The sequence below is a fragment of the Tenrec ecaudatus genome, chromosome 10 (genome assembly GCF_050624435.1).
Source record: "Tenrec ecaudatus isolate mTenEca1 chromosome 10, mTenEca1.hap1, whole genome shotgun sequence".
Lineage (NCBI taxonomy): Eukaryota > Metazoa > Chordata > Mammalia > Afrosoricida > Tenrecidae > Tenrec > Tenrec ecaudatus.
In genome coordinates, this window is record NC_134539.1 from 142,844,208 (window position 1) to 143,402,994 (window position 558,787).

The following is a 558,787-nucleotide window of genomic DNA, read 5'->3' on the forward strand; positions in this document are numbered from 1 at the left end:
CCTGAAGGGAATGGGCTCATCAGGAAGCCCATGCTCCCCTCTTCTTCATGTTCCTGCTTCCTCCTCCTCCTCCTCCTCCTCCTCCTTCTCCTCCTCCTCCTCCTCCCTCTCATGCACCAACACTTCACTGGGCACCACCTGTGGTCAGGTGCCACGGGGCCTCTCCTTCCAGGTGCCACCTAGACAGCCAAGTCTTTCTCCCACGGGGCCCTAGGGGTGGGGGGATAGGGGGAAACTGCTGGCGAGCACAGCCCGGAAACACCGGAGCCCAGCGCTGGACTGCTGCTCCCCCAGGACCCTTCCCACTGCCCTGGAGACACGGGCAGACCCCTGCTCCTGGCTTCCAGGTAACTTTCATGTGGGGGAGACACCGAAGAAGCGTACCCGTGTATATCTGTAGACTCTGGGTCCCCAACACCTACAAGTGGTCCAAGAAAAATAAAGCTGAGACTAGAGAGCCAGGACGGTGGGAGGCGGGGCGACTGATGCGGAGTGAGTGAAGTAGGGGCGCAGCTGGGCGGGGAGGGGGGGGAAGAGCAAGGGTGAATGCTCCCACCAGCCCTGCCCTCCCAGGCCCCTCCCCGCACAAAGTTAGCGGAATGTGCAAGAAGGGAGGCAGGCTGTTTGTGAGGGGAGAGGCTAGAGGTGGGAAATGTGTAGGGGGGGGGAGGCGCGCGCGCACACACACACACACACACCACCACCACCCCGCAGCGATTCCCAGGTGGCTAAGAGGCACCCACCGGCCCACGAAAATAGTTGTTTGGACACTGGTGGTGGCCACAGGAACCCAGATGTGGGAGGCCCCATCTGCAGGGTGCAGCCAAGCTCCCCCTCTTCCTGACCAGAAGGTTTCCCCTGGTGGCTTGGCTGAGCTGGGGGCTCCTCCCTCCTCCCCTCCACAAGGCTTGGGGTAGGGGTGTGCACCTAGTCAGCTGCAGCGGCCCTGTGTGGGCGCTGGGCTCCTTGGGGAGTCAGGGTGCTGGGGCTCTGCGCGCCCCTCCCCCCTGCCCTGGGGGAGAAGTGGCGTCTGCTGGGAAGAGGAGGAACACTTGGCTCACCAGCTTCTGGAATGACTCCAGCTCTGGCTCCAGGCATCCGGGTTCCCAGATCTGGGCCAAGCACTGGGTGAGCACTTGGTAGGTCACTCTGAGCCAGCAGTGCAGGGATGCCAAGCCAAGTCCCAGAGGACCCCCTCTAGGGAAGCTGGCTAGGGCAGGCTCTCCAGTTGCAGCTGTATCGCAGCCCCCCCCCCCAGGCCTAGCCCCTCCATCCCCCCCAGGCCAGGCCCTTGGCTTGTCGTAGAGCCTAAGTGCTGAGCACTCTGGTTTTCGGGCAGCTGTGGTGGCCTCGTGGTGATGCGTTGTCTGTGGCCCGCAAGGTTCAGGCTCGGAACTCACAAAGGCAGTTCTACCCTGTCCTCTAGGGCCACTTGGCATTGACTCAATGGCACTGAGTTTAGGTTTGGGGTTTTGTTTAGGTTTGGGGTTTGGTTTTATGGATGACTGTGGTAGCCCCAAATCCAGTCACATAGTCCCCACATAGTCAACCCCCCAGTGAACTCTTTCTGATCATTAGCCAAATATATAGTCATGCGTTCAGGCAGAGAGCCTGGGGAAGGAGACGGCCTGCACCCCGATGGATTGGCACAGTGGCACAGGCTCAAGCTGAGGAGTACTTGTGAGGACCACGCCGGACCAGGCAGTGTTTGGTTCTGTTGTGCATAAGGTCACTATGGGTTGGAGCCAACTTGAGGGCCCCCAGCAATTACTGTCCCCCTCAAGCCAGTGCAGGGAGTCCAAGCCCCTCTCTTAGGGGCTTGCCGGTCGTGACCTTGGTGGAGGCCGGTGCCCTGAGGACAGGACAGGACAGGAGTTCCCACAGTCGTGAGTCTGTCAGTGTCTCCCTGACTGCTTGGTCGGAAGACCCTGGACCAATCTTGTAAGCCCTTTGAGCTAACATATAACGTATATGTCCCAATCACGGTCTGCTCCTGTTTCTATTGTAGTCCCACCTGTCACTGTGATGCATTGATCTGCCACCAATCATGCTTTGGGGCCAGTTTCCTTTGCCCTCTCACACCCTTTTTAAAGCTTGGTCTCTCCACAAACCTTGGATGCCCCTTGGACCTCCGTCATCCGGATGCCGTGTCTCTGTCGTGGTATTGCCTTCGTCTCTGAAGAAATGGTCTCCTTAAGTGACACTTGGGGAGAAGGGTCTCTTTTGTCCCTGACCACGCAGCGCTAAACCCAGAGGAGCAGGAAGCAGGGCGGTGGGGTGAGGCATTGTCTCCAAGGAGGACAGCAGGACTGAGTGACCTTACAAGGTCATCCACAAGTCTTACAAGGTCACAGCCTCTGAATGACAGATTTCCCATGACCCTGCTCTCTTCCCTACCAAACCTCCCTTCTGGATAGTCTCTGGACTTTGGCACTGGCCCATAACTCTGAGCATTCTTGTCTCATCAGAGGGGCCAAGGTTCAGAGCAGATTAGATTAGAAGACCATCTAGACCTTCACGTACGGGGTACCTTGCCCAAGGGGCCACGCTGCTCTGGTCCTTCTGGCAGTGGGAGCGCAGAGGTGGACTGCTGCCCTCAGGCTGGTCTCTGGCCACCTGCAGGGCCAGGGCCGCAGGACTGCTAGCTCCTCTGGGGACCTGGGCCAGAACAGTAGCAGGTAGGGAGATCTCCTGGGGATGCCCGGCCTGGCCCCAAAGTTCCCCCAAATGTGTCAGTGCCCAAGGCTGCTGGAAGGCAAGGCTGCCACCCGGGTGCTTTGACACCCCCTGCAGGGAGGAAGTCCAATTCACAGCCGGAGGGGCAGTGTTGGATGGTGAGTGGTGTCCCCTGCCTTGAGGACACCTTCTCCCCTGCCTGGCCCACCCCCATCCATCTGGTAACCCAAGCACCCTGGGGCTTATTTTGGCCCTGACTCGGTCCTGGTTATTTGTGTCATCATGGAATCACAGCGCCTGACCTGGGCAGGACACACCAGCGATGGCCACTGCTCTGGGTCAGTCAGCTCTAGTCCGTCTGCTCGCGGCTCAGCCTCTCCCTCCGTGCTGCATATCAGCTTCCCCTGGCACGTGCAGACCCCTAGGCCCACTGAGGAGCCCGCCTGCTCCACTCCTCCAGGGCTTTTCCTGCCAGATGCTCCTGAGAGAAGGCCTGCTTACACAGGAGCCCCCACCCCCAAGATCTTCCCTCCCCCAAGATCCTAGGGCCCCTGTACTGACAACCCACCACTCAGCCCTCACGGGGCCTCTGTCACCTTCTGCTGACCATGAGCTGCCTTGGCTAGCCGCAACAAAGAGAACTCCCCCTCCCCACCCGCCCAGTGGAATTGCTTCTGAGGGCCCGCAGGAAGGGGGTGGGAGGAGGGATGGCCAGAGGCGAGGGTACAGTCAGTGGTGGACACTGGATCCTGGCCACTGAGAGGTCTTGCTGGCATTGGGCATCTAGACCTGGGGGGTCTAGATGCCTGCCAGGCAATCCAGGCAATCCTGGTCCCAAAGATGAATTTGCCGCCTGTGTCCCTCTCGAAGGAGGCTGGACCGAGGCCACCAGGAGGAAGGCTTCCTGAGTCCAGAGGGGGCCGGGCCAGACCCCTAACTCCAGCTCTCTCCGTGCTGTGCTGTGGACCTGCCCCAGGGAGGCTGCAGAGTAGCCCAGCGGTAGGGCTGCACAGAGCCAGGTAGATGAAGGAGTAAGCTGGACCCTGAATCCCACGAGGGTGCTGGGAGGGTTGGGGTGTGGGGGAGACTGAATCCGAGGAGCATTTCAGATCTTCATTCAAGTTTGCCAAGTTCATAGTTTTATTGGTACATAATCCACGTAGATCATACAATTCAGTAGTTCGGTCCTTACCAGAGGAACTGTATGGTCCTTGGCTTCCTTTCTGCGCCCCCCACTTCCCTCCCCCCCAGGAAGCCATCACTCCAGGAACTGTCTCCAGAGCGTAGGAATGTTTAAAAAAAATAAGGCATTTAATCACGCCACTATTTTATAAATGAAGGAAAGTTTTACATTAAAAAAAAGAAATTTGGGATAAAATATCTTTTGGTCCAGTGGACAGGCAGAGCCTGGGTGATACGTGAGTCTCTCTCAGCAGATGCAGACGCGATGCGATACGTCTGAATACGTCTGAATACGTCCTGGTGGAGGCGAGCGAAAGTGCCACAGACTGCCAAAAGGGCAAGCGGATCTGTCTCGGGGGGAACACTGCCAGGAGGCTCCGTAGGGGCGAGGAGGGAACGGGTAGCAATGATGATGGAATAATCACCCTCGAGGTGGGCATGGACCCCAGGAAGGTAGTGAAAGGTAGTGAAGATGCTAGACTGGGCCGTGGAAGATATGTACAGATAATAATAACAATGCGCAATATATTAAGGGCTCGAGGGAGTGGCAGGGTGGGGGGAAAGGAGCTGATATCAAAGGGCTCAAGAAGAAACATAATGTTTAGATGTTGTTGGTGCCAACAATTGTACACATCTATTACGTCTTTGTTATAATATATGTAAGAGCCTCCAATAACATGATTTATTAAGTAAAATAAAATCAAGACTACCTAAAGCACTTTTTAAAAAAACATTTTATTAGGGGCTCATACAACCCTCATCACAATCCATACATATACATACATCAATTGTGTAAAGCACATCTGTACATTCTTTGCCCTCATCATTTTCAAAGCATTTGCTCTTCACTTAAGCCCTTTGCATCAGGTCCTCTTTTTTCCCCTCCCTCCCCACTCCCCCTTCTCTCATGAGCCCTTGATAATTTATAAATCATTATTTTGTCATATCTTGCCCTATCCGGAGTCTCCCTTCCCCCTGTTTTCTGTTGTCCACCCCCCAGGGAGGAGGTCACATGTAGATCCTTGTAATCGGTTCCCTCTTTCCAACCCCCTTTTCCTCTACCCTCCCGGTATTGCCCCTCACACCCCTGGTCCTGAAGGGATCATCCACCCTGGTAAAGCACTTATTTAAAAAAAGAAAAACATTTTATTGGGGTCTCTTACAACTCTTATAACAATCTGTACATCAATTGTATCAAGAACATTTACACATATGTTGCCATCATCATTTTCTAAACATTCTATTTGAGCCCTTGGTATCAGTTCCTCTTTTTTCCCTCCCTCCCCATCCTCTCACCTTCATGACCCCTTGATATATTATAAATTATTGTTTCCATATCTTACACTGACCTCTGTCTCCTTTCACCCACATTTCTGTTGTTCATCCCCCTTGGGCGGGGGTGTTAGTCTAGGTAAACTAGGGAAACAAATCCACAGAAACTCATGTATAAGAGAGAGTTTTATATAAAGGTTAAGTGTACATTAAGTAAGCATTCGAACCCAGTGCTGTCCAAGCCCACAAGTCCAACATTAGCCCATATGTCCGACACCAATCTACAAAGTCCTCTTCCATCTCACAAAACACACGAAATGACGCTGACTGCAGGAGGAAAGATGAATCAGTGAGCATGTAAGCATCTCAGCACTGGCAGGGGTCTCCACACAACTGCTCCAGCACCCAGAGCTGCATGGGGGTAGGTCCATGTGGCTTCTCCTCAGGGATGTCTTCCAGGAAGTGAGCCTTGCCAGCTGAAGCAGGGAACTGGCTAAGGCAGCTGCACCCTGATCCGACCATCAGAAAGCAAGAGGCCCGAGAACTAGAAAGGTGAGGCTCATGGAGCCATTTATCCCTCCGCCCTTCAATTAACCCCACATGTGTTTATTGGCCAGGTTGGCACAATAAACCTTAACTATCTCAGGGGGGTTATGTAACCATCCCTCTTTCCCCTACCTTCTGCCTACCCTCCTGATATCGCTACTCCCATTTCTGTTCCCGAGGACCTTATCTGACCTGGATTCGATGTGTCCTGAACTCTTATCTGTACCTGTGCACATGCTCCGGTCTAGCCCGCAGTGAAAGGTAGGACTGGGGTCATGATAGTGGGGGTGAGGAAGCCTCAAGGAGCCAGAGGAGTATTATGTGTTTCCTCATTGGTGCTATACTGCACCCTGGTTGACTCATCTCTTCCGTGTGACCCTCTGTGAGGGGATGAGTTTTGGGTCTCTGCTCTGACACCCCTCATCCTCAATAATATGTTGGGGATTTTTGTTTTGGATCTTCTGCCTGTTACCTGATTCCTCACGATCACAAGGTTGGTGGGTTTCTTCCATGTGGGCTTGTTGCTTCTCTGCTAGATGGCTGATTGATGAGGGTCAATGATTACAGTACCAATAAATGATACCATGATAAATGGCACACACACACACACGTGAGGATGGTGAAAATTTTCCTCATGGACATGTTATTAGGAGGCCGGTCCCTGGAGAAGTACATTGGGCCGGGTAAAGTAGGGGCAGCAAAAAAGAAGACGCTCAGCAGCGGCAGGAGGGCAACAGTGGGGTTTTCTCTGTGAGCTGGGCCCTCGCAGCCTCCCTCAGCAGACACAGGTCTCAGCACAGGTGACCGCGCACACGTCGTCTCTATAGGCCAGAGGTCTGTGCATGCCTCTCTCCCTGCGTCTCGCTTTCTTGCTGACTGCCAGCACTTTATCAAGGCCCAGAGCTGCCTGTGAGCCAGCCTTAGGAGACCTGTGCAGATCAGAACTGGGTATGGCGGTGGCAGGGGTCACAGGAGAAGGACTCTAGACTTGGAGCTGGGAGTCCGGACTTGATCCCGGAGGCGAGGAAGAGCCAGCTGGGGGCAGAGTTTTCAGGAAGCAGGGTGCTGGGGTCAGAGTCTAGTTGGGGTGGGGGTGGGGGGTTCTCGTGCATACATACAGTCCTGCATACAAGGGTGCTGGAGGGAAAAAAAACAGACTGCCAGAGCCTGCCTGGAAAGGTGCCCAAGGAGAACGGATTGGGGTGGGTCTGCCGTAAAGAGGGGGCAGGAACTTCGAGGGGAGGGACTCAAGAGGCAGCTGGAAGAAGGCTCAGAAGAGCGGGGTCCTGCTGTGAGTGACACAGGCTGCCGAGGGGAACTGGCCTCTTGTGGGGCCACGCTGAGCAGCCCATGTGGTGGCACAGTGGTCACGTGAGCCGCCGGTGGCTCCCCGAGAGGAAGGTTGGCAATCTGTTTCTGGAAAGATTGTGTCTCGAGAGCCCCACGGACAGGTCACTGGGATTGGAAAACCTCCCTCGACAGCACCCCGCAGCGGCGACAAGGGGCCCAAGGGGGAGACCTGGGGTTAAACCGTAGCAAGCACGTCTGGGCACCCGGCCGACAGGTCCAAGCTGTCGAAGCAGGCGGGATTCACACATGGTGAGCATTGTGGCGCCTGGAACCCTGGTGCCACTGCCTCTCTGGCCACGGCGTGACTTGGGCCACGTTACTCATGTGTCCGTGTCTCGGCTGTAGCAGGGGCCTCGGCTCACAGAGTGGTGAGGAAGTTGAAATGAATGGGCATGAAAGCGCTCAATTAGCCTTTGCCTGGCTCAGTAGACGTTGCCTCTGAGCACTGGACACCGTCACATCCCCCCCCCCCCCCGCAGCACAGCCACCACACAGAGGAATGCTACGGACGCCAGGGCCTCCGGGGAGGGAGGCTTGCTGGTGGCACAGCCAGGCCCACCTTCCTACAATGTCCTGAACGTGAACTGCCTTTGGCCTTTCGTTGGGCGGTAGGAGGTTGCTATTCATGGCAACCCTCTGCACGACAGAGGGGAACCCTGCCAGGCCCTGTGCCCTCCTGAGAGCCGAGCCCACTGCTGCAGCCACCGTGTCCCTCCAGCTCCTTGGGACATTCTACTCTACTAAGCAGACACCTTTCTCCAAGAGCTGGTCCTGCTGATAACCAGCCTGCAGCACTGAAGGAGCCGAAATCTCACCATCCACAACCCAATCCGGAGGGCCATTCTGACTGCCCTTCCTCCAAGATCCACTGGTTCCTTTCCTGGCAGCAGATTCACGGTTCTTTGCCAGCACCGTGATTCAAAGGCCCTGATTCATCTTCAGTCTTCCCGATTCATTGTCCAGCTCTTGCATGCACACAGGCCATCGAAATACCCCGGCGTGACACAGCGTACACCCCAAAGGGACAGCTTCCCCCCTGAACACTTCCAGAGGTTCTGTGCAGCTGATTTGCCCGGTGCAAGGCCTCGTTTCCTAGCATGACTGCTGCTGCCATGGACGCCCGGTCCATGTCCCGAACAATGGAATCCCTGACGCTGTGGTCTCTTCTCGCTTGATCGTGATGTTGTCCATCGGTCCAGTTGTGGGCTTTGGGTTTTCCTTCCATTGCTTCCATTGCAGCGGCCTTCATGCCACAGCTGCAGGCTTTGTTCTTCGTCAGCGAGGGCTTCAGGTCCTCTCGGCTTTATTTGTAAGTCCTTGTGAAGGGGCCAGAAAAATTGCACAGAAAGTACTGAGAATTCCCAGATACCCACTCCCTCTGCATCATGGTTTTCTTAATATGAACAGCCTGCCTTCCTGTGGTACGTTTGCTACCGTCAAAGAACCGATCTTGGTCAATCATTGTTAACCAAAGTCTGCAGGACCCCTAGGAGCCTGGTGGTGCAGTGGTTACGCGTGGGGTGCCATCTGCATGGCCGGCAGTTTGAAACCACCAGCCTGGGAGAAAGACTGGGCTTTCTACTCCTGCAAATGGTCACAGTCTCAGAAAGCCCCGGGTGTCGCCACGACTCGGTGGCAGGGAGTACAGGAACCTTAGTGGGTACGTGTTGGGCTGCGACTCCAAAGGCCAGCAGTTCAAAACCACCTGCTGTTCCTCGGGAGAAAGACTGGGCTTTCCACTCCCGTAAGGGCTTACAGTCTTAGAAACCCACAGGGGTGGTTCTACCCTGATCCTATAGGGTCCCCACCCTATTCCGACTATTGAGTTAGAATCCATTCGGTGGCAGTGAGATTTTGGAGTTAATAGTCTACATTGGAGTTCACGCTTTGTGCTATACAGGCCTGTGGGTCCTGGCAATTGGCTAATGTCACATGTCCCCCATGACATGCCCCATCTTTCCATCCCTCCTCCTCCCCCGAATCTCTGGCCATCGCTGACCTGCTCACTTGGTCAGAGTCTGGGCTGCGCTTTGGTCTCTGTGGGCAGTTCTCTCTCCGGCGGCCTCCACACTGGCCCAAGCATGACCTACATGTGCCTGAGATGGGCTGGGACAAGGTATGGATATGCAAGAGGGTATGGATATAAGAGAGAGGGTCTCCACACCTTCTGGAAGGTTCTCTGTGATGGCTGCCTGGTCCAGCAGCCTCCTTTGAAGCAGCCACAGGCAGAGAAAAGGGCTAACAGAATGTCTTTTTTTTAAAAGCAGCAGCCAAAGGTCTCCTGTTCAGAGGAAGGAGACTGGAGCAGAGGGCAGTGGGCCGAAGGGCAGGGCCTGGCGGGGGTAGGAACAGTTGGCCATCCACTTCCTCACACCCAAGGCCCCCACACCAGACCCTTCATCTTCTTGCCCTGCCCTCATGCCACCCACCACCAAACCCTGCTACCCCCCCCTCCCCCCTCTCTCTCTGGTCAGCCTGGGCCTCTCAGCCCACCTTCTGAACACCTTGAACCCACCCTCTGCCCTCCCTCTCTTAAAGGGCTCCTCCCCAAGTCTGGCCACCACCTCCGGGCCTTCTCCTCACAGTCTCTGACCTGCTGGTTGTCCAGGCTTGTGTTTGCCCTCATTTTGGTCAAGGCCCAACCCCAGAGGCATCTGCTTTGTGGCCTCAGCAGCTTTGCCCGCCTCCTCTCCCAATTCCCAAACTCCCGTGCCCCCCGCCCCCGCCTCAATTAAAATCCTCTGTCCCATCATCTACAGTCCAGGTGCCTGTAAGTCTCAGCTTGTGCAGCCCCATTGTCCCCCTTGTCCTCCCACTCCCACTCCCCGCCACCCCAACCCCCACCCGTGCCTCCAGCTTTTTCAGCACCCTCCAGGGTGGCGTCACCTGCTTTGTGAAACACTGGCCTATCTCCGGTTCCTCTGCTTTATGGTGACTCTTCGTGGCTTGACTCCCCAGTGGGGGGCCTGGGGCTTCCCCGACCCCCTCTCTTTTGGCTTGATGTTTAAATCCGGTAAAGGGGGGCAGTCTGAGTGGAGGTGAGGCCAGGCTACTCCTACCCGCCTGCAGCTCCCACCCAAGGTTTTTAATGAGGACCAGGCGAGGTTGGGCAACCGGGGAAAGGACAGCTGTGACTCAGAGATGACTCAGAAGCTCCAGCCCTGGGGGCGGGGATGAGCCACCTCTGTCCCCAGCAAAGTGGGCTTCACAGGGGGCCTAGGGCCTAGAGATAGAAATGCACCCCATCCCTCCCACCCCACCCACTGCCTGCCCCCTGGATGCTACCCCAGGAGGCAGTGCAACAGAGGCATGCTGGGATGGAGGCGGGGTGGAAGGACATTGCCCTTGGCGTGTAAGCATTAAAAGTCTTGCCTAGGAGGAGAGATCGAAGGAGACAAGAAAGAGTTAAGAAAAGGAGAATCAGCAGGGGATGGTGCGGTCAAACCTGGAGGTTGCAGTTTCCATATGTTCCACGTGCACAGTGGTAACTCCAATAAACTGGTTCAGTGCCACAGGCAAAAGGTCCTGGTCAACTCCCCAAGTCAGTGTGAGGGTCAGGGGCCCGGAGGCTGCCGGGACAACCCCAACTCTCCTCAGGAGCCCCAAGGAAGCTATGTAAAGCAGCTCTGGGTTTCTCGCAAAGTGGGTAGCGTAGCTATAGAAGGATATGGAAATTCTGCAGCCCATTCACAAGGGGATGAGGAGGTGAGCACGGTTCAGGCCACACCTTTGTCCTCGACTCCCAGACTGCTGTGTGTGTACCTGGAGGGCCACCAGACCAGGTGCTGGACGGTGGTCAGAGAGAGCAGACTAGCTCGTGGGTTCAGAGAGCATGGAACAGAGCAGGCAGTGCACACGATGAGGCAGGAGCCGAGCTTCCAACAAGGAATCAGCGGTGGACCGAGCAGCCCACTGAGGTAGGAGCTTCCGGTCCCTGGGAAAACTCCCCTGGAGTCCACAGGGAAGAGGTCACTGGTCCCCAACCTTTCTCCCACCAAGGGATAAGGAATCCCACATTTTGAAATATTGCGTCTACAAAACAAATCACCCAGATCCAAATGAATAACTACCCCAATCTAGTCATCAAAGACCTGCATACCTTCCATTATCTCCCCTTTGTCATTGGATTCAACCTTGGGGGTCTGGCACAGGGTGTAGAGGGGTTGAGGAATGACTTGGGATTCTATAAGCAGACAGACAGACAGACAGACAGAGGTCTTCACAGCAGGGCAAGGCTCAAGGAATAAACAGGGTATTCAGGGAGGGGGTGGGGGGGCTGCAGAGGAGCCTGGGGCTGGGGAGGTGGAGAGTGCAGACAGGTAGGCTTCACAGGCTCTGCTCTGGAGCTCACCCGGCTCAGTGGGGGCCAGGTGTAGGCTGACTTGGCAAACAGTATGGTTTGCAGGGAGCACTGAGGACTCAGCTGAAAATGAAGAGGTCGATACATCTAAATATATTACAAGCCAGGCCTTCCACTGACCAAAAGGCACAAGATATTCAAGTCAAAATTGGGAATGACATCTGCAACACATTGAAAGACAAAAAAGATGCCCGTCCAGGTATATGAAGAAATCTCATGAATCAAAAAAAAAAAGACACCACCCCACCCCACCCACCCTTCCCCTCGAAAAAAAATGGAGAAGGGAAATAAGTAGAAATATCACAGAAGAGGAAATACCAAAGTCCCGTGAACATGCAAGATGCTCAGCCTCATTATCAACCAGGCACATGGTAAGACTTCATTCCCACAAGACTGGCAAGAGTGTCCCTGATGCGACAATACCAAGGAGCCCAGACTTGCTGATCGGAGCTGGACGGCAAAACACAAGTCAGTAGCACAGAACCACCAGCCCCCCCCAGGGAGACAGAGGAGGCTTTGGGCCCCATAATGACTGACAGCCTGGGACACCCACCAGGTAGCTCCCCTCTGTCCTGGGGCACCTTCCTCCTGTCGGCGCATAATCCTGCTGCTAGGGGACCCACGGCCACAAGCTCAGACTTATGGATACTTTTATCAAATAGAATAAAAATTAGTTTTTTTTTAATGAAGTGGCAATGAAAAACATCCCATAGACATACAGCCACCTGTGTACAGCAATGAGACGCATACACAAAGGTTCCTGGGACGCTGTGTTGTGATGGAGGAGAAACTGTAAAGAATTCCAATGTCCACTGGCAGGAGATTGGAGAAGTCGATTGTGGGTGGAATCACATGGTGGACTCTAGCCCATTAGAGTCATAAAAATAAGTCCCACAGCTCTGTGTTATGACACCGAGGATTTCAGAAATCTGTGATACCTAAAAAAAAGGGGGGGGTTTTATTGGGGTATTACTAGTTACACGACAAAATTTCAAGAACCGTTTTAAGTGTACAATCCAGTAATTATTAGTATCATTCTAGAGCTGTGCAATCACCAAAACCAAATTCAGGGCCATCGGGTCAGTTTTGAATCTTGGGGACCCTACAGGACAGAGGAGAAATGCTTCTGCAGGTTCCCAAGACTGAAACTCGTCACATTGCTGCTGGGGGCTTTGAACTGCTGACTTGTGGTCCACAGCCTGACATGTAACACATGATGCCAGCAGGGCTCTGTGCCTTCATCACTACCATCTAATTTTCAAACATCCATCATCCCCCAAATTACCCCAAACCCATCTCCAGTTACTCCCATTCTCACCCCCAACCCCCTGTCCACTTAGTGTCTCTCCAGGCTTGAGCCCACAGGCATCCCCTGTGGGTGTGGCCTTTGATGACTGGCTTCTCTCCCTCGCATCAGGTGCTTACAGGGTTCATGCACGTGCTGTGATTGTGAGTCGGGGGTAATGATCCCAAAGCTCTAATAGGAAAGCAACATCGCATTGGGTATGTGTGGTGAACAGAAAAGGGAGGAGGGAAACGGCTGGAGCACCATTGAAGCTGTCTTGTGTTAGAGCAGCCTGTTTGCAGAAGGCTGTGGAGGACAGGAGAAGCCCAAACCACGGCAAAGCCGTCCCACAGCTTAGCTTCCCATTGCCTTCCCTCTGACTGTTGACTAGGGGTGAGGACCGTCCTGCCCTCAGGCAGAGTCGGGAGGAAAGTGGATCCCTCCTCCTCCACCGCAGCTGGCCAGCCCAGGAGGCTTGCCTGGGTGTGCCCCAAGAGGAGATAGTGTCAGGCAGCTGGAGTCAGCAACCAGGGGTTGGCCCTCTACAAGCCAAGGCCACCCTCCCCCGCTTACAGGAGGTTGGAAGCCTATAAAGGCTAGTGGGCATGCGCAAATTCAGGTCCTTGAACCAGGAAGCCGGTACACCTGGGTGGGCCCCAATCTAGGCCAGGTGGGCTTAATTCAGCCAATGGGGCCAACCAGTACCTTCGCCCATGCCTCCCCCAGTGGAAGGCCCCCAAAGGCGAGAACTTGAAGACCACTGCTCTCTTTCCCAGCTCTCCTAGGAGGTTCTGCTGGGCCGGGCCGGGCCGGGCCGCAGGGTCTCTCTCTGGCGTGTGTTCCCTTTACTGTAATGCGTGGAATTGCTGCTATCCTTTGTAAAGACTCACTCGGATCACAAACCAGGCTTCAGCGAGAATTCTTTCTTGTGCAAAGCCAAGGACCGCGGTATTTCTCACCCAATAAACCTAACAATAACATATTGGGGGGCAAATAGTCAGGAGTCATGCCCTATCAGTATGCCCAAACTGCCTTAGCCGGAAGGCCCTGGACCAATTCTGTAAGTTTTTTTGACTAACATGACATACAAGGCGGTACCCCCCCCTCCAAAACCCAGAACTCCCCTACCCCCCAAAGCTATGTATTTAATTCTTTTTACAAAACAACTTTATCATCTTCGAAGTACTCTCTATTACGTTTAATACTTTTGTCAAATCTACGATTCCGTTCTTGGAAACATTTTTCAGACTCATTTGTTTGGATGCCTGACAGCAGCACCTCCCTTGGTTTTTTTTCTTCACCTCTTCTACATGATCAAATCTCTGTCCTTTCATGACCCTCTTCCAAGACAAAAAGGTCACAGCCAGTGAGGTCAGGTGAGTCAGGTGCCTGAGGCAAGAGAGGCATGCTGGTCTTTGCATAGTGGCAACACAAGTCCCCTGTCTGCCACAAATCAGGCCTTCCCTCCCCCCAACAACACACACACACACACACACACACACACAGTTATGCAATCTTTCCAGACCTCTAAAGAGACAGCTTGATTAACAGTCTGACCTGGTGCAACGAACCCCAAAAGCACTACGAGTTGACATTTTCATCTGCTCAGGATGTTGACAGACGTCCAGAATGAAGTTTGTCATCAATCAACATTTCACCTTCTTGAAATGAGAAAACCACTCATATACTTGAGTGTTTCCCATAGCATTGCCCTTTGTAAGCTATGTTCAACCTCACAAGTTTCTGTGGTGTTTGTCCTGGTCCAGAAACAAAATTTCACCACCTCACACTGTTCTCTTAAATTGGCCATCACAAACTAATGAGGTTTGAGCAAAATCGCTTTCATGAAAAAATGTCACTGTGACCAGAGAGAAGCTTCCCAGGTGACACCACTGGGTGCACTAACTCAGAGGGAGCTGCTCCATGCTCCCTAGTGGGAAATGTATACCGCAGAAGCCCACCCCTCCCAGTGCAAGTCCAGTCTGTTTGGGGTACCGCCTCAGAATTTTCCTGATCATAATTCTGTTCTTCCTCCTGTAGTCCAACGTGTAACTGTATTGTTGAACCACCACCAGTAATTTGTGGTGGCAGGTTATCTGAGATAGTTTATTGTGCCAGCCTGGCCGATAAACACAAGTGGGATTAATTGAAGGGCGGAGAGATACGTGACTCAGTGAGCCTCGCCTTTCTTGTCTCTCGCTCTTTAATAATTGGACCAGTGTGCAGCTGCCTTGCTTGAGCTGTGCCTCAATTTAAAGGGCACACTACCTGGGGGACGCCTAGCCTGTGGACTGTGTTGTTGTAAGTTGAGGTCCCTTTAAGAACACTCAAATGAAATTTACATCTCCAGAGCTGGGGACTCACAGTTGGTGACCTGGATGACAGCTGGTGACCTGCCTTGCTGTTTGCTGCCTGTGCTGGGATAGCCTAGCTCTCTCTCTCTCTACAGAGGACTACCTGATGGCCCTCAAGACCTGACGGACTGCCAGTGTCTCACAGCTCTCTCATGAGAGTGAGTTGCACTGAGCCATTTGTACTGCTTTATCATTTAACTGTTCATGTCTTGTATTCTACATCGATCTGTTTATAACTTAACTGTTTATTGTAATATATATTTGTTTATAATTTAACTGTTCATTTCTTGTGTTATATATCTATCTTTATAAATATATATATAATTATCAGCAATCTGGTTTTTTCGCTCTAAAGAACCCTGTCTAACACATTATCGTTTGCCCTTTCGTGTGGATTTTAAAGTTCTGTCTCAGCAAACCCTGGATGCCGCCATGACCTCCTGCGAATGGTCTCCTTCATCCAGATGATGGGGCCTCGTCCCGTCTTTGTCCTGTTCAAGACTCAATGATAAAGGTTCTCCTTAAATTATTAGTCGGGTGGAGTCTGAAGAGCAATACACGATGAACGATTTATATACAAAATTCATATTGGTTTGGTCTCTCATAGCCAGGATTAGCTTTAACAAAAGCTTCTCCAAAAGCCTTTAGCAAAAAGTCACTGTGGCAAAGACAGCCAGAGGAGAGAAAGCATGCTAACTCCCCTCTCGAGCAGCCTGAACCCTGAGGGGAGGGCTGGTCACATCTTGGAGTCCCAGCCGAGCTACTAACCACAAGGTCAGGGATTCGAATGCACCAGCCACCCCAAGGGAGAACGACGAGGCTTTCTGCTCCCCAAAGGATTTGTTATTGTTGTTGCTGTTGTTAGGTGCCACCGAGTCGGTTCTGATCCACAGTGACCCTGCACACACCAAAGGGAGCACTCGGCAGTCCTGCACCTTCCTCACAATTGTTCCTGTTCTGGCTGGGTCTGTCGTCACAGCTACTGGGTCAAACCATCTCCTTGTGGGTCTTCCTCATTTCCGCTGCCTCTACTTTACCAAACACAATGTCCTTCTCCAAGGACCGCTCGCCCCTGGCAACATGCCCAAAGCCTGTGAGACGAAGCCTCTTCACGCTCGCCTCCCAGGAGCACTCTGGCCATGCTTCTTCCAAGAGAGATGGGTTTGTCTTGCAGCAGTCCGCGGCACTTTCCGCGTTCTTCTCCGGCACCACAGCTCGGTTGCATGGATTCTTCAGTCGATCCAGCCTTCACAGGCCTATGAGGGCTTTGAAAATCCCATGGCTTGGGTTAGGTGCACCTTGGTGCTCAAAGTAATATCCTGGTTTCCAACACCTTAAGAGGTCTTGTGCAGCAGTTTTATCCAATTTAATGTGCTGTTTGAGTTTTTTGTTTTAATCATTTTATTGGGGGCTCGTACAACTCATCACAGTCCATATCCATACATGACATCCATGGTGTCAAGCACATTTGTTGCCATCATTATCCTCAAAACATTTGCTTTCTACTTGAGCCCTTGGTATCAGCTCCTCATTTTCCCCCTCCTTCCCCGACCCCCTCCCTCATGAACCCTTGATAATTTATAAATTATTATTTTGTCATATCTTACACTGTCCGACGTCTCCCTTCACCCACTCTTCTGTTGCTGTTTGATTTCGTGACCATTGCTTCCATGAGCACTGATTGTGGATCCAAGCACAAAGAAATCCTTGATCACTTCCCCCCTGTTTTTTCTCAGTTTATCATGATGCTATCCATTGGTCCAGTTGTGGAGATACTGGTCTTCTTTACACTGAGTTGTAATTCACACTGAAGGCTGCAGTCCTTGATCTTCCTCAGCAAGTGCTTCAAGTCTTCCTCACTTTCATTAAGCAAGGTCGTATCATCTGCGCACCTCGGCTTGTCAATAAACCTTCCTCTAATCTGATGCCACCTTCTTCTTCATAGAATCCAGCTTCTCTGATGATGTGCTCAGCACACAGATTGAAGAGTATGGTGAGAGGATCCAACCCTGATGTACATCGTTCCTGCTTTTAAACCAAGCAGTGTTCCCTTGTTCTGTCCAAACAACGACCTTCTGATCCGTGTGCAAATTCCCCATGAGCACAAAGAGGTGTTCCGGAATTCCCATTCTGCTCCAGGCTGTCCTTAGTTTGTCAGGATCCGCAGTCAAGTGCATTGACATCGCCCATAAAACACAAGTAAACATCTCCCTGGTGTCTCCAGCCCTGCAAACCCACTGGGCCAGTTCTGTTCTGCCGGAATCGAGGCACTGGTACAATGTTAGGAATTTTTGGTTTGGGCTTTAGTTGGTTTGGGGGAGGGGTTTCTTTTGAGTCCTGAGGGGATCTCCTTCCTGAAGTCCGTGTGGATGTCTCTGCTTCAGCTCTCTGTCCTCTCCAATTGTCAGGAAAGCTGCCAGGGCCACTGCCCTCCCTGTCTCCCTGTGACTTCACCCCAGCAGTCGGCAGTCATCAATAAAGTGTGTGCTGGCAGTGGGGGATGGGAAGGGGTGGGACTCAAGATGCCACTAGGATTATTTTGAGGCTTAAGATGGAATCAGGATCAGAAGACCCAAAACAAACTATCATATTGATGTGGATAAGGGGGGGTGGAATGGAGACTCAAAGCCCATCTGTGGACAATTGGACATCCCCTCACAGAAGGGTCACAAGGAAGGGACCAGTCAGCCAGTGTGCAATATAGCACCGACGAAACACACAACATTCTTCTAGTTCTTTAATGCTACCGCACCCCCACTATCATGACCCCAGTTCTGCCTTACAAATCCAGCTAGACCAGAGCATGTGCACGGGTACAGATAAGAGCTCTCAACACACGGAATCCAGGACAGATAAACCCCTCAGGAACAGTAATGGGAGTAGTGATACCCTGAGGATATAGGGGGAAGGTGGGGGGAGAAAGGGGAAGCTGGTCACAATGATCAACGTATAACACACACCCCCATCCAGGATGACAAAGTACAACAGAAACATGGGTAAAAGGAGGCAGTGGATGGTGTAAGATATAAAAATGATAATTTATCAAGGGTTCATGAGGATGGTGGGGAGGGGAAAATGAGGGGCTCACATAGGAAGCAAGTGTTTTGAAAAGGATGATGGCGACCTATGTACAGATGCTACATGCTTGCCACAGTCAGCGGGTGGATGGTTAGGGGAGTGTCGGAGCCCCCAGTACAATGATCCAAAAAAGATGGAACCTGGGACCTGGCTGCAGGGCGCTAGGCAGAGCTTCGTCGTGCTCAATGGCCACAGACACCACTCTGGAGGAAGCCGGACCACATGTGTGGTGACGCTCATCCAGGGTGCTTCCACTTTGGGATGAACTTAAATCATGCTGCCTGGGGTGGGGGTGTCCTCCTTTTGTCTCTGCAAATCCCTTGGCCTGGGTGACTCACTGCCTGGGCCTCGCTACAAGAGTAGGCTGCTGAGAGACCGCGAACCTTCAACGCTCTCTAAAGAGCAGCCAGGGTAAGCACAGCATTGGGGCATGGGGGTACACGTGGGGCGGGAGTGGGAGAGACACAGGGTCGTGCAGCGAGGTGGGCTCATAAGTGTCATGTTTATGATCTTTGCAGCTGACCTGCACACCAGACTTCTCATATCAGATATTGCACAAGAAGAGAAACAAAAACACATGTAAGTCCCCACCACCCTCCCCCCACCACCTCCAGCTACTTCCACTGGCTCCCCATCTCAGGACAGGCAAGACTGAACAGGCTGGGAAGTCTTCTCTGGGCACGTGACACCCCCCACCCCCACTCTCCCGCAGGCCTCACAGCAGTTCTGGGAACAGCCCAGCTTGCTCCAGCAGGAGCTCCTGCCTCGCCTGCCTGGAAGTTTCTCCAGCTATCTGCAAGGCTCCCTCCCACCCTACCTCCTGGGCCCTTCCTCTCAGCTCTCCCAGGGCCCAACAGGGCATCCCGGAGGGCTCCTCCCTTCACATCCAAGCCCCTGCACTTCTTGGAGGACCAGGCCTGTGTGCGCTTTGCCCATTGCCACCCACGGACAGTCAGCTCCCAGAATGGCTCAGCTCCCCTCGGACTGCCCGCCTGCAGCATGCTTGTGATCAGAGGAAGACGGTCTTCAGCCGGAACGGCCGCAGCCCTTCGTTCAAGCTGGCAATTCTCACCTGGGGGAAAGGTAGGCTTTTCTCCAGTAGGGGTTTTGAGGGATCCTAGAAAGTGAGGAACCCCCTGCAAGTACCTCCTTCAAGGACCCTAGGGGTCTGGGGTCTTTGCTGAAGGCACCTGGACCAGGCGAACCATAAAGAGCCTTCCCAGACATACAGAGCATCATTTCCCCATCTCAGGGACCAGACTTTGGGAGTCCTGGAGGCTGGAGGGACCCTGCACTCTATTGCCCGGGTCATCTTTCCATCTAAAACCCACAGAAAGCCTGGTGTCTTCTTAGAACACTACTGTGGCTCAACTTGTGGAGGAGGCCGCTCTTGGGCCTGAAGGAACCAACGGCATGCGATCCAGGAGCCCCGGTATGGCGCAGTGGCTGCTCGTTGAGCTACTGATGGCCAGATCTGCAGTTCGAAACCAGCAGCCTTCTCTGAGGGAGAGAGGCCACGCTTTCTACTCCTGTTAAGAAGTTAGAAAACCCACAGGGGCAGTTCCACCCTGTCCTACAGGATCACTGGGTCGGAAGTGACTCGATGGCAGTGTGTGTGTGTGTGTGTGTGTGTGTGTGAGAGAGAGAGAGAGAGAGAGAGATGGCTCAGAGTGACAACAGCATCTCCCATGATCAGACAGGAAGCTGAAGGGCAGCGCGTTGTCCGCTGATGATGGAGGAGCAACACAGAGAAGGCAGGGAGCAGACCGCCATCCGTGTCCCTCAGTCGTCCACACAGAACCTGTTCCGTGTGGTGCATGTCTCACTGTGTATACTCTAGACAGCAACAATAACAACTTTTTTTGTAAAATTATCTTCCCAAACTTGAACTCCACAACCACAAAAGAGTGACCTCTGGAGTAGCCCCTGGGAAAGAGCGATCTTTGTGGGACTCACCATCATACACCAGGTCTCAGCTGGATGTGTCCCGAACAGTCGCGGGTGAGCCTGGAGCCGGGAGACCAGGGCTGGACACCTGGTTTTGAAGGCGGTCTCCAGCTTATCTCAAAATTGAAGTCCCATCTACATAGAACCCCCTCCCAGGGGGATGGACAGCAGAAATGTGGATGAAGGGAGACAGCGGTTGGTGTGAGACATGAAAAAAAATTATAAATGATCAAGGGTTTATGAGGGAAGGAGGGTGGGGGTGGGGGGAAATGAGCTAATACCAAGGCTCAAGTAGAAAGAAAGTGTTTTGAAAATTATGATGGCAACAAATATACAAATGTGCTGGACACAGTGGATGGATGGATGGGTGGATGGATGGATAGATGGGTGGATGGATGGATGGATGGTATGTATGTATGGATAAGAGTTATAAGAGCCCCCAATAAAGTGACTTTAAATAAATGGAAGTCCCTGGGTGTTGCCTGCAGTTAGCACTCCACCACTGGTGAACTGAACAGCTGGTGGCTTGTACCTGCCCAGAGGCACCTCACAACACAGGTGTGGCGATTTCCTTTTGAAAGAGGAGGTAGTTAGTTTATTGTGCCAACCTGGCCGATAAACCCATGTGGGATTAATTGAAGGGCAGAGGGATAAATGACTCGGTGAGCCTGGCCTTTTCTAGTTCTCGAGCCTCTTGCTTTCTGATGGCCAGGGTGCAGCTTCCTTAGCCAGTTCTCTGCTTCAGCTGACAAGGCTCACTTCCTGCAAGACATCCCCTAGGAGAAGCCGCATGGACCTACCCTGATGCAGCCCTGGGTGCTGGAGCAGCCATGTGGAGATCCCTGCCAGCGCTGAGATGCTTACATGCTCTCTGGCTCAGCTTTCCTCCTGCAGTCAGCATCATTGTGTGTGTTTTGTGAGATGGAGGAGGACTTTGTGAATTGGTGTTGGACATATGGGTTAATGTTGGACTTGTGGGCTTGGGCAGCACTGGGTTGGGATGTTTTCCTGATGTGCACTTAACTTTTTTTTTTTTTACATTTTATTAGGGGCTCATACAACTCTTATCACAATCCATACATATACATACATCAATTGTATAAAGCACATCCATACATTATTTTCCCTAATCATTCTCAAAGCATTTGCTCTCCACTTAAGCCCTTTGCATCAGGTCCTCTTTTTTTCCCCCTCCCTCCCCGCTCCCCCCTCCCTCATGTGCCCTTGATAATTTATAGATTGTTATTTTGTCATATCTTGCCCTATTCGGAGTCTCCCTTCCCCCTCTTCTCTGCCGTCCATCTCCCAGGGGGGAGGTCACATGTGGATCCTTGTAATCGGTTCCTCCTTTCCAACTCACTCACCCTCTATCCCAAGTTCCCCCGGAACTGTAGGTCCCATTGTTTTTTCTCCAGATAGTTCATCCAGCCTGTCTTATTTAGACAGACCTGTGAAGACAATAACATGCACGTAAACAAGACAGAGGAAAACAAAGCAACAGTATACAACCAGACAACAAAACAACAACAAACCACTGACAAAGAACAAAACAAAACGCATCAAGAAAGAAAAGCTTGTAGTTAGTTCAGGGATCGTTTGCTGGCCCTTAGGAGTGTTTTCCCGTCCAGTCCGTTGGGGCACCACGCCCTGGCCCCAAAGTCCACTTTCAGCATCCCCTAGGGACCTTGCCACTCCATTCCCTTGCTGTTCCACTGCACTCCCCCAGTGCTCTGCCTCGGTGTGGTGGGATGAGATCAGGTGCAATTCCCACACTGTGTCTCCGGTGCTGTCCCCTGTATCGCCCTTAGTCACTGAGGGGCATCGTTTCTCATAGTGGGGCCAGCCATGTTGTCCTCTCTGTGGACTGGCTGCTGTACTCAGGAACATCCTCCTCACGGCCTGGTGGGCCAGGCTGTGCTCCACTCTCTCCTCCTCGCGCACTTTTACATAAAACTCCCATACATGAGTTTCTGTGGGTTTGTTTCTCTAAAGTACCTAGACTAACACACAAGATCACAGCTTTAGAAGTCTACAGAGCCATTCTTCTCCACACACGGACGCCTAAACCAGACTCTAAAGCATCGTGTCAACGCCCACTCAAAGACCCTAAAGGACAGGGTAGAACTGCCCCCTGTGAGCTGCTGAGTCTGAAACGCTTCACAGGAGTAGAGAGCCACCTCTTTCTCCCAAGAGGCAGCTAGTGGTTTCAAACCCGTTGACCTGTGGTTAGCAGCCCAATGTGTAACCGCTACCCCAGGGCTCCTTTCTAGGGTGTCTGACTGTCGCAAATAGTTAACCCGCACTCGGCTGCTAAGCGAAAGGTTGGAGGTTTGAGCCCACCCCGCAGCACCTCCGGAGAAAGGCCTGGCGATCTCCTAAGGAATCAGCCGCTGATCCGCTGCCAGGTGGCTGCAGGGTGGGAAGCAGTCCCTGGGGAGTGTTGCCTGGGCACCGCTCCATTGGAGCGGGCTTCTTGGAGAAGCCTGCTGCACACCCTACTGTGCCCTGCTTTCACAAGGCAAAGAGCAACCCTGAAAGTCACCTCTCACCAAGAGAAGGAATTAGTCCAGTTCTTACAAAATCTACAGAGCCTGTGGAAAACAAAGGCAATGAGGATGAGTCATCTGTAGCCCATTTTCTCCCTCGTGAGGAGGAGGAGAATTTAAAGACTCCAGGGGACGCTGAGCACTGAAAACCCGATGGAGGGAGCCAGCCGGTCTACCCGGACACCCTGGGGTTTCCTTGACCATCATGGACGTCACTAGCCTCCGTGGATATCCGAAGTGAGAGGAGCTGGCTTTTCATTCTGTTCTGTTTAAATGGATTTCTAGTTTAAATCTGAAGCTGGTAAAGCACGTTTTAGTGTTGTTGTTGTTTGTTGTTGTTGCGCTTACCCTGCCGGAAGCAGCTCACTAGGCTTGTCTTCCAAGGGCTCTCTTGGTAGAGCCCACCCCCCACCTTTCTGCTACAACCCAGTCAAGTACGTAGCTGTTGGTGACACCCAGGGCCCTCTTTAAGCACAATTTAATTGTGTGGTAGGACTGCATTTCCCTTCAATGGCTGATGATTCAGTGTTCAAACTGAGACGTGTAAAATGCACAGCGGTTTTATGATTGGCTTTTTATGCACACCCGCACAACCAAGGTAAAAACGTCTCACTAATAACTTTTCTATTGATGGCAGCTTGAACTGATCCTCCTGTGGACATACTGGGTTAAATACAGTGTTTGAGGAAGTGACAAGGCCAAGTCTGACCACCCCTGGCTACACAAAGAGAAACCACTTCCACAGCAACCCGAGGCCAACAAGCCTCCCCTCTTCCCCTTCCTTTATTCTGACACCCTGCACCCCTCCCACAGGACTCTTCTTCTTGGCAGGATTTGGTAACATATTGTAATGACCACACAGAACCCACACACAATGCTCGTGATTATGGGATTTATGGAGGAAGTACCGGTCACAGGTAGTACCAGATGGTAAGGATATAGTTCTTGTGTCTGCAACACTTCTCAACGTAGACATGTCTCTCTCTGGTCCTTGCTCTCTCAATCACATGGTTCCTTGGCCACTGCCTTGTTCTGTGGCCTGGGAAGCCCGAGGCTCTGCCTCACTGTCGCTCATCATTGGTGCTATAGCATCATTGGTGCTTGTTCCCCGACTTCAAGTAGAAATCTCACATGCTCCAATAATGCTCTTCTTCCTTCCTGGTCTTGGCATCTCCTGTTCCTGCTTCAGAGATGCCTATCACCACGCTGTCTGCAGAGTCCTCTTCAATCACTGGAGGGAGCTACAAAGAGATAGACTGCAGGAGCCACAAGTAAGTCATTTCACCACCACCCCACTCTTCTAACCATCACCTCTTCCAGTGACATGTTTTACAATCACAATTAACCCTGGTCACAGTCACTCTCATCCAAGTCATAAAATTTTCTTGGCATCTTCCCGAGCACTCTCGTCCCTAGAGCTGTCAGGAGCAGAGGGAACTCTTCCGTGGGTACCTTCCTGTCTCACTCATTTTGAGGCTCAACACACTCATGGCAATGTGTACGCCAGCGACTCCGCGCCTTCACCACCCCATTTTATGCTTGATCTCAATCAAAAGGCGCAAGGCCAATATCACTCCCTGTTTTAGATATTCAGTTTCTAAATTGCCTACACCCTGATGGAGTGGGCATTATGCTTGGGCTGCTAAGCACAACGTCAGCAGTTCAAACTCACCAGCTGTTCCTACAGAGAAAGATGAGGCTTTCTGCTCCCATTAAGAATTACAGCCTCTTGTTTTTTTTCTTTCCAAACAGGCAGCCTCCACCAGCACACAAGTATTAGATCTTGACTGGGCCACTCAGAGAGAGCAAGGAATTCAGCACCCACAATTACAGAACCTACGCTATCAGAAGGATAAGAGATGCCTTCAGAGGAAATACAAATGTAAAAGCTCCTGTAGAAATTCAAACCTTGGGGAATAAAGCCAAAAGAGACCTGGGAATAATTAGTTGACAGGTTCATATCAGCCAACTGTATTCCACGGACATGCCGATCATTGGGAACCCAGAGGAATCCCGGACCTAAGGAGGCCAGGCCAGCCCCCTGGCAGCCCCCAGGCCAGCCTCCTTCAGCATCCGTTCTTTACTTGGGGTGGGACCTCGCCCAACCATACGTGGCCTCGCACACCAGCTAAAAGCATCCTCTTCCTCTGCCTGCCCATAAGAATTAATGATGGAGCGACCTTCCCGTTCCTTTGTAGCCTTTGTGAGAAGCATGACTGCCTCTGCCTGGTTCACGTGCTACAGTGCAGAGCTGCAGCTCATGCCAATGATTGTGCTGCGTGTGCCTGCACCTCCTGCCACTTCACCCCCCCCCCCCCGTTTTTGTAGGTCACTTCCGCTTGTATAGAGCGCTTCCCTACTGCGCTTCTTGGTGCCTGACAATAAACAAGATTGTCTCCCTAAACGACAACAAAGAGATTTACAGCCTCAGGAACCCACAGGGGCAGTTCCGCCCTCCCCTATAAGGATGCTATAGGTGGGAATCCACTCAATGCCGTGAGTTTATCAACCCAGTACTCTGAGGAGGCAGTAGTTTTGATGTGATGAATCATCATTCCATTTGGAACTTGGGTCCTTGGCAACTATAAGCAAAGTCCAGCCTAGAGCAGCCCATCCATCAAGACTTGCAGCAATGTGCACCAGCTCACAGTGTCCAACCTCTTTCTCTTCATTCGGTCAGGTTCTGGACACTCCGCCCTAACAATCTGCTAGGCTACATGGACACCAACAGCAAGCTTAGGAATCCAAACACACCTCCCTTACACTTCACACGAGCTGGCTCCTTCACCTCAGCGGCTAGATCCTGCCCATAGGCTCAGAATCCACACAGCTCCCTAAGCTTCAGACCAGTCCTCTCTTATTTAGCCTCTGTGAAGCAGGTCAACTAGTGCCAATGGAACCTATCCAAACTCAGCTGATCTCTTCACTGCTGTTTCCCCACTTCCACTCAACGAGTGGGCCTAGGTGGTCAGCATCGGCAGGGTACCTGTCTGCTCACCAGCACCTTTGATCAGGCAGTCAGTCATACAAGGGGGTTTTCTCTGATGGGCATAGGTTTTTTCCTGGCAACTATACATCCAAAGGCAAACTATTTGCTCAAAGGTCAAAAGGCCAGCGTGGTAGTTACATCATCTGGTGTCAATTTGGGACTTGAGAGGATTAAGAGTGAAGGGGTGAAGTCTAGTCTGGCAATCAGGTTATAGCAAATAAGGCCTCTGATGTGGGTGGACATGGCCTGCTCCTGGGAATTCTGGGAACTCCGGTATTTCTCCTCCTTGGAGGGGGGGACACTCTCCTCACTCCCGGAGGGACATTCTACTGACAAGACACGTGGCACTACACTGATAGACCCTGTGCCCTGGGAACTGGAGGAGCCACATGGAGACCCCGGCCAGCGCTGAGATGCTTACAACGCCAGTGGACCCACAAGACTTTCCACCCACTAGCCTATGATTTCCTGCATTCGGTGTCATTGCACGTGTTCTGTGAGTCTGAAGAGGACTTTATAGATTGGTATTGGACATAGGGGCTAATATCGGACTTAAGGACTTGATCTGGACTGGGCTGGGATGTTTTCTCAATATTCAACTGCTCTTGTATATAAAGTTCATACACATACGAGTCTCCATGAATCTGTTTCTCTAGTCTACCCGGACAAATACAGCCAGTCTGTAGTCCCCACCCCCACTCATGCTGCAGGTCTCTCCTTCACAAGTACATCTCTTATTCTCTCAGCAGTTCTAGGTAGGTCAGCATGTCTTTTCAAACACAAATGTCCTGGTGCTCCATGGTTTAGGTGAAGCTCAACTTTTCCATCTTAGGCCCCTTACTCTGCCTTGGCTTCAATCAAAAGGTACCTGCCCCCACTTTTCTTTCTTTTTTTTTATTTGCCCAGATAATTCCTAACTCCCCTCTGGTAATTACATAATCTCCTGTCAACTTGAGGGCCTTAAGAGTGAAGGGGTGGAGTTTAGCCTATCAATCAGGTTCAACTTGACCTCATTTGGAGGTACAACCGAGGATAAATAGCTCCCTGGAGGGGGGACCCACTGTCTCTGCTTCGCATGCCCGTTGACCAGCCACATGGAGCCACACTGATGGCAGCCAGAGCGCGGTGATGCTTGCACGGTCCCTGGACCCACAGCACTTTCACCCACCAGCCTGGGATCTTCCTGCATTCTGCATCATTGCATGTGCTACATGAGTCTGAAGAGGAATTTATAGACCAGTATTGGACATTTGGGCTAATATCGGATTTATGGACGTGATCTGGACTGGGCTGGGATGTTTTCTTAATATACAATTACTCTGATATAAAACTCTGTGTTACACACACATGAGTGTCTCTGGATTTGTTTCTCTAGTCCACCCTGTCTAACACATGCCTTTTTAGCAAACTCAAGAAGACAAGCGTGCAAGCTCTCTGTCATCATAATTTGCAAAATTCATTTCTATCACACATGTATGTCTATTTTACCACCCCAGGTGGGAAAAGCCAGTACCCAAGGAATAGCGACACATTTGTCCTGGGGAAGGCTGCCGCCTGCAGTCATTGCCCTCACTCCAGCCTCAGCCCTGAAGCTGTCCGAATCCATCCTGAGCACTTTGCATGCCCATTAACCACTGACCTGCCAAGGTGAAACCCCAAGCGGACAAGGGAAGCAGTAGCCCTGCACCATAGCCCTGTGGCGGTGGGGAAGTTGGCGAGGGGGAGTTGTGGGGAGAGGTAGATTGGAGCAGACACAAAGAATTAGGACGCCTGGCCTAAGGGTGTCTTTCTCAGAACCAGAAAACCTCCGTTGAGTCAATTCTCACTTTGAGTCACCCTATGGGATGGAGTAGAACTGCCTTTGTGAGTTTCCAAGCCTGTACATCTTTGACAAGAACTGAAAGAAAGCTTCATCTTCCTCGGGAGGAGCTGGTGGCTCTGAAGCAATAACCGTGTGGCTAGCAGCCCAACCTGGAAGCCACGAGTGGAGCTGTCACTAGCTCAGTCCCTGCTCTCCCTGCCCAGCCTCCACATCTCTCATCACTCCCCCCCCCCCACCCCCGCCGTCCGTCCTCATTGTAGAGGTCCTCTGCTAGGGAAAAGGTCCTCTCACTTTTCCGGGACAGAACCGAGTGGGAGTCAGTGGGGACATCAAGGGATTTGGAGCGAACCACGCAGCCTGTTTGGATCTTAATTTCTTCATCTCGGGAACAAGTGGGCTGCTTGTCGCTCTGGAGTTCCCAAGTCTGAGGTTCTATGACTCTTTGGGGATGTGTGATGGCTTCTTCATGAGAGACTGTCAGCTAATGTCATGTCCCAGCGTGTGTGTGTGTGTGTGTGTGTGTGTGTGTGTGTGTGTGTGTGCGCGCGCGCGCATGCAAAGGGGTGGGAGGACACGAGTATGAGAGATCTCCTGTGCCTCTCTTGCCCCCCTTTCCTGGCAGCACCCCCATCTTTGAGCTACTCCCCCACCCAAGTCCCCAGGTGACCCCGCTGCTGAGAACATCGGGCCGCTTCCTCTTCAGCGTCAGTCCTGAAGCCCGAAGTCGTCGTCCCCCCCACCCCCGCCTGCGCAAGCCACACCCACCCACCGGTGAGGGCGCCCGACCTGCAAGGAACCAGTAACCCTCTCCCTGCCGCCCTCGCAGCGCCGCCGGACCCTCCGGGGCCCCCCTCGTCCTGCTGGACCCAGCGAGGCCTGAGGAGGGGAGGCGGGCGGGCGGAGGCGAGCCAGGGCCCCGGAGCTCCGGGATGGGGGGGCCGGGCGCCCTCGGCGCGTGGCCTCCATGACAGCCTGACCTCCGCGCCAGCCCGCCGGCCGGGCGCATCTCGGCGGGTCGCGCCCCTGCTCAGGGCGGGCCAGGAAGCCCGGTCCCGCCCCGCGCCTTTAGGCCGCGGACCCGGGGACTTTGGAGCCGAGAGGAAGCGCGGCTAGGGGAGGGGGTGTGTCGGGGCCGGGTTTTATAACCCGCAGGCGGCGCGCAGAGAAGGGACAGCGCGAGCCACGCGCCGCACCTGCACCCGCACCCGCACCCGCACCCGCATCCCGCGCCCGCGCCATGGGGGCCGCGCCGGGCCTCCCGGGGCCGCTGCTGCCGCTGCTGCTGGCGCTGCCGCTGGCGCTGTCGCCTCCCGCAGCCTGCGCGCTGGATCCCGCGCTGCAGCCGGGAAACTTTCCCAGCGACGAGGCCGGGGCGCAGCTCTTCGCCGACAGCTTCAACTCGAGCGCCGAGCAGGTGTGGTTCCTGAACACGGCCGCCAGCTGGGCGCACGACACCAACATCACCGCGGAGAATGCGCAGCGCCAGGTGGGCGCCGGGGCCCGGGTGCGGGGGCGGGGCCCGGGCGGCCAATCACTGGCCAGCGGCCTGGCGCGGGATGCGGCTGGGGTTGGTGCGGGGGTGTCCCAGCCGGAGACGCGACCGGTGTCTCGAGCCTGGAGGGGCTCCCCCTCCACTGGGCGCTGTGGGTCTCCCCGCTACACCCACGCTCGCTCCTGGCCAGTCAGGCCGGCGGGTGTCAGCACAGTGCTGGGCTCGAGGTGGGTGAACCGAATGGAGACCCCTCCCGCTCAGGTGACCCGAAGCACCTCCACACCCGGGGACAGGGGCCACCCTCTCAGCCTTTCTGAAAGCGTGCCCCCCCCCCCCCCCCCGCCACACTGTCTCTTCCCCTCCCCTCCATCTGCCTCTCTCTGACCTCAACCCCCCCCCCATTGATCCCTCCTCCCCGAGGTAGACCCCCCCAGGTCCCATCCAAGGTCCAGGAGAAGAAGCCCTGCTCACCCAACCCCAGAAGCTCCCATCTCCAGAAAAGGAGCCTCCACAGGGCCAGAACTGGACACCCTTGACCTTCCTCCCCTCCCTCTGCTGAGTGACTTTCCCTGCACAGCTTCCAATGAGTTCCCTGTGTGTCTGCCCCGTATCCCCACCCCACCCACCTCCTGATGCCCACAGGAGGAGACAGCCCTGATCAGCCAGGACTTCCAAGAAGCCTGGGGCCACAAGGCCAAGGAGCTGTATGATGACATCTGGCAGAACTTCACCGACCCAGTGCTTCGCCGGGTCATCAGCTCCATTCGCATCCTGGGTCCTGCCAACCTGCCTCTGGCCAAGCGACAGCAGGTGGGCCTGCTGGTGGGGAGCCAGCCTCACCTGTTTCCCCAGGGGACTAGACTCCTCTACCTGTAGAACCACTTCCTGGACATGCTTTTCCTTAGAGATAGGGACAAACCCTCCTATTGTGGAGTAGAGAGCAGACCCCAAGTCAAAGGTGGAACAGCAGGCTTCAGCGTCAGCATTGTCCCAGAGGTCAGTTTGGGGTCTGAACTTCCTTGGTCAGGTCAAGAAGCATTGGGGAAGGCACCATAGCCAGGTGCTGTAGTGGATTAGATGTTAGACTGCTAATCATAAGATCGGCAGTTTGAAACCGCCCGCCACCCCGCAGGGGAAAGATGAGGCTTTCTACTCCTGTAAAGTATGATCATCTTGGAAATCCACAGTGGCTAGAGGGTTACTGTGAGTTGGAATTGTCTCAATAATAGTTTGAGTTTGCATTTTACCCTCACTGCAAGATGGCGACCAAGGTGGTGTCTACACCACATCCCTTCCCCAGATCTCTTCAGCCTTCTAGCCAAAAAAGGAGGGGTGGCCAGAGCTCTCCCGGGACTGCTCCTCGCTAACCATTTTTCAACCCTGACTCAACAGTACAACTCTCTGATAAGCAACATGAGCAGGATTTATTCCACCGCCAAGGTCTGCTTCCCCAACAAGACTGCCACCTGCTGGTCCCTTGACCCAGGTACGAGTCTCTCTGTCTCTGAGTCTGTCTCTTTCTCTCTGGGGTCTCCCGACTCTTATCTTCACCCTGCTGCACCCTGGAGGCCAGCATGTTCCTTGGGAGACAGTGACATTGGCCTCCACTGTCCCCACCCTGCCCCCCTGGCAAATTGACTTCTGGAACCCCAGAGCCCCCACCCCAACCCCGGTTCCTGCGTGCCTCCGCCTCTCCCATCACAAATCCCTCCTCCTTGTTTTCCCTTTCTCCCAGGAGTTCCCTATAGACCTTGGACCCTCCAGGACTTCCCCTATCGCCTTCTGCCCCCCCCCTGCCCCCCCCCCCACAATCCCATTTACTAGGGAGCCTTGAGGTCAGATACTCTATCTGATGAGGCACCAAAGGAGGTCCTCTTCCCAGGCCTTCATAGACCCTCATCTTCTGGGAAGAGGGTCCCTACCTGCGGGTGTGCATTGTTAGCTCCCCAGCCTGGCCCGCCTGCCTTGTCGGTTGCCCTGGGTATCGTGGGTATCATGGTGTTGAGGATGCTGGTGGAAATGTCAGGGGCCCATGTGGGGTCCTGATGCTGCCAACTTCCACCTGGAAACATCCTAACTGGCCCTACCTGCCTTGGCCTCAGAGCTTACCAACATCCTGGCCTCCTCAAGGAGTTACAGCATGCTCCTGTTTGCCTGGGAGGGTTGGCATGACGCCGCGGGCATCCCACTGAAGCCCCTGTACCAGGAGGTTACCACCCTCAGCAACGAGGCCTACAGGCAAGATGGTGAGCATGCTCTCCTGACCCCAGCTGGCCAGGTGCCCTCCGACACACTCTCTCAGCTGAGCCACAATGCTCAGAACAACCATTAGGCTGAGGCCCACATCCTGGCCACAGTGGTCACAGATCTGTCCAAAGTGCCACAGAGGGCTGGTGGGACTGGACCTGAACCCGGTCAGCTAGCCATCTGCTGCCCTCCAGCTGACTTTGCTGACCCTGCTCCGCAGGCTAGGAATCATCTTGACCTCTGCTATCTGGCCTGAAGCAGCCCCCAGTTAGGGGATGTGGTAGCCTAGGAAACTCCCCCGCTGACTGGCAAACTCTCAGGCCTGGAGCCAGGGAAAGGCAAAGGAGTGAGGGGCGGGGAGATGCAGATGACAGAGCCTGAGCTGCCCTCCCCCACTTTCCCCTGCTAGGCTTCTCGGATGCAGGGGCCTACTGGCGCTCCTGGTATGAGTCCCCCACCTTTGTGGAGGATCTGGAGCGCCTGTACCAGCAGCTAGAGCCCCTCTACCTGGAACTTCATGCCTACGTCCGCCGTGTGCTCTACCGCCGATATGGGGACAAATTCATCAACCTCAGAGGGCCCATCCCCGCTCACCTGCTGGGTAAGGGAAGCCTGGGCTGGTGAGGGGGTGGGGAGTGCCCAGGCTAGGGATAGTGGGTCACCATCACCACCTCCCACACTGTGCTGGTCATACGCCAAAGGGGCCCCATGAAGCAGCTGATGCCTTTCATCAATATCATTATTTCATCTTTACAGATGGGACCCTCAGGCTAAGGGTATGACAATGGTTGGAGAGCTAGTGAAAGGCAGAGCCAGGTTTCAATGATGCTGTCGATTTCCAGGTCCTGTGGAGGGAGTTCCCTTGGTCCTAGTTGGTGGGGCTCAAGAGGTTAGGAGACAGGGACAGCTCAGTCTGAAAGGCCCTGAGCGGTCGCACCCAACTCTTTTGGGGATCCACAGTCCCAAGGGGCTCAGAGCACCCAAAGGGATGGGGTCTGACTCGTGTGTGAGGCTCCTGCCCATCAACCAGTCTTGGGTATCAGCCGCCCTAGAGTGCTCCAGAGTCCAGGTGATGGGGCTCCCAAATGTTGCTTGGAGACCATGAGAGGGGCAGCAGACGGGGTGGGGACTGGGCTGACTGCACTCCTTGTCCATGTAGGAGACATGTGGGCCCAGAGCTGGGAAAATATCTATGACATGGTGGTGCCTTTCCCAGACAAGCCCAACCTGGACATCACCAGCACCATGGTGCAGAAGGTACGCCTGGGCCTGGACAGGGTTGAAGAGTGGGGGGTCAGGTGGGGGCAGGGGGAAGTCAGGAGCAGAAGGGAGCCAGGATGGGCTCATATGAGTAGGGGGTCTCACAATAGGGGCCCCAGCTTCCCCTTTTTACAGAGAAGTGGCCTAAGTGAGGAGAGCTGGGGTTTGTCCCCTGAGAGGCACCAGCTCCTCTCCAGGCCCCTGGGGGGGTACAGGGGGGGATGTGAACAGCTTCCACCTCCATTCATAGGCTGTGGTCAGTTTGAAGCCCTGCCTGGGGCAAAGGAGGCCACAGAGTAGAGATGCCTGTCCTACCTGGGAGCTCACTTGCTGGGGGGAGCCCAGGCTCCTGCCTGCCCACCCCCACCCCCTTTCATCCCCTGCAGCCAGAGAAGGCTCCTGGCAGCTGGGCCTGACTTGTGGCTTTATCCACCCCGCCCCCCTCCAGGGCTGGAATGCTACGACAATGTTCCAGGTAGCAGAAGAGTTCTTCACTTCCCTGGGACTCGAGCCCATGCCCCCCGAGTTCTGGGCAGAGTCCATGCTGGAGAAGCCGAGCGACGGGAGAGAGGTGGTGTGCCACGCCTCGGCCTGGGACTTCTACAATAGGAAGGACTTCAGGTCTGACCCTGGCCGAGGCAGGGGGAGGACAGGTTGGCCTGGCCCCAGAGAAGCTGGATCCCAGCCTCTGGCCACACCTGCTGGTGCAGGAACCTGGTGCAGGAACGGGCAGGGTAGAGGGCCCTTATGCTGCTCCGAACCTTGGGTCCCACCCCTCTGGCGCCAGGCTTCCCCACGCTGCCCTTCCCCCTCACCCTCACCCCTCCCCGCCCAGGATCAAGCAGTGTACGCGGGTCACGATGGACCAGCTGTCCACGGTGCACCACGAGATGGGCCACGTGCAGTACTACCTGCAGTACAAGGACCAGCCCGTGTCCCTGCGCCAGGGCGCCAACCCCGGCTTCCACGAGGCCATAGGGGATGTGCTGGCACTCTCTGTCTCCACGCCTGCCCATCTGCACAAAATCGGCCTGCTGGACCAAATCCCTAATGACTTAGGTACGGGGACAGTCCAGCCCGTATCTGCCCCAGCCAACCCCACCCCCCAACCAGTCCTTCCTGCAGCTCTCTCCATGGTCCCTGCCCAGCAGCTGGCCAGCCACCCTCCTCACCTCCCCAGGGTTCCTGCCCCGCCCACCCTGGAATCCTCCTTGTTGGACTCCTCTCTTCTCATCTCCCCCCAGAAAGCGAAATCAATTACCTGCTCAAGATGGCGCTGGAGAAAATCGCCTTTCTGCCCTTTGGCTACCTGGTGGACCAATGGCGCTGGGGGGTATTCAGCGGGCGCACGCCCCCGTCCCGCTACAATTTTGACTGGTGGTATCTCCGGTGAGCGAAGGTCCACCTGGCCTCCCCCCATCCCCCTGGGCAGCCCAGCACTCTAGTGGTCAGCCTTGGTCCTATGATCTATACGGACAGAGTTTTATTGCTTCCCCTACCGGGGTCTTCTTTCCTGCCTCAAACCCTCTCCTCCAGGAAGTGGGCCCCAATCCATCAGTTGAGGGAGGGAAATCTCCGAGCCAGTTTGCCACCCTTCGCTCTTAAGACTGTGTAACCCTTTGCTTCTAGAACCAAGTATCAGGGGCTCTGTTCACCGGTGCTCCGAAACGAAACCCACTTTGATGCCGGAGCTAAATTTCACGTACCAAACATGACTCCGTATATCAGGTACCGCCCCTCGACTCTGCCCCACCTCCAGTGCCCGCCTCCTCAGCTCCCCCCTGTCTTGGCACTCCCTTCTACCCCAAGACAGCCCTCGGACCATTTTTGACTAGTGGGAAGCTGGACGTGACTGGGCAGGGATCCTCGTTTCTTTTTTTTTTTAAACATTTTATTAGGGGCTCATATAGCTCTTATACATATACATACATCAATTGTATAAAGCACATCTGTACAGTCTTTGCCCTAATCATTTTTTTCCTCTTTTTTTTTTTTACATTTTATTAGGGACTCATACAACTCTTATCACAATCCACACATATACATACATCAATTGTATAAAGCACATCCATTACATTCCCTGCCCCAATCATTCTCAAAGCATTTGCTCTCCACTTAAGCCCCTTGCATCAGGTCCTCTTTTTTTTCCCCCTCCCTCCCCGCTCCCCCCTCCCTCATGTGCCCTTGGTAATTTATACATCGTTATTTTGTCATATCTTGCCCTATCCGGAGTCTCCCTTCCCCCCCTTCTCTGGCGTCCCTCTCCCAGGGAAGAGGTCACATGTGGATCCTTGTAATCAGTTCCCCCTTTCCAACTCACTCACCCTCCACTCTCCCAGAATCGCCCCTCACACCCTTGGTCCTGAAGGTATCATCCACCCTGGATTCCCTGTGCCTCCAGCCCCCAAATGCACCAGTGTACAACCTCTGCCTATCCAGCCCTGCAAGGTAGAATTCAAGGATCCTCGTTTCTGGGCCTGCGCGCCCCCTTCCCACTCTCCTCTCTGTGTGTGTCTGCAGGTACTTTGTCAGTTTTGTCCTGCAGTTCCAGTTCCATCAAGCCCTGTGCATGGAGGCGGCCCATCAAGGCCCCCTGCACCGCTGTGACATCTACCAGTCGGCCAAGGCTGGGGCCAAGCTCCGGTGCGTGCATGGGAGGAGCAGGGCTGGTGGGCAGAGGGTGCATCTGGAGAGGATCTGGCTGTCCTGGGCTAAGGTGTCATGGGGTTCCCTCCTTCCCCACTTTCTTCCTTCTAGCTTTCTGTCCCTCATCAAGTGAGCCCCCTGGCTGGCTGGGGAAAGACAAGCAGCCTGCCACCTCCCAGAATCCCCAGGCCCCTCATGGTGTTATTGCCAGGGTGCTTGCAGCCTTGTGAGGGTGGAAGGGAGGGTACAGTGGCCAAGGGGAGGAAAGATTGCCTGGGGCCCAAAGGAGCTGCTGCTTGAGCCCCCTCTGCCTATTCTGCCCTAGAGAGCTCCTTCGAGCAGGCTCGTCAAGGCCCTGGAAGGAGCTGCTGAAGGACATGATTGGGACTGACGCTCTGGACGCCGGGCCACTGCTGGACTACTTCCAGCCCATCAGGGTGTGGCTGCAGGAGCAGAACGCGCGCAACGGCGACATCCTGGGCTGGCCAGAGTACCAGTGGCGCCCAGTGGTGCCCAGCAATTACCCAGAGGGCATTGGTAAAGCCCCGGGGTGAGGTGGGGTGGGTGGTCTTTAGCGGGTCTTTACATCTCCAGGGTCCCAGTCAATTCCTCCCATGCGAGCCCTGTGCCCGCTCTCCCGGCTCCCAGGGCCCATCAGTGGGGTCCCTGGGATTGGCTTGACCTTGTCTCTTCCCAACATCTTCTACTGTAGCGTTTCCCAAACTGGGCGATACCGACCCCCAGGGGGACTGCAGAAGCAGATTTCTACAGGTTAAGCTGGACTGGAGTTCAGACGTTTTTAATTGTCAGGGGATGATGAGTAATTGTTGTTTTTTTCCTGAAAAGGGACTGGTCAGGCAAACATGTTTGGGAACCTGTACTCTAGGGAGTGTGTCTGGATCCAAGGCCCCCGGGGGCAGGCTAGCCCCACGGCTCTATGAGGTCACACTACAGCCTCCGCCCTTATTGGCCAGGGGCCGGTGGCTGCAGGCCTCTGCTCTCCTGCGGCCATGGGCCAAGGTTGGGCTGCCCTGCGACTACCCAGCCTCCTCCTCCTGCTGCTCTACTGTGGGCACCTTCTGCCAGCCCTCGGCCAGGCAACAGTCAGCCAGACCACAACCAGCCAGGCCACGACCAACCTGACAGCACAGAGACCAAGTGGGATGGGGCAGGGACAGGGGCAGGGGCAGAGAGGGGTAACGGGAGAGGAGGCTTGGCTTGGCAGGAGGGCTCCCAGGAGGAGGTGTTGGGCAGGGAAGGGAAGGAGATGTTTGTCGATTTCCCTCCACTCTGTCCCACAGACCTCGTGACAGATGAGACTGAGGCCCAGAAGTTTGTGGAGGGATATGACAAGTCAGCCCAGGTCGTGTGGAACGAATTCGCCGAGGCCAACTGGGACTACAACACCAACATCACCAAAGAGAACAGCAGAGTTCTCGTGAGCCATCTCCACACCCCACCCAGAGCCAACCTCACACTCTCTCCCTCCAGCGAACATCTCCCCCACCGGGCTGAGGGCACGGACCCCTCCCTCACACCACCTTGACCTCTCCCTCACACCACCTCGGAGAGTGACTGCCAGCACTGGGGACAAATCGAAACGGGATCCTTGAAACCGTCCTCACCTTCAGATCTGGCTGGGCAACAACCACATGGTTCCTCTCCTGACGAACCCCTGTTGGCTATGACGTCATTTGTATGCAAATGAGCGGTGCTGATGCTGGCTTTTAAAAGATTGAAGGGCGGTTTGCCTCCTTAGGAGAGCCCCTGCTGGCTTAGTTAAGCGCAGGTGAAGTCAAGGTGAGGTCCGTGAGGACAGACTTTGTGACCCTATGCGACCCCCAGCTCGTGTCTGCCTCAGCAGCCTCGCACATTGGCAATGCCGATTCCCATTTTGCAGGCAGGCCAGGAACCCAGAGCTAACACGCCGTGGGGGCTGGGAGCACGGTGCTGCCCTTTCTCCGGCCTGCCAGAGTGTGGCTTTTGTCAAGGGTGCTTACAGCCCTGGGACATTTTCACACAGTCCAGGTGGAAGAGAAAGACAATGATTTGCAAATTACCCCCCTTATCCCACCCCTATCCTCTCCTGCCCCACCCTACCCACCCATGACACCTCCTGCTCAGAGACCTCTCCTTCACACCGTCCCCACTGTGCCCCCGCTGTGCCCACAGCTCCAGAAGAACATGCAGCTGGCGAACCACACCCTGCAGTACGGCACCCGGGCCAGACAGTTCGACGTGACCAACTTCCAGAACACCACCATCCAGCGGATCATCAAGAAGGTTCAGGACCTGGAGCGGGCGGCGCTGCCCACCGAGGAGCTGGAGCAGGTGTGTGGTCTGGGCAGGGCCAGGAGGGTGCCTGGTCAGGCTCAGGGCCCAGCTGCAGGGAGGGAGCCTGGCTCACACCTACAGGATGACAGCACAGACCGCCCTTCTGGGAGGAGGCGTGGGGCAGAGGGCCCCCACGCCCACCCCGAGCCGGGGCCCACGGTTCACTGCCCCTCTTCCTCTCTGCAGTACAACCAGATCCTGCTGGACATGGAGACCACTTACAGCGTGGCGTCCGTGTGTCATACAAATGGCACTTGTCTGCAGCTAGAGCCCGGTGAGCACACCCTGGGCGTTGGGGGGGCACAGAGGCTGGGGGCTGTGGCATTGGGGTGCTGGTCTCTAAGTGCTCCACACTGCCAACGGCTCCCCTGCTCCACTTTGTTCCAGCACGGCCCTCCCTAGGGCCTGTTCCCTCTGGGGCCCCCGTCCCACTTCCAGGACAGGTCTCCCCACAGTCTGCCCCTCGAGCCCAGGACATCTGAGAGACTTAAACTCCCAAGGAGAGAAGGCCAGCGGACACCCGCCCACCTATTCTGACTCTCTCAGACACAACCCCCTCCTCCTCAGCCCTACCCCCAAGACACACACACACTCACGCACAGAGGATGAGCCACATTGTTGAGAGGATGGCAGATAAGAACTTGACCCCCAACCTCAGCCCACACCTTTCCCACTCCACTCCCTCCCCACCCTTCCTGCCAGCCTCCATCTCTGGCTTGGGGTAGCCCCTTCATGCTCCCCTTGGAAAAAGCCAGCCACATAGAAACACCCCCCTTCCCCTCCTGGCTGGGGAGCTGGAGATGTGAACCTTGCCCCCTGCAGGAATCTCTACCCAGAAATGGTCTCTCCCTGGTTCCCTACCCAGCTCTCCCGATAGAACAATAACAAATAGGAAGGGAAATGGAAAATAAACAGCAGGGAGAAATGGTTTCCCCGGGACGGGTTGCATCTGTAGCTGTGTATGTGCTCAAACGTGTGTGTGTGTGTGTGTGTGTGTGTGTGTGTGTGTGTGCGTGCACTGAGGGGCTTACGGAGCAGAGCATTTTAGAGTACGTACAGGACAGGACAGCCTCTTCATTTGGGGCCAGGCCACCAGGGCAATGCCAGGCAGTGAAACTCTGAAACACCCACCAAAAACATAGACTCACACCCACAAGGGCCAGATGCGAACTAGATTCTTTCCAGACAAAACTAATCTGTGTTTACTTTCTCAGTGGAAACTGAACAGACATCTTGTAGCGTGTTCTGAGAAAGGACTAGAGTAGGAGCCAAGTGGTGAGGGCTTGGCTGGCATGTTGGGACGACGGATGGGAAGGGTTCCAGCTTCCAAAGGCTTCCATCAATCTCAGGCAGGGCCAGTGCCACGGGAAGCGTCCGTGGGAAGCTCCAGAATTGACATCCGGTCTCACATGACCCTCGCCTTAGCCCAGTGGAGCCAGTGTGGGCTCTGCCTTATGGTCCAGGAGGCAGGATGAGAACCCAGGACTTGTAGCTTCCTGGGGATACCTGGTTCTTAATACCTGCAGTGTTCACAACTGTTCAAACCGATTCAATACCACTTTGTGGATGCCCTGGACATGGGCACAGGGGGACCCACACAGGGTAGCCCGACTCACACCGCCCACACTCCAATTTGACCTACATTCCCCTGGAGGGCCAGTGGTAGCAGTGGTGGGGGTGATAGCGGTGGTGGTGGTGATAGCGGTGGTGGTGGGGGTGATAGCGATGGTGGGGGTGATAGCGGTGGTGGTGGTGATAGCGGTGGTGGTGATGGTGGTGATAGCGGTGGGGGGGGTGATAGCGGTGGTGGTGGTGGTGATAGCGGTGGTGGTGGTGGTGGTGATAGCGGTGGTGGGGGTGGTGATGGTGGTGATAGCGGTGGTGGTGGGGGTGATAGCGGTGGTGGTGGGGGTGATAGTGGTGGTGGTGGGGGTGATAGCGGTGGTGGTGGGGGTGATAGTGGTGGTGGTGGGGGTGATAGCGGTGGTGGGGGGGGGGTGATAGCGGTGGTGGTAGTGATAGCGGTGGTGGGGGTGATAGCAGTGGTGGGGGTGGTGATGGTGGTGATAGCGGTGGTGGTGTTGATAGCAGTGGTGGGGGTGATAGCGGTGGTGGTAGTGATAGCAGTGGTGGGGGTGATAGCGGTGGTGGTGGTATTAGCGGTGGTGGGGGTGGTGATGGTGGTGATAGCAGTGGTGGGGGTGATAGCGGTGGTGGTAGTGATAGCGGTGGTGGGGGTGGTGATGGTGGTGATAGCGGTGGTGGTGGTGATAGCAGTGGTGGGGGTGATAGCAGTGGTGGGGGTGATAGCGGTGGGGGGGTGATAGCGGTGGTGGGGGTGATAGCAGTGGTGGGGGTGATAGCGGTGGTGGGGCCAGTCCTAGCGGTCATTGCAATGAGTCCATTTTGGCGTGTATGGCAGAGTAAAACTGCTACTCCATAGGCTTTTCGTGGCTGTAATAGAAGCAGACTGCCAGCCCGTTCTTCTATGTCACCATGGGGTGGGTTCGGGCCCCCAACTATGAGATTATTGTTGAGTAGAAATCATGTGTGTCACCCAGAGACCTTGCCAGGGCCCATCTCTGGCCATGTTAGACAGGAAGAGTAGCCCAGGGACCTGTCCCAGGAGATCTTGGCAGTTAGAGACAGGAACAGAAGAACTCCTGTAGTGTGGCATCCTCGTCACGTCCCCCAGGGGAGGGGTAGTGAGCAGGGACAGATAAGGGGGAGCAGCAGCTCTGGATCTGGTGCCTTTGCTTGGCACCCCAGCTCTGCCTCTTTCTGCTTGTCGCTCTGCTGCTGTGGAAGCCCACCTCACGGTGGTTGCCTCTGCAGCTGCCTGCCAGCACACCAGCGCTCCTGGCAAATGTCCCCCACACTTTTCCTCTCGCGTCACTAGCTTTGCCACCAGTAGAGACCCTTCCACGGGATCGCCCCAGTTTTATTCCAGCTCTGCATTCCGCAGCTCGTGAGGAGGCAGGAGGTAGGGGACGGGGACGGGCTGGGGACTCAGGCCATGGAACTCTCTGCCCCCTCCAGAGCTGACGAAGCTGATGGCCACGTCACAGAATTATGAGGAGCTCTTGTGGGCGTGGCAGGGATGGCGAGACAAGGCGGGCAGAGCCATCTTGCCCTTCTTCCCCAAATACGTGGAACTCAGCAACAAGGCTGCCAGGCTCAATGGTGAGTCCCTCGCGCCAGCACCACCTGCTTTCTGGTCTCCAGAGAGTGTCCCTGGGCTCCCTTCGGGTCCCTTGCCCTGGGGGAAGCAATTCCCCCACCCCGGGAGGCGGGCAGATGTTCTGAGACCCGGGCTGTGTCACCTCTGCAGGCTACAAAGACACAGGGGACTCGTGGAGAGCTATGTATGAGACCCCTTTGCTGGAGCACGACCTGGAGCAGCTGTTCACGGAGCTGCAGCCGCTCTACCTGAACCTGCATGCCTACGTGCGCCGCGCCCTGCACCGACACTACGGGCCTGACTTCATCCACCTGGAGGGCCCCATCCCTGCGCACCTGCTGGGTGAGGGGGTGAGGGTCAGCCCGGCCATGGCCAGGTGTTCCCAGACTTTTCAGGGGAGACCTCAAAAGACACCCCGTAACTTGAGGTGCCATGTCATAGTAGGGGGAGCCTTGAAAGATGAGAGGTTTTGATGAAACACGGGGGCCTGGGGAGATGACTGGCTCAGCCTGTGGGCTGAGAGAACCGGGAGAACAAGGGAGAAGCGCAAGAAGGTATAGATGCAGCTCAGCTTGGCTCCTGGGTCTTCAGGGGCCACAGATAGCCCTGCCTAGGGCCAGCACCTGGATGCGCAAAATAGGATGTGGCAGAGACTAAGGAGCAACAGGGACTGGAGCAGAGGGCGTGGCGACCAGCTTTCCGTCCCTGTAGGGCCATGAGAAATACTTTCTAGAGGGCTACAGCACCCACAGTCCTGAGAGCAAGAGGGTTGGACAGAGTGGGGGTCACAGACCATTGACAAATCAGACGGGAGGCCCAGAACCTGAGCCAACCAAATGGGTCCAACTTTGAGGATCATTTTCTGTTCAACCTGGAGAGTGTTGCTGTTATTGTCATCCAAATTTACATTTTATTAATCAGTCTTAATAGGAGAATGAAATAGATATGTTTCACTATATTTTATATGAAGTTACACAAGTGGGAATCATTTTCATCTAGTATTTTCTTCATTTCTGATATTTCAGTTAAGTCTTAAATATACTCTTGTGCAAGTTTATTTATACCAAACTTTTAAAGCTGGGAGAGTTTTTATAGCTCAAGACTAATCATCTTCAGCCGATCTCGGGGGAACAAAAGAGCACCAGGGGATGGGGGAGACACATCCCTGACATGATGGAGAAACAAAGGCCCCAGAAGGGGAGCCCATACCTAGGGTGGGCCTGGGAGTCTAAACAGAGCTGGGGCTAGAACTCAGCTCCTTGGTGATCAGCAAGAAAGTAGTAACGGGGTGGGGAACAAAAAAAAAAAGGTAGTGACTGCTCACGGTCTTATTCCTGCCTGAAATCCTTCCCTCACTCTGGTTTGATCTTTAGACTCCAACTTGGTGCCAGTTTAAGTTTAACCTCTCTTGCGTGTGAAGGAATCTCTACTTTAGATGCATTACTGCATAGCTCTTTTTTGATACTATAATTGTCTTTTTCTCCGAAGCTGGAGACCTGGACTCTCTTCTCTTAGCCTAAGCTCAGGGCCACTGATGGGTGGCCTGTATCAGCCAACTTCAGACCATGCCCTCTGCATGGTACATGGCAAGAGGGGTTGGCCGAGAGTGTAGGCTCTGGAGGCAGGCACTCGACTGCCTTTAAATGCCTGCCCCATTGATTAGTATTCTTGGGTCCATGGGTCAGTTACTCAACTCTCCAAGTCCCAGTCCCCTCTGTGGCACCATGGAACCATAACAGTAGCTAGCTGCCGTGAGGACTGCCATTTCGTCCACATAATGTGCTTGGTGCAATGCTCACCATATGGTAGATGCATAGATGTTCCAGGGACCGGAGCTTCCTTATAAGCAAGGGCTAGTCACATGGTCCCAGTACAGGGAAGAGCACCTGACTTACCCGGTGGCCCGCCACAACAGCCTCCATCATCTAATACAGTAATCCACCTTGCAGACTTGAGATGCAAACGGAAAATGATGTCTGTTTTATACCCAGCACTGTTAGCCAGCAGGAGGTGCTCCGGAGACACTCTTCTGATTAGCAGGACAGTTCCTGCTTCCTGCCTGTACTGGTAGGGTGCTGAGGGAGCCTATGTAGTAACAGTCTCTTCTCCCTCCACTACTCCTCTCCCACCCACATCTAGGGAACATGTGGGCCCAGACCTGGACCAACATCTATGACTTGGTAGTACCCTTCCCTTCTGCTCCCAAGATGGATGTCACGGAGACCATGATCAAGCAGGTCTGTACCAGGGCCCACAGCTCCTCCTCTCACCCCCTCCCGGGCAGCCTCAGGGCCCTGGGGAGGGAGCTCTCACCTCCGAAGACCTTCACTCTGTGATTTGTACGCACTGTCCTCCTGGCCCGCGATTTCAGCAGCAGTCTCCCTGCTTGTAGGGCTGGACCCCAAAAAGAATGTTTGAGGAAGCCAACAATTTCTTCACCTCCCTGGGGCTGCTGCCCGTGCCCCCAGAGTTCTGGAACAAGTCGATGCTCGAGAAGCCAACAGACGGGCGGGAGGTGGTGTGCCACGCCTCCGCCTGGGACTTCTACAACGGCAAGGACTTCAGGTATGCCCAGGCGGAAGCCTGGGATCATTTGCTGAGCCCAGTCAGGAAGAAGGGGAGCCAAGTTAAGGATCCCTTGTCATTCCTAAGCCACAGTGAGCAAAGGGGGAAGGGGCCCCGTGGTCAGAGCTCGAGATTGAGGGTCAAGAGAATTGAGCCTAGGCCCAGCTCAGGAGAATCTCATCTACCCAATAGAGGGTCTCCACGTACTGACCACCTTGGACGGCTGGCCAGGGCTCATGCTCCTAGTCCAGAGTTTATGCGCTGTATGAACTGCCCAGCCTCCTTCCCCTCCAGAGGGACCCTGCTGACAGCTATCTGGACAGGGCTTACTTCACACATACCCAGCCTCACCATGGACAGAGTTTGTGGAGTGGGCTTCTTCCAAGGACAAGTAAGGCCTCTTGCTAGAGAACAAACCACCCTGAAATTACTTCTGGGGTTCATGATTTAAGGGACTCAGGTATTCTGCGGTGGGAAAGCCTGGACCTTGCTCCCCAGGGTCTGAGACCTCAGCTGCAGTGGTTCTAGTGACTGGAAATGACTAGGTTGGCTCCACTGGGGGAGAAAGACCGAGCTTTCTATTACCATAAGCAGTTACAGTCTCACAGGTCCACAGGGGGTGGGGGGAGTTCCCTATGTGTCACCATTGACTCGATGGCCCTGGGTCTGGTTTTGGTTTTGGCTCAGTTAGGGGCATCTGTTTGGGGCCTTGGTTCTGGCTGTCAGTTGAGGGTCTCGATGTTTCTCCATGTGGCGCGTGATATGCTGAGCGCAGCATGTTCAAGTTGATCGCTTTCACTCACCTATCTGATGCCTGGGCTGGGACGGCTGGACCAAGGCGGGGTTGGCTGGACATTTCTCTCTCTCTCCAAGCAGCCTGTCCATGTGTGTAAATTGGGCTCGTTCAGTATGGAAGTCTTAGGCGGTCTGACTTCTTCAATGGTAGCTGACATCCTTCCAAACAAAAGAAGCAGCGGCCAAGCCTTTTAGAGACTAAGCATTTTATTGATTAAAGCTAGCCAGGAGGCTACTCCCAGACTCAGGGGAAAGAAACGCCACCTCTCGAGCTAAGTGTTGGTCCCAGCTGAGGAAGAGTCTCTTAGGAGAAAGGACACAGACATCCGATTCCCAAAGGCACAGGGACTGTAGCTATAGGGCTCGGGGTGAAGAGTCAAGAAGGGAGTGGTCGGCGAGCTCCCCGGGACTCTCCCTCTGACTCCAGGTGCACGATGGCCAGTTGTCAGGGTAGTGGTTACCTCCCTCCTGTGATAAGAATGACAGACGATGGGCTAGACCTGAGCTGGGTGGATCTAAGAAGAACCTCCTGCCATGAGACTGGCACAGAGAAGGGGGTTCCCGAACAGGCCAACAGGGGAGCAGTGGGACTTGGTGGCTTGGAAGCCCTGCAGATGCCTTTTCAGTCTATGAACTCGGGGTGCGTGTGCTTGCCCGAATTGGACTGGAGGAGATGCAAAAAGAGCAGACATATTGCTTCTTCAGGGAGCCCAAGGCTTAGGAGAGAGAAGACAGGCAACCACAGGACCCTTTCTAGAAAGCACTGTACTGAACATAACCGAGGGCCCCAATGCCCCCAGAGCAAGTGTTTTGTGCAGTTCAAAAGCACTATGGGCAGTGTGGGCTGGAGGGAGTTATTCCAGAAAACGGGGTGAGGTCAGCTGGGCTCTTCACTGCCCCTCACCTGTGACCCCCTCCTTCGTGTTTCCAGGATCAAGCAGTGCACCACCGTGGGCATGGAGGACCTGGTGGTCATCCACCATGAGATGGGCCACGTGCAGTATTTCATGCAGTACAAGGACTTGCCCGTGACCTTGCGAGAGGGAGCCAACCCTGGCTTTCACGAGGCGATTGGGGATGTGCTGGCCCTGTCCGTGTCTACCCCCAAGCACCTGCACAGCATCAACCTGCTGAGTAGCGAGGGTGGCGGCTACGGTAAGAGAGGGATGGGAGACTCTGGGGAGACTGAGGACCAGGAAGGGGGTGGCCAAGATTGGGTTGTAATAAAGGGGGGATTTGGTGACCCAGGGGCAGAGGTTTGGGGCAGGTAGTGGGGAGCAAGGGGGGCCGCCAACATGGTGATCCAGGGAAGATGGAATACACAGACCATCCAAGGAGGTCCAAAGAGACGTGCACAGGACGTGCGTGCATGCACAAACGCGCGCGGGCCAGGAGGAAGCGGGGGCGCATCTGATGGCCGGGCCCTGTGCCCTTGCAGAACATGACATCAACTTCCTGATGAAGATGGCTCTGGAAAAGATCCCCTTCATCCCCTTCAGCTACCTTGTTGACAAGTGGCGCTGGAGGGTGTTTGACGGAAGCATCAGCCAGGACAACTACAACCAGGAGTGGTGGAGCCTCAGGTTCAAGAATGCTCCTGGGGGCGGTGCGGGGGGGGTGATCCTGGAGGTGGTTCTCTCTGTGGGGGTCTGTGTGCCCAGACCTATGAGTCTATGGGCAGGCTAGTGTGAGCCCACGTCTACGTGCGTGTGTGATGTCTGGGTGTGTGTCAGCACATGTAGATACCAGGTCAAAAATACTCACTCTCCCAGCTGGTTTCTCCCCCATCTCTCCTTCCATTGGGCCTCCCCCTCAACAGGCTGAAGTACCAGGGCCTCTGCCCGCCAGTGCCCAGGTCTCAAGGCGACTTTGACCCAGGGGCCAAGTTCCACATTCCTTCAAGTGTGCCCTATATCAGGTAAGGGGGAAGCAGGGGGCCGGCGCTGTAGTTTATCATTCACCATAGGTTCTCTACTCCTCTTTAGGAAGAAACACAATTCCTCAGCGCCACCCACCTCAGCAATGAAAACACTTTTGTACTAAAGTCCACAATCCAGGATCAGTTGTAGGCATCTGCTTTTGCAGCCCCCGTGGATCATGCCAGCAGCCCCAACGGGCAGGTTTGCCCACTTTGGGGGACACTGATTTAGACCCTACAGAGCCCTGGTAGCATAGTGGTTACACATTTAGCTAGCAGCCATTCCCTGGGAGAAAGAGTTGCAGTGTCGGAAACCCACAGTGGCAATTCTCCCCATGCCGTCGAGTCCCTGTGAGTATGAATTGACTTGATGGCAATGAGTGTAGTTTTGGTTTTTATTTGGGGGACTGGTCACCCAGCCCAGTACGCCTGGCCACAGGCTGCAGCGATCCTGGCCTGTCCGTTCTTTTCATAGGATGAGAGTCCCCAGCATCCAAAGCGTTGAAAACAGAAATGCCATCTATGAAACTTGCCAGTGGTTGCCAGGCCATGGCTGGGATGCTCACACTGACCAGGCCACATGACCACACCTGGACCCAAGCACCGCTCCATTCCTTTTCTGAATGGAATTCTGAGTACTTGTCCAAATATTGTATAGATCACCTGTGACCTCCTTTTAATTGTACCTGAAAGACCCTTCTATACCCTAAAACTCAGGGGTAGCGACCCAGTATTGTTAGGCACATGGTTCTCAGGGACAGATTTAGGGTCAGACAGAACTGGGTTCAAATCCTTTCTCCACGACTCGGTTTTCTTGAGCCAATTCCTTGTCTCTATGAGCACCTGTTTGCTCACCTCCCCAGTGAACTCGGTTAACAATACCTGTGCTGTAAGAGATCCCCAAGGGTTACCTTCGTCCCATAACACCTAGCACACAGTATGCTGGGGAAGCGGTGGCCTTTGTAGTGCTCAGAGCAGCCCCTTCCTCCAAGCACTCATCTCTGGGCCTTCCTGGCAAGCATGGGTCTGAGGACACCCCAGGGCACCTGGGCAACCTCCCAGGAGGCACAGTGCAGAGGGTGTCAGGGCCACCTCAGGCAGCTCTGGTGGCTTCTAGCCATTCTGTTGGCTTCCTGGAAATCCAAGGGGAATCCTTAACCACCACGCCCACCCTGCTCTCCCAGCACCTGACACAATGTTGGCACACAGTCGAGCCCTCACAAAGCATTATGGGGAATTCTGTCCTGTGGGGGAGTCAGGAAGAAGCGCTGGGGAGCAGCAGTGGGCCCCTGTGAACAGGTCTGGCCCAGAAAGCGCTCCCACAAGGTGCTCACCCTACTCCCAAGATGGTTTTGGGGCTCCCAGCTGGCCCTCTGACGCCCTTGCACATGGGGCGGTTCGCCTCCAAGCTTACCAGGCAGTTCTCGAGGCTGGGATATGCAGAGGCTTTCAAAAAGATCCCACCAAGTAGGGGGGGGGGGTGAGGAGCTGATACCAAGGGCTCAAGTAGAGAGTAAATGTTTTGAGAATGATGAGGGCAACAAATGTACAAATGTGTTTGACACAATGGATGGATGGAAGGATTGTGATAAGAGTTGTATGAACCCCCAATAAAATGAATTTTTTTAAAATCCCACCAAAAAACAAAGGTGTATTCCCAATTCTGCCCAGCAGCCTTTGCAAACGCCCTTTGGCAGAATGCCCAGGCCCTGCCTTCAAAGGGGGAGTCCTGAGCATCCAGCCGCCCCAGCCTTTCAGGGATTGTTCCAGGCTCGACCAGATAGTTTCTGCAGGGCAGTCCCTGCCGCCTGGGGGCAAAAGGGGCTCATTTGGACTGGCTTCTCCACTCACATACCTGGGCTCTCTTGGAAACTCAGTGCAGGGACCCCAGCAGCCGACCCGAGTGCTCACTGCCTCGGAGCAGCCTGCCCTCACCACCACCACCCCTACACTTCTGATCCTGGGAGTCCCTCAGGGCCCACAGGGGCTTTCCCAGACACCCCAATTGCAGGGGCATTGGGGGAGTGGGCTCGGCTGTGTGGGGTGGAGTGGGGGGCTGTCACAGGAGAGGGGCTGGGGCTCAGTGGCCCTCTTTCCACCCCAGGTACTTTATCAGCTTCGTGATCCAGTTTCAGTTCCACGAGGCACTGTGCCAGGCCGCTGGCCACCAGGGCCCCCTGCACAGCTGTGACATCTACCAGTCCACGGAAGCAGGGAAGCTCCTGGCGTGAGTCACACACATACATACATGCACACCCGCTACCCTTGCTGCACCCCTGTGGGGCAAGTCGTCCCTCCCCACTCCTGCCTCCAGAGCGGCCCAGGCCTCTGGATCTCACAGGGGCACGGAGGGTGGGCAGTGGGCCTTCTCACCAGCCCTCCTGACTCGCCCCCCTCCACCAGGGACGCCATGAAGCTGGGCCTCAGTAAGCCGTGGCCGGAAGCCATGCGGCTCATCACCGGGCAGCCCAATATGTCAGCCTCCTCCATGATGAAGTACTTCCAGCCGCTGCTGAACTGGCTGCTCACGGAGAACGGGAGGCACGGGGAGAAGCTGGGCTGGCCGCAGTACAACTGGACGCCAAACTCGGGTACCACCACCCACCCCACCTCCAGCCCCAGGCCCAGGCCCCTCCCGAGCCCAGATGGCGGCGGCAGAGCAAGGACAGGGGAGCCAGACAAGGACCCCTAGCCCTGCCCGGCGCCCTGCCCAGCACCCTGCTTCTCCTTGCTTCCCGCCCAGCTCGCTCTGAACCTGCCCCACTGGACAGCGGCCGTGTCAACTTCCTGGGCCTGGACCTAGAGGCGCACCAGGCCCGCGTGGGCCAGTGGGTGCTGCTCTTCCTGGGGGTCGCCCTGATGGTGGCCACCTTGGGCCTGACCCAGAGGCTCCTCAGCATCCGCCATCACAGCTTCCACCGGCCGCACCGAGGGCCGCAGTTTGGTTCCGAAGTGGAGCTGAGACACTCCTGAGAGGGAGCAGAGGGCCATTGGAGATGGGGCCGGGGCGCCCGCCCCCTGCCCCAGAGCCGCCCTCATCCTCCTGCACTCCAGCCACCTCCACCCTTCAACCTACCCCTCTCCTGTGTCCTAACTCCCGCCACCTATCACAGAGCCCCGCCTCGGTCTCTGTGAATGCAATTAAAGGCCCTCTCCTGCACTGTCTGTCTATCTGTCTGAGGGGGTGTTGGGCACAGGGGCAGGCCTGCCCTCCTGCCTCCTGGCAGTCCGTGGGCCACTTTGCTGGGTGGGCCCCAAGCCGCCCCAAGTCTGACTCACCTCCAGCCCAAGTAGCCACTGGGGTCCAGTATGGTGGGCAGCGAGCCAGCGGATGCCAGAGGGCATGTCACGAGCAGATAGGATCCTGATCTTGAGGGGCCACACACTGCTCTGGCCTGGCCCCTTTCCGACTCCCTGTCTCAGCGATGCCAGGGCCCCAGAGGGAAGACGCTGGCTGTCCCCTAGTGGTCTGAGGCAGTGCACCCTGATCTGCTTGCCTCGCTGTGGGTATGGAACTGGCTCTCAACGTCACCCTCTAAGGTCAGCAGCAGGGCCAGTGGGCAGTCTCCCCCACGGGACCCCCAAGGCACACACCTCAGGGCCAGGCCCCGATCAGGAGTCTCACTGCCAGGGGGCCCTCACTGAAGCCTGTGGCTGTGCCTGCCTCCCCCCACACCCCCAACGCCCCCAGCACTCACCTGGCCCTCACCTGGCACCTGGCCCTCGGCAGGGAGGTACGGGGTGAGGGAGTCATTGTTGAAGAGCTTAATAACTTGTATCAACTCACTTAGTGTAAAATATTTGGCAGCTGCTGATTAATATAAACCCTCCATCTCCATGCCAAGAGGAAAGCACCTTTGGGTGTATCTCCTTCCAGTCTTTCTTCTTCCCGATATGTATTTCAGACGGGACCGGCTGTCATGACAGGTGCCCGTCCACGTCTCAGCCAACAGCACCGGATGTGTGTTTCAAATGTTTACACACCGAGCCTGGAAGGCGGTCAATTGGAAGGGGGTCCCTTTTCTTCTACCATCAGCCTGCCCCCCACCCCCTTTGACCATGAACCTCCTCCTGACTGTGCTGGTGCCTTGACCCTAGCTAGGCCCACCCCCGACATCCTGGAGCCCTCCAGCTACCTCATGGGTGCGTGTGTGTTTAACTCTGTGTGTGTTATATCCATGGAGGGGAGGAGGTAGAGGGGTCTATATCTGTATGTGTGTGTGTGTACAGGTGTATGTATCTGTGTCTGGCTCTCTGCAGGTGTATGTATGTGTGTGCGTGTGTGCGTGTGTGGCTGCAGGTGTGGTGTGCAGGCTGTGACAGGATGTGGAGTGGAGGGTTTTTTGGATACGCAGGCGGGTGGATATTGTTTACAATTTGCTGGAACAATGTAGTTTATAAACATGTCCTCTAAAAGGCTCTGCCACCAAAGACATTTTAATCACCCCTCTTCCCCAGCCTGATGTTTCAAAAGCTCTTCGCCAAACAAACTTCGATTGTTACGTTATTCCCTTTCCTGTGTTTGTGAGGCCCCCCCCCCCCGGGGGGGTTCGGTGTCTGGCTGGCTGTGGGAGCAGTGACAGCGTGAGTCACCAGGGTCCACGACAGAATGAGCTGCCTGGGGCAGAGAAATTTCACATGGGGGGGGGGGGCTGACCAGCCTTATACACTACGGTCATCATCGGGTGCCCTGGAGTGGGTCCTAAGGCAGTGACCCTCCGTGCCTGGTGCTGTGCCACTCTCCCAGTTGTCAGGTTTGAGCACAGGGCTGTGGTGGTAGAGTGGGTGCATGTTGGGCTGGTAACTGCACAGTTAGCGGTTTGAACCCGCCAGCTGCTCGAGGGAGAAAAAAGGGGCTTTCTGTTCCTCTCAAGATGGACAGCCTCCGAAACGCACAGGAGCAATTCTACCGTGCCTCCCAGGGTCACTACACACCCAAACCCAACTCACTGCCATCGGTTGGTAGTGAATCCTAGGGACTGTATCGGGAAGGGTTGAACTGCCCCCTATGGGTCTCTGAGACGAAGTCTTTATGGGAGCAGAAACCCATCTCCCAAGGATCGACTGGTGGTTTCGAACCGCTAACCTTACGGTGACTCACCCCACGTCACACTGCACCACCAGGGCTCCTCCAGGGTCACTCTGTGTGAGAGCCAATTCAGTGGCAATGAACCTTATTCAATAGGCATCTTTAAATAGTGGCATTGCTCGCGGTCTGCCGGGCCTGCCTCCGTGGGTGAAGCGGCGTGAAGACAGTTCTATTCAAAGGTTGACACCTGAGGTCCGAGGCCTTTTCCAGATTGTGCCAAGTGACCTCTCCTGTGTGTGTGGCCCATCAGTGGCTTGGTTGCCCCTCACTCGCTGCCCACCTGTGACCCCGCCTTCCTATCACGTGAGTGAGTCATGTGGTTCTGGAGTTGGCTTGAGTCAGATCCCACCACTGCACATAACTATCCGTGTGCCTCGACCGATTTAATTCTTTTTTTTAATCGCTTTATTGGGGCTCATACAACTCTTATCACAATCCATACGTACCTCAGTTGTGTAAAGCACATTTGTACATTCATTACCCTCATCATTCTCAAAACATTTGCTCTCCACCTAAGCTCCTGGCATCCGCTCATTTTCCCCTCCCTCCCTGTTCCCTCATGAACCCTTGATAATTTATATATTTTGTCTATCTTACCCTGTCCGACATCTCCCTTCACTCACTTTTCTGTTGTCCGCCCCCCAGAGAGGAGGTCACATGTAGATTCTTGTAATCGGTTCCCCCTTTCCAACCCACCTTCCCTCCACCTTCCCAGTATCACCTCTCACACCCCTGGTCCTGAAGGGACCATCTGTCCTGGATTCCCTGCGTTTCTAGTTCCTATCTGTACCAGTGTACATCCTCTGGTCTATCCATATTTGTAAGGTAGAATTGGGATCATGATAGTGGGGGGAGGGGGAGTATTTAGGAACTAGGGGAAAGTTGTATGTTTCATCGTTGCTACTTCACACCCTGACTGGCTCGTCTCCTCCCCGAGACCCTTCTGTAAGGGGATGTCCAGTGGCCTATAAATGAGCTTTGGGTTTCCACTCCGCACTGCCCCCCTGACCAGTTTAATTTTCAGAGCCTCCGGGTGATTCCTATCACCCCCTCAGTGATGTCTGTGCAGACAAGATAGGCTACACTAGCCATTCCTAGTACCTCGTTCTCTCTCAGAACAGGTGCATCCTCTGCTGACAGAGATTGCTTTATGCCGCCCCGCCCCAGCTGGAAGAACTTGCCAAGATGAAATCCAGATGGAAGCCACTGTTAACAAGTCGATTCTGAGGCGCAGTGAGCGAGTCCATGGGGCAGAGGAGAGCTGTCCCCTAGGGTTTCCAGGGTCACCATGGAAGCTGACTTGCCACATTGTTCTCTCTAGAGCCCCCGGACGCCTTTGAACCAGTGACCTTGTAGTGAGCAGCCCAGTGCTTTGTGCTTCTGACTCTTCAAACCAAGACCAGCTCCCTCTGTGACAGAGAGGAAGCTCCAGAGAGGCTCGGTGACAGAGCAATGTGGAAACTCGCATCTCCCGACATACCTTCCAGTAACTTCCCCGTGATACCTCTCTGCACCGACGGCTGTGTTTGTCCCAGGAGCACGGTGGGTTTCTTCTGTTCTGAAAAGTCCCGGCCATCAGTCTTCTCTTTGGTTGTTGTCTCTGCCCATCCTCTCCAGCCTCTGTCAACTTCAGGGACTCCTGTTCGATCGAGTTGTAGCTTTCTGATCCTCCACAGTTCCTCATTCTTGCCCACGGTTCTCATCTCCTGCTGGGTCCTCCGCTCCAGGTGATGCCAGGTGGGGGCTCTGGGTCCCAGTTTTTCTTCTGAGTTCCTCAACCCACTGCGTAGCCTGTCTATTGGGGGGTGGGTTTGGTTTTCTTATTTAATAACTGTGTCAGTCCAGAGGGACTAGAGAAACAAATTCATAGACACTCATATGTGTATAAAGAAGAGCTTTATAAACAAGAGCAATTGTAGAATGAGAAAACATGCCAGCCCCGCCCAGATCAAGTCCATAAGTCTGATGTTAGCCCATATGTCCAATACCAGTTTATAAATGCCTCTTGGGACTCAAGAACACATGCAATGACGCCGAATGCAGGAAGATCACAGGCCAGTGGGTGGCAAGCCTTGTGGATCCGGCGGTGGTGGGAGCATCTCAGTGCTGGGGTGGGTCTCCACGTGGCTCCTCCAGCTCCGGAGCTCTAGCTCCATTAGTGTAGCTCCATGTGGCTCGTCAACAGGAATGTCTCCCAGGGAGTGTGTGTCAGGCCTCCAGTGAGCTATTTATATCCCTTGTACCTCCAAATGAGGTCATCAAGCTGCGACCTGATTGACGGACTAGACCCCACCCCTTCGCAAGTTGACAGATTGTTACTGCCACAGTAACTATGCGTATAGTTTTTCATTGCTAGCATCTTGACTACTTTTCCAATCCTCCTGTGTTTTCACAAGAGCCCACTCTTGCTCTGCAGGTTCCCTTCCCTCTCTGGCTGAAAGGCTTGAGTTTGAAGTCCCTTTCCGGTTACCCCCCCCCCATCTGTCCCTCTTCAGGGGGTGCTGCCACCATTCCATGTGTCTCAGCTTCAGCAGAGGCCGTGGCGCCAAATCGGGTGGATTTCAGCCCGGCCTTCACTCGGCTCCCGTTTCCTCATCTGTGGCTTACTTCACAGCTGTGCCCCCATGGTTTCTGTGTTAAAGCCCTCTGATGCACCCAAGGGCCAGCAACTGCCCAGAGTGGCTCAGCATTATTGTCCCTTCCCTTATCATTGGGGTTTCCCCTACACTTGGGAAAGTTAGCCTATGAGCCATCTTCCAGGGCCATAGCCTGCTGCAGGGTCCCGGACAGTTGGAGATGCCTCCGGGGTCTGCTTCATGGTTGCCTCTGGCAAGGCCCCTTTTCTAGAAGAAGCCATCTCCCAGTCCCCAGCTCTATCAAGGTGCCACTTCCAACCAGGAACACCAATCCACAAGCTAGCCGGCACCAAGATGGCATCCCTTTGGGCCTGGATGGACTTTACCCTTCCACAGGGACCACAGACACCACCACCACCACCAAAATTCTTTGTTTCTAGTATCCGGAGAGCCCCTTTCTTGCTTCCCAGCTCAGGTTGGCATCTGTGTTTTAAAAAGAAGACAGCTTGTTGGTATGTTCTTGAAGCGTGAGTGGAACATCCCTAGGAGCTCCACTGAGTAGCCTAACAAGAAGTCTCACATATGTTTTTCTTGTGTTTTCAGTATAGTGTGAGCCCAGCAGATCATATTTTGAAGGTATTTGGGCCGTTGCTTTGGCCATGGAGGGGAGAGAACGGGGCAAGATGTGGGCAGAGACCATTTGAGGAAGGTTAAGTGAAGGGGACCCCAATAGAGGGCGTTTGGGTGTTGGAAGAGGGTGTGCCTAGAGAGGAGACTCTGAAGTTGGGACAGATGGAACTGGAGGCTTCCCAGAATGTGGCAGATTTCTGGGGAGTCCTCAAAGGCGGCTGTCACCAAAGGGTACTCACACCAGGCTCAGGTCCCCATGGACATGCTCCCCAAATGGACAATGCCCTCCACACCCTGTGGCTGGGCCAGGCTGACCAAACTTCTGCACCTTCTTTGCAGCCTTCGAGCCCTGTGCCCCGTCGTGAATGCACACCGGTGGACTCGGGCTGGTGTCCGAGTGAGGGAAAGGCAGATGATCTCATACAGGAGCGAGAAAGATGCTGAAAAAGGTGAACACAGGAAATCAAGTCAGACGCACCGAGTCCAGAGACCCAGTGATGTCTCTTCTATCCATCCATCCCTCTTCGCCGCTCAGAGCTGACCCCAGCCTGCTGCGCCTCATCACTCCTTGACCAAGAACCTAGAGCGGCTGCGATCTTTGGAGAAGCAAACCAAGTGATCTGGAAGAAATTCTGGCCGAAAAGTCAAGAGCCTGGATTCTCTTGGCTCTGCTGTTACCTACCTATGGACACCAAGCTCAATCGCTGGACCATTTTGAGCCTCAGTCTCAAAATAGGGCTAGTTGGACCAGAGGCTAAGGTGAGGCTTCCCAGTTATGACATTCTACGGCAAGCCCTTTGGCCCCTGATGTCACAATATGGAGTCAGACCCTGATTGGCCAATAGCCACACGCACCTCTGCTCTTCTCTTGGTCATGGGCAGAAGATGGACTAGCCCTGGATCTTTCCTACTTGTGCTCCTCTGTTTCGGACAGCTCTTGTCATGGCTCAGGACCGAAGATACTCACAGCCCAGGTGGGGCTGGGACCCGAAGGAGCACAGGTCCAGACCAGAGGACTGGCCAGGGGCAGGTCCCTCCCAGGTCAGCATGATGCCCATCTCCTTCCCACAGGTATGTTCTACAAAGAGAGCATCGCCATGGAGTTCCTGAAGTTTTATGAAAAAACAGCCCAGATGGTGTGGAACGAATTCAGGGAGGCCAGTTGGAACTACGTCACCAACATCACCCAGAAAAATCAGGAGGAGATGGTGTGGTATCACCTCCACTCTAACCCTGCTTCTCCTTGATCGTATCAGGGGTCCTAGGGGAGGTGGGAGACCATGCCCTCTGACCCCTATTCCGAATCGGAAGGGAGAGAGAAGTCCCTAAAGGACATGCCAAAGCAGACTGAAAACCCCCGGCCTCTTGGTGACCCCTAAACTCTTTCTCGGGCAAGGATCTCTTGCTTCTTTCCCCTTGGGGTGCTCACGTCCTCGGTTGTGGGACCCAGACTCTCTGCCAATCTCCAAAACTTCGGGACCTCTTCAGATGGGCCTGAGAGCAGACGGGCAGGTGGGACCTGGGAGTTCCAGATGGGGCCCTCGTCCACTCGGGGCTCTCTGGACATACCTGGTGACTCTCTTCCGCAGCTGCACAAGGACATCGAGAGGTCCCAGCACACCCTGTACTTCGGCACCAGGGCCCGCCTCTTTAACACCACCGCCTTCCAGAACCCCATCATAAGGCACATGCTGAGAAAGGTGCAGCACATGGGCAAGGCGGCCCTGCCCGCGAAGGAGCTCCGGGAGGTGATGGACAGAACCCCAGGCGTCCAGGCACACGCACCCCCTCCCCAGGGCGAGTCTGGGGCAAGAGGGAGGCCGGGGGGGCTGGGGGTTGGGCCAGGGCATTCCTCTCTGGGGGAGGAGGGAAGCAGAGGCCTCCGGAAGGTGGGGCAAGTGCTGGGGGTGGACCCGAGGGAGCAGGCTTGTCCTGGGTGACACCTGCTTTCCCAGTACAACAAGATCCTGACCTACATGGAGACAATGTACAGTATGGCCCAGGTGTGCATGCAAGAAGGGCCCTGCCTCTACCTGAAGCCTGGTGAGCAGCCTGAGCCCCGCCCCAGTCCCCACCCCTGCCCCGTCCCCCCACAGTCCCTCCCCGGGCCTCCAGGCCCCAGGCTTCTTCCTCCCTTCTTGAGCTGGGAAGTTCTCCATGGGTGTGGGCACAGGGCAGACACTATCCTTGACCTCTTTCCCGGCCCAGACCTTGAAGAATTGATGGCCACCTCCCGGGACCAGAAAGAGTTGCTGTGGGCCTGGCAGGGCTGGAGGGACGCCACGGGCCGCCCACTCCGCACCACCTTTGAGCGCTACGTGCAGCTCAGCAACAAAGTTGCGAGGCTCAATGGTGAGGCCTGGCCCAAGCAGACACAGCCCCAGCGCACCGCCAAGGAAGGGGCCGGCCGACACAGAGGCTGCTGGCCGACATCAGGGTCTGGGTTGGGGGTGGGATCAGGGAGCGGCCCAGAGATGGTGTCCAGGAAGCCTGCCACCAGCCCCGGACAGGAGCGGCCCATCCTGACGGCCCCTGTGCACAGCGACACAGCACCTGTTGAATCCGGGCCAAGGTGGGGAGGAACTGAGGCAAGAAGACACAGGAGGGGGCCCGGCCTGAGTGGGAGACACATCCCTTCTAGTAACCCTCGCATCCCATCACCAGTTGGGCTGGGTGCCAAGAAGGGGCTGCGGAGAAAGCTCAGCACTTGCCCCAGGGCTGGAGGTGACTGAGAGCAAGAAGTCCAAGGCCAGGCCCCGGGTCTCTGGCGGAGGTCAGAGGTCGGAGGTCATGGCAGGGGTAGGGCGCCGGGAGAGGCTGTGGCCCAGAGAGGAGCTCAGATGTGTTTCCCGTCCCTGATCAGATCCCACTGGATCGACAGGCCAGGAAGGGAGTGTGCCCATTGTACAGATGAAGATGCGGAGGGGTCTGGGAGGTGAAGGGGCATGCATGGGTCTCCATCCCTCGCCCGCAGGCCGGGGCTGTGGGCACCTGGTGGAGTCCCCTCTGCTGCCGTAGGTTATAGAGACATGGGGGCCTTGTGGCGCATGGAGTATGACGTGGAGAACGAGACCAGCAACCTGGAGCGCAGCCTGGAGCAGCTGTTCACGGAGCTGCAGCCGCTCTACCTGAACCTGCATGCCTACGTGCGCCGCGCCCTGCACCGACACTACGGGCCCCAGACCATCAACCTGAGGGGGCCCATCCCTGCCCACCTCCTGGGTAAAGACGGGGCTGGGGCCAGCCCGAGATGTAGGCTCTTGGCTGTCAGTAAGCAGGGAGGCCTCTCCCACTGCCTCTTAGTCCCGTCCTCTCCCCCCAGGGAGCATGTGGGCTCAGTCCTGGGTCAACATCTTAGACCTGGCCTTGCCCTATCCGAAGAAGCCTCTGGAAGATGTCACCAAGATCATGAGAGACCAGGTCAGTGCTGGGCCTTGACTGCCCGGCCCCTCCCTGCCCCTGGGCCCTCAGTCACTCCCCATCCACCCATCTCCCCACAGCACTGGAAGCCCCAGAAAATGTTCGAAGAGGCTAACAATTTCTTCACCTCCCTGGGCATGCTGCCCCTCCCCGCCGAGTTCTGGGCCAAGTCCATGCTGGAGAAGCCCGTGGACGGGCGGGAGGTGGTGTGCCACGCCTCGGCCTGGGACTTCTACAACGGCCATGACTTCAGGTGCTCACTGCCCACAGGCACGGCTCCTGCCTGTCCCTTCCCTTCCACTTTCCATCTGTCTGCCTGTTCTGGGGGTGGGCGTGGGGGTGGGCAAGGGGAACAGGAGAGGCAGGGTGGTCTCAGGAACGGCAGAGAGGGTTGGAATATGGTTGTCTGCAGTGGCCAATGCCTTCTGGTCTCCAGCCCAACCACGCAACCCCTTAGCAGTGTCTGAATAGAGAATTGTCTCACTGTCCCCAGGGCAACCCCATGCTCCTTGACCCCTGCCCTTTAACCCTAGGATAAAGAAGTGCACTGAGGTGACCATAGAAGACCTGCTCTCCATCTTCCACCAGATGGGCCATATCCAGTACTTCCTGCAGTACCAGAACCTCTCTGTGGTGTTCCGCGCAGGCGCCAACCCAGCCTTTGAAGAGGCCGTGGGGTCAGTGGCCACCCTCTCGGCCTCCTCCCACAAGCACCTGCTCAACATAGGCCTGCTCAGCTTCCAGTACCAGGACTCAGGTGAGGAGGGCCAGGGGACAGTGGGAAGGGCAGCCAGAGCCTGGGGCTGGAACTAGGGTGGGCTGGGCCAGCACACTCCAGGCAGGCATTGAATATCCTGTCCCTGGCTGCCCCTACCCCATCCACAGAAGACGAGGTCAATTTCCTGATGGGCATTGCCCTGGAGAAGGTCGCCTTCATCCCCTTCAGCTACCTGGTAGACATGTACCGCTGGAGGGTCTTTGATGGCACCATCCACAAGCACATCTACAACCAGGAGTGGTGGAGCTTCAGGTGGGCCCTGCCCCTGCATCCCCGCCCTCCCCCTCCTACTCCAGGCCCTCCTCCTGGGTGGGCAGTACTTTCAGGCCAGGCCCTGGGAGCCACGCAAAGCTGCAGATGGCTGCCACTCTGTTCTCAGAGTACCGAGCTGGAGCTGCAGTGCTGGGGGAACCCCAGGCCAGTATGGGCTGTTGGCTGTCGTCAGACAAACATCTGTGTGCTAAGCGGTGGTGCAGTCCAGGATCGGCACAAGGCCTTACGTTAAACGGAGGTCCCCCACCCTCTCTAAGCCTCAGTCCCATCCTCTGGGCTCTGCCTGCCCCCTCGCATGGTGATCACAACTGGGCTTGTGCAGGAAGGAACCACTGGCCACCACACAACCTCCTGGGAGCAGGGCCAGGGAAAGGGGTGTCTGAGGTCTGAGCACCTTCCCTCCAGGGGAAAGAGACCCCATGGGAGAGAGGCAGGCCCTCCGCTCCTCCTTGCCCTACGGCCCCAACACACATAGCCCCCCAGCCTCCAGCTCAGCATCCTTAGACAGCTCCCACAGCAGAACTGGCTGACAATGGAAGCCCCCTTGTCCTGCAGTGTCACCCCTCATCCCACGTCCCACTTTCAAGCTTCCCCATCACCCCTAGAAACGGCTCCCTCTCCCACTGTCACCCCCCTGGCCCTGGTAGTAACCACCAAGCCACCCAGGTCTCTGCATTTGCCTATCCGCTAAGCATGGGGACACACTATCATTGTTCCTTCGTGACTGGCTGAGCAGGTTCCATTTAGACTGACATGCAAGGGCTTGGGGAGACCATGCGCGATGCAAAGTTGACCTGTGTGCTCGGCTGCTCACAGAACCGTGGGGCGGTGGGAGTCCACCCAGAGGTGCCTGGGGGAAAAGGCTTGTCGTCTGCTTCCTTAAAAACCCCCCACTGAAACCCCATGAGCCCAGCTCTTCTCTGATGGACATGGGGTCCAACGAGTGGGCAGGGACCAGACGGTCTCTAGTGTAGGGCTGGGGCACAGCGGGCGGGGGTGTGGGGCAGTGCAGGGCCTGGGCTTAGTAAAGGAGGCAGCACTTCGAAGTGGGCAAGGCAGCCGAGCAGCTTGCTTTTCCTTTCAGGTTGAAGTACCAGGGCGTGTGTCCCCCCATCTCTCGGTCAGAAGACGATTTTGACCCAGGCTCCAAGTACCACATTTCTGCCAGCATTCCCTACATTCGGTAAAGGCCTGGGCCCTGGCGGCATGACCAGTTCAGGTGGGAGGGGGGGGCGGTTGCAGTGGGGGCGAGAGGGGTGGGGGTAGGATGTCCAGGAAGGTCCTGGTTCCAAACCTCCCCTCCACACACCACCCCCACCACCTCCCCATCTCTGTTCAGTGGGTTGCACAGCCCTGAGAGGCAGCTGCCCCACCCCCCAGAATCCTTTGGGCTTTTAGACTAGATTCTGCATGGAGGGCAGGACCTATGGGAAGATCCCACAGCGTCTCTGCTTCCCCCTAGGAGAGGGCAGGAGAGAGAAAGGCAAGGGCTGAGATGACTAAGGTCAGAAGGCTGGAGAAGGAAGCCAGCCCTCTGGCGTTTAAGGTCAGCCCGAGGGGAGGCCTGATCCAGGAGCCGCAGAGACGGTCCACTGCCGACCTGGGCCCACCTTCACATCACAGAGCCACTGCAGGTCAGCGCTGCCTCCCACCCGCCCGATAGCCACTCCCCAGCCGGCCCTCGTGTTCGCCCGCAGGTATTTCATCAGCTTGGTGCTGCAGTTCCAGTTCCACGAAGCCCTGTGCAAGGCCTCCAACCACGTGGGCCCACTGCACCAGTGTAACATCTACAACTCCAAGCAGGCCGGGAAGCTGCTCCAGTGAGTGTCCTCCTCCGGGCAGGCTCTTCAGGGTCCTGTCCCGCCCCCGCTGGCTGGATTCTGCTCCCGGGCCCTCCCCACAGCTGCCACTCAGACCCCTTGAGCAGAGCCTTTGGAGTTTCGACTCCAGCGGAAGTCCCTCCTCCGGGCAGATTGAAGTCTCTCCTATAATACAAGCCCAGGTCCTCTAGTGAAGCCCCTGTCATCAGAGAACTACCTCCAGGGAAAACGCGCGCGCATGCGCACGCGCACGTCAATCAAAATGTCCCAGATGAGAAGCCAGCACTGGAGTCCTGCATCAGCCTGGACTCCCCCCACCCCCCCACCCCCATAGAAAGTGCTTCCCTCTGCCCAGGGCACACTTTGCTTTTCTCCTGTCTTCTTAGAAGTTTCCAGATCTGGTTTCAGCTTGGCCCAGGTTGCTTTCACACAAGCGTCTTAGGCGGCTGGGTTCCACTTTGACTCTGGTCTTTTTCTAACCCATCCTGTCTCTGCGGGTCGATTTTGGGTCTGGAAGCAGACTAGGAGAGGGAGGAGGCTTGACCTTTACTATAGATGCTGGGTTCTCCTCGTGTGTGTGTGTGTGTGTGTGTGTGTTGCGTGGGGGGGGGGTCTTGTTACTTGGGGTGGGGGCTGCTTGTTTTAGTAGCTCACATCTTTTCAAAGTGAATGTTGCTATCTGTGGGGGGAGAGCCTCTATCTAACAAACCATCACGGGTCCGGTAGGCGCAACTGCACGGTGATAGTAAGTAAAGATGACTGTAAAGTCGTGGAGGACAGCAGAGATAGAAAAGATTGAAATAATGGAGTCAGACACACTTCATGGTAGCATGCTCCTCTCAGCCCCACTTGGTGGTCCACATGGAGAGAGCCGGGCCCCCGTTTATTGCTAACCAAGGTATATATATCTACTTAGGCAGGTATGATTACACATCACAGGAAGGGGATGAGCTAGGGGTGTGCACACAGGAAGGGCAGACCCTAGGCTCATGAAGGTGGCCTGACCTTGGTCATCCTTGAGTGGGCTTGACCTCCCTGGGCTCTCCTTCAGGGAAACAATCTACTACTATCCTTATCAGAAGGGAGTGGGCCCTACTTGTTGTGGGATAAACAGTGGTGTCTGCCTGCTCTAGATGGCTGATAACCCTCAGGGAGCATAACCCCTGACGTACTTCTGTTCACCTCCAAGTGTACAGTCACTTGCCAGGTGTAGCAAGCAGCTAAGTTTGGCATATATTTGGGGGAGACAGCTTGGGAGAAATCGTTCAGTTTCCCACAGTTATCCACACCATTGTACAAATGATGAAACTGAAGCTGTGAGAAGCGCTTGTCACTCATCCAGTAAGTGGTAAAACTGTGATTCGAACCCAGAACTGGTTCCAGAGCACACTCTCTGGCCTCTTATCAATCAAATGAGGGAGGTCCTGGTGAGATTAGACTCAGGTCTACTGGCCCAGTGTTTTTTACCCTTTTACCTCCTAGGGGCTTATCTTGGTCAACTGCCCCGAGTTGAGCCTCTCTAGTATACTGAAGGAGGCTGGTGGTGTAGTGGTTAAATGTGGGGCTGTAGTCCACAAAATGAGCAGTTCAAAACTATCAGCCGCTCAGTGGGAAACAGAAGGGCGCTTTCTACTCCTGTGAAGAAACTCACAGGGACAGCTCGACCCTCTCCTGGAAGGTCGCTATGAGTCAGCATCGGCTCCATGACAGCGAGTTTGGGTTGCTTTTGTGTGTGTGAATGTGCGGAACCTAAGGACGCTTTCGTGCTCTCTGCTTCCACTCAGCGGTTCTCATCCTGTGGGTCAGACCCCTTTGGGGGTCAAACGACCCTTCCATAGGAGTCACCCGATTCATAACAGCAAAATGACAGTGATGAAGTAGCAACAAAAATAATTTTATGGTTGGGGGGTCACCACAACCTGAGGAACTGTATGAAAGGGTCGCAGCATGAGGAAGGTTGAGAACCTCGGACAGCTGGTTGGCCCCATTCCACGTATTCATTTACCAAACCCCAGCTAGTACTTGAGCAGGTGGGGACCAGCGGGCCCTGTGTGTCTGGTCCACCAGGGGGCAATGTTGTCGCCGTGAGTCTGATTTCACCTCTCAGAGACACTGAGCCGGACTAGAATGGCCTGACGGGTTTTCTAGGCTGTAATCTCTACAGGAGCAAATGCCCAAGTCCTTCTCCCAAGGAGCTGCTGGGCAAATGCCAACCAACCTTTTGGCTAGAAGTCAAGCTGTGTAACCACTGGCATCATTCAGGGGCTCTTCTGTTGCCTAATGTATCTCATAACTTGACTTTTCTATTCCAACTCCTCCTCCTAAGCATGATTGCCCTGGGCCAGCCTCTGGGCTGCTTCTGCTGGGAATGGCGGTTGACTTGGCCCTGAACGAAGTCCCCCAAGTCCCCCTGCCTCATCCAGCCAGCATGGTGGGACTGGCCTTGCCCGGGGTCGCATGACTGCCATCTTGGGGTGAGGACTCCAGGTAGTGCTCCGTTGCCCCTCTCTGACCCATGTGCCACCCACGTGGGGGTCAGCTGGGCTTTGTCACACATTTTGTCTCACCCAACCAGAAGGAGCTTCTCTAACTAGGTAGATTCTGAGTGATCAAAACCTTCCCCTACTAGGACCTGACTTCTTCCTAGTGCCCAGCATCTGAACACACTTTTTCTCTTGCCTAAATCAGTTATGTTTTGCTTTGTTTGAAACTTGATGACCTCTCTCTCCCTTTCTGTAGGATCTTAACTCTCCCCGCCCCACCCCACCCCCAGTGTTTTCTGCTAGGGACCAGCTGACTGGTCATTCTCCCACCCCATTCGTCCCCTGTGGTTGACGTGTGTGGATTGGTCCGTGGAGTTTCAAAGCTCTTTTTCACTGTCATTGTGTAGCTTACTCCTCACCCAAAGGAAAGACAAGAGACGAATGGGCCCATGTTACTAATGAGAAAGTTGGTTGTCTGGGGGTGATATTGGGTTTGAACTTGGTTGGCCCACACTTTGACCCCTGGGCCTCTAGGGCTCACCTGTCTCCTGGCTGGATCTGAGAACACGTTGAGAAGGATCCATATAAGTCACTGCTGCCTGCTCTGGGGGACCTGAATACCTGCTTCAGTACACCCCTATCCTCCCATGGTTAACCACCTGCCACCAAGCCACAGGTGTGTCTTGAGACAGAACTAGCATTTGGCCAGTTCTGCAGACAGCGTAAGGAGTTCTAATGGCACAGTGGTTTGTGTTGGGCTGCTAACTGCAACGTCAGCTGTTCAAAACCACAAGCTGCTTCTTCAGGAGAAAGACCAGGCTTTCTACTTCAATAAAGAGTTACAGTCTCTGACAAAATAATAATAATTTATGAATGATGAAGGGTTCATGAGGTAGGGGGAGTGGGGAGGGAGGGGGAAAATGAGCAGCAGATAGTAAGGGCTCAAGTAGAAGGCAAATGTTTTGAGAATGATGATGGCAACAAATGTACATATGTTCTTGACACAATGGATGGATTGTGATAAGAATTGTACGAGCCCCCAATAAAATGATTTAAAAAAAAAAGAGTTACAGTCTCAGAAACTCACAGGGGCAGTTCTCCCCTGCCCTACAGGGTCACTATGAGTTGGCATCGGCTCGCTGGCAGTGAGTTGAGAGTTGAGTGGGCAGTGTACGGAGCATGTGCTCTGCTTGTTTCTCTCTAATTCGCCCAAGCACACTTTGGGAGATGAGGAAGGGCTGAAGGCTGCCTCTGCCTACTGTCATTGAGTGCCTTATGGGAAACAGTATCTCAAGACTTTCTGCCTATTTGAGTTTAGGAGGATCCTACAAGTAACCAAAATAATAATTACTATTAAATCTACTGCCATTGAGCCAATTCCAACTCATAGTTATCCCATAGGACAGGGCAGAACTGCCCTGTTGGGTTTCCCAGGCTGTGACTCACTGGGGGAACAGAGAGCCTCAGTTTTCTCCCGTGGAGCTGCTGGTGGGTTGGAACCAATGACCTTGCAGTTAGCAGTCTATTGGCAAATAGCTATGCCCCCAGGGTTCCAGCTAATGATTATCATTAAAATTTTAAAACTACTACCATCAAGTTGATGCCGACTCATAGTGAGCCTATAGGATGGGGTAGAACCGCCCACATGAGTTTCTGAGACTGTGACTGTTTACAGGAGCAAGAAAGCCCGTCTTTCTCCTGCAGAGCCACCAGTGGTTTCAAACTGCCGACCTTGAGGTTAGCAGTCCAACATGTAACCTTCATGCCATCAAGGCTGCTCCATAATGATTAGTATTAGCAGAGATTATTTCTGGTCTGTCTACCATGCTTCCACTCTCGTGCTTATTTAATCATCACAAGAGCACAGTCAGACTATCACCCCCATTTTATGGATATGGAAACTGAGGCTCATGAAGATTATTTACACAAGCGTGTGTCTGAGCTCTGAACTGGGATTGAAACCCAGGCCTGACTTGTTTCAAACCTTGTGGATATATTCACTGTAACGAGCTTGCAAAGCCTCAGATCAAGGTTGGACATGGGTACCTCACTGCTGTACCTCTTCTTTCAGGGAGGCTCTAAAAGTGGGGTCTAGTCAGCCCTGGCCAGAGGTCCTGAAGAGGCTGACCGGGAAGTCCCAGTTGTCTGCAAAGGCCTTACTGACCTACTTCAAGCCGCTGATGAACTGGCTGGTCACCGAGAACGTGCGGCACGGGGAGATCCTGGGCTGGCCAGAATTCACCTGTAACTTTGAAGGTTTGATGATCTGGTCCCGGTCCTGGTCCTGGTCCAGCCCCAGCCCCTGTCCAAACCCCTACCCCAGCCCCACCTTCACTCCTAGCCCATCTATGACCTGGTTTGAACTGCACAAGGCTGCCATGGGACCTCAGCCAAGACCCTCAGCCCCAGCCCCTGGCTCCATTGCTTCCTTGGGTACTGTTACCAGCTTGACAGCCAGGCTGCTGTCTGAGCCACAGGGTCAGCATCTTGCCTTACACGGAGTCACTGGTGGACTCCTTGGGGAATAGAGTCCTATCTGTCCCCATCTCCTCCTCCTCTTCCTTCCATGCCTCCTTCTAGGGCCATGCCCTCACTTGTGTTTTGGGAGTAGGTGCTTCAGGCTAAGGGGAAAGACCAGTGGAAGTCCAACCTCGACAGCCCTAGGGAGCCCCGGGCCCCTCCCTGGTTCCACCTACCCTATGAGCCTCCATGTCGCCCACAGAAAGAGAGAAGGAAACGGTGTCATTTCTGGGTCTGGAGCTGGACGCTGAGCAGGCCAAGATAGGGCAGTGGGTGCTGCTGGTCCTGAGCCTTGTCATGGTCCTCACAATCCTGATGCTGGGCCACAGGGTGTACAAACTGTGCAATCAGGCCACGGCCAGGGACTCTGGGGCCTACTTCCTGGGCATGCTCATGGAGCCGCACCAGGCTGCCCAGGGCCAGTGGATCCTGCTGGGCCTCTGCCTCCTTCTGTTCGTGTGTACCATTGGCCTGATCATCAAGAACTTCACCCAGCATAGCAAGAAGCCTCCGTGGATGATAGCCGAGTTGTGGAGCCAGCCCTAGACACCCAGTGAGACTGGTAAATTGGGGAGGGGCAGGAGGAGGGTGGCCCACCCAGAGACAGCTGTGGGACAGAGGCGGAGAGAGCCTGCATGCGCCGGGTGGGTGCAGTTAGGCAGAACTGCCTCTACGTGGGGCTGGGGTTTGTTTGTGTTAGTAAACTCCTATATATAAATGGGAGGCCAGGTGTACAAGCCACTCTGATTCCACGTACACCCTGGGTATCAGCCCCCCACCCCCAGGGGTTGGATTAGATAAAAGAATCCCTTTCTAAAATGTGCTCCAGTAGAACCAAACATGCCTTGAAGTCCCCCTGTGCCCAGTCGAAGAGCACTGTGTTTTTGACACCAGCCCACACAGCCCTCTGCTGATCCTTTGGCCCCTCTCAGGTCGGGCTGCATCATCTTCATCCAGCCCCTAAGAGCCCCTGAGATGCATGTAATAACCTGACAAATTGTCCTGTGGCCCGCCCCGGCCTGGCCCAGGCCCTCCTGAGTAGAGACAGTGGGTAGCTGGGCAGGGATCCAGACTGGATTAATGATTGACTTCTTTAATATTTAAACAAAGCTCATCTCCAGCCACTCCAGTCCGGAGATAGTCCTGTTCAACACACACCTGCTGCCTGGCCGGTTGCCCCGGGAATGGAGCAGGGCAAACAGAACCTTTCCAATCTCCCTGGGGGAGGGGCGGGGGAGGGCTGCAGAGGGACATCTGGGCATGAGCGTTCTAAGGATAATACCTGGGACTGGAGCCTTTGCCATCAGGGTCTGCCGCAATAGCCACCCCACCCCAAGCCTGAGGGACCCCTAGTGGTTCCCGGAGGGTTGGGGGGCAGGAGGGGGATTTGTAGGGAGGTAGTATCTTAGCAAGCACTCACAAAAAAGGGGTATCCGGGCAGAGTTTGGGATACAGGAGGTTTTGGTTTGTGCAAATGGCAAGGTTAGCTTTTCAAATCTATCGGAAGGTGCCTCAGAAAAATGGCCTGGCTATCTGCTTCTGCAAGGCCACACCTGTGCAGTTTCACTGTGAATCCCACAGGGTTGCCAGGGGTCGGAACAGACTCCATGGAAACTGGACCATTGTGGGTGTGGGTGTTTCCTGTGGGCGGAGTTGAGCCCAAGCGCCAGTCACTGCAACCCCAGGCTCCCCAGGGTCTTCATTTGATGCCTAGTATTTTATTGTGGCACAAGGTCCCTGTCTGCCTGTAACTAGTTGATAAAGCAAGGCGGGAACTTGCCCACCTGTGTTCCCCCCCACTCCCCAGCCCACAGGGGGACTTGGAGAATGTTTGAATGAGCAAGCGCAAAGAAGAATGAGCAGCGCCCTGCCAAGTCCCCCTTCAGAGCTCAACACCCCAGCGCTGAACCCAGGAGAAACAGCCCCGCCTTTCCTCCACAGCCAGCCTGCCCTTCCACACACAGGGGCAGCCAGGATACCTCTGCCCCCAAAAGGCCACACTCGATGCTCTCCCATCCTCCCGGCACGGCGGCCAACGAGGAGGTCCCCACAAGGCACGGTAGCTCTTGAGACAAAGGCATACCCGGCCCCGGGGCTCTTACTGAGCCTCCTTGCCCTCCTCCCCTCCCCCACTGGCCATTGTAAAGTTTATTTCACCAGAATATTCTTTTATGTCTAACTGCCTAAAAGCTTGGCTTTTGCCACGTCGAATCATCATCAATTAAATCTAGGTGTTGGAAACGGCATCCCTTTCCTCCAACCTCATTTGTTTTATCAATCTCTCTGACTCTGACCCTGAGCCCCCACCGTCTGGTACCCTCCCTCCTCCCCCACTGGTCATTGGACCCTGGGAAAACTTCTAGCCATGAGATACCCAGCGAAGAGTGGTCCCTTCTACGCAAGAAACCTCCTCCACAAGGCCGTCCCCTCTCCTCATCTGCTCCTGGGGCAGGTTCGAGGCCAGCACGGGCTAAGCACTGGCTAAGAGGTGGTTTTGAATACGTGTCCTTGCCGGAGAGACTGGGTGTGCTGAGAGCGCTCCGGCTCTGGTGGAGACACTTGATGGCTTCTATTTCCCTCTGCGCCTTCCGGGGGGGGCCCTCCTTCCCCACCAGCCAGGAAGGGAGCTTGGCGTGGGCACCGGGGCTCAGGCGCAGGGCACTCGGCAGAGGCCGGCAGGGGGCCTCATGGACTCAGCAATCAGATCCAGGGGGAGAAACCGATCTCCTGAGACACCCCCCTAGTAACTCCTTCTGTCGTCCGATCCCCTGCTGGCAGGGAGAGATGGGGAGAGGGCCCGAGGGCTCCAGCGTTTGGAACCACAGAGGAAGCTTTCCAAAGAACGGCCTCCTAGCCAGGCCTGGGACCCCCGCCCCGCCCCGCCCCGCCCCGCCCCTAGGCCCCGCCCTCTCTCCCGTCCAGTCGCGGAGATGTTACCCCTACCCTGCCCCCGCCCCTGCCCCAGCCCCGAGTCCCCGCCGCCGCCGGAGCGCCGCTTTCAGCACCGCGGCGCGGACAGCTCCCGGGCCGGCGCGGGGGAGGAGGGCCGGGGTGGGCCGAAGCGGACGGGCGGGCGGGGCCCGGAGACCAGCGGCCCTCCCCGGGGGCGGCACTCACCAGGAGCCGGACACAGCGGAGCGCGAGGTCCAGCGGAGACGCGGGGAGCCGGGTGACTCCGGGCAGGGACCCTGGTGGAAGGATGCCGGTCCGCAGGGGGCACGTCGCGCCCCAAAACACTTACCTGGACACCATCATCCGCAAATTCGAGGGACAGAGTGAGTGGGTTTTGTGGCATGAGGGGCGATCTGGGGCCCGGGGACGTTAGCCGGAGGGGCCGGATCCCTTTACAAACTTCGATTGTGGGAGTGGGGTCGGGGCGTGCCGGACATAGCCTCCAGCGAGCCCCACTTACCTCAAAGTCCCCTGGTCCCGCTGGTAACCGGAACATCGGGCACAGCCCCCAGCTGCCTCCGGTGGCTCAACTCCTGACCTCACCATCTAACCACCGCTCTGCTTCTGTCTGGGCTCCCTGGTAGGTTCCTTCCTTTCCGGCCCACATCCCTTCCCGGGACTCTCACCAGACTCCCTTCACTGCCTCCTGGAGGCGTTGAACCCGCTCTCGGACCCAGGACTGAGGACACCCCCTTATTCCCTTCCTGAAGATTCCCCACGTACCCCCCCCACCCCCAGGGTCTCTGACCTTCATGGTCTTCTCCCATTCTGGCACCCCCCTCACTGCCCTTGGAAGTCCCTGGGATTGGCCCCTCCCTGACCCCCCTTTGGCTGCCATGGGCATCCATCCCACCTTCCGCCCCAGGTCGCAAGTTCTTGATTGCCAACGCTCAGATGGAGAACTGCGCCATCATTTACTGCAACGACGGCTTCTGTGAGCTTTTCGGCTATTCCCGGGTGGAGGTGATGCAGCGGCCATGCACCTGCGACTTCCTCACCGGCCCCAACACCCCACGCAGCTCAGTGTCCCGCCTGGCCCAGGCCCTGCTGGGGGCCGAGGAGTGCAAGGTGGACACCCTCTACTACCGCAAGGACGGTGAGGCCCCTTCCACCTGTGGGTCCAGCTGGCCCCTCACCCAACCAGAGTAACCTTGGGGGGGCACTGGTGTAGCCATCAAAAGGCCCGCACCCAGCCCCTCCCCTCTCTGGGGTCTCAGGTTTCTTCTCCATAAAGAGAGAGAAGTGAGTATTTGGGTGCCACACTTTCTGGGCCTGGACATCAGGAAGCCATCGGCTGGTTCTGTCCTGGGGCAGGACCTTCTGTTCTGCAATCCCTCCCCCATGTCTCGTTGGCTGCTGCCCACTCTGTCACTGTCAGCCCCAGTTGTCAGGCAGCTGGGGTGGAAATTAACCTCCCCCCCCCCCTTTGTGTCTGGGGATTAGGGAAGGAGTCACCTCCTCACAGCCTCTGTGGCCAGGCAAGGAGTGGAGGCTTCTGGCTGGGAGACAGGGGTGGTAGCCTGGCTCACCCAGTCCCTGTTCCTTGGGGAGATGGGGGCTGAGTTGGCCCCAACCTAGAGACTCAGCCAGATGGAGCCCAAGTTATTATGGCCAGCCCACACTCCATGCATGCCGAACAAAAGCAGTGGGCCCCTGCTTCAGGCAGGGGTGGAGACCAGAGTTCAGCTCCCCCAGAGATCCTTCCCCCAGGACGTTAAGGTCCCCACTGGACCTGGGAAGCATAGAGCTGAGAAATAGGATCAGTGCCTAAATGCTCCACAGGAAAGAGGTAAACCACAGGCAAGGCTCCAAGTTCAAGCACAAGGTCTGTGTTCACATGTCCCTTTATTGTGTAGCTGCAGCAAGTTGGGCACAAAGAGGTCTGAGCCCTTGATAAGCGTTACTCTAAGAGACAGGGTTTAGAGACGGGGACAAACTGGCTCACCTCTCCCTGCCTTTGCTAGGAGGGGAGGTTCCTAGTTCTGCATCAGAATTACCTGGGGCGTGTTTTCCAAAACACCTTCTCCAGAGAGGTTGGCCCAGAGGAGCGGAGTGAGGCCCAAACGGTTGCTTTTGGAAAAATCTCCGAGGTGGTTCTGGCCTCCTGCCACGTTTAGGAACCACTGGCTTAGATACGTCTCTCTTGATTCATGGATGAGGAGACAGAAACCTAAGGAAAGGGGATCAAGATCCCAGTGTTAAAGCCGAGTTGCTGGAGTCTTCCCTCCCATGCCTGTCCTGCACAAGAGAGGAGAAAGGACCCCCAACTGCTTCTGTCTCAGAGGCAGGATTTTCAAGAGGGCAGGTCCCGGAAGTGGGGCACAGGGGAAATAGACATGAGGACAACCTGTGCAGATGAAGGGCATTCACTTGGTTGGAAGTGAATGGGGTGCTGAGAGCCTGGGTCTCAGGGGCCTGGACCTGGTATGTGTGTAGTGTGAATGTGAACAGAGCATGTGTGTGCACATGTATGTGTGTGGTTCCTGGACTCCGGGGCCACTCCTTGGGCAGATCCTGACCCTGCAGCTGTTTCTTGGGCAGCGATGGACCCGACTGCTGCCACCCAAGTAAGTCGCAGGTAGGGACTGCAGCTGGTAGGGGGTTAGGAAGAATCTGGCTTAGTTTGGCAGTACTCACAGGGTTAATGAAGTCAGAATATTTTTAAAAGCTGTGACCTCACCTCCTCTTATCATGGCAGGGAGGAGGTGACAGTCAGGAGAGTGAGAAGGGTCCTGGGGGAACAGGATGGGACAGCAGGAAACGAAGGGGACAGCAGGTCCTTTCTGTCACTCTGCTTGACCCCAGAGCACTTCCTGGGCCCCAGAGGGGTGAGGCTAATATCAAACTCCGAGGGCTGTCAGGTTGGGGATCTTGGGAAGTGGGGTGTCCCTTCAGCACTCTGTGTATGTCTGAGCAGTGGGGTGAGGTTGGGCTTGGGCCCCTTGGGATCAGGACTCAGACTTTTAGAACCCTGCTTGGGACCCTTTTACTCCACAGGAAGGATGTGGTGCTCAAATAACTTGTATTTGTTCTATGGTCGACTCTGATCACTTGATTTTAAAAAACAAAATGATTTTCGCATATCTCTGACAGGTCTACTGAGGAGTATCCTAGCGGCATTCGCCTCCAGCTTCAAATCAATACCTCCTCTCCCCATACCTGACTCTAGAGAGGTGGAAAGGGGTCTTGAACAGAGCTCTAGCAGATTAAAAAACAAAACCAACCATCTTCTTTCCTCTAAAGGGGTAATCCACAGGCAAGGCTCCAAGTTCAAGCAGAAGGTCTGTGTCCATACGTCCCTTCATTGTGTAGCTGCAGCAAGTTGGGCACAAAATGGCCAGGGCCTTTGACAAACATCACCCTAAGAGACAGGGCTTAGAGACCCCTGACAAACTGGCTCACCTCTGCCTGCCTTTGCTAGGAAAGAAAGGGACCTTACAGAGGACGGAGAAATGGGCAAAAAACAGTGAAAGGGTGGAGCGGGGGTGGGAATCGAGAGCTCTCAGATCCTCCCTCTGCTACTGAGTTCTTGGTCCTCTTCTCTTACGGCCCCAAACCACAGCCATTCATTTAGTTGGAAGTGGATGCATGCTAAGAGCCTGGGACCCAGGGGCCCGGTGTGTGTGTGTGTGTGTGTGTGTGTGTGTGTGTGTGTGCAGTGTGCATATGAATATGAGCATGTGTGTGTGCCAAGCCAGATTGGAAGAGGCCCCAGAGGCAAGTACTAAGTCCAGGGCCACTGTCTGCCCTCCTCATGTACAAGCACCCATGACTTCCAGGAGGACCACGCTGGGAGGGGGAGTAGCACCGCCCTCCACCCCTGAGGTTCAGCACAGAGCAGGAGAGCTGTGTATGAAGCCCCAGATGGAAGACAAAATGGAGACTGTGCAGAGGCAGGGCGAGTGCCAGCACAGGGAGGAGGGCGGAGTGGGGCATGAGGAAAGGCAGAAGGAAGTGGGCTGTCCCAGGGACCAGGCAAAGCTGCGGCTCTTGGTCAGAGAGGTGGATGTCAGGAGGTGCCCTACCCAAGAATGGACGGAGAAAAGTCTGGCTCCTCCTCCAGGGACAGTGACAAGGGACACAGCCACTCCTGGGCACAGCTGGAGTGTCCCACGTGTCCGTACTTTCCTCAGGGAGCAGGGAAGAGATTGCTCAGGACAGGTTTCCAAAGTCTCATGCCTCTTTCTACCCACCCAAAGGCAATGAGCATTGGAGGTGAGCCATGGGTGCATGCACCCTCTCCTCTGCCTGTCTTCCCGGGTTTCTCGGTCCACTCTCATCCTCGGGGTTCCAACAATCCAGTCATTGGGTGGGTACAGTTATGTTCAAACCCGGCTGGCGGCCCTAGCAACTTAATAGAGAAAGCCCAAAGCCTGTGGCTCTCTGCCCATCTTTGCCCTTGCCCTGCCCCCTGCCAGGCCGTTTCTGCAGGGCCAGAGCGGTGGAGGGTAGAGTCTGGCCTGGGTCATTGGTTCTGGCCACTGGCCAAGGAGGCATGCTAGCGAGGTTCTGGTTTCCAACCTGCCATGCTCCCTGGCAAGAGTGAGGGAAGGGCCCCTTGAGGGAGCCCAGGGTTAAGCCAGGCAGCGACTCCTCCTCAGTGTAGATGTCTCCCCCAGGGCCCCTCACAGCAGCTGGCAGATGGCTGCCTGGTGCCTGGGAGTCCGGGAATCTGATCCAGGAGGCTCCTGCTCCAGGGAGGAACGTGGGTGGGAGGGAGCAGGGGTGGAGCTGCACCCCCAGTTCGGAAAACAGGGAGGGCTGAGAGCACTAAGTGAGGAGTCTGGGGGAAGGTGAGCCTAGCGGTCCTCAAAGTAGCAATGCTCCCCCATTCGGTGTATTATACTCCACCACTCCTAGTCACCTCGCTTTCAATTAATCACCACCTGGGAGAGGGCCTGGGCTGCTGCCAATGCGACAGAGCCAAGCCTGCCCTGGGGACTCTGCCATCGGATTCCCATTCTGTCCTCCCTCTTGTCCTTTGGGGCTAGCCACCTGCCAGGGCCCTAGGTGGGAGGTGGGAGGTGTGGGCCCTTCATACCATGGATGGGGTCTCCTGGGAAGGGACCTGAACTCTGAAAATCCCTTACAATTTTAGCTCCTAAAGGTGTGGGCCTCTAGGGCAGGGATGGAGGGTGGAAGCTGTGCCTGCCCTCGGGGGTGTAGGGGCTCTGCACCTGCATGGGCCACCCAGAAGGTAGAGGTCATGGTGAGTGAGACTGCAGGACCGCCTACCCTGTCCACCCCCTTCCAGCAGCCTCCTGCCTCTTCCTCAGGCTTCAGGCCACCCCGCCCACTGCCCTCAGCAACCTCAGCTCCCAACCATCCTTGCCTCTCCCAGTCGCTGTGTGTGACAACCTGGGGTCCCTTCCAGCTTCAGAGCTGCAGGCTCTTGGCTGCAGAACAGGGCTCCCTGCCTGTGCCCCACCCCCAGGGTCTCCCAAGGCCTGATGTGCCAAGTGGCTCCGTGCCAGCACTTGGGGTATGCTCCGTGAGGCCTCTCCTGAGGCAGGGCCCCTGGCTGGAGTGGGAGCTGAGGGCGGGGTTGGGTGCCTGCTACCAAGCCCCCATTAATCCACCCCATCTGCTCGGCTCTAATGACAGCAGAAGCAAGCCTCCAGGCTAAGCCCTGAGTGGCAGGCCGAGCAGGGACGTGGACTGGATGCTTTATGACCTCTAAGCTGTTCTCCCCACTCTGCCCTGTGGATGGAGCCCCTGCTGGGCATCCCAACCCATGGCAGCCAAGAGCCTTGCTCCCTGCCTAGCCCCTCACTCTCACAGCTGCCCTTCCCTTAACAACCCCCCCCAACACACCCCCTTGGCTGCCCCAGGCTGGGTCACTGCCCCAGGAGACTCTTTCAGTGACACCCCCCCCCCCACCGTTAACATGTGCAGCCTCCAGCTTCCGCTGCCTGGTGGATGTAGTGCCCGTGAAGAACGAGGATGGGGCTGTTATCATGTTCATCCTTAATTTTGAAGACCTGGCCCAGCTCCTGGCCAAGAGAGGGAGCCGCAGCCTGTCCCAGCGCCTGCTGCCCCAGGGCATCCTGGGCTCCGGTGAGGCGGGGAGGGGGGCAGGTGGCAGGGGAGGTTGCCTGCAGAGCACCTGGTGCCAGAGCCCAGGCTTCTCTGACCCCCTCCCTGGTTCCAGAGGGTGCTCATGGCAGGCCGACTGGACAGGGCCCTGGCTCGGGCAGAGTCAAATACAAGACCATCAGCCAGATCCCACAGTTCACGCTCAACTTTGTGGAGTTCAACCTGGAAAAGCACCGCTCGGGCTCCACCACGGAGATTGAGATCATCGCGCCCCACAAGGTGGTGGAGCGGACCCAGAATGTCACCGAGAAGGTCACCCAGGTGCGGCCTCGGGCCTGGGGAGCAGGGAGACCCTGCTGGCTTGACCCCTCTAGAGCCCAGAGGATGATCCCCTATCTGAATCCATATCCATGCAGTGAGCAAACCGGGAGGTTGGGGAACAGGGAAAGAGGTGGCAAGTCTGCAAAGTCAGGGGGCGTAGTGTCTGATGGTGCACAAGGGAGCTGGGGTGGAAAGAGGGACAGGTGGGCTCTGGCTATCTAGACTCCTCATCTCATGTCATTCCAACACCCCTGTGCACTTTGATTCCCTTTGTCACCTCGTTTTGCAGACGAGGGAACTGAGGCCCACAGAAGCTACAGACTTGCCCAGAGCCCCACGTATAGCACCGAGCAAGGCTGGAATCCAAGCCTAGCGCCTTTTCAAGGGCCCGGGCTGATTCCTGCCCTGGGCAGCTAGGTAGAGCCTAGGCAAGTCTGCCATAGTCTCTGAGGTGGGGCCCGGGAGCAGAGGGTGGGAGAAGGGACTGGGTTCCCCTCGGACATAAGTGAAGTTGAGTCTTCCTGCCACCCAGAACCCACCAAAGGCTCGAATAGTCCATCTGCCCTCAAATCTGACTCTCCATGGAAAACTGGAAGTTGCTCCAGGAAGGCGCACACTGGCCCAGGCTCCCCAGGACCCTCAGAAACCAAGAGGCTCTTCTGAGGGTGACCTGTGTCCATTAGGAACCCTGACCACAGGGACCTCCCAAGCCTTCCCAGCCCCAACCTCCATCTGGGCTCTTTGACACATACTAACAACCGGTCTTCCCCTGCCAGTCTGCCCTTCTCCCATCCTGTCTCCACATGGACTGTTCCTGAAGGAGCTTGTGAGCCTCCAACCTGGAGTCAGTATGGGCCTGAGCTGCGTCCTTCCTCCCTCCCATCTCCCCTCTCCTCCCTCTCATCTCCCCCTCCTCTCTGTCCTTTGCCTCACACACCTGTGAACTTTCCTCCCCAGCACCTCGTCTGTATTGACCGAGTCCCCTCTGTCTTTCACAACCCTCGTTCCTCCCCTCCCCCACCTGCCTCACCCCTCTGTCCTCAGCAGTGGCTGTCCCCACTGACTGCCGTGGTCCCTCCCCCAGGTGCTGTCCCTGGGTGCAGACGTGCTGCCGGAGTACCAGCTGCAGGCCCCACGCATCCACCATGGGACCATCCTGCACTACAGCCCCTTCAAGGCCGTGTGGGACTGGCTCATCCTGCTGCTGGTCATCTACACAGCCGTCTTCACACCCTACTCGGCCGCCTTCCTGCTCAGCCACCAGGAGGAGTCCCGGCGCGAGGACTGCGGCTATACCTGCAGCCCACTCACCGTGGTGGACCTCATCGTGGACATCATGTTCGTGGTGGACATCGTCATCAACTTCCGCACCACCTACGTCAACACCAACGACGAGGTGGTCAGCCACCCACGCCGCATTGCCGTCCACTACTTCAAGGGCTGGTTCCTCATTGACATGGTGGCCGCCATCCCCTTCGACCTGCTCATCTTCCGCACGGGCTCTGAGGAGGTGAGCTGGCGTGGCGTGCCCTGGGCCTGTGTGACTGGCTGGAGCCCTGCGACCTCCCTGGGTGCAGAGAGTAAGTGGAGGCGATAGGAAGTCTGAGGCCACCACATCTGTCTTGTCTGTCATTTCCCAGCCTTGGAGCAGGCCCTGGTGCATCCAGTGAGAGGAGTGGGCTTGCGGCAGGCTACTTACTGCCTCTCCTAGGATGCCCCTCTTGGGGTCCCAGCCTCTGGGGGCAGCCTGATCTCTCACCGCTGGCCCCTTGCTGTGCCTGTTTCACTCCCATAACTGAAGTGAGGTCATTTTCAGCTCTTCTCCCTTCCCAGGCCCTCCCACAGGGTCCTCCTGCCCCATCTCCTTGGGCTCAGCTTCCCCTTCAAGTCAACTCTGTTCTCTGTGTCTCCCCTGCCCCTACCTCTCACCCCGCCCCGCCCCAGCAGCCCCATCCCCCAAGTCTCCAATCCTCCCCCGCCACCGCCCCCCTTTCACCCTGCTACCCTGCTGTAGATACTAATGGTCTTTTCACCACTTCCCAGCTTCAATCCTCCCACCCAGCAGCTGGTGTGTGTGTGTGTGTGTGTGTGTGTGTGTGTGTGTGTTCAAATCCTGTCCATACATCTGACCCTGTCACTTTCCCCAGAACTCGTTGCTTCTCCTGCCCCCGCCCCCCAAAGCCCTTTCTAACCTCAAGGTCCTTAGACACAGGCCCTACCCCCTCCCCGGGTCTGCCTCCCCTTGAAGGCGCCCCTGCCCTTGCAGACCTGCCCTCTCTTTCTCCACTCGCACTCATGCCCACCCCAGACTTGTCCTCTGAATTTTAGGCCGGAAGCTCTGTAAGCCCCGGCTTGGGGGCCCCACCGCCACGTGTCCATCCCGGGACAAGCTCTCCACCAGTTGGTGAGCCAATGAGCGCAGACCTGGACCAGGCCTGATCCAGGGCTGAGCCTGCGCCTCCCTGCCCCCTGCAGACCACGACGTTGATCGGGCTGCTGAAGACTGCCAGGCTGCTGCGGCTGGTGCGCGTGGCGCGGAAGCTGGACCGCTACTCGGAGTACGGCGCGGCCGTGCTCTTCCTGCTCATGTGTACCTTCGCGCTCATCGCCCACTGGCTGGCCTGCATCTGGTACGCCATCGGCAACGTGGAGCGGCCCTACCTGGAGCCCAAGATCGGCTGGCTGGACAGCCTGGGCGTGCAGCTTGGAAAACGCTACAATGGCAGCGACCCGGCCTCGGGGCCCTCGGTCCAGGACAAGTATGTCACGGCCCTCTACTTCACCTTCAGCAGCCTCACCAGCGTGGGCTTCGGCAACGTGTCACCCAACACCAACTCAGAAAAGGTCTTCTCCATCTGCGTCATGCTCGTGGGCTGTGAGTGCTGCGGCTCGGGGCTTACCCAGGGAGTCGTCCTTTGGGTGGGAGAACAAGATACAGATAGGTGTGTGTGCGTGTGCAGTTGGCTGACAGGGTGGAGGCTCGAGTCCACTGCGGAAGAAAGGCCAGGCTACCTACTTCTGAAAGACCAGCCCTTGCAAACCCTCTGGGCACAGTTCTGCTCCGAAGCACCTGGAGTCACCAGGAGAGGGAGTCAATTGCTCAACAGCAACTGGTGAAGGATAGAGCCTAACACATAGGGACAATGCATGCAGGGCCCTGACTCTTCATGCAGCAGCATGAGCATGTATATAAGGACGCCCTGTTATACATGGGATCTAATGTGCCTGTCCCAAACATCCAGCCTAATGCATGGCCATCGAGTCACTGCCGACTCATAACCACCCTATTGAAAACAAACAGAACACTGCCATCATGTTGATCCAGACCCTAGCAACCCGATAGGACAGAGTAGACCTGCCCCCCTTTGGGTTTCTGAGACTAACTCTTTCTGGGAGTAGAAAGCCCTATCTTGTCCCCCAAGGAGCGGCTGGTGATTTTGAACTGCTGACCTTGCAGTTAGCAGCCCAATACATCACCACCACACTACCAGGACTCCTATAGCAATCCTAATGGCTCCTGCTATATGCCAGGCACCAGGACCACCTCCATAAAATGTGGGGTCCAGTGCAAAAGATCTGGAATCCACTCATGGCGGGGTTGCACACACTGTGCAGAATGAAAACATCCAGGTGCCTTGTTATAAATTATTAAGAATGTTCAAGACAGGGACAGCAGAACATTCATCCATGCGTGGCAGGGACTTGTGGGGGTAGAGTGGGGGACTGCCCAGGTCCCAGCCCCATGCAGCCTACTAAACACCAGAGAAAGGCCCATGTTTTATTCCCATCACAACCCCACAGGGGGCCACCTTATAAGCCCCAGTTTATGGACTAAGAAAAGCAGAGTCCTAACTCAACAAAGGCTACACACCCAACGAGTCTTCGAGACCCACATTCATTCCAGGTAGCCTTGTGTGTGTGGTGGGGGTGGGGGTGGGGTTGCACGCTGTCTGCACCCTCAGCCGCTGTACCTGGCTGCCTCCCTGGCAAGTTACCAGGTTTCAAACCCTTGAGGCAGTGTGGAATTTTCCACAAGTCAACGTTGTAGATGAAGTTGTTATGTTCCAAGTATTTACAGCTGTAACAGCCCCGAAAAACAAAACAACACCGGCAAACAGGAGAGACCAAGCGACATCCCTTTATTGTGCTTTTGCAACGGGAAGCAGAAAACAAATCCCACAGAAGGAATTCATTGCCCTCCCTCTTTCTTCTCAGTGGTTCGGCCTCTGGACCCAGGAAGGCGCCTGGGCCAGGGAAGAGAGCAGAAAGCCCCAGGGGACTTTGTCCCCCAGGTGCCCTGGTGACATCCTGGGTTACCTGTGATTTTGGCCCGAATTAGAAGGGTCCCTGGTGGGATGGGGGGATGGGGGGTGGAGATAGCTTTCTGGGAGAGGAGCTGGAGCTGGCCCTAGGGTGCTGTCGCCTCGTGGGGGCTCCAGAGGCCGAGGCGGGCTCTCACTTCACCGCTTTCCCGTGCCAGCCCTCATGTACGCCAGCATCTTCGGCAACGTGTCGGCCATCATCCAACGCCTGTACTCGGGCACGGCGCGTTACCACACGCAGATGCTGCGGGTCAAAGAGTTCATCCGCTTCCACCAGATCCCCAACCCCCTGCGCCAGCGCCTGGAAGAGTACTTCCAGCATGCCTGGTCCTACACCAACGGAATCGACATGAACGCGGTGAGGCCTGGGCCCCGCCGGGGAGGGCCGGGCGCCCCTGCTCCAGCCACCCCACCCCAGGTCAAGGCCTGGCGGGCGCCAGGCGCCCCCAGCATCCCCCACCGGCCACTTGCGCTGGACCGGCCCTCCCACCTCGCAGGTGCTGAAGGGCTTCCCCGAGTGCCTGCAGGCGGACATCTGCCTGCACCTGCACCGCGCACTGCTGCAGCACTGCCCGGCCTTCCGCGGAGCCAGCAAGGGCTGCCTGCGAGCGCTAGCTGTCAAGTTCAAGACCACGCATGCGCCGCCCGGAGACACGCTGGTGCACCTGGGCGACGTGCTCTCCACGCTCTACTTCATCTCCCGAGGCTCCATCGAGATCTTACGCGATGACGTGGTCGTGGCCATCCTAGGTGGGTGGGCCAAGGGATGCCCTGACTGCCCCTCCGCCCCACCCTTTCCTGACCCTGTCACGTGCCAAACAAGCACTGTGCCCTGAGCTCTGCTGCCCTGGGTGGGCCCCGTTCCCTGCCAGCCCAGTTGAGGCTCAGAGAGGCCAGGCTGTAAGCCGCCAGGCAGAGATTGCAGGCGGGTGTGCCTGACACCGAACCCCAGGCTGGCTCCTACCTCCTTCCACTCTTGGGGAACCTCATGGTGACAGGATGATGGCCTGTGAGGATGGTGCCCTTGCCTGGGTGCCCTGGCTAATCCAGTGCAGCTGCAGGGACAACTGGACACTGTGGAGGAAGGACATGCGCACTGTGCAGGGGTCAAGCAGATTTGGGTCTCCTAGGGCCTCTGCCGCTGGCCAGCTATGTGCACTTGGACGTGCTACTTCATCTCTCTGAGCCTCACAGGGTCCTCTCCAGCTTCACCCTTGGCCTCTGCAGCCGCCTTTCCCTTCGACTCACTGCCCTTTACGTCTCACCTGGCCAGCTTCTCGCTTCCCCAGCCTCAGCCTCCACCTGTACCACAAGGACCCCCTCAACGTGCTGTCCCGGCCCCAACCTCTCCTGTGTCAGACTAGAACATTGCATTTCTTCCTGAAACAAACCTGGCACATCTCAACCTGACACCTCCTTGCAAAATGTGCTTCCTCAGCACCAGTGAGCCATCCCCAGGCCCAAGGGCAACCAAGAGGGCATCCTGCTCCCACCCTCCCTCACTGCCCTTCCACTCACCACCCAGCTAGTCACCAAGGCCCGTCCCTCCCCACACTTCTGTGTCTTTGTCCGACCCCGTTCAGCCCTCGCTGGGCCCACCTAGTCAGGGTCAGAGTGCTCGTGCTGTGTCCCTGCATCTGGCCTGCCCACTGTGTTCCCTCTTCCACTTCTGCCAGTGACCTGATGGAGGTCACTTCTGTACTCTCCCCTGTTTGACTTGAAGTCCTTCTATGGTTTCCTGGGGCCTGGGACAAAATGTAAACCCCTATCCAGGGTGACCCTCAGTCCTGCCCCTCTCCCCCTGGTACAGTATGCTCCAGCTGCTCGAGCTACTTGTTAGGGGCCATTGGGCCGATTTTCAACTCACAGCCAGTTTCTACTTATAGAGTAGAGCTGCCCATCGGATTGCCTAGGCTGGACTCATTGTGGGAGCAGAATGCCAGGTCTTGCCCCCACAGAACTGCTGGGTGGGTTTGAACAAGCAACCTTTCACACCACCAAGACTACTGACGATGCTTTACACTCGCCTGTCTCTGTCACCCCTCCCTGATGGTGCGCATGCTGTCCCCTCGCCTTGGCGCCTACCTGGCAGGCCCCAGACATCCTTCCCGGCTGGACTCAAGCAGCAGCCCCTCTCAGAGACCTCCGCTGCCTCCCAGCCCACCTTAGAGGCTCCATCCACGTGGCAGGCCTAATAGTTATGATCAATAATTAAGGAGTTGGTCCAATTTAAGGTTCAGTGGCAGGCATGAAATCTCCTCATTTCGTCCTCCGTGGAAAGAGACATTAGATCATAATCTTTCATCTCCTGGAAACCCATCCCTTTATAATGTTGGCCGGATTTCAAACTCCTGCGCTTTGTCTGTGGCCCTGGTGAATCCCTTTCCTTTCTGGGCCTCCGTCTCCAGTTCTTTGAATGTGGCACTTGGGCAGGATAATGCTGAGAACCAGCCCAGGTCTGATGGCCTCTCATCTTTGGTCTTATTCGCTTGGGCATGACATCCTAGCGTCCACCCCATCCTCCTGGCTGCACAAACTGTCTGCGCCCCTTGAGCAGTGTCACCAGATTGAGGAGCTATACTTTCCTGTGAAGAAAAAACCAAAAACTCTCAAACTCACTGCCAGCGAGGCAATTCCTATGGACCCTGCAGGGCAGGCTAGAACGGCTCCCTTTGGGTTTCCGAGACTGGAAATCCGTATGGGAGTAGACAGCTTCCTCTTTCTCCCAAGGAGCACCCGATGGGCTCGAACTGGGGGCTTTGTGGTTAAGGATGCCAAATGAATCGTGATCTGTGGCACCCCTCAGGAACCCTGATGATGCAGCCAGTATGTGTTGGGCTGGTAGCCGCAAGGTCAGTAGTTTGAACCCACCAGCTGCTCCGTGGGAAAAGGATGAGGCTCTCTGCTCTGGAAAGATTTGCAACCTTGGCACCTCAATGAATCACAACGCGTCCCTTTCCACCCTTTGCCCTAATTACACAGCCCCGGCCTCATATTGTTTCTTCTGCCCAGAATGCCTTTCTCCCGGGCTGCCCCAATCAAAATGGCTGCTGAGTCAAGTCCAGCTCATGATGCCTCCCTCCATATGAAGCAGAGTCGAACTGTGCGCCATAGATATTCAATGACTGGCTGATTGCAAGATCTCCAAACCTTTCTTCCAGGCCCTATTTTGTTGCTGTTATTTAGAATATACACCGAACGCACACCAACTCAAACACGTCTACACGGACAAGTCAGTGACAAGAATGGCTTTGTCAGGTTGTGCGGCACAGCTGTTCTATCGCCTCTCCTGCGCTATTTGTTCCTCGTTCACATCAAGTCACTGCACCCTAAATTCCTCTCTAGGTTTTCCAAGTTGCCATGGTCACCTGGATCCCATAGGTTGTTGGGAGGCGCTGTCCAGTTGGTTCTGACTTATAGCGACCCACATACGACAGAGGGAAACACTTTCCAGCCCTGCGCCGTCCTCACAACTGTCCCCGTCTCTGACCCCGTTGTCGTAGCCACTGTGTCAACTCATCTTACCGAGGGTCCTCCTCCTTTTTGCTGCCCCTCCACTTTACCGATTTAGATGTCCTTCTCCAGGGACGGGTCTTTCCTGACAACTTGCCCAAAGCTATGTGAGAGGAAGTGTCGCCCTCCTTGCCTCTAAGGAGCATTCTAGTCGTAGTTCTTCCCACACAGAGCTGGTTACTTTGTTGGCCACCCATGCTACTGTCACTGGCCTTTGCCAACACGATAGCTCAACTGCACTGATTTTGCTTCGGTCTCCCTTATTCAGTGTCCAACTCTCATGTGCATTTGAAGCCACTGAAAATACCATGGCTTGAATCAGGCACGCCTCGGTCCTCAGAGTAACCTCCTTCCTTTTCAACATTTGAAAGTGTGTCCTTTTTTTTTGCAATGTGTCCTTTGGCCTCTTGACAGCTGCTTCCATGATCCCCTATAGATAGTGCTTAAGAGAGCACAATGCTCACAGAAGGCATTGCTTACTGGCTCAGCTAAACTATTGTTTGGTTTCAAGGAGACTTCAGGGGACATTTGGGGTTTACAGTTGAAAGTTTCTCTCAGGTCATTGGTTTCCATGGCTCCAGAAAGTCTGGCATCCATGAAAATGTGAAATCCTGTTCTGTGTCTCTCCACGCCTCTTCTCCCAGCTGTGGATCAAGCTCCTTCTGTGGACGCTTTGATCGAAACTTGCAGCACCACTAGCCGGGCACCATCCAAGTCCTCCGGTCTCATTGCAAAGGAGGCAGCTGCTCATGGAGAACCTCCAACTTTCCCACTAGCCCTCTGAACAGTAACTGTGTGCATGGCTCAGGGCCTCCCCAGGGTACCCAGTCTTCCTCGATATTGTAGGCCAGCAGTTCTCAACTTATAGATCGCGACCCCTCTGGGGGTTGAAGACCCTTTCACGGGGGTCGCCCAATTCATAACAGTAGCAAACTGACAGTGATGCAGCTGCAATGAAAATAATTTTATGGTTGGGGGGGGTCACCACCACATGAGGAACTGTATGAAAGGGTTGTGGCATGAGGAAGGTTGAGAACCGCTATTCTAGCCTCCGCACCCCATATCAGACTCTTTTAAGTGCCCTCCAACCACCCCCTTACCCCCAAACACCTCTGGTAGAATGAGCTCCTCCCTCTGTCAGAGACTCACAGCCCCTGGGTCTCCCTGCTCCGAGGCTTCACAGGTCAGACTCTTGGTTGCTTGTGTGCATGCCCTGTGGGGGCTCAGGGGACTCCTTGAGGCTGGGTTAGCACCTTATCCATGTTGAGGTCTTGAGATCAGCATAGTGCCTGGCCTCAGTAGGGCCCAATACTCCTAGTCCCCGCTCCTGCCCCTCATACCCCCTCTCTCATCCCCAGTGTCCCCTCTTGCCCTAGTCAAGGTGCTTTCAGAGTCTCTCTTCCTCTGCTGCACAGCAGAGCCCAGTGGCATAGGGAAGAGTGACTGGCCAGACCTTCCCACTGTGCACCCTGTCTGGCCCCCCAACAAGGAGTGGGGCCCAAGGAACAGCAGCCTCAGTCCCTTCCCCAGGGACAGAGTGGTATACTCCTGGCCAGGGGGCTTCCTACACCCAGCCCTGCCATTCAGCAAAGATGGGGGAGGTCAGCTGCGATGGAGCCTTTGATCTCCCTTGCTGCCCACTGACCCCTGGGTGGGGGCAAGGCAGTGGACAAAGGAAGGTGCATTGTGACCTGTGATGGCGCTGAGAGGGTCAGCAAGAAGACCCACATGTGTCAGGGTGGGTTTCTGAACCCATCTCTGTGGAGCTCAGAGGACAGGATGGACCCCAACACATCAATCTTCACCCCACTTCTCCCCACCCTTACCACCCTGAGCTGGGTCCTTGCAGGATCCCTGAGGGAGGTGGGAAAGGGTCTGGGGAAGGGAGCTTAGAGCCAAACCCCAGAGGCTCTTTCCTCTGGCCGGCAGGAAAGAATGACATCTTTGGGGAGCCCGTCAGCCTCCACGCTCAGCCCGGCAAGTCCAGTGCGGATGTGCGGGCCCTGACCTACTGCGACCTGCACAAGATCCAGCGGGCAGACCTGCTGGAGGTGCTGGACTTGTACCCTGCCTTTGCAGACAGCTTCTGGGGTCAGCTGGAGATCACCTTCAACTTGCGCCATGTGAGTGAGTCTGGGCCAGCGGGCTGGGCCGGGGGGGCTGGGACCAGCCTGGAGGATAGGCAGCGGCTGCACGGAGCCCTGCTGTGCTCTCCACCCTGACTCTCCAGCCCCAGACTGTGTTCCTGCTCGGACAGTGCCAGCCATGGGCCATGTACTGGGCGACTTTTTGGTTCTCTCAGGCGCCCCTTGCCTGGCAAAGAGGACTGTGAGCTGACTTTCAGATGGTCGGGAGGAATACATAAACGGCCCAAAGTCACACGGCCAGGAAATGACAGCGCCAAAGTACAGCCTCAAGTGTGCCCCATGCCAAAGCCCACCCTCTTGCCTGCACGTGGACCCAGTGAAAGGAGGGTGCCTGCCCTCCCCTGGCTCCCGATGCCAGTCACAGTGTGTGTTGGGGGGCTGGGGGTGTCCACAGAGCAAGGGTAAAACTGCCTCTCTATTTATCAGTGGAAGGGAGGATGACCATTCAGGAAAAATAGCCACACAAGTTAAGTAACCAAGGACACCACACGGGTTCACGGGCGAGACCCGGGGTCTGCTCCTCTTCTGCTGTGTCAGGGGGACTTCCTGGAGGCCGGCGGGGAGAGGGGGAGGTGGTGCTGAGGTCAGCTCCTGAGGAGGACCTACCAGGCAAGGGACAATGACTGAGCCCCACTTTAGCACCTCCCAGCCACCTCTGTCCCTATCCCTTGCCACCCCCAGCCCAGTGGCGATGGCAGTCCAGGCCCCGCCCCCAACCCCCAACTTCTTTTTTTGCTGTGGGGAGCCCTCTTACGCTGCCCCTCTGTGACTCTCCTCCCTCACTTCACCAGCATAGGGCATGCCTAGTGGGGACCCAGCCGCTAGAAGCCACAAAGCGGCTGCGTGGCCAGCCACTAGGCTAGGAAGGACATCACAATCTTTGGGGGCCCGGGCTCTGCAGCCTCCTGGTGCTCCCAAGTTTCCTGAGCCAGGATTGTGAGCCACCTGAAGGCATCTCCTGAGAGGATGGATGTCACAGGCTCTTCAGAGGAACCCCCCTGGAGGTCCCTGCACAGCAGGGGTTCAGGGTGGGGGTGGAACTCCTCTTGCATCCAGGGAAGGAAACTGGAAGACCAGTTCACCTGCTTGCCATCCTCAAATCTCAATGCTCAAAACAGCCTTCCCGGTCTCTGTGGGGGCTACTCAGGGTGCAAGGTCTTTGTCACCAAGCCCCTGGCAGCCGGGCTGCCACCCACACAGAAGAGCGCCTAAGGCAAGCACTGCCGATGTGCCCAGTCAGCCAGCACCCTTTCTTGCCTCCTTGTCTCAAGGACCGTGTGCGGAGGTGGGGAGGGAACTCAGGGGCCCCGTTCCAGCTTTGGCCCCAGCCCCTGGATGTTCTTGTTCCCTCCAAGGCAGGCGGGGGTCTCCAGGCATCACCTCCACAGACTCTGGGTAGCCAAGGGCCCCTCCTCAAGGACAGCCAGTCAGGTGAGCTAAGCCAGTCCTGCCCAGCCCTGCCTTCCGACTGCCCCCAGGGAAGCAGGGCTCCTCCTGAGTCAGCCTCCCAACCCTGATGGTTCCTATTCCCAGAAGCGGAGAGTGAGGCCTGGCTGGGTCCTGAGCACTGCCCCCAGGGGTGGAAACCAGCCAGCTCCCTGGGGCTCCACACCAAGCCACCGGAAGATTCCCTGGAATGCCGCCTGCTGGACAGTGAGGCCAGAACTGGGACCCCTCACCCAGTCAGCCTGCACAGACAGGGCCCCCAGCCCTGTGTGGGAGCAGGACTTCTCACACCAGGGTACCCAGGTTAGGAGACAACCCCCTTCCCTCCCTCTGCTCCCATGGTGGGGACGGGGAAGGGGCAGGCTAGGGACCAACCAGGCAGGAGTTCAGCCTGCCCTTTCTCTCCTGCAGGTGCAGCCACGTACCTGAGTCCCGCAGACACAGCTGGCCTGTGGCCTGAGTTGCTGCAGCAAGTGGCCCCAAGACTTAGCTCTCTAACCCCTCAGGGAGGCCCTGATAACTGGCCTTGGGAGCTAGGCTCCCGCCTGGAGCAGCTGGAGGCCCAGCTGAGCCGGTGAGTGAGTGCCCTTGAGGGCCAGACTGGGCAGCCGCCCGCAGGGCGCTGGGCACACGCGCCCCCTTCTGGTGACTCAGGGACATCACCAGGTACCTGGTCTTTGTTTTTGTGTTGTGTTGTTAGCAGGGTGGGGGACCCTGTTTAGTGGCAGGTCTCCCCTTCCCCGTGCTGCTAAGCACAATTCCTCGGATGCTTTCCTAGAAAAGCCTAGACTATGCCAAGGAAGGCTTCTTGGGGGGGGGGGGGGGGCAGGGGCAGAGACATGTGCAGAAATGTAAGTTCTCGGGTCCTTTGGGAAGGGGTGTGGCCCGTGGGTAGGTGGGCTTTGGAGCAAACTAGTTCTAGGTTTCAAAATTCTGGTTCTGCAGCACTGGAGCTAGTGCTCAGGCAAGCGGTGTCACCGCTTGTGCCTCCGTTGGCGCTTTTGTGAACTGGGGAGCAACAGAATGGCCATGTCAGTGTCCTAGGGGACTGATAGTGTGGGTCACTGTTCCCCTGAGTCAGGGATGTACTCACGGGAGTTTGGGAGGGACTGCAGAGCCCAGTGGGGAAATGGCATTACAGAGGCCCCAGGCTCACACGCGCACGCATGCACACACACACCATGCAGACCCTCAAACTGAGAGCTGCTCTCGGGCCTGAACACCCCTCGCCCACCCCTCCTGGCCTGCCCACGGGCTCCTGACCTCAGGCTCTGTCTGCAGGCTGGAGTCTCGCATGGCCTCAGACCTCAGCCAAATTCTGCAGCTCCTTCAGCAGCCCCTGCCGCAGGGCCACGCTGCCTCCATCCTGGGAGCCTCTGCCCCTGGAGGCCTGGCCTTGTTTCCTGCAGACCCAGCGACTCCAAGTTCAGGGCCCAGGCTGCCCCAGGGCCATCTCCTTCCTGCCCAGGTGAGGGGACCCCCCCCTGGGGCTTTCCTGCAGGTAGCTTGCATGTCTTTCACTCCCCAAGTGGCTCTCATGTGGCATCAGGCCTAGGGCCTCTGGGCCCCAAGGGCAGCTGAGGCTTCTGCTGTCCCTCTTTATGATTTGAATCATGACATGGCCACCTGCAGAGGTCACCAGACCCTGTGCTATGAAGGAGCAGCCTCAGCTCCCGCCAATGCCCACCCAGAAATGAAGCCAACTGGCCCCACCACCTGGCCTGGGGGCTCCCCACACAGTCTGCCTTTCTTGCCCTTCCCAGGCCCCAAGCTTCGGTGACTTGGACCCATGTGGACCAAAGCACAGGAATGCTTCCAGGAGGCCGCTGGTCCTGGCCCTGGACAAACCGCTGACACCATCCTTGGAGCAGGAGCAGCCACGGGGTCTCCTGTCACCTTTGGCCTCACCCCTGTGTCCCACTGGGGTACAGGGATTGGTCTGTGGTCCCCGCTTCGCCTCCCTCCCTGAACACCTGGGCTGTGTTCCCAAACAGCTAGCAAGCCAGAGATATGGCTCAGATCCTGAACTTGCAGGGAGCGAGAGCTACTGAACCTCAAGGTGAAAGACACCACGAGGGGCCTAAAGATGGGGGAGGTGAATGTCAAGGGTCCTGGGGGCAAAAGGAACTCTTAAAACCATCCCCCTAGAGTAGCTTCAAGCATGGTGGCGAGACTCAGGGCTTTCCCAGCCCCCTCCAGGGCTCCTTTTAGACTGCAAGCCTGGAATGGGAGAGGGGTGACCTTTAAGACTGAGAGGTAAGTGAGAGAAAGAGAATTCTCTGATCTTCGGTGTGAGAGCCTTGCTGTGCTCTGGGCAGGGTCACCTCCCGGCTCAGACCCACCACCTGCCTCATGGTCCTGCGCCCAGCGCCTTGGGGAGGTTGGGCCCCCTGCTGGACCTGAAGGTGTCCTCTGTGGTGGACATGTCAGTTCACAGCACTCCAGCCCTCGGTGGCTCCGCCTCAATGGCTCTCGGATGATCGTGGGGCCCTTTCTTGGCCGTGAATGTTCTGCAGCTAATAAAGCGAACGCATTTCACGTTGAGCCAGGTGCGTCACTTCACTGAGGGTCACCAGGCCCTTGACTGTGCCGTGATCCCAACAGCTGCAGTCTTCCCCAATCCAAATCCAATGTTGGGGACCTGAAGTGGCCTCACTGAGCCCAGAAGCCCCCAGAGCAGTGGTTCTCAACCTTCCTCATGCCGGGACCCTTTCATACAGTTCCTCATGTGGTGGTGACCCCCCAACTATAACATTATTTTCGTTGCTACTTTATCGCTGTCATTTTGCTACTGTTATGAATCAGGCGACCCCTGTGAAAGGGTCGTTCCACCCCCCCAAGGGTCGGGACCCACAGGTTGAGAACCGTTGCCCTAGAGGGTGGATCTTTTAGGCAAATAAGGTGAAGGGAAGAAGGGACCTGGGCTGGTGGCCATCAGGAATGGTGACGCCGGCCAACATTTCCACAACACTCCTCCTAAGCTGGGCTCCACGCTGAGTTCTCTGAAGAGAGTCATGCGTCTGATCCTCCCAATAATCTGTTCGGGTTGGTATCGTCAGCCTCACTTTAGAGATTGGAATCCGAATCAGAGGCTAACAAACCCGATACCTAAGACTGACGGGCTCCCAGGTGTTGGTGTTCTGTTTTTTGAGCTGAGAGCAGGCTGCATGTGTGTGTGTGTTTGTGCTGTAGAAATATGTACACTGCTGTGTGTACATTATGCACTGAGATACCATCTCCCTTGTAGTGTAAATGTTAACCCTTGATGGACTGTTTCACCCCACATTTGTGCTCATCTGTTTTCAGTTAGTGCAATCTGAGTCACCATCATCTTTTAAAAACACACCAAGAAACTTTCTTTAATATTGTACTATTTTTCTCCAGCCTCATAATTCTATCCTAGCCTTTCCCCCAGTTCCATACTGTAGGTAATTTTCATGCTTCAAAGTCTGTGAGAGTGCCCTATGATAGCCGTTTACAACGCAGATATGGATATAATTTGTGATTTTTTAAAACATTTTATTAGGGGCTCATACAACTCTTATCACAATCCATTCATATACATACATCAATTGTATAAAGCACATCTGTACATTCTTTTCCCTGATCATTTTCTTTTCTTTTTTTACATTTTATTAGGGGCTCATACAACTATTATCACAATCCATACATATACATACATCAATTGTATAAAGCACATCCACACATTCCCTGCCCCAATCATTCTCAAAGCATTTGCTCATAATTTGTGATTTAAAAATACAGTTTTGTAACCTTACTAAAGTTTCACTGTGAGTATAGTAGTTATTTCAAATATATAATTAAATATTCTCATTTTTATAAAAAAGTAAAACTATGTTGGAAATGCATCTCTTTAAAAAATATTTTTATTGAGGACTCTTACATCTCTTATCACAATCCATACATTCATCCAGTGTGTCAAGCACATTTGGGCACATGCCGCCATCATCATTTTCAAAGCATTCGCTTCCCACTTGAGCCCTTGATATCAGCTCCCCATTTCTTCCCCCTTCCCCTTGGCCGCCGTCCCTCAGGAACCCTTGAAAGTTATAGATTATTTTTTCCATGTCTTACATCGTCCTCTCTTGCCTCTCCCCCACTTTTCCATTACTCGTCTCCCTGGGAGGAGGTTCTAGGTTGATCCTTGTGATTGATTCCCCCTTTCTCCCCCACCCTCCCATAATCCTCCTGATACTTCTACTCTCATTGTTGGCCCTGAAGGGTTTATCTATCCTGGATTCCCTGTGTTGTGGGCTCTTATCTGTAGCAGTGTGCATTCTCTGGTCTAACCTGATTTGTAAAGTAGAATTGAGGTCATGATAGTGGGGTGAAGGAAACGCCAAAGAACTAGAGGAAAGTTGTGTGTTTCATCGGTGCTATACTGCACCCTGACTGGCTCATCTCTTCCCTGTGACCCCTCTGTGAAGAGATGTCCAATTGTCTACAGATGGGCATTGGGTCTACACTCCATGTCCCCCCACCCCCATCCCATTCACCTTGGGTATGGTTTTATTCTGGGTCTTAGATGCCGGATACCTGATCACATTGCCACCTCATGATCACACTGGCTGGTGTGCTTCTTCTATGTGGGCTTTGTTGCTTCTCAGCTAGATGGCCTCTTGTTTATCTACAAGCCTTTAAGACCCCAGATGCTATATATTTTGATAGCCAGACACCATCAGCTTTCTTCACCACATTTGCTTATGCACTCATTTTGTCTTCAGCGATCATGTTGGGAAGGTGAGCATCATAGAATGCTGAATTATTAGAACAAAGTGTTCTTGTGTTAAGGGAGTACTGGAGTCACGGTCCAATGTCCATCTGCAATCTTAATTCTTAACGTAGACATGAATACATAGTTCTATTCCCCTCTCATTATATGTATATTTACATATGTACATGCTTGTATTTAGACCTCTATAAATGTCTTTTGCCTTCTGGTTCTTTCTTCTATTTCCTTTTAATTTCCTCCTGTCCCACCATCATGTTCAGCCTTCATTAGGGTTTAATAATTCCTCACTGCTACATTGTCCTCGATTGAACCCCACTAGGCATCCTACCACCTTCCTTTCATTGATTTTAGCTGACTTGTTGTTCCCTTGTCCCTGGGTTGTTGTCCTTGCTCGCCTTCCCCTTCTCCTGCATCCCCCCCGAAACCACTGGTCTTGGTCTTTTCATCTCTGAATTATTTATCCCACCTATCTTATCTAAATACACATGCAGATACATTAATAAGTGCAAAATCCAGGCAAAGCCAAATAAAACAACAAAGGAAGTCAAAATCAACAAAACAATAACAACAGAAATAACGAAAACAAAATAACAATAAGAAAGCCACTGACAAAGATGTAGAAGCCTGTCAATAGTTCAAGGTTTGTTGGCCTTTATGAGTGTCTTCCAGTCGAGTCTGTTTCCAGTGCTGTCCCCCAGCATCATGGTTCGGTGAGGGACGCTGTGTCCCGTGCGTGTGGTCCTCCCCATGCGTTGTCTGCGCCAATCAGGAAAATCATCCTTGGGGCTTGGTGGGCCAGGATGTCCTCTCCATCCCTTAACGTTTCTCCCGTGTGCTCTAATCAAATGTGCCCCTCTCCCCAAGCTGTAGCCCCAGTGCTGTCCTCTGAAGTGCATTCTTCTGGGTTGGGAGTGGGGGAGTGGGAGCTGGGGGTGTGTGGGGGAGCATGTCCACATAGTTGGGATTGGGGCCTGTGGAAATGCATCTCTTTAAGAGATCCGCAACACCCCCGCCCACCACCACCACCAATTAGTTCATTTACTTGTGGTTGAATATCATTATTTGTTAAGACAAATTCAGCAAATTAAATTCTAGCGCAGAGAAGATTGTTTTTGTCACATAAATGAGTAGATGGGACTGGGAGTTTATTAAAACGCTGTCAATAGTTCTTTCTAAGCCATAGGTGAAAAATCCCAATGATCATTAAAAATTTCCATATCATCCACCAAGTCAATACAATTCTTCGGTTTTGTTGAGAGCAAAGAATTGGAAACGAGGTAAAGTGTGAACAGCTTCGGGCCTTGCCATGTGTCCATTTCAGACTGGTTTGTACAGATCACTGTGGGCCTGATGAACACGTGTCTGCGGGCAAGGGATGGGAACTGGAAAGTCAGAGCTGAAGACCGACTCAAAAGCTTTTCTAGACTCTGGAGGAAAGCGCAGGAAGCCTTCCCTGCGGATGGTGTGGTCCTGAAGTGAACCAAGGGTGGCTGCCCAAGGCCTGTCCTTGGGATGCTGGGCGGTCAGCTGCCTAAGGGGGGCGTTGGGACGAGTAGCAAGCCACCAGGAGCCCCCCCTTAATGCAGATTTTCATTTTATTCGACATCTTAGAGAAGCCACTCAGAATAGGAGCTGCGGGGAGGAGGTCAGAAGAGGTCACCGAAGAGACTGTAGCTCAGAGACTTGGCCTAGAACTTGGAGGCCTGCTGCCTAGAGCGCTGGCCTGGATACCACCCACGCTCCCATTGACCAGCTCTGCACCGTTAGCTCTCTGACTGACATCTTTGTCAGCCAATGGCCTTTGGGGCTGCGAAAGCACCCGCCTCCCCAGCCGTTGGGCGGGGCAAAGTGGTGGAGTGGCAAAAATGTACACCAATGGCAAGGAGGTTTCAAACGCTCCGCGCACGACGACCAATGAGATCAAAGAGTTGTTCGAAAAGACATGTCAGGCAGCCAATAACCGGCGACGCTTGCAGGTGGGGGTCGCGTGCCTTCCGTTCCGAGAGGGCGGGGCGGTGTCCCAAACGGAAGGTGGTGGTTGTGGGTGCCGGAGCTGCTGTGGAACTAGGGGTCAGGCCCGGCTGCCGTTGTCTGTCGTCGCGGCCCCGCTTCCGGGCTCGACTGCCCCGGCCCGCCCCGCCTCCCTTTCGACCGCTCGGTTCCAGGCCCGGCTCCCCGCCCGCTTCGCGCCCCGCCCGCCGCCTCCGGCCGCCGCCGCGGCCCGCACTGCGGCCCCGCCGCCGCCACCATGTCCCTGCACGGCAAACGGAAGGAGATCTACAAGTATGAGGCGCCCTGGACCGTCTACGCCATGAACTGGAGCGTGCGGCCCGACAAGCGCTTTCGCCTGGCGCTGGGCAGCTTCGTGGAGGAGTACAACAACAAGGTGGGCCGGGCCGGGGCTCGGAACCCGGCTGGCGGGAGCGGACCCCGGGAGCGCCCTTTCGGGGTGGCAGCCCCTAGCCAGCTCCCCGCAACCCCCCGGAGCGGTCCCCGGGATTCCGGCCCTGCGCTGGGGGCCTTCGCGCACGTCGTCTCATTTCATCCCGGTCGCATGCCTGGGGGGGTGGGGGATGGTCGCGAGCCGAGTTGCCCCCAGTTTACCGGTGGGAAGACTGAGGCACGGTGTTGTGACTTACGGCCCTAGGCAGCTGTTTGGTGGCCGAAACCAGAGTGGACACCCCAGAACTACGCCATTTCCCCGACTCCGCTCCCTTCCTGCCGCAGTGCTCCAATTTGGGGACTTAGAGGTGGGAGGACCAGTTGGCTAGGAGGGAAAAGCTATTGGAAAATCCGTTTATAGCACAGGCTTCCCCGCCCCCCCTTCTCCTGCCTCTAGATTGTATTCTCTGTTCTTCGCTGTTGCTGGGAGCCATTCCTTCCAAAACCATCTCTTTGGGAAAGCTTTGCCCCGTTATAGTTTCCCTTATAGAGAAAGGTGACTGACACTTAGCCTCATCTTCCCGTGGCCCCCTTCCTGCTGAGAGCGAGGTGTCAACTTGACTCTCAAGTCTTTCTGCACGTCCATCCATTTGAGGGCCCTTCATGGAAGCGCAGGTGGGATGGGTGAGCGTGTGTAGCCATCTTTGTTTTCGGAAGTTGTTCAGTAAGGGACTTTCTTTCCTTTATCCCCTAAACTCTTCCTTTGGTTGCCCTATTGCGATAGGGTCCAGAGTTAGGGTCCTTGAATCTCAGAAGGCTGAAATCGTGTGGGCAGTGACAGGCATGATGTCGCATTTGAAAAGCCAGGTGGGCTAGGGTGCTGTCTGCTCTGTTGACAAGCTGTGGACCTCTGACCCTGTGGTGTGTTGTAGAAAAGGGGTTCTGGTGGCCCTGGGAAAAACATCTGAAACGTTGACTGTTCTGCGTATAGTTTTCCAGGAGCACACTTGTTTCTCTAGAGTCTGCCTGAACTATTTTGAAGGCCCTTTGAGAAAACAGTGAAAACCGTAGACAGCCAACACCCAGACATTGCACATCCACAGTTTACAGACCCCCCCCCAGGAGCTTGAGTGGATCTTGAAGTCTCCCCCTTGCCCATAGAAGGCAGAGAGTCATACACAAAGTGTGCTTTCTCTCTTTTTCTCTACTGCCTTTTCATTCCTTATGGAGCGTGAGGAGACAGAGCTGGGGATGGAATGGAAAGCCCTTTTGTAGACTGTACCCTGAAAATCAAGACCCCTAGAACTATTGTTTTAAGGGTACATTTTTTGTTTGCTTTTTGTAAAAACAGGTAAAATATGGTCTTCCACAGGGCATGAGTCTTTTCACACATATTGATCTCTTTTTTTTCTTGCTAGTCTTTTCAGGGTCAACTTGGATAAGCAGTGATTTACTCCCATTTCTGAGAGAAGGCAAGTTGAGTCACCGTCACAGTTAGGCTGCCAGTGGAATCTGGGCCGGTATTGATACGGAACCGCAGTGACAGGAGCTCTATCTCCAGTCCGTCCTTCAATTCAGCACCTGGATGGGGTGCCTTCTTTGCCATCGGGTCATTTCCAACCCTTAGTGACCCAGTAGGTCCGAGTAGAACCTGGCTCTCTGGGTTTCCAGGACGGTCAAGTCTTGCCAGGAGTAGAAAGTAGACCTCACTCATCTTTGTCCCACAGAGCAGCTAGCTGATAGTTTCAAACTGTTGACTTTTCGGTTGGCAGCACACCACATAACCAGGGCTCCAGTGTTGGCCTCAGTGAAATGCCAGCTAATAATCCTAGTGGTCCCAGAACAAGCAGTTGACTTTTAACTCGGCGTCTCTGACAGTACAAACGATTAATGCATTAGCTGCTAAGGAAAATGTTAGTAGTTGTTGAGTTCTGAGAATCTAGTGCCCAAACACCTGCCTTTGAAATCCTGTGGGGTTCAGTTTTAGGTCTCCAGTAGCCCAAGTCAAGCCATGGTGAAGGTTGGGTGTTTTGATTTTACATTGTAACTTCACTTGTGTTACTGGTGCAGGCAATGCAGTTTCTTAAAATGGTTTTGTGTCTCCACTTAACTGTAGTTCGGGGTTCTTGGCTAGTGTGTGGGCCCCATGGATTCCGTGGCCATCAGAAGTGTGTAGAAGCTTTGGGGAATTATGTTTTGGAACACATAAAATATGTAGATTACAAAAGAAGCCAGTCATGTGCAACTGTGGTTATCAAAACTTCTTTGAAAAGTGGTGAGCTACAGTAACAGGTCCTTTAAAAGTAACTTGTTAAATTATATCATTGAGTGGAATTGTTACTTAATTTTGAAATCGTGATGAGGGTAACAACTTTTTGTAATCCATTTAACAAATGTGATGTGAAAAATCATTGCTTTCGATACTGTTCATGCTGCTGTGGGTTGCTGTATCCATTAGTAATTGAAAGAAAGGCCACATTTTAACAAGAGATTGGTAAAAGTATAGAGTTTGGATTCATGTTTACCTCCCACCCCCATCTCGAAGTTATGGACCTCTGCCTCAGGTTTATGCATAAGGACTGCAATCCCACTTTCAAGTAGGGGTTTCTGTGCTACTTTTTGGAAAAACCCTGCCTCAGAGGTGGCTGACTTCATTTAGAGAACATTTTAAATTATTGGGCAGAATTTCAGACTCTCAGTTCCTGCTTGCACAGAGCAAATAGACTTGGAAGCAGCAGCCCAGAAATGACTCTGTGTGTTGCCATCAAGAAAGCATTACAATTTTGTAAATCTTATATTAATATAGCCATGTTTCCTATAGTAAAAATGCTTTAGCTCACTGGAATTAATAAATCTATTAGCATTGCAAGAACAACCTGACTTCCAGGTGTTCTGACGTCTGAATACACCTGGGAATCACTGCACAGGGAAGAAACAGATTCTATCAACGAAAGCCCCAGTGTCAAGTTGTCCTTCCAGTTGGTTTTGTGTGTGGTCTCAGCAGCCGCGGTGCTACAGCACTCGTTCTCAAAGTTTGAGGCCAGAGGGACTTCCTTGGCGTTTGCACATATTCCTGGGCTCCTGCCTTGAAGTTATTCAGTGATTCAGAAGCAGGCGGTCCACACTGCGTTCTGGAGTTACCATGGCATCTGCTGGACAAAGGCAGGAATCGGATCACCTTCCATTGATTCTGCCATCCAGCCAGTTTCACCAGTTTCACTCCTGCAAAAAAGTTCGGTGATCATACAGCCTCTTTGAGCTGGCTTGGGCTCAGGTCTCAATTCGTTCGGACACTCCCCACTGGTGTGTGACCTCGGGCAAGTTAACCTGTGCCTGTTTCCTCAACTGAAAAAGGAGGAACATCAGCAATTGCATTTATCATAGATGGCTATTATAAAAATTAACTGCTTCACTGGCCTTGGGACTGTCTGGCACATAGTAGGCATTGTAGCAATGCTAGGTATGACCAGGTAATCATTGTCTTATTGCTGCCACAGCAGAAATGCCACCAGGCCCCGAGCAATCCCATGATTGATGGCCGGCTGGACCATTGTGACTCAGGAGTTTCATTAGCTGGTTTGCGGGAGGTGGGTAGTCCATCTTAGTCTGGAAGCTCAGCTCACACCTATTGATAGGTGCCCTTGAGTTGTTTCCTGCTCATAGAAGCCCTCTGCACAACGGGATGGAGCCCTGTCTGGCCCCGCGCCATCCTCACATTTGTTACAGGCCCATTGCTGTAGCCACTGTGTCTGCTCCTCAGGAAGTTTCCCGTATCTGCCAGTACCCATCTGCTGCCATCCATAGTGTCTAATTCCTCAGAAGGGGACGACCTCTTCCTTCTTCGTAGGCTGTTCTTATTCTGGAAGCTCTTTGGGTGAGCCTGCTGGACTTTGTAATTCCAGTGGCAGCTTCTAGCAGCACAGCACACAACGGCAATCCACCACACCCCGGCAGACTGACAGAGCCGTGTGGTGTGGAGCATCATCGCAACATGCAGTTCTCCACAGACAGGTGGGTGGGGGCGACTCCAAAGACAGCAGGAATGCAACCTGAGTCTCTGAAGGAAGGCGAGAATGCTCCCATTAGCGAATGAGCATTCTCTCATGCTCACCACCATTGCAGCCCCTGGAATTGGAGTGTCATTAAGGAGAAGCACATGGGTGGTTGGTAGAGTTGACTCCTGGATAACGCCAACAATTAAGCACTTGAGAACTTAATTGAAAGGTTAGCGGTTCAAATCCAATCCACAAAAGGTGCCTAGGAAGAAAGACCTTAGTCTCCTTCCAAAAAGATGATTATTTTTTCCCCATTAGGGGTGGAGGGAGCTTGACTTGAGCCATGATGGATTTGACAACACCTGCTTGATTAGGTAGTTTTGGCTTTGTGTTTCCACAGGGGAATCCTGTGACCTCAGGAAGGCCATTGAGTCATTCCACAGGCTTTTAAGATCCCCGAGGAGAATTCTCTTTGATCCCTTCTGTGACCAACTCATTTCATGGGCTAGCAGCTTCTGCTTCTGACTCCAAGTACTATAATGGGCTCGGTTAATCCCATTTTCTCCTGGTCTGCCTGGCTTAGACACAGTGACTCTTGCATCTCTCTTGACCTTTGACAATACCTGTGGTCTTGAGGTAGGTGGTGCTTGCCTTCTTTCATAGGACAAGACGGTAGCTGTTTGTGGGCTTCATAGTTTCAGAGTTGGTTTTGAATAAGGGATTTATTTCGTCGTAATATCAGCGAACCGGCCATGTTCTAACGTCTAGCACAATTAGTGATCAGATGGAGGCTCTGACAGACAGTAGCTACGCCTGGTGCTTTTGAAGAATACCAGTAGTGAATCTGGGGGCCACCACCCTGCAGTGGAAGTACAAGAGAGCTTCATGGCAAAATGGAATGAAACGAGAATGGCATTTTAGCCACAAGCCCTTTGGAGCCCCCTCATACACGGGTGAACGTTCGCCTTGTCAACGGTTTTGATTTTTCTGCAATTCTTAATGTGCACTTCCTTCAGATCTGTGTCCCAGAGAGGGTGATACTCCCCCCCTGGGGAATGCTGGAATGGCCTTAGCGGCTACAAAAGCCAATACCAGGTCTTGAGTCAGGCACACCTTTGTCCTCAGAGTTACTTCCTTGCTTTTTAGCACTTTAAAAGAGGTCTTGTGCAGCAGATTTACCCCATGTGACGCTTTATTTGCACTCTTGACTGCTGCCTCCATGAGCATTGACTGTGCGGTGAAAGTTGGATATTGAAGAAGGAAGGCCCAAGGAGAAGCAATGCATTTGAATGATGGCGCTGGTGAAGAAGATTGTAAGTACCTGGACTTCTAAAAGAACAAACAAATCTGTCTAGAAAGAAGGACAGCCAGAATGCCCTTAAGGCAAGGATGGCGAGACTTTGTCGCTAGTACTTTGGATATGTTGTCAGGAGAGACAGGTCTGGGAAGGATGTCATGATTGGTGAATCGGAGGGAGGGGCTGCGAAAAGAGGACCGCCCTCCACAGGAAGCATTGGGGCAGCAGCTGCACCCATGAGCTCCTGCCTAGGAAGGATCGGGAGGATGGCGCAGGAGCAGGCAGAATCTCCGTAGGTTGTGCATAAGGTCACTATGAGTCTGAACCGACTCGACAAGAAGTTATCCTGGGTGATGGGCTATCGCACAAAAGTTTTTTGTTGCCAGGAGGCCTTAGGTAGTTTCATCTTGTTTTTTCCTGAGAAGGGGTGGGAGTGTCTGTTCAGCTGCAAGATGCCTCAGGAGGATCATTTTCCACTCGTGGAGCTCACCGCGGCCCTCTGTCGTCCCGTCCCTTCCCTCACTGATACCACAAAGAGGTAGCGAATGGGTAACAGGTCTCGGGCCAGCGACAGTAGTCCTCATTCACAGGGGTGCTGTTGGCAGCTGTAAAGGGAGTAATTTCGTCCACGTTGGTCTTCTTGAGTTGTTGGCTATTTGGCAGGGCTCTGCCCACATTGTGCTGTCTGGCAGGACTATCCACAGAGCACTGGAACACAGAGAACTCTCTGGCTTTAACTCTTGCCACTTCCCCACATCGGGAGAGAACTTATTTCCCCCGAGTGTACAACAGAACAAAACACTGCCTGCTCCTGCACCATGCTCACAGTGGCTCCTCTATTGGACCCCCTGCTGTGGCCAAGTGTCCGTCCATCTCGTGGGTGGAGGGCCTCCCTCTCCTTCACTGCCCCTCTCCTTACCAAGCAGGACGTCCACCTCCAGGGACTGGTCTCTCTGACCACATGTCCAGAGTACATGAGACAGAGTCTCACCATTGTTTCTGCTAAGGAGCAGCTGGCTTTCAAGACAGACTTGCTTAGGTGTTTCTGGCAGTCGATGTGTTGCGGGTTCGAATGAATGCCAGCCACTATCATGTCTTGATAATTTAGACGAGTCTTTATTCGGTGATAACCGGACTGCTAGAATCTAAAAGCGATTGGAGTCCTGAGTGGACATTTCAGTCTACGTTTAAAGGCCAAAAGCTAATTTATCATTTGTCTAGGATTTAAGCAAACATGGATAGAAGCAGAAAGCAAAATTAAAGTTATTATTCCTTAAAGTTAGTAAGCGTTAGAGGGTACAGCCTTGATTATAAATATCTTGGTTAATAAAATTAAAAGTAATATCCTGGTTACAACACCAAAAGGAACAATGTTATTACTTACGATGTTCTGGTCTCGAGAACATAAAGAGTACATTTAAAAATCAATCACTAGCGGGACTTTCTGAGATGGGAAGGGGAAGCAGGCAGGTCATTCAGCAGTCAACAAAACGTGGTTCCAGTGGCTAGTGCTGGTCCGCCTGACGTGGCACCTTCAATATTCTTCCCCAGCACCAGAGTTTAATATGAGGCCTAGGAAACGGGAACATGGATTGCTCGTCTGACTCCTAAGTGGAAGCAAGGTGAAGGAAGACGTGACCAGACCTCCAGAGTCAGCGCTTTCTCTCAGGTCTGTGCCTCAGGAGTCATCTGACCCAGAGGGCAAACCGGAAAAGTAAATAAAATGCATTCACCTCCCAGCCTTTTCTCTGTTGTTGTAGTTTTGGGCCATCAAGTAGCATTCCTGCCCTGTAAAGAGTGGCCAGGCGTTTTGGAGGCTGTGCCTCCACAGGAGCACGTCTGGAGGTCTCTCTCCCCCAGTGCGGCACAGGGGGAGGGGAGCCCAGCTGCTCAAGGAACACAGTCAGCAGCAGTTAGCCTCTCTGCCGCCAGGGCTCCTCTTTTCTCTTCCTTGTCATGCTGGTGTGCTGCCCTGTAGGGCAGAGTGGCCCTGCTCTGTGCAGTCCCCAAGGCCGTAACGGCCATCCGACTGCTGAGCGGACTCAGCAACTTGTGGAGAAACTGTCAAACGGGAACCTGATTTGCAGTGTAAACGTTCACCCCAAATAGTAACACGTATCTTTTTAAAATGGGTGTAAGAAGATGCCAAGAGAGGGTATCTGTGACTGCTGACTCCAAATCAGACGAGCATCTTTCTCCGAAAGAGGTGGTAGATTTCTGAGCATTAAAGCCCGTGATCCTTGGGGCTGGAACAGTGGGAAAGGGTGCATAGACAGGAAGCAGGAGCCTCCCCAGATCCTGTGTGACACTGGGTAGAAAGGGAGCTAAGCTGACACATAGCTGTGCCATCTTTTATGAAAGCCGGAGATGAGGGAGGTTGTGGGGAGAGACTGGCCTGTGAGCCGCTTGGCCGTTCCAGATGGCTGTTGGCTGGGGAGACGCAGAGGCTTCATGCCTGGCTGCCAATTTGGCCTCTCTCTCCCAGGATCCTCCCTTAGGTCATCCAGGAGGAACTTGCCTCATGTAAGAGGGACTAGCACAGGAGCTGAGGAGCCCTGCTGGCTAAGTAGGCTTCACATCTGGCTGCTAACCCCCAGTCAGCAGATTGAGCCCACGGACCATTCCGCAGGAGAAGGATAAGGCTGTCTGCTCTCAGATGAAGGTTCCGAGGCCCAGAGGGACAGTGTCCTATGGGGTCACCATGAGTCGGAATCGGCTCGAGAACAGCGAGTGTGAGCACAGTAGCTATAGGAGGATGATAGAAGAAAGGGAAGAAAAAGGGAGATCAGTGGCAGGCAGAGTCCCCACACTTTGTGAAAGACATTTTCACTTCAGTTGAAGATTATGGTTTGGCATAATATCACGCCACCATAAATGAAAAAACGAACATGAATAACTGCAAGCCGAAATAGCAGATTCAAAACCAGTGGGAACACAGTAGCTGTCGAAAATAAAGGAGACTTCTGGGTAATTAGCATCTCAGAAGAAGAGAAACAAAAGAACAAGATCCAAGTCCAATATGTAATTAAAAAGATATATTCAGCTCTTTTCCGGGGCGACGCGGAGGCGATCGGCAGCTTCACCATGAGGCTGAACATCTCCTTCCCAGCCACTGGCTGCCAGAAGCTCATTGAAGTGGGCGCTGAACGCAAACTTAGCACCTTTTATGAGAAGCAAATGGCCACGGAGGTCGCCGCCAAAGTGCTGGGTGCTAAATAGAGGGCAGGTTGTCCGCATCAGCGGTGGGAATGACAAGCAAGGTTTTCCCATGGCCATGTCCACCTGCTGCTGAGTAAGGGGCACTCCTGCTACAGACCAAGGAGAACTAGGGAGAGGACTCGCAAATCTGTCCGGGGCTGCATTGTGGATGCCAATCTCAGCGTTCTCAACTTGGTCATTGTAAAGAAAGGGGAGAAAAAAAGGGGGGGAGGAAGATATCCCAGAACTGATAGAACTGTGCTTCGTCGCCTGGAGCCCAGAAAGCCAGCAGAATCCTCAAACTCTTCCATCTCTCTAAAGAAGAGGATGTCCACCAGTATGTCGTGAGAAAGCCCCTGAGCAGGCAAGAAACCCAGGACCAAAGCGCACAAGATTCAACGTCTCGTGACTCCATGGGTCCTGCAGCACAAGCGCCCGCACGTTGCCCTGGAGAAGCAGAGCACCAAGAAAACCAAGGCGGCAGCCACCGAATAGACCCAAGCTTTTGGCCAATAGAATGAAGGCGGCCAAAGAGAAACGGCAGGAACAGACTGCCCAGAGACCAGGCTGTCCTCGCTGAGGGCTTCCAGCTCTGAGTCTGAGTCCAGTCAAAAATAACATAGAGTCTTGAATAAATAAGCTCATCTATTTAAATACACATATATATATATTCATAGAAATATAGTTTCCACATGACGAATTCAAGCTCTGTCGAGAAAGATTGACACAGGACAGAGTTTGTGTGCTTTTAAAATGAAGGAAAAGTCCTTTGGGCCTCCAGGAATAAAGAGTGTGTCTTCTTAAAAAGGAGAAGAGGGCCTTATGCCAGAAGACAACGGAACAATGTCTACAAATCTACAACTAGTGTACGTTGTGTTACTATAATCACCTAAGGATGTATTTTAAAATATGTAAGATCTGCAGGTCTGTCTAAATAAGATAGGCTGGATGAACAATATGGAGGAGAAAACAACGAGACTGACATATCCGGGGGGAGATGGGAGAGGGGAAGGTGGGGGGAAAGGAAGTGGTGTTAACAAACCCAGGGACAAGGGAACAACAACTGATCCAAATTGGTGGTGAGGAGGGTGTAGGAGGCCTGGTAGGGCATGATCAAAGGCAATGTAACTGAGAGGAATTACTGAAACCTAAATGAAGGCTGAGCATGATAGTGGGACAAGAGGAAAGTCAAAGGAAATAGAGGAAAGAGCAAGGAGGCAAACGGCATTATATAGAGGTCTAAATAAAGGCATGTACATATGTAAATATATATATGATGGGGAAATAGGTCTATGTGCATATATTTATAGGTTTAGTATTAAGGTAGCAGATGGACAATGGGCCTCCCACTCAAGTTCTCCCTCAATGCAAGATACTTTGTTTTATTAAACTGGCATTCCATGATGCTTATCTTCCCGATGATCGCTGAAGACAAAGCGGGTGAATAAGCACATGTGAAGAAAGCTGATGGTGCCCGGCAATCAAAAGATAAAGCATTTGGGGTCTTAAAGGCTTGACGGTAAACAAGTGGCCATCTAGCTCAGAAGCAGCAAAGCCCATATGGAAGAAGCACACCAGCCTGCATGATCACGAGGTGTCAAAGGGTTCAGGTGTCAGACAGCATCAGAATGAAAAATCATAATTGTGAATGAGGGGAGTGCGGAGTGGAGACCCAAAAGCCCATCTGTAGGCAATTGGACATCCCCTTATGAAAGGGTCTTGGGGAGGAGACGAGCCAGTCAGGGTGCAGTGTAGCAACGATGAAACACAACTTTCTCCTAGTTCCTAAATGCTTCCTTCCCCCCCCCCCCCACTATCATGATCCCAATTCTACCTTACAAATCCGGCTAGACCAGAGGATGTACACTGGTACAGATAGGAACTGAAAACACAGGGAATCCAAGACGGATGATCCCTTCAGGACCAGTGGTGAGAGTGGCGATACCAGGAGGGTAGAGGGAGGGTCAGATGGAAAGGGGAACAGATTACAAGAATCTACGTATAACCTCCTTGGGGAACAGACAACAGAAAAGTGAGTGAAGGGAGACATCGGGCAGTGTAAGATATGACAAAATAATAATTTATAAATTATCAAGGGTTCATGAGAGAGTGGGGAGCAGGGAGGGAGGGGGAAAAATGAGCTGATGCCAGGGGCTTAGGTGGAGAGCAAATGTTTTGAGAATGATAAGGGCAGTGAATGTACAAATGTGCTTTACACAATTGATGTATGTGTGGATTGTGATGAGTTGTATGAGCCCCTAATAAAATGATTTTTTTTGAAGTTGTATGAGCCCCTAGTAAAATGATTTATTTTTAATGTATAAGATTTACATGGGAAAATGTTGATGGTGGGACAAAATATAAGACCTGAATAAAAATATTTTTAGAACCAGGAAGACGGATTTTCTTTTACACATGAATTTTATAAATGTGCAATTGCTGTCAGAAGAATTCTGAAGAGAAAGTGATGAGGGAGGTGAGGATGTTAAGACATGTTGATGTTGCAGTCTGACACTCTGAGGGCAGCTGAATGGAGCAGAAAAGAGTCTAGAAATGAACTCGGATATGTAATCTAGTCTGATAAAGATAGGGTGATTTGAGTGGAGAAAATTAATAAATTATATTGAGCTAGGAAAAATTATATTCCTACCATAGACCTTGTATCACAAATTAAGATAAATAAAAATGTCAACACAACTGTAAAGCACAAGGAATTTTATAAATGAAGAGTGGGAAGTAAAAGTAGAGATAAAATAGACCATAAGACCATGAAAGTACCAATAAGCTTGACCCAATCAAAATTAAATTTCTGTGTTGTAAAGCCAACAAACCAACCCCATAAAGTCAAAAGATAGATAACAAATGGACAAAGTATTTGTAATCTCCTAGGTTAAGAGCAAATACTTTTAATAAATGTCTACCATCGAGAAAAGACCAATCTCCCAGAAAAAGCACAACAGTACGAACATTTTCCAGAAAAGGGTTTATAACTTAATATATGAAGAGCTTCACCTCATTGCTTTAAAAAAAATTAATTCATATTAACCAAACTAAAAAAATTACAATCAACATTGGTTGGTGTGTAAACTTACATAGCTTCTGTAGAGAACAAGCAGCCACTTCCAAAGTTTTAAATAGACTTTTCCTTTGGCTCCGTAGTTCCTCCTGTGGGAATTCATGATATAGCTAGCTGTATTTATATAATTGAAATGACATAAGCAGTCACATACTATGACTATTTTTAAGAACAGTACACTATTATATTACTAAGATAAATGTGCTCAGCCTCAAAAGTAAAGTGGCTATGAAATGTCATTTTTATTCATCAGATTAACAAAAAAATAAAAGATTTATTGTTTTCAATTTTTTTTAAGGTACGGAGAAGTTAACATTCATAAACTGTGTTGTCTTAACTACCATTCTCTACTTTTAGGTACATATAAGCTCTAACATCCATTGCAATAGCTACATCAAACTCCCAGGCAATATTCACGATTAAAGAGTCTCTTAACGGGCAAAAAAAGTGCAAGTGAGAAAATGCTCTGAGGATAGACTTGCTCATCTGGACAGAATACAGCATCTTTTCAGGGTTGCTAATAGATGCCCATGACTGGAGAAGCTCAGTACCAGCAGCTAAAACCAGGGCTGACTGTGGAGCAGACCATCAGTTGCTCATCTGTAAATTCCGGTTGAAGCTGAAGAGAATGCAAACAGTGCCTTGAGCGTGGCGTCTTTCCCGCTGAGTGTGGAGAACATCCCTCTCCGGAACAGGCGTGAGGCACTCAGCACTAATGCCGGGTGACCTGATGAGTTACGTACGGGAGGACATCGAGAACATCAAACCTGAAGAAAGCAAAAGGCCATGGAAAAGACAGGAGAGAAAAATCAAAGTGGATATTAGAAGACTCTGAAACTGGCCCTCTTTTTAGATTGGCAAAGCAGCTTTTATTTTCCCCATCGTGAAAAGGGTGTCAATGTACAATGCCCTATTGTTGAGCACAGCTTTGTTTGGAGGCATACGGTTTTGGGAAACCACAGGTGATGAGGTTTATCTTACACAACGGTTACAAGACAGACTTTTTGTGGGCATTTACTGAAAGTAAGTGTATGCATCTTTTAAATTCTATCAAGATATACAACTCAGAATCGTGTGAAACGTGTTCTAAATTCATAGAGCAGCTAAGACCAATGGCAGAAAGGATGAAATAAAGGAGCTAAGCAGAAATGTTCCAGGGCAGCTTGAGAAGACAAAGTCAAGTGTCACCGTGAACTCTGCAAAGCTCTAGGCTGGAAAACCAAAGAGGAAGAACATGCCCATCATATCCAAACTGAAGGGGAAACATCAAGCCGTGAGTTGCAATATCGAAAGATTGTATTGGCAAATATTGAATGATGCCAGAAACATCAAACGAAGATGGCACGAACACAGAGCCGCTGTACCAAAAAGAACTAGTTGACATTGCACTGTTTCAGGAGGTAGCATACGAGAAGGACCCAGTGGTCCTGACGGAAGAATTCCAAGCTGCACTGAAAACATTAGCCCAAATCAAGGCTCCAGAAATTGGTGGAATACCAACTGAAATGTTTGGACAAGTTCATGAAGCTCTGAAAGCACTTTACTAACTGACGGAAAGAGAATAATATTTGTACCCATTCCAAAGAAAAGTGACACAACATAATATGCAAATTATAGAACGCTATCATTGATACCACATGCAAGTACATCGACAAGTTGCTGCCAGAGACTTGGGCCGGATTCAGAAGAGGATGTGGAACAAGCAGTGTCAAAGCTGACACCGGCTAGATCTTGGTTGAAAGCAGAGTACCCAAAAGATGTGCATTTGTGTTTCATTGAGCACAGACGGACGGACGCTAAGGCATTCCGCTGTGCGGGCCATGGCAGTCTGTGGCTGCAGCCTTGGGAAGAATGGGGATTTCGTAAGACTTCATTGAGCTCATGTAGAATCTGTACTGGATCGAATGGCAAAACTAATGATCATAACATGGGATGTCAACTGTTAAGGAAAAAGCAAGTTGCTGAATAAATTCAGTGTTCTAACCTGCGTGTCTGTGTTTAAAGTATTTAACCCCACCTGCATCTCTATACATAGAAATGCAGGAGAACCATTTGGAAAGATAAGCCTCCAACACTGGTTTGGGGTCAGTACATAGAACTGGGGATGAGGCTGTTGGGGGCTTGAGCTTTTTCTTTTACATGAGTATTCACAAAGAGCTTACATGCCTTTCCTGAATCACATTTTAAAATCTAAGTGTATGAACAAAAACTGAGCGGTGACAGCCAGACATCCCCGCTTCCCTCCTTGACTGACAGCTTGGAGTGCCAGTCCTAGAGTCAGGTTGGCCAAAAACGGAACACAAATTGGCAGACCTGTGAAGAATTGGAGGTGAAACTGGATTGCGTCATCGAAGCGTCCAGGTGAAGCAGGACTGTCTTCTGTAAGTGCTGCAATTTTGAAATGCTGAGGCAAACAACCGGCTCTGGGAAAAGACGTGCTCGGCGGCTCCGGGTGCCTGGGACGTTGACATCCCCGTGTGTACAGGAGACGCTATCTGGCAGCTGGCCCCTTTCTTGGGGTGTGTGTGTGTGGGGGGGGTGTCTCCCAGCCTCTGGTGTGCTTCCTGTTCTCCGAGAGAGGCCGACTCCCTCCTGGGACACCAGGTGCTCTGGATCACTGTTTTGTGTCTCAGTGTTTATGAGGGTGATGTAAAACACACACAAGTTGAAGCCAGGTCTCTGACTTCAGGAACAGAAGAATGTAATCATACCCTTACTACCTACCGGTCCACTTGCACTTTACCTTAAGACAGTGGTTCTCTACCTTCCTCATGCCGGGACTCCTTCATTGCTACTTCGTCACTGTCATTTTGCTACTGTTATGAATCAGGCGACCTCTGTGAAAGGGTCATTTGACCCCGAAAGCAGTCGTGACCCACAGGTTGAGAACCGCTGCCTTAAGGTAACACTGTGCATGCGAAAAACAAGATTTTGTCGGCTTATGAGATGATGGCTAATTTTTCTGAACCAGTGTGCAGGGCAAAAGCCATTTCTAGTCACGTTACCCTGGGTTGTGGAACACTACACTTTGCTTGGCTAGTGTTGTAGTAGAAGCAGCACTGCATATAAATGTGTGTAAGAAATGCAGTGTGTGTTAAAGCCTTTTCAGCAGAAACACACAAAACAAGGCCCTGTGCCCATTGCTTAGTGACAGTGTTATGGCCCGAGGCTCAGAGGGACCTAACCCCCTTTCTCTTCGGGGCGTGGCAGGGCTCGGCGCAGCCCACTCCTACACGGTGGCCGCGGGCACGAGACTCCCGGGGTAACGGGATGAGTGGAGTGTGCCGGACCGGAAGGCGGGCCTGTGCGGAGCTCATCTTGGATGTGTTGCAGGTCCAGCTCGTTGGTTTGGACGAGGAGAGCTCGGAGTTTATTTGCCGGAATACCTTTGACCACCCCTATCCCACCACAAAGCTGATGTGGATCCCTGACACAAAAGGCGTCTACCCCGACCTGCTGGCGACCAGCGGCGACTATCTCCGGGTGTGGCGGGTAAGCAGTGGGCCCCGTTACTGTCACCTGTTGTCAGCAGCCTGCTATCCTAGCAGCCCCAGAGGGCCAGTGGCCGTGTGTCAGCACCGACCTTGTGTGCCTCCATAGCCAGGCTTGCCAGGGTTCCTGGAAGCCATGCTGCTGGCTATAGAGTCAGCTGCCCCAGAAGCCGGGGCCCCGAAGGAAAGATGGAGGCCTGCTCTGGGTGTGGGGGGTCTGAGGCCTCATCTGCATCACAGCCCAGATGTTTTTGAGTAACTAAAACGAAATACCAGGCCACTGATCCTAGTAACGTTAGTGGAGTGGGAATCTCATGTCAGCGGCCCCTCCTACCACCTGGAAGCCATGGAGCCCAGAGGTGAGGCCTCTCTGCTAGAAAGATTTGGGGAAGGGAACTGAGGAAGCAAATCTGCACAGAGGAGGTTTGGAAGGAAAGCAGTAGCATTCGGGGCTGCCTCTCGGATTTCTCCCTTACTCCCACCCCCATGTGGTAGGTTCCGAAGAGACTGTGCACCACGTTTTAAAGGCCTTCTGAGCGGCTCTGCCTGCCTGACCGGGTCACACTTGTTTCTTCAGGTTGGTGAGACGGAGACCAGGCTGGAGTGTTTGCTAAACAACAACAAGAACTCAGACTTCTGTGCCCCTCTGACCTCCTTTGACTGGAACGAGGTGGACCCCTATCTTTTAGGTGAGGAAGTCGGGGGGGCCGGGGATTCCTATTGGAAGGAAGAAAGATCTGGTGGTGGGGGGTTTTGTACCCGGTGGTGTGTTAGTCTGGGTAGACTAGAGAAACAATTCATAAACATGCATATGTGTATGGGAAAGAGCTTTATTTACCAGAGCAATTGAATATTAAGAAAACAGCCCAGTCCAGATCAAGTCCATAAGTTCGATATTAGCCCATATGTCTGATAACAATCTATAAAGTCCTCTTCAGACTCATGGAACACATGCAATGACGCCGAGTGCAGGAAGATCACGGACCAGTGGGTACAAAGTCTTCTCGTGGCGGTCGAAGCATCTCAGCACTGGCAGGGGTCTCTGAGTGGCTCCTTTCGTCCACGGGGCACAGGGTTGACCAGCACAGAGCCATGTGTCAACAGCAGAGCTTCTCAGGGAGTGAGCAGAGAGAGTGTCTCTCCCGCCTCCAAGGAGGACATCCCGGAGTCCACACAGAGGCCTTATTGGCTATAACCCCATTGACAGACTAGACTCCACCCCTTCACTGTTATCCTCAAATTGACAAACGATTACATAACAACCACAGGTGGCCTGGCTCGTGAGAATCACAGCCTAGGGAAACTGCAGGCTCACTAGGCTGTGGGTGGTAGTCATGCTGGCGCCGAGCTCTCTGTGTGTGAACATCTTGTCTCTCTGGTCACATATGACCCTCCTGCACTGTGTGTGGGCATGTCCCCAGGGCTGGGCAGATGAGGGAGCACAAGCCTGGGGTGGTGGGGAGCCTGCGTGAGAACCAGTCACTGACTTGCACCGGTTGCTTCTTTCAGGTACCTCAAGCATTGATACAACTTGTACCATCTGGGGGCTGGAGACGGGGCAAGTGCTGGGGCGAGTGAACCTTGTGTCTGGCCACGTGAAGACGCAGCTGATCGCTCACGACAAAGAGGTGATGGCGCTGTCGGGTCCTCTCCCGGCGAGTGCTTTCTGTGCCCGCAGCATGAGAGGGCAGGCTGTTTGCCCACAGCTTTGCAAATGACTTCAAAAGTCTTAATACAATGGCCGATTTCTTCTGGGAAATCATGTGTGCAAGCGGTCGTGGCCCACCACTGCAAACGAAGGCCTGCTTTGACTGGCACGAGGAATGGTTCTGAGGCTGCTGTCCTTTTGATTAATGACACCGCTCGCGGGCAAACTGGCAGCTGCTGTGCTTTAACAAACACACGCTCCCAACCTGAGAGCACTTGGGCTTCTCCGTGGGGCAGCAGGGAGAGGGCCTTGGAGATGGCAGCAAACAGAGGCAGAATCTTTGGACAGACAAACCCAAATTGTCAGTCTTTCTCAAAAAACGTTTTATGCAGCGGTTCGCAACCTGTGGTCGTGACCCCTTCGGGGGTCAAACAACCCTTTCACGGGGATCGCCCGATTCATGACACTAGCAACATGACAGTGATGAAGTAGCAATGAAAATAATGTTATGGTTGGGGGGTCACCACACATGAGGAAGCGTATGAAAGAGTCGCAGCCTGAGGAAGGTGGAGACCCACTGGTTTTATGGAATTCCAGTATGCTAGTGCTTGTGCTTTACCATGATTTAGAATTAAGTTTGTGCTTCATACACTTATTTCAGGTTGTCGGGTTTCTTGCGTGTTGTTGGAAGAGCTGAGGGTGCTCTGCGGCTGTGTTTAGTGGAAGCACTCTCCCAGGTGACTGGGACATGGTCGTGCATGCTTTTCCGCGGGAGCGGCTGCTCGTTCCTGCTTCTTTGACTCCCTGTAGGGACTGTCATTGCTCTGCTTTTTGCAGCTAGAGACGTGCCGCATCTGTACAAATGAAAAGAACATTTGACCTTAGGTCAGAAACAGAGCCGTCCGCAGGCTAGGAGGTTGGCGCCCAAGCTGCCCTGCTTAGTGAGGGGTTACCTTTGGCTTTGTCTACTAAAGGTCAGACCTGTAGGGAGGCCACTGGACTTAGGCTGCTGCGAAGCCAAAGGCCCAAGGAATAGCTTGTCCTGTAGAGAGAGCTTCTGGAACCTTCTTGGTATCAAATGGAACAGGTTGCTACATTTTAGTTACTGACAGCTCGGTCTGCAGTTCCTCCACAGGAACTGACAGAACCCAGAAAACAGCAACCCTTCCCTCTATTCGAACTGAGGGGACTTCATGCAGGGAGGTCCTACAGATGATGGGCAAGCAGAGAAGCCACACAAGGACCTGTAAGGTAACCCAGTGACCAAGGACAGCCAAAGCTGCTGCTGCCGCCCATCGAGCAGAGGAGCCCAACCGCAGGTGCAGGGGGGACACGGCCATCAGGAGAGCAGATGCAGCTCCACTTCTCTTTCCTGTCCCACCACCCAGTGTTCCTTTAGTCCCACTCGTTGACAAGACTCAACCAGGAGTAGCCTGCAGACCTGGGACCCCACGAAACACAACTCGGCTCTCAACACAGTGAAGGGCAATGGACAGTGCCAGTCAACAGGCCTCAGAGCAGCCAACCAGGTTGCTCTGTGAGACCTGGTGGTGCTCCTGGTGCCCATGCGTTTGCCCAGCCTGCCTCGTGGTCAGAATGAAAACTGGAGTGGGGGCGCTCTTGGGTGCCTCGATAGCTGATTGTCACTGTGATGGGTTTAGTTTACTTGGATTTGTCACCCTTCTGCCATCTACAGTGTGGAGCACACTGGTGGCGCAGAGACGAGGGGGCTATGCCTGAAAGCAGTGAGGGAACTGAGAGAGAGGGGGGCCTATGGACTCCTCGTTTGCATGTGTATTGGTCTGCCACCTCTGTCCGTCTGTTCCCACCTGCCCACTGTGTGGTCTTCCGACAGGGGTGTGAGTGCTGACACGCATGCCTCAGCCCCAGAGCTGCCCAGGGCTGGCCAGAACATGGGCTCTTCAGGCCCCTTTGAACTCCTCCCAATTCCTGCCAGAGAAAGCAGTGTGGTTCCTCCACCATCAGCCAGGGAGGACAAGGAGCTTGTTAGGCTGACCAGAAATGACTGCTCCTTCTCCTGTTCCTGAGGGGGTAGAACCTCACAAAGGCTGGAACTGTGGCCTTTCACTCGACTGGGATCGCGCCCGAACTCAGCTCACAGCTTACCCTGGCTTCCCAGTCATTTTTCTTTCCTGCTGACTCCTGGTCAGCGGGACTGGCTCTCTCAGCCCTTCTCCCCGGCATTCACCATGCCACACTGCCTCCGTTGCTCATGCCTGCCTTCTCGGAGTGAGTCAGGGTGCATTCAGAAAGCAGTCGTTTGAAACCTAGCTTGATTTTGCTTGAATATAAAAACCTTAGAGGAGCAACAACGCATCTAAGGAGTTCTTTGCGGCACAGGAGTCGCGTGCAGGTGGGCCAGCAGGACCAACCTGGCGGCTAGTAAGTGGCTGCCAGAGCCTACAGCAGGAGGGCTTGCTATCACTCCCACTGATGGCAGCCTGGGAGTGGTCACTGTCAGTGAAAGCCACAAAAGCCCAGGCGAGTGTCTCAGCCCTAGAGTGCAGCAGAAGGCATGGTGGCACCGGCCCCCCGAGCCCAAGCGGGTGGGGCACAAGCCCTGGTCTCATCTCACAGAGGCTGGGGGGAAAACTGGAAAAGTTTCTGCAGCAAGCTGCTCTGTTCTCTGGAAAGCCAGCTGCTGTCAGGGCTCTTGGGCTGCAGGGCTGGGTTTCCTCTACCACGAGCTGGGACTTACATGGACTACAACTGGCATACAGTTGTCCGCTCCAGGGACAGGAGGTGCTGACTGATGGGAGCTAATGGGAGCTTCCTTATTCACCAACAGGTCTACGATATCGCATTTAGCCGGGCCGGAGGCGGCAGGGACATGTTTGCCTCTGTGGGCGCTGATGGCTCCGTAAGGATGTTTGACCTCCGCCACCTGGAGCACAGCACCATCATCTATGAAGACCCGCAGCATCACCCGCTGCTCCGTCTCTGCTGGAACAAGCAGGACCCCAACTACCTGGCCACCATGGCCATGGATGGAATGGAGGTGAGCCGCCCCCTTCAGGTGAACGCAGACCCTGTTAGTAAATCTGACTAGTGGTTTTCACCTGGGAACGGTTTTGCCTCGTCGACACGTCTGTCCATGTGTAGAAACATTGTCAGTTGTCACAACTGCAGGAAGGCTGCTGGCATCTAGCGGGCAGACCCCAGGGACACTGCTAACACCGCTCTGGCGGGGGGGGGCAGCCTCCCAAAGAATGAGCCCATCCAAACAGATGGAGAACGGGGGGGTGGGGGGGCTTCAGAAGGTGTGTGGGCAAGTGCTATTAGCTTGCCATTCCATTTTCCAGACATTCTTTGAAGCTCCCTCATGTGTAAAAAACTCTCATTGCAGAGCATTGAACTCAGAGCAAAGAAGAACACTACCCAAAGAGTCACTCAAATCCTAGTTGCGTGAGACTGAGTAGAGAATGGGCCATTTCCTCTTCTGCCATCTGGGCAGATTGTACCAGCTTTAGTGAAGAGGAGCGGCTACTCTGCCGCCCTCACTGGGGAAGCGGTGACGGGTGGGTAGAGATGGAGATGATGCCATCCTGAGCTTTGTGTTGGTGAAGCCCCCACTTCAGACTTCTGCGCCCACAAAAGCCTGCCCGGGTACCCCGAGCAGGACTTGAATCACAGCACGCACGGAGTAGCTACCGCGAGTTCCCCACGCGTGTACCTAAGAGGACTTGGGGAGTAACGCCGAGTGGGTCACTCCACCTCCTCTGACCCACCCCTGCTCCTCCCCCAGCAGTCGGAGGGCCCTGCGCGGCCATGTAGGCAATTGCCTGGCTCTTGTTTCTTCTCGGTCCTCAACCTTGTAGCTACGTTTGGGACCAAGAACCCACAGTCTTTAAATCCTTTAGTGACAAAGTTACGCTGTGAGAAACATTGACCGTCATCGCGTTGGGTGTTGTGTTGTGTTTTGATCTAATTTTTGTTTTTCCCTAAAGTTTCCTGGGTCTTCTCCCTGTGATTTCTGCAGGTGGTAATCCTGGATGTCCGAGTTCCCTGCACCCCGGTCGCCAGGCTGAACAACCACCGAGCATGTGTCAATGGCATCGCGTGGGCCCCACATTCATCCTGCCACATCTGTACTGCAGGTAGCCCAGCCAGGGGAGGGGCGCATAGAGGGGCTTTGGGTTCTTAAGTCAGGATTTATTATTTTGATTATAAGTATACATGGCCTTATTACAGTTCATTTAGAAACTATGATGTAGTCTGGTCATCCTAATGTCAACTCAGGCCCAATTCTGAAGTGTGCGTATAGATAAATAGATAGATGGGTGGGTAGATAGATAGATAGCCAAATCACTGCCAGAGAGAGAGAGAGCGCCAAACCACTGCCGTGGGAGTTGGTGTGGACTCAGCAACCATGCCAGGCAGGGTAGAACTGCCGCCATGAGCTTTGGAGACTGGAACGCTTTACGGGAGTAGAAAGCCCTTCTTTTTACCACATGTAGGCAGTGTTATGCAGGTGACCAAGATAAAGTGCTATGAAAATGTGCTATTAAAAAAATAAATCTTTTTCCCCCAAGACAAAAGCTGGTGAGAAACACCAGAAGGACGCTCATTATCTTTAAAATGTATATAAATAGGGGGGCATTTGTGTGTGTGTGTGTGTGTGTGTGTGTGTGTGTGTGTACATATAAAAGATGATTAGCGTCCTTCTGGTGTTTCCCACATCCTTTGTCTTGGGGGAGAAATACCGTTTCATAGCACATTTCCACAGCACTTCAAGAGAGAGTGCTCTAACTGCTTCAGGATTTGCAGTGGCTACAAGGGCATTCTTCCACAACTGTTTTATCCCGCTGCCCTTCCTAATGCCTGGCCCACCGTCAGGTTGCCCACTGCCACCCACTGTCAGGGCCAGCCCTGATGCAGGGCCTCCAGACACAGAGCCGAGGCCTGCATTGGCATCCTGGCTCTGCCTCACTGGTTACATGGTTGCGTGGTTGGGACAAAAGCCTCAATATTTCTGAGCCTCCGTTTCCTTAGCTTCACATGGCCCTTCCTCACAGGGCTTTGGGTGAGCCAGTGCTTTGTCGATGCTGCCTCCCTCCTCAGATACAGGGCTTGTCATCCTCAGTGCCTGACTCGTGACCTTGCTTTGTCCCTAGCGGATGACCATCAGGCTCTCATCTGGGACATCCAGCAGATGCCCCGGGCCATCGAGGACCCCATCCTGGCCTACACAGCCGAGGGCGAGATCAACAACGTGCAGTGGGCATCCACGCAGCCCGACTGGATCGCCATCTGCTACAACAACTGCCTGGAGATCCTCAGGGTGTAGGCCTCCCGCCGCCACCGTTGCCCTACCCCCACAGTAAGAAGACACCCGTTCCCAGTGGCCAGTATGTCTTTCGTTGCTTTGTACCCACTGTTACCAGAAGCTGCTCTAGGAGTCCCTGGCCTGTCACCCCACCACGCTCTGGGCTGGACTCGGTGCTCTGTGGCGCTGCCTCTGCCCAGGGCTGAGCGTGAAGATGCCCTCTCCTTTCCTCGTCACTGAAAAGGTTCTGTGTACCATATTTCTTCCTAAGTAAAGATGAGCGCCTTCGACAGTACAACCATGCCCTCCCAGCAGGAGGGACCTTCCTGTGTGGCTCTGCCAGATTTTAAAAATATATATGTTGCTATTAAAAAAAATAAGAGGTAGTCTAGCACATTTACAAAAAATACCTGGGGACTGGTGGGGGAGGGAGCAGTAGCGGACAAAGTTAGACGGTGCAAAAAATACAGTAGCTGTTTGTTAGCTGTTGTTGGCTCCCGCATCATGGGCCCTACTGAGTTTGTCTTCACCTGCCCACAGTGTCTGTCTGTCTCTGTCTGCTGCCCCAGGCAGCAGTCTGTGTCCTGTCGTGTCCGAGTTAGCACTTACATGGGAACACACACCAATTAATTGTCTTTCCTCCCCGTTGGTGTCTTCAACACATTCCCACTTTGTGTATTTTTTATCTACCAGGCTAATTTTTCTATGAGAAGAATTTTATTCTCCCTGGTTTCTTCCTTTGTCCCTTATCTCTGCTGGCACCCTTCCCTCTTCCCTCAGTGCCCGGAGCTGGCACTGGGCCCTGGCCTATGAGCACTGGGCCCTCTTGAATCACTGCCTGAGTGGTTTGTATCTGACGGGGCCCCTCAAACCACCTTGGTGCTCTGCAGTCTGCCAGCTTGTCAGGCCTGTTCTCCTGGCTCTCTCCTCCAGGCCGTTGTGGGCTCTGAAGCAGCTCTCTGAAGCCTGGGGCACTCCCGAAGGAGCTCGGCTTCGAGCTGAGCAAGGCCCAAGGAGGCCGGCCACCTGGAGTGCATCTCTGCGGGGAAGAGTTTCCGCAAAGCTGCGCGTGGGGCCCGTGTTCAGCACAGAGTTTCAGAGTCTCGTCCCTGCCCTGAGTGCTTGACAAGAATGGCCTATGAGCTGAAGTTAGGCATGACATTTCTGTTTCGCTTACTGTGACTTAACTTAAGGAATACTGGCCACTCTGTGGACAGAGTGCCCTGAGGTGAGAGTCCTACTTGAGAGATACATAGCCAATCCCAACTCTGACCTCTGAACAGGAGCCCTCTCAGAATGTGGGACTCGGTGTTTGTGAGGAATGGGCCCATGCACCGTGAGAGCCCCCCCACTGCCAAGTCAGTGGGCAGCCTGAGAAGAGTCATGGACTCCCGGCCCGCCCCTGAAGGGTCCTGCCGCCTCTCCCCGAGCCCAGCCTTAGCGTCTGAGCAGTATTGGCCTTGTTTCCGTTACGTGACTGTGTTGCTTGGAGACAGTTAGGGTGCGACTCTCCTGTGGGGCAGTCGTTGGGCAGTGTGGGCAGCCCTTGGGGGCGGCAGGACAGCGGGCCGGTAGGTGACTTGGCTTTACCAAGTTCTCGGAGGCGCCTGAGACCCTCTGAGACGACGACGTGAGAAGCAGGCACTCAAGCTTGGCTCTGGGCAGCTCTCGAGGAACAGAGCTTTTGGGGCCTTTAAACTCTGGATTGGCTCTTCCTCTTCAGAAGCAGCACCCTGCACCGCACCCCCCAGAGCCAGCGTGTTCCACACCAGGGCTCTTTGGTTAGTCAGGCACTTCCTTTTTATAACTTTCTTGTTGTGGTGCTGAGACTCTTTCTCGCTGAGCGTCCAGCTCAAGGTCAGCTCTCCTGCGTTTCCCACTGCAGGATCGCTGAGGGTGGGTCGTCAGGAGATGGAAGGTGAGGGGTTTGGGGTCAGCACCTGCTCTTAGTTGCTGTTGATTGTGCTCACCGGTTCCCTCTCAAGGGCGGCAAGTTGCACGATGGCTGCTTGATCTGGGGGCCGGCCGATCCTGCCTGTGCAAACCAGAGGGGCAGAGAGTTAGGCTTCCTTCCTGGTCCCCACTTAACCCTGGCCTTGAAGGGTGAGGAGAAACCCCAAAACCACGGGACATGCGCCGTGGTCAACAATAGTAACGAGAGAGAAGGTGCGTGGACACGGAGGCTGACCAGTGTGGATGGGTCTTTGCATCCTGTGGTCCTTCTGCCGTCCCGCCCAGGGGCAGGTACCAGTTCCCCAGCCGACAGACAGACACAGACACTCCCAAGTCCAAGGCCTCTTGCCCCTCTCTCCTGCTCAGGCAGGGCAGGATCTGTGTGTTTTCAAGATTTTGAGAGGCTCTTAGCCCACCACACTCTGTGAAGCAGGTGTATTGTCATTTTAAAAGCAAGTCTTTTGATTTCTCAAGTGGGCAGCCAGAGAAAATGAGTAGAACGTTCTGCGTCCTCTTGTGTGAGAAGGCCACGCGGTGGACTCTCGGCTCTGGCTCAGCTGATAGTAGTCCAAAGCTGTCTTCCACAGCCCGGTCTGGTCTGAGGAGGCTAGGCCTCGGGCTAGAGAACTAGGGATGAGAGATGTCACCCTGGGGAAATCTGAAGCCCTTCCTTCAAGGGAGGCACTGCCCTCCACGTGGGGCTATGAGAGGCCAGATGCTTGATGCCTGGTTGAGAACTGATCTTCAGAAACCTGGGTTGGCTCTCGGAAAGCTAGTTCGTTTGGGTGGGAGTGAATGACATGGGAGGAGAACTATGCCAGGCAGTAAAGATGTGAAGTGGGGAAGCCGACTCTCCCCTGGCTTTGGAGTGAGGCTGAGTGACCTTGGACCATTCCTGGACCTCAGTAACTCTTGGTAACTGCTCGGAGAGCTGTGAGCCAGAGAGCCCTCCCTGCGGCAGTGGGTAGGCCTCGGTAAAACACCTGCAGGCGGTCAGTGTCATATGACCGTCCCTGGTTGTAGGTGTATCCTGAGCAGGAGCAGCAGCCATTACACGTGGCCATGCTGACTTTTCTCCTCCCCTGCTCACTCGCCCTCGGCTTCCTTGTCCCTTCTCCCTCCCCCTCTCATGAGGTCCTTTGCCCCCAGACTCCTCAGCTGTAGACAGGAGCTGCAGGGGTCACCAAAGTGGAAGTGCCAGCCCAGTGCCCCCCCCCCACCTTCCTCACCCCAAGGACATGGATGCTTGGCATAGGGGGTCTTTGACATAGCTCTCTGGGTGCAGTCGCTTCCCTCTGTCTGCACTCCAGCTAAGGAAGGAGGCCATGCTTGGCACTTAAATTGAGTCTTCCCCTGGGAGAAAAAGTCCCTGTGAAGCCTGGGCCAGGCTCTCAAAGAGTCGTCCTTTCTCCCTGCCGGGCCAGCAACTGGGAGGGGTTTATGGCGCCAAGCCTTGCCCCCTCCCCCCTGCACCCTGTCCTTCTCCCACAGTGGTCATCGCTGCTCATGGTCAAAGTCCAGTGGGTAGCCCCCTGGGGTGGGCCAGGTCCTCTCAGTCTACCCTTTAGATGTGATTTTTAAAATAAAGAGGTTTGGACTGGTGTCTCAGACCAGCAGTGAGTTAGCTAGAGACAGTTTGAACTCAAGAAGAAAGATGCTGGCAGGCTGTGTAGCCGCTGGGAAACACACCTCCTTGGGACCTACGGAAAAGCTCCGGTTGCTGGCGGGGCCGCGCTGGGCCGAAGCTCCACGCTGCTTTCCTCCCGCGGCTCCCTTTGCTTTGGGTCCTGTGTAGTTCCTGGCCCGCCCTGGCAGTGCCTCTCCGCCCCCTCCCCTGAGTGTGGATTTGTAGCATGACTGTGTGAACCCCAGGGCAGACGATGGTTCCTTGTTCTCTGCAATGTCACGCTCTTGCCAATCCGTTTCTGTCCCCATTAGCCTAGTGTCTGCACTTCTGCCCTTGGTAGATGTTTCAGGGGCCGCGCTCTGCTGTCGGTTTCAGGACGTCCCGCCGTCAGAACTGCGCCAGAACCGTTTCCCTGCTTTAGACATGATCCCCAGGACCACTTGTGCACAGAGAGGGCTTGTGGTAGCATGCTGACACGGCTGTGACGCCACGGTGGGGCATCACCCTGGAAGGCCACTTCAAAGGCCCTGGCAGTGGCCTGTTAGAGCGGCTTCCTCGGTCCATTGAACCTAACTGTCACCTTTCGTTCTGTTTCAGCCTCCTGTATAAGAAGTACCGTATTTTCTGCCCATCCTACTTTGTAATAAAACTTGAACATGTATAGATTGACCGCATTTCTTCTTGTCATGAATTCAGTTCCCCTGTTCTGCCACTGTCGTTACGGTGCAGGGAAAGGGCTCCTTGTCTGTCACAGACCTGGGGGGTAGGGGTGAGGTGCTCCCCCAGTTCTTCCCACTCATCTGACAGCCGACATGTTGCTTTTTAGCCCCTATGTGAGCACTCAGGTTAGCCACGCCCTAAGGACCGCCTCATAGGAGGGGCGCGCTTGCTCCAGCCCCTCAGAGGAGGTATCCGCATAATCAAATGCTGCAGTGTTTCTAGTAGCCGGGGTTCGCTCAGGCTAGCTAGTGTCCCCAAAGAGGAGGCGATCACCTCTGCTTGGGCAGCAGCCCAAAAATGTCAGGGAAGGCGTCACAGGATGCAGGGTGCTTGAGGTGGGGTTTGAAGGCCGAGTAGAAGTTCTCTGAAATGGGGAGTGGCATCGAGGGAGGAGGGAGCATCCCAGCGTGGGCCTAGTCGGAGAATCCAACAGTTTGATGGGGGGCAGTGTGTGAAAGGAATGGCGGGAAGTATAGCTGGGGGCGTGAGCAGGCACCAGATCGGGATGGGCCTGAGACTGTGTTTACTGAGAGAGGGAGAACATGATCAGAGCTAAAGGGTCAACATCAGCAATGCGCCTCCGAAAGGGATCCGCAAAGTAGAGAAAATTCTAGGCCCAGACCGGAGTCGCAGGGATGGAGAAGACTCGGGATTGGGGAGCCTTTGGGCTGTGGAGGATAACAAAGACATGAAAACTCCCCGATCTTTGCATTTGAGCATCAGGCTCTCACACCTCACTAGAAGTTTCCCAAGTTCAAGCCAGTTTCCCACGCCAACACCCCAAATAGGATGGGGGAAGACTCCCTGACCCCACTGCTATTCAAATGGCATGGGTACTCGAGGCAACCCTGCCCCATGTATGTGTGTTCGTCTGCGTTGCTCAGAGGAAGCAAGTAGGTTGGTTCAGTTAGCCACGATTTCTACTCCCATGAAGAGTTTCAGTCTCGGACACTCACAGGGCAGTTCTGTCTTGACCTATAGGGTCACTGGGAGTCACCACCGACCATGACTGAGTTGGATTTGCCATTTTCCGGCCATGGATTCTACTGGCCAAAGGTCTGTGATAAGAAGTAGGCCCTTCAGGTTACAAATTGAGCACTGAGCCTCTCTGGCTTGGGACTAGTTTGCGGCAAGATGGCCAAACGCACCAAGAAGGTCGGGATCATGGGCAAATATGGGACCCGTTATGGCGCCTCCCTCAGGAAAATGGTGAAGAAAATTGAAATCAGCCAACATGCCAAGTACACTTGCTCCTTCTGCGGCAAAACCAAGATGAAGAGATGCGCCGTGGGCATCTGGCACTGCGGTTCCTGCATGAAGACAGTTGCCGGTGGGGCCTGGACCTACAATACCACCTCTGCTGTCACAGTAAAGTCTGCCATCAGACGACTGAAGGAATTGAAAGACCAGTAGAAGCTCCACTATCTGAAACCTCTCTGGCCTGTAATAAATGGGTTAATTAAAAAAAAAAAAACAAATTGAGCACTGAAAGTCTCTTGGGGCAGTGCTGTGTGGTTTGGTATTCAGAGGAGAAGCTGGGACACGGACCATCTAGAAAGCCGAGTAACAAAGCAACCCCCGGAGCTGAGACTCAACGTGAGAGAAGTTTGGGTTTTGCCTACAAAATGACCTTTGGAAAGCGATTGACCCTCTTATAACTCTCATTCAGAACACACGACCTAAAGGCTCAAGTAGAAAGCAAATATTTTGAGAATGATGATGGCAACAAATGTATAAATGTGTTTGACACAATGGATGTATATATATAGATTGTGATAAGAGTTGTATGGGCCCCCAATAAAATGATTTTTTTTAAAAAGCGCATGGCTTCTAAGGTGGCTTCAGACATGGGGAAGAGAGATTTTTTTTTTAATCGGTTTATTAGGGGCTCATACAACTCATCACAATCTATACATGCATCAGTTGTGTAAAGCACATCTGTACATTCATTGCCCTCATCATTCTCAAAACATTTGCTCTCCACTTAAGCCCCTGGCATCAGGGCCTCAATTTTTCCCTGCCCTCCCCATTCCCCCCCACTCATGAACCCTTGATAATTTATAAATTATTATTTTGTCATATCTTGACCTGTCCGACGTCTCCGGAAGAGATTTTTAAGAATAGACCCCAAAGTAGCTTAATCACATTTGCTCTGTCTGCCGGATCTGATCACACGACTGCAGCCCAGACTGCAGGACGTCAAGAAATAGGGCCTTAGGGTTGCAACTGGGGCCACAAACCGTGTGTGTGGGAATGGCTAAATGGGAGACTAAATTTGTCTTACTTTCACCAATTACCACAATAATATATATAAATAAAATTTTAATGTCAGCTTTGTGCCCAGGGACAGGAAATAAAGTGATTAAGTAACCATTTTTTGCCTGTCCACAAAGTAATAATGAGTGTCATCTCATTCACGGAGAGCTGTACATGGGATAGCATCTCCGTAAGCCTAACACAGGATACCCTCCACCAGTCTATAGAGGAGTCCCGGTGGTGTAGTGGGTTATGTGTTGGGCTGCGAACCACAAGGTTAGCGGTTTGAAGCCACCACTGCTCGGGAGCAAGAGGAGGCTTTTTACTCCTGTCAAGAGTTATTACAGTCTGGGAAACCCCCAGGGGCAGGTTCTCCTCTGTCATATAGGGTCACTAGGAGTCGGAACTGACTCGATGGCCATGAATTTGGATCGTGTTGCAGCCAATCTGTCGTTCCCAGGCTTGTGGCTAGTTTTAAGTGATTCTGATGATCCTGGCAACCAGGACTCCAGAAATGGTTCAGCTCCTGTGAATTCATCGCGGGAACGTCCCCAGTAGCTCAGACTCAGAGAGTAAACAGTGCCCTGCTAGCCATCACCCGGACACAGATGTGCAAACCCAGCTGGAAGGCCACAAGCAAGAATAGTTCTTCCAGGGATGTGCAGAAGTGGAAAGTGTCAGAACAGCCTCTCCTGGGAGAGATGACCTTTCCCTCTCACTACGAAACTTCAGAAAGGTTACTGTTGGAGATTCCACCAGTAAGAATGCAGCATCACACATTTGTATTGTTGAGTACATCCAGCTCAAAAACCTACCCCAGACCCACTGCTTCTCCATGTACAGTGCAGTGACATTGATTACATCCTTCAAGCTAGGCATTCTCCCCCTCATTCTGAATTGTGCGCCCCCTCCATCAGCAACCTCCCTGCCCTCCCTCCCAAATTTCTCTCTACTCTTTTGAGGCATGTGTTACACTTCTGCTTGGGAGGGCCTCAGTCACGGGGACATAGAGAAGCAGCCTTGGTAGCCAATCTAGGTAGGGCGCTTCCACTAAAGGGTTTCGAACAACACTGCATTTGTCCTGGAAATGTCCGCCCTGGATCCACATCACGAGGACCTGATGTTGACCCCGTGTTTGTACAAGCCCCATGTTCGTACAGCCCTGTATGGCTTTGCCAATGTTGAAGCTATCAACACTGTTACTTCTATTTTACCAACCACCCCTGTCTTTTTCCAAACCCCACAATTGTCTTCCCTGTGGGTGAGACGCTCACTGTCCTCTGATGCGCTGACCTTGTCACAGTGAGTGAATAGGCCTGAGTGTGTTGGACGACCACTTTGCCCTTGGTGAGTTTAGGCTGGTTGGATATGGATGCTCTAGAACTTTATGATTATAAATTTCATAATGTGCTCTTTGCTCTTCAGAGTACCATGTATTTTAAACTATACATATAAGATAATTTTGGATAGATATCATATACGGATGACTAATAAGCCCATGAAAAGTTGTTCACATTTTTGCCTGTTAGAAAAATCCAAAGTAAGACCACAATGCAATACTATTTTACAACCATTAGGTAGATGACGGGAGCAGTTACCAAGTTAGGAAGCCTTGGTGAGAAGACTGGGAAATCTGATGCCCACTCTGCCCATGAGAGGGATGCAGCTATTTTGGAAACAATCAGTCTCTCAAAAGTTTAAATAGCATTAGAATGTGTCCCAGCAATTTCATTTAGGTATATACCTAAGAGAAATAGAAACGTGTACACCAAAATTTGTATATTTTTCATAATTTCCCAAAATGATGTAGTATGGTGACAAGCATGTATGACGCCATACTTGTATCAAATATATTGGAAACCGTTTTAATCTAAAAGGTAAACGCTGTATATGACAGCTGATGTGAACAGAGTCGAACGTGTGAGTCCAATCGAAGACCGTGAAGACGTCCTCTGATGGGAATCGATGCCAGAGCGAACCCTGGAAAGAAAAAAGCCGGGTGACATCCGGGTGAGAAGGTGGCTGGTTGGAATGACTAGGGGGGTTCTCATCTGCAAAGAACAGAAGGCGAATGTTGGGCCCATCACTAAGGAGCTTGGAAAAAATAAAGGAGAGACTAAGGAAAAATAACCCCCAAATGAACTGTTCCCTGCCGGGGCGTCTTTTGCAGCAACAGAACATTCCGGATCTGCTCAAGGGTTGGGGAGCTATTAATTTGAAAGCAGTCTCAGGTAGTTCACGCAGAAACTCCTAGGAACTAGCCTCACGCTGCCACCCCTTCATAGAGTTCCTCCTGTGGTGGTAGCCCCCAACCATCACATTATTTTCTATTTTTTTGGCATCATTTTATTGAAGGCTCTTACAATGCTTATTACAATCCATACATTAATTCTATCAGGAATATTTATACATATATTGGCATCATTCTTGTCTAGACAGTTACTTTTAATTTATTTTTAAGCGTTTTATTAGGGGCTCATACAACTCATCACGAATTATTTTCGTTGCTACTTCATCACTGTCATTTTGCGACTGTGATGAATCGGGCGGCCCCGGTGAAAGGGTCCTTCGACCCCAGGTTGAGAACCGCTGCTCTAGGCCCTGGTGGAAAATTCCTTCTGGGGCGCGCGGGGTGCACCCGCAAAGACTGTCCGGGTCAGGGAGGAAGTAGCGCTTCGCGGCGGCAGAACCGACTCTGTGGGCGGAGGGGACGTCTTTTTGCGACGGACCTGCGGGCGGAAGTGCGGTGCGCCGGCTCGTGTCCCCGCTCCGGGCCGCCGCGGGTCGGGGTGGAGGGGACGAGGGGGCTACGGTGTTCCAGCCGTCGGCCGCGAGCCTGAGCCCCAGGGTGTCGGGGGCCGACCGAGGCGGCCGTGGGCCTTGGGTCTGCAGACAGGACGGGCTGACCTTGGTCACTGGTAGTGGCGGGTTGCAGCTGATGGCTGTCTGGGCTGCCGCCTGTCTGAGCAGGGCCGCTGGCCGCTGCCTGCGGGCGCCGGGGTCCGGGGCCCGGGTCGCTGGTTCGCGTGTTCCCCGGCCCTCCCAGCCCGAGCCCCCGGGTGCTTGCCTCTCTCCGGGCAGGACGCTGCACGTCTCGGCGGCTGTCCTCGCCGGGCATAACAAGTGGTCCAAAGTCCGGCATATCAAGGGCCCCAAAGACACCGAAAGGAGTCGCATCTTCACCAAGCTCTCTCTGAGTATCCGCCTGGCTGTCAAAGGTGAGGGCCCCGGGCCGATGGTCACCCACCTTAAGTGGGTGGTGGCTACCGTTACCCTCACTGACCCCCAGGGATGGCTTGCCTCCCGGAGCGGGTTCAAGGCTGGCGCAACCTTTCCCCTCCAACCAAACCCATTGGGCTCGAGTCTGTTCTGACCCATAGTGACCCCTTAAGACAGTCGCACGGCTCCGTAGGGCCCCCGAGGCTGTCAATCCTTACGGAGGCCAACTGCTTCAGTCTCTCTCCAGAGTGCCTGCTGGGTTGACCTTGTCCTTGATGAGCAGCTGAGGGCTTTAACTACTGCGATTCTATTCTAGGGCTCCTCAGCGGCTCTCACCTAACCCAGTCCTGCCCAGTATCTGCCGTCTCCTGGCAACCCCCAAAGGGCCGAGTAGACCTGTCCAGAGGGTTTCAGAGATTGCTTACACCTGTACAAGAGCAGAATGGCCAGTTGGTTTGAACCTGGGACCTGGAGGTTAGCAGCCCCAAGTGGAACCCACGATGCCACCAGGACTCCTCCTCACCCCTTTCCTCAGACAGGCTCCTCTTTCCTTACCTCAGTGCCCACTGCGGCTCCCCCTTCAGAATGCCTCAAAACCCTCACCTACAATGGTGGTTTCGGTCAACTTTTCAGACCAACCTTTGGCCAGTTCTCTGGGAGGGAGGTGCTCTTGGGAAGATAAGGTAAATGTGCCTTCATCCTAGGCTGTAGTTAGATACTTCATAGAAACAAATCCTACAAGGTAGGTCAGCTGTGTGCCCCTCTTGAGGAGGTGAGGCAAGCTCTCTGCCAGCCAATGGTGGGCCGGAGGCATGGACTGCAGTTAGGGCTTGCCTGTGGTTGGTTTTCTGAGGGTTTCCTGGGACACATATCCTTAGAAGAGATGTCTGCCCAGGTCTTTTTTCCGCTGTGCAGCTATCCTCCGAAGGGGGTTTCGTTTGCTTGTTTTGCATTTGGTGCCAGACACCTGGAGGGGTGGAGAAGAGGCCCTGCCACATGCATGGACTTTAGAGGGAGGAGCACTTGGTTTCGGTCACGAACTGACCTTGAGAGATGTCCTTGTGAAGGAGCATAATGTCACCGAGTTTTAGATATCCTTTTCTATAAACTGGGACAATGCTCACCTTGAGGTAGTGTTGGGCACATAATAAGCATTCAGTGAATGCTCATTCACACACACACAAATTCACGCCTCATGTTTCACTTTGCTTTCTTTAAACTCAATATCGAGTCTGAACAGCAGTGTGTGTGAGTGCACATGCACGCAGCAGCTCTGGTGGTGGCATGGGTTACTTGCTGGGCTGCTCATTGCCAAGGTCAGTGGTTTGAAGTCTCCAGTTGCTCCAAGAGAGGAAAATGAGGCTTCTGTAACTTTTTACCACCTATGAAGCCCAAGGAGCAGTTCTACTGCGCCCTGTAGGGGTGTCTGAGTCAGAATCGGCTTGCTGACAGATCTTTGAGTGTTGTCTGTTTCTTCTGTGCCAGGCCTGGTAACACAAGGATAATGGCCTATAGTTCCTACCTCAGAGAGAGAGTATGATTAGAAGGTCGTGTGAGCATCTCAGTAAGTATGCAGGAAGTTGTAGAATCATTAGAGTTGGGGTTTTTAACAAGTCAAGGAGCCGTTAGGACCTTCTACACCCCTTCCCTTTTCACCTGGCAATAGAGTGACCTCACGGAAAGAGACACCTCTTTAAAGGTAGAATGTGAATTCAAGCTTCTTTTCCAAAACACTATCCTACTCAAACCCTGGAATTGTTCTTAACCAACCAGACATAAATGGAGTGGTGACCTGCCACTCTTTTGACTGATGGAATAAGGAAAAGCAAAAAGCCAGTTATTTGCCGCGAGTCGATTCCAGCCCGTAGTGACCCTGAAGCACCAAGTAGAACTGCCCCCTGGGGTCTCTAAGGCTGTGATTCCTGCAGAAGCAGACTGCCACGGCTTTCTCCCAGAGTGATTGCTGGGCTCCAACTCCTTTTCAGTTAGCAGCCAAGTGCTTAACTACTGCACTGCCAGAGTAGTGGGGGCGGGGACTGGTTAGGGAAAGCAATCACAAATCCCTTGTGTTGTCCATGCTGTAATAAGATGCTTTCACTCGTTCCTTTCTCTTTCTCAGAGGGAGGTGCCAACCCTGAGCTCAACAGCAACCTGGCCCACATCTTAGAGGTGTGCCGCACCAAGCACATGCCCAAGGCCACGATTGAGGCAGCCATGAAAATGGAGGTGTGTCCGTAGTTGGGCATTCTTGTTATTGATCACAGTCCCCACTGGGTCCGTGTCTGGAAGGCTGCCACGCATGCGTCGAATGATCAGAGCGGGGTAGCAGTGAGCGTGACATCCTCAACTCAGAGACGCTGTGTCCTTGAGCCTTGGTTGCAGGAGCAGTCAGGAATAGGGTGGACAGTGCCCAGGGACTCCGCCCTTTGGTGAGGAGATGGGGTAGAAGACGGGCACTGGATGGGGAAAGGCCTGAACCTGGGTTGTGGAAGGGTTTGTGTAGGCCCTGGAGGAGAAAATCCAGTAGAAAAGGTCAGGGTGCCAGTGGTAGTAATGGTGGGAAGGACCAGGATGTAGAGTCCCAGTGTGGGAATTGTCTGCAGACACAGGTGAGAGGACACCGCTTTTTCTGGGACTAGTAGTTAGAATCTGAGAAAGTAATCATCTTAACAGCGCATGGTGACTGAGCGCTTACTGTGGGCCAAGCACTTAGGTAATAACCCGTCCTATAACTCATCGTGAATACGCAGAACAAATTTGACCGGAAACTGAAGCACAGCAAAGTTAGGTGACTTGTCTAGGGTCACAGAGAAAACATTAGACGCACAGCCAGACAGATTCCAGAGACTTGGCTTTCACCTCCCTGTGCATATAAAGGTGGTGGAGACTGCATAGGCTGTCCCTTGTCTGGTGGTGTTTTAGCTGCTTGTGAATGAGGAGGAGAGGTTTCCACAATCAAGCATACTTGAGAAGTCAGGGCAGGGTGCTTGGAGGGCGTCATGAAGATCCAGAGGATGGGCTTGGGATGAGGAGAAGGTACAAAGGGTCCAGATGAGATTGGTCACCAACGTTTGTGATTGTTCATTGAGACCAGGCTACCTGCAGAGGCGCTCAGGACAAGGCCTAGTGTCTGAGTATTCTCTCAGCAGAAGTCAGCAGCCCAGGGTAGAAGGTAAGCAAGTAGACTCTACCTGGTAGAGGAACAGACGGAGATAGAGCTGAGACGTTGCTGACACTCAGGTCCCCTGCAGGAGGAGGCATTGGAGGGGAAGTCCTGCTGGGGCAACTGAGACAGATCTGAGATTCGGCTGGTAGGCGAGAAAGCAAAGCTATAGACTGATTCAGTTGTTCAGGCTCCAAGGAAATAGATTTTTTTCCAAGTAGGGGGTTATACTTCCAGTGACCTCAGAAGTTGCTCTCAAGGGCCACTTCTCAAAGGGTGGTGACGCAAACAGACTTGAGGGTCCAGGTATGAGCTCAGTCCAATAGCCCACTGGGGAGTGGTATGTCATGGGGCTGACACCCGAGGTGGGGGGTGGTGTGTGTGTGTGTGTGTCAGGAAACGGGAATGCCCTGCTGTTGTCTGTTGCAGAAAACCAAGGACATTTATTTGCTGTATGAAGGTCGAGGCCCCGGGGGCTCTTCCCTGCTCATCGAAGCGCTGTCTAACAATGGCTCCAAGTGCCTTTCGGACATCAGGCATATCCTGAACAAGAATGGGTAGGTGTCGGGAGGCCTGGCGGAAAGGGTGCCACCTCTAGGTTCCAGTTCTGTGCAAAGAAAGTACTGTTCAGACACATATTCCTTAAATTCACCGTCATCAAATAAATTCCAACTCAGAGTGGCCCAATAGGACAGGGTAGAATGCCCCCGTGGTTTTCTGAAACGATCATGTTTTCATGGGAGTAGAAAGCTTCATCGTTCTCCTGCAGAGAGGCTCCTGGTTTTGAACTGTTGACCTTGCAGTTAGCAGCCCACTGCATAAGCACGACACCACCCAGGCTCCTACCGCTAATCCTAAGCAGAGTGCAAATGGCAGCATTTAAGTTCTCTTCATGGGTTCTGTACTAAGCGGATCCAAAAGACCCATTGAGCAGATGTAGAAGGGGACCTTGGTTCTCGTGTCTGGTCGGTGGCCCCCACTCCACACAGGCATTTCCCGAGCACACTGGGTCAGGCCTGCGCCCCTGAAGCCAGTGGGAGCCAGGTCTTACCATAAACCTCCAGGACTGGCGCCTCAGCGCACGAGGGACGCACGAGGGACGTCTTCACATGTTCCAAGCTCCAGCTGGGGTAGGAGACGGAAGATGGCCGCGTTTGTGGACTAGAGGCTGACTGACTGGCTTCCTCCTCCCCTCCAGGAGGAGCGTAGGCCTGGTGCGACGGAGCCAGGGTTAGAAGGCTGCGTGGTGGCAGCGGGGCCTAAAGCCCGTTTCCTTTCCTCCTTTCCGTCGTTCTCCATCCAGCGGCGTGATGGCGGAAGGAGCCCGGCACGCCTTTGACAAAAAGGGCGTGGTGGCGGTTGGCGGAGAGGACCGAGGGAAGGGCGCCCTGAATCTGGAGCGCGCCCTGGAGCTGGCCATCCAGGCCGGCGCCGAGGATGTTCAGGAAACTGAAGACGAAGAGGAAAAGGGCGTTTTCAAGGTGGGTCCCTGTGTTTGACCAGGCGCGGGCGGGCACTGGGCGCGGCCCACCCCACCCACAGACAACGGGGAGTTCCGGGCCCTGCCTGCTGTGACCCACGCTAGCCGTGGCCTGCGGGCCTTGTCTCCTCACTCACCCCCTGCGTTTCCTTCCTCCCCAGTTTATTTGCGACATCTCCGAGCTGCATCAAGTGAGGAAGAAGCTGGACTCTCTGGGCTTGTGCTCGCTGTCCTGCTCGCTGGAGTTCATCCCCAACACCAGGGTGCAGCTGGCGGAGCAGGACCTGGCGCAGGCCTCCCAGCTCATCCAGGCGCTGGGCCACCACGAGGACGTGATCCAGGTCTACGACAACATTGAGTAGCCTCGCTGTTGTGGGGGCCTTGTGGATTGGGAGGTACAAGACCTCTGTGGGGCCTCCCTGTGACGTCTGCTGCCCACTGGGTGCTTCTGGGCGAGCCTCCCTGTCCGCATGCAGGGTAGAGGCCCAGTCAGGCTCGATGGCAGGAAAGTGACCACTGCAGGGATGGCATTGGAGGTGCCCGCGCACTGGAATCTGCTCAGAAATAATAACCGTTACTGCATTGCTAGTGTGTGGCGCCTGAGTTTTCCCAATGTAGTTGTTTTTTGTGTCTAGCTGTTGGGACCCTCTTGACTCCTTTCAAGTTTATAGGCTTGATTCCAGTATTTCAGTTCTTGGACTGTTTTTGATTGGCCATCAAGTTGTAGCTTTCTTCAGGCACGCCATGGGGCAAGAATGCTCTGATGGCCTGCGCCTGCCATTCATGCTTGCGCTAACCCTTAGGAAGTCGTAATTACCTGGTGAGCCTGCCCCAAGGCACAGGGCCCAGGGGAAGGAAGGAGCCAGGACTGCTCTGGCTGGGGCTGTCACCGGGAGGGCAGGGTCAGTGTCCCTGTTTCCTTTGTGACCACTGTGCCCTTCTTCCCCAGAGAGCTTCCTGCTCCAGCCCAGCAAGAAGGCGAGTGCCAAGGACGAGGAGCCGGGGAGCCCGTGGGCTCTGAGACAGGACAGCAGATCGGACTGTTCTGGGAAGGGCTATGCCAGACTGGGCTCAGATGATCCTGGGCCCAGAATGCCCGACCCTAGTTCCTATTCATCCAGTCCGGACGGTGGGCACTGGGAACTAGAGAGGATGTGAGCACAGGAGGACTGAGGGACTGAGTCTGGAGGCTGATGAGGAGGGAAATGGGCCCCTGGGCGTCTTTTGCTCGCAGTCATCACTTCTAGCCTGAGGGAGGCCAGAAACGCCTAACTGTGCGGGGCCTGTTTGTCAGGCTGCAAGCTGCAGAGGCTTTGGGGCCCCTTTTAACTGTCCTACAGGCGCACGGTGTGCAGTGTGTTTGGAAGATACGGTACTTTTACAAATTGAAGATTTATCGCAAACTTTTCATCAAGCACGAGCTCACTTCTGTCTCTGAGTTTCATTTGGTCCCTCTCAGGGTACTTCAAACTTTTTCATAATGCTAGTGCATACTTCACAGACTACTGAAATCTCTTAATGGTCTCTAATGTCCATTACACTGGCTACACGGAAACACACGGAATTTACGGTTAAAGGGTTTACTGAAGAAGTTAAATTGTAATGGCAGTTAGAGGTGCTCAGGGTTGTTTATCAGGACATGCTGCAACATCTCCGATCTGCTAATGAATGCCCGGTGGGGCTTACTACTCTGCTGTAAGCCTCAACCCAAAGGCATTCAACTCAGGCTCCGTGGGTCAGCAAACCCAGCTTTCCTGGTTAAGGGCTCAGAGGCACCGCACTCCGAAAGCCAGCCTCCTGCACAAATACTCTCATCTCAACTTACTTCGTGAGTCCATCACTCTTCTGTCCTCTGGCTCCTGGTGCTGCTGCTGCTGCCCCTCTGATGTAACTAGCTGTCATCTGGACCCAGGTGATTCCCTGCACTGGGATCTCAGGTCCACAAGATGTGCTCCATTCCTGGCTCTTGCTGGCAATGAGATTCCCTCCTCCTGCTTCTCAGAGGGCACATTTTGTATACAGCAGGGTGACATTGCAGGGAATCCTATTAGCAATTGCTCAGGTGAAGTCTATCAGTATCTTTCCCCACCTCTTTATCAGACCCACGCAGGACAAGGTTGTTTTGTGGACATTAAGATACTTTGGCTAGAAGGGTCACATTAAGTAATTCACTGCCCCTGCAACGATCACAGCTCAAAAACCCACTACTGACAAGGCGATTCTGACTCATAGTGGTGCTATAGGACTGAACAGAACTGCTTCCCAGGGTCTCTGGGGCTGTAAGTCTTTACAGAAGCATACTGCCTTATCTTAAGCCCACAGTTTGAACTGCCAACCTTCTGGTTGGCTGTCTACTCTCGCCAGGGCTCCTTAATACATTGCAGTAGACTGTAAATATAACTTATATTGCACTGGAATACAAAAGAGCAAACAAAAGGCAGGTAGCTTGCTTGTTGTTCTATTGTGGTGGCCGGGATGGAACCCACAGTATGGACAGGTCTGACTGTACTTATAAACTGTGGAGACATTTCTGAGCTCGGTCTTTTCCTGTGAAGGAGCAGCTGGTAGGTGAGGATGGACAAGTACTGAAACTAAGCCAACAAACTCCACAGTGACTTCACCAGCTAGCTGGCGAGCGAGAATGCAGGTGAAGCCAGCAGGATGATCCATGATCCTGCCTTGGAGCCCTGTGCCTTATTCCACACACATCACACCACCTGGGATTCCTGGGTTTGGTAGGTGAGGACTCGTCCACGCATCTCAACTTACACAGACTCTCAGGTTGCCACTGTAGCACATTTTCAACATCACAAACCTCCAAACTTCACTGCCATCGAGTCGATTCCGACTCACGGTGACCCTATCGGGCAGGGGAGAACTGTCCCTGTGGGTTTCCAAGACTGAATCTTTATGGGAGTAAAAAACCTGCTCTTTCTCTTGCTAAGCAGCTGTTGTGGTTGGAACTGCTGACTTCATGGTTTGCAGCCCAACTAGTAACCCATATGCCATTCCAGGCTCCTCGCTGACATAGGCCCCTTAACATTTATATACTGCTTCCTAACTTAAAAGGTACTTTGGGGTGTCATTGATTTCACCTCAAACCAGTTCTGTACAAACAATATCATTCCAAGCAGGCCAGGACAGCTCTCACTGTACCGTATACCGGTAAGCTTTGCTTTATAAAACAGCTGCTTTAAAGGTGTCGAATGTAAATTAATTTGGAGCAACCTGATGCTTTGACCTGGACTGGACAGAGGGAGCTTGCTCATGCGCTTCTGTGGTGTGGTCCGGCCCGCGTAGTAGCAGGTCTGAGTCCCACCGGTGCCTGGAAGAAAGACCTGTTGCTCGGCTTTGAAAAGCCCACATCCCTAAAACGGTTGTACTCTCACACAGTCGGGGTCGCTATGAGCCGAAACCCACTCTCCAGCGTCTGCTTTAATTGATGTGTTCATCTGGACGGCCCTTTAACCAATTTCCTTCACATCACAGGCTTGCTGTACTCCCTAGGTGGACTCGTGAGATGGCTCTGCGCTGCCCCCTGGTGGTGGCCTGGAGTCTTTCTTGCAATTAATATGGGAAGGTGGAAATAAAACCTTATCCGCACCTGTTGTGCTGCCTCTCATCTGGTAAGGAGAGCCTTAGCTCCGGAGATCAAAGGAATGGTCACTTCCACGGGGTTGGGGTAGTCCGCTGCCACTAGAAACAATTTGTCATATATGAAAATTCTGTGCCAGGGGCCTTGATGAACACTCCTGCTAGCCGAGAGTTTAGCTTGAGCCCCCTAGCAGCTTCAAGGGAGAAAAGACCTGAGCGCTTGCTGCCACCATCATTTCAGCCTAAGAAACCTTACAGGACAATCCCCCACATTCCAATCGCTATGATTCTGAATCAGCCCAATGACATCCAACGGCCTGCAAGAATCCTAGGCCTGCCAATTTCCATAAGACAGCTGCTGCCTTGCCACTGATTTTCTTACAGGCAGCTACAACAGCAGGTACAAGTTGCTCGGGACATAGCAGAGGCCCAGAGTTCTCTTTCGGAAGGCGTTCTGCAGGGAATGATGTTCAAACCTGGCTGTTCCTTGGACAATCAGGCTGTGGGGCTGAAATGGAAGGGAAGAGAGTCCACATGGGAAATGGCACATGCATGTAGGTGCAAAGGGAGGCCCAATTGGGGAACTGCCTTGGTTCAGAGGGACGAGCATGGAGTTTGAGTGATGGGGTCGGTCGAGGTAGAAACTGGAGACTTGGGGCTGGAGAAGAAATGGATTAGGTCCTGACGGGCTGCCCTGGCCACGTTCTCCCACATTAACACGGGTCTGGCAGAAAAGCATTCCATGGAGCGAGGTGCCAGTAGTACTGGCTGGATGTTTGCGGCTATTGCTGACTGGGCCATGCTTCTCAGTGGTTGGGCAGTTAGGTAATGATGTCACATTCCATTTTGTGATCTTACGTGTTCATCCTCCATTTTGCCTAACACCAAATTTCACTTAACGGCCTGGTCTTTGGAACCTACCCCTGCCAAGAAGTGAGGAGCAGCTGTATTGACCACCCATAGGGCCAGGGGCAAGTCTACGGTTTTTAATCAGCGTATGGCAGGCTCAGATGTCAGCTCCCACATAAGAGGTTTGGGTGGTGTGAACTTGGATGACAGAGCTGGGGACAGATTGAGGACATGGTCAAGATGGGCTGTGGAGGGAGACCAGTGGAGAAGAAATGCTCGCAGATAACTCAAAGGGATGTGACTGAGGCAACTGGAGGGAGAGGAAGTTTGGAACTAGAGAGGATAATGGTGAGCGATGTTTGGGTTTGGACATACAGACCATGAAGTGCCTGAGCGCTACTATCCCACCAGGTGGTCTCTGGAACTCAGAAGAAAGACCTGAAGGAGAATGTAGTTCAGGTTCTAGAGCCCTCAGCACCTGACAGTAACTGGAACCCGTCTAAGTGACGAAGCCTACAAGGAAGGCAGTGACTAGAAAGGGAGAGAGAAAGTCCGAAGGCTCTTCAGCTACCGACTACATGGTTATATTGCAGCTCCGGAACAAGTCCTACTCCGGGCAAGGCATGCTAAATGCTAATGATAGGATCTTCCCGCACCTGGTGCTTACACATTGGACTGCTAACCACAGGCCAACAGTTCGAACTGAACCGACCAGCTGTTCCTAGAGAGAACTATGAGGTTTTCTGCTCCTGTAAAGATGGTCAGTTCTCCTCTGTCCTATAGGGTCACTATGAGCTGGAATGGACTCAGTGGCTGCAAGTGACGTGTACCTATGTCGCTTATGGCCACTCTAACTGGGGCAAAGACAAACAGATACATCGTTTTAAGTACTGTGCAGGAAAATAATGCAGACTACAGCGGTAGAGAACACTGGCGGGAGAAAGGCTGTTTTGGATGGAGCAGTTTGTAAAGTCTCGAGTCCTGGGAACATCTTGGGCAGACGGAAGATGAACGAGAGAGGTAGGTAAACTCACAATAGTCACTGTGGCTGGAGGACAATGACTGAAGGAGAGAGTGGCAGGAATGAGGTCAGAGTGGGTAAGGCTGGCACCAGCTGCTGCTGGGCCTGATGGACCATGACAAGTGGGTTTGGGTTATAGTCTCAGTGTGATGGGAAGTCATTCGAGGGTTCACGGCAAGGGAGTGACCTGACCTGCCTCACATTATACAAGGATCATCTTGGCTGCTATGTGGAGAATCACTTGTTGGGTGGCCGGTCATCTAGTGCTGCTAAAATCCTTCCCCTCTCACTGCTTCTTCCTTGGTGGTAGGTGGCTCCCTCTTCTCTTTTTTCTTCTCTCTGCTAAGGAGATGCAGGCCATCCTAATCCTTTCATGACTGATTGCTAATCATATAAATCGCATTATGGGGAAGTGCGACATCATTAAGTGCCAACCCAATGAGAATCACGGCACAGTCACTTCACGTACAATGAGATTTCCAAAAGTTTCTTGAAAAACTCCATTACTTCTTTGTAAATAAATGGTTTTTGAAATTGTGAATTTGGTGTGGGGGTGTTACATTTCCCATGACCAACTCTGCATTCAAGAGTTCCAAGTACTCTCTATCCCCTCTCCCTGTTCTATTCCCCCCTCCACCCCTGATTTCTCGTAAGGACCTCCATCTTCCTGTTCACCCAAGCCGGTACCTGTCAGCCTTCTAGTCCACTGCCTCACCCTCCCACCCTCCACTCCTAGGCAACTTCCAGCCTGTTCTCCTCGTCGTCTCCGTCTCCGTCTTGGTTTTTATCCTCATGACAGTGGTCTCACACCACACACACACACACACAATCTTTTTGTAACTGACGGACTTCCTTCAGCATAATGTTCTCCAGGCCCATCCATGTCGTCAGGTTCTTCGTGTCTCATGGCTGTTTTCTCGTGATCATAGTATTCCATTGCATGTAAGTACCGAGGTTTCTTTTTCCCGTCTTCTACTGATGGGCATTAGGGCTGTTTCCAACTTCTTGCTGTTGTGCACAGCGCTGCAATGAGCACTCGAGTGCACATGTCTGTTTCTATTGTGCCTGCTACTTTTATTACTTCTTTAGGGTATATGTCCAGCAAAGGAGAGGAATTGCTGACTCATACGGAACAGTCCCAACATCTTTCCGTTCCATTTTCCCACGAACGTGCTGAAGATACAAGGAGAAGGCACAGTTCAACCTGATAGTGCCCAAAGAAGAAGCAGGGAGAGCATGAGGAAGCTATAACTGTGGATAGGTTTGGGATACAGTTAGAATTGGAGTTGAAAAGGTATGTTGACTGGTTATACTTATGGTAGTTAGGGCCAGAGGAAAGAACCAGGGTGGTACAATGGCTAACTCGTTGGCTGTTACCAGAAAGGTCAGCAAATTCGCCAGCTGCTCCCCAGCCCAGGAGTCCCCGGTGGGCAGTGTCTACCCTGTCATGTTGGGTCACCCTGGGCGGGGAGTAACCGGCCAGCACACCACGGCCACAACCACAGGTAGAGAGAGTCCAGAAAGATCCTGCCCAGGCTTGTACATCAACAACTGGGAAAACAGAGGAGCAGGTTTTTATTTTATGGGGTTTGGGGAGAAGAGGCAAGTTCAGAGTTCCTTGTTGAACATGCTAAAGTGGAGATGTGTTTGAGACATTCCAGAAGGTGCCGAAAAAGCCTGAGTCATTTTTAATATTTATCTTGAGGGTCAGACCTGGATCTGAGCTTGGGCAGATTGTGATCTACAGCATTGGACCGGTGCACATTCTCGATGCAGACAATGTCACCTCCCAATAAGGTGAAGATTGATTTTTAAGGAATGAGAAAATCTTTGGCATTACAAGGGTGTGTGCCCCTGTAAAGCTCAACCTAACAATGTCTTATCCTTTAGTATTTATCTTATTAGACCGTAAACCAGTGACTCCCCCTCCCCCCACTTTGGGAAAGGTTGGGAGAACAAAAATGAAAAAGTGGTTGGGCTGCATCAGCCTAGGGCAGGAACACAGTGACGGGGTGTCAGGCCCCAGATGAATCCTGGCTTCATGCTCACCGTAACCGCTGAGCTCATTTTCGCCATGTAAATGCCTGTAGGATGTCTTCCCTCAAAACGTTAACAGGATTCCATGGGATGAATATATGGCTGACATATTTCCGTTCTCTCCCTTTTACGCTATCACTCCTTCCCAGAAAAGAACTTATTATAGTGAAGGGACTACACTAGACTAGGGATCTGAAGTGGGGAGATGACCGGCATCAGCTTGTTGGGAGGAAAAGCCGCAGGAGGAGGTGACTGATTGTGTGTGAGAGAGAAGAGAGGGGCCAGGGTGATTCTAAAGGATATGACACTCAGGGTGAAAACCTAACAAACAAATTCACTGCTTTCGAGTCAGTTCTGACCCATAGAGTAAAATCACCACTATAGAAGTTCTTAGCTGGCAACGGAAAGGCGGCCAACGGAGATTATTCTGGTATCCGACTCAGGTTACACGGGGAAAGGGCCATGGGGAGGAAGCCTGTATTACAGTGGATTTGGAAGCTGGATATCTGGGCATATAAAATGTTGAATGGGGAATGAGGATTGGCAAAATTAATTCTGCTCGATCTTCATTTTGAAATACACAATACAATAATTTTTTCTCATGGTACTTATCTAGGTAGGAAGTTGATTTTAAAAAATCCTCTAGGGTGATAAATACCTATCTTTAAAACGTGTTTTCTACAAAGATCTTGTGTTGCTTTTACATGAAGGAAAAAAGTATTTTCTGAAAGAACTGGCTTTGCCCCTTACTGGTTGCGCCCCGGCCAGGGCCAGCAGGGACTCAGATTCCCAAGCACCCACATTCCAGCGCTACCCCAGGGTAGCCGAAGGGTGTGGCCCCAGAGGTTTGGAACCCGGGACCAGGAGCGATGCTGGCGAGGCCGGCCCCGCCGGCGGGCAAGCGCAGCATCTGGACCAGAGGACAAACTGGGGGACCCGGCAGCAAGGGTGGCCACACGCCGGGAGGCGCTCCGAGCCAGAAACCTCCCCGCTAGTTCCGCGCCGCGTGCCGGGCACTGGGAGGGGAGGGGAGGGAAAGGGCGGGGCGCCGGCCTCCAAACCCGCGGAGACTCGGGAGGATCTGGAAGGCGGAAGACCCGTGGGCCCCTCCAACTGCCTTCCCCAAGTCCCGGCCTCCAAGCAGCCGGCGGGGAACCGCGCCAGCCCGCGCGTCCGCCGAGCCGTCAGCGACTGACCGGAGGTGGGGATGTGGGCGGAGCCCCACGCCCGAGCCGTGATTGGAGCACCAGCACCGCCCGGAGCCCGGGAGAGGGATGCTCCGAGGCGGGCGCTTCGAGCCCGCTCCGTGATTGGCTCACGGCGAAAGGATTCGGGCGCTGTCTCAATGATTGACAAGGGAGGGACGTCCGAGGAAACCGCCTTGGCTTCGCCCATTGGCATCTTGCGAGAGTAGGCGGGATTAGTTCGTCGTGTGGCGCTGATGATTAGCTGGCGGGTGAGAAGTGAGGGGGCTGGGGGGAGCTCGGAGGGGCGGGGACGGAGCGCGGGACGCCCTCCTAGTGATTGGGTAGTGAAGCGAGGAGGGCGGTGCGACGGCCCAGCGGCTGCCTGGGATTGGCCAGCGCTGGAGAGAGTGACAGGCGGGGGGCAAGCTGCGTGACCAGCGGTTTGTTTTTCGGAGCGTTCCTGAGGTGGAGAACGGTGGCCGGACTGAGCGACTGCGGGACCGAGGGACGGGCAGGCGGGCGAGCCGAGCCGAGGAGCGCCGGGGATGTAGCAGGCCGCCCTGCCCATGCCACAGCGCCCGGCCGCGGGCGGAGCCGGAGCCGGAGCCTGGGCAGGCGGCGGGGGCCCCGAGCGCAGCCCGCGCCCCCCGCGCGGAGCCAGGCCCGCCGCCGTCCCCGCCGCCCGGGCCCCCGGCATGCAGCCCCGGCTGCGGAGGTGACATTCCCGGGTCCGAGCCGCCGCCGCCATCGCCACCATGGGTGAGTGTCGCCACCGCCCCGGCCTGTGCCCGCGCTGCTCCGCGTCGCCCCGCCCCACCCGCCCCGGGGGGAGGAGGACCCCGGCCGCGGCCTGACAGGCATGGACCGCCGGCCGCCCCCCAGTTCTCGGGTTCGCAGATCCCGGGCCCCCGGCGGGGCTTCCAGCGGCTGGACCCGCCCGAGCCCACTTGGCCGCACTGTGCCCTTCCGGGCCGCGCGGCGGGCGCATCCCGGGGAAGGGCGGCGGGCAGCGCGGGCCCGGGCGAGCCGGAGCGCGAGCCCGAGGGTGGGGGAGCGGGGCGCAGTGTGGGCCCCGGCTGGAGGCTGGTGCAGGCCCAGCTGCTGTTGTGTCTTTTCCTTGATTTGCTTTTTTTTCCCCTGCCTGTGTCATTTCCTTCCCTTTGCTGCTCACACAGGCTGGCCTGCGGGCGCTCCCGGGGCTTGCTCGGGAGCCCAGAGCCCGGAGCTGGGAGCCAGGCCGGGCGGGCGGGCGGGCGGGAGCCGCGCGTGCAGCACGCCGCTCGCGGGAGGCTCGCGACGGCTCGGCCGCTGCCACTAGAACTCCGCTCTGGCTCTCCGCAGAGGTCCCCCCCCCCTTCTTATCTTGCGATATCCCTGAAATTATGTAACTTCGGGAAGAGCCAGACAATCACGGCACAGAAGAATCTCCATGAGATGCTTGCCCTTTTTATCAATACTTGCAGGTTCTGCGGTGAAGATGTAATCCAAGAAAGGAAAAATAAAACCAAAAACAACTTATCCTGTCTGCCGCATACAGAATTTGAGACCGAATTTCATAGCTTTTCTGGCAACTTGGCAAGGGACTTTCAGCGTAGCTTAGGAAGCAAATGGTACATTAGGTCCTGCGTCCGCAGACTTGGCTAACATTGGAATCACCTTGGGATCTGGTGAAACTGCAGATTCTTGGGCTCAGTTTGCCATCTAGGAATCCGAATCTCCCGTAGGAGGAGCCAAGGTATCTACAGTTTCATCAGCTCCCCAGGTGATTCCAGTGATCAGCCAAGTTTGGGAATCTGGACTTTCCCTGGACCTGGATTCCCTTGTTGGGGCAGTTTGGGATGCTGTTGCCTACCCAAACCAACCTCACTGTCCTCCAGTCGGCCAATGCCGACTCAGCGACCCCACTGGACAGGGTGGCTGGGACTGCCTCAGTGAGTTTCTGAGAATGTGACTCTTTACAGGAGTAGAAAGCTCCCTCTTTCTGCAGCGGAGTGACTGGTGGTGTCGAACTGCTGACTCTGGCCGTTAGCAGCCCAACCTGTGATCACCACGCCACCAGAGCTCCCACTGGTGCCTGCTGTCACAAGTTTTTCAGAATATTTGGGCAAAGCCGCTTATTGCTTCTGAGAAGAGGGAGCGTTAACATTGGCTTTGTCTCATGGCAAAATCAAGTCAACTTTTGTCGGCGCTTAAGTCACTTTGGCCAGATGGTCTTTTGTGGGTCATCTCTGCACTGCCTGTGACTGACTGCCTCGCCTTGTGCTACCTCGTCTGTCCCCCCGACATCCAGGAAGGGTTTGTTCATTTGCTAGCTTTACCATTTCCTTCCCAGGCTTTACTTCCGAGATACTTGTTCTTCTGGGGCAAGGTCTCTGCGAGGAGCAGGCATAGAAGGCCTGGTATTCAAGGAAATAACTCAGCAAATATTTACGGTCAATAAGGGCACAGAATTCTTGTCTCCTCCACAGGCTGGGAACATTTAGCTGGTGTTAGGGAATTTGGTGATTGAACCAAGTGTCTGAAATAATTTGTGAGTCTGTGCCTGGGCTCTCCCAGAGTTGGAATCGACCCCACCGCCTCTGAGGACAACGTGGGGAGGGAAGTTCTAAGGAAGTCTTCCTCTCTTACCTGTGAAGGCAGCCTTCAGTCCCAAGGGGGGAGTGGGTGCACTGGTGTGGCTGCAGACCTCCCACCCCCATCTTCCTGACTGCTAGAGTGGCTGGCTTCATGTCACTGTCTGCCATGACAGATGCGAGCGTGCTTCCACATCTCTGGACGTTTCCAAAAAGTTGAGGTGCGAGAGCATGTGAAGAAGACAGTAAGGAGCTGTGTGGTAGGGTCCTGCTCCCTGAAGAAAAAGGGACTAGGAGCAAAGTGTCTGCCCATTTGCCCCCATGCCAAGTTTTCATGGAGACACAGGCAGGGAGAGAGGACTATCGCTTGCCTGCCGGTGACTACGGCCTCTTGGGCAAGCTAGTTTAAGAACCATTGCGCCAGCTTCCTTCACTGCTTACTCCCCTCCTCTTTCTTTCTGGTAGATATCCTTGACACATGGTCAGAGCTGGTCCTGGACTCTCCCAGACACCTGGCTCTCTCTCATTGATTTGTAATGAGGGCTCAGCAAGGATATTTGTATGTAGCGACACACACACTCTTAAATTCTGTTTTCATTCTGGGAATATAAATGATAGACGTTACCCCTCAGGAACATTAATGGGAGTAGCAATACCTTGAGGGTTGGTGGAAGGTAGGGGGAGAAAGGGAACTGATCGCAATGATGGATGTATTAACTCACACACACACACACACACACACACATCAGAGTGACAAACAATAGAAACACATGGGTGAAGGGAGACAGCGGATGGTGTAAGATATGAAAATAATAATTTATAATTTATCAAGGGTTCATGAAGGTGGGAGGGGTAAAAAACGAGGAGCTGTTACCAAGGGCTCAACTAGAAAGAAAATGTTTTGAAAAAGGATGATGGTTACATATGTACAGATGTGCTTGACACAATGGATGGATGGACTGATAAGAGCTGTAAGAGCCCCCAATAAAATGATTTATTGAAATAAAAAAAATGACAAGTCAAAATCCTGGGTGAGTTAGTTACTATCTTAAGTATGCTTTTGTTCATACTATAGTTCTAGTGAACAAGCTCTGGTAGCACAGTGGTTAAAGCGTTCCGCTGCTAATGAAAAAGTTGGTGGTTAAAATCCGCGAGCTGCTCTATGGGAGAAAGATGTGGCGATCGGTGTCTGTGAAAGATTACAGCCTTGGAAAGCACAGGGCAGTTGTATTCATTGGTGGGGTCTCTGTGAGTCAGAATAGGCTTGCTTGGCTTTGTATTTTTTGATCTAGTTCTAAATAAACTCCAGGGTTGCTCAGACAGAAGCAGACTTAATATTTTTGGTATATTTGCTAAACTCCCGTGAGGAAAGGACTGAAACAAATTTTGCTCCCTACCCTGCAGGATCTTTGGCTAAAGCAGTCATGTTTTCCTGCACTGTTCTAAGCCTTGAGCTCAACCCAGTTTGACAACTCGGGTTTGTAATTAAAACAGGTCAGATTTTATATTGGCTGTTAGCCCCAGTAAATTTCTAGTGGAAACTACAATTATCCTTATTAAATAATGAGAAATAATTCTTTTTGGCTTGGACGCTATATGGCTGGTTTAAAAGTTGGGAGTGGCTGGTCATTTTGTCTTGATCACTTTAGAATCTCCCTCAGCTTTAGTAATCAGAGTGGCAAGTGTTATTAATTACATGGAGACTAATTTACTTGTGCTTGGACTTTTTACATGTGCAATCTGGACCGCCTTAAGAAATGTTAGTGGGGGTAAAAGGTAACAGTGTGAAACACATGACAGGAAACATAACTAAGCGGCGGGATTATGGATGTCTAGGCCTGGCCTGATACTTCAGTCTTAAATTGGAGTCAGTGCGACCTCTGTGGAACTGTTGGAGTGCCCACTTAGACCAGTCTCAGTTCAGTTAATCTAGAACAGCGGCTTACAACCTGGGTCGCAACCCCCTTGGGGGTCGAATGACCCTTTCACAGGGGTCGCCAGATTCATAACAGTAGCAAAATGACAGTTATGAAGTAGCAACGAAAATAATGTTATGGTTGAGGGGTCACCCCAGCATGAGGAACTGTATGTATTAAGGGGTCGCGGCCTTAGGAAGGTTGAGAATGAGAACCACTGTTCCAGAAGCTCCAGCTGGTCTGTTACAGAAACTGAGTAGTTGGTAACTGTTTTGATTGAAACTTGGACCACAGTTTAATAAGCCAACATAGTTAAACCATGACTCGATTTCTGATAGTTCTTGAAAATGACAGGTGGATTTTAAAATGGCATTCTCGGCATTTGTACAAAGTCCGTAGGCAGCCGACTGACTGGTGGGCGGGGAAGACGCAGACGGTAAGGAGCTGTTCCCCAGTTTGAGCTTGTGTAAGCGATCCCTGAGCCCTTGTCCATTTACTGCATGCCTCCTGTGCCTGGCACAGTGTGGGTGAGCCCGACGCTTGTGTTTTCCAGCCCTGAGGGGTTGCGTTCAAGTGAGGTGAACTTGACGCCGTGGGGTCTTTAGGTGTGCATTTGTCAGAAGTGCGTCAAGGGGCACAGGAGGGAGCGGTAAGCTCGCTAGTTGTGGGGTCCACAACTTACAGTTCCAGTCCTTTAGGCTAATTCCATTAGTATTAAAATAGAGGCGGAGTACACTCATTCTTAGGAGGAAGAAATGGCTTGCTTTGAAATGAGTTTGTTTGTCTGTCTGCTTTAGATGTTGCATCATCGATTAGTAATACTGAATGCCTAATGCACCCTAGAAACAGCAACAATTTGAGAAGGAGGCTCCAGAATTGGACTTTGAGATGTAGAAAAAGATACCACCAGGTCCCCGAAGGAGAAAGCTTCTTGTGATCGGGCTTTATTGTGTGGTCACACTTGCTGTCGACAGCTGTTTGCACAGATGTGGACAAGGAGGAGGCAAGGGAATACCATCTGACTCAGGTGCACTCAGAAGCCCCGGGGAAGCATGGAAATTCATGTACACGCAGAATTAAAAGATAACTTTTTGAAGAGCCCTCTTATACAGGAAAGCGTGACTGGCATAGTAATCACACAAGGCAACATTGTTTATCAATGGGAAGTGCTGTAGACCCTGCTTTTAGATAGAGTGACTTCCCGCTGCAGCTACGGTGCAGGAGTTGCCTGGCAGCCCCCACGCCATGGGTCAAGAGTATCCGGAGAAGAAATCTTTGCAGCTGGATTAGTATGGGCCACCGTCGGCTTCAAACTCCTGAGAGCTTCCATTTCTAGAAGCCTGAACCCGGAGCCTTTTTCCACGGATGCCCTGTTTTCTGCTGTCTGTGACTGCCCCTGCCTCCCGCCCCAGCTCCTCAGTCTCATCCAGAGCGTCCGTCTTCCTCTTTGTGCGCCTTCCTAGCATTAGTGGACAGTCCGCCCCATACTCAGGAAATCTTGTTGAGGTTTATAACACCCTTTCCCCGGGCCTCAAACTCACAAACGGATTGTTAGTTTTCACCACCTCCAATTTTCTTTCTTTTTTAAAGAGTTTCCCGCTTCTCGATTCTCCTTAAACACTTGCTCTGCCGCTACCACCCTATTGGGTCTGTCTTAGCCGACTCTCCTAATACAAATAAAATCTAATGAAGATCCAAGAACAGAAGCAAGGATGAGGTTAGGTTACGTGATGTCTAGCAGTTCACCAAGGACAATGGTAGCCAGCGTGTTTGTTTAAGCATTCCTGAGTGCTGATTCTAAATCATAGGGACCCTCAGCTGCCTCCGGGCTTTCATGACTGACTCTTCACGGGAGCAGGTTGCCAGGTCTATGCCCCACAAGCAGCTGGTTGACTCCAGCCTAACCCTTTCTTTCACTAGCAGCAGAGTACCTACTCATTGTGCCGTCTGGGCTCACCTTACTAAGTGCTAGGGACTGTGAAAACGGCCTTCAGTTGTTAGTTTTTTTCCTTTAAATTCTTACAACTGAAATGTTGCTCAAATGACTTTTTTTACAGATGGGAAAATTAAGGTGTAGGAAGAACAAGTGTTTTGCTTAAGTCTCCCAGCTAGTACATAATTTGACTTAGGACTTAAGCCCAGGACTTCCTGGCTCTAAAACCAAACCAAACTCAAAGGCCTGTTATTTTCTTGAAAAAGTTTTTGTTTGTTACTTTTAAGGAATGTTACTGAAAGAGTGCTGGTGATTTAGTGAAAATCTCAATTCAGGAAGAAATCCCTAAAAGAGCTGCTTGATTTACTTCCTATCTTTACGCATGTTCTCAATCTGAAGTATCAGTTTAAGAATTTGTCTGCCTGTAGCAGTATATTCTACTTGGGCACGAAATCAGATTCTCTTAACTCTGGTTCACTTGTGTTAGTTGTCTCTGACTTCAGGAGACACGCTGAACCATTCCTCTAGTGTGTTCTAAGTGCTGAAAGTACCAAACAAGCTTACCCATTAAGTAATGCCAGGAATTGGTTGGCTTCCTGGAAGCATAATTTGTCAACCTGATAAACCAGCTCTTATAATAGCATCATCTTCTCCAAAATTAGAAATAGCTTTTCCAATCACGCTTATCCATTTGATTCGGAAGGTGTGTGTATGTGTATATGTTTTAATAACAGACTTCAGATAACAATCGAAACCCTCAATTCTAAGGCTGGTGATCCTGAAAATTCTGCATTTTCATTGGTTATTCCTTAGAAAACACCTACCTAGTTATAATCTTTACAGTGATCTGTTTTACTGTATTATACTTTATAATGTAGATCAGCCAATTTCATATGTAGGCTGATTTTCCTGGTATAGACATTATACTCTTCTTTTTAAAGCCTTGGTTGAGAAATGGAAAAGCAAAGCAAAACAAAAGCAATTTTGTTTCTTTAAGGAACCTACATGGAAATTAATGGAAAATAATTGAAGAAATGTATGTGTTTTAGTCTTGACAAGTATGCCTACTTCTTCCCTTTACTACGTGCTTTTCCAGCAGCGTGATGCGTGACTTGAGACATACCTTTTCGTGTATTCTAAAGTGGGATGAGCCTGGAAAACGGTTTTACTATTACTTCTTCGACAAGATTTAAATCCAGTTTCATTTTTCCGAGGGAGAAGAGATCTCTTGGTAGGCACCCTTCCTTCTCCTTCCTTTCCCACCTCCTCAAAGGGCACAGGGGCATCCGCCCACGTTGGGTCTAGGAAGTGGGGAATGGCAGCTGGCACAGGCGAAGAGAATGGAGTGGTTCTGCTTCCTCTACTTCGCGCTGCTCCTTCCTTTCCAAGGGGTAGCAGAGTATTTCTAAGGGCAGGAGATAGGCACTCTCCTCGGGTGGAGTCTTCAGTACTTGCTTCTTTTAAGGTGTGCCCGAGTGACTCACTTGTCATCACGGCAAAGTGTAACAACTTGTCCCTCATGTTTCCCTCTGGGTCAGCAATTTATTTCTTTTCAGTCCTCATTAACTAAAAAGTATATTTCTTTAAAAACCATTTCTTTTTCAAGTTCACTCCATGCTGTTTGAGTGGACAAGGACCTTTTGAATGACCTGGGAAATTTTTGCACAACATGGCATTGGGCTGATTGGGGAGGACAAACAATAGGACTGCCTTTTGACTTCCCTCTGGGAAGCAGAAGGCCTATAAATTTGTAAAGGGTTGGGGGGATTCAGAGACTAGGCTTGTCGAACAACTTCTCTTCAAAGCAGCTACACGATGCCTTTAAAAATGTGCTTTCCTGCATATGTTTTGAGGTTCACCCCTGGTTATGAAGCAGTCAGTCCCAAGCCTGTTTCTATAGTATAGGCACTCATGACGCTGGCAAGGAAGCATTGGACTGCTCACGGTAAGGTTGATGGTTCAAACTCACCGCCATTCTGAGGGAGATAGATGAGGCTATCTGCTCCACCCATATAAAGATTGATAGCCTTGGAGCCCCCAGAGAGGGGTGTTAAGAGCTGGAACTGGTTCGATGGCGGTGGGTTGGGTGGGCTCCCATAACCAGCTTTCAGCCACTCCTCGTTGATTCAGTGCTTTGTCATGCTGTGCTCTGCGCTTCACGCTGTCTTCTTCCCTTTCCTCGAGGAGTTTCTCTGGCACGGGACACTGCTTGAGCAGGTGACTGCATGTACATACACACGAATGCGTAAATCCTCGTGCCGGCATCACTTATCATCCACAGTGACGCGGTCTACCCTCCACTGTGTGCCTTTCAGAGGCATCTCGGGCATGTCGCGGGGTCTGTCACTTCCCCGGGCAGAGCTCCCCGAGTACGGTGCCGTGATTTGTGGACTGCTGCCGGCCAGTGCCTAAGTGTTTCAGCCTGTGTGTTCTCTTTCACTGCAGACGAACAAGAAGCATTGGATTCGATCATGAAGGATCTGGTGGCCCTCCAGATGGGCCGACGCTCCCGGCTACCTGGATACGAGACCATGAAGAACAAGGACACGGGCCACCCAAATAGACAGGTGTGTGTGCTAGCTGGATTTGTCGGGGAGGGGGTTAGTCGTGGGAAAAGTGTGAGCAGCCAGGGTTCTGTTGTAGCAGGCTTGGGTGCTGTTGGCTTGTTCCTTTCAGAGTCTGTTCAGTGCTAAGTGATAGACAGCAGCACGGAGTGGGCCCATGATCTGGAGTCCAGACCCTGTGCGCCTGATCTGATAGCGCGGTAGCCGTGGAAACCAAGAGTAGTCCTTGTGCTGCTGCTGGAGACGGTATCCATGTACTTCTTTTTCTTTACTAAGTATTTGGCAGATATTCTATCCGGATTTGTGACTCCTAACGCAGATAAAATCGTGCATACTCTAAAAGTTCATTTTGATATCCGCTTACATAAAGTCAAGCTAAAGAGAGAAGATTCTTTTGATTAGAATGTCACTTGGTGTATTCGAAAGGCAGTGGTGAGCGGCTTTGTGTTGGTACTGTTTGTGGGATTTCCTCCTTAGGAGCTGGGGGACTCGAGGTGCCTGCTTTATTGAAGTTGCCTGCTGTTTAGGGAAGTGGTTTTTAATCCTGGTCACAGTTCGCTTTGTGTGCTGCTGCAGGTCTCACCTCCAGTGTCCTCTGCCTCTGTCACCTGAGCGTTTCGGCCTGCAGAGAGGCATGAGGGCAGGGGCGCCTTGCTTCCCCCTGGGTTTCCAGAGCAGCACCTGGGGGTTGATGGAAATGTTTTCATGACGTTCTCCCTTGTGGGCTGTGTCCTCAGCAGTCTTCTCCGCTCCTCCTTCCACCATGTCCACCCGCCAGAAGACCCTGGTGCCTGGAGGACCACACCAGGCCCTGGGTTTTTTCCCTTGGGGCCTACAAAGTGTAGCTCCCGGAGTGTTCCTGCCTTCAGGAATACTAGGGGCCCTGAGTCCTTTTGTTTCATGTTAGAACACGAGGAAGGAGTCATTTCACAAGCGGCTTTTATTTTTATGGCCACCTTACAGAGTCAAGGGGACAGGGGACCAGGGCCCATTCTTGTATTATTTTCGTACATTGTTCTATCTAATCGCTTTGGTTCTCACCTAACATTCAAAGCCACTTTTGGAAGGAGCTGTTCTTAGCAGAAGTGAGTCCCCTCCCCCAGGCAAATGACCTCACTTTCCTTCCTGTCTTCCTATGTGGCGTGTGCTCACTAACGCGCTCCAATCAGCTGATCCTTCGCCTCACTGGACTGTTGGTGTGGACATCAGATAGTGGGCGAATAGGAGACGCGTTCTGGAGTTCAAAAGCCCAGAGGGACTGGGAAAGGAAGGATGGAGTGGTCCCCAGTTCGTTCCTTGTAAGGAGATTGTCTGTTAAGAGTCCTTCTGCTTCGAACTTAAAACTGATTAAAAGAGAAGTCCCCGTCGTGTGCTGTGCCTGCTGCTGTGTCTTCAAGCCAAGGGGTCATGAAGGGAGAAGGCTGGGGAAAGAATTAAGTGCTGGTTAGGAAATAAGCCAAAAAGAGACACTGGCTCTGTGCACCCACCGTTTACTTGAATGTCGTTCACACGTTTTCCTGTTGCCTGGAGGACATAAATTAACCTCAGTTTTTTTGTTTTTAAAGAAAAAGCACAACAGCAGCAGCCCAGCCCTTCTGAACAGCCCCACAATAACCACAAGCTCATGTGCAGGGGCCAGTGAGAAAAAGAAATTTTTGGTAAGGAACCAAGCCACCCCTTAAAGGTGAAATGTGCTTTCTGATATGATATTCATGATATGAAGAGTGTAGATTTCATTTCTGGGATAAGGCATTTTCGAGAGGACATAGGAGCCGCTGGCTACACATGACCTGTGTCCTGTGCGCTAGTCACCGTTTCTCACAGCAGGGCTACTCCTCGTCTCTCAGTGCCGCCCAGCAAATGTTCCTGATGATGGAAATGTTCTAGATAGGTGCTATCCAGTATGGTAGCCACTGGTCACATGGGGCTATCGAGCAACTGACTTTGAAACTTTATTTACTTTTTTAGAATTTAAGTAGGCATATGTGGCTAGTGGCTTTTGTTTGGAACAGCACAGCTTGATGTTCTGAATACCAGAGACTGTTGGTTTTGACGGGACAAGAAATGAGGTATGTGAGGCTTGGAGCCTCATTGGTGCAACCAACCATTCCTGTCACATAGGCACAGGGGTTTAGATATCATGATAAACTTATCAGCAGGAATCCCATCTGAGGATTCAATTTCAGGGGGACGGTGGGATCTGGGGAGCTCTGATCGAAGCCCAGAGCACCTAAGCATAGCTCTTTAGAAACTGGAACTCACGTTTTCTGCCAGCGTGGCATCGAAGGGCTATGAAAATGTCACAGTAGTTTTCCCATATATGCAGTCACAGTGGAGTAGAGGCCCCACTGCTGACCAAGAAAGTTGTCTTTCAGCAAAATCCTGAAAGCAGAAAGAGAGAGCAAGTCTCTGTGCACACGGAGGGGGTGTTTGCAGCTTAGTGTATTCCAAAGAACCTGGCCGGGGAGCTCAGAGATATTGTTAATAATCCATTTGATAGGACTTTATCATTTACAGAGTGAATTCACATGTATTTATTGTTGGTTTTGTTAGTTTGGGCCTGGGTAGGATGGAACCGTCTTTTGCATGATTTCACCAGAAGGCTCATGCTCAGGAATAGGAGAAACAGCAGATGCAAACCTAAGCTAAGTGGCTAGGAAAGGCCAAGCTGGGCAACTGGTTGAGGTAAAGATTCCAGTTGCAGAGCCCTTTGACAGTCACCAAGTCCTTTGGCTAGCCCTGGGGCTTGTTTGGTAAGGGTGAAATGGTAGTGGCAGAGGCAAGCAGGCCTTCGGTGTGAGAGCAGCAGTGCCAGCTACAAGGCATTGTGGAGATCGGCACAACCTTCTAGGGCTTAGGCTTGACACAGCCAGCAGCAGGCTCATTGACAGAATTGTTTGGAGGCCGAGGCCGGAAAAACGGGAAAACCTAATTTAATTTCTATTTGGCACGACTTTAGACTTCCTTTTTTCTCTGAGTAAATGAGCTAGGTAACTAATTGAAAAGGAGACTGCCTTGGAGAACAGATAAGCCTTCTGAGCAGCTCTGGAAGTCCACGGACAGTGAGGCGCCAGCCATCGTAGGATGTAGGGTCTTTGCTCGCCTTTCTGTCCATTCCATCCGTGGCAAGAGCTGGATGGCGATTCCTCAAGGCTTGAAAGGCCCTGGACTTTCTGTGAACTGCGGTTGGCTCTGCTGGCCATGACGGACAATGCTCCTTTAGCTGTGGGTGCTGGGTCTCTGGGCTGGCCAGTTTTCCTGTAGGCAAGAAGAGCACAGGCTACAAGTCATGGAGAGGCCCGCCGCATCCATTCAGGGTTTACAATTTGCAGAGTGTGCTTGCAGCAACAATTTGCGGAATTGGCAACAACAAGTATCAAAAACAAAATTCTCACAGCTTTCAATTTGATTCCAACTCCCAGTGATTCTGTAGGACAGAGTTGAACTGCCCCTGTGCATTTCTGAGGCTGTATATCTCCACAGGAGCAGAAAGCCTTGCTTTCTCCCATGGAACCACTGACCTGTGGTGAGCAGTTCACTGTGTGCAGCCCCTACCACTGGTCTGTCAGTTTGTTGTGCTGTGGTGGCTTGTGTGGTGCTGGAAGCTGTATCACTGGTATTTCAAACGTCAGCAGGGCAGCCCAAAGTGAACCGGTTTCAGTGGAGCTTCCAGACTAGGAGCAGACGAAGAAGGAACGAATCAGCTGTCCCCTTTGGAGGAATTAGCTGCTGACAACCGTATGCAGAGCACTGAAACACTGTCAGATACTCGAGGGCCTAATGAATGGAGGCAGAGCGTGTCAGAGATAGTGCCAGAGAGGAGTCATTTAGCTCAGAAGACACTCAAATACAACCGAGGAAGAGCTGCCTTCTCCAGGTGAAGTTGACCATAGTGACGCGAATGGAGTGAAGCCTTCAAAGTCTTCATTTGCTGATGGGGCAGGGTTCCAAATGAGAAGAAACAGCTGCAGAAAATCTACAAATAATCAGAACCTGTACCAACTCTGAATCTAGGAAAATTATGCCATCAACAATGAAATGCATTAAGATCGATATCTTAGGTGCTAGCTGAAATGGATTGGTATTGGTCTTTTTTAATCAGAAAATGATATGATTTCCTATGCTGTGAATGGTATAATCACGAGGAATGGTGTTCCATCCCTTCTCCAAAAGGACATCTCAAGATCTATCTTGAAGTACAGTACTGTCTGGGATAGGATTATATCTATCCACGTATAAGGAAAATCCACTCCAAACAACTATGATTCAAAGTTACACACCAACCAGGGAAGTGAGGTGATAAAAAAATTGAATTCTACCAATGATGTGGAACAGGAATGTCATTGCCGGTAACAGATGGATCTTGGCTGAAAGCAGGGAATACCAGAAAGATGTGTACTTGTGTTTTATTAAAGATCAAAGATTGCATCCTTCAGTGTGGATTCTGACTCAAATGTAAAGAAGACCGAAATCTTCCCAACTGGACCAATAGGGGACATAACAGAGAAAAGGTTGAAGTTGTCAATTATTTCATCTTGCCTGAATCCACAATCAGTGCTCAGGGAAGCAGAGTCAAGAAATCAGATGACACCCTGCATTAAGTCCATCTGCTTCACAGACCCCTGAAAGTGTTGAGAAACAAAGAGGCCACTTTGAGGGAGAACTGAGGTGCCTTCTTTGAAGGTGAAAGTTGAATAAGGAAGACCGAAGAAAAATCAGTGCATTTGAACTATGATGTTGGTAAAGAATACTGAAAGTACTGTGAACTGCCAAAAGAACAAACAAATCTGTCTTGGAAGAAGTGCAGCCAAAATACTTCTTCAAGGCCAGGATGTCGAGACTTGGTCATGTTAGGAGAGAGCAGTCCTTGCAGAAGGATGTTGTGTGTGGTAAAGTGGAGGGGCAGCAAAAGCAAGGAAGGCCTTAATGGGCTGGATTGACACAGGGGCTCAAGCATCGCCCTTGTGGGGATAAAGCCGGATTGGGCAGTCCAGTTGGGCTCCGTTGGACAGAGGCTCACTAGGAGTCCGAACCAACATGGGACCCGACAATAGGTGCAGCCTTCTGTGGCACCAGGGCTCCGTCAGCAGCACAGCCTGTGGATGGCACTTGGGGTTTACAGAGCCCTTTCACAGAGGGGCTGAGAGCAGCCAGGAGGCAAACCCAGATCTTGGGACTCCAGAGCATTTCTACCACGCATAAGTCATACGACGTTCCTTCTATAACCTTCGTTGTTCCACCTAAAAGATAGGCCTAGTCATACCCAACAAGTCTGCCTTTTAAGGTTCTCGTCAGATGAGTGCCATAATGCAGTACTTTGAACATTGTAAGGTGGATGTACAAACACACGTAAAGTCGTGGTGCGAACGCTGTGTCCATTGGGGCTCTGGGATTGCGGGTCTGAGCTGCTGAGAACTTCGAACCAGAGCATGGAATTGAGGGCGTGGTGGCTTTTCTGCCTGCACAGGATTGTCCTTCCTGGCACCCTGTTGGACCCTGTTTCCACTAGTACTTATTTCTCTTGAATCTCAGCAAAATGGCAGGTAGAGGCATTGAACAAACACCAGAGTCGGGTTAATCCTCCATGTGTTCACTGTTGGGTACTTCTCAATGCAGAAGCTACTGTCCTGGGGCCAGCAGGGCCTGACTGTCCATTCTGGAAGAAGGGTCCTCTTTCCAGGAGCTGCCCCCTAGCAAGGGAGGGGATTGAGACCACTGCTCTGTCTCTTTCCGCTCCCCCCGCCCCCCGCCCCTTTCGAAGGGGCTTGTGGATTGGCCAATTTGAAAATAGAACACACTGAAAGCAACATAGAAGCTTGGCATTCATTACATTTTGTAAGAAAGTTACTGTATAATCCTATCTTTCAGTGATCTTTGGGCTTTTCCTGAGCTATATTTACAGATAAGATGTTGGTAAAACATTTAACCCAGGTGTGGATGTTCTCCAGCAAATACAGGGCAGTGGAGCAATGCAGAATCAGGGAGAGGGTCCGAGGGCTGATGGCTAAAGAGCCCTTTGCCAGGACAGAGTGGTTCACAAACCTTTGTCGAATAAACAGTTGCTTTTTCTGGATTACTTAGTGTTCTCTCGGGTTGGCTACATGCATAGCTGTCAAATTCGGACTTTGAGAAGATCATAGCTTAGACTAACTTCAGGATCATCCTTCACTCCTGCGATCAGCCTGGAGGCCTGAACTGTCTCTCCTGGGGCATGACTCTCAGGACTGCTTTCACCACATTGGCTGTGGAGGCCCGGGGACTTGAACCTGCCTAGACCTGAATTCCTGTATGGGAATTCTTCACTTATGCGCTGTAACCCCTCTTCATTCAGTCCAGCACGTGCTTATGTCCAAGCTACTTGAGTCATGCGTATGCTTTGTGCCCCAGGAAATAATACATGTGAGAAAAAAGTGAAGGTGGCATGTGGCTTTGCCTCAAAAGATACAGGGATGCTAAGTTCAGTGGGAGGGTGAGCTTGGGCTAAAAGCTTCACAGATTACTTCTACAGGAATGGTGCGTGAACCGGGCCATGAAGGGTGTATAAAAAAAAGTTCATTGTTGGCATTTTGTGCCATTGAGTGGATTCTAACCCAGGGTAACCCAGGGTAACCCATGGTAACCCATGGTAGCGTCTTGGCTGTAATCTCTACAGAGCAGATTGGTCTTCTGTGATGTGACTCTGGGTAGATCCAGACCCGGACTCCGGACCTTGTAAAAGTCTGTGAGGTGGAAAGGAGGGCACGCCTGCTTGGGAACCAGAATGAGTAAAGGCCTAGGAGTAGAAAGGCCTGTGGCGTAGCTGAAGGCATGAAGTGGGCACTGATCTTACAGGAGAGGAGAGCTCCTGTTGGAGCAGGGTGAGGCACTGAGGTAAGCTGAATGAGCCCACATACCAGAGGTCTCTTAGGATTTAGACTACATGTTCTCAAGATTATTCGACCTACTGCCCCTTTTCAGAAAATTTAGGAATTATACAGTGCCCCCTGGCAATTAAAAACCTAAACTGTAGCCCATAATCCAGGATAAAGCATAGGTATCTGTTATTACAGACCATCTGGATCGTTCCAGGGTCCCCCAGGGGGCGCCATCACCCACTTTAGGAAACACTGCCATAGATTGGTCACTGGTTGCTTTTTTTTTTTTTTTTAACAATTTATTGGGGCTCATACAATTCTTTTCACAGTTCATACATATACATACATCAATTGTATAAAGCACATCTGTACAGTCTTTGCCCTAATCATTTTTTTCTCTTTTCTTCTTTTACATTTTATTAGGGACTCATACAACTCTTACCACAATCCATACATATACATACATCAATTGTATACAGCACATCCATACATTCCCTGCCCCAATCATTCTCAAGGCATTTGCTCTCCACTTAAGCCCCTTGCATCAGGTCCTCTTTTTTTTCCCCCCTCCCTCCCCATTCCCCCCTCCCTCATATGCCCTTGGTAATTTATACATCGTTATTTTGTCATATCTTGCCCTATCCGGAGTCTCCCTTCCCCCCTTCTCTGCTGTCCCTCTCCCAGGGAAGAGGTCACATGTGGATCCTTGTAATCAGTTCCCCCTTTCCAACCCACTCACCCTCCACTCTCCCAGCATCGTCCCTCACACCCTTGGTCCTGAAGGTATCATCCACCCTGGATTCCCTGTACCTCCAACCCTCATATGCACCAGTGTACAGCCTCTGTCCTATCCAGCCCTGCAAGGTAGAATTCGGATCATGGTAGTTGGGGGGAGGAAGCATCCAGGATCTGGGGGAAAGCTGTGTTCTTCATCGGTACTACCTCGCACCCTAATTAACCCATCTCCTCTCCTAAACCCCTCTATGAGGGGCTCTCCATTGGTCGACACTTGGGCCTTGGGTCTCCACTCTGCACTTCCCCCTTCATTTAATATGATATATATATATATATACACATATACATATACACATATATACACATACATACACACACTTATATCTTTTTTTTTTTTGCATGATGCCTTATACCTGGTCCCTTGGGCACCTCGTGATCGCACTGGCCGGTGTGCTTCTTCCATGTGGGCTTATTTGCTTCTGAGCTAGATGGCCGCTTGTTCACCTTCAAGCCTTTAAGACCCCAGACACTATCTGGAGGAAAAACTGGTTGCTTTTTTAACAAGGGATGTGAATGGATTGGAAGGGAGAGATGCCGAGAGGTTTCCATCTGGGATCAAGTCCAGATTCCAACTCCTGTAACCTGTGAGGACCCAGAACTGCCTGGTAGGGATCTCTGAGGCTATAAGACCTTTATACAGCAAGCTGTTTCCTCTTTCTCCCTCAGATTGGCTGCTGGACTGCCATCTTTTACCTAGCCACCTTGTGTTCAACCCTCTGCGCCACCAGAGCTCCTTCCAGGAGACGTGAGGCAGGAATCCAGGAATGAGGGGAAGGGGGCCCAGCAAGGGTGGTCACGGGGAGAGTAGGAGGCTTGGGGGTAGGACGGGCTCTGAGGGGAGAGGAGGAACACCTCAGCGAGCAGGCCTGCACCTGCATGGCTGAGCAGTGGTGCCAGCATTGGAGTGACTGGTTTGGGAGGGTGCCTGATGCCGACACAGAGAGAGAAAGTGATTTTGGGGTCACAGTGAAACAATTCTGTGGTTTTTGTGGATCCACAGTTCTTATCTGTAAGTCTAAAATCCACAAAAATACTGCAAATTAAGCAGCTTGTTTTGTTTCGTAAATTTGTAACAAAAAACATTTGGCAATAAAACTCTGCTTGAACTGACACAGGATAATTTTAGTCTCTTTCTTCCACTCACTGGGACTAGTCCTACTTGTCAGTTAAGGACCAGGAGAGCTGGGATACCTAGCACCTGTGGTGTCACCCCAGTATCCCAGCAACTTTAGCACAATGGAAGTTGTGCATCATGTCCATCGTGAGAGAGGGAAGGCTGGTACCTTTCCACAGTCAGTTAGGGCCCCAGACTGATGGAAGAACTGTTGGCCGCCTACCCTACCACAGCGGTTCTCAACTTGTGGGTCGCGACCCCTTTGTGGGGTGCAAACAACTGTTTCACAAAAGTTGTCTAAGACCATCAAACAACACAAAAATATTTCACAATATATAATTACATATTGTTTTGTGATTAGTCACTATGCTTTAACACCCCTGGCGGTCTAATTAGGTCAGTAATTTTGTACCCAAAGTGGTACATTGTTTTGTATAAAATTTGTTGTTTTATATTATAGGCCTGTAATTCTTAAGAAATTACTCATTTTAATATCTCTAGTTGACATTCAGGTATGATAAACTTTAATATACAAAATCATAAATTATAATTTAATAAATATAAAAATAATATAATTTTTTCAATAATGTAATCAAACCAAAAACAAAATTTTTCATAAAGGGTGCAACATCAAGGGTGAAATCAATAAAAATCCTGGGTGTGAAAAACTTTGAAACATGGACTTCACAGAGTCCGACGTCACAATCAGGACAATGGAGCCTGGTTTCCTTTCGTGTTCTCTTTCCATGGCCATCTCGCTCAGGGTTACCGCTTCTGACAGTTAACATTTACCCCGAGCCACACTCGGGATTACCGCCAGGGAGGTTAATTATGTTCAATTTGCAATGATGAAAACCCTGCATATCGGATATTTACATTACGATTAATAACAAAATTAGTTATGAAGTTGCAATGAAAATCATTTTTTATGGTTAAGGGTCACCACCACCTAAGGACCTGTATTCAGGTTGAGAACCACTGCCCTACCATCTGGACCATGTGGCCACCAAGGAAGAGCATGGAGAGCTCAGTGTTCTTTGTGACTCTTGGTCAGAACTCGTCACAGGCCCCCAGTGACCTGCACGAGGGGCTAGGAAGTGCAGCAAGTACACCGAGTCCTTGTGAGCAGGCTGCCTCTGCCACAGGGGGCTGTGTCGCACACCCTGGGGGCTCACGTGCTCGGGAGAAGGTGCACCAGCTGACCTCTCAAAATCAGAAAGGTTTTCATTCATTCTGAATCATCTTTTGACCCCCGAGGGATTTTTTTTTATATCATGGATCACTTTTATTAAAAGCATTATTGCTACATTTGGTAGCAATTTACATTTTATCCCACATGCTAGCAGTTTCAAAGGAAAAAACAAAGATATCACACACACACAAAAGATGTCACAGCAACAACAACAAAAGCTACGTTTACAAAGTAAAGGATGAAAATAGCAGCTATACGACAGGCTAATTATATGCTAATTATGTACAGTGACTAATTATTGGGCAACCTCAAAAGCAAGAGATTTGAACCACAATCTACAGACTTCTAAATCCACAACCTTGAACTAGCTTCTCACAATCGGGTGTCTCAGCTTCAAGTTAGAGGAATATTTCGGTCGCTTTAATCTGCAGCAGGTATGTTTAAGGTACACTCCAGATCCATTAGTCTGATGTGGCCTATGAAGAATATTGTACACCTACAGACAATACTAGGCGGATTCTCCCAATCAGAGTCTGCTTAAGCCAGCGGTTCTCAGCCTGTAGCTTGTGACCCCTTTGGGGGTTGAATGACTCTTTCACAGGGGTTGTCTAAGACCATCAGAAAACACCTTTTCCCCATGGTCTTAGGCACCAAGACTTGGCTCCTCTATCTGTCTCCTGGTGGGTCCGCCCACATGCAGATACACCCACATACGAGTACCCGGTGTAAAGACTGTTATCCATGCTACACCATGCTTCAAAACAAAATGTCATTCATTCGTAACTAGAAATAAGTATTTTGCAAGATATAATTACATATTATTTTGTGATTCATCACTGCTTTAATTATGTTAAGTGTATAACAATGAAAATACATCCTGCATCAGATATTTACATGATGGTTTATAACCAGCAAAATTAGAGTTATGAAGTAGCAATGAAAATAATTTTATGGTTGGGGTCACTACAACATGAGGGAACTATAAAGGGTCGAGGCATCAGGAAGGTTGAGAACCACTGGTTTAAGCAATGGTAAACATTTTTGTCAGCACCAAGGGTTTTAGCAAAAGGATTATAGTCCTGAATTATTATTTGTTGAACACAGATTATATGTGAGGAGTCCTGATGGTGCTATTAGACTGTTAACCACAAGGTTCGTGCTTCCAACCAATCAGATGCTTCTCCAGAGAAAGATGAGGCTATCTGCTCCCATATAGATTTATAGCCTCAAACCCTATAGAAATGGTCATTATGGGTCAGAATCAATGGCAGTGGGTTTTTTGTTCTTCTGACCTCTTTTGGAGCCCCCTAGCATAATCAGTAGGGCTTAGCTGCTAAGCAAGAGGCTGTTGGTGCAGACCCACAAGTTGCCCTGGGGGAGAAAGATGTGGCAGTCTGCTTCTGTAAAGACCCTGTGAGATGCTTCTACTCTCTCCTAAGGGGTCACTCAGAGTTGTATTTCGTTTGACAACACACAACATTCTAATCTCTTTAATCAAATTGTTTAATTCTTCCAATGGTTCTATGAGCTTGAGACCATCATTATTCTCCCTTTATAGATGAGGAGACTAAGCCATAGAGAGGCTAAGTCACAAGTGCAAGATCGTGGTTAAGAAGTTGTAGAGCCAGGTGGGGGGGGGGAATGAAGAGTGGATACCCAACGTCCATCTGTAGACAGTTGGACATCCCCTTACAGAAGGCTCACAAAGAAGAAATGAGCCAGTCAGGCTGCAGTATAGCACCGATGACGCATACAACTTTCCTGTAATTTCTTAATGCTTCCTTCCCCCTACTATCATGACCTCAGTTCTACCTTACAAATCAGATAAGACCAGAACATGCACACTGCTACAGAGAAGAGCCCACAACATAAGCAATCCAAGATAGATTAACCTCACAGGGCCAACAATTAGATTAGAGATACCAGGAGGATAAGGGAAGGTAGGGGGAGAAAGGGGTCAATCATAAGGATAGACATATAAACCCCTCCCAGGAAGATGAGCAACAGAAAAGTGAGTGAAGGGTGACAGGATGATGTAAGATATGAAAACAATCTATAACTTATCAAGGGTTCATGAGGGAGGGAGGGCGGGAGAAGGAAGGGGAAAATGAGCTAATAACAAGGGCTCAAGTAGAAAGAAAATACTTTGAAAATGATAATGGCAACATATGTACAAACATGCTTGACACAATGGATGAATATATGGATTGTGATAAGACATGTAAGAGTCCTCAATAAAAGTATTTAATAAAAAAAAGTGAAGGTAAACAAGCGGCCATCTAGCTTAGAAGAAGCACACCAGCCTGTGTGATCATGAGGTGCTGAAGGGATCAGTTATCAGACATCAAAGAACAAAAAATCATATTGTGTGCTCACCTCCATGATATGATCAGTGCATAAGCAAACAGGTACATAAGCAAATGTGGCGAAGAAAGCTGTTGGTGCCCGGCTATCAAAAGATACTGTGTCTAGGGTCTTAAAGGCTTAAAGGTAAACAAACATCTAGCTTAGAAGCAACAAAGCCCACATGGAAGAAGCACACCAGCCTGTGCGATCACAAGGTGTCGAAGGGATCAGGTATCAGGCATCAAAGAACAAAAAATCTTATAGTGAATGAGGGTGGGAGCGTGGAGTGGAGACCCAAAGCCCATTTGTAGGCCACTGGACATCCCCTTAAAGAAGGGTCTCGGGGAGGAGATGAACCAGTCAGGGTGCAATGTAACAACAATGAAACAACTTTCCTCTAGTTCCTAAATGTTTTCTCCTCCCCCACTATCACAATCCCAATTCTACTTTACAAATCTGGCTAGACCAGAGGATGTACACTGGTACAGATAGGAACTGGAAACACAGGGAATCCAGGACAGATGATCCCTTCAGGACCAGTGGTGTCAGTAGTGATACTGGGAGGATAGAGGGAGGGTGGGTTGAAAAGGAAGAACTGATTACAAGGATCTACATGTGACCTCCTCCCTGGGGGATGGACAACAGAAAAGTGGGTGAAAGGAGACATCAGATGGCAAAATATGACAAAATAATAATTTATAAATTATCAAGGGTTCATGAGGGAGAGGGCAGCAGGGAGGAATGAGAAAATGAGCTGATGCCAGGGGCTTAGGTGGAGAGCAAATGTTTTGAGAACAACGAGGGCAAAGACTGTACAGATGTACTTTACACAATTGATGTATGGATTATGATAAGAGTTGTATGAGCCCCTAATAAAACAATTTTAAAAAGTTGTAGAGCCAGGATTTGCATCCCCAGGTAGTTTGACTCTAGAGCTGCATCCTTAATACCCACATAAGCCCAGAAAATGTTTTTGGTCGAGTGGGTACCAATTCTTAGCGTCCTTTTAAGACCCAGTAGAACAGCACCAGACGGTGTCCAAGGCTGTAAATCTTTGAGGAATCAGACTCCACACTCTCCTATGTGGTGTTTGGTGGATTAGAACCATTGATCTTACAGTTAGCGGCCCACCAGGGCTCCCCACAACTACATGTCTGCCTCAAATATATGGCAGTAGATGAAGTTTTGATTAAAAATTGGGCACTGGACTTAGAGATCTGCGCCCCTTCAGTTTAGAGGTTGATAGATGGAGTTTATCCCACGGAGGAGAAGATGTGAGAAAAAGGAGAAAGCCCCAAAGGCCAGAAGTCCACACGCTGAGAGTGGTCATGTGTGGGATGAGGGTGAGAGAGGGCATGAAGAAGAGGAACCAGCAAATAAAAGCGGAAGTGTGGTGAGTGTGGTTCCCCGGGCTGGGATGGAGTTACACAAGGGAGGAGGAGAGAACCTCCCGAGAGACGACTTGGTCCTTGGTGCAGGTCGACAAAGAGCAGCCGACCGACTTACCTTCTGTCTGAGCTTACTTTATCCATTGCCTGTATGCCTGGCAGGGAAACCCAGATTTAGGAAGTGGGTACATTGGGGCATTCCGTGGGCCCTGCATCTTGCTCTGGAAAAGCTGTCACCACATCAGAGAAGGGCTTTGGTGCCTTAGGCACCTCTGTTTACACGGCTTACTGTGCACAGACCGGTTAGTTTGGGTAAGAGTGATTTGTGTGTGGGGTGGAAAGTTTAACACCCCCTTTTGAGTATATGCACATAGAATGTAGTGCTTGGATTATGGCCCACTGCGGAGTAAATTTAGTTCCTTCAGCCCCAGAAATAGACAGCATTTTTCATTTAAAACAAACACAGACAAAACCCCACTGTCATGGAGTTGATTCCAACCCAGAGCACCCCTTTAGGGTGGGGTTGAACTGCCCCACGGGGCAGAATCCGACTACCACATTCTCCCACAAGCCACCAAGCTTTGGGTTGGCAGCCACGCATTTAACTCCTGTGCCACCAGAGCTCCTTTGGATTCCTTCATAGGTGTGTATAAATACAACATCCCCGTTTATGAATGGCAGCTGTACCAAGGCACGTTGGCAGGACTGGGGGACAGGATGCGATAACCGCACTGCAGGGAAACGGCGGGTTCTAAAGGGTGGTTAGGACTTGGGGGAACTTCAGAGCCAGTGGGGAAAGGAGTGTCCTGAGCTGAGTGGTATCTCTTGGGCCCGGGATCTGGCGGGCCCTGCCATGGTAGCTACACAGTATTTCAGGGGAAAGAGCAGAAGGGGACAGTCAACCAGCTGCTGTCACTGATGCACCCAGAGTCTACACAGCGACTTGCTGACAGCATTGACAGCACACTCACACTCCCCTACAATCCAAGCAAGGCGGTAGTGTGCTGTCCCCATCCTGCCTCAGTCACAGACCCCAATGCTGGCTCCCAGGCCACTTGGTTTGCTGCATCCCTGGTCCCCAGGCTCCTGGCTCCGTCCCATTACTTACTCCAGCTATGGGGAGCTTTCCATCTCTACCACCATGAGCTCCAAAAAAATATGGCCACAAACGATCCTTTGATAGTTTTCTTCTCTCAGTTGAGGGCCTGCATCTATGGGTAAAATGATCCTCATTTGCTTGTGTGACACTGCAGTTGTAGCCTATAGCCTGACTTAGCGCTTCCAGGGTTCAAACCTCAACTCTGCCCTTACAAGCCTCATGACTTTAAGGAACTCAGCCTCATTGTAACTCAGGTTTGGAGGGTTTAGGGTTTGTGTGTGTGTGTGTTTCTGTAAAGTAGGGATAATAGACCTGTTGTGAGGATTAATTAGGATCTGTGTTACATGCTTTGAACAATGCCATTGCTTTAGTCCTGACTCATGACAGCACTGTCGGTTTCTGAGACTGCGAATCTTCACAGGAGCAGCCAGCCCCACCTTTCTCTTGTAGAGTGGGTGGCGGGCTTGAAGACCCGAGCCTTGCAGTTAGCAGCCCAATGTCTAAAGCACACTTCCAGCAGACTCCAGTAGAACAATACCCAGTACTTAGTAAATGCTCAATAAATGTTCACTCTACTCATGCATTGCTAACAGTTAAAATGGCCCATGTTAAAGGATGGGTCTGCACGGAAGGCTTATTCTTCAGGGAGCCCTGCTGCCCACTGTTGACTCTGGGACTTTTAGAGGGACACTAAGCTTTTTGAGACCCACTTTCCTCATTTTTAAAACAATACATTTAGAGGCTGGGTCACCTCTTATATTTGAATTCATTGTCAAAAATATGTTCTGGGGGCCTCCTGGGCGGTTTCTAAGATCCTGCTAGAGAGTCCAGGAGGTAAATACTATTTTCTTAACAAGAGTAAGCTATTATTTGCCTTTTGAACTCTCATTCCGTCAGAAATGTACAGTAAGTTTTCCCGAGGCTACATGACCTGCGGTACCACCGCAGATTAAATGCAGAAGCAACTGGGAGAATCCTTTAGCCTCCTACTACGCCAGACATGAACGAGATGTCGACGTACCTTCTGCTGACGGAATGTTTTTGAAAGAGTCCATCTATTTTTCAGAGTGTAAATTGCAGTCACTGATCTAATTCACGGGACATCTCTTCTGGGCCGGAAGGGATTTCCAGTCCTCGAAACAGTGCTGTGTGCACCCAGCCCCACCCTGTCCTGCCCTGTCCTCTGCTATCGCTGCTGCCCGTCCCTCTCGCTGAGACAGTCTTACCTCCGCCTCTCTCGGCAGCCCACAGCCCGTGTCCTACCTGCACGCAGCGCTCTCGCACTTGCTATCAACTTTCCTCCGTCTCTCTTCTCCGCTGGTTTCGTGACAGCCTGTCTTCTCTTTCCCCCGTACCTGTCCTTGTCTTCTCTACGCGCTCCCCTCTGCCTTTCACTCTTTCGCTCCCTCAAGTTGTTGGTTTGCTGCTTTGCAATCGCTGCCTCTTCTTGATTTACTTTTAAGATTCTTAAAACTTCTTACCTCCTCTTAATTCTAGAGTTTATGCTGCGTTCTGGTCTTCATTTGATTCATCGCTCTAACAAATGCTGTCACATGCGAACCTTGGCATGCTCTTCCTTTCGCTTTGTCCTGAGAGAACAGAACAAGACAGCCGGGGGAGTGACAGGATGCGCGTGCTGGGCTTCTTCGGGATAAGGTTGGAAACAGTTTATGAGGTTAACTGTTTGTTCTGGGGTCCCACTTTACCCCTGTGGCTAACCTTGGAGCGATGAGGGAAAGGAACATTAGTAGTAGCAGTAGCTCTGGCAGCAGCAACCATTTCTTGCACAGCTGCTGTGTGCCGGGTATTTATCTCATTCCCATAGCAACTCTGAAAATTAGGTATTTTTGCCCCACTTTACAAGTGGAAGAGTGAAAACTCATAGAATATGTCACTTGCCCACAGTCACATCAGTACCAAGATTTCTTTTTCTGTTTAATCACATGAACCAAGCAGGAAAAGTCTCCTGGCCAGAAGAAGGTGATGTGGTGGGGGACACACGGAGCCAGCTGTGGAAATCACGTGTGAAGTCAGAGACAGCACATCAGCGCAGAGCAGACCGAGCTAGGGCAGCTCCCGAGAGATCTTGTCCCAACGCTGGGTTCCCTCGGTTAGAACTGGAAGCTCCACTCACTGGAAAGGAATGCCTGTCTGGAGCACGGGCCACCACAGTCGTTTGCCTGATGCTGCTGAGGGACTGCCCGGGGCTTACCTGGGCATGACAGGAATGGCACACGCCAGAGAAACCTCTAATTTGTTTGTCTTCTTTTTGGCAGAGTGACGTTAGAATCAAGTTCGAGCACAACGGGGAGAGGCGGTAAGTGTGCTTTTTGGTCCATGCTTGTGTCCCTGTGTGCTGAAATCCTCGGAAAGCAGGGGCTTGGGAGGCCATCTCACCATGCATGAGGCTTGTTTAGGCACAAAGAGGGGTTTCCCCTGGGGTTAGCCAATCAGGTGAGGCTGTTTCTACTTGGAAAATTGGAAGTCATTTCAAGTGCTGATGTCTTATTTTCTGTTCTCTTATGCTGGTGCTTTATGCTGGGGGAGCATGCCAGCTCTGCAGAGACACCTGGACACTCTGCCACCTGGGGCATTAGAGGGCACTCAGGAGTCCCCTCTGACTGATTGGGGTTTCATTCCCTGACTGCTGGCTGCAGGGCTGAGAGGGTTGAGCTGGAAATTTCTTTATCATGTCCCTAGGTCGTGGGAAGCTACACCAAGCCTTCCATTGTGAAAGAATTTAGATCCTGGGGATCTAACAAGAGAGAATTTTTCAGTCTGTATTCTGAATCTTACCTCTGTAAGGAAGTGAATGTAGTATTACAAAACTTCTGTGTGTCTTTTTCTCCATTTTCAGTATTTCAGTAGTGTTTAAAAAAAAAAAAAAAGGAAGTCAAGGTACAAGTTCTCAGTGCAGAAAAATATTACTTATTTTCTTAAACTATTTAAGGAAAAAGTTTTTTTAAAACTGAAAAAAATCCCAGAACTCTGGCCATGGGAGATTTGGGGCTGTGTTCACACTGGGTGCACCAGTACATGTGCACACATCAAGGCCTCTAACACCCGTTTCCCACTCTTGGCCTTCCTTCTCTGTTGACGCCTCCCTCCATTCTTCGTTTGCTCTGAGTATCTGCAGAGTGAGCACACCCCCGTGAGGGTGAGGGTCACCCTCATTTAGTCCCACCGTCGAGCCTTAGACCTTTCCGCAACCCTGGTCTAAGAGTGAGCTCTCTGCTGCGGGCCGCCGTCATCCCTGGGGAGACCAGCTCCAGAGGCCATCTAGGACTGTTGGTGTCCTTTAAAAAAAAAAACCTCACGGCCTGCGAAGCTGTCACAGGCTTCCCAGTGGTGACACTGCGGGTATGGCCTCTGGGCTGCCTCTGGCCCTGTCCCAGCTGCTCACCCTGGGTCCTACAGCAGCAGGGAAGTGAAATTGTCACTTCATTGTTGCTGATTTTCCCACTTTGGACCTGACTACCTCGGTTTTGGAGAAGATGGCCAGATCGAAGCAGTGGTTTTCCAAAGCAGATAGAGAATCAAAAGCTCAATTGTGTTGGGGCTTAATTAGGCGGTTCTGCTCTCCCGAATTCCCCGTTTCTAAAGCGGGGTACAGTTACTTTGAGCGAGACAGTATGTGCTTGCTCTCAAAGAAGAAGCCAGATCCAAACCACAAATATTTGAGGTGGTCAGTCGGGACTGGCCTTCTGAAGCTCGAGTGGCAGAGTTGGTATCAAGGCTTTTAAAAAGTGTGCCTTTGCTTTTTATGGGGCTGTTTTGGGGAGCGAACTGTGTGTGGAGTCCAGGAAGCCCTTTATGTGAAGGGCTTTGGAGCAGGGAAGCCAGGTTCAGGCTGCTCAGGGTCAGACAGCCCTGGTTACACGTGTTTCCTACCGGAGGATACTGTAGAGGATGTCGCTGGGGGCCTTCTGGACTTTGAATGAGAAATGTGGGTAGTATGTGCGGATGTTGATACCGTAGGCCCTGGCAGAATGGACAGGAAAGAGGAATGAAGCAGTGACAGTCCCTGTTCATCTCTGCGAGGTATCCATTCTGATGGACTGACTTTCCTTTGCTTTGGACCTGACACCTGACCCTCTTCCCTCAGCACCAAGGTGCAGAAGAGGAGGACTTTAGATTAGGCTCTCCTAAGGCTATCTGCTCCCATGAAGCTTTATAGCCTTTGAAACCCTTAATGTTACGAAGTTGAGGGGGGCAGTTGTCACAGGTGTTAGGCTATCATTTGAATCACTGGCCTAAAAATGCCTGCTATTCAGTCAACTTAGATCTTACAAAATCTGGAAGTCCAGAAGTCCCGGCGTCTGCTCTTGACCAGACTTCGGGCCTGCTGGAGGGAGTGCTGAATGACCCACTGCTGGTCAAATGCAGGAAAATTTCTCTCTGAGCCTGATCCTTTTCCAACAGTTGACAGAGACTTCCAGGTGGCTCCTGGTAGTTTACCCAGAAGAGCTGGCTCCTTTTGAACTGTTGATGAAGCCTTGATGAAGGGAGTATAATTTACCGTTAGCAACTAATGGGAAGCCATTTGTGGTGCAGGGCACTTGGTTTGGCCCTTGGACTCTGATTTATGAGAATAACCCAAGCAATGTAGATGCCTTTGTTTTCCAGAATAGCTGAGCCAAGTGAGGGCTACCCAGGCCCGACACTGAGTGGAGTAACTTCAGGAAGAGGAGGTGGCCTAATGCAGCCATGCATATTCATCATAGGATCAATCATAACTGTATACAAACCCAAGTCATGCATACTTTCTGAGGTTCCAATGGCTAGGATACGCCCTTTTGGGTTGGTGAGACTCTGTGCACAGGAGCTGCACCAGGCAGCCCATCCCTGGACACAGTGGAGGCCCTGTGCCAGGCCTCGCCCAGCTCTCGCCTGGTGCGTCTCCTCCCTAACATCCTTTCTGATTATAATAAATGGGTTACTGTGAGTACAGGTAATAGTTTCCGTGCATTTTCTGAGTCATTCTAGAAAATTATTAAACCCACTGGGGCAGCGAGAGTGAGCAAGGACGATGGCATTGGCCTGTGTGGCAGTTGCTGGGAGGCTGGAGGCCCAGCTGGTGGAGGCCCGGCTCTGAATGGCTGGAATCAGAGAGAGTGAGTTCTACAGGGGTGGCTGGTGTCAGGAAGGTGAAGTGGAAAAGTGGGCAAATGAGTTACCTTCAGATTTTGGAAATTAGCCTTATGTCAGCTTTTGCATACCATTCTTTCAAAAGAGCTCAGAAAGCACTCATTTATAGATAGTACCTAACAATCTCACTACTTGGGATACTTGATTTGAGGAGAAATATAAGGGTTGTTGTATGGATAGATTGCCTGCTGTAGACTAACTAATATTGCCAGCCATGTAGTTTCCAAAAATGAACGGTGATGATGGTTGAAGAAAAACATCTCTTCCTGAGATGTTAGACTTTGCATGCAGGCTAGAGTCTGGTTTATAGTACTGTTGTATCAGCATGATACAGTAGGCTTTGTGCTCCGATGGAAACTTTCTCTGTCTGTGCTCTCCAATACAGTAATTGACTGGTGCACACTTGAAATGTGGCAGGTGCGACTAGGAAACCCGTTTTTAAATTCTTTTTAATGTATATGGCTCCCATATTGAATAGCACAGTTCAAGGGGATGAAGACTTGTCCTGCCCACGGGTTTTAAACTCATCTGTCACAGAAGAACATGAAAGAAATGGTCTGGTCATACTGCATTAAAATCCAGTGGCTTACATCCCTATTTCCTACGGCCGATTGCTTCTTTCTCTGAGTATACCACTTCCCACTCTGGGGAGAAAAGCTGTGAAATGGCTGAGCACTTCTCTCTCTCGGTGGAGGAGGGCGGGAGTTTCAGGGGCTCTGTGCTGGTGGTCTGCTCCCCACAGGTGAGTCTGAGTGCATCCAGCTTGGCCTGAGAGGTTCTGCTTGTTATCATCCCCATTCTTGAGCATGGTCTTTTCAAGGGTTTGTTAGCCATTCATAATGCTCCTGTGAATTCTCTCATCATATACTTTGCCTGTTTTTCAGTGGTTGCTCTTTGTGTTAGTCCGGGTTGAGCAGAAAAACAAATTCATTGACACCCATGTGTATAAAAAAGAATTTTATACAGAAGAGCAATTGTATATCGAGAAAACATCCCAGCCCTGTCCACATCAAGTCCATAAGTCTGATGTTAGCCCTTATGTCCTATCTAGTCCACAAATTCCTCTTTAGACTCACACAGCACATGCAATGATGCCAAATGCAGGAAGATCACAGGCCAGTAGGTAGAAGATCTTGTGGATCCAGTGGCAGTGGAAGCATGTCAGCATTGACTTGGTTCTCCATGTGGCTCCTCCAGCTCCAGGGGTCTGGCAGGGATTAGCGTGGTTCCATGTGTCTTGTCAACAGGAAGACAAAGCAAAGAGAGTCTGTGTCCCACCTCCAGGAGGAAGACGGAGTTCCCAGAATCCTCAGCAAAAGGCCTTGCCCACACAGAGGCCTCATTGGCTATGACCTGATTGATAGGCTAGACTCCACCCCTTTGCTCAAGTTGACAATAGATTATGTAACTGCCAGTGTTTTTCTTACTGATTTTTATAAGTATTTTCTCCAAATTTGAAGTTTGTATTTTTAAAATTTTGATGGTTTATTATCAAAACTTTTCATTTTATTAAATTTATTTCCATTTTGACTTACGGTATTTCATATTATGCTTAGACTTTCCAGTCTTTTAAATCTTCTATTTTCTTGTAACATTGTAGTATTAAGATATATATTCAGGTCTTTAATCAATTTTAGTTAAAAAATGGATAGCCAATTGTCCTGTGACTGCTTAAAGTGTAGTCTAAGTTCATATATATATGTATATATTACACACACTTATTCTCTCACCTGTTTCATTTACCTCTTTTATTTGTATTAAATTTTATGAGTATTGGATTAAACTTTTATGATTTTGCTGCTTTTGTAACTTAGAAATGGTTGACTACCAGCAGTCTCGTGTAGTTACCAGGTGCATTGAGTCAATTCTGATTCATCGCAACCTCATCTACAACAGGACGAAATACTGCCTGAGCCTGTGCCTTCCACCTTATGGTTATGATTGAACCCATTGTTACAGCTACTGTGTCAGTCCATCTCATTGGAAGTCTTCCTATATTTCAACCTACTACATTTAAGTTTGTTATGAAAATCTTACACACACACACACACACCAGTGGGAAGAATGCAATACTGAACTGATTGCCATCGACCTGCCCCCCAGTTTCAACAATATCGACATTTTGTGAATCCTTTTTCATCTTTCCTCCCTTAAATATTTTGCTGGGATGTTAAATAAACAATGTTTTAATAAATTTTTTTGGACAAGTTCTTACTCTACTCAAAGGAATCTAATCCCTTACAAGCCTATATATGTCACTGGTTACGACAGCTGCTCAGTCATAAGACCAACGGAAGAGTAATTCCTTTAACTCTGAAGTCTGGTTTTGGGGAATTTCAGTTCTGAGTATATAATCTATATTGAGATTTCTTTAGAATCTTAAAAATGAATGACAAAAAGGTTCCAAGTCTTGGAGTTGAGTCACTCAGGAGTGGAGACCAGGTTTTCAGGACTGCTGAAATTCCCAGGCTGTCAGACTGTTTCCTAACTGGAGTATTAGGAACATGGATTTTACACCCAAGCAGCCCGCTATGATACAGAACTGCCATCGGCTGGCAGGTCCAAGCTGAAGTAGTCGAGCAAGTCAGTGTTTGGGGTTGAGCAATGCTTATGGATACGATCGATGAACCTGAGGGTGCTCAAAAGAAGGGTGAACGGAAGGGTAAGACAAGAAGCAGACGCACGCGCACACACACACACAACGGTATCCTGAATGAAAGACAGACTCCAGTGTCGAGAAGAGAGGGACGCTATCACTCAGCAGCCGTAGCGTCTGATCTACATTGTAAATGTGCACCAACGTTAAATATGACTGGTATCCATTTTAAATCGACATTTGACCTAGCTTCCTGCTCCTTTTCAGGATTATACCGTTCAGCCGGCCAGTAAGGTATGAAGATGTGGAGCACAAGGTGGCAGCGGTGTTTGGGCAGCCTCTCGAGCTGCATTACATGAACAATGAGGTAAGGAGGCCGATGGGGCCGACACCAGAGGGAACCGCTAACATGCTGTTTCTCGGGGTCTCGTTGGGGAGTTTTCAGCTTGTTCTTCTGATTTCTGAAGGTTTTCGTTTTCTAAGCCCATTTTCTTAATTCCAAAAACGGGGGGAGTTCTAGTCCTCACTGTGGGAGACTACACAGCTATTCCCATTCCCCTCCTCATTCCACTTCAAGAAGGAATCTGGTATGGGGCCAGGGCTTGTACTGTCAGCTGTACATTTTGTGTGGGCCTATTTTCTTTCCAGCACAACCTTAGTAGAGCAGAGGGTTTAGCCAAGAGTTAGAGCAGGTATGGACACGTCGCGGGTAGATCCTCTGTTGACCTCTGTTGGTAACTTATTTACTTTGAAAGTTGGCAGCTACTCCATTGATTTTTTTTTTAAACCTGGCCCCACCCCTTAAAACAGTATTTATTCCTAACCAAAATCTCATCCAGAAGCTCTGGTGGTGTAGTGGGTTATGTGTTGGGCTGCTAACTGCAAGGTCAACAGTTCAAAACTACCATCTGCTCCATGGGAGAAAGATGAGGTTTTCTACCCTCACAAAGATTGATAGTCTCACAAACCCTAAGGACAGTTCTGTCCTGTAGATTCTCTCTGAGTCAGAATTGATACAATGGCATTGATTGGGTTTTAAGTATCACCCAAGAAGGAATTCTTCTGCATAGCAGTTACTGGAAGAGACCCATATTTGTGCTCATTCCAAAGAAAGGTGACCCAACAGAATGCTCAAACGATTAGAAACAATATAATTGTTCCATATTGCTCTATAATGAGTAGTATTCATCTGTAGATGAATCATGCATATCATCATCGCACACAAGTAAAACTTTGCTTCAGATCCTCTAACAGTGGTTGCAGCAGCACATCGACAGGGAGCTGCCAGAAGACCAGGTCAGATTCAGAAGAGGATGTGGAACAAAGGATAACATTGTTGATGTCCGGTGGATCTTGGCTCAAAGCGGAAAATACAACAAAGATGTTACTTGTGTTTCATTGACTATGCAAAGGTATTTGACTGTGTGGACCATAATAAACTACGGATAACCCTGGGAAGGATGGGAGTTTCACAGCACGTCATTGTGCTCACGAGGAACTTGTGCATGGAACAAGAGGCAGTGTGCGGACAAGGGAAGACTGCATGGTGTAAGGTCAGGACAGGTGTGCGTCGGGGTTGTATCCTCTCACCTTACTTTCTCAATCTGCATGCTGAGGAAATCAGAAAAGCTGGATTATATGAAGAAGAGTACGTCATCAGGGTTGGACAAAGGCTTATTAACAACCTAATGTATGCAGATAACATAACCTTGCTTGCTGAAAGTGAGGACTTGAAGCACTTGATATGAAGATCAAGGATTGTAGCCTTTAGTATGGATTACAACTCAATGTGAAGAAGCCCCAAATCCTCACAACTGGACCCATAGTAGCATTATGATAAATGGAGAAAAATGTTTGAAGTTGTCAAGGATTTGTCTTACTTGGATCCACAGTCAATGCTCATAGAAGCATCAGTGAAGAGATCACAAGTCACATTCCACTAAGTAAATCTGCGCAAGACCCCCATAGAGCAAGGATGTTACTTTGAGGATTAAGGTGTGCCTGACTTCAGCCATGATACTCTGTATTGCATCGTATGCATGTGTAAATTGGACATTGAATAAGAAAGACCATAGAGGAATAGGTGGATTTGAATTGTGGTGCTGGAGAAAAATATTGAAAAAACCATGGACTGCTGAAAGGATAAAACAATCTGTATCGGACGAAGTGCTCTTTCGAAGCAAGGATGGCAACTCTTCGTCTTCCATACTTTGGACGTATGGTCAGGAGAGACCAATCCATGGAGAAGGGCATCATGCTTGCTGAAGTGGAGGAATGGCAAAAAGAGGAAGGCCTTCAACAAGGTGGATTGGCAGTGGTTGCATCAATGGGCTCAGGCATAGGAACAATTATGAGGCTGGAGCAGGACCGTGCAACATTCTGTTTGGTTGTGCATAGGGTGGTTATGGGTCAGAGTCAACTTGATAGTTCCTAACAACGACAGTAGTTACTTAGCTACTTTTCCAGTTCCAAGAAAGGAATTCAAGGCTACAGTCTGCTAAGTCTGATGTTTTGATTAGTAGGAAAGGCAATGTCTGTATTCCCAGTAAAGTGTGTTCCTTGAAGGAATTGAGTTGAAAGGCAAGACATAAAATTTGAGTAATGTCATGATCTTGCAGCGCCAGGTCTTCTCTGTGTAGTTTTATTGGTTCAAGGGTTAAATTTTTCTCTCTAGTTTTAAGTGTACAATTCAGTGGTCTTATTAATATTCACAATACAATCAACTGAAAACCACAAAAACAAAATTATTACCATCAAGTCAATTTTGATTCAGTGGCCCTAAATGACAGGGTAGAAACTCTTTGGGTGTCTGAGACTTTTAAGTGTTTATAGGAGTAGATAGCCTCATCTTTCGCCCATGGAGCAGCTGGTGGGCTTGAACTGCTGACGTTATGGTTAGCAGCTCAGTGCATAAACCACTACACGCCAGGTACAATCAACTAAACCAAAACCAAACTCACTGCCACTGGGTCAGAGCTGACTCATAGCAAGCCCATTCGAGGGGCAGGGTAGAACTGCCCTGTGAGTTTCTGAGACTGACTCCTTAGAGGAGCAGAAAGCCCCAGCTTTCCCCCAAGAGGCTGCTGACCTTGCAGTGTGCAGTCCAGTGGGTAACCACGATGCCGCCAGGGCTCCTAATATAATTAACACTGCTATCTTATTCTAGAATATTTCATCACCACAAAGAAAATCCCCGGTGCCATTGTCAGTGACTCACCACTTCTCCCGTCCCTGACCCCTGGCAATCACGAATCTACGTTTTGGCTATGGACTTACCTGTTCTGGACATTTCCTATAAATTGAATCATGAAATGCGTGGTCTCCTGTTGGTTGGCTTCTTTCACTAAGTATGCTCTCATCCATGTCGTAGCATGTACGTCCTTCAGATGACTTAATGACATTCCATTGTCTGACGAAACCACATGTAGTCGATCCATTCACCAGCTGAAGACATTTGGTTTTATTGAACGGTGATCTGTGAGTTTTGTGCAAGCATATATTTTCTTGGGTGTGTATATACCTGGGAGTAAAATTGTGGAGTGATTTGGTAACTCTACACTTCTGTAGCAAGTGCCAGACTTTTTTTCATGGTAGCTGCGTAGCTTTACATCCCACCATCACTGTATGATGCTGCAAGGTGTACATCCACAAGGACCCTTGGCAGTGAATGTGAAATGCTGTCAGTGTTGTTTTGGTGTGCGTTTCCACAGTAGCTAATGACGCCGCACCGGGGTTGAAGGATGGCTCATTACCCTGTGAGATGCAGTTGGCATAGCGGCGACGTGCTGAGCTGCTAACCTCAATATCCGACGTCGGAACCCATCCGCTGCTCCGCGGGAGAAAAACGAGGCTGTCCACTCCCATTGAGACTTGACGTCTCGGAAACCCTGTCCCGTAAGGTTGCCATGAGTCAGGATCGACACGATGGCAGTGAACTCACATCTGAAGGAAGGATCGTGAACCTGTGATAGTCTGAGGACACAGCTTTGCTGACAGCCAAGAGGAATGGAAGTATTTACTGATGAAAATCAAGGACTGCAGTCTCCAGTATGAATAACCACTCGGTGTAAAGAGAAAAATTAATTCCTCACACCCGGGCCCCATGATAAACGCAGAGGAGATTGAACTTAGGAAGGATTGCATTTTCATTTGATCTACAGTTATTGACATGGAAGCAGCAGTCAGGAAATTAAATGAATATCCACTTCTTGCACTGGACAGATCTGCACAAGACTCGTAAAGCATTAGGAGTAAAGGTGTTACTTTGAGGGCTGAGGTGAGCCTGACTCCCGCAGCCTCGTGCGCATTTGAAAGGTGGACGTTGAATGAGGGAAACCGCAGGAGAAGTGACATAATTGAATTATGGAGTCAAAGAATATTGGGAACACCATGCACTTCCCAAAAAACCACCTGCTGTGGAAGAAGCATTGAGTGAATGCCCTTCAGAAGTGTGGATGGCAAGGCTTTATTCCGTGGACGGTGGGCCTGCCATGAAGAGGACGTCCTGCTCAGTGAAGCTGATGGTCAGCCTAAAGGAGGATGAGCCGCCATGAGGCGGGCAGACGCGGCGGCTGCAACAAGGGGCACAAACAAAACAATTCTGAGGATAGGTTAGGACAGCGCAGTGTTTGATTCCTGGGTTGAGCATATTCTTGTGCTTATTTGGCCATTTGTATGCCATCTTTGAAGAAATGGCTATTCAAATTCACTGCCTGTTTTTAAATTGAGTTGTCTTTTTTTTTAACATTTTATTGGGGACTCTTACAGCTCTTATATCACAATCCATACATCAATTGCATCAAGCGTATTTGTATATATGTTGCCATCATTATTTTCTAAATTCAGTTTCTGTTTGGGTCATTGGTATCAACTCCTCCTTTTTCCTTTCCCATGCCTCCCCTCCCACCTGAGTTATCTTGTTATTGTGAAGTTGTAAGAGTTCACGTATTCGGGATCTTAGCGCTCTTCAGATATTCTGCATCAGGATGGTATCCTTTCGCCATACTTGTTCAATCTGTGTGCTGAGCAAAGAAACTAGATTACATGAAGAGGAATATGGCACCAGGACTGGAGGACGGCTTATTAACAACCTTCAATATGCAGATAACAGCTTTGCTTGCTGAAAGTGAGGAGGACTTGAAGTACTTGCTGATGAAGATCAAGGGTTGTAGCCTTCAGTTTGGATGGCAACTCAGTGTAAGGAAGACCCGAATCCACCCAACTAGACCAATAGCAGAGAAGAGATTGAAGTTGTCAAGAGCAGAGCTTATGGAAGCAGCAGTCGAGATCAAAGGATGCATTGTAGTAGGTAAATCTGCTGCATAAGACCTCCTTGAAAGTTTTTAAAAGCAAGGAGGTTACTTTGAGGATTGAGGTGTGCCTGACCCGAGCCATGGTATTATCAATTGCCTCCTATATACGTGTGAAAACTGGACGTTGAATATGGAAGATCAAAGAAGAATCGATGCATCTGTATTATGGTGCTGACGAAGAATTTCATAAGTTCCACTGACTGCCAAAAGAACCAACACATCTTTCTGGAAGAAGTACAGCCAGAGTGCTCCTTAGAAGGCCAGGATGGTGAGACTTTGTCTCAACTACTATGCACATGTCAGAAGGGACCAGTCCCTGGAAAGGACATCATGCTTGGTGACGTGGAGGGAAAAAAGTCCCTCAACAAGATGGATTGACGCAGTGGCTGCAACAATGGGCTGGCTGAGAGAGAAGAGCGATCGTGCACAAGGCCGCAGCAGTGTTCTGTTTTGTACCTAGGGCCACTATGAGTCGGAACTGACCTGACACACTTAACAAGAATCACAGACCCTGAACATTTGATGGGCAAGATTTCCTCCCATCCTGTGGGTTGCCGTGAGATTTTATTGTAAATGTGCTTACTATTTTCTTGTTCCCAGTCTATGACTCAGAGTGCCCATCAACTTGTGCTATAAATTAGGAACTGTATTAATAAACCATACGTTTGCTTGATTTTGTGTTTGTCAGAAATGTATGAAATCTGATCCGATCTGAGGCAAAGCACTCTCTCCATCCTACCAGCCAGGCTCCTCTCTAGTACCTGATGGAATCAAAACAGAGGAGGAAGTGCTAGGGATTCTAGTAACTTGTTTTTGCCTGTAAAGATTAAGATGTTAAGTTGTACTATTTTTAAAAATGCCAATTTCGCCTTCTTGTTTGGATAGTTTTTATCCTCTGCGTAGGCCCACCCCGCTGATCACTTTTGTTTGCTTCCTTAATGGCAACACAGTTGGGGAGAGTTTAGATGACAACTCGGTGTAAAGGATCATATCCCTTATGATATGATCCTGCTGCTGAATTTGGGTAGAAATGGGGAGACTCTTTTAACAATCTGGGATTTGATGCTTTGGTGTAAAGGCAACGTTAGAGAAGAAGCTTGTCTCAAAATAGCTCAAAACAGAGCAGTGACATATGTTGCAACATGGATGAACTCAAAAGCTCTAAGTCTGGTGGAAGAAGTAGACCCCAAAGACCACATAGTGTATGATTCCACTTACATGAAATGCCCGGAGAAGGCAAACCCATAGCAACAGAGAGTAGGTTCGTGGTCGCCTGGGGTTGGGGTGGGAAGGAGGGAGGTTACTATAAATGGGCACAAGGGATCTTTTTGGAAGGATGGGAATGTTTTAAAATTGAACTGTGGTGATGGCTGCATAACTCTGCAAATATACTGAAAATCATTGACTTGAACAAAAAAATAAAAAGGGAAAAGAAACTCAATGATTTCAACTAGACAGATCTTTTAAGGCCCCATGTTTTAAAGCCTGTATTTTAAAGAGGTTTTGTCCCCTTCAAATTTGTGTTTGTTTGATTTTTAATTTATTTTTGCAAATTGAAGTATCAAGAGAGCACCTCATAACTTACATGCTTCCCCCCCCCCCACTGTATCCTGTCATAGCTCTCCATCCTGCTGAAAAACCAAGATGACCTTGATAAGGCAATTGACATTTTGGATAGAAGCTCAAGCATGAAAAGCCTTAGGATATTGTTGCTGTCCCAGGACAGAAACCATGTAAGTAGCCCCACTGTGGCCTGGCAGCGGGAGACAGTTTACTTCTCTTCAGGAGCTGCTTTGCTGCTGACACCCTGATGTGCGGCTCAGCCCACTGAAGGGCCCGGAGCACCTTCTAGCCCAGTGGCCATGGCCAGGGAGCCCGGTGCACTTGATTTCACTCTAGAAGCTAGATTGTCAGAGTTGGTGTTGCACCCAAGGGTTTTCTGACTTGCGGTGTGGGAGGAAGAAAAATACGTATGGTCAAAGAAGAAAGTCTTTTGTTTCATGTTGATGGATTTTGACCCCAGCAAGAAAGGTTTGATCTACATGGGGATATGTTGATTGCTTAGCAGAGACTGGTGAGGATTTGAGGTGCTTCATAAACCCAGTTCCCACAGCTCCTCAGCAGCCTTGCCTTTCCCCTGGAACACATGTACGATGCACACCTTTCCTTCTGCTCAGGAGGGAAAAAGTCCTGCTCTGGGGGGCCCTTTTAACTGGCCAGCTGTCGTCTGGACAAATGACAGGCAAGTTACAAGGACTTCAGAAGTGAGGAATTCTCTCTTAAGCCATTTCCTCTCTGGAAAGGTCCCTTGGAGCTTCCATTGCACGGGAATGCTTTCAATCTGGGTCTGTTTTCTAATCACTGATTCCTCTACCAATGTTCTTCAGATGGAGGTTCCTGAAGGTTCCTGCACTCCTTCTGTTCCTCCCACTTCACCCATGGCTTAGGCCTCAAGAGAGTTCTCACTTGAGAACTCGAGTTTGGTAATCACAGAGATCGCTTCCTTTTTTCTCTCAACTGGATTTTACTTGATTCCCGAACTCCATTTCCGTCCCCAAAACCTTCGTGTCTACTGCCATTTAAAGACACATTAGCGTCGTTAGTATTTCTTGCTGCTCTATGCCTTGGGTTACCAGCTGTTCACCTCGCTTATTCCCATGGAAGATAACTTTTCTAAACTTGCATCTAACTATTTTTCTGCTCTTGATCTTTTTAGGATTTAGATGATCATAAAGTGTGTAATCTCGAGTTTAGCATTCCTTCACCATTTGTCAAATTCAGTTCTGCATGACAAAAGTAAATTTCTAATCTCAGCTGCATGACAAAAGTAAATTTCTAATCTCATCTGCATGACAAAAGTAAATTTCTAATCTCATCTGCATGACAAAAGTAAATTTCTAATCTCATCTGCATGACAAAAGTAAATTTCTAATCTCATCTAAATGTCGCCCGGTTTCCAGGTTTCCCATCAATGCTCTGGGCACTATCTTGCAGACTATTTAAAATTAAAATATCAAAGAGAAACCAATGGCTGATCCGATTTCAGCCATCCAAAGATAATGGGGCACATGCGGGACGATAGAACAAAATGGTTTGGGCAGAATAGAGATAAATTAGCTTTATTCTGCCCCAGAGTTCAAAGCTAATGATGCTTCACACATAGAAGGGCCCTTTCATGTCTCATTAGACACAACTCCCAGGGTCCCAAGGCAGTCACCTGTCATCTCCAGTCCACACCTGGGCAACTGAGCCTTCAAGAAGCTTTACCCACCAAACCAAAAAACCAAACTCACTGCCATCAAGTCACTTCTGAATCACAGTGATCCAGTAGGACAGGGTAGAACTGCCCTTTTGAGTGTTAAGACTAAGTCTTCACAGAAGCAGGAAGCCGCGTTTTTCTTCCGTGGAGTAGTTGGTGGTTTTGAACTGCTGACCGTGGTTAGCAGTCCAGCTCATAAGCCACTATGCCACAGGCTCCTTCACTCACTGACCCACAGCAGGATGGTAGGTAGTTCAGAAGTGCTCCTCGGGAGAAAGGAGGCTTTCTCTGCCGTACAGTTAGTCTTGGAGACACAGGTCTCAAGTCTCCGTGAGTCAGAATCCACTTGGTGGCAGTGAGGTTCTGTTTGTTTGTTTAGCTTATCAGTCACCACCCAGAAAAAGGATCTTAGAATCTCTCTTGTCCTCTGAAAGCTTCCTCTAGTTTCCTCCACAGTTGGATTTCATTAGAAGCAAAACAAAGTATAATATTGCCCGTGAGGGAAACTTATCAGCTACTGTGTCACTCCTATTCCCTCCAGCTCAGAAGATACCTGAGCAAGGAAAGATCCAGGAAGAGACAGAATTTGAAATTGGTTGTGTTTACTTTTATAAGTGACTAGCCTAAACAACTTAAAACTCTTTCGTCAGGAAACGCAGCGTGGCAAACATGTAAGCAAGTCTGGGAAGTGTTAGTATGGGTAATGAAAATACAGATTGATATGAGCCCCTAATAAAATGATTTTTTAAAAAAAAGAAAATACAGATTGATTTACCAAGTCTCAGTCTCCCTTGAGAAGGACCTCATCATGATTGGTAAAGTTAGAGGGCAGCTAAGAAGAGGAAGACCCTGCAGGAGCTGGATTGACCTAACGGCTGCAACAGTGGACTCCCGAGTAGGAACAATTAGGAGGGGGACACAGGACCAGGCGGTGTTTGGTTCTGTTGTGCACTGAGTGACTATGGGTTGAAACCAACTCAATGGCACCTAACGACAACAACAACAACAACAGCAATGCAGGTGAACCCTTGAATATTGGGAGTTAAAGCGTTGAATAAAAAGGAAACTTCAAGAATTTGTAAAAGGCCCTAGTAAATATGACATCTATCGGATCGCTCTGAGTTCGAATTGGTTTGGGCTTATTCTGAAGTTTTATAGCTCCCCCCTTTCCCTTCCAAAGATCCCCAACATTTCTAAAAGTTTTAATAACTTCATAAATGTTAAAGCTCTCCATTTAAGTAAATCACTCGGTTGCTTCCTGATCTTCCATGCCAATGTCTTCTTAACACAGAAGACTGGGCTGGATGCTGCTGGAAGGCCACTGCACCATTGCCGACCCTCACGTTCCAGGAACCTAGCTGAACCCACCAAACCCAGCTCACCGCTGTCAAGCCCATTGTAACTCATTGTGACTACACCACCACCCCTCACCACCACCACCACCCCCCCCCCCGGGTTCCCAAGGCTGTAAATCTTTATAGAAGCAGACTGCCAACATCGTTCTCCCGCAGAGTGGCTGGTAGGTTTGAACCACCAATCTTTTGGTTAGCAGCCAAGAGCTTAGCCACTAGCAGTCCTTTACTGTGCTATAATCCCACATTCCTTATTCCTCTTTTCTACTTCTAAGACTTACTTAAGCTTCCTCAGATCCTCGAAGTAACCTAGTTTTTATTTGCCAAGCCATGCTACATTCCTTTATTTCCTTGGAGTTTCCACCCCTGGCCCAGCATCACAGTCACATGGGGAGATTGAAAATACCAGTAGAAGAGACTCCTTCCATTGGTCTCAGTGGGGTGGGAGAAGGGGGCCCAAGCCCTACCAGTGGTTCTAATGACAGCCAGGGTAGAAAACCCATTACCTTGTATTGAAGCATAAACCTCACTTCCTACGACCTTGCTACTCAAAGTGTGTGGTCCGAGCTCTAGCAGCATCAGCATCACCTGGCAGCTTGCCTCAGCCCCCTCAGCCCCTGGTCCTGGCCCTGCCAAGACCTCCTGGCTCAGCCTGCAGCTAACCAGGCCCCAGGTGATTCATGGGATGCTGACTTTGAAGCTTTCTCTGAGTCCCACTTTCCAGCCTAGTGCCACAACTTTGCCCTTGGCTTTCTACAAATTAGGGTCTGTGTTGACTGTTGGTCCCACTCAGCTGTGAGATTGTCAGTTTGAGGACCTGGCATGGGTCACCTTGGCTATGTTTCAAGTGCACGTTGTGGTCAAGCTGTGCTGCGTGGCCACTGTGCCTCGGGAACGAGGTGCTCATTGGGTAGCACTTCTCTGAGTGGATGGCTGCGGCCCTCACGTGCCCTCCGCCAGCTTGGGCTGTTTTTTCCTCTCTGACACTCAGTGGAGAACTATTGCACATCTGAGACTTCAGCAAGAACATTGACTTCCCCTTGCTTCTGACTTCCCGTTAGAGCAAAGCGGTTTGTCAAGACTGCCCTGCATGTGATCAGCTCTGGCTGGGCAAGATGAAGACTGCTGCTTGGCGGCTGAATGCACCCCTGAGAGCGCGCTTTTTCCTGAAGGACAGGATATAGAGTTTGTTTAGGGCAATTTCTTTTAAAAGGGAGTTGAAGGAGATGGAGCTGCAAGCATCAACTTTGACCAAACTTGTTGACAAATTCTGAAAGTTACCCCCCAACTCCCAGTCAGGTCCTGCTCCTTTGTAGTCACCTCACCCCCTACCCCCGACATCTCTTGCTCCCCATGGAGCCCAGTTCTGTGCCTTCTCACTTCTCAGGGCCCCTCGCTTTCTCTCCAGGAATCACCGTGGTCTGACTGGTGAGCCCAAGAGGGGAGTGGGTGTGGTGCGGCTGCTGACCCCACTCTGAGGTCCGGGGAGAACTTGATCCCCAAATGGGTCTCATGTAAATTGTGGTCATGTGAAGCAAGGGAGGGCATTGCCTCCATTTCCACGGAGCGGTTGTGACTTTGCTGGGCAGGGAGGGTGCCATCACTTTCCACTCCACCCCCCACCCCCTACCCCCCGCCCCAGCAGCAAGTGATCCCTCTGTTGAGGTGACTTCCTGCTATTCTCCAGCTCTCTGGGGTCTTGGATGAGAAGGCATTTACAGAGCCCGCTCGTGTCGGGCAGACAGCTACCGGAATGCCTGTTATTCCTCCAGATCTGGGTCACCACCCTATCGATAAACTGGGGCACCAGGTCTCAGGGCTCACTCGGCCTGGCAGCTGCAGAACTCCACTGAGGGATCTGCCGAGAGAGAAGGAGGAGCAAGGGGAGACAGGAGTGCCTGTGTGTGGAATAAATTAACCAGGTGGCTGAGAGTCCCAGGAAGGGCGGCCTTGATAGCCTGCTGCTTCCAGAACCATTTCAGCCATCCTCCTCTTACCTTGCAGACCAGTTCCTCCCCGCACTCAGGGGTGTCGAGGCAGGTGCGGATCAAGGCTTCCCAGTCCGCCAGCGATATAAATACCATCTACCAGCCTCCTGAGCCCAGAAGCAGGCACCTTTCCGTTGGTGAGTATTTCACCACTTTTCTTTTCTAATTTATCAGCCCACGTTTAAAAAGCTCAACAAATATTTATTGGTTAGAAATCATCATTAAGAATTCACTGAGCACGCCGTTCCAAGCAGAATTACGCTCTGCCCTTGTTTGGAGAGCGCAGCAGGGCAATGACTGGCATGGTGTCCTGGCTTTTGAGGAACTTATGATAGTGGGATGTAATGATGTGATAAGATCCCTTTTACATGGTCCCTGATCTCACCAAACCACTACTTGAATGTCTCGCAGGACAGCGGCAGTCTACCCTCAGCCTTGTCTTCCTCCTTGGCTGAATTGCCCTCATTAGAAATCAGGTCCAAGTTTGAGTTTATACCTCTAGCCTTTGACCTGTTTCCTAAAGAGTTCTTATGATTCTGAGAAGATGTTGGCCAGGGAAACTCTGGAGAGTCCAACTGAGCTGTCTTGATAGGCAGGAGACTTCCAGGGTAGGCAGGGGGCTAGCTAGTATGAAGGCTGTGTCACTGTGCCAGGCCCCCCCAGGAAAGGAGTCTCCATCAGATCTCAGTTAGATCAGGAAACCCGGCATTGCTCTGGACCCCATTTCTCAAGGGGGGAAAGTTGTATCAGTGGAAAGCAGGCCTCATCACCTTCCTGTGCTAACGTTGCTGAACTCTGCTGCCATTAGGAAGCCCTGTCCACACAGGTAGAATTGTCGCCAACTAAATGGCTCTCAGAGGAGTCCAGTGGCAAAGTGGTTACTGGTTGGGCTGCTAACCGCAAGATCAGCAGTTTGGAACCACCAACTGCCCCTCAGGGAAAAGATGAGGCTTTCTTCTCCTATAAAGAACCCTCAGGGGCAGGTCTTCCCTGCCCTGCAGGGTTGCTATGAGTCAAATTGAGACCATGGCTGTGTGCAGTGCGTAAGTGAAATGCTCTCTATGATGCCGGCCTGTGTGTCGACCCTGTGGCGGAGCTTGTCTGGGTGGGATGTGCTTTCTGAGGAAGTTGCAGGAAAAATGTGTTCGTGGGGCACTGATTTTGCCTCACCGAGAAATTTCTGGAACCTGGGCACTAAGAGTTGCCAAGCTGAAAGTCTGTGCATGAGTCTCACATTTCTCTACTCAGAAATGGCTAAGTTTCCAGACGGGTGACAGAGGTAAGGTGGCAAGGAGACCCTAAACAGGTCATTTCTGGGCCTGAACTCAGGGGCCCTGCAGTACATGAGGTGACTGGAGCTAGATCTGGGGCAGGTGCACCTTAGTCCTTAAAGTGTGAGCCATGATTAAAAGGTGGGTATCAGATGTGACCGGATCTGGGGTCAGAAAAGCTTTAGGCTCCAATCTGAAGCCTGAGAGTAATTACACCTTGGGGATTTGGGAAGGCACTCCCCAAGGAGCTGCAGGTACAAAGGTTTGATGGACAGGTGATGTGTCCGAGAAACAGGAGGTAACTCAAACCAAGCCTGTTGCCGTTGAGTCAGTAGAGTGACCCTCTAGGACAGAGGTGCTGGGAGCCCTGTTGGCACTGGCAGTTAAGCATTGGATCGCTAACTGCTAGGTCCATGATTCAAATCCACCCACTGCTCCTCAGGAGGAAGGGGAGGCTGGTTGCTTCTGTAAAGCATTACAAGGCTGTAGTCTTGACAGAAGCAGACGGCCACAGCTTTCTCGTCAGTTGCTGGCAGGTTCAGATTTCTGACTTTTTGGTTTTCAGCTGAGTTCCTCCCACTGTGCCACCAGAGCCCCTTAGAAAGAAGGTGCGTTATACCAGTTTAAGGAGCCGAGGCCCTCTGATGGCTCCTGTCGGTTCACAGAGCCCCTTAGAAAGAAGGTGCGTTATACCAGTTTAAGGAGCCGAGGACCCTCTGATGGCTCCTGTCGGTTCAGAGGAGGCTAGAGCAGGAGGCAGAGCCTTGTAGACCTCAGTGGACTTGTGATTCTGATCTCCACTGCAGTGGAAAGTCACACTAAGGTTAGTTTTTCAAATGAGGAAGAATTTTGGAGTGGGTTAAAGATTTAAAAAAAAAGAAAGAAAGATTTAAAGGTTTTTAAAAGATTAGTCCAACTACAGTGTGGAGAGTTGATCAGAGGGAGGCAAGCCTGGACCTGGGGAAACCATGTGAACCTACTGCATTGATCCGGCTGACAGAAGGTCAGGGTGCTCTTGGTGTGTAGTGCAGAGGAAGGAGCAGACTGATGTGAGGCTCAGCGAGGCCATGTTTGTCACTGCAGCGGTTTACAGAGTGTGGCCTTTCAGGGATGTGCAAGGTCAAAGCTATTTCTAGAATAACCCTCAGGTATTGACTTTTCATTCTCATTCTCCTGTAGGTAAACAGTGGGGTTTTCCAGAAGTATGTGCCTGTGGTGATGTCATTGATTTAATTGCTGATGGAATGTGTGCTCATGTAGTAAGCACTGTTTTAAAACCCGAGTTTTAATTTCCAGTGCAGGAAATAGTGATAGGTATTACCCGCATGAATAAAAGCTCTTCTAAGTTCTCCCTTTTTAAGTGTAAAGGCATTCGGAGACTGAAAGGTGTCAGGGCTGCTGAGGGCTGGGGCTGGACTTGCAGGAGTTGAGGGAGAGGAAGGCAGATCACTGGTGTCTGCATCCAAAAGATGACATCCTTTACCGAGGCCGGAATGCCAGCAGGGAGGCCAGGTTTGGGGGCAGAAGAGTACAAACCTCATCTTTTAGACATGGTGACTTGGAAGTGACTTTGAGCTGCCTTAGAGGAGACATCAAAGGGTCTCCAGCTCAGAGGGGAGAAATCAGGGCTTAAAAAACAAAAAAAGAACATTTCAAATCCGAGCCACGAGCCCAGGTGGAGCTGGGCTCCAGAACCTGCACCCTTAGTGCCAGTCAGAGGCAGGTGAGCCTGCAGAGGACACACAGAAGCAGATGGATGATCAGGAGATTTGGGGAGGAGGCTTTGCCTGGGGTGAGTAAAGTGGGAAAGGATGGCCCAAGGGTCATTTCCCCCCGACAAACGGTGGAGAGAGTCAGGCCCTCTGGAGTGGAGAGACTGAGTAAGGGCGGCAGAGATGGGTGGAGGGGCGCCTGGCTGGTAGTGAGCCTTTGCAGTTCGGCCTCCCCCTCTGTCCCCACTAACACCTCTGAGTCTTTAGTGAGACCTGCTGAGGAGAGAGCTAGGAACCCAGGCCAGTCTCAGAGGGCTCTGTTTATTTGAAGGGCCTCCTGATTTTTTTTTTTTTTTTGCTGGGCAATGAGTTCGTTGAGAGGATGCCAGTAGCTGTGCGATCCTCCTGCGTTAACTCTGGTTCTGCTCTCATGACCCACGCAGATAAGCTTCCTTTCAGAGAGTACCTTTGCAAAGTGTTGAAGCCAGCTTCCATGTTCCTGCTCTGTGCCTTCCATCACATTGCACGTGTTTTGAATTCCCGCACCCCACCCCACCCCCCCCAAAAAAAGCCATTTAGTCTGCTAACCTGCTCAAGTTTGAAAATCAGAACACTGCCGAGAAACTGCTAGGGAATACACTAACCTCTTCGAGCAAGGCAAGAGAGTTTTCCCCACATAAAGTTGCCCTTCCTCCCATTTTTGCCTGTGGAAGTTCCACGTACCTTTGAAGGGTGAAGCTCACCAACCATTTCTGGACTTGTCTCTGCCACAGTCTGACTCCCATTTGGCCTAGTACACCTTCCTAAGTCCCATCTTTCTCCCGACCTTGACACTGAGCTCCCGTGTGGCAAGCCAGACTGCATCCCTCAGGAGTGGGGGGCTGACGAGCTGAGATAAGCAGGGTTGGGGAGTTTAGCTCTGAAAGAAAAAAAGAGATGGGCTAGTAGTTACGGGAGCAGCGAAAACAAGGTTGGGGCACTTTCAGGCTAGAGAGCTGAGTGTGTCCAGGAAGGTGGCAGGGAAAGGAGAGCGTGGAGGCAGGCCAGGGAGGGGACTCCCTGGGGAGGGGTTGGCAACCCAGGCATGAGGAGGGGAGAGGGTCCTTTCTGCCTCTGAGAGGAAGGATTTTAACAAGGCAAAATGCCTTGTCGTGACAGCAGGGTTGTCAGCCTGTGTGTAGTACTCATCCAGTTCTGTCCGGCTTGGAAAGGCTGGCAGTCAGAACCGCAGAGGCAGTGCCCAGAATGATAGAACCCGGGGTCATTTTCCTTCGCCTCCAAAGGCCTCCCATCGCCTTGTGTTCAATACCTTCTGTGATTGCAGACAAGACCAGAAACCGTTTCGTGGTGGTAGCAACAGCAAAGGAAAATAGAAAAAGTAACAGCATACAGGCTGTTCTTGGCCAAATAGTGTATCAGTGTGGGGCAGCAATAGCGTTCTGCATGGCCAAGGCCAGGGGAGCTTGGTGGGACACGCTGGGGAAAACTAGGTTAGGGATTTCGATTGAGGTGGAAAGTAGAAATGATTCAGACCCCTACCCACACCCCAGGAGAGAAAAGAGCTTGGAGAAAATAGTTGATGGTCAGAAAAGGCCCCCTTTGTACTTGCAGTGACCTGCGCATTAGGGCTGACCCACAGCCCTAAGTCTCCCTGTGGAGGTCACTTCCTGCCTGCACCAGCTTCTAGATGAGGAGGCTCCTAGGAGAAAGGCTGTGATCTAGAGCCTATCCTTCAGCTTGGGGTTGAGGAGCCAGCAGAGGACTGGCCTGGGCAGATGGCCTTGCCTTCTTGAGAAGTCCTGGGCCCCTCTGAACAGATGGGTGCCGTTCTGTTCCTTTGCTGCCACCCCCGCTGAGGCTCCCAGACCCTCACAGCCCGGTGGGAGCCATGGCACTGGGAGGCTGGGAGGCCAGGGGAGGGTACCCAAGAGAAACTGCTAGCGTTGAATGGCCCCGTGGCTTACACCGTCGAGGCTCCCTGCCCTCTCTGCTGGGAGATCTTGTTCAGCCTGCAGTCTCGCTTCATCTTGACTGCTGTTGTGTCTCCTTGGCTCCCACTTTCTGAAATGAAGATAAAAACAAAACTGAAAATGCTGCAGAGCCGTTCTGCCAACTCCTGGTTTTTCCATTCGCTTCCTCTGATAGCCATTGGTTTGGGGAGACTTCCCTTTCCTGCCCCAAGCTGTGGGCCTATGCACAATGGCCCCTGGCCCAGTGCCCATCAGATAAGGAGGCTGGCTCTCTGCAGGCAGCAATGTGTACTGGAAAAAGTGAAAGTCTCTGGCTGGAAAGTAAAGCACTGCCGAGAGCTCTGCCGGCCTCCCGCCCAGCGTGCCAGCCTCGGTGAGGTCATGCAGCCCACCTGCAAGGCCCCGGAAAGCTTGAGGGTGGCTCGGGATGACAGTGGCAGGCAGGTGACTGTGGGCCTTTGCTCCCAGGGATGGCTCTTGCCAAACAGGGCAGATCATCTTGTCAGAGGATGATTTTGACCTGAATCTGGGATTTCATCAGCACGTGAGAGGTTTCTTGCCTGCTTCTCCATCCCTGACAAGAGGCATTTTCCCTTTGCTCTAGTATAGTGTGCAGTCTTTTCTCCCGAAGTGTTGATCAGAAGCGCAGTGTACGGCCTGACTTAGGGGATGCCTGACAGAGAAGACCAGGGTAACTCCAGCTGTGGGTGGGATCTCCAGGTCAGTCGTGGGGTGCCCACCCCTGTTTCTCAACATTGTCAAGGCTGGAGACCAGGTTGGAGAAAAACAGCCCAGACCTGCTTCCCTTGAGTTGACGTTGACCCATTCGGACAGAGTCGAACTGCCTCACCGAGTGCGCTCGGCTACCAATTGTCACGGAAGCAGACTGCCACAGCTGTCTCCCTCGGAGCGGTTGGTGGGCTCAAACTGCCAACCTTTCAGTTAGCAGCCAGTGCTTCACCTGCAGTGCTACCAGGGCGCCTTCCCCAGTGTAGGCCCTTTGCAAACACTGCAGCAGAAAAACCAAAGGCTTCCGTGGCATCCCAGAAATAGAGGGAGTAGCAGAAAGCCTGCTAAGTCTCACACAGATGTGAATGATGGGCAGAGTCTAGAAGGAGCCGCAGCTACAGCATTTAACTGAGCAGCAAGAAAGCATGCTGAAAGGGGAGGTGCATAATTCCTTGTATCTGCCACACAGTGACGAAAACAAGTGAGATTCTGTTGAGTTCCTACCATGAGATCGTGCCATTTACCTACACACACCTGTGTCACCACATTAATAATTTCCCCAAGGATCGTGAAGTAGACAACTCTGTTTCTGGTGTAGAACCTGAGCTTTCAGATGGTTACAATGGAAAAGTTATTGTTCTACATAGTTTATTATTATAAGAGTTTTAAATGAAAGTGAGAGGAAGGGGTCATCCCATCTACCATGGTAGACTGAGTCAGGCTCCCCCCAAACCTTCAGCCACCAGGCTCCCCTCTGTCTCTCTCTGTCTCTCACCCCTAGCCACATCCCCGTGGAGCATTATGCTTGCGGTTTCGTTCCAGGAAACGCTGTGCTGCATACAGGCCTGGACCCGACTGGAGTCGGGATGGTGTGGCACGCGAGATAAGAGAGTAGCTAGCGGGCCTTGGGTTGCTGCTCTTCTATGGAGCGGAGCGGGCTTAATTGGCTCCCTCGAGCCGGAAGGAGCAGTGCTCAGGATGAGAGGACTATATTTAAATTGCGGAGCAATCCGAAATCGTGGTGTGCAGTTTTCCTGAGCCTCCTGAGGGTTGAAGCCTCCAGTTTGCCCAGTAAGTTTCGAAAGAGAACAAGATACAAACTCCTGGCTTCACCTTTGCGACTTCTCTGATCATGGAGGCAATCACGGAGTCCAAAGTGCCGAGCTGGGGGCAAACAGGGAGACCGGCGGACCGAGTCAAATGCCTTCTGACAGCAGAGCATGGCGTACTGACGCGTGTTGTTTGCACCGCTCACGTGAGCCTCCCTATTGCTGTGCTCACGGCCTCCCGATAGTGTCGACAGAGTAGAACAGCCCCAGGGGTGTCCGTGGCCGTACACCTTTACGGAAAACGACCGACACGTCTGAGCCCCTAACCACTGTGCTACCAGGGACCCTGGGTGTGGCCAGAGTGCTGAGTCATTGACCTTACAGATGAGAGGTGTGCCTCTCTTAGCCCTGCAATGCACACAGCGCCTGCGCCCTAGAACTCGGGTAGTTGCTGAGACGAACGACAGGTTCCTCTTGTGTTGAGTAAAGCAGATGCTTCCCTTCAGGATCCATGAAAAGATTCACCTTCCAGAATGCCTAGCCTTCATAAGCACCAGGAAATATTTGTCAGGCCCCTATTGTAGAGATGTTGAAAATCAAATAAGGTCATTTCCCAGTGCACAACTAAACATAAAGCACCGGTGCAAGATGACAACCTTAGACCTGATGACTAGAAGAGTGGGCATGGGTAAGGCTGCAGAATGGGCCTCTTCCTTGCATTTCACACTGGGGGGGCCTTTGGCGGGTGTCTGAGGGGGTCTTCTTACTGATACAAGGAGCCCTGGGTTACTAGTTAGCCTGTAAGCCCCCAAGTCAGCAGTTTGAATTAAAACAGCTGCTCAAGTGGGAGAAAGGAGGCTGTCTGCTCCACTAAAGAGTCACAGGTAATTCTCTGCCCTGCAGGACTGCTGTGCCATGTGTTGGCATCGACTCGATGGCAGTGGGTTGGGTTGGGTTGTCTTACCTGATACAGGTAGAGACGGAGAAGGGGAGACCGACTGGAAGAACAGGACAGCAGAGAAAGATGGAGCCAGATGCCGGTCCTGTTGGATCCTTGGGATCCAAAAACTCAGGAAGACTAGGCCAATGTGCTGACCTGTTTCCCAAATGTGACCTTGGCTGGGAGGAAGTTGTGAGGAATGGCTTTAATGCTCTAGCGAGATAAGGAATCAGGAGTGGTGTTACTGAGGAATTGTTAGGTGTCAAAGATTTTTGAACTTGTTCTGATTGCCAGCTTAAGTTGATTTATTGGAGTTTTCTGGAGGTTCTCGGCCTTATATAATCTAGTGCTCCATCTCGGGAAGAAGCTGCTTCTGAGGAAGTATCTTTATTTGTGTGCCCACGCCCCCACCCCCGCCCCACTTTCCTGGAAGCCAGCCCATCAGCGTTACATCCCTGACCTCAGTCACCTGGTCTCTTGAAGCCAGCCCCGTGTTGGGTTCTGTCTCAGGCTGTGCAGCTTGGGCCCTGTTGTCAAAGACCTTGTTTGTGTGCCTCAGGCTCCCAGAACCCCGGCCGGAGCTCACCTCCCCCTGGCTATGTGCCCGAGCGGCAGCAGCGAATTGCCCGGCAGGGCTCCTACACCAGCATCAACAGTGAGGGGGAGTTCATCCCAGAGACCAGCGAGCAGTGCGTGAGTATGGGGTCCCAGGCACGACCAGGAGTGTGTCGGCCCAGTAGCACAACAGTTTTCTCGGTGGGCAGTGTGCAGAGATGGATGTGGCACTTTGTAAACCAGAGCTGCCCCACATGGACTGTTCCTCTTTAGGGGCCAGTGTCGATTCCTGCCAAAGACAACTCTAAAATGCTTGATGCATGTTCCTCCCCTGTGATCCGATCTCACTGCTTCCCTGCTCTGTATGCTTCCTTCCCACTCTCTGTCTTCCAGTCAGTGAATTACAAACATACTGCCAACCCTAAACGGACAGGGTTTGGTTTTCGTTGGTTATGTTTAACTTTTGATATTCCTTGGCTGGTAGGGGGTGTAAATGATATCCAAATGACACTGTGGTCTTGGTTACTTTGGGTGAACTTTTTGATGGTAGATGGCTGTCTAATTGCCACATAACAAATTATCACAAGTGTACAGCTTAAAACAACATACACTTTTTGTTTCACAGCCTCACAGGCCTGGGCCTGCCTTAGCTGGGTTCTCCACTAAGGACCAACAAAGCTACAGTTGAAGGTGCTGCCTGTCTGCTTCCTTCCAGAGTGTGAGGTTCTCTTCACGCTTGTGGAGTGGTCGACAGAATTCCCTTCCTATGGTTGTAGGGCTATTGTCCCGTTTCTTGCTGGCTGTCAGCCAACGACTGCTCTTTGCTCCTAGAGACCACCCTCAGTTACTTGCCACCCGACACTCAGATATGCCACCTTACTTCTTCAATTGAGGTCAGCGTTCTGCAAAGACGGAGTCTTGTCTACTGTAGCATAACTGCAGGAGGGACTGCTCTATCCCTGCCGTTCTCTGAGCTAGAAGCGAGTCACAGGTTCCAGCTGCACCCAGGGACGGGATTATGTAAAGGTGTGACTCCCTGGCAGGTTACTTTAGGCTCTGTCCACCACAGTAGCTTACTTATTTTAGTGGTTGGTTTTCTTGACCCGGTGATCAACTTGCTGAAAAGGCTGTTTGGCCTAATGGATTCAGCAAGAGATCTGACTTCAGTCCCTGGAATTTCTCTCCAGGGAGAGGACATTTCTTTTTTCTTTAATCATTTTATTGGGGCTCCTACAACTCTTACCACACTCCATACATCCATGCACTGTGTCAAGCACATTTGTACATACGTTGAAGAGGACATTTCTTTTTTTTTTAAATCATTTTATTGGGCTCATACAACTCATCACAATCCATACATACATCAATTGTGTAAAGCACACTTATACATTCGTTGCCCTCATCAGTCTCAAAATTCGCCTTCTGCTTGGGTTCCTGGAATCAGCTCATTTTCCTTTTTCCCTTCCTCCTCCCTCCCTCATGAACCCTTAATAATTTATAAAGTATTATTTTATCTTATCTTACACTGTCCGGCGTCTCCCTTCACCCACTTTTCCATTGCCCATCCCCCAGGGAGGAGGTTATATGTAGATCCTTGTGATAGGTTCCCCCTTTCTACCCCACCCCGAGGACATTTCTTAAGGGTAAAATATCCAATAGAAGGGCCAGCAGCCTTGTGTGAGGGATTTTGCAAAAATCAGAAATCCTCCCCGCAGCTCCAAAAAGCTAATCGGTGTACTGCATTATTCAAATTAGTCAGCTAATCTGTGTACTGCATTATTCAAATTAGTCAGGCTATAAGATGCCCGTGGGCTTAGCGGCGACTTCTGCCCTGTCTCCTGCCTTCCAGGTAAAGGCATGTTTGGAAGCATACCTTCAGTGTCTGGGCTGCAGACTCTCGCTAAGGGACTTCACCCGCCATCCTTGTACTTTCTCTCACTGGCAGCACCTCCCTACTTTTCTTCCCCTCGCTGTCTTTTCATGTCCCTCTTCGTTCGAGGAAACAAAAAGAAGTCACATGGAGTGAGGTCAGGTGAGTCAGGTGTGTGGGGCAAGAGAGAAGCATTGCTGTTTTTTGCCAAAAAAAGCGGGCGCACTGAGATGGCTGTGTGAGCAGGCGCATTGTTGTGGGGCAAAACCCGTCCCCCATCTGCCACCAATCAGGCCTTTTTTGTCACACACTGTTACGCAATCTTTTCAGAACCTCTAAATAGAAGACTTGATTAACTGTCTGACATGGTGGAATGAACTCCAAATGCACTATCCCCTCACATCAAAAAAATGAGTATCGTCTTGATCTTTGATTTTACTCGACAAGCTTTTTGGGTGTGAGGTGGCTTGATTGATGTTTGCTTTCAGGGTTGTAAGAAGAATAGTACTATGTCTGGTCACCAGTAATGACCTTGGGCAAAAAAGTCTAGATCACTTCCAGGCTGTTCTTTCAAAGCACAGCATGTTTCTACTTGCACACTTTGTTCCCGGTCAGTCGGAACCCAAGGCACAAAGTTCACAGTGAGCTCTCTCATTCCCACATCTTCCATTAAAACTCGCTGAACACACTCCATGACAGTCCAGATAACTTCCCCATCTCTTCAGTGTCCATTGTCGCTCTTCAAGCACAAGTGCACAAATTTGGTTGACATTTTCTTTGGCTTGGGAAGTTGACAGATGTCCAGAATGAGGTTTGTTATCAATCAACATTAGACCTTTTTTGAAATGAGAAAATCACTCATAAACACTTGAGTTTTCCCCATAGCACTGTCCTTGTAGGCTGTGTTCAACATCACAACAGTTTCTGAGACGTTTTTCCCGAGCAGGAAACAACATTTCCCAGCTGAATGTTGTACTCTTAAATCGGGCATCACAAATAAGACAAGGTTCAAGCAAAACCGCTTTGACGAAAATATGCACTGTGACCAGAGCGAACCTTCCCCGGCAACACCACTGGGTCCTCTGACTCAGGGACTGCTCGATGCTCTGGATCCTAGTGGGGAAAACATGAAAGCCCCGCCCAGCGGAATGTTTTTACAGGGTTTTTTATTTTTTGGTAGCCCCTCTTAGGCCTTTTATTATGTTGAGTAGTTCCTTTCTGTTCCTGCTTCATGGAGCGCTTCCATCAGGAATAGGTGTATTTTGCCAAATGCCTCTTCTGCATCAATTGATAACGATCTCTGGTTCTTGTTCTATGTATATACGGTGAATTCCATTGGCTGAACTGTCCGAGCATGCCTGGGATGCATCACACTCGGTCATGATAAACACACACACACACACAGTGGGAGTCTATCGACTAGAAATTTTTAAAAAACTTTTTGCATCTGTGTTCCTAAGGGTTGTTGGTATGTAATTTTCTATTCTGGAGCTGTCTTTGCTTGGTTTTGGTATCTGGCTTATAACTTACTTCATAAAATGAGTTCGGGAGTTTGCGGTCTTTTCTTATCTTCCGGAATGATTTAAGTCAAGTTCATGTCCACTCTTCTCTGCATGTCTGGTAGAACCCCCAGGTTGGCCCTAGGCCATTGTGGTTGTGGTTGTGGAGATCTCTTTCATGACCTGGTCAGCTACTTCTTTTGATCTGGGTCTGTGTAGTTTGTCTACTTCTGTCTGTGCGAGCTGAGGTAGGTAGGTAGTGTGCTTCTAGACAGAGGTCTATTCTAGGCTTTTACATTGGTTGGAGGATTGTGCTATTATCTCAGCCAATTTAATTTATTTGTGGTATTTGCATCTTTGTTAGGTTTGCCAGTTGTTGGTCGATTTTGTTAATCCTTTCAAATAACTAACTCCTTGTCTTGTTGAGTCTATTGTTTTTGATTCATTTATTTCTACTCCAATCTTTATTATTTCTTGTCTTCTAATGACTGTGGGTTTATTTTACTCTTTTTATTCTAATTGTTTCAGATGTGATTAAGGCGTTGATTTTGGTTGGTACTTTGTCTGATGTGTGCATTTAATGCTAATAAACATTGCCCTCAGAAGTTTTGATATGTTGTATTTTTATTCTCATTTGTTTTAGGAAATGTAGAGTGTCCATTCCTTATTTCTTCAATTACCCAGTAGTTTTTAAGCAGGGTGTTGTTCAATTTCTGTTGGTAGTTGAATTTTTCCTTTGATCTTCCTATTATTGATCCCCAGTTTTATAGCTCTGTGATCTGAGAAGATGGTTTATAATATCTCGATGCTTATGTATTTTAAATGTTGTATTAAGGCTTGCTTTGTAACCTAACACATGATCTATTTTAAACAATGTTGCAGGTACTGGGAGAGAATATGTGTTGTTGGGTGAACTGTTCTAGAGCTATCTAAGAGGTCGCCTTATTAGTTCTCCTGAATCTTCGCTGATGCTCTCTCTAGTTTTGTCCTTCCTCAAGAGTGGTGATGGAAGTCTTCTGTTATTATTATTTTTTTAAATCATTTTATTAGGGGCTCATACACTTCTTATCACAATCCATACATACATCAATTGTGTAAAGCGCACTTGTACATTCATTGCCCTCATCATTCTCAAAACATTTGTTCTCCACTTAAGCCCCTGGCATCAGCTCCTCATTATTTCCCCTCCCTCCCCTCTCCCTCATGAGCCCTTTCTGTTGTCCGTCCCCCAGGGAGGAGGTCGCATGTAGATCCTTGTAATCGGTTCTCCCTTTCCACCCACCCTCCCTCCACCCTCCCAGCCTTCTGTTGTTATTATAATGTTGTCTCTTTCTCACTTCATACCGATGACTTTGATGATGGATGTATTCTGAGGATCTTTCATTGGGTGCATAGATACTTACTATGATTAAGTCTTCATGCTCAGTTGTACTTTCATCATTGTGTCGCGCTCTTTGTCTCTCATGGTAGATTTTGCAGGGAGTCTATTTTATCAGATTAACATTGCCATTCTTGCTTTGTTGTTGCTGCTGCTATCATGAGTTTGATACATTTCCCCATCCCTTTGACTTTGAGTGTTTTGTCTTTGTATCTGTGATGTGTTTCTTATAAGCAGCATATCACTGGGTCCTATTTTCTTATTCAATCTGTTGTTTTCTATTTCTTGACTAATACATTTAACCCATTTATAGTCAAAATCATTGATAGATAAGAATTATTGCCATCATTTAGCTGTATGGTTTGGGGGCGACGGGGCGGCATTTTCGTCCTCATACTTTCCTGTACTGAGTTCCTTTTGTGACTTGTATTGCCTTTCTCTTTGCTTCTGTTTTACTCTTGACTGGGACTCTGCACTTTTCTTCTTGTTTATTTCGATGGGGTTTGTCCATTTTCTTGGAGGCTGCATCTTTGCCAGTCCTTGTTGTTTCATGTTTCACATCTGCCATGTTTTACTTGTCAGTTTCTTTTCTCCTGTGCATAAGTCTAACTTTACCAAATACACACTTCATGGATCAAGAACAATTTTTCCTAAAGTGATGTAACCCACGCCAGGAAATTCTGTTTAGCTCATCTCAAGAGAATGTAATTAAAATTTAACTGTGCAATTAATTTAGCTGGACTGGCAGTTTTCTAATGACAGTATAACCTAAGGCGTGAAGCATTGTTGGTAGAACTGAGCCCTAGTGTTAAATAGGAAGAGGTAATTGAGTTGGGAACGAAGTTTATAGTTTCTCTGTGAATGTACTTTGGGGCTCTGGTAAAGGAGCTCTCCCTGTCGAGGGAAATGACCAGCAGCAGCTGCAGGCCTTTTGGTTCCTGCATTGGACAAAGGGCCAGAGAAGCCATTTGTCTAGGTCCCTCTTGCATCTGAACCAAGAACTGGGAGGGTTTTAGTTTGGGGGCTGGCCGGGTACTAGGTCGGCGGTGACTCTAGACGAGTCTCCTGACCCCTCTAGGTCTGCAGTGACTGGCCGGTGACATGAGGGCAGCACTTTTCTTGGTCGGTTATAAATGATAAGAGTGTAAGCAGAAGCATCTCGGCCCCACCCAGCCTCCCTGGAAGCCTCTGCAGGGTAGTACCATCTCCAGCACCGAAGCCAATGTGACTGAGCCAAGAAAATGCCAACAAGAGCAGCAGCGTCTCCGCTTTGCTTTCCTGGCAGAGCTCCTGGAGATGCCAGCCAAACACCTCCCTTCTGGGAACTGGGGGAGAATGGCACCTTCCTCACCGGGCTTCACACTGCACTGTCTTCTCACTTAAAGGCCCCTGTGCTGGCTCTGGCTGGGCCATCGGCCATCGCCCTGGGTCACCTGGCTGGAGTCTTAGAGGGACTGAGGTTTTATTGTGCGGCTTGTCTTGCAGATGCTGGATCCTCTGAGCAGTGCTGAGAACTCCTTGTCAGGGAGCTGCCAGTCTTTGGACAGGTCAGCAGACAGGTATGGGACACCGCGCGCACGTGTGTGTGAGAGCGAGCGAGCGCATTTCAGGGTCTGACCTAGATAGATAGCTGCTGGCCCCACAACTCCTGGGGTTCAACATCATTCTGCAAGGGAAAGAAACATCCTGGTTTACTAGAAATGTTCCCTGGCCTTGCTTTCCCAGGCGCCTGGAGTACGTCCTGTCTGCTTCGTTCCACAGATCTGATGACAGCTCGCAAGGGCAGGCTGTGGTCCGTTGTCCTCTCCTAGCCTCGCCACGGTCACCTAGATGAGGGAGAGTGGGCCTTTGGTGTTTGGCGGGGGGAATGAAAGAATTATTCACAAGCTTACTTTTTTTCCCCCCAAATTTTTCTGGTGGGATAGGAACTAGTAGATAAAAACCAGTCAAGAAGAGCCCACTTCTTACTTGAGGTTTGAAACCAGCTCTGTCCTCCATGAAGATGTGGCTCTGCTTGACCTGATTCCGCTCTCACCTAAATTCGTGAGGACCGAGACCAGATCGCTCACCCCTGGCTGGGCCCAGGGCTCCAGGCAGAGGCTCGGGAGCGGGGTTGGGAATGTTCCTTCCTTTGTGGGACTGATTCATTGTCCTCATGCGTCCTGCACTGGTGGCCTGGCTGAGTTTGTGCTGTATCTGTCCTGCCCGGTATGTGCCCCAAGGAGAGGGGTGCTGCCTGCTCCAGAGACCACAGAACAAGTACAAAGGGTAGCCTTGCCTTGGGCTTGCTCTTGAACTAGGGGCCAGGAGTTGGAGAGCCCTGCAGCCCAGGACTGGCTTTAGCTGTGGGGTGCTTCCCTAGCTTTGGAGCCTCGGGCCATGGCCTTTCCTCGGTTGGATGGGGTCCTGGCAGAGGCCTGGTAGGTAGGAAGTGGGGGCAGCTACAAATTGGAGAGGACCTGTTTCAGGTCTCTCAGAAGGGATTGGTGGGGAAGGGGAAGGGCCCTCCAGGTAGACAACTGGGAAAGAGAGATGTGTTTATGCTCCTCCCTATTCTTGGAGTTTCCCTCTGTCCTTATAGAATGCTTTAAATTCTCTCTTCCCCTTGGGCCTGAAGCCCAGTGAACAGAGCTGACTTTCTGGGTCTTGCCCCGACTTGAGCTCGGGGCTCATCTGCCTTTCAGACATCAGCGTGAGCAAGGCCTCAGTCCAGTCCCAGCTCTATCACACACGGGACTGCTGAGCGACAACTCTGAGCTCCCCGGAAATGGGTGGGAGGGAGTCCTCTGAGAGGACGTGCTGATTGGAGTGCCCGGGGCACAGGCTATGGCCCTGCCCTTGGAGTTACCTTCCAGTTCTGCTGCATGCGCACTATACTTCTGGGCAGTCAGCCATGTACCTTTTGGGAACCTCCATTTACCCACTTATAAAACAGAGACTAATGGCACCTGGTTGCGCTGTGTGAGGCTTGGGACCTGCTGTTCGCTTGCGGCAGTCTTTTTCTACCTTCCTGGGGGTGAGAAGGAAATGAGAAAGCACCCCTAGTTTGTCAGGTAACTGAGTGCAGACACTGGTTAGTACCTTTCACCTGGGACAGCCTTGGGCTGAGGTGGGGAGCCTTGTGTCCAGGGTGGAGTCCTGTAGGATATGGGCCACAGACAAGGAAGGGGGCGGGCAGTAGAGGCATTTTCTCTGCTTGCCAGGCATGATAACGTGGGAGCGAGCCCGGCCTGGAAGCCCATCTGGACATCCTGCCTCCCGCCCAGGCGGCGCTGCTGCAGCCTCTGTTGTGATTTCTTTCTGTTCTCTGCAGCCCATCCTTCCGGAAGTCACGAATGCCCCGCGCACAGAGCTTCCCTGACAACAGGCAGGAGTACTCTGGTGAGTGGTGGGTAGGTGGGTCCTGGGTGAGCAGAATGCTAGGGAGGTGTCTGTGCTGTCACGCCCTCGGGCCACCGCGCCAAGGTCTCTGCACCCCACCCCCCACCCCCTGTCTCCTACCCAGATCGGGAAACTCAGCTCTATGACAAAGGAGTCAAAGGCGGGACCTACCCCAGGCGCTACCATGTGTCTGTGCACCACAAGGACTACAACGATGGTGAGTCTGCCTGCACCCTGCCCTCTGCTGGCCACCTGGGAGAGGGCGGGTGAGGTCTGCTTTACAGGCAAGCCGCTGCAAGGGTGTGGGCTTTCCTGTATTCCTGAGGAACAGCTCAGAAGCACTGGCATCGAAAAGATAGGAGGGATGACATTTATAAACCAAGGTGCTGCATGTGGGCGCCGTCTTCTGATCCCAGGGTCAGTGGCACCAGCTCCCAAACAAACACAAGGGCCTGTGAGCCGGTGACCACACAGAACAGAGCCTCCAGCCCGACTGGCTGGCGAGTGGCCAGGGCCTGGGGGCTATCCCTGTGCCTTCCCTGTAGCCAGGACCCCTGAACCATCTGGCCACAGTGGCATCCTCCTCCCTTCTCGAGCCTTTGCCCTAGGGTATGGCCCGTGTATCCCCCTCACTGCGCGCTCGGCCGCTGACCGGGGCCTGACCTGCTCTGCCTGTGCGTCCTTAGGCAGAAGAACATTCCCGAGAATACGTCGCCATCAAGGCAACTTGTTCACACTGGTGCCCTCCAGCCGCTCCATGAGCACAAACGGCGAGAACCTGGGCTTGGCCGTGCAGTACCTGGACCCCCGTGGGCGCCTGTGGAGTGCAGACAGCGAGAACGCCCTCTCTGTGCAGGAGAGGAACGTGCCGACCAAGTGTGAGGAGGGGGCACGGGGTTCATGGGCTGTTGGGGTGGGCCTGGCACCTCTCCCCACCTTCAATCCTATGTTAAGACAGTTAACGTGCTTTGGAGCATTACGGCATTTAATGACTGCAGAAGACATTTAGTCACGGCCTCAGCAGGCCCTCTGCTGGGGTTGGGGGTGCTTTCCTGCGAGGCAGGAGGTGCTGCGGGCGGCCATCATCCGGCCCCTGGGGTACACAGACAGAGTCACTACACCTTGTTTTCCTCCTCTTCTGCAGCGCCGAGTGCCCCCATCAATTGGCGCCGCGGGAAGCTCCTGGGCCAGGGTGCCTTCGGCCGGGTCTATCTGTGCTATGATGTCGACACGGGGCGTGAACTCGCTTCCAAGCAGGTCCAGTTTGACCCAGACAGTCCTGAGACAAGCAAGGTACTGCCAGCGCCTTGGCTCAGGAAGCTACAGCATGCTTTCTCAGTTGCCCTTCCTCTCAAGCTCCCTAGTTCGAGGCCCGACCCCGAGGTGAAGGGGCCACGGTCCAAAGAGCACCCCGCCAGGCCTGGGGAAATTGGAACTCAGGAGGCTGTGACCATTCTCACTTCGAGCCCCCCCCCCCCCGCCCCACTGCTCCTCCAGCCCTGGGCCCTGCTTTTGGGAACCTACAGAGCCTCTCTTTGGATTGAGCTTGAGGTGTAGACAAGTGCTAGCACCAGCACCCCGCTTCCCCAGGGCACTCTGTACCCCAAGGGTGCTCTAGGTTGCAGCTGAGGCCCACACAGGTGATTTCCCCCAGGCACCCTGACTAGGGCAAGACGTGGGCCACTGTAACCCGCCCTGTGCCCCCCTCCTGCCTCCCAGGAGGTGAGCGCGCTGGAGTGCGAGATCCAGCTGCTGAAGAACTTGCAGCACGAGCGCATCGTGCAGTACTACGGCTGCCTGCGCGACCGCGCAGAGAAGACGCTCACCATCTTCATGGAGTACATGCCGGGGGTAAGTACCTGCGCCACAGTCTGGGGCTCTGAGGGGTCGCCCACCTCCAACTGGGAACCAGGGCTCCAGGGGAGCTGACAGCAGAGCTTGGGGTCCAAGGCCCAGCCTCTGGCTGCAGGGGGTCTGGTCCGACCAGGCTTACCCTAGAAGAGCAGGCATCCCCCTTCTGCTCTGCACTGAGTGTTGCTCACTTAGGTCAAGCTGCCCGGCAACCCCTAGTACAGTGCCCCTGCCCCTTGCATGCCCCTGCCCCTTTTCCCCCTGTGACTCCTTGTGACTGACAGGGCTCAGTGAAAGACCAGCTGAAGGCCTACGGGGCTCTGACTGAGAGCGTGACCCGCAAGTACACCCGGCAGATCCTGGAAGGCATGTCCTACCTGCACAGCAACATGATTGTTCACCGGGACATCAAGGGTGAGCTGGGGGTGGGGGGTGTCAGCTGCCGATGCCACCTGGTGTGGGCTCTAGACGGAGCTCAGCTTCCTGTCAGGGCCCTTGAGCCATCTTCCTGGGTGCTGAATGGGGGGGCTGGTGGCACGATTTGGGGGAACACTCTGAGATGCTCTGCAGCCACTGCCACGGTGGCACGCGCACATGCGCGGTGGACTCCGCAGGCTCCCACCCTGCCCAGCGGCCTGCCCTGACCAGGGGGAGGAGGACATGCCCGGAGGGCCTGGGCTGGCAGCAACTACTCACTTTTCCACACCCAGGAGCCAACATCCTCAGAGACTCTGCGGGGAACGTGAAGCTGGGGGACTTTGGGGCCAGCAAGCGCCTGCAGACCATCTGCATGTCGGGGACAGGCATGCGCTCAGTCACAGGCACTCCCTACTGGATGAGCCCCGAGGTCATCAGCGGCGAAGGCTATGGAAGGAAGGCGGACGTGTGGTGAGAGCTGGGGACGGCGCAGAGGGGCCTGGGTGGTGGGGGCCAGGCCCGGGCTCAGCTGGGCCCCCGCAGGCTCAGGTGGTGGTGGGAGAGGCGTGTGCAGCAGCAGGAGTTGGACGTTAGCCCTCACATGAGTGAGTCACGGTGTCACTGCTGGAAGCTTCAGCCTGGCGGGCCCTGGAACTGCTCAGTGTCTGGACAAAGTAGGCTGTCGGAGGAGACCACCTGTCCACTAGCGGGCTCTGCCCGCCTCCTCGTGCCTTAGACACTGGAAGAGCACCCCCGCCTTCCCGAATGGTCTTAGTGGTTGAATGGTAGTCCCCGGGGATGTTCATGCCAATCCTTGGAACCTGTGGCTGATGCCCTATGGGGCAGAAGGGATTCGGCAGTTGTGCTTAAAGGACACATCTTGAGGTGGGAGACAATCTGGGCCGTCGGGTGGGTGCCTCGCAGTCACAGGGTCCTTAGGAAGAAGGAGCAGGACAGGAAGGCAGACGGGCTCAGAGATGTGGCAGTAGGAGGAGGTCGAAGTGATGTAAAGAGCACCCACAGGCCAAGGCGTGCAGGTGTGGCCTCTAGGGACGGGAAAGGGACCGCGTCCCCTGCCAGCCTGCAGAAAGGGCCATTCCTGCCGACACCTTGAGACTTGTGGCAGCCTTCTGACCCCCAGAACTGGACGATGACAGGTGTGTGTTGTCGACGCCACCAAACTCCTACCGCAGTTCAGGAAAGGACCACGGGCTCTGGCTGTTTGCCCTGTCCTTGCCGAGGGCTCTTGTCCCGAATCTGAGCAGCCCCGGGAGAGCGGCGGTGTATAGGAGGGCGCTCGTGTGGGAGCCCACCCGAACTACCAGCCCTCGGCTCGGCACCACCTGCCTCGGTGTGTCCTCAGAAAGGAGGCTGGCGGCCCTGGGTGACACGAGTCCTCTCTGCCCTCCAGGAGCCTGGGCTGCACTGTGGTGGAGATGCTGACAGAGAAGCCCCCTTGGGCAGAGTATGAAGCCATGGCTGCCATCTTCAAGATTGCCACGCAGCCCACCAACCCGCAGCTGCCCTCCCACATCTCGGAGCACGGGCGGGACTTCCTGCGGCGCATTTTTGTGGAGGCCCGCCAGAGACCCTCGGCTGAGGAGCTGCTCACACACCACTTTGCACAGCTCGTGTACTGAGTGCTCGGCCACGCTGCTGCTTCCCGGCCAGGCTGGGGACCCGCCCGCCGCAGGCCAGCCAGCATCTGCTGGGCCGTTTCTGCTCCAGGGCCAAGCCTCAAGGACCAGAAGCCCCAGCTGCCCAAACCAGCAGGCTCCAGCGTCCTAAGCTCAGTGCCGAGGAGAAGGGACCAGGAACTGTGTGCAAGGCGACTACAGCCCAGCCTCAGAGCTGTGTCCTGACCCGGGATCGGTGTCGAGGCCCTGGGTCTGGGCGCGGGCCTGACGCAGGGGGTGAATAGTGTTACTTCCTTCCAAGTGTTACTTTGCTTCTGGAGGCCAGCGTGGGCGGCTCTGGGCTGTGTGTACCCACCCGAGTCTGCGATCAAACCCAGCCTCCCCCCCACCAGTGGAAGGCAGAGGCCAGGGCGGCCCCGCTCCAGGCCAGCTTTGCCAGACCTGCCCATTACCAAAGATGAATGACACAAACGTCATGCCTTATTCAGGGAAGGAGGCACCTGATCTTCCTGCCCGTGACCCAGCCCCACCCCCCAAGCAGGGCCCTGAGGTGTGGCATTGCCCCTAGTGGGGGGGGGGGGATACCCAGTGTTGTCAATGCAGTTGCCTCTGTTTTACAAGTTGGAGTCACTCTTAGCCTGACACCATTTCTGAACTGGAGACCTCGGTGCCCTCGGCTCCGGGACCTGTTGTGTGCCTGGCCAGGTATCTGTTCCCGCGGGAGCAGCAGGACCGACAGACTCCACAGGCAGGCCGCTGGCCCACATGGCTGCCCGGAGCCCTGACCTGAGCACCCCTCTTCAAGCTGGGGGCAGTGTCCGCACCCTGCTGGCCCAGAGCCCCTTCCACCAGCTGTGCGCTCGCTTGGAGCCAGGCTGGCTGTCCCGACAAGGGCTCGGCCTCCGCCTCTGTTCCGCCTTACTCCTCCCTGGGCGGCAGCACCTTGAGGTTGCGGGGAACAGTGTCTCCAGGCGGCTTCGAGTCGGCCATGTTTACCTCAGCCTGGGCGCTGGTCCTTTCTTCCGGCCCCCTCCCTCCGAAATGTGCCTATTGCTAAGCTCCTCCCCCTGGACTCCCAGCTCCCATGGGAGCTGTTGTTCAGGGGGACAGGCCAGTGCCCGGAGACCAGGCAGCTCCTCGCCGGCCATGCCCACTCCCCTCGGGCGCCCGAACAAGCCAAAGCCTTCGTTGTCTGTCGACGATGCACTTTTATGAATGTAGTTCCTATCGCTGTTTAGCCTTTTCACATCACGTCATGTGAGGCCTTGTACTTGTTAATTTATATCTCAGATCCTATCTGGAGGTTTTTATATATACTCATTCTAGACTGTTACAGGAGACGGGCGCCTCGAGAGAGGAGAGAACACCAAAGCAGCTGGTTTTGCAGAAATGTGTGTTGCACGGTGCACCCCACCCCACCCGGGGCCCAGGCTGGGTGCACAGGCCCCGGCCCCTCCTCTCGACCACAGCTGCCATGCTGCAGCTCGGCCCCTCCGCGACCCTGCCCTGATGGACCCACCCAAGGCAGGAGCACTCTTGTTCGTTACCCCCACCCCAATCCCCGTCCCCAAAGGAGACAATAAGGTGCCCGTGCTGACGAGACGACTCTGTGGGTCCTGCGCTCAAGCTCCCCCAGAGCTCCCTCACTCCCACCCCTGGATGGTCTTACCTCACAGGGAGGTATCCTACAAATGAATTTGAAAACAAGCCAACAAACCCTGCACTTCAAAAAAAAAAACACAATTTCTTTGTGCCAAAAACTGGTCATCCTGGCTCAGCATCCTCAGGACCAAGCTGTTGCTTAATTTTAACTTATTTTTTGAATAATCCAGATGACAAGTCCTGGGGCCCTCGGATGGCTGGGACTCTGGGCTCTGAAAGGCATCTTCCCAGTAGCCTCAGGCTTGCTGAGGGAAGGGGCTCAGCCGCCATTTTCTCATCATTCTGTGAGCATGTCTGCGTCGGCCAGCCCAGCTCGGAGAGGCCGGGCTGGGGTCGGCCCTCTCTGCCATCGCTCTTGCCTCCCATCGGCCCCAGCTCTGTCTGCTGTGGATCGTGCAGAAGCAGCTGCAGCCAGAGGTAGTCGACCAGATCTTGACCGAGGGCTTGCAGTGCAAAGCCAGGCCAGTGTCATGCATTACTTTACAATAAAAGGGACCATTTACACCGGCGGGGTCCTGCGGCCGTGCTTTCGGGCAGGGTGGAGGGTTGGGAGCAGGGGCACAGTTGCAGTGGCTCCAAGTGGAGGGTCTGGGGTGATTTTGCCAACCCCCACCCCAGGAGCGCCACAGAGGGCGTTTCCACCAGGCTGGTCTGCTGAGGGGACTCAGCTCTCCTGACTGGAGCTGGGGTCCCCAGGAACTTCACAGCACCCAGCCTAACCCCCTCAGATGCCCTCCCAGCAGGATAAGGGATCTAGTGCCTCCAGGAGCTACCTTGGCGTCTCCCCCTAGGTAACTGCTGCTGCTGTGGCTGAGCAGACAGAGCTACCACCCTGTCCCCAGCCAGGACCACTGGCATAGGCTGGCCCAGCCCTCAGTACGGGGCCCAGCAGTCCTTGCACCCAGGACACATCTTTACTGCCCTTGCCCCACCCTCTAGCTGTGAGCATTTTGGAGAAATCGAACAACCCAAGAGGCTTCCTGTCTTCCCAAGCCTGTCCCATCTGATGTAGTTATTGTCTTGCAGTGTGGCTTTACTACCAGAGTGGGGCTGTGACTATGCCATTCCCTGAAGCTGCAAGGGGGGCAAGGGAGCATGGGGACTGGAAGAGCCACCCAGATGTAGGCAGCCTGCGGACACTCACTGCCTCTGCAGCTTCCTAGCAGCCCGGCAGGCTTCTGAGCCGAAGGGTGCTTGGGCAGGGCCTGAGAGTGCACCCAAGCATCACTGCGAGCCTGCCGTCCAGGCAGGTGCCACCCCCACTGACTTCCTGACCCTCACATTCACAAGCCTCATGCTTCCCTCCCACTTCAGAATGGGGCACTTAGACCAACTGAAGACAAAGCAGTCAGTTGTAAAACCACCTCCCATGCGCAGGCACACACTCACCCCACCCCTGGCAGCAGGGGCCCATTTGAGTAGGTCAGAGAACTCTGGGACGGACCTGTCCCCCTCCCCTGGGGGCACGCTCATCCTTCCTGCCACCAAGCCCCCATCAGGCCACATAATACAGAGCCAGGATCTGTTTGAAACATGTTTAAAATGGGGTTGATCACAAAGGAGGGGGAAGAGAGGGGTCACAGCTTCAGCCAGTCCCGCTGCCAGTCTCTGGCTCCCAGCCTGGCGGGCACTTCACTTCCGCTTCTTGATTCCAGTGGGGTGAGATGGTCCCGGGCCCCACTGGGCATTTCCTGCCTTGGGGGATGGCGCGGGGCTGCTCCACTTCCCCGCCCCTTTCCCCTCTCGCGGTGGGCTGCCTGTCAGGTCCAGTGGGTGCACTCCCCTTGTCCTTGTGGTCTCTGTGGCTCAGGACCAGGCTACGGGCAGAGGTAGATGGGAAGACCTGAGGGCTGGGTGGCAGTGAGGGAGCTTAGGACCCTGAGGGGGCATGCTGACTCCTTGCTGGAGAAAAGGCACCTAGATAGGGAAGCTGGGGTTGGGGGGCCCTGGGTAAGGAGGGGGTGTGTGAGCTGAAAGAAGTGGGGAGCAGACCCCAGTCTGGGCCCCCAGCCCCTACCCACTGATGGGGAATGTGGCAACCCTGGAGGAGAGCCCTTCCCTGTAACCCCTCACCCTTTGCCTTCCCACCCTGCCCCCACCCAGGCCCAGCTCTGATCCCCTGCCCACTCCTCCCCAGGCCCTTGAGGGCGCTAGTGGCAGGTTGGGAGTGCTCAGGCTGTCTTGGCGCCAGGGTCCAGCTCCTTGTGGGCCCAGAGCTCCTTGTGCTGCTTGCGGCCAAAGCCCTCGTCGTAGTTGCCTTTGCTCTTAAACAGCTGCTGGAAGTGGGGTTTGCAGTAGAACTCGCCGTGCAGCGCGGCGTAGCTGCCCAGGCTGCGGGAGGGGCAGAGAGCGGCGTCAGTGCAGGGCCTGCTGGGCCAGGCTGCGGGCGCGGGGGCGGGCCGGGCGCACCTGAGCTTGGTGTGGCAGTGCTTGCAGCAGAAGCAGGAGTTGTGGAAGATAAGCTTGTCCGCTACCAGCCGCTCCATGGGGTACACGGTCTTCTGGCAGGCGGCACAGGTCTCCTTCACCTGGGCCCGGAGGCTGAAGGACTGTCAGGTGGCGACTCAGCGGGGGCCGGCCAGGGACCCACCCGGCCTCCCAGACCCGGCGCCCGGGGCCCTACCTTGGAGCGCTGGACGGCGCTGCTGCCGCCAACGCCGCCGCCGCCGCCGCTTTTGGCTTCCTAGGGGGCGGGGACGATGGAGGGAGGTCAGCTCCCGGCCTCCCCTGCCCGTGGCCGCAGAGGGGTAAGGGTGGCAGGCAAACCCGCTGGTCCCCACCCCTTCGCCCTCCGGCTGAACACCCACCGTGCGGGACACCTACATGAGAAGGGGTGGCCTGGGCGGCTCCCGCAGCCTGGAACATGGCTCGTGGGAGGTGATGGAGGCCCGCTGAGGACGCGGCACCCGCCGGGTTCTGCAAGGGGAAGTCGGGCAGTTGGTGGGGCCCCACAGGCCCTGCCCCGGTCGGCAGGCTCGGGGGGTTGTTTACAGGCTTGGGGGGTCTGTGGTTGGGACTTTCCCTAAGTCATTTCCTGTTGCTCTTGCTCTTGCCACTTCCGCCCCTCACCTACCTCCCCCCGGCTCCTGCCCGCCCCCAACGCCGCTCCCCGAGGGACCGGGGCCCCCTGAGTGGAACCATGTGTGGGGAAAGAGGAGCCCAATTGGCCTCCAGGCGCGCCTCGCGGGGCGGGGACGGGGGCAGGGTGTCGGGGGAGCGGGCCGGCGGGAAGCGGCTGCCCCGCTGGACCCCGGACCCCCGCCGCGTCGCGGCTCCTCCTTCCCGGGCGCGCAGCCCGGCCCCTGGACAGCGCTCGAGGGCCGCCGCGCCCGCGCCCCTGCTCCTCGGCCCCAGGCCGCCACGACCCAGGGCAGGGGACCCCCGGGCCCCGCCGCGCGCCCCCGCTCCCCCGCCCGCAAGGCGGCGGCCAGCCCGGGCCCGGCGCGAGCACGGGGGGAGCCGGACGCCTGCCCCACGCCGCCGCCCTCGCGTGCGCGGATCTCACCAGGCTCGGCGGGGGGCGGCGGGGTCCGGGGGCCGCGGGGCGAGGAGGGCGCGGGCGCGAGCTGCCGCCGCTGCCAGTGGTCTCCGCACGGCCGCCGCCGCCGCCTTATCGCGGCGCCGCCTCCGCCGGCCCCCGCCCCGCGCCCGCCCATTGGCTCCGCCGCGCGCGGAGCCGCCTCCGGGCCCGCGCCGCCGCCGCTGCCGCCGCCGACCCCCTCCGCGCTTTGTCTTCGCAGCCCGGCCCCCCGCCTTTGTCTGCCCCTAGCCCCGACCTGCGGCCCGGCCCCGCGACGCCCGTCTCCCCGCCGGGGCCGGGAAGCGGCTGGGTCGCGAGGACCGCCTGGCTCGTGGGGCGCCCTGCAGCGGAGGCAGAGACGCGGGGCGGGGCTGAGCCACTCTAGCCTCAGTTTCCCCTGGCTGACCCTCCAGGACGCATAGTGTTCCCCGCATTGCCCTGCGTAGGCCTGGCACACTGACGGACCCCATTGGGGTGCCCCCGCCACCAGGGGCCACACCCGCATGGGCCCCCATTTGAGAACAGCACAGAATGGGCCCACTGGCCGGGAGGGAGGGAGGGAGGCTGGCCGGGAGATCCCCCGCGCCCTCACACTTTAGACAAGGGGCCTCGGAGCAGCACCCCTGCTCCCGAGCTTGGTTCTCCCCAGCTCCGCTGAGGGCACTACCTTCAGGGAAAGAGATTTCCATTTTTCAATAAGCAAATCCCAGAGCACCCAAAGCTCATTTGACAGTCAGAGGCCAGAAATGCGAAGTGACTTGAAGGCAATAAAAGCCCTGCCTAGGCAGGCAGGCTGAGTAAGAAGCCAGGTGTCCCCTGCTAGTGGCTCACTATCCCCGGACGGACCGGGACCTCAGTTCTGTCGGCTTGACTCCGCTGGCCCGTGCTGGGCAGTGGGGCACGGCCGTGCTGGGGAGAGCAGGCGGTGGCTTCCTGGGCCCTGCCACTGCTTCTCTTTCTCTGAAGTCGAGCTGAAGCGGTTTCATGAAGCGCGGCCCTAAATATAGCTTGTTCCCACACTGGCAGGAATAGAACTGGTGGCTCCGGAGGCCCAGCCCACACACTTGTCAGGGAATAGAACAGCTCAGTGACTGCACTCGCCAGCCTGGCAGGGAGGGAGGCAGCAGCCTTCTTCCTCAGCCAACTGTTTCCTTGACTCGCTCTGCACCCCTGCCCACAGTTTCCTTACTCAGTCTAATGATGCTTTCTGGAAGAGTCCTTCCCCGGAGCTACGGGCCTGAGGAAGGAACCCTGCATGGCAGGGGGGGGGGGGATGATGCCCTTTTCTGAGGAGTTTCCAGTCGCCCCTGTGATCAGTCTTAAGAGGCTGTTGTGAGGCCAGAGGGGTCTGGGTTGGCGTGAGTTGACGCTGCCCAGGAGCCACCAGGAGGACCAGCGGGCGGGTGTGGAGAATGAGCAGGCAGCAGGAAAGGAAATGGACTGAGGCGTTAAGAAAGGGGAACTTGAGGTGCAAACACACACACACAGCTGAACTCAGCAGGGGGAAGGAGAGGGGTCAGAGAGAAATGTGACCTGACCGCCCCATTCACTGGCCCGCCAGGGTTGGTATCCTGCCCTTCCCCTCAGTCCCTATAATTGCCAAGAGGTTGTTTTTAAACTGGTTTTGAAATTTCTGAGGAGAGAGAGAAAGTGGGGGCCTTTGAGGGTTCAAAGTAGCTTCAAGGAAGAGGGAGGGGCACTTCCTTGATGTGCGTTTAGGAGGCCACCCCACCCTTGCCCCAGGGACTCACTAGTGGGGGGCAAATGTGCCAAATGGGCACAGCCCCGTGAGGTACAGAGGAGGAGGAGGACCACTGTTGGACTGGCCCTGGCAGATGCACATCTAGGCTCAGACAGGCGCCCCAAGGCCCTGGGCCAGGAAGACAGGCAGGAGGGAAGGGGACAGGTCTGGTTCTCAGGTTACTTGCTCTGGGGGATTAGCCAACAGAAACAAGACACCACAACTCATATTACAAACCCTCTGCCTCCCTTCCCGCCAAAAAGGGGTCTTCTGCCTAAACTTCTGCTCCAGCCCCCAGGCCTCAGCCCCAACGTGGTTTGGTGGCCGAATGTAATGCCGCAAAATGCAGGCAGTTAGGAGGCAAATCGTCATGGGGTTGAAAACACAGCGTGTTGTGAGAGGGAGAAGGAACTCCTATGTCCCCACGACCACAGACCACAGTGCAGCAACTGGTGAGTGAGCCGCCACCGGGCGGTCCTTGTCCGTGCACTGGCACGCAGGGCTGGAGGGCCCAAGTGGACGCAGATACCAGCATGCTGCCAGATTTCACTGGAAATTTTAATTTGTTCTGACATTAAACCTGACACACAGCGTAAGGACACGAGCCCTCAAGCCTTAACGTGGCACCGCGAAGGGGGAGATGCCCTTCCTTCCACCTCCCTTAGACGAAGTGTGGGGAAGGGCAAGGTGTGCTGGCACAGACCACTGTGAATTAGGTGCTGGGAGAACAAGACGGAGGAGGCGGTCCGAGAGCCCCGGACTGCTGAATGCAAGCCCGGGCTTGGGTTCCGGCCCGAGAGCAGAGCAGCAGCATCTCTCTGGGGTGTCAGCACTCCATCACCTCCCCTGCCTCCCACCTCAGCCCTGGGTGGTCCCGGGAGTCTCCAGGCCTTGGAGCAATGAAGCAAAGTCTCTTTCCAGGAATTTCGTTCCCATTCAGAAAATAGCCAACTCTGCTGGCAGACGTGTCTTTTCTACCCAGCCTGCATCCAGGAGGGTGGGCGTGGGGCCAACCCTCAGGAGAGGCCCCTGAAGGCCCCAGGTCTGGGCTGGAGAACGTGCACTGTCCACAGGGGCTCAGAATTCCCAGTCATCCACCTCCAGTTCTTCCAGTTTTGTTACAAGGCCAAAGATTCCACTGTGATCCTGAGCCTGACTGCCCTCGAAACTGGTGATGGGGGTGACGGGACGGAGTAACTCGGGCAAGGCCTCTGAAGCACGCCGTTTGATCTGAGGGAAGAGAGGAGGGTGGGGGGTGAGTCCCAGGGTCCTTCTGAGGAGAGAGCAATGCCCTGCAGGGGCTTCAGGGCCCGTCGTTTCCCCCGATTCAAGTGGAGGAGGAATTAAAGACCAAGCAATGGACCGACAGGCAAGGAGGGACCAGCGGTGGAGGCACGTGCTACTGTACCTGCTTGAAGAAAGAATGGTTGAGGAGGGTGCTGGCACTTGGCCTAGAGAGAAAGAAGAGACCAGATCATACCCGGGCCACAGAATCCCGGAGCCTCCCAATAGCCCCAGCTCACCAGTGCTGCCCATTCTGACTTCTTAGCCCACCCTGTGGGACCCCAGGCCCTCACAGCCTGACCAGTGCCGCAGCACCCTGAGCTCCCTGGCGCGCCCAGGCCCAGCCCCTCAGAGCACCTGACATCCGGGCTGCGCTGGAGGCACTGCTCCACAAAGTGGTGGAAGTGGGGCGAGAAGGTACGGTGGTAGGGGTGGGAAGGCGAGTCGCCGTTGGAGGTCCTGGGGGTGCTGGGGGCCAGGCTCTCACTCAGGCCCGAGTTGGCGGCAGAGCGCGAAGCGCTCATGGTCAGCTCCTCAGCGGGGATCGTGCTGGTGTCCAGCAGGCAGGGCACGGTGCCATTCAGTTTCTCCAGCAGCATCTGGGGAGGACAGAGAGGGCCGGGCTGGAAGAGGCCTGGAGGGCCTACAGTGCTGCTTCACAAACAGGTCTCCCTCCACACATAGGGGCTTCAGGGGGTAGAGAGAACATCTTAGAGTGAGTCTAACTTTTCCAAAAGCTGGCCAGCTGGCCACTGGACACATCAGAGAGGAGGAGAGGGCTTGCCATCTCCGACAGGCCCCCTCCTAAGTGAGGCCCTTCCAGAGGGTGCCGGGCAGCAGGCGGCAGAGTGAGGTGCCAGAACAGGCCAAGCCTGGGAGGATGTTGCTAAGTCCCCAACTGCATGCAGCTGAAAGCAGCTGCCTTTGGTAAGCCTGGCCTCCCGGGTGTCCCCATGACCCTCCTCAGCAGCCCGAGTCAGAAACAGGGCCCTCCACAGACATCTGTGACAGGCAGCCAGCCAGCCTCCGGGCTGCGAGCTGCGGGCTCACCTGGGTGGCCGGCATATCCTTGAAGGGCACATGGCCGTTGGCCAGTTCACAGGCTGTAATCCCCACACTGTAGATGTCCGCCTTGGCATCGTAGCCCTGAAGATTCTAAATGAGGGAAAACCACAGATGACTCCATTTGGCCTCTGTTCTGAGAAAAAGAAGGGGGCGGAGCAAAGGCTGAGGCTGGGAAAGAATGTGCCTCCCCAAATCAGAAGCAGCTGCTAAAGGCGGGCCTGCTTTGCTTCCTATGGAAGAGGAGCTCCGGCTTTGAAAGAAACAAATGGTTGACGCTGTTGTGTTAACAAGCAGGAGAGTATGCTTGGGTGTCCCCCCTCTCCACCCACCTCAGTCCAGAGATCTGGACAACCCTTCCAGTGGGCAGGCAGACCCTCTGAAGGGAGTGACAACAGCAGCAGGCATCGCTGGAAACGCTATAGAGGCGGGAAGCTGTCCCCCTGCAACAGGCAAGGTGACAGTCTCGCTGAGCGGCCCCTGGATTCCACATGGCCAACAGGGTACCCGTCCCAGCCTGAAGCCAGTCAGGCTTCAGGGAAAGCCCAGAGCTGAGAGGGAGTGGGGGGCAGCCTCCTGGGGCCCAGGACACAGACCTGCTGGAGGACTTCTGGGCTGAGCCACGGCAGAACCTTGATACTGTACTTGGGGAAATCGTGGACCACTCGTTGCCGCTGCCCGTGGCTTATCATGCTGAGGTTGCTGCGCAAACCAGACAGGTAGACCTTCCCGTCCACGGAGATCAGGATGTGGCTGGCTTTGACACTCCTGAGGAGGTGGGGAGGGGCGTCACAGGGCAGCAGGGCTCCACACCACAATTTCTTTTTCCCACCAACTTATGGCCTTCACACTCCAGGTCCAGTCAATGAGTGTGTGATACATGTATACGTGAGCATTACGTGTACCGTGTGCATGTACAAACGGACTTTATGAAACATTCCAACAGACCCCTCCCCTCTAAAAGAAGACCCACTTACCCAGCACATATCTAATACCTTTTTTACATCTTGCTCACTTCCCTTTCTGCCTCACAGACCACGTCTCCCTGCCTCCGATAAGGCTTTCAGCCAGTCTGTGTTTGCGGCACTGACTAGAACATGCCCAGCAGCAGGCACCCTGTCACTCTGCCCCCATCCCACCTGTCCTTTGCTCGCCGTCCTGCCTTCAGGACCTGTCGGTGTTGCCACCTGGGCACACCCAGGCTGCATCTCCGGGCTGCCTTGCACACTGGGTCTGACTTCCTACAACTCGCCAGTCTCATACGGGTAGAGTGACCTCCTGTTTCCATTGATTTCTCTCTGATTAGTGCCAGGCTCCTGCTCTCTACCAAGGGCTAGAAAGCCATCCAAGATACTGACCTTTGCCCTGTTGGAAACGCCCCCGAGAGGAGAGGAGAGGAGAGGAGAGGCGCCTGTAATGGGAGGCTGACGGCCTGGCAGAGTGGATCCCCCTGGGCTGAGTGTCTGTTCAGAGCTTGCGAGTCTTTTGGGTTTCCTCTTCCATCAGCTCCATAACCTCTACTCACCTTTTTGTTGGTTTGTTGTGGTTGACTAGCAAGACTTCCTTAAATAATCTCTCTACCAAGTCAGAGGTCAGGCCAGAGACCCTGTCCATCCTTGATCTCAATCTCAGGCTTCCCTCACATCAGTCAGGAGCCCCCCACACTACTGCCCTAGCCTTGGGCGAGCCTGGGCCATACCTGTGTACATAGCCCATGTGGTGGATGTAGTCTAGGGCCTTCAGCACCCCCTGCAGGATGTAAGCGATGGCCAGTTCACTCATGCCGTCCATGAAGTGTGTACAGATGAGATCCTTGGCAGAACCTACCAGGAAAAAATGTGTAGGAGACAGGAAAGGCGGCGGGGGAGGAAAAGCACACAGCAATCAGACAAGCAGGTCCTTCCCGGCCTCCTCAGCCGTGCTTTCCCACTTACCATACGCCATGAAAGACGTGACGGCCCACAGCTCGTTGTCGGCAAGGAAGGTGGCTCGATAGGGCACAATATTAGGATGGCTGAAGAGCTTTGAGAGGTGGAGCTCCCCCTGAAAGCAATGCTCAAGCTCAAGTCAGAGCCAAGGGGCAATGAAGAGGGGCTCCCCCTGAAGGGACGGCCTGAGTCACAGGGAACCTAGTGTTTGCGGGGTGCTTAGAGCCCTAGAGTAGCCCAAGCAAGTGCCCTCTCGCATCACTTTGCCTCCTCCTGCACTGTAAAGTGAGGATGATGCTAATCACCTAGATCATCAGCTGGAATGGGACTTCAATGAGTTCGTTTAAATGCTGTAAAGCATGTAAAACAGTGTTTAGCTTACAGGAGGCACTCTGTCCATGCTGACTGCAAGCAAGAATGTATAAAAGGCATTGGTGCCTCCACAGTTAAGCACCTGACTGGTAATCAAAAGGTTGGTGGTTTGAGCCCACCAGCCACTCCACAGAAGACAGAGGTGGCAGTCTGCTTCCTTAACAATTACAGCCTAAGCCTCCTGTCCTAACAGGGTCACTATGTGTGGGAAGGGAGAAAGAGGGGCTTTCTACTCCTGTACAGTTGCATTCTCAGAAACCCACAGGGGCGGTTCTACCCGGAGTCCAAGGAAGATGTGTTGGAATAGAGCCAACTGCAGCAGGCGCTTGGTATAAATGAATCCACGCCCCCACCATGGCTGCTTTGGACAAGGAGAGAGGAAGGCGGGTTGACTGACCAGCATTAAAGAACCCTACGGACCAAACTCCCAAGGTTTTCCACTGCAAACTTCTGCAGGAGCTGAGCACGTGGCCTTCCTACTTCCTGCCAGGTTCTTTGGAGGGTGGGCAGTGGGCTGTGCTGTAATTACCACCAGAAGCAGTGTCGAGTCTTGTTACCTGCAGGAAGGTCACCATCTCATTGGAGCAAGCTTCTAGGTTAACCCTCCGCACCGTCACGTACTCTCCCGTCGGCTTGTACCTCGCTAGGTTCACTGTCATCAGGTCCTCGAATCCTTTGCCTAAAAGGCAAGAGCAGCTCCTTAAACAAGAACGACAGGCAGCATCCCAGGAAAAGCGAGTCCATTCAAAAACAGTACGAACCAGAACACTGCCTCCCACTAGTTTCCACCCATTCTACCCGCTGCAGTCACTGGAGGGACCAAGAGGCCCTGCGCGAGGAGGACTTCAAAAGGGCCTCTCCTGTGACCTCATGTCTTCCGCACTCGGCAGAAGCTGATCTGAGAGGCCCTCTCTAGCCGTGCCCTGCGCCACTCGCTGGTCTCGGAGCCCAGGAGCTGGGCCATCAATACCTATGATGGTGAGCAGTTCGTAACACCCTCCCTCTGGCAGAAAGCTGCTCATCATCTCGTGCTTAGAGAAGGAGGCTACCGACTCCGAGCTTGCCTCATTGGTCTAGAGAAAAAGAAAAACAGGTCACTAAGGGCGCGCTGGCGGGAGCACGGACCCGCGAGGAGACTGGCATCTAAGTGCACACAACAAACCCCGACTCGGGCAACGAAATATTGCCAGCACTATCAGAAAAGAAACGCGGATTTGAAAAGGAACACAAAGTAGAACAGCAGCTGTTCAATGCAGTCACCAGCGCCGAAGTCGGAGCAAATCAGTGTTCGTGCCATCTGCAAAGGGGGCCCTGGCCAGCTCCACGCAACTCACGGGGGCTCCCCAACAATGGGCACGTTTCCTTAAAGATATTGAATTCTTGGGGAAAGGACGTCGAGAGAGAGGTGCATTTGGACAAAGAATAAGGAGAGGCCATCTCTTAGGATTTAGGTCCTGCTCGCAAGATCCCCAAAGATCCAAGTCCCTTCTGCAGCGAGCAAGGAGCGCAGACCCAAGAGCCCTGCCGTTTCCAAAGGGAGTGGGGCCACCGCTCCACAGGTCCAGCGAAGGAGCAGCACGGTCAAATGCTGAGCCACCCCACCCCACCCCACCCCACCCCACCCCACCGCCCAGCAGAAGCGTCTACTCAGGCTGCAAGGGAGATGAAAGCCAATCCCTTTAGGTGTGGATGCCTCTGAGCCCCTGAACGCTGCTGCTCAGGAAAGACGGAGGACTCATTTGTCAGCTTCAGTCAGGCTCGCGTTCTTAGGCCCCTGAGTCTCTAGGACTTAGGGACTGTCTTGTTTGCTTTTAGCTCCTGCAGTCAAATGAGCGTCGATTTCATGTGCAAAAGAAGCCTTTGGCCAGTTCGCGTGTCATATGATGTACCCGGAAACAACCTCTAGCCAGGAAAGGCTCCTGGCTCAGCACCAGTCCAGGGCGAGCTGTGACTGTCCTAGCTGGGCGCGGCTTGAACTACCACCAAGGAAGTAGCTGGGCAGACCAACCCGGAGTGCTTCATCATCGCAGAGCACCCCCACCAGGCACCTGACGGGCACTGCAACTCAGGGAAGTCCACGGAACCGCTGCCATCTCATCTCCGTCATTCTAACACAGCCGAGGGTCAGGGAGACTAAGTGACTTGCCGAAAACCAGACAGGATTCAGGCCCAATCCAATGAGGTTAACATGCCAGTGTTTACAGCATGTGTGCTTTCAAATGACCGATGCTGCAGATGGAGAAAAGACAAAAACAGAAGCCAGGGTCTGCCTCCCTCCCTTCCGACACTGACAGTAAGAGAAACCTGGCTGTCACAAGTTGAATTATATCCCCTAAAATGTGTGTCTGCTCCACTGCGCTGTGTGACCTGCATCACCTGTATTCTTACAAGAGAGTAAAGAAGAGAGGAAACAAACAGGGGCTCCGACTCCTCCTAAGAAAGAGGAGCTAGGCATGGAGAGCATCCTTTGGACAGGAGGCCCCTGTGCTAAGAACCCCCTAGCTCAGGTGAAGACTGATGCCAAGACACATGAAGACCTGCAAGGACTGCTGAGGTCACCGATGTTGGAAGGGGACAAAAAGACAAGGATCTACCCCCCTCACCTCCCACCCTGTCCCCCAAGCCAACAGGGAGACCCTTCCCCTGGAGCGAGAGCCCTGACTCCGGACTCCTGGCCTCCTGCACTGCGGCATTTCCGTCGTAGCAGCACGAGCTAGCCAAGCCCCAGTAGGCAAGCAAAAGTGAAGCTCACTTAGCAAAGAGGGTCCATTTATCATTGAATCCATTGTAAGGTTCCTAAGATTCATCCATATTCTTGCATTTAGCCAGTCCACCCGTCTTCAGGGTTTGCGTGCATTTATCCATCGTGGGGTATACCTCAATTTTAATGTTAGTGAGCATTTGACGGTTTTATGCTTTTATGAGCCGGGCTACTGCTAACAAGCCTGAACACAACTCTTGGTGCATCCATGCAAGAGGTCCTCGTGCCTGGGCAGGAATCTGCCAGGCCACACACAACTGGATCGCTCAACCTCACAAGCTCCCCTGGTTTCCCCGACGGCTCTGCCTCCCCACACTCCTACCAGCACTGGATGTGTGCTTTTCCTAACACCTGACCTTTTCAGACTGTGGCTTTAGGGGCCAGACCAAGAGCTCTCAGTGGCAATCCCTACGTGATTAGGATTTACAACCTGCATACTAGTTTTGTCTTTCAGAGACTCATCCTCTTAACCGTATGCCTCCAAGCCCCGCCCGCACACAGCCTTCTCTGCAGGTCCTGTTTTCTCAGGGACTGCATCACTCCGCAGTCATAGTAGCGTGATCCAGCCCCGTGCCCCTCTCCCCACACTTGCTGCTCTGTCCTGTTACAAACAGTTCTAGTCTAAGGGGCCTGGCTGCTTGCTTCCTCTGTCTCATCCAATCCAGCCTGTCGCTTCCCCATTCCGCCAACGCTGCCTCTTCCTCGTCACTGAGGTCTAATTTACATGCCATCTGTTCCCCAGAAGAGTCGGTTCGACTAGGAAAAGTGACCAGACTTTGTGACATCTGTCACATGGCCTGCTTCACTTGCTTCCCGACAGCACTGTCTCCACGAGGATGCGCACGGCGCAGGGCCTTCACCACGCACCAGGGCCTAGAACACAGCTGGCACAAGCTTGCTTGTTTGCTAAGTTGTCTAGGCAAAGCTTCCACCAACTAGGGGCGTATGTCCTACAGTTTTCACCACGGACATGGCTACACCATCTTTTGTTAAAGAGATTTAGCCAGTGACTGATGAAACAGAAAAATCATCTACCTCGACCCAACAACTGAAGAGTACTGCCTGCCTTTTTGAATTCTACGGGCAGAGAACAGGCCAAAGGAGCGACATCTGTTGTCGTCCTAGCAAAGAAAGGAGCCTTCCCTGGGTCAGCTCAGGCCAGCAGAATTGTTGGAAGGAGCCCGGAGGTAGAGGGCCTTGGTCTCAAAGGGTCAGAGTCTGATCCTCACCAACTTGGTTCTAGGATGTGGGGCTGCCACGCCATTTGGCCAAGAGAATGGAGTCTCTAGTTAAAGCTGAAGTGGCAGAGGTCTACCATGCCCGCAGGGTCTGCTAGGATAGAGGAGAGGGTCACCATTCAGAGTAAGGAGAATGGGGCCGCCCTGAACCAAAGGAACCAAACTGTCATCCCAGTGGGCCTGGAAGGCAGGGCTGAAGCCCAGGACCAAGGGGCCTCAACCCAGAATCCAGAAGACACGACCAGCATCCAGAGTCTAGAAGGCAGGGTCATTGCCCAGGCGGAGAGCTCATGCCATTTGCTTTGCTGGATTCTACTCTTGCTTAGTGTCCACTCTCCTCTCTCCCAAGTCCTCATTTTCCATGGAAATGTCTGCCTTATGCTACTCCCACCAGTGCTCCTTGGAAGCAGACAAGGCATTCTAGATTTCACAGGTTCACAAATCCAGAGGAGTTTTGCCCCAGGATGGAATCTGCATAATGTCTCATCTATATTTTATTTAAATGATTCAAAAGGCGAAGACTCTGGGTTTGTTGTTGACTACAGACTTTAGGGATGATGTGATCAGGTGAAAGTGTTTTTCGTGTGGGACATGGATTTGGGGTGGGTGCAAACAGTGTTATGGATTAAATGGCTATGCAAAGGCATTCGACTGTGTGGATCATAATAAATTATGGATGATATCGCAAAAAACAGTAGTTTTTGGACACTTAATTGTGCTCATGTGGAATCTGTACAAAGTCTTCCCCCCAAAAGCCAGCAGAGACTGCCTAGACCACAGGGTAGTCCTTGGAGTTGAACAAGAGGATACTGCAGATATTGTGTGGTCAGGGTTGTTATTCTTTCATCACATTTATTCACCCGTATATTGAGTAAATAAGGCAAGAAATAACGAAGAAGGAAGAATCGGGACTGGAGGAAGGCTCATTAACAACCTCTGACATGTAGATGACATAACCTTTCAGCAAGCAGGGTTTGAATTACGAATGAAGATTAAAGACTACAGTTTCCAGCATGGGTTACAGGTCAACACAGAGAGAAAAAACCCTTTCACCTGAACCAACAGACAACATGGTGACAAAGAGAGAAACAAGGGACGCTAGCAAGGGCTTCACTGTCCTCGATCCACATTCACTGCCTATCGAAGCAGCCATCAAAAATCAAATGACACATTGCACTGGGCAATGTGGGGCGTTAACAGAGCAAGAAGTCATTTTGAGGACTAAGGTTCACCTGATCCTGATTGTGTCATTTGGAATTGGCTTATGCGCGAGAAAGCTGGGTAACGAGTAAGGAAAACTGAAGCAGCGAAGCCTTTGAGCTGTGGTATGGATGACGATGGCTGAATCAGAATACTGAACACGGACTGCCAGAACAGCAAGCCTGTGTCCCGGTCTCAGGAGGGCCCGGCTCCTGGAGGAAGGTACCACGCAGGGTGATGCAGAGGGTCAGTGAAAAGGAAGCCCTCAAGGAGTTAAAATGACGCCGTGGCCGCAAGATTCGGCTCAAGTGCAGAAAGACGAGGAGGATGGTGTGGCATTTTGTAAGCTGGCCAACAACTGGATGGCACCTGACGACGCGCTCGTAGAATATAACCCTATTACATGATGTTAATCAGGGTGGTGTCAGGTGTGTCTTATGCCTCTCTGCTTAGCATATAAACGAGGCTAACGATGCAGAGTAGGAAGCAGAGATGGGGAAGGCACGTGCCAAGCCAGAGGAAGAGAAAGCCTTTCTGTGAGCCAGCATCCTGAATTTAGACCTTTGACTTCATAAACGGTGAGAAAGTCACGTACTCGTGGTTGCTGCCATCTCAAATGTGCTCGCTCCCTCCCTCAGCCATGCACTTTCCATACCCCGAGGGGCCTCTGCCTCCCCCCACACTGCCACAGGCTCCAAGTGGAGCTGGGTAGAGTGAGTCAGTAAACTATGCTGTGACTAGCTGGTCATTTGACAAATATTTCCATTTTTGCTAAGTACAACTAAGTATTCAGTGTTCGTTTTAAAGGTGACTGGGAACATGAATCCCTGGGCAATGCATGAACCAGTCTGGTGGCTGCCGGGGCTCCTTGACCCCATGTCCCTACCTCCTTTGAAAATGGAGGCTCTTCAGTGTGGCGACCTCACAAGCTGTTCTACGCCTGTCTCAGCTGATAAATTACCACTACATTTTGCTGTGTGGAAATTACTACGTTAAGAAACCCCACTTCTCGGGGATCTTTCTTTTCAATGAACCAAGCTCACTGCCACGGAGTCAGTGCTGACTCATCATGACCCACCTGTGGGTTTCTGAGGCTATCACTGTTGGTGGGAGTAGAACAGCAGTATAGACACAGTTAGTGTCCCTGCGGCCATCAGCGGTCTGCCAAGTGTAAGACACAGAGACGGTCGGCAGTATTTCTCAAGGACTAGGCCTGGTTGGATATTGCCTCAGAAGAGCAGCTTGGCTCTTATTTGAGTTGGAGGTTGAAATTCATGGGGGCAAGAAAGATTGTGCCCACTCTCTTTGAATGCAATATGGTATCCTTTTACAGGTATATGTATAGCTATGGTATCTTGTCTTAAGAAAGAAACTAATTCTATCAAAGTCTTTCTCGTAGTTTTTTCACCCATGAAAACCATGTTATTCAATTTAGAGCATTGGAAAAAACACACCAGTTGCTGATACCCAGAAATGGCAATAAAACGATATCTTTGTTTAAAGAGCTGAAGACAGAATACATATGATAAAGCATACAAAAAACAATATTTAATGAGATGATGCCAAATAAACACACAGGTTTCACCTAGGATAACTTTTGTTATAACGTTGGTATCTTTAAAAATATAAAAATGGCATCTTGCGAGTTGGTATTATATTCTGGGGGAAAAATTTGCTAATTGGTTCTATAGGGAATTTGGAGTTCTCAATCTGACAGACGTCCGGACTAGCAGTCTACATAAACACAGCCACCATCCTTCTCAAAGAACTTCCTAATCACCATCCCCTCCTTGGCTGGGCGGGCTGAGGTGGTGGTGGTGCACAGCTTGGCGCACCTGCGAGTCTGGAGAGAGGTGTGAGCCGCCAGACCAGAGCTCTCAGCCTCCCTCTGGAAGCCACTCAGGTGACAAGCATTGTAAGGAGCACCGCACACACTGGGTGCCGGGGCCTTAGCTAAAGGAGGCACGCAGAGCAGGAGGCAGGGCAAGGGTCTTGTCGCTTTGCAAATAGGGAAAGAATAATTTTTTGATCTTGTGCTTCTTTTTTGGGTGGGAGATTTGAGGTCCTGCCTCCCCGTGTAGACAGAGAATGATATTCTCTCTGTGGACTGAAATTAATTATGAATAGTTAAGGCAGGGACATTTGGTACCATCAGCCACTGTTTGTGGACGAGAGAAGGCAGAGCTGAGTAGCAAGGGGCTGGGGTGGAGGTAGAGAAACTAATTCCCAGGACAGAGATAAGAAGTACGGACGACTTTTCATTTTCCAGACTATACCTCACAACCTTTCTTCCGGGGTGAAACCTGATTTTTGACAAATAATGACACTCCAAATGCAACTCAGTGACAGAGAAGCCAACAGAACACACAAATGTCCACAAGCCACCTCCATGCAATGGCCACAGTGCTAGAGGCTAGCACGGCACTTACTTTTCTCCGAGTGTCACCCGGAGGCTGCTCTGGAGTAGAGAAATTGGTTGTTGGCATTTTTTTTTTTTTAGCAGAAGACACATCCACATTCAGAACAGCAATTATTGCAATGACAATTACACTTATTAATAGAAACCAGTTAAGAGTCATGACAACAAAAAAAATGCCTGTGGTGCTACATATAAACACACACACACACACACACAGATCCACAGTAAAATGCTGCAGGTAGATGAGGGTTTAAATGGCAATCCAAGTCTCTTCAAATATTGGCAAAGCTGCTGGGGCATTCGCTAGTGGCCTTCAACGCCACTACGAGCGTCCCAGCTCTGCCTCCCGTCTCAGGAGCGCACGCTGTCACTTGTGAGCCACTGGTGGCAGAGCCTTCTCCTTTGTGAATGAAGGATTTCTTGTAAAGTTAAGAGATGACCACTTTCCAGGGAGTGCAGAGTAAAACTCAGGGTAAAAAAAAAAAAGTTTGGTATGGGGAGCCCTTTGCTTCTCCAGGGAGACCTGGTCTCTTCTGTGAACAGACACAGCAGGGGCTGTTGACACTGCTGCTCTGGGTTACAATCAGTGCAGGTCAACTAAGACAACTGTTGACTCTTATGTCAGATAAATTTACTCTCTGCTTCTTTTTCTTCTGTAACAGTAATCAAAATCACCAAAGAGGATGACTTAATTGTAAAGTACTGGGGTGCTGAACATTTCCAAATACCTTAACTTACACTGTTTCAAATTTCTTCTCAAAAACCCAAATTTGCTACCATTGAGTTGATTCCAACTCATAGTGACCCTGAAAGGCAGACAGAACTCCCCGTGTGGGTTTCTGAAGCGATAAAACTTTACAAGAGTAGAAAGTCTCATTTTTCTTCCTTCGAGCAGCTGGTGGTTTTGAACTGCTGTCTTTGAGGTTAAAAGCCCAACTCGTAATCCATTATGCCACCAGGGTGCCTTTCCAATTTCTGAAATGATACAGCATCAGCAGTACATCCAGCCACGAGGTAGCGTAAAAAACAGCAGCACAGTGGAATCAACTGGCCTCAAGAAGTTTTTTTTTTTTTTTTCCCCTTAGGCATCAATCTACCAATGACAGGAGCAGCTGCTTGAATCCGCCAAAGAAGCCAGGTAAATCGATTTTTTTTTTTTAAAGATCTAACCACCAAGTCTTCCAAAGTACAAGGCAAATTCGAAGCTGGCTGAGACTCGAAAACAGATTTCACCCTGAAGTGAATGGTCTATAAAGAAAGGTCTCCACCCTCCTTGAGTCACTGATTAGAGAGCACTGTCACAGGCACCCAGAGCCCTGCACCCAAGACATTGAGACCAAAAGCTATTAATTTAACCCACATACAGATTCATTGTAAACTAGGTTTCCGATCAATGCCCGTGTTTACCCTGAGCCCGTCTCATGCCCTTCATGATGGGAAGAGAGTGGGAACAGCCCACCAGGCAGGTGTTTTGTTCTGGAAGCCCTTCCTTGAGCATGCAGCTAATGCTTACTCCTTAAAACTGCAACAAAATAATTCATTACTTTTTAAAACTCATTTGTCTAAATTACAGCACTAAGTTCACTTATACTGCGACTCGGACTCCAGAAGTTCTCCGAGTGGCACTAGGGAAGTAAAATAACCCTCTAGTCACAAGGCTGAGCTTCCATGATGCATGCCCACTTGGGGGTAGTTTGCTGCTGACTTTGTCTCCATAGTTGATTTGTGGCTTAGGAGACCCCCTGAGGGGAACTGCTCCACAGGGGTTTCTGGATTGCCATTGCTATGTAACAGGCTGGCAGGTCCTTTTCTTCAGCAGTGCCCCTGGGTGAGGTTAAAACAATCTACCTTCTGGTTACCAACTGAGGGCAAACCTTTTGCTCCCCAACTCCCACCCCAGCACCCAGGTCCTTCATCTGGGGATTATTTGGGGTCAATCTGGCAACCCATTCCTTTAGCTGTAGGATCAGGAAGACAGAAACAAAGAACAGGGTGCTACTATGATTGGCTTTGTCGAAAATTAAGTTGTTTGCCCAAAATTAAGATTACAGAGCCCTCCAAAGGTTTGCTCTCTTTAAAAATGGCCAAAGGGAAGTGTCAAGCCTGGTAATCTTCAACATTAACAACCTACTTACCTTCTAAACATAACTTTTAAGTATAACAAGAATTTAATATTTGTGCCCTGACGGGTATCTTAGTTCTCTTGAATCTCATAATGTCTGTCACGAAAAGATCATTCAATTAGATTGATCAGGAAAAACCTTTTTTTTTTTTCAGCATTGTTCTGACTTTAAAATCTTTAAGACTAGAAACTTTTAAGCCCTTGTTTGTTTTTGTTTTCCTCTTGGGAATACGATTTCAACTGGACAAATAACTTAGAAGAAAATATGCCCCTTTAAGTACAGACAGGATTTCCCACAATCAAGACATGCCCAGGACCATGCCAGGTTACTACTGAGATGTCCTCCACATTCTGGGAATCTAATGGGACCAAGAACGAGCCATACCAGTCAGACAACCATAGCTTACACTGGCCCTTTGGATAGCTAATTTCTACAAACGGACTGAAGTTAAAACAGAGTAGTGCTAATTATCCTGAAATGAAAGTTAAATGCCGTATCGTACTTACCTCCAAAGAGTTCCAAATCTCTTAAGCCCTCAACAATGAACTTTTCCGAGACCCACCGCTAAAGAGGAAAACCCCAAAGAGAATTAGTATTTCTCCCATGTTAGAGAAAATGAGATATCATCCAACAGACAGACAAATCAACCGACAATGACAAAACCAGATCACACAGTTAGACAGGTGTCTATGGGGAATCTTGAAAAGATTTCTAATACCGTTCTCTGCTCTTCGTTGCTTAATTTAAATCTTAAATCACACAGATGAAAAAGAAGCAGAACTGGGTCTAGAAGCAAAGCATGTGTTTCTCCTTCCTCCACAAACCAGTGTCTGCGCACAGGATCAAGGGCGACTTCACAGCACCTAACTAACATCTTCATCTGCAGCACTGTGGCCTTTTGGTTCCACCTTGTCCATTCCATGGCCCTCCATTACAGATGCTTTGTCACTCATGCCAACTTGAAAAATATTAATATTCACAATACAGAAGAGAGTGATGAATGTGAGTTTTTCACAAACTTCTATTAGTTTGTAGCAGGCGACCCAGCAAACTGCATACTCTGTCATCCATGAGACTTTCCAAAGATGTCACCCCTTACATTTTTACCAAGTGTGTTTGAACACACGGACCAAATAAGCTTGTGTGACCTACGGTTCACTTTACTGGCCTGTTTCAAGTGAGTACTAGATTTCCATCCTCCTGCTCAGTTTTACCCGAATCGAACTGGGTTGAAATAGAAAAGCAGCTTATCTTTAGAAGCAATGGAAGCAAGATTGAATTTCACTAAAGACTAGTGTTAAAGTTTGGCTTGGCTGCATTCTTTCCTCTAGGCAGAGTTCAGGTTAAAGAGAGCCTCAGGTTTCCCTATTAATTAACAGTGAGTTTATTCTATGTAAATTCTTCTTATATACATAAACATAAGAAAAAAGATTAAGAAACATTCAGAAATAAGTTGCATAATACCCAACATTATTCTGTTGTTTTCTATAGCAATTTTCCCCAAATTAGAAAAAAGTAACACTTTAAATTAAGATTACAATTTTAAACATCAAATGCAATGTGTAGCATTATATAATTTATACTTTATTATTTAAAATGATACTTAAAATGTCTATAGCACTTATATACCGTTCAAAATGTTAAAGTCATTTATTACTACAGTTAAAAATAAAAGTTGGTCTTTTATGAAATTATAGGTGCCCATAAAGGAGTTAACGTTGGTATTTGTTCTTGAGGTCATTTTAAAAAGCTGAGACATTTTGAGGCGTAAAAAATTTTTTCATGTTAAACAAAATCTTTAATGGTAACTTAAGATTATACTTGGGGAAAAAAGTGTTCCAGTGATTACAATCTGATACTGAAGTTTTGGGATATATGTACTGTCAGCTACGTCCAAAAAAGAACAAAAGCTTCTGTGGCTGTTCACGTACAACCAAACTCTTAATGGGTTTCGGTTCCTTGGTTTGAAGACTTTGGGGTCAAGGTTTCCTGGGAATCCCCCTTAATTGACCCAATGTGCTAACAGTTATGTTCCACATTCCAATTGGTTGTGTAGCCTGGGGTCATAAAAGCTGAAAGGATCATAAAAGATTGAAAGCAGGCAGCCAGCCAGATGAGGCATGACAATTGGTTTTTAGCCACCTGAAACAATAGAGGAAGCAGGAGAATCCAGAATGGGAGAAGGGTATGGGATGTGTAGCTTCCACAAACAACTCTGCCTCCTTTGCCCTGAGACCAGAAGAATGAGGCGCAGCTGCCAATGGAGCGTTTGGATCCAACATGCCACAGAAGAACCCTCATCAAAAGGGGGAAATGCAATACAGAATTTTCAGTTCTGCTGGCTGCCGACTTTCTGGAGCCATGGAGGCCAGATGAAACTCTTGGAACTATTTTTTTAAACCTTAAGCCAAAATTATCCTGTCTTCTTAAAACTGGTTTTTACTAGTTTAACTAGTAAAAAGGTCAGCCTTGAGCATTAGGCATTTTTAACTATGTGAGATGAAACTGAGCTAGCAACTCAAAGGAATGAATAGGGACTTTAGGGGCAGTGAGTTTATGCCAATGAGGGAGGACAGCTGAGAAAAGGAGGGCAGAATGGCTGCCAGCACAAAGCAAGTAAGCACACCGCTCGATTATGCGGGAAGGAACGGTCGAGAAAAGTGGGTGAAGGGAGATGTCGGGCAGTGTAAGAGATGACAAAATAATAATTTATAAATTGCCAAGGGTTCGTGAGGGAGTGGGGGTGGGAGGGAGGGGAAAAATGGGGAGCTGATGCCAAAGGCTCAAGTAGAAAGCAAATGTTTTGCGAAGGATGACAGGAACAAGTGTACAAATGTGCATGACACATGGATGGATGTATGGATTGTGATAGAGTACGTGTTTCAAGTTTTAAAAAAACAACTGTTGAACAGATGTGTATGTGTTGCTGGGTATGTTCTCAAAAGTAAAATAAAGAAAACAACACACATACACAAACCTACCCCAAACACAAAGAAAATGGGGAGAGAATTCACTGAAAAAGGCTATCAAGTCATTTAATGTTGGAGGGCTCATAGTCATGAGACCAGCCACCCTGTTGTCACATCCCGCATACAAGTCTGGTCAGCCTCTGCCTGCAAGCTCTTTTCTCGGGGTAGAGACTGAAGTACGAGCTTGCCTTGCTACAGCTTTTACATCTGTAAGGTTCTAAAGCGTCCCATAGAACACCACTTACAGTATCGGTCAAAACACATTGCTTTTCAGAAGACACCGAAGAGGAAGTCAGAAGGAAACAACACTCACCCTGATTCGTTCTGGTTTACTTACAAGGAAAGACATGAGTTCCGCAAATGTGTAGACCTACTGCAATGGCAAAAAATTAAACCTAAAAGGAAAACAAATAAGCTGTTAGTCAACACTCTTTTTTACAAACAAATCAACCTCCCGCCCCAGATTTTCTTCTTTGCTGGACAAATCATTTGCTCAGTCACGGCAGAGGAGCAGCTGCCGACTCCAGACAGCACGTATGAGCAGAGGGCCCAGGCAGATCCTAAACAGAGTGTAGCCAAAGTGGGCAGTCCTCCCTCCCATCAGTACCCCGTGCCCAAATGAAACCCAAAAAGCCGGTTCTTTTCCCGATCTGAAGAGTTCCACAGAACCAGCTTAAGACCTATTAGTCAAATCATCCTAATTTTATCATGTTTGTTTTGCCTTTCTGTATTTATTTTTGTAATATCAAAGGTCTCAAGAGTTTTGTGATGCTGTTTTGCATTTAAGTTAGTAGAAGTCCTTCCTTAAGGATTAACAAAACTTGCTAAGGAGTCTAACATTCACAAAGCACTGCATTAGACCTGTAAATTCTGATGCAGTTGTTGTTATGATTCCAGTCGTTCCACCTCCTAGCGACCCTATACACAACAGAATGAACCAGCCAGGCCCTGTTCCAGCCTCCCAGCGGTGGTTATGTTGCTGGAGTCTAACGATGTTCAGATAGACCTTCAATGGTGAACATTTCAAACATCAAGAGTATTGGGAAGCTGTATGTATGGCTTGTGGTACGAGTTGTACAAGCCCCCAATAAAATGATTTTAAAAAAAAGTATTGGTAAGCTTGTACAACAAACATCAGTCCCTTGAACCAACTCTCCAACAGTGCCTTCTCAGAAACAAATGCCTTCAATTTTTTCTAGCTGTTTTTCCATCTGCTAATCACCAGCATTCTTAAGTCATGTTTATTGCCTCCTAACTGCCCGCTCCAGTGGGTGGATGGATGAGTTCTCCTCCATCAAAGCTCTCCTCCATTACCTTGGCCGTCTTGCTTTCCTGTGTTCACCCTCCACACCTGGTCTTGGCACAGTACTTGGTAAAGCAATTAATGCTCATTTGTATTACTCTGACTGTTACAGTGACAGGGTAGAGGTGGGGATAGGCCTGTGCAATTTGATAAAAATCTGAAGATGATTTTGAAAGGTCTTCTGTCTCCCCCTAGATTGACCATTGCTTTGATGTTTCTAAAGCAGTTCTTCTAAGGCAGTAGTTCTCAATCTTCCTCATGCTGTGACCCTTCAATACAGTTCCTCATGTTGTGGTGACCCCAACCATAAAACTATTTTTGTTGCTACTTCATCACTGTAATTTTGCTACTGTTATGATCCATCCTGTAAATATCTGATATGCAGGATGTATTAGGGGGCCCCTGTGAAGGGTTGTTCAACCCCCCCAAAGGGGTCGTGACCTACAGGTTGAGAACTGCTGTTCTAAGGAGTCTTAGAACTTTATGATCCAGATTAAGCCTCTACCCAACCCCATTGCTAAACCATGACCACAACCCCAACAACACGGCTCTACCTCCACAACAAAGAACGTACAGAGCAAGATGCGGCAAGTTTTGTTCCAGGCTCTTCAAAAGCACTCTTCACTCCTGGTGGAGGCTTCCCAGTGCACTGCCCGACGATTAGTGATGCTGAGCATCCTTTTATGTGCGTATTGGTCACGCCGTTATCTTTTTTTATTTTTAATCATTAGGGGCTCATACAACTCTTATCACAATCCAGACATACATCAATTGTGTCAAGCACATTTGTACATTCACTGCCCTATCATTCTCAAAACATTTGCTCTCCACCTAAGCCCATGGCATCGGCTCCTCACTTTTTCCGCTCTCTCCCCGCTACCCCCTCCCTCATAAACCCTTGATCATTTATAAATTATTGTTTTGTCATAGCTTGCACTGTCCGACGTCTCCTTTCACCACTTTTCTGTTGTCTGTCACTCAGGAATCCTTGTATTTGGTTCCCCCTTTCTGCCCCACCTTCCCTCCACCCTCCAGTCACTCCTTTATCTTGTCGTGTGATGTCTGTTCAAGTCGCCTGCCCATTTTTTAAATGTTATGTTTTGTTTATATTACTGAACTGTGGGAGTTCTTTATCTGCAAATTATCCTTTGGCTGATTTTGCACTCTAAGTCCAGCTATGAGTACAACTGCCAGGGATGGTCTTGGGGATTCCCCACGGTTATCTGAAGGAATTATTCCAAAGATTCCAAATCTACTCGGGGATGAAGGGAGGCCAATGAGAGACCACAGGCCTAGATCTTACTGTGCAAGCTTTCAGTAAAACGGACTCACTAGCCATGCGTGACAACTCCGCACTTGACCTTAAAGGCACTATCTGAAGAGCCCTAGGGACTGTCAGTCTGCTGCTAGCAAGCATGCTCTGAAGGAGCTCTCTATGACTCTGCCTGCTATTGAGACCATCACAAGAAAGGCTACTCTGGACCACACATAGGAAACATTGTTTGCTGTGGCTGAATTTCTGCCAAACCTATGAAGGGGCTTTTAAAAGTGTGTGGAAAAATGAAACTAAAAGCTAGTGTAATTTTTCCACAAATTTTTTGAAGGCACTTTGTACTGTCACCTTAGACAAATTAACCTTTCCTTAACAGCGTTTACCCAATGCCTGCTTCAGTCCTGTGTTAGGAAATAATCAAGGCACAGGAAGCGTTAGGTAGGCTACCGTAGGGCTGGGGGATGTCCCGTAACGCGTGCCCAGAAGGCCAAGCTGCGGAAACAAAGGAGTGGCGCACTGCACATGCTCAGAGACTCAGGTTTCTCTTCGGTAGGCATGGGTGGGCGCTGAACCTGGACTGGCCCACCTGGGTCAGGTGAATTCAATTCAGCCAATGGGGTTGATCAGGGGTCATCCACCACGCCTCCCCGTGGAATCCTTGAAAAGGCAGGAACCCAGAGTCCAGTGACACTTTTTGCGTCACACCGAGCAACTTCCAGCCAGGCTGCACGTTCGGGGGCAGTCCTATGGGTGCCGTGCAAACCTGAAACGTCTTCGAACTCTCATAAAACTCACTTGGATCACGAACCAGGCTTCAGCGTGAATTCTTTCTCACCCGGAGACAAGGACAGAGGTATAGATCTAGCTCCAAAGAGATCTAACAGAAGGACTTACAATTGTTACAAACATAGTCAAAACAAAAGATTAATTTACAAAAACAGAAGCGACTAGGAAAGTTCAAGGAGCCCACGCTTGCAGTGGTTTCCGCAGTCGGCTGCCAAGTGGAAGGCCAGTACTTTGAGGCTAGGCTGCTCGCAGGGGAGAGGTGTAGAAGCCTGCGTCATGAGAACCCTTCACTCTGTCCTGTCCATAGGGACGCTCTGAGTAGGAACTGATCCGATGGCAGTGAGCTTGGTTTAGTTATTAAGCAAGGTTAACGTGCAGGTAACAAAGCAAAATCACACTCACTGCCATCGTGTACATTCTGACTCAAAGTAACCCGATAGGGCAGGGTAGAACTGCCCCAGTGGGTTTCTGAGACTGTAAATCTTTATAGGAGTAGAAAGCCTTGTCCTTCTGTGGAGGCAGTGGGGGTTCTGAACTGGTGACCTACTATTAGCAGACCAAAGTGTAACCACTACACCACAGAGCTCCTAAAGTAAAGACAGCGAGCTAATTGCTGTACATACTGTGACTATATAAATGTAAGAAAAACTAAGAAGACTTAAAATATCTGGAGAATAAGTTATCTGGGTTACTTGGCCTACTGCCCCTCTTCAGAAAAAGAATTAATCCGCACCCTCTGGCAATTCACCTCTGTCTCACAATCCAAGATAAAGTGTAGGTATCTGCTTTTGCAGGCTCCCTGGAGCATTCCAGTCTCACCCCTTTGGTAATCTGAAGTCACAGCAACGGAGACTTCAGAATGACAGCATGGTGTCATGGAAAAAAGCACAGGCTCTGAAAGCAAGCAGGCCTGGTAAGTACCTTCGCTCTCGCTCTCGCTGTCTGTGTGAACTTGATCAAATTCCCTTGGTTCTCTGGATTTCAACGATCAAATCTCTAAAAGGAGGTTAACAGCATCCATCTAATACTTGGACGGGGCCATCTTGCTGCCTTCCGCTGCTGACATTTGGAACAATGTATTACATTTCTAACTTATTCAGAGATTCAAAAACTAGGGATACTTAGGCTTTTCATTCAAGATTTTGACCTGAGCACAAGAATTGATCTCACCTCTCTTACTATTATCACTCAATAAAAATAAAAAATTATAAAACCTACATATAATAAGGTATAAACTACATCAGAGAATAGAATGAGAGCGCCTATTAATAAATGAAAACTCAACACATTTCTCAGAAAAATTGGGGAAGAGTGGTATGCCGTGAAATACGGACAGGAGGCTTAAGCACAGGGAAGGCCAATTTGCCCACCAGGCCAGTCGGAAGGGTGTCTGAATCAAGTCTGTAGCAACCAGGAAGGAGGAAGGGGAAGTGGAACTGAAAACAAGCCTCCAGCATCACTGCTCACTGATGCCCAGGCAGCCCAAATCTATACTTGCCAGCTGACTAGCCTTGGGCACCTGGTCATATAGACAGAGTTCCCAGTCAGCTTTCCTATTCCAGTATTCCTAAATACGAGTGCCTAGCAAAGATCACCAGACATTTAAAAACAAGAAAGCTTTTTTTATTATTTAAAATGTTTATTATAAATACATTTCAGAAAACAAATAGAATCTACTACATAGCTGTTCCTAGGAGTAGGGAATTATTGATAACTTTGTTACTAATATTTGATTAAAAAACAAAAATTCCTATCACCACTTTTTCCCAACCCCAAAATCAAAGCTGTATCTTTTCCAAACTATCAGTTAAGAAATCTACCTTTAAGCAATAGTGAACCAAGATATTATTAGGGATAGCTGTTATCAACAAGAAAGCTTTTAAAGTGTGTACGCACACATACACACTCCATTTACAGAGAGAGAGCAAACAAAGATGATTCAGGAAAGAGAAGAGAATTTAATACATCTACAAAGAACCCCTAATTTTTGAAGACACTGCAAAAGATACAGCCTCTATAAACCAAAAAAAACAGCAAGAATGAATTCTTAAGATTACATCTAATGGTAATTAAACCTTCAATACGAATCAGAGATCTTCCAGGTGACAAAGGAAAAGACAAAGTTTTTTTAAACTAGAAAATAATAAGATGAAGAGGATCAAACAAAGAGATACATATCTAAATTAGAAAAGTACTATAAAAATAGAAGAACTGTTTAGAAATGGAAAAGGAAAATGAGAATCAGAATGACATCAGACTTCTAAAAAAACAGCACCAGGTGCTAGAAGAAATGGTCCAAGGTTCTTATAGAAAATTCTTTTGAAAAAAAAAAAAAGAAAAGAAAATTCTTTTGAATTGAAAGTTTTATACTCAAATGAACTGTCAATAAAACGGCACATGCAAAATAATTTAATTGTCAGACATAAAAGGAATGAAAAACATTTTGCCTCCCACATACTTTATAAATAAAGGTGCTTGAGGATGTACACCAGCCAAATGAGGCTAAAATCTAAGAAAAGGATAAAATAATGTTTTTAAAAAGTTCACTAAAAAAAATTCACAGGATGACAGTGACGAAACACGTCAGGAAAAGAATCTGTGGAAATTAGAACACAAAGTTGGTTGGGCTGAAAAAAAAATGATGTAGTAAAATATATAAATGAGCAAAAAAAAAAGATGAGCGTTAACAGAAGATGTAAAACAGCTTCTTTTCCTAAAGAAGTCAACAGAAACTCAAGAAGGATTCTGGGATAAAGGTAAAGTCTGAATGAACCAAACAAATGTGGAATACTTTTAAGCAGTTGAGCAATAAGTAAGAGCCCACCTGCTCTTGAATACGGCACACAGGTCAAAACAATGGAAACCAAGAGACGCTCCCACTTGGCCCTTTAGTGAGCAATGCTTTCAAGATTATAACGTGCATGTTTGCTACTAGCTTTCAAGCTTTACAATGGAATTGCAGACAAAGCCCACAGACATGATTATGGTACTAGGAAGGAATGTGAATATTAATAGATTTTGAAAATCTGAAAGTAACGGTTCAGCTGACACAAGATGGGAAATAGAAGAGAGAGGAGTAATGAGTAGGGAAGTTCATATCCTCATCTTCCAAAGAGGGTGCGGATAAGGTTGAAAGTTGACAAGAGATGTATAATTTAATGTTATAACGGTAAATGATTGTTAGCTGCCTTTGGCTAGGACCCCCTAGATCTCTCTCTTTCCCTCTCCTTCTTGTCTCCCTCTCCCTCAGGGACCTCACATACAACAGAGACAAAGGTTGCCCGGTTCCGAGCTGCTCCCTGTTGATCTTCAGAGTTGTCACTGGCCTTTCTCACTAGGCCATCACAGTCTGGGAGGTCTGCAAAGCCTGGTTAGCATCATATCCATCAGTATCTCGGTAACTAAGAGATTAACTAGGAATAGAGTGATTCAACTCAGAAATTGGAGGGAGAGAGGAGATGAGAGCAAGTCATCTTGCATGTCAGAGAAGCTACACTGCATGCTATTTAGAAATATAGCCAACGCCAGACTGAAACAGGCGTAGCTAATGAGGAGCAGCCTTGGGGTGGAGACAGGGAGAGCAGAGGGCCTTCTGCTTTTCATTAGCCCCCAAATCTGTACTTTAGAAACTCCATGAAGGTATTTCTTTGATAAAATGTTGCTAGTTGTTTTTAAAAAGATACTCATCTGAAAAATGAAAAGAAAAAGATACTCATCTGAAACTGCTTAAAGTTCATTTATTGTGATGACTCCAAAGAAACCAAAAGGGTTCTAAGTCGGCAAACTTACTCCTAACTTACAATCTCATTAGCTGACATTTTGTGGGAAGGACAACAGTTAACAATCGAACTCTGTGCACAAACCTGCTGCTGCTCCCCTCTCCTCCTAGGAGGGACCCAAGGAGAATTCAGGGGCTGGAAACTGAAGCTGCCGCCTGCTCTGCCGAGCAACTCTTCTTTTCCCAGAGAGGAGCTTTAGCGTCTTCTAGGCTCTGGGCTCACTTCATATTCCAGACCCTCGGAGACCAGCCTGTTTCCATGGAATCCTCCCTGCACGGTGGAGCAGGAGGCTGGGCCTACGAAGGGGACAGACACAGGCAACAGCCTTCCCTGACTCTCTTTTAACTCCTGGCCCCGCTGGTTGCTTGAACCCCAGAGCTACCAAGTGGGTCTCCCGTGCAGCGGACAGGCCCCAGGGTCCAGAGTACAGTGGTGCTGGGAGCACAGCGGTTCAGAGGATGTGAGCTCTGTCCTCCTCCCCCTCACATAACACATGGGTACATATGGGCAGTCGTGTGTTGTTGAATCCATTTCAACTGATAAAGGTCCTATCTGGCAGAGTGAAATAGGGTTTCCTAGGCTGTCATCTTTTGGGGATCAGACTGCTAAGTCTTTTCTCCCATGGATCCATCCAGAGGGTTTAAACCACTGACCTTTCAGTTAGCAAGCTAGTGCTGACTCACTGTGCCACCAGGGACACACACACACACACACACACACACACACACACACGTCAGTTAGAAACAGACTTCCACTAAGAAAGGACAGCTCTGTGGATGAGAGATGGCTCGGTGGATCTGGGAGGTATCAGCTAATGCTATGGAAGTGAACAAAATTCACTCAAGAAGAAAATCATGAGAGATTTTAAGAAGGGGCATGAAGCCAGCCTTGGGAAAGGAGGGAGTGGAGTCTGAAGATAAGACAGGAAAAGGAGCGTAAAACACCCCAAAGTCCCTGGGTCCTCGGCTTGGACCACACCTCCCTCCCCTCCCCAGCAAACGTTTGGTCTGTTTCACACAGTCCTCCACGCTGGTGTCCTGTGCTACAGAAAGTCCTCCCGGAGACCACCGCCCCACTGGTTAGGTGTTCAAATCTCACCAACCGTCCACAGTCTTCTTTTCCTGTCTGCCTGTCTCTTCCACTGGAAGAGCAGCTTGTGAAGACAGAGAATTCCTGGGGCAAATATGCCTAATTCGGAAGGATGGGTTTGAACTCACCCAGTGGTGCCAAGGAAGAAAGGCCTGGCTATCTATGGACATGAATGGGGCTCTCAGTTCTCCACTGTAATAGATGGGAGAATCAGTCCATGGCAATGGGTTTGGGTTTGGCTTTTTTATTGTTGTTGTGTTTTTTTTGGGGGGGGGGAATCTAACAAATGCAAGGAGCACTCACCTATCTGTTACATTGATACAGGCAGACGCCAGAGCAGGTGTGGGCTCAGTTCCAGGTCACTGCCAGAAAGCCAGTATTGCAGCACTAACGGGAGACTTGGCTTTTTGGGGGTGTCCTAGTGCATAGGAAAGTTATGTTGTACTACACTGGAGTCACAAAGTCTGCAATAACTGCATTGTGAAAAAGTTTGAAATATTGTGAGAATTACCAAAGTGTGACAGGGACATAAAGTGAGCTCCTGCTGTTGGAAACATAGTGGCGACAAACTTGTTAAGAGACAGTTGCCATGCACCTTCAACTTACACAAAAGAAAAATAGTATCCAAAAAAAATAGTATCTGCAAACTGCAATAAGGCAAAGCTCAATAAAACGAGGTATGCCTATAGTCATAAAAATCATGAAAGCAGCAGCTATCAGTGGTGGGCTGTGTGCCAGGGATCAGTTCACACTCAGAATGATCATCCCTGCCTTTCAGATCAGGAAACTGGGGCAAAGGAAGGGTAATTCTCACAGTAAAGTTGTAGAGGACAGATTAGACCTGTTTGAAAGTTCTAGGGGACAGTGTGCTAGGAGAAGCAGAGGACTGGGTGTACAAAGACAACACGAGAGCTGAGAAGGGATCCCCTGATTTGCCAGTGCTATCGACTGTGTCCCAACTGTGCCAGAAAGACAAATTCATTTGTACTCATTTTCTTTCCATTTTGTCATTGGTTTTCTAAAAGTCCTATCTGGGGTCACAACCATAGACGCTACAACCACACACAAAAAAGAAAACTCACTGCCATCCAGTTGATTCTGACTATAACGGCCCATCTATATAAGACTTCCAAACCTGCACATCTTTACAGGTGTACATAATCTCGTCTTTCTCCCAAGGAGCGGCTGGGGGATTTGAACCGTCACTCTTTGAGGGTAAATGTCTGTTGCTATAACACCGCCATAAACCCTGCAGTTGAGCCAAACAACCTATTAAGAAATCCAGTTACAAGGTAATGGTGCCCTGGCGGAGCTGTCTGGTGTTCGGAAAGCTCTGTGGGAGAAAGATGAGGCTGTCTGCCCCCTTAAAGAATTTAACAGCCAAGGAAACTATTGCGCCACCAGGAGCCCTATCAATTTGATGGCAGTACGATTGGATGCTTTGTTTTGTGGGGGTTGGGTGGGGTGGGGTGGTTAAAAGTTGGAGAAGACATTTGACCCCTGTAACTAATGATTGGGTGGCGCAGTGGTTACACGATGGGCTACTAATCTTGAGGTCAGCAGTTTGAAATCACCAGCCACTCCCAGAATCCTACAGGGGCATTTCTATACTGCCGGGTCACTATCCATCAGAATTGACTTGATGGCAGTGAATTTGTTGTTATTAACTAATGATCCAATTAACTAGCACCTGAACTAGTTCTAGAAAGGCATACTGGTGGCACCGTGGTTAAAGTGCTTGGCTGCTAACCAAAAGGTTGTCTCCTGGGAAGAGGATGTGACAGTCGGCTTCCGCAAAGGCTTATAGCCTTGGGAACCGTCTGGTGCAGTTCTGATCTGTGATCTGTCCTTCAGGGTCACTGTGACTCCACGGGTTTGGGTTTGTGGTCCAGGTTCCTAGGTGAGATTTCCTTGTCTTCAACTCTCAGAGTCAAGAAATACTCTTGAGTGTTTCTACGATGTATGAATCAGTCAATGTGGAATTGTTTTTTAACTTGGCAAGTACATACTCCAACGTAATTTTACTTCAACAGATATTACGATTTAAAAGGGGACCACCAATTGGAACGGTTTCCCCTTCTTGGGCAAAGGCGGGAAGCCAAGCTAAAGTCAGCCCAAAGCCGGTCAGAGAGATTAGTTCCCTAGAAACGGAAAACCGTGAGCAATTAAAGACTCCCCTTTTCTCGTGCTCTTCCAGGCCTCTCACCCCATCTCCGCCCCTGTGGCACCGAAGCCCTCTGGGAACCAAAGAGCACTGGAAACGGGCGGAGATGAAGGGGTGCGGGATGCGGAGTGCGGGGACCACTACAACGGCCGCCTCTTTACGACAAACTGACACCTGGCCCCGGGGGGCGGGACCGAGGGGCTGGAGCTCCGCGGTGCCCAGTCGCCCGGCCTATTGTGTTCTCGGCCGGCCGCGGCCCCTGCGCCAGGGGATGGAAGAGGCGGCGGGGAGGGGAGGGGGAGGGAGGGCCCGCGGAGGGCGAGGGTGGGCCCAGGAGGGCCGCCCTGTCGAAGACCCGCCCCTGAAGAGATGGGCTCGGCGATCAGAGCGGGGAGGGGCTGGGCCCTGGAGCGCGCCGGGCGGCCCCGCCAGTCCGGTACCTGGTCCTGGAGTCAACGCGGCGTCCCGACCCGTCTCGGCTCCGCCTCCTCAGTTTATGGCCGCTCCGCCGCCAGCGCGGTCGCTGAGAGGGAGGGACGCAACGTGCCATGCGCAGTAGAGCGACACGGGGAGGGCCGGTAGAGAGCCCCGCCCGCCCCGCGTCGCCCCGCCCCTCATCGCCCCGCCCCACGGGGAAGCCCGGGCCGGACTTCGCGTAGCCCCGCCCCTCTCTAGGGGAAGCCACGCCCACCCCTGCCCCTTCCCCCTACGTGGCTGGCGTGCCCCTGGACAGCAGCAATGGCATACGGTAAGGTATCCCTGAGACTGTTCACTGACTCGGTGCAGAGCCTGCCCAAGGGCATTTCGTTCGAACAGAGGAACCCCTTTTACCCCAAGAAAGTGTGTGGCAGCCAAAGCGTCTCCCGCCTGGTGGCGTGAAGGGCAGTGGGGGATTCCATGATGATGGGTCAAGGGTCTGAGCAAAGGCAAACTGGGTCGCTTGGACCCTCCCCTCCCCCGCCCCCCTAGTGGTAGGAACACTGCTCTTTTCTCTGAAGACATCTCCCATGCCGCTCAGGCCCCAGACTGACAAGTTGCAGACAGAGCAAGTCTTTCAAAGTTGTGCTAAAGGACTCTTGAAACAAAAAGATTTAGGAAAGCGGTTCTCAACCTGTGGGTCGCGACCCCTCTGGTGGGTCGCTCGACCCATTCACAGGGGTCGCCTAAGACCATCGGAAAACACATTCCCCATGGTCTTAGGAACCGAGACACCTCTCCTCTATCCATCTCCAGGTGGGTCCGCCCACATGCAGATACACTCACCTACCAGGAGTATCCGATGTGAAGACTGTTACCCATGCTACACCATGCTTCAAGACAAAATGTCATTTATTTCTCATTAGAAATAAATATTTCACAATATATGACATACTGTTTTTGTTATTCATCACTATGCTTTAATTATGTTCAATTTGTAGCAAAGAAAATACATCCTGCATATCAGATATTTTACATAACGATTCATAACAGTAGCAAAATTACAGTTATGAAGTAGCAACGTAAATAGTTTTATGTTTGGGGATTGCCATAACATAAGGAACTGTCTTAAAGGATCAAAGCATTAGGAAAGTTGAAAACTACAGATCTAGGAGAAAAATTGTATTTCGCCTTTACAACTTATCAGTGATAGGGTTTGAACCAATGGGGACATTAACCCAAGACAAGAACACAGAGCTGATGAAGTGTGGAGCAATCAAGTAAGTGATGAAGCAAGACTCCTTTCTGGTTTTCAGTGACTTCCTGCCCCCACTTGGGAAGAGAGGGGTTGAGTTCATTCATCTGTATATGTACATATTCCCATTGAGTAATGGAGGAAGTACAGTCAAAATGTTCCTGAGAAGCCAGGATTGCAAGACTTTGACTCACATTCTTTGGGCTTATTATCAGGAGAGACCACCCCAAACCCAAAGCAAACACACTGCCACGGAGTCTTCTAACTCACAACAACCCTACAGGACAAGGTAGAATGGCTCCTGTCTGTTTCTGAGATTGTGTGGGTTTATGAGACTGTAACTCATTTTGGGAGTAGAAAGCCTCTTCTTTCTCCGGAGGAGCAGCTGGTGGTTTTAAACTGCTGACCTTGTGGTTAGCAGCCCATTACCCATAACCACTACACCTATCAGGAAAGACCAGTCCCTAGAAAAGGACATAAAGCTTAACAGAGTAAAGGGTCAGTGAACAAGAGGAAGACCCTCGATGGGATGGATTGACACAGTGGCTGCAACAGTGAGCTCAGGAAGCAGTTGTCTGGGCAGTGGAGGCACCAGGCAGTGTTTTTCTTCTGTTGCACACAGGTCTCTGGTGAGTTGGAACCAACTCAGCGGCACCTGAACAACAATATCAGGTAGTGAACACTCTTCCTGGCTTTGGGCCTTGACACAGATTTATACTTGGCCTACATGAAAGAGGGAAACACTCAGCTATATCCAAAAGACACCGATGGAATATGACACTGAAACTGACAGTAGACTTTGCCATCCCATTGAAATGCATCAAATGATCCTAATTATACAAATGAACATACCCAGGTCTGACAAGATTAATGAGGTAAAACTAAGACCATAATAGTAATGGGAGGAAATATTAAAGAACTAGAGGATAGTTACATGTTTCATCTGTGATATACTTAACCCCGGATGCATCATCCAGTCTGTGTGGCCCTTCTGTGAGGGACTGTCCAGTTATCTTGCAGTCAGGTTTTGGGTCTCCACTTTGTCTATGCTTCTTCTCATCAATTTGGTTGCTTGTTTTTGAACTTCTTACACCTATTTCTGTCGACATCTCATGAAACACCGGCTGGTGTGTTTCTTCCATGTGGGCTTTGTTGTTTCGCGGCTACATGGCCAGCTGCTTGTTTTAATTCAAAGCTTTGACTCCAAACACTATATCTTTTAATAACTGGGCATCATCAGCTTTCTTCACCACATTTGCTTATGCACCTATTCTTTCTTCAGTGATTGTGTCAGGAAGGTGAGTATCATATATTGCCACATTATTAGAACAAACCATTCTTGTACTGAGGGAAGATTTAAGTAGAGACCCAAAGTCCATCTGCTTCCTTATTGTATTTACATATATATGTATTTACATATATATGTATATATAGACACATACATATATATAAACACACCTATCTTTATATATTTACATATCTTCTATTTATATCTATATATATAATTTTTACTTTCTTGTTCTTTACTCTTTTTCTTTCCTCCAACCCCACTGTTCTGTTTACCCATCATATACCTCTCAGTCATTCTTCTCAGATACATTTCAAATGATCAAATACCACCAGGAATACTACCCTCTCCTCACTGTCAATTTCAGATCCCTTGCTATTCCCCTGTCCCTGTTGTTTTTGGGGCTCATCATTCCCCTCCCCCTGCCTCCTCTCTCAGACCCACACCCCCAAACTTCAGTCCCATTGCCGTCTCTCTGGAATTGTTTAGCTTGCATAGATTGACACCAAAAAAAGGCAAAGAGCAAAGAGACCATACAAATAGTTCCAAGTCTACCTGTTGTCCTGACTCTTAGTAGGTGAGTGTCCCTCTGCTAAATAGTGAGCAGGCCGTGAGAGAATCGATAGGTCCGTTCACCTTTTCTTTCAGGGATCCATATCCCAGGACCTGCTTACCTAACAGCACTACCCTTTTAGTCCTCCGTGTTTGCTCTTCCTGCTGCCAAGACTGGAGCAGTCTAATGCTCCCCCCCCCCCCATTACCCCTTTAGGCTTTCAGTGTGGCCCCTTATGTATATCCCCCGACCAATTCAGATGAGGTGCCAAGCGCTGCCCCCTAACCCCCAAGTCAGAAGTCTACAATTGAGAATCCTCAGGGACTTCGTGTCTTTGCTCCCATTGCTGGTCTATTGCACTCCCCTCTTGGTTCGCCCCCATGGGGGTGGGTCAGCTCATTGTTTTACATAATTACTTTGATTTTATATAGTGCTATCACATTTCAAAATACTACCCTCACTATGTGGGGGAAAGATGTGCCAGTCGGCTTCCCTGAAGATTCAAAACCCATGGCTCTCCAGTTGAATCCAACTACGAATGACCCTGTAAACAAGAGTCGAACTGCTTCATAGGATTTCCAAAGCTGTCACCTTTAGAGAAGCACTGTCACATGTTTGTCCACTGAGGGGCCGAGGACGTGTGCTTAGCTACTTAATCGTGCCTCACAGCTCCTCCTTGGAAACCCGATGGGGCCATTCTAATCTGACAGAGGATGCCTGTGAATTGGAATCCACTGGATGACAACATCCTTCATCATTCTTTCATTCTCATAACAAGGCACATCTCAGGAGCGATCTTGATAAAGTCAAGGCAAGATGGGAGGAAATGAAGCACCCCCCCCCAGGGTTGTCTGTGAAAAAGACCTTCTCTTGTGGTCTTTGGCATTCCAGCAACAACCAGGAAAAGTGTACATGAAGGTTGTGTCCTTTCACCATACTAATTCAATCTGTGTACTGAGCAAATAATCTAAGAAACCAGATGTGTTGGTCTGGGTAAACTACAGAAACAAATCTACAGGAACTCATATATGTATGAGAGAGTTTTTTATATAGGGTAAGTGCACATTCAGAAAACATCCCAACCAGTCCAGTCCAAGCCCATAAGTCCAATTTAGCCCATATGTCTGATGCCGATTTACAAAGTCCTCCTAAACTCACAATGCACTCACAATGACAACTGAATGCAGGAGAATCCCAGACCAGTGGGTAGAAAGTCTTTGGGTCCGGTGGCAGTGTAAGTATCTCAGTGCTGGCAGGGGTCTCCACATGGCTGCTCCAGCACCCAGGGCTGCATCAGGGTAAGTCCATGTGGCTTCTCCTCAGGGATGTCTTGCAGGAAGTGAGCCTTGCCAGCTAAAGCAGGGAATGGGCTAAGGGAGCTGCACCCTGGTCCGACCATCAGAGAGCAAGAAACCTGAGAACTAAAAAGGTGAGGCTCACTGAGCCATTTATCTCTCCACCCTTCAATTAATCCCACATAAACCTTAATTATCTCACTGGATTATATGAAGGAAAAGACACTAAGAATGGAGGAAGTCTTATAACAACCATATGACGTAACTCTGCTTGCTGAAAGGACTTGAACTACTTGCTGATGAAGACCAGAGACTGCATGCAGCCTTCAGTATAGACTGCAAGTCCTGTAAAGAAAATCCAAATCCCCACGACTGGAAAAATAGACCGCATCATGATAGATAGAAAAGACAGAAGTTGTCAAGGATTTAAGTTTACTTGGACCTACAATCAATGCCAATGGAAGCAGCAGCCTGGAAATAAATGATATATTGCTGTAAAAAATCTGCTGCAGCAGACCTCTTTAAGTGTTTAACAGCAAAGATTTTGAGAACTAAGACAAGCTTAACGCAAGCCATGGTATTTTCAATGACCTCATCTCCTTGTGAGAGTTGGACAATGAACAAGGAAGAAGGAACAGTTGAGAATAAGAATTGACATTGAAGAATAACAATGCTGGGGTTGGTAAACAATCTTGAAAGTACAGTGGACTGCCAGGAGAACACACAAGTCTGTCTTGGAAGAAGTACAGCCTGAATGCTCTTTAGAAGCAAGGATGGCAAACCTTGCTCTCACGTCCTCTGGATATGCTACTGAGTTTAAAATGCGCTCCGGAAAAGGCCATCATGTTTGGTAGAGGGTCAGCAAAAAAGAAAATTCTCCAAGAGGCGAATTGACATGGCGGCTGCAAGAATGGGCTCACACATAACAGTCGTGAGGAGGGCCCAGGGCCAAACAGTGTTTTGTTCTATTGCACGTAGGGGTGGCTGTGAGTTGGAACCAACCGGCAGGCATCTAACAGAGAAGACAGTGCTTGAGCGATGTTGAATTTCATGCAACATGACAAAGGGGCGTTCAGGTAGCACTTCCCAGCCATGTTCTCATACTTTGCCTAGTTGCTGTGTCCTTTCTCACCGAGTGTCATCGTCTGCCAAGGAGCCTAAGATATCTTGCTATGGAGGTCACTGTCCACAAAAGGTAATTTGGAGAACCCCTTGGTGCAGATTCTCTTGGGACTGGTTCAAGTAGCAAAATGTTATCAGCTTTAGACTTCCTCGCCACAGGGCCAGCCACTTACAATTCAGTACACTGAAAGGCGAGATTCCGGAATTTACAAAGTGAGGTGCCTTTTTCTGCTTCGACTTCTCCTCCGATGCACACGTTCCCTGACGCTTGCCACTTGGCAAGGATCAGCACCCCCCGAGATGTCTGGAACTGTCTGATAAATGGTCTTAAAGCCTAGCATAATGGCATTAACGCTGAAGATGTTGCCTTTTCAAAAAATAACTGATGGCTTTTCAAGAAATAATAGCTTCAATAGTTGAATGTACATGCACTTCAATAGTTCAATTTTATTATTTTTATTTTTTTGCCCGCCCGCCCCTTCAATCAATTTTAGAACAATCCTCCCTCTCTCCTTGGTTAAATCTCCTTTAAAATGAATTGTGCAGTCACAGTCAGTTCTAGGACCAGACTGCACTTTTTTTAAAAACAATTTATTGGGGCTCATACAATTCTTATAACAGTTCATACATATACATACATCAATTGTATAAAGCACATCTGTACAGTCTTTGCCCTAATCATTTTTTTCTTCTCTTTTCTTTTTTTACATTTTATTAGGGACTCATATAACTCTTATCACAATCCATACATATACATACATCAATTGTATAAAGCACATCCATACATTCCCTGCCCCAATCATTCTCAAAGCATTTGCTCTCCACTTAAGCCCTTTGCATCAGGTCCTCTTTTTTTTCCCCCTCCCTCCCCTTCCCCCCCTCCCTCATGTGCCCTTGGTAATTTATACATCGTTATTTTGTCATATCTTGCCCTATCTGGTGTCTCCCTTCCCCCCCTTCTCTGCTGTCCCTCTCCCAGGGAAGAGGTCACATGTGGATCCTTGTAATCAGTTCCCCCTTTCCAACCCACTCACCCTCCACTCTCCCAGCATCGTCCCTCACACCATTGGTCCTGAAGGTATCATCCACCCTGGATTCCCTGTACCTCCAGCCCTCATATGTACCAGTGTACAGCCTCTGCCCTATCCAGCCCTGCAAGGTAGAATTCGGATCATGGTAGTTGGGGGGAGGAAGCATCCAGGATCTGGGGGAAAGCTGTGTTCTTCATCGGTACTACCTCGCACCCTAATTAACCCATCTCCTCTCCTAAACCCCTCTATGAGGGGATCTCCATTGGCCGACACTTGGGCCTTGGGTCTCCACTGTGCCCCTTCATTTAATATGGTATATATATACATATACATATATACATATACACACATACACACACACACACTTATATATATTTTTTGTTGCATGATGCCTTATACCTGGTCCCTTGGCACCTCGTGATCGCAATGGCCGGTGTGCTTCTTCCATGTGGGCTTTTTTGCTCCTGAGCTAGATGGCTGCTTGTTCACCTTCAAGCCTTTAAGACCCCAGACACTATCTCTTTTGATAGCCGGGCACCATCAGCTTTCTTCACCACATTTGCTTATGCACCCATTTGTCTTCAGCGAGCCTATCATGGTGGTGTGCAGTCAATGATATGATTTTTTGTTCTTTGATGCTTGGTAACTGATCCCTTCGGGACCACTCGATCACACAGGCTGGTGTGTTCTTCCATGTGGACTTTGTTGCTTCTGAGCTAGATGACCGCTTGTTTATCTTCAAGCCTTTAAGACCCCAGTCACTATCTCTTTTGATAGCCGGGCACCATCAGCTTTCTTCACCACATTTACTTGTTCACCCACTTTGGCTCCAGCCGTTGTGTTGGGAGAGTGAGCATCATAGAGTTCCAATTTAATAAAGGAAGGTATTCATGCATTGAGGGAGTGTTTGAGTAGAGGCCCAAGGTCCTTCCGCCACCTTAATACTTAACCTATAAATATAGACACTTAGATCTATTTCCCCATCCTCCTATATATATTTGCATGTACATGTCTTTGTCTAGACCTCCATAAATGCCCTTTGACTCCTAGCTCTTTCCTCCATCTCCCTTGACTTTCCTCCTGTCCTACTACCATGCTTCGTCGCCACCTGAGCTAGAGTATACCTCTTCTCTAAGCAACCTTACCCTTGATCATTTCCCACCAGGCCTGCCACTCCCCCCTCTCTACCATTTGGGGTCCCATGTTTTTCCCTTGTCCCTGTTTTTTTGTTAACACCACTTCCTTACCCCCACTACCCCCCCACCCCAAGTCCCCCCGGAACTGTCAGTCCCGTTGTTTTTCCTCCAGATAGTTCATCCAGCCTGTCCTATTCAGACAGACCTGTGGAGACACTAACATGCACAAAAAACAAGACAGAGGAAAACAAAGCAACAGTATACAACCAGACAACAAAACAACAAAAACAAACCACTGACAAAGAACAGAACAAAACAGTTCACAAGAGAAAAGCTTGTAGTTAGTTCAGGGATCATTTGCTGGCCCTTAGGAGCGTTTTCCAGTCCAGTCTGTTGGGGCACCACGCCCTGGCTCCAAAGTCCACTTTCAGCATTCCCTGGGGACCTTGCCACTCCATTCCCTTGCTGTTCCACTGCACTCCCCCAGTGATTTGCCTCGGTGTGGTGGGATTGGGTCAGGTGCAATTCCCACACTGTGTGTACGGTGCAGTCCCCTGTATCGCCCTTAGTCACTGATTGGCATCATTTCTCATAGTAGGGCCAGCCATGTTGTTCTCTCTGTGGACTGGCTGCTCTACTCAGGGACATCATCATCACGGCCTGGTGGGCCAGGCTGTGCTCCACTCTCTCCTCCTGCCCCTTCATCTGCTCCCATGTGCTCTGATCAGATATGTTCATCTCCTGGAGCTGCAGAGTCAATGTCCTTTGGAACAAATTCTTTTCTGGGGAGGGGCAGGAATCCACTTAATTTATGGTGCTGGGGCCAGCCTCCCAGACCTCTCCACTGGTTCCCTACTCCATGCTGGGATATTGCATTCACACCTTGCGACACTGGGTTGAAGTCTGGTCCCACTTTCCCTGTGGAGATATAAACAATACCCTCCCCTTGGGTGGATTAATGCCCCATGACCCCACTACCCTTTTCTTCCTTGTATTCATCCTTTTGTTTTCCTTTCCCCACCTCCTCCACCATTTTCTACCATGAACATCCCTGGTTTTGGTCTGGTCTCTTCCATACTACACAGTCTTCACCCCTAAAATGTTTGTATACAGTAGCTTTTTCCCCTATGCCCCTTTTGCTTTTTAAAAAAAAATTTTAATTCTTACCTCAGCGGGCTCATGTTGTACTTGTCCTTTTGTGCCTGACTTACCTCGCTTAGCATGATTTCCTCCAGTTCTTCCCATGCCGCTATGTGCCTCATACGTTCATCGCTGCTTTTTAGTGATGCGTAGTACTCCATTGTATGTATATACCACAGTTTTTTAATCCAATCGTCAGTTGATGGAAATTTGGGTTGCTTCCAACTCCTTGCAATTGTGAACTGTGCCGCAATGAACATTGGAGCACAGATGTCTGGTCTTGGTTTGTTCCTTGCCTCTTCTGGGTATATGCCCAGTAGGGGGATTGCTGGGTCATATGGTAACTCTATTTCCATCTGTTTTAGGTATCGCCAGATTGATTTCCATAGTGGCTGTACGTACTTACAGTCCCACCAGCAGTGGATGAGAGTTCCTGTCTCCCCACAGCCCCTCCAACACTTGTTGCTTTCTGATTTTTTGAATTGGGCTACCTTTGAGGGTGTCAGGTGGTACCTCATTGTTGTTTTAATTTGCATTTCTCTTATGGCTAAAGATCGGGAACATTTTCTCATATGTTTGTTGGCCATTCGGATTTCTGTCCCTGTAAAATTTCTGTTTAAGTCCTTTGCCCACCTTTCAGGTTGGCTATTGGTTTTTTTCTTTTTGGAATCTAGCAGAGTATTGTAAATTTTAGTAATAAGGCCTTTGTCTGATGTGTCATTGCTAAAGATGTATTCCCAGTCTGTGGACTCTCTTATTACTCTCTTATTGAATTCTTTAGATGTACACAAGTGTTTTATCTTCAGTATATCCCATTTGTCAATTTGTGCCTCCTCTGTGTTTGTGTCCTTCCCTATTTCTGATAGCCTGTGTATTCCCTGCGCCAAAGTTCTCAAGTTGGTCCCAATTCTCTCATTGATGGCCCTAATACAGACTGCACTTTTTACCGAAGGTTTAGGGCAACGCTGTTTCCAGCAAGTCTATCAGAACCAGTTTTTTTTTTTTCTCCAATAGCATGTGTTCAGTCTGTCACATTTTTGCCATTCTCACAATTATTTCAAACTTTTTCATAATACAGTCAGTCACACACTTGGTAAGACTATCAGGTTAGCATAACTAACATAACTTCCATATGCACTGAGAAAGCAAAGAGAAGCCCTGGGGGTGTAGTGGTTATGGGCTGCTAATGGCAAGGTCTGCAGTTCAAAGCCACCAGCTACTCTTCGGGAGAAAGACAGGGCTTTCTACAACTAATTAACGAATTAGTCTTGGATGAGGGAGGGGTAAAAATGAGGAGCTGACATCAAGGGCTCAAGTGGAAAGCAAGCTTTTTGAGGCTGATGATGGCAACAAATGTGCAAAATGTGCTTGACACAATAGATGGATGTATTGATTGCAGTTAAGAGTTGTAAGAGACCCCAATAAAAATGATTAAAAAAAAAAAGAATTAGTCTTGGAAACTCACACGGGCAGTTCTATCCTGTGTTCTATAGGATCGCTTTGAGTCAGCATCGACTCAATGGCATTGAAGTTTTGTTTTTTTTGAAACTGAGCGAGAAAAATGGGGTTTTCCACTCCCAGGAAGATTTAGTCTCAGAAACTCACAGGGGCAGTTCTGCACTGTCAATGCGGGGTGACTATGAATCAGAATAGATTCAATGGCAGTGAGTTTGGTTTTGGGTGATGGGAAACCCCAAAAAAGCTGTGACTCGCTTCATTGCAGTGACCTGGAACCAAACCTCCAATAGCTCCCGAGGTTATGCCTGTAATCAAGTGCCTGGAAGAACGTTAGGGCAGAGAACTGTGGCAGCGCCCAGGCTGCTGCTTACATATCGAGAGGTCGTTCCTGAAGCTGATTGCCTTCCATTTTAACTGTGCTGCAACCTCCTTGCTAAATGGTTCAGTTACAGCCAAACACACACACACACACACACACACACACACACACACACACACACGAGTCATTTTAAGCATGTTTTGAGTTTAAACTGTGACTTAATCCTTGGTGACAAAATTATTTTGAGAGCCAGCCCTCCCTTAAGCAAAATTGTCGCAACCTAGAACCCAGGCAGGTTCTAAATCCTAAATCCCCTCTGGGAACAGAACACTTGCCTCTTACATTTACAATGTTGCTGTTTAGGCCAATTAGGTGAAATTGAAGAGGGCAGTTGTTCTTAAAAGATGGGCATGCAAAGTATCCAGTCACCGAAACAATGTTATGTGCATTTTAAAATGCTACTTAGTACCAATCAAAGTATTCCCTTGGAGAACAGACTCACTAGTTTTCTTTTGAAATCGGTACACTGTGGAGCCCAGATCAACTCCATTTGTAGGATTTTCTCCAATGCACATGCTCTGTTGCTGAGCACCTTCGCCAGTAGAAACAGAAAATCATCTTTGGTTATTGTTTCACCACTTGGTACCAAGAAGCCTTGGTGGTATAATGAGTTATGGTTTTTTTAAAAAACTCATTTTATTGGGGGCTGGTACACCTCTTATCACAATCCATCCATCCATCCATTGTGTCAAGCACATTTGTTGCCATCACCATTCTCAAAGCATTTGCATTCTGCTTGAGCCCTTGGTAGCAGCTCATTTTCTCTCTCCCTCTCCGCTCCCCTCTCCCTCATAAACCCTTGATAATTTAGAAATTATTTTGTCCATCCCCCAGAGAGGAGGTTATATGTAGATTCTTGTAATCGCTTCTTCCTTTTCATCCCACCCTCCCTTCACCCTTTGTCCTGGATTCCGTTTCCTGTTCCAATCTGTACCAGTACATCTGTACACCCTCTGGTCTAGCCAGATTTGTAAGGTAGAACTGGGATCATGATATTGGGGGTGGGGGAGCATTTAGGAACCAGAGGAACATTCTGTTTCTTCGTTGCTACCCCGCACCTTGACTGGGTCATCTCCTCCCTGCGACCCTTCTGTAAGGGGATGTCCAGTTGCCTACAGATGGGTCTTGGGCCCCCATCTGCACTCCCCCTCATTTACAATGATTTGATTCTTTGTTTTTGATGCCCAATAATTGATCCCTTCTACACCTCATGTTCACACAGGCTGGTCTGCTTCTTCCGTGTGGGCTTTGTTGTTTCTGAGCTAGATGGGTGCTCATTTACCTTCAAGTCTTGGACCCTAGATGCTATCTTTTGATAGCTGGGCTCCATCAGCTTTCTTCACCATGTTTGCTTATGCACCCGCTTTGTCTTCAGCGATCCTGTCGGGAAGGTGAGCATCATGGAATGCCAGTTTAATAGAACAAAGTATTCTTGCATTGAGGGAATACTTGAGTGGAGGCCCAATGTCCATCTGCTACCTTAATATTAAACCTATAAACATATGCACATAGATCTATTTCCCTATCATATATATTTACATATGTACATACCTGTATTTAGACCTCTGTAAATACCCTTTGCCTCCTAGTTCTATTTCCTTTTATTTTCTTGTCAGTGGGTTATGCTTTACAGTGACCCACCAGCTGTTCTACAGGTCAAAGACTTAGTCTTGGAGACCCACAATGGGCAGTTCTGCCCTGTCCTATGGACAGATGCTGAGTTTGAATAGACTTGATATGAGTTTTTTTAAGTCACCAGAAGCCATTGATCTGAATAAAAGTTATCTACATCTCGTATCCTTTTACACCAATCAAAATATGTAGGAACAGTTAAAAAAATATGTAGGAACAGTAAGGAAAGAGAACCTTGGAGGATGAAGCATCCCCAGTAAACCCAGATCCTTGTGCTACACTGCTCTGTACGATTTCACATTGTCAAGGCCTGGGATGGGAGGCTGGTTTCCTTCAGGTTGGCAGATAAGATCACCAATGGATGTTTTCCTCTGGTTTAAGTCCCATTCAGAGACAGCTTTGTATTTGGTGCTTGACAAGAGATGAGAATACTTAATGTCTCTCACCCTAAGGAAAGGATCTGTTTGGCCTTCACTGGAAGAAGGGAAAGCCCACACACCACCGGGACAAGTTCTAGTTGATACATCTGTTCAGTGGTTTACCCATGAGGGGCTTCAAAGTTTGTGGGAAATGAACTAAGATAATGGACTTTCTTCCGTCAGCTTTTTGAAGCCCCTCATGTTTCCTCTTGATGTCTACTACAATTCTGTGAGGTAGGCATGGTGAATGAAGGTCCTCATTTTGTTCAAGAGTCTAGAACAGAAACTCAAAAAGGTTGATCTTTTTGCTGGTACTCACATTCAGATCCATGTCTGCCCCGCCAGCAGCATTTGTTTGGCACCGCTAGGTGGCTACAAAGTGCAGATGAGCTTGGAGGGCTGAATAACATGCTCCACTATATACGCTCACTCACTGGAGAGAGAATGGTATCCTAACAGGGGACTGACTGCTGGGAGATGACACAATACCTGGGACTAAATGTCGAAAACAAACCACTCTGAAAGATAACCGATAGCCAAGGGAGTACCTAAGACCAACTCCCGGTGGGCAAGCATTTACGTGGGAAGCATACAAAAATAAACACCCCAGCGCTTTTATTGAACAGAAAGGAACATTCATCTGTACGCGTTAGGCTCTTGCAGGACTCATTTGGAAAGCAAAAGCGGCACTCTGAGACTTTTTTCAAGTAGTTTAATATACGTCCATAGGTAGTTCATACGAATGCTTAATTACAAAATTAGCTGCCATGGTCCAAGTGTATGGGACTTTAAGAAAGCTTTTATTAATCAAAAGATAGCTATGCATATCATCATTGATTTCTATAATGTATTTAAAGGTTTATAAACAAGACTATTTCTAGGATTATATATAGCATTAAGATAATTCATTTTTGTTACTTTTGTTAATAACTTAATTTCATAAATGGTTAAAAAATAGTACATTCACATCTCCATTTACATTTCTGCATGAATCTGGAGAAACATCCACGTGAAAAGTTCCCGTGCAGTCACAAAGGCAGCCGCACACGCGTTCTCACGGCAGCTTCTGGTTACTGCCTTTGAAAAGACCTGCACGCACAGCCCCGCCAAGAAAATACCCACCTCCCTCCCGCTCCCAGCAAAACCCAGCCCTCTTCCATCCTCAGCAAAAACTACCTGGCTCAAGCAGTGACTAAAAAATGCTTTCTTGGTAGGAAGCATTTATAAAATGCAGAGATCTGACAAGCTAAATGCTTGTGCAGACAGAAGGGCACCTCCCTCAGAGCCTCATCCTCAAGAGGCAGAAAGAACTCCCACTAGTTTAGGAAAGCTACGTTTTAAAAATATATTTACGCATATTCATGGCCATTTTCACTGACTGTGGAAGAGATCAAAGCAGAGGGAGAAGCGAAGGTGTGTGGCCATGACTCAGAGAATCTGTTTCCCCAAGAACATCCAATAGATGCTGTGACCAAGGAGAACATTTGAGACTTCACATAGACCACGACGTGAGCTAGGTGAAGCATTTAGTTTCTCATGCATGTTATTCACGAAAAAGGAACATACAATAACCATACAGCATACACATTGTCATTAGCTCATGATTATCACGTAGAGGGAAATTGCTCCTGTACTAGCTATCCTTAGTATTTTCCACGTATTCGTAAGTACATTAAGTCCTTGGTTATAAATGTCTGGCTAGGGACAACTCACAGTTGCCCTTTAATTTAGGTAAATTTGCTCACACTATGAAATGATGTAACCAGCCCCCACGCACATCAAATCCTTTATCAAATCACCTTCACTTGCTGCATAGGCAGCTTTTAAACCATTGAAGAGGCTTCGAGCCTTTTCCTGCACTGAAGTAAGAAGGGAATGCATCTATTCTGACTTACCCACATACTGGACTCACACACTGGGGATGGAGCGCATTTGTAACCGGGTACTGCCTGTACCCTCAAACCTACAGCTATCCTGTAATAATGGCACTAGCACCGCCCACCGACAAACACATAGTGAACTACTTTATGGTCAGAATCCCTGAAATTTCAATACCATGTATAGTGTTTTAAATTTTTCTTATTTCTTAAGTTTAAGCTACGACAAAGAAGAAAACACCAAGCAATGTTTATTGTGCAATTTCAATAGTTATTTGTAGAATTTTGGCTTAAGAGTCAGACTTCATTCATAGCCATTATAACGGCCAGGTTTCAACAAAAAGCAACAACTGAATTAACTACCTATAAATTCATGATATTTCTTCAAACATCAAAGCACTAAAAGCACTGATGAGTCATGTTATAATTTAAAAATATTTTAAAACTATAAAGATTTCATATATCACTCCTTTTATGAAATAATCAAAATAGTTTGATTTTCTGGAAGAAAATTGCTAAAACAGAGCCCTTCCAACATGTCTACAGCTTCTGCAACACTCTAAAGCAACCGCACCACAGGCGAGGAGGCAGCTTTCACAGTTGCTGGGAGTGTGTGGGCTTGAAGGTGAGGAGCGGACGGGTCATTTTTGTCTGGGGCTTACAGATGGCACCAGGACTCCGCTCTCTGGGTGATTTCACATGGCTTTCACTTTGATCTGTTTCATTTTCATTTGTTTCTTCTCCAACTTCTTTTGCTCACGTCTCAAAGCAGCTTCCTGGCAGGGCAGAGAATCAAATCCAAGTGCTAAGCAAACATTATGAGGAAAACAAAACAAAACAAACTGGAATATTGCCTATTTTATAAAAAACAACAGGCTTGAACCACAAGTGACATTTCAGAAGTTGGTTTATAAAGGAATTGTAAGTGTCTGTGCTGGTGAATGAAAATGAACTAAGCCAGGACACACCACATTCCACTCGGCTTTGTGAGTCCACTTTGAATTTTCTTACAAGCAGGAGACGTTGGGGAACTTTCAGGCAAACCTCATGTGTTTGCTTTAAAAATTTTTTTTTTATTTAATCATTTTATCGGGGGCTCATACAATTCTTATCACAATCCATACATCCATCCATTGTGTCAAGAACATATGTACAATTGTTGCCATCATCATTCTCAAAACATTTGCCTTCTACTTGAGCCCTTAATATCTGCTGCTCATTTTCCCCCCATGTGTTTGCTCTTTAACTTTCCTTATTTATTTATACTTTACTGTGAACTGCATAAAGGTTGGCAGACCTCATTTTATTGTGCTTTGTAGAAGCTGTGTGTGTGTGTGTGTGTGTGTGTTCTGAACTCCTTGAAGGTTTGTGGCAATCTCGCACGGAGCACATCTATTAATACTGGTTTCCAGCAGCAGGTGTTCACTTCACCTCTGGGTCTCATCTTGGTCCTTCTCGGACCCTTAACCGACTGTCAGGTATAGTGTCAGCACAGCCTGTGTATGCATGGCGAAATCCCTAAATTCTGCTGGCTTGTGTAATCTGCTTCAGTGCAATGATCTGGGACTACGCTCACAATATCTCTGAGGCTGCGTGTGTAGATGTTGGCCAAAATGGAACTCCAGGGCAGCAAGCAATGAAGACTCTTGTCCCATCAGGTTACTGACTGTCCATCTCCCCTTAACAGCAGAGATGTTGAACATTAACACCATACTTCAATTTGTAGTGTTCATTGAAAATCCTATTTTCAGTAAGAAATTAGGACGCTATAGTGGAGGGGGGCTTCCAGTATAGTATACTGGTTTCATAGCAAAACGTCCAGGCTATTGTTCAGAAGTATGCTCCTCAACGGATATACAGTAGGAAATGCAAGGGGGTTTCAAATCGCTCATAGAAAGTTCCGTTATCTTTTAATTCCTTTTTCCCATGAGCTTTTGAAGCCCCTTGTTTAAGAAAATGGGAAAGCCAAGAGGGTATGTGCATGTGGGGTATAGTTCTGGACCTCGTAAAGTATGTTTCCAATGGTGATCTGTCCATCAGTGGTTTGGATACAACGACTGTGGGTAGGTTTCGACACTAAACGGCAAAACCTATGCAACTAAACGAGGAGCCCTGGTGGGACAGTGGTTGCTAACTTCAAGGTCAGCAGTTCAAACCCATGAGTCCCACTCCACTGAAGAAAGATAAGGCTATTTGCCTTATTTAGGGATTTCCAGTTTTGGAAACCCCAAGCTGTAGCTCTACCCGGCCAGAGAGTAGCGCTCTGAGTCAGTGGGCTTGGTTATCTGGCTTCCAGGCCATGGCAATCTAACACGTATCCCTCTCCAGCTGTGCTGTTGGCTCGGCAGCATGAAGAACCCAAGCAGGAGGGTCAACACCTCCATGAGAGCTCAGTTGCAAGCAAGCAGCTACAACACATGTATCAAACGTGATGTGCACAGTGGCAGAAAGGCCTAGATCATCGTGTGTATGAATGGGCCAGTGACGTTACCGATTGACTGTAGCTTCCTTCCCCTTTAATTTGTGCACACGCCTACACAGATTCACCTTAACAGTTAATAAGACACCCAAAGGAACTTTTCAAAATCTCCTTAGCTGTAGTGACAAGGAAAGTTTGTCTACCTCCAGCCGGCGCTGTTTCTCCGGATCTTCCTCATTCATGATTCGCTCCTTCTCGGCTCTCTTCTTTTCCTCTCGCCGGGATTGCGCTGCTTCCTGTCTCTGCACGTGCGTCAGCTTCAGGAAGTTCTCCTCCACTCGAGCCCGGTTCTTGTCTGCCTTTTGCTTGCCCTTTCCCCAAGGACCAAAGCATTTCATTAGAAATCCGTGTATCCAATACACACAAAATCCCAGTTAAGTGTGCTTTCATGAAACCATCCCCAAATATCTAGCACTTTCAAGTCAACCAGCTCTTCGCCTGACTCTCAAAACAAAACAAAACCACAAAAACCTATGTGCAAGAAAAGGTGAAACTCAAATGAAAGGGTTTGGGTCTTACTTCTCTGTTGAGTCGGAATTTTTTGGCCTTATCAATAGAGTAGATCACCATGTTCATCAGGGGTAGCAAAGCCTCCATATCCTTGGGATAAGTGTTACCTGAGCCAGGTACTGCAACACACAACCATGCTCTGAGTCAATGGCAGCATTACTTTTGGGACACCCCATTTTTTCTTTTTTAAGTATCAATAGATTTTTTTTCCTAAGCTCCTTAGACAGTTAAAATGAAACAGAAGTCAAGAAATACCAAATTATCAAAGGTCCTTTTTCCTGAAGGACCCAGAAACCATGGGTCCTGTTATACGAAGGGGTTTCAAAAAGTTTATGACAAAATTCCCTTTAGCCTTTAATTACATTTTCCCATGGAATTATTGAAGGCCCCCTCCCCCGTATTATTTAGAGTCTCACCACAGAAATTGAAGAGCCCATGCCTGGCCCCCAACACTCACCGTTAAATGTAAACAACAGTGTCCTCTTAGTGTCAGGTAGCTTTAAAGGTTGACCTTCCCTGCCACACAAAGAAACATACATTGAAGGAAGAGTCCAGGAAAGCTATTTCTCAGCACGCAAGTCCCCCAACACTCGGATAAGTAGCCAGCACAAACATCTGCCCACCATTGAGTTAAGCACCCTCTAATGCCAATATAATCTCAGTAACCCAGAGAACTTTAGAGGTCATCAGACCTAACCATTTATCTGATGGGTGATCGCTTCTGCAACATTCTTCCAAGAAATCTCCACTCTAAATGTAAAGCCTCCCATGATGTGCCCTCCAGGAAGCTAACAGCCCACTTCACATGGGGAGCCAGCAATGAGCTTATTAAGGCTCTTTATTTTAAATAACAGTTTTGCTTTTTTAAAAGAAACATGAATTTTGTTTTGTTTTTAGCTCCTATGGTGTTTTTCTATAAAGGAATATCTGATTTCTTATAATCAGAGTAAATTTAGGGATAATCTGTGGATTATGCAGTTTAATTTTTGATTTCATTAAAGACTTCTTTGTAATCTCTGACTATCCCGCTCTCTCAGCCTCTATTCACAAAAGGCTCGGGGAGTATACAAAGGGATACTCTGCCCCCGCCTAGCTGGGAAAAGAGAGGCAAGGATGGACACACGTGCCACTGTCTTGAGACATGTGGACACGAGGAAACTGGACAGAGAACCAAAATCTAGATTGGGTTTTCATTGTATTGAACCCCCCAGCCTAGGGGACAGCAGTCCTTAAACCAAAAACTTAGGTCAGGACCAGTTCAAAATCAAGCATAAATCATAACTAATTGTGCTTGCCCAAGACAGGCTGTGGGGTCAAGGAACAAATCCAAACTGTGATATTCACAATATGTACACTTGAAGAGAATAAAAAAACAAAAAGCCAGAATTCTTTAGGCAAATTCCTGATAGCACGTTAACCTACGATCAACCAACCATTCAAGTAGGAAGCCACAGATCATTATTACAAAACAGACATATTAGCAATGAATCAAACACAAGTCAAGCATCGCAGATCAGTATCAACTGGAGCAGAAATGAAAGAGCCTAGAATACGAAGGGTAATGAGATTAGCAATTGCACTTTCTTAATCCAGCCACAGCACTGAGCAGACGGTGTAGACATGCAGGGACACATGCAAACTGGGACAGGTTCAATTGCTTGCCTCCTCCAGGTTTCAATGGCCTTGCCCAATGCATGCAGTCCGAGCAAAGGAAAACCTGGAGGCTGGTCACCAACTCCCCTCCCTTATTTGGTAAGGGAGATTGCAGAATCACCCTGCAGGTTTTTCAACACTGAAAGCTGGTGAAGAAAACGGATTTCATTATTTTTATCTCATACGTACTCTTGCATAATTTTTGGACCAGAGAACTGGTCTGAAAAATGAACGGATTCAATCTTGTCAGCATAGTGTGTAAGAAAGTGAACCATCTGGGAAAAAAGAAAACAGAAAACGATTTTTTAAAAGTAGGATCTGATACATTTTCCTTTTTGTCATAGATATTTACCCTTCATTCTTCCTTACTTTTTCCATGTCATTTAGGCCAAAGCTTTAAAAAACTAAAGTTAAGTCAGGAATGCCTCTAAAATGGAATCGATACCCTTACGGGCTCTAGTTATTCCAAAGCTTGTCTCTTCTAGTGAGCAGCTGACAATCGGTATCAAGACACAGCTGGCCTCCTTCTCCACAGTTCCCCACTTGTGGCGTCAACGAACCAAAAAGGCGGTGGGAAAGTTTAACAAAATATTCTAAAATTGATTGTGGTGATGGTTGTAATTAGGCCGTTCCAAAGGTTACCTGATTTATCTGAATTACAATTGTTAGCTTCAATTTGAAAAAAAAACTTTTTTTGAATCATTTTATTGGGGGCTCGTAAAATTCTTATCACAATCCATACACACATCCATTTTGTGTCAAGCACATTTGTACATTTGTTGCCATCATTCTCAAAACCTTTGCGGTCTACTTGAGCCCTTAATATCAGCTCTTCATTCCCCCCCCCCCCAAATTTTTTTTAAAGGATTAAGTTGTCAAAGCATTTTTTACCCACGGCTAACAGGGACCATAAAGTGCTATTTATACCAAATTTACATTGATTTGGTATCATAAGTAATCTAGAAATAATATAAGGTACAGTATATACTTGAGTATAAGCCGACCCAAACATCAGCTGAGGCACCTAATGTTACCACAAAAACCAGATAAAAAATGTGCTGAAAAACTTGGTGTACTGTATATGGTGTACATGAGTATATACAGTACATAGGAGGATGCATATAGGTATATGCAAATATTTATGCCATTTCATATCATGGGTTTAAGCATTTGTGGGATCCTGGAACCTATCCCCTATGGATACCAAGGGATAACTGTAATGTACTAAACAAGAAAGTATGATGACAAAAATCTAAAATATCAGGTACAGGAGGAAGAAATGAAATGTTATTTACCTCCATGGACAATGGTCTCCTCTATCATGAGACAAATCTCAGCCCGTGCCTGGTTACCACACTGAATCTACGGAAGAATCCTGATCCACAAGGAAAGTTGGAGTAGGGGTGGTGCAGAACAGGATCTCAAATTCTCATGGAATCTAGGCTTTTTGGAGCAATGGGGGCCAGATGAACCCATGAAACTACTACTGATGTAATCTTTGGACCCATATCCAAAAACACTCCCTGAAGTTTTCTCAAAACCAAACAGTAGTCTAGCTCAACTAGTAAGGATTGTCTGCATTAAGCATTGTGCTCTTCTAAGATCATGAAAAAAAAAATCACAGCAACTGAATTACTTCCAAGGCTGTCAATCTTTACAGGAGCAGACAACCTCATCTTTCTCCTAGCAGTTCAACGTGAAAGCAACTACTCCACCCTGGCTCCTACGATCTATTGTTAGATAGGACCAAACTGACAAGCCCAATTCAAAACATTAGATAAAAACTAAGAGGCTGACAGACAGACAAACGAGGAAGCAGCACGTTTCTATTAGCGGGGAAACCAGGGAAGAAAGTAAAGGAGCGTGAGAAGGGAGGTCCTCGGTGTCACTCAATTGTATGCGTACGAACTGATGAACCGGTGGATGCTCTACTGTGTATGAAGGGGCTTCAAAAGCGGAATTAGCTGTCCTCCCAAAGAAGCCTGGGGTGATCTGCCAAAATGGTTCGCTACTCACTTAACCCACAAAATCATGTAAGTCAAGAGGGTCAAATCTTCGGGCCCATTTTAAGAACACCTGTGAAACTGTCCAGGCCATCGAGGGTAGGCAGATCCAGTAAGCCTCCGGTTATTTGGAAGATGTCACTTTGCAGAAGAGTATGCCCTTCTGATGTTACAATGAAGGAGCGGGTAGGTGTGTCTAGGCAGACAGTGGGGTTGGAGTCAGGATCCAGTGCTCCAAGAGTGAATTTTTGCTGCACGTGCTGAAAATGCAAAGTGTAATGCTGAACTTAAGGTTTAGATGTGGATTCTCTGGTCACTGATCATATCCAGGTGAACAGGCCTCCAAGATGCACCGCTGGCCTTACAGAGCTCATGGTTGGATCAACCTTCACATGAACACACTGAAAAGGAACCAATTGTTTCTAAACCAGAAGAGGTGGTGGCACAGGAAAAAGATATCCCAGAAGAAACAAAAAATTAAGGTTTTGGAGTAAATTAAGCTGAAACTAAAAGCTAATAAAAGTTAAAAACAAAACTCAGAAAACAATGAAAAGATCACAGAATCACTCCCCATGTGTTTTGAAGCCCTCTCACATTTTCTACAACAAAAATAAAATAATCTCAGGGGAGTCTTTATAGATAAATAATTTTTAACTCACAATTGGACGTAGAAAGTTCAGGTGGCACATGGCTGAAGCACTTGATGGCCAACCCCAATGTTACTGACTTGAACACAACAGCTGCTCAGTGGAATTAAGTAGCAGCCCTACTCTGCCCCATAGGGTCACCATGCGTCGGGACTGACAATGGGCATTGAGGTAGCCTCTATTCGTATATTAAGGTGCGTGACAGTGGGTTTTGTATCACATTGGCTAGGCCAGGATTCCCCATGGTTTGGTAGTTCAGACCTGGTAAGCCCCATGCTATGACCTAGCCCAATGGAAGTAACTCCATCTACTGTGAGTAGCCAAGCAGCTGTAGAAGACTGGGATAGAATGCACCCCTATTCTAGTCACATCCCTGATGCACCTGTAAGGAAGTTTCCTCAGGGGCATGGCTCAATGCTTATTTAAGTGAATGCTGTGGGAAGCTGGCTTGCTTTCTGTTGAGTCTGGACCATGCATCTAGGTCGATGACCTCTAGCTTTTTGATGCTACGGATGTCAACCATGTTCGAGTAATGTCAGTCAGTCAGTGGCCTGCAATATTGCCTGCGGATCTCGGGAGCTACTAGTAACTTATATTTGACATGCTAACTTTGGATTCAGCTGCCTCTAGAGCCTCCGGGGTTCCTGTCAATCCCGAGTTAAGTTAGAGGCCTCCTGCTGCACATCTGACCCAGACTTGAAACTGGACTTGCCCACTTTTGTAACTGTGTGAGCAATTTTATTGACACGCATTTCATAGGCATAGATACACACATCACTTGTTTTGTTTCTCTAGAGAACCCAGTCTACCACAGGTGTTGTTACAATCACACAACCAAAAGGAAGAAAGGGCTCTCCAGACATCCTCTTCTGTACACTTAGAGAGTGCAAAAAATGGACTACAAGATATGCTGAAAAGGATTAAAGTTAAATTCCATTTTAAAAAATTCTGAAAGCTACTGCAATCTCAGGAACAATATTCTTGATTTCGAAAGAACTTTTTGACTAATGAGATTGTCTTTTTAAGAGGTTAATCTCTTTTTTTTTTTGAGGTTAATCTCTTAAAGAAAGAATTTCAGTATTTGTGTAGGAAAGGATTATGTCAGTGGTATCATCATAAAACGATGACCTTGTAGTGTGACTTTGAGGAGGGTTTCTAAATGCCCAGGTCTAAAAATGCACGCCTTGTACTGTACTTACCTTTGCATCCATCATTCCCTCCGTGACTTCTCCCATCTCTGACAGGATGGCCAAGGAGTCCGGCAAGCCATACTTTGCTCCCGACTTCGGTTTATCAGTACAAAACTCACTCTACAAGAAGAAGTAGTGGAAAGTAAGCCAGGTTTACATGTATTGGCCTACTGATGCTAACTACGTAAAAGTAATACAATCATGCTGCGCTACAAAGTTGAACATCGACATGACAAAGAGGCACAGTTTCTTCATAAATTTGAGCTGGAACAGCCTCACATACCACATCCTGCATCTCCTTCTGCAGCCGCACCAAAGCTTTCCGTGTGCCCACAGCAAACACATAGGTATCCATGTCTTCATCGTTCATGGTCACTTTTATTTGCTTAAAAAAGGAAGAAGCAAACAAACCTCACTTTACCTGTTAGGTCTGGTGGCCGCCAGAGTTTACAATGGCCCCTAAGATGCCCGCTCCCAGGCCTACACATCCTTCCTTTGAATGGAAGCAGGTGTTGTGATTCATGGGATAGCACTCCCAGGCTATGTTGCATTACACGACAGAGTCAATGAAAAGAGACAGTGTTCTGGGTGGGCCTAACCAAATGAGCTCTTAAAAAGGTCTCACCCATCAAATCTCTTGGAAGAGGTCTCCTGGAGATGGGTGAGAAGGTCCAAGCAGGGAGTTATATAATAAGGACCCAAGCATTCTCTTGGGAGTGCAGCAATAAAGAAGTGATAGGCTCACATAGGCTACTCAAATCCAAACACCGACCGTGACCTTGTGCAAGTAAACAGGTGTTAGCATTCTAAAATCGTTATGACAAACTGTGTCCCTCCATGTCAAAACTAACTCCTTAAATGTGGACATCAAATAATTACCAGTACATAGAAGCAGGTAAATGTTCACACATGCCCCCTTCCTCAACCTCGACTGTACAGTGAGTAGACCAAAATGATGTGCCAAGATACAAACTGCCAGAAACTCCAAACAAAATTCAGGCAGAAATGGCATGAACCCTAAAAAGCTAAGCATTCAACCTGTCCTCAGAAATCAACAGGTGAAGAATACATACCACCTGGTCACTAACTGGCCTCATCATCCGGGCCAAGACATTCAGTAAGTCTTGTCTCTTCAGGAACTGGAAAACAAAAACAAGTAAGGTAAAGTTGCATCTCTGGCCGCCCATAAAGGGTCTTGGAGGAAGAGAGCCAAAGTCTCAGCAACTAAGCAACCTATTTCTTAGAGGAAAGAGGATCTGGGACCTCATTTTAGCGGAGACTTAAAAAAATCAGAGAATTCATTCACTATATCAGGATGTCCCTACTTACCCTCAATTGGATCAGCATCCCCTCACAGCACACCCGGCCAGAACACCACAGGTTGTAGATGTGCTCATTCTCCTGGTTCAGTTTTCCTGTGCTTGTGGCTTCTTTGTTCGTCCCATCATCCCCTAGGGGCAAACCAATTCATCTGGTTCATGGAGATGTTGGGACCTAGTCACCACCACCTTCACCCAGACTCCCAAATGACACCTTGCAGACTGCAATACCACTGCTACCTTCCAGCACTGCTTTCAAAGGGACAGATTAACACAGACACATTTCCTTTAGTTTTAACATCTTAACATACACACCCTAAACAAACAGAGAGATTCTAGCACCATTTCTAAGTCTTTATTAACTTTATGGTGATCAGCTTAGAGTATAAATTTTTTAGAACAGGATACAAAATGAGGCAAAATCTGCTTACATATCTGCCAAAGGTCAAAAAAACTCCTCGAGAGGTAGAATGCCACAACCACCTCACTGAATTGATTATGAGTTATCTTTAAACGAGTTGCATATTTATCCTCTGCAATTGAGCCACTTCTCCAATAGCAACATAACTGGGCTTATCAGTAGTGCTAAAGAATTTTTACTTTATATTTAGAAATACCTCAAGGACCAATAATTTCCTCTTTATTTAATTCATCAAGTATACAAAAAAGATATTGTTTAACCTCACAAGGTAGACAGATGTATCAAATGAAAACTCAGGGAAAGTGGAAGCAGCCAAAGGCTACTATTTTTCTCTCATATATTGGTGAAAAAGCACTCTAAAATACAATGGAAAAAGTATGGTTTTTGGAAGCAGGTAAATAAGCCAGGGGCCCTGGTTGTGTAGTGGTTATGAGTTGGGCTGCGATCTGCAGGGCTGGCAGTTCGAAACCACCAGCAGCTCTGAGGGATAAAGACTGGGCTTTCTCAGAAACCCACAGGGGGTAGCTATGAGTCAACGATGACTTGATGGCAGCGAGTTTGTTATTTTGGCTTATTATGGTTGCAACTTACCACCAGTAGGGCCCTCAAAAAAAAAAAAAAACCAAAAAAAAAAAAGCAAAAAAGCAAAAACCCCAACAACAAAAAACTCACTACCATTGAGTTGATGCCAATTCATAGTGACCCTTTAGGACAGGGTAGAACTGCCCAGATGAGTTTCTGAGACAGTAACTCTTTATGATGTAGAAAGCCCAACTTTCTCCCTCGGTTTCACACTGCTGAACTTACGGTCAGCAGCCCAATGTGTAACCACTATGCCACCAACGCTCCATTAAGTTCAGTGAAATTAATCAGTCACAAGATGAGAAATATTGTAATTAAATACATAAAAATACAGTAAATTTTAAAAATGTTTACATACACCAAGATCAAACCAATGTGTGCCCAGTACCTAAAGGGTTGAACAGATCACTTGTTTCCTGGAAAAGACTGAATGTGAGGTGACCCCTCCCTCCTACCCTGTGGAACCCCGAAGTCCTCTCAGTGTCTGCCGCACAGGGGAATCTGAACCAAAAATAAACACCCAGAACCTGAAGGAATTTTGCGGGCTTTCCAGTGTTTTAGGAGATAAGTAAAATGTCGATGCTCTGTGCTTGGGCTCGCGTCTTAGTAACTTGCATCGACGGCACTACTTCATTCTTCTCAGAAGCTATTTAGCAGTTATGTCGTGACTAATAAAATAGGAAATTATCTCACAAACACAATTTGGTCTGTTAAACTCAACAAAAAGGGGATCCTTGGGAGAGAAGATGAAAAATAAAAAGTGCATCCTTTTTAGCAGTCCACAAAGTAGCTGGTGCTTCTCATGAGGGGAGAAGAGTGTTCTTCTCAGACTGCTTCCCAGCTGGCAACTGAGATCCCACTGGCCACACTTACCAACTAGAGTAAAGTTGCTTTCCAAAAGTTCTCTATGAGTGTTGAACCAGGCCTGGGCAAGGCGGCTATTTTTGTTCTTCCCAATGATGTAATTCATGATGTAGGCGAGCAGACCAGTCACCATCAAAATTTCAAGATAATAACTCTCCCAGCTGTTCTGGAGGTGTGCAGGGACCTACGGAAGCACAATCATTCTAATTAAAGTTGGCTGCAGCTCAAGGAGGAATGTAACACACACGATGAGAAAATCTGTACACAGTCCTGGGTCCTTTAGATAATAAGCCTATTTTAATTTTTTCTTAGGTTGGCTACAGAAAAGATTGTATTAAAAATAATAAAAAAAGAAGAGATTGTATTATGCTTCATTGAGCACCACCCTCAAATATATCTAATTTGTAGCCTTTTACTCACTCCTTGAGGAATAAAACTAGGAGTACTAAATAAAACCTAGGATTGTAAGCCTCCACGCCAAGCTCTGCCCAGCTCCCACTAACATCCCACCAACACCACGATCAACAGCTTCTAGCTCTGGGACAAACAACAGCAAGGCATTTTGTTGGTTAGCTGGGAATTCATGATCCTGTATACCTACATCAACAATGGTGATTGGGTCTTTACTTTTGCTAGAAGAAGTGTCTGGTTTATCTTCATAACCTTCAAATTCTTCATCATCATACGGCTCACTCTCGGTATCTCCCTCCTAAAAAAATGAGGCACAATTGGTTTTCCTCTACAAACGTGGCCAGCAGCCGAGCCTTGTTTTTTGTAGGCAACACTGTACGGGAAAACAGCACACCAGCAGCAAGCATGGAACACAGAGCAGGTCTATGTATGGCTTCATTAGTGAAAACACAATCATTACGTGGTTAATGGAAAAGTTGGGACTATACCAGAAAACATTTAAAAGAGCACCACCTACTGAACAGAAAGAAAGTTTTCAGGAAATTAAGGTCTGTTAGACCAGTGCCTTAAATTTCAACATCGGGGAAAGGGTTCGTTACACGTGTTATCAATTTTCTTTTCCCCCTTTCTTATCTATCTTTCTAACTCCCTAGGACGCTCAGTATGAGCTCACCTGGGTGTCGGCATCTTCAAAATCCTCCTCTTGGTTTTCATCCTGCCCTTCCAGCTCCACAGTAGTCTCCTCTTCATCATCCTCAGTGGTTATCACCCGTTGAGGAGACTGAGTCACCGAATCATCCACGACATCCTCAAATTCAGCAAAGTCATTGTCATCGTATTCTACCAGGTCTTCCTCGTCTTCAAAATCATCAAACTCTGCTTCAGAGAAGCTCCCAAACACCAACAGGATAACACAGAAAGTGTGGAAGCCTCTCATTGTACCTGAGAAGGAAATTAAAAACAAACAAATAAAAAGCACTCAAATGGACTGTCCTATCAATCAGATTTTGTAAACAGTTAAAAAATGAACTTACAAACCTTTCCTGGTTTTCTTATATTCAATACTATTTAATTCCCCATAGAATTATATAAAGAATAATGAGTTTGGGAGACAGAAGGCAGACCAGACTGGGGTCTAGTCTGGACCACTACTGGTTACCTGTAAAATCTGGGAAAAGTCATTTTAATTTCTTTAAGGTGGGTTCTCTTAAATATTTTTTTTTCATTTACATGATTGTGTATTCAATATTCAACAAGCATTTAATGAGGACTGGTCAGTACTTTATATAGGAACTAGGAAGGGAACCTAACAAAAGGCCATAAAGTGCAACAATTTATGTGGCAAAAAGTAAAAAATAAAGTAAGTGAATAGAAACAGTTGCATTCTTAGTTAACACTAAACAGGACACACACAAAACACATGCTTGAGAGGGCACACACCAATCATCTTTAGACAAGCAAGCATGTGGCACTTACAATACTAAGGGTCAGTGCTGTTCTAAAGATTTAACAACAATCATTTCACCATAACAACCCCTTAAGGAAAATACTTTTACTATCCTCCCCATTTCACAGGAAAGAAAACCGAGGCCCAGAATATACTAAGTTAAACAACTCCCAAGTGGCACAGAGTCATTTGAAACACCCCCCCCCTCCCTCCCCAGTTTTGCTTCCAGAATCCATCATCACTCAGGCTGCTTCTCACCTGTGAGCTGGTGGCTGAGACTGCCTGTTACATACTTAAAGTAGTACTTTCCCAACAAATTGTGCCTATTGTGTACAATGGGATTAAACACACTAACATTTCATAGTTTCATAGGCATTCCACTGTCTCAACAGTTTTAAACCAATAAATGTAAAGAAATCAGATGTGAGACGAAGAGACATGCCAACTGATAATGAAAACAGGACAATGCCATAAGTTTTACCCAAAAGGCAAGGCTTTCCAAAAAAATAAAATAAAATAAAAAGGAGAGAACATTTCATTGGGACTTAAGGAGTAGTTAGATTTCAACCATCAAATCTATTTCAGATATATTTCTACTTGTGTCCTCTTATCTAACCACTTTACTTACTGCCTTGGTGGCCCAGTGGTTATAGGTTGGGCTGCTAACTACCAGTTCAGCAGTTTGAAATTACCAGCCACTCCATGGGAGAAAGAGCGCTTTCTGCTCTGAGAAGAGTTAGTCAGAAATTCACAGGGCAGTTCTACTCTGTCCCATAGTACCATGATGAGTTAACATCCACTGATGGCAGTGAGTGATCTGAACACCAGCCCTACAGGCTGACCGACAGACGTGTCCATACAAACTTCTGCACAGGATCCGGTAGTAAATGTTTTAGGCTCCACAGGGCACAGATGGTCTCTAGCACTTATTATGCTTTTAAATAAACCTTTAAAAGTGTAAAAACCCTGAGGTTTCTTGACCCCTGCCCCACCATCACCTCAAAGCCAATAAGAACCTGAATTTCCTTATCTGAATACTACTATCAACCCCATCTTCCTTGTTGGGAAAGAACCCCAAAACACACAAGAAATCTCATTTCTTCCATTCCCCTACCTTTGGAATCTATTATTCATCAAATCCTCAAAGCCACCCAGATGTTGTCACCATCTGTGGAAGAAGGGTTCTTCCCGTCTCAATTTTCTCCCTAAAGCCCATGGTCAAACTAAAATACAAGTTTGTTACCTAAGGATTCAATAATTATCCATGACTAATCAATTTTCTGCAGAACACTTCCTGGCTTTCAGCTTTTCATAAAATGGCCATGCCCTATCCTGTTAAATACAGCTCACCCCACTGAACTCATCACCATACCAGATGCCATGCTGAGATAAGTAAAACCTGATCCTGAAGGGTCGTAAACGTGTGCAGTGCTCAGCCTTAAGGGTATGTATTACAGTATGACTCAGAGGAGCGAACGTTTAAAACGACTCGATTAAACTGAAGGCACACCAGAAAACACAACTTTACTTTTGGTCAATTAAAAGTAAATTGTAGTTACTTTGTAGGTCATGATTATGAGTAGTTCCATTAGTTTCCGTTGTATTTTTGAATGTTTCTATGCTGTACTTTAGTAATAAACAGTTTTAAAAAACAATGAAAAGCAGGGTGTCTGCTCGCAAGGAGAGGCAATATGGGGGCGGCAGATGGCACAGAGTGCTGACAGCACACGTTTCAGGAGGTTGATAGGATGGAGCCATGGGGTTTGTAGAGGCAAGTGGAGGACATGAGGTTGGTAGGGACAGCAGGGACCAGATCACTTCTCTAGATACCATGCTAAATAGTTTGGGTGAGTAGACCCAATGGAAGGATTTTAAGAGGGAGTGTGACATGGGCAGTTGTGAAATTTAATCCTGACAGTTCTTATGCACATAGTGTTAACTGGAAAAAGGTACTTCAGGCAGGACAAACAGGAAGACACTGAGCTAATTCAGTAGAAGGGACATCCCGCAGAGAAGGGTCACAAGGAAGAGAGGAGCCAGTCAGGATACAGTATAGCACCGATGAAACACTTTTTCTCTAGTTCTTTAATGCCCCCCCCACTATTATGACCCCAATTCTACCTTACAAATCCGGCTAGACCGGAGCATGTACACTGGTACAGAAAAGAAATGGAACACAGAGAATCCAGGACAGATAAACCCTCTAGGACCAATAATGAGAGTGGCAATACCAGGAGGGTAGGGGGAAGGTGGAGGGAGAAAGGGGGAAACCAATCACAATGATCGACATATAACCTGCCCCCCAAGGGGACCAACAATAGAAAAGTGGGTGGAGAAGGCAGTCGGTATTAAGACATGAAAAAAATAATTGATAAATTATCAAGGGTTCATGAGGGAAAAAACAAGGAGCTGATACCAAAAGCTCAAGTAAAAAGAAAATATTTTGAAAATGATGATGGCAACATATGTACAAATGTGCCTGACACAATGGATTGTGCTAAGAGCTGTAAGAGCCCCCAATAAAATGATTTTCTTTTATAGTAGAAGATGAAACAGAATTGAACTGGAGGTGGCCGGGGGAATGGAAAGATTTGAGAGAGATCCCAGAGTTTTAGTTGTCAGCATGAAGTGATTGAATAGAGACGGTCTGGGGAAGAAGAGCTGGGGTGATCCCAAATTTTGGCTTGAAAAATAGCTGAACAAGACCATTCTGACTGGGGCAAAAAGTGAAGGGCGTGCAAGAGAGCAGCAAGGGAAGCAAAGCAATGAAGTCTCTGAGGAGCCCCAAAATAGACTAAATGAGGAGGGAAGGGGTTGGCATCTCGTCAGACTAGAATGGAAAACATACATAAGGGTCAGCAGACAGACCTGGAACTATTTATAGGTCCTTTTTTCTTCTTTTCATGTCTATGTATGTAAGACAGGCAAGATAAACAATTCGAGGAGAAAACAATGGGGCTGATGGCAGGGAAGAAGGGGAAGTGGGGGAAAGGGAGGGGTAGCCAACACACCCAGAGACAAGGGGACAAGAGATCTAAAATCTATGGTAGGGTTCATTAGGGCGATGTAGCTGAGAGGAATGCCTGAGAGCAGAATGAAGGCCACACATTACAGTGGGACAGGAGGAAAGTAAAAGGAAATAGAGGAAAGAACTAGGAGGCAAAAGACATTTACAGAAGTATAAATGTACTTGATACAACTGGTGCAAGGACTGTTATTAGAGCTATAAGAGCTACCAATAAAGCGATAAAAAAAAAGACCATGCTTAACAGAGAGCAACAAAAAAAAGGAGGGAAATTGGGAGAAGGTAATATATTCACATAGTATCTGTTGAAAGGGTTTCAGGCAGATTGGGGGGCGGGGATTAAAAAAAGTGTTGCTACAATGATTTCAGTTCACACATGTATGGGCTTACTCCAAACAAAAATGAGTTTAAACATGTCTCTGCCATTAGTGTATGGCTGCTGACAAGTTCTCTCAGCAATACCTGTCACAGTCTTGTTAGGGTGCCTTCAAACAAACAGTTCAACCAAAAGTACCTTCCAAAGGGATCGACTGGGCCAGTTAAGTTCTAGGTAGAGAAGTCTCAGAAAGAAGGTATGGCAAATGCTCTTTGGGATTTCAAAGGGGTAATCTTGAGATTTTCTCAAAGGAAACAGAATGCTCATAGAGGCTTATTAGGGAGAAGTTTCAAGAAAATTAAAAATTGCATTGGTAAGAAAAAAGGCCAGGAAAATTGTGCGAATTATTTTTCCATCATATCAATGCACCTGTTCATTCTTAAGAGGGTAGCAAGGGTTGTCCTATGAGAATTCCATTTGGAAACTTACCATCCACCCTACAGTCCTACTCTTACCCCTTCAGACTTTTTTGGTTGTTCCCCAAACTCAAAGAACATTAAAACAGGAACACAATTTGGGTCCCTTGAGTATACCAAAGTGCTGTTTTGATGTGGTGTAAATCAGTGAATGCCTAATTCTTTGGGAAAGGGCAACCAACCTTTCAGAAGTACATAGACCTAGATGTTGAGAAAAAGCATCACATTTGATATTTTTAACAAAGATTTCTATGAAATTATAGCAATACTTTTTTATTGCACTTATATTAGATAATTTACATGTACTCTTGCACACATATCTCTAAAAATAAGGTATTGTATGTGAACATGTAAGTCTGGACACAGGCCTGAGGATATAGGCCTGAGCTTGGGATGGAGACAGTATGGGACTAGACCAGATCTAGTTAGGTAACAAAGGAATCAGTCATGTGTGGGGATGTGTGTGTGTATGTGTGCGGTGGAGGGACTCCAGCCACAGTGGTATCGTAGAAGTCAAACAAGAAACACATTGAGAGAAGCAAAGCTGTTTTAATTGCTGCAGAAAGTTGGAAACAATAAATGGATGAAATGTTAACAAAGAAATAATTAGCGGTAGAAAGCGCCTTGCACTCTGCGCCACCATGACTGCACAATGTGCATAAAAAAATTCACAGGGCAGTCACATCTACTCCTAAGTGCTCATTACTTTGCTACAACAGTAGCTGTCTGCAGATCATTTCACAAATGCACGGTCAAATTAAGGAAGCAATAGTGCAATAATGTTTGATGACAAGTCATGGTGTATTTGTGCCTAAAAAGGTCTTTTTTCATTTTATTAGGGAGTTAGATATCCGTGTTTACAATTACACATTGTGAAGTATAATAGGTGTAAAAGAAATCTTTAGTGGCAACTGCAGGACGCAGCAAGGATGGAAGTCAGAATGCAGGGAGGGAAGAGGGTGACAAAAGTACGCACCAGTCTTTCAAGGTGTGCTGGGATAGTGAGCATTCTCCATTTATATTGCAGTTAATTTTCAGTTAAATATCAAACACCAATGTCTTACACGCAGAGATGCTCAATGTACTCTGAATTAGTCAAAGTTCCTAAGTATCGGAAGGTACAGGTGTCATAAGCTACAAGCTATTTCCTAGTATTTGGTCTGAGATTAGCACCAGGGAACATTTTGGGAGAAAACATGGTTGCCTTTTCAACTTCAAAGAGGTCTGTGATGTCTACACACATCCCTAATTTTCTTTTATACTCTTATTAATGAATGCTCAAGAGTAGTTATTTTCAGCTTCTACTGTTCATTCCAAGGGTCATCAATTCCCTAAGTTTTCAGCTGCAAACAAACTTTCTTCTCTAAGTTTTCTGGCTTTTCCTGTTTGGACATATGATCCAAAGTGTAAGAAATACGAAAAAGGAACACAGACCTTGAGGCAGTTAGATCTGATTTCAAATGCTGGCCAGCTCCACCATTTACCAGCCTCATGACCTTGGACAAATCACTTAAAAGTCCTTGCTTGTCATATGCAAAAAAAGGGAGAGCGTGAAAGAGCTGGGGGGGTGGGGAGAGTGGGTGTTTATCGCTCACTACTTGCTTCATAGGGCTATAGTGAGCAGTAGGGGAGCGCCGTGCCAAGTCATGTAGTGGGTCCAATTCCTTTGTAATTTCAAAGTACATGATTGAAGTCTTTTCAGATTCTAGCCTTAAACTTTTAGAAATGGGAATAATGAAAGGTTTTACAAATAAAAACGAGAACATTGACATTGGGGTCCGATCACTTCAAACTAAATGTCCACCTAGAAGGTTCACCCCAAGGAAGCATTTCTTAAGGTCACTTCGGCTTGTAACAGGATTCTTTCAAGGCTATTTAGGTTAAAATTATCCAAGCCATTTTGCTTTCCTCTCAGAAATGGACCTGTCAACTCATTTCTCACTGGGACACCCACCAGTTTGGAGCCTGCTGGACAGGTAGAGGGCTGAGGCCCAGCAAGTCTGGTTTGATTTCTCTAGCTCCTCCCGCAATTCCTCGGGCACCGAGTCCAGGAAGTGGGGAAATCATTCACAGCTCGCTGCCAATCGAGGTTAGGCCTCCCTGATATGGCCACAACAGGTGCCCGCTGCGAATCGCGTCGGTGGACTGGCATAAACACACGTCTTAAGTCCAAAATAGTCCAACAGGCTTTCCACAGAAGCTGTCTCTGTTAACCATTCGTGTTGAACAGTCGTTCCATCAAGGGGGAACGAATTCATTCAGAAAGCTGCGCTTTGTTTTTCGTACGGCACCCTCCAAATTTCTTCTCACGTTGCCCTTCTGGCCGCTATTTGGATCACTGCTGGGGGCAGGGCGGTTCTGCAGACCGTTAAAATCCCTCCAGCCAAGCCAAGCCAAAATGGGCCTTGGGGTCAGTGGGCTTTGTATTACACTTTAAAGAGGCACGGGACCGAGGCGTGCCACCTCGGGCCGGACTGAATGGGGCTGGGGCGGGAAAGGGGGCAGGGAGGCCACGCAACTCTCACTGCCCGGCCGGGCCCGGCCCCACTACCGCGTCGGGGACCGCTCCCTACCTGTACCGAAGGCCAACACCCTGCCCCGCGCTCCTGCGGCCGCTAGCTCTACCCCGCCTGCCTCTCGGCCTGGCCACCACCTTCGCCGTCGCCGCGGTGACTGCCCACACCCCCTGCCCGCTGCCACTAGGACACAGCCAGATCGGCAGCTCGGTCACGCCGCGAAACTCTTCACGTAGCCTCCGCCACCCGTTACGTAGAATGCGTACGGCCCGTCTGCGCCTGCGCGCGGCCAGGAGGGCGGGAACACCGCCTCGGAGACCCCGCGAGATCGTCCCCTCTCCGCTGCGCCCCCGCCCCTAGCTGAGGCGAGGTGGGGCTGCTGGGAAAATTACATAATCCCCGCCCCTGGGCCGGAAATGCTCTGGTTGATCGAAGTCTTCGCCACTGGGCTTACGGCAGGTGCTCCGGAAGCTAAAGATGTCCACGCGGGACCACGTGGCCAGGAGCTTGCGGCTAAATGTGGCCCGGGTCGTTTCTGTCTGGGACTAAGTTTAGGAGGATGACGTTTTTATTGGCGTGTTCGCCCAAGTCCTGTGCTCTTGGGATTTGGGGGCCGCTCCCCGTCCGCTGCTACCCGTTTTTCACCCCCAGCCCGCTCTGTAGCTAGGCCATGAACACCCTTCACCCCACAGCAATTTCCTGTCAGAGTGTTTGAGGTGGCCGCTAGGCATTTTGTTTTAAGGTCGGGCGCTCTCGCGCCGTCAGCGAGCATTGCCCCTAGCCCCTAGGCCCCGCCCTTCGGCCCGCGCTCCGCACTGCGCATGTCAGGCTAGTGTTCCCCTCCCCCGCTCAGCAACGGGCCGAGAGGCGGCGACGAAGGGGGCGGAGGAGGAGTGCGGCGAGACGGGGTCCGGCCCGCGCGTACTGCGGGAGGTGGGGTTCTCTTCGCTTCGGCGGTGGTATCAGCTACCGCTGCAGCTGTCGCAGCAGGTTTGTTCGAGGTGGGTCCGGGCTCCCGGCGGCTAACCCTGGGGGACACTTAGAGGCAACTGTGAGGCCTAGCGAAGGCCGGGAAACCGCGGCCTCGCTTAACAAAGAGGCGGAGGAACCTCGGGGCACCGGTGGCCGGGGGGCTGGGAAGGGATGGGAGTGCGACGCTGAGGCCTCGAAGGAGCTTTGCGATCCGGGTCGCCTGGCAGTCCCTCTCGAGGCTCCTGCGACTCTAACTTACCGAGGCCCAGTTGGCGGCTTTCCTGAGTTAGCGCCCTTCGAGCTGGGGAGGAGATGTCCGGCCGCACGGTAGGCGTAGCCACGGGCGGATTCTGATGAAGGCACGCTGCATTTGGTAGATGCAAGCCTTCAACGAGGTGGCCCGAGAGGGAAAAGTGGTCCAATTGAGAGTCTGTAAAGACAGAGGCGGTGATCTTTGAACAGTCTGAGTAGGTCGTTGATTAACTCTATCATCATCCCTCAAACTTCTCAGCCGACCTGCTTGAGATCCTGTATGGTGTGAGTAAATCCTTTATGTGGAGTCGAAAGCATCAGTAATATAAAGGAAAATGGCCCCATTAGTCTCGACGTTTTGGGACCATAGCTTCCTGGTCCTCTTAGTGAAGTTTTCTCCCCCTTGCCCCGCCACCGTTTTATGCTGTCCGTAAAATTCCTCGGGCTTTCCTGTTCTTTGTTGTAAATGACAGGTTCCTGCATTCGCCCCCCTATATGCACCCCCAGAAGCGCTTGGGCTGAAGGACATAGACTCTGTCTTCATTTACTTTAACTTTACAGAGCCCAGCCTAGTTCTGGCATGTGAGCGATCAGTACACGTTCTATACAAGAAATTAGTATTTAGACTTTTATTGGTGAAAAAATATGTGTTGTGATCTTTTTTAAAGTAACATGGGTATTGTGTGCTCTTCTCTGTAATTGGTTATTTTAAAAATACTGTTTTTAATAGTGACTGCAATATATATTTCTTAGAGCTGTTCTAGGTGCAAAGGATAGGTTTGTGTTCCTTGCTGTCATGAAACTTACCTGCTAGTGGAGGAAAGAGACACTAAAATTATACTGTATTAGAAAATGATTAGTGCCACACAAATAACAGATTGGAAAAGTGCAGGGGAGATGATAGGGCAATTTGAAACTGGTTAGAAAAGCACTCACAAGACACCAAACCAAACTCACTGCCATCAAATAAATTCTGACTAATGGCGACCCTGTACTGCCCCTCTCCCCTGTGAGTTTTTGAGACTCACTCTTAACAGGAGATGAGGGTTTGTTTGTGCTTTGGGAGTATCTGGGATAAGGGATGTTCCGGAGAGGCAACAGCAAGCACAAAGGCCTTCTGAAGGTCTGTTGGTTGGCACAACAGTAAAGAGACCAATGTGTTTGGAGCATTGGGTGCACAGGAAGGAGTAGTAGGAGGTCAGGTGAGCAGCGAAGGGACTGGGTAAACAGCCTGGGCCTGTAAGCTATTGTGAGACTTTAACTTGTACTCTGAATCATACCGGAGGGTTTGGGGCAGAGAAATGATCAGACTTGGATTGTAATAATTTAGCAGATTACATGGCAGAAGCCAGTTCTTTGTACATAATAGAGTTTTGTTAAATTGATACTCTTTAGTGACACTCTACTTTCTTTAAGCCAGCAGAGGAAAACGGTTGCTCTTAAAATAAAAATAATCAGACAGTTATTTATTTGGCTTTAGAAGAAAGTAATAAAATTCTTGGGTTTTATGTATAATAGATTCCCATTTAGGACCTGACCACATATAGTTGGCCTTCCTGTTCATGGGTTCCACATTCAGGGTTTTAACCAACCTTGGATAGAAAATTCTGGGGAAGTGGGGGAGAAGCAACTATATGGTCAAAGCAGCCCTTCAAGGGCTAAGAGGGAGCATGAAGTGCTATTTACATAGCTTTTAGCTAGTATTAGGTATTATATGTAATGGATATAAAGTATATGGGTTGTCTGTGCCATTTTATATGAGGGACTTGAGTGTCTATGAATTTCAGTGCCCATGGGAAGTACTAGAAAAAAACTGCCCTCTTAGGCTGTGCCCAGGGATGACAGTGTAGTGTGTGAGAAGCTCTCAAGGCAGCTTGTTAGGTAGAGCGGAGGCTAATCATCTGTCATTAGAACTCTTTCTCCCACTCCCTAAAAAACACGAGTGATAGGTAATGTGATTTACACAGTTAATAGAATTTTAGTCTATTTTAAAAGTCATAAATTATATCTTGATTGTGCACCACTGCCCAGACCACAGACTCTTAAGACCCCAGGTGCTATACCTTTTGCAGACTCTAGCCAGATCGTTTTTCTTGGGTTCCATGGTTATTGCTTCTTTCTAGTCTTTGCTAGTTCTATTCTTCCTCCCTTGAATGGCTTCTTCCTTTGAGCTGGGTAGCCATTTGTAGTTTTCCATGCAAGGCTGGCACTTAGGAAGCCAACCTTTACTTCTCCAGCTCATACTGATTGCTGACATCTTCAGGATTGTGTGGCACTTGTGTTTGAAATCCTTGAGTTGAAATATCTGAGCTATCTGGCTTGATATATTCTCTGTTTACTAGTAGAGAAATTGATTCTTGAAATAATACAATAAACAGCGACAGCTGGCATGTAGCACTTATTGTGTGCTAGGCTTTCTTCTAGGTGTATTTTATAATTTTAAAAATAATTTTTATACCAATACTGTGAGGTAGATGATACTTACCATTTTACCAAAGAGGAAACTGAGGCTCAGAAGGTAAGTAACCTCCTTAAGGTTTGCATCAAGTTAGTGGCAAGAGCTTAAGTTGGAACATAGTCTGGTTTCATATTTTGTGTACTTTACTGGTTTTTTTGTTAGGTTGTTTTACTACATTAAGCATCCTGGTGCTTAGAACCATACCAAATGGTACTTGATTTTATCTTACCTTGAGTTTTTTTTTCATCGAAATTCTAAATCTTCTTGAAGATCCTGTATTTGAATGAAAATGAGTATATATTTTAGAAGACATGGGAGATAAAAAATGAGCAAGCCATTTCTTTACTCATGAAACATGTTGAGTTGGCAAGATGGAATATGAAAGCCAGTAAACTAGTTGTCATCGAGTAACTCATGGTGACTCCATGTACAGGGTTTTTAAGGTTGGAAAAGGACAAGTTTGGGGAATATCTTCGATTTTCCACAGAAGCAGAACCAGGATGTATATGGAGAGTAAGGAATAGACTCATGTGGTTGTAACAGGCTGGTAAGTGGTACTGATGGGTAAGTATCTGTAAGGTCAATGGTTCAAACCCACTGTCAGCTCCCATAAAGACTTCCAACTTTGGAAACGCTACATTTAAGTCTATATGATAGCAGCCGGTTGGTTTGAATCACTGACCTTAACAGTTAGCTAAGTGCATACATAACCCACTATGCCACCAGCAACTTAAATTCAAGTTGATTCTGACTTACCATCTGCCCCTGTGGTTTTCCAAGACTGTAACTCTTTACAGGAATAGAAAGCCCTGTCTTTCTCCCATGGAGTGGCTGGTGGTTGGAACTGCTGACCTTGCAGTTAGCAGCCCATGGAGTAACCAAAGCTCCATGAGGGCTCCACTGGGCCCCCAGTACTCCCTTTGCAGAGGTTTTTCTGATTTAATCACATTTCCTACTTTGCAGCAGTGTCTAAACTAATGTTTAGCCAAACTCCTGAGCTCCATAGCCTAGCCAAGTTGATACTTAAAACTAACTGTTCCAAGAAGGGAGATGCCTGTGGGTCAGAACCATGCCTGCTCACAGTTCTAGGAGTTGGGATTTGAGGTGACCTTTGAAGGAAAGATAGAACTCTAGCGCAGGTAGATACAGTGAGAAATGTGAGAAAGAAATCCATGACAAGAGGTTTCCTTGGAAGATAAGGTGTGTGAGGAGATCCTGAGGTATGAATGGAAAAGTAGTTGTTGCCATAGTGAAGGATCTCATAGCGACCTCACATAGGAAATATGGAGAGCTCTTGACTGGATCAGAAGTATGTGTGAAGATTTGGGGCCAAGATCTGGAAGAAGAGGGTTCTTGATGAGCATCAGAAGGCCCATCTTCTCTTTGGATAAGACAGTCCTAGTTACATGGCCCAAGGAGGTTGACATTTACTTTCCTACTTGACTATGTCTCTGACTCACCATTCGCTGTTTTATGCTTTATAGGGCCGTGGCGCAAACATGAAGAAGTATTTGCTGGTTGTAGACCTCTGGATACATTTCCCCTTGACTCTACTAGGGGTCGGTGGACTCTGAAGTAAACTTGAAAATGAAAATAAAACTACCATAGTTTGATTTATAAATTTGTAAACGAATATTATTCAGACAAGGAATAATATATATATTATAATAATATATTTATGGCTCTTGAATAGTTTTTTCATTTGTTGTGAGGAGTAGCATTGGCTCTTATATCTCAAGTTTGCTGACGTCTGGGATAGACAGGGCCGCTGCAGGAGGGGGTCACTGTCCAGTGTTATGCATCCGTCTCTATAGAGGCCTCAGTCACCATGTGTCTGTAACAGCTTACCTCCTGCTCTGCCTTATTTCACCGCAGTTTTACTCCCTGAAAATAGGTATCTGATTCATAGACGGTTTTTGTTTTGTTTTGCATTGCCTTTTCTGTTTGTCCGTGAGGGTGAGTTCTTCAGCACCTAGAATAAGCACTCAGTACATTCAGAACTAGTGGCCACTCCAGGAGTGAGTGATGTGTTGACTGGAGGACACCAGAGAGACTTATTAGGAAATTATTTTAGTGGTGAAGATGGGGGTGAAAGAGAAGTGAGATGGAGGGAGAACGGCTAGAGTAGCCTCAGTGGTACTGGTTACATAATTGAAAACAAGCCATTGGCAACTGAGTTGGTTCTGACTCACTGTCCCCGTGTGTATCGGAGTAGAATTCTCCCTAGGGTTTTCTGTGGCTGATATTTCAGAAGTCGATCTTCCAGGTCTTTCTTGATTCAACTGCCAACCTTCTCCTGAGGCAATAGATATGTGAATCTTTTGCTCTACCTAGTGACTGAGAGCGCCTGAAAAGCCAAAGCTGTTATGGAGCCAGTTCTGACTTGGGACCTTATAGGACAGTAGAACTGCCCCTTTGGGTTTCTGAGACCGTAACTCGTTATGGGAACAAAAAACTTTATCTTTCTCCCTGAGCATCGAAGAAGTGGTTATTAGTTGCTTTAAAGTAACAAGACCCCACGTGGTTTGTTCTCATTAATGCAAATGATTACTATTGACGTTTGGCTTGTGCTTCTATTGACAGCTCATTTTTTTCAAACAAAACATTATTTTTAAAGAAAGGGAGAAAGAACAGTATCCTAGAATGCTTGTATTCCAGAGTAAGGACTAAGGCCAAGTCAGTAACATAGTTCCCTTGTCAATTGAAATAATAAAAACCCTAAAATACATATGCAAATGGGATTCTTAGACTTTAATTTTTAGTGTTACTTTTAATGAAGTCTGTGAATATAATTTCCTCCTTATGCACTGAAATGAATGGGTGGTTTTTTGTTTTTTACCACTTTTATCAATTTGAGAGGAGCCCTGGTGGTACCATGGTTAAAAAGTACTCATCTGCTAAGCCAGAAGTTCAGTGGTTCAAACCCTCTGGCCACCCCCATGAGAAGGCTGTGGCATCTGCTTCCATAAAGATTAGATGCATTTATCTTTAGAATCTTGGAAACCTTTGAGGGTGGTTTACTCTGTTCTTTATGGTCGCTGGGAGGCAGAATTCACTCTGTAGCAGTGGGTTTGGTGTTGTAGATTTCAGAAGTATTTATGGAGGCAGAAAAGTTTCTGAAGCTCTTTGAGTTTGCTAGCTTGATGGGAAGGGTGTCCTAGGCGTATTGTTAAAATCTGAGAGAAAGGTTGAAAAGGAGTTTTCAGCAGATTAAAATAACAAGAATATAGGTAATTTTTTAATATGCTCATTAGGTTTTGACTTGATTATCAACTGGTATAAGTCTCTTTGTCCCAGCAATATTTGCTTAGAGAACGTAAATTAATTTTATCAGTCTGAGCAGAGAGTACTTTGGATGTGTTATCAGTAGAGACCAGCCTCTGGAGAACATCATGCTTGGTGAAGTAGAGGGGCATCAAAAAAAGAGGAAGGCCCCCAATGAGCTGGGTTGACAGGTTGATAGGAGCCAGTTGTGAGGATGGCGCAGTACTGGGCAGTGTTCCACTGTGTTGGACAGAGGGTTGCTATGAGTCGGAAACGACTAGATGGCACCTAACAATAATAAGCAGAGAGCTAGTTGTTTTTCTTTTCTTTTTTATTTATTTATTTTTTCTTTTCTTTTTTAGAATTCATAAAACCAAGTAGTAATTACATTGGCTATCTTTTGTTATGTCAACTGTAATTGTCTAATAATGGTGATTGTCAAGGGTAAATAGTCATACATGACTATTAATAGCAGAGAAAGCTCTTAAGAGAGTAAGACATTAATAGTGCATTAAGGATCTAGCATAGATTTAATTAGGAAGGCTGATGGCACTAGATAACAAGGTGTGGAGTTATGGAAGACCGTGCTTTTCACAACTAGGATGATTTTAAAGAACCTAATACATGACATTGATTGACTCATTTAATTACTACCTATATGAGCTAATGTCTAGTAGTCCAACCAAGCCAGTTGCCATCAAGTCAAAGCTGGCTTATGGCGACCCCATATGTGTGGTAGAGTAGAACTGTGCTCTGTAGAGTTTTCATGGGCCAATTTTTGGGGAAGTAGATCACCAGGCCTTTCTTCTGAAGTGCCTCTGGGTGAACTAGAACCTCCAGCCTTTCAGTTACCAGCCATGTGCATTAACTATTTGTGCCAACCAGTGAGAGTTATAGAGGTCAATTATTTGACCTTGCAAGAGGCAAAAGGGGGGTATGGCAGTGTGTTCTAGAGCCACCAGTGGAAGAGTTGGGGGCCCTAAAGATGTTCTTGGTCCCTTTTTAGTTGGTCCCAGTCTCTGAGGAGTGCAGGAAATGTGCTGCATGTGTTCATTCTCCATCTTGCTGTGTCTGAAAGCCAGCAAGTAGCTGTTGGTTGCCCCATATCACACTGCCTGTTTATGTCAAAAGCTGAATTAAAAAAACCCAAATGTTTGATTTATTTCTCTGTATTTTGAGCTCTTTGGTTTTTTAGTAGGAATAATTTATATATATTGTCAGGGAGCCCCGGAATTGCTGTTTGGGTAAATATTGGGTGCAAAGTTGGCAGTTCAAATCCCCCAGCTGCTCCTTGGGAGAAGAATGAGGCTCCATAAAGATTTATAGCTTTGGAAATTCAGTGTAGTGTTGCTATGAGTTGGAACCAAGTTGATGGCAGTGAGTTTGGGTTTGGTTTTTTACTGGTTGTTTCATTGATTTGCTCTGACTTAGAGTGACTTCATGTAGAATAAGAGTCATTGTCCAGTCCCGTACCAAGTTCACAGTCATTGGTATGGTTGAGTCCACTATTGGCAGTCATTGTGTCGGATGATAGGATGTTATGATCCCTAGGATTTTATTTGGATTATTTTTGGTAGTAGATACCCAGGCTTTTCTTTTTAGTCTGTCTTGATCTGGAAACTACGTAAATCTCTCTACCTTGGTGACTCTGCTAGTGTTTGAAAGACTAGTGGTATAGTGTCCAGCATTATAGCAACCCACCAGCTACTGCATAACACTGGATGGTGGTTTGTATCCAAACTCAATCCTTTCCTCCGGTCATCGGCTCATGAGGACAAATTATTTTCTTGTTAAAGGTTTTGATCTTATCTCTCTTGAGTCACTTCTAGGACCTCATTCCTGTGAGTTTCCTGTCCCCTGCCATCTTCAGCTTTTCTGTTGGCTTTTCCCCTTCAGCATGTGAACATATCTAAAATATCCCCTTAAAAGCATAACTCCTCTGGTAATGCCTCCTCTGAACTTCTTCACCCTCTACCGCCTCTTCACTGTCCTGCCTCAGCCCTGCAAGGAGCCTTCTGCCCCTACTGCTTCCTGGAGCTGGTGCCTGGCTGCCTTCTGGTTCTGAGACTTCTCTCTCAGAAGTATGTTGTGGTCAACTATAAATAACAAAAAGCTGCCCTTTTAACAGCTATAAGGTAACAGTCCAGTGACATGTATGACAACCCTTCATGTTCTGCTGTCATCATCAGCTTGAATCTACTTACAAAACTTCCCCAAACCGAACCTGAGTAACCCATAAGCAACAACTCTGCACTCACTGTTCTTGTCTCTGCAGTTGCCGAGTCTCACTAGTCCACCTAGGTGAAATTATCTAGTAGCTGTCCTTTGGTGTCTGACATGTCACTCGGCAGGTTTTCAAGGTTTACCCAGGCGTAGTACAGCTTAGAACTCTGTAACTAAAGAGTACTTTGTTGTGTCGTGTCTGTTGATGGACTATTGATTGGGTGGTCATTGCTGTGGCTGTTGTGAATGGTGCTGCAGTGAGTGTGTACCAGTATATGTTTAAATCCCTGCTTCCCTGGGGTCAGCTCACAGTCACTGACCTTGATGCCAGTGCTGCCTACTCTCAGCGTTTCAAAAGCACCGATCTAAAGGTCGACTTTTCATGTAAAATTACGATTCCTTTTGGTCAGCAGAGGAGTCCTGCTCTGTGCAATGGGCTAAAAAGCCTTAATAACTGAAGAGTCAGCAGTTTGAAACTCCCCACTGCTGCTCCGTGGGAGAAAGATGCGGCATTCTTGGCTCTGTCCTGCTGGGGTTGCAAGAGTTGGAGTCTACTGGTGGCATTGGGATGACCAGCAGAGTGGAGTTTTGTTTGGTGTATGTGTGGTGCTGCAGTCCAGGCTAGTTGCCTGGGCTTGCCTGTGCTTCTGGACATGGCTTGGGTCAGATGCACCTTAGTCCTCAAGGTGGTATGGTCCACTTACATAAAGCTGTGATAAATGCAGGTACCGGTAGTTAGGAAGTAATTTATCAAAATGATAACAGCAGTTATGTGATTTCCTTCCTTGGGCTGTAGTTTACCATTTATAATGGAAATGTTTAGTATGGGGTTTGAAACCCGTGGGAACAAGAGTTCCAAAAACAGATTTATGCCAGGAACAAGATGACACTGTTGAAGGGACCCAGGCACTCACTGCTGTCAAGTCTTGCCAATTTATAGCGACCCTGCAGGACAGGGTAGAACTGTCCCTGTGAGTCTCCAAGACTGTAACTCTTTACAGGAGTAGAAAGACCATCTCCTTTGGAGGCACTGGTGATTTTGAACTGCTGACCTTATCGTGAGCAGCCCAACACATAACCACTGTATCACCACTGTACCGCCAGGTCTCCAGGGAAGGCAGTAGTCAAGAAATAAAATTATTACATCCGGCACATCTGCTCCCCAAAAATAAAATAAAAGGTTTTAGGGTACAGATAAAACCCAGTGTCCATGTGGAACGAGGAGGGAGAGGGTCATTGCCTACTGCAGAGCCCCTGCTGGGACTACAGTGAGGAGGCTGCAAGGCATAGGCGCCAGAGGTTAAAAGCATGTCCCTGAGAGGTTAGGAGCAGGGCTGCGAGTCAGGATCTGCCCCTGTGGGGCTCCCCCCGCATCCTCACCCCCCACCCCCTTTCTGGCTGTCTTGCAGGAACAGGCATTTCTTGCTGTATCCCTGGCAGAATGGGAGAAAAGTTAGTGGGAGGGTCAATGAGGAGGAGCATTGGTTTAAAGTTAGAGGGGGCTGAACTGCGTCGTTCCCAACCCCCCACTCCACCCCCGCCTGCCCGCACCTATGCAGTACTTGAAGGCTGGCAAAGAGGTTGTCCAGTGAGAATGATGACCTTCAGTAAGCTGATCGTGATATACAACAGCAAAAAGGACTGAAGAAACTCTGAAATGGAGTCAAGAGATGAAAGTGATCAGTTAAAAAGTTAGTTGAACAGCATGGACCTGATGATTGGATTCCTTCTCCACAACTTAAAAATCATTCCGATTTTCAGTGCCAGCATCAATGGCAAAACCTTTTAAATCCAGAATCGATAAAGGGTCCCTGGACTAAAGATCGGCTGGTTATGAATTTGTTCAGAAATAGGGACCAATAAGATGGTCTTTAGTTACGAAGCATTTAAAAAGGAGAATCTGCAAGTAGTGTAGAGAAAGATGGCAGGCATAATGTCTGAATCCTGTGGTCAGAAATCTTCCTGGACAGGAGAGGTGCACATGTAAGCAGTTGGGAAATTGTTGGGCAGAAATAGCTAAACTACTTCCTGGAAAGACTGATAATTCTCTCAAAAATCCTTGGAATTCAACACGAAAAAACTGCAACAGGAGAGGTACTTACAGGACGGAATCAAATCAGAACGAGCTTCATCAAAACTTCAAACCAAACCTTGTGTGACTATGGATCATTTGCACACCCAGAATCAGTTTTGCACACTTGTTCAGGCGTACATTTTTAATAACCTTTATTATTTAAAAATGTATTTAATTGCTGTATAGAAAAATAATTCATTTCTTGAGGTAACCAGAGCATACTGCAAGAGGGCAAGCCGTATTTAAGTTACTTAATTGTAAAAATGTGCCAAAACTTACTGTTGTTATTGGTGGAGATTTATCTCCATTTGTTTTATTGATAAGTATTTTGGAAAAAAAACTTTAAAATGTTTCTTGTCATATAAATCGTATATAGCCTTAAGAAAACATGTACATTTCCTAACTGCAATATTTCACATCTTTATTCCTGATTCAGAGCCAGTCGTTACCTGGGCTTTAATACGCCATTGTCATTTCCAAGGACTCCTGGTGACACTTTGGGCTGCTAACTAGAAGTTTAGTGGTTTCAACCCACCAGCTGCTCCCCAAGAGAAAGCTACGCAGTCTGTTTGTGTGTGTAAGGTTTACAACCTTGGTGACTGTAGGCGGTATCGCTCGGTCTCCAAGTCAGAAATGACTCGACAGCAGTGCTCCCACCCTTTTGTTATTATAGTTGTCATTGGAGATTATTTTTATGTGGTTGTAATACTGTTTATCTAGGAGAGATGATATTTACAGAAATAAGCGCAAAAACAGCCAAAATGACTCAAGCCATCATTTTGGAGTGGGGCAAATAATTGGTTCTCTCAGTGGCATTCAACTTTGATCTTTCCACTACTATTCAAGAAATTGGCCGGCATCAGTCTTTGTTTAGACTAGTTCATTAAAGTTCAGATTATGCAAACTCAGCCAAAAAAAAACCCTCTTTATAAAGTGCTGAAAACCAAAGGTAGACACTGACTACGGAAGACAGGAAGAATTGATGTGTTTGACTTAGGATCATGGTGAAGGATATTCTTGGACTGGCAGTAGCACAGGAGCCCTGGTAGTGCCATGGTTTAAGCATTTGGCTGCTAATCAAAATGTGTAAGCCGCTGTGTGAAAGATTAAGTAGTTGGCTTCCTTATGGAGCAGTTACAGTCTGTCGTAAAGCGTTATTCTGAGTCAGCACTAACTCGATAGCCGTGCATTTGGGTTTAGCCAGAAGAATGAACAAATCTGTCTTTTAAGAGCTATAGCCTGAATTCTCCTTAGTAGTGAAGATGATGAGATTTCATCTCACATGCTTTGGACATGTCATCAGGAGGGACCAATCTGGAGAAGGACATCATGCTTGGTAAAATAGAAGGTTTGCAGTAAAGAGGAAGGACCATCGATGAGATGGATTGACATTGGCTATAACAATAGGCTCAAATATAACAACAATTGTGAAGAGAGTATGGGATTGGGCAGTGTTTGATTCTGTCATACATAATGATCACTTCTGGTTAAAACCAACTGGAAGGTACCTAACAACAAGCAATGATTAGATGTTTAAAATGTAATTATTTCCATTTTCTTTTGACTACGCAATCACATTAAAATTTTTTTTGGTGTTTTTTTTTTTTTTACATCAGGGGCTCTTACAACTCTTATCACAATCCATACATATACATTCATCAATTGTATAAAGCACATCCGTACATTCTTTGCCCTAATCATTTTCAAAGCATTTGCTCTCCACTTAAGCCCTTTGTATCAGGTCCTCTTTTTTCCCCCTCCCTCCTCGTTCCCCCCTCCCTCATGAGCCCTTGACAATTTATAGATTGTTATTTTGTCATATCTTGCCTTATCTAGAGTCTCCCTTCCCCCCCTTCTCTGCCGTCCATCTCCCAGGGAGGAGGTCACATGTAGATCCTTGTAATCAGTTCCCCCTTTCCAACCCACTCACCCTCCACTCTCCCAGCATCGCCCCTCACACCCCTGGTCCCGAAGGTATCATCCACCCTGGATTCCCTGTGCCTCCAGCTCCCATATGTACCAGTGTACAACCTCTGCCCTATCCAGTCCTGCAAGGTAGAATTCAGTTCATGGTAGTTGCGGGGAGGAAGCATCCAGGATCTGGGGGAAAGCTGTATTCTTCATCAGTACTACATCGCACCCTGACTGATCCATCTCCTCTCCTAAACCCCTCTGTAAGGGGATCTCAAGTGGCCGACAAATGGGCTTTGGGCCTCCACTCTGCACTTCCCCCTTCATTCACTATTATATATATAATATATATATATATATATATATTTTTTGCATGATGCCTTATACCTGGTCCCTGTGGCACCTTGTGAGCGCACAGGCTCGTGTGCTTCTTCCGTGTGGGCTTTGTTGCTTCTGAGCTAGATGGCCACTTGTTCACCTTCCACATTTAAATTTTTACTCTAAGACAATAATTAAAGATTTGCATGGAGATAAAGATGAAATGACATGTTTCTTAACAAAATATATTTACTGACAATGGAAGATGAGCACAAAATAATCACTAGGTGAAGAAATTGGCTCACTGAAACAATGTACTGTGTGGTTTCTTTTTAAATTTTATCTATGTACATTTGCAAAGAAAAAACAGCAATAAAATTATGTATCTGAGGGAGAGAATTCCAAGTAGAAAACACAAATTTTAAAATGTTGTGCTGTTTTGCTTTCTGAGTTTAGTTTCTGTATAAACGTTAGGCAACTATCATTAAAATACAGTACCTTCACACCAAGACTAAGGTATTTGTAAACTGGTCCTATAGATCAGCTATTGACATCTCTCCTTAAGCTAACTGGGTATTTCAGGGAACATCTCTCGGTGGTGGGGTTGGTTGCCATCGCGTCACAGGGACCTAATAGAATAAAACCTTGCCTCGTCCTGTGCCATCTTCATGGTAGTTTGAGTCCCATCGTGAGCTGCAGTGTCAGTGGTTGTCACTGAAGATTTCCTTATTTTTGTTGGTCCTTTACTAGGGAGTCTCCAATACAAACAAGAAAAAAGCTCTGCTGGGCTGAGCTTTCATAGTATGCTCCCCTCCCACCAGGTGAGCATCAAGCAACTTGCTCTGAGTTTAGTGCACCCAGTGGCATTGCCTGGGAAGGTTCTCTGTGGTCATAGTGATTTTTTTTCATAAAAGCAGCTTTACTCAAAACCTCATTTTTTGTGTGATGGCTGATTTAAGAGAAGAGTGTGCAGCTGTGAAATTTTGTTTCATGCTCTGGAAAAATGCCGTAGAAATTGTTGTGATGTTGAACAAAGGTTACAAGGACAGCGCTATGGAAAAATTTGTTCTGAGTTGTTTCAAAAAAGGTAAATGTTGATTGATGACAAACCTCGTTCTGGATGTCCATCAACTTGTCTCATGGATGAAAATGTCGGCAAAATTTGTGCACTTGTGCTTGAAGACTGACAATGCTCCACTGAAGAGATGAGGACGTTTTCTGGATTATCTTGGAGATCTGTTCAGTGAATTTTAACGGAAGAGTTGGGAATGAAAAGGGTGACGGCGAAATTTGCGCCTCGGGTTCTGGTGGTTGTTAAATCATTTTATTGGGAGCTCGTACAACTTATCACAATCCATCCTTCCATCTATTGTGTCAACCACATTTGTACATTTGTTGCCATCATCATTCTCAAAACATTTTCTTTCTACTTGAGCCGTTGGTATCAGCTCCTCATTTTCCCCTCCCTCCCTGTCCCCCCTCCCTCAAGAACTCTTGACAATTTATAAATAATTATTATTTTGTCATGTCTTACGACGTCTCTCTTCATCTACTTTTCTGTTGTTTGTCCCCCAGGGAGGGGGTTATACGTAGCTCCTTGTGATTAGTTCCCCCTTTCTCCCCCACCTTCCCCTTACTCTCCTGGTATCACTACTCTCAATATTGGTCCTGAGGGGTTTATCTGTCCTGGATTCCACGTCTTACTTATACCAGTGTATATCCTCTGGTTTAGCCGGATTTGTAAGGTGGCATTGAGATCATGATAGTTGGGGAGGTGGGGGGAAGCATTTAGGAACTAGAGGAACGTTGTATGTTTCATCATTGCTACACTGCAACCCTGACCTGTCTAGCTTGTCTCCTCCCTGCGACCAGTCTGTAAGGGGATGTCCAGTTGCCTACAGATGGGTCTTAGGTCCCCAGTCTGCACTCACTCCCCCTCAGTCACAATGATTTGATTTTTTGTTCTTTGATGCCTGATCCCTGATCCCTTCGACACCTCATGATCATACAGGCTGGTGTGCTTCCTTGTGGGCTTTGTTGCTTCTCAGCTAGATGGCCGCTTGTTTACTGTCAAGCTTTTAAGACCCCAGACGCTATACATCTTTTGGTAGCTGGGCACCATATAACTTCTGGGGTCTTATTTGTTCGTTTGCCAGTTCACAATTTGTTCAAGTATTTGCCAACACTACCATTTGAAATGATCAGTTCTTTAATCTTTTTTCATTATCTAACTTTCAAATGTGTATGAAAACATGGCTCAGTATAAAAATTCATGATCATTCTTTGTTTTCTTGGACAGTGTTCTAGTGCAGTTAGTGTAGCTGAAGGCCTCACATATTCTTTGGAGATACATGTATGTGAACTTTCTACAAAGAGCTGCTCTTTCAAGTGTTGATTTTTTGATTCTTCCAGATATATCAGTTTGGGGACAGTCTGATAGCACCTCTATTTCTCTTGCAGCATGAAAAGAAAAAAATTGGGGAGTGGTGGTACCTGTTTTTGTATAAATACCATGAGAATGAAAAACAAGAGGTTAGGTTTTTCCATCTTGCCATTTTACCTAACACAATGGCTAACAATACAGCGGTTCTCAACCTGTGGGTCGCAACCCCTTTGAGGAGGTCGAACGACCCTTTCATAGGGGTTGCTTGATTCATAACAGTAGCAAAATGAGTGATGAAGTAGCAACGAAAATAATTTTATGATTGGGGGGTCACCACATGAGGAACAGTATGAAAGGGTGGCGGCATTAGGCAGGTGAGATCCACTGCATTAGTACTTTATATACTCGAGTATAAGCCGACCTGAATATCAGCCGAGACACCTAATTTTACCACAAAAATGCATTAAAAATGTGCTGGGAAACTCGGCTTATACAGGAGTATAAACAGTACATTAGATTCCCAGTAACTATTTGTTGTGGTATGTAATAAGATGCTAATTAGCAGTCAAATGCTGCATTTCTATTGAAATTGAAATCTCACAAGCGAATACAATTCTCAATGATTTTGAAAAGATCATTTATTTGAGGTTAAATGAGTATAGTGCGTCTTGACTGCAAGTTACAGCTTTGATTCCAAGATAAAATTTTAGCATAGCAGATTATAGATAGAGGTCAAAAGAGAGATGAGAATTGGTGGGCTGTTTACTCATACACTTAAATTGATGTTAATGCACATTTATCCTTCCAGGTCAGCCATCGGCACCATGAACTGGAATAAAGGTGGTCCGGGCACGAAGAGGGGCTTTGGCTTTGGCGGTTTTGCCATTAGTGCTGGGAAGAAGGAGGAGCCCAAACTCCCTCAGCAGTCCCACAGTGCCTTTGGGGCCACTGGCTCTACGTCAGGATTTGGGAAGTCTACTCTGCCACAGCTCCCGTCTTTCTACAAAATCGGATCGAAGCGGGCCAACTTTGATGAAGAAAATGCGTAAGTTGCTTCCTGTGCTTTGGACTAGTCATTCCGCTGACCAAACCTGCAGCGAAGCAGCCAGAGTTTTTGAGTAATATGATTTCTTTAATAGACTTAGCTCATTGAAATGTTTTGTTCCTAGTAAGGAAATCATTGATCTCTTTCACTTGTATTTTCAGGGAATATAATAGTTGGGTGTTTGTTTATAACTTATTCCTAAAAGGATTTGAGACCATCAGAATTTAAATATGGCTTATTCATGTGGATTTTGGTTTTCGGGATTGCAATCTTTTATTAACACCATAGCAATTGTTTTATAAACATGCAGTTGCCAGAACTGGTAAAATACAGTTTGCCTCAGAACCTAAGCCCCTGACGCTGTTCAGTTGCAGTGCCGTAGAGTGCTAAGGAGCCCTGCTGGTGATGTCAAGGAAGCACTGGGTTGCTGACCAAGATGAGTGGTTCAGAGCCACCAACTGCTCTTAGTGCTCCTGCTTCCTTAAAGATTCCCAGCCTCGGAAGCATAGTGGGTCCTAGTGAGTCAGTGGACTCTATGGGAGTGGGTTATAACAAGTAGGAATTTTTCAGATTTACCCACAGCTTTCAGAAAACATTTATTTATTTTTAATCATTTTATTGGGGGGCTCATACTCATCACAATCCATATATCCATCCATTGTGTCAAGCACATTTGTACATTCGTTGTCCTCATCCTTCTCAAAACATTTGCCCTCCACTGAAGCCCTTGGTATAAGCTCCTCATTTTTCCTCTCCCTCCCTGCTACCCCCTCCCTCACGAACCCTTGATAATTTATAAATTATTACTATTTTGTCATGTCTTACACTGTCCGACATCTCCCTCCCTTCACTCACTTTTCTGTTGTCCGACTCCAAGGGAGGAGGTTATATGTAGATCCTTGTAATCAGTTCCCCCTTTTCTACCCCACCTTCCCTCCACTCTCTGGTATCGCCACTCTCCCCACTGGTCCTGAAGAGATCGTCTGTCCTGGATTCCCTCTGTTTCCAGTTCCTATCTGTACCAATGTCATCTTTCTGGTCTAGTCAGATTTGTAAGGGAGAATTGGGATCATGAGAGTGGGGCAGAACATTTTAAGAACTAGAGGAAAGTTGTATGTTTCATCATTGCTACCCTGCCACCCTATGGGTGTGAGAGCAATCTGGCTGTGATATCTATCACCCCATTGATTGCCAGGGTTGATTCGGCTGATCTGGCTGGCTAGGCGGGTGTCTCCTGTCTCCCTCACCGCTCCATGTGCGCCCCTCCCGAAGCTGCGCGCTCGGTTGAAGAGGACAACCTTCCCTGATAGAAGACCGTCTTTCGGTCAAGGGTGTACGAGTAGCTGCGCTCCCCTGCTAGAACCTCCAAACAAGCCCCAGCAGCATTGTTAAGCTTCAGTTGCTATTTAGTCTAATAGCTATTCATTGTATTGCTGTTGTACTGAGTTTTTAGTGTAAGGTCCAAGCAGCACTTGATTTCAATGTACAACAAGCTTTATAAACATCCTTTTCTATCTAGGCTGTTGGTTAGAAAGTAAATGACCCATTTCCAGACTTTGAAATTGCTTTTTCTGAATTCGTAAGTGTCAGGAATGACACTTTTGTATTGAGCATTTAAACTTTTAATTCTAGATATTTTCTGTAAGTCTTTAGAAAACAGCTCAGAATTTAGGAAATGAGATTTTTGTAAAAAGCTGTGTAGGTGAAAGTTTGTAGAGCAATCAGTTTTTAATTTAACAATTCATGCACATCTTAGTCTGTGACATTGGTTGTTGTCCCATAATGCCAACTCCTCATTTCCATTTCTTAGTTCCCTGTTTGCATTTGTCCAATTTTCCTGCCCCTTTTTAGCTGCTTCACTTCGCTTTTGGGGTAAATCCTGCCTCTTTCGTCTTGTATAATTGAGCTGAGAAGCGTGTTCTTCTAGAGCAGGCGTCCTCAAGCTACAGCCCGCGGGCCACAGGATAGTTCCCCCTTTCTCCCCCACCTTCCCCTTCCCCTCCTGGTATGGCTACTCTCAATATTGGTCCTGAGGAGTTCATCTGTCCTGTACTCCCTGTGTTTCCAGCTTATATCTCTACCCATGTACATCCTCTGGTCTAGCCAGATTTGTAAGGTAGAATTAGGGTCACGATAGTTGGGGGGAGGGAGCATTAAAGAACCAGAGGAAAGCTGTATGTTTCATCAGTGCTACACTGCACCCTGTGCTTCTCCCCATGACCCTCTCTAAAGGGATGTCCAGTTGCTTACAGATTGGCTTTGGGCCCCCACTCCACACTCCCTCCCTCATTCACATTATGATTTTTTGCACTGGGTTTTTGATGCCTGATACCTGATCTCATCGACACATCATGATCACACAGGCTGGTGTGCTTCTTCCGTATGCTTTGTAGACTCCAGATGCTGTCTCTTTTGATAGCCAGGCACCATCAGCTTTCTTCATAGCATTTGCTTATGCACCTGTTTGTTTTCAGTAATCATGTCGGAAGGTGAGTGTCTCAGAGTGCCGGGTGATTAGAACAAAGTGTTCTTTTAAGACCCTCAGACTCCAGATGCTGTCTCTTTTGATAGCCAGGCACCATCAGCTTTCTTCATAGCATTTGCTTATGCACCTGTTTGTTTTCAGTAATCATGTCGGAAGGTGAGTGTCTCAGAGTGCCGGGTGATTAGAACAAAGTGTTCTTTTAAGACCCTCATTGCTATTCACCAGTGTAGGATGTAGAACATTGTTTTTATGGAAGTATATTTTGTCTATGGGCCCGATCCTTGAAGCTCAGGATCTTTGTCGAAAAACAAAACTCACTGCCATCAAGTTAGTACTGACCCATAGTGACCCATTGGATTTCCAAGATTAAAATTGTTTAGGGGAGATGAAAACCCCATCTTTCTCTTGTGGAGCTGCTGGTAGTTTCGAACTGCCAACCATGGGGATCGCTGCCCTAGTCCTAACCACTACACCACCAGGGTTCCTATCAAAGAGGGAATTACTTGGTTTTGACAAAGAGGTTTTTGTCACCGCGTACCACGTGTGTGCACATTACTATATACATAGGTATGTTTGCAGCATGTACAAATGTATGTGTAGGAATGTTCGTTGCCAATCCTATACATGTACATGGGTATACTCCTGTGTGCTCTCCCACCCTTGTTCAGCTTCCATCTTTACATAGGTGTCCACTTCTACCTTTTTAGTTATTACTGTGGCAGGATTGTATATGTGATAGTAACCTCGTTTTCTGCCTTTCATTCTTGCTTAGCTTTCAGTGTTTTCATTTGCTGTGTTGTGTTTTGCTGACTTCTCCCATATGTGCCGTCTTTCCCTTCACCAAAGTTAGCATGTGTCTACTGTTTAGTGATCGTTCCCTCCCATTTCTCTCTGTACCCGGTAACCACCAAAGAATGTTTCCATGTGTAAACCTTTTCTTGACTTTTTGTAATGTCTCATGCAATATTTGCCCTCTTGAGATGGACTTATTTCACAGCAAATGTCCTCCAGGTTCATCCGTGTCATGAGTGTCATGTATCAGTTTGTTAATCCAGTGATCTGTTGATGACAACTCAGGTTATTTTAATCTTTTGTGATTGCAAATAATGACACAATGAACCTAGGTGTACTGTAAAATTTTCTATGGATAATCAAGAGCAAACTAGGTTTTTAATATTTTACACAAAGCCTTGGTTTTTCTACAAATGCATAACTATTTATATATGCTGAAATAGTATAATTTTTATTGACAATTCATCCCTTCTAATAGAATTGGGTATATGATTTGAAAACAAGATATCAAAATGGACAAGAATCTTTCGTGGTTGCTTTCTGGTAGTGCAGTATTAGAATTGTGCTTCTATACTGAAGATAATTAAGTCTCTAACCAATTTCTCAGAGGTCTCTTAATTTGATGTGTGAAGGTTAGATCTTAAAATGGTAACATTATAGTAAACATTTCTGTTCGATGAAAGATTCACTGACCAGAAATCAAATGTTCACTTCTCCTGTCTGCATTTCACTTTCAGATATTTTGAAGATGAGGAAGAAGACTCTAGCAACGTTGAGTTGCCTTACATTCCTGCTGAAAACTCTCCCACCCGCCAGCAGTTCCATTCCAAGCCTGAAGATTCCGACAGTGATGATGACCCTTTGGAGGCTTTCATGGCTGAAGTGGAGGCAAGTGGCAGCTCTTTAGAAGTTTCTTGAAAGTATTCAGCAATTAAAATTCAAGTTAACTTAGTATTTCACTCCTACCTCTGAATTTGTCTTCTAGTCATTTTATTTGAGAATGTTCCTCTACTGTTGTTTCTCAAATATACTTCCACTTGCCTAGCAGTATTTCCAGAGATGATTGGCAGCCTGAAATGTGAACTGTACTCCTTTTCTTCTTAAGTTGTATTTATTATTTAATCTGGAACATTTCAAATATGAAAGAGATCCATCATTGAACTTGATCATGGTCAGTCTGTGTTATCTGACCCCCTTCATGCCTGGTTCTGTTTTGGATTATTTTGAAGCAAATCCCAGACTTACCATTTCACTAATCAGTATTTCTGTACATATCTGTCTAAGATAGCTCTTAAAAACTTACTGGTTTATCATTGTTCCACCTGAATAAGTCATGATATAGTCTTCTGGCTGTCTTAAGTCATTTTTGTGATTTTTTTTTTCTTCCAGTTAAAAAAAAAATCAAGACTCATTTATTATTAAATCATTTTATTGGGGGCTTATAAAGCTCTTATCACAATCCGTACATCCATCCATTTTGTCAAGCACTTTGTGCATTTGTTGCCGTCATCATTTTCAAAACATTTTCTTTCTACGTGAGCCCTTGGTATCAGTGCCTCATTTTTTCCCTCCCTCCCTCGTGAACATAATTATTATTATTTTTTCATGCCTTACTCTGACCAATGTCTCCCTTCACCCATTTTTCTGTTGTCCATCCCCCAGGGACGGGTTTATATGTAGATCACTGTGTTTCTTCCATTCTTAGCTCCATTTTCCCCCCATGAGTTTTTTGAAAGGTCTCTGTACTGTTTCTTTCTCAGGAGTCTATCCATTCTTTAATGACCTCCTCTATAAAACTTATGTGTGAAAAATTACAGATTCATGTCTTTAATTTTTGCTCTTCCAAAAGTAGATTGTTTCTGTTTCATGAGTGTGTTCCACTGATGCCTTAGACCCAACTTAGCATCTTTCTTCCTCAACTGGGTCTTTCTTTTTTTACTTATTTCTGTTAATAGTTCCAACATCTCAGCTTGTAAGACTTTGGCTACTTCTTTTTACTTACCCCTTCCTTGTTTTCTTTTTAGCAGATAACACATGTTGATGACTTATTTCATGTAGTTCCTAAGGATCACCATAGAAAGCAGGCAGAAAGCTCTGGTCACAGTGATTCTATTAGACAGAGTGCATACTACTGCTCTGGGTTTCTGAGACTAACCCTTTTCAGGATTAGAAAGCATCTGTCTCCTGAGGAGTGGCTGGTGGTTTATATTAACTGATAGAAAATAAATTCTTAAATAATTCAAATCGCTTGCTGCATATAACATTGGTACCATGTGGTAGTGTTGGGACGCAAATCTAACTTTTCTTGGTTAGTAATTTCAGAAGGTGCAGCCTTTTTTTAAGTCCATGAGGCTGCCCTTTGTCTAATCACTTGCCAAGTTCTGTCAATCTTTGCAGTATTTAGCTGCCCTGCTTTATACCCTGACTAGCTCTTGACTGGTCTCGGTGTTCTCCCTATTGCTCCCACTGAAGTGTATCTAGCCACAGAGTCATTAGACCCCACAGGTATCTCATTGTTCGCTCCTTTACTCCCCTTACACTTCATTGCTCACAAGACAAAATTCTGCCAGTTCCTTACCTACTCAACCAGCATCTGTGTCTCCTTGACAGAAGAGAGGAAGAAAGATTTCCAGATAGGTGTCTTCCTGTTTGGGCTGGACATTTTAATATATATTTACTTTATAATTTAAGTGAGCTAGTCTTTTTAAAATTAGGAGAGTACTTTTCAAAGGTCAGACTATTGGAAAGTCTTAAAGGTACTTTGCAGCTCTAAATGATAACATTAAGGAGAGTGGATCAGACAAATTGCAACAATTAAATGTTTGTTAAACATGTAAGCTTTTCAAATATGTTAGTATTTCTCATTGAAAAAATAATTGTCAAAATATCACTATACATTCTGGGAACTTTTACATTCTAGCTACAACTAATAATGGTTCTTATTTCAATCTCTTTTTAAAATATCTTTTTAGTTGATATAATTGCATATGGTCTTTTTTCATTAGGATCAGGCAGCTAGGGACATGAAGAGGCTTGAAGACAAGGACAAGGAAAGAAAAAACGTAAAGTAAGTTGTTTTCTTTTTCTTCACAAAGATTGTATGCAAATTGCTAAAATATTGCAAAGCTTATGCCCCCAAAGTTTATAGGAAAAACCAATTTTAGCACACAAATGGATTTACTTGAACTTTTCCCTCAATTTTGAATAATATTTATGTAGGTAGCGATGGCCAAAAGTCTTTGCATATGTAATAATTAAAATCTGCTTCGTAGACTAGTACTTGGGCATACGACTGTAAACAGTTGTTCCATAAACATAAGAGAGTAAGGACAGTGGAGTTTAAGTGAGCACTTTAACTTCAGTTAGGGTTCCATGTTCTTAGATTCGTCCTATATTAACAGAAAATAGCGTCTATACCTGTGTATGATGGATTATGAGAATACTGATACATAAAACACTATGTGCATCATTAGTAATAAAACATCGTTACATTTAATAAAGAGTGGCATCATGCTATAGCAGTCATAGTCAGAACCTGCAGTATTTTCTGGGAAAGGAATTTTCCTTATCCCCCTAACTGAACACACTCTTTTTGCTGCATGGTGGGGCTTTATCCCCCTCTGTTGGCAGTCCGTGCTCAGACCCTATCAGTGCTTACTGTGTGTTGCATCCTCCTCCAGTTGCCCGATGCTGGCCATGCTGCTTATGGGTTGCCTTGGAAATAGCCAATATTCTGTGGTAGGCAGCGAGTCAGTCTAGAAAGAAAAGGATTGTTGTGAGAATTACACAACCATACTTCCTCAAGCTCTTGTGGGAGGCAACAGGTGGTTTTGGTCCTTTTTTCCATGTGAATGGCTCAGTTTTAGGCCCAGACTCAAAAATGAACTTAAGTAGTTTTTTTCCCCATCACTAAAGTAACAGATTTTGGCTGAAAGCTAGAAATTCTAGGGAGCATTAAGAACACTGATGTTCCGCCCTCTTATACCAGATGTATGCACTTAGAATTCACAAAGGATCGGAGGATTGTATTTTGTAAACTGCGTTGTGTTAGTTGCATGGGGTTGGCAAGGGTTCTCTGGTAGCTGTCTCCATGAGTTCTTGGGGTTTGTGCCCTTGTTAGTAATCTAATATTTCTAGAGGTACTCTCTTATTCCATCCAAAAGGAATGTGAACTGACACTTATAGAGGGAAACCACCATACTCCGGGGGGCTCCAAGAAATTCACAGAAAATGGAAATAAAAGGTCATAGGATTTGCCCGTGAACTCTTTGAAGCCCCCAGTTGATGGGCCGATAGTTTACAGTGTGTGTGTTGCTGCTTTGTTATTGGTAGTGTTGAGAGTTCCTTCCTGAGGTGAATGGAATTCCACACTAATCTGTAAGTATGGAGCTGGGTCTGTGGAACATTTGCAGGGAAGTTTGTTTCTCCGCTTGTTTTTCCAGGGGTATTCGAGATGACATTGAAGAGGAAGATGACCAAGTGAGTTCCTATGCAGTCTTTCTATCTTTTATTTTCACCCCACAAAGTCTATACTGGGGACAAACTAGAGCTTGCCTTCACTGTGATGACTGTCCTGACACTCAGCAGGGAATGAATGTCATTTGACTTACTCCTGTTCTTCATGTGTGACCAATTCGTAATAGATTCACTTAGTTTTCCTTCATGTTGAAGATGGAACTTTTAATCAACTATGACAGGTAGAAACAAATAGGAGTTTATAGTCAGCTTGACTCTCCCTCCCCCTTCCTTAGATCAAAAATTAGTGTTTATGGTGAAAAAATCAAGAAGTAGAGTAGTGTGGGAGCTACTGAGGCTTCCAGCTACATCAGCCCCTGTACGTCTTTCTAAGAGTTCTACTTGCTTTTCTTGTATTTCAAGATGGAACTTTAATTTAGTCACTGTCCTGTATCATCATCCCCTCCTGTTCATTTATGAGATGGTATGAAGCAGCCTTTCCAGGTTTGTGACCTTCTTGGTTAGTGTCACCTTTCAAACCTGGGTTGGTGAAAGCCACAGGACGTGTCGCCTGCCCTGGCAGGGTAGGAGAACCCCCTCCCCAAGCAGTTGTCCATTAAGTAAGTCACGTGTCTTTGTAATGCTAGTCGACTCATTCAGAGCATTGTCCCTCTGAGTAGTACTATTTTGTAAAGAGAAAGTTATTTGCTAGTTACAGTTTTGCCTGCCTTGGTAGGTATTTAAATTGTGCTGTCATCTGGTGTGCCATGTATATTTATTACAGGAACAGAAGTGGTTTTGGTTGTACCCAGATGTGATTATGCTCTTGTGCTTTCCTGCAGGAAGCTTATTTTCGATACATGGCAGAAAACCCAACTGCTGGTGTGGTTCAGGAGGAGGAGGAAGACAATCTGGAGTATGATAGTGATGGAAATCCGATTGCACCTTCTAAAAAAATCATCGATCCTCTTCCTCCCATTGATCATTCAGAGGTATGGTTTCTTGCTGATTTTGAGTCTTGTTTTAAGCAGATACACTCTTCAGTTCTGCTACTTAGGCTTTCTCGATATCCTTGAGCTCACAATTCATACCCATGTTGTGAAGAGTGTTTCTCTGCGTCCTTGGCATGTCTACAAAGTGGTTGAGAACAGCGTCCCATCTTTCAGTGTTTAAAAGGTCTTTCCGGGGAAATTCATAGTGGTGTTAACAAATGTATTGGCTTTAAAAAAAAGATCATAAAATGTGTCACTATTTGAAATATCTGCATTTCTCAATGTACCAACATTTTCCAAATGACCATTGTATGATGTTACAGAATCAGACACGAGTAAAATAACCATTCCGCGAACATCCATTTGATGTATGAGTGGTAGCCCCACAAAAAAACAGAGTTCCACCCCAAGCACTATTTAATTTTTTTTACAAAACAGCCTTGTCACCTTAAAAGTACTCTCCATTATGTTTAACACATTTGTCAAAGCTGTGATTCCAGTCTTCAAAACAGTTTTCAAACACATCTCTTTGGACAGCTGACAGCACCTCCTCCCTTATTTTTTCCTTCGCCTTTTGTGTTATCAACTCGCTGTTCTTTCATGTCCCTCTTCATTCTTGGAGTCACACAGAGCAAGGTAAGATGCGTGGGGCAAGTGAGGCTTGTTTTTTTTTATTGTTGTTGTTGTTTTTTTGCCAAAAACTGGTGCACTGATATGGCTACTTGAGTAGTGCATTATCGTGAGGGCAAAACCAGACCCACATCTGCCACAAATCTTTTCACAACCTCTATCCCTGATCGGGAAAAATGCCTCAGAAACCACTGTGATGTTGAACACAGTTTACAATGACAGCGTTATGGGAAAACTCAAGTCTGAGTTGTTTTCTCATTTCAAAAAAACGTGAAATGTTGCATTTGTCAACTTCCTGAAAGGACAAAAATGTGGGCAAAATCCATGCACTTTTGACGATGGGCCATCGAAGAAATGGGGAAGTTATGTGGACCATCTAGGAGCTCGGTTACTGAATTTTTTTTTCTTGTTACTGAATTTTAATGGAAGACTTGGGAATGAGATGGGCAGCTGTGAAATTTGTGCCTCAGGTTCTGACAGACCAGCAAAAAGAGCTGTCCACTGGAAACATGCCGGGCTTTGAAAGAACCGCTCCCAAGCAAACCAAGAGTTTTTTTCCAAGGTGATTACTGTTGATGAGTCATGGTACTATTCTTACGACCTCAAAAACAAACATCAGTCAAGCCAGTGGAAGATGCTATAGCCATTTCGCCCAAAAAAGGCTCATCAAGTGAAGTCAAGATCAATACGATGCTCATTTTTTTTATGTGAGAGGGGTAGTGCATTTGGAGTTAGTTTCATGAGGTCAAACTATTAATCAAGCTTTCTATTTAGAGGTTCTGAAAAGACAGTGTATGACATAAAAGGCCTGATTTGTGGTAGATGGGAACTGGCTTTGCCAGCATGTCAATGTACCTCCTCACGCAGCCATCTCTGTGTACCAGTTTTTGGCAAAAAACAGCATGCCTCTCTTGCCCCACACACCTTACTCACCTGACCTCACTCCATGTGACTTCTTTTTGTTCCCTTGAATGAAGAGGGACATGAAAGGGCAGCAGTTTAACGAGGTAGAAGAGGTGAAGAAAAAAAAATGAGGGAGATGTGCTGTCTGCCATCTAGTCGGATAAGTTTGAAGAATGTTTCTAAGAATGGAATAACAGATTTGATGAATGTATTAAGTGTGTGTGATGGAGAGTACTTTGAAGGTGATAAGGTTGTTTTGAAAACAAGAAATATTAAATACATATCTTGAAAAATAATTCCATTTTGGGGGGGTACCCCCTGATTTATCTTTGTGAGACTAGATTTTCTTCCTCAACTTCAAAAACAACTAAAAGTTTACAACAATTTGTATGCAGTAGTGACTTATTTGAACATTATACAAAGGAGATTTGCCAAAATGTAAGATAGTGCCACTCTTCTGACCAAATATTTTTAAGTCAGTTATTTTTATATTAAAATACTTTAAAAGCATAGTGAATTTATTATTTTAAATTGTTACTATTTCTTAATTTCAGTTTTAATTTTAATGCAACTATTGATAGGTTCATGTGCACGCTTTACAATGTCTCCTTTGGCCCGAAGCTGTCACATAATTCATAATCCCTGGTTTGCCTGTGGCAAACGAATAAAATAAGTGAAGCAGATCTAAAAGGAAAGGTCCAGGCGAGATACAAGTACTGGCGCTAGACATTGGATACAATGTGACTGGGGCTGAACCACCAGGCTGGATGTGTGCATTGCCTGACTGACTGCTTGCAGGATCAACTGAGGAAGGAGGAGGAGGCCTTGCAGAACTCTGTCAGAGCTCATTTTCTTTTAGGTCAAGGCTGTGGATATTGAGTTGCATCCAGTCTCTTGAGAGCGCTGTGGAGAGAAGAGCAGACTTGAGGTCCACTCCATACCCCAAGCCCTGTGCCCTCACTGACCTCACCTACTCCATTTCCCAGGAGTTCTCTTCCCTACTTTGAAGAGGGCTGAGATGCCTAAGCGGAGCCTGGAGCAGCTACAGCAAGCTCCCTCACCCAGCTCTTCCCATCCACCGCTTCCTTGAGCTTTTTTTTGCCCCTTTCAAGTGCCTTTCACAAGCCTTGTAGCCTAGACTAGCCTTTCCGTTGATTTGATTTAGGCACAACTGAGTAAAACAAAACAAACCCATCTCATGGAGCTTTCATTCAGGTAGACGAGCACTAGAGAGTCTGTTGGAGCTTAGTATAATGTTGCAGCACACACGAAGAAAATTTGGCCTATTATCAATGCCAGAGGGGACACTGAACTTTTTTTCCTTTTTGTTAATAGTATACAAAAAGCATTAAAAAACTTTTTAAGCATTTTAGATTGTATTCCAGAATTATGATTTTTAATAGCGTTGTTAGTTGCCAGTGAGTTGATTTTGTGATCTAAGAATCCGTTTACTGTAGAATTTTAATGTCAAGAGAATTTTCCAAATCCATGTGGTGATATGTGTGTCTCGTGTCCACAGTATAGTGAGCTTTGGGAAGAGGAACAGACAGACATTCTTTCCTTTTTGGCTTTAGGAATCTTGGCAGCACATTTCGAAAGGTTGTATGTGAACTGTCAATTTGAGAGACTAGAACTGCTAAAGGCAGCTGTTTCCCAAGGGAGGAATTGAGCTGTTTGAAAAGCCTGCAGCTTGGCGAGCAGCTTGCTCCAGCACGTGTCCTTTGGGGGATACTTGTTGAAATCCGTACTCTCTGAGACTGCCGACATTACAGAGACCCCTGAACTCGGGTCAGGGCCTTCAAGACTGTGGTGGCCGTACTGATCTCTGTAGGATGTAAATTGGTATTAATGTTGAAAAGGGAATGAGGAAAGGTTCCGGCTGTGCTTTTTGGGGTGAATATCATGAATAAGAAAATTCTTTGGTTCCCCCTAGCTGATTCTGACTTTACTTGTGTGGTATTTGTAAAAGGTTATTTTATGTTAAAATCAAACTTACAGAATTGACTCTTGAATTCTAGACTAACTTTGAATAATTGGACCTGCAGATTGACTACCCGCCATTTGAAAAAAATTTTTACAATGAGCATGAAGAGATAACCAACCTCACCCCACAGCAGTTAATCGATCTTCGACATAAGCTCAATCTTCGGGTAAGACAAACATTAAACCAAATAGTCATGTCAAGGCTAATTAGTTTTATGTTATTGCTCAGCCACACTAAAATAACCTTGATTTCTTTTTAATAGTCTCTGAACTATTTTGCTAGAATAATAATTCTGTCCCTTGGGTTATATGTCTTGTTTTTATTCCTTTTGTCTTCCAGATAATGTCTTAGGATAGGATTTTTTAATGTCATAAATATGAATGCTATATGTATGCTAACTCTCTGTGCTAACATTTTGGAAAAAGAAGTCATCTTGACCCTAAGTTTGGTATTTCCAGAATCTGTACATGTGCTGAGCACGGCTGTGTGGGTTAGAGACAAGGATTGTGAAGAGGAATCAACTACTAGTCGTGAATCACGCAGGAACTTGGCATAAAGTTTAGAATTTAAGAAACTTACATACAGTACATTAACAAAGAAAGAAACGAGCAAGTTCTGATTTCAGGACAGTGGGGTCACCTTGAAGCTCACCCAGCTAGTATACTGGTACCTATCTGTTCTTGTAGGGGACAACCTTCTGGCCTGTCTTATTAGCATTTTAACTTTTCTGAAAGATGTATTTATGTTTTTACTTGTCTCTTTTCTGAGAGCCTTCTTGCCAAAAACAACAATCCTTTTCTGTGAAATCCTAATTGTACATTCTTGGCATCACAAGAGAAGAACTGAGGTTGGCATCACTAGTGACGGTTAGATACATCGTTCTTCATATGGCCAGTTCATACAGTGTCTGGCAGTGACCGGGCCTCTCTGTAGCCAGTGGGTGTGGACAGATCTCACTGAGCTCAGGGGAACGTCCCCCTCGGAGTCATGGAAGCTCCTGTGCTGCAGAGGAGAGCCCGCGTCGGGCCTCTCACAAGCGTATTGCTAGCCCTTTGGTTAGAGGTGTTTGTGGAAGAGAGCTTGCTGCCTTTGTTTAACAACCAGAGACGATGCAAGTAAACATTGTTGAACTTCAGATGCTATTAATGGTGAAGGACAAATCATTCCTGGAAGTTGTCTTTATCTGTAGGTCTCTGGTGCTGCACCTCCTAGACCAGGAAGTAGTTTTGCGCATTTTGGGTTCGATGAACAACTTATGCACCAGATCCGGAAATCAGAGTACACCCAGCCCACTCCAATCCAGTGTCAGGTGAGTGCACTGAAAGGGAAACGAGACAGAATGCTCGTCAGGACTGTATCGACAAGGCGTCCTCAAAGAGAGTTTGCTGAGCAAATTCCATCGTTTGTCATTTCCACATCCTTTTTGAAGACTCTAGTTTGAGTTTTGCAAACAATCAAAACAGCAACACGGGGTATAGTGCAGAACTGTATTGCCAGTGATAAACAATATCCAGATACTTCCTCCCTGACTTAGTCTTCAGTTTTTAACGAAAGAGCTCACTTATTTGCTTAGTTAGCTATTCATTTGTTTAAGTTTTTATTGAGCTATAATTAACATGTCCGGCATTTCAAGGAGGGCTGTGTGATCTTTGCCACAATCAACTTAGCACATTCTCTCTTTGTATCCAGTGAGGCTGTCAGTTTGTTTGAATGAAGGAAAAAGGGCAACGTACATGACATTTAATTGAGTATTTTGAAAATTTTGAAAGGATAAATTGTTTGCCACCTCTTAAGAACTTGGAAAGTGGCTGGGAAGTTTCACTTGTATCTGACAAGTGCCTTAGAAGTATGTTCACTGGCGCCCAAATCCCACAAGAAGTTTATAAGTGCACAAATCTAGGATTAGCAGTGACAAAAATTTGTCTATAGATTGAATGTTCTAGTTTATTACTGTATCTATGAAAACAATCATTTTTGTTTCTTCATATGTAGAATTCAGCCCTATGTAGAAAATGAATTTTCTGTTATGAATGAGATAGTTTGCACCCCGTCAAGGAAAGAAAACTAAAAAATTTATTGTTTGATGTTTTTGTTTGTTGGAAATGAAGGCCATTAGTCTTTGACCCTTCTCCAGGATTACTTTGAGTAAGTCTTTGGAATTAAACTGACATGGTTGTGCTTTGCTTGTTCTCCAGGGTGTGCCTGTGGCATTAAGTGGTAGAGATATGATTGGTATTGCCAAGACGGGCAGTGGGAAAACTGCAGCCTTCATATGGCCTATGTTGATTCATATAATGGACCAGAAGGAATTGGAACCGGGGGATGGACCAATTGCGGTGATTGTGTGTCCTACGAGGGAGCTTTGCCAGCAGGTAGGTACTTTGTGTGGAATGCCCACCTCCAATTGAAGGGCTTTATCTGTTAGGCCAAATATTCGTTTCCCTATGAAGTACTGTTTCAGGAGTAACAGTATCATTAGTGTGATATGGGAATGGCTTACAGTGGTAAGTCTCAGTGTTTCCCTCCTGAGTTGATTGATTTACTTTGTTGGAAGGCATTAGTGACGAGAGAAGTGGGGGGTGTGGGGAGGCAGATAGTCAGGCAAGAGTTCAGATAGCTTGTGGAAATGTGAAGCTTTTATTCTGCATGCTATTCATTTATTTCCTTAATACAAGTGTGATTTTTAAAGCATGCCGTAGCTTTTGGTTTTTGACATTACACTGTGTATTTTAGAATTGCCTTTTCGGTCAGAGGTCACACGATTTGGTAATATGTCATTAACACTTTTGTAGATCCATGCCGAATGTAAGCGGTTTGGGAAAGCCTATAACCTTCGATCCGTGGCTGTGTATGGAGGAGGCAGCATGTGGGAACAGGCCAAGGCTCTTCAGGAAGGGGCAGAGATTGTCGTGTGCACTCCAGTAAGTATCTCAGCCTCTCGTTGTGAACAAAATGGTTAGTTGTTAGAGGAAATTCCCTTTAAAGTGTGTCCAAGCCCTTCCTTGGCTTTTGGTTTAATTCTGCTTGTTTGGCTAAAATAATCGTCCAGTAAGAGTCTCTGTAACAAATGCGAGAGGACTGCAGCAACTGGAATGGAATTTTTTGATGAACTTTTGGAAACCCACTTGTACATTGGTAGCTCCATATTCCCCGGGATTTCAGTAGAGTTTTTTTTTTTTTTGCTATGTAATCCCTCATTCAATCTGGACCTGCCACAAGACAGACAGAAAGCCCAGGGGCTTTGTATTCTTTCGCATCCTAGTGCAAACCAGAAGAACAACAGTCAATTGTCCCAGTTCAGTAGATTTTTATACTCTCCTAGAAAATTGGAACAGAAAGAGATTCAGAGCATGGTCAGAACTGCCCAGGACAGTGCTCTGAGCGTTAGAACTCCCCCTGGAGGCTACAAATCCAGTCATTTCTGAATGCCTCACAGAAGCACCCTGGCCATCTCCCCCACCCCCACCCCGACTTTAAATCCCATTTAATGTAAAGGGAGAATCTAGAAAACGTTTGTTTCTGTTGACTTGCCCTGGGAGTGCTTGAAAGCCGGACAAGCGTGAGCGCTGTTGTCAGCAGCACAGCTTTAGAAAGTTCTTACACATCTCTCTGATTCTGACTGCTCACTTTCTGGATCTCATAGGGCCGACTGATTGATCATGTGAAGAAGAAAGCCACCAACCTGCAAAGAGTCTCCTACCTTGTGTTTGATGAAGCAGATCGAATGTTTGACATGGGTTTTGGTAGGCTTTGAATACCAGTTTCTTCTGTCGCCACTCTCCTGAGACTAGTTTTTTCCTGTGTATTTCCAGTCTTACCTGTTTTATTTCCTGTGTGACAGAAGTGTTACACCAATACCAAGTGTTGGGTGTGCTAAAGGGTTGCCAGTTTTCAGGAATTCGGTCAGGGAGAATGTGTTAGGCTTGATGAACTAGGAATATTTTTCATTTTACCATTTGATTGTGATGGTCACACTCTGTCCTTAGAAAGGCCCATGTCAGACCATTTGGGGCACTGTGGTCCCTTGCTATCCTTGACTTCACTTGCTATCAAGAGAAAACTCCACAAAGCTCTCTCTCGATGAAAAGACCACCAAATTTGCCTGGGTGGGAGGAGGGGAAATTTTGTCCAGCATCACATTTAAAATATGCCCTGGATTCTACGACTTTGCTCAGCTCTTAGGACCTTTCATGAAGATTTTTACTAAAATAAGTTTTTCTAGTCAAGCCAAACTATAGTACTAGGTTAAAATACTAATTTTCCCTCTTCCTCCTCCAGAGTACCAGGTGCGATCCATTGCAAGTCATGTCCGTCCTGACAGACAGAGTATGTATGAAACAGCTTTGTTAACCTGCCCTTATACTCAAGAGTTAATTTTACAGCGGTTTATTTTACAAGCACTCAAGTCATGGGAGCAGAATTGTTGAGCATGTGTGTGCTGATGAGAACCAGGAAGGTGGAGATAATGGTAGTTTGTTTTATCTGAAAATACTTGGAGATCATTGGTGTAACTTATTCATTTTTATAGCTGAGGACACCACGGCTCACAGATTAAGTGACTTTCCCTGATTTACTTACTTTTATTTGGGGACTGAGGCAAGACAGTATAGATCTGCTTCTTTGAAGTCAAGAGCCCTTGCCTCAGCCACGCTGACAATCCATGTTGTCATAGGAAATAGGAGGAGAATGGCAAGCGCTTTTTCCGCTGGTGAATTTTTAAATTAAATTTAAAGTTCAGGTGGGTAGTTTTTGTTTATCTGACTAATTGTGAATGTCAGTGGGAAGCTTAGTGAGTTTTGACAAGAAATTCCACTGTTTTGTGTGTGTTTTTTTTTAAAAACAAAGTACCCTTTGCCTTCTAGCTCTCTTATTCAGTGCAACTTTCCGGAAGAAGATTGAAAAACTGGCCAGAGACATTCTCATCGACCCTATTCGGGTGGTGCAGGGAGACATTGGAGAGGTGACTGAGCAGGGCTGGGGAACTCGATGACGAAGACAGGGAATTAATATCTAATAATAATAATAATGCTTTTCTTAATCTATATATTTGCAGATGGGGTGGCCTTGTTTTAGATTTGCTTTAAAATACTTGAGTAGGTGAGATAAGATTTGTAAAGTGTTGGTAATTGCTCAAGTTGGGTGATGGATAGCCAAGAGTTAATTATATTCAAATTACTATTTGTATAAGTACTTTTCTAAGAGCTTTAAATAAATAATAATACTCTGCCTTAAAGACCCTCAGTGAGACGTTTTCTGTAGATGCACATGAAAAATAGTGCCAAGGTATTGGGCCTTCTAAATCAAGTTTGTCTGTGTGTACACTCTTCACAGAGTGCAGGGAGAAGGAAGGTGGGCTTTGAGAGGAGGCACTCTTGAGGGCTCTTCTGGATGCAGGTAGGGGCTGTAGTGCTTGATCCTCATTTGCAAAGCCTGTGGCACCGACATCATGGGTCCCATTGCCTTTCCTCCGCAGGCAAACGAAGACGTGACCCAGATTGTTGAGATCCTCCATTCAGGGCCTATTAAGTGGAACTGGCTTACCCGGCGTCTGGTGGAGTTCACCTCTTCAGGAAGTGTCCTCTTATTTGTTACCAAAAAAGCCAATGCTGAAGAGCTAGCCAATAACTTGAAGCAGGAAGGTCATAATCTTGGGCTGCTTCATGGGGACATGGATCAGAGTGAAAGAAACAAAGTTATTTCAGACTTTAAGAAAAAAGATATCCCAGTCCTGGTGGCCACAGATGTTGCAGGTAAAGTATAGATTTTTTTGGTAAATGCAGGTGTCTGTAGTCAAGTGCTCTTTCTTACCATAGACAAGCAAAGTGTATTATCTGAACAAGCCGATTGAAACTGCACTGCTGGGCCACACCCCAGGGAGTAGGGAGAAGTTCAGAACACAGTGATTGATTACAAAGTAGAGCCCTGGGCACCCCTCACCGCTCCTCTGCCTGTTGATCAGAGAACCTGCTCCTGCAGGAGGGCGAGTAGGGAAAACTTGGCGGCATCAACATCGCAGTCCCGGCCCTTTTCTCTCTCACTGTGTCTTGTTTAGTGGGCATTTGGTTTAATGTCAGCTATTTGGGAGTATGATTTTTGTCTTTGTTCTGCCAAGTTTCCATAGTAATACCTACTAACTGGTATTTTCTCCCAAAAGGGCAAGAGGGGAGCCGGGGCCTGGCAAGTTAGTGAGCGCAGAAGGGACGAGTCACGGCTCAGCTCACCAAAGCCATGGGTGCCTCAGTGAAGGAGACGTGGGCTCTGAGGCTAGCCTTTCTGGGTACTTGGGTCTTAGGATTCCACATGAAGCCTGAGAGGATGTGGTTGCTTTTTGTTTTAGCCCGTGGTTTGGATATTCCTTCTATTAAGACTGTCATCAACTATGATGTGGCACGAGACATCGATACCCATACTCACAGGATTGGCCGCACAGGTCGAGCTGGTGAGAAGGGTGTGGCCTACACCTTGCTGACCCCGAAGGACAGCAATTTTGCTGGTGACCTTGTCCGGAATTTGGAAGGAGCCAATCAGCATGTTTCCAAGGAACTCCTAGATCTGGCGATGCAGGTGAGGGTCTGGGCCTTCTCGCTAGGCTGAGGCAAAGAACAAGATGAATGGGGTGGAGGAAGAGTGTTGCTTTTGCTTCCTTACAGCACAGTTAGGAGTGAATGTAACCCAAAGACAGCTGCTAGTCTCTCTTGGCACCTCCCCCAAACAAACAAAAAACTTCATTAACAAAAAAAGGTATGGTGGCAGCAAGTGCCATCAAGTCCATGTCAATTCCTAGTGACCCCACGAGACAGCAAAGAAGGACCCTGCAGAGTGGTCTGGTAATCACCTTAACAGCAGTGGGTCCCACAGGCTGGGTGTGAATGGCCTTGCAGTGAGCCGAGTGCTGACCCCCTGCATAACCAGGACTCCATAACTCTCCTGCCTGGGAGACTGCAGAACTCAGCCCTTTGATGCCCATCATGCTCTTCTTGGTGTGGTGTGCTCCAAAACAGTGAGCATTCTACCTCCTGAGGTTGCCAGGTGTCTCCATACACGTGGCTTCAATTTACACGAGTTGTGCTTTAAATAGTATATTGAGGTTAGTTGAAATGGAAATACTGTGTTAAGTTCATGGGCCAAGCCATAGAACTTTAAAATAATAAAAATAAAGAGACTAAACCCCTTTCCCTTGAGTTGATTCCATCTAATAGATGACCCTAGATAGAATTTCCGAGGGCAGTGATCTTTACAGGAGCAGACATCCTTTATTGTTCTGGAGCATCTTGTGGTCACTGGGGTATAGAACAGGTCGCCCTACTGTACTACAGTGTGGTGCTAGCCAAGCCTCGGATGCTGGGAGTGAAGAGAGCCCACAGTGGCAGGCAGAGAAGCAGCGTGACCCTGCCCTCTGCCTGGCCTTCCTGCATCCGCATAGCATCAGTTGCCCTGATCTGCACTCTTCCCAAGCCAGTCCCACCTCTGAGTGCTCCCTTTTGGTGGTCAGAGGTGTCTGCCAGGTGCTCCCATCCTTACATGATTGGGACTAAATCTGACGAGTCATCGTCCTCTGGCAGTGGGGCTTGCCCAGTGAAAACTTGGCAAGGGTGTGGGGGAACCATTTGTTTGCCTGGGGCCACTTAAAAACCATACTAGTCAAATGTTTAACAAACTCAGCCCTAATTTGACAGCTGGAACCAGCCTTGAGGCACGTGGTTGGAGCTGGTATTAATGATTTGCAGGCCTTGTGGCCTATGGTTGGATGTCTCCCCTCTAGTTAAACAGGGTCAAGAAAGTTTCTAGATGTGGGTTGCCCGTCCCTTCCAGGTGTCTGTCTGTTCCTCGAGCTGATTCTCATAAGCCTGAGCTTAGTTTTTGGCTCAACTTCTGAACCCATCAGTTCTTCATGGGCTCCACATTTTGTGTCTGTAATAGGTACAGATTTGAGACTTGGGGGAGAACGTCTTCACACTAGGTTTCCGGGCGTGTCTCATACACCTGTTTCTATGCGTGACACAGGAATGAAACCACTCATTTTCTTTAAAAAACAAACAAACAACTTTTTAAAAACTGTAATTATACACTATTAAATGAACCTATGTAACGATACAGGAATTAAAATTTACATTTAACATAGAACGTTTGAGACACTGGGTTAGCAGTTTTGAAAGGGTCCCTTGGATTGGTCAGTATGACAATTCCCACTGAATTGTTTGTCTTTACAGTTGATGTTTCTTTTCTAAGAACTTTTTGACTGTATTTACATTTATTACTGAAGTAATGCTTTCATCAGTGCAACTGATTTACTAGGGTTAATACTCAGTGTGTGTGTGTGTGTTTGTTTGTATACACACACACACACACACACTCAGTTTATGTTCATGCCAGATTGATGAGTATCCAGAGAGATAGTAAACCACAGAGAATTTCAAGATTATAAGGCTTAGAAAAAGTGCATTTGGATATTTGTCTCACTAAACAAATGAGATGAAAGCATAAATGGTGGACAGTAAATATAAACCGTTTCTGTAACTTTTCTTCAGAAAACATACATGGCGTCAAAATGACATGTCCTGTGAACCTAGTGTTAGATTGTAAAGGGACAGGTGTGCCACACTTGAGGCTGAGTTGATCTCTTCTGGGATGCTGAAAGGAAGGAGCAGTGACGGCAGCTTGGGCTAAGGATCTCACCGCTTAGCAGCCAGTAAAGAACTGCGGGTCCCTTGGCCGCGCCTGCAGTTGCTCCTGTGCCATAAATGCACTGGCTCAAGGTGGGAGCACGAAGGGCCGTCCCATTGAACTTCCTGTGGGTCCTGTACTTTTCTTCCGGCCTAACTTTGAATTATGTTCAATGCAGAATGCCTGGTTTCGGAAATCCCGCTTCAAAGGAGGAAAAGGCAAAAAGCTGAACATTGGTGGCGGAGGCCTAGGCTACCGGGAGCGGCCTGGCCTGGGTTCCGAGAGCACCGTGAGTCCAGATGCCCTTGGGTCAGACAGCACTCCAGAACAAGAACTCCCTTGGTGTACATGTGCAAACCTTAGAACTGACCTCGTGTGCGTGTGCTGAAGATTAGGTACAGCCCTCCCCCTCCCCCTGGGTTGGAGCCTGGCATCCACACAGCAGGCTTGGCTCATCGCCTCAAGGGACATTCATAATGTGTGTGGGTTTCATTCTGTTGTGGTTTTGATAAATACCCCTTGATCAACGTTTCTGATTAGGATTAATTTTCAGGAATCAAGTTGAAGGGCTTAAGTATTTTTAAATGATTCTTTATCATTGTACCTTTGTCCCTAAAGCATAAGTAACCTCCAAGAAATGGCCCATTCTAAGCAGTTCTTGCATCAGAGTTCCCATTACACTGGGGCCCAGCCAGTGGTGGTGATGTGTTCCCTTCTAGCCTCATGGATGTGGTTGCTTATTTTTCAGGACCGTGGAAGTAACAACAATGTAATGAGCAATTACGAGGCCTACAAACCCTCCACGGGAGCCATGGGAGACCGACTGACAGCCATGAAAGCCGCTTTCCAGGTCCGAGATACACGCTTTGTGCAAAGAACTTTCAACAGGAACCTGTGGGTTGCTGCCGGTCTGCATTCCACCGTGGCTGGGCTCCTCCAGGGCACTCTGCTAGATTTGAGGCCTTCGCTCTGCTTGAATTTCAAAGATACACTCAGAAATAACTTAGCAGGCAGTGCGGGTGTAGCCTGGACTGGGAGGCTGTAGCCAGATCTGGCCTCCCTCCCTCCCTGGCTAGAGGACAGCTGCTGTCACCTGGCTGAGTCCTTGTCTTCTTTTTGGCTCAGACGTACTGGTTTTGTGCCAGCTGTGAACTCTCGAGCCCGCTCCAGTTGGCTAGTTGCGCCTTAATTTGTGTTTTGTTTCCGGATTGGTTTCCACTTTCTCCTGGATGTTTTGTTTACACCCCAGAAAGTCTGTACCCACACCGAACTACTTAGACTCACGATTGAGGCAAAGTGCCCTAACCCTCCCTGTAGGCTGAGTGGAAAGGAGCCCCGATGGCACAGGGCTAAGTGCTCAGCCACAACCTGTAAGGTGGGGGTTCAAGCCCACCAGCTGCTCTGTGGGAGACAAGAACTGTCTGTCAGGTTTTGCTGTCCGACTTTTGTTTTAAAGAGCTTGAGGACTTCTTGGATCCTGGAATTGCAAATAATGGTTGTAGAGTGTCGGTGTTGGGACTGTATCCATAAGTGCTTTATTCTAAGCAGTCGAGCTGTCAGTGCATTTTGAGTACACGGAGATCCATTTCTGCACTAAGACCCATGATCACTCTTAACAGGACAAGGGCCAGGAGAGCGGGGCGTGCAGTCACTGCCCCACTTGATATTCCAGTTTCTTGAGCTTCCTGTCTGACTTGCTCCTGTTTGTTTCTCTTTTAGTCACAGTACAAGAGCCACTTCGTTGCTGCCAGTCTAAACAATCAGAAAGCCGGAAGCTCTGCTGCCGGGGCAAGTGGATGGACTAGTGCAGGGAGCTTGAATTCTGTTCCAACCAGTTCATCCCAGCAGGGCCACAGCAGCCCCGACAGCCCCCTTGCCAATGCTGCCAGGAACCTCCCAGGCTTTGGCAATGCCGGGAACATCAGCAGTGCCCCAGTGACTTACCCTTCTCCTGGAGCCCAGGGCGTCAACAACACAGCATCAGGGACTAACAGCCGTGAAGGGGTTGGGGGTGGCAACGGGAAGAGAGAGAGATACACTGAGAACCGGGGGGGCAGCCGCCACAGTCATGGAGAGAGTGGTAATCGGCATGGCGACAGCCCACGGCATGGAGATGGCCGCCATGGTGAGGGGTACCGCTACCCAGAAAGTGGTGGCCGCCATTCAGAGGGCCATCGGCATGGAGAGAACAGGCATGGAGGAAGCGGAGGCCGGCATGGTGAGAGCCGGGGTACCAGCGATGGCCGGAATGGTGAGAGCAGGAAGGAAGGCTGTAACCGCGAGAACAAGATGGACCCCAAGGTGGACAGCAGCAAGATGGACAAGACAGACGGCAAGACAGACAAGACAGCTGATGGTTTTGCTGTCCCCGAGCCACCTAAACGCAAGAAGAGCCGATGGGACAGTTAGAGGGTATGTGTGGACAGACAGAAATCAGTCTTTAACTTTATTTTTAGAAAGGTTTTGGTAACTAGCTGTCTCAGGGCTAGATGAGAGCCGAGCCAAGGGCAGGGGATTCCTTGCCAATTGGAACCGGAGCTTGGAGGCCAAACCCCTTGTCTAAATTCTTTTTGTCCTTTCACCTCCTTGAGAAGCTGGTGGTCCTTGGAGGCTGGAGAGCCAGGAAGCTCCTGGCTCTGGTGCACATTATCACGAGAATCTGTTCAGGACCCTGTGGAAGGAAAGGGCCTCATGGGCACAAAATTCACTCTAGGTTTATATTACATGTAGCTTCTATTTTCTACTTAAAACGTCACCTTGTAGGCATCTACAGGTAAAATTATTTTAAGAGTTGGCTTCCAAAGTGTAGGGACAGGATGAGGTGAGATGCAGGGAAGAGAGAGGTCTGCTTCTAAGTGAGGCTGGCGCTCCAGTTCCCTGGCCATGAGCCCTGAGACTTGTGGGCGACACCAGCTGTCCAGAGGGAGGCTTTGGCTCTGGAGCCTGATGGGAGGGAGGGAGGTGGGCATCCAGCAAGGCTCTGGTCTGAGCAGCTACAAACTTAACCGTTTTAAAGACAAAGAACCCTCTTTTTTGTTTTTTACTTGCCACACGGTAGAGCAACCTTTTGCTGAAATAATTTCAATGATTTTTTTGTTTATATGAGGAAAAGAAATATACAGAAATTCCAATTTTGTGACTTTGTGGTTTCTTTTAAGATGTGCATTCCTTTCTGCTTGCTCTAGTAAATGTTTTACTACTGAGACCAGTGGGCTGTCTGTCATTTCTACTGCACACACCACACGTGACTTGGAGGGCGGCAGCAGACACAGTGGCAGCAGCGAGGTTTATTCGCCTGCCAGTGGCACTTATCCACAGGGCTCCTCCAGTGCACCATGTTCACTCGGGCTGGACTATGAGGGTTCTTCCTTCACCCAGGAAGATGCCTTCACCCCTCACAGCCAGTGCTCCTCATCCCTACCTCACCAAATTGGGGGGGGGGTAGCCTGGGAAGCCTTCCAGTCCTTGTCCCCTCCTAGGACGGCTAGCGCCGCTCACTTCCGTTTGTGCTTTTTCTTCTGTTCTGTGCGCTGCTGAGCTCTCTGGTCCTTCTTCATCCTCGAGTCCACCACCTTGAAATGGCCTCTGACTCCCGCTGGCCGGCGCACCTTGCGGCCCACCCCTTTCTTGGCTACGACATAGGTGACTTGGCGTTTCTCCTTGCCTAGCCCAGCCTTCTTGTAGAGACTGTGAATAGAAGAAACAGGTTGGAGCTTTCTGCTGCTCTTCCTGACCCCACACCCTCCCCCCCTTCCCACCCTCCCCCAATCACCTTCGCAATTGGGCCACCTTCTCCCGCTCGGAGATGTCCACCGTGTTCACCACGGCTTCTGCCTTCTTCTTGGTTTGCTCCAGTTTCTTCAGTATCTGTGAGGGGACCTCCATCAGGTGGCTGTGACCCCCAACCCACTCAGCTCCAATCCCAGACAGCCACCACTCCTTACCCTCCGTTTCTTTCTGGCCTTTGCCTCCGCCACTTTCTTGATGGGACGAGCGTTGATTTCCCTCCAGCGTTGGCGGTAATGCTCGACTTCCTTCTTGTCAATGGGCAGCTGCTTAATCCTGTGCTGCCTCTCCTCCTGCACGAACCACTCTGGGAGCTCCCCCTCATCCTCGTTGAATGTGTACCTGCAGAGAGCGCAGCACGCACTGCTGTTCGGCTCAGGCTTCCTCAGAAACCGTGGCCTGGGCCACTTGGCAGGCGTTTCCACGCTCCTTACCGACTGAAGGAGTCGTCTATGAGGTCTCTCCTGGCCTTTTTGGAAGAGGCAATAACAGCACCTAGAGCAAGGCCTTCTGGGTCCAGTATCCGGTGTTTGGCTAGAGAGGCAAAGAGCCAAGTCAAATACCAACTCCCCAAAGCAGACACTCGTACACCCCTCCCCCCACCCTCGTTTCATCAGGGACAAAGCGCTCTCACCCGGGTCCTCAATAGGCACCACTTCAAACCCGTCATCGTCTGGTCCTGGCACCCGGCTTCGCTTCTTCCTGCCTCGTGGTTCCCTGATGGAAAAGCCAAGGTGACAGTGAGGACTCAGCCAGTTGCCCACCATGCCTGTGTCACCCAGGCCACGTGCGCACCCAGCCCCAACCCTTGTCCCCACTGGAACCACCAAGGGAACTTGTTAAACTCCTGCAACCCAGGTAGCCTGGACCAAGGGAGGCCGAGCCTCATCGGGACTTTGTGAAGCCACTGCCTGTGTGCAGCCCGAGGGCGAAGGACCCGGACGGGGCAATGGAACAGTGCTCCCTCCAGGCATGCACTGCCACCACTCACCTCTCTTCCTCATCACTGCTGCTGTCGCTCTCTGAGCCAGAGCCGCCGCCGCTGTCCTGGTCCCCCTTGGGGGGAGTGACACTCTCTGCCACTGAAGGGGCCAGAGCCTCTATCCCTTTCAGGGCCTCTTCTCGACTCTGGGTTCTTTTCCCCCCAGTCTTCAAACAAGAAGGCGCCTGCAGCTTCTCCTGCTCCCCACGCCGCTGCGCACGTACCAGCTGAGCCTGACTGATCTCCAGGGCCTCGTCAGCAGCGTCCTCGAGCCCAGCAAAGCCGTCCTGCAATTGCGGAGACTCATGCCTCAGCTCCCCTTCTCTGGGTAATGCCAAGTTCCTAACTAGCTTGTCCCTCCCCCGCTCATTACCTTTGAGAACCACAGGTGGGCTTGTTCCTCCCGCAGTGTTGCTTTCTCCTCTAGAGGCACCAGCAGTGGATTCTCCTCCTCCTCCTCCTCCTCTTTATCTTCCTCTACCTGAGCAAACTGCACTCTGCACAAAGGGTGGTGGGCGGAAGGTCAGTGACTGAGGGTCCTGGGGGGCTCGCTCCCATTGGCCCCTGTGGTGAGACCTGCCAGCTCTGCATCAGGCCCAGCTGAGGGTGGCACATGCCCACTACCACACACACACTTACTGCTTCTGGTCCTTTAGAGCCTGACGTCGCCCACCTGCCAGCTCCTCTTGATCCAGGTCACTCTCCAGAGATGTGTCGTCGTCGTCCTCAGTGTCTGAGATGTAGATGTCGTCCCTTGGCAGATCGGACAGAAACGTGTCTGCAGCGCTCATATCACCTTGTGCTACTTCTGCTAACAACTGAAGTGTAACAGACAGCAAGAGGTCAAGGGCAGTGAAAAGGAGCCTGCTGACTTTCTCCTGGGCCTGCGCTCTCCATTGACCTTGATTACCACTAGGGAAGTCTCCTGTGGCAGCCGTGCCACCTCCTTTGACCAGCAAGGAAAACCCAGACCCAGGGAAGGGCCTCCTACTCCAGGCCAGCTCACTAGTCCCCGGTTGATTTCTTCGATAGCAGCCCACTCAGGTCCTCTGGAGAAAGCACCCACCCCACAGCCTACACTAACACCGGAACTTAAAGTGCCCCAAACACTGCGACTTTTGCTTTTTCAGAAAACAAACCTCAAAACAAAACAGAAAGCCTCTCTGAAGACATCGTAATCATTTTTTGAGACCTACTTAAACTAAAAACACACTGCCATCGAGTTGATCCAACTCAACCCTATGGGATGAGGAAGAACTGCCCCTGTGAGTGTTCGAGCTGGGCGTGGAAAGTCCTGTTCTCCTGAGGAGTGGCTGGTGGCTTCAAACTGCGGACCTTGTGGATCTCAGCCCAACATGTAGGCCACTATGCCACCAGCCAATGCTGATTCGTAGCACCTGCCTTTGGGTCCCCAAGACTAACTTGACAGGAGTAGAAAGGCCAGTCTGTCTCCTGTGGAGCTGCTGGTGGTTTCAAACTGCCAACCATGGGGATCACAGCCCAACGAGTAACCCTAAGCCACCAGGGCTCCTCCAAACTTCAAATCACTTCCACTGATTTGAGATGCTGACAGGGTCATCCAAACATGGCCTCACACCCAGAAGCTGGGGTAGCAAGGCGTTCATTGGGGCTCACTGAGCCAAAGAGCACTGCTCCCCAGACAACACATGCTGGCCACCAAGGCATCCTGGCTTCATCTACCACACCCTGAACCAGTCACCCAGCTCCACATGAAGACACCTGCGCCTTATTCCTACCCACAGCCACCGGACAGATGCCAACTCATGGCGACCGGATGTCAGAGAGGAGAGCCGCCCGGCTGGGTTTTTAATCTCTACAGAAGCAGACTCTCAGGCTTTTATTCCACGGCACCAGCCTGTGCTAAGTCATCCTAATTTCATCACTTAGGTTTTTGTCCCTTAGCCTTGGATGGAGACGCAAGACACCTGTTCAACCCCACCCTCTGCCTTGTGCTCAGGAAGTCCTGACATGGATGAGGACAGCAAGCAAAAGCCAGATCATTCTGCCAGGTTGAAAAACCTATCCAGTGTCGTCACCCTCCCTCAGCCTGGGCCCCAGCCCTGCCCCACCTGGTGGCCCCGGATGGTGCGGAGGGAGAACATGCCGGTCTCGCCCTCGTCGGCGATGGAAACCCCAGGCAGGTCCATTTTCAGCTCCACGCGCTCCCGCTGCTTCCTCTGCTCACGCAGCAGCTGCTTCTTCTTCCTGGGGGGCCGGGAGTGTGGGGCTGCTCTTTCACTCAGCCCAGGCCTGCATCTCCTGCCCCCCCTCTTCATGCAGAGGCACCACCCTGCAGGAGGCGCCCCACGGCCTCCCAGCTCACCTCTTCAGCTCTGCCACCTCCTGGGCCTTCATCTCTGCCAGGGTTTGGTTCAGTTGTTCCTCCTCCTCCTCTTCCTTTGAGGACTGCCTTCTGGTCTCAGCTATTGGCTCTTCCTCCTCACCTTCTTCTTCCTCTCCAGAGCTGAGGCTGGTAGAACAGCCCAAATAGTTTGGCTTCTTTTCCAGATGTTTCCTCCCTAGCATCTCCTCAACACCACCTGCCTGCTTTCCCCCTCACCTGATGTCCAGGGCCCTTGCTTGCTCTTTCAGCTTCTTAGCCACGTATCGCCGAAGCTTTGTTCTCCAGTTGAGCAGGGACCTGCTCCAGAAATGGCATTATTGACTGGGCTCTGCCTCTTACTGTCCAACCTGGTCTTCTCTCAGGCCCCACCCCCTTCATCTCAGGTCTGAGTCGCACAAACCAAACCCAGGGCTCTGGCCAACACTGCCTAGGCTGACAGCATCCTCTCCCCAAACAGAGAGCATCCAGCCCTTCAAAGGCCCTCCCCCCCCCCCCCCCCCCCCCGCCTCTGCATCCCCAGACCGCACCTGAGCTCCTTACGTCCCAGCACTTTGATGTCCTGACAGCATACCCGGATTTCCTCAGTGGTGGCTGGATGCTGGGCCAACTCCTCCTCATCCAGCGTGATCTGTTTGAAGAAGAGAAGGGGGTTAGAGGCGCCTCTGAGTCATGTTTCTGGGGCTCCCCTAAACCACCACCCCCAAGTGTGGGAACTCACTTCGCTGGCCTTGGAGAGGAAGTCGACGGGGTTGGCAGCTCGGAGGAAGTCAGTGACTGAGGCCCGGTGATAGAGAGTGAGATCACCCTCAGCATAGCCTTCGGCCTGGTGGGAAGAAGTAAAATAGGTGAGCCATCCCTTCTGGGGTGTCTGTAGGACCCACTGGGGCCTGAGGGTGGTCCTCTTCCCAAAACACACCTTTGGTTTCTTCTTTGTCACCAATTCAGTAACGGTCTTGGTCTGAACTTCAACCTCCTTGAAGGCAAACTTGGGGTCAAAGAATTTACTGTCAACCTTGTCAGGCGCCAGGAACCCTAAGATAAGACAGAATCTGAGCATGTGCTTTGGCAGTCCTACAGGGGGGTCGGGGAGAAGAAAGTGGCACCCACCCTGGCAGACTACGAATATCTCTGCGGACTCATGGCGCGAGGCCTGGGGCTTGGTGGCCTGGACCCGGCGGAACAGCTGCTGGAAGATCCACAGCAGGGGCTGGTAATCACGGGAGCGGAAAACCTTTGTGATGAACGAGCCGCCACGAGCCAGAAAATCACAAGCCAGACGCAGCGCCATCAGTGTCAGGTGGGCTGTGGGAGAGACTCAGTCACCGGAGGCCCTCTGGCTCCCTATGAACATGATCCCTCCAAGTCAGGTCCCTTCCCTAGGCACCTTGCGAGTAAGCATCATGGACCCAGCTGGCCCCGACGTTGGGCGCCCCATCATTGAGCACAACATCGACCTTCCAGGTCTTCAGCTCTTTCCTCAGGGCCTACAGAGATGAAGAGATTATGGCAATAGCAAGCAGCGTGGCGAGGGATGGAGTCCCTGGTCTAGTCAGTTGTTGCGTATCCACCTAGGACGAAATTCTGTGCCAGGCACAGGGATCCAACGGAGAACAAGAAGAACATAACCCTGTCCACTGTGGGTTAGGCATTCGGCCACTAAGCACAAGGTTGGTGGTTCAAACCCACTGGCCACTGCAGAAAGCTTAAGCCGTCTGCTCCAGTAGACTTACAGCGCCAGAAACCCTATGTATACAGGCATGCTGTGAGCCTCGATCTGCTTGAGTTTTGGTTTTCACGAAGCGACAGTCTTACCAGCGACCCCATCGAGGAAAAAACTTCATGGATGTTTTTTCTCTGCCCTTCTCCTAAGTCCCAGCACCTGTTCCTGACTCTTACCACACACTGAAGTGGACACTAGAAATACCTGGGCCTTGTCAGACAGACATGCAGTCACCACGGCAGGCCCCCAAAGCCACTACCCTCAAGTCAGCTCGGACCCGGAGATATCCCAGAGTCCGAGTAGAATAGCCTCATCAGGTTTCCAAGTCGGGGAACCTTTTCGGAAGCAGACTGTCCCATGGAGCAGCACCCATTGAGCAGCGGGTGGCCTTGAACGATAAAACTTCTGATTAGCACCGAATGCTTACGCCACTGTGCCACCAATTACTTAGTTGCTACTTAAAATGCACTACTGCCAACAAGTTGATTCTGATGGTGAGCGATCACATAGGGGATTGTCAAGCTACACAGAGCACACAGTCTTTCTCTCTCCGACAGGACTAGTCGATTTAAACCGCCAGCCTTTTCGTTAGTCTAACACCCAGCAGGATCACTAGGTCTCCTGCTTCTCTTGCTGCCATCAAGTCTAGAGCCCCTACAGGACAGGGTAGAACTGCCCTTGTGGGTTTCAGAGACTGTGACTCCTTATACGGGTCCTGTTTAGGGCAGAATCACTAGGACAACCTTGGCCTGCAGGGGACTCTTGCAGAGGCGTGGATGTCTGCACACACCAGGCAGGAAGAGGGCAATTCCTATTACCTGTCGACAGTGTTCGGTTGTGATATCCTCCTGGAGTGTCACCACATTGGGGAGAGGTTTGATTGGAACCAGGTCCACGCCTGGAAGAAATCAGAGGATGCCAAAGGTTTTCCACAAGCAGAGGGGATGAAAGGGTGGACAAATCTAGTATCTCATACCCCACACGCTGAGATACCTGGGAAACCACCTGTCACTCACCCACAATAAGACTGGACACAGGCATAAACTTGGCAGCCACCTGCAACCTGTAAAACAAGATTTTCAAAGGCCTCGGACCACCCTTTCCACCACCCCTGAATGTCCGCAAGCCCTGGTGTCCCTGCCGTGGGAAGCGGTCAGACGGTGTCAAGGGTAAACACGTTCCAAGCCTCTTCTGTACAAGGAAAGAAGTCAACAGCTACCAAGTGTTATAACTGAGAAGCGTCTGCTCGGTGGGGAGCAACGTGGTGCTGGACTTCAGGATGGGAACTCCTCCCTCCAGGCAACTCAGCCTCCAGAAATCCCCCAGCAGGAGCCACTTGGGCCGGCTTCACGCACCAGCCTCCCGGCGCAGCACACAGGTCCAGCAAGGCGCGGGCTTTCTGCAGGAACTGGAAGCGGCGATTGAGCTGGATCAGCTTGAAAGCTGAGCGGGAGCGGTAGCCTGCGGGGGGAGAGGGGGACAACCACGAAGTCAGCCGAGCGCTTTACCAGCAGCATTTCTCTGGCACCTCTCAAGCCCCCACCTCCCCCTGCTGCAGAAGAGGCACCCCCGGTTCTAGAAGGGAGAGGCCGGGCCCAGGCTCACCGGTCTCCTTCGCCAAGTGATAGAACTTGTCTCGCCGGCTCTTCCCAACTTTTCCCTTCTTGCCCATGGTGGGAATGGGGGGGTGTCACTCAAACTGGAGGGAAAGAGAATTTGACGATGGCTCCACCAAGGCCACTAGATTCGGCTTTGCTGGTCCCACTCCGAGCTAAGCGCCACCGTTTTCAGCGCTCCCGGAACGGCACATGGAAGCAACAAGCGTACTTCCGCTTCCGTCCCAACTTCCGCTTCCGCCCCATGCGGCGCAACCGTAAGATCTCCGCCATCTTGAGCGTGGCAGTAAGTTCCCGGGTTTTACAAGTTGAAAGTTGGGACCAGGAGGGCAGAGTATGAGACTTAAACAGTGAGTCTCTAGAGAGCAACGTTTTTTAGGGGGCTCGGCCCTTCCCCGCTCTGCAGGTCCCCTCCCAAAGCTCTGGCCTCCAGCAGCCACCCGCCCATCACGGCCCCTAGGAGTTCGCGTCGGCCTTTGCACTTCCGGCGTGTGACCCGGAAGTGATCGCTGCCTCCGTCTTCGGGAGGCCAGCTCTTGCCGCTGCGCATGCGCGTGCGGGGTTGGCTCGAATGCCGGCGGCCTCTGCGGGAAGGAGGGAGATGGCTCTGGACGGACCCGAGCAGGTATGGCGGCGGCGGGGCCGGAGCCCTCACGGGGGCTCGATGCGGAGCAGCCGCGGGCCGAGGCGGGGAGCGTGCAGGCCAGGCGGCCGCGGGGAAGTGGACCCATCCAGACTAGGCCCCACTGGGCCCGATCTGCTGTGTCAGCGCCGCCCGCGGTGCGTCCGGGCGGGCAGGGCTGCGAGGGGGCCGCCGAGAGCGAGCCGGCCGCGGGTGAGTCCCTGGTCCAAGGGGGACAGGGCACCCGGCCGACCAGCTGGCCCCGCTTCAAGCTGACCACCTCGAGTTGGTGCCGCGCTTGACAGTACGACACGCCTCCTTTCTTGATCGCTCTGAGAAGTTCGACGAGGTAGTAGACGGCGTTCTGGTGTTAGCCCTGCGGAAGGGATGGAATGAGAGGCCAGAATCCAAATCCCAGGACTCCAGGAGTCGAAGGGAGGGAGCTCTTCCCGGGAACGTTGCCGGACAGTGCAGACGGTAGTGACGCGCCTGGGAAGGGTCTTTCACCTTTCGGAAGTTGAGTCTGTTTTCTCCAACCCCTGTGTCCGCAGATGGAGCTGGAAGAGGGCAAGGCCGGCAGCGGACTCCGCCAGTATTACTTATCCAAGATTGAAGAGCTTCAGGTAAGAGGGGGGCCTCCCTTGACGTGGGCCATACTCTGATGGTTTGTGAGGGAAGTGACTTACATAAGGGGCAGTAAACAAGGTGTGTGAAATGAGGGGTTTCTTGTTTACCTCTAGCCTCCCTGCTTTGAGGGAAATCACAATAGGTGGTTTACTGCACATCTTGAGGGTTGCAAATCAGGGAAGCCCATGCATTCATTTGGGAAGAGGCCTGAAGGAGAGTTTCTTATCAAAGGAAAGAATACAGGCTAAGAAGCGGAGATTTCTCAGGGACTGGGGTGGGAGCAGCACTGAGGACTGGGCATTGTTGATCCCTGGTGGCTGGGGGAAAAAGAATTGACATTTGGGTGCTCTGGCCTGAAGAGGGATCCCGCTGGAAACCCTCTAGATGGGGAGGCAGCACAAGGAAAAATTCTGAAGCGCATTTGCAGATATCAACATGTTTGATTTTTCCCTTTTAAAAAATACCTTTATGTGTGATTTCCTTTATTTCTCGCATTGATGAGAAAAGAAACCATCTGGAAACAGACCAGAGCTTTAAAGTCGTTTGCCTTAGCTTTACCTGGAACTCAGGCTTTTTAAAAGTTAGAAAGCTTTTCATGACACCCTGCTGCCTTCCCTCAGGAAATTGTCTACGTGAGTCAGCTGTACCTTTTTAAAAATTATTTCCTATTAGGGACTCTTGTTCTTCCTGGGCCAGCTTTGGACCCAGCAGCCTTTTTAGGTGGCTCCTATAGTGGGTACACATCCAGCTGCCAACCACAAGGTCAGCAGTTCGGAACCACCAGCCGCTTCCTAGGGAGAAAGATGAAGCTTTCAACTCAGTAAAAAAGTTAGTCTCAGAAACTCACAGGGGCAGCTCTGTCCTTTTCTTCAGGGTTGCTATGAGTCAGCATTGGCTTGATGGCTTTTAGTTACAGGCTCCAAAGCAGTTATCCAAAGTAGGCAATACCGCCCTACCCCCCCCCCCCCCAAGTGGGAGGCATTGGGAATGGTTCAAAGGGGTTGCAGAAACAGATTACCTACACTTTCTCCTGGATTATGGTCCATAGTATGAAAGATTTTAACTGCCAGGAGGCACTGGGCAACTTCCTTTCTGAAAAGTGGGTGGTAGGCCAAATAAGTTTGAGAACCCATGCTCTAGAACGGGGTTGGGGAACCTTTTTTCTGCCAGGGGCCATTGGGATATTTAGCATCAACTGCAGGCCACCCTGGTCAAGGAACTCCCCTCTAGTGTGATGGCAAGAGCTGCTGCTCTGGTGAGGCAGTGTGATTTTAGCCGGTATTGATGGCGTCATGGGCCTGTGGCTTGAGGGCTGGGCATTCCCCATCCCTGAGAGGGCAGGACAGGATCACTAGGGTCATAGTGGAGAACCTGGATCACGTGCAGATGGTCTGTGCCCTTCCCAATCTCAGCTCACACCCACCCGTGAAGGGTCGTGGCCTTGGGTAACATAATCTGACCCATGCCTCCCACAGCTGATCGTGAACGACAAGAGCCAAAATCTCCGGCGGCTACAGGCGCAGAGGAATGAGTTGAATGCAAAAGGTGAAAGGGGTTGGGGAAGGGGGTGTTTGAGATGCCATGCATTTCTGAGGCTCAGGCCTTTCGTGCCACCCCTGGGTGATGGTTTGCCTGCCCTTACATAGTTGGTCCACACGTTTTCTCTCCTGTGCTGCACTGTGACCCTATCGAGGGCGAGGTGTGACATGTGCTCAGTTCTCCCCTCAGAATTTCACAGCGATGCGCAGTTCGTGTTTACTGGGTGGTGTGGTGGGTGAGGAGCACACGGAGAGGTCAATGACGGCTGCCTTTCCCCACCTAGTTCGCCTGTTGCGGGAGGAGCTACAGCTGTTGCAGGAACAAGGCTCCTACGTGGGGGAGGTGGTCCGGGCCATGGACAAGAAGAAGGTGCTGGTGAAGGTAAAGGCAGCAGGACCTCAGGGACCAGCCCCAAGTGCTCTCGGCGATCCTACTTCTTTGCATTAACTTTGGGAGCACGCTGATAAGTCGAGTCCTTCGAGGGCTCTCTGGAAGGGGCTCGGGGGTCTGGTGGCCGTAAGGAAAAGCCCGGTGCCCTTTTCCCGTTAGGTTCATCCCGAGGGCAAGTTTGTTGTAGATGTGGACAAGAACATCGACATCAATGACGTGAGTGCAGCGGCTGAGGTGGGGGGTAGGATCCGCTCCCCTCGCACTACCTTCTGAAACCTGCGTCCCTCACCCAGGTGACACCCAATTGCCGGGTGGCTCTCAGAAATGACAGTTACACTCTGCACAAGATCCTGCCCAACAAGGTGGACCCGCTGGTGTCCTTGATGATGGTGGAGAAGGTTCCTGACTCAACCTATGAGATGATTGGCGGGCTGGACAAGCAGATCAAGGAGATCAAAGAAGTAATCGAGCTGCCTGTTAAGCACCCAGAGCTCTTTGAAGCCTTGGGAATTGCACAGCCCAAGGTGAGGGCCTGGGCTTGTTGGGACAGGGGGTAAGCCCCTCCAGCCCGTCATAGGGAGGGCTTAGGAATGTCAGGTGATGCTTCAACTAGTCCTTGCCAGGGAGGGGCTTTGGATCAAAGCTTCAGAAAGGACTTGTTCACTTTTTGTACCTAGCATCCAGCATGGGTGGGGGGTCCCTGGAGGGAAACGAGGGGCTGGCTTTGGGCCCTGAGTCCCACTCTTTTCCCACAGGGGGTGCTGCTGTACGGACCCCCAGGCACTGGGAAGACGCTGCTGGCCCGGGCAGTGGCACATCACACAGACTGCACCTTTATCCGCGTCTCTGGCTCTGAATTGGTACAGAAATTCATTGGGGAAGGTAACTGGCCGGAGATGCACGAGAGGTGAGAGTGGAGGGAGACCAAGGTCAGGTCAGTGCCCTGACGCCAGCTTGGCCTGCACGCAGGGGCGAGGATGGTGAGAGAGCTGTTTGTGATGGCTCGAGAGCATGCGCCCTCCATCATCTTCATGGATGAAATCGACTCGATCGGCTCCTCTCGCCTGGAGGGGGGCTCCGGTGGGGACAGCGAAGTGCAGCGCACCATGCTGGAGCTGCTCAACCAGCTGGACGGCTTTGAGGCCACCAAGAACATCAAGGTCAGGTGGTGTCCACCGCAGGGAGGGCCCATGGTGACTAGCGGGCCCGGGGAGCGCTTGGCTGATGGCACACACACACCCTTCTTCCATGTAGGTCATCATGGCCACCAACAGGATCGACATCCTGGACTCGGCATTGCTCCGGCCGGGGCGCATCGACAGGAAAATTGAGTTTCCACCGCCCAATGAGGAGGTTTGTGCCACCACGTCGTGCTGGGAGAGGCTCGGGCTAGAGGAGTGGAGGGATGGGACTCGGGCCCTTCCTCTCTGGTCTCTAGGCTCGACTGGACATTCTGAAGATCCATTCTCGGAAAATGAACCTGACCCGGGGCATCAACCTGAGGAAAATTGCTGAGCTCATGCCGGGAGCGTCAGGGGCTGAAGTGAAGGTAACCAGAAAGTGGGAGGCCCGCTGAGGATGCTCGGGGCCCAGGGTCATTCTCGGAGGCCAAGCAACAGCCCCTCCTCTTCCTCTCCCTGCCCAGGGTGTGTGCACAGAAGCCGGCATGTATGCCCTGCGGGAGCGGCGAGTTCACGTCACCCAGGAGGATTTCGAGATGGCGGTAGCCAAGGTACATGTCCCCCGCCTGTCCCCCGGTGCTAGCGGTGGCTCGAGCTGTGGGGACAGAGTGTGCACAACCACATCCCTCGTCCCCTCACTGTCCAGGTCATGCAGAAGGACAGCGAGAAGAACATGTCCATCAAGAAGCTCTGGAAGTGAGGTGGCCGCACTCTGGGTGGATCCCCCAAATAAAGTTTTGTGGGTCAAGCCCGCTAGGATGCATCTGTCAGCTCAGCGCGACCGCACAGTTCAATGACAGGTCTGGCAACAGCGATAAACAAAGGGGTTTATTCGGAAACTTCCAACCTGCCAGAAGTGGGACTTGCCAAGTCCTGGGCCCACTCTCCTCCCCCTCCATCACCACCTTGTCCCCTCTGTCTACGAGGCAATATTTCCCTGGGCCCAAACAGCTGGGGTGACAGCCCTCTGGCACCCGGGAGATGATGGCGGCCAGAGGCCGCTTGCATAGATTAAGGAAAGAAGATGGGTGGAGGCACCAGATAAGGGCTCCCTGAACACCCCCAACTTAACCTGTACAAAAAAAGTGGCTCCCGCATAGAAAAACCTGCTTCCCAGTTAGTGCAAACGCCCAAAGGAAAGGAAGAAAACCAGCGGTGAGGCTGGGCTTGAGGGAACGGTGAAGAACTTTGGTTTAGGAAGGCTCGGAAGTGTCTGGGCTTGTGCCCTCTTCCTTGCCCAGAGCCCCAAAGGGGAGTCTGTAAACATGCAAACCCAGCAGCCTTTGGTTCGGAAATGTCTGTTACATGGCCCTAGCACCACCTCAGCTGTCCTACCGGGGCCTGCCTGCAGAGGGCAGAAGAGGCATCTGTTAGGAACCCAAGGAAAGTAGATGCATAAAGTAATAAGGCTTTGGGGACCCAAGCAACAAGGAATCCTACTACTACATCCTTTATGAAACTAAAGCTGGGAGTAGAGGGTGACAGAGACACTCCTCACCCCACCCTTATCCTACATGTTGGGGGGAGGGGGCAGCCCCAGCCGGGACCCAGAGGTGGTCCCCTTCCAAGGCTGCTCTGAGCTGGGAAGGATGGCTCCCTGAGCAGTTAGGTCAGGCGGATCCCCAGCACCTGTTCCAGTTCCTGTCGGCGCTGCTGCACCTGCAGAAGAGGGTGACAGTGGCTCAGGCCTGAGATATCCGTTCTGCATGAGGGGGGTGGGGGCTGGCAGGGTCTCACCTTGGCAAAGATGTGCCTCCCCACTGCTTCTTGAGCCCAGGGCTGGTGGTAGAAAGCAGCTCGTCTCTCCTCCTCGGGATTCCCAATCACATCAGTAATGATCTGCCAATGGGGGGCGAAAACCATGGCAAAATGAACACCCCAAGCCAGTCTGCCCCGGGAGCTAAAGGGCAGGGGCAGGGGGTGGACCACTCTCCGGGAAGAGCACCCCACCTTGAGGTCCCGGCGTTGGGAGCGGAGCCATTCCTGGATGAAGTCCTGGGGGTCGGTGCTAAAGCTGAGCATGAAGTCACGCTGAGTCTTCAGCTGGTTGATGGACTCAATGGTCTCATGGATCTGAGGGGAACGCAGGAGTCAGTTTCCCCAAGGAAACTGCAGTAAGGCTGAAACTCAAATGACTGGAGCAAAGACCCACCCATCCACAAGGTGAAAAAGTGTAGGGACTTGGCTTGCAGCCAGCCCACCACCCTGTGCTGGGGCCCCACCTTGACATCAAGAGAGGCAATCTCCTGCTGGTTGGTCGTAGAGGCCAGGAAATTGCTCATCTGAGCCTTCAGTGGGTCATCCACCTCCACGTCAATGTCATAGCAGGCGGTTTTCTTCTGGTCATTGGGGTCCACACTGCAAGCAGCACATGAGGGGAAGCGCAACTAGCCATTCACCCAGCGGGGCTAAACGCCCATCTGAGGCACCATTGGGCAACAGGAAAGCTGACCATCTGTGTGGCCGGCTTGCAGTGAAGCCAGGGTGGTTCTGCTCTAGAACCCTTCCTGCCCCACCCTCAGTTTACCTAATGACGTGGTTGATGACAATGGGGTCTGGATGCTGCAGCAACCCGGCCAGCTTCATGGGAATCTCAGAGAAACGGAGTCGCCCACAGCTGAAGATCTGCAGAGAGTACCACGGCTGGGTGACGCCTTGAGAGTGTCAGGGGCACGCGCTGGGCTGAGCGTCCCGGAGGGAGGGCTCCTGGCTCACCTGGCGGAAGTAGCGGTTGCAGTTGATGTACTCACGCTCGTGCCCGTCCTGCAGCTGGTTGTGTTTGATGTAGAGCCACAGGGCCTGCATGATGGCGGCCCTCGTCTGCGTGTGCACACCCAGCAGCCTGGCCAGTCGGGGGTCCAACTTGTACTGGGGTGGCTGGGGATAGGAGAGAGGAATCAGAAAGGGAAGTGGAAGGGCCAGGCAGAGACAGGACTCCAAGAGTGCATCATCACCTGATGATCCAGCATGAGCAGGAGGGTGCACTTGACATTGAGGTCTCCAGGCCGTTTCACCTGGAAGCCATCTGTCTCCTGGGTGGTGGGCATCCTGTGCCACTGGCAGGCAAGAGGGAGTGAGTGTGACAACGTGCAGGGCCCGCCTTGGGGTGCGTGCTCGCAGCACCCTCAGTCCTGCCTCTCCATGCCCCACACTCACCTCCACCAGATGGTTGTCAGGCCCATACAGCTCCTTGTCCAGCTCGATGACCAGGCTCTTAAAGAAGGAAGAAAACTTCCTTTTCTGTTTGCTAGGCTGGGGGGAAGAAGGGGGAGGGAAGACGGAGCATTACTGCCATGCTCCCTTTTAGGGGTCCCTCTGAAACCCAAAGCTGAGAGAAGCTCTAAACAGGAGGTGTTCTTGCTTCTGCCCTAGAGGCGGGGCCCTGCAGTCAGCGCAGGACAGGAGAGACGAGGCCAAGGCTCCCAAGCACCATTCCCCAAGGCAGTTGGCCCTGCCACACAGGAGGTGTCTCGGGAGGTACAAAACATGTTGAGCTGCTAAGTGAGAGGATGGAGGTTCAAGTCATCTAGGCAGTCCTGGCAACCCGACACACTCGGGGACATTAGACTGGGTGCCCTGTCCTCAAGCCACTTGACTTACCAGCAGGCAGTGGTGGTAATGACCAAACCAACCAACCTCTAGCTGGCGGGAAGCCCTGCCCTCCCCAAGGCAGGGTTTCTCTGCCACTGCTTCGCTGGCTGGTCCCCAGGGAAGCCCACCTAGGTCACCTCCCCTCCAGACACCCACTTCCCCAACTCACATCATCCAGCAGTTTGCCCTCCACTCGGAGTTCCCAGGAAGCCACCTTGTCCCCTGCTGGGGCTCCCCCGGGGGTCCCTGCCGTTACTGCACTGTCAACATCAGCTTTGCTGGGGCTGAAGGTGTTGGAAATGTAGATGCGAAGCTTCCGCTTTTGCTGAAGAGAGAAGGACCGGTAACTCCAGGTGGGGCACACTGGGAACCAGTCGTGCAACAAGCAATCCTAGGCCCACAACGGCAGCCCCTGGCTGAGCCCTGGGGGCTGGAGCTGGAAGCAGGAATGCCCCAGCTCAGCCTGGAAGTGCTCACAGGGTTAAAGGTGAAATCGTGGCATCACTGGCACTTCTGAAACAAAGGGGCTTGTGGCACAACAGATAGCTATTGGGCAAACCAGAAGCTTACAGCTCCTATCTTAAATGACACCCAAACCTGCATCACAGCCCTAAGCATGTGGGCCTCCTAGAAAGCTTTTACTTCTCCAGGGAGTGTGCTAGATGATGGCGGTTTTTACTTAAAAACAGTAAGTGGATGATGGAGACAGGAACTACCCTGAGCTGCCCTTTTGGCTGGTAGCTGTCTCACTTTGGACCAGAACCCACAGGAGGGACACTTTCAATAATGCCCCAGCATCCATGTGCATGCATATATCTGCAGCCCAAAGCTCATGAAACCCCATCTACCTTCGCTTCAGTGGAAACAAGAAGCCCTGGTGGAACAGTGGGTTATGTGCTAGCCTGCTAGCCCAGAGGTCAGCCGTTCGAGCCCACCACCACTCTGAAGGATGAGGCAGTTTGCTCCCGGGAACACTTAACAGCCTCAGAAATTCAAGGGGTCAGTTTTGCTATGAGTCGCACTCAACTTGGTAGCAGTGGGTTAGGGTTGGGTTTTAGTTACTACATGTGAAGTATCTGCTATTATTTTGTAGTATAATTCATTTTTCTTAAATTATAGTACATTCACTTAAAAAAAAAAAGCTGGCCCCAACACATTAAACCGAGTTCCAGTCTCAGTGTGGCCGTGTCTTGGAGAGGGAAAACCACCGGGTCGGGCGGGGGCAGAGAAAGCCTGGGAAGGCGGCGCGTACCGTCAGCGGCTTCTTGATGGCCTCCTGGATCTCCATCCGCTTGCGAGCAATGGTTTGGTCCAGCTTCCGCTCAAAAGCCAAGAGATCCATGTACGCCTGAGACTCGGGGACAAGCTCCCGGATCTTGAGGAAGGAAGGGCAGAGGGATTCGTCAGCCAGAGATCTGGCTCCTTCCTCCCTAGCTGGGGGCTGGGGAAGGTGGGCCTTCTACTCCCAGCCGTCCGTCCAGCTGCCTTCCCTGGTACCCCTTTCTCAACACACTCACTCGCTGAGGCAGAACCTTATCCGCCATCTTCCTCCTCTTCAGCCTGCGGAGGGCAAAAACCCACTTGAGAGGTCAGCAGAAGGGCACGCATCCTCCCACCTCTACCCACCACTTCAGCCTGGCACCCTCCCCCAAGAGAGCCCCAAAGTCCTCCTCCGTCATGCAGCCCCGAGTATGGGAGAGAGCACATGAGCCTTACCCCCGGCGCTGGGCGGGCATTGGGGGCTGGGGCTGGGGCACCAGCAGGCGTTTTCGGAATGGGTCCATCATGGTGGGTGGCATGCCAGGCCGAAGTGGAGCAGCTGTGCCAAACGGGGAGCCGGCAGGTGGTCCCACCTGCAGGCCGGCCATGGGCATCCGGCTCCCTGGAGACATGCCTGGCCGCTGGGGAAAGTGAGTCACCGGTTGGGTGTAGGTCAGTGGCAGGGCCCTCCGGGGTCCGAAGCCCGCTCCCTCCATACCTCCCCGAGCAGCACACTGCAGCACCCAGGCTGGAGTGCCAGGCAAGGAGACAAAGGGGAGCGTAAACCACACCTGTCCCGCCCCCTTTGGCACCTGGCAGTTATGCCAGCGAATGAGGCGGGAGCAGGCCTGCCAGAGCCCAGGGTGGGAGGAGAATCCTGCCTGCCAGAGGAGGGCCCCTCACTCACTTGCCTCAAGACCCTGGGCTGGCCCCCTGGGCAATGCCATCCTTCTCTGCCTCAATGGGAGACAGAGTGGGGTGATGGGATGGGGCCTACGTAGGCTTCCCTGAGAGCCGCGAGCAGAGTCTCATGCACAACCCTTTGCCAGCCCGGTGGGGCGGCCGAGGGGGCAGGGCAGCCCAGGGGGTTGGCAAGTCCATGAGCAGCGGCACCCAGGTGAGCAAGCTGCAACAGGATGGCTTGGAGTGTGTGTTCCAACTGCCAGGGGCAGCCTCCAGAGTTCTGAGACCATCTGGTCGCCACCTGGCCCCTTCCCACAACCCAGAACCGCACCTTTCTCTCTCACCTCTCTACTGTCCCCCGCTCCCACCTCCCTCCCAGGACAGAAGATCCCAAAAGGGATGCCCTGGCTCTGAAGTGGCCCCCAGGATAAAGAATAGTTGGCACTTGGACTCTGCCCGTGGTCCAGACACCCACCGCCTGGCAGTAAGGACTGGCTCAGACGCAACTTAACCCTGCTATCCCAACGTGGAGGAGGTGGGAAGGGCCAGAGACACAGGGTCTGCAGCAGGAAGCCAGGTGAGTAAAGCCACCTCCTAAGAAGGCTGCAGGACTTCCCACCCCAGGTTCATGTCTGCAAAACCCATCTGGCGTCCCTTTACCCCGCCCCCACCCCCAGGCGGCTGCCTGCAAGGCCTGTTTGGCAGCTCTGCCTCGCACATGCTGTCCCTGGCAGCTTTGCAGGGCTGGCCCCGGGGCCCAGATTATGCAACCAGCACCCCCAGCCAACCAAGCCAGGCTGGGTGGGGACTATCCCCGACTCAAAGGACCCCCACCCTCCACCATGGGAGGCCCCTCTTCACTCCCCTCTTGATCAAACCCTAGGCCCCAGGTTCCTAAAAGCAGAGAACAGTGTGGAAGGGGGGTGAGTCACAGGCCGGGGGCTGTGGGCCTGAGGAGTCCTGCCACAGGTCTCTCCCCATCAGGAAGAAGTCCATCTGAGCTGTTGAAAGGCCAAAGACAGCTTGTTTCTCTGCCTTAATGAGCCATGGCTCGAGATTATGGAAAACAGACCGCGCTGTGGCCACAGCTGTAAGCTCAGGTCCCTAACAGCCCAGCCCTGTGTCCCTCTCAGTGTCAGAGGAAGAACAGAAACAGTGGACTCTATCATCCCTGTCTCACCAGGGTGGTCACAAAACCTCCTGCAGCACTCCCCGCCCCACTCCCGGGCAGGTGTTCAGGTAACAGAGGCCCAGGCTCCACCCAGACATCTGCTCCAGTCTTCCAGGGCTCCCAGTGCCCAGGGGAAAGGTGCTTACCCACTCATCAAATCCCAGCTTGGCTTTGCCAAGCTCCACACCTGGGCTTGCAAACATACCCCGCCCCCTTAAAAATGCACTAAGCTATTTATTTAAAACAAAACTAAAAAAAAACCCTAACCACTAACAGCCAAGAACTTTCTGCTCTCAGTCTCCATAAGCCCCTGCCTGCAAGCCCAGCTAGGTAGATTTGACTCAGTCTCCTGAGCCCCAGATGTGTACAGTAATCTCCCTCTGGCCCAGCACCAGCCCATATTGTAAGCCTGACTCCATCACCAGCAGCAGCAGCAGCAGCAGCAGCAGCAGCAGCACAAGGGCACAAGAGAAGGTGGGGCTGCTGTTGTGGGTCTCCAGCTGCGGGATCCAGGGCTCCGGTGAACAGTTTCTTCACTGTTCCATGTCTGTGGTCCCAGTGCTCCTGGTGGCCTAGCCAGCGGGCCTCAGTGGTAGAGAACGTACCAGCCCCTCCTCCCCCCCATGCCATGAGTGGGAACTATCCTAAACTCTGGAGTGAACCCATCCATTGGTGGTGTGGGTGTCAGTGTGTGCGTTTCTGGCTTTGGTGTTAGGAAGCGCCTCTGCTCGCCGACTGAGCCACGGCTAAGTGTCTCGAGGGAGATGGCTCCTCACTTTCCTCGTTTCAGTGGGAGCCCTTCGCCTGCTGGCCAAGCCTTCCTGCTCACCTCAGGAGCCCTAACTGAAAGAACACCTCTTGTTCCTCAGACTGTAAGACCCCTCTGCAAGAGGTCAGGCAATCCCACTTGGAGAGGGCAAACCCTCCTGTTTGTGAACTCACCAGGAAGAGCCAGCCGGGTCTCCCTCTCCCCAGCTATGGTAGGGATGGGAAAGTCTGAAGAGCAGAGGGCCAGTGCTCTCCCAAGTTCACCACACAGCCTGGGCCGTCAGCCAGTCAGCCAGCCCCACCTTCTGCAGTCTCAAGGCCACTTCCCCACAAAACCTCGTGAAATCGACCCCAGAAAGGGCTTTCTCAAGGGCACATTTCCCACGGGGTGCACGCCTGTCTGACTCCACGTCTCCCCTGGGCCAAAAGCCCACCTCAGGTCTCAGCCCATGCTGAGACCCTTCAGGGACACCTGGGTCCATGAGTTCCCAAAGGGCAGGGCCAAGTGGGAACAATGGGCCCCCGCTGGAGGCCTTGGGACCAGGTGGATCTTTATCCAGACCCAGACCGTTTGTTTCCTTTTTCTGTGGAGGGATGGGGTCTAAGAGGAATATTAATCACTGTCCTTAGTAAAGCATTTCTTTAAAAAGTGAGACCTGCACACACTCTACTACCCTGTGAGCGGTGATGGGATTCAGTCGGTTTGCACCGGGGCAGCAGCACGATACCTAGTTTTTTGTTGAGTCTGGCGCGCCGGCTATTAGAATGGCACTTATAAAATCAAGGTTCTCTCTAAGGTGGGCACCTGGGCAGCGCCCCATGTGGAAATCAGAGTTACATTCCTTTTTTTTTTTTTTTGCTTTCCTTTTAACATTCATCTGCACAATAGCAGTGTTCTGGTATCATGTTGAAATAATAACTACCTTTCAGTCTATTGGGTTTTTGGTCCTTAAACTGGTCATCAGGGCAAGCAAACTTGTTGTTCAATCATTTGAATCCCACCATGGCCCATGAGAGGCCATTGCGAGGCCCTCCGCAGGGTGGTCCCAGTGCAGGCCAGTGTTGAATGGTGGGACACCTGGTGAGGTGCCCTGTGAGAAGCTGAGAGCTAAATGACAGTGGAGAGGGAGGCTGGGCACAATTGCCCTGCATTCTGGAGCCACCAGAAACAACAGACCCCAGGTCAGATGAGTCCCCTCCGCAAGGTCAGGCGGAGTTCGGTTCCTCAGGGAACTTACCCTGAGAACTGGCCTGAGCCATTCTCTTCCCAGACACCAAGGAGGCCAGTGCAGCAAGGGGTCCTTTGAAACAACTCACTCTGACCCCCCCACCTCCCCGGGCTCCTCCAGCCTCAGGCCGGCAGGGCTCAGTGGAGCCTCCAGACTAATCAACTCCTGGACACTATGACAGCAGGCACACTGCCAAGGGCAGAGCTGGCCCGACGGTCTGTGCTGGAGGTGAACTCCTCTTCTCCCTCAGTCCGCCCACCACGGTCTCTGCCTGCATCCAGTCGCCCATGCAGCGTCTCGGACCTGGCCTGGGAGTAGTTAGTCTCCCTCTCCCTGGGTGGGACCCCTGGCTCTATCCTCTGCCAGGCTCTTCCTCATTAGCAGCTGGGAGCCATCTCGGAATAACAACGGGCCAAGGGGACAGGGCACGCGAAACGCTCCGGGTCCAGGACTGGAAAAACCAGGGCGGACCGGGAATAGGGCGGTGGGTGGGGGCTAGAGAACTCGTTCGTCGGCGAGGGCCTCCCCGCCCCCGCCCCGAGCCCCCTTTGCCAAAACTTCCTCATCGCTTCCCAGGCACCCCCTCCGCGGGCACTACTTAGACTTCTGGGCCCCACACTCGGCTCCTCGGAATCCCTGCCACATGCCCCCTCCAAAAAAATAATGAAAGCAATTCACCACTAATCGTCTGCCAAGGAGGCGGGCGGTTCTGACTCTCAGGGACCCTGCGGGGCAGCGCGGAAGCCCCTCGCACGGTTCCGAGGTGTGAGCTTGGGGAAGCCGACTGTCAGCCCTCGCCCACAGCGCAGCGGGTGGGTTCGAACCGGCAGCTTTCTAGTTGGCAGCCAAGTGCCCTCACCACTGAGCCATCGGGGCTCCCCGACGGGACCAAGCACGGCTTCAAAGCCTCCACACCTCGGACACCCTCTTCCTCTGTCCCCGCAACGCCACCCACCTCCCAGCCGCAGCCTGGGGGCCCCTGGGCTCGCCCGCGACGTCGCCATTGGAGCTCAGGGCCCGGCGCCCTCTGCCCAGGAAGCTGCTCAGGGCCCTCGTGGACGGCCCTCGGGCCCTGGCCCGCGGCGATCGCGCGGCTCCGCCCGCCCAGCCGCCTGCTCACCTGGTATGGCGCTGCGGGGCCGGTGGGCCCCATGGGACGGAAGGCGGCGGCCCCGGGGCCCCCCACGCCTCCAGCCGGCCCTGGTCCCCTGAGCGCCGGTCCGGGCAACATGCCGGGTCCCCCGGGGGGAGGCGGCGCCCCTAAGGCCGCGGCCACGGCGCCACCGCCGGGACTCAGTGGGGGCAGCGGGAACCCGCCCGCGCCACGACCAGACATCGCTCCGTCCCGTCCCGCAGTGTTGTGATCCGGACTCCGGGCTTCGCACCGAATCCGCTCCGCGATCCGAGCTCCGTGATTTTCCGGTCTAAATTCCGGGTTCTACTAATCCGGGTTCCGGGATTTCCAAATCCAAGTTCGTGAATTGCTCCCTGACCCGGTTTGGACCAGGGCCGATCCTGATTCCGCTCCTACAGTGGGAATTCCGGATCCGGGATCTGCTGCCCGCCCGCCAGCCGCCCCCGGCCGCCGCAAATTGAGCTACTGGCGCCCCGTTTGCCTGAGGTGGGGGGGATGCAACTAACTCCGTGCCCCGCCCAACCCAGCATGGGCTAGACCCCGCCCACATCCAGCAGGCCAATGCTAGGATGCCTCATCAAATCCCGCCCCTCGCGAGACCCGCCCCCAACAGGAACCACCCCTAACCGCCCTCTATAAGCCCCGCCTACACGCCGTGGGCCGGCCCTTAGCTGGCAAAGCGGGAGAGGAAGCTTCGCCCGGAAACGCCGAGCAAGGCGCGGGGTCAGAGGTCGAAGGCCACTTAGGGCTGCCACACAGACTGAGATAATTGCAGCTCTCTCCCGGGCGCAACCCCAGCTCACCGAGTTACCCGGCCCCACGCCATGTAAATAGCCTTATTTAATATCTTTTCCACATGTTCAGAGTGGAGGACTCCACTAAGAACTGCCCTCTGGGGCAGGAGGACAACAACCTCCAAGTCGACTTCCGTATAAAGTCCTTCCTTCCTGGTGGCTCAGCGCTGCCAAAGGCCTTAGGCGGCTCCAGACCCGGCCCAGCTGTGTGAAGGATTGACTTGCTTAGTTGTCTAGTCCTGCATTTGTTAACATGGTCCTGCCTCACTTTAAGTAGAAGCCTAGTACTGTACTGGACTCCAAGTGATGTTTTTCTAGGTGAAGAGAATTTGCATTATGAAGACACTCCTAGTTAAATGAGCTGCTGCTTCGGTATTGATAGCACTTCAATTTTCAAAGGCCCTGGGAGCTTATGGTCTGCGCCCCCCCACCCAGTACAGGCTAAGTTTTAATAAGCATACAAGAATGTAAGACACCCGAGGGTCACATTAAAAAAAACAACCTCATTGTACTTCAATATCCTGGGTGGCATAGCAGTTAAGCATGTGGCTGCTGAGTGAAAAGCCTGTGGTTCTAACTCACCCAATTGCTTCGTAGGAGCATCCTGGTGGCCTGCTCACATAAAAATTACAGCCTGGGGATGCTGTGGGGAAGTTCTACTCACATGGAGTTGACATGAGTCAAAACTGGACTTTTCAGGACCTTCAGTGACATCTTCCTACAATAAGTAAGGGAGGAAGGCAAAAACCTTTCTAACTATTTCTTACTTTGAGTAGCTAAAATTATATTGGCTACTTGGCCCTAACCCCCATTTTTATATGTTCAGCCCCAACCAATCGATTACTTCCCTCATTGCAACATAGTATCCCAGATCTTGTTTATAGTATTACCCTTTTTGGAGATGTTGCTTTTCCATACCTTTCTTCCAGTATAAACCCTTGTTGCTTCCCTGCCTTTTAGCCTCTCAGAGCTTCCTCTTTTTCCTCGTCAAAGTTGGTCTACCTGCCATTCTGGGGGCCAAGACCCAAAGCCCATTGCCTCGGAGTGGATTCCAACGCATAGCAACCCTCTAGGACAAAGGGTTTCTAAGATTGTAATCTTTACGGAAACAGACAGTCGCTTCTTTCTGCCATGAAGCAGCTGGAAGGTTGTAACTGTCACCAGACTTTCCGTTAGCAGCCAAGTAATAACCTGAGCAAGCTGTGGTAGTGATGTAATCTGGTGTCAACATTGAGACTATTCAGAGTGAAGGGGTGGAGCTTAGCCTGCCAATCAGGTTGCAGCTTGATGACCTCATTTGGAGCCACTAAGGAGATAAGTGGCTCCCTGAAGGTGGGACACTGAGACACTCCCTGTGAGACATTCCTCTTGAGAAGACACGTGGAGCTTTGTTGAGCCCTGGAGCTGGAGGAGTCACATGGAGACCCCTGCCAGGGCTGAGATGCTTTCGCCACCGCTAGAACAAGACTTTCCACCCACTGACCTGTGATCTTCCTGCATTTGGTGTCATTGCATGTCTTGCGTGGGTCTGAAGAGGAATTTACAGATTGGTATCGGATATATGGACTAATATTGGACTTATGAGCATGATCAAGACTGGGATAGGATATTTTTGAATATTCAATTGCTCTTATATATAAAAAGTTCTTTCTTATACACATAGCAATGTCTATGAATTTGTTTCTCTACTCCACCCAGACTAACTCATTAGTCCAGAGACATGTCACCAGAATTTTTTAAAAATCGTTTTATTGGAGGCTTGAACAACTCCTATCACAATCTACACATCCATTGTTGCCATCATTTTAAAAACATTTTCTACTTGAGTCCTTGGTATCACCTTCTCATTTCCCCCTCACTTCCCCACTCTCCCTCCCTCACAAACCCTTAATAATTTATAAATTAATTTTTTATGCCTTACCCTGATTGATGTTTCCCTTTACCTACTTTTCTGTTGTCTATCCCCCTGGGAGGGGGTTATATGTAGATCATTGTGATGGGTTTCCCCTTTCTCCCCTCACCTTCCCCTTGCTCTCCTGGTATCACTACTCTCAATATTGGTCCTGAGGGGTTTATCTGTCTTGCACTCCCTGTATTTCCAGCTCTTTATCTATACCCATGTACATGCTCTGGCCTAGCCAGATTTGTAAGGTAGACTTGGGATCATAATAGTGTGGGGTGTGTGTGAAGCATTGAAGAACTAGAGGAAAGTTGTATGTTTCAATGGTGCTATACTGTACCCTGACTGGCTCATCTCCTTCCCATGAGTCTTCTGTAAGGGGATGTCCAATTGCCTACAGATGGGCTTTAGGTCTCCACTCTGCACTCCTCATTTACAATGATATGATTTTTTTGTTCTGGATCTCTGATGCCCGATACCTGATCCTATCAACATGTCATGATCACACAGGCTGGTGTGCTTCTTCGTGGGCTTTGTAGCTTCTCAGCTAGATGGTTGCTTGTTTATCTTTGAGCTTTTAAGACCCCAGGTGCTATATCTTTTAATAGCTGGGCACCATCAGCGTTCTTCATCACATTTGCTTATGTACCCATTTTGTCTTCAGCAATCCTGTCAGGAAGGTGAGCATCATGGAATGCCAGGTTATTAGAACAAAGTGTTCTTGCATTGAGGCCCAATGTCCATCTGCTACCCTAATACTAAATCTATAAATATATGTACATAGATGTTTCCTTATCATATATATTTACATATGTACATGCCTATATTTAGACCTCTATAAATGCCCTTTGCCTCCTAATTCTTTCCTCTATTTCCGTTTACTTTCCTCTTGTCCTACTATCATATTCAGCCTTCATTTGGGTTTCAGTAATTCCTTTTAGTTACATTGCCCTTGATCAATTCCTACCAGACCTTCTACACCCTCCTTGCCATTAATTTTAGATCACTTTTTGTTCCCTTGTCCTGAGTTTGTTAATACCCACTCCTTTTCCCCTGCCTCCCCCTCTCCTGTGTCCCCCCCGAAACTAGAACCATCAATCTGTTATTTTCTCCTCTGGATTATTTATCCCACCTATATTATCTAGGTAGACATGCAGAGACAATAATAAACACAAAAACAAGATAGAGCAAAACAAAGCAACAAAAGAAACAACTACAACAGTAACAAAAATGACAAAAAAGGAAAAGTAAAAAAAAAAAAAGGAAAAGTCTATAAATAGTTCAAGATCTGATTGTTGACCTTTAGGAGTGTGTTCCAGTTGAGTCTGGTGGAGTGCCATGCCCTGACCCCACAGTCTATTTCTGGTATTCCCTGGGGACTTCATTGCTCTGTTCCCTTTATTGCTCTGTTGCACGCCCTTTGTGTTTTGCTTTGGTTTCGTGGGGTCAGATCAGGCACAATTCCAGCACCGTGTCTCCAGTGTTGTCCCCAGTAGCACTATGGGTCAGTGAGGGATGTTGTGTCTTGTGGTGGGGCCGGTCCTATGGTCCTCTCTGTGCATTGGCTGCTCTGAGCAGGAATATGGTCCTCAGGGCTTGGTGGGCCAGGATGTGCTCCACTCTCTCCCCCTTCGTTTGCTCCTGTGTGCTCTGATCAGACATGTCCCTCTTCCTGAGCTGTAGCTTCAGTGCTGTCCCCTGAAGTGAATTCTTTTGGGGGGTGGGGGACTGTCCATGTAGTTGGGATGGGGGCCGGCCCCCAGAATTGTTAGAGTCATTGAACAGTGATCACTTTTCTCCACTTGTAAAATAGGTTAAGAGTGCACGGTAAGGCAGTTAACATCCACGTCAAGTCTTTCAAGCTCCTTGGAGCAGGGGCTCTCCAGGAAGTGGAGGGCGATTCCACAATATTCCTGCCAGCCCCCTCCTTCAGATCTAATAAGAGTGGCGGGGTGGGTGGGGGTGACTTTCAGAACCACTGCTGAGGAGAAGTGGCAGGCGAGTGCATTTACAAACAAGTGAGCTCACTGTTATTCCCTTGCTTAAAACTCTTCCTAGCTTCTCATTGCTCTTAGATTAAACGTCACGCTCCCTCCCGTGACATGAAGGTTCTGCAGGTAAGCTCCTGCTTACCTCTGCTTCATTTTAAATCCCAGCCATTGGCTCTTACAAACCCCTCCCATCTCAAACCTTGTTTTCAGTTCTTCCAGACTATTTCACTCTCTCCCTTTATCACCCACTGAGTGATTGTCACCAGGTCATTCTTTCTATGTGTACTCGTTCTCACTGCCCCCACCATCTGTCTGTCAGTTTCTCATACCTGCGTGGGGCTGCGACGCTAGAAGCTTTGCCACAGTATTTCAAATACCAGCAGGGTCACCGTGGTAGACAGGGTTCAGCACAGTTTCCAGACGGAAACAGTTGAGGAAGGAGGACATGGTCGTGTGATTCTGAAAAAACTCGCCAGTATAAACCTTTTGGGTAGTAGCAGATTGTTTGACGTAGTGCCACAAGACGAGCCTCTTCTGGTCGCAGGCACTGGAAATGTGACTATATGGTTTCCGCAAAGTGGAGTCAGCCTTAAGGACTTGGGCGGAGGAAAACGATCAAGACCTTCATTATTTGCTGCTACAATGAGAAGCAGCAGCTGTAGACATCCATTAACAATCAGAATGTGGAATGTGTGACCTGTGACTCTAGAAAAATTGGAAGTCATCAAAAATGAAATGGAATGTTGCATAGTTCTACATTGTAGGCATCAGTCAGCTGAAAGAGACTGGTCTTGACCATCATATGGTCCTACTAAGCATGGGTGACGAAGAACAATGAAATCACCTTCACTATGCTGTCGGTGACAGGTTAACACCGTTAGGACGGCAAGTAAGAATACTGAATGTGACTACTATTCCGATTTATGCAGCCACCACTGCCAAAGACTCTTGCCAACCTCCACAGTCTGAAACGGATCAAATATGCCATCAGGACGCATCGATCATTACTGGTGATTGCCGTGCAAACACTGGACACAAAAAAGAAGCACCTGGAGTTGGCAAAATAAAGCCTCGGCGATGGAAACAACCCTGGAGATCACATAATAGAATTCTGAAACCTCAAGGACTTGTTCATTACAAGTACCGTTTTTTCAACTGCATCTTGATGTTGTTAGGTGAATTGATTCGGTTCTGACTCATAGCGACTCTATGCACAACAGAGTGAAACACTGTCCAGTCCTGCACCATCACAATCGTTCTTGTGTGAGGTAGTTAATTTATTGTGCCAAGCTGCCCAATAAATACATGTGGGATTAATTGAAGGGCGGAGAGATAAAGGGCTCAGTGAGCCTCGCCTTTCTAGTTCTCAGGTCTCTTGCTTTCTGATGGTGGGACCAGGGTGCAGCTGCCTTAGTCAGTTCCCTGCTTCAGCTGGAAAGGCTCACTTCCTGCAAGACATCCCTTAGAAGCCACATGGATCTACCCTGATGCAGCCCTGGGTGCTGGAGCAGCCTTGTGGACACCCCTGCCAGCACTGAGATGATTACACGCTCATTGACTCAGTTTTCCTCCTGCAGTCGGTATCATAGTGTGTGTTTTGTGAGATGGAGGAGGACTTTGTGGATTGGTGTTGGACATATGGGTTAATGTTGGACTTGTGGGCTTGGGAAGCACTGGGTTGGGATGTTTTCTTGATGTGCACTTAACCTTCATATAAAACTCTCTCTTATAGATGAGTTTCTGTGGACTTGTTTCTCTAAAGTACCCAGGCAAACACACTGTGCCTGAACCCATCATTGAAGACATAGCGTTAATCCATCTTGTTGAGGTCCTCCTCTTTTCCACTGCCCCTTAATTTTACCAAGCATGATGTCCTTCCTCAGGGACTGGTCTCTCCTTGTCTAAAGTATGTAAGAAAAAGTCTTGCCATCCTTGCCTCTAAGGAGCACTCTGGCTCTACTTCTTCCAAGACCGATTTGTTTGTCTTTTTAGCAGTCATGGTACTTTCAATAGTCTGCTCCAGCACCACAATTCAAATGCATTAATTCTTCTACAGTCTTCCTTCTTCAATGTCAATTTTCACATGCATATGAGGCAGTGGAAAATACCATAGCGTGCGTCAGGCACACCTTGGTCTTCAAAGTAATCTCCTTGGTTTTCAGCACTCTGAAGAGGTCCTGTGCAGCTTTGATCTTGACTGCTGCTTCCATGTGCACTGGCTGTGGAGCCAAGCAAGCTAAAACCCTTGACAAGTTCAACTTTTTCTCATTTATCACGTGACTCCCAATCGGTGCAGTTGTGAGGATTTTGGTCTTTCCGGTTGTAGATAGATCCAGCAAGGTGAAATCTTTGACAACTTCAGTCTTTTCTCCAATTGTGAAGATTTGGGTTTTCTTTACAACTGATTGGTAGAGATCCATATTTGTACACATGCCAAAGAAAGGTGATGTAAAAGAAGGCTTAAATTACAAAACTATCATTGATATCACATGCAAGTAAAATTTTGCTGAAGATCATCAACAACTGCTGCAGCAGTACATTGATGGAGCTGCCAGAAGTTCAGGCCAGATTCAGAAGTGGAAGTGGAACCCCAGGGTGTATTAGTCCGGGAGGACTAGAGAAACAAATGCATAGTCACACATATGTGTAAAAGAGTTTTATATAATGAATAATTGTATATTAAGAAAACATCCCAGGCCCGTCCAGATCAAGTGTATAAGTCCGATATTAGCCTATATGTCTGATACCAGTCTATAATTTCCTCTTCAGACTCACACAACACATGCAACGACGCCAATGCAAGAAGATCACAGGCCAGTGGGTGGAAAGTCTTGTGGATCCAGTAGTGGTGGGAGCATCTCAGGGCTGGAGTGGGTCTCCACATGGTTCCTCCAGCTCCACCCCTCAGCAAGTTAACAGATTATGTAACTCCACACAGGAAAATCATTGCTGATATCAGATGGATCTTAACTGAAAGGAGAGAATACCAGAAAGATGTTTACTTGTTTTATTGACTACTCAAAAGTACTTAACTGTGTTGACCCTAACACACTACGGACAGCCTTGAGAAGAATGGGAATTCCAGACACTGCATTGTGCTCGTGGGCATCCTGTCCATGGATCAAGAGGCAGCTGTGGGACCAGAACATGGGAGTTCTGCATGGCTTACAATCAGGAAAGGTGTGCGTCCTCTCACCATACTTGTTCAATCTGTCTGCTGTGCAAATTATCAAGAAACTAGATTACATGAAGAGGAATGTGGCTTATTAACACGCTGGGGTGATATACAGATGACACAATCTTGCTTGCTAAAAAGTGAGGAGGACTTGAAGCTCTTGCTGATGAAGATCAAGGGTTGCTGCCTCTGGTACGGATTCAAACTCAATGTAAGAAAAACCCAAATCCTTGTGACTAGAGCCGTAGGTAACATCATATATGAGATATACACTATTTTTTATATTGTCCGTAAAACCTGTGAAAGCCAGAAACTGTGTCTGGCTCAAAGCTGTCAAAGAAGGAACACCCACCTGTTTCCCACGGACAGAGAGTGATGAGATTGCGCCCCTTCAAAGGAGAAAAACCTTCAAGATCTGGAAAAGCCAGGCGGCCCCAGCTCGAGTTCTTATTCTCAGGGATCTCATTGTGTTTTGGAAATCAAGGCAGAGACATCCAGTCACTTGCCCACCCTCATCATGATGGTGCTAGGATTCAAATCTTGTTACAATACGACTTTAGGATTCATAATCCAGGCACTGAACTGCTCTCAAAGTTCAAAACTCTGGCACGGGGTCAGTGCTGACTCACAGTGACCCCCGTGTGGGTTTCTGAGACGGTAACTGTTGACAAGAGTAGAAAGTCCAGCCTTTCTCCCAAGAAGCTGCTGCTGGTGGTTCCAAACCAGCGACACGGGGACCTAACTGCTACACAATATTTATTACCTCATGCTGGTAGCTGAGTCTATTGTTATTTGCAAATTAATGGTGTTCAAGCTCCTGCCATCAGGAATCAGAGAAAACAAAATTGATTAGTAGATCCTGGTTCATCGGAACAGGTTCCCTTGAGCCCTTTGGTTAGAAGGAACTAGGATTAGTGGTGACATAATGGCCAATTGGAACTTGATCTCAATCTGGGAGGATACAGGACCTCGTGAAAGGGGCACAGAGTTAGAGATAGGGAGAGGACAGTCACCCTTCCAGGGCTTAGTCACGCAGCTAATTTATTAGACTTATGATTATGGAGGCAGCAGTCTTGAGCCTTTGGTTCCTTCAGCTTAGAATACCTTTTTATGAATTTAATTGTGTGCACCAAAAATGTGTCAACTTGGCTAGGTCATAATTCTCTGTATTAAGTAATTTCCTTCTAGTTCTTGATCTGATGTAATTATCCTAGGTGTTGTAAAGCCTAACCTCGTGATATTAATGAGGTAGGAATAGAAGCAGTTATGTGAATGAAGCAGGATACCATCCACAAGTAGTGTTTCCCAAACTGGACCAACAGGGGTGGGGGTGGGACTGCAAAAAGCAGATACTTACACTTTATTCTAGATGGTGGGTTACAGTACAAGAAATTGTCATTGCTGGGGGGTGGGCACTGAGTAATTTTTCTTTCAGTTGCCTGGTTCGTAAGTTTGGGAATCTGTGTTATATGCACAGGATAAAGTGTGTATTGAGTCAGTCTCTTTTGACCGATAAAACAGATTACATAAGAAAGCAAAGAACAGAGGGAGCTCATCCTTTGGACCGAGGTTCCCTGTGCTAAGAACCTCCTCAATCCAGGGAAAAACTGATGCTAACACACGTGGAACTCTGGGTCCACAGATGTTGAAAAGAGATAGAGCTCCTCCTCTGGAGGGGAGAGAGAGAGAGAGAGAGAGAGAGAGAGAGAGAGAGAGAGAGAGAGAGAGAGAGAGAGAGAGATACCGAGCTAGCTTTCTTTTATTTATTTATTTATTTTTTACCGAGCTAGCTTTCTTATCGACCTGGTGCCCTGCATTCGGACTTCCTAAACTGTGAAAGGATAAATGTCTGGCTGTTCCATCCATTCGTGGGATCTCTGTTATGGCCGCACTGAATAACGAAAGCAGCTTTTTTCCCTCCTCCTTCTGGCTCACCATCTATTTTTCAAAGCATTGATGCCTTCCAGTGTGGAGAAAGAAAGGGCTTGCCTTTAATCTGTCAATCTTGACTAAAGTGCATCTGCAAAAGCTCAAAGAGATTGAAACGGAATCAAAATATGTCATTTAATAACGGATTTCATACAACCAGAACCAAAGGGGCAATTCCCAGTGCGGGTCCATGCGCTGAGTTTTGTGGGGAAAATACCCCCTCAAGGGTTCACAGGCGGAGGAGGAAGACCCTGAAACACGGAGGCCCAATTCTTCCTGAGAGCAGAGCGGTCAAAGGTCACGCTTGTCAGTGATGCCCCTCAGAAGGTTCGAATTTCAGGAGCAGGAGTAAGAATACTCAGGCCATGGAGGAAACACTTTCCAAGATGGCAGCGCTGTGCCAGGAGCATGTTCCAGATAAAGCACCCTCTTGGCTGCAGCGGTGGAGGCCACCCGGGGTAATGCGCAATCAGAGCAGCTGAAGGGCTGGGTGCTAGGTGTTACGGGTTCACTCATGTCCCATCCTCCCGAAAATGTTCTAAATCCTAGCCTCTCCTCCATCTGGGATTCCAATCCCATTGGGGAATGGGTTTTCATGGTTACCCCGTGCAGGATGTATCTACTCAGCCTCTGAAGAGATGAAAAAGGGGCAGATTAAGAAGCCTAGAAAGAAGGGAGAAGATCACCCAGCAGCAGAAAGCTCAAAAGAGCGAAGGATTGAAAGCCTTCCTCTAGTGCAGCGGCTCTCAGCCTTCCTCAGGCCACAACCCTTTAGGACAGTGCCTCATGTGGTGGTGACCCCCAACCATAACGTTTTTGTTGCTACTTCATAACTGTCATTTTTCTACTGCTATGAATCATCATGTAAATATCTGATAGGCAGGGTGTATTTTCATTGAACATCATGAAAGCCTAGTGATGAATCACAAAAACAATGTCATTCTATATTGTGAAATATTTATTTCTAATGACAAAGCGGTGAAATTTTGTCTTGAAGCATGATGTAGCATGGGTACACCAGTCTTCATGCTGGGTACTCGTAGCTGGGCGGATAGGGTTCCTAAGACCATCAGAAATCTGTGTTTTCTGATGATCTCAGGCGACCCCTGTGGAAGGGTCCTTTGACCCCCCAAAGGGGTCGCGACCCACAGGTTGAGAACAACTGCTCTAGCGCCTTTTCCCTGGACTCAGATCTCCAACCTCCTCAGCCGTGAAAAAACAGTAAAGTTAGTCCCTCCCTTGTGGCATTTCTGTTACAGCAGCACTAGAAAGATAAGACAGGAAAGCAGCACATTCTCGTAAAAGCCATCAATACATAAGGCGAGCATTGTCCCATGTGCAACGTCTTAGATAAAGGTATTCACCAGGCACTGTGGGGAAGCTGGGGAGCCTTTAATGAGGGAAGGAGATTAGCTTAGTGACTGTTTCCTGGAGGAGGATAAAGGCAAGGAAGTTAGGGGCTAGTTATCCTTAGAGGGCAGACTAGGGCTCAAAGGGATGAAAGGGTATAGGGCGAAAGGAACTTAATTAGTTTTTATCAAGTGTAAGGCAGTTGCTCCTCTGTGTGCCCATTGTGTTAACAGTTCACAGCATTGGTCTTTTCATAGCCAGCACGGTCTTGGAGGTAAAATGCAAGATCACAGTGGTCTTGGGGTTGCAGCGGCCTTGCCCTGGTCATTCTGGACTGCTCAGACATCAGACCCTCCCTGGCTTCCTCTCACTCCCCTTCTAGTCCCTAAACGTCCATCCATGGGCCCTGGGACTTCTTTTAACTCTACATAGGATCTACCCAAACACATCTGCTCCCATCACCCCACTACCAGACTGGGGGCCATACATCTCTTCACTCTAACCCCCATCTCTCATGAACCTGAGATCCATCTTTCTAACTCCTTTCTAAATGCTCCTTAGGTCATTAAAACCCATCTGGCCAAAATCAATGTCTCCCTTTCCTCCCTCTCAGTCTGCCTTTCTTCCGCTGCAACTATCTTGGCTAAGGCCACGAGGACCTGGTGAAGGGCCAGCCCTGCCTTGCTGAGACATCCAAACTTGGTTTGCAGGCAACTGAGCGCTAGGGAAGGTGGACTAACCTTGCAGTTAGCTGCTCAAGGCGCCAGCAACCTCAAGGAAGGAAACACAAGGGGAAGACTTCACTTTCATTCTGCTCACTTGAAATTCTTTGCCCCGCCCTCCTCCCTCCCTCCTCATTATTTATTCATCATCAAGTCCTGTAGAAACCTCTTCATTGTTTTCAGGAGGCATCCCACCCCCTTAGGTTCTAGTACTTTCTCCCTAACCCACAAATCCCATTGGCTTGTTGTCTGCGATAAGGTCATCTTCCCCGCAACTCCCCTGCCACTTGTATTCCAAGACACCAAATAATGTCTCTCCATTTTTCTATATTTGCTAATCTTCCTCGAGGTTTTGTAAACCATAGTCTCAGCTCTCCACAGCTACTGAGGCAGTCTCAGAAGAGCTGAGAGTGACGGGGACGGCAGAGTGAGGAGTCCCTCCCCACCGTTCGTTTCAACCACAGCAGCTAGTTCTCTCTCTCTCTTTCTCATACATATATATTCAATCTCTTCCTCTATATATATTCAATCAAATGATAAAAATGGTTTAAAATCATCATGTCAGATCAAATGAACCTATTTACTACAGGCCAGAGATGCTTCAAATGGCAGTTTCTACTGGTCTGCCGACGTGGACTTTGCCAGGACTGCAGAGATGGGGTGTGGGTCCAGGCACCGCTGTTTCCCTGCAGGAACCACAGTGTCAGATCCCAGCAGTTCGTCTCTTCAGTTCGGTTTTTGCCACGAAAGCAGCAAATTTATTTGGCATGCTGGCTGATTTCAATTTCTTCACCATTTTCCTCCAGGTCAGCACCATCATGGGTTCCATATTTACCCACAATCCCAAGCTTCTTGGTGCGTTTGGCCATTGTACCACAAACTAGCTCCAAGTCCAGAGATGAAGCCCTGCTTTATAGATTAACCATGCGGGATTTCTTTTGGAGGAAAGGAGTCTTAGCTCTAAAAGTTTAAAATCCAATGGCTTATAGAAAAATTGAAATTTAAACTCCTTACCACGGCACCATGGACTAATATTTGTCTCCCTCTTACCTCTCTAGCTTTATTTTCCACCAACATCCCTTGCATTCTACAGTGAATTCACTGTGAGCTCACTCTTGAGCAGCGGTTCTCAACCTGGGGGTTTGGGGGTCAAATGACCCCTTCACGGGGGTCACCTAAGACCATATTTCCGATGGTCTTAGGAACCGAGACACCGCTCCTCTATCCATCTCCAGGTGGGTCCACCCACATCAGATTCGCCCACATACAGGATAACCACACGAGGAACTATATTACAGGGTGCTGGCATTAGGAAGGTTGGGAACCACTGTGCTAGAAGACCTAAGCCGTGGTTCCTTCTGCCTGGGCTATAACTAGAACAAAAGCTCTTCAAGGGCAAGGGCTTTGTCTGTCTTACCTGCTCTTTCCCCGCTACCTCACACCATGCCTGGCTCAAAGTTAAGTACTCAATACCTATTTGTTAAATGGATGTCTTTCGCCAGTTCCCTGCCACGATAACATTTGTTTATTCTTCAAGGCCAACTCAAATGTCACGGTTTCTGACATGTGTGACTTCCCATCCCCTCCCTCTAACTGCTCTCATTGGCTTGTTTTCTGTTTGCCATAGCACTTGATCGAAATTTTTGTAAGCTCATCATATTGTGCTGTGGTTTTTGTTTGGGACTCAGTCTCCACCCACACACTCCTTCAGTGTGAGGCTCCAAGAGGGCAAGGACAGTGCAGAAACAATGCCTGTCCCGGAAGTGCTTATTAGAAACAAGTTACTGCCGCTTCCCTTGTCCCGGAACGCTGTGCCAAGTCTGCTCTGGTCCAGAATCAATCCATCCAGAGAGAAGGTTACACCCAGCTAAACTTTAATAGTTAACTCCAAATGCTAAATCCTTCTTGAGGTTTTTATGCTCTTGCTCTCCTGGATTTGTTGATGTGTGACTTTCCACCAAGATCCATGGAAAAAATAAGGTAAAATTAAAATCCACTCATTAAAACTCCAAAATATCCTAAAGTTGCTAAAACCAACTATACAGTATTAATTACTGGGAACCTCAAACACAGGTTCAAAAAAGAAACATGTTTTTGGAGACCTGGGGTCAAGGCCTTCCCCACTCAGCCCTGTGAAGCCGTTTTGGTGGGTCAAGTTGAGGTCTTATCTTTGACAAGCATGGAAACTCCATTCTGTCCCACTGATAGGCGAAGCCAGAGGCGGGGATGGTGAGCCCAACTTGTGGTATGGAAGAGGATGGTAGTACTGTCTCATTCTTGCCACCATCTTTGGGAGCAAATTGAGAGGAAGCAGAATGAAAATTACAAACTATCTAGGGAGACTAGTGTCACTAAGCAGAGTCCTCTGTAAGCACTAGGCAACACCTCGTCCCCAAACAAAACGAACATGTTAACATCGTCACACTTCAGACTCCCAGCTCACTCAATCACTGACATGTGTTGAATGCTTACAAGGTACAGGCACCATTCTAAGTACTCAGGAATCAGCAGTGAACCAGATAGACGAAAATCTTGCTAAATAGAAAACCACAAACAGATAAACATACACACAGTGGTACATTGGTGAATGTTTAACAATCTGGTAAAAAATTTTAAAAAGTCCAGCTTTGTAGCCTTGGACCATTTCAGTGGTGTAAATACCCACCATGGTTGATTTCAAGCTACCAACTGCCATCACTGAGTGCTGGCTTGTGAAGAGATGGCCTGTCCTACATGAGCCAATCCCAAACACCACTGGATACTGAGCCAAATGCCAGCTAGTTCTTAGAGTGCATGCCAAATTTGCCAATGACTGTCATCATTCCCTGGCTTGTCACTGACGGATAAGGACTGATAAGGGTTCCTCAACTGTCCTCCTCATCTATAAAATGAGGATTACATAGTACCTCCCTCATTATATTAAAACAAGATATTGTTGTTGTTAGGTGTCACAGGGTCAATTTCTACTCATACTGACCCAATGTAACACAGAACTGTCCCCTAGGGTTCCTAGACCGCTATCTTCGCAGGATCATGGGGTCTTTTCTTCCACAGAACAACTTCCAACCACTGACATTTTGGCTCACAGCCAAGAACTTTACCACTGCTCTACCTCCAACCCACGGCCATCAAGATGTTCTGACTCATGGCTGCCCTTTATAGGGTTTTCAAAACTGTAGATCCCTTACCGAAGCAGATGGGTCTCATCTTTCTCCTGTGGAGCTGCTGGTGGGCTTGAACTACCGATCTTGTGTTTAGTAGCTCAATGCCAGGGATCCTTAATGCTATCACAGTGGCATAGGCAGGGGGTCCCCATTGACAAAGAGTCCCCTACTTACACTCTGACTTACATTAGAATACTTTTTTAAAAACGTTTAATTATTTTTGTCTTTTACACTCACTCTCTCTGGAAATTTGATCTTTGAACATCTGCAAGGAAATATCTGAGATTGGCAACAGCAGCCAAGTATGCAGTGTAGCTGTTCAGTCCAGCTGGTGGAGTTGGCTCCCACGACGCTCCTAGTGGCCTCTTTTACGGCAAAACCAGACACTGCACCATCCTCCCGGTGGTTCCTTTTGAGCCCATGGTTGTCTCTAGGACACCAATCCATCTCAATGAGGGTCTTCCTCCTTTTCACTGCACCTCTGTCAATATCTATGTAGTGGGGTGGGGAGGTCAGATGCTTACGGACATCTTCCCTGAAGGCAGTCGCTGCCAGACTGCTGTCTCCCCACACCACAGGGGTGGCCCCACTCCCGGCTGCTGGGAACAATGTACTATTACTCCCTGAAGCTTGCAACCATTAGCTTGGTTCCTGTAGGTGGGGTTTACACCTTACTGCTAATGGTTCTTATGGAGATCCCTCTGCCATCCTGACTCTAGGATCTGCCCATCTTGCCACACGTATACCCCCAATCCCTCCTCTTCCTATTGTGTGGATCCCCCTAGGTCACCCCTGTCACTGCTGTGTAACATAGTGCAACCCCTTGCTGTGCCGTATGTCTTTACCTGTAATTAGTGGGCTTATATACCCCCAAAGGTATATAAGCCTGGGTTAGCAATAGAGGCCTCTCTACGCCCCCCCCCTCTCCTCCCCTTTCTCTTTCCCCTTCTCGCCATGTGGACCACCAAGCGGGGCTGAGGTGAGCAATGCTACCATGAAATGTGCCTGACCCTATTATTGCAATATCTCTTCTATCTCATGCTCTCGATAACTTGAATATAATATACATATATATCTCAAACATACGCTTGTGCTTACTGAACCCACGACTAGCGGTGGGGGGGCCGCCCCCCCCATCCTAGTACTACAATGTAGTACATACTGCCAAAGAAAAGACATACAAAAAAGGAGAGAGAAAAAAGACGGCGATCAGTCTAGTCTGTCCTAAGTGGAATACGTTGTAAGCCTCCCATCTATAACTATCTTGGAAACTCTTTCTAATCCTCAAATTTCCCTGCACCAAGGAATGCAGCCAAGGACGGTGGGAGAGCCAAACGGCCCAGCTGGGCTCAAGGGACACGTCCTGAGAAACAGCCTAAGACTCAGGCTTCCCAGGGCCCTTGACACTGGAGATGAGAAAAAGGGTCCAATGGTGGGGAGAGCTAACAGGTGAACTTACTCACTCCTCCTCGTTTTCCTCTGACAGCTCCTGAGTACAGGTGCGTGAAGAAAGGAATGCCGCGCTCGTTCGAGGACGCCATTTGTGCACGCACGGATGGATGGAGGCGTCTATCGCAGGGGACAAAAAGGATTTTTCCTTACAGGAAACGTGCCCTGCCCAGGCCTCTCTCAGCCCTAAGGGAAGAGCCACGAGAGACGCCAAGAAGGGGTTCGTAGGAGTGAACGAACAAGGGGCTCATTTCCGCCCACAACTCCGCGGCTCCGAGGAAGGCAGCTGCGCACACAGACAGCCCTTTCCCGCGCGGGACCTCCCACGTGCTCAGGCCGTACCACACGAAGAGGGGTGGCCCACGCATTCGGCTTTCTTACCGAGTCATTGCTTACGATGCAGCAACCAAGTCCACCTAGTTACGCTATTTTTATTCAAAAGTAGCGATCTGGAGGCAAATATGCCTTCTCTACCCATAAGAATCCAGACACACTGCCCTCATCTTCCCCTCACACCCCTCTCGATGATTTCGTTTCCCCCACTCCCTTCAGCCAACCCGCTTACGCCTCGGGGCTGACGTCAGCAGTATCTGGGCGATTTAGGAGCGTGCCGTCGAGAGCGGCCTCGCGCGCCCCCTCCTGGGGACGCGCGCCAAACTGTCGGAGCGCGAGGCGGGATCCCGCGAGCGCCGCAGACTACGGACGACGGACGAGGCTGTGGCCAGGCGAGGCGAGGCGAGGCGAGGAGCGGTGAGGACGAGGGCGCCGCTCGGGGGCCTTTTAAGACCCATTCCCTTTGGTTAGGTGCCTTCGGGGGTCTTCTCGCGCTCTCCTGGCGACCCTCCTCACCCTCGGTTGTGCTCTGAGGTGCCCTCGAGTCGGCACCGACTCGGAGCTACCGTCCGTGTGGGTGCCACGGAGGGAACCGCTGCCAGGGCCGGCGCCATCTCGATCGATCGGGGCCCTGGGTGAGGGCCAGGTGGCCGCCCCTGCCGCCGTCCATCTCCTGATGGATTGCTAGGAGGAGAGCGGGGAATTTCGGGGCGTTCGTGTAAGGACTTGGTTGGTAGGGTGGTCTGGGCGTGAAGATTCAAAAGTGGAGGAAAGTGGGCTTTTCTTAGGGGGCACGATGTGAGTGTGGGGGCAAAGCCCAACTTTATCCGTGTAGGTTGCTGAAAGCTGCTGTCCAGGAATTGTTACTGTTATGAGTTCCAACTCATGGTGACCCGACGCCCTGGGCCACCCTCACGTCCTTCTCCGGGGACCAGGTCCCTCCTGACAACGTGTCCGAAGTACCTGAGACAAAGTCTCGCCATACGTGTTAGTCCGGGTAGTCTAGAGAAACAAATTCACAGACACTCAGATGTGAATAAGAAAGAGCTTTCTATACAAGAGCGATTAAGTCCCTAAGTCCGATATTAGCCCATATGTTCGATACCAATCTATAAAGTCCTCTTCAGACTCACAAAACACGTGCAATGACACCGAATGCAGGAAGATCACAGACCAGTGGGTGGGAAGTCTTGTGGATCCAGTGGCGATATAAGCATCTCAGTGCTGGCAGGGATCTCCATGTGGCTCCATCAGCCTCTCTCCATGTGTCTTCTCTACAGGGATGTCTTGCAGGGAGTAAGCAAGGGTCTCGCCTCCACATGAAGTCATCGAGGTGCAACCTGATTGATAGGCTAAACTCCACCCCTTCGCTCTTAAGCCTCGAATTGACAACAGAGTATGTAACTCCCACACCATCCCTGCTTCCAAGGAGCGTTCTGATGGTACTCGTCTAAGACGGATTTGTTTGTTGTTCCGGCAGTCCGTGGTACTGTCATTCTTCACCAGTACTGGAATTTGGGTGCATCGATTCTTCAGTGTCCAATTTTCGCACGAAGCGATGGAAAATACCATGGCGGGGGTCAGGCACGTGTTAGTCCTCAAAGTGCCGTCCTTGCTCTTCAGTGTTTAAGGAGGCTTGTGTGGCAGATCTGCCGGGTGCAATGAGTTGTTTGATTTCTCAGTTGCTGCTTTCACGGGTATCGATCGCCAAATCTTTGACAACTTCCAACTTGTCCCCACTTATCATGACGTTTGTTGTCTGTTGGTTCAATTGTGAGGATTTTGGCTTTCTTTGCTGTGGGAAACTGAACAATGGGAAGAGAATATATGCGGATACATTCTTTATTCTCATATTTTGAGAATCCTGGCAGGCCAGGATTCTGGGATGGAGGGAAGCCTTCATTCTTGTGAGTTAAAGATGAGTCCCAATCACATTCTCATAATTAATATTGATCCCTACAGTGTCCTCCCGTAATAGTGCTGCTGTAACATTACTTCTTACAAGCACGTGACTGATTGTCATCTGGCAGGCAGCTTTATCTGTAGGAGCAGACATGTTGCTATTGCTCTCCCTGCTCAGGGGACAGTCACTCCCCCTCACCTGCCCCCAGCACTGGTGCTAGGTTACTCCTCCAATAAACTCAGGGACCTCCAGGGTTAGGGTACAACCTACTTTGTTATGTATGTGGTTACCTGTAATTAGGGGAGCTTGCAGGCCCCAAGAGAATATAAACTGTTGTTGGAAATATAATCTCTCTCTGCGCGGACCTGGCTCCTGAAGTCATGAATGAGGTGAGCCCTTGCATGCTTTATCATGTCTGATGTCTCTTTAATTTACCCTTCAATTACACCACCGCCTCCTTGGCCCTATTAAGTTGTTGAGGCTGGTCCCCCACCCTTTATGTTAAGGTGCCATCCATGCTGAAGCCTGCAGTCTTGGATCTTCATCAGTAAGTGCTTCCAGACCTTCTTGCTTTCAGGGAGCAAGGTTGTGTTATTTGCATGACTTCAGGTTGGCCTTGCCCTCCTATTTTAATAGGCTGGAGATGCTCAGGAGCACTCCACAGAGAATTCCAAACTGCTCACCCCCCTGTCCCCAACAGTTTCCCTTTTACCCGCTCCTTGATTTCTCTTCTCCCTCTGTGGACCACTCTCCTCCATCGCAGGAGGAGAGTTAACACCCATCAGCACTAGCCCATTCCTTTATCCTCACTCCCTTACCCTCTTCTCCCTTGGTAATCTCCAAAGTCTGTTCCCTTTGGAACGAAAGTCTTTATCTTTTTTTTTTCAGCTTTACAAAGAGATATTTATTGCCTCCTAGTGCAAATAATAGGAAAGAGAGATGTAGGACTAGGTGGTAAGCAGTGGAGTTCTCTCTTGGAAAGGGGGTGGGGGAAGGTCCTTGTCACTTTGTAACCTCTGGGGCGACTGTAGTCCCAGCAGATCTCCTTGTGTCTTGGCCTCCATGTTTCCTGGTTCCAGTGAAGGGTTGACTTCAGTCAGACTGGTCATATCAGATGTATCCTCCGACCATTACCTCCAGTCTCCTTCTTAATCATAGCAGACATGACCTAATCCTGTGACTCCCATTAAAACCACTCTAATTTAGGGAACACTAGTCTTTCAAAACTGGCATTGCGATCCCGAGGCAGAAGTTACGATTGAGAACAGATGGCAAAGAAGAGGCCTGGCATTAGTTGTCTGTTTGGATGCAGATTGCGCACCCCAAACATTACGACAAGTCCTGTGAGCAAAGCTTACTGAGTGGGGCCTGTTAGCCTCAGCTCCCCCATCACCTCTTCAAGAGTACCCCAGTGCAGGGTTCCGGGGTGGCCCACTTATCAATGCAGAAGGACGGAAAGCTATAGAAAGGTAAAGTTGCACCTTGGGACAGTGTGAACCAGCAGGTCTTGTAGGACAGCCATGGACACTGGATTTCCCCAGAGCATCAAGGTTCTGAGCTGAGGGCAGGTGCTCAGAACTGGCTGCAAGGCACCGAGTTCAGAGTCTAGGATGCCACTGTCAGCTAAATCCAGGTCCACTAGGGTGGCTGAGACCTTGTTCAGCAGAGCAGAGAGAAATTCGTTATTGAAGCCTGCCCTGCGTACACCATTCAGCTTCAGGGACCTTATATGCCTGGTGCAGGGACACGAGGACAGGTATGTCAAGTCATGATCCATATGCCTACAATGACTTATTCTGAGGGTCTTCAATGGGGTCTGCAAGCTTCCGAGCAGCTGGTGGAGGTGGTCATCGCGGAAGGTGGCAGAGTGCAGGATGAGGTGTTGGAGCTGATTCAGACTGAGGAGCTGAGAGGTGAATTGTTGAAGTAGCTTCTCCACCTCATCCTCATCTTCCTCCCTGGGGACTATGCAATACAGGATGCATTCCGAGAGAAGGAGGGTATGCAGGTGGACCACCCGGTCCAGGTAAGGAGAAAAGCAGTTGAGACTTTGAAGGTCCCCACTTCCATCGCCTGGACAGAGTCCAGTTACACTGTTTTCAGAATCCCCCCAAGAATGAGAAATTGTGGTACATCCCCAACAAACTCCACCTTCCTACAGCACTGGTGTGGCTGAGCCTTCCTCTGCTTGACCCTCTCAACGAGGAGGATGAGGAATCTATCTGGGACTTCTTCCTGAAAGCACAGGTCTGTGAGCAACATTACAGGGGCCAGGCTGGAAGCTTCCCCACTGACATGGGTTTGTCCCTTTTAAGAGTCTGAATCCTGAGCAGTGTGGCTTCTGGCTCTTTTTGCTGAGGTTACAGAGGCACCGGACTGGGATCCCGTCCACATGTCCCAGATGATGATGTCATATTCCATGGAAAATCCTGCATTTTCAGGTGGCTTCTACTGCACTAAACATTTTGGGCTAGCAGGAAGGATGTCAAGACCATCAAGTACAGTCTGTGAGATGTCGGGTGAGGCTGGTCATCTTCCATCAGAGCATCCAGGGGAGCTGGAGCAAGGACCAGACCCCAACCATGGCCCTCACTGCCTCTCTGTGTTCCCCGACAACTGCTGCCCATGAACAAGGGAGGGAAGAGACCTGAGCGGCGATGGCGGAGGCCTCGTTGTGCAACACACTCTGGACGGCAAGGTCCAGGAGCCTGGGAGCGTGCCGGCAAAAGGAATCCTGACCGTGGTGATGCTGGCGAGGTCCAGGGGGCTGAGATTTCAAACTGGATTCTTCTTCTGACTCTAGTTGGTCTAGAGGCTGCTGAATACAGGATGGACAGATCTAATGGCGGGCAGTGACCTCGGCAGCCTGGCTCTAGGAACAGCGTATAGGAACCGGGCAGGAATTGCCAGTCCACAGAAACCGTTTTTCAGGTGAACTCTCTTCACTGTCATCAAATCTTTATCTTAGTTCTGATGACAGACGTCTCATACATCAGCCCTGTGGGATTGGTTCCTGTCACTCAGCATGCTGTTCTCTAGGTCCAGGGGACACTGGTGTGGTTCTGTCGTTGTTTTATCGTGATGTATAGCGTTCCGTTTTGTGTTTCTTTATCCATTCATTCTTCTACGGATGGGAATTTAGGCTGTTTTTATGTTATCACTGGTATTTTTAACATTTTAAATGCCGTTGCTTTTGAAAGCCTTCATGTTGTACTGAGGACACAAGAGTCATGTTTGTATACCATTTCCAAGCAAGGGCCTTTCACATGGTGGTAGACAACTGCTGCCCCCCCCCCCAATGTAAATGATGCATCTAGTTCATTCAGTCATTCACAGTTGTTGAATACTTACAGACACTCTTGAGGTCCATTACCGAGCAAAACAAGGGTGGGGCTTGTATGAGTCCAGAGATGGGAGCTAGACAGTAATTCCAGGCTTAATAAGCAAATGAAAATGTATTAAAGGCGATGTGTGTTATAACATAATAATAGAACAGATTAAGGGTATGCTGTGGTGGGGATGCAGGAGACCTGGAGGTGTCGTGGTTATGCTTTGGGCTGTGATGGAAAGGTCAGCAGTTTGAAACTATCAGCTGCTTCTTGGGGAAAAGACGGGGCTTTCCACTCCGGTAAAGACTCTGGGAAACTCACAGGGACAGTTCTTTCCTGACCTATCGGGTCCCTTTGGTTTGCTCTAAGCTGGCATCTACTCGACAGTGAGCGGAGTCTTTTGGCTTGTAGTGGGGCTGAGAACGGAGAGGGTTGCAAGGAGGGTCAGGAGTAGACCTCACTGGACGGTGCCAGATAAATACTGTCAGATTCCACCTTTGTGAACCCCATTTTTCATGTCCCCATGCCAGCACCCAGCTTCTGTTGATTCAGTAGTGGAAATATGGATACCGAGATGTGTACTACAATGCCATAGAAAAATCTTTCTCCATCAAAGACGCTTTCTCATATGTACCCCGTCTTTTTGCTGTGCACATAGACCAAGCAGAAGTAGATACAGGATGTCCCTTTAGTGCACCTCTCTCACTGGTGCCCCTGCTGGTTGCGTTATGCGATGCGAGGCTTCAAGAGGGAGGTCGGCATTTAAGGCGATCAGACAAAGAATTCTCCATTCCCTTTGCCCCTTTCTTCAACACTGCTCTCTCTTTTCTTCCTCTCCAGCTTTTGGCACTTCTCAAAAGAACAGAAATGTTTCTGTTTGGCTTCTGGGCCCTACTGGCCTTGATCCTGTACTCAGGTAGGTAAGGCTATTTGGGAAAAAAGTTTTTTCAGCCAATATGTACTGAGGCACATATTGGTCAGTGAGGGTGGGGGTGGGGATTTCTGAGTGGGGGAACACTTAATCATTTATCTGGCTCCTTGGGAAAGATGTTGACTTCTTGGATCTCTAGGACACTAAATCTTCAGGCATCTCTATCTTATAATTGGGGTAACCCAAATTCAGGGTCTGGATAGGAATTAGAAATGCTCAGAACCCTCCTAAGGAGTTTGACTGTCTCTGCTTGGCTCCTGATGCCCCAGAATGGTTTTGTATTTTTTCTACTGAAAATATTTTTACTTCTTTGATGCTTGTCATGACAAGCTACACTAGGGTATGAATAAGACAGGGTGTATAGTTCACCATGAGGAATAGATACTCTCAACGGCAAGAGAGGAACTGGAACCCTGGTGGGACCATTGCTCCCAGAGGTGTGTGTTCCCAGAGGAGACTGGTGGTCAGGAGAGGAAGTGGAGGGTCGGGATGGAGTAGCTCCAGGGGACCTGCAGTCAAGCCTTCAGGAGAATGTGCACCTCACCCATGACATCAGTCAACGTTGCTTGACCTGATAGCACTTTCAAGGAATCCAAGTAGATTTCCCTAAGAGACTAAATTTGTTTTTAAAAACGTTTTATTGTGAATTAAATGTGAGTTTACATTTCAGATAATAATTCTTGCATTCAGCAACCCAAACAATCTACCAACCCTCCCCATGGCCTGTCCGTCCCACTGGCTTTTGTCCCTTCCAGACTAAACTCTTAAGCATCTGAAAACATTTGCTGCCTTAGTGTCAAAGCAAAAATGGAGCAGTCTCCATCTAAAAAGAAGAGGTGGAAAATTTCTTGGGGAAGGGATGCCCTTGGGAGTCATCTTTAGGTCAGTGATTCTCAGAGTTTAGTGTCCATAAATTTTACCACAAATGCTTGTTTTGTTCACCTGCATGTTTCCATGTTCCACCTTTAGAAGTTCATAATCACTCAGTGTGAGGCGAACTGGGAATCTGTAGTTGTATGAGCCTTTCAAGTGATCTAGGGCAGTAAACTCTTAGACCACGATTTGAGAGAAACACAGCTTTGAGGTTTAAGTAACATAACTGTTCTGCTCAGGGATTTTCTATTTCTGGGCCCCGACCAGCCCGTCTTAGGGGACTTCCAAGAATTCTGGAAATTTAGGAAGAGAACAGCCTCCTGGATGTCATTCTCAATGACTCCTTAGTTTCCACTAATGGAGAACTTAAGATCCCTAAGAAAGAAGGTCAATCTAGGGCATGGTGGCAGAACCAGGGCTCTCACCTGCTAAGAGGTGTCCCTTTTTAATGTTGTTTTTTTTTAGGGCAGACTCCCTGCTCTCTCACCTATCACTACCTAGAATGAGTTCTGTATCTTTTTTTGTGTTTCCTTGACCTCACCAGAGGGTTTGATATTTGTGGTTGATCATTTCAGGGGTCACTGAAGAGCTGTTTGAGGTCTCGGTTTGGCCAGACCAGGCCCTGGTGGAGTTTGGACAGTCCCTTGTGGTCAACTGTAGCACCACCTGTCCAGATCCGGGACCCAGTGGGATTGAGACCATCTTAAAGAAAACCCAATTGGGCAAAGGGCCTCAGTGGAAGGAGTTTCTCCTGGAGAATATCACAGAGAATTCCATCCTGCAATGCTTCTTCTCCTGTGCAGGAATCCAAAGGTCCAGGAGTCTGGGCGTCTCTGTGTATCGTGAGTAGGGTTGGGGAGGGAGAGAATATGAATATGGATATGGATATGGATATGGAGGAGGATGAGACGGGGTTCTTTTAGGGGAGATGATTCAACCATTCATTTCTTTTATACTGTAGAATTTCTAGAATCAATTACTTCTGTTTCCCTTTGGTGAAGGCATGTGTCAGGGTTTAAATAAGGAGCAGACCATAGAGGGGATTCAGATGTCGTGGAGGACATGTCCAAATATAGGAGGCATTTGCTGATAATGCTCCATTCTAAATTATCAAAAAATGCTTTCAAAATGAGTGTTGAATTATTTGCTACACATTCTGAGACTGCGAACAGATTGGAGACCAGAAGGGTCTTGTGTGCTCACATTCAGAGAAGGCCCCATGGACAAGGAACAGCCTTTCACATTGCAGAATGGGGAGCGTTTGAATCGATAGAGGTGGGTGATGAGGGTCTTTCAGGTGGGCCTAGAGCATTGGAAAAGATAGGCTTATGAGAAGTAGTGTGGTCTCTGGGGGTTGAATCTTGGTGGGCTAGGGTGTAGCCAACGCGGGGGCTCTGTGGTCACATTTCTGGACTCTGGATTTAGTCACCTTGATGTACAAAAGATAAACTTGTCCCATTTAGGACGGGGTGACAGAAAGTGGAGACTGTTGGTCAGATGAGTGAAGGCAGAGTTTTGAACCAGCTCAAACTGGTTTAATCATGGTCAGTGAAGGGAAACTGGAACAAATTCAATGTTTAAAATTTGGGTGAAATGGAATGACCATCAAAATGGAAACATTTATGAGCCAGCACTGAAATGGGAGACTCCAAAGAGGCAGTGAGCCCTCTCAAGAGCCTGAAGTGAGAGACTGGATTATTGCCAGCACCGGGGAAAGCATGTGCATTTCCGGTTGCCTGGTTGGCTGCCATCTCTGAGTGGGGCATCGTTGTATCTGACTCTGTTGGTAAAATGATTTGGTTGCTGTTTTCTAAGGAGGAAATTCAGTTTTTTTTAATTTTGTTTTTTCCGTAGTCAGTGGATGGGGGCGCTGGAGCCTGTGAGGAGCAAGCTGGCCCCAAACTTCTCCAAATCCACATTTCTTTGCCTCCAATTCTTATGTGTCCAAGAACAGGGAACCACAGACAAAACGCCTTTGTAGGAGGAGGAAATTCAGTTTTGAGCAGCGTGTTGACCAATCATTTTTCCCGGTCTAGTTATTGTTCAGTTCACTCTCAGTTTACAAACCTGGGTCTCTTGGGGTTTCACTTTGTCAGCTACGGCTGGGCGGGGAAGAATTAACGTTGACATCCTAGTTTGAAGAGAGTACTCCCCTTCTTTTACGAACTGCCTGTCCTACTTCATTTCTTCCTGCCATTTCTCATCAAGTCGCACCTGTTTTGTCTTCAAGAGCCACCGGCGCTTGTGGCCCTGGAGCTGCAGCCCGAGTGGGTGGCTGTGGATGAAGACGTTACAGTGAAGTGCCATGTGCCCAGTGTCACACCCCTGGAGAAGCTCAGCCTTACAGTGCTCCAGGACAACAAAGAGCTGTATCGGGAGAACTTCAGGAGCTGGACTACGGCCTCCCCCAAAGTTGAAGTCATGGTCACTTTCAGAGCTCAGAGGGTGGATGACAGGTGCAATTTCTCCTGTCATGCACAACTGAACTTGAGTTCACAAGGGGGAGGGCTCTTTCACACCAGCTCCGCCGTCAAACTGCTCCACATCTTTGGTGAGTCCGATTCCTTCTCGTCATGGAAGGGCTCCTGAGGATCATTTTTCTCCTCTGTCTTTGGCCTTTGGGACTGAGGTCCGGCTTGGTTTGGGGTAAAGGTGTGAAGGTACTTGAACTCCACCTCAGCCTGGGTGGGAGGGGCCTTTTAGTTCCGCTCCTTTCCTGCGTCACATTTCCTGTCACGTCTCCCTTGGCACCTGGCTTACCATGACTTCTCTCCTCTTCATTTCTTGGCAGAATTCTCTCAGAACCCCCAGATCTGGGTCCTTCCACTACTGGAGGTTGGGATGGCAGAGAGCGTGAGCTGCGAGGTGGATAGAGTGTTTCCAGCCAAAGCGGTAACGTTCTCCGTATTCCTGGGGGACCAGGAGCTGAGTCCCTTCCTGTCCTGGGAGGGAGACACAGCGTGGGCCAATGCCACCGTTCGGGCCATGGAGATTGGTGATCAGGAGTTGTCCTGCTTTGTATCTCTGGGTCCAAAGGAGCAGAAAACAAGCAAGCTGGTGTATGTCTACAGTAAGTGACCTGCTTCTTCCAGTCCCTGGGTGCGCTCCGTGCCGCGGATAACTGCCACAGTACGGATTTGGGCATTCAACCATAGCTAGCCTTGCTTACCTTTGCAAGGTAAGCACAACTAAATTAGTTGTAATTTTGTGTGTGTGTGGAACAGTTGGGCATGGCCATTGAACCAGTAGTTCTAGCCAGCCTTTACCTCCATTTTCTCAGGCCACCTACTTACAGAAAGGGGCAGGTACTTGTGCTGAGGAGGACCAGAGAGATGCAGGCATCGCATGCCCTCGCAGTAGAGGTGCAGCCACATGGGTACCAGCTGCGCTTGCTGCCAGAGCAGCTCTCCACCCCTCAGCCCACCTGGTGGCTCCTGCTGCGTAGGATTGGCAGAACCAGCCATGCACCAGCCTCTTTGCGCCCCCATCTGCTGACCTAAAGAGGGGGGGGGGCGCATTAGCAGCAAGAAGACCAGGAGAGGCAGCCAGAGACATGCTGTTCTCTCTCCTTTCCTGCAGACTTCCCTCCACCAATCCTGGAGATCAACGAATCCTACCCCCTGGTGGGCACAGAAGTTAATGTGACATGTTCAGGGCATGTGTTAACTTCTCCCAGCCCTACTCTGAGACTTCAGGGAGCCCCATACCTCCCTGCCCCCGGGGAGCCTGCCTGGATTTCACTGACAGCCAGGGAGGAAGACGATGGCCGGAATTTCTCCTGCGAGGCCTCCGTGGTGGCACAAGGCTATCGGTTGATGAAGACCACTGACACCCAGCTCCATGTCTTCTGTGAGTAGAGACTTGAGACTTCGGATCAAGACAAGACACCGTTAATTTCCCATTTCCAGGGAACTTCTTGGCCCATGGCTTCCGTATTCGAGTTGCCATGGTTCCCTTACCCAAAACACATAGAAGGTCTAGGAGTGAGCGTGGGGAGAAAGATGAGGAGGAAGCGGGACAGAAAGAAAAGCAGTAGGAGTTCCTGTGCAGGCTCAGTGATGGCTGAAATCTAACACGTGACACCTGGGGCTTATGCAAAATTCCATTTTGAGAAGTCCAAAAAGTGGAGGGAGAGGCAGCAAGGTCTCAGTCACCACTGACAGCGTGGTGGTGCCACCTAGTGCTAGCCCATGAAAACAGCCTGGCAGACTTGGGAAAGGAAGTCCAGGAGCATGGGCTCACGCGGGAAGCACCCAGGCCTCCCCTAGGAAAGAAAGCTGTGGGAGGGAAGGCGGGAGGGAGGAAGGGAATGAGGTCACCCAGCTGGGCTCCTGGGGGCTGCTCTGTCTTGCAGACGAACCACGGTTTGAGGAATCTGGCTGTCCTGGCAATCAGACATGGGTGGAAGGGACAGAGCAGATGATTGCCTGTGTCCCAAAGGGAAACCCAACTCCAAGTTTGGTGTGTACCTGGAATGGGATGGTCTTCGACCTTGATTTCCCGCAGAAGGCAATGCAGAATCATGCTGGGACCTACTGCTGTAAGGCCACCAACCAGCTGGGCTCTGTCAGCAAAGACATAGCTGTTGTCGTCCTTCAAGGGGATGCAGATGCCTTCTCCTCAGTCCTGGGTAGGCGTGGGGGTATTTGATGGAGTTCTTAAAACAGAGAGGGGAGGCGGTTTTAGTGGACTGCGGAGGAGGGGACTGTGCGGGGACCTGGGGAGTTGGGGCGGGATGATTCTCTGGCTGTCGGGCTTCCCCATCTCCCTGTCTTCTGTGCTTGGGCAGGACTGGCTGAAGACTTCAACCCCACTCTCTTCCTCATCATTATCATCATCAGCAGTAGCGTTGCCCTGGGAGTGGGGGTTGCCATCATAGCACTGTATTTGAGCTACTGGCCCTGCAGAATAAAGACACGGAGTACGGCCTACAGGCCGAAAGCGGACAACCAAGCGGAGGAAAACCAGTCTGCTGTTGAGCAAGCAGAAACGTGTTAAACAGAAATGGTCACTGGTAGAGATTTCGTCTGGGCTTAGTTGAGAGCTCAGGCGAAGCCCAAGTGGGGCTGCTACTCTGTGTTCCGTAGTGGTGCCGACACAGTCTCTGGGCCTGTGTCCACGGTATCCCAGCCGCCTCCAAGTTCAGCTTTCTTGTTCAAGTTCTCTAGGAATTTCCGTCTCAGTATTCAGCGCGTGGAAGGGCCTTTTGTTCCTTGCTATCTGCTTAATCCATTCCCTTGAGTTCAAAAAAGAGAGGCTCCTGCCCATGCCTCCCCCATTTCCATTCCTACTGCCTTTTGTTCCCCCAAACCACATATGGCCCCCAAGCATCAGACTGAAGAGAAACGAAATAAAATGATTTCAAATGCAATTCATTTCTCATAGTTTTCTGCTGACTGCCTTGGAGCTAGTTCTGTAGTGTAGGGACCCCCGTCTTTACATTCCCCTGCTCACCTCTGGAATGCCAGCGCCCAGCTCTGAGCTGAGGCTATCATGCTGGAGCCCGTGTGGCAGCTTTGGCAAAAGGGCCTCTGACTGGCTAGGCTTCACCTCAGTAACCATTGAGCGTGTGATCACAACCCATCTGTGGTCACACAGGCAGCACCCTTCGCCTGGAGCCCTGCCCCCAACTGGCAGGTAGAGGCCTCAGGGTCAGGGACCCAAATAACCCTGGGTTCCAGTCCCCAACCCATGGCAGTGATCACCCGTGAGTGTCTGCTCCACACAGGCCCTTAGGGCAGAGTGCCAGTGTGGACGCCTCCTTTCTGTCAGGAAGCACGTACTTTGATCTGTCTGCAAATGGGTTCTTTGAAGCTCCAAGAGGAAAGTTCTGGGGTGACTCGATGCGATCCAGTTTCCTCCTTTGTTCTTTGGATTGTTCACCCCAGAGGAGGCATGAGGACCATCCAGCCAGATACTCACCTCACCCCACCCCTACCCGCAAACAGTCTTGTATGGGCTGCTGAAACGCTGGAGAAGCTAAAGGAAGAGTTAGCATAGCTGACTGCACCTTGCTGCCATGTCATTGAGGAGGGCTTGTGCCAAGTAAGCTCCAAAGGTAAACACGGTTGCACGTCGGAACTTTGAGTACAATTTCCACGAAAGAGAGCCAGCTTGGCAGCATAAACAACTTCGCTCTGGACAGTGGTTCATTAGAGGGACAGGGCCCCTGCTCGGCCTGCCCCCAGAACAGCACATGAGACTTCGAAAGAAATGGCCGCCACCTGACATGACATCCCAGCCTGGGAGAAGACACAGCATCAAAGACAAACTACACTCGTGTTTTCCATGGTTACACATGTGAGGAGAGGGGCAAGCGATGGACAGAGTACCAGCCCCACCTTCCACAGCGCGTGTTAGGGAAGCGAGGGGCAGTGAACGGGAAACGAGGGCAGGAGGAGGGCATGGGGCCTCCTTTGGCGGGGAAGAGCACCTAGCCATCAGGAATGCTTCCCGGAGGAGACTGAGGTGGGATTAAATCTCTTGTTTGATTTTGCAAGAAACCGCATCCCCCAAATAATGGCAGTTTGAACGCACCAGCCAGGATCTCACGGAGAGGGATGTGGCAGCCTCTTTGTGTAGTAAAGAGTTACAGCCATAGAAACCCTATTGAGCAGCTTTCCTCTGCCCCGTGGGGGGAGCCCTGTGTGGGGCTGCTACTTGCAAAGACAGCAGTTTGAAGCCCCAGCTGGTCCTTGGGAGAGAGAGAGGTGGGGCTTTCTAATCCTATAAAAAGTTACCAATTTGGAAACGCAGGGGCAGTTGGGTCTACTTGATGGCTGTGAGTTTGGTTTGGGCTTTCTTTTTGAGATAGGGTCACTATGAGGCAGACTTAACTTTGTGACGGTGGAATTAATGATACACTAGCCCTACTGTGTGTGTGAGGCAAGCTACTCACAGTTTTGGAATGAACACATGAGGTAGTAAGGGAGCATATTTACAAGGGGTGGTGGTGGTAGGTGCCGTTGAGTCGGTTCCGACCCACAGTGACCCTGTGCACCACAGAATGAAGCACTGCCCGTCCTGCGCCGTCCTCACAAGCATTCCTGTGCCTGAGCCCACTGCTGCAGCCGTGGTGTCGGTCCATCTCCTTTGGTTTCAGCAGTTACACACACAGGGCAATAGGGCTACACAGCTTATGTCAGGGAAGCGAGAGCCAGTGAACGGGAAATGATAAATGATAAATGCAGGTTAACTCCTCTGCGGCGGGAAAGAGCGCCGAACTCGGATCAGGAAAGCTTCCCGGGGAGACTGAGGGGAGGCTAAAAGTCTCTTGTCCGATCTTGCAAAACGCTATCCCCAAATTGAAGCGTCTCCCACTATTTGACATCACGGAGGCAGCGCTGTCAGGTCTGCAACGGTCCCACAGATCCAGAGAAGAGGGGAGACCGGGGTGGGATTGCTCAGACTTCCTCTCTCCAGTAGGGAGAGCCTTGAACCTTAGCCTGCTACTGTCCTTCCTCCTCACTGCCACACGGTGTCGCTGTTGACAGATAGTCTTACAGAGCCGGCTCCCCAGGCAGGCTGCTGGGGACCTTTGGGGGAGCAGCCACTGCCTCAGGTGTTGGTCCAGATAGGGTGGCCCTTGCTTGAGTTCTGGCTTACAGCTGGGAGAGCTCAGTACTTTGGCCCAACTGCCCCCTCCCCAGCCTCTCAGAATTGGGCCTTGGCAACCTCAGAACCTCAGTTTCCCTTCCTTCCCCAGGGACCCACACAACCAGGGCCCTAGCTGCTCGTCCTTGTCACTTCTCCAAGCATACAGGGTCCTATGGCATCACTCCCCCCCGCTGTATAAGTTGGCCTCTGCCCAACCTCCTAAGGGTAGCTGCCTTCACTGTATCTCAGTCATTCGGAGCGTACTCTGAACGTTAGAACAGCTAGCCCGCACTTACCCTGATTATCTCCAGGAGGGGGAGAGATCTACTTTTACTCTAAACCAGTGTTGCCCACAGTGGCCCTACCATCCCCCGTGGGCCAGGGGTGGGGGCGGCATGTGAAATGAAACCATCCGGGGGCGGCACCCCTGGAGTCCTACAAAAGATTCCCACCCGGTACCCTCAATTGTGGGATGCAGTACAATAGTTTTTCATTGCCAGGGGGCTCTGACGTGATTTTTTTTTTCTGATAAAGGGGCAGTAGACCAAATAAGTTTGGGAACCTATGGGGTTCAGTAACCCCCTCCCCCCCCGCCCCAGCAATGAAACGTTTGTCCTATGGCCCACAATCCAGGAAAGTGTAGGTACTTGCTTTTGCAGTCCTCTGGATCAGCCCATTACCCCCTGGGCGTGGTACCTGCTTGAACTTGACTTTCAGAATCTTCTCTGAAACCAAACAAACCTCTCAGAGTTTGCGCTCCAGCAGAACTCAGTGAGACCTCTTGCTATCTCGACCATAGAGCTTACCTCAGAGGATCATAATTAGAAAGAAACGGCAGCAGTTGTAAAGCCAAGTGTATTTGTAAGCATTAGCTTTTGTTATTAATCATACTGGTGTTCATCATGACTATGATTCGAATAAACTCCAAAGCCAGAGTTCGAAATCCCGGGCAACCACTGAGGACCATCAAAAGTCATATCTACCACACATACTCCCCACCTATTTCCCTCCCTCCCGGGGCAGTTCTACCCTGCTACCCAAAGGGACGCTGGGAGTTAGAATCGATGACAGTAGTCAGATGTGTATGAAACAGTCAGATCTGCTCCCTAGGGAGCAGTTCTGTTCTGTCATGTGGGGTCGCTGTGGGTCAGAATCAACCAGAGGACACACAAGAGTCACTTAGCCAAAGGGCTTAGGAGACTAAACACTTAGCTCTAAACCTTACTCTCTGAAGGGCATTGGGAATAAACAATGTCACCATGTCACTGGACAGAATGTGCTTTATAAGTAAGTGCTTAGAAATCTTTGTAGAAAAGATCGAACACCAGAAAACTTAGAAATTGCCACCATTTTTTTTTAAACTTGAAAATTGCCGCAATTTTAAAATGAATATTTTATTGGGTTGTTCATTTAAATGACATTCTTGATTGATGCATTTCAGAAACCTCATTTGATTTCATCCACACCTGACACTTCTAAGGAGATAAATCTATACCCCTTCTTGTTCCGCTGAGGAAGCTGAGTCTTAAGGTCTAATTCTTTCCTTTATTTAGGCGAAGTGGTCTCAACCCGCTCACTGCTCGCACAACAAAATTGCCTCTGACGGCTTAGAGATCACTCTGTTGGAGGTGGCCTGCGTTCGTGTCTAAGAATGGTTTCCGTGCGCACAGGTTGCTGACGTTTAAATGTTTGTTACATGTCCTTGAAGCGTCCGAAAGTTGGGGACGCAGCATGGTGGAGTGGGTGCCGCCTGGGCTGGCGTCTCAGCCCTCATGGTTGACTTGGTCTACACCCCCTTACCACGTTCAAAGGTAAAAGCGGTGTGTTGGTGGCTGTGACAGCATTCCCTTCCACCAGCCCTCGCCACTCACGGTTACTCCCTGGCCCCTGCTGGCCCTCAACACTTCTCCATCCCAGTACTCCGGTTGTGCTCTCCCCAGTCCCTTTTGCAATTCTTCCCTGGCGGTGGGAGGGTCGCACCACCGTTGGCTGGTTCATGCCCACCCAGAAGTGCTTTAGCCATCCACTTAAGGAAAGTCCACCAAGAGGACCCTGTGGAGCACTGAGCTAACCTGACACACGAGGTCACCATGATCAGGCTTCCTCTTCAGCCCCTTTTTGTCAAGAGTAGTTGGGTTGAGAGTGTATTCCCCTAAACACGTCTGCCCCAGTGTCATGTGTTGGGCTGTTCACTGCAAGGTCAGTGGTTCGAAACCACCTGCCACTCCACCTGAGCAAGATGAGGCTTTCTGTTCCGGTAAAGAGTTAAGAGTCTCAGACACCCACAGGGGCGGCTCTACCCTGTCCTGTAGGAGTGCTCTGAGTCCGAATCGACTTCATGGCAGTGGGTTTGGGTTTTTGATCATTCTATGGCCACTCGTTGTTTTCTCTTGATGTGACACGTTGGGGCATCTTGATCTTGCACTTAGTAGCCTGTCACCCTTTCATTTCTTGAGGAGCCTGGGTATAGCATTGCTGGGGCTGCTGGGAAAGGCAGAGAGGTTTTCGAGTATTTGTAAGGTGTTCCTGACCTTTGAGTGTCCAGCAAGGAGGGACCTGGACGGACTCAGTGACCCAGCTGGGTCCGTTATATTTCAGCCACTCTGGCTCCCAGGAGACCTGGAGCCTTCCCAACAACCCCCTCACCAGTGTCCCACTCCCCTCACAGAATGAGCCCTGCTCAAACAATATGATGCAACATGGTTTTATTAGGACCAGGGAAGTGGTTGGGTGGGGGGGGGGGGGCGCATGCCCCGCAGCTAGAAGGCACAGCTGCTCTCCACGAAGCGGCGACACTTCATGACCCGCAGGTAGGTCTCCGCCTTGTGCAGGTCCTTCTTGAAGCAGGACAGGAGCCCATAGTTCTTGAGCAGCGCGTCCTCGCTGCGCAAGTTTGTCTCGAACCTCTCGTATGTCTGCTTGAGGATCTGCCGGTCGCGCGGGTTGCCCTCCTCCAGCTCCTGCCAAGGGGCAAGGGGCGGAGGAGAGGCTCAGGGCTGGGTCCTCCCTCCCCACCCTGCCAGCTCACCCCCCACCTGACCCCACCTCCCACTGGCAAAGTGAAAAGGGTCCCAGTGGAGAACAAGGGAGGAAAAGGACTCCTGGGTCAAGGCCAGGCTGTCAGGAGACCCTCTTGTCCTCAGTGAAACCAGCTTCCTCTCTTCCTCCCGCGGGCTTGGGACCCCGCCCCTCACCTGCATCAGGGCCTGGATGCCTTCCTCCAGGTCCTTGAGCTTCTCGTAGACGCGGTCCGAGGTGCCGAACACCAGTCTGTTGGTGAAGACCCTGCTGAGGAACTGCATGGCTTCCAGCCACGACTGGATGAGCAGCAGCGAGATGTGCAGCAGCTCCACGTCCTGCGGACACAGGGCCGGGCGAGGCGCGTGGGTACCGGCGGGCCCCGGGGAAGCGAGGGCCACGTGCCACCAAAGGGGCTACTTACGGATCTCTGCTGGGCCTCGTCCTTTCCGGTGGGCGCTGGGATGGTCTCAGAGAAGCAGAAGGCGGCCTGGGAGTTCTGGAGGGAGTACCTCTGGCCCTCCGGAATGTAGGCGCGCTCCTGGTGGAGGGATACACCCAGTCCCAGCTCAGCACTACTGTACGACACCCCCACCCCCACCTCTGCCCCGGCTCTGTCTGGGGTGGTTAAAAGGCCTCCGAGCTGGTCAGTTTCCTCCTAGTACCTGGGGCAGCGGGCATGGATTGATTCACCCCTTCCCGCCCATCCTCCACCCAGTGCCTGGGGCTGGGGGTGAGTGGGGGCGGGCGGGTAGGGGGGCTTACAAACTCCTTGTAGGTGTCGGCGGCCAGCTGGTGCAGGTGCTGGGCTCGCAGCACGGCGTTGGCAAAGAGGCTGGACAAGGGCATGGCGGGGAAGGCGCTTGCCTCGGGAGGCCAGGGCTGACAGAGCAGGGCGAAGGCCAAGAGCACGGAGATCCGGGAGCCTGCGGAGCGACACGAGGGAGCCAAGGAGAGCAAGAGGCCACGGGGCCTGCCTGCACCCCTGCCCGCCCGGCCTGGGTCCACCCCTCCTGCAGCCCCCTGGGATGCAGAGAGACGGCTTTACAGCCGGCCTGGTCTGCACGCAATCCCCAAACCCGAGAAGTAGCTCCTCCATCCTAGATAGGGCCCACCACTTCCCCGCTGAACACCATCAATCCAGGCAGTTTCCCGCATGCTAACCTGCAACCATGGCAGCTGGATGTGAGCTGGCTGGGGGAGCTGGGTCCTGGGATATTGGCCTGGGTCCCTCATGGGCCCTACTTATACCTGGCCGCTCTCTGCCTGCCCCTCCCCTTGGCTGTTTGCTCTATACATTTATGTATGGACCACAGCAGGGCCTGTGCTAATGTGTAATGCACAACCGCCTCCCACTCGTCCTGTTCCAGCTCCTCTCCAGAGGTCATGTCCCCTGGGCTTGTCACCTTCCCCTCCTCACTGGCGCCAGCCCCAGGAGCCATGTGCATCCAGGCTCCCTGCTTGAGAGGACCACCCCCATCTGTCCTCCTTTAAGGGGGATGGGTAGAAGGGAGTGCTAGCTGACCGAGTCCAAAGCTCTGTAGGGTTGGTTGTCCACCAGGAGGAGGAAGTCCAAAGGTGGGGCCCTATGTAAGGATGGGTGGTCCCTGAGAGAACAAACAGCCCCCAGACCTCTCCTCCCTGCAGAGAGAATGTGTGTGTTGTCAAAAAGGGGGACAAGAACAGCCAGTAGATCCTGAGTATGGTCCAGACCCAGATTCCACCTTGACCTCTTATCTCCTTCCACCATCCCGCCTCTTGGCTGGGGATGGCTGGGTGCAGTGCTGGTACTGACCACTAGAGGGCACTTTATATGTCATCATATGCCCTGCCATTGCGTGCCAAGGAACAAATAAATCTGTCTTGGAAGAAGTACAACCAGAATGCTCCTTAGAGGTAAGGATGGCGAGACTGCATCTCATGTCCTTCGGACGTGTTACCAAGAGAGACTGGTCTTTGGAGAAGGATTTCATGCTTGGGAAAGTGGAGGGTCAACGAAAAAGAGGAAGGCCCTTAGGGAGATGGCTGGACACAGTGGCTGCGACAGTGGGCTCAGCCATGAGAACAATTGGGAGGATGGCACAGGACCCGGCAGTGTTGTGTTCTGTTGTACATAGAGTCACACCTAACAACAACAACAAACAACAGCCATTGACTGGATTCCAACACAAGGTGTCTGTCTCTACGGGACAGAGTAGAGCTGTGCCGCAGGGTTTCCAGGGCTGTAATTTTTACAGAAGCAGACTGATACATTTTCTTCCTCGGAGTGGCTGGTGGGTTTGAAGCACCAACCTTTGGGTTAGCAGCCCAGGACTTAACCACTGTGCAGCCACGGTTCCTTCGAGGGCACGGACCCCACACCATCGCTCTGCCCCAGGCCAGTGGGGCAAAGGACCAACCCTTGTTGCTTGGACCTGCAAACCAAGATGCAACATCCTGGATCCTCAGGCCTGCTCGTGTGAGAGCATCTCAGAATTGGAAGAGCCTTTGGCGTCTTGAACCTCCTCCCCAGTGTTGGAACTCGGCGTGGAGAACCCCGAGACACACCCTAGGCAGTCGTGGAAGTTGCCTCTTCTTTCTACTCTTCATGTTCGTAACGAGCCTATCTGGTTGCATGCAAAGAGTTTGCTTACGATTCTCCCATCAGCTCATCCTGGCCATCCAGTGAAGGAGGGATTGCTATCATCTCATTTTACAGAAGAGACCGAGGCTCAGAGAGGCGGACTTGGGTGAGCTATCGGCCCAGGTAGCAGATCTCCACAGGCTTGCTCTTCTTTTCACACTAAGCTATAGCATTCAAGGATTGTGTGGGTACTCTGTTATTATATTATATTTTTGGTACTCTGTTATTTTAACAGAGTTCAGGAACCCCCTGATCACAGGGTCCCTTGTCCTCCCATCAGGGCCAGATGGATTTCTCTCAACTCCCAAGTGAGAGTGGCCCACGGACATGCCACAGTATGCACCGCAGAGCAAAGTCAGACCGAGAGAAGCTGGGATTGCTGCCTTCCAGCCTTCTGATCTCCAGAGTCGGGCCATTCAGCATCTGGAGAACACCCAGGGGTGAGGGCAGGAAGGAACACACTCACTGGTGTTTAAACCTTCTGTCCCTTAGCTGAAGAACATTTAGCCCTTGACCTCATGGCAGAGCAAGCACGCCTTTCTAGTGTTACACCGTTGGCAACAAACGTTGAAAAGTCACAGTCCCGTGTCCCTGAGAGACAGGGCCTTGCCAGGTCCCTCTTTTAGGACCAGAAGATAGCGCTCCCTTTTCTCCCATCCTTCCCAAATCATTGTCCAACAGGTGACCGCAATGTGTGATCTGCTGAGAGGATACCGAGACCGCTGGGAGTTGTTCTCCCTGCAGGATATTGAGAGCACCAACGGATGAGGAGTGTCCCCAAAGATCCAAGTTTGGGAAAAGACCGAAGATCTCATTTTGCTTGGATTCACAATCAACGCTCATGGAAACAGCAGTTAAGACCCCAAACAATGGCTTTGGGCAAATAGGCTGCCAAAGACCTCGTAAAGGTGTTCGGAAGCAAATACATAGATAGATAGATAGATAGATAGATAGATAGATAGATAGATAGATAGATAGATAGATAGATAGTCACTTTGAGGACTACCGTGGACCTGACCTTAGCCAAGGTGTTTTTAGTCACCTGATATGCATGTGAAAGGTCAAGGACGAATGTAGAAGCCTGGGGAAGAAATGATGCATTTGAAGTATTGGTGTTGGTGGTGACTATTGAAGGGACTGTGACTTGCTGGCCGTCTTGGGGGACGTACAGCCAGGACTGTCCTTGGAATGTGGGGGGTGAGATGCACGTTCTTTGGAGAGACCAGACCCAGGAAAAGGACATCATGCTTGGTAACGCAGAAGAGCCATGGAAAGGCAGAGGGTCCTCAGGAGACGGAGTGACACAACGGCGGCAATCGCAATGGGCTCAAACCCAACAGGGAGCGCGAGGTTGGCGCAGGAAAGGGCCGGGTTGCCAAGTCAGAGCCAACTTGACGGTCCCTAACAACAAAGCTCCCATGAGGACTGAGCACAGCAGAGGCCGGCCTTGGGGACATCTCAATGGCCACAGGAGGTGGGGCACGAGGGAGGGCTGACTGACGCAGGTTACTGCCCAGAGCAGGTGGGACCCATTGGGTGGGGAGTGGACACCTTTTCCCTCCATATCCTCTGCTATTGAGTAGAGGATGCTGGGGATCCCTGGGGTAGGGATACACCTTTACAAAGGGGTTACTGTGGCAACCACAAGACCGGAAGCAGGAAGTGCAGAAGGGTACCCATGCATGAGCCGTGGAAGTTGGGCTCTTCTTGCTCGGTTTGCACTTTTTTGGGGGACCGCATAAATAATTTATTACTAGTGGGAAGAAACATTTTTTTTAATTAGACTTGGGATTTTCCCTCCGGTGCTATGAAGTCACCCACTCTTGAGTGACCACCTGGAGCCAGATCCTCGTGTCCTCTGTGTTCAAGCGGTGCTACCAACGCCTCTGTGTTGGCGTTGGCCATGGGGAGAGGCTGGGATTGGCTCCTCTGGTGACACTTGTTCTCCGTTTCAGCTTGTTCTTGCTCCTGGTCCTTTCTGATGCCTCTCTGCATGTGAAAGCCAGGATTGGTAAACCTACAGAGACTGTAGCTGGTGAATCACTTCTTGGGGTTGTGATGAGGGAAGTTGGAGGGAAATGAGTTAATAGTCATGAGCACAGAAAGAAGAAAATGTTCGGAAATCGGTGGTCGTGGTGATGGCACGTCTCCTTTTACTATGATCAACCTATTGAATGGGATTATATGGGAATTCTATGTTGATGAAACTGTTTTGAAAAGATTTGAGCAAAAGAAAAAAAGTGAGTCATGAGTTAAAAAAAATAAAAGGACTCAGGATGAACCCTACCCCCACCCCCACATATGTGTCACCTTGGGTTTCCTTAAGAACGCCCTATCGTAGCTTGGGTGCCATTTTTCTCAGGGCAGCTGGAGTCCTTTCCATCTCCAGACTACACCATCTGGGGGTTCTGTGGGCCTCAGAGGGGAGATCACACGTGCTCCCAAGGCGACCTCTTGCAGGTTGCCCTGGCCTTCGGGGCAGCCCCAGAGGGCCTGACGGGAGCCTTCCTCACTCACCTGTGGTCAATAGAGCCCTGTTGCCTCCAGTTGGGTCCTACTTCATTGAGCTCAGAGACTGACACTCTTCCTGGGCCATCCTCGACCTCCCCTTATTTCCAATATCCTTTACACGAGTTCGAGTGGGTCTCAGCACATTGAGTTGGTCAGGGTCTCCAGAGACCATACCGTGAGGTTCCCAAGGGAGGCGGGGAAGGAGGTGAAGACTTCTGAGTGCCCATCCTGGGCCAGGCCTTGTGCTGGGTCACAGGGGGGCATGAGCCCCATCTCCCAGCTGAAGACCCTGAGTGCCCACAGCCTATCATCTTAGCCAGTGGTTCTCCATCTTCCTCAGGCTGCGACCCTTTCGTACACTTCCTCATGTGGTGGTGACGCCCCAACCATAACATTATTTTCATTGCTACTTCATCACTGTCATTTTGCTGCTGTTATGACTCAGGTGACCCCTGTGAAAGGGTCGTTCGACCCCCAAAGGGGCCGCAGCCCACAGGTTGAGAAGTGATAGCTGCCTAGCTGTCCAAGGGCCCGTACTCTTTCGCTCGTAGAAGAGCCGTGGAAGCTCATCTAGGCAGGCAGTGGCATTCAGGGCAGAGCTAGCGGGACAGGCCAAGATGTTCCCTGAAGGTGGGGAGGTGGAGCTTCGGCCCCAGAGGTGTGCACAGATCGGGTTTACGAGGCGAGGAAAAGGGTTAGAGCAAACAACCTGGGGTGCTGAGCAGTGGACCAAGCCCTACCAGCCTTCCCATTTGTATGTCACGTTTCAGCGTCCCCTGAACTTTCACTTCCTCTTTGCGGCTGGACCTCCGTGTTTGCCACAGGATGCAGCCAGAGGGCTTCGGCATGAAGGAAGTGGGGCCCTCGTGTGTACAGCTGGGAGCGTTGTTTACACTGGTGGGGGGTCTCCGAGTGTCTGCAAGTTTCTAGTCATTCATAGCCACCGCTAGGTATGCTCAGTCAATTCCACTTTGGGGACGATTCCCCAAGGAAAGAGTCCCATTGAAAAAGAAAGCCGGGCCAAGGTATTTCCAGCAGTTGTGGGAAGTCTGGGGTGCTTTCCTGATACTGTCAGCTGGAAAGAACCTCTCCTTTTTACCTAGGCCTGCGCCTAGACAGCAGGGGGCCCTGATGGCATAGCTGAGCTGTGACCAGCAAGGGCAACAGTTCAAAACCACCCATTACTCTGAGGGAGAGAGACCTGATTCCCATACAGAGCTACAGTTTCAGAAACCCACTGGGGCAGTTTTACTCGATGGCAGTGAGTTTGACTTTGGTTTGGGTCTTTTGATAAAATCAGAGCCCTCCTGTGTGAAGGGGCTATGAGTTGGATTGCTAAGTGTCAGGTTAGCAGTTCAAACCTACCAGACCCTGTGGAAGAAAGATCAGGCTTTCTACTCCCATAAGCGTTACAGGGGCAGGTCTACCCTGTCTACAGGGTCACTATGACTCAGAATCGATTCTGTGGTGGTGAGTTGTATTGATAAGGAGCTCTAGTGGCCTAGTGGGGTGAGTACTGAGCTGCTAATTGCAAGCTCAGCAGTTCGAATCCACTTAGAGGGAGAAAGATAGATGAGTTTGTCTACTTCCTCAAAGACTTAAAGTCTCAGAAACCCAAAGAGGCAGTTTGATTCTGTCTTAGCGGATCGGTGACAATGAGTTTGTTTATTGTGGGTTTATCCTTAGATGGTGTAAACTGTTAAGGCATCCAGTTATTAAAGATTGGCAGCTCACACACCCCAAGAAGTGCCTCGGAAGAAAGGCTTGGCGATCTGAAAAAAGGCCATTGCAAAGCCTCAGGGCACAGTCCTGCTGTGACCCACCAGGAGTGGAAGTGGGCTCTTGGCCTCAGGTTTGCGAATGGTTGTTTGTGCCTTTAGCTCTTCGTTCCATGGCTCCTTTTCCGGTGTGTGTGTTAACTGAACCAGTTCCCGTCACCCTGATCCTATGAGACATTGCACCCGATCAGCAGAAGGCAGGATCCCTTCCCTTCTCACAGCCCTCTGGCAAGAGGGAGACCACAGCAGACAAATACACACAGAGCGGTACAGCCTGTGGAGCTACACGGGTGCAACCGAAGGCCGGCAGTTTGGGCCCACCCAGCAGCTCAGCTCTGCTGTAGAAGGATCTGGCAGGTCTGCTTCCGTAAAGATCCCCCAGCCAAGAAAACACTCCGGGGCCAGTTCCCAGTCCCATGAGGGTGGGCGTTGTGCAGTGGTGAATGGGAATCAGCTCACCAGCCTCCGCAGCGGCAACATGTGCAGTGAACAGGACCATGAAGGAAGCCAGGGAGCTCAGGCAGTGGGGGGACCACCCGGGAAGTGGGGACCAGGAGCCACGGCCCGGCCCGCGGTCAGCGTGGGTGGAGGGGCAACAGGAGGAGGCATGGGGTGTGGGGCATGGGGATCCCTGAGGGGCAGAGGGCTCTGGCCTGAGGTCATCCCTTTAAAGCTGGGATCTTTAACCCCTATGACCCCAAACACCCCCCCCTCCAGTGTGTTCTTAACAAACCAAACTTCACTAGTTACTTTGGGTTTTCCAAGTAAAGAATGTCTATCTGCCTCTTTAAAGAGCTCTGCTGATGGAAACAACCGCAAACAGAGAGATTAGCTAGGACCCACAGGTTGTGTGTGGTGGTTGGGGGGGGGGCGATGAGGGAGAAGGATGGTGGGAATGACCGCACCGGCCAGGGACGCCATTCAGTGTACACGGCGAGGCTGTTGACTTGGCGTCCATTCTCAACAACAGCCGCAAAAAACTATACCCAGGAGGTTAGGGGAAGAACAGGGGTGGGGGAGGAGGGGTGGACGCATAACAGCCCCTCCCCACCCAGGGAGATGAACAACAGAAACGTGGGCGAAGGAAAACATCAGTCAGTGTAAGACATGAAAAAAAAAATTTGTATATTATTAAGGGTTCATGAGTAAAGGGGGGTGGGGAGGGAGGGGGAAAATGGAGCTGATGCACAAGGGCTCAAATGGAGAGAAAATGTTTTTAAAATGAAGATGGCAACAAATGTACAAATGTGCGTGACACAATGGGTGCATGTATGTGTTGTGGTAAGAGCTGTTTAAACCGCCAATAAAATGATTTTTTTTTAAAAAAAGACACAAAACACACGCACACAAATTGCATTTAGAGATAGATCTCAGTCAACGCGAGTTCAGGACTGAACGTGCTTTTCTCAGCCGTCACTACAGTTTTCAGATAGAGGTTTGTAGGAGGTGCAGCTGCGATGTCCCAGAGGAAGGTTTATTGTTCGAGAAGATTTTAAGAGTAGAAGTGGAGGGTGCCAGACTGGGGCGCAGTCTGGAGACCTGGGCCACCCTGGGATGTCACGGAGGCAGGCTCTGGGTCCCGCTGTGGCGTGGAGGGAGCATGGACCCCAGACGGAGGATTCTGAGACGGCCTTCGAGGCCAGGTCTCTGCTAAGAGACAGTCGCTACCTGCTTGTGACCCGAAACAGCAGCAGTATTTCAAGTGTTGTTTTGTTTTCTCTCTCCTCTCTGATTTTTCTGGAAAAATACCCAGGTCCCCGGGCCAGATCACCTCAGCCTTAGCAGCACCTGCAGCCAGCCTGCCGGAAGTCAAGCTAGAATGGAGGAGGAACCAGCCTTGCTTAAACCCCTGCCCCGGGGGACTGGGCTGGATTCCCCCAGTGGGCAGTCGCGCATATGCCCACCCAGGAGCCTGGGGCTGTGCTGGGGTGGGGGGAGGGGAGCAGCCCCAAGGTTTGGCTGCTGGGGGTTGGGGGGTGGTCCACTGGCCTTACCCTCCAGGCCCTGTTCGCAGGTGGGAGGGCCTCTAGCCTTTGGAACTTGGGGGGCAGAGCAAACCTCTTCATTACAGACATTGAAGGTGACCTGAGTTGTCCCAAGATTCCCCCTCCCCTCCTCCTCTCCCACCTTCTCTAGTTCCACATCTTCCTGATGCGAACCCCTTCCAGGCAGGCAGCCGGGTCATAGTAGAGATGCTGGGTTGAAGTCAGAAAAACTGGATGGGAGTTTGGCCATTCATGGTGTCTGCCCTGAGCCTCCGTTTCCCTCGCCTGTAACGTGGGGGTAGTGCGACCCCTTCCCAGGGGGTTGCTGGGGTCCTGTAAGTGAACATGGACATGCTCGATCCGTCTTAAAGGACATTTCAAAGGCACTTCACAAATATTCGCTGCACCTCCAGTAAACGTGCGTGACTCCATTTCGGTGCCCCGAGTGGGACGGTGATTATACGCATCTATGCAGGTACCAATGACCTGCGTGTGGCACACGGTTGATCGTCGAGCCGCTCACTGCAAGTCCAGCAGCTCAAACCCACTGGCTCCTCCACAGGAGAACGTGAAGGCTGTCTCCTCCTGTAACGCATGGACCTGGAAACCCACAGGGCAGTTCTACCCTGCCTGTGGGGTCGCTATGACTCAGAATTGATTCGATAGCAGTGAGTTTTGTTTTGTTTTTAATACATGTATTCAGGAGCCCTAGTAGTGTAGTGGGTTAAGCACTGGGCTGCCAATTGGAAGGGCAGTGGTTCAAACCCAGCTGCACCTCCGAGGGAAGCAAGATGAGGCTGCTCTCGTGAAGATGTAGACTCAGAAGCCCTAAGGAACAGCTCTGCTCTGGCAGAATTGGCCCCATGGCCCTGAGTGGGGTTTATACTCACCCCAAAAACTCACAGCCATCGAATCGATGCTGACTCATCACGACTTTATAGGACAAGGCAGAACGGCCCCGTGAGTTTCCAAGAGCACAGTTGTTTACGGGAGTAGTACTAGATTCCCAGAACTGTGCACTTAAAGAAAAAGACCATTGTGCCATCTGATCACTCAGAGAATACACATCTGCTTCAATGCCCTACCCGCACACAGGTTTCACGATGCTCATTTTACAGATAAGGCCACTGAGGCCTGGGGTGTTTATCACTCCCCATCCTCACCCAGATCAGTGGCCTAGGGGACGTCACGGGAGGTCACGTCAAGGATGACGTGGTCTGTGACCCAAGAACAGCAGAGCCGAAGGGGATTCAGGGGTGGGGGTGGGCGTGGGTTCTGCCTCCTAAGCCCCTGAAGGCACACTCCCTTTGGGAGTGAAAGACAGCTCCGGTTGGGGGGGGGGGCGGGGGGGGGAGGCTGGGCAGGTCTGACTGCTCAAGTGAGTCTGGCAACAAAAGCGTCGAAGTTTTAGAGAAAGCTGGTGACATGAGGTATTCATAAAGGGGCCTGTGGGTAAAGCCAGGGGGAGCCCAAGGAGGGAAGAGACCCAGCTGGGGGGAGAAGTGAAGACTCCCTCCCACCCACCCCAGCCCCACAGCCCAGGGTCCCCAGTGGAGAGAGGACAGAATTAGCGTCACTATGCAAAACAGCAGGAAAGGGGCTCCAGCCCAGTGCAGGCAGAAGACAAAACAAACCAGTTCCCTCTGGCAGCCCGGGCGGAGCTGAGGCCCCAGGGTGGGCATCCTGAGGCAGGCTGGATTGTCAGGAATCCCCACAGCGGGGGCCCTGCCCACCTGCCAGGGGCTCAGACACCCAAAGGCTGGGCCGGGCAGGGCTTCCTCTGTGTGAAGGGGGCACGGGAGAGCAGTCGGAAGGGAAGCCAGGGCGTGAGAGGCAGCAAGGCCTTCTGGGGTGGCTCCACAGGTCAGTGGGAAGCAGAGGCAGCCTGCCTGGCAGGTGGGCTTCGTACAGGGAGGCTCATGACATTTGTGTTCCCAGCAGTGACCTGGATGCTCTGGGACCACTTGGGGAGCTTCTGGTGAGATGCTGGGAAAGTCGGAAGGAGTCACCTGACTTAAAAACAAGGTAACACCCAGGGGAACAGACAGCAGAAAAGTGGGTGAATGGAGACAGCGGTTAGTATAAGACATGAAAAAAAAAAAAAAGAAAAGATAAATGATCAAGGGTTCATGAGAGAGGGAAGGAGGGTGGGGAGGGGGATATGAGCTGATACCAAGGGCTCGAGTAGAAAGAAAATGTTTTGAAAATGATGATGACAACAAATGTACAAATGTGCTTGACACAATGGATGGATATATGGATTTTGATAAGTGTATGAGCCCCCAATAAAATGATTTTTTAAAAAGCAAACAACACACAAAAAACACCCCTCACTCCCATCAAGTCAATTCTGCCTCATCGCGACCCTGTAGGACAGGGTGGAAATGCCCCCTGAGGTTTCAACATTGCATCTTTGATGAGAGTAGAAAGCCTCCTCTTTCCCTTGTGGACCAGGTTGGTGGCTTCAAACTACTGACCTTGGGGTTAGCAGCCCAATTTTTAACCACTACGCTATCAGGGCTTCAGTTCACCTATCCCGAGGCACCACCCCCACAGTCTTCCTTTTTAGGATCCTCTATCTCTGGCAGGCTCTGGATCACCCTTAAACCCCAAACAAACGAAACCCAGGCTTTGGGAGTTTTGTTTTGGTGAGGTGAGGTGTGGAGTGGAGGTAGGGAGACCGTTCCCCTTAGGGGGCTTCTAGTCTACCTGGAGACCCAGGGCCAGTGGGGAGTGGAGCTGTAAGCTAAGGCAGGGCTTGGGCAGGGCCTGGGGTGCTTCTGCTGGAGTGGGATGGTGGTGGACAGACAGCAGCATTGGGAGGTGGAGGTGGAGGCAGGGCAAGACTGCAGGGCTCCAAGAGCAGGACCCGGTGAGATGGGTTGGTGATGGACATGGGCCGAGGGCATGCCTGCTGGGGAGATAGGCTGGTTGAATCGCTCTTTCTCCAGTTGCTCTAGGCTCAGCTAAGGGGACAAAAGAGGTAAGGGGCTGCAGGACGCAGCTGCGTCTTCAGAGAGGAGCCATGCATGGGCCCAGGAGAGGGCCACGAGACCTTAGCCTACCCCCTGTGGGCCCACAGACCCCCTCGCCCCACCCCACAGCCAGAGATGTCACAAGTCCGTGTGTGGTTCTCAAGACACACAGTTTATTCCATAGGCGAACAGGCTCGAGGCCCCTGGGTGGGAGAGGGCCGGGGAAGGAGGGAGGGAGACAGCTCTCAGTGGCCCCATCTGGGGCCAGTCGGGGTCATGGCTCTTCCCAGGCTCCTCAGAGGGCTGGTCTGCTCTGAATGCACTGGCACGTTCTAGACAAGTCTCTACTTTCCCTGCCCCCACGTGAGGCCGTAACCCACAGCAGCCTCCCTCCCCAAGTCGGCCTCAGCCTTTCCCGAGATTCTGCCCCGAATCTCTGCCTGGGGCCCTTCTAGTCCAGGCCCTAGGGGAACAGCTGGGGACCTGGGGGCTGGCGGAGAGGCGGCCGGTGGGGATGGGAGATACATGGAGAAGGGGCAGGCTGGGAGCCGGGCAGGCTCTGAGGAAGTCAATGGCGCACCCAGGAGGCTGCGCCCAGGTGTGGGGAGGTCCGGCCCCTCACTCCTGGCCAGGGTGCTCACCCACTGACCACTTGACTTCTCCAGTCCGCAGAGTGACGATGTCCTCATAGGTGGCTGTCTGGTCAACGTTCAGGCCCTGGGGACACAGAGCGGAGCTCAGGGCGTGGTCACGTGCAGGATGGAACCCACAGAAGGTGACCCCTGCCCACCCTGGGGCTGAGTGTGCCCGCCGGCTCACCTCATAGGTGTGGTCTTCTTCCATGCCCGCCTTGCTTTCATCCTGGTGGGGACAGGGGGATGTGTTCAGAAATGCAGAGATGCAGGGAAGGCCAGGGAGATAGGCTTAGGGCTTGGGGGTCAAAGGACAGGGATCAGGGTGAGGGGCACTCACTGGGTCAGCACAGAGACTGCCCTGAATCACCTCAAAGCCTTACTGATAGACTCCGTGAGGGGGGAGCGATAACAAGGCGTCCAAGAATGAGGAGCGCAGTCTACCACGATTGACCCCTTGAATTGTGTTTCAGATCTGAATTGTGTGCCAGTAAAACTGTTGGGGGGGGGCGCGGGGGGCACGCGTGCGGGTTGACCGAGTGGGGGGCTGAGCGATCACCTTGTCCAGCAGCAGGAAGATGGGCACGATGATGAAGAGGATGATGAGCAAGGTCTGGATCATGATGATGCCGTCTTTTAGCGTGTTCCGCTGCTTCAGCTGCGCCAGGGAGCTGAACCCTGGGGTGGGGGCGGGGCAGAGGAGTCAGGCCTGCATCTCTCCTGGGGACTCTGAGGGTCCCACAAGGACTGGTAGGTTAGGCAGGGCTGGGGTGTGTGCTGTGGGCACTCAATGAGGCTCCTCTGCAGCCTACCTCCCTCCCATGCCCCCCCACCCCCGGTTGAGGTCAGGGCCGGCCAGAGACCCACCCATGACCCGCAGCTCGGTGCCGCAGCCCCAGTTGGTCTCTGGGCGGGGGCCGCCGCATGTCTGCTGGCAGAAGTAGATGCCGTTGTCCTCATACTGGATGTCGCGGATAGTGAGGGTGGCCACGGAGTGGTTCCGCGTCTGCAGGATGTGGCTCTGGTCCTCCAGCAGCTCCTGGGGCTCCTGGTCCCCCAGTCGCTTCCAGAACCACTTCACCACGCCAGTGCCGTCTGTGTGGCATTTCACCTTCACCGTGTAGCTCCGCTTCCGGGCCACGAAACGTGGGTTCTGCCAGATTCGGGAGCAAGGGCTTCCTGTGGGCACCAAGGCCAGGCTCAAAATCCCGCCCAGCATCCCAGCTGCTGGACGGACAGACCTCAGTCCTCCAGAGTCGGCTACCCCTGTTTCCGCCCTTCTTTCTCAGCCACAGCGAGGTGAGCACTGAGTCACGTGAGAGCCACAGGCCAAACCACCAACCCGCCCCTTCCTGCCACCCTTTTAATTTCCGTTCAGAAGCACACTGAAACCATCCTGCTCCCTTCCAATCTCCCTACAGCAGCTGGCTCCAGGCCTCCCCCTGGACAAGGGGACCACAGACAGGGCAGACCTCCCCCAGGACTCGGGACCTACAAGTTCTGATAACTTTGGGTCTCTTCCAGGCTTCCTGGTGGCACCCTGCCTGCATCCAGGACACAGAGGGCACCCCCTCGCCCAGCAGCTGAGACCCCGTCTCCCCTGCGAACCTCTCTGTGGCACAGGCCTGCTCCCCCCTCTGGCTCTTAGTGTGGCAGGTCCTCCCCTCCCTTGTCACCCACTTTAGGCTCCCTTATCCTCCCCTCCCTTGTCACTTCCCCTCCCTTGTCACTCCCCTCCCTTGTCACCCACCTCCTCAAAGAAGCCTTTCTCTTGCCTCTGCCTCTCGGAGCACCATCCCCCCAACCCCTCACCCCTCACATAGCTGAGACTCAGCCTGAGCCTGCTCCCCTCTAGGCAGACAGACCCAGGCCTGACTCCCCGCTCTGCGGTTTAACCGCTTCTCCCTGGACTGGAACCGTGTCTAATGAGGGTAACAGCTGCCGGGGACTAGGGCCAAGGGGGAGAGGCAGGCCTGCAGAGGTTGGGGCAGGATGCCCTGGGTGAGGGGACCTGGCACGGCTGGGCCAAGGGGCAGCCAGGGGACAGCCTACAGGACAGTCACCAGAGGAGGTAGAGATAAACCAGGAGTGGGTGAAGTTGCCAACCTGAGGAGTCCGGGTACAGGTCCTCTGTTTTGGCGGCAGGCACCGTCTCACCTGCTGAGGATGGAGGGAGGAAGTGGGTGGGGCCTGCCAGGCCTCTAGGCCCCAGAGTGGCTGCCCCGCCCCTGCGCTTGCACCCTCTCCTCTTCCAGACCCACCTTCTCCTTCCAGGGCGGCAGTTTCCAGACCCCTCTGCCTGCCCCACCCTCCGCCCCTGGACTGTGGCCTCAGCCATTGGGGTATCAGGAGACCTGCCACCTGCTCCCTCTTCCCCCGACTCTCAGGGGGTCCTTGAACAAGCTGTGATGCGGAGACTGGACAAGGGAAGCCCCAGCTGGGGTCTTCTGACTGACGGGGAGGCCCTTTCTGGAACAGGTGTCTTTCCACCTCCACAGGGAACACCCCAGGGACCTCTCCCAGCTCTCCTTCCCTCTGCTGGGTGCCCACCCTGGGCCTAGCTCCTCCGACCATCACCCAGGCCCTCCAGACAGGAGACTCCTGGGCCCGGCATGGCAGCTGGCCACACATTCAGGCCCAGGGCTCAGGAGGGAGAAACAGGTAGTGAGGAAGGAGTTGGGGCCTGACCTGGGGGACCCAGCAGGCCTGGGGGTGGGTGGGAAGGTGGGAGGATCATACCTGAAAGTAGCAGCAGCAGCAGCACTAGCCAGTTGCTGGGGACAGGGGACAGCACCGGCCCAGCCATGGTCACCTCTGTCCCAACCCCAGCCCCGTGCCCACGTCCGAGGCTGCTGGGGGGAAACGTGGAACTGGCCGCCTGCAGCCCGTCCCCTCCCCGCCTCTCCCCACCAGGCCCCTTCCTGCCATGCAAATCAGGACCCAGGGGAGGCACCCAATCTCCAGGGGCTGGGGGAGGGCGGGCACACTTGTCAGCTGGGCTGCCCTAGACTTGAAGGCCACCTGGTCTGGGCACCAAAACTGGAGTCCAAGGTGGGCATCCCTGAGGTGAGACCTCTAGGGGTTATCCTGGGCCCCCCACCCCCATTGCACCCACCCTGCTGCTGGCCGCTCCCTGGGGCTCGGAGCTGTCCATCCTGAGGCCTGCAAGCTCCCGGGAGCCTTTCCAGTTTCTGGTTTATTGAAATGCACATGGGTGCATGGCGAAGAAAGGGCGGCCCCTCCCGCCCTGGACCAGCCCACACCCTTCACTGAGCACTGAAGAAAGACCACCAAAGAGGGGGCAGCTTCCCACCCACTCCAGCTCCCTAGAGAGGCCTGGAGCAAAACCTCCTGACTGCAGTGCAGGTGGCCCTGCTGGGAGTCCACGGAGAGTTGCCTGGGGAGGAAAGGGGTCAGGGAGGTTCTTGAGCAAGAACAGGCCCAGCGTGAGAAGCAGCCGCCCATGAGGGTTGGCCAAGCCTCCGGAGAGGCCCCTCTGCCTTGTGCTGGGGAACAGCTGCCCGGCGTCTGCCCAGGGGCACATCTCAGGGAAATCCCACCACCCAGCTAATGGGGGCTGTTTCACGGGATTCTAAACGGCCAGGCCCCAGAGTCCTGAAGCGCCGCCTACAGCTCTGGGACAGAGGCCAGGGTGGTGGTGGGGGTGGGGGTGGGGGGCTGGAGTTCAGAAATGAAAGGCATTGTCCTTCCAGTCCATGGGGAGGGAGCCTTCAAGTCCAGCTGTGGGCTCCTGCCTGGGGGGCCAGTGGAGGCCTTTGGGCAGTGCACAACCTGTACGACTGTACATGGCCATCCCCAGCCCCCGCCCCCAGCCAAGCCCGCTCGCTCGGAGTCTCTGTCTCCTCGCAGCCTCTTCATTCTGCTGACCCTGACCCCCAGGAGGCAGTGAAGGTGAAGGTCCTGGTCAGAGGAGCCCCTTCTCCCTTCCCATTCTGGGCCTGGGCCTCACCTGGCAGGATGGGCTGAACTCTGGAATTAGCTAAGGTTTCATGTAAGGGACAGCCTGTTCCAGGCAGATGGACCCAGATGTTCTTGCTTGTTTCCAGATGAAAAACAACAACAAAAAACAACCTCCAGACCCACACATTTCTCTGAAAATGTATCAGATGTTCAGTGCCCAGGAATATAAACATCACCTGAGGTCAGCTCCGGGAGCAGCAGGCCCCTTGAGCAGACTCCCCTCCCCAGCCTTCCCGGTTCTAGGTTGGAGCCCCTGGCTAGCTTGAGTTTCAGAGTCCCCCCTAAAGTTGGGGGGAGGGCTCGGTCCTGTGTGTGTGTGCGCGAGCTAACGTGTGTGTCATGTGCGTTTCCCGGCTGTGTGTGGATGTGGCCTGGGGCCTCGGGTGCTGGAAGGGCCATGGAGGTGGGCACCCTCTAAGCACAGATGTCAGCGTCGTGGGTGGGGATGCAGATGTGTCCTTTGGAGCTCATTCCCATTCATGCGGGCAGGGGTCAGTTTTCAGGAGCTGGGGCGGTGGGGCCTGGGCTGCCACCCACAGGTGTATTTATCACGTTGAGCCACGCTGTTCCCAGCCCGCGCTCCCGCCCACAACAGGAGGCCCATCCCCATCTCTGCTTCTCGCTGTCCTGAGCCACACACCCGGACATCTGGTAACCGCCCTCATCTTTCCAGGAAGGCAAACAAGAGAGGGAGGTGGGGAGGAGGGCAAGGATGAGGGGCTCAGGAAAAAGCAAAAAGATAGGGACCCCCCATCCACCTCCACTCCCACTCTGGGAGTGAAGAAGCGCAGGGGACCCAGGGCTTGGATGTCCCCCCTCTTCTCAATTCAGCATTCCTCAGTGTGCCAAGGGTTGTTGTTAGGGGGGAGCCTGCTGGCCGAGGAGGAGACAGCTTTGAAGCTCCCCTGACACTGTGGGTACCCCAGCGGCCCTCAGCTACAGGTGGTCGCACGGGAAGCAGTGGAAAAACCCCTTGAGTGATTGTGACGGCCACTCCAAAGGGCTGGGGAACTGCAGCGCGCGGGGGGGGGGGGGGGTTGGGGGGTGTTGGGTGGGGTGGGGTGTGTGTGTGTTGTGTGAAATATTAGCCAACCTCATCTGTTTCTCCCAATACTTTGCCTTTTGTTTCCCCATCAGTCAAGGCCCAGGGCGAGGGTGGGCCAGGGCCGGAGAGGGCTCTGGTGAGGTTGGGAGGGGTCTTCTTCCCAGGGAAGGGGGTTGGCGCCCTGAGCATTGAGAGCTGGCCCAGTGGGGGCCTCAAAAAGCTCTCCTCTCCTGACAGGAGAGAACTGTAAGGTGGCGAGGGTCACAGGGACGTGGCTGAGGGACAGCTTGGGCAGATGAGACTGTTTACAGTCCCTGAAGCCAAGAAAGATAGGTCAAATTATGCACCCCACCCCCACCCGCCCTGGGCTTGCTGACTGCTGGGGGGGGAGGGCCGAGTGCCAACACCCATTTACCCTTTGTCACAGGGCCATGTTGTGGGCTACAGTTCTGGACTCCAAGCTCGGGGGTCAGAGGCAATTTGGGGTGGGGGTGGGGGTGCGATGTGCACTATGTGCTCCATAGGCACCTGAGGTAGATGGGGAGGGCTCCCAGGAAGGAGGGACTGGAGGGCAAGTGTCCCAACGACCCATTTCCTGGGTCTGGCTACTGCCAGGGAGGGAGGGAAGGAGGGAGGGAGGAAGAGATGGCTGTCTACTCGCGTAAAGAGGTAAGGCCTCAAACCCACAGGGCATTCTACCCAGAGCTGTAGGCTCGCCAGAGTCTGAATCGGCTCGATGGCAGTGAGTTTCGATTTGGTTTTTGGAGGGTCATGAGTGGGGAGGGTGAGCTTGGTGCTGCCTGTCAGGGAAGGAGGGGCATGGTCTCCAGATTTTTTTTGGGGGGGTGTTGCTGGAGTTCTCCTTGTCTTGCCCTCCCAATCCTCAGAAGCCCCCCACAATGTCTTTCCCTCTTGGATCCAGCCCCCGCCCACCTCTTTCCTTCTTGTTGCCTCTGCCCCGCCAACATTCACTGGAGTCGGGGCGAGGAGCGGGAGGGTTTATTCCAAGAACTGTCCAAGGGGCCCATCTGCTGCCCTGGCAGGGCGGGCCCATGGGCAAGGGGAGGTGGGGACCCTGCGGTCTGCACAGTCTGGTGGAGAAGGTCCAGTCAAGAGGTTCTGGGGGCTCTTGGGGCCATGCCAGTTCAGGGCCCTGGAGGGAGAGGTAGGCGCAGGCAGGGAGGGAGGAGGCTGAGCCCTGGGCGGATGGAGGGGGGAAGAGGAAGCCTGAAGAAAAAGACAGAACCGCAGAAGAGGCACAGGGAAGCGAGTTTTCAAGGAGATGCAGGTGAGGGATGGGGAGCCAGGCTCCCCAATGTGACAGCTGAGAGACAGGAAGACTGGGGAAGACTGGACCCCACCAGGAGGGAGGGATGGGGTGTGTATGAGAGAATGGGCCCACGGTCACGCACACACAGCTCAAACATGCGTATGGTGTCCTGAAGACTGCCGTGTCTTGAGTTTTAAGCTTATTGTTCATGAGAGACACGAAGAAAAGGCAGAGGGGTTTATGCCGACACGGGAGTCCAGGTGCAATTTGTATCATACCTGTTCCCACCCACACTCACTCACGGCCCAGCACGGTACACTCACAGGAACAGCCCTGCATTCTGGGGGCATGCGGACACATGTCGACACAACACACACATACACACACACACACACACACACACACACACAGGGGCCTGAGCAGATGGCCCACACACGTTAGCCTGCCTTCACACGAGGACCTCTAGACACCATAGGAACAGTCACACACACACACAAATATACCTGTACACTCACACATATGCAGGCTTCACGGTACAGAGGTCGACACCCATATGGACTCATACTGGAACACACATGGCTATACAGACACCCCAGCAGACGGAAGCCACACAGGTGCACACATAGGGAATAAACCCGACCACCCCTGAGCAGCTCTCTCAGTGTCTCCATCAAGGGCGGCTTCTGTCTGTCTCGGTTGCAGAAGTCAGCGGAGGCCTGGCACCAGCATGCCCAGCAGCAGGGCTGCCTGGCTCTCACTCTGGCAGAGGTGAGCCTGAGCCTGGTGGGTTTCCCTGCGGCTAGCCCCAGGGTCACCGACACCCAGCAGGAGCTCCATCAGACCATCCTCAGGATCACTTTGAGGAGAAGCAAGAAAGGATGAGGGCAAGGAAGAGATGGGAGAGGGAGGACTGGGAGTTCTCTGAGGCTCTGTTGAAGCTTCGAGGAGTGCTGTGGGGGTGATGGAGGTGCCAGGAGGGGAGGCAATGAGGGAGAAGGTTCTTCCTGAGCGCCAGGGTCTCCAGCCCTTCCCCAGATCTGAAAGCTCAAGTTGGGAAGAGTGGCTATACCATCCATCGTGTTGCCCGGAACAAAGCAACCGACTGGGGGACTTCCTCTTCTGCTCGTCCCCTAGGGGTCAGCCATGGGCCCTGGCCACAGTCCAGTGTGTCAGGATCCAGTAGCCACTTAAGGTCTGTGGAGCCACTTCTGGGCCAGTGTGCTGTCCATTTCCTTGGGAGTCCCTGAGCAGGCAAAGGGAAGCCGCGCCCTGGGGCTAAGACATTGCTCTTTGTGATTGGTTTGTGCACCTGAGACACTTTCTGGGGAGAGGAGTGGACGGCAGCCCTTAAGACTCTGGAGAAGGAGGGTGGCCAATCCCTCCACTGTAGGCTGGCTTCTCCCCGAGTCGGGGGTCACTGCTTCTGGTGTGTGACCTGCCCCAGGGTCAAGAGGAAGGGAGTGTGCCCAGGAGGTCAGAGGAACTTGAAGGCGATATCATGGTGTTTGGGGCCTCAGGGCCAGCATGAAACCCCCAGGAGCAATCCCCATGTCCCACTGCCCGAGGGGGCAGGCGCTTGAGCCTGGTGGTCAGCCTCGGCACTCCCACTTCTTGTCCCTGCAGGAGGGAGCCAGGCACAGCCCCAGACTCTCGGCTTACAGACACCCGGGTGACTGGTGAGACTACAAGGCTCAGCTGGCCACCTCACCTCTGCCCACTAGACCAGAGACTCCTTGACCCCTGGGCGCACTGTCTGCCCCAGTGGCGACGGTGGGGAGAGAGAAGGGGCAGTGTCTGAGGGGACGAGGGCCGTGAGCCCCACGGCAGGCCTGGCGTCCTCTGTGGAGGGCGTCACCCCGCTCTTGTCGGGCACACCGCTGTCCCCGTCCAGGTGGCCATACATCTGGTTCATGGCGGTGGCAATCAGCCCCTCCTTCTCTGGGGCGCCATCCCCGCTGCTGTCCTGGCTGTGGCGGTACATGTAGGAGGCCTGCTTCACTGAGCGCTGGAGCAGGTGCCGGCGGTACGCCCTCTGGATCTTGATGGCGCACACCTCCTCCTGCTTCCTCTTGAGGGTGGTGGTGATGGGCTCATAGGACACCTTGGAGGGGTTGGCTGCCATGAACTTCTCCTCCATGGTCTGCTTGAGGGTGTCCATCTCCCCCGAGTCTCCCAGCACCTCCTTTGTCAGGGCGAAGAGGATGTCCAGGCAGTGGATCTTGTCTCCAGGTACCATGGGCAGGTCCAGCGTGATGAGCTTGATCTTGTTGGGCTTGGCGATCTTCAGGGGCTCCTGCAGGGTGTCCACGAAGTCAGAGAGGCGGCTGTAGGCGATGAACTGCGTGGCGTCCGGATCAAACTTCTCCCAGGTTTCATAGAACATTTCGAAGTCGTCCTCGCTCAGGGGCTCGGTGCTCTCCTCCGTGGCCACGTTGAAGTTCTCCAGGATGATGGCGATGTACATGTTGACCACGATGAGGAAGGAGATGATGATGTAGCTGCAGAAGAAGCAGATGCCGATGGAGGGGTTGCCACAGTCGCCCCTGACGCTGGTGCCCGGGTTCTCGAGGGTGGGGTCGCAGTCCGGGGGCCCGCTGTTGAGGATGGGGTTGAGCAGCCCGTCCCAGCCGGCCGACGTGGTGATCTCGAAGAGGCAGATGATGCTGTTGCCGAAGGTCTCGAAGTTGAACATGTCGTCGATGCCCGACTCCTTCTTGACGTAGGCGAAGTTGGACATGCCGAAGATGGAGTAGATGAACATGACGAGGAAGAGGAGCAGGCCGATGTTGAAGAGGGCGGGCAGGGACATCATCAGGGCGAAGAGCAGAGTCCGGATGCCCTTGGCGCCACGGATCAGCCGCAGGACGCGCCCGATGCGGGCCAGACGGATCACGCGGAACAGTGTGGGCGACACGAAGTACTTCTGGATCAGATCCGAGAGCGCCAGGCCTGCAGGGAGGAGCCAGTGAGAACCAAAGCCTGGGCGAGGGGAGCGGGTGCTGGGGGTCAGGCCCAGAGGAGGGAGGGCTGGCCTGGTGCGCCTTGTCCCAGGAGGAGGCAGCCGAGGTTCAGTCCTCTGACTATAGCCCCGGTGGCCTGGCTGATTAGGCTGGCCTCACCCAGGGGACTTGGACCTAGTGGGGACATCTTGGCTGGAGGGGGTATATGCCAAAGCTGATTGGATGAGGGGAAAGCCAATTCCTAGGGCAGGGGAAGGAGCCCCGGAAGTGTAGTGGGTCATGAGCGGGCTGTGATATCACCAGCTGCTCTGTAGAGAAAGAGGAGGTTTTTGTCCACTCTTTGGCATGAGGAAGGTTTGAGAACCGCTGCTTTAAAGCTTTGGAAATCCACTGGGGGGCACTTCTAGTCTGTCTACGTGGCAGAATCGATGTGATGACTATGAATCTGGAAAGTTGTTGGCAAAGGGCCAAGGAGAGGAAAAGGAGAGAGAGAGAGAGAGAGAGAGAGAGAGAGAGAGAGAGAGAGAGAGAGAGAGAGAGAGAGAGAGTGTGTGTGTGTGTGCAGACAGCAGGCTGACTATGAGCCCACCCTCTGGGGTTAAGTGTCCATGCCAAGTGTCTGTGTGCGTGTGTCTGGAAACACGCCAGGTGCACCCGGAGGCGCCCGCGCCCGCGAGAGGAGGCGGCACAGGTGTTTGAGTGGTTCAGCCAGGCCCAGGCCTGCCCATCCCCACCAGGCCCTGCTCACCGGCGATGGACAGGATGACAACCACAAAGTCGAAAATATTCCAGCCGACGGTGAAGTAGTACTGGCGCAGGGCAATCATCTTGAGCACACACTCCCCCGTGAAGACGACGATGAAGGCCATGTTGATGTAGTACAGGACGTCCACCTTGAACTTGCTCTGGTCGTCCGTCTCCACCATCATGGTGACCATGTTGAGGCAGATGAGGATCATGATGGTGATGTCGAACACCTGCCTCATCACCAGGTCATACACCAGGCCCTGGATCTTGTTCTGCAGCGGGGATCGGCACATGTGAAAGTGGGATGGGGGCCAGAGCCGGGCCCAGGCAAGATGGGGCAGGCAGGAGACACAGGATGATGGCAGGGTGGGCAGAGGGAGAGGAGAGAGGATGGGAGAGTGAGGTGGAGTCTGTCTGCTGAGGATGGAAGGGAGTCGAGGGGTGGCTGGCCTCTGCTGGGTCGGGGAGTCGGTTCTTCTGTGAGGCCCTTGAGTAGCTCTCTTGCTCGGGGACCCCCCTCCCCTGGGGTCTCCAAGTGCCCCTCCCCTTCTCGTGAAGGCATGGCTCACTTTGGGGAGCACGTGGATGTTCTCTCTCTCCCCCTTCCTGAGGGCCTCATCCTGGAGACCGCTGAGGGACCCAGGTGAAGGAGCGGGTGGCTCTGCAGGGGTGGGGCTGCAGGGGTGCAGGCACCCTTGTGTCGATGCTGACGGGGTGGCCCTTGCTGCAGCTGGACCCAGACTTACACTAGTAGCCTAGCCTTAAAGGTAGATCACAGGCTACAATTGGCTCCCATTGTCCCTCTTGGGGAGCAGGTGTGCAGGCGCCTCCATCAACTGGCCTGGCCTGGCTGCAGGAGAGGGGTCCAGAGCGGTGGTACCTGGGGCCGGGGAATCGGCTTCTGAGGCTTCTTGGAGCCCAGCTTCTTCATGGCATTGTAGTACTTCTTCTGCTCCTCTGTCATGAAGATGTCTTTCCCTCCAAAGTAGAATGGGATAAGGCTCCATAAGGTTGGGGTACGGAGGGTCTTTCTTGACCGCTAAGATCGCCCCCTCCCTCCGTGACCATTGTCTGAGCAGCCCCCACTGCTGCAGAGGGCAGTGGGAGGAAGGGGTCAGAGAGAGGGGGGGAGGGGGAGGAGGAGGAAACTGAATGGGATTAAGGGCCCAGAGAAGGGATGGGGTGGGGGCGATGGACAGAGGGAGGGGGACTGGACTGCCTCATGCATGTTTCCATTCTCATCGGCTCTGAGAACAACTTAGCCAGGGGCTGGCATCAACCCCACGTTACAGATGAGCAAATGGAGGCCCGGGGAGGCCAAATCAGTTGATGAAGCTCTCCTGGTAGGATTTGAACCAGGGCTGGCTGTCTCCAGCAGTAGCAGAGCAGGTGTTCCGGATCTGACGGAATCAGTGAGTGGAGGGAGGGGATCGGGGTGGGGTGGGGACCGGGAGAGGGGGAGGGCAGGCTGGGCTAGACACTCATCTTCTTCTTCTGCTGGTTGAAGTTGTCTATGATGACGCCGATGAAGAGGTTGAGGGTGAAGAAGGACCCGAAGATGATGAAGATGACAAAGTAGAGGTACATGTAGAGGTTCACCTCATATTGCGGCTGCTCCTCTACCTGTGGGGCCACCGCACAGGCACAGGGTGGGGGTGGGGAGAGTGCACGCACTGGCCTCTCCATGTGCCCCACCACATGGTGGACAGGGCAGGCCGAGGCCCGGAGGTGGACCCCTCTCACCCTCAGGGTCCCCAGCCCCAGGGGATGGGGCCGGACGCACCCCTCTGTCTTCCAGGCCCCTCTCCCTGTGCTTCAGCAGGGAGCACCGCTCACCTCTCGGGAGTCCACAGCTGCGTACATAATGTCCATCCAGCCTTTGAAGGTGGCCTGAGACGGGGAGTCGGGGTGAGAGGGGGAGCGGGCTTCTCCCTGCTTCCATCTTCAGCCTCCCCCCACCTCATACCCCAGAGTCTCGGGGACAGTGTCGGCAACCCCTGAACGAGGAGCAGCAGTGGGCTCAGGTGCCAAGAGGGCCTGGATGGGTACTCACCACCTGCAGGAGGGAGAGGTAGCCCAGGCCCACGTTGTCGTAGTTGACCTTGACGTTGAGCCAACGGACCTGGCCTGTGTGCATCAGGCTCTCGCACTCGGACTTGTTGTTGACCTCGGAGATCTCGAAGCGCACCGAGGTGGTAGTGTTGATACAATAGTAGAACTTGCCGGCAAACAGGTTGACCCCCATGATGCTGAAGATGAGCCAGAAGATGAGGCAGACGAGGAGGACGTTCATGATGGACGGGATGGCCCCCAGGAGAGCGTTCACCACCACCTGGGGGCCGGGGGGCTGTTACCAGCAGGCCCTGGTCTCTGATGAATGCTCCCCACCTATACCATCACCAGGGGCCAGGGCTGGGCCGGGCTGTGACTTGGGGTGGGCTTCCTGGTGGATGAGCAGTCTGAGCCAGAGCCAAGGAGGAGAGGTTGGTGTGTGTGTTGGGGGGTGGGGGGGTGGGAGAGCTGCTCTGCTTGGCTGGAGGCTTCTCTAGAAGCGGCTCGCCACGCATCACCAGGCAGGAGACAAACACTCCTTCCTCGGCCCCCATAGGAAACTTGGCTCACGTGACCCCAGCCCCTTGCTCAACTGCTCACAAGCAACGAGCCACAGGGCTCTTGGAAAACAGCAGTGCCCCTGGAATGGGGACCCAGCCTCCCCGACCAAGCCTGCCTGGGTGCACGGGCCAACCCCAACTATTTCGGGCCAGGCCGAAGCAGAGACGGGTCCATTGGGAAGTAGAAGCTGTGACTTAAACTCCAGACGGAGTGGGTGGCACCGCGGGGGTTCTGTTCCAGGCTGCGGCAAGTACCAGGTGTGTGGCTGAGCAGGGGCTACTTCCCCTCGGCAGGGAGACACCCTGGCTCAGGGTCAGAGGCTGGGCTCCTTGAAGGAACCGGAGGGGTCTCGTGGCCACCACCAGCTGTCTTCACAGCTTTGCCCCCCAGGTTGGACTGTTCCCAGCAATCCTCCCCTGGGGAAGCCCCTTTGCCTCCCCCCACGCCGCCCCACCTTCTTCACCTGTCACTTCCGCTATTGGGAGCCTGAGGGATCCTCTCTGACCTCAGGGTAACCCAAGCTCACTGAGGAGGGCGGGCTCAGAGCCCTGAGGGCCCAGCCTGAGATTGGGGCAGGATACCCATAAACCCACAGACCCCATATGGCCACAGGCATCACCAAGAACCCACAGATCTGTTCTCCTTCCTCCTCCTCCTGTCCTGGTGCCTCCGAGGGCCCCCTCCCCAGTGGTGGAGCTGAATTCAGAGCCTGCTGGATAGGGGACTCTGGGAGCAGGAATGGGGTGGGGTCCAGGCAGGGAAGGAGGATGTCTTCTCCCAAAGCCAGTCTTTCCACAGAGCTGGCCTCTGCCTCCCCCTAGCGGTGGCCAGAGTACAGACATAGGGGAACCCCCCACCCACCCACCCACCCTTTGTCTTCCCACCCAGTCTCGCTCTGCACCCACCCTCATGCCCTCGAATCGGGACAGTGCCCGCAGGGGGCGCAGGGCCCGCAGAGTCCGCAGGGATTTGATGGGCCCCAGTTCTGAGTAGCCCATCCAGTTGGCCACCAGGCTGATGATGGAGACCTGTGAAGGGGGACATCCGTGAGGGAGGGCCTCCAGTCTCCCCCAGGTCCAAGACACCAGCCCAGCCCAGCCCACCCCTTCCTCTGGAAGGCTTTCCTTGAGCCGGGAGAAGTCTGTGGGGGTCAGATCCATGGGGTGACTCCAGACAGTTTCTGGGTGGGCCTGGGGGGGCTGGGGGCCTGGAGGGACTCACGTCCACGATGAGGAAGTCGAGCCAGCACCAGGCGTTGGTGAAGTACACCTTGAAGCCGTAGGCCACCCACTTGAGCAGCATCTCGATGATGAAGATGTAGGTGAAGACCTTGTCTGCGTACTCCAGGATGGTGCGGATGACCGGTCGCTGTTCAATGTAGATGTCTTCGAAGGCCTGGGGGCGCCGGCAGGACCAGGCGTCAGCCGGGGCCAGGGCCAGGGCATGGCCCCTACCCTGCCTGCTGTGCTGGCTCCCAGGGGTCGGGCCAGGGGCAGGTGGCTGGTCTCTCCCAGCTTCCCCCCTGCCTCCCTATGTACAGCCTCTGGGCTCCTTGTCCCCAGCCCTGCATCTAGGGACACTCACCAGTCCACTAGTGGGTTTCTCAGGGACACAGCTTCCTCCTGCCCACCCCGGCCCCATTCTCCTTCAGCACCCACAGCATGAGAAGGCCCACCCACCGCTTTGAGACATGCGTGCACTCTCTTATCATAACCAGGAACCCTGGCTGGTAACCAAAACCCAGGTCCGTGGTTTGGACCCACCAGCCACTCCACCGGAGACAGGCGTGAGAAAAGCCTGGCAGCTACTCCATCCCACGGAGTCGCTATTGACTAGGCACCACTCGGAGACCAACCCATAACCTGGAACCCCAGGTAGTTCCCCGAGATTCCCTGGGTTCAAGACGGACTGGGCTGAATCCCTCCCCTGGTGTGGGGAGGCTGAAGCCTCAGGGGAAGCTGCCACAGACCCCCCTGTCTCCCCCAACCCCTGGGGGGCGGTGCCTACCAGGGCCCCGCTGCTAAGCAGGATCATGAAGACAATGAAGGTCTCGAACCAGTTGTGCTCCACGATCTTGAAGCAGGCCCTGCGGAGTGTCCACCACTGCTTCCCTCGGCCCTGGGAGACGTCCACGTAGAGGCACGGGAAGCGCTGGACACAGGCTGAGGGGAGAGGGGGCAGCCTGTTAGGGCCTGGGGGCTGCTGCAGGGTGCGTGGGCAGTGTGGGTCACCAGGCTACCCCTCTACTGTCCCCAGATCACATCTCCTCCGCAGAGTGGGCAGGTGAGGAGTGGGTGGGTCAATATGAGGACAGCTCTCCCCCTCATTGTGGAGTCTCAGGTTCTGCCCCTGGGGTCCTCTCTGCCAGGGGGTGCCAATGCCCTCCACCACCCCCTCCTGCCCTCCTGGCCCAGGCAGCCTTCCTTGCCCAGCCCAGGGCCTGGGTACACAAAGCCTCTCAGGTGGCTGTAGCACTCGGATGGCTGGGCACACATGGCTCAGACCCCCCTTGGGGGATGTGGGGTAGGGCGGGGTCCTCACCCTCCGTGAAGCACTCCTCCGGCTGCTCCCCCTCAGGGTTTTCCTCGGCCTGTTCCTCGGGGTCCTCCTCGGGGGGCTTGTAGTCGGCGGTGCTGCACACGGAAGAGTTCCCGTCGTAGAGGGGCTGTGGGGGCTTCTGTGGGTCCTGGGGTCAGAGGGAGGTCAGGATGAAGACGCGGGGAAGGGGGACCCTTCCTTCGTCCCTCCAGCCCTGGGTGAGCCAACCCCAGGCAGGGTGCTCCCACCCTCCAGGGGTGGGGGCAGGTGGGAGGGTAGGAGGTGGCTGCAGAAGAGCAGGGACACCCAGGGGGGCAGCTCAGGCCCTTTTGAGGGGGCAGGATGTAAAAGGGCATCAAGGTGGAACTGGGCTGCCACAGCCCACAGGTCACAGGCCATGTGGGGTCCCCATGCCCATCGTCTGTTTGGCTGAGGAATCCAGAAAGGATGGAAACTTCTCCTGGGCCAAAGCTGCCTGCCCAGGGAACTTGAGAGGGAGCGAGAGGGGTGGGGTGTTGGCCCCGCTGGCCTCTGGGGCTGCCTCAGGCCAGCATCCTGGGCCTGCTCCCCTTCCTGCTCAGAAGGGAGCCCCCCTCACGGCTGGGGGAAGTGGAGGAGCAGGTCAAGGTCTCGTCTTAGGGCAACTCTGGGTCCAGAGTACAGCACAGCAAACGGGGGAAGGGGTGGGCGCGGAGCAGTGGGGTGGGATTGTTTCTGTTACTAGGTGACAGAAAGGGAAACCAAGGCACAGATTTTTAGGTCAGCCAGGACGTTCATGGAACCCTTGCCCCTGCACACCCCAACTTCCTTAAACGCTGCCCTTCGGAGCCATGGTTGCCCCCTTTTCAAAGCCCCATGGGCCCCTCCCCTCCATTCCTGCCAACGTCCTCAGCTCCTCCCCCACCAGCTCCTCCTATCGAGGTCAGGGTACATTTCTGTGGGTATTTATAGCTGGGTAGGCATTTGCGCCCCTGGTTGGTCAGCACCACGTCTTTAGGGGGAGTAAGAAGTCAAGCGTTTCCAGGGTAAAGTTCACTCAGGCTCAGATTCCCAGCCAGCCAGAGACTGGGGTCTCTGTCCTGGGAAAAGTGCTCTTCGTTGCACCCCACCTCCCATGCCACCACCGCCCACCAGAGCTGGGGCGGGTGAGAGGCTGGGGCAGGGCTCCAGCCGCAAACCTGGCTGCCTTGTTCCACGTCCCTCTCTTGCCTGGTGTGGGAAGGGGGGCAGGGGAAGGAGGCATCCCAGGCAGCAGCAGCCCCGCAGTAAGAGCTGGTGTGCTCCAGCCCTGAGGCTATACTGCTCCCACTGCCCCTCAGGGGTCCTTTCTGCAGAACCTCAGGACTACAGCTTGGACCAGCCTGGGAAGCTGGGACAAGCCCTGGGGGAGAGGGGGGCGCTGGTGAGGACTGGGGGTGGTGGGGTGGTGTAAGCAGGTGTTGAGAACCCCAGAGGGGTGTTTAAAGAGGTCTCTTGTATCCCTAGTGGTGTCCCCCCCCACACACACTGAAGAAAGGCCTGCTAAACTACTTCCTACAGATCACCCATTGGAGACCCTGCGGATTCTAGCTCTACTCTGACACATACAGGGTGGCCATTGGGTGTGTTCTTGGGTCCCAGGTCTGGGCTGAGCTGCCGCAGATGAGAGTCCTGTCCAAGCGTGCCCCCTGCAGGTGAGAGAGGGTCCCGGGGGGACCATCAGGGCTAGAGTGGTGGGGACCAAGGTCCAGGGGGGCCGGGGGGATTCAGGGCAATCCTGTCAGTGGACCACAGTCACTGCAGAGTGCCCCCGTGCTAGAAACACACCACCCCCTCACTGTTCACAGCGTGAGCGAGCGAGTGGGGCTCACCTTGACCTCCTCAGGCTCCGAGAAGGTGTCGGTCTCCTCTTCTGTGGGCATCTCCAGGTCTGACTCCTCAGAGGCGATGGGCACCTGGATGGTCAGGTAGGGGTTGTTGATGAAGTCGAGGTGGGCCAGTTCGATGCTGGCGGGCGAGCTGTCTGCCAGGCCCACGTGATTTAGGATGTGGTTGTCCTTCAGAGCCTTGTCACCCTCCTCCGGCGGCGGCTCCTTCTTCTCGTCCCCGGGCACAGCCTCCCCGGCCTCGGGCGCCTCGCAGGCCTCCCTGAGGCTGCGTATGATCTCCCGGGGGTGCAGGATCTTGCCCCGCAGCAGCCCCAGCAGGAAGGTCTTGGCGAAGGCGATGCCCCACTTGATGCGGCCAATGGCGATCTGCAGGTTGTTCATCTCGCTGTCCTCATCGGAGGCCGCCAGGCTGTCCGCGCTGAACGAGCTCAGGAGCAGGGCCAGGAAGAGGTTCAGGACCTGGGTGGCAGGGGCAGGGCCTCGGCTCAGCCTCTGGGACCCTGGAGCTGCCACCCGGAGCCAGCACGAGGGCCTCCAACTTAGAGTTTAAACACCCCCTCACCCGTGCTGGCACAGCTCCCCGGGCAGGCAGCGGGCCTCATCACCCCCACTTTGCAGATAAGGACAGTGAGGCTTTGGGCCTGTGCTATGACTGTCCAAGGCTGGGGCAGGATTTGGCACACTGGGTGACAGGGGCACTCTGTGATGCCACCTCGCACCTCCACCCCCACTGCTGGGCACACAGAGCAAAGAACAGGGCTCTGGCTTCCTCGGTAGGTCCGGGCCGCTTTCATCCCACATCTGTGCACCGGGACTTTCTTGCATGCTTGCGTTTAACCTTTGCCTTTTCTTATTAAGTGGGACTTTCAGTCCACTCATGGTTCCCTAGTGCTCAGACACATGTCCCCTCTCTCTCTGGAGGGGCGTCCAACCCACTGCTTCCACCTCCTGTTCTCCCCTGTGGGTTCCCGGTTCCCTTTCTGCACCCCTGGTGACCCAAGGCCGTCAAGTGGGTTCTGACTCAGAGCACCCCTACGTCGGGTTTCTGAGACGGTTAATATTCCCGGCAGCAGATGGTCCCTTTTGCCCATGGAGTGGGTGGTGGAGTTGAACCACCAACCTTGCGGTGAGCAGACCACCTGCCTTCCCCGTTGGATTTTCCACTGGACACACACCCACTGTGGCCTTGCCTCTGCACACAGCAGTGAGCAGTCTCAGGGGGCTGGAGATGAGGGTAGAGAGAGAGGCTGGATCAAATACAAGGAAGGGTTTGTGGATGCTCTGGGTGAAGAGCAGTGTGAGCCCACCGGTGGCTCTGTGGGAGAAATGACCGGGCCGTCTGCACCCCTGAAGGCTGTAGCCTAGGAAACCCCAGGGGGCAGCCCTACACTGTCCCACGGGCTCTTGGCGAGTTGCGTAAGCAGCAGCACACAACAACCACAGCAACAATGCAGAGGAGGGTGTGCAGGTTTCGAAACCACCCTGCCAGTCGACAGGCTGTGTGTCCTGGGGCAAGTCACTTCACCTCTCTCTGCCCGTTTCCTCGTCTGTGGAATGGGAACACTATATATAGTACCTGCTTCTCGCAGCGTGGGGAGGTTAGATGACCAACACAAAGGGGGGGGGGGTGCCCAGTTGGGTCTCTAACCACGCTGCCTGTAATATGTGATCAGAAAGACCTGTCTGTGCAAGGCACAGGCAAAGGCTTGTTCCCCTCCCAGGTAAGGCTCTCCTTTTATGGGGGAGGATATGCCGTCCCCTAGGACACACAGCATAGTCAAGACTAGAACTCAGGTCTCCAGGTGTCCCACCATTTTGGGGGAGGGGGGCACTGGTCACTTGGATGAAAAGGTGAAGGGCAGCTCCAGAGGACAGTGGGGCATCAAGGGGGCTGCCTTCCCTCCTGTGAGCCAGAGGCAGAGTGAGGGTTTTCCTTGGCTGTGGGGTGTGGTGTGGGGGAGGAGTGAGGGTGGACATGAGGGGCGGGGGGTCGGGGGGACACAGGACATGCGAACTTTTTATACATGTCTGGCTTTCACCAGTATCGACCACGGTCTGCTCATCATTGTCTTAACTGCATACCGCATTATAGCTACAACATTTCCACCCTCTGGAGGAAATTTCTCATGCCCCTCACCCACTTCTATGCTTTTCACCCCCCACCAATGTTGACTGGTCACTCTCTTTCTCCGTAGGGGGTGGGGTGGGGGGAGGCGCCAAGTTGCCAGGAACACATCTGAGCCGGGAATTAGCAGCTCTGCGGGTCAGCAGGGTTTGCGCAGGACTCCTGCCTGGGACAGAAATAGCCACCAGGGCCAGGAGGGGGTGGGGATGGAGAGGAGGGGGCCAACGTGACTCCCCTAGGGCTCTGTGGGGTGGCTCAGGTGTGACCCAGTCACTTCCTCCTCTTCTGCACAATAGCCCGGAGGAAGTGCCCAGGGTCATGGGCGTGGGGAGCACGGGTCCCCAGACACCCTGCACTGGCCCTGGCGCCCTCTAGCACCTGCTTTCCTAAGGCTGGGGGTGGAGGGGAGGGACAGAGTCCAAGAAGTCCATGGTGCTGCCCTCCTCAGCCACTGGGAGGGCCAGAGCTGGGCCTGCAAGGAGTGGTGGTGGAGAGAGAGAGAGAGAGAGAGAGAGAGAGAGAGAGAGAGAGAGAGAGAGAGAGAGAGAGAGAGAGAGAGAGAGAGAGAGAAGGCTGCGACAGGAGTGCGGGGGTGAGGAGCTGGCCCGCAGGGGCAGTGTGGGACAATGGTTATGGACTCTGGCGGCAGCCTGCTTGGGTGCAGATCCTGTGCACGCTGCTAATTCACCTCCCAGTGCTGTTCTTTCTGCACCTTTAAAATGCCGGCCAAGCCACCCAAGCTGCTGCCTCTTGGAGGGTGGCTGTGAGGATTAGAGGCACCGATGCTCAAGGTTGGACGGCAGCCATCTGCTTTGGGGGCCCTGTGGGGGCAGCCAGGGGGACGATGACTGCTTCTGCTGCCGTGACAGGAGTTCCACAGACCCAGGTCCTAATCCCGGCTCAGGGACGCCTGGGCGCGGAGGGCAGGAGCCCCTGACAAAGGTGCAGTCTCACCAACGGCTGGAGCCTAAGGGGTGCCTGCGGCACTGCCCCCCACTTCCTCAGCTCCCGTGGTCACGTTGGAATGTCCCTGACCACATGCGTCCTGTGATCCACCACCCTGATCACCCCATTTCTCAGATGAGAAAACTGAGGCACAGAGAGAACAAGGCTCATAGCTCCCCAGCAGTCAGTGGCCACGTGGGCTCTCGACCTGTGTTTGAGTTCTCACACACACAGACAGAGAGAGCCCTCTTGCAGGCCCCCAGTCACGCCGTGTCCTTCACCTTTCATTCCCAACTTTCTGCACAGTGTCCTCCTCTGACCCTCTCTCTGCACCCCTAATCTGCCCCAGAAGTGCACCCACACACTCCCCATTCCCACTCCTCCCCAGGGACAGTCTGTCAGGGACCTTCTCTCTCGCTGCCTCTGGGGGCTTGGGAGCCATCCCCACAACCTCCTGCAGCCAAAGTGACCTCCGTCCCCTGGCTCAGACCCGGCCCGAGGCCGGACAGCATCGATAGCTGACAAGTGCTGAGCCAGCAGCTCCAGGATGTCACAGGCCTTTTGGGGACATAGGGACGTGCACCTTCCCTCGCCCATGCCCAGGCCAGTGCCAGTCACTGCAGGGGGCAGCCGGGCACAGCACCGCAGGGCCCTGACAGGATGGTTCTCCCACCTCAAGACGGGAAGGTGAACCACCTCTGGGGCCCAGCCACAGAAATGCCAGTCGCCCGCTGGACCCAGCCCCAGTCCCAGCCCCATTTCTCCTCAAACCGGGCACACCTGCCTGCCGCCCTGCACTGCCCCACGTGCCGAGTCCTGAGCCCCAGACAGTGGCAGGAGGCTATCATGCCATCTCTGCATTCCCGATACCTGGGCCTGACGCCCGCCTCTTTTGGAGTCTCAGGGACAGAGGAAGACAAGAGGAGGGTGGAGGCCCAGCAGCTCATGCCCCTTTCTCCACACTAGCTCAGCGACTCTGTGAGGGCCTCACTTCTCCCACTGACAGTCAGGGTGTTCAGCCGGACTCAGCATGGCTCTAGGCTGCAGTGCAGATGATGGAGGAGCCGGGATTAGAACCCACGTCTGCCCAACTCCGTCTGCTATCTTGCTGTGTGCGTGTGTCCCAGTCGATTTCAACTCCAAACAACCCTCTGTGTTGGGGAGACCAGTCCCTGGAGAAGGATGTCATGCTTGGGAGAGGGGGTGACGATGAGGAAGGCCCTCATGAGAGGCAGAGGAACCACTGAGGACGATGCCAGACTGCGTGCACGGGGTCACTGTGAGGCGGCACTGACTCGATGGGCTCTCGCGGCCACAGCAACAATGGGATGAAGCAGACCTGCCACAGAGGGTTTTCGGCTCAGAGGCCAAACTCTACGTGGGGGGAGCTGGTTGGGTCTTTTCTCCCTGGGAGCAGCTGGTGGGTTTGAACCGTGGATCTTTTGGTGAGCAGCCAAGCTCTTAACCATGGCACCATCAGGGCTCCTCCAGCCCTCCTCTTGCATGTTTCGACCCCTGTGCTACTTACGCCCACTGTGGTCCCTGGGCCACGGGCGCTGCCATCGCGTGAGTCTGGCAGAAATGTGGACTCCACTCCCCGCCACAGAGTCACAGACCAGGGATTTCTCGGGTAGGACCCAGGACGGCCCCTCGGTGACATTGATGCTTAAGCCCTCGATTACTGGCCGGAAGTTTGGTGGCCAGTTCAAGCCCACTCAGAGATGCTTCGGAGCCCGGGTCCGACCAACTGCTCCGGAGCCTTGGAAATCCTGTGGTCTACCCCGCACAACGGCGTCCCTGTGACGGTAACACAACCATCACTGTACGAATCCCCCGGTGATTCTGACATCACAAGCTGAATGCACTGCCATAAACTGACACCCGGTCACCCCACGCCCCCCAGGCTTTTCCCACTGTTGTCCGTACAGAGCAGCCCCCAGGTTTTCCCGCCAAGGGTGCCCGGGAATTTTGCAGTATGCTGAAATGTAAGAACTTCTGGGTTCGCGCATATAAAATTGTCCTGTTTTTAAGGGGGGGGGTGGCAGGGGAGGAGCTGGGGTGGCAGAAAACATCAAGTACCAGACTTTCCAGCCGTTCAGCCTCATAGAAAACATTCTTAACCACAGGCAAACTGAAAGGAAATCAAGGCAGGGCCCAGCCAGGTCCCAGCCAGCCTCACTCACCACAAGGTTGCCGATGACCATGACCATGAGGAAGACGGTGAGGCACATGGCCTGGCCAGCCACCTCCATGCAGTCCCACATGGTCTCGATCCACTCGCCACACAGGATGCGGAAGACGATGAGGAAGGAGTGGAAGAAGTCGTGCATGTGCCAGCGGGGCAGGCTGCAGTCGGAGGCGATCTTGCACACGCAGTCCTTGTAGCTCTTGCCGAAGAGCTGCATGCCCACCACGGCAAAGATGAACACGATGATGGCCAGCACCAGCGTCAGGTTGCCCAGCGCCCCCACCGAGTTGCCGATGATCTTGATGAGCATGTTCAGCGTGGGCCACGACTTGGCCAGCTTGAAGACCCGCAGCTGCCGGGCAGGGGTGAATGAGGCCCAGGGGTTCCCCGGGTTCCTGCGTGGGAACCTCGGGGCCAACTCAAGGGAACCCCGTCCTTAGAGAAGAGAATGAGTCAAATACTGGGTCACCCACACCAGGCCTCTGAAGCCTCCGTTTGCCTTTCTGTTTAATGGGGCCACCATATCCTTCCACCTCAAGCTCTTCATAGGTCAAAATGGTGGGTGAGGGACAGGGACGGGGGTGGGGGGGACCCTTATCTGTTAGCGACACAGACTAGCGTGTGGACAAGTAAAACTCACTGCCTGGCTTGGCTTTGACATACTTTCCCCTCTGGTGAAACGTTTGCGAGCATCGGCCAGGGTTGGCAGCTGCTGAAGGTTGATGGTGTCTACACGGAGGTTGGCTACCCTTTGGGGTCTGAGTGGGAGTTCCCTTATAGGAGAGAGGAAGCCATAGGAGTCCCCCTGAGGCGGCAGCAAGAACATTAACTCAGGAGTCTGAATGCCACCACTAGTGGGTTTCTGGAGCCCTGGTGGCATCTCAGTGACTCCTTGTGCGGCTTACTGCAAGGTCAGCCATCTGAAACCGCTCGCAGCTCCATGGGAGGAAGACTTGGCATTCTAGTCCTGTCAAGAGTTAACGTTCTTCAACAGAACAGGAAGGGACTGGGGCGGCAAGGTCCCCAGGGAATACTGAAGGTGGACTTTGGGGCCAGGACATGGTACCCCAACAGACTGGACTGGAAAACACTCCTGAAGGCTAACAAACAGTCCTTGAACTAACTACAAGCTTTTATTTCTTGTTGTATTTTGTTTTGTTTCTTGTCATTGGTTTGTTGTTGTTTTGTTGTATATTATTGTTTGGTTTTGCTCTTTCTTGTTTTGGGGCATGTTATTATCTCCACAGGTTAAATAAGATAGACTGTATGAACAATCTGGAGGAGAAAACAATGGGACCGACAGTTCCAGGGGAACATGGGAGAGGGGAAGGTGGGGGGAAAGGAAGTGGTGTTAACAAACCCAGGGACAAGGGAACAACAAGTGATCCAACTGGTGGTGAGGAGGGTGTAGGAGGCCTCTTAGGGCATGATCAAGGGTAATGTAACCAAGAGGAATTACTGAAACCCAAATGAAGACTGAGTATGATAGTGGGACAAGAGGAAAGTCAAAGGAAATAGAGGAAAGAGCTAGGAGGCAAAGGGCATTTTTAGAGGTCTAAATAATGGCGTGTACATATGCAAATATATTTATATGAGGACGGGAAAATAGATCTATGTGTATATATTTATAGGATTAGTATTAAGGTAGCAGAAGGACATTGGGTCTCCACTCAAGTACTCCCTCAATGCAAGAATATTTTCTTCTATTAAATTGGCATTCTATGATGCTCACCTTCCCAACACAACTGCTGAAGACAAAGAGGGTGAATAAGCCAATGTGGTGAAGAAAGCTGATGGTGCCTGGCTATCAAAAGATATAGCATCTGGGGTCTTAAAGGCTTGAAGGTAAACAGGCAGGCATCTAGCTCAGAAGCAACAAAGCCCACATGGAAGAAGCACACCAGTCTGTGTGATCGAGTGGTCCCGAAGGGATCAGTTATCAGGCATCAAAGAACAAAAAATCATATCATTGTGAGCTCACCTTCATGATGTGATCGCTGAAGACAAATGGGTGCATAAGCAAATGTGGTGAAGAAAGCTGATGGTGCCTGGCTATCAAAAGAGATAGTGACTGGGGTCTTAAAGGCTTGAAGGTGAACAAGCGGCCATCTAGCTCAGAAGCAACAAAGTCCACATGGAAGAACACACCAGCCTGTGTGATCGAGTGGTCCCGAAGGGATCAGTTACCAGGCATCAAAGAACAAAAAATCATATCATTGACTGCACACCTCCATGATAGGATCGCTGAAGAAAAATGGGCGCATAAGCAAATGTGGTGAAGAAAGCTGATGGTGCACGGCTATCAAAAGATACAGCATCTGGGGTCTTAAAGGCTTGAAGGTAAACAAGCGGCCATCTAGCTCAGAAGCCACAAAGCCCACATGGAAGAACACACCAGCCTGTGTGATCACGAAGTGCCAAAGGGATCAGGCTTCAGGCATCATCAGGAAAAAAAAAATCATATCATAGTGAATGAGGGTGGGAGTGTGGAGTGGAGACACAAAGTCCATTTGTGGGCCATAGAACATCCCCTTACAGAAGGGTCTCGGGGAGGAGATGAGCCAGTCAGGGTGCGATGTAGCAACGATGAAACATACAACTTTCCTCTAGTTCCTAAATGCTTTTTCCTCCTCCATCATGATCCCAACTCTACCTTACAAATCTGGCTAGACCAGAGGATGTACACTGGGACATATAGGAACTGGAAACACAGGGAATCCAGGGTGGATGATCTCTTCAGGACCAGTGATGTGACTGGCGATACTGGGAGGGTGGGTTGGAAAGGGGGAACCTATTACAAGGATCTACATGTAACCTCCTCCCTGGGGGACAAACAACAGAAAAGTGGGTGAAGGGAGACGTTGGATAAGGCAAGATATGACAAAATGATAATTTATAAATTATCAAGGGTTCATGAGGGAGGGAGAGTGGGGAGGGAGGGTAAAAATGAGCTGATGCCAGGGGCTTAGATGGAGAGCAAATGTTTTGAGAATGATGAAATAAAGTACAAATGTGCTTTACACAATTGATGTATGTATGGATTGTGATAGAGTTGTATGAGACCCTAATAAAATGATTAAAATAAATTAATTAACAAAAAAGAGTTAATGTTCTTGAAGCTCACAGGGGCGGCTCGACCTTGCCGAAGAGTTGCCATGAGCTGGCACTGACTCGATGGCAGTGAGTGAGTGGCAGGCGTTCTGCCGGCTCCGTTTTCGGGTCTGCTCTGGGGGTGGCTGTCCCTGCTGCTCTCTGCTTCAAGGATAGTCTGGGATCACACTCCAATGCCAGCTCTCCGGCCTTCTCTTTTCCCCTCCCCCCAGCAGCACTGTGTGATAAGGGGGAGGTTTCCAGAGGTGATGTGCCACCCACAGGGCAGAGGGGGTGCTGGCGTCTCAAGGGCTCACCCCCAAGCCCACCCTCCTCAGCCTGGGCTGGCAGTGGGGGTGGGGTGGGGGAACTCACGCACCAGCCGGAAGGAACGCAGCACAGACAGCCCCTGCACGTTGGCCAGGCCCAGCTCCACCAGGCTGAGGGTCACGATGATGCTGTCGAAGATGTTCCAGCCCTGCTGGAAATACTCGTAGGGGTCCAGGGCGATCAGCTTCAGCACCATCTCGGCCGTGAAGATGCCCGTGAAGACCTGTGGGCCAGGGCAAGGGGATAGACGTCTCGGTCACAAAGCCTCGCTGGGGTGGGGCACAGGGGCTCCCCAGCTTCCCCTGCCTCCTGTGGGGGCTGAGGGGAAGTGGCTCCGAGCCCCGAGAGGGGTAACGAGTGGCACCCACGGCTCATAGGTGCGTATAATGAGGAGGGCAGAGGTCAGTCCAGCCCAGATCTGTGGACCCACCAATCTCTGGCTTAAAGACCATGGGCAAGTTACATAAGCATTCCTTACTGGGGCTCACATGCCAACCTCATTAGTCTCTCCATTACCGTGACAGGGGAGAGACGGTTACATGGGAGCTCAGTTCACTGTCCCTGCCTCCACAGCCTTGCTGACCCACGAAATCTGTTTGCACACTTGGAGGTCTAGGAGAAGGGCCCCAAAGGTGGCAAATTTTGAGGTTCATGAGAAGCCAGAGCTGCCCGCCTCCCCAGGCATGGACACAAGGGGCTGAGGACTGCACAGTCCCTGGAAGGCCTTGGGCACAGCCCCCTCTGCCAGGCACCAGTTGCCCCGGGTCTGCAGCCTGCCCGGGCACATACTGAGCTCCTCCCAGGAGCTGTCCTTGACCACAACAGGGGCCCAGGCAGCAGCACAGTGTGGGCAGGGGCAGGTGGCTGGCAGGGCAGGCCCATCACACATACCCCAGCAGCTGCTCACCGAGGCCAGGGCACACCCTTGCCCCTTAAGTTCTGCCTGGCTGCGGCTGCCTTGGGCACTTCCACAGGCATGGATGGACCAGTCGGCCCAGGCTGGCTCGGGAGTCCAGGGTCTCTGCAATTCCATTATACCCACACATCCCTCATGCTGCCCAGGCCCCCGTCTCACTATCCCTGCGCACCCAACAATCTTGGGGCTGGGGGATGGTGGGGTGTCACATCTTGCTCATTTCCCATTCTGGAAGAATTACAGAGGAAGATAGGCAGGGTGGGGCAGGTGGAGGGTGCTTTCTCCCTTTGTCAGTTGGGCAACGAGGTGATAATGCCCCTAATGGGCAGGGATAAGCAGGGATCAGTACTCGGATCAGAGTGAGGGATCAGTGCAAGGCAACAATAGGAGCAGGAATGGACTGGGGTGTCCAGCAGGGAGTAGGGGTGCAAGGGTGGGTGAAGGCCTCCACAGGGAGCTTGCCCTTCTTGGCCTCACTTCTGGGTTCCTCCATCTCTCTCTGGCCTATGACAACCTCTGACAGTGGGGAGGCCAGTGGGGTAGCACCCTTATGGGGTGCTTGTCAAAGGGCCTGGGTGCTAGAACTGGGGCCAGCAGAGAGGTGATTCCACGAAGTTGGGGCCTCAGACACCCCCCCCCAGGGATCCGACTTGTGGAAACCCAGCACCCCATCACCACTCCTCTGGCTCCTCAATATTCTGACGCCCAAGCCCCATGATGGATGAACCTCCTTAGTCGATCCATGCACGCCCAATACATCCAGACCCAAGACCCTGTCCGGAAGACCCCACGGTTGGCCAGTCCCCGTACCAGGTTGCCGACGCTCAGCACGTTGTCGAAGTGCTCCGTCATGGGGTAGTGCTCCATCGCCATGAAGAGCGTGTTGAGCACGATGCAGATGGTGATGCCCAGATCCACGAAGGGGTCCATGACGATCAGGTACATGATGTGCTTGAACTTCACCCACGGGACGCAGCAGTTCCAAATGAGCACTGTGTGCGCGCACTTGTACCACCAGGGCGGGCACTTCTGGTGGGCTTCTTCCAGCTCTGAGAGGGAGGTCACAGCACAGACCTTGGGAGGATCCCCGCCCTCCGCGCGCCCCTCGCTCCACCAGCTCCGCCCGCACGTGTCGGCACCCCACACCTCCACATCACACCCCCTCGCTGGGCCGACCTCAGCCCCCGCCCCTGTACACCCTCCCCGTAAGTCTTCACGTCTCGGAACACCACCCATCAGAGCTTCATCCCCTACCCACGACCCCCCAAAAGCCCCGCCCCTGGGCGCTTCGAGTCGAAAACCCCTCCCTCCTCCAAGAGGCCTAAAGCAAGCTCCTCCTCTCAAGGCCGCATCTGCCATCGACTCCGCCCCTTTAGGCCCCGCCTCCCCTAGGCTCCTCCCATTTCACCCCAGGAGGAGGGCTGGTGAACCTTGTCTCGCAGAAGCGAGACCTTGCCCCAGCTCTATAAAGCCCTGGGGGTTCTGTAAGGCCGGTGAGGTGCTGCTGCTCCGCCTGGCCTCCGGGGCCCTCCACTGCAGGGGCCCCTTTAACAAGTGCGGCCCAGGAATGCGGGGCTGTGGCCAACTGTCCAGCTGATGGGCGGGCCCTCTCTCTCACTCCTCTCTCCGCCTGTTCTTACCTCCCTTCCCTTTCTCTGGATGCTTAGCAGGCAGGAATTGGGGGGAATCTACTGTTTCATCTGGGCAGAGTTTGACCTTATACTGCTACCTCGAAGGAACCCTGGTGGCGTAGTGGCTACACATCGACCTGCTTAGCCACAAGATCAGTGGTTCAAAACCACCAGCCGCTCCGTGGGAGAAAGAGGAGGCTTTCTAGTCCCTTAGAGTTACGGTCTCAGAAACCCACAGGGACGGTTCTCCTCTGTCCTATAGGGTCTCTAGGAGTCTGCAGGCACTGGGTGGCAGGGCACTAAGGGATCAGTGCGGAGCAGCATCTCCGGTGTCCGGAAGGTTGGGCCTTCCTGGGCCTGTCCTTCCCCATTGCCTTGGCAGCCCCCCTGGGCCGTCCCGGAAGCCCCGGGTTCCCATCACTGCTGGGCCCGGCAGCTAGAACTGGACCAGGTGAAACCACAACTATATTTATCACGGCCATTTCTGCGATGCCAAGATTAAGTTACAGCCATCCTGAAGCTGGACCCAGCTGGGCCCCCGCCCTGCCCCACTGGGCGTCAGCACTCACCTTCCATGGCGTCGGAGATGGCACTTTCTGCGCTGCAGCTCTGCCTGGGGGGCCCCTTCTCCCCCGGCTCCGTGTCCAGGCTGCCATTGCAGTCCTTGCCGGGGGCTGGGTCCCCATCGGCCTCCCCATTTTCCAGGGCCTGGGCGGCCTGGGCAGCTTTGGCCTGCAGACCAGCAAGGGGGAGGAGAGGGCACTGGATGGGCATGAAGCCCCACTCTGAGCCGGGGTGGGGGTTAATGACCCTCGACCCCTCTTCTTGGGCTGTGTGGAGCCTAGATAGGGGCTGGGTAGAGGTGGCAGGGTAGGGGCTAAGAGTGACTAAGACCCTCAACTCTTGACGGCTTGACAGGCCCTTGCACTTGAGGTGGTGAGAAAATGGGGCCTCCTAAAGAGCCCGCCTCACCCGCCACGTGCTACCCAGGAAGAAAGGAGAACAGACTCTTCAGACTGCTCGTCCCAGGTGGGGCATGCAGGAGCAACAGAGATGAAGCCTTCCCACCGCATGGATACAGCTCTCCCACCAAAGCCACAACCTGGGACCCTCTGCTCCTCCTGCTTTGAAGGCCTGTCTCTTGACCTGCCTCCCCACCCAGCCTCAGCCTGTGGAGGGTCTTGCAGTAGAGGTGGGCAGGGGCTGAGCAGCCTGGGCTCAGGGGCAGGGAGATCCCTGGACCCAGACCTTCTCCACTTCCTCCTGGTGCTTTTTGAATTTCTCCATCATCTGCTGAAACTCCTCTTCCTTCTCCTGGTTTTCGGCCAGTGTGGCCTCATTCTGCTCCGCGTACGCCATGGCCACCACCGCCAGGATCAGGTTGATGAGGTAGAAGGAGCCCAGGAAGATGATGACCACGAAGAAGATCATGTAGGTCTTGCCAGCGGCTCTCAGGGTCTGGGGGTGGGGGCGGGGGCGGGGGAGGGAGAGTCACAGGGCATCGCACTGCTGTCCTCCTCCCTGTCACACACTGCCCCTTTCCATGCACCCGTTACCCAGAGGGGCAAACAGAGGGGGCTTAAGGAGCATTGAGACAGGGCATGGCCATCCTTGATAGGCCAAGCCACATTCCAGAAGCTTCTGAGTTAGGGTGGATCACCCACTTAGAAGGTTAGCCTGGGTTTCCTCAGTGTATCTGGCAATTAGCCCCTGTTTGGAGAACACCGTGGGAATCCAGCCTTTTCAGATCGCCTGGCTCAGAACTCTGAGGACCATCCCCCCACCTGATCACCCCCAGTCCGGACAGGGAGATGGTGCACATGGACTGGGCTCCAAGGTCAGCTTGTATCCCAGCTTTGCCACCGTGCCTGGCACCTGGGCCAAGCTCAAGGACCACCAGCCCTTGTTGATATAATTAACAGCATCTGCTTAGAGATAGCAGTTGGCCCCAAAAGGCACCGCTGCTCCTGAGGTACCCGGCCTACAGGAGAAGAGGAAATCAACATGTCTGGGCAAAACTGAGCATCCACGGTGTCCAACTGTCAGCTGTGAGACCTGGGTCAACTCCTCAGCTCTTAGGCAGAGATGGGGCTAGAGAGCACAGCGGGGTTCCCTGAAGGAGAGGACCCCTGAGGGGCGTGAGGTAGGCTGACCATCCTGGGGGTGGGGTGACTGCAGGACTGGGGGGTCACAGAGCTGGCAGCTGTACCAGTTGGAAGAGGTTCTCCCAGTAATCCTGGGTCATGAGGCGGAAGAGAGACAGGAAGGCCCAGCTGAAGGTGTCATAGCTGGTGTAGCCATAGTTGGGGTTCCGTCCAGTCTTGATGCACTCGTAACCCTCAGGGCAGTGCCTAAGGACAGAATGAGGATGAGGTTTAGGGAGGGCGGGGGAGTCCAGTTGGGGGGAAGAGATGGGGAACCCCGGGGGACATTCCTTCAAATGGCCTGTGCCCCCTGTGAGCTGAGAAGTGTCCTGTGCATGTCCACAGGCTTTCTCTTGCACTTCCTCCACCCCAAGCCCCCGTTTAGGACTTCCCCTGGCTCACCGGTCCCCAAGTGCCTGGTTCCTCACACAGCAACACTCACCCAGCATCACTGCTGTTCCCACAAAGCAGGGCATCGTTGGAGCCTTCCAAGAAATAGAAGTTCTCTTTGGGAGGCAAAGGAGGCAGGTTATCCACATGCACACACTGGAAGCACACACACCAAACCTCTCTTGCACACCCGTGAACACATCTGCATGGACTATCTACACCTAATGGTTGCTCCCTGAATGGGTGGCCCTCCTTTAGGGTAACCCCAAGTTCAGGGCACAGGATCGGTCTCTGCGTATGTACCATGCAGGAAGTTCAGCTCCAAGCTCAGTACATGGTCTGGTGTGTTAGAGAGACAAATACAGAGGCACTCATATGTGTGTAAGAGAGAACGTTATATCAAAGAGCAATCATATATTAAGAAAACATCCCAGGCCCCTCCAGATCAACTCCATAAGTTCAAGATTAGCCCATATGTCCAATACCAACCTACAAATTCCTCTTCAGACTCACGTTGCCACCTGATTGACAGGTTAAACTCCTCCCATTCACTCTTAAAAGCCTCGTCAAAAAAAAAAAGCCTCAAGTCGACACCAGATTATGTAACTACCACATATGGTTAAGTAAGGGCATGGCACGGGCACAGAGAGACACAGGAGAAGCGTGCATGTGTGGGCATGGTGCTGCCAGGCACCTGCACGGGACACCTGAGCTCGGGCTGTATTCCAGGATGCCGGGCTGAGAAGAGGTGCCTTTTCCTCATTTCTGCAGACGAATAATGGCTTGTAGGAGCCTTGGTGGTGTAGTGGTTACATATCAGACTGTGATACCCAAGGTTGGCAGTTCGAAACTGCCAGCTGCTCCTTGGGAGAAAGATGGGGCCTTCTACTCCCGTGAACCGTGACTGTCTTGGAGACTCACAGTGCCGCCCTTGCCTGTCCCAGAGAGTCGGCATGAGTGGGCATCGACTCGAGGGCAGAGAGTTGAGTTGAATCGTGGCTGTGTGGCAGCATGCACGTGTCGTGTGTGTGCCTGCCAAGGAAGGGCACGTGGCTGTGTGGCGGATGTGGGGGCCTGGCAGTGGCCCTCCCGGGCTGTGAGCAAACGGTGTGACGGAGAAGAGGGGGCACACCAGGGTGGAGTCGGGATGATCCCCAAGACAGAAGACCTATGTCTGTGAAGTCCATTCCCTCTTGTGTTTGGTCCCGAGTTGAGCTGTGCTCTGGAGGCCTCCCTGGCTGGAATCTTTCTGAAAGCAGACTGCCAGGCCCTTCTTCTGCCACACCCAAGCCATCGGTGGGTTCAAACGACCCGCCTTTCAGTGATCACAAGCTGCTTGGGCCACCCCACCCAGGACTGAGACTTCAGTTGGCAGTCACAAGAGGCTGAGGAAGGGGCTGCCCCACAGGCTGGCACCGACCCCCCTTGTGTCCCATCTGCCACCCTCACCTTCATCGTTGATGTAGGCGTCCCAGTCAAAGGTGAAGTTGCTGATCCAACTCTCATGGCTGCTCCAGGTGTCGTTGCCGGTCCAGGTGTCGTTGTCATACCAGGTGTCATTGCCGAACCAGGTGTCGTTGCCGGACCACGTGGTGTTAGTGTCGTTGAAGGGCGGAGGCCAGCGCACACACTTGTGCCGCAGGTTCCCCATGAAGAGCTGCAGCCCCACCAGGGCGAAGACACTCAGGCAGAAGACGGTGAGGATCATGACGTCAGACAGCTTCTTCACCGACTGGATCAGGGCCCCCACGATGGTCTTCAGGCCTGGCCGTAGAGAGGGCAAGGGTTCCGGGATCAGGGGAGTAACGTGCTCCTCCGCCTACTACCACCTGCCTTCTAAGCTCAGCCTTCCGGGTACCATTTTCCAGAAGCCTCCCCAGGTGACCCCACCACCTCTGCGGTGAATGCGGGTTACCGACGGGGAGGTCGTGGGAAAAGGTCGTTGAGAAGGGCGGCACAACTTAAAGAACAGGACCAGGGTCGGAGACTTGTATGTCCCACAGTTGCTGAAGCGGGGCGTGTGTGGCTGTGTGTGCTTTGTCACATTGGTGAGTGAATCGCACCCCTCCCTTCTGTGATGACATCCTCACTCTAACCTCAAGCACTTCAGGCAAGCGGAGAAGACTCGCCGACCTGCTCTCCGACCTGTAAAACCCCACAGCCATCAAATCCGAAGCCTTATCGAGCACTTCAGGAGTGTAAATCATCCTTCGGAGAGGTTGGTAGGTTTGAACCGCTGGCCTGTGGTTAGTGCCCCATGCCCACAGTGCTGCCAGGGCTCCTAATGGAGCCCCACAAAGTCACCCAGAACCGTTGAGTTAATGCCACCTCCTGGTGCCACCATGTGTGCTCTGCCCAGAGACTCCTACACAGGCGCGACCAGAGTTACTGACCATTGCAAGGTCGGCACTGGCCAAAGCGCGCTCCTGGAACATCCGTCCTCCGAGCACAGTGCTTAAGAAAGGAGTTCTCTGTGTTTGGGGTCATTACACGGAGTCTCCCATTCGAGGCTCTGAAGAGCCCAGCAGAAACAAACAGAGGTTAAGCTATTGCCACATCTACGCTCGCCGAGCCGTGACTGCCTCACCCTCTTGATGAGGAGGCCTATCGTCGCTGGAGGGGCAGTAGGATCCATTCTCCGAAGCTCTCAGATGACCCTGATCAGACTCCAAAGAGTCTGCGCTTTTGGACAGACAACCAAAATTAGCAAACTCCCAGCCATCGAACCAATTCCGACTGAATGGTGACCCTATAAGACAGGGTAGAACTGCCCCAGTGATTTCCCAAGGCTCTAACTCGTTATGGGAGTAGAAAGCCTCATCTTTCTCCTGCAGAGCTACTGGTGGTTTCGAACTGCTGTCCTGGCAGTTAGCAGCTCAACGCATAACCACTACACAACCAGGGCTCCTGGAACAGGCAGAGGCGTCCACTATCCTTAAGGAATTCCAAGGGACCAGGGCCCACCAATGGAGGGTTATCACTTCTTCCTTGGACCTAGTCATGGAGTATCTTCAATATCAGCTCATTTTCTTTTCTTATCCTGAGGTGAGAAACAAACACCCCGCAGTCTCCTTCTAAGCACCCTCCCAACCAGAGGGCGCTGGGAGCAGGAGGGCCAGAGTCGAGACTGTGTTGGCCCTGTGCCTTCTCGCTGTGTGCCCGCCCCCCGTAAGCCCTGCCACTTTCAGAACCTCGCCTGCCTCGGCCACAATTCAAGAGTTGTGGGCTAGAAGACACCGACGACGGTCTGGAGCCCTTGGTTGATCCACTTACTTCCTTCAACGGCTAACCCAAAGGCTGGAGGTTCAAGTCCACTCAGAGACAATAAGAGGAACGAGCTAGGGATCTCTTTTGAAAATAACCACCTGCAGAAAACGGGGTTCCCACAGCGGGACTGCCCCATGGCACGGGTCACTGCAGGAGAACCTTCTGGCCCTCGGATGGCGTCGTTTCCCCTCCTCCCAGAGCCTGCTCTCTCCCTTCCAGATCACCTTTCTCTCCCCCCTTCGGGACCGGCTCTAATTTCTCCAATGGCTTTTTTGAGGGTCGGAATGCTCTATTTATTTCGTGCTTCCTGAGTCCTTCCTTTGGAGCTGGTCTGTGCTCCTGGCTCGAGGATGTGTGGTGTGTTCCTAGCAGAAGCCCGGGGGCTGAGACCCCCATCACACACACACACACACACACACACACACACACACACACACCCTCTGCTCGGCCCCTGGGCACATCTCACGTAACACACAAGCACAGGTCACAGTCTGTGTGTGAGACTGTTCTGAGCACCGTAGATATTTGAAATCAGCGAACTCCCACGACAAGCTGATCTGTGGATGTTGCTATTATCGATCTCTGCTGGAGGCAGACAGGGTCAACCACTTGCCCAAGCACACGGTGAGGAAGTGGCAGAGGGGAGAATCGAACCCAGGCAGTCCAGAGCCTCCCTGCCCGGGCCCTTCTCCTCTCTCACCGTGGCACACCTCTGGGTCTAGGCAGGTGGCCTGCTGCCCCTCTGGTACCTGGAATGACCGTGATGGTTTTCAGGGCCCGGAGCACCCGGAAGGTCCTCAGCGCGGAGATGTTGCCCAAGTCCACGAACTCCGTGAGGTATCTGGCAGGAGGTTAGGGTAGGGGCTGCGTCAGAGCCGGGGGTGGGTGGAGGGGCTAGGGAGGGGCTGTGTTTGAACCAGGTGGTGGAGGTCGTGGTGGTGGTGGGGCTGTGTCTGAGCCAGGAGGGCGGTGGTAGATTATAGTGATGTAAGGTTAGGGTACAGGTGGAGGGGTTGTAGGTGTGAAAGGTGAGGGTAGGTGGTAGTGGTGGTAGAAGTAGAAGGTTAAGGTAGGGGCTGTGCCCAAGCTGGGGGTGGGACTGAGATCAGGGCTCCTCCAGGCCCTGGGGTCCCTGTAGCTGCCGGGGGAAGGGGTCCCGTGTAAGCACTCCAAGGTTCCCATTAGAGGGCCAATGTGGGAAAAGCAGGCGCAGGGAGTGGGTGTGGGCCTGGGGTGTGGGAAGCAGGTGGAAGCACCAGAAGCGGCGGGGCTCGACCCTAGGTCCAGCCACACCTGAGGCTGCTCAGCTCATCTCCTGTGCAGTGTCCAGGAGGCCTGCAACTCCTCCTTCCCCACCTCCGCCCCTACCCTCCTCCTGCCCTCGGGGCTGGCCTCCTGCCCTCAGCCACTGGGCCACTCACGCCATCATGATGACGCTGAAGTCCAGCCAGTTCCAGGGGTCTCTGAGGAATGTGAAGTCGTCGATGCAGAAGCCGCGGGCCAGCATCTTGATGAGGGACTCGAAGGTGTAGATCCCGGTGAAGGTGTACCTGGCGGGGAGAGGGCCGGCCAGGCCCAGGTCGGCCACAGGTATGTGGGGTGGGGTGACTTCCCCAAAATGCAATGTGCCAGCAGGGCTGAAGATACCAACTGTGACCGTGTGTGACCTGGGGTGGGGGGTGGGGGTGGGGGCTGGGAGCCCCAAGTGAGTGAGTGTGTGGGGTGAGGAGTGGGGGAGAGGTACTCACTCGACGTCCTTGGACCAGGGCGGTGGGTCACTCATGGTCATGAACACACAGTTGGTCAAGATGGTGATCATGATGAACATGCTGAACAGCGTTGGGACCAGAGTCAAGGGCAGTAAGGGAGCGGGTGGAAAGGGGGTGCGGACAGGGCCCCTGGCTCTGCCCCACTCCCCCAGGCTCCCCCGTGGGTCCCACTGGGGCAGGATATGCATGGATGAGCACCTTGATGGCCACGCGCCGGACGATGCTGAAGGGGCTCAGCAGGTAGAGGGCGGGCGTGGCCGAGAAGCGGAAGATGGCCTTGCCCTTGTTGAGCACGATGAAGGTCTGTGGTGGGAGAGAGCCGTGAGCGAGGCTGGGGCCCGCCGGCAGGGGACGCCCCCCGACGGCCTGGACCCCACCTTCTTGTCACTGTAGTAGGGGTCCAGGTCCTCCAGGGGGATGCCGATGACTTCGGGCGGGGGGTCCCCATAGATGAGGGGCAGGCCCTTGCCGGCCTCCAGGTCGCTGCGCGGCTTACGCTCAGGCTCCTCTATCTGCATCTGCTTGTTCCGCAGCAGCCGCGCCTCCTCCTCCACCGCCCGCTGCTCTATGGCTGCCAGGGACTCCCGCGTGAAGGGGCGCAGGCAGTCGGGGCCCAGTGGCACCAGGGTGGGCAGAGACACGCTGGCCATCTTTGCATTCTGGGCTCAGAGGCCAGGAGGGAGGCAGGTGACCGGGACAGCGGCAGGGAGCAGCCCTAGGGGAGCTGAGTGGCTACTCTGCCCTGGGCTGGCCGTCCACTAGTCACTGCCTGCCCAGGGCCTAGGCCGGGAAGGTTGGTGTGCAGGCCCTGCCTGGTGTTGGCAGCGGGGGGGTGGGGGGGAATGAGGGGGTGCTGCAGCTCAGGGGCTGGACATCAGATCATCTCCCCGCATTGGGGGGGCTCCCCGAACTGCACTGTGCCTGACGGCAGGGCTGACAGCCCTCAGGACCTACAGTGAACCAAGCTAGAACCTCTCCAGCCTTGGGGACCCAAAGTCTTCAGCCACTTTCTTGGCCCAGCTGCAGGAACGTGGTGGCTTCAGCCTACAGGACAGAGGAAGAACCACGGGTGGTGGTGACCGCAGCCCCAGAGACCGAGGGGAAAGCATTAAGAGAGGAATGAAGGGCCAGGGACCTGGGGGGCACCGTAAGGTAGGGTGGAAACCACTGCTTGCATCCAGACTCGGGGTCGGGAGGAAGACTGCTGTGATTGATTGGTGATGTCTGCCATGGGAGCGGAAAGTCTGGCCCTGTGTAGGCTATTCCTGGGCTGCAGAGCACGGGAAGGCAGATGTGAGTCTCCCTATCTGAGCTCTAGGGAAGCTTGGGGTTGAGCTGGGAGCAGGAAGACAAGAGGCTCTGGGCCCTGCAGAGACTCCCAACAGCCCCCTACCGTAGGGACGATGGGGGTCTAACCGATGGTGAGCAGGGCAAGACAGAACAGGAAGATGCAGGATGAGTAACGGGCTAGGTCGGGGGTGCTAATGTAGACAAGAAATGCAGGATGGACAATTCCAATGGTGGGGCCAGGACCGGAGCTCCTAGGGTCCATCCGTAGCGGGTTGTCCTGCAAGAACCAACCAGGGGGTGGGGCACCCACCCAGAGTCTGTGCGACTGTCAACCTGGTCTCCTGGGCCAGGCCCTTGGCCTCTCCTGGCCCCTCTCCCCTTCTTCCCAGCCCTCTTGCGTCTGCTTTCTGTGGGGTCGAATAGTCACAAGGTCACAGGTGCCCTCAGAGGAGTGGCCACGTCAGCAGGTGAGCACAGCAAGGCCACAGCTGCCTAGGCATGCGGCCATTGCCACCTGATCGACAGACTCCCCCATAGCCACCCTCAGCTGTAGCCAGCTGCAGCCCCTTACTGTGGCCCCAGCGAGCACCAGCACTTTCCCGGGCTTGGCCAACAGGTGGGAAGGGTGGTCCAGGGAGAAGCAGGGGCCATTGGGCTGCAGGAGCCACTCCCCTACCCCCACCCCCTGTAACTACTCCCCAGCTGCTCCTCCCATCACACCAGGAGTCATGTTTCCGCAGGGATGACTCTGCTCATTCCTGCGGCTCCTGGCCCTCAGCTGCTCATTGCCCGCCCTCTGCCACACACACAGCACCCAGAACCATGTAAACACAGCAATCACACAGCACCCAGAACCCTCACACACACACAGCGATCACACAGAACCCATGCAAACACAGTGATCACACACCACCCAGAACTCACACACACAGACCAGACACCAAACACAGCACTCAGATACCACCCAGAACCTATAAACACACCACACAGAACACATATACACAATACTACACATACCACACAGAACACATACACACATACCATACACACCAAACACAGAACATACACCACACACAGTATTTGTCTTATGCAGTACACAATAATACATCATGTAGAACATACACAAAACATAGAACACAACACATACATATAATAGATACCACACACAACAAATACAATACAAACACAGCACACGTGGCCCATACACACCACACATACAGGCACCACAAACAACAAATGCAATACATAAACACAGTAACACTCAACACCCACCGCACACAACACATGCAGATGACAGACAGCACACACAGCCAACAATGCATGCACACTGTCCAACACATAGCATACATCGCACACGACAACACAGCACACAGCACACCACCCATGCCAAAACCAAACACAACTCACACCTCACAGTCACCACACACAAACCCATACACACAAAACACACAGAACAGAACACACACAAAAACAATGCAAGAAAAGTACATGTGCAGCGCACACACAACAACACACACATCACACATCTCATACACACAATACGGCACACATTTCTGCCGGCCTGCAACAGCCCTTCTGTGAAGCCAGCCCTGCCATGCGCTTCTCTATCCCATCCCCATGACCAACAGCTCCATGTGACCTTACTCAACCCTCAAGCCCACGGTCACCAAACAGATGACACTGACCTGAAAGATGGCCTTCAAGGAGTCCCAGGGCTGCTGCCCACCCTCTCTGCTCACACTGTGCTTGTTCACAACACTCTGACCTCAAGACCACCCACACCCCCTTCACAGGAACCTGGGAGGGACCACAGATACCGGCGATGCACTGTCTGCTCTGACCTGAGGTCCTGCTGCCTCAACTGGCCTTCCCGGCCCTCCCTTCACCCCTTACACGATTCACCACCTTCCTCTTGGAGGAAGAACATGGCCCGCTCCTCCGGCCACTCTCCATCTCTGCCTGGCCTGCTCCGTCTTCCTTGCCCTTTGGGGATGCTTGTTCTCGGGTCTAGTTTGCAGCCCTGCCTTCTTTGGTACATCTCTGCCTGCCCATCCTTCTCCCTGCCATGAAAAACCCACCACCCACTCCTTTCCATGGTCCCCCCAGTTCCCTCATGGGCTCAGACTGGCTGGGCCAGATTCCCCCTTTGGGCCTTCAAAACCCTGAGTGTCCTCCTAGTGTGATTAGACAGGAGCCTTCGTGCCATTGTGGACTACACATTGAACAGCTAACCACAAAGTCCGTGGTTCGAGCCCACCCATTGCTTCAAGGGAACAAGATGAGACTTTCTTCCCCAGGCAAGATTTAGTCTCAGAAACCCAACGGGGCGCTTCTCCTCTGTCCCAAAGGGTCTCTGTGGGTGGGATGGACTTGGTGGCAGTGAGTTTGGCTTTCAGTGCATGTCATGAAAGTGGGTTACTAAGGAGTTGAGCTCAGTGTGATTGTCTGTGAATGTCTCACTCGTTCGGCATCCTCTCTGCAGAGGGGGCTTAGGGCCGCCATGCACCCGGCACCTGGTGATTTGGTACCTGTCTGGATTCCCAGGTATCTCCCCAAGCCCAGGCTTCCCCTGGGCCCTCTCCTGCTGTCCCCTCCAAGTCATAGTGACCTCGTGTGTGGCAGAGAGGAACTGTTCTCCACTAGGGGTCCAAGGACAGAAGTTTGGGAAGTAATCGCCAAGTCTCTCTTCTGAGGGGCTGCTGAACGGACACCAACCTCCCACCTTCACGTTAGCAGCTGAGCTAATTAACTCTTTGTGCCACCCCAAACTCACTGCTTCCTCCCCCTGACCCAAGGAACCCAACTCACTGCTATCGAGTCAATTCTGACCATATAGGACAGGGTGGGCTGCCCCTGTGGGTTTCTGAGACTAACTCCTTTCGGGAGTAGAAAGCCTCCTCTTTCTGCCATGGAGCAGCTGGTGGTTTTGAACTGCTGACCTTGCAGCCCAATAATGCATAACCACTGCTTTCCCCAGTCCACCCTTAATGGGATTCCTCATTCTTCCTCTCAAACTATGACTTTCATTGTCTATACTTCTCACTACCCCAGAGGCACTTCACGCCTGGACGACTTCTTGTTCTTCATGGGAACAGATCCTCCTGTTGCTTGGGTCAGTTGAGGCATTTTGTGGTTGCTGGCCGCAGCCCCTCAGTTGGCTGGTTTGTCCACCCTCCCCACTCCTGTCCCCTCCTTTCCATGCTCCATGGCCTGGCTGACTTCATTCAACCTCACTTGCTCTATTTAAATAACCTCTGCCGAGACAAGTCGTCAGGGTGCAGGGTAGCAACGATGAACATACAACTTTCCTCTAGTTCTTGAATGCTTCCTCCCCACCTCTATCATGACCTCAATTCTGCCAGCTAGACCAGAGGATGTACACTGGTACACATGGGAACTGGAAACACAGGGAATCCAGGACAGATAAACCCCGCAGGGCCAATAATGAGAGTAACGATACCAGGAGGGTAAGGGAAGGTGGAGTAAAAAGAGGGAACTGATCATAAGGACCGACATATAACCCCCTCCCTGGAGGATAGACAACAGAAAAATGGATGAAAGGAGACGTTGGACAGTGTAAGACATGACAAAATAATAATAATTGATAAGTTATCAAGGGTTTGTGAGGGAGGGGTAGCAGGGAGGAAGGGGACAAAATGAGCTGATACCAAGGCCTCAAGTAGAAAGAAAATGTTTTGAGAATGATGATGGCAACACATGTACAAATGTGCTTGACACAATGGATGGATGGATGGATGGATAGATTGTGATAAGGGTTGTACAATCCCCCAATAAAATGTTTTTTAAAAATAAAATAAACAAATCAACAAACAAATAAATGAATAACCTCCACCTCCTCCCTGCCTCCCACTTGGCTCACCTCCAGGACTGGTTCTTGTCTGTTCAGGAATGGTTGAGGAAGTGAACCTGAATTTGTAGAATGTGGGTGCACCAGAATGATAACTGGAAGGGGAAAAACTATAAGCGGACACCTTGCTAGAAACATAATCTCCCTTTTAGGAAACAAGGGCAGCAGGCAGGTTGCACAGCAAGGCCGAATCGGAAACAGTGGCGACCCACGTAACAGGCTGTTACTCTCCACTGTCCTGACAATGATCCAATCTCCTGCTTTGGAAAGGGCTGACTACACCTTCTCTGAGTCTTTTGTCCCCAAGCTTTGGCCTATAATGATTCCCATTCCAGTTATAATTCTTCAAAAGTTAAAAATATATATATTTAAATTAAAGTTGGTTCCAATTTTGCCTTGTCAGCCATTGACTGGATTGGGTTGAACCAGTTTGAAGCCCTGCTTTCTTCTACCCACCATCTACATTTCTAAAATCACGAATCTGATCATGTCATCTTCCTGCTTAAATCACTCCTTGGCTTGCCACTGCTTAATAGTAAATCTAAATCCCTCAACATGAGCCCCAAGCCCCCACCACTGCCCCACAATCCAATCCCTACCTGCATCCATCTGATCCCTTTTCCACCCGCACCCATCTTCTGGCCAGGTGACTTCCATGTTTGCAAGTGGGACCAGCTGTTAGCCACCCGCTGTGTCCTTTGTTTGTGGTCTGCACACCTCCTAGGGCATCTCTAGTCTTTGTCTTCCTGTTATTGTTATCTGCTGTTGAGTCGCCCCAACTCATAGTGACAAGGTGCACAATGGAGCAAAAGGCAGCCCAACCTGCAGCCTGAGGGATCACCATGAGCCGTAGGATTTTCACTGGCTGAGCTTCAGAAGAAGGTCACCAGGTCCCCCTTCCTATCAGTCTTCATCTGGAAGCTCTGCTGCCTGTGCATGGAGGGGCATCGACCATGAACTAACTGAACCCAGGTCTCCTGCATGGAGATGGCATGATAGAATTTTGCAAGACCAACGGCTTCTTCACCACAAATATCTTTCTTCAAAAACACCGATGGCAATGAATCTTGTGAACTTATCCAGATGCAATACATAGGGATCAAATTGACTGTATCTGTGGGAAGAGACAGACGATGGAGAAGCTCAATAGCAGCAGCTAAAACCAGGCCAGGGGCTGACTGTGGAGCAGACCATCAATTGCTCATATGTACGTTCAGGTTGAAGCTGAAGAAAATTGAGACAACTCCACAAGAGTCAAAATCCTACCTGTAAGTCTATCCCACCTGAATTTTGAGAAATTCTCAAGGACAGACGTGACACAGTGAACATTAAGACAGAAGACCCGATGAGCTGGGGGATGACACCACGGCCATGAGACATGAAGAAAGCAAAAGGTCGTTCCACCAACAGGCAAGAAAGAAAAGATCAGCATGGGTGTCAGAAGAAACAGAAGTTCTGCTTAATCACAGAGTAACTAAGGCCCGTGGAAGAAATGATGAAGCCAAAGAGCTAACTAGAACATTTCCAAGGGCAGCTTGAGAAGACAAGCGTTATAAAGTATTATAACATAATGTGCAAAGACCTAGAGTTAAAACACCAAATGCTCTTCAGAGGCATGGAGGGCGAGACTTCATCTCTCATGCTTTGGACGTGTTGGGAGAGACCAGTCCCTGGAGAAGGATGTCACGCTTTAGTGGGGAGCTAAAAACAGGAAACCCTTCAACAAGGTCGATCGACACAGTTGCTGCATCCATGGGCTCACCCACAGGGACCAGTGTGAGGCTGGTGCAGGACGGGCAGTGCTTCGTTCTGGTGCACACAGGGTCAAAGTTGGTTCGGAGTCTAAATCGACTCAGTGTCGCCTCACAAGAAACAGCAACTCCTGCGTAGAAGGCGGGAATGCGACCACCTAACCACAAGCGCTCCATTTTGTCTCCATGGAGAACTTCAATTCATCCTTCCAGACAACCGACCAGAGAACCACCTCCTTCAGGAAGTCCTGGCCGTCGTTTCCTAAGCAGATCGCTCATTGCTCCAAAGTTTATGAAGCAAATCAATGGAAGAACAAACGAGAGAGGCAATCCACATCGATCATTCTCTGGAAGTGCACCCTGAAGCCAGATTACGGCCAGAAATTGTACGTCCTCCAATGCCACCATTCAAGGCTCTCTTTCCTGACCGGCTCCACCTTCCTCCAGGATCCTCCTTCCTACGGGCCTCCCAGCTGATGTCCTCCAGTCACCGACAGAAAACTGTCCACTGGCTCCACCTCTTCTTCATCCGTCCCGTTATAACAAAGCCATACCTTTACTCAAAAGCCAGACTTTGCCATCTGGCTCAGAACCCCAACATCTCTTGCATTCCCAAGGACCCCAGTCCTTAGTTACCCCAACCCCTTGGTTGCCCCTCAATATCACGCCATCAACCAAGAGGCTCTGGTGTCACCCCTGTTAAAAACATGGCCGTGACGACCAACACGACCCTTATTGCCCCACACTTCCCTGTACCGATTGCCACATTTTTCGGCTCCTCTTCCTGGACAAACTTCTTAGAAAGTGTCTCTAGCAGCCGCCTTTCCTGCCCTACCTTTTGTTTACTCTTCATTCCAACCTGATTTCCATTTCTCCCTCTCAACTGACACGGCTTTGGTCAACTCACGAACACCCTCCTCGCTGCCAAGGCCAACGAACTCCCTCCTTTCTTCACCGCCCTCCAGCTCTCCGAAGCGTTCAACCCGCTTGGCCACAGATCCCTTTGGAGACGCTCCTCCCGTGGGGTCCCTCCTGCCTCCCCGGCTGCTGCTTCCGAATCCTTGGCTCATCCTTTTTTCTCCAAACAATCTCAGATTTCTCAGGGCTGGAGGGCATCTTTCCAACGACGGTGGGAAAATGTTGCAGGAACACGGTCCAGCTCTTCCTTGAATTCTAGACCGATCTAGCCGACTGCTGACCGTGGCTACACACGCCTCACGTAACGTGTCTGGAAGGAGCCATTCCTGGTCTTCCGCTGCTTCTCCATAGTCTTCCCTAACCTAGGAAACGACACCTCCACCCATCCTAGTGAATGGGCATTCGTGTTGCAACAGCTAAGTGCTTGGCTGCTAACCGAAAGGTTGGGCGTTCGAACCCGCTCAGCAGGACCTTGTGATCTGTAAATATGAAAGCCAAGAAAATCTGAGGGGGGGTATTGCTGTGTCCCATGCGGCGTCTATGATTTGGAACCGACCATTGGTACCCAACAACAAAAACCACACCCCGAGTGTGCAAGTCAACAATCTCCTTGGAGTCTCCTTTTCCCTCACCCTCTATGTCCAACCTGTCAAATTTCTGTTAAAACTATCACCAAATGTGCCCAAGGGACCAGGTATAAGGCATCATGCAAAAAAAAAAAGATATAAGTGTGTGTATGTATGTGTATATATATGTATATGTATATATGTATGTGTATATATATATATATCATATTAAATGAAGGGGGAAGTGCAGAGTGGAGACCCAAGGCCCAAGTGTCGGCCAATGGAGATCCCCTCATAGAGGGGTTTAGAAGAGGAGATGGGTTAATTAGGGTGTGAGGTAGTATCGATGAAGAACACAGCTTTCCCCCAGATCCTGGATGCTTCCTCCCCCCAACTACCATGACCCGAATTCTACCTTGCAGGGCTGGATAGGACAGAGGCTGTACACTGGTGCATATGAGGGTTAGAGGTACAGGGAATCCAGGGTGGATGATACCTTCAGGACCAAGGGTGTGAGGGACGATGCTGGGAGAGTGGAGGGTGAGTGGGTTGGAAAGGGGGAACTGATTACAAGGATCCACATGTGACCTCTTCCCTGGGAGAGGGACAGCAGAGAAGGGGGGAAGGGAGACTCCGGATAGAGCAAGATATGACAAAATAACGATGTATAAATTACCAAGGGCATATGAGGGAGGGGGGAATGGGGAGGGAGGGGGAAAAAAAAGAGGACCTGATGCAAGGGGCTTAAGTGGAGAGCAAATGCCTTGAGAATGATTGGGGCAGGGAATGTATGGATGTGCTTTATACAATTGATGTATGTATATGTATGGATTGTGGTAAGAGTTGTATGAGTCCCTAATAAAATGTAAAAGAAGAAAAGAGAAAAAAATGATTAGGGCAAAGACTGTACAGATGTGCTTTATACAATTGATGTATGTATATGTATGAACTGTGAAAAGAATTGTATCAGCCCCAATAAATTGGTAAAAAAAAAAACTATCACCAAATGACCCAACTTCCTTTTTTCCCATCTCTCCTGGTCCTCACCACAATCATTGCTTCAACGATCAACTCCTTACAACCTGTTTTTGCCCTTGCCCCTTCCAAAACAGACCCACAAAGTAGCCAACGATCTTTCCCAAACAAGGAAACGACATGGTTGTTTCTCCTGCTTACGATTCTCCAGTAGCTTCCCATTGTACTTTAATAAAATCTGAGCTTCGGAGAGGGGTTGGCAAGGCCACGGTAACCTAGCCCCTGCCCAAGACTCCAAACGTGGCCTCTTGATCTTCCTCCTTGCTGGCTCTGCTGCAGGGAAAGCCCATGGTCTATGTCCCCTGTCCCCTTCCAGCTTCTGGCCCACGGGGCCCATTCTTGCCCTGGAGCCTTCAGCCAGCTCCTTGCTCTCTCTGAGACTCTCATTTCCCTTCCTTATCGCATTCTCCCGCTCCTTCCCGTTCTCCTGGTGTGAGCTCAGTAAACCCCATTGCATTTCCTGGACATCGTTTCTCACAATGCGTCATTGCTTATTTGTCTGTCTCCCCCATTCAACCAAAGTGCACTCCCAGACTGCAAGGGCGGTACTGAGCATGGTAGACATCCAACACTGAGAGTCGGCTGAACGCACAAAGGAGAAGATGGATTCTGATTGCTTCCTTTCTTTAGTGTCATTTGATCAGTCCATCCAGTCACTCATTCATTCATGCACATGTTCGTGTGCAAGAAGCTGAGCTACACGTGGTTGGGACACAAAGGTGCCCTCATCAGGCGTCCTGCCTTCAGGGAGCTGAGAGGCTGGGGGGCAGGTGGCCTGGGCACACACGACTATGCTGGCAGCGGAAAGCAAGGCCTGCCCTGCAGAGGAAAGTCCGGGGTGCTATGGAAGTTTGGGCGAAGGAGTGGCTACTTTCAATGGGGGGGAGACACGCATCTCAGTTGGGTCTCTAAGGAGGAGAAAGTTATGAACCCAGAGGAATGGACGGCAAGGACAGTCCAGGGGCAGGGCCCAGAGCCAAGGTGGAGGCAGGGCCGTGTCCGTCTCCATGACACAGGATCTATTGAGGACTTGGGGACGGTGGCTTGGGCAGCTGGGACAGGGCCTTGCACGCCAGACCTGGACTCTGAGTGTCACCCACAGTAGGACCATGATACAGTGGTCAAGAGGTGTGCTGCCTTTCCATCCCCTTTGGATGTGTCGAGACGCGATGAGCTATGCTGTTTTCTGGGGGTCACCGTGGAGGAATGAGAGGCATGCAGGATGCATGAGTAATAAGCTTCCTATGGGGACAAAAGCACTAACAACGGCCCACCCACAGGATTGGCTGGGTGACCACAGGAGATCTCCGAGTGGCTTCTTGGTCCTCGATGATATGCATTAAAGGCAGGCCTGCAGGGGAGGGCTCTCAGGTGGTCTCCCTCCTCCCAACAGCCTCAGATCAGGCTCCAGCCTCGGCCCTGCCTTGGTCCCTGAGACGTGCCAGCCGAGGGACCCGGGAGCTCCAGGTGGCCTCTTCCTACCCAGTCTTGAGAGGTCGGAGTCTTGAGCTCCCCGAGTCTGCACGTGGTGAAACGGAGTCCGAGCATCGACTCGACTCGGCGTGGGTGAAGTGCAGGCGCGGGGCTGAGTGGAGGGAAGCCCCTGTCCGCGTGGAGTTTGCATCACAGAGGGAGAAGGCAGACAACAAGCAGGGAAGTAAATAAGATAATTTTAGAGCCTGACAAGTGAGACGCCAGGGCCAGAGTCCCTGGAGGCCGCCAGTCGCTCCAACAGGGCTTGAATCAAAACGGAAGTTTGACAGGAAGTGGGGGTGGGGGGGTAGTCCGTGTGTCCTGGAGGTGCTGAGAGGGGAGTGGTTCAGAAGGGCCTGGAGTCGGGGATCCAGGCTGGGGCCAGCTGTCTGCAGGCCGGAGCCAAGGAGGAGGACCCGGGAGGGTGGGGCGGTTCTTCTGGAGGGGGACCAGCGGTGTCGTCTGTGTGTGGCCGCCAGATCAGAACCCCAATTCCAGATATAGTCTGAGCACAGAAGCCTGCTTGCTGGCCCAGGCAACCTCTCGAGAGTCCATTCATCTCCCGGTGGCATCTGCTTCTTCAGCTGGCAACAGCGGCTCCCGGGCCGTTGCCTTATGAGTGGGGACACATTTCAGCTTCCCAAGCACCAAGCCCTGTGGTTGGTTCCCGTTCTGTGCAATCCAGGGGGAGGCTTTGACATCTACCTCCGGTTCATTTTCCCGAGTTCACCAGGCCTCTTCTCCGCCATCTTTCCTGAGGCCTGGGGGCGCTGGACATTCACGCTCAGGCACTCACACCAATACCTTCTTGCACAGGTGCGGTCTGGGATCCTGACTGCCCCCCATTATTTCGGACTCAGGCCCCACCCCGCATGTGCTCCTAGCACCCTCCCTCCTGGGACACCTATGCCTTTTAGGAGGGGGCTTCAAGCCCCCAGAAGCCCTGGAGACTTGAGGGAGGACTCCCCTGCTCAGTGCAGGGCACTTGTGTGTGTGTGCCTGGCTAGGCTCATCACCATGGCTCCGCCCCATGGCCACCCTCTGCCCGGCAGAAAGAAACACGCACGGGCCTGTGCTACCTTCCAGGACCTGACTGCTTACTTCTCTGGGGCTTGGCAGCTAAGTTAGCCCTCCTCGTCTTCACCTAAAGGCCTTGGCGCCCAGACTTGGGACCTTCTGGAACATTAGAACAGACCCACCTTTTCCTGTCCCTGGCCAAAGACATCCGGTGGCCAGCTCCCCAATTCCTGTTCCTGCTGCGGCCTCGTTCCAAGAGTGGAAAATCCGTTCCCCGGGCCCTAGTCTCAGCTCACAGCTTCTGTTCAGCTGGGATGGGGGTTGGGGAGTGGAATGGCCAGGGTGGCTGTGTGGGTGCTCTGCCAGCATTTGGCCCTGGAGCAGAGGGAACAAACGGCTGTGGCCTTGGCAGGCCAGGGGCCTGGAGGAAGCCACCCTCGGCGGCCCTCCCCTTCCGGCCCTGCATGCTCTGCAGAAGGAATGTGCTCCAGGAGGCCTTCGAGGGCAGCCAGGAGCGGGGAGCTCAGAGCCGAAGCCTCAGAACACTGAGGGGCCTCAGAACACTGAGGGGCCTCAAAAGGCTCCCAAACCTACCAGGGCCAGGAGTGGACTAATGCTGATGACATTTGCCCCCTGGACTGGGGCCGAACAGCCTCCCCTCTTTTGTCTCCTGATTCTACCAGTCTGAAAACTGGTCCTACCTGGGGGGGGGGGGGGGGCAAGGCAGGGCTCTCTACCCCCATAAAGAGTTATGGTCTCGGAAACCCACAGGGGCAGTTCTACCCGTCCTACAGAGCCGCTTTGAGTCAGAATTGGCGCTCTAGCAGTGAGTGCCCAGTGGGGGGAAATGCTGGTGCTGGCCAATCAATTTTGGTCTCGCTGTCTGCCAAGGCTGGTTTCCTGGGCAGGAGACAGTCATCAGCAGCCCCTCACCCCACAGGCAGCCCTGCGTCCGGTCAGTGCCCAGAGGCTCTTGAAGAACAAGGGATGGCATTCCAGCTCTCGGCCACCTCCTCCAAACTCCTCACACCTCTTCCCCCAGGATGTGCCTGCCTGGCACGGGACCTCAGTCCCACTCAACAGACTGAGGTTGGGTTCTGTGCCCCGAATCCTCATCTCGGACCCTCTTCCCACTCCACCTGCTGCCCCTCAAAGTCTTTTCCCCTCAAGATCCCATGCCCATAAGCGAGTCTCCTTTCCCCAGGCTGTGCCCGAAAGCAAAGCAATTAGCCCAAGATGTGGACTTCCCGGTAGTGGTTGGCGTGGAAGAGTCTAGAGTGGGGAGGGTCAATTCCTCTGTCCCCCAGCCTCAGCGCATTCACCCCAAGGTGCAGAAAGCCACCGAGGCGCGTGTGCTTGGCGCTTACTGGGCCAGGCATCGTTCTAAATGCTTCAAGTTCAAACACCAGGATTTGAACGCAGGCACTCTGCTGCCAAGTCCACGGGCCGGTCACTATCGACACGGCCTCGCGCTAGATCTTCCGGGGAACTGATGGGATCTGGCTACCCTGGTTGAGAATTCAGGGTCTACCCTTGAGCTGCCATCCAGGTTGCCCCCTGAACTGACCTGGCCAGCCCATCTGTTCCCTTTAAAGGGCAGACCAGAGTCCTTGGGGAGCCCCTGAAAGATGTGCCCTGGAGTGGAGCAGGCAGGCCTTGCAGGGCTTGGCTTAGACCGTCTGAGACTTCGACTAGGGAGTTACAGGTGGTGGAGATGCCGTTTGGTTTTCCAAGCCCCATCTCTCTCTCTCTCTCTCTCTCTCTCTCTCTCTCTCTCTCTCTCTCTCTCTCTCTCTCTCTCTCTCTCTCTCTCTCTCTCTCTCTCTCACACACACACACACACACACAACTTCTTCCATGAGTCACTTCCCAGCTGCTCTAGGGGTGGGCAGGCTGATTTGTTCCGCCCAGGCCTGGGGCTTCCTGCCCTCTGTTGGCTCAGCTCTTCCTCCAGGAGCCCTCAGCATGGTGACCCCCCCCCCCCCCTTGGATGCACTCCCAAAGCACACACAGCCTCTCCGCTGTGCACATCCCCTCTTTTCCACACACATCTAATGATTAGATTACATTCTAATCTCATCCCCCATACCGGCCCTGTCATCCACTGTCTCCCGTCACCCTGGCGATTCTCGGCTCTCTCTGCACCCCGTCCTCCCTCCCATCCCAGGGTTGACGGGCCTGCTTGCTGCCTTGGGTCCATCGGGGTAACAAGAAGAAAGCAGTTCGGAATCTCCCTTCAGAACCTGGGGAGTCCCAGGGTGGAACTGGCTCTTCACCCTCGCCACTGCTGGGGGTCGGTGGACTGGGGGTCTGGGGCCCTTCCTGCCCCCACCCTGGGAGTCGATGTCAAGGGCACAGGATGGACCCTGAGCCTATAACCGGAACTCTGCCAGGACTGTCCCCCAGCTCCGACAGCTAGAGGTTCTTCAGATGATGCAGACATGCCCTGCCACCACCGGGGACTTGGCTGCAGCCAAGCAGCTGCTCTGGGGAGGCTTGCCCACCAAGTAGTCAAGGGGCTCTCTCCAAGCCGCAGGCCCCTCAAGAAGCAGCAAGCCTCAGAAAAGATGGTCATGATGGGGTTTCACTAAAATCCAAGGTGGGGGGCTCTGCCTTCCTGTTGGGGTCTTGGGCTCCTTCGGTCTCACGGCAGCTTTTTGAGGGAGGAGTTTGCAGCTCATGCCAGTTGAGGGTTAGGAGCCCTGGTGGCACAGAGGGTTAGGCATTGGACCACTAACTGAAAGGCCCCAGCCTCTCCGTGGGAGCCAGATGGGAGGCTGTGGGCCCCACAATGATGACAGTCATGGGACCCCCGGGGGCAGTTCCCCTCTGTCCCGAAGGGTAGCTTCTAGCTGGAATGGACTGGATGCCAGTGCGTTTGAGGTTTGGTTACAGAAGGGTAAAAGCTTTCCCTTCTGAGCCCAGACCTCCTGGGAAGGGTCCCAGGCCTCTGTCCTAATTCCTGCCTGGCAGCCCCTTCTTAGAGCACCTTCTCTGCCTCCATTCCCACCCCCCAAGGAGGACCGCTCCTTGGGGCCTGCCTGGGCAAAGCCCCAAGAGCAGTGGTTCTCAACCTGTGGGTCGTGACCCCTTTGGGGGTCGAATGACCCTTCATAGGGGCCACTTGATTCATTACAGTAGTAAAATGACAGTGATGAAGTAGCAATGAAAATAATGTGATGGTTGGGGGGTCACCACACCTGAGGACCTGTCTGAAAGGGCCGAGGCATGAGGAAGGTGGAGACCCACTGCCCAAGAGCGACCATTAGGTAGAGCTGCCCGTATGCTGAGCACTGGTCTGGGTACCCCACATCACGTGCCCCGGAGCTCCTGCCTGCTCTGGGGCCATCCCCTCATTCTCATCGCTCCATTTGGCAGATGAGGAAACTGAGGCACAGAGCAGGTACGTAGCTCTCTAGACATTATTTATGTCACCACCTGGGATTGGAAGGCCTTCGGGGCGATAACCACTAGGACGTGTTGCCACCCAGTCTAAATGGGATCCCGACCTAGCAGGCTGGGGTGGGTGGGAGCCTGGTGCCACAAACTGGTCTCAAACACAGAGTGGGATCCAGGGACTATTGGCTGGGGCTTTGCTGGCCTCTCTTAAGCTACTGCACAGTGGTTCTCTGCTGCCCCTCTCCCCCACTCAATGCCCTTTGGCTCCACAAGCCCCTCCTACTCTTCTCAGAACCCCTCCCCCAACAAGGACTGTTGACTGAAAACTGTAGGGCATAAAAATAGCCCGAGCTGAGGAGGCAGAATGGGGGCCAGAGCACAGGAGAGGCCTGGGGCCGGGGGGTGGTGGGGAGTGGGAGGGATGAAGGTAAGGGACCTAGGGCCCCCATCCTCCTTAGCTCATCTGACAGAACCACAGGGAACTGTGGTCAGTCCCTGCTAGGGCTGAACTGCAGGGCGGGGCTTTCCTGTCCCCAGCTCCAGGGTGGCTCGTGGGTGGGCATGCTGAGGAGGGAACTTAGGGGATGTGCTGCCCCACCCTCCCCATGCCCCAGCCCTGCGGCACAGTCAGCTTCATGGCCAGGGAGCCCGAGCACCAGGGAGCCGGGCCTTGGCTGCTCTGGACAGAGCCCGGGCCTCTCACCCCGGGGGGCAAGTGTGAATGGGACCTTGCTGCCCCTTCTCAGAGGCCCTTCTCCTTTTGCTCAGCAACTGAGACAGTCTTTCCACTCTTCCGGAAGCCCCATCCTCCCCTCCAGTCAGTTGTGCCTCCTCCTGGCAGCCTTCTAGGGAGCCCCCAGGGATCATCTGCACCCCGACTTGACCCCACCTTTTCCCTGACCTACGCCCCAGCTTCCTCCAAGGACAAGGACCGGTTGAAACCACCTCCGCCTCACTAGCCGTCAGTGTCCAGGGTCAAGCTCTGGGCTCCCCTAGGCCTGGCTGGGGTTAGGGCACAGGCATCTGGTCAGTCTTGAACTGGGGAGGAGACCCCTCAGTCCTGAGTCCCACCCCTCCACACACACACACACACACACACACACACACACACACACACACACACATTTCCAACCAGAAATGACAAGCAGGACACAGGCTGAGAAAGGGCCCTTGGTTACCTGCCTTGGACCCTGCTAAAATCTCAGCTTAATCTCCTGCAAACTGCTTCATAAGGAGGGTGAAGATCCCTGTGTGCCCAAGCAGTTGGGTGGCAGTGGTGGGAGTGGGGTGGGGGTGGGATACCCCTGTGTCCTGCCTGCCTCAGTAGCGCTCCTCGGGCCTGGTCATTCCTGGGTCTCTGCACTGTCCCACACAAGTGGCGTAACCCAGCACTCCCATGACAACCACAACTGCCCATCCAACAACCACAGAGTTCGGCTGCCGGCCACTGGCGGGGGTCGCAGAGAAAACTCCAGAAGAATCTTGGAGGTCCTGGGAAACCATCCTTCTCAGGCTGCACCTCTACATCTGCACGCCAGCCTCCAGCCCCTGACCCCCCAGGGGTCTCCTTAGTGTAACCCAAGATCGGTGGTCAGGGGCATTCACAGAAGGGGGGCAGCAACCCCTATGGTCCCGGACTCATCACACCCTCCCTCAACCTCTTCCCCAACCCCTTCCCCTCGCCAGACCAGGCGAAGCTCCCTCCCCATCCTGCCCCTTCAGAAGGGACTGGATTAAATGGCCTCCTGGCACTTTCCGGCCAGCCATGACCTTCCTAGCGCTGATGATTTATTTCTACTGAGTTGCCTTTACAGGGGGTGTGGGTGGGAGGGGTATGTTTCTGGGGTCTCCACTCAGAGTGCCTTCTCCCCTCAGACATGACCTGGCCCTATGCCTCAACCCCATGGACAAGGGCACTTGGTCAGACCCCCACTTAATTGGGTGGAGGAGGAGGAGCTCAGGCTAACCTGGAACAATAACTCGTTCTTTGAATGTTTCACTACCCCACAGCCTTGAGGCGCCCAGACTGGATGTCCTCATCCTGGGGACAGGTCCCCTCTAGTAAGAAACACCACTCATGCCACCCCTCCAAAACAGGTCCCCAACTCTGCTCAGACCAGCCCACCCTGTCCCCTCTGTCCCTGGGAGGGGGCTGCAGTCCGCTCCTGCCCACCCCTGTACTGAGTCCCCCCACAGTACCCTCGGACTTGGTTATTATTCTTGTCCTCAAGCTTGGTTCCTATCCCCCACCCCGGCCCTATTGGCTATGTGGGGTCACTACCCTGAACCCTCTCTTTCTCAGGGTTCAGTGGCCACCCCAAACCCCAGCTTCCCCAGGACAAGAGCAGAATGAGAGGAGGGGCAGGGCCAGTGGGCAGAGCTGGGTGCAGCTGGAGACGTGTCCTCCCCTGGCATCTCTCAGATTCGTTTCCCCAGAGCAAAGGAGCCAAGGCCACGCCAGCCCTGCCCCAGCCACTCTCCTCCCCCCACCCCCTTGCCCAGCCCCTGCGCACAAGCCGAGCCCAGGTCTGCCACCTTCGTTCTGGCTTCTCCACTCCCTGGCCCTGGAGAAACTGCAGCCCCGGTGCCTTTCCCTTGGGTCACCCCTGCCTGTCTTGAGCCGAACCTTAGCCAAGTGGTCCTTTGTGAGGAGGGGCAGGGCCCTTGCTGAAGGCAGAGAGGGACAGCCAGTCAGGGGCAGTGAGAGCAGACGAGAGGACCCAGAGAGGTAAGTTTGGGGACAGGGCAGGTGGGTGGAGGCAGGGGGAGATTCAACAGGGGCAGGGACAAGCCAGACAGAGCAGGGCCCTGGGCACAGGCAGCAGAGCCCGGCGAGCAGGGGGGCAGTCCTGCCCAGAGCAGAGGTGACTCCTTCAGAGCTCAGCTGGGGCTGAGACTGGGGCCCTGGCTCTCTGCGGTTGGGGTGGGGGTGGGGGGGGCACAGTACTCACTGTTGGGCGGAGCAGGGCGACTGCTGACAAGCCCCCAGCGTCGTGCCCACCTCGGGCTCCGGCTGGAGCTCTGGGGGACTTGGCCGGGGGGCCGGGCCGGCGGGACAGCTGCTGCCGCTGATGTCACAGGGTCATGAGTGAAACCGGAGGACTGGGCCAATCTTCAGGTGGGAGCCTCAGCCGGCCCTCCCCAGCCGGCCCTCCCCGCAGGGCGCTCGGGGCCTCACCGCCCCAGGACACGCTCATGCATGCCCCAGGACGTGCCACTCACATATACACACTCGGGCACACTCACCGGGGCACACTTACCAGCCCATTCCCAGCCATTCCTCCCACCTCCCCCGGCCTCTCTCTCCAAACTTACACAGGCTCCTTCTCACCAGGGATGTTTTGTGCGCGCGCGCACACACACACTCACCTACACACGTACATTGCCCTGTATACAATCACACCCATGCACACTCCAACCTCCGACTCACATGCACACACTCTTTCCGGTTGTCTTTCCGCTTGGTGATATATGGACGTTCAAATAGTTCCTCCTGTACAGACCCCGGCCCTCCGTGTTCCCGTGCACGCTCGCGTACAAACGAAGATGAAAATCACCTCCAGCCTCAGTGCACATCCACCCCGTCATGCTGGTACGGGCATGCGTTTTCACGCATGTTCCTTACACACACACAGAGTCCTCTGTGCACACACGCGCTCGCGCGCGCGCCACACAACCTGTCCCTAGATTGTTATCAAGCGGGTGCCCGTCTATATGCACGTGTGCATACACACACTGTTCCACACTACACACACGCACACATTCCTAACCACACACAGCCCTGACACACACACACACCCCACACACAACTCCAAAGACACCCACTCGCACACGGGTGCGTCCACACCCAGGGCTCAGCTGGACTTCATGGAAGTTTTCAGGGTCGTTTCCTGGACCCTACTGGCTGTCTGTGGTCAGATTTGGAGAAGGGGGCTCTGGTGGGCGAGGAATGGAGCGAGCGTGGTTGGTTTGAGCCCTCTGGTGTCCACTAAAGGTGTAGTGCACCCATCGGGCTGCGATCTGGTTGGATGGCAGTTCAAAACCACCAGCTGCCCTGGGGCAGAAAGGCTGGCTTTCTACTCCCGTTAGCAGTGACAGTCTCGGACCTGCAGTGGGGTGGCTGTGAGCCAGCTTGGAGGTCAGGGCCGTATGGAGAGGTCTCCACGGGGCTGTGCGCTGGGTGACCCCTAGTGGTGCTGTTGTGAATTGCACCAGAGCCTGATGAAGGGTCAAAACCAAACTCCCATCAGACACGGGTCCATTCTGACTGGTGGGGACCCACAGAGCAGGGTGGGATGGGTGCTGTGGGTGTCCGAGACTGTAACTCTGTATGGGAGCAGAAAGCCTCCTCTTTCGCCCATAGAACAGCTGGTGGTCTCAGAGCTGCTGACTGCACGTGAGGTTGGCAGCTCAAGAAACAAGACCAGAAAACCTCTGGGTGGGTCTAGGGGTCCTTCCTCACACCTCCCCATTCCTACTCCTGTTCTCCCAGAAACTGTCCGTCTTGGTGCTCCCACGCTCCCCCTGCTGCCATCTTTTCCGGCAGCTCCAAGCTACGGCTGCTACCTGCCTTTGAGCGGGCACATGAAACCGGGGTGGAGGTAGGGCGCCCTGGGCCCGGGAGGGGTTCCCGACACTTTTGTCCAGACTCCGTGAACATAGCTTCAGACCTCAGAGAGCTCCTCCATGGGCTGAGAAGCTTTTGGGATGACCCACCCTTTGGTCCCTGCCCAGACAGTGACCCCAGCGGGGTCACCTCACACCTCAAAGGTGTGTTTTCTAAAACTAGATGTGAGTGCTAGTGCTCTTTACACGCGGGTTTGTATCCCGCTTAGCTCACCCACCTCTCAGACATGGTCCATGTGTTCTTACTGGTGGCGCAGCTCAGGGTGCCGGCCTGCCTCCCCTGCTTTACAAGGGCCTGCTGCCTGCATTCAGAGGGAAAGTGGACATTCCCCTTGGGTTCTTCCTGTCGCCCCAGAATTGCTCCTCAGAGCATCTATTGCTCTGGGCCCTGCTGTGGCCCCAGCTTGCATGGCTGGTCACTGTCTGAAACCCCTGGTTACTGTCCCCTCCACAGGATGCTGCTTCCTACCTGGGGTGGGAGCCAGCTGCCATTCCCCTGTGCGGCTCTACCCCTTTTACTGGGGCCACGGCTGCCACAATCGGTTGTGTGAATTACGAACTGCACCAGTCTGCACACCAAGCACACTTACAGTGTTCTAAATTCATATCACTAAGTGGATGGTTTCAGGCAGTTGTGATGAAATGTCAGGAGGAAGCAGCTACCTTTCTAATTTGCATAAAAGGTGTCAGGTTGGATTAGGGATGGGGCTGGTGGGAAAACAGATACCTGTATGCTAAATAAGACTCCTCCCTCCTCCCCCCAACCCCCCCCCCTAGCCCAAAGGGAACAAATGCCTCCCTCCCAGGTCACACTAGCTCTCCTTCCTTTGCATCTTCTGCTTTCCAAATACCTAAATTCTGATTCCAGGACACAGCCCCACCCCATCCACAGGCAGAGACCTGTGACCCAGGTTTGCCTAATCCTCTTGGCCACACCTGTGGGTTCAAAGGCCAATGGACTCTCAGACATTCTTGGGGTTTTATAGATACCAAGACAGAAACAAAATCTCTCTGTGCCTCTCTCTGTCTCTCTCTCTCTCGGTGGGAGTTTGAGGTGCTGGTGGCTGGGGCTCCCACCATAGAGGAGAACATGAGAGAGATGCAGGACAGGGAGTCGGGAACCAGAAGACCGTGTTTGTCTCCCTGATCCAGTTCACCTGGAGACCGGCACCACCATTGCCCTTCCTCGAACTCAGAGGGGAGGTGGTGGGTGTGTGGGCTGCCTCAGGGGACACGGTCACGGGGAGCTGAGACCGAGATGGCTGTCTGTAGAATTCTTGTGCGATGTGTCCACAGACATCTGTCCACTGTAACACCATATCTCTGGAGTTAGAGAAAACAACAAAAATATTTTTCATGAGCTACGCTCACGTGGATCAATATATCTGTAGGTTTCAGTGTGTCACTTCTGACTCACAGTGAGTCTATGTCCAAGAGAACAAAACTTTGCCTGGACCTTTCCCCATCCTCACCCTCTGCCTTCGGCTTGAACTCATTGTTGCAGCTACCCTATCCATCTAGCTGGCAGAAGGCCTTCCTTTTTGTGGGATTACAAAGAGGCTTTTCTCTGGCTTTGTCTCCCCCAATGACATGCCAGACATTAGAGGCTATTTGCCAGCTGACGGTGGGAGGTCAGATATTTAGAGACATCCTCCCTGAAGGCAGTCAGTCGCCAGACTACTGTCTGGTCCCACCACAAGAAGGGCCCTCTCCCTGCTGCTGTTAAGGACAAGGGGCTACTTCTCCCTAAAGGCCTGTGACCATTAGTCTGGTCCCTGAGATGAGGTTTACATCCTACTGATAATGATTTCTATAGTGAGCCAGAGAACAGATCAAACAGGCTCAGTGACATCCAAAGTTAGGCTGCTGTTCGAAATCTAGGATCCGCCCTTCTTGTCACGTGTATACCCCCAATCCTTCTCTTCCTATTGTGTGTATGTCCCTAGTTTGTCCCCCTCTCATTGCTGTATAACCTATAGTGCAACCCCTTCCTGTGACATATATCTTTACCTATAATTAGTAGGCTTTCATGCCCCCCAAAGATATATAATCCTTGGTTAGAAATAAAGATTCCCCCATGGCCTCTCATTGGCTCCCTCTCCTCTTCTGTCCTTGCTCCCCTTGTCCTCCTCCCCCCCCCTCTCCATGTGGACCACAAAGGGGGCTGAGGTGAGCATGCCACTATGAAATGTGTCTGACTCCATTATTTCAATCTCTCTTTTTTCTCTCATGCTTTCTATGACTTTATTATAATCTTTACATATCTCAATTGTGCCTATCAAACCTGCAATTAGTGGTGGGGGCTGGTTTTGCCCTCTTGAGGATCTAATCTCTTGAAATACTTCCAAAGTGGACGAGACAAAGTCTCACCATCCTTGCCTCTAAGGAGCATTCTGGCTGTACTTCTTCCAGCACAGAGTCATAAACCCCTCCGGCTGTCATGGTCCATCATATAAGCAACACATATAAGCAACAGTCTATTCTGCAAACCCACAAGGCTGACATGCTCTGCTGATTTATGTTTTGAACCCTCCAAAATAGGCTCTGGTCACAGCTATCAGGATGACCCAATTACAATGATGCTTCGAATCACGTGGTTTCATCGGCACTTACTTTTGAAGCTTTAAAAAAAGAGGACCTGATGCAAAGGGCTTAAGTGGAGAGCAAATGCTTTGAGAATGATTGGGGCAGGGAATGTGCGGATGTGCTTTAAACAATTGATGTATGTATATGTATGGATTGTGATAAGAGTTGTATGAGTCCCTAATAAAATGTAAAAAAAGAAAAGAGGAGAAAAAAAAGAGAATGATTAGGGCAAAGAATGTACAGATGTGCTTTATACAATTGATGTATGTATATGTATGGACTGTGATAAGAGTTGTATGAGCCCCTAATAAATTGTTTAAAAAAATTTTTTTAATGTATTTTGAATTTTCCTAGTTGTTTATCTATGGGGAGTATAGGCTTTGAGTGACATTGGCACAAAAACATCGCTAAATTAGGATCCTGTGTGGTCTGGTAGTACGCACCACTGGAAAGCGCCCGTTTTCTTCAAGGTAGTGTAGGTTGGATTCCAAACCACAGACAAAAGAAGTCTGTGTCATGGAACCCCCTTTCAGAAAAACCCCTCCCTGACCCACAGGAATGGGCCGTGTCGTGCCCACCCCCCTCTAACCCCACCGCAGTCCTTTTCCCAACAAGTGATTCTGTTAGATCTCTCTGGAGCTAGAGTCATACCTCAGTCCTTGGCCCCGTGTGAGAAAGAATTCACGCCGAAGCCTGGTTTGTGATCCAAGTGAGTTTTATGAGAGTTGGAAGAAGTTTCAAGTTTACACGGCACCCATAGGACTCCTCCCGACCACGCAGGCTGGCGGAAGCTGCTCAGCGTCATGCAAACAAAGTCTCCACTCTGGGTTCCTGCCTTTTCAAGGATTCCACTGGGAGGCGTGGTGGATGACCCCTGATCGACCCCATTGGCTGAACTGAATTCACCTGGCCCTAGGTGGGCCAATCCAGGTGACCTAGGTGGGCCAATCCAGGTTTAGCATCCACCCATGCCTACCCGCGGGAAACCTGAGCCTCTGAGCATGTGCAGTGCGCCACTCCTTGTTCGAGCTTGGCTCTCTGGGCATGCGTTAATGGACATTCCCCATCCCTACGCTAGAACTACCTACCACTTCCTTTGGTCAAGGCACTTTTCTGGGAGCTTCAACGGGATGCTCTTCCACAGTGCTTGACACCCAGTTGCTAGGTGTGTTGGGGAGTGTGTGAGTCTGGGTGGACTAGAGAAACAAATTCATAGGCCCTCATATGTGTATAAGAAAGAGCTTTATATACAAGAGCAGTTGAATATTGAGAAAACATCCCCGCCTAGATCAAGTTCATAAGTCTGATAATGCAAGATCGCAGGCTGGTGGGTGGAAAGTCTTGTGTATCCATTGGCAGTAAAGGCACCTCAGCGCTGGTGTGGGTCTCCGTGTGGTTCTGCCTGCATCTGTGTAGCTCCATCAGGCTCCTCATCAGTAATGTCTCACAGGGAGTGAGCGTGTGTCCCGCCTCCTGTGAGCCATTTATCCCCTTAGCGCCTCGAAATGAGGCCATCAAGCTGCGACCTGATTGACAGGTTAAACTCCACCCCTTCACTCTTAAGTCTCAAATTGACAACAGATTATGTAACTGCCACGGGGAGACTGGGGAACTCCACCCCCCAGTGTGGGATACAGAAAGATATTCCCTAAGCTGTCTCCCCCAAATATATGCCAACCGTAGCTGCTTGCTGCACCTGGCAAATGACTGTCCACAGGAGGTCAACGAAAGTAGGTCAGAGGTTATTCTCGCTGAGGGTTTTCAGTCGTCTAGAGCAGTCCAGCCCTAAGTAGGACCCACTCCCTTCTGATAAGGATAGTAGATTGTTCCCCTGAAGGAGAGCCCAGAGAGGTCAAGCCCGCTCAAGGGTGACCAAGGTCAGGCTGCCAGATTGAGTCTAGGGTCCGTCCATCGTGTCACGTGTACACCCCTAGACCCTCCCCTTCCTATTACGTGCACACCCCTAGCTTATCCCCTTCCTGTCACACTTATGCCTATTGTACAGCCCCTTCCTGTGATGTGTACGCTATTGTACAGCCCCTTCCTGTGACTTGTGTGGTTACCTGTAATCAGGCCCCTAAGGACATATGGGTCTTGGCCAGAGAGACTCTCCTGCCTTCTCTGCCTGTGCTGTGTGCAGACCCGGCTGGTGAGATCATGGCCATCCAGGAGGTGAGTATGCTACCATGACATGTGTCTGACGCCTTCATTTTATTCTCTCTCCTATTACTCTATGACTTTACCATAATCTTTATATATACATATATATTAACCGTACAGTTGAGTTTACTGAACCCGTGGTAGTGTGAGGGGCTGGCTTCCCCCACGCCCCAGGATCATTCCAGTGGTACAGGGCCTCAAACTGGGTCCCCATCACAAGACATCTGATGGTGTGATCTATCTGTTCAGAAGCCCCAATGAAAACACACACACACACACACACACACACACACACACACACCCTCTCTCTCTCTCTCACGGGTGACCAGAATTTCCAGAAGCCAGGCAGTCAACGTCGTGAGCAGAGAAGAGGACGTGCCCAGAGTCCTCGTCCTGTACCAGTTCCCGCATGTGTCCGTCGCTCCGCAGAGCAAGAGTGCCCCCTCTTCAACCCTCGGGTTCCAGCTCTCCTGGCCCCATGGCTTGACTGTCTCCTGAACTCTCCCCCCAAAAGAGAAAAGAAACACTGACAATTTTTGAATAAGGACTCTTATTTAAAAAATTTTTTTTACAGGAACCCAAGCGGAAAGCTAATTTTGAGAATGATGAGCGCAACGAATGCCTAAGTGTGCTTTACACAATTGATGTATGTATGGATTGTGATAAGAGTTGTATGAGCCCCAATAAAATGATTTTTAATTTTTTTTTATTGTGTTTGCGGTGAGAATTTTATACGGCAAATTATGTTCCCACTTGACACTTGATAGGAATGGTTCGTTCTCTTCTATTGGAGTAGAGTCACTGTTGACTTATCTGGTCCTTTCTGGACAGTTTGTTTTATGGGAGCCACCGATCATACTCACGGGCCCAAGAAAACCATACCCACTGCCATCGACTGGATTCCCATGCGGTGGCCCCACGGGACGGCAGAGCGCTGCTCCTTTGGGCTCCCAAGACGGTGAATCTTTCCGGGAGCAGAAAGTCTTCTTTTCCGCACAGCTGTTGGGCCAACTCGTACCACTGTGCCGCCGGGCACCACCCCCCATAAAGGCAAGACCCTTGATTTTCCCGTCTGTCTGTTGTTTTGCTACCATGTGACATGTGTGTATGTGTGTGTGTTTCCAGCCAAGGTTTAAGGCATCTCTCAAGACGATCGTCTCCGAGTCCTCCCGTCCCACCTGGTCCAGCTAAGTCTGGACATTTAAAACATTTGGGTTCTGCTCTGCTTTCTGTCTTGTTCGGTCAGAGGCCGTTCTCTGTGGTCCTAAGAGGCGCCACCGGTAGTGACAGCCAGGCATCGTCCAGGGTTCTCGGCCTCAGGCGAGGGGAGATGTGACGCCTCGCAGAATCGTTTCTTCTCTGAGACCTCGGCTTCTCTTTTGCTCTTGAGGACTGGAGGCCAGTAGCAGTCTCTCCGATGGCTACGTGCCAGCTTGGAAGGCCCCAGATTTACTAACGATATAGATCATGAACTTCGTGGACTGAGATGTCAACCCGGGAACGAAGGACCTAAGCTGGCAAGCCTAAAAATAAGTTCTCTCACCCTGCTTGTGTACATCCGAGAACCTGTAACGTCTTCTCGTGGCTCACTGAATTCTTAAAACGGGTTTTTTCCCGCTTCGTTCCCATCTGAGGAGGGCGAAGGGAGCGCCTTTCTCCAGTTCCGTTGTTGTCCCCCCCCCCCCCGCCCCCCCAGCTCCATGGAGTTAGGTGACTGCCCAAATATTCCTTAGCGTGATCGCCATAACATATTTAACCATGCTCCTGTGACCGGACGTTGGGTCATTTCAACATTCCACTCTTAAAAATAACACTTTGAGAAACACATTGGAGCCTAAGTCTTTTTTTTTATTTAATGTTTAGTTTATTCCCAGAAATAGATTTACCAAGGTAACAGGGAGGACGCTTTGGTACATTTTGTCTTGGGACATTTTTAAAAAAAACCAACAAAAAACTAACGATGCAACACGAGTCCTCATTGGGGCGAAATGAGAAGGAAATAGGTGGAGTGAGTGTGCAGTGCTTCCCAGAAAACAGGCCGGAAAGCCAACTCCTCCAAGATGCAAGATGCAAGATATTCTATAAGCAAAATAGCTCAGGAAAAGACGCGTCTAGCTTTTCCTTTTGTCCCAAATGGCAAATGTTTCCGTTTTCCTTTGACAAAGAATACAAATTGAGCACCAGACGCTGGAACCTGGACCTCATTTCCTCTATTCCCTGTTAGAATGGGAGTGAAAGGAGCAGGACCCAGCAATGATCAGGTTTTATTGGTGTGACCGACCTGCCCGGGTGTTTGGCATGGAAGGACGGCAAAGGGGGCAGGGGGAGGGGAGCACGGAAGGCAGAGTGGAGAGAGACTGGCTGAACTTAAGAAAGGGAGATCTGGAGAGAGGAAGAGACAGAGGGACGGACGTGCGGCCACAGGAGGAGAAGAGAGTCACAGAGTGGGAACAAAGGGATCCACGTTAATCAACTTTGGGGACAGAAATCGATGATTGTGTCTAAAAGGAGCCCTCGTGTCCCCCATTGGCTGTGGCACCACAGTGTTCCTGTGAGCTCTCTGGGTCTTGACAAGGCGAGGTGTCACGTTGTGATCAGTGCGGATGGAGGGGTGAGAGAGGCTGGCTCTGGCTGAGAGCCGCAGTGCCACTGCTGGACCTCTTAAGTGTCATGTGGGTTTAACATGCAGTTTCATAGCTGAGCTACTGGCGTTTTCCTTTCTTTGCCTCTGTCCCCCATAGCTGCTCCCGGCCTGCTCTGAGTATTCCTTCAGTGGGGGTGAGGGGGCAGCCTTCTTACTGGCCTCTGCATCCACCCAACTCTGCCTCAAGCTACCCCACGATACCCCTAGGGGAACTTCCTGAAATGCCTATTTCAGTGTTCTACTTCTCTGAACCCCAATCGCTCATCAGCTATTAGCGTGCCCACTCTCCCTGCCCTTAGGAGTAGGCAGCAGCCCAGAAGAACGTGAGCAGAAGGCTGGTGTAGTGGTTTGAATCTGCTGAAAGCCGATCCTCAGAGAAAGCCTTGGGAGCAAGTAGCTTATGTGGAATGGGATCCCAGAAAGCCCTGGGGGAGGGATCAAAAAGCCAACAAAATCCCACTGCCATCGATCTGATCCTGATTTACCCATTGGAGTTTCAGGAGTAGAAAGCCCTGTCTGTCTCCCTCGGAGCAGCTGGTGGTTTTGATCTGCTGACTTTGCAGTGAGAAGCCCACTCTGTAATCACTACACCACCAGGGGACCGGAGGGGAGAAAGGCCCATGAAGTGTGCGGAATCTTTCTAAAGCAAGTCAACCTGTAACTTCTCTCCGGCTCGAACCCCATCAACAGCTCTGGTTACCCACGTGGTGAGGGCTGGATCCATCGCTTGGCATCTGAGTCTGAGCTGTAGCTGCTTGGACCACCGGCCCTTCGACGACTCCCTTCAGGGCTCCCCCACCACAGTCACAGGGGCCTCTCCTAGGCGCTGCCCAGTCTTGTCTCTGTGCCTTTGCTTGATGTCTCCAACCTGAACGGAACGCCTTCCTACACTGCTCCACCCAAGGGTTGCCTCTCCATCCCTCTGTGGCGGTACCCTCTCAGTGTACTCATTCTTTCTCAGGGACTCTGCATCACCTCAGCATTTCACTCCTTTTTCATGGGGTACGTTTTTGCTTTCCAAGAATGATGGAGCAGTGAGGATGCACTACGGGGTACCACTCTGTGTCTCCAGAGTTCCGAATGGCACCTTGCATACAGAGGCCCATCTTTATTGTTAGGTGCTGTCCAGTCTGCTCCCCCTCATAGCGACCCTGGGTACAACAGAAAGATCGCCCAGTCCTACGTCAGTCCCACGATTCATCTGAGCTCATTGCTACACCACTGTCGATCCATCTCCCTCCTTTACCACGTCCGACTTCCTTCTCCAGGGACTGGTCCCTTCTAATAACATGAACAAAATACGTCAGATCAAGTCTCTCCAGCCTTGCTTCTAAGGAACATTCTGGCCATTCTTCTTTCAAGACAGGTCGGGGTGTCTGGCTAATTGAGGGTGATCAGGATACTTGACTTTATCTTTTTACCCTGAAATGAAGGTGGAGATTGTTACCGCTAATAAGGCTTCTTACCCCACAGCAGCCAAGTCAATTCACTAACGCCAAGTTACAGAGGAAGAAAGGCAAGCTTTATTAGAAGGTACCTGTGAAGAGACCAACGGCAATGTAGGTTGTCTTTCTGGGCCCTGTTTGATCAGGATACTTAGAGAATAGATACCGTTTCCTTTGGAATTTGCAGTTGGAGAAGTCAGGTACAGATGCTGTGCATTAACTCAGGTCTCAAGGTAGCCATGGGAAAGAATTGTTGGTTGTGGGCAAGCAAACAGAACAATACGTTTCTTTCCATCTTTTTTTTTTCATTTAAGACAGGGAATACTTTATTCAAACCCCATCAGAGAAATGAACAGATTGGGTCTATGACAAAGCGTTCATGTTTTAAAGCACAGGTCAGTAATTGTTCATGGAAGTTTACACTGGTACATACACATTAACCGACCAGCCCATAACTTTCCAATGTTTAGAAGAGTACGTTTCCCCGTCAGAGCAGCACCTTTGTGACAACTTTAGTACTCCTCTCCTTCCTCCCCACCCTCTCCTTCAACAGAATCCACCCCCACCTCCTCATAGTCCTTCTCCAGGGCAGCCATGTCCTCCTGGGCCTCAGAGAACTCTCCTTCCTCCACCCCCTCACCCACGTACCAGTGGACAGAGGCACGCTTGGCGTACATCAGGTCAAACTTGTGGTCCAGGCAAGCCCAGGCCTCAGCAATGACTGTGGTGTTGCTCAGCATGCACACAGCTCGCTGCACCTTGGCCTGGTCTCCATCAGGGACCACAGTGGGAGGCTGGTAATTAATGCCAACCTTGAAGCCAGTGGGACACCAATCCACAAACTGGATAGTGCGCTTGGTCTTGATGGTGGCTATGGTAGTATTGACATCTTTGGGAACCACGTCCCCACGGTACAACAGGCAACAGACCATGTATTTCCCATGGCGGGGGTCACATTTCACCATCTGGTTAGCTGGCTCAAAGCAAGCATTGGTGATCCCTGCTACAGAAAGCTGTTCATGGTAAGCTTTCTCAGCAGAGATGACAGGGGCGTATGTGGCCAGAGGGAAGTGGATGCGGGGGTAGGGCACGAGGTTGGTCTGGAATTCTGTCAGATCTACATTCAGGGCACCATCAAATCTGAGGGAAGCAGTGATAGAAGACACAATTTGACGTATCAATCTATTCAGGTTGGTGTAGGTTGGACGCTCGATATCGAGGTTCCTGCGACAGATCTCGTAGATGGCCTCATTGTCTACCATGAAGGCACAATCTGAGTGCTCCAGGGTGGTGTGGGTGGTGAGGATGGAGTTGTAGGGCTCAACTACAGCTGTGGACACCTGGGGGGCGGGGTAGATGGAGAACTCCAGCTTGGATTTCTTGCCATAATCAACTGAGAGGCGTTCCATCAGCAGGGATGTGAACCCGGAATCGGTGCCCCCACCGAAGCTGTGGAAAACCAGGAAGCCCTGGAGACCTGTGCACTGGTCAGCCAGTTTTCTAATCCGATCCAGGACCAGGTCGATGGTCTCCTTGCCGATGGTGTAGTGCCCACGGCATCGTTGTTAGCAGCATCCTCCTTGCCTGCGGTGAGCTGCTCAGGGTGGAAGAGCTGGCGGTAGGTGCCAGTGCGAACTTCCTCAGTGACTGTGGGCTCTCCGGGTCTACAAACACTGCCCTGGGCACATGCTCGCCAGCGCCGTCTCACTGAAGAAGGTGTTGAAGGAGTCATCCCCTCCCCCAATGGTCTTGTCACTGGGCATCTGGCCATCGGGTTGGATGCTGTGTTCCAGACAGTAGAGCTCCCAGCAGGCGTTGCCAATCTGGACACCGGCCTGGCCGACGTGGATGGAGATGCACTCACGCATGGCTGCTGCTTGGCGGCTCCAGGCAGATGGCGGAGGAGAGGAGAGGGGAGGGGAGGGGAGGGGAGGGGAGGGGAGGGGAGGGGAGAGGAGAGGAGAGGAGAGGAGAGGAGAGGAGAGGAGAGGAGAGGAGAGGAGAGGAGAGGAGAGGAGAGGAGAGGAGAGGAGAGGAGAGGAGAGGAGAGGAGAGGAGAGGAGAGGAGAGGAAGGTTGTTGCTTCTTACAGCACGACTCTTAGGCAGTCGATGTAAGAGAACCTGCCCGTTTCTTTCCATCTTAGGTCAGTCTCAGGATGTCTCTGTTCACTAACGAGATAGCAAGACCTAGCATTTCCATCACGAACCGCCAGGTAAGGAGGGAAGGCCCTCTGAGTTAGCTGGCCCTTCCAGGTGACATCCATATCCCATCTGTTTGCTCCTGAGCAAGGTGGCGAGCTGGAAACATCCCACAGAGGCTGCATTAAGTACCTTAGGCTAAGTGCATTTAGTAAAAGGGATTTTCCTAACTGAGCTAAATAACAGGCTACAAGACGAAGCATGTCTGTGTTCTCCCTAGTGACCTGGAGCCTGTGTGCACGGCGCCCGGGTCTCCGTTTAAGAAGTGTGAGAATAGTTCACACACCGGCCATTCGGACCCCCTCCTCTGCCGACGGGATGAAGGCAAAAAGGGAGAAGCAGGAATGGGCTCCTGTTCTATGCACCAGGACTGCCGGGAGGAGGTGCGGACATGACGTGGCGGAAGGGCACCTCAGGGTGCTAATGCCAGCTTCCTGTCTGGATTTTCCTTGACTGCTGCCCAAGACCTATCTTCAGCCGGTCCCAGCTGCCGAGCCAGATCTCCCCCTCACCTGTCCTGCCAGTTCCTTTTTTTTCCTTTTAACACTTTATTGTGAGTTGGGTGAGGTTTGCAGAACAGATCAACAACTTTCCATTCAGCAACCATCACTACCCCACTCCCATCCTGGGTGTCCGGTCCCCATGGCTCCTCCTTTCCTGAGGTGGCCTTGGGTCCACCTCACCCCTTTGAGCTCAAAGGGCTGGTAACTCAGCAGCTGCGCATAACTCTCCCTTGTTATTGCTTCCCCTTCCCTTAAAGATCAGCCGATTGTTTGGCTGCACCATTACGCCTTGGGCTGAGTTCATTTCCAGACTTGGAGGGTGACTAAGGGCCATTGTATCACGGATGTCAGTCAGTCAGGCCTTTTTCTTTTCTTCTCGTCCCTGTTTCCCTCCCCGTCAATCCAGAACCTTCCAACGGGATCTCTCTCAGGGCAGGTCACAGCCCTTGCTTGCTCTTAGCAGAAAAGAAACACACCAAACCAAACCAAACCAAACCAAACTCCCTGCCTTGGAGTCCATACCAATTCACATGACCTCACAGGGCCGGGTCGAACTGCCCCTGTGTGCCCCCAAGAGCAGTCTTCAGGGCAGTAGAGGGCCCCATCTTTCTCCGGGGAAGGTTGGGGGTTTTGAACTGCTAACCCTGAGGTTAGCCGCCCAAGGAGCAACCCCTATGCCAGCAGATCCCCTGAAAGGAGTTTGCTTTCTAGTCCCCTTAGTGGGGACCCCTGCGCTGAGCTCCCCAGCTCACTTGCCTCTGAGAATCAGGGTGCACACAGAGTCCCACCCACCCCACCCCCTGCACTTGGGGTCCAAACCTCCCTGGCCCCGCAGACTGACTCAGAGCGACAGGGAGGCCCTCCAGGAACCACCCTCACCTGGCCCCGGCCCAGGCCTCCCCCTCTCCGCTACAGAACTGTCAATCCAGCTTCACTCCGCAGCGCAGCCGGGCCAAAGAGGCTCCGGGACCCACAAACCAAGAATCAGAGTTGGGGCTCTGTCTCCCCATCCGAAGCACTCACCCCACAAGCCCCCTGTCCCCGCCCCCAGTACGCGGGGGGGGGGGGATGCGAGGTGGCGGGGCGCAGAGGAGCTAGGGTGGGAGTTGGATCCCCTTCCCGGGAAGGGGAGGGAGGCCCGGGGCGTAGTCTGCGCGTGCTCGAGAGGAGCTGGGCGCTCGGGGCGTCCCTCGTGTCGCCATGGGAACGGCGGCCACCGAAACCGCGATGGCGGCGGGTGCGGGCTGGAGCTGGGCACTCCCCGGCTCCCAGAGCAGGGCTCCGACGGTGAGGGCGGGGTCAAGGCCAGCAGGAGGGGAAGGGTCTTGAATGGGGGGGGCAGGGGGGAGGACTGCGTGCAAAGTGTGGTCACAGCAGGACTAGGGGGCAACCCGCCAGTCGAGACGTACCCCCACCCCTTTCCCGCCTGGTCTGTCTCTCCTGCTCCAGCCCTGGGTGGCCGTCCAGCAGCCCCTCCCGGGGGTCGTCCCGCTGACACCCCCACACACGGGCCGCGTGAAGGAAGGTGAGACCCCGGCGTAGGGACGCCGCTGCCACTTCTGAGGGCCCCGGGCTGGGGTGCTGGGCAGAGCCCTGGGGCGGGGCGGGGAGGGGTGCCTGGTGGGAGCTCCACGTGGACTTGCTGCCCCGCTGCCCACAGACCTGCTGGAGCTGCTGCTGCTGCAGAATGCGCAGGTGCACCAAGTGCTGCTCAGTCGCCTGGCCTCGGGGGCGCTGAGCGCGGAACGGCCCGCTGCCCCCGGCCCGCAGGTGCGTGGCTGAAGCGTGAGGGGCACCTTGGGGCACCTGAGGTTCCCCCATCCTCCAGGAAGAAAGGGCTGAATGGCAGAGGGACAGGAAGGCCAGTCACAACCCTCTGGCTGAGTCTGGCATCTGTGCGTGGTGCCAGGCCCTATGTCAGCCTCCATGGGGTCCCCACATCCAGGGGACTCGGGCCTTTTCTTTATGGAGGGTTGTTGACGTGCTCCCTGACCACTGGGCAGCCGGTAGGAGGCTCTCCCCAGGCATAGAAGCCCGCATTTGCTGGGACTGCACCCTTGGTTGGGGCTGGAGCAGCAGGGGCCTTGCAAAGCCAGGCCCAGCACCCCAAGCGGCAGGGGCAGCGGTGGGACCTCTAAGTGTGCCTCCAAGGTTGCCCCTGACCTGATGGCCACGAGCCTCCTGGAGCCCGGAGAACAGGGCCTCACTGGAAGCGGCTGGTGGAGACCCAGCGTGCTGCTGAAGATGGCCTGTCTGCACTGGGGTGCAGGGGACACGCTGAGGCTGCCTGGGAAGGAGGAAAGGGGCTTCGGGCCCAGGATGACACAGGCCATTTGCAAGGAAAGGGCTGGGCAGCCTGGAGAGAGCAGAGGCAGCCATGGAGGAAGGAGCCCCAACCCCCGTCCTCACCCCACTGTGGGTAGGGCTGTGGCCCCATACCCCCAAGGCCTCAGAATGAGCACCATCTCACTCGGGGAGGGGCCAGGGGAGGCGAGGTGCACCACAGTGATGGGCCCAGTCTCTGCTTGACCTTTGACATTCTGCCCAAGCCCTGTGGGCCTCAGTTTCCCCACCTGCAAAATAAGGAATACATTTCTACACAGCATCTTGCTCTCCTGGACTATATGCTGCCTCCCCAATCCCTTCCTGTCCAGGTCTACCTGGAGGACTACCTGGAGGAGGAGGAGGAGGAGGATGACGAGGAGCTGGGAGTCCAGGGGGATGGGCCACTGGTATTCCACCACCACTACCTTCCCTGTGTGCCAGCCCCCCTGGGCCCTCTGCTGCCCTGGCCTGTCCCTTTCCTGCCTCTGCCCCACCTGCAGGCCACTCCCAGGATGCAGCACCAAGCTCCTGCCACAGGGAGAAGGGAGGTGTAAGTGAGGCTGGGGCTGGGGTGGAAGGTCTACTCTGGGCTAGGACAGGGGAGCTACTGGGGACAAACCCCCAAGGCCACTTCTGGACCTCTGATGGGGTCTTTCTTCTCCCTCATTGCAGGAGAGCTGTGCCCCCACCCCCACCCCCAAGTGCCACAGGGACTGTGGGTGTGGATGTGCCCCCAGCATCAGGTATGGGCCCAAGTGTATGTGTGTGTGTGTGGGGGGGGGAAACCAAACTGGGGGAATCATGTGGCCAGAGAGGAGCCCCACATGCCCTGGGTGGGGTCCCTACCTCAAGGGGATCTAGTGAGGCAGAAGGGAGGAGAGATGCGGGTGCTGTGTCTCCCCCAGATTACTATGATGCCGAGAGCCTGTCATGAGAATGGACACAGCCCTACACTCAGGCCAGCAATGTGTGTGTGTGTGGGGTAAGGGGGACCACCCTGCTCTCTCTCTGCTGTGCCTGCAGTCTTTGCTTCATGGCTGTCACCCATTAGTGCCCAGACCCCACTGGCCCTCTTTTCCCAGTGAACTGGTGAATCAGCTCCCTTTGTACCTCCCTGCCTCCCCACCCTGAGAAGACTGGCCTGTGCCCTGGGATCAGAGCACCACCCCGGGAGCACCACCCCAGCCTGGGAAGCCCAACTCAGCCTCACTGTTTCCTGCTGGGGAGTTGGCCCCACCCTCGCTATCCCCCATCACCCCGCCTCTGGGCTGACAGGCTGGGTGGCTTAGCAATGAATTATGTGCTGTGGAGGGAGCGATCTGGTCTATTATTCCAGCTCTGGGTGGGGGTGGAGCGGGGAGAGGCCTGGCTGGAAAAGGCCCTGGGGCTGAGCCAACTCCCTTAGGGCCCCACCCTCACCCCAGGAAGCTGGCTCTGCAGGCAGAAGAGGGAGGTCAGAGCTTTGTCCTGCTCAATCAGGAGTGCCTGGGCCCTGAAGGACAATGGGGATCAAGCACCCTCTTGGCCCTACTGGGCCAGGATGCCTTTCCCCCACAACCCCTCAGGAGAGAGTCCTCAGGGATGGGTGGGAGGGCCCCAGGGTCTGGACTGGTCGAGGTTCTAGAAGGGACTGAAGGAGCAGCAGGAGGGAGGCTGAGGGGAGAAGGTCACACCTGCTGGCACTGGGTGCCAGCCCAGGAGAAACTGAGGGCACCAGGCTAAGTCCAGGTGTTTGTATTCAGGCTAGCGAAGGGCGTGTCCTCAAGTCCTCTGCGGCTTGTCACACAGTTCTTCAGCTGGGGCTGAACACCCTGAGTTCCAGAAGTGGCCGGGGCCTCACTACTCATGCCTGCTGTGTCCGGTAGGCCCTGGGCAGCCTCCGCCAGGCCGCTCGGACCTGGTAGGCGCCTGTCCTCTTCTGACGCCAGTGCTGGCCGAAGACAAAGCACAGCAGGACAGACATCACAAACAGGAACAGCAGCACCGACATGACGGCGATGATGATGACCATCTGGTTGTCCTGCAAGGGCTCTGGGGACGGAGGAGGCAGTGGTCTCAGAAGGCCTCTGGTCCCCGAGTCCCACCTGCCCCCCACCGGCCCACTCATCTGCCCTGTGCTGACTGTGCACGGAGATGAGTGGGCATGGCAGTGTCGAGTCCTCCCAGTGTCCTCCAGAGTGGGCCAGGTCTCTGTTGGACTGTGAGGGCAGATGTCCACCTGCCTCCCACCCTGGGATAGCATGTGCTTGCTAGACACCACGGCCGGGCCGGGCCCACCTCAAACAGAGCTAAGTCAGCTTCATGCCAAATCCCCAAAAACAGGCCACCCAGAGTCACAGGACAGCAGGGTGAGAGGGGTCAGTCAGGCCAAGCCCATTGAGAACCAAGGCTATAAAGAAGAGCGTGACATGGTCAAAGTCTATTTCATCATTGTCACTGAGTGCGGTCCGCTCACGCCCACCCGTGTGTGTCAGAGAGGGACTGTGGGTCACAGAGTTTCCGGGGCCTCCTTCCAGGTGTCATTAATGGGCTTGAGCACTTTAACCATTTGTACCACCCAGGGACTCTGGATCAAGGTCACCCAGCTCGATCAAGGACAACTTGTCTCCCTGTGCTGGCCTCTGGAGGACCTTTGACACTGGGGGAGCTGGGCTGGGGACATGGGGTGCACACTCAAGTTAAATACAGAGGTCCTGTCCCTGCCTCCCAAGTCTGCAGCCAGCGGGGCTCAGTGAGTTTCCCCTAAAGGGCTGTATGTGAGTGAAGGGCCCTCAGCCTACACTCACCGTAGACCTGCAGCACCTGGGGCTCCGAGAAGCTGCGGAAGACACCCCCGCCCTGAGCGCGCAGGTCCAGCTCTGCCTGGCATGAGAAATTGTGTTGGTCATCCTCCCTGCCAGCCGTGATACTCAGTGTGGCTGTGGCCTCTTGGGGGGCAGACGTTGCCCTGCTGAAGGTCTGATTGTGCAGGGGCTCCCTGCCACGGAGCAGGGTGAGGGTAAGGCTCTCGAGGGGCGCCACAGCGGGCACCCTGCACTCCATGGTGAAAGGTCGGCCCATGGCCACCCAGGTGGGTTGTAGCTTGAGCATCACTAGCTTTGGAGGGTCTGCAAGGGAGAAAGGACGGAGGTCTGGTCAAGATCGGGGCCCTCTCCCCGCAGTCCTGCCAGGCTGGGGCCATCCCTGCCCCCCTGGTTGTTCTCTGAGCACCCCCACTGGACTTGGGGGCAGGGCACGGACTGGGCCTGTGGAGAAAGGAAGCACCAGGTTGTGGGCAGGGAAGAAAGTCCTGTGTGGGGGCTTTCCTGATAAGATGATTTCCGGGCTGGACAAAAAGGGAGAGGCTGGAGATGGTAGGTGGGCTCTCTCTCCCCTGCCCCTCCAGGGATGAAGCAGAAATGTGGAACAATGGAACAATCAGGCGTTTTATTGAAAAAGGCTTGGCAGGAAAGAGCTTAACAGGCGAGTGCTAGTGTTCCTCACTTGGAGGCAGGGTCTGGCATCAGACCGCCCTTAGCCTCTCATAACCCCCGAGATTCCCTTTTGAACTCAATACTCTGCCCCGACTCTCCCTGCGCGGGCATCTTGCTCTTCTTCATCTGATCTGAGGTTGTAGGGGGAAGGGATCTCACTGGTGCGAAATAAAGAATTCAAATCCATCTGGAGGATTTTCAGGGCTCAGGGCCACAAGGCCTTTTTTAAAGCATTGCAAAGCAAGGCTGTTACTTTGGGGACCAAGGTGCACCTGACCCGGGTCATGGCATTTTCAATGTCCACATCCGCCTGTGAGAGCCGGACCTGGGACAAGGGAAACCGAAGCAGAATCGAAGGATTTGAATAACAGGGCTGGGGAAGAACCTCGAATGGACCTTGGATGCCAAGAGGGCAAGCAGTCTGTCCTGGAAGTACAGCCAGAGTGCCCCTTGGAGACAAGGACGGGGAGATGCAGTGTCACGAGGCATGGACACATTGTCAGGAGAGACCGGTCCCTGGAGAAGGGCATCGTGCTTGGTAAAGTAGCGGGCAGTGGCAAAGAGGAAGGCCAACAAGATGGGCCAGCACAGCGGCTGCGTCCGTGGGCTCAGACAAGGGCCATTGCGGGTTGGGGGGGCTCAGGCCTGGGCGGCATTTCATTCTGTGGGACATCAGGTTGCTGTGACTCGACAGTAACAACACAGGCAGATGTGTGTGTCACTGTCACGCATTTCCCAAGGGCCCACGGGGGAGGATAAAACATTGGCTGAGACCCCCCGTCTTCACTGGGCCAAGTGGCCGCTGGAGGATTGGCCCAGGTCCCTAGAGGATGCCCCGTGACGGGGTGAGGAAGCCGGGGCTGAGCTGAAAGGACACCATGCATGCTATGTCTGAGAATGGCATCTGGATCTGAAGCTACATCTGGACTAGATTGGCTAGTCCCGAGACCGTGGCCTGCCTCTGAGCTTGCCAGCAGACTCGGGGAGGCCCATGGAGAACGCGGGCAGACTGAGCTGTCTGGCCTGCGTCCGACTCCACGTGGCCTGGGCGCTTAGGGAGAGCAAAGCCTGAGCAGGAGTGTGCCTAGGAGCAGAGAAGGAGAGCAGCTTGGCCTCCATCCGACAGACCACATGGGGTCCCTGCAAGAGGAGGCGCTGGGGCCCTGGCACTCACGGTACACGCTGACATTGGCCCCCTTGGACAGCTGTTTGCCGGCGCAGGTGAAGTAGCAGTAGAGCTCTGTGTCCGCGGATATGTTCGAGATCAAGTACAGCTGCCACTGAGGCTGGCGGGCCAGCAGTGTCTTGGTCAGGGGAGTCTCCAGACCACCCTTGTCCGGCTGCAGGCAGTTGGTGCTACAGTTGATCTCCAGGGACCCATTGGGCTTGACCACCAGCTGCTCTGGCCACATGTTCACTTGGAACGCGTCCTCGCTGCACCCTGAGAGACCAGAAGCACTGGTCAGTGGCCACTGGCCACAGGCGTCCCTCCTCCCGCCCAGCAGAGCCGCCCTCAGCTGGCAGTCTGCTCAAGGGTCAGGGCCCAAGAAGAAAGGCCAAGCTGGTCCCCCGGCCAGGCCCTGTCACCGCACAAGGCTGAGGAGAATGCCTCCCAGCACACGGTGACTGTTTTCCTCAGTGGCCCTCATTCCTCAGGACGGGGTGGGGGTGGGGGTTTCACTTTTGTTTCCTTCAGCCGGCAGGGCAGTGCCTCTGCTGCTTCCCACCGTCCCCTGGCCACCTTCGAAGGCCAGATAGGGGTCTGTCTGCACCTCTCCCCGAACCCCAATGTCCCTTCACCTCCGGAGGCCCGACTGCTCACCCTTCCACCTCAACCTGCCCCATCCACCAGCCATGAAGCTCTGTACCTGTCTATCCTGGTGTCTGGGCCACACCCTTCCCAATACTGCCCAGGGCTGTGGGGACTGGCCACCACACTGCCTCAGCATCCTGCACCCACAGTGCCTTCCAAGCTGAGACACCCCACCCCTGCCCCAACGGGAGTGGGGCAGCCCCACAGAGGGCCTGCTACTCCACCACCTGGGCTGGAATGCACCAAGGCAGGAGCCCCAAGCACCCACTCACCTGGGCAGCAGAGCAGGGCAAGAAGGGCCATGGGCAGGCCCCACCAATGAAGAGAACGCATCCCAGGAGGCGTCCACGGGCTCACAAGGAACACTGAGGGCTTCCTGGAGGGAGAGAAGGGCACAGGTCAAGGAGTGGCGGCCGGGAGCTGCAACCCCAACCCCCAGGCGCTCGGTGAGCTGATGACTACATTTCCTCTCATTATCTGAGTGGTCTCGGGAGGCCACATGTACCAGCCAGCTCCCCGCACGCTGAGAGTCCAGCAGAGGAAGCCAGGAAGCAGCCGTGATAAGCAGGAAAATAAAGAGGGGGTTGTGGAGGGACGGGCACACGCATGGTCGAGCGTGTGCACACAGGACCCCAGCGCACTGTGGATGCCTCCGTGTGTACACCTCGGTCAGAGGAGGAGACCCCCCCATCCTAAAAAGGCAGGGTGGGGGTCCCCTCTGAGGTCAGGACTTGCAGGGAGGGGCAGAGGCAGGAAACCTGGGCAGGAACTGAAATTTTCAGCTGAATGCCCAGCACGGGGACATGCACCCACAGCCGATCACAGCCCCTAGGTGGCATTGCAGCCCAGCGGGCAGAGGAAACCAACCCGTGTCCAAGCCGGCCCGGATGCCGAGTGAAATAAGTCAACCCCCAAAGGGCAAATGTCATCGAGGCCATTCCTGTCCAAAGCCAAGCAGAAGGTTTCACACTCAGAGAATCATCCCAGCGGCAGTGACGAGCGGAGGGGAAGGGGCAGGAGCTCACTGGGGCACAGGGGAGGCGAGATCTACTGAGAGAGGTCGCCAACAATGATGGAGGCCATGGAGATGCCGGGGCCAGAGTTGAAGGCAACGGAATAGATGCTGTTTTATACACAGCCCTGCAACAATGGTGGCCTGTGACTAGATGCCTGGATAGACGCACTGGCTGGGTGGGCATAGGAGGGACAAGGGGACTCTATACCCACAAATACTCGTAGGTCTGACCACGGGTATTTCTACGTGCCCCAAATATCTCCATGAATGTGGAGGGGCCCACAGGGGGCAGGGCTATGAACATTTCCTCAGATTCCTTAAGGCAACGAGTCACAAGGCTTGGGGGCTCAGGACTGTGGTCTTGGGGCACCATGATCGCTCGGCACAAGGGCACCCACAGACAATGTTCTGTACTCTATTGCGGGACGATTGGGGTCTTAAGAGTGGGGGGAAAAATTGAAGATGCACAGAAACCATGAGTTCAACGGATTAGCGAGCCAGGCAAGCACCCGTCTCTTCAACACGGAGACCAGAAGACCTAGATGGTACCCACCAACTGCTTTGGTGATCACCCTAGAAGGTGCTAGAGCAGCGGTTCTCAACCTGTGAGTCGCGACCCCCTTGGGGGTTGAAGGATCCTTTCACAAGGGTCGTCCCATTCATGACAGTAGCAAAATGACAGTGATGAAGTAATGTTATGGTTGGGGGGTCACCACATGAGGAACTGTATGAAAGGGCCGTGGCATGAGGAAGGTTGAGAACCACTGCTCTAGAGAGAGTGGAAAAGAAATGTAGAACACAATTTACTGAATTCAAAATTCAGGATCACTGGTCTGATAGCGACTGCTGGGACACCAGGGACCGTGCCTTTGGGGTCAAAGGGCATGACTGTGTGTGTGTGTGTGTGTGTGTGTGTGTGTGTGTGTGTGTGTGTGTGTGAGAGAGAGAGAGAGAGATCAGTGAGATGAACCAAAATGTGCATGAAGAGCTGAATGGAAAACAGGGTCTGCTCTGGAAATGTTCACCTGATTCACAATAAACAAAACAAACCCCCAAGTCAATCCTCCTCATGGGACCCTGTGGCACAGAAGAGAATTTCCAAGGCTGTAGATCTGATGGAAGCAGATCATGGCTTCCATGGAGTGAACGGTGAGTTCAACTGCAGACCTATCCGTTAGCATCTGGTGCTGAGCACTGTGCTCCTGGGGCGACTGTTTGAGCAAAAGAAGGGGCTCGTTGAGCCGTGGTCTTGGATCCATTGGTTACCCATCTGGGGGGAAATGGACCCCTACCTCACACCACATATAGAAAGAAGTCAATTCCATCTAGATCAGCGCTTCTCAACCTTCCTCATGCCACGACCCTTTCAGACAGTTCCTCACGTGGTGGTGACCCCCAACCACAAAATTATCTTTGTTGCTACTTCATCACTGTCATTTTGCTACTGTTATGAATCGGGCGACCCCTGTGAAAGGGTCTTTTGACCCTCAAAGGGGTCGCTTAAAGATAGTAAAACATTCGAAGAAAAGAATACATGCCTAAATGGATGAGACGGATGCTGACACCCAATAATAGGAAAATTCAAATCACACTGGGATTCCCTTTCAGGACCACAAGATTGGGAGAAGCTAGGAATTCTTAAGAAGGCCCGAATTAGGCATTAATCTTGTAAAGCTGACTACTTTGGTACTCTTATCGTCAGTCCTTGGAGAAGGACACCAGGCCTGGTACAGTGAGGGTCAGAGAGAAGGAGGAAGACTCAGTGAGGTAGCCTGACCCTCTGGCTGCAAGCATGGGCTCGACTAGAGCCACAGCTGGAGGACGGCGTAGGACTGGGCCGGTTTCACCCTATGGATAAGAACCAACTCAACAGCACCCTGCCACAGCCGTGGCCCGTCACTCCCCTCCTACATCCATGTCTTTTACAGAAATGTGCGCAAAGCACTGGGAGACCTGTCCGGTCCTTGCCTCTTACTATCTGTATAACCTTGGTGTCCCTGAGGTGCAAAAGGTCAACGTGGGGGCTGATGAGGGCTTGGAGTGTCAAGGTCAAGTCCACCCAGAGGCACTTTGGAAGAAAGGACCAACAATCTGCTACTTCTGAAAAACCAGCCACTGAGTCTCTGGCGGAGCACACAGTTCCACCTCGAAGCACACGAGGTCACCATGGTCAAACGCTCCTTTGGTTAGCTGCCTAACCTTGGCAACAAATAAGGAAGAGCCGGGAACAATGGATGGATTTGCATGACGGTGTTGGTGGCAACTACTGAAGCCACCAGGGACTGCCGGGAAAACAAATCCATGGCCTTGGAGAAAACACAGCAGGAAGGCTCCTTAGAGGCAATGATGGCGAGACTTCACCTCATCTACTTTGGGCCTGGGACCAGGAGAGACCAGGCTGTGGCGAGAGTCTCTGGAGAAGTGGCGGACTCTCAAGGAGATGGATGGACACAGGGCGGCAACCTAGAGCTGGACTCCAGGCCCCGCCGTGAGGCTGGCGCAGGACCGGGCAGTGTTGTGTTGTCCATGGGGCGCTTTGGATCGAAGCTGATTTGACTGTGCCCCCGAACGAAAACTTTGAGCAGGTCGCATTGTTTGCCTGTGTCTCCGTTCTCTCTTCTGTACCTTGAGTTTCATACCTTCCGATCCGGTGTTGTGGGGATCAAATGAGGTTCGTGATTGAAAGCATTTAGAATGAGGGACCCAAGACCACACCCACCCAACTGAGGTTGACCCACGGCGACTCTGCCCCCAGGGTTTCTGAGACTAAGTCGTTGGGGGAGCGGAGAGCCTCATCTTTCTCCTGCAGAGTAGCTGTTGGATTCGAACAGCCAACCTTGCAGGTAGCGGCCCAGGGTCTCCTAAACACCGTGTAGCTCTGTTATACAGCAGAAATAAAGAGGCACAAGTGTGTGGCACTGTTCAGTCCACTGTGGACTGGTAGCCGCCATGCGATGAGAGAAAGGCGCTCTGTACGGTCCTAGGTGTGACTCACCCCGGTGAAGACCTCTTTCGCGACAGTTCTGTCTGTCGTCTAGGGCCACTACGGGTCAGACTGGACTTTCCAGGAGCGATGGCCTGTCTTCCTCTTCTCACTGGGCGGGTTCGAACTGCCAAGCCCTCAGTTAGCAGGTGAGCGCTTAACTGGTGGGCTTCCAGAGGTCCTTCCTCATGTGGTAAAGCACTGGAAAGACAGACAAACAAACCACAACCGAGAATCAGGGAGACGGTCAACACAGCATTCAGGGTGGAGGTTATGACTCGGTACGAGGGGACGCTGTAAAGCTCAGCGACATTTCAGCCTTGCCTTGAAGGGTTAGTTAGCAGTGTCCCCTGTATGTCGGCGCTTACAGAGGGGCTTCCAAAAGTGCGTGGGAAGACCCCCTTCCCGTTGAAGTCCATTTCCCCACAGACTTTTGGAAGCTTCCTTGGATAATGCACATGTATGTCTTGCATGCTCTTTTAGGATGTCATGGACCCTGTTGTCACGGTTCAGGGCTGTTGAGTCAGTTTCCACACCGAGTGGCCTGTGGCAACAGAACAAAGCACTGCCCCATCTAGCACATAGCTGCTGGAGCCCTGATGGTGTAGTGGTTCTAAAGTTGGCCTTTGATCCGCATGGTCGCCAGGAAACTCACAGGGGGGTCCCCATGAGTCAGCACTGACTCGATGGCAGTGAGTTTAGTTGTTTTTAAAATCATGTACCTGAGGTGGCCCTAAGGGTGCACACCTCCCCATTGGTGCCACGAAAGATGCAGCAATCTGCTGTGTGCCGATCTGGAGTCGCTCCGCCCTGTACCACGCAGGGCTGGCATGAGTCGGAGTCCCCTGGGTGGCCATGGGCACCTCATTGTTGAAAAGGGCATGAAGCAGGGAAAGAGAGAAGTCGTCGGACTACAGACATAGTGGCTCCCGGCTGTGTGTGTTCCCGCGGAGAGCGACCCCTGTAAACAACCGAGCACAGCGCTGCCCAGAGCTGGACCATCCTCACACTGTTCCTGTACCTTCCCCACTGCAGTCACTTTGTCCTTCCGTTCTGAGGGGCTCCCACTGTTCAGTGCACCCTCTACTGGACCAAGCCTGGCGCTTGCCAGGAACTAGTCCCTCCCGAGGATCCCCACTCCCAAGGAGCGCCTGGCTGCACTTCTTCCGAGACCGATCGGTGCGGTCTCCCAGCAGCAGCGGCACATGCGTGGTCCTTTGCCAACACCACGATCCGGCGACATCGATCCTTCTTCGACTCTCCTTACTCATTGCCAGTGTCCACAGGCTGATGGGGCATCTCAAAGTGCCATGGCGAGGGGCAGGCTGCACTTATGTCTTCAAAGGGCCATCTTTGATTTTTTTTAATCATTTTATTGGGGGCTCTTATAGTTCTTATCACAGCCCATTTATACACCCATCTTGTCAAGCACATTTGTACATTTGTTGCCATCATGGTTTTCAAAACATTTTCTTTCTCCTTGAGCCCTTGGTATCAGCTCATTTCCTCTCCCTCTCTGACCCCCCTCCCTCATGAACCCTTGATAATTTATAAATCGTTATTATTCTGTCTTGTCTTACACTAACCGATGTCTCCCTTCACCCACTTTTCTGTTGTCCGTCCCCCTGGGAGGGGGTTATATGTAGATCATTGTAGAAAGGGTTCCCCTTTTCTCCCCCCAACTTCCCAATCTACCATTTCTGCTTTTTAACACTTTGAAGAGAGGTCTTTGGTGGTAGATTTGTCCCATGCGATGTCATCTGAAGTCCTTACGGCTGCTTCCATGGCATTGGTTGTGGATCCCTGACAGTTTCGATCTGCTTATAGTGATGTTGCTTATTGGTCCGGTGGTGAAGACCCTTGTGTTCTGTGTGTTGGGGTGGAATCGATCATGAAGGCGGCATGGCCGTGGGTCAAGAAAGGCTTCAAGTCCTTTTTGGCAAGGCTGTGTTGTGTGCACATCACAAGTTGTCAATGAGTCTTGCTCCAATCCTGAAGCCTGGATTTTCTTCGCACAGCCTACTGCTCCGATGATCACAGTCTGAATAAACACGGTAGAAGGATACAATCCTGACACATCTTTTCTGAGTTTAAACCAGACACCACGCTGCTCCTGTTCTTTCTGGCTGCCTCCAAAATCTTACCTATAGTTTCTCTGAAGAGCTACATTTTACTTGAATTGTTACATTTTCCCCGCATACCTCAATAACACCCCTGCCTACTTTTTCGCTTTAGAGACAACATGTTTAGCAGGACTCACACCTGTTAGATCTTTTCCGGTAAATCAGAGAATGAGTTAGTCTCTCAATCCGTAACCTGAAACGCACTACCTGGACTGCTCCTCAAGGGTGGAAGGGAGGCACCACAGTCTCATTTTGTTGGTAAGGAATTTATCAGATTGAGCAACATCCCGGGATGGTAAATTCCACTGCCCATATGCATCTTGCCAAGTTTCAAAGAGGTCAGCAAATGCAATATTGCATCTATATATTGTATTTATTTCGTTTGAAGAGGGAAATGAGAAACCCCTCCACGTCTAGGAAAAAAACTCGATCATGGATGAGAAAACAGCCCTGCCCCCTTGCTGACACGGATGGCTCCTGGCTGAGTGAAATTGTTTGTGACTCCTGAACTTGAAATGCAAGACCCTCACGGGGGTGCAGTCACGGGCCAGGTCGCCTGGCGCCCACTGGGCGCAACTGGTGGACAAGATGGCAGCCACACTTCCTAAATCAGTCACCCGAAGAGCAGAGTGGGGTGCAGGGGACAAGAAGCAGGAAACAAGCCCAGAGGCAGGGCGGGATTGGGGTGGAGAGGGGGCAGTTGGGGACTGGAATTCACAAAACTCCTTCCACGCTGCCAGCTGGGACGCAGGCCCCCCCCACCCCCGAACAGCACCAGCTTACCCTTGGAGGCAAAGCCCCCGCTGCCAGGAGGGAGGAGGAGGAGGATGGGTGCTGTGGAGTCCAGGCCCGGCCTCCGGCCTCCTGGATACAGTGACCCCGCAGATGCGCTCCTGGCTCCTGCGTCTGAGATGGCCGCCCCCGCGAGATGCGTTTGTTATTGACGGCTTCCTGTGTCTGTCTCCCCATCATGTGGAAGTCACGTGCTTCCTGGGCCTGGCTTCCCCGCCCAGCTAACTTCTTGTTCGCTTCTCCATCTGCCCCCGCCCCTCTCCATGTGGGCAGTCATCTCCAGTATCGGTTTCTGAAACTGTTGACCACGGCAAACCGAAACTCTGTGTCCATTAAGCAACAGTCCCCCATCCGGGCTCGTCCAGCCTCTGGTGACCACGGTCTCGGTCTCTGGGCACTAGCTTGTTCTTTTAAAAAACAAATAGTTGCGTTTGGGGCAATGTGGGCTCCCCATGAGCCCCCGGGGGATAGTACGAGCCTGTTCCTGAGGGTGTCAGTGGCCGGACATCCCGACGCGCATCTCCAGGCCTTTCCTCCGAGCGGCCTTTGGGCTAACAGCCGAGAGTGCGCCAGACCCACCCAGAGGCCCAGTTCATCTTCAGAACTCACGGCCATCAAATCCGTTTCAATGCCTGGGCACAGCCCCTGTGGGTTTCGGAGACTCCAGAACTCTTCATGGGAGTAGAAAGCCTCATCTTTCTCTCATAGAGAGGCTGGTGGTTTCAAACTGCTGTCCTTGCAGTTAGCAGCCCAACGTAACCACTATGCCACAAAGAAGCAGAAAGCACGGGAGTTAAGGGCGGAGACAGCTCCTGGGCAGCCAGCTAGGCTCACCTGGAAATGCCGAGCCATGCTCCCGGAGGCTCCCTCAGGGAGGCACCCAGCAAAGTTATAGGTCAGGCCGGGACCACAGAAGAGTCAGTGGCTACTGAGGGTCTGTGGGCCCTGGGGCCATTCCTTGTGGTCGCTTGTGCCTCAGATTGGTCACAGAAGCTTGGTTGGGAACCTCCGGGCGATGCCCTAGTAAAACAAAGCCAATGTCAAAGTTGGGGCGGAGCATCAGAGCTCTTTGGGGGGTCCGCGCGACCTTACAGTCCTAACACCTGTCAACTGTATAAATTAAGTGGTCGTCCGGCCCAGTGCAGCTGCCATGAGTGGGGATGGCTGCTTTGGGTGTCGCAAATATTGCACACACACATGCGCATCTCTCTGGGCAGGGCAGTGGGAAGGAGGCAAGAGCGGGACACAGGGACCCCAGGACACAGTGACAAAGGCTGGGAGGTGGGGACAACTTGTAGTTTTCTTTGCTTACACTTTTTGCTTCTCTGGATAGGTTGATTCTTCACCCTTTCGTCTTTGGGGCGGCTATTGTAAATGGTAGTGTTTCCGTGACTTCCTTCCCAGAGCTCTCTTGGTTCGCGCAGGGACCGGAGTTATTTTGGGATGGTTGATCCTGTGCCCCCCACCCCCCGCCCCACATGGCCAAAGCTTTCCGTCAGTTCTAACAATTTTCATGGCGAGCCTCTGTGGTTTTGTGTGCAGCACCACGTCATCCGTGAATACGTTGAGTTCGCTTCTTGCTTGCCCACCTGGATGCCATCCATTTCTTTGTTGTCTGAGGGCTCTGGCCAAGACTCCAGCACACTGCTGAAGAAGGTGGTAATAAAGGGCATGCTTGTGTGGCTCCCGTTTGCAGGGGGAAATGCTTTTAGTCTCTTGCCATTGAACTCCGTGTTGGCTCTTGTGTTCACATTTATGGCCTTTGCTGTGTTCAGGAATTTCCCATCTCTTCCTATTTTGTCGAGTGCTTTTGTTTACAGGGTGGACCGCTTTCTCGTGTTGAACCATCCTTACACGCATTCTCTTTTTGATGTTTTGTGGGATGCTATTGGCTAAGGTTTTGTTGAGAATTTTTGCATCTGTGTTCATAAGAGAAGAGCCCTGGTGGTGCAGTGGTTATGCATTGGGCTGCTAACCACGGGGTCGGCAGTTTGAAACCACCAGCCGCTCCAAGGGAGAAAGATGAGACTTCCTGCTTCTGTGAACAGTTATAGTTGCAGAAACCCATAGGGGCAGTTCTACCCCGTCCTATGGGGTGGCTGGGAGTTGGCATCAATTCGATGGCAGTGCGGTTTTTTTTCATGTGTTCTTAAGAGATATTGATTTTTAAGGTTCTATTCTGGTGATGTCTTCGCTTGGTTTTGGGATCAGTTATGCTCAGTGTGATACTTTATAAAGCATGTAACTCGGCGTCTTGCATTGCAGTAAACACACAACCAAGTTTGGGGGTTTTGCGGGGGAAGATGCTAGTGTCGAGGTGTGGATGTATGCACCTCTTTGTTCCTGGAACCTGGGCTTCAGGACCCTCTAGGAAGTGCAGTGACCTGTGTGCTGATCCACAGGTCAAGATGTCAGACCCCAAGTCGTCCTCACTCTACAGATGAGGAGACAGAGATTGCGATCTTCCATTTGAATGCTTAATGGGAGGGAAAAAAAAAGGTTGGTGCCTATGTCTTACTTAGGTAATGACCAGGACCAAGTTCCCTGACCTTCTTTGGTTTAGACTCCAGCCTCATCTCACTGGTTAGGAGAAGAGGATGGGGCTGGACATGGGAGTATCGTAAAGGGATGCGATCTACACCCCCCTCCCACAGTAGTGATTACAAGCTGGACTGCTAACTGCGAGGTCCCAGTTTGAAACCCTCAGCTGCTCCGAGGGAGAAAGATGGGGCCTTCTACTCCTACAAAGATGGACAGTCTCAGAACCCCCAGTGGCAGCTCCACTCTGTCCTACAGGGTCCCGAGGAGTCAGACAATTGGGCGGTGGTGAGTGTCTTCCTTTTTAAGCGTTGGGCTGCTAACTGCCATGTCAGGGGTTCAAAGCCACCAGCCACTCCTCGGGAGGAAAATGAGTCTAATGGCTGCTCCCCTAACGACTTACAGCCTTGGAAAACCCACGTGGGTCTCTATGAGGCCGTATGAAGCCCTCGGGACACATCTGTGGGGGAAGCGCAATGCGGCTTTCTGCTCCTGTGAAGACTCGCAGCTCTGCATGTCTAAGGGTAGTTGTGCTCTGTTCTAGAGTTGCTGTGAGTCAGAATCCCCTCCCGGGCGTGGGCTGGGTTTGATTACGCCCACTGGCAAGCTGCTTGCACACTCTGGCCACTAGGTGGAGGCAGTGCGCAGAGGCTGCTGTTTCTGGGCCCTGGGTGTTCGTCCCAGGGGCTCACCTTGTGAGCCAATGGTCCAAGGACCTGGCTGTAAAAGAAAAGGGTTGTGGTTGGAACCCAGCGCCAACTCCAGGGGAGAAGTGCGTGCAGTCTCGTTCTGTACAGATTACAGCCTTGTCCCAGGGCTAAAACTGTGACCACCCAATTTGTGGAAGGCTGTGGAGGGCCGTGGTTGCCCAAATCCCATCTGCAGTCTCTAGTCAGATTCCGCCGCTGGCAGAGCCCGCGAGCCACCGGCAAAGGTCTGGAACAGCCTTCCCATCGCACGCAGATCACTGCCATCCTGATTAGGCTGCATCAGACTTGCTCCTCGGTCAGTTGAGCTCGCTCTAGATCCAGCCTGAATTCGTTCTAGGTGCGAGGATCTCTTGCTTGTTCCATGACAGAAATTCCTTCCCCGGCGTTTTACATATTGACGGTGCGCTTTTCTTCCTGGCTCGTTGTTGGTAGTTTCAATCTTGATATTGCTGCTGTGTTTCCTTCCTCCCACATCTCGTTTTGGGTCATTATTGTTTCTGTTGGCTTTTTTTTTTTCACCAGTTTATGAAGCACAGAAGGAGTGATGACTAGGGATATGATAACGGATCCAAGGATTTGTGGGGGGCGTAGGGCGGGTAGGGAGGAGATGGGGAGGGTGAGGGGTTCTTGGGAGTAAACAGTGAAGACCGGAGGGGGATGGAACACTGGTACTGAATGTGACCACACAGCTCATTTTAAAGGTGATTTGATCGTGGCGGGGGTGGGGTAGGGGGGGTGAAAATGTTCTGAAACAGTGGTCATGATTGTACAATCCTTCTTGACAAGACTGAATGGTTGAATTCTATGATGTGGATCGTGTGCCAATACAACTGGATTGTGGTGGTAGAGGGGATAAGATCACAGCCTTGGAAACTCTGGGTCACAGTCTGTTTTGTAGGGTCACCACAAGTCGGAATTCATGTCATAGCAGTGGGGTTTTTTTTGCCTTTTTTTGTGTGACTCTTCTAGGAACTCAGACAGGAAAAGGAACTGTTTCCTTAGGAAACGTGTTAGAAGCCACTCCTCAGACTGCTATACGAGCAAAAGCAAACCCAAGCGCTATCGGAGGCTATTCGTGTGCTGTGGTCGTTCTCTGCGAGGCCAATTACCTTCAGAGACCAGATGTTAGATTGAGAGACACTAAAGGCGAGCTGCAGGTTAGTTTCCAAGAATCGATTGCACACTACCAGGGGTTGTAGTGGGTTACACATGGGCCTGCTGACCGCAAGGTTGGCAGTTTGAAACCACCAACAGCTTCATGGGAGAGCGCCAAGACTGCCCCTCTAAAGAGTTACCCACAGGGAAGCTTCTACGCCGTTGTCTCCTGTAAGAACTGGCTTGGTGGTGTTTGTTTTTAAAATGACTGCCTGTCTAGTTCACACTTGGAAACACTCTGCATGTTGAACAAATAATCTGAGAATCTGGACTATGAGGGGGTACCCCCCAAATCAGGAATCCCCCTCCCCCAAGCTAGCTATTTAATTTTTTTTTTTTACGAAACAACCTTATCACCTTCAACGTACTCTCCATTACACGTAATACATTTGTCAATCTGCGATTCCATTCTTGGAAGCATTTTTCAAACTCATCTGTTTGGATGGCTGATAGCACCTCCGTCCTTTTCTTTCACCTCTTCTATGTCGTCAAGTCGCTGTCCTTTCATGTCCCTTTTCATTTGCGGAAACAAAACGAAGTCTCACGGAGCGAGGTCAGGTGAATAGATGCAGGGGGCAAGAGAGACATAGCCTGAACTGGCCAAAACCGGCGCACTGAGATGGCTATGTGAGCAGGCGCATTGTCATGATGGCAAAACCAGTCCCCCGCCTGCCACAAATCAGTCCCTTATTGTCGCACACTGTTAACGCTATCTTTTCAGAACCTCTAAATAGAAAGCTTAATTAACAGTTTAACCAGGTGGAATGAACGCCAATGCACTATGAGTCAACATTTTCATCTGTTTGGGAAGTTGATGGGTGTCTAGAACGAGGTTTGTCATCAATCAATATTTCATCTTTTTTGAAACAAGAAAACCACTTGTACACTTGTGTTTTTCCCATAGTGCTGTCCGTGTAAGCTGAGATCAACATCACAACAGTTTCTGCGGCATCAACCCCCCCCCCAAAAAAAAAGCAGGAAGGAAATTTTACAGTTGCATACTATTCTCTTAAATCAGTCATCACACAAAAAAATGAGGTTTGAGTGAAACTGCTTTTTATGAAAAAATTCACTGGGGCCAGAGAACCTTCCCAGGTGATGCCACTGGGTGCACTAACTCAGAGCACATTGCTTGATGCTCACCTAGTGGGAAAAATTGCATGTTACTACAAAAGCTCCACTCTGCCCAGCACAATTCTGTTTCTTGCGGGGAGGCCCCTTGTATATGAAGCAGCACTAGGTTTGGAGGAAGATGCCTTAACAACCTTGACTGCTGAAACTGAAGAGGCTTTGAAGCTCTGCAGCCTGGATTACACCAAAACACAAGGAAAACACACTTCCTCGTCCCCGACAAGGAATTTCGGGATAAATGGAGCTCTGACAACACGTTCATTCCACAGGAAAAGCAGACCGTGAAGGACGAGTGACCACATGGCTGTTGAGGAAGGGGTCACCCAACCGGGTCTTTGTTTCAGCACCACTTCGTGGGCTCTGGTTCTACTCCTGTTGAGCATCTGCATTCCCTCCTCAAACTCACTGCCATCGGGTCGATTCCAACTCCCAGTGGCCCCCTAGGACGAGACAGATTGCCCCTGTGAGTCTCTGAGACTGTAACTCTCCACAAGAGCCCAACGTCCCATCTGTCTTCCAAAGACTGGCAGGTGGTTTCGAACTGCTGACCTTGAAGCTAGCAGCCCAATCAGAACCTACATTTTTACAAGACCCCCCATATGAATCAACTGGAGATCTTGAAAAATGACTTGGGGTCTTGGCCCAAGAATGATTTGGTTCACTCTGATACGCCGAGCCCTGGTCTAAACTTCCCACTTGTTTCAAAAAAAATCTGGACGGCCACCTCTGTCTCTGGTGGGGCAGCTGTTGAGTTCGAGTCACGAGCCTTTTAGTTAGCGGCCAAGTGCTTCACCCCTGCACAACCAGGACTCCATTTTCCAAAGCCGAACTCATGGCCATTGGGTCGATTTTGATTCCTGGCAACCCTCTAGGAGAGGAACAGCACTGCCCCTGTCTCTGAGATGGTCATCTTTCCTATGAGAGTGGACAGCCTGGTACTTCTTCCGAGTGCTGAAGCAGCCCCATCGGGCTCCTGTAGATCAGTCCACTTAAAACCAGTCAAAAAGCCCCACTGCCATCCCCTTTAACCCGACTCCGGTTTTCTGAGGCCATAGGTCTTTGTAGAAACAGATCACCTCATCTTTCTCTTTTAGAGAGGCTGGTGGGTTTGAACCACCAACCTTGAGGTTAGCAATCCAACGTCCAAACCAACAGCACCACTAAAACTCAAAACCCAAACTTGCAGCTGCTGTGAGTAGATCCCGACTCACAGCGATCCTAAAAGACAGAGCAGAACTGCCCGATGGGCTTCCAAAACTAACTCTTTACAGGTGCAGAAAGCCTCCGCGTTCTCCTTTGGAGCGGTTGGTAGTTTTGAACTGCTGACTTTTCATTTATCAGCCCAGCATGTATCCCACTACGTCACCAGGGCTCCTCTCAGGTTAGTCATCCAAGGCAAACTCCGCCATGTGTGTCACCCAGTTGGTGGTAGGTCCGGTTGAGTCACAGTGACCCAGGTCTAACCAGACACAATGTCGTCATGTCTCAGCCCCTGGCTGCAGCCACCAGGCTCCTCCAGGGGCATGCTGTTTACATGTCAACAGTCAGAAGTCCTGATTCAAGATGGCCGGGGTTGTGGACTGAACAGTGTCCCCTACAAAATCTATGTGGTGGTGGGAGCTTGGTGGGGTAGGAGTTATGAGTTGGGCCGCCATCCGCAAGGTCGGCAGTTCGAAACCACCAGTCACTCCTCCTAAAGAGTTACAGTCTCAGAAGCTCCAAGGGGACGTTCTGGCCTATCCTATGAGGTTGCTATGACTGGGCAGTGACTGGTTTTGTTGGTCCCGGGGATTACAACCCCGTTGGAATGGTTGCCTCTGCTCTGCTAATGAAGCAGGGTTAGTGTAGGGCGTCTTTTGAGACAATCCCTTTTGTGATACAGATGATTAAAAAAGCTAGCTGGGAAGCAGCGATGGGGAAGAGAGATGCTGAGCCATGTAAGGTAGTCCAGGGACAGACACTGGAAGAGCTGAGGACCTTCCTCCACAGCCAACAGAGGCTGGACCCTGAGTCTGGACACCGGACCTCCAGGAAAGTCACCACTTGTGGCATTTCTGTCATCCCATTAGATAACCGGGACCGCAGGTGACTTTCCTGTTGGACAATCTAGGGAGCAATGTTGGCTTGTCTGCTCCCGCTTCCAGAGGCTGCCTAAGGAGCCCACGTGGCACAACCAACCCAAAGGCTGGCAAGTCGACCCTCCCAGGGTTGTGGGGGATACAGACTTGGCGATCTGACCTGTTTCCATAAAAATTAGTCCAGAAGATACCATTGGGACTTCTACTCGGTCACACTGGGTGGCTGAGTCAAGACGGGATTCACTCACCAACAACAGTGGAATCTGCCTGCGCTCCTCGGCTTGTGGCTCCTTCCTCCGTCCTCAAAATGCCTCTCTCCCACTCTGCTTCCTGACTGACTCCCCTTATCTCCCTTGAGACTGATTCCAGTGGTCCCCCAGTTCCTCCAGGCCACCTCCAGACCTTCATGATACCTGCAGTCACCCATGTTTTATAAGGTCGCCTCTTGACAGGGTTCAGGGATTAGGATGGGGACGTGATGGGGGTGGGTTGTTATTCTGTCTACCACATCGCTTATGCTTTCTTTTCTCTTTCTTCTTTGCTGCATTCCGGGAGAGAGCTCACACTTGATTCCTTCTTCAGCTGTGTCCACCCACCCCCCTACTGACCTTGATTTCAACAGTTACACCTCTTCAGTTCTAAGATACCCCTCCCTCTCCCCCCTCCCAATTGATGTGACACCTCCTTTCTCCAAGGGCGTTTTGATTGTATTTCCTGCGAGGTCCTGTTTCCTCCGGTGGAAATCCGTTAGTTTCTCAGTGGGCTCTGCTCAAGTGCATGAAGTTGAGCTGTGTGTCTTTGCTACTGTGAAGGCAACCAAAGATGGGAATGGGGATTCCCATCTGCTCCCGCTGCCTGCCTGGGTGAGGGGCCCGGAGGGCGGGAAACAGAGGACTGGCAAGAGAGTGTATGCAGACAAATTCTTTATTCTCATATTTTAAGAAGCCTGACAGGCCAAGGTTCTGGGTGGAGGGAGGCTAGAGGTGAGTCCCAATCACATTCTCATAACCAAGATTGATCCCCACAATCTCCTCCCATAATAGTGCTGCCTAAAAACTACCTCTGACAAGCACGTGGCTGGTTGCTATCTGGCCGGCAGCTTTAAGGATGGGAGCAGACTGTTCTCAGTCACTCCCCCTTACCTGCCCCAGCACTGGTGTTGGGTTACTCCTCCATTGAACTAGGAACCTCCAGGGTTTGTTACCTATGTGGTTACCTGTAATTCATGGTGGATGGGGGGCTTGCATGCCCCAAGAATATATGAGCTGAAGCTGGGAATACATATTTTTTCTCTGCACGGATCTGGCTCCTGAAGCCATGGTGGAGGGAGCAGCCCAGAGTTTGTGTCTCTAATTTCTTCCTCATCAATTACACAGCCGTCCCTTAGAGCCCTTCCTCCGGATGCGAGTCTGGAGCTTTCCTGGGTGGGGTGTCCCCTGGGTTACGAGTCCCTTGGGTGAGGTGCCCCTGGGTAAGGGGTCCCTTGGGTGAGGGGTTCCCCGGGTAAAATGTCCCTTGGATGAAGTTCCCTCTGGGTGAGGTGCCCCTGGGTGGGTGCCCATGAGGTCATTCTTTGCACCTGTGAGAATGGGAGCAGGTAGGCCTTGCTCCCTGGCAGGTACCTGGCTGGTAATGGTTCTTGCTGATTGTACGGGTGCCCATGGGGTCTCAGTGGCCTCTCAGCCTCAGACGCTCCCATTTTAGCTGAGATCCACCCCCTCCCCAGAAAACAAGCAAATGTGCTGCCAGCGAGTTGATTCGGACTCCAGACGGCCCTGTGTGTTTCACTGTATTCTTAACGGAAACTGGGTGTCTTTGAAGCACCAACCTCGAGGTTAGTAGGCAGTCAGACAATGCCACTCTGGCAGGGGCTTAGCTGGTGACGGCACCTCCAGTACTGTGGTGCAGCCTGACAGACGGAGGGGTCCTGCTCACTCACTGCTCGCAAGGGAAGGCAGCAGCTTCCTCTTCCAGGCCCCACCCCTGGCCCCCAGTCTGCAGGTTCCCTCTTCAGTCCCATGTGCCTCAAGTTTCTCAGGGACTCCTTCCGTCTCCGCCCGACCCACTTCCCTCATCTCTGTGCTTTGACTTGGACGGACAGACGGCTGTGGGAGGGCGGCAGGGGGGCATCAAGCTGCCATCTTGAGACACTGAGTCTTAGGAAAAAAATTCTCAAAAGGCCCTGGGACTTCTCCAAGGTCAGGTACAGAAGGGCCATCCCCGTCCCCCTCCACATAGACTGGGCTTCAGTTTCTTCCCCAGGAGCTGCCCCAGCCAGCAGCCTGGCAGGCTCCCGGGCTGGGCTCACCCTACTGACTCAGGTGCTGCTCCTTGCTTCGCTGGTGTGTTTGCAGCCGTCCCCCATGCCTGTGTGGATGCACCTCTTCCGTGCCCCCCCCACCCCTTCCTGTGATGGGCACAGCCTGTTCCCACGGCCCCGTGGCAGGAGCGCTGGCTTCACTTGATTCTTACTTGGGAGTGAGCTTCCTGCAGCCTCTCCCCCAAAGAGCTCTTTTCCTGCCCTGTCAGGATGAGGACTTTTGTTAGGGCCCACAACTTGCTACCTCACATGGCCTGGGTCAGGCTGCAGGGCAGCACAGAGAGGTCCCAGCTGCACGCGGGCCTCCCTGTTGCAAGCACCCCATCCCTCTGCCTCCCAGGTCGGCAAGCCCTGGCCCAGCCCCGGCTTCCAGCGCGAGGGCTACGCAGGAGCGCTGAGGCCACCTGGTGGCCTGAGGCAGGAACAAGTGCCCAGGACCCGGAATGTCCAGCTTGGTTGTCTCCCTGGCTGGACTGCGGGAGACCCAATGCCTCTGCGGGAGACCCAATGCCTCAGGAAGGTGCTTGCTGTCCTCAGACGCTCAGGCCCACGGAGGCCTGCGGGGCGGTCCCAACAGGGCAGAGGCCCACTCTGGTGGCAGTCCTTGCTAAGCCGTCCCCGCTGGGTGGGCTCCCTCAGCACCCCATTGTCAGAGGACATTACCCTGGGGTACAGGGCAGCCTGGAGCCCAGGAGAAGCCACTAGAAAGGGGCGGGGCTAGGAAGCAACAGTGGGCACCAGGAGAGGGCGGGGCCAAGACAAGCAGGCTGAGTTGCCTGAAGACACTCTGCCCAGGGCCCTACTAACTGTCCCATCAACCAGGTGCCATTGAGTCTCCCAGACGACGGGTGTTGGAGTGGAACTGTGCTCTGTGGGGGTTTCAAGGGCTCACCTTTCAGGAGTAGATCTCCAGGCCTTTCTTCCAAGGCCCCTCTGGGGGACTCGAACCTCCAGCCTCTCCGTTAGCTGTGCATTCACACTAGCTGGAAGTCCTGTTGGTTGTCCACGTGCCACAGACTCCATTGGTGCTGAATCCCACCATGCGATAAGCCTGTCCCCACCTGGCCACCTTCCAGAAGCTTGGCTCAAATGAAGCCCTCTAGGAATTCCTTGGAACCCCGGGTCAGTCATGTGAAACCAGGAGCTGCTCCCTGGGAGAAAGATCTGTCTTTCCACTCGCACATGGATTTAGTCTGGGACACGGCCGCTCCACCTTCTCCTGTGGGCCACTGTGAGGCAGAATCGGCTCCCAGCAGTGAGTTCTCTCGGGACGAACTTCCTGCTTTCCCACAAAGGGCCACTCACCCGGGGAGGAAGCTCCAGTCCCCGGGCCTGGCAGGCCAGGGCCAACCCCATCATTGCACCTGCTCAGCCAGGGGCTCAGCCCTCACCAACCAGGACCCCTCCCTGGGAGCCCCTGGCTGGAGAGCGCCATGAGAGTCAGTAAGAAGAGTCTGACTTCCAAATCTAAAACTACCTTTATTTGTGATTGGCTCAACATGACGTCATCATGGGTCAGCAGAATTATAAAACTGTACAGGAGGTACAAAAATATGCCGTTCCCTTCGGTAACGACCCTCACATCATCAAGCTTAAAAAATACACATAAAAGTTGTACAATCTGGCGATTTATAAAATAGAAAGCTAGAAAGAGGATTCCAGGATTGCTACGACAGAGTTAACACCAAACTCCACGACGGGCCGTCCGCGGACAGGACACGAGGCATTTTAAAAGAAACAAGTCACCTAAAAACGAACACTTTCGCCCCAAGGCGTCCCGCTCCGGGGAAGGCTACGGTATCACGTTTCCAGTTTCTAAGTGGTCAGCGGTGCCGGAGCCGGCCTGGTGTGCTTTGGACGGTGCCCTTGTGTGTGGGGGGCACTGCGGCATAAACATTAAATAAATATAAATAGGGTCAATAAATAGGGCGTGGCAGCAGGGACAGGGCACGAGGCTCACTCTGCGACCGCGGTGTGGGTGACTGGGAATGCTTTCCAGGCGGGTCGGGCGCCCCCCGTCACAGCTCGTGGGGTACTCACAAAGAACACTGTATCTGCCAAACACAGCGAGTGCGGGAGGGCTGGGCTTCAGCCGGAGGCATTAGTTAAGGCTCCTCCAGGCTCCAGGCCCACGAGGAGCTTCCACGGGCAGGAGGACATAAAGGCAGTGACACAGGGCGGGCAGGGGCCTCTGGGGAAGTCAGATACCCAGGGGAGCCTCGGGCAGGGAGAGCGCAGACACTTTGGTTTGAAAGGAGACGGCCCACGCAGGGTGGCAGGCCTCTGTCTGCCTGCTTTACGGGAACCCTGGGGACTTTCTTGGGGCAAAGTCAAGGCCAGACTGGCGAAGAAAGGGCAACAAGGAGAATTGCTGGGAGATGCAGAGAGCAGCAGTGTAAGAAACACAAAGAGCCAGTCGAGAAAACTGGGCCAAGACGTGCAGACAGAGGGGCCCGCCTTCCCAATGGCAGAGAACTCGGAGCTGACCCAGGCCCAGCGCCAGATGGAGGCTGGGAACCTGGTGCATCGGAGGTGCCCAAGAAGAGAACTCGCGAGCACGGACACAGACAGGAGGCCTCCCAGGGGGGAGGGTGGGGCTGGTGCCCACAAGGGGCGGGAGAAATACTCTGGTCCCCTGGCTGGTGGACCTTCCAATACAATGTGTGTCACTGGTCTGGGTGACGGACATGCCAGCGGACAGCGCCTGTGAGGACTGCTGCCCAAGGAAACGCCTTTGCCAGGACTTTGGGGTCTGCCCACGGGAGGGTTGGTAACTCAGAGAGAGCCCCAGCACAGGGCCAGGAGTCTTCCAGAAGCTCCAGGAGCAGCGAGAGGCCCAAAGAAAGGCAGGCCTGGCGTAGAGGGGGTGCGTTCCTGTGTCCCCAACAGATATGAACTCTGTCTTCAAAACGAAGACAGGGCCTGCACCCATCCCACCATGGGCAGATGCCCAGCAACACAGGGAGGACAGGACACACGATGTCTCCCTCAGACAGCTGCCTGCTGCTCTGGGGTGACAGGAAGTGGGCTTCTAGAAAACAGCAGGGCACGGACAGAGGGGTGTCGCCCAAGGTCTGACTCAGGACAAGTTCCCACCAGTCCTCCCCTGAGCTACGGAGGGACCGAGGAGTGGCTGGGCTCTAGGGGTGATGGACAGGAGTCCGGCAGCATGTGGACGCTGGGGCATCCCGTTTTAAGGCAGAAGCGAGGCGTGCCTCCCCCACACTTGGGTTTTCCTGGCTGGGCCGGCATTGTATTGCTGTCTCCCACAGGACTCGCCTAGGAAGGCAGAGCCTTGGCCTTCACCTCCACTGTGCTGGACAGCTGAGTCGGAGAAGGGCGGGTGCTTGCGGACTGACAAAGGAAGAAGCTACCCCAGCGGCTAACTGGGGGTGCCGCCAACACTGGGCAGCTAGATTGCCTGGCTGCCTCTGAGGGGAAGTCAGCGATGGGGATGGGTGCTCGCAGCCCCGTGAGGTCACGTGTGGCACTTTCTCCACCCTTGGACCCTCGCTTGGGGCTCCCGGGGTCTCCATGTGAGGTGGGAAGACCACCTGGCAGTGCTCCTGGAGAGGATGCATCCTCTGGGCTCCAGGTCGAAGTGAGGTTTAAAGATGGGGCTTAGAGATGGAGGTTCTGGAGAAGGGGAAGCCGCTGCCAGCATTCTGAGGCGGAAAGGACCGGCTTCCACCTGAGCCCAAGAAGAGCCTTCCCTGGGTGAGCGAGGGCCTGAGAGAACTGCACTGGGGAACCGTGGGAGAGAAAGCAGCGGCAGTGGTCTCGGGCAGCCAGGATAAACCCGCCTGTGCCCCCGCCCTCTCACAGGCCCCCTGGCTGCGTGTCACCCTCTAGGGCTCTCGGTAGAGGAGTGGGGGTGGGGGTGGGGGTGGCCCTGGAACAAGAGCTCCAGATCTCAGTAGCTTCAGGAAACGTTAACAGGGCTTTGGCGTCATTGGAAAGTATTACTTGGAGGTTGCTGGGTACGGCGAGCTAGCGCTGCTGTGTTTGACTCCGGTGGGAAGGGCTCCTGCTTGCGGGGAACAGGGTTTTTGGTGCTTTGGCCACTCAAGTAGATGTACTGCAGCACACGGCTCGTCCTCACAGGTAAGCCGAAAGCGAAGTTTACCTTACAGCTAAAGTAGAATTCTACAGCTTGATCAAAATATAGAGTTATTAAAATTTACCAAGAAAACCGTAAAAGCCTAAGTGCACAGTGACCTTGGCCTTGGCCCCAACTCGCTGTGCGTGCCCTTTCCTGCTGGTCTTGCCACCCACTAGCTGGCTCAGGGCTCCTGGGTGGTCTTGAGGGTCCAGCTCAGCCTGCCTGCTGCAGTTCCGAGGTCTGTCCCCTGTCTGTCCCCAGGCCACGGCTCAGGCTACCAGTGTGCCGGGCAGCCCTCAGCTGCCTTCAGAACAGAGTGTCCTCTTGGTGCCCAAGAGAAATCTCCAGAAGTGAGCTCACCTTCTAGAATGTACTGTGGACCCGTCTCTGCGTCGTGGCCCTGCTCAAGGTGGGCTAACGGACCCGGGCTTGTGGGGTGATGGCGGTGGCATCTCCCCTCCCCAGGTGCCCTCCTCTTCCCGGGCGCCCTCTCCTCTCCTGCCCCGCTTGTTGGAGGGCAGCCTGTGGTGTGTCCACAGCCTCCCTCTTGGTCCAGCAGGTTGGCAGCACCCGGATGGTGCCTCTCCCTTCCTGAAAGGCTGGCGTCCCCCAGGCATCGTGGGAAGGAGGAAAGGTTGCCACACGCTCATCCAGCAGGTTTCGGGGACGAGCCCTCCGCTGTGGACAGCCAGCTGAGGGTAAGGCGTTCTCGGCCCCTTGCTGGGCGGGTGCCGTCCCGGCTAGTGGCCGCAGTGGCATCTCAAGGCACTTGGTTGGGCTGCCTGGTCTCCCTGCAGAGCTGGGTCAGAGAGGCCAGGCCCTCAGTCTAGCTGGGGCTGTGCAGAGAGGGGCGTCTGTCCTGGCTCGGGGGGCGCTGCCGGGAGGCAGGGGGGCTGGGGGTCGGGGGGCTGCTGGCAGTAGTAGGGCTGGAAGAGTCTCTCGTGGCGGCAGAGCCCCATGGCCCGGTAGGTGTGCGACAGGAGGTGGGGGAAGCGTGCTGTGAAGTAGCGCACAAAGTCCTCGGGGATGGAGCCCAGCGTCTCGCGCACCTCGGCCGGCAGCTCGCGGTAGTGATGCTTCTGTGGACAGGCGGGCACACAGACGGGGTGAGCACTGGGGGCATCGGGAGGGGCGGGCAAAGGGCCTTTTCTTATGCACAGAACCCGAGTGAACTTGGGTCTCCGTGAAGAAGAGGAAGACAGGTTCCTGCAACCCCACACCCACCCCGATCCGGCCGGCGTGGTCTCCTGCAGGCAAGGGTCGGTCAGTCCCAGAGTGGCTGGTTTCCAGGGTGGTGGCCAGGGATGACTGCCTCCCAGCACTGGAGAGTTTTGCCTCCAAAGGCTTTGGGTCACTTCAGTGGGGGGAGGGCTGAGTGTCTAGCACAGGCAGAGAGCAGAGCAGGCCCCTCTGGACAGTAAGGAGACCCCTGACCTAAGGCCTTGTGTGGGAGGTTACCCTAGAGCAGTGGTTCTCAACCTTCGTAACGCCTCGACCCTTTCATACAGTGCCTCATGTGGTGGTGACACCCCAACCACAAAATCATTGTCGTTGCTACTACATCACTGACATTTTGCTACTGTGATGAATCAGGTGACCCCTGTGAAAGGGTCATTCACAAAAACAACCAACCCCACTGCCATCGGGTTGACTCCGACCATAGCGACCCTAGGGGACAGGGCGGGGCTGCTCCCTAAGGTGTTCACAGCTGTTGGTCCTTACAGAGCCACCTGCCTCTTCTTTCTCCCAGTGTGTGTGTGTGTGTGGGGGGTCAGGGACACCAAGAGTGGACTTCGTGGTCAGTAGCCTGATACCTGGCCCGCTGCACGGCCAGACAGACGGGTCTGCCGTGAGTAGCATGGGGGGCAGGCAGGGCCCGGAGAGACTGCTTTCACAGAGCTGAATGCCTCACCCAGGGGCCCAGAGAGGGCCTCTGATGTGTCCAGTCTGACTGCCGGCCCGGCCCAGCCCGTGTGTGCGCGTGCGTGTGGTCTATGTATATGGTATGTGTGTGTGTGTTGTGCGTGTGTGTGTTGTGTGTGTGGCCCCCCTCCTGCCCCCACAACCCCTTTACCTTATTTCTCATGGCTCGGAGGAGATCCCGGACGGAGCCCCCCTTGTAGGTCCGGAACTTGCGCAGATCTAGGGGAGAGGGCAAAGACCAAAGAATTCAGTGGTTGGCACACGGCAGATCAGAAGCGTGGGGTCTGTGGCCGCGAGTCCAGCACTCGGCCTGTGAGGCACCGGAACCCCCCGTCCCCCAAGCAGCACACCTGAGTCCCACCTCTCGCCACAGCTGTGGTCAGAAACGACCACATACTTTTGCAAACCCAGCACGACACCTATCACACACGCATCACCCCAAGGAGCAAGAATGCGACAGAGATCAGCGTGCCGGCGCTGCAGTGCCCAATCCCCGCCTGCTGCCGCGGGCTCCAAGCTGGGGGACATCAGCACAGTCACCTGTCTGGAGAGGGACGGTGATATTCTCCCGCCAGTCCATCTTCACCACGGCTCTCCCGCCTCGCTCCAACTGCTTCACGATCGGGCCGTCCAGGGCCTCCTTCTCTATCCGGTCGCTCACGTCCTGAGAGGGGACAAGGACTTGGGCTCCAGAGCTGCCCATGCGGGCGGCAAGAGGGGACACACAGCAGCATGTCCTGGTCTCTGGGTTGTCCGTCTGTCTCAATCTCTCTGACACACACACATGCACGCACACACCATGTGCTACCTTGGTGAGTGAACCAAAATAACACGCTCAAGTTCCTAACTGCTGGCGAGTTGCCACTTCTCATGCGAACCTCGGAAAGGACGGGGGAGGCCAAGGCTTCCCCGCGGGCGGCCAAGCTGCAGGCCCAGGGCTCACGCTTCCCGAGCGAGCACTGGCTCCGACCAGCCCTCCGCAGTCAGAAGCCAAGCTGAGCAAGCAGCGAGCGAGGTCCATGCTCGCTCGCTGGGAGCAGTCTTATCAGGGGTGCCGTCTTCTCTTGCCCCATAAAGCAAAGTCAGACCGGACTGGCCGAGTGTCTGTCAGAGAAAGCCTAGGATTGGGGCCAGACGGTTGACTCAGGAACATTGGGGACACGATTCTGGCTGCAAGGTCATTAATTAGGGTTGGCTGATAAAGATGGCAGCCAGGCTTGTCTGCAGACATACGACAGGGAAAGCCTGTGGATGGGCGTCCTAGCCCCAGCTGCAGTCAAGGGCGGGCCTCTCGTGCCAGGTTATGCTTGTTCTGTACTTTGTCTCCCCTGGAGACAGCGAGACTGCACAATGGTACTGTGATCTCTCGCTCAGAGCACAACGATCCATCTGGATACTGTTCCCATACCAACTGGTTACCATGGGAACCGCATCAAATCCCCCTCGGCCTGATCCATCCACATAGATACCAAGCACCCGCCAAGTGCCAGACGGTGTCCTCGGGCTGGGGGCACACAGTGAGGTACGCACTCACACATCCCGGCCTTGAGGGACTGGCATCTTGGGCCAAGCCTCCGGGGCAGCATGGGCCTGCTTTCCCCAAAGCACTGTCTTTCCATGGAACCTCAGAACCATCATGCCCCCACAGCCTGCCCCACAACAGTCCCTGCCCATTGGTACTATCATTTACCTTCTCTGAATGGACGGACTGTGAAGCAAAAATAGACCTGAGCAAAACCAGAGGGCAAGGTCATTTTAAAACTCCAGTCTGAGGAGCGCGTTAGGAATGGGGCATGAAATGACCTGATGGGTGGCATCTGGTACAAAATAACGTGGGGTGGGAGAAATGGAGACGGGGTCATTATGGTCGGGCTGGAACAGAGGGGACTGGGGGGGCGCTTGGACACCCCCCACCCCAGTGGCTCTGCCTAGAAAATGCCACCTGTCACCTGGATCACCGAGGTGGAATCAGCTTGATGGGAAATTGGGAAAATCACGCAGCAGAGCCTTAGAATGGAATGCTCTGCTCTCGAATGTGTCAATAACATTTTGATTGTAAAACAAAAATCTTAGAAGTTTGCAACGTGGAAAAATGCTTCAAACATGCACCAGAAAAGCGCCCCCCCCCCTGCAAACTCCCAACTGATTCAAAATGATCTAGTTTTGTCCCCAGTTCCATTTTTCATCTGTGAAGAAAATGCATGGGTGCTGCTACGGCTGCTTCTGTGAGCTCTCGTGACGGATCAGACGGTGGGTCGCCTGCTCCCTTCGCTGTCCTCCCTCCCCTGCATGTTTGACGTGGACGTGCAGCTCGGGAAGGGGGGTCAGAGAGCGCGAACGCCATCTCTACCTGGAAGAACTGCAGCTGCTTCTCCAGGCCCCAGAAGAAGGGGTGCTTGAGCACCTGCTTCGCCGAGGGGCGCTTCTGAGGGTCCATGGCGATCATTTTCTCTATTAATTCACGCGCAACGATGTCTTCTACAAAGGAGAAAGGCACGTGGCCACACATTACGGCCCAAACCCCAGACCTTCAAACCTGCCTGATGGCCTGCAAGCAATTCAGCCACCAGGCAGACGGGCCTGCCTGGAAATGTCAGAATTACTGATGCACCGAACCCCCTGGCTGCACGGTGTGTGGTGGACAGGGGCCCCTAGTGTTGGAGGCTGACCCTTCGGCCAACTGAGACTGTACAGACTCCGGGAGCCAAGTGGAGGGGCAGCTTGTTATAGAGTACCATCTAACTCTGCTTCGTACAAATCTACACTCCCGTCCCAAGGGTGCTCAGACGCCGATCTGCAGAGGCGTTACGCTCGGACGGACCCACACAGAGCCATTGTGGCATTTGGGGCACATCTACAAGGAACCGGGACAATGAACCAGAGAGCACCACGCTGCTAACTGCCCTAGCTTTCAACGGAGCACCGGGCTTGCCGTTTCCCAGCTGGACAGTGGCTGTGGCTCCTTCTGTCCCCAGCCCAGTGCAGCCGCCCAGAGGCTGGCTGACAGAACGTGGACAATGATCTGCCCTCCCAAACGTCTGACCCTCACAGGGGGCCTCCCCAAGTCGCTCAGTGATGGGGTAACAAGCTGGAGACCTGGTGTTGGGGGGGAGGGCTGCACCAAGGATAACCCTGCACAGTCCCCCACCGGCTTGGAGGCCTTGGGGAGTACAGATACAGTGTCATCTCAACCCCCCCGACCTGGCAGGGACCACGTGGAGTCACCCTGAGCTCCCCCCACACACCCCCCCACGCACCATGCTTCTCCACGTGTAAGTAGTCAAGGCTGTAGGCTCCCAGGAGGATGTTGGCTTGTCGCTGCAGGGACTTGCCGAAGGGGTGGCTGCCCTCAGAGATGACGTAGTAAAAGACACAGCCCGCAGAGAAGATGTCCACCGTGTAGGTCTGCAGAGACACCAGGTGTGACCAGCCTCGCAGGAGCTTCTTGGTCACCGTCGGCAACCAGAGAGGTGAGGGGCCTGGGAGAATCTGGGAGCTTTTGTGGCCAGCCTGGGCGGTGCTGGACACCCAGTAGGTGCCCCAGGAGGTGGGTGCTCACTGGAAAGCCCTAGGTGTTCCCAGTACCTGCTTCCTCCTGTGTACACTAGGGCTGGGGTGGGGCACCCTCATGGGACTGGGGTGAAGCTTGGAGGAATGATGATTGGAAAGGGTCGGCTGTAGCCATGCTCGGCCTCAGGTGTGCCCCCTTGCTGTGACTCTTTACAGGAGTCTGGGATGTCTTGGTCTCAGTAGAGAAGTGAGTGTGCTTGATGTGACCATGGAAAGACACAGCCCCAATCCGGGGACCCCAAGTTGAGGGGAAACCCTCACAACAGAAGATGTTAGTCACCGAGGGCGTCACAGTGCTTGCTCTACGTTAGAACACAACGCTTACAGCGTGCATCTCATGGTGCCGCTCCCCTGCAACGACGGCCTCGCCCATCCGTGGGCTAAGAGGTGGCGCTGCGATCAGTGGGTGTCAGCGTGGCTGAGCCCCCCAAGTCTCAATCAGGGAAGTACCCGGCGAGACGATGGCAGGTGGGGCTGGAAAGCAAGGTGCTCAAACAGGAATGGGGTCTTGGCAACAGGACGCTTGAGGGGGCTTGGAGGGATGCCCAATGAGCAAATTTGGAGCCATTTGAAAATTAGAAAGATAGGATAAGGGAATGTACGAGGACTATAATCAACTATGACACCGTTTTAGAAATCACAAGTCAACAGTGACCCAAAAGAAAGAAAAAAGGGAGAGAAAAAGAATTAAGCTCTTCTTTAGAGATAAATGTCAACTAGGCCACAGAAGAAATACCCGCTGAATTAAGTGACTCTAGGAAAGGCCTACTGATGGATGCTAAGCCACCGGGCAAAGGACGATTGGTAAACAGGATCTTCACACCGTGCCAAAGTGACCCTGAAGATTACTTCCTAATCTCACAGTGGGGAGACCTGGTGATCCACACCCACGGCACAGGATCCAAGTTAGTCACCTGATCGCCATTGGTGTTAGCTGCAGTGGAGGCAGTTCCAACTCAGGTAGACTCCAGCACAACAGAAAGACACACCGCCTGGTCCTACACCACCCTCCCAATCCTGGCTCTGTGCGCGCCCACGGCTGCAGCGGCTCTCTCAGTCCATCTTGCTGGGGTCTGCCTCCTCTTTGCTGACTCTAGTTTACTAAGCATGATGTCTTTCTCCAAGGGCGAGTCTCAGCCCCATGCTGTAGTGTTTGTGATGGCTGTATAGGTATATGAAAAACGGGCAGGGAGTAGGGAAGACTGAAGAAGAATCGATGACTTTGAACCATGGGGCTGGTGAGAATACTGAGTAGATGGCAGGCTGCCCAGAGAACACAGCATCTGTCTGGGCAGAAGGACAGCTAGCATGCGCCTTAGAAGTGAAGATGGCGAGACTTTGTCTCGGGTGCTGTGGACGTGTTATCAGAGGTCTGAGACCAGTCCCTGGGGATGTATCACTAAGAGAAGTAATGTCATAAGGCTCAATGTGCCACTGAGAGCCTTTGGTCGCTGTTCTTGCCCCAAGCCACTTACCCTGCACCTAACGGAGGCTCTAGACCCAACTCCTCGATCCCAGAAAACTCAAGTACCAGAGAGACGGATGCTCTGCCCTGTGACCTGTTCTTGTTCCAAACCTCTTCACCTGCATCTGATTGAGGCTCCAGAACTAACTTCTGGATCACAGAAAACTCAAGTACAAGAGCGACACGTTGCAGAGCATCCTGAGAAGACAATTGTTCACACCTGGAGTGGGGCGTCTGTGAAAGAACGACCGGGCCTGGACTCTTCAGGAAGTCCCAATCGGACAAGAAAAGAGGGGTCAGGACGATGCTTCTGGGTGGAGAGAGGTCTGGGAAGGTTCTGTGCAGACACTTGCTTGGGTCCTGGTAGACGAAAACTAGCTGTGTGGAAGCTATTTGGGGGACAACTGGGGGGGCTGAATTTGGGTGGAATGTTCAATTTTGTGGCAACAGCACTGTTTGGGTCTGACGAGGTGCAGGCGACCCAAGAAGAATCAATGCGCTTGAACTGTGCTGCTGAGGAGCCCAGAGAGGACAGTGGCCGGAGGCAAGTCACACACATCTCTTTTGGAAGAAGTTTGACCAACGTGCTCTTGAGAGGCAAGGGCGGAGACTTCACCTTACACACTTGGGACATGTTGACAGGGGAGACGGGGCCCTGGAGAAGGACTCATGCTCAGTAAAGTGGAGGGGCAGCGGAAGAGAAGGCAGGCCGGGAGGAACTGGATGGACACAGTGGCTGCAACATGGGCGCGGGCAGAGGAACAATAGGTGAGGAGGCTGCAGGGCCGGGCGGTGTTCGCTCCGTTCTGTGTGAGACTGACTCAGCAGCACCTAGCAGCGAGGAGGCACAGACGGGGCGAGGAAGGAGGATGCGCAGGTACTTGGGGGAGAAGGGCTCTCCCGGAGGAAAGCCTAGGCAAGGAACAGCAGCCATGGATGGAGGTGGAGGCACAGCCGAGGGCGGGGAGCTGGTGGAGAAGCTCCGTGCTCTCTTCCTTCCTTGTTTCCTTGCACTTTCTGAAGCACGCTCACCCACGCATCCACCCCACCCTCTTATCCTTTTGAGTTTCACACGTCAAACGTTCTCGACTAGAAGGCTGGGGAACAAAGCTGCCTTTAAAACAAGAATGGAAACTGGAGGCTTGTTTCTCTACAGGGGTCTCAGTTTCCCAATGGGGTGGAGAGCGACTGGAAGAGGAAGGGGAGAGACTAGACAGGGCCCCATGGTGCCCTTCATTCCTCCAGCTTTGCATGCTGGGCCCCAAGTGCGGACCTTGAAGGCTCCCACTGCCGGGTGGTTCTTGGGGCCCAGGGGGCCAGCCCCACACTCACAGGGTTCTCCTTGCAGTCCTCACTCAGCATCTCGGGGGCAATCCAGCCTTCTGTGCCGGGCACCCCGGATCGGCGGCTGAAGCTGTGCCTGCCGACTGCTAGCTTCTTGCAGAGGCCGAAGTCAGAGATCATGGCCTTGACCCTGCCGTGTGCGTTGGGCATGGAGAGGAGGATGTTGTGGGGCTTCAGGTCTCTGTGAACTAACACAAAACTCAACGTGAGTCCAATGCTTACCACCGGGTCTCCGGACTGTGGGGTGGGGGCGGGCATGGCCGGCAAGCTCCCAGGCCTCTTGCCGCTAGCCATGTCCACATGCTCTGGCCCTCAGCTATGTACCAGCCTCCCCAGCGACTTCTGTAACTGGCCGGAAGGCCCCACCTGCACTTCCATGCTGCAGCCCAGAGTTCAGACCCGCACTGGCAGGGGAGCCACTCACCAATGCTGAGGGAGTGGAGGTGAGCCAGGCCCGAGGTGGTCTGCTGCAGCAAGGTGATGGGTTCCAGGCCAAGGTGGGCCAAGTCCTTCTGCTCCACATACTGTGAGAGACAAGAGGGACCGTCATGACCCGCAGCCCGAAAGCTGCCCCCATGCCCCCCAGCTCCATGAGAAATGAGAGCACTGTGCAGCTGGTCTCTGTACCACATGGTCATTTCCAGCCAAGCATCCCCTGAAGTCAGAGCTGACTTAGAGAGCAGAGCTCCGAGGTATTGATTCACGGAGACAGACATCAGGGTGAGCAAATCAAGCTCGTTGCCTCATGGGGGCTTTCTGGGGGCCCGGGCAGCAAGTGGAAAGGATGGGCAGGTCCTCGCAGCCACACATCCAGGCCCAGGTTTCCGGACGGGCCACCAATCGCAACCAGAGACCACCCCAGGCACACCGCGGGGACCATGGTATGAATGGCAGCCCTTCAGGGGGAAACTTTGGGGGGCGGGATAAATGGTCTGCTTTGTTACTGTGTCAGTTAAAAATGTAGGCCTTTCATTTGATGTCCGGTACACCTGATCCTCACTAAAGTTAACTTAAGTGTTAGACAAGTAGATAAAGTGGGGGTGGGGGGTCCCTAAAGCCAGGTGCCCTGGTGGCCCAGTGATTAAACACTGGGCTGCTAATCTCAAGGTCAGCAGTCTGAAACCACGAGCCACTGGAGGGAGAAAGATGGGGCTTTTTACTCCGTAAAGAGCTGCAGTCTTGGAAGCGCACAAGGGCAGTGCTGCCCTGTGCTTTGTGCCACTCAGAGTTGGCATCGGCTCGAAGGCAGTGAGTGCTCCCTGAAAGCCGCCCCAGGCGCACCTCCTGCAGCGTAGCTGCGCACAACTCGATGGCAATGTACTGGAACTGCCGGTCCCTCTCTGTGCAGAAGTAACGGATCACGTTGGGGTGCTCGTCCGACTCCCGCAGCAGCTGTACCTCTCGGTCTGCGAAGCTGAAGCACTCGGGGAGGATCCTCTTCACGGCCACGTCTCGGCTGTCGAACATGCCTCTGCGGGACGAGGGCGGGGGCCATGGCTACAGCGGTCCCCTAGGTGCCCCTCCCACAGGTGTTGCGCCCAGAGGTCCCAGCCAAACTGCAGGCAGGACCATGGCCGTCACTGCTCCCCTCAGGCGGCCGTGGGCTCTGCGGAGGCAAGACTCTGCCCGCTCTGTGCCTGGCGCACAGGGTGGTGAAGGCCTGGAGCACTCTCATCCACTCACCTGTACACAATTGTGCCCTCTGCCCCGTGGCCCAAGACATCCTTGGGACAAAATGAAATTTTCCCAACTAGCACCATGCTGGTCTCCTCACCTGAAACAGAATGGGGACGAGAAAGGGTGATGTTAAACAAGTATGAGCTAGGATCCACGGAGCTCAAAACCTGCTGCCTTCCTGACCTCGGGTGAAGAAAGGTTTGAAGGGGCTCTGGACCACAGGTCCCCAGCAGGCAGCTGTGGCCAGGGTGCCTCCTCGCCCTCCCCAGCATGTCTTGGCTCCTGCCTTCCCGCTGTGAGCAGCAGGGAGCATAGCGGGGGCCCCCTGGTGCTCTCCCCAGCTTCCCAGACCCAGCCCTATCAAAGGAGCCCTGGTGGCACGGTGGTGAAGCGCTCAGCTGAGAATGAAGCGTCAGTGGTTGGCACTCAGCTGCTCTGGCTCCCATAAAGATGTATAGTTCTACTCTGTCCTAGAGGGGTGCTATGGATTGGCGCTGACTCCAGTTTAGTTTGGTTTTGGTATCTAGCTACAGACATACGCATGTCCTTACGGATATGCAGAATGTTAAACATCCAAACCAAACCCAAACCACCCATCCTGAAGTGAAATATTTGCACCCTGAGACAAGTGAGCATGAAAACTGAGAGGCCAGGAGCAGACACCCCTGCCTGAGCATGAGCCCCAGGGCCCTCCTGCACAAATCTGGCCTGATTCCCTGGGCTGGGCCCTGACAGTGGGCCTGGGCCAGGCTCCCAAAGGAGGAGGCTCAGCAAGTTGTACTTCTATACTTGGCCACTGGGTGGCTTCAGGAACAGGGCAGAGCCAAGGTGGCCATGCCGCCTCTGGCCAGCCCATTCCCGCCCCTGTGGATCAGGATGGAGGGAGGACTGGGGTCCAGAAGGCCCTCTGAGAGGAGAGGTCTCAGGACCAGGCAGCCAAGAGGCCCCAGAGTGCAGGGAGTTGTGAGCGCGTGGAGAAGCCCTGGGGGTGGAGGAAGAAAGCGGGTTCAGGGGAGAGACAGCCTGCTTCCCTTACCCTCGTCATCCTGGTCCGGGAAGGGGCTGGCACCGACTTTGGAGGCGGAGCCGCTGGAGTGCAGGGAGTGGTTGGAGGCTTTGGGGGATGTGCTGGGGCTGCTGGTGGCCGAGCTCTCGGAATAGAGGCCAGAGGTGTCCAGGGGTTCCGAGTCCAGCGCCGAGTCGGAGGCTGGGGGGAAGGGCAGCTGCTGCTGCAGGAGCTGCATCTTCTCCAGTTCCTTCTGGAACCGCTGGTGCTGCAGCTGCTGCTGCTGGTGCATGCTCTGGAAAGGGAGGCGTCCATGCAGCCGGGGCAGCCCCCACCCCGCCCCACCAGGGAAGGCGGGGTGGGTTTGCATGACCCACAGGGCAGAGGGAGGTCGGCCAGAGGCCCTGGGGTAGTGCTGCTCCCTGAGTGTTCCGCCTTGTGCGGCTGGGCCCTTCCGGGCAGCCCACCCCGGCCATGGGAGCATGGGGAGAGGAAGGAGTGGGCCCCAGGTGGAGGGCATTCAGGTCCACTCTCAAATTTGGCAGCTTTGGCTGAGAGTCCGGGAGTTGTTGCAGAAGTGAAAACCCAGAAGTAGAACCAATGGAGAGACGGGGGTGGGTTTGGCGGGCACAGGAGTGCTGCCCACTCTGGCCTGTGCCCGCAGAGACGCCGGCTCAGGTGGGTCAGTGAGCGCCCAGCTAGGCTGATGAGAAAGTTGGGCGCAGGCCTCACAGCCACCTACCCAGAACCACATGGCCAGCTTGAGGCAGAAGGCAGCAGAAACATGGGTTTGGCCCAGGTGCCCCCTTCTCGGTGTCATCAGACTGCCTCCCTGCAGCGTCTGATACCCTTATTTGCCACACCTGTGCTGATTACGTCCCAGGTGTGGAAAGGTGGCTAAGGGAGCAGCGAGAGGGGGACCCTTGCTTGGAGGCATCTTGGCACTCCCCCTTCTACCTGAGGCTGATGTCCCCAGGAGCCTCTGCTCGCCGAGTAACCTCGGGGTAAACAGGTGATAACAGTGACCCTTGACCTGCGGGGGACAGGGTCAAAACGTCTGACCCATGCAGCTGTTGGGGTGCCAGTCCGTGTGGACACGTACTCCCGAGCACGTGTGTGCTGCCGTGAATGGGCTGGTGAGGGAATGCTCCCCCCGGGAGATTCTGCCCAGCCCAGCAAGCAACGTAAGGCTTGCTAAAGCCAGAGCTGTGCCCAGGAGCCCGTTCGACTCTGCTGACACGCTCGCAGGCAGTTTCTAAGGGGGAGAGGGAGGTTTTCACGCCTGCTGTCCCTGTTTTTCAAAACACACACAGCCAAGCGTTCAGGAGGGCCTGTGAGCAAGGCTTGTCAAGTGAAAGACTAAGTCCCGGGCTCAAGACCACCCTCTTCTGAGAAGGCGGTGCCTCCTTAGCGACCCTGCTTGGGGGGTTAGGCACCCAGTGGTGTTTCACTGGGAGGGGACAATGGTTGGCTGGTGGGCTGTCTTTGTCTGGGCCCTGTGGCCAGCAGGCCCAGGTGGAGCCTTACCATAGGGTAGGTGATGATGAAGGCCACCCAGCCGATGAGCAGGAAGGTACTCAGGATGATGGTGGCCATGTCCTTGAGCACAGAGTCCACGGGGGCCTCGGGCTTGGCGGGGGCGAACTTCTCTTCCACATCCTGGGTGACGGTGGTGGGCGAGCTCTCGGCCGTCTGGTCCACCAGGTGGATAACCTGTGTGGGGAAGAGGGCGCCTTCACTGCCAGTCAGAGCAGTGGGCCGGGTGGGCGTGTCTTTTCCTGGGCTGCCCAAGGATGGGCTTGGGTCACAGGCCCGCCTCCTCCGAGTCTGGGAGCTGGGCCGTCATGCCCTGCTCCAGACGACGCTTCCCTGGGCTGTTCTCATCCCGTCAGGACCCTCCAGCTGGCCACATACTGCCCATTCTTCCTGGCCCTGCTGGGCCTCCTGCTCTCCCTGCCCTCCTCTTCCTTCTCTCGCGCCCTTCATGCCCTGGGTCCCCGGCACCCCTCAATTAGACCGCGTGCTATAAAGCCAGGGCTCCCTCAAGTCCTGGCATAAAGAGCTGCCAGCCCCTGCCCACCAGCCCACTCACCTCCTCGAAGCTCTTCTTCTCGGCGTCGGCAGGAATCACGTTCCCCCGATGCCGGGGCAGGTTGTTGGGGAACCTCTCCAGCATCTTGGTTGAGGCGGACAGCGGTGTTTCGTGGTGGCCTAGGAGAGGACACAAATGCATTTGGTCACTGTCCCCGGACACACAGATCTGAGGGGCAAACCTGACTCCAGAAGTTGCAGTAACACATTCATTTTCTTAGCCGGTGACGTGGGAGCGGCATGGGTGGGCAGAGAGAGGGTTCTGTCGGGAGAGGCACCGAGACGTTCCCGACGTGCTCTCGGAAGCGAGGCACACATGGCTGAGTCTGGCTGATTTGCTTAGTGCCTGTTCACAGCTGAAGCTCCCCTACAACGCTCAGCCCAGGGGCAGCTCTCTGCAGAGGCCACCAGATGCCCTACTGGGAGCGCACGTCCTTCTGTGTCTGGGGAACGGGAACAGGACATGTAAGTAAGCTGTGTGGATGAGGGCCAAGGTTCCAGCAGGTCCTCAATCATCACTGGACGTTCCCTACACTACCGCTCCTGGAGGCCTAGCAACCGGCACTCATGGCCTGGCCCTGGCGGTGAGCCCATGACCGCAGGAGGTGCGGTGGCACTTGCTGGGGCGAAGGGTGACCCAGTTTAGCTCTCACCCTGAAGGGCTCCACCCTGCTGTGGTCATGTGGGACGCTTGCCAGAGACCTTGCTTCTCCCTCATGCCTCTGTGTCAACTGTCACCCTTACTGCCCTGTCCCCAGGACGCCGCCCTGGGGTGTCAATGAAACACCCTATCTCTCCCGCTGACAGTGCCTCCATTCCCAGCCTCACGCCCCTGGGCTGGCGCATGGACAGGAAGGAAATGGGGGAGGGAGCGCCCACGCCCACTCCAGAGAACAGGGCCCAGGGCTGCTCTCGGAGTCCACCGGAAACATCCGCCTCAGTCTCTCTCTTGGTCTTCAACTCCTCCTTCCACAACTCCAAACCACCTCCAAGGGACTCTTCCACAGAAGACCTGTTCCCTTACCTAAAAATGGAACAGACAGGGCACCAGCCTCACCCGGGGCCGCTGTGAGAAACCAACGAGATGGATTCCCAGGTGCTGGGCCCCGGCCGGCCGGGCACCCGCCAGGTGCTGACTTTGGGGACATGAAGGGCATGATGACTTGTGAGAACTGACTGGTAAACACGGCTGGGCTGTGTTCCTTGTGAGGGAGGGGAGGAGGGTGGGATAAAATGCCCCACGGTCCAAGCGACTGACTTAGAAATGCTTTAAACCTCTGCCCACCGGGAGGCGGTCTCTGACCTTCGCCTGCTTGGAGAAAGCGGCTCTTAACCCACCCTCCCCCCCCTTCCCTTCCTCCTGCACCCCACCTGCAGCAGAGCGCCTGGGGCTCGTGAGGCCCCCCATGGCGGTCAGGGGAGAGCTGTGCCCCCCAGGGCCGCCCAAGGGTGATGCTTTTTGCAGCTCACCAGCAAGTCTGCTGCTGGCCCCAGAGGGGGGCGAGCCTCCTCCACGTACCTATCAGAAGCCAGTAGTTCCTCAGGTAGTTGAGCTTGTCCTTCCCTTTGATGTCAAACTTCAGGTCGGTGCTGGGCGTGATCACGCACTCGCCCTTGTCGCCAACGGTGACCCCGTCGGTCTGGGGACCTTCCAGCAAGGGAAGAGCGCTGCCGCGGGGCTGTGGACACAGACTGTGGTGAGGCAGGCCCCACCGGGGTCTTCCCAGGACTGCCCGAGTGTGACCGCACCATCCACCTCGACAGAAGCTGGGCTCCCAGGGCCCCAAGACTGGCAGGGTGAGCTCAGTCCACGAGGACGCCACAACATGGGCACCAGCCTCGTTTCTCATGGCTGGATCCCACGGAGTGGGCAGGGAGAGTGGGGACCCCGAGAAGCTATGAGGGAAGCGGGTACCTGGTGGAACTGCGGCTAGAGCACTCAGCCACGGCCGGCAGAGCCTTGGAAACCCCGGGCACTCTACTCTGCCCTGTCACGTGCCCGTGAGCCAGAACCCACTGGACAGCAGTGGGAGTGGGCTGGGGTATTATGCAGAGCGGTTGTAAGTACCAGAGAATGAGTGGGCATCTACCAGTTCACAGCATCTTCCAGAAGCTCAAGTTGAGGCAATGCACATATACGGGTAGATCAAGTTCCGGCCCTGCCAAGAGCTGGCTCGGGTCATAGCTTCAGATGCCACCATGCCCAGTGGGCAGGTGACCAGGGGAACGGTCGTGGGCTGCCTACAAAAGCAGCATCACAGCTCAGGCCCCGCCAGGGCCAGAGGGAAGGGGCTGGGGTGCTCAGAGACTAGAGAGGGCAAAGGAAGCAGGAAGGGCACCGGAAGCCAGGGCACTGCAGGACTAAAGGCTCAGGGCAGAGGTGTCTGGAAGCCGGGGAGCAGGCATAGCTGGCTGGGCAGCACCCCCCGCCCAGAGAAGCTAACAATGTGGCTGACCCTGAGGACTGGCTCCTGGGGTTCAGCTTTGAGCATGGCAGCCAGGGGGCAGACACGCGCCTCTGCTCATGAAGCAGAGCGTGGCCCGTGCAGAAGCTGGTTTAGAGGGTTTCAGATCTGTGGTCTGCATCCCCAGCCCACAAGCCGTTCACCTACAACGCAGTCACTGCGGCTACATGGGAGGCGGCGCTGGGGGCTGCAGCAGTGAGCCCTCTTTGTCTCTGCCCCCCCGCCCTGGGGACTTACCACGACTGCGACCCCCTCGTGCACCATCGAGGGGGAGGCGTACAGGCTGGTAGAGTATTTCCCAACATACAGGGTGGGCCTGTGGGTGAAACACACACGTGTTCCAGTCACTCTATGTCCAGAGCCCACAGGTGGCCCTTTGGAAAGAGGAGCCAGAGTCCCAACCCCCGCCCCCCCCCACCCAGGCATAACTGCCTTGACCCCCAGCAAGGAGGAAAGCTGGGGGGTGGGAGGCAGGGCACCATCCCAGGGGCCAGGGGAACAGTCACCCATGGCCTACAAAGCACAGACAAGCCGCCTCACTGCAAACCTGCCTTCCTCATCAGGAAGTGGCAGGGCTGGGCTCGGCCCTGCCCATCACAGCCTGCAGGAAGGCCTGCGGGCGGGCGGGCCTGGACGGCCTGGTAAGGCTGGATGCTCAGCGAGCCTGAGCAGCACACTCTGGGACCGGAGTTCTCACCGCCCCACATGCCGTGTCTGGTCTTAGGGTTCTAGAGGAACCCTGTGGTGTAGTGGTTATGTGTTGGGCCAGTCGGCAGTTTGAAACCACCAGCCGCTCCTAAGAAGAAAGGTGAGTGAGGTTTTCTACTCCCATAAAGAGCTGCCGTCTGGGAGCCCCCGGGCAGTTCTACCCTGTCTTGTAGGGTAAGTCAGAATTGACTTGATGGCAGTAAGTGCTGTGTGTGTGTTTTTGCGAGAGGGCCCACAGAAGCTCTGAGACGCCATCACATGCTGTTAGCCTGGAGGTTCCAGAAAAGCCTCATAGATGCTTACGGAATCCCAAGCTGGGCAAGACATCCTGTCCTCCAGCTCAGTGGACCATCTTGGACTGGGGCATTGAGGAAGGGATGGCGGGATGGGTCTATGGTGTCAGTTCAGAGATGGTAGAAGCTTAAACCTCTCTCAAGAAATAGCCAGCACTTGCAGGTGTCCGACCATTTAGGAAGTAAAACTGAACTCACTCTATTGAGTCCATGCTGACTCATAGTGACCCCCAGCGGGCTCCCGAGACAGTGACTGTGGAGAAGAGTAGAAACCAGTCTTTCTCCACGGAGTGACTGGTGGCTTCGAACTGCCGACCACCATGTCTGGATCACAGCCCACCTGTAACCCCTGCACCCCCAGGGCTCCTCTATGCACAGAATGCTCTGGTGCAACCTTCCCCACCAACTCTATGAGGCAGGAAGCAGGCTAGGTGACATTCAGTGACGTCCTTACGGGCGGTTCATCGGCGGGATGGAGACCACCAGCAGGCTGGGCCTTAGAGACTTGCATGTACTAAAAACGTCTGCCCACTTTCTCCTGGCTTTTAAAAATGGCTTCAACCCACTTGGATAGCACTCAGCTGGTGGGGATTCTGGAAGCGTTTTGCTTCTTCATTTGATTCTAAAGGTTGGCTACGGGTCGCCACCTGTGACTTTAACTTGTTCTCTCTCCAGAAGGCCTGCACCCCCTTCCTCCATTCGGAGGTTCTGCCTGAGTCTGTCTGCCCGACCCCTGGCCTGGAGCGCAGGGTCTGCCACATGTGGTCATCCCGGGGCCGGGTCAGAGCAGCCTGCCCTCCCCTGCCCCAAGGTCCCTCGACTCACGTGAGCTTGCTCTTAGCCTCTGTCTCCTTGGGGAAGGGGTACTTCCACTTGGTGATGCGCCCCACCTCCCCGGACATGAAGGTCAGGTAGCGCAGGGTCTCCACAGCGACGTTGATGTGCATCACCTTCCGCAGGCCCTCCCGCTGCCAGACGTAAAGGGACACCACGGGGGAGGCGTAGTTTTGGATCCACAGGACATCCCCGGATTCACTGTCCACGGTCACCACGAGCCCATCGCCGTTGGACACGAAGTGAGACATCTCTGCAGCGGAGCAGACACACAAAAGAGGTCGCGTCTCACTCCCCCCACGGCCACATCCTCCCCCCGCGTGGCACGTGGCAGTCTCTCAGCTCGAGGCAGCAAGCCTTCTGGGGCGCCGAGAACTCCGGGGACTGGTCTCGTGCTCCCAGGGAGCTCATTCAGGATGCTGAGAGCAGCCTGGCTCGCGCACTAAGGTCCGAGGGTAACTCATACCAAGGAAAAAGGGGTCGGGCGAAGTCTGTTAGCCTGGCTTTCTGTAGCAGCCCTGTAAAATAACTCCACGGACCAAGCTGAAAGACAGTCTGCATCTGGTCCTGACAGGGCACTGAAGGTGATCGGATGAGAACACGTAGGTCCTGGGTCTGAAGGATTTCCATCAGACTCAGACCACCGGCCTACATGTAGTAATTCACACCCACTCTCAGTCAACCCATCCACTGCAACAGGCCCCTCAGAGTACCCCTGCTGGGCCCCTCCTCCTGGGCTCCACTCCTCCTCCTGTCCTCACTCCTACCTCGCTGCAGGTAAATGCTGTCCTTTTGATCTTAAGTGATCAAATGTAGAGGTGGGGAGTGTTACCGATCTGAAGGGTAAGGGCTGTGGTCTTGGGGAGCTCACAGCTCCACCTGACTAGTAAGCCTAATCTCCATAAGGATTTCTACTTCTGGTCCACATTTCCCTCCCACGCCATCCAGAACCTGCAAATGTGATCCTTTTCAGGGCAGTTTCCCACCAGACTTTCAGAGAGCAGTGATGGGACAATGGCATCACTTTTCTCCCAGGGGCTGGCAGTGAATTCCTTTCCTGACACAGAGGGACTCCAAGGTGAGCTGGCCCTTGCTACCCCGACTGCTGGAGGGATTTACCACCAGCCCGTGGAGAGCTCAGAGTGCGGTAAAGCAGCGTCTGAAGAGGAGATCCTGGTGTCTGGGGTGATTGGTCCAAAGTCCTGGCCCGACCTCCCACAGCTGGCCCGGAAGCACTTACTGTAGTCCAGGTCGTCCTCGGGCAGTGAGGCGGCGTAGTCAAAGTAGGTTGCGTTCCACCGGAGCTCCCTGGATCTGGTGTCGTACATGGTGATGGTGTACTCTGCAGGACACACACCAGCCCATTACCTACTGGGATGCTGGCCTCACCTCAATTGCAACCCACGTATAGTACTGGCCTCCCCGAATTGCAGGGGAGAATGTCTAGCTAGCCCTATGGACAGGGAAAGACCACATGGAGGGAGGTGAAGTCCCAGACTCCCAGGACTCCTGACCCACAGAACTGTGAGCAATAGAATGGCTATTGTTTTGAGCCGCTTGACATCTCAGGGTGGTTTATTCCATGCCAAGAGGCTTTTAAAATTCCACCATCTTTCCATCCCATCTCCCTATAGCCTCTTTGAAGCCCTGAGGGTAAAAGATAACTGATACAGAATTTGGTACCTAGGCGTGGGGTGATGCTTTAATGACGCCCTAAAGCCTGGGGCACTGACTTTGGGCCTCAGAGACGGGATGCGGCTGGGGGGCGACCGGAGCTCTGTCACCGGAAGAGAGATGAACAGGGTCCCTGCCTCTGGGAGCAGAACAGGGCGACCCTGCTCATGTCACGGTGGCACACGTACACTCCGCGGGCAGGCACTTGGGAGAGAAAGAGCTCCCTAATGAAGCTGTGTATCTGACTGAGGCGCTTGCTGGGCAGGCTCAGAAAGTGCCCATCAGTTTCCCTCGGCTGAGTGTGACTCAGTCCAGCCTGCCAATGCCAGGAGCTGTGGAAGGCAGAACTCTGCCAGGGAGAGAACACGCCACTATTTTCCCCTAAAGGGGTGACAGTGGGGGTGTGGCACCTGTCAAAGGCAGCCCGGCTGGGCCTGGCTCTCACAGCTTCCAGGTACAGCCTTGGAGTGCCCAGGGACAGTCCCACTCTGTCCTGCGGAGTCGTTATGAACTGGAATTGACTGGACAACAATGAGATAGAGGGTCCAAGGCCATCGCCCCATCTGGTAAAAGACTCTCAAGATGAAAGCTGGCCTTGCATGAAACCTTAGGGTGCTGGCAGTGAAGCCTGGCCTCATGGTCAAGGTCAGCTCCAAGCCAAGACCGCAAGATGCCAGCGAGGCATCTGAAACCTCAGAAATAGTCCCGGTGCCCCTGAGAGAGGAGAAGGCTGTGAGATGGATGGCGCCTCTCTGTAACAGTTTCGCGAGCACTGCATCCACGTGTCATGCAAGGCGGTCTTCGGTCGTGTGTGAAGAGTTGTGCAGGCATCACCACACTCAGTTCTAGAACGAGGCGGGTACTCTGCCTGGCATGTTCTCACCATGAAAGCGGAGAGAGGGCTGGTCTCAGAGATCTGTGGGCATGGCTAGTGTCGAGAGGAGAGGACTCCGCTTGACTTATGGAACATCCAGAATGTTTTGAAAGAGTGCTTGCTATCAACCATGGACTGGAAGGACTAGAAACAGTCAAAGGGGAAAAGAGGGCTCAAGTGGAGAGAGGAAATGTTTTGAGAATGCTGATGGCAACAGATGTACAAATGTGCTTGACACAATGGACGGATGGCCTGTGATAAGAGTTGCACGAACCTCCAATAAAAATATTTTTTAAAAAGGGTCTCTAGACCTCCAACTCGTACTGAACAAGGGACAGGCAGGGACAGTTATTTCTAGTGGGAAAAGGAAGCAAGTCTCAGAGCAGAAGCAAGGGCCATTGAGAGCAACATACTGGAGAAAGAATCCCAGAGGAGGAGACTGGCCCTCACCGGGGGCTGTAACCTGCTGTCAGGGGAAGGAACCTGCAGTCTGGCCAGACGGCAGCGTGACTCTGGGTCAGTGACTGCTGCACGGTGCTCACGTGATTGAGAATGTTTACTGTAGCTGTCCTGTCACTGTCTCACCAGCTTATGTGGAGTTAGAGGACACAGGAGGGGCCCGACTGACCAACCAAGAGAAGCCTCCCCCCACCCACCCCCCGTTTCAAGATCTGATGCAGGGCACGAGGTGCTGGATTTTCGACTGTGGGAGTCTGGGGAGCTTTTCTGAAAAGGTCACCAATTCTTTACCAGCATGTGATGTTCACATTGCTCTTTCCTTCAGGAGGCCAAGCCCATTTCACCACTCCTTTGATTCTTATGATTCCTTTGGCCAAGAGACCACCGTGACAATAAAGTTCGGGGGCTTCTGAGCCCAGGCATTATGAGCCATGGTAGCTTCCACTGTGCCCCAAGATGGACACCTAGTCGCCATGCCAACAAGTCCACACTCTACGTGGAGAGCCAGGTCCCAGACAGGAGTGAGCCAGCCAGCAGCATGTGGAGTGGGGAGGACCGTCCCATGAAGGACTTCTGGGGCAGCGGTAAAATGACTGCTGCTGTCGTCACTGGTCCTGGAGGCCAAGCAGTCACACTCCTATGCACTTGCCCCCCACACCTAACACCTCCAAGCACCACCACTTTGCCTGAGAACCACGGCCTGGCGATGCCTGGGGGAAGCTGGAGTCGCTGCAAGCCTTTACCTGATAGAAAAGCAAGCAAACAAAATCCTAAGCAGGCCCCACAGCTGGAAGATTGGCTTTCTCGGGGAAAGTGGTGGGGCTGGGGGTGGGCTCTGCAATCCGTACAGACTGGCCTCCGAGCTCCTGGAGAGGCCAAGCAGCTGCCAGGGGGCCACAGTGCATTTCACCAATCTGCAGAAAGGCACCTTTCTGCACAGCACCTGAAGAAAGCCCCCCACCCCCACCCCACCGCCCTCTCCCTCGCTCCCTGAGCTCAGTGACCTAAATGGAGTGGTCACTTAGAATGGCTTCTTCCCAAGTGTCTGACACAATCCTCACCCCCCACCCCCACCCACTTCTAAATGCTTGCTTGCTTGCTTCCCGTTTGGCTGTATTGTATCTGCCACGCAGCCCTTCACACTGAGGACAGGGACAGCGGCTGAGCACCTGGTGAATCAGGTCGGTTCCTGCGAGAAAGGGCTTGCCAGTCACATATCTGAGCACCGGGCAGTGTGCTCAGTACAAGGGTGCAGAGGAGCCACAAATGGGGCCTGAGCCCAGGGGGGAGGTGAGTAAACTTGAAGTCGGTGGTGAGACGCGTAGGACACAGGGAGCAGAAAAGGATGGGGGTGTTTTTCATGATTCATGAGGGGTAAAGATGAATAGCAAGATGGAGGCTGCCCCTGGGGAGGCTGGGAAGGGAGCTTCCCAGATGAGGGGGCTTTTGAGCAGAGGCGTGAAGAGAAGAAAGGATGTGTGGTGAGGGACGCACGGCCCAGCACGGCTTGCTCTGGGAGCGGCAGGGAGCACTGTGGATGGACAGTGTGGAAGTGGGGGAGGTTCAGGGATGGCTGGCGAGCAGCCCGGGGCTTCTGGGACCGAGCTTGGGGTTCCAGCCGTGGGCAATGGGAGCCAGGGAAGGATCTTTTAGAGGGGCACAGCATACTCGGATCTGTGTTTGGAGAAGGCGGCCAGGGATGGGACTGTCTCAGATCCCTGCAGGCTGACAGTCATCAGAGATGCCTTGCTTACCTGTTCGCCCGAGGTACAGAAGAGAGGTGGACGGGCAGAGGCTTTCTGCGAAGGTCGACGACAGAGTCTGCTGCTTCTCCCCAGTCAGGAGGTCAATAACATACCAAATGTCCTGCTTTTTACCTGGAAGGTCACGGGATACACTGTGGTTTACGCCCGTCACTGCCACACCAGCAGCCCAAGAGGTCCTCTGTGCCCAGAGACGGGCTTGGGGTTCCCACAGGGTCCGGGACATTTCTGTGAGGCTTGGAAAGTGGCAATGTAAAGGGTAGTGAGGAAATAAAAACTTGGGGGCCACTGGATCTTATAGCAACTACTTCATCATGTTCTTAAAAAGGTCCTCCATACCTAATAATTGAATCATAAAGCCCAATCAAACCCACTGCCACCCTGGTGACCCTGCAGGCCAGGGGGAACTGCCCCCCAAGTTTTCCAGGCTGTAAACCTCTGCAGTGCAGGCCGACACGGCTCTTTCCCGTGGGATGGCTGGCTGGGGGTTTTAACTGCTGACCTTCTGCTTAGCAATCGGGGACTGAATCATAGTTAAAAAGTTCTCCAAGCTCCCAAGTTAAACTTTATTGCTTTGATTAATATCCTTAAATATGAAAGTTATTGCTTGGAAAGGACAATTCTTTCCCAGGCACCAAGGCCTATAAAAATGGGGAAATTCACCCAGGAGGCATATCTCTCTGGAAACCACCATTCACAATTCTCATCACCCCTATTAATTAGCCCACGTGTAAAGAGAATCTACAGTTGCTGCTTATGACTATAATTAGCTGGTGCCCACGGTTGGCCAGTGGAGCTGCCTGCAACCTGGTGCTAAGGCCAAAGTCACTTCAGCCCCAGACCTCAGCTCATACATTGCTCCCTAGCCAGAGACCAGGGACCCTGGTCAGCTGGGTAACAGATGTGGTAGGACCGGGTGGGCAGCCAAAGAACACAGAGCATCTGGACGTGTGGTGTGCCCTCCACAGCAGCCGGAGGATGGCGGGCCGGCAGCAGGCTTCCGGTCTGTAAGCCAGGCTGTGCGGGGAGGGATGGCTTCGGTCAGCTCTATCTTCTTAACATCCCGCCAACGTTTTCATTCTCAAGGGGCACTAGGAAGCAGAGGGGGCAGTGCCGGTGCAGGTCTGCACTCTCCCACTGCCTCCAAATCAACACCGACTCACAGCAACCCTAGAGGACAAGGCAGAACTGCCCCTCTGGGTTTCTGAGACCGCAGCTCTTGATGGGAGAAAGCCTCCTCTTTCTCCCATGGAGCAGCTGGTGGATTGAAACTGCTGACCTTGTGGCTGGCTGTCCAATGGGCTCTTTGGGGAAGACCACAGGACATTCCAGTTTGCTCAGGCTACACTTGCCTCTAAGGAGCCCCCTGGGGGCTTCTCACCACGAGGTCAACTGTCTGAACCCACCCAGGAGCTCAGTGGGAGAAAGCTGTCAGTCTGTCCCCATGAAGACGAGCCTCAGAAACCCAGGGGCAGTGCCCCGGAGCCACACCAGATCACTAGGAGTCAAAGTGGGCGCGATGGCACCGAGCAGTAACACACTTGGCTCTAACAGGTGTGCGACACACACACCTCTTCCGCAGGTGTGAGACCTGTCCATGGGCCCCAACTTTCTGATATCGCTAAGAACTTACTAGGGGACAGATCTCAAGCTGGAGTGAAATGTCACCGAGCAGCTGTGGTCACGAGCCTGTCTCACCTGGCAGGACACTATCGGGAGCTACGACTTTCATGGAGGAACGGGGCTATCAAGAAGCTCCAGGAACAGAGGTGATGGGAACCACATGCTAAGGATGACCTTTGGGAGGGGATGGTGACGCAGATGTTCCAGCCTTGTCTGGGTCTGGTCTGCAGAGGAGCCTAGGTTGTCACGTCCTGCCAACCCCACAACAGGAAGGTGGGGGAAGACTCAGGGGCACCCTCCTGACCCCGGCAAACACTGACAATCCAGCTGGCACGTGAGACCCAGAACAATCCAATCCGCTGCCAAGGTCTGGCTAGGCCACAAGCACTTTCAGTTCCTCGGGGGCAATACTGCTGCATAAATACAGGGTCTGGTCACCAGGGCGACTTCAGATAAAGACAGCCCCACCTCCTGTTACAAATGTGTTCTTACTGACACCTTGGCAGCAGCGCGGGCAAAGAAGGGCTGTGACCTGATGCCATGGACGAGGTTGCTAAGTACTGTTTTTATCAGAGATCCCAATAGCAGGAAATACAAAGACAGCTCTGTAATTAAGAGGCAGAGGCTGGCTGCCCCTCCTTGCCTCAGCTGACTGGATTCACTTGAAATCTCACCGCCTTGTGCCCGCCCAGATGCTGCAATCTTTCAACCACGAGGGGTGGGGTTGGGGGGTGGTTAGGTCAAGCGCAGCTAAAAGCTTGTTAAATGAGTAACCATATTTCTGGTGTCAGCTTGGCTCCCAGGTGGGGGCGCCTGTCTTAATTGGCCAGCGGATCCTGGCGGGAGCAGCCTCCTCAGGAGTGCAGCCAAGGCCAGGAGCCATTCCCAGAAGGGCTGGCCAGGGCGGGAGGGAGGGGCTCACCTCCCTCTCAGCCACGCCTCTTCCCAGACCCGGGGGTGGGGGTGTGGGGGTGTTGAGTGGGAGGCTTACCCATGTAGAGAATTCCGTCCGAGCTTCGGCACGGGGAGGCCTGCACCAACTCTGGGATGGTAAAGGGAAGTTTCTTTAAAAGGAAAAAAAAAAGGCCAAATGAAACGTAAATTCTCCAAGTCTTGTGAAATTAGGACAATTCTACCAGGCAGCCGGTTAAACCCAACTTTGCCAAGGGATAGAGAGCAGCTCTGTGGATGGTGGGTGGGAACTGTCCTAATTGGATGCCAAGGAGAAGGGTGTGCCCCAGACTTCCACACCCATTCCCGACAGCCCTTGGCTCCCAGGCTCTTGTGCTGTGTACCTGCAATGCCTTGACACACCGAGGCGGGGGCGGGGGGAGGGGGAGGAGAAGGTCTCCCATCTCTAGTGCTTTTCTGAGAGTGACTCCACTAGGGGCGTCACACCACCCCTGACCGAAGGGTTGGGGAAAGCAGCTCTCGGCTCTCAGAGGGGGTCAGCCCGAGCAGAATGGCAGTGCTCTGTGGAGTGGGCTTCGTTCTGAACAGAAGTGACCCCCTGCCCAGCCTAGACTTGGAGGGAAGAGAGAATGCTTTACGGAGATGACATAGGAGTGGGAGGTGGGAAAGAAATCCCAATGGTTTCTTCAAGCGGCTGGTTCTCTGCTGACCAACTGAAGGCCCAGCTTTGTGGCAGAGAGGAGGCGGTTTCTGGCGAGGGCCAGGAAGAGAAACCAGAGGAGTGGACATGTTTCCACTGCATGTCATCAGAAAGCTGAGTCTTCTCAAGTCGACAGCTGACATCTGAGTGGCTCTTTCGGTTAGGGCTTGCTTTATTTTGGGACTCGAAACTGCTCTACAGAGGTCTGCTTCTGCAGAGACTCCACGCTGCTACACCTGTCACCTTCTGTTTTCCTCCAAGAAGGCGACGCTTGCTTTCTAGCCTTAAGAAGCAGGGCAGGGGATGGAGAGGGAGGGGAGCACATCCTGGCCCACCCAGCCCCGAGGACGATATTCCTGCTCAGAGCAGACAATGCACAGACAGGGCCATAGGGCCGGCCCCACCACGACACACGACGCCCCTCACTGACCCATAGCGCGATGGGGGACAACACTGGAGACAATGCGGGAAGTGTGCCCAGTGTGACCCCCATCACACCGGGGCGAAACACCAAGGTCATGCAACAGAGAAAAGTGATGAAATCCCCAGGGAAGACCAAAAATAAACGTTGGAGGCAGAGTGTGGCACCCCAGCAGACTCGACTGAAAAATGCTCCAAAAGGTCAACAAACAGACCTGGAACTATGTGTAGGCTCTTCCTTCTTTGTCATTGGCTTTCTTTTTATTATTTTGTTTTTGTCGTTGTTGTTTTTGTTGGTTTTGTTTTCCTTTGCTGCTTTGTTTGGCTTTTCCTGGTTTTTGTGCTTATTAATGTCTCTGCATTACTATCTGGATAAGATAGGTGGGATAAACAATTCAGAGACAAAAACAATGGAACCAACATTTGGTGGGGAGGGGGATACAGGGCAAGGAGAGATGGGAGAAAGGAAGGGGGAGGGGGGAAACCAGCCCAGGGACAAGGGGGAATGACAAGCGAACTAAAGTCGATGGAGAGAAAGGCGTAGGATGCCTAGTGGGGCTTGATCAAGGGCAACGTAACAGCAAGGAATTACTAAACCTGAATGAAGGCCAAACACGATGGTGGGACAAGAGGAAAGTAAAAGGAAATAGAGGAAAGAACCAGGAGGCAAAGGACATGTATAGAGTTCTAAATGCAGGCATGTACATATGTAAATATATTTATATATAACAAGAGGGAAATAGATTTATGTACTCATATCTATATATTAAGAATTAAGGTAGCAGATGGATATTGGGTCTTGATTCAAGTACTTCCTCAACACAAGAACACTTTGTTCTAACAATCCAGCATTATGTGATGCTCACCTTCCTGACACAATTTCTGAAGACAAAATGGGTGCATAAGCAAATGTGGTAAGCAAAGCTGAGGGTGCCCAGCTATCAAAAGATATGGTATCTGGGTTCTTAAAGGCTTGAAGATAAACAAGTGGCCATCTAGCTGAGAAGCAACAAAGTCCATATGGAAGAAGCACATCAGCCTGTGTGATCATGAGGTATCGATGGGATCAGGTATCAGGCATCTAAGATCCAGGATAAAACCATACCCAAGGTGATTTGGAGTGGGGGGGCATGGAGTGGAGACTTCATGCCTATCTGTAGACAATTGGACATCCCCTCACAGAGAGGTCACAGGGCAGAGACGAGCCAGTCAGGGTGCATTATAGCACCGATGAAACACACAACTTTCCTCTACTTCTTTAATGCTTCCTCCCCCCAACTATCATGACCTCAATTCTACCTTACAAATTGGATTAGATCAGAACATGCACACTGCTACTGATAAGAACCTGCAACATAGGGAATCCAGGATAGATAAAGCCCTCAGGGCCAACAATGAGAATAGAGATACCAGGAAGATAAGGGGAAGGTGGGGGGAGAAAGGGGGAATCCATCACAAGGATCAACATATAATCCCCTCCCAAGGGGACGAACAACAGAAAAGTGGGTGAAGGGTGACAGAGGATGATGTAAGATATGAAAATAATAATCTATAACTCATCAAGGGTTCATGAGGGAGGGAGGGGAGGTGGGGGAGGAGAAATGAGGAATTGATACCAAGGTCTCAAGTAGAAAGGAAATGATGATGGCAACAAATGTACAAATGTGCTTGACACAATGGATGAATATATGGATTGTGATAAGAGATGTAAGAGCCCCCAGTAAAAGTATTTAACAAACAAACCAAAATAAAGCAGAGAAGTCAATGACTCAGCTATCCCCCTCACTCGGCATTTGACCTAAGCCTTGGAAGGGAAGCTGTCACAGAGGAGCTGTAAGGAGGGGGGGGGGGCGGGGGTTGTTCCAGGTGTTTGAGATGCGGAGGGCAGGGGCAAACCTTCCCCTCTGAAGCCCGGTGTTGAGCTGCTAGAAGTCCTTGTTGAGCTGCTAGAAGTCTCCCTCAAGGCCTAACTCGGGACTCGTTGTGTCTGGAAATACTAACCCTCAACTTGGGGGAGCTGTACATGTTGGGGTGAGGGGGTGTCTCCAAGTAGGAAAACAAACCCAACAAGCCAAGTGCCATGGAGTGGATTCCGACTGGTGGTGACCCTCGGCGTGCAGCGTGGGACTGTGCCCCCCGGGTTTCCAAGGTCGTTGTGTTTGAGAGCAGGCACCTCTGGGTGAATTCAAATCATGGTCCTTTCAGTCAGTAGCCGAGAGTGCCAGCCAGAGACCTTTGGGAGGCAGCTGTCCATAGGTCTCAACTCCAAAGCTTGCTGCTCTGGCCTGCCCTTCTCGGGTCAGACATGGGGCTGATCTTTTAGGTTTTTCCAAATTTTCTACGGGCGGATTGTACACAAACAGAAAAGCTTGCTCAAGGGTTCTGCTCAGGTGGTTTTCACCAAGTGAGCATCTCCAGGTAACCCGAGTTCGGATGAAGAAACAGAGCACTTCCAGCCTAAGAGCCCTTTCTCTCCTTCCTCCAGCCATGGCCCCTCAGGTAGCCATTATCCTGAACTTCAAGACTGAAGAGAGTAGTTCTTCGCATTTCTGTGCTTTATATAAACGAATCAGCGAGCATGTAGCCAGTTTTGCTCAATGTTAGGTTTGTGATATTAACCCGTCCTTTTTCATTGCTGTGCAGTATTCCATTGGTGACCACTCCACCATCTATCTCTCTGCCCAGTCTGCTGCTGCTGGGCACTTGAGTAGTTCCTACTTTTTCATAGGGCGACTTGTGAGGTGTTCTGGTGCATGTTCTCTGGTGGACATCCTAGGAGGGAATGGGTGCTGTGAGGTGACACTGCTGATGCTGACTCATGGCGACCTTGCTGTGTCCAGCGGGCTGCCGCACGGTGCCTGGTCCTGCCTCCCCCAGCCCCACTCTGCCTTGCTGCAGCCCTTGTCAGTTCATCTCACTATGGGGTCAGAGGGGACTCCTGGGTCAAAAAGGCCTTCGCAGATACGGCCAGACCATTTTCCACACTGGTTGTATCAATTCGTACTCCCACCGGCAAGCAGGCTTCTGGTCCTCTCACTCGTTTTCATTTCCGCCATCGCAGGGGCGAGAAGGCCCGGGACCTTATTCTACATCTCCTGTGGCTAATAAAGCTCAGGGCCTTTTAGTGCATTTGTCAACCCTGCGCAGGTCCTCTTTCGCCACTTCTCCATTGGGTTGTCTATGTCTTTCATGAGCTGTAATAGAAATATGAATCGGAATAGGCCTATGAATCCCACGTTGGATACTCCCATGTGTTGTGAAGACTTTGTGGTCTACTTTTTACTCTCTTAATGGTCTCTTTTAGTGAAGAGAAGTTGTCGATTTTATTATAATCCAAATATATACATTTTCTCCTTTATGGTATTGTCCTCCCCCGCTGCCCCGCCCTCGGTGTGCGTGTATGGGTCCTGTTTAAGACATCTTTACCTACTCAGAGGTTGCGAAGATGCTCTGTTCCTTTGTCCTTAGAACTTCATTGTTTCCCATTTCACCTGTAGATCTGCAAAATCTATCTGGAGCTGCGTGGGGTGTGGTATGAGCCAGGTGTGGTCAGGGTGTTGGTTTGACACATACACGCCCAGTGGCTCACCTTGCTGAGAAGTCCACTTTCTCCCCCGCCTGCAGGGTCATCGTTCTCATCAACAGGTGACCCCACGTGCGGATCTGTTTCCAACCTTTCTTCTCTTGGAAGACTTTTTGAAGTTTCCTAACCTGGATCAATTAGATTGTGACTCCTGGGATCCGGATCTGGCTTTAGCATTTTGTGTGTGTGTTCCCCAGGTCACTGCAGTTGAGAACCACAGATCTAGATTCTCTCATGTGTGTGTGTGTGTGAGTGAGTGTGTGTGTGTGAGAGAGAGAGAGAGAGAGAGAGACAGAGACAGAGACAGACAGAGACAGACAGACAGACAGAGACACTATCCATGCCTTCTTCCCAAGGGATTATATGCTGGGGGAACAGGTTTTCCACCAAGAAGGGGAGCTTCAAAATTTCGTGGAAACATGGAATTAAAAGATAACAGAATTCTTCCAGGAGCTTTTTGAAGTCCCCGTGAATATGTGCCTACCTTTCCATTTGTGGCTCATTGGTCAGAGGGAACCTGGTCACTGGAAGGAGGAGGCATGACATCTCTCTGCAGGGTGTTGGTTAGGCCACAAGAAACCGCTGGCCCAGCTCAGTGCTTCTGAATTCTGGTTCACATTTGAAAGCTCTGAAAACATGCTGGTGCCCAGGCCCCACGGCAGGCAGACTACCCAACCAGAACCTCCAAATTGTGTTTAGGGACCCAGATGACCTCCACATGCAGGCACTGTCCAGGACCACTGGTCTAGAGCATACGGAGTGGACAAAGCAACTAAGGACACTTAAAGACACCCACCGTCAGGCCTTCATTGTTCTTGCCCCCGAGGGTATACAGGCTGCCATCATTGGGATCTGGGAGGAATGCCGGCCTGGAAGTTAAGCAGTAAGTATCAATGATCGGTCACAGCCCAGGGTGCAGAACACACTATCAAAGGGGGTGGTTGTAAGAGGTTGGGGAGTTCTGGTCCATCCACTGCTCTCTCTCTCTCCCGGCTACCGAAAAACAGGATGACCCTCTAGTGGTGCATACCATCCATGACTGGGGACAACCAGCACCAGGCCACAGGAGAGTCGAGCGTCACTTGGCCCAGGCACTCAGGACAAAAAGATGAGTGGACTGGGAGCAGGAAGTCAGTCGACTTTCCAGCCTCCACGTAACTAGGACGGCTACATGTAACAGCACAGCAAGGAAATCAGCGGAAAACCCACCTTTCATTTTGTAGTGGAAGTTCCTTTTTAAATTCGAGGCCAGAAAAAAAGGGGGGTGGGGGAAGATGCTGAACATCAGGGAGGCTTGGCCAAGAAGGTGGAGTGAGGCCTGTGGTCAGCAGCCCCCGTAAAGCAGGGGCGAGGTGGCCATCTGTAGGAGGGCTGACCTGCTCATGTCTGGATTAAAACGATCACTCAGAAACCCCTGCCGACTCTTTCCCTACTTAGGCCACACTTCCTGCCACACTCCAACGGGCACCACGCTGGCTTCCTCTCCATGGTCTCACATGACGAGGGAGAGTGAGCCAACACTCAGCACCTCTTGGGGGCTAGGGGACGTTTAAGCTCAAAACTCAACATACATTTCATCTCGAATCAGGTTGTTGTTGCTTTTAATCGTTTCATTGTCGAATAAGGTTTTTTCTTTTTTGTACTGTTGTTCTCTCTCTCTCTCTCTCTCTCTCTTAAGGAACTGACCGCCCCTCCCCACCACAGACTTCTAACACACTACCGATAAGACTACATGTACTGTGTTATGCCTACACTTAGGCATATCTGAACTCTTCCAACTAGCTTTGTGGATGTCGACAGAATGAATAAGATGCCTTAAAGGGGTGTGCTGAAGCAAATTCAAACACTTACTCTTCCACGTGTGTCGGAACCTGGAGGACTGGATCTGCGAAGAAAAAACAACAAAGTCATCATCAGACAGGTTCTAAAACAGCAGGGCGACTAGGGGGCATCCTGGACCAAGTCACAGGTGGTCCTTATAACCAAGAGCGACCTGGGTGGAAGAATGTAGGTGAAGGCACTTCAGGAAATGCACATGCACCAAGACACAACTGTAAGTGCTCATGGCTGTGGTGGAGACCGGGGATCAGGCTGCGAGCAGAAGGGAACAGCTGGTGTGCAATGTGCGGCGACAGTCACAGCTCACAGTAGAGAAAGTCTGGCAGACCGTGGGTCACAGCATCACCATCTGATCCAGCACAGACGAATCTAAGCCTGGAGTGGTACCAGCTCTTCCCGGTAGGAAACTAGGCATAAGAGCCATCATTTTTCTGGCTGATGAGAATTTGATTGCGTGGTAAATGGATACATACCTTTGGGGCCACAATGTAGAAATGATAAAGCCTTTAAATATTTATTTCTTGGATTCACTTTGATCTATCAGTTCTATTTCTAGAAAACCTAGTTTAAGAATAATATAAGCTATAGAAACCGGCTTTTGTACTAAGATGCTGACTGACTCAAAACTCACTACCACGGGGTGGATTAGTCCAACTCTTAGTGACCCCAGCGGACAGAGGAGAACTGCCCCACGGGTTTCTAAGGCTGTAGAAAGCCCGTCTTTCTCCTGAGGAGTGGCTAGTGGTTTCAATTCACCGACCCTGCAGTTAGCAGCCAACACATAATCCGCTAGGGCACCCGGGATGGCCTGCACGCTTAATACTACGGCTGACTTCTAGTGTGGCCACTTCCACCGCTTTGAAACGCATAAGTCTTCATGCTTCTCTATTCCAGAAAAAAACACTGCAAGTGAGCACCCCCTGCCCCAGAGGAATGCGCTTCAGAGGACAGCACTGAAGCTGCAGCTCAGGAAGTGGGGTGCGTCTGAACAGGAGCAAACGAAGAGGGAAGAAGAGAGTGGAACACAGTCCGGCCCACCAAGCCTCGAGGACAGTATTTCGGCTCAGAGCAGCCAAGGCTCAGAGGGGATCACAGGGCCGGCCCCATCACAAGACAGGACGTGTCCCCCCCTTACACGGAGTGCTAAGGGGGACAGCACTGGGGACACGGTGTGGGAGATGTGTCCGACCTGACTCCACCACATGGTGTGAACATGAGGGGAGAAAAGCAACCAAGTCCCTGAGGAATGCCAAAGGTGGACCTGGGGGCCGGTCAGCAGACAGACCTGGAACCACTCAGGGCTTTTCAGTTTCTGCTGTTGGTTTTTCTTTTTCTATTTATTTTTTTAAATTTTGTTTTGTTGTATTAGCTGTTGATTTATTTTTGGTCTTCTTTTTTAATGTTTTGCTCCGCTTTGTTTTTGTGTGTATTATTGTCTATGCATGTCTATCTGGACAAGATAGGCCGGATGAACCATGCGGAGGAGAGAACAATGGGACTGATGATTGGGGGGAATACGGGAGAGGGAGAGATGGGGGAAAAGGAGGGGGGTGCCAACACACCCACGGACAAGGGAAGAACAAGTGACCTAAAACTGATGGTGAGGAGGGCGTAGGATGCTTGGGGGTGCGGCTCGATCAACGGCAATGTAGCCGAGAGGAATTACCAAAATTCGAAGGGAGGCCAAACATGGTAGTGAGACGGGAGGAAAGTCAAAGGAAACAGAGGAAAGAACTGGGAGGCACAAGGCAGTTGTAGTGGTCTATACACAGGCACGTATATATGTAAATACATTTATATACAATGACAGGAATAGAGCTATGTACATATATTTATAAAGTATTACGGTAGCAGATGGACACTGGGCCTCCACTCAAGTGCTCCCTCAGGCAAGAACAATTTGTTCTACTAACACGGCACTCTGTCATGTTCACCTTCCCTGACAGGATCGCTGAAGACAAACGGGTGCATAAGCAAACGTGGTGAAGAAAACTGATGGTGCCCAGCTATCAAAAGATATTGTGCCTGGGGTCTTAAAGGCTTGAAGATAAACAAGCAGCCAGCTAGCTCAGAAGCAACAAAGCCCACATGGAAGAAGCACACCAGCCTGTGTGATCATGAGGTGTCCATGGGATCAGGTATCAGGCATCAAAGACCCAAAACAAACAAAAAGCTTATCAATGGGAATGAGGGGGAGGGCAGAGTGGAGAACCAAAGCCCATCAGTAGTCAATTGGACACACCTTCAGTTCAGGCCATAAGGAAGTCAGGGTGAAGTATAGCACCGATAAAACACACAACTTTCCTCTAGTTCTAGTTTCTCCACTACCATGACCCCAACTCTACCATACCAATGGTGTAGATAAGAGTTTGAAAGAAAGGGAATCCAGAACAGAGAAACTCCTCAGGACCAATAAAGTGAGCAGTGATTCTAGGAGGGTAAGGTGTGTGTGTCGGGGGGTGGTGTAAATGAGGGGAACTGATCACAATGATTGACATGTGGCCCCCATCCCAGGGGGACAGACAGCAGAAGGTGGGTGAAATGGGACAACAGTATATATTAAACATGAAAAAAAATTTTGGATAGATTGTTAGGGAGGTGTGGGGGAAGGAAGGGGAAAAGGAGGAGCTGATGCCAGGGGCTTAAGTAGAAAGAAAATGTTTTGAAAAAGATGATGACAACATATGCAAAGATGTGTTTGACAAAATGGATATATGTATGGATTGTGATAAGAGTTGTAATAGCCCCCAATAAAATAAAATAAATACTATGACTTGGGTTAGGTATACCTTAGTCTTCAAAGTGACATCTGCTTTTTAACACTTCAAAGAGGTTTCTGTCCCCCGCCCCCCCCCCCACTTGCCCAATGAGATAAATCATTTGTCTTCTTAAATGCTGCTTCCATGGTTATCGATGGTGGACCCAAGTAAAATGAAATACTCAACAGCTTCAGTATCTTTTCCCTTTTATCATGACGGACCGATTGTAAAGATTTTTGTTTTATTTATTTGAAATTATTAGCACCTTAATAATTTGATGTTAATCCTGACTCTTCGGGAAAACTTGAAATGAAATAAATAAGATATCTACCTAAAACAAGAAACAAACAAAACAGACGCAGGCACTGCAGACGTGCGGCTTTGTGTGACGTACGACGTATGAGTGCGACTCCAGGGCTTTCAGTGCACACAGAGGGGAAGCCACAGGGCTGGCTGCGTGATCTTTGTTGGAAGTGAGACTGCTATCCTCATCGCAGAGCAACCCTGGAGGGCAGAGTGGGTTTCAGGGCTGTCACTCTTCATGGGAGCAGGACCCTCGTCTTTCTCCTGCAGGGCGACAGGCAGCCCCAAAGCCACTCGGACACCAGGGTACCTAGCAACTCACTGCTGCGAGTAGATTCCGATTCAGAGATCCTGCTGGCCAGGGTAGAACTGCCCCCTGGAATTCCCAGACTGTTAACTTTCACCCGTGTAGACAGCAAGCCTCCTCTTTCTCCCAAGGAACTACTGGCCTGGCGGTTAGCAGCCCGACTTGTAACCACGATGCCACCAGGCAGAATCTACTCGATGGCAATGAGTTTGGTTTGGGTTTGGCAGTTCTCAAAATTTCTACAAGAGCTGGCAATTGGGGGTTGGGGCTGGGGGTGGGGGAGGGAGCTTTTGCTCTAAACAAACCAACCAAATGAACTGCTGACTCATAGTGACCCTACAGGACCAAGAACACCCTGTGCGTCTCTGTAACTCTGGGAGTAGAAAGCCCGGTGTTTCTCCCAGTCAGTAGCTGGTGATTTTGAACTGCTGACCTTGGGGATCACAGCCCAACCCGTAACCACTACACCAGGTCCAGTTTCTAGTCACAGCAGTCACAAACACCAGCATCTCTCCCTCCCTCCCTCCGTCTCCTGGGCATAAATCCAGAAGATCCTGATCCTGTGGGGGTGCAGGGTATGTGGCCTGTGTATGCGCACACGTGCAAGTGTGAACATCAGCACGGAAGTTCCACGTAATACATATTAAACCGCACGGGAATGAAGGATTTCCAACCATCCAAGCGCTGGGTGACATCCGTGTGTAGCCAAGCTGGGGGGACAAAGGTAGCAAACAATGTAATCAGATCCTCTCCACAGAGGCCCCGGGGGCACAAGCTCTGCTTACGGGAACAGTGGCCACCCAGCACCCGAGTCGCTCCGGATCCCTGGATGCAGGAAAGTGTTTCCGGCTTTATTGTATGTTGACTTTGCTTTAATGACCCTGCTGCCACGTGACCTCGGAACAGAAGTCCACGTACCATGTGTGGTCTGTGGGCAATAAACAAATAATCTACCAGCCCCCAAAAGCTTTCGGAAGCAGCGCTGGAACTGGCAGTCTGTAAGCATATGCTCTCTCTCCCATTAATCACCTCTCAGGACGCTCTCACAAACAGCCTGACGCAACAGACAGGAAACAAAAGCACACGGCGTGCATCCGGCTGAAACAGACGAGGTGAGGTGCTCTTGCCACCCGGTTGCCTCAGCGCGGCCCCAAGCATGGGAGCCAGGGAGGCACGTGGGCAGGGAGGACAGCAGCCCTCTCACTCGTTCCAGCTGCACACCAAAGGCGACGTGGCCATCTCCCAGCAGCTGCCAGAAAGGAGGCCCCGGGACCAGCAGGAGGCAGACTCCAGTCCGGAAGCTCATCCTGGCAGCACTGTATCTGCCCGCTGGTGTGGACTCCTCCTGACCCTGGGGCCTCGGGTTCAAATCAGGAGGCTCCACTTATGGCCACCGTGGACAGGGAGGGCCCTGGGAGAAGCACACCTGTGCCTAAGAGCCACGGTTTTCTTGGCACTGGGTCAAATAAGACACCCAGAATGAGTGTCTGCCGGGATGCAGGCCAGGTAAGCTGCAGAAGGGGAAGGGATGAGGGTCTTATCTGTAGGGTTTGTCCTTAAGGAGTCAGCTAAGCCTGAGATCTGCTTTAGCGGACTTCAGCAACAAGGAGAAAAATAAAAGGTCTGGGTGCCAACTGCTGATAACAGCTCAAGTTGAGATATGGGAGCTTGGGGACTCAGTTTACCATGATTTCACAGAGGCTGGGACTCTGCCACAATCAAAAAGGTTCCTGATAAAAATGCATGGTAAACCCACAAAACAAAACAAAGCTAATAAAAACCCAGCACCAGCTGAACACATGCAATAAAAGCCCAACATAACAAAGTGATTGCTTCTGATGATGACGGAACCACCATCAGACAAGGTTCTTGGTTGTTGTTGTTTCGTTTTGTTTTGAAGCTGTCAGCTACAGACTTAAAGACCAGAAAGAGTTAACTAGCTGTACGGTCATAAACAGATGCGGCCGCAAAAGACATCACCCTACACGGAGACGGAGAAAGAGGAGGCTTTCTGCTCCTGTAAAGATTAGTGTCTCAGAACCCCCCAGGGGCAGTTTGAACCTGTCCCTCAGGCACTGCACACTGCTGCTTCACTTCTAGGGAGAAAAGAATGGTGTTATTCCCTTAAAGATGCAGAGTAAAGGCAAAGGTGTCAGGAACGGGTTAAGTAGGAGACCACCGAGTAGTGGCTGTGCCCACCGTGACTCAGGGCACCCATGTGGGACAGTCCACGGATGTGCTCTTTGGAGGTTCCCTAGACTTTAAGTCTTGATGGGAGCAAAGAGCCTCATCCTTCTCCCTCAGAGTGGCTAGTGGGTTTGAACTGCCAGCCTTGGGTTAATGCTTAACCCCTGGCACCTCCAGGGCTCCGGACAGACACAAGGGGTTAGCACGAGAATCGACATTTGCCCTCTCCAGGAGCAATGGGACGGAATAGCCTTGCTGACTTCTCACCAGGACAGTCATGGCCAGTCTCCATCCTCTTAGTGAAATGTCACCACCTTTAAACCTGGAGAAACCAGCTGAGTGACACACGGGACACGTGCTGGTATCGCTTCGTGCTACTCCCTTCTCCTTTGGATCCCAAGACAGAAGTGACTCGAAATAGACTCCCCCACCTTTCCTTTGGCCAAGTCCAGAGAGGTGAAACCTGGAGAGGGCGTTACGTCATCCTTGCCCCCGTCCTCTCCAGACCCCGTGTTGTCCAGCCCCCCTTGGTAACAGCTAACCAGCACTGCTGGGTGGACTCCGCGGCAGGCTGACCCGTGTGTGTGGCCGCCAGGACTGTGCTCCATGGGCTGCCAAGGCTGCTTTTACAAAGTCGAGCACCAGGGCTTTCTCTGGAGGTGCCTCTGCATGGGCCCTTCAACCACCTAGGGATCTGCTGCTCCCTTGCTGAGCTGCGGACCTCGTGCCTCACACCCAAACGCCATGTGGGCTTGACCCATGCGCCCACATGCATCTTACAGTGGCCCCAAAAGGCCTCCCAGGAAGCAGCCTCCCCTCACTGGGTGTGGCTCACCTCTTCCCCTGAAGCTCCCTCCTTGGAGCAACGGCGGCCCTGGGCTGCCTGGTGATTCTCTCTCTCTCTCTCTCTCTCCCTCTCCCTCCCCCTCCGGGAACACAAAGAGGACACGTCCAGGCTCGCCCTCTGGGAAGCACACTTGAGGTCTCCGTCTCCCAAGCTCTTCTCTCTGGGGACCCACGGGGCCTTTCCACTCACGTCCTGCTGGCACCCCACCCCCCTACTTGCCCAGAGTCATGCCCTCCACGCTGACCTCGTCTGCCGACCCTGTCTGGTGAGCACGGCCACTTTTCTGCGAGAAGAGATCCAAGCCTCAAAGAACACCATGAACGCGTTTCCCCCCAACATATCCAATCCTTGTCAAACACTGTGGGCTCCTCCGGCGACGGGCAGCAGTCTGCGTCCTGTTCCCAGGATTCCTTCAGCAGCACTGGGACTCTCCTTGCTCACAGCTTTCCTTTTCTCCTGGAAGGAGTGGTCTTTGGGAGCAGAGAAACCTAATGTCGGGCCTCAACCCCGCCAATGACCAGTAAGACGATCTCTGCAAAGTTACCTCCTCTCTCTGAGCCTCAATTTCCTCACCAATGATGGGGGGGAAAGAGAGAAACCAGACAGCGTCTCCTTCATGGGGCATCTCTATGTGGATTAAATAAGGATTACCTATTTGTGCTCAGACACAGAAGTCTGATCCTTTTAAAGATTTAAGTCAGATTATGCCTGTCACGTAATATCCTTTGGTGGCTTCCTATCGCACTCAGTAAAGACCAAAGCTCTTACAGTGGCCTACAAATCCCACATAAACTTCCATTTCCTGCCTCCTCTGACAATCTGTGACTACCTTCCCCACCCCCACCCCCCTATGCTTTAAGTACCACAGAGCCTGTTCCTGCCTCAGGGCCTTTGCACTGGCTGTTTCTGCTGCCACAAGTCCATTTTCTCCTCTCCTCTCCGCCTTGGGATCAATGCTATCATTCCTTTCCATGCGATCTTCCAAGCCATCTCCTGCCCCCAGGATTTCCTATCCCTCTTCCCTGTTCAATCTTTCTCTAAAGTAGTATGCAGTTTGTATTATTTGATGGCTGACTCAAAGCACCGTAAGTCCTATGAGGGAGGGGTCTGTCTTTTGTCATCTGTGATCGCCCTAGATCTAAAGTAGTTCCTGGCACCTAGTAGGTGCTCAGTGCATCTGTTGACCGGGGCAACCAGTGAACATGCATTTCTTTCCTGGTTCCCCTCCTGCGCAGAGTGGCTATCCGTTGCTGAGCACGTCTAAGCATCCAGCTGATGGATTCATCTGCCCTTCGCCCAGGGCCCCTCTAGCACGCCCTTTCCTCCAGCCAAGCTGCTGGCTGAGAACGCTGCTGGCAAAAACCGCTACAACCATCATGGAGGCCACCCTACATCTACGGACAGCTGCGCCCCAAGGCGGTGGTTTGGTCCACTCATCTCGAGAGCTCCCAGGTGGAGCCCCGTGTCTCCAAGGATCTGCAACAACTCCTTCTCCGTTGGCCAGCGCCCTCTGCCCCCTGGATCACCCCTCTCTCTTGAACTTGCTACCCTTTCCCTCCCAACTGCACGCATGTTTCGGCTGTAGTTTCCTGAATCTCGACCATCATAAACTCCCATGGAGTCACCCTCACAATCAAGATACAGGGCACTCGCACCCCCAAATATCTTCTCATGCTCCTTCAGAGCCAATGCCTCCAATCCCCATTCCAGGCAGCCCCTGGTAAAATACTGGTTCTGTGGGCTGTAACATTTCACAAGATGGACTCACAAGGGGAGACTCTTGGTGCCTGACAAACTCATCCATACCGTTGGGTGTGTCGCCGTTCAGTCTTTACTGTGTGTGTGAACAGTGTTTCACTGCATGGCTTTGGCACCAGTAGCTTATCTCTTTAGCTACTGACAGACATTTGGGTTGTTTCTAGTTTGGGACTATTGAGGTGCGGGGGAAGGCTGCTATAAATCACAAGTCTTTACACAGGTCTATGGTTTCATTTCCCTTGGGAAAATTCTTAGGAATTGGATGGTTTAGTCATCTCTTTTTACATTTGAATTTATAAGAAATTGCCAAACGGTTCCCAAGACAGTCTCTGTTTCCACTAGCAATGGTAAGAGAGCTCCTGGACAGTCTTTCAATTACGGATTCCCAGGTCCTTCCCCCAGGAAACCGATCCTGTGGGCATCACCAGGGATCTGCTTTTTCAATCCATGCTCGGTGATTCTGAATGGACTCGTCCTGGAAAACCACTGCTCTGAGCCCTCTGTTCACCCTTCCCACCCCCTGCCTTCTTCTGCTCCCACTTTCAGGACAGGATCACACCTTCTACCATCAACTTCTGGTGACCAAAGCTAACCGGCATTTCCAAATCCTGATGATGGCTACATGGCACCTGGCAAAGTACTCCTCCCTCGGCCTAGACCCTCGCCCTCCTTTTACCTCCCCCGGGGTACCTGGCTGGCCCCACTTCCAGCCAGCCAGTCACACAACCGGGAACCTAGGAGTTGTCCTTCACTCTTCCCTTTTCTTAATCCTTCCCCTCTGCCAGTCACCGAGCTGCTTAGTGGTATACAACTCAACCGTTCGGCATGCCTCAGACTCCCAGTCCGCCCTCTCATCTCCTTCACCACTACCAGTGAGGCTATTCCCACTGATTCACTGGTCGTCTCTTCACCAGCTACCCGTCTCAGATCTCTACCCACCTAGACACACCCTCCGCCCACTACCTGAGGTGGCTTGATAAAGGCCAATCTGCTCATTGTCTTTCTCCCACCTAAAAATCCTACAATGACTCACACCTCTGCCTACCATCTCTGTAGCCTAAGTCAGATGTTCTTAAGAGTTTCATGTCTGTTTTGTCCACAGAGTTCTCAGCCAAAAGTAGTCCCTAACAGTTCCATGTATTTAATAGGTAGGTCTCAATACCTTAATAAGCATTTGGGTCCCCAGGGAGAGACCCAAAGAACATCATGCTTATTAAAATTAGTCAGTCTCCCTGGGGGATGGACAGCAGAGAAGAAGGCAGGGGGGGACATCGAACAGTGTAACATATGACAAAATAATAATAATTTATGAATGATGAAGGGTTCATGAGGTAGGGGGAGTGGAGAGGGAGGGGGAAAATGAGCAACAGATAGTAAGGGCTCAAGTAGAAGGCAAATGTTTAGAGAATTATGATGGCAACAAATGTACATATGTTCTTGACACAATGGATGGATGTATGGATTGTGGTAAGAATTGTATAAGCCCCCAATAAAATGATTTTAAAAATTAGTCAGTCATAAATATTATATAAGACCACTGTTATAAGGGGGAAACTATGTGAAAAATAAAACAAGATAAGGGCCTTCATACCAGAGGGAATTGAATGACTTTGGTCCCTGCCAAGAGGGAGAAGCGAAAGCAACAGACAGGTGTTGACTTGGGTGGATCAGAAGATAGTGGTCCACTGAGGGAGAAGAGAAAGCAAGGAATGGGTGAGGGGTAAATATGGGGGTGGGGGGTGTTGATTATCAGATTAAACTGCTGAATGCAAAGTTGATGATCTGAAATGTAAACCCCTACACCAGATTTACACTCCCCCCAAAAAAGTATTTAGAACCTAACAACTAGCAATTAAAAACAACACCACAACTACACATACATGGAAAGAAACTGTTGATTTCCTTCTTAAAGAACTGAACAGTGATCCATGGGGTCTGTCCACTGCTGGCTACTGCACCACTTCTCCATCTCATGATCAGATTGGACACACCATCCTCATCACCACCATTCCGCAGAGCTGAGGAGGTAGGTTTGAATACAGCAATCTCCAAAGCCCAGCTCTGTACAGAGATGATCTCGTTTAGAGAAATGCAGCCCTTCTGGACTTGAACTCATGCCCGGTTGTAATAACCAACAATTTCAGATCCAAAGGGCAGCCTGTACCCAACAACCACCACCAGAGGTCGAGAAAACAAGAAACAGGAAGAACCAGCAGGCAATGGAGCACATGATGGTACACTGAGGGACTGCAACGGAGGAGTGGAAACCAAGGAGTACGACTTGTTGAATACGAACTGATCTTTTCTGTAAACTTTCACCTGACTCACCACAAAGTTTTAAAAAATTAAATAGAAGTCATGCAGCCCTGTCTAAGGTAGAAAAGGTGACTCGTTCAAGCCAGCAGTTCCCATGGTACCTGACGCTGACTGAACAGCACCATGGTGTCCACAAAGATGTCAAGCAGCTCGCCAAGCCCCTGGGAGTGCTCAGTGGGGCTCTGGGCGGGGCCCCTTGACACTCCTCCAAAACCCGAACCCAAGTCTCCATGCCTCCCTCTCAGACACCCCTCTTCCCAGGTCACCTCAAGCTTTCATGCTGGCCTCTGTGGTCCCCTCTACTTGTCCCATCTCCATCTGCCTTAATCCCTTTGTCCTTTGGTGCCACGTCAAATGTCTCTTGTCTCCGTGGTCTCAGGAGTTGACCGCCCACGGCCCTTGGCATCTACTTAAAGCAGCCCTGGCAGCATTTCTCAAGGGGCGGGGACTTAACTGCATGTGTCCTCTCTGGCTCTCACACATCTGGGGGACTGGATTGAATTGTTTGACCCTTGAAGGGCAAGCACCCATGTTTTGCTGATTAGCAATGTGAAATATACCCAGAAGGCATAAAGCTTCCATGAGCTGACCGCGGGGTCGGAGGTACGTCTGTGCAACCACAGCCCAGGTCTGCGCTCCTCCATGTACCTAACAGGTCATACTGTCTGTGGAACGAAAGCCAGTCGGTCGGTCATTTGGGCGATTTAATCCTGTGTGTGGGAGAGCCATTGAAGGGCATTTGCCTAATGAGAAGGACGTCTCCACACTGACCCGGCGTGACGAGAGCCAGCACGCACTGAGGAGGCACCGAACTCTCTGCTCGCGCACATTTGAAATGTATTTCCATTTGTGGATGCAGTGAGGTGGCATTCGCCTCACAACCACACGGGGGAAGTGAGTGCCACCCGTGGACGGCCACGGAAGCCCAGCGCCCGCTCCGTGAGCATTTTGGGCCGCCATTCCTGCTGCTTTTGTGCATGTGGGCATCTTCCCAGATGGAAGTTACCAGGGGAAAGGGCATGCTCGTGAGCAAAAGCAGCGGCCACAGTAGCGCGGAGAAGCTGCTCACGGGCTGTCTTTCCATTAGGTGGACATGGCAGGTCTGTCCCTCCTTCACTCAACGGCTGTGTAAAACCAGACCAGCCTGATCCCATGAGAGGCTGGGAGCAGCTCACAGAGAGGCTGGAGGGACATCTAGACAAGGGCCAGGACCAGCCTTCTCCCACACAGGTGGTCAGGAGCAGTGAGGGCCAGGGGACAAGTGGGCGGTCAGCCAGCCAAACTGAAAACCAAGCCAAGCCAAACTGAACCGAGCCCGGTGTCTTTGATGAAACCAACCACAATGTCAATAGCGGCTCCAAAGCGGAGCCCAGGCCCCCGTGTTCTCTCTGGAGGCTGCTCTGGTGAGAGTTTCTTGGACGTAGGAAGAATGAGATCCCTTTGATTACAGAAGCCACGGGAACAGGTTGCTCATTTGACTGGGGCTCGAGGACCCGGACAAGATCATTCCCTTCTCCAGATGACGGCTGATAGCTCTGGAACACAGACTTCCCAGCCGCGGCATCTAGATGGACGCTTGTCTCACCGCCCTCCTCCTCCACATCGCTCAGCTTTCTGAAGCGCACCCACCTGTTGGGTCTCTGCCTACTAGGCACTGCCCGCCAGCTTCCCTGCTGGCTGGGAGACTTCTCTGGGCACAAGTGAGAAGTCATGGCACAGCCCAAGTCCCTAAACCAGCCCCTTCCATGACCACCTGCCAAGAAGGGCACGGTGCGTGGGCTAGTGCCTGCTTCGCCCGGGCATTTGAAGGATTCTGGTTGGTCTTTCGAACTGGGACGCTGAGGGGACTGCAGTGGGCGCACTGAGACAACATGGGTATGAACTGCTCAATGTCAAGCATCACTTCTTACAAATTCACAAAAAGTTAGATACCACCCCCCCACACACCAAAGGAACCCTCAGCTGCTTTAGACTCCTTTTTAAGGGTCTGCACACGCCAAATAGACAAGGCTTTTTCTTCCCAAGGAGGGGCTTACCAACTCAACAACCATTAACACTGGGTGAGATTTACCATCCACGTCTCCAATGGGCAAGTCAGGCATCTACTGTCAGCCTGCCAGGTGGAATAAACACAAGAGCTTATAAAGCTAACCAACTTGAAACGTCTATAACGAACAACAAAAATGTGCCCACCATACCACAGGCTCTGCGGGATTTCCCAGGTGGGGGATGAGTGGAAGGGGGGGCAGTCCTCGGGGAAGAAACAACTTCCTAAAGATGGCTGGCCTGGAGTATGGACGCGGCAAGACAGGCAAGACGCAGGAAGGGCCGAGCCTTGCGTGTGGGGATGAAGACATCTGTGCATGATGTGCAGCGCTCCCGGTGAGCAGCAGCACAAACCGGGGAGCCCGAGGCACTGAGACGGTGCAGAAGGAGTCTTAAAGCGTTACCTCGTGGTGTGTACAGCTGGAGGGCTTCAGAGACAGAGAGAAATGTCACACGAGTTACGGCGAAGGACGGTTGGACAGACAGGCGTCAGGGCACAGAGTGAACGGGGAAGGAGACCTGAAGGAGCCACAAAGGGAAATGAGGACGGCGGTGCCGTCACCCCAGTGCAAGGTCAGCCGTGGAGGAGAAAAAACAATCAGGATGACTAATGCTCAACAGGGTGAACAAAGTGGAAAAGAAACATGAAAAAGAGTGAGAAATCGGGTGGAGATTTTAAGCCTGGCTCACAGGTACCAGTGAAATGAGAAAGGTGTAGCCTGAATGCAGTAAACAACTGTCTTTTCCTCTAGAACACGGTTAAAGGGAAAATACTGTGTTTGGGAGAAATCATTGGTAGAGACCATTCAATCACTTTCTTAACCTCAAAACTTCAACACTTCAGACGTTTCCTGTATTTAAGTTTTCATTTTCTCTTCCCAATGGCAGCTCATTTCTTCCCTCCAGAGAGGTGTGCCGTTCTGCAAAGCCCCATGTCCCAGTAAAACTGGTAGTCCCAAGTTATACGGTAGAAAGTCTCATATAGTCTTCTGAATTCAGTTCCCAAGAGCATTTTAAAAGAGACACTAATCAAAAGCTCCTCAGACTCCAAAGCTCATCAGAACTGGGAAGGAAAACGGCAAGTTCCCATGCAAGGCGAGCTCTACAGGTCACAAGATGTGACCCACGGGTTTGGCGAAGAAGACCAAGCGGAAGCAGCCATCTAAACAAGTGGCTCGGAATAAGGCGCTGGGTTCTCTTTGCATCTCAGTTGTCAGGAGGAACTCAGACCTAAAAGCACAAATGGAAGATTCTAATCACTCACGAAGGAATGGACCTTTCTAGGGACGTTGTTAGTGGTCATCGAGTATCATCCAGTGGACTCTGCCTCACCCTCTGGTCCTGCACCAGCCTCACAATTGCTATGGTGAGCCCATCCGTGCAGCCACCTGGCCAATCCATCCCCTCGACTTCACCTCCTCACTTCACCAAGCATGACAGCCTCTTCCAGGGACTGGTGTCTCCTGATAGAGGACCTCCATTCTAAGGAGGCTTTTTCTTGAACTTCTTCCATGACAGATTTGTTGGTTCTTTTGGTAGTTCAAGGTACTTTCAATAGTCTTCGCCAGCACTACAATTCAAATGCATGGCTTCTTCTTTGGTCTTCCTTACTCACTGTCCAACTTTCACATGCATGTGAGGCGACTGGACATACTATGGCAGGGGTCAGGCACAGATCTGTCCTCAAAGTAACAGCCTGGGCCTTCCACATGTTAACGAGATCTTGGGCAGATCTGTCCAATGCAGTGCATTGTTTGATTTCTTAACCGCTGCTTCCATGAGCATTAGTGGTGGATCCAGCGATGGAATTCTTGACGACTTCCATCTTTGCTCTATCATGATGTCATCTTTGGTCCAGTTGTGAGGATTCTGATTTTCCTTATATCACATTGCAATCCACAATGAAGGCTGCAGTCTTCCATCTTTATCAGCAAGGGCTTCAAGTCCTCCTCAATTTCAGCAAGCAAGGCTGTGTTATCTGCATACCACAGCTTGTTAATAAGCCCGCCTCCGGTCCGAATGCCATGTTCTTCTTCATGTGGTCCAGCTTCTCAGATTAGTTGCTTAGCATCGAGATTTGAATAAACTGGGTAAAATGATAGACTCTTGATGCAAACCTCTCCTGATTTTAAACCATGCAGTACTCCCTTGTTCTACTGGTCCATGTATAAGTTTCACGTGAGAACAATTGTGTTCTGGAATTCCCGTTCTCCTCAAGGCCATCCAGAGGTTGTTAAGATCACAGTCAACGTCACGGCATAGCCGATAAAACACAAGTAACTATCTTCCTGGTAGACCTGTCTGCTTTCAGCAGTGAGCTCCTTCATGCCATGTCCTCTCCTGCATTTGGCTCCAGCTCCTGGCAGTTCCCTGAGGCACTACAGCAACCATGGCGGAGCGACCATCAACAAAGTTTTACCTGCATGTGATATTGATGTTGTTGGATAATTTTCACATTCTTTGGAAACAGGTACAAACATGGATCTCTTCCAGTCCATAGGCCAGGTCTTCCAAATTCCTTGGCATCTATGAGTGAATGCTTCCAGAGCCTCATCGGCTCATTCAAACATTTCCACTGGGATTCCATCAATTCCAGGGGCCCTGCTTTTCACTAACATCTTCAGTGACCTTGAACGACTTCTTTCAGCACCATTGGTTCTTGATGATTTGCTACCTCTTAAAATGGTTGGATGTTGACCAATTGTTTTTGTTACGGTAAACAAATCAAAAAGCCCTCAAACTCACTGCCATTGAGTCGATGCTGACTCATAGCGACCCTATAGGACAGGGTAGAACTGCCCCTGTGAGTTTCTCAGACTAACTCTTCACAAGAGTCGAAAGTCCTGTCTTTCTGTCTTGTAGTGGCTGGTGGTGGCGGATTGCTGATCTTGCAGCTAGCAGACAGATGAGTCAGTACTACATCCCCAGGGCTCCTGTGTTTTCCTTCCATCTTCTTGTATAGAGGCATTCAAAATGGCCCAGCGTCTGATGGACAGTCATAACTGTTCTATAATATGGCCTCTAACAAAATTCGGCTGTCCTGAACCCCTGGAAATAGAATAGTTTGCCTTTCTGCCCAGACGATTGGTCAAGCACGCAAATCTGCATGCAGGGTGTACTCAGGTTGACTTTGGGGGTCTGAGCTGTGAGACTCGAGGTGCGGTTTTCCAAAACCAACCAGCCAGCCATGCCAGCAGGGCCTGTGGCGGCCCATGTGCACTAACGGTGGCCGTGACCAGATCAAGAGCACTTCCTTATTGAAGAGCAGACACTGGTTGCCAAAGTGTTGAAGGCCCAAGCATGGGGCAGAAAGCTACATGAAAAAGAACCAGTAAAAAGCTGTTTTGAATAATCAACAGACCAAATGGCACAGCGATGATGATGATGATGATGATGGAGGAATGCCAGTGAGGGGGAAAGACAGCTCAATGATGTGGCTGAGCCCAAGCACCTCTCAGCCTAGGGAACTCCTCACAAGAGTGGAAGCCACAGCGATTCACACAGTGTCGTGGCTTCCACCATGTTTTTCCAAGGTAACGCCACCTCTTCCAGGGTGCACACCCTGCCTCGGAGACGGAAGGGGGCAAGGAGTGGAGAGAAACCTGGAACCGGAACCTGAGGGGCCTGGGCACCCCAGCCAGATGGCACATCCCAAGGAGGAAAGAGGGTTGCATGTGTCTCTCACGGTCCCGCGAGACGGCCAGTCAGCAGGACCAGGTGCCTCAGCCCCTGAGCACCTATGGGTGGCGGGCACTAGAGTGTGAGGCCCATTGTCAAGGAGCTGAGAATCCAAAAGGAAGAACACTGTAAACAGTCCCGGGAACAAGCAGGAAATGCCGTGGCAGAGGCAGCAGTCCCAGGAGAGGAGGAGCTCTCCCACTGGTGGGAGTCACGGAGATGACCCAGGGGGAGGGGTCCTTGCAGAAGGACAGAGCTTGTCCAACACTGCAGGCTGCCGGGACAGGAAGCCCACCAGCAGGAGGAGGTCTCTGAGGGCTTGGGTGGGCTCCTGCCACCGAGGGTGGTGGGCACAGGGCTGCGGTGGGAGGCGGGTGAGGGCCAGCGAGCGTAAAGCAATGTGTTCCTTCGAGCTGGCATGACAGTAATGAACCACGCCCGACCGTGCTCATGAGTGAGACTGCACAGCCAGGCAGACTGACAGGCGGGATGCCGCCACACTTCAGAAATGGCAGCTTAGATCGCACCTAAAGCAAAAGACCAAAGTTCAAAGTGGTTTCTTGATATATGCAAAACTCGTCTTTTGTATTTTGTCACAATGCTCTAAGAAAGCGCCCTTTCTGGGAACAGCAGCACATGTTTTGTTGGGGAACAAAAGCACCTGCCGAAAGAAGAAAGAACATTTGCAGTCTGTTGGCTCCTGGAAAAAGGTAAACCATTAAGAAACTTAGCCACTGAAGAGCCCTGTGGGACCAGCACAACAGAACAGAGCTCTCCGGGCTCCGAGTTAACGCCTTGGCCTGCTCCTGGGACGGGTGGAGGCCTCAGAAGAAAGGCCTGGCTCAGAAAAACCAGTCACTGGCCACTCCCGGGAGGTTGGTTCTGCTCTGGCACACGGAGGTTGCATGAGGGGTAGATGACATGGTGGCACTGGTTTGGGGCTCATGAGTGAAAGGTGTCTGTCAGCCTGGCTTGGTGTAGAGACCAACGATGCTAAGCAGGCCCACACAGCCGAGGAGCCCCAGCCCCGCCCCCTGCACTTTAATAATGTCCCATGTTTCGACAGCATGGGACCACAACCACCCAGCTGACGTGACCCCTGGTGCCACAGTGCTGAAGTGCCCGACAGAGGAACCCAAAGGTCTGTGGTTACACCCACCAGCCCCTCCGAGGGACAAAACTGTGGCAGTCGCTTCTGTAAAGATTACAGCCCTGCAAATCTCCTTTGGGGCAGTTCTGCCCTGTCCTACAGGGTCACCGTGAGTCAAAACTGACTTTCTCTATAAGGAGCACACGCCAGCCACAGGGACAACACCTGTCTTGTATGTAAAGCACCTTTTGCATAATTTCACCCACTAAAATGTAGTGACGACAGAAGCCAATTTAGGCTGTCCTTTTGTTTGGAATGCTGCCAAGAACTGTTCCCCGTCTTGGACCCTGGCCCCCCACAGGTAATGTAGCCTGGGGCCATGGTTCTCTGCATGGTCTCTGTGTTGGCAAGCCTGCACCGCATCCTGTGTCCAAGGTGACATGTGACTAACGCTGTGCACTTCCCAATATTTTAGTTTTAAGTGACCTTTGAGTCATACATACATACATATACACATATATATGCATGATATACATGTATGTATTATATATATATATAAATTGTGTATACATAATAGCTTTACAGCCTTGGAAACCCTAATAGGGTTGTGATAATTCAGAATCAGCTCTATAACAGTGAGTTTGAGTATGTAGATAGGCCACTGTCTATAAATTTCATTATATGATCATTAAAAACAAAAGTAAAATCACTGCAGTTGAGTCCATTAGGATTCATAGCAACCCTACAGGACAGGGTAGAACTCTCTCTGTGGGTTTCCAAGACTAATTCTTTCAGGAGTAGAAAGCCTCATCGTTCTCCCATGGAGTGGCTGGCAGTTTCAAACTGCTGACCTGGAGGTTAGCAGCCTAATGCCTCACCGCTACGCCACCAGGGCTCCTCTTATTGGAAAGTAGCCGTGACAGTGCTCTGCTGCCCCCCTGCTATGCCTTCTGTCTGGTCCCTGGGTGGTGCAAAGGTGTCAGCTGGAGTTCCACCGAGAGGCACCTCGAAAGAAAGGCCTGGCTGTCTCCTTTCCAAACCCCAGCCCATCTGAGAGCCCCAGGAAGCACAGTTCTACTCGGATCCACGTGGGGCTGCTGGGAGCTGGCACTGCTTCAGCGGCTACAGGCTTGTTTCTACGTATTCATTTTGTGAAAGCCTGGAAGACAAGCCGTTATACTCTGTGGGAATTCGTCTCAGAAACTCAGTTTCGATCCTGTCCTATGGGGTCTCTATGAGTCAGCATCGCCTCGATGGCAGTGAGTCTCACTGCTGGCACTTTGATCTTTCTATAAGACAATAGCCGTGGCAGGCCGAGTCCCCGTGACAGGCTGGCTAACCAACCTGAGACGCCAGCATCCGTGGGACGCACGGCCTCTGTGATGCCGGCGCCTTCCTGGGTCACACCGTTCCTGCCGATTCTAGACACAGCAAGGGACGTCGCAGGGCTCAGAGGTTCGCTTAGTAGCTTGCTGGGCTGGAACAGATAATCCCCATCCTCCCACCCACCCCAAGCTCCTCTGACAGGGTGCACGGCACCCCTGACCAAGTCCCTGGGGACGTGTGCACAGGACTCCAGCAAGGGGTAGATTCCTCCCTGCATCCTCTAAGCACTGTCCAAGGTCAGCTCCACCCTCCTCCGGTCAGCCTGGGTTGGGCTCCCAGCGCACACGGCCACTCTCCTCTATGGGTACCCCTGGTCACATGACACGAGTCATGGTGAGACTCCTGCCTGGCTTAGGTCTGGGCTCCAGTGATGACTTCTCGGTGGGGGGTCTTCCATGTTTAGAACCACAGCTCCACCAGGCCCACCTACACTCAGCCTCCCTGGTTTCTTTCCTCCAGACCCCTCATGGCCACCACTCCTTATCAGCATGTCCTTGTCTGGTTCCCTCTGGAATGAGCTCTCTGTGGGCACAGCAGGGGCTCCGTCTGTTTGCTCGCATGCTGTAGCCTCGGGAGCTGGATGCCTCCGCAGTCTACCCCTATACTAATGGTTGAGAAATCAAAACCGGATTGAAACCAAAACCCCCTGCAGTCGGGTCAATTCTGACTCAGAGCAATTTTATGAATTTAGAAACGCTAATAATTTCATCTTTAACAATAATTGCCAGATTAAAAGAAAATTTGAAAAAGCGGGGCCTAGTTACTACTTGTGGACCCTTGGGCAGAAACACAAACTGATGCTCCTGGGCCCATGGCTGAAATGAACCGCAATCCTGCAGTTTATTCTTAGAAAAATACTGAGACTTTGAGCAGACTGAATGCTACTTGAATTAAGGAGCCCTTAATCGGATTTCTATAATTCTTCTTGAAGTGTCTTTTAACCCCTCCTTTCCATTCCACCCCCTTAATCAGGGCTGGATTCTGTGGATTCTGTTGCTGACATACCACCTCCTCCTCCCCACCCCCTTCCCTCTGAAAGCCTCACCTCTTGCTGGCCTTCCTGTCTCTGGGCACACCACACACTGCTGCTGGATTAATCTCCTGAAAGCAGAGCCCCTGTGGGGCCACCCCATCCCCCCACAAGCTCAGTCATGTGGATGGCTCCCGATTTCCTGTTCAATCAAGTGCAAACACCTGAGTGCTTCTTTAAGGCCCAACATCCCATCTTGAGCCCTCCCCTCCTGCTATCTCCAACGCGCCCACGTGCTCTCCCTGCCACCCAGTCCATTCTGTCTCACAGTGACCCTCCAGGCCAGCGCAGAACTGCCCCTGTGGGTGTCCGAGACTGTCACTCTGGATGGAGGAAAAGCCTTGTCTGAGTGGCGTGCTTTTGAACTAGAGACCTTGCTGGCAGCCGTCATTACTCCACGGCACCTCCCAACCGGCCTAAAACCAAAAGCCAGACCCACTGCCAGCGCGTGGATTCCGGCTCATGGTGACCCCAAAGGGCACAGAATAGACGGCTTCTTGGGGTTTCCGTACATCTTCATGGGAGCAGACAGCTTCCCCTTTCTCCCACATAGTGGCTGGTGGGTTTGAACCACCAACCTTGTGTTGAGTAGCCCAACGCTTAAGCCATTGCTCTACCAGGGCTCCGTAAGCATCCCTAAGCTCCTGCTAAATGGGGCCAGTTTCCAGACAAGTCTGCACCCCCAGGGCTCCCCTCCAGGACTTTCCTCATTAGTCCTTAGGTCATCCATCCCCCCAGGATCCCTCCAACACCACGGCCTTCTCAGCATGTCCTGTCACTCCAGGCAGAGATGTCCACCCTCTGCTTGGTTCTGTGTCGTCTCAGACGGGCTCCTCTGGGCCAAGAAGGGTCTCTTTCAACTGTGTGCCAGGCACACTCCCTTCCACAAGCCAGTCTCCACCTAGCAGGGAGTCAAAGGGAGGCCGAATCCTGTGCTCCAAGTTACAGGAGAGGGGAGAGGTCCTCCCATCTGGCTGAGCAGCCCCCAGTGCAGGCCACGGCTCTGCCAGGCCCGGCCGTGGCTACTCTGGGCAGTGGGGCACGGAAGATCAGCCTGACACAATCCATGCAGGACAAAACAGGGAAGAGTGATGTGGGGACAGAGACAGCTGGACTGAGAACCTGGGCATTGGCGAGGGAGCCCTGAAATTCAACAGTATAACGTCTTTCTCAGTCCTTCTGTGGCTTATTAGTTCCTATTTTTGACAAGCGTTCTGCCTTCGGCTGATATGGGAAATTCAGAAATGCAAAGGGCTCTGCTCTCATTTAAAACCAGTTAGAAGCTGAGGCACAAACAGAGGCAATAAGACTGCCTGGGGTCCTGCCCGGCCATGGGGAGCCCTGCTCTCTGACCTTCCCAAGGCGGCTCCCTCCTCAGAGGGCTGGGCCTATCAGCTGCTCCAGGCTCTTGCTGGTCCAGGCTGGGCCCACCCAGGAGAAGTAGGATGACCTTTGGTGCCCTGCTGCCAACATCTCCGGTGGCAACCAGGTTTGCTGCTTTGCTGAGCTGACAGGATTAGGGGTGGCCTCTGATGTGCGCCGATATTTTCCATCGAGGATGCTGTTTGGGAACATTTTATCGAGGAGAGAAAAACATTTGCTGTGTGCCTGAAGAGAATGAGTCACACACACAAGAGACAGGAGAGACCAGGCTGATCAGACACCGGCCAAGGACCGAACGAGAGTTACTCCTGGTCGGTCAACGTAAACCTCACTGCCACTGAGTCAGACGGGGCAGAACTGCCCCTGCAGGTGTCCGAGACAGGCACTCTTTGCAGGAGTAGAAAGCCTTGTGTTTCCCTCTATTCCTGGTCAGGGTACCCCAAAGCCCAGCACTTGTGGGGCTTTCCCGGAGAAGGCAGCATTGGAGATCAAGGGCAGTTTCCCAGCTTCCACGCCACCACCAGGAAGGTGAGGGCATGAGGCGGACGCAGGGCGGGCCCAAGGAGGGACAAGCTCGGCTTTGGCTTCCCTGGCACCACAGAGGCCCAGTAAAGTGACTAACCTGGACCACTGTCAAATTTGGCAGGTTGCGATTATTCAAGCCTCTTTATGAAAACACGGGAGCAATTTGAGGTGTTGACAGATCTAATTACGATTACAGGATGCTAATCGTTTCGAACTTACCCAAACCTAACCACAACCCATCTCTTTAGAGACCGACCAGCCAGGGCAATTAACAGAAAAACCTGGAGCCATTGAGACATCAAGACAGCTGGAGGAAGAGAACACACACACACACACACACACACACAGCGCGCGCTCTTCAACTGCACACTGGACAGTCGCAGCAACCAGAGCGGCGAGCGCCATTCCTCGCCCTGACCCTCCCTCCCTTTCTCAGTTTGTATCTTAGTAATTCAGGTCTCACCGTTTCCGCTCCTCTTCTGAAACCTGTTTACTCAGAAGCAGTTGAGCCAATGTCCCTGCCACCCCAGGGCCGCATCCAAATTACCTTCCTTCAACGTCCATTTGATGGAGCCGGTCCTCTTGCTCACGGCGTGCAAGCTGCCGTCCAGGGTTGACACAAACAGCAACGTCTCGGGAAGCGTCACTGTGCTGGGGCTCCCGAGACTCTGCAAAGAGATGGGAGAGGCTTCACCCTGAGAAGCTGCAACCCCTGCGCCCCATCCCCAAGGGCAGTCTTTCTAAAAATCCCCATCTTCCAGATGAAGCAGCTCAGGGAGCGGAGCCTGCATTGCCGTGCCCCCAGCCTGGTGCAGACAGTGGACAACAGCTGAGTTGGGACTAGAACTCATGACCCCTTCCTTTAACTCAGTGGCAATCCAACCTGCAGGCAAATGGGCTCCTGACCTGAGGTGACAGGCAGAGGGACTCTGTCCTCACTCATGGGCAGCCTCTGCTGAAAGTGTACGTGTATGTTGGGGTGGGGTGGTGGTGGCACGTTTGGCTTCCTGGTGAACATCCTTTCCCCTATACTATTTTAGCTCCTGCCTAGAACCTGGTCATCTTGCAGGACTCTGGGGAAAAGAAGAAAGTCTACAACACACTGGCAGGACCCTCCTTGTGCTTACAGAATTTAACAAGTAAAGATAAAATTAGAGGGAAAGGTTTAAAACTAAATAAGAGGGGGGAATCCCAGCTTTCATGATATAGTTTCTATAATACTAAACTATGTAGTAAACTACTATATAAAGTTTACCTAAAATAGTAAAGCTTTATATAAAACTATCATGAACACTGTGTTTTATATACAGTGAACTTGTACATGGGTCAAAAGGCAGTTGTGCAAACTAAGCAAGGGAATACTGCATGATTTTAAATCAGGAGAGGTGTGCATTAGGGGTGTGTCTGCTTATGACACTTTTCCAATCTGGATGCTGATCAGCTCATCAGAGAGACTGGGCTGTAAGAAGAATGAGGCATTGGGACTGGGGGCAGGCTCATTAACAACAAGCAACAGGCACATGACACAACCTTGCTTGCAGAAAGTGATATGAACCACCTGCTGCAGATCAAGGATATGCTCTGCAGCCTTCAGTGTGGATTACAACTCAATGTGAAGAAAATAAACATCCTCACAACTAGACCAACGGGTAACAACGTGGTAAAGGGAGAAAAGACTTAAGTTGTCGAGGATTTCATCTTTCTTGGATCCATAACCAATACTCATGGGCGCAGCAGTCATGCGCTCCAACAACGCGTTGCATTGGTAACTGACTGCACAAGACTGCTGGAGTGCTGAAAAGCAAAGGGTGTGACTCTGAGGACTGAGGAGAGCCTGGCCCGGCCACGGCATTTTCAATGGCCTCACATACATGTGAACGTTGGATCCGAGTAAGGACGAACAAGGAAAAAGCCATGCATTTGAATTGTGAGTACCACGGACTGCCAAAAGACATAGTACAGACACAATGCCCCTTAGAGGCAAGGATGGTGAGCCTCCCTCTCCCGTACTTTGCACCTGTTACCAGGAGCTATCCATGCCTGGAAAGGGGCCTCATGCTTGGTAAAGCAGAGGGGCAGCGAGGGAGAGGAAGACCCTGGACAAGATGGAGCGACACTCTGGCAGCAACAACGGGCTCACAAACAACAGTGAATAAGGCGCGGGCCCAGGCGGGGTTTTCTTCTGTAGGACACAGGTCATTATGAGTCAGAACCAAGTGGGTGGCACCCAACGGCAACATACTAGCAACACCTGAGATCCCAGGAGAGATGCAGAGGTGTTTAAATAAAATACACACGCCCCAGGTGTTCCTCACTTATACTTAGAACTTAATTTAAATCGAAATATGCCCTTTTGCTCAATTAAAGGAAGATTATATAATATATTATATATCCATATCCACAGGTGGTACTATGTGCTTCTGTGTTCTACAAGATCCTCATTACAATCCATTTATAGTCACACACACACACACACACACAGAACTAAAATTCTAACAACGCTTCAGGACTAAATTAATGATGACATGTGGACTATATATAATCACTGGGACATTACATAATCATTACAAAGTACTTTAACAACTATAATATAGGAAAATGTGTATACAATATGCTATCAAGTAAAAAATATATAGAATCTAAAATTGGGGGTACATAGTAGTTTTAACTTTTTTTTTTCCTTTTTGTATGCCTTCCCTCTTTTCTTGCTGAGAACGCAAACCAGTCATGTAATTTGGTGTAGTAGGTTATGGGCTGGGCTACTGAACCACAAGGCTAGCGGTTTGAAACCATGAGCTGCTCTCAAGGAGAAAGACTGGGCTTTCTCCTCCCACAGGCAGTCAGCCCCGGGGACCCACGGGGGCTGCTCTGCATCAGCACTGACTCCATGGCAGTGAGTGTGGGTTTGGTACAACTGCAAGGAACTGCTTGTGCACTCTGACTCCTGGCAACCCTTCAGGCCAGAGCAGAACTGCCCCGGGTGGTTTCCCAGGCTGTAATCTTAATAGACACAGGAGCCTAGCAGCCCAGTGGTTAACTGCTGCGAACGAGGAGGTTGGCAGTGACACCCAGAAGGAGAGAGGCGGCGGCCACCTGCATCCATAAAGATCCCAGGCCTTGGGCCGCCTGAGTCACAACAGGCTTAAGGGCAGTGGGTTTGGTGTTTAGGGAGCAGATCACCAGGCGTCTGGCTCTCTTGTGGAGTCGCTGGGGACCTCGGAGCGCCCACTTTGGGGTTAACAGATGAGCACCTAACTACTGAGCTGTCACTGGGGAGCTCATAATGAACAAAGTGCCCTCAAAAGGACCTCCTGGCAAAGACTGATAGGCAGAGGGGCCAACATTTACCGAAACAGATCAGCGTTGCTAACTAGTCGAGTGGAAACAGAAGCCAGCTGTCTTTTCTGAACCTCTTGGAAACCACAGGAAGGACAATTGTCTATGGTTGGCTGGTGAATCAAAATAGAACCCGGTCATATAGCAGCTCAGTCTTCGAAGGTCTCAGAAACCCAAGGCGGAACCAGAAGGGGGATTCAGCAGCCCAGAGCACCAACAGTTGGTCACAATGTCCAAAGAGCGTCACATACCCCCAATCACAAGTGACTGGTTCTCGTTCTCGCTCGCTCGCTCGCGCGCTCTCTCTCTCTCTCTCTCTCTCTCTCTCTCTCTCTCTCTCTCTCTCTCTCTCTCTCTCTCTCCAGCTTCAAACTAGAATACTGGGGGTGAGGGTGGGGGGTGTTTCGTCGTGATGGAAGACGGACCATTGACTCATAAGGCCAAGTATTTCAGAAAGGCTCTGGATGTTGTTGGCAATGCACGGATACTGTGGCTGTAACTGACATGAACGGAACAAGGCTCTGGCAGCCTAGGGCTGTCCTGAGCACAGCTGACAAGTATGTGTTTGTCCACTGTGGGCCCGGGCATTGTCCTCACCCCGTCACGTCAGTCTGGGTAACCCCTTCTCTCCCCCGTGGGTATTAACAGTGACTGACCCTGCAGCCATGCACACAGTTTCTAGATAGACAGAAAACATTTGCCGACTTGGTAAGGATGAATAGCAGGAAAGAAAATGCTGAGTCTGCAAGCTGCCGACGCTGGCTATCTAACATCTGACTTATTTTTTTAAAGGGTGGGTTCTAGGAACTAACCGTGGCTCCTAGAAGTAACCACAAAACTCGGCGGAGGGTGAGAATGGTGGGGCGGGGCTGGCAATCTGGTCCACCCCAAACTCGATATCCCTGCCTGCCATTGGCCTGGCTGCTGCCGCCACGCTCCCTCTCCCACTCGGATTCACCTGGCAGGGAGCCATAACACACTTCAGTTTCTCTGAAACTCTGTGAGCTGGAAGGAGCCTGGCGGTGTGATGGTGACGTGCTTCCCACCCACAGTGGGAGACCCCGAGATCGGCTCCCCAGAGAGATTACAGCCTAGGAAACCCCAGGGAGCAATTCTCCTCTGTCCCATAGAGATACAATTAACTTGATGGCACCGGATGACACATGAGGGAGCCCTGGTGCTACAGTGGTTGTCGGTTATGCTGCTAACCGCAAGGTCAGCATTTCGAAGCCACCAGCGGGTCCGAGGGAACAAGACGAGGCTTTCTATTCCCATAAAGAGTCACAGTCTTGGAAACCACAGGGCAGCTCTACCTGTCTTATAAGGTCACTATGAGTCGGCATCGACTCGAGGGCAGTGAGTAATGACAATGTGAAAGCTGAAGGCCCTCAATCTTTTTTTTGTTTAAAGAAATGCTGCACTTCCTGAAAAGAAAAATAAGTTTTTAAATTTCAATTACCCTCCAAGAAATAGTTCCCAGGTGAACGGCCTACCTGGTAACAAGGGGCCAAAATATATTTTTAAATAGCACCAACCTTAAAAAATAAATTTGTCAGAATTGCTGAAAGGAGAAAGGAAAAACAACAATAGCAACAAAAGAGCACACCCCTCATGCCCAGGCCAAAGCGGGAAGTGGCAGTGGGGACAGAGCTTGCCAACGAGACCTATAGTGCTTGCTGTACTGAGAGCCCCTAACAGCCGGCGCTTCCTACACAAAGGAGTCCCCCTGCCTCCGCTGTTCGCGAGAGTCACTAATTTCTTGGCGTCCCGTAAACTGGTTAAATGCAACCCAACCACACATCTGTACTGGTTAAATCCATATGCCAACACTAGTGATGATTCAGTAATGTTAAACAAAACTGCTGAACCAGTTTTAAAGCACACCACACACTTTCTATGAATCTTTCCCCCTCCCACCCTCCATTCCAACCGCCATGGTGTTTGTGCCGGGAGGTTTTTCTTTCCTCTAAGGCGTGCCACACCGGTTCCTGGGATCCGGGAGCAGGCTCCCCTTTCCCTCCCACCACATTCACTGGGCTCCTGTTATGTTACATAAGCCTCACTGTGCATTCTTTACGTAAGGCGAAGAAAACCATTCCTCTCAGCTTAGAGTACAATGCTTGGATCACGCTCACAAGGATTGTGGCAATGTGTTCCAACTGAGTATCGCTATGCCAGCGAGTGTGCTCCGAGTTCCGGGAACCAGGGTGCCAAGGGCATGCGGGCCAGGCACCTTTCGCCCAAGGCCACTGGGTGGCTCGTCACAGAGGAGAGACGCAGGCCCCTGACTTCCGGGTTCATTTTGGGTGGTGATTACACACAACAAAGCCTCGGTTAGCACCTTGATACAGGCATGCAAGTGAGGAAGGAGGAGAAAAATCCCAAGGGACTTTGTGGTTGCACTAAGTCAATTGCCACGCATGGTGACCCCCAGTGCACTGGGAGGGGAGCTGGGGCTTCTGGTGCCGGATTTTCTGTGGTGGGCGATCAGGCCCTTCTTCTGAGGTATCTCTGGGCAGACTTGAATCTCCAGTCTTTGAGTCCACATACAAGCATGTTCCCTGCACACTCTCCCCGGAGGCCCCTCCACTAACCTAGAACAGTGCAGGGTCTCTGAGATCGACTGAAGTTGCACGTTGCCAAATGCAAAATAATGTCTTTTGAGTGGACCAGACTCGGTTTATAATTATTCATCTTAGCAACAATGCTTTCGATGTAGCAAGGCAGGCATGCTCTCCAAGGGAGACCAGAGAGAAGTGTGTGTGTGTGTGTGTGTGTGTGTGTGTGTGTGTGTGTATGTGTACACACGAATGTGCACGTGTGTGCCTGGGGCAAGGCGCATGGAATCTGAAGGATGAGAAAATACAGGTGAGGGATCGTGGCAAATAGACTGGGTTTTTCTACTAGTGACACTTGGCCGACAGCCACATGATGGGTCAGCTGATTTAAGACATACCAGTTAGATATTTTCTACTGTGTTATAACAGCACACATAAATACACACTATCCACCTCAAAGTCATCTTCCAGCAGAGTTTCCTGGTTGCCACTCAATGGTGTTCAAAAGAGGGGACCAGCATTCACGAGACCCACACTCCCAGGCCCATGCAGCAGTAAGTTGTCAGGAAGGAGTCATAGAGGCAGTCCCAGCCCACCAGTTGCAGTCCCAGCCCACCAGTTGCAGTCCCAGCCCACCAGTTGCAGTCCCAGCCCATCAGTTGCTCTGTGGGAGAAAAAAATGGGCATGCCAAGTTGGCATGGCATGCATTCCAGGCTTGGAGACTTTACTCCAAGTGGGGTGGCTAGGCGTCGGAATGGCCTTGATGGTGAGAGGTCTGGTTCAGACTATAACCTCTAACAAGGCCCGGCTGTTCGCAATTCTGGACACTTTACAAACACACCCAGCCCAGTGCTGGGGCGCCGACCCCATTTGATCATGATGGGAGGAGGCTGTGCACAATGCGGACCACAAACATTGAGGATTCACAAACCGCACGGTGCTGGAGTCACCGCCACGTAAACGTCAGTGCAGGCTGACCACACAGCTGGGTCCCAGTGAGAAATGCAGCCCTCTGAGCATCGGCAGATGTGCTGTTGGGCCCTCAAAGGCCAGCCTTTGAAAGTCCTCATCTCTCAAGCAACCGCCTAGCAAGATTCACATGGCGACGGAATCTTCGATTGAATCCAAATAAAGAACCAAATGAAACCACCGCCAGCCGCAAGAGGCCTTTCCGGTTTCCTTGTAGCCATATCTAAAGCCAAGAGCAAGCCATCCCAAATCCTGCTGGATTCCATCTACAATAACCCATCAGCCATGCAGTGCCTGCGAGCCAGCCCGTGGGCTTGCAGGGTGCCTGCTTTTAAGTCAACAAAGGCAGCCATGACATTTGCTTTGGATTGGAGTCAATGTCTAGCTGGGATCCAGTGAAGGGCAAGGCCTAACTGAACAAACAGCACCGTGCGGTTTCCACACTCAGCGGCCGGGACAGGTGAACTTGGGTTTGTGGCAATCCTGGCATGTGGCATAATTCACCACCACCAAAGACGGCTGCGATTCTTCTGTGTAGGTAACTCTCCTTGAATGGATCCAGTCAAAGGCTCCTCCAGAGTCGGTGCCAGGGGAGCCCCATTTCACGAGATGACTATCCCCCAAACTGGTTTGGGGGCCCCAAGCTAAGTGTGTAAGTTCAAGCAGCTGAAGGTCTGATTGTCATCATGGTCCCTCTGCCACCAACTTACACTGTCCCCCTGCCCCCCGCCCCCGGGAGGGGAAGAGACATCTAGGCATGGGAGTTGTTACACGAAGTCGTTCGCCACACCACAGTCTGGAAAATGAGCCCGTGTTCTTGGGACGGTGGCAAATCCCCGGGGCCTTTTGTATGAAAACAAAAAGTCAAGGTTACACAGCGTGAGCATGCTGGGCAAGTCGGCGGCGCTATGCTGTCTGCAGCCCAAGGGAACTATCTGAAGGGAGACTGGAAATCTGTCCGTGTGCTCAGCTGCCGAGATTGCTAAAGACCCGGGCTTCGAATCGGTACCTTCCAGCTCGACCCCGAGCAGAGAATCTGCCTTTCCAGGCCTGGGAGATTGAGCCAGAGTCTACGGCTAAACAAGATCTCCAAGGGACACCCGATCCCCGACCCCACCCCTGCTGCTCCCAGCCTAGGTATACCTAAGAATCACCTGGAACCGTGGTGGGAATGTCAGTTCTGAGTCAGGGTATTTGGGATGGAAAGACAAAATTCTCAGCAGGGGTTCAAAGCCCTGTGGGAAATGCAGCTCACACAAACTAAAGTAGAAGCGATCTATGGAGCCCTGGTGGCAGAGTGGTTATGTGCTAGCCTGCTAGCCGTAAGGCCAGCAGTTCAGAAACACCAGCTGCTCCTCAGGAGAAAGACAAGGCTTTCTACTCCTGTAAAGAGTTACTGTCTTGGACACTCCCGGGCAGTTCTGCCCTGTCCGGTAGGGCCACTATGCGTCAGCAATGATTCCACGGCAGGGAGTCTGAGGAACATTCTGACAGGGCATATGAATTCCTATGTCACCACTGTATTTATCAAGTCCAATTGAAGTCAATTGAGTGTATATATACCATATATGAAAGAAAACCCCAGACCAAAAAAGGATGAATCAGATACCCAATTTTTCAATCAATTCCTACCACAGCAAATAATTGGAACCTATCATGGTTAGAGATTTCTTTTTCTGATGGAGGTGGCAGTGGTGGAGGTAAAGTAAAAAAGTAGACGAGTGCTGTTGTTAAATAAGAATTATCAACACACCGGCCTGTGTGATCACAAGGTGTCAATGGGATCAGATATTAGGCAAGAGATGACCCAAAACAAATCTTATCGATGCAAATGATGGGGGTCGGGGAGGAGACCCAATGCCCATCATCTGTAGATAACTGCACATCCTCTCACAGAAGGGTGACAAGGGAGAAGCGAGCCAACTAGGATGCAGTACAGCACCAAAGAAACACACAACATTCTTGTAGTTTTTTTTAATGCTTCCCCCACCCCTCCCACTATCATGACCCCAGTTCTACCTTACAAATCCAGCTAGACCGGAGCATGTAAATTGGCACAAATAAGGGCTCCCGACACATGAATCCAGGGCAGATAAAACCTCAGGAACAGTCATGGGAGTAGAGGGGGAGCATGGGGGGAGGTGGGGGTGGAAATGATCGACGTATAACACCCCCGACCCCCGGAGAATGAACAACAGAAACGTGGTGAAGGGAGACAGCGGACGGTGTAAGATATGAAAATAATAATAACTTATCATTTATCAAGGGGTCACGACGGTGGGAGGGAAAAAGGAGGAGCTGATACCAAGGGCGCAAGTAGAAAGAAAATGTTTTGAAAAGGATGATGGCAACATATGCACAGATGTGCTTGATACAACTGATGTATGGGTTGTCATAAGAGCCCCCAATAAAATGATTAAAAAATAAAAAGAATGATCTACAAACAACTGTATTTATGGCATAATTGCTACCTACCCCTGCCAGATGCTGCCCAGCTGTATTCTAAACATTACACACAGTGAAATATGGCTCGAGTTGAGCTACCTGACCTGGCAGACTTTCCCAGCCAGCACCCACCTGGCTGGAAGTTTCTTAGAAAACTGTCTACTTCCTGGCTGGCCTGGCCCACCAAACCACCTTCCGCTCTCTCATTAGCTGAAGAATCGATTCCAGCTCACAAGGCTCCAGTGTTTTCTCCTCTAACCCAGATCAACAGTAGGGTCCATTTATGGCTGTATGCAATTGTGGAATGAAGAGGGCCGGAAAGGTCACCTTCGTCAGCCCTGCCCTCATACAGGGGAGGAGATGCCGGCCCAGAGAGGCGATGTGACTCAACCAAGGTACCACAGACAGTTAACTGGAGACTGGGGACTGGAACTCAAGTCTCCGCCTCCCGTCTGGCTCTCTGGCCCCTGCCCCACACTGTAATTTCATGACCTTCAATCAACGCTCCCGGAGAAACACAAGCTGAAATTACTCCGGCCTGCAGCTCCCCTCGATTGGCCCCGTGTGCTGAAGGCAGGGCTGGAACTGCTGGGGGAGACCAGAATGCATTTGGAGGTGTGCTGGAGACACCCAGTATCCGTAAAAGGCACTGTCAATTATACAGGGTGAGGTCTTTCACCTGCCCTGGATGGAAGCCCTCAGATCCCACGCCACAGTGAAGTGGATGGGAATAATACCACAGAATGCTTTAGCCACGAGGGGAAAATATAGAAATAAAAACATTCCTATAATACACACTCATCCAGTCCAGTTCTAATGGTTATAAACACACACACACACACAACATTGCCCTTTGATGATGATGATGATGCAGTAGTTGCTGCCAATTCCTTTGATGGCTCGAGTTGTTCTTTTCATCCAGTGCCAAGGAAACGCATCATTACCAATCAGCACGGGACAGCCCTTTGAGCAGCCCGGCTCTTGTAACTAGCCACCATGAACAGCTGGGCTCCCCACTGCAGGTGAGGACTGCTTCGTTCCCTCAGGTGAGATGCTCACAAGAGGAGGGAGGTGCGGAGCTGAAGGCTGCCTTTTTGATGTGGGCAAAGGCAAGAATGCTTATGCCATCCGATTCCTGTAATTTCAGCCTAAATTTCCTGTGCTGAAATTACAGAAACCGCATGTTAAGAGTTCTTTCCTTATTCCTTAGGAGCCCTGGTGGCGTACTGGTTACACATTGGGCTGCTAACTGCAAGGTCAGCAGTTTGAAACCACCAGTTGCTCTTTCGAGGAAGACGGGGGTTTCGGATACTCCCGGGGCCAGTTCTCCTCGGTCCATAGGGTTGCTCTGAGTCGGCGTCAACTCCGTGGCAGTGAGTTTGTTTTTCTTTCTATTCGCTGGGCTTTGAGAGGCCAATAGAAGCAGGTCGGTGCAATGATCACATGCTGGGCCAGGACAGGAAAGTGGGGGGCGGAGTCAGAGGGGTGCTGGTTATGAGTAAAAGGCAGCCACGAAGGGACCGGCCAAGACTGGGTGGCGCTGCTTTTGCCAGCTTATCACAGTAGACAGGAAACAGAAGCAGGGGAGAATTACCAACAAGGAGAAACTGAGCCTTCGGGGTCAGGAGAGAAGTCCTCCTGGGCAGCCAAGAGAGCGAACGTCCCTCCTGAGCACAGGAAAATGGTGGCCCGGGGCTGGGGCGGGGAAGGAGCCACACTCCAGGGGTGGACGTGCAGCTGCTCCTACAACCACCTTCTCCTCGGGGGTGCAGGCCCACCCTGCACTTCACCTACTCCTGCCACCAACTTCTCCGGATCGGAAAAGTGGATTATTCCTCCGGGATTGGAATGCTGAGCCCCAGCAGCGAAGCTTCTAATTCTGAATACTGGGATATAGCAACATGTCTCCAAAAAGCTAACAAGGGAAATGCCAAGAATCTCGAAAACAAGAGCTAGCTACTTATTGCGGAACTGCTTGAGATGCTCTGGTGGGCACTGTGGGGCAGAGCAGACTTGCCCCATAGGGTTTCTGGGCCGTCGGGCCTTTCCTCTGCGGAGCCACTGGGTGGATTTGAACAGCCAACCCTTCCGTTAGCAGCTGAGTGCTTCACTCTGGTACCAGGAAGTCTCCTTACATGAGTCTTCCCCCAAAGCACACGCACTGCCACGGACTCCATGCCAACCCACAGTGACCCTACAGGACAGGGTAGAACTGCCCCTGTGGGTTTCCTAAACACACTCTTTTCCAGGAGTAGCAAGCCCTATGTGTCTTCTCCTGAGCGGCCGGTGGTTTCAGACTGCTGACCCTGCAGTTAGCAGCCCAGTGAGTAGCCACTAGGCCACCAGGGCGGCTCTACATAAGTCTGAGGGGTGACCATTTAAGTTAAACACGAATGGTGGCTGAAGATATCTGAAAGACAACAAGATTTAAAAGCTGGTTACACTCCTCGGCTCTCACCTTTCCAGGTAGACAGAAATAATACCGCAGCTGGCGGGACAGACAGAATCTGGGGATAATTAAGGTGAAAGGAGTGCTTGCCTCGGCGACACACAGACTACAAGTGGAACGACAGAGAAGATTGGCATGCCCGCTGCTCAAGGATGGTACGTAAATTCGTGAAGCACGTTCCATAGTAAAAAAAGATTGAAAAGGAAAAAGAGTCTGGTGTGTGGCATTTTCAGCAGAGGCACCACGCTTTGTGCTCTGGAGCGGCGCTGCCATCACCTGGGAATTTCCTCGTGTGGAACAGTCATGCTCTGACAGTGTGGGTGGGCAAGCGTTAATGCCGTGCGGGGGCAGGACAGGGTGAAAGGTTAGCTTCTGAGCTGACTGCCTCAGTTTGAATTCCGGCTTGGCCATTGCAGGCGGTGTGGCTTTGGGCAGTTACCTATCTCTCTGGGCCTGGGTCTTGTCTTCTCACCTGTAGAACCAGGATGGTCACAGCACCACCTCAAAGGGTGACTACAAACCACACCCAACCCACTGTTGTTGATTCCAACTTACCAGGACCCTGCGGCCAGCGTCAAACTGCCCTGCCAAGTCTCCAAATCCTTACCGAAGCAGCCTGCCACAGCTGGAGTCGAACCATAACCACGGTGTGCCCAGGGTTCCTCTGCTGTAGGGCTCCCGGGAGGCTTCGATGTGTTCGTCTACACAGAGCTCTCGGAACTGGGCCTCCTGTTCGGTAAGCACCGCCTGCCCGTTGCTGCTGCTGAGTGCACCGAGTCGGCCCCACCTCACAGCGAGCCCACCACATCGTCAGAAATGACTGTCTGGGAAGCCCACAGGCGGTCGGAAATGACTTGATGGCAGTGAGTTTGGCTGGGGATGCAAATCCTGACAAAAGACCTCTGCTCCCTGCCTTCAGGGTGCTTATCAGCTGTGAGAGGACCTTAGTCACCAAGCAGGCACACCAACAGACCAACACCGTGTACAAGTACCCAGACCCCGGGCGCTGGCCATGCAGCAGGAGTGCCTCTGGTTTGCGGCTGGGGTGGGGTGGGAGGGCTCCGAGCAGTGGCGGTGGGGAGCTTTTCCTGAAGCTCGGAAAGCACATGCAGGAAGGAAAAGAGGAATGCCCGGGGAGATGCCCAGCCTGTGCCAAAGCCGAACAGAAGGCAGGTGCCGAGTTTGAGCACCTGGCGGGCAGTGTGGCTCAGGGGAGAGAGGGGTAAGGTGGGGCCAGGGAAGCAGACAACCTGGGGTTCCGTACAACCACAGCGTGGGCCATAAAACCAGGATGGTTTACAGGTCTTGCTTGCTCGCGTGCAGCCCACAGAAAGGGTAGGATGGTGTGCAGTTGTTGCTATTGGGCAAAGCCAGTCTGCAGGACAGAGACCACTCCTCTAAGATACACCCGCCTGAGGGTCCAGGTTGTGCTCACACCCTCGGTGGGACTTCTCTGGGTCCACTCTATTCCAACAAGACCTGACGGTGCCCTCACAGGATACAGCCGAGCATGAACATCACACACCAAAACCGGATGGGAGGGTGCAGTAAGACGAGGCTGTTTCTGCATGGAACGTGCCCAGGAGACACAGCATCCCGAGTCCTGCTCCTGGAGGGCCTGCTCTGGGCTGACACCACACCTGGCATCAAAGAGCTCTCTCTGAAAGCACAAGGAGCCGAACCTGCCCCGCTTCCACCATCCCTGCCAACTTCTAATCTCCCCAATGCTGAAATCAGTTCTACTTTTACTGCAGTGGGCGGGAATCTTGGGGTCCAACCCGAAAGAACGAGAGAAGTGTCGGGGTCACAGAGTCACATGACTCAAGATGGTTGGCCAGGATTGAGTGCATGTATCCATCCCTTCCAGGACCTCCCTGGTTCATACTTTCGGTCCTGTTGGCCGACTCTCATTCCAAAGCTCACTCTGCTATAAGCAAGACGCTGGAGCCATAGCTCCCGGTGTCCAGGGATTTACCATCCAGCAGAGAACAGTGCACCACCAGGAACAAGGTGGCAAGTCCCACGACTGATTGTGCCTCCGGAGCGAAGACTTGGCAGCATCCCTGGTCCTGGCCCAGAGCAGTCCCTCAGACTGCTTCTTGTGGATTCTGAGCATACCCTGCCCGGCTCAGCCAGAGCTGTCTCACTCCTCACTAACTACCTAGTGCCCATGTAACTCCAAACCTTGTGAAGCATCCTTTACAACTCCAAGTTAAACAAGCAAACAGCTATTCCCGTGAGCCTGGCAAAAGTACAACTGATGTTCTGGGGCAAATGACACTGGAAGGAGATAAGATGGGACAAATGATATGGGTTCTGGTTTGGGCTCTGGGCAAGTCACTACATTTCCCCCAGGCATCCGCTTCTGATTCTGCAGAGTAAGAGGATGGGGTTGGAAGGTGCCCTGTGGCTCTGAAGGGGGTGATGATCTATGGCTTACCAGGTCCTTATGGATTCTTCTAGCTCCAACCAACCCAAACATGCTGCTGATCCACATAAAGAATAAAAGGGTTTGGAAGCCCTGATGCCTTGGGATGAAGTCATCCTCAATCCTGATCCTGCCACATCCCAGAGTCTCCACTGATCTTGCACTGTCGCAACACTGGACATCAGTAATGCTCTGCCTCACTTTAAAGCTCAGGGAGGGAAAGGAAATGCCACAGAAATCAGCCAACATGAGCAGCCCCTGGGAGTGGCTACTGATCTCTCCCCAAGAAGAACAGAGAAAATCAGAGATGCGAGGGAACGATCCAGGCCAGAAGGCTAAGGGGCCAAGAGAACCCAAGCTTTCAGGACCCCGAGACCGGAAGTTCTAGACCAGCAGTTCTCAGCCTGAGGGGCACAACACATATTTCCCATGGTCTTAGGAACTAGACACCTCTCCTCTATCCCTCTCCAGGTGGGTCTGCCCACATGCAGACATGCCCACCTACGAGCACCTGGTGTGAAGACTTACCCATGCTACACCATGCTTCAAGATGAAATTTCATTTATTTGTCATTAGCAAGTAATATTTCACAATATATAATTACAAATTGTTTTTTGTGATTAATCACTATGCATTAATTATGTTTAATTTGTAACAATGAAAATATGTCCTGCCTATCAGATATTTATATGACGATTCATCACAGTAGCAAAATGACAGTGATGAAGTAGCAACAAAAATATTGTGATGGTTGGGGGTCACCACATGAGGAACTGAAAGGGTCGCAGCATTAGGAAGGTTGAGAACCCCTGCTCTAGACAGTGACCAGCTCTCCCTGCAGCCCACCCTGAAAAGGATCAGAACATGTGATCTCAAGCAGAGTGTGAGAAACACGGGAAGACAAAACTCAGAAGAAGAAAGACCAGGGCCTGGAAATAAACTCGCACCTGTGGCTCGGCGGCCAGTCAGAATGACAGGCAGGCCTGTAAGGCGGACAGTCACACCGGGCGGCACCCACTCCCGGACCAGTCAGCCATGGCCGCTACAAAGGACAGCCGGACACTGTGGGGCTTGCCATCAAGCTCAGGAATCAAAATGTGCATAGGCTGTTGCCCGGAAAACTAATCTGCCCTGTAGACTCACCCCAATCCCAAGAAGAAAAGACAGTGTTTATTTTTAAGGAAATCAACTAATGCTATGTATGTGATGAGCGACTTGCTCCCAAGTACACAAACGCGACAAAGTCTAAAACCCTGGCCTAGGCCGAAACGGGGATCCCTATTGCTCTGCCACCACAATCAGATAAGTGATTGAACTACACCCACTCACCGTGAGGCCGGCGTTTCCAAGTACTGAACCATCAGATTACGACGACTTAGGTTGGTGTTAGAAGTGACTGTGGTTTGGTTCCCAGTGCGCTGAGTATCAAAACTACAGACAAATTCACTGATGACTGCTGTGTGGAAAGGAAACAGTTTTCCCCTTTGCCAAACCAGGCCACACCGGGCGCGAAATGAACCCCAACCGAAGAGGAGGGTGGTGTCGCCGGGTTACTCGGGGCGTAGTGAGACTGTACTGGTTGGATAGTCACCACACCTGGTTTTGCCAGATTCTTGGAGCGATGTGACTCTGAGTTCACCTGGAAATGTTTTAGATAGCTTCTACGACGACCACAACCACCAAGACCGGTTAATTCTGCGTGATACAAACACTACACCACATGTGTATCTGGCAGCTGAGCCCTCCCAAGAATCAAAGAAATGCTGGCTCAGGACCCTGCGGCTTGTGTGGGGGTTTCTTGGACTTCCCTGATGCAATTCTAAACTTTTCTCTTGGCACAAATGATCACTCAATATTAACAGCAGTCAGCCTCCTTTAAAGCCCCGTGGTTGCCAGGATGTTTGGACACATGCAAGGAGCCTCCCACACGGGCTCTCCAAAAGATCAGACTACAAACCCATTGGAGCACAGCTCTGCACCGGACAGCCGGGAGGGTCCCGGCATCTCGGTTAGGACACCGGCGCCAGCTTCGTCGTAAACCAGGTCTCTAGCTAGTGGGAACGGCCTCAGTGTTTCCCATCATCTAAGCACCAGCTGTTTAGTGAAGCCGAGCGATTCGTGTCTCAAACTGTAACACCTGCAACAGGCCTAGCAAAAGCAGCGTGGATCTATAGATGTAAGTGTAAATAAAGGTTATATTGATAAAGATAGTTAAATCTAAAATATATACAACGTACATACCCAAGGGTAGCCAACCCGAATATCAGCTGACGCACCTAATTTTACCACAAAAACTGCATTGAAAATGTGCTGAAAAACTCAGCTTATTGTAACCCAGGTGGGGACGGAGCATGATAGTAGGGCAGGAAGAAAGTCAAGGGAAATAGAGGAAAGAGCTAGGAGGCAAAAGGCATTAAGAGAGGTCTAGACAAAGACAAGTACATGCAAATTATATATATATATATGAATGGGGAAATAGATCTATATGTCTATATTTATAGGTTTAGTATTAAGGTGGTGGAAGGACCTTGGGCCTCTACTCAAGCACTCCCTCAATGCATGAATACTTTCTTCTATTAAATTGGCATTCTATGATGCTCACCCTCCCGATACAACTGCTAAAGCCAAAGCGGGTGAACAAGTAAATGCGGTGAAGAAAGCGGATGGTGCCTGGCTATCAAAAGAGATAGTGTCTGGGGTCTTAAAGGCTTGAAGGTGAACAAGCGGCCATCTCACTCAGAAGCAACAAAGCCCACATGGAAGAAGCACACCAGCCTGTGCGATCACGAGGTGCCAAAGGGATCAGGTATAAGGCATCATCAAAAAACAAAAAAATATCATAGTGAATGAAGGGGGAAGTGCAGAGTGGAGATCCAAAGCCCATTTGTTGGCCACTGGAGATCCCCTCAGAGTGGGGTCTAGGGGAGGAGATGAGTCAGTCAGGGTGCGATGTAGCACCGATGAAGAACACAGCTTTCTCCCAGATCCTGGATGCTTCCTCCCTCCCCCAACTACCATGATCCGAATTCTACCTTGCAAGACTGGATAGAGCAGAGTTTGTACACTGGTGCAGATAGGAGCTGGAGACACAGGGAATCCAGGGTGGATGATACCTTCAGGACCAGGGGTGTGAGGGGCGATACTGGGAGAGTAGAGGGTGAGTGGGTTGGAAAGGGGAAACTGATTACAAGGATCTACATGTGACCTCCTCCCTGGGGGAGGGACAACAGAGAACGGGGGTGAAGGGAGATGCCGGATAGGGCAAGATATGACAAAATAATAATCTATAAATTATCAAGGGCTCATGAGGGAGTGGGGAGCGGGGGGGGGGGGGAGGGGGAGGACCTGATGCAAAGGGCTTAAGTGGTGAGCAAATGCTTTGAAAATGATTAGGGCAAAGAATGTACAGATGTAATTTATACATTTGATGTATGTATATGTATGGATTATGATAACAGTTGTATGAGCCCCTAATAAAATGTTTTTTAAAAACTCAGCTTATACGTGAGTATGCACAATATATGTATGTATGAATGTATATCAAATGAGCTATTTGAGTTACAAAGGAGCTGCAGGAAGGATTTCCATCATAAGTTGGGGGGCAAGCTTCAGCTGAAGGCTACTGAATGAAGCAGGCCTCTCTCCTTCACCAACGTCCCAAGCACCTCAAACAGTGCTGGGCACCTACAGTGCGCTCAGTGAAATTGCCAAATGAATGAATGGATGGAGGAACCAACAGGAAGGTGACATCCATCACACTCAGGAGCTAGGAAGCTGAGGAGTTCGAAGCAAAGCAGCCCTTCCATGCTAGGCTGCCTCAGATGAGTACAAAACTGTCTCTGAAAGGAGGCAGCTGGGGAGCCAGTCCCTTTACCCTAAATGGTGTTCCTAATTTGGGAGGTCATTTAGAAATATGGCCACCACAGAGATCACCTAGTTCCATAGCCTTGTTTTACAGCTTAGGGCGCAGAAAGGGAAATCATTTACTGCATAGACTTGTGTATAAGCCAAGTTTTCCAGCACATTTTTAAAATGCAGTTTTGTGGTACAATTAGGTGTTTCAGCTGATATTCGATCAGCTTATATGCATAGTATATACGTATTTGACCTAAGTCTCACTTTAGTACAGGACCCCTGGAAAAATTATGTGGGGGCAGCAATTGGCCTCATCTGACTTCACAGAGGGGAAGGAAAAACCATACTTTCCATCAGCCCAAGGACTAGAAAGGCAGAGGTCAGACAGACCTCCACTCACCAGCATTCTTTACCAATCTGACACCAGTCGTCCCTCCCCTGGCACACTATACTCCGCTATTCACAGACAGGAGTATATCATGATCACGAGGCCTAGTAGGGAAGTTAACAGATTACATATTAGGATCAGAAATGCTCAGAATACAGTTCTTCCGTCAGGAATGCCAGGCTCACAGGTGGGCCTCTCTCTGGTCCTCAGCCTTTCAGCCTCTGCCAATGTTACAAAGCCCTCTTAGCATTGCCAATAAGTGTCCAAAGGGCATTGCACTCCGTCAGTAGCATCAGCTTGAACGTTTTCAACTCTAGCTCTGTGAGGAAGCAAGCTTAGGTCCCCCCACTCCCCCTCCCTCCCTAAATAATGCCTGGAGGCAACTCAGCCTGCAACTGGGCCTCTCACCCCAAAAGGCGCTTGGCTATTTTTTCCGTGAGCCAGGAAGCCTGCCGCTCCATCACGTGTTCTTGGTGCGGCTCTGCTCGTCTGGTCTCTCAGCTGTCCCTGGATCTGGGAGTCCAAAGGATGTGCTGTTTCTGGCTCTTACTACTTCATGGCGGCAAGATTCCTCCTGTTCCGCTTCTGAGACGGATGGCAAAACTGACCAGTTCCCACATGAGCGTTCCCCACACCCGTTTTGCATGGTCCTACCCAGTCACTCAGTGGAACATACCAGGCGATGGCTAGAAGGGTCATATCGAATAATTCACTGTGTCACATCCCCTCGGCTCCAACTCCCCCCAACTTCCCCCTCACCCTTTACTGAAGGCAAACATTTTCAGTAACATGCTTGGGTCCAGACATGTATGGAAACCACATCCTGCACCTAGTTGACACTGCATTTTAACATTGCTCAGATGAAGGATGCTTTGATAATGTAGTCCGCCGACTGTAGGAGGGCCTGGGGCATGGACAGTGACCCAGTAACCAGTAACCCACTAGGGCACCAGAGCTGCTTTCTCTTGCTACAGAGGCTTGTTTGTTTTTTTTAAATAGAAGGTTCTCGTACAAGGTCGATTTTACCCACCAGAATTCTAAGAAGGAATGAGAAAAAAAAAAGAAGGAATGAGGAAAATGATATTGTTTAGATTTCTTACATCTACGTAGAGAAGGCAAAAATAGCTAGTAAAGAAACAGGACTGGGTAACTGAACTCTAAACATGTCCATGTTTCAACAACTCCGTACAATTTGAACAGAAGGCCAGTTATCAGTTAAAACTGATAACAAAAGCAATCTTAGCAGTCAGGGCTCCAAGGAAAAAAATACCACTGGTCTCGAATTACTTCCTGCTCCTGCGGACCGAGTCTCATCTGACAATGGAATATGTATGTTAGAGAAAGACAGAACACTTCACACTAAGTTCTCTCTTTCCAGTTCTGCCACTCACCAGCAGCCATGCCAACCTGAACCCCTCTGTGCGGAGAGCCAAAAGCCCTGCGGCCCTGGCTCAGTGCTGTGTGGGCGTACCGGGCGGCCCGTTGCCACCCCTTTCATCTGGTTTGACTTGGGCATTGGTGGAAGGCCTGACTTAGCACAAGGGGTGCTGGTGGTGTGGTGGGTTCCGCGTTGGGTTGCTAACTGCAAGGTTGGTGGTTCAAACCCACCAGTGGCTCTGCAGAAAGACAAGGCTTTGTACTGCCGTGAAGAGTAATAGTCTCGGAGCACCACGGGGCAGTTCTACTCTGTCCTATAGGGTCACTTTGAGTTGGAATGAACTCGAAACAGCACGTTTGGTTGAGTCGGATAGTTATCACAGTGACCTTTGACCTGCCCGCACTTCTGTGCCACCCTGGACTTGAAACACCTCGTTTCCATTCTGACCCAGAAGGACCCTATAGGACAGAGCAGAACTGGCCCATGGTGTTTCCGAGGCTGTCAATCTTTACAGGAAGAGGCCGGTGGGCTGGAACAGCTGACCTGATTAGCAGTTGAGTTCTTTAACCTTCCGCCAGCCCCCAGCACCTCTCTACATCCCCCCACCCCCTCAGTCAGAGCTGACTCAATTCACTGGGCATGGGCTTCCAAGATGCCCCAAGTTGTCTCCAAGGGACTACTCTGAGCTGGCACTGGGCAGCACTGCCCTGAGGAACACCTTTGCTGGCAGTCACAGCTGTGGCCTGTGGGACAGGTGTTCCTCACTCTGCAGGCCTTCAGGGGCCCCAGCCCATTGGTTTCAAGAGAAAATGGATCTAATTTAGTGTGATCAACAAGTTCCTCAGACCCCACCAGAAATCAATGGCAATTGTCAGAGATCCGACAGTACCTTTTGTTCAGAAAATGTCGGGGAAAATGTGGTTTCCATGACAAACACTTTGGCGGCCCAGACACATCATTATCCCTTCATCTGAACCGGGGCGGGATAATTCACTAGAGAAAGGAGTGGTTTTGAATTATAATTATAAATTAGTCTACTAACGAAGGAAGTCATGTTTAATACATCAGACAACTCGGATCAAGGTTCATTTCTTAACAGTGAAACATCATGCAGAGTGAAAAATGAAACTGACACAGATAAATCGGAGGCCATTTATCGCCCAGGGTTTGGCAGGGAACAAGCTCATCTCATTTCTGATCTGACAAGCCCCCACTACGGGCATGGCACACCTGGTTGTGTCCACCCCAGCAAGGGGCAAAAAGCTCAAGAACAGACTTCACTGCCACTGAGTCAGTTCTGACTCACAGTAATCCTCTGGGCAGAAGAACTGCCCCTATGACTTTCTGAGACGAACTCTTCACAGGAGTAGAAAGTAGGCCTTGTCGTTCTCCTTTGGAGCTGGCTGGTGGTTTCGAACTGTTGACCTTGCAGTTAGCAGCCCGATATGGAGTCACTGCACCACCAGGGCTCCTGTAAGTAGTCTAGAAGCCCCACTAATTCTACAGGAAGGAACACTGCCGGTGACGTGTCATGAAAGAACACAAAACATAGCTAAGCCGCATCTTCCCTACAATAAAACCTCACTGCCTTGAAGGTAAACAGCCCGTTAGACTGGCCCTAATTCATTTCAAGGTGGAGTCCAAGTCCTATCTGCCGAGTGGTCCACTGCAAAGGGTGCTGCCACCTGCACCGAGGAGCCAAAGATTGTCTACTTAGGCAGCATCCCCGTCCTTAACGAGACAAACCCACAGGGAGGTGAGCCACGCTCGCCCACAGCACTCTCCCTGGCTCCTTCCTCTCCTCCTCTTCCGCCCTCCCCAGGTTCTCCCACTCGGACCTATCTCAGCTCATTCAAGTCCTCACTCCTAGGTCCACAGGCCCACTTCCTGGGATGGGAACAACTTTGACTTGACCCTGGGGACCTGAGCAGCCAGATTGCCCCAGAACAGCCCACATAACTGGGGTCCTGTCTTTGCAGGGTTGTTTAGTAGTGACTATACCTGGACGGGGGAAGAGCAAGCCTGGTTAGAGGCTTCTAAGGCTGGAACTTTCAGTTTAGCTATTTCAGAAAGACCGGCAGACGAGATGACTGGAAGGCCTGCACCTGCTCGGGTATTATTAGACCTCAAGCAGAGACCAGCTTCAGCTGTGAATCAGGTGTTAAGAGCCTTTTCTCATGCTCCCCACGTTTTCTGGACTTGGACCCCGTCTTGGCAATGGTCTCTCTCACCGATGGGGCGGGGACAGCTTGCTGGGGACGGGGACAGCTTGGAGGGAGGACAGCAGTCTTTCTATGCCGCAGCTGCATCCTTCCACTTCTGAAACAAGGGGTAGGAGGCCACGACTCTTAAGGTACGAATAGGAGGGCCGGGTGACTTCAGCACGTTACTGCGCTTACAAGAAAAGTCTTCAGGCCAGGCCCTTCCACAGGTCCCAGTCCTTCCTTGCAACTTGGCTTGGTCACCTCCTCCGAGTGCAATGGAGGCAGTTGACTGATGTGTTCTCAACAAACACCTCAGAACATAAGCACTGGGGAGAGGCTGTGCTCCAGAGGGAAACAGGCTCCGGTTCCAGGTTCAGTACCACAAGGGACACATGGATTTAGACAGGTCAACCAGCCCTCTCTGGCCTCAACTTCCTCACGTGCTGATTTTGCTATTGGGAGGGGAGACCCACCTCCCCAGAGTCCATTCTGACACTCAGCAATCCTGTAGGACAGAGGGGAACTGCCTGTGCCATTTCAGAAGCGACACAACTTTAGGGAAGCAGATTGGCACGTCTTCCTCCTGCGGAGTGGCTGGTGGGTACCAACTCCAGTGAGCAGCCCGGCGATCAGCCCCCTGCCCCGCGAGGGCTCCTCTGGAGGGGGAGGGAGGTTGGCATATGCCCCAAGTCCATCCTCGACGATTCAGGGCTGCTCCCTCTGCTAACTGAGGGTGCAACAGTCGGGGAACCATCGAGACTTTGGGGACACTCAGCTCCCTTCTAGCCTCCTGGCAGACTCTGGGAGGCTACCCACTTATTCACCGCTGCTCCAAGTAGCTCTGCGTTCCTCTGGAAAGTCCCTTCAAGGAAGATCCCCTAAGTGATAGAAACTCCTGCCGCTCATTTGCAGATAGCTTTAAGTTTTATAAACAATCGAAAATCAAGTGTGCCCGGTAAGTTGTGTAACCAGGCTGAGTAGTAACAATTTTGGTCAAAACTGCAGTCAGTAGTGCAACCATCGAAGAGCTGTATTTAACCAAGGACTGAGAAGAATTGGGTAATATGTTAGGTTGTGTAAAGGATAGTGAAATTCAAAAAGAAAACAGGGTTGTTTTTTTTGCTTTAAAGTGGTATTATTAAATGAGTGACATTTTCAAAGAGAAATAACTGAAGAATTAAACACACACACATTTGTATGGCATGCAAATTGACCCCAGAAATAAGCCCATCACCTTCCCACAGATTCTGGCTCACAAAGCGCTGTAGGGCAGAGTGAAGGGCCGGCTCCCGGAGGTTCCCCAGGCTGTACATCTTTCCGGACGGAGACTGCCGCTTCTTTTCCCTAGAGAGCAGCTGTTCTTTTTGTCAGCAGACCAGCGCTCACACCGCAGCACCACGGAGGGCTCCTTACTGAACCCTGACGGGGTGATGATTTGGGAAAGGAATGCTGATTGGGATGAATACACATTCAGGTATGTTTGTGGGAAAAACTAAGCCCAGAGTGCTGCCGCCGCCGTCGTCCGGAGTCGAGCTGTCGTCTCTTGAGGGGCAATAGCTGGGCTGACAAGTCTGTGTTCCTGGGAACTGGGGCTCCAAGAAAAAGGCCAATTAGTCGACTCCTGGTTACTAAGAGATTTGAGGCAAAAACCTCCATGGCTTCATGACCTCCTCCAGAAAGAATCTTGTCTGCGGGTGAGCAGGATGCCCTCAAAACCAGACGCACAGAAGGCCTGCAAGGTCGTTGCTCGTGGTCACCCCCTAGGAGGGGACTCAAAAATAAATTCCTGGACAGTTTTGTTATCTTGTCGTTCTACTTTTCCACGAACTTTGTGAAGTCCCTCGTCCGCGGAAAGTTGCTGGGTGACCGTTGCCGGCCCAGCCTCCTGCAGACAGACAAGAGGGCGAGGCCGTCCGGATGAAGCAGGCTCTCTGCAGCTTTGGGCTCAGAGCGTGACTCACGACAAAACAACACGGAAACGTCCCTGTTTCACATGACATAAGACGCACATGGCTGAAGAGAAAACAGCTTCCCTTAAGATGGCCAACAAACATCAATGGAAGATTCATTTTGTGGGAGCCGAGGTGGGCCCCGGATTTAAGTTCTCAAAAGTGAACCCAATGGTTGGCAGTTCAAACCCACCAGCAGCCCACGGGCGAGTGATGTGGCAGTCGGCTTCCATAAGGATTTACAGCCTGGGGAAACCAGGATGGGGCATTTCCATGCAGTCCTAAAGGGTGACTGGGCATTGGAATCTAAGCAGCAACAAAGGTTTGGGTTTGGAAGTGACCTGAGGGCCAGTGGGGTGTGCTTTTAAAACATTCTTGCAGCACTGCTTGGGAATTGGGGACCGGGACTATTTTTTTTTTTAAGTACACACAACCAGCAAATTCCAGATCTGAGAATTTACCCCAAGGAGATAACGAAGCAGTTAATATACATATCAAAGTTTAGCAGCAAGATAGTTCCTACTGTTCATAAAGGTTATAACTTTCCTAGTCATGGAAACCTGACTTCGTTTCTCGTGTTTGAGCCACAGGGACGATCCTCTCATGGTGTGTCGGCCTGTCTGTCCTCACCTTAGCCGACCTTCCGCCTTTACCTAACCTTTGCTTTCAGTCTTGGCAATGAACAGCAACATCTGCATCGCCCCATTATGGCACAGTCATTTGGAGGAGCACCACTCAGCCAATAAGGAGAGGGCTGCAGAATTAAAGCCATTCACCCAGGAAGATCTAGGGAATGTTCCAGCAAACCATTACCTGTATAAATATGTGCACCTAAGAAGAGCGGTCTGGAGAGACAGTCATCAAAAAGTACACAGATTAGTCATCAGAAAAATGCAAATCAAAACCACAGGAGCGACCACATCGCATCTACTAGGGTTCAAACAAAACAAAAGCCCAGGGCCACGAGGGCCATGGCCTCGTGGACGGCTCTCAGAAACACAACAGAACCAGCAGCAGTGGGGTGCTGGGGAGAGCTGGTATCTCTCAGCTTGGTTGGCGGGAATCCCGATGGAGAAGAGTCTGGTGGTTCTCCAGGTTAATCAGAAGTGACCACACATATCCTAAGCGAAATGAAAGGATGTGTTCACAAAGAAAGGCGCTCATGAATGCTCGGGGCAGCATTATTTCTAACAGCCAAAGGTAGAAATGGCACAAATGCCCATCAACTGAAGGATGGATAATTAGCATGCGGTATGTCTACACAACGGATATGACTCAGCCCTAGAGAGGAACGGAGTACTGACTCATGCTCCAATGTGGATGAACCTCGAAAAGATTATGCGAAGTGGAAGGAGTCAGGCATAAAAGCCACCATGGTGTAAGATTCCTCGTGTACTGACCACCTCACCATCTAGCACTTTCCATTTGTGACAATAGCAAACATACAATCTGAGCACTGTGTGTGTTAACGATGCTGCACGTCTGGCAGGAACGAATGGTAAGTCGTGAGGTTGAGGGTAGTGCTTGCTATGACGGTTAGGGTTACGCATCAACTTGTCTGGGCCATGGTCCTCAGAGGTCTGGTGATTGTAGGATAACGGTGAGATCTGGCAGCTACGCAATAATGGGGTCACCCTTTATTTTGTGATCTGATGTGGCCATCCTCTATTTTTGCATAATGACAATTTTCCAATTAACAACCTGGTCTTTGAAACCTAACCATGTGCATAAATGGCTGTATATGAAATGTCAAAATCAAATCAAAACCCAAACTCACTGCCACAGAGCCAATTCAGACGACAGTGTAGCATTTCCGAGAGTGTAAAGCTGTACAGAAGCAGGCAGCCTCCTCGTTCTCCCCTGGAGGGGCTGGTGGGCTTGAACTGCTGACTCTCAGGTTGGATGTCTCACTCAGGACAGACAAATTCACAGAAAAATAAGGCAGATTAGTGACTGCCTATGGTTGAGGAAGGAGCCATGGCGCAGAGTGGGTGTGGCTCGGGGAGATAAGGAAGCAAGTAACAAGTACCAGGTGTCTCTGAGGGCTGACAAAAATATTCTAAAATGGATTGGGGTTGAGGGCCGCACTCCTTTTTTTTTTTTTTTTTTTTGAGGGCCGCACTCCTTTGTGAATACAGCTGTTGTTGTTGTTGTTGTTAGGTGCTCTCCAGTTGGTTCCAACGCATAATGACCCTGCGAACAACAGACCGAAACACCGCCTGCTCCTGTGCCGTCCTCACCATTCCTATGTCTGAGCCCATTGTCGCAGCCGCTGGCTCGGACCATCTTGTAAAAGGGTCTTCTGCTCTTTCACTGCCCTTCTACTTTACCAAGCATGGGCTTTTCCTGGGACTGGTCTTTCCTGATAGGATGTCTGAAGTACATGAAGTCTAGCCATACTTGCTTCTAAGGAGCATTCTGGCTATACTTCTTCCAAAATAGGTCTGTTTTTTAGTTTTGGCAGCCCATGGTACTTTCAATATTCTTTGCCATCATAATTCAAATGCATGGAGATATCTATCTATCTATCTATCTATCTATCTATCATCTCCTTTCAAATGCATTGATTCTTGTTGGTCTTCCTTACTCAAGGTCCAACTTTCACATGCACACGAGACCACTGAAAATACCATGGCTTGGGTCCAGCACATCTTAATCCCTGCTTTTCAACACTTGAAAGAGTTCTTGTACAGCAGATTTGCCCAATGCAATGCATCACTTGATCTCTTGACTGCTGCTTCCAGGAACATTGATTGTGGATCCAAGCAAGCCTTTTTTTTGGTAAATACAAGAACCCCCACCCCCCTTATCCATGGGAGGTATGCTCAAAGACACACCCCCTACCAGCCTGAAACTGCAGATAGTACTAAAGTAGATAATACCCAGGGGCTTTAAAAAGTTAGTGGGCGGGGGGAGAGGGGGATGTTTGTGGAAAAGTGAAATTGCAAGATAATGGAAACCCCCCCTCACGCATTCTTTATTAAGTCCTGAACTTTCACCTTTCACTCAAAGGAAGCTCTTTCGGGGTCCCTTGGGGTGCACTTGCCTTGTCAGCATCACCACTCTTGCTCCCCAGGGCCATTCTTCAGGAAAGTCAGGGTTGTGTGACCGCAGGCACTGCAATACTGAGACAGTCCACATGGCCACTAAGCGGCCAACAGGAGGACTACACAGACCCCACAGCAGGGTCAGGCTGGACAAAGCAGGTGGGTCAGAGCAGGATGGGGGCAAGATTTCACCCTGCTGCCCACAGGGGCATGCAACCGAAAACGTATGGGTTGTTTATTTCTGGGATTTTCCATGGCAGATTTCCACTTGCTGGAGGAAAGTGAAACCACAGATAAGGGTGGACTCCTGTATCCTGGAGGCACACATGAAATGGGGGGGGGGGGTTGTCCAGTACGTGATCTGCTCTCAAAAAGCTGTTAGAAATGCCAGGAGCGGTCATGTTTGAGGAGGGCGACTGGGAGAGTTGGTTTGTTTGAGCATCAGCTTATCTAGACTTTTCAACTTTATCATATTGAAGATACTGCGAGGAGAGCTTCCCCCGTTATCAATACAGATGGCACCAGGCACACACAAGATCTGAAAAGACCATAAACCTTATGAACCTTTTCCCATAATGGTTGGGAGGGGGGGGGCGGAATGTAAATAACTCAAATTTACCTCCGCAGGGTCATGGCTGAGCCAGGGACAGCTGCTTTCCGTGCCAACCCCGACCAGTTATGACCAAGTCCCTAACCCACAGCCAAGCACAGAAGGCTCAGAGCCTTTCTGCATGGGAACACAAGGACACGCTCGGAACGTCTCCTGACAGGTTCTCGGGAACATTCTGTGAACGAAGCTGAGCAGAAATCTACGGAACACGCTTTTGTGGCCTTTGCTGTGTTTGCTCGTGGACGAGATCACAAGTCATTTACAGACTGCCCTACATTTCAGAAAAAGGAGGGGGGCGGGCAGGAAACAAGGACCTTAGGATGAGGATGTTCAGGTTTTGCTTTCTCTAATCAGGGTCTCGTCTGCGGCGCTCATTCGAGCATCTATGCGCTGCTCTGAGGCCAGGAAGTCTGATCAGAACAGAAGATACAGGAGGAGATAAGCGGGGAGGGGACAGGAGTCCCCACACCGCTGGCGAGTCGATCCAGATGGCATGTTTATAATTCATGGCCTGTGATTCACTGTCCCTATTTTTCAAGCCAGCATCACACTCTAATCACATTGCTAGGTTACGTAGTCCATTAAAATGATACCTTGGCCTTTTCTCTCCTGTTATCCCTTTAGAGAGAGCGTCTGAGTATCAGGCAACATTTGAAATGCTGGACCTGAGCATTACGTTGGAGTGCAAAACCAAAGAGGTTTGCAGGAAGATGGAATTGCTTTCCATTGAGAACTCTATTTCTCCAGTTGGGGGTGGGGGGGTGCCTTTCTCTGCAGAAATAAACTGTTACTGAGCTTGCCCATCTCTTATTCAGGGAATGTCTCATATACAGTTTCTCCCGTGCCCTGAGGAGAAGCCAGGCCCCTGGAGAAAGCTAAGTGGACAGGCAAGTTAATGAGACAATCACGTGACACTATGCGCGTGCACAACTCCCCTCTCATTCCGTCATGATCAACAGCCCTGACAGGAAGAGCTTATGCAACAGGCCACTCCAGGCCAATCTAAAGGCCTCCACCTCACCCAGTCAGATAGCTCATGCCACGGTAAAGATAGTGCTTCTAGTTAACACTCACTTCTCAGTTGATACCTGTGGGTGTGGTTGTTTCTTGGCAGCATAGTGGTGAAGTGCTAGGCTGACAGCCGAAAGGTTGGTAGTTCAAACCCACTACCATCCTTGGAAGAAAAGACCTGGCAATCG

At 51.8% G+C, this 558,787-nt stretch overlaps 21 protein-coding genes, 2 non-coding genes and 3 pseudogenes across 44 annotated transcripts in view; 13 read left to right on the forward strand and 13 right to left on the reverse strand.

Annotated features, from left to right (window-relative positions):
• The first annotated feature begins 6,292 nt into the window (after positions 1 to 6,292).
• On the forward strand, positions 6,293 to 26,765 carry LOC142458764 (LYR motif-containing protein 4-like; annotated as a pseudogene).
• A 1,865-nt stretch (positions 26,766 to 28,630) lies between these two features.
• LOC142459962 (angiotensin-converting enzyme-like) lies at positions 28,631 to 48,989 on the forward strand. Its single transcript, XM_075562045.1, has 25 exons — positions 28,631 to 28,893; positions 29,542 to 29,709; positions 30,292 to 30,385; positions 31,002 to 31,145; positions 31,556 to 31,747; positions 32,306 to 32,403; positions 32,855 to 33,027; positions 33,242 to 33,465; positions 33,651 to 33,795; positions 34,036 to 34,134; positions 34,927 to 35,049; positions 35,378 to 35,589; positions 36,354 to 36,490; positions 37,225 to 37,383; positions 37,573 to 37,660; positions 40,426 to 40,569; positions 40,718 to 40,909; positions 42,707 to 42,804; positions 42,960 to 43,132; positions 44,859 to 45,082; positions 45,366 to 45,510; positions 45,747 to 45,845; positions 47,950 to 48,072; positions 48,249 to 48,436; positions 48,589 to 48,989. Exons 1-25 carry the CDS (start codon positions 28,645 to 28,647, stop codon positions 48,816 to 48,818), a joined length of 3,921 nt encoding a protein of 1,306 aa, XP_075418160.1. The 5' UTR covers positions 28,631 to 28,644; the 3' UTR covers positions 48,819 to 48,989.
• A 6,025-nt stretch (positions 48,990 to 55,014) lies between these two features.
• Positions 55,015 to 65,980, forward strand: LOC142458765 (angiotensin-converting enzyme-like protein Ace3). Its single transcript, XM_075559678.1, has 14 exons — positions 55,015 to 55,141; positions 55,182 to 55,348; positions 55,730 to 55,888; positions 56,096 to 56,183; positions 56,349 to 56,492; positions 57,159 to 57,362; positions 57,463 to 57,560; positions 57,641 to 57,813; positions 58,094 to 58,317; positions 58,446 to 58,590; positions 59,696 to 59,794; positions 60,309 to 60,431; positions 64,986 to 65,170; positions 65,637 to 65,980. Exons 1-14 carry the CDS (start codon positions 55,015 to 55,017, stop codon positions 65,978 to 65,980), a joined length of 2,280 nt encoding a protein of 759 aa, XP_075415793.1.
• Positions 65,981 to 68,633: 2,653 nt separating this feature from the next.
• KCNH6 (potassium voltage-gated channel subfamily H member 6) lies at positions 68,634 to 88,222 on the forward strand. Of its 2 annotated transcripts, XM_075559413.1 has the most exons (14): positions 68,634 to 68,709; positions 69,252 to 69,482; positions 74,282 to 74,443; positions 74,538 to 74,743; positions 75,828 to 76,253; positions 77,219 to 77,373; positions 77,533 to 77,618; positions 79,224 to 79,423; positions 79,563 to 79,815; positions 84,508 to 84,701; positions 86,081 to 86,156; positions 86,583 to 86,745; positions 87,453 to 87,639; positions 87,935 to 88,222. In XM_075559413.1, exons 1-14 carry the CDS (start codon positions 68,634 to 68,636, stop codon positions 88,220 to 88,222), a joined length of 2,703 nt encoding a protein of 900 aa, XP_075415528.1. The 2 variants fall into 2 exon arrangements, with proteins under 2 accessions (XP_075415528.1, XP_075415527.1); XM_075559412.1 differs by having other exon boundaries at positions 77,219 to 77,618.
• Positions 88,223 to 92,940: 4,718 nt separating this feature from the next.
• On the forward strand, positions 92,941 to 119,547 carry DCAF7 (DDB1 and CUL4 associated factor 7). The gene is made up of 7 exons (XM_075562046.1): positions 92,941 to 93,310; positions 108,206 to 108,364; positions 108,941 to 109,052; positions 109,873 to 109,991; positions 112,821 to 113,030; positions 114,012 to 114,129; positions 115,147 to 119,547. The coding sequence occupies exons 1-7, from the start codon at positions 93,173 to 93,175 to the stop codon at positions 115,317 to 115,319; spliced, it is 1,029 nt and encodes a 342-aa protein (XP_075418161.1). The 5' UTR covers positions 92,941 to 93,172; the 3' UTR covers positions 115,320 to 119,547.
• A 1,126-nt stretch (positions 119,548 to 120,673) lies between these two features.
• Positions 120,674 to 121,076, forward strand: LOC142458380 (large ribosomal subunit protein eL43-like). Its single transcript, XM_075559414.1, has one exon. It carries the CDS (start codon positions 120,733 to 120,735, stop codon positions 121,009 to 121,011), a length of 279 nt encoding a protein of 92 aa, XP_075415529.1. The 5' UTR covers positions 120,674 to 120,732; the 3' UTR covers positions 121,012 to 121,076.
• A 3,517-nt stretch (positions 121,077 to 124,593) lies between these two features.
• TACO1 (translational activator of cytochrome c oxidase I) lies at positions 124,594 to 131,133 on the forward strand. 2 transcript variants are annotated; one of them, XM_075562049.1, is made up of 6 exons: positions 124,594 to 125,072; positions 127,193 to 127,299; positions 128,666 to 128,793; positions 129,540 to 129,717; positions 129,878 to 130,111; positions 130,666 to 131,133. In XM_075562049.1, the coding sequence occupies exons 1-5, from the start codon at positions 124,793 to 124,795 to the stop codon at positions 130,076 to 130,078; spliced, it is 894 nt and encodes a 297-aa protein (XP_075418164.1). In that variant the 5' UTR covers positions 124,594 to 124,792; the 3' UTR covers positions 130,079 to 130,111; positions 130,666 to 131,133. The 2 variants fall into 2 exon arrangements, with proteins under 2 accessions (XP_075418164.1, XP_075418163.1); XM_075562048.1 differs by having other exon boundaries at positions 129,878 to 131,133.
• Positions 131,134 to 138,844: 7,711 nt separating this feature from the next.
• Positions 138,845 to 204,256, forward strand: MAP3K3 (mitogen-activated protein kinase kinase kinase 3). Of its 2 annotated transcripts, XM_075562050.1 has the most exons (17): positions 138,845 to 139,163; positions 147,272 to 147,393; positions 148,956 to 149,048; positions 164,455 to 164,495; positions 170,190 to 170,289; positions 176,854 to 176,967; positions 181,850 to 181,970; positions 190,064 to 190,197; positions 196,292 to 196,365; positions 198,120 to 198,187; positions 198,312 to 198,404; positions 198,874 to 199,065; positions 199,332 to 199,480; positions 199,907 to 200,038; positions 200,323 to 200,452; positions 200,749 to 200,926; positions 201,867 to 204,256. In XM_075562050.1, the coding sequence occupies exons 1-17, from the start codon at positions 139,160 to 139,162 to the stop codon at positions 202,093 to 202,095; spliced, it is 1,974 nt and encodes a 657-aa protein (XP_075418165.1). In that variant the 5' UTR covers positions 138,845 to 139,159; the 3' UTR covers positions 202,096 to 204,256. The 2 variants fall into 2 exon arrangements, with proteins under 2 accessions (XP_075418165.1, XP_075418166.1); XM_075562051.1 differs by lacking the exon at positions 148,956 to 149,048.
• A 1,027-nt stretch (positions 204,257 to 205,283) lies between these two features.
• On the reverse strand, positions 205,284 to 207,364 carry LIMD2 (LIM domain containing 2). Its single transcript, XM_075559415.1, has 5 exons — positions 207,260 to 207,364; positions 206,578 to 206,670; positions 206,378 to 206,437; positions 206,164 to 206,303; positions 205,284 to 206,085 (listed from the first exon to the last, which is right to left on the reverse strand). The coding sequence occupies exons 2-5, from the start codon at positions 206,617 to 206,619 to the stop codon at positions 205,926 to 205,928; spliced, it is 402 nt and encodes a 133-aa protein (XP_075415530.1). The 5' UTR covers positions 206,620 to 206,670; positions 207,260 to 207,364; the 3' UTR covers positions 205,284 to 205,925.
• Positions 207,365 to 209,541: 2,177 nt separating this feature from the next.
• On the reverse strand, positions 209,542 to 237,328 carry STRADA (STE20 related adaptor alpha). Of its 11 annotated transcripts, XM_075562063.1 has the most exons (14): positions 237,206 to 237,299; positions 233,597 to 233,808; positions 226,685 to 226,766; positions 223,909 to 223,966; positions 221,290 to 221,318; positions 214,632 to 214,734; positions 214,219 to 214,340; positions 213,296 to 213,404; positions 213,061 to 213,184; positions 211,958 to 212,129; positions 211,350 to 211,454; positions 210,657 to 210,898; positions 210,424 to 210,466; positions 209,542 to 210,245 (listed from the first exon to the last, which is right to left on the reverse strand). In XM_075562063.1, the coding sequence occupies exons 3-14, from the start codon at positions 226,718 to 226,720 to the stop codon at positions 210,093 to 210,095; spliced, it is 1,296 nt and encodes a 431-aa protein (XP_075418178.1). In that variant the 5' UTR covers positions 226,721 to 226,766; positions 233,597 to 233,808; positions 237,206 to 237,299; the 3' UTR covers positions 209,542 to 210,092. The 11 variants fall into 11 exon arrangements, with proteins under 11 accessions (XP_075418178.1, XP_075418169.1, XP_075418174.1 ...); XM_075562054.1 differs by lacking the exons at positions 221,290 to 221,318; positions 223,909 to 223,966 and having other exon boundaries at positions 226,709 to 226,766; positions 237,206 to 237,297; XM_075562059.1 differs by lacking the exons at positions 214,632 to 214,734; positions 221,290 to 221,318 and having other exon boundaries at positions 226,709 to 226,766; positions 237,206 to 237,297.
• A 13,903-nt stretch (positions 237,329 to 251,231) lies between these two features.
• CCDC47 (coiled-coil domain containing 47) lies at positions 251,232 to 271,874 on the reverse strand. Of its 2 annotated transcripts, none has more exons than XM_075562070.1 (13): positions 271,684 to 271,874; positions 264,520 to 264,788; positions 264,037 to 264,144; positions 263,445 to 263,619; positions 261,579 to 261,700; positions 261,323 to 261,388; positions 260,533 to 260,634; positions 260,259 to 260,369; positions 256,599 to 256,684; positions 255,214 to 255,272; positions 254,766 to 254,875; positions 254,390 to 254,557; positions 251,232 to 252,543 (listed from the first exon to the last, which is right to left on the reverse strand). In XM_075562070.1, the coding sequence occupies exons 2-13, from the start codon at positions 264,781 to 264,783 to the stop codon at positions 252,463 to 252,465; spliced, it is 1,452 nt and encodes a 483-aa protein (XP_075418185.1). In that variant the 5' UTR covers positions 264,784 to 264,788; positions 271,684 to 271,874; the 3' UTR covers positions 251,232 to 252,462. The 2 variants fall into 2 exon arrangements, with proteins under 2 accessions (XP_075418185.1, XP_075418186.1); XM_075562071.1 differs by lacking the exon at positions 271,684 to 271,874 and adding an exon at positions 271,065 to 271,498.
• Positions 271,875 to 272,466: 592 nt separating this feature from the next.
• DDX42 (DEAD-box helicase 42) lies at positions 272,467 to 312,637 on the forward strand. Of its 2 annotated transcripts, none has more exons than XM_075562064.1 (18): positions 272,467 to 272,616; positions 288,290 to 288,526; positions 292,541 to 292,691; positions 294,809 to 294,870; positions 296,246 to 296,282; positions 297,101 to 297,250; positions 300,829 to 300,933; positions 301,957 to 302,076; positions 302,963 to 303,139; positions 303,560 to 303,688; positions 304,411 to 304,510; positions 305,046 to 305,093; positions 305,630 to 305,727; positions 306,241 to 306,517; positions 307,105 to 307,331; positions 309,610 to 309,720; positions 310,180 to 310,281; positions 311,151 to 312,637. In XM_075562064.1, exons 2-18 carry the CDS (start codon positions 288,306 to 288,308, stop codon positions 311,838 to 311,840), a joined length of 2,805 nt encoding a protein of 934 aa, XP_075418179.1. In that variant the 5' UTR covers positions 272,467 to 272,616; positions 288,290 to 288,305; the 3' UTR covers positions 311,841 to 312,637. The 2 variants fall into 2 exon arrangements, with proteins under 2 accessions (XP_075418179.1, XP_075418180.1); XM_075562065.1 differs by having other exon boundaries at positions 272,471 to 272,627.
• LOC142460521 (small nucleolar RNA SNORA31) lies at positions 303,950 to 304,074 on the reverse strand (annotated as a pseudogene).
• On the reverse strand, positions 311,845 to 320,104 carry FTSJ3 (FtsJ RNA 2'-O-methyltransferase 3). 2 transcript variants are annotated; one of them, XM_075562066.1, is made up of 21 exons: positions 319,890 to 320,104; positions 319,640 to 319,745; positions 319,301 to 319,347; positions 319,103 to 319,182; positions 317,949 to 318,048; positions 317,672 to 317,866; positions 317,481 to 317,596; positions 317,283 to 317,387; positions 317,092 to 317,192; positions 316,781 to 316,861; positions 316,544 to 316,690; positions 316,290 to 316,425; positions 314,839 to 315,017; positions 314,573 to 314,696; positions 314,209 to 314,486; positions 313,852 to 313,934; positions 313,652 to 313,751; positions 313,376 to 313,559; positions 313,204 to 313,298; positions 312,930 to 313,118; positions 311,845 to 312,102 (listed from the first exon to the last, which is right to left on the reverse strand). In XM_075562066.1, exons 1-21 carry the CDS (start codon positions 319,954 to 319,956, stop codon positions 312,081 to 312,083), a joined length of 2,535 nt encoding a protein of 844 aa, XP_075418181.1. In that variant the 5' UTR covers positions 319,957 to 320,104; the 3' UTR covers positions 311,845 to 312,080. The 2 variants fall into 2 exon arrangements, with proteins under 2 accessions (XP_075418181.1, XP_075418183.1); XM_075562068.1 differs by having other exon boundaries at positions 311,845 to 313,118.
• Positions 320,105 to 320,372: 268 nt separating this feature from the next.
• Positions 320,373 to 325,007, forward strand: PSMC5 (proteasome 26S subunit, ATPase 5). Of its 2 annotated transcripts, none has more exons than XM_075562072.1 (12): positions 320,373 to 320,525; positions 321,074 to 321,145; positions 322,625 to 322,694; positions 322,972 to 323,069; positions 323,238 to 323,294; positions 323,372 to 323,602; positions 323,834 to 323,960; positions 324,048 to 324,238; positions 324,333 to 324,431; positions 324,517 to 324,627; positions 324,724 to 324,810; positions 324,906 to 325,007. In XM_075562072.1, exons 1-12 carry the CDS (start codon positions 320,472 to 320,474, stop codon positions 324,957 to 324,959), a joined length of 1,251 nt encoding a protein of 416 aa, XP_075418187.1. In that variant the 5' UTR covers positions 320,373 to 320,471; the 3' UTR covers positions 324,960 to 325,007. The 2 variants fall into 2 exon arrangements, with proteins under 2 accessions (XP_075418187.1, XP_075418188.1); XM_075562073.1 differs by lacking the exon at positions 320,373 to 320,525 and adding an exon at positions 320,757 to 320,871.
• Positions 325,008 to 325,067: 60 nt separating this feature from the next.
• Positions 325,068 to 334,814, reverse strand: SMARCD2 (SWI/SNF related BAF chromatin remodeling complex subunit D2). The gene is made up of 13 exons (XM_075562069.1): positions 334,302 to 334,814; positions 329,567 to 329,751; positions 329,368 to 329,410; positions 329,103 to 329,225; positions 328,020 to 328,175; positions 327,416 to 327,511; positions 327,214 to 327,315; positions 326,975 to 327,136; positions 326,787 to 326,884; positions 326,482 to 326,617; positions 326,210 to 326,332; positions 325,997 to 326,098; positions 325,068 to 325,918 (listed from the first exon to the last, which is right to left on the reverse strand). The coding sequence occupies exons 1-13, from the start codon at positions 334,515 to 334,517 to the stop codon at positions 325,865 to 325,867; spliced, it is 1,596 nt and encodes a 531-aa protein (XP_075418184.1). The 5' UTR covers positions 334,518 to 334,814; the 3' UTR covers positions 325,068 to 325,864.
• A 19,998-nt stretch (positions 334,815 to 354,812) lies between these two features.
• LOC142458766 (intercellular adhesion molecule 1-like) lies at positions 354,813 to 363,157 on the forward strand. The gene is made up of 9 exons (XM_075559679.1): positions 354,813 to 354,939; positions 355,188 to 355,273; positions 357,196 to 357,271; positions 358,735 to 359,001; positions 360,390 to 360,710; positions 360,951 to 361,229; positions 361,739 to 362,008; positions 362,514 to 362,751; positions 362,944 to 363,157. Exons 1-9 carry the CDS (start codon positions 354,813 to 354,815, stop codon positions 363,155 to 363,157), a joined length of 1,878 nt encoding a protein of 625 aa, XP_075415794.1.
• Positions 360,012 to 360,145, reverse strand: LOC142460596 (small nucleolar RNA SNORA38). The gene has a single exon (XR_012786774.1). It is a non-coding gene; the product is annotated as a small nucleolar RNA SNORA38 (small nucleolar RNA).
• Positions 363,158 to 368,514: 5,357 nt separating the features above from the next.
• On the reverse strand, positions 368,515 to 370,215 carry GH1 (growth hormone 1). The gene is made up of 5 exons (XM_075559680.1): positions 370,120 to 370,215; positions 369,539 to 369,796; positions 369,198 to 369,314; positions 368,950 to 369,111; positions 368,515 to 368,715 (listed from the first exon to the last, which is right to left on the reverse strand). Exons 1-5 carry the CDS (start codon positions 370,213 to 370,215, stop codon positions 368,515 to 368,517), a joined length of 834 nt encoding a protein of 277 aa, XP_075415795.1.
• Positions 370,216 to 381,263: 11,048 nt separating this feature from the next.
• Positions 381,264 to 384,083, reverse strand: CD79B (CD79b molecule). 4 transcript variants are annotated; one of them, XM_075559418.1, is made up of 6 exons: positions 384,017 to 384,083; positions 383,384 to 383,434; positions 382,145 to 382,456; positions 381,837 to 381,955; positions 381,465 to 381,506; positions 381,264 to 381,362 (listed from the first exon to the last, which is right to left on the reverse strand). In XM_075559418.1, exons 1-6 carry the CDS (start codon positions 384,081 to 384,083, stop codon positions 381,264 to 381,266), a joined length of 690 nt encoding a protein of 229 aa, XP_075415533.1. The 4 variants fall into 4 exon arrangements, with proteins under 4 accessions (XP_075415533.1, XP_075415531.1, XP_075415535.1 ...); XM_075559416.1 differs by having other exon boundaries at positions 383,384 to 383,437; XM_075559420.1 differs by lacking the exon at positions 382,145 to 382,456.
• A 5,141-nt stretch (positions 384,084 to 389,224) lies between these two features.
• SCN4A (sodium voltage-gated channel alpha subunit 4) lies at positions 389,225 to 417,744 on the reverse strand. The gene is made up of 24 exons (XM_075559421.1): positions 417,472 to 417,744; positions 417,279 to 417,397; positions 417,074 to 417,163; positions 416,747 to 416,875; positions 416,075 to 416,166; positions 413,508 to 413,822; positions 412,111 to 412,174; positions 411,734 to 411,875; positions 410,767 to 410,982; positions 410,094 to 410,241; positions 408,704 to 408,942; positions 407,027 to 407,200; positions 403,553 to 403,909; positions 398,282 to 398,758; positions 396,435 to 396,570; positions 395,901 to 396,055; positions 395,115 to 395,288; positions 394,799 to 394,921; positions 393,334 to 393,612; positions 393,117 to 393,170; positions 392,766 to 392,903; positions 392,161 to 392,265; positions 391,282 to 391,552; positions 389,225 to 390,522 (listed from the first exon to the last, which is right to left on the reverse strand). The coding sequence occupies exons 1-24, from the start codon at positions 417,742 to 417,744 to the stop codon at positions 389,291 to 389,293; spliced, it is 5,502 nt and encodes a 1,833-aa protein (XP_075415536.1). The 3' UTR covers positions 389,225 to 389,290.
• Positions 417,745 to 446,168: 28,424 nt separating this feature from the next.
• LOC142459972 (tubulin alpha-1A chain-like) lies at positions 446,169 to 447,777 on the reverse strand (annotated as a pseudogene).
• A 2,025-nt stretch (positions 447,778 to 449,802) lies between these two features.
• PRR29 (proline rich 29) lies at positions 449,803 to 451,985 on the forward strand. The gene is made up of 6 exons (XM_075559681.1): positions 449,803 to 449,862; positions 450,025 to 450,100; positions 450,236 to 450,345; positions 451,230 to 451,450; positions 451,573 to 451,643; positions 451,924 to 451,985. Exons 1-6 carry the CDS (start codon positions 449,803 to 449,805, stop codon positions 451,983 to 451,985), a joined length of 600 nt encoding a protein of 199 aa, XP_075415796.1.
• A 219-nt stretch (positions 451,986 to 452,204) lies between these two features.
• Positions 452,205 to 463,283, reverse strand: ICAM2 (intercellular adhesion molecule 2). The gene is made up of 6 exons (XM_075562075.1): positions 463,091 to 463,283; positions 460,197 to 460,385; positions 456,459 to 456,562; positions 455,548 to 455,814; positions 453,687 to 454,007; positions 452,205 to 452,931 (listed from the first exon to the last, which is right to left on the reverse strand). The coding sequence occupies exons 3-6, from the start codon at positions 456,517 to 456,519 to the stop codon at positions 452,744 to 452,746; spliced, it is 837 nt and encodes a 278-aa protein (XP_075418190.1). The 5' UTR covers positions 456,520 to 456,562; positions 460,197 to 460,385; positions 463,091 to 463,283; the 3' UTR covers positions 452,205 to 452,743.
• An 11,207-nt stretch (positions 463,284 to 474,490) lies between these two features.
• Positions 474,491 to 558,787, reverse strand: part of ERN1 (endoplasmic reticulum to nucleus signaling 1) — an 88,213-nt gene continuing 3,916 nt past the window's right edge. The window contains exons 2-22 of one of the 2 annotated variants that reach the window (XM_075562076.1): positions 530,519 to 530,639; positions 508,369 to 508,402; positions 507,314 to 507,386; positions 501,894 to 501,966; positions 499,271 to 499,393; positions 495,750 to 495,851; positions 494,501 to 494,762; positions 492,912 to 492,990; positions 491,729 to 491,888; positions 490,211 to 490,329; positions 489,646 to 489,831; positions 488,149 to 488,413; positions 487,119 to 487,209; positions 486,717 to 486,906; positions 485,860 to 485,959; positions 485,424 to 485,623; positions 482,314 to 482,461; positions 481,407 to 481,534; positions 479,597 to 479,720; positions 479,208 to 479,275; positions 474,491 to 478,212 (exon numbers count right to left, since the gene is read on the reverse strand). In XM_075562076.1, the coding sequence (XP_075418191.1) occupies positions 477,955 to 478,212; positions 479,208 to 479,275; positions 479,597 to 479,720; positions 481,407 to 481,534; positions 482,314 to 482,461; positions 485,424 to 485,623; positions 485,860 to 485,959; positions 486,717 to 486,906; positions 487,119 to 487,209; positions 488,149 to 488,413; positions 489,646 to 489,831; positions 490,211 to 490,329; positions 491,729 to 491,888; positions 492,912 to 492,990; positions 494,501 to 494,762; positions 495,750 to 495,851; positions 499,271 to 499,393; positions 501,894 to 501,966; positions 507,314 to 507,386; positions 508,369 to 508,402; positions 530,519 to 530,639 (2,904 nt within the window). In that variant the 3' untranslated portion in view covers positions 474,491 to 477,954. Of the gene's footprint in view, positions 478,213 to 479,207; positions 479,276 to 479,596; positions 479,721 to 481,406; positions 481,535 to 482,313; positions 482,462 to 485,423; positions 485,624 to 485,859; positions 485,960 to 486,716; positions 486,907 to 487,118; positions 487,210 to 488,148; positions 488,414 to 489,645; positions 489,832 to 490,210; positions 490,330 to 491,728; positions 491,889 to 492,911; positions 492,991 to 494,500; positions 494,763 to 495,749; positions 495,852 to 499,270; positions 499,516 to 501,893; positions 501,967 to 507,313; positions 507,387 to 508,368; positions 508,403 to 530,518; positions 530,640 to 558,787 lie in introns of those variants that run through there. The other variant, XM_075562077.1, reaches the window with a different exon arrangement.
• On the forward strand, positions 541,812 to 541,916 carry LOC142460442 (U6 spliceosomal RNA). Its single transcript, XR_012786645.1, has one exon. It is a non-coding gene; the product is annotated as a U6 spliceosomal RNA (small nuclear RNA).

Bases quoted from the DNA above. Each gene is read 5' to 3' on its own strand.
- DDX42 (XM_075562064.1), top strand. From the start codon at position 288,306: ATGAACTGGAATAAAGGTGGTCCGGGCACGAAGAGGGGCTTTGGCTTT. The intron at 296,283-297,100 runs GTGAGTTCCTAT...GCTTTCCTGCAG, and splicing joins TTGAAGAGGAAGATGACCAA to GAAGCTTATTTTCGATACAT. The intron at 297,251-300,828 runs GTATGGTTTCTT...TTGGACCTGCAG, and splicing joins CTCCCATTGATCATTCAGAG to ATTGACTACCCGCCATTTGA.
- DCAF7 (XM_075562046.1), top strand. From the start codon at position 93,173: ATGTCCCTGCACGGCAAACGGAAGGAGATCTACAAGTATGAGGCGCCC. The intron at 109,053-109,872 runs GTGAGGAAGTCG...TGCTTCTTTCAG, and splicing joins GGTGGACCCCTATCTTTTAG to GTACCTCAAGCATTGATACA. The intron at 114,130-115,146 runs GTAGCCCAGCCA...CTTTGTCCCTAG, and splicing joins CTGCCACATCTGTACTGCAG to CGGATGACCATCAGGCTCTC.
- LIMD2 (XM_075559415.1), bottom strand. From the start codon at position 206,619: ATGTTCCAGGCTGCGGGAGCCGCCCAGGCCACCCCTTCTCAT. The intron at 206,304-206,377 runs GTAGGGCCCCGG...GCCACCTGACAG, and splicing joins GCGCCGTCCAGCGCTCCAAG to TCCTTCAGCCTCCGGGCCCA. The intron at 206,086-206,163 runs GTGCGCCCGGCC...CCCCTCCCGCAG, and splicing joins CACTGCCACACCAAGCTCAG to CCTGGGCAGCTACGCCGCGC.
- PRR29 (XM_075559681.1), top strand. From the start codon at position 449,803: ATGGCGGCGGGTGCGGGCTGGAGCTGGGCACTCCCCGGCTCCCAGAGC. The intron at 450,101-450,235 runs GTGAGACCCCGG...CGCTGCCCACAG, and splicing joins CACGGGCCGCGTGAAGGAAG to ACCTGCTGGAGCTGCTGCTG. The intron at 451,451-451,572 runs GTAAGTGAGGCT...CCCTCATTGCAG, and splicing joins GCCACAGGGAGAAGGGAGGT to GAGAGCTGTGCCCCCACCCC.
- MAP3K3 (XM_075562050.1), top strand. The intron at 149,049-164,454 runs GTAAGGAACCAA...TCTTTTTGGCAG, and splicing joins GTGAGAAAAAGAAATTTTTG to AGTGACGTTAGAATCAAGTT. The intron at 198,405-198,873 runs GTGAGTCTGCCT...GTGCGTCCTTAG, and splicing joins CCACAAGGACTACAACGATG to GCAGAAGAACATTCCCGAGA.
- STRADA (XM_075562063.1), bottom strand. From the start codon at position 226,720: ATGTCTTTCCTTGTAAGTAAACCAGAACGAATCAGG. The intron at 212,130-213,060 runs GTATGGCCCAGG...CCACCTCCTCAG, and splicing joins CACATGGGCTATGTACACAG to GAGTGTCAAAGCCAGCCACA. The intron at 210,467-210,656 runs GTGCTCTGAGGG...CTTTCTCTCTAG, and splicing joins CAGCGCAGCCCGGATGTCAG to GCCAAGTGCCAGCACCCTCC.
- GH1 (XM_075559680.1), bottom strand. From the start codon at position 370,215: ATGGCTCCTGGGGCTGGCGCCAGTGAGGAGGGGAAGGTGACAAGCCCA. The intron at 369,315-369,538 runs GTAAGCCCCCCT...TCCCTCCACCAG, and splicing joins CCGACACCTACAAGGAGTTT to GAGCGCGCCTACATTCCGGA. The intron at 368,716-368,949 runs GTGAGGGGCGGG...GCCCCTTGGCAG, and splicing joins GCATCCAGGCCCTGATGCAG to GAGCTGGAGGAGGGCAACCC.
- TACO1 (XM_075562048.1), top strand. From the start codon at position 124,793: ATGGCTGTCTGGGCTGCCGCCTGTCTGAGCAGGGCCGCTGGCCGCTGC. The intron at 125,073-127,192 runs GTGAGGGCCCCG...TCTCTTTCTCAG, and splicing joins TATCCGCCTGGCTGTCAAAG to AGGGAGGTGCCAACCCTGAG. The intron at 127,300-128,665 runs GTGTGTCCGTAG...TGTCTGTTGCAG, and splicing joins AGGCAGCCATGAAAATGGAG to AAAACCAAGGACATTTATTT.
- PSMC5 (XM_075562072.1), top strand. From the start codon at position 320,472: ATGCCGGCGGCCTCTGCGGGAAGGAGGGAGATGGCTCTGGACGGACCC. The intron at 320,526-321,073 runs GTATGGCGGCGG...CTGTGTCCGCAG, and splicing joins CTCTGGACGGACCCGAGCAG to ATGGAGCTGGAAGAGGGCAA. The intron at 324,628-324,723 runs GTAACCAGAAAG...CTCCCTGCCCAG, and splicing joins CGTCAGGGGCTGAAGTGAAG to GGTGTGTGCACAGAAGCCGG.
- SMARCD2 (XM_075562069.1), bottom strand. From the start codon at position 334,517: ATGTCTGGTCGTGGCGCGGGCGGGTTCCCGCTGCCCCCACTGAGTCCC. The intron at 329,752-334,301 runs GTGAGCAGGCGG...CACTTTCCCCAG, and splicing joins GCCCCGCAGCGCCATACCAG to CGGCCAGGCATGTCTCCAGG. The intron at 326,099-326,209 runs GTGGGGTGCTCT...CCCCATTGGCAG, and splicing joins CCCAACGCCGGGACCTCAAG to ATCATTACTGATGTGATTGG.
- LOC142458765 (XM_075559678.1), top strand. From the start codon at position 55,015: ATGGGCAGAAGATGGACTAGCCCTGGATCTTTCCTACTTGTGCTCCTC. The intron at 55,349-55,729 runs GTGTGGTATCAC...TCTCTTCCGCAG, and splicing joins AGAAAAATCAGGAGGAGATG to CTGCACAAGGACATCGAGAG. The intron at 56,493-57,158 runs GTGAGGCCTGGC...CTGCTGCCGTAG, and splicing joins CAAAGTTGCGAGGCTCAATG to GTTATAGAGACATGGGGGCC.
- SCN4A (XM_075559421.1), bottom strand. From the start codon at position 417,744: ATGGCCAGCGTGTCTCTGCCCACCCTGGTGCCACTGGGCCCCGACTGC. The intron at 416,876-417,073 runs GTGAGTACCTCT...TCTCCCCGCCAG, and splicing joins CCCTGGTCCAAGGACGTCGA to GTACACCTTCACCGGGATCT. The intron at 410,983-411,733 runs GTACAGCTGCCA...CCCCACCCCCAG, and splicing joins GGGAGAACCTCTTCCAACTG to ACCCTGAGAGCCGCTGGCAA.
- FTSJ3 (XM_075562066.1), bottom strand. From the start codon at position 319,956: ATGGGCAAGAAGGGAAAAGTTGGGAAGAGCCGGCGAGACAAGTTCTAT. The intron at 319,348-319,639 runs GTGCGTGAAGCC...CTTGTTTTACAG, and splicing joins TGTGCTGCGCCGGGAGGCTG to GTTGCAGGTGGCTGCCAAGT. The intron at 314,697-314,838 runs GTAAGTGTGTGT...CCCTTTGTGCAG, and splicing joins GCTCTAAAGGACCAGAAGCA to AGTGCAGTTTGCTCAGGTAG.
- ICAM2 (XM_075562075.1), bottom strand. From the start codon at position 456,519: ATGCGTTCTCTTCATTGGTGGGGCCTGCCCATGGCCCTTCTTGCCCTG. The intron at 454,008-455,547 runs GTGAGTGCCAGG...TCTCCCTTGCAG, and splicing joins GGCCAATGTCAGCGTGTACC to ACCCTCCAAAGCTAGTGATG. The intron at 452,932-453,686 runs GTGAGTGTAGGC...CTCCGTCCCCAG, and splicing joins CCAGGTGCTGCAGGTCTACG to AGCCCTTGCAGGACAACCAG.
- LOC142458766 (XM_075559679.1), top strand. From the start codon at position 354,813: ATGACTTATTCTGAGGGTCTTCAATGGGGTCTGCAAGCTTCCGAGCAG. The intron at 355,274-357,195 runs GTCTGTGAGCAA...CTTCCTCTCCAG, and splicing joins ACTTCTTCCTGAAAGCACAG to CTTTTGGCACTTCTCAAAAG. The intron at 362,009-362,513 runs GTGAGTAGAGAC...TCTGTCTTGCAG, and splicing joins CACCCAGCTCCATGTCTTCT to ACGAACCACGGTTTGAGGAA.
- LOC142459962 (XM_075562045.1), top strand. From the start codon at position 28,645: ATGGGGGCCGCGCCGGGCCTCCCGGGGCCGCTGCTGCCGCTGCTGCTG. The intron at 32,404-32,854 runs GTACGCCTGGGC...GCCCCCCTCCAG, and splicing joins CCAGCACCATGGTGCAGAAG to GGCTGGAATGCTACGACAAT. The intron at 40,910-42,706 runs GTGAGGGGGTGA...ACCCACATCTAG, and splicing joins CATCCCTGCGCACCTGCTGG to GGAACATGTGGGCCCAGACC.
- CD79B (XM_075559416.1), bottom strand. From the start codon at position 384,083: ATGGCTGGGCCGGTGCTGTCCCCTGTCCCCAGCAACTGGCTAGTGCTG. The intron at 382,457-383,383 runs GTTGGCAACTTC...TGGTGCCCACAG, and splicing joins CCTGTACCCGGACTCCTCAG to GAAGCCCTTGCTCCCGAATC. The intron at 381,363-381,464 runs GTGAGCCGGCGG...CTGTGTCCCCAG, and splicing joins AAGAAGACCACACCTATGAG to GGCCTGAACGTTGACCAGAC.
- CCDC47 (XM_075562070.1), bottom strand. From the start codon at position 264,783: ATGAGAGGCTTCCACACTTTCTGTGTTATCCTGTTGGTGTTTGGGAGC. The intron at 261,389-261,578 runs GTAAGTAGGGAC...TTTGTTTTCCAG, and splicing joins GGATGCTGATCCAATTGAGG to TTCCTGAAGAGACAAGACTT. The intron at 254,558-254,765 runs GTAAGACCCAAA...CCTTGGGGAAAG, and splicing joins AATTCCGACTCAACAGAGAA to GGCAAGCAAAAGGCAGACAA.
- KCNH6 (XM_075559412.1), top strand. From the start codon at position 68,634: ATGCCGGTCCGCAGGGGGCACGTCGCGCCCCAAAACACTTACCTGGAC. The intron at 68,710-69,251 runs GTGAGTGGGTTT...CTTCCGCCCCAG, and splicing joins CCGCAAATTCGAGGGACAGA to GTCGCAAGTTCTTGATTGCC. The intron at 79,816-84,507 runs GTGGGTGGGCCA...TCTGGCCGGCAG, and splicing joins CGTGGTCGTGGCCATCCTAG to GAAAGAATGACATCTTTGGG.
- LOC142458380 (XM_075559414.1), top strand. From the start codon at position 120,733: ATGGCCAAACGCACCAAGAAGGTCGGGATCATGGGCAAATATGGGACC.